Below are 562,305 nucleotides of genomic sequence, written 5' to 3'. Positions count from 1 at the left end.
TAGGAGTCAAGCCTTTTTCTGTCATTTCATGTGAACCACGGTGGCGCAGTGGTTAGAGTGCAGTACTGCAGGCTACTTCTGCTGCCTGGGAGCTGCCTGCAATTTGGCAGTTCCAATCTCTCCAGGCTCAAGGTTGACTTCCATCCTTCCAAGGTTGGTAAAACGAGGACCCAGATTGTTGAGGGCAATCGGCTGGCTCTCTAAACTGCTTTGAGAAGGCTGTAAAGCACTGTAAAGCAGTATATAAGTCTAAGTGCTATTGCTATGTGCCCTTTGAAACAGTCACCCCCTGGAGATCTAGTTAATCCCCATCCTGTTGGTCTTTTGTAAGACATTAAAGACCGGCAGGTTTCTTCATGCATTTGAAGGAGACCTGATGTTTGGCTGTTTAACTGCTGTTTTAATGAAGTGGAATCTTAATGGTGTTTTTTTTTCCGAAAGCATCTAGATTTTCTTTGTTTTTCCTTGAAAATGTTTTGCTTCCTTGAAGTGAAATGACTTCAAGAAGAAATGAAGTCCAGTTGCCTTTGGAAAAAGCACCTTTGTGACAACCATGACCTGGATGAATGAGAATATCCATAGACTAGACAGGTGAAGTAGAATTAGTTTTGAGGCCAGGCATATGTTATATTTTGTTTTTTCTGTGTTGATTTATGAACTGTTAGTTTTGATTTTGATTGCTGTCTAGTATCACCTTGGAGAGATAGATGACCAGGGGTGAAATCCAGCAGGTTCTGACAGGTTCTGGCAAACCGGTAGCAGAAATTTTGAGTAGTTCGGAGAACCGGCAAATACCACCTCTGGCTGGCCCCAGAGTGGGGTGGGAATGGAGATTTTGCAATATCCTTCCCCCAGAGTGGGGTGGGAATGGAGATTTTGCAGTATCCTTCCCCTGGAGTGGGGTGGGAATGGAAATTTTGCAGTATCCTTCCCCTGCCATGCCCACCAAGACACGGCCACCAAGCCACACCATGCCCACAGAACAGGTAGTTAAAAAATTTGAATTTCACCACTGTGGGTGACTATATAAATAGTATTAACAATTTAAGTAAATTCATAATGATCAATACCACTGAAGGCTGTTGAGAGCTCAAGAAGAATCAACAAAGTCACCAGTACTTTGCATTCTAAATCAAACATCATTCATCAGGTGGATCAAAGCAATCTCAGTCCTTCAGCTTCTCCTGAAACCAGTTTGAAATAGGTTAACATTTCTGCTTCTTCCAGCATCTCCTAAAGTTGAAAAACCATAACTCCTTTCCCAATTATGGAGGGTTAAATGCTTTCTTACTAGTTTCCATCTCTGAAAAACAAACAAAGAACAGAGTTTGGGTTGAATGACTGTTATGCAGGTATTACCCATTTTCTCATTGTCCTTCAAAAAAATAAATAAATGTGGTTTATGTTGTGCCATGTATGTCTAGCAACTGGAAAAACCTGAAACATAAATTTCAACTATTGAGAGAAAATCTGCAGCTTGACGTTGTGCAGATATATTAAACTCGAACTTTCAGAATTCTTCCACAGCATAATAAACAAAGAACTGTCTAACAATTCTGGGAATTGGTCCAAATTCCAAAACATATTGAGGACACCATATCAAGAACTTGTGATATAGCCTAAGCCATTCTGTTTTATAAACATGAATAGGTTTTGAGCATACTATCAGTCTTTTTTCTCCCCCTCCTATTGTTTTGTTTACAATTTTATTTGGCAAGAGTTCTAGGAAGTTGAATATATATACCTAACCTTTATGAACAGTTTTACTTTTAAATTCTTCACTGACATCCTTGCTTCAAATATCCTGTTTTCACAGGATGTGGGTGCAGCTATTTAAATAGTGTTGTGTTCATAGGACTTACTCCTAAATATGTGTGCATAAGATTTGAGATATTATCAATATCTAAGACAATATTTTATTACTAGATATCTAGGCTTTGCAGAATGATCTACCTTTTGCTCTTTATTTCCTTTGCTAAATGAGTGCAAACCTGAGCAAAGTCCCTAAATAAGGCAGTCGCTAAACAAGGACTACCTATATATATAGAGAGAGAGAAACCTGTCAAGCTGTCTACTGCATTCTGGATCTTTTGCAACCCAAATCTTGCAGCCCTGCAATTTGCCCATATTCCAGCAACTTTTTCCAATTGTCGTACCCTCCAAATGTCTTGGACATTGCAATCCCATTGTTGGAAGAAATATCCATCTGGTTCAGTTCCAAGCTGGGAGAAAGACACTGGAAATATGGAGATGGTTTAATGATGAATAGAACCATCAGCAGTCCTGGGTCAGCTGAACAATTGGTTTGATGAGTACATGGATTTTTATACAATTTGTTCTACAGCATTTTGTAATTTAGAGGCTTGTTTTGTGTATTTTGTTATTTGATTTTAATTAGTTTGTCTCAATGAGTCTAAAGGCAATGGGTCTAAAGTGCTGGCTTCCTTGGATTTTTAATCTTGTTTAACAAATGTAATTAATCCTAGATGCTGGCTTCCTTGGGGTTTTAATCCTGTCTTGAATAGATTACCAAATCTGCATTTTTAAAAGGTGGTCTCAGTTTTTTGGGGGTGGGTGGGGAGGGAGACTGAATATGCTTTCCTCACCTTTAAGAGCACGCTTCTCCATTTCTCCCTCTGGGAAATATAATATTCTCCCTTTTTACTATTTCCCAAAATATTTCGTTCTTCTAGGAGAGGGGTGGGTGCTAACTTCCTACACATTCAAAAAAAAAAAAATCTGTGGAGCCTGCTTCCAGCATCTTGGGAAGGCATCAGACTGAAAAAATGCTAATGTTTGGGCTGGTTGGCTGGGAATGATGGAAATTGTTATCCAAGCCATCAGACAGGATTCCATGTGGGTCAATTCAGGGCATTGTGTGTGTGTGTGTGTGTGTTAATGGACTTTGTTATCTTTCTGTTCCTGCTACCAGGGTTAAATATATCCTCATTTCCCCCTACACGTGTTTGCTTTCTTAAGAAAGAGCAACCTTTGCTCCCAGTTTCTATATAACTGAAGAATGAGTCAATCCGGAACTGGATCGCCTGCCTTGGGCTTTTTAATTGAAGGCCAGCAGAAATCCCTTTTACGTGGGACAACTTCCTCTCCCTTTCGGTTAAATATCACCCAGTGGCCGCCCGTTTAAAAGGTTAAAACGACTCCTTTCCTTCAGTGCTTTATTTTGCCCCTCGCAGCAAGGCGGGGTTTCTCTCGAAGCTGTATTCTTGTCGCTAAGCCATTGGCTGCAATTCACGCTTCCCCGCAGCCGACTGGTCCAAGGTTATTGGTCAGGCAGGACAAACCGAATAGCAAAGCAGAACAAATCCTCACTGACGTAGTTGGGATTTCCCGCCCACATTCCACACAGCTGGAATGGGAGGGGGGCGGGGCAAAGCAGCATTGGAACAAAGAAGGCGGGTCCCTAAGCACGGCGCAGCGGATTTTGATTGGGCGGGCAGCCTTAGAAGCAGGCTCGCTCGGCTTTGCGGATTGGCCAGGAGGGCGGAGTCCAGGCTTGGGTAGTGATGGGGGAGGTGTGGCCTGCAAGGGGAAAAAAAAACGGCCTCTGTTGTCACTGTGAAGTCGAAAGCGGTTGAGGGGAGGGTTAGTCGCGCGTTTGCGCTCCGCGGGACCGCCTGTCTGTGGTGGTTTCTCCTCATAGGAAAACAGCGACGCTTTTAACCTTTCGAATGCTATAGTGTTGTGGCGGTGTTTCCTTGGAAGTTTTTGAGTCTCCTTTTAAGCGGAGTAGCTCATTCCTGGGAGAGAAGGGAGCCGTGTGTGTGTATGTGAGGGGTTTTGCCTGGGTTTCTTGCTTAAGTGGAAGCCGCTCCTAAATGACGCTCCACCTTATGGAACAAGGCTGCTTCCCAGGACGGTGTTAAAAGGGCGGCTGAGAGGGTTCCGACATCTGTTCCCTTCCTTTGTGTGTCCCCCCCACACGCGGTTTTTGGTTTTTTTTGCTCGGCCCCCGACTGACTATGGAGGTGCTGGAAAGTGGGGAGCAGAACCTGTTCCAGTGGGATCGAAAGTTGAGTGAGCTGTCGGAACCGGTGGACTCCGAGGCCCTCCTCTACAACACGGTGAGAAACGGGCGTCCATTGCAAAAGTGGGGTGTAGTAGAAAGGCTTGGCTGGCTGGGTGAACGAATATTGAGGAAGGGGAGAGTAATTTTCTTGCCGAAGGAAGAAGAGCAACAAGTTTCCAGCTGCCTTCAAAAAAGAGAATCCTGGCTCTTAGCAATCTGGGTTTGCAAGGAGAAAGAAGCCTGGCTGGCTTTGGTATATAGTATAGAAATGAAATCCAACACCCTTCAAAGAGAGCATCATGGTGTTGGGGCAAGCTGATGCAAGAGAGTTAAAAAAAAAATTTTGGGAAAAAAAAAAGAATTGATCTGGACTCGGGTTTCTTTATGGTTTTATCTTCTGTTTTGCCTTCTGGGCATAAGTTTTCCCCTTTCTGGGGGAAAACGGATATTCTGAAAAGCTTTTGGTATTAAAGGACTTCCCGGAGGGACTTTCCCAGATGCAGTAAATATGGTGGAGAGCCTGGAGTTAGGGAATTTCAGCAGAAGTGAAAGAGGGCCTCTTAACGGGAAGAGGAAATCAGTTGAATGTTTTGCTTCTCCAAAACCCGTCTGCACCAGAGGAAGAACCAGACAACACTTGTCTCCCAACAATTTTTCTTTCTTCGAAAAGCCCTGCCGCATAACTTTTCGGTGCTCTTTTCCTTCCTGTTTTGCAAGTCAAGGAGTTCCTATAAGTTGCCCGTGAGGAAAGAGTAGGCTTGCGGGAGGTATAATAACGGTCTCTTGCTTGGGTAAGATTCTGGTGCCGTTGAAAAATGTAGGTCTGGCATTCCACTTTTCCCCTCTTACAATCCCATCTTGTCATTGCTATCATTACATGAGCCAGTTGGGAAGGGAAGGGAGGCCTAGGAATCCAAGAAATATTTACAGTGGTTTTTGCAAGGGTAGTTATGAAAGAAACGGTGGACGAAACGAGAAGCAGCAATTTATGCCAGATGTTTGGCTTTTTGTCCTTGGTTGAAGAATGTCAGTTAGTGGATTTAAAGAACTCAGACTGTCAGGGAAGGACAGGGTAGACCTTTTTAAAAAAAAATTAAAAATTTCTAACATTGAACAAAAGTAGAAGGCTTCACTTTTGTCTAAGTCTACTTGAATAAGTCATTCTTTTTTAAAAAGTAATTTGTTGAAGGGAAGAGTGATTTGAAGTGCGCAGAATAGATTTTATGTATGATGAACATCAAAATCACCTCCCCCCCTCCCCCAAAAAATAAAAATAAAGAATGCTGCACTTTAGGAGTACGTACTTGTTTTACACATTCCTCTAAAACAGGAGTGTCCAATCTTGGCAAATTTAAGACCTGTGGACTTGAACTCCCAACACCCCCCCCCCAATTCTGGGTGTTGAAATCCACAAGTTTTAAAGTTGTCACGGTTGGACACCACTGTCCTAAAATTTGGTTTATTGAACTATCCTTTATTGTCCAAGTCAAAACGGTCTCACCAAGTACACTAAAACACAAACCATGATTTCCAAATGATAATGGATGGGTTCAAATAACATACTAAATTAAAAATAATGCTGTGCTTTACTGTGAAATGGGAACTTAGCCAAATGTCAGAATGGCTATACTTGGAAATTGCATTAATAGATGTTATGGTATAGTAACTTATCATCCATCTACATTTGTCTATAATGTTTGTCATCCTCAGCCAACATGATTGATGGTATGAGTTGTGTCAGGTACTAAATTGGGGGACTCTGGTCCCTATTTATCCTACCCATATAGATTTTTTTTTTTAAACTTGGGTTTAAATTTGCATCCCTTCAGTTGTTGTTGAATGATAACTCCTAGAATTTCTTTTAATGACCATGAAATTTTTAGACTGCTCTGCCTTTCCTATTTACTGCACTATTCACATGCCCTTTTGTCACCTGTTAGAATGACCAAGAAAAATAACTCTTCTTGTGTAAGATAGATACATATGTAAGTCTTTAAACTGGATTCTTCTCCAGTTTAAAGGCAATAGATGATGTGGAAACTCTTAAAAATAGTTTCCTGTCAGAATAATAGTACTAATGTCAATGATCAAACTATCTAACATGAGATAACCAAGTTATTTCTGACTATCTAACAAGATTAAAGTTTATAAAGCTAAAATTATTGTTTTAGTCTTATTGGTCACCCAACTCCAGTTTTAAATATTTTAATATCTAGTTCTTTGTGAATAGAGTATTAGAAGAAAATTAAAAAATGCTTAAAATTGTAACTTAAAACTATAGAAATATAATTGTCAGAAATAAGGATGCTAACTTATGCATCTTCCTCTATTAAAGGATTATTTTTTGTGAGCCCTTGCACATATGCTAAATCATAGAATCTTATTTCTCATTATGGTTATTTGCTGTGTTTGAGTTGGTACATATGATAATGTAATCCAATATTTTGTGGTACAGCTTTTAATAATATAACGTGCTGTTCTCTGCTTTGGTCACTTGAATTTTCTCATGCTTTTTTTTAATATGTGAAAAAATGATTTGGGGATAGGTGTTCGGTCTTTTGGTGTGGCTTAGCAAGAACATATTAACAAATTGTGTTTAGCCTCACAATTGGTTGGGATGATTTTCAACAAAATGTTAGTAGATGTAGTTTTTTCTTATAAGACTTCAGGGATAGAAATTGAAGCTCACAAAAGTAATTTTTAGTTTAACAGACCTTATTCTCAAATAACCATTCCACCATTCATTGGTGGAAGATAGATTTGATTTTTAATTGCTAGCAATAAAAAATATTTCAGAGTAGGCAAGTAAATTTACTTAAAGAATTAAAAAAACCATACAAAATTCAAATATCGGTAATCCTAAAATTAGTCTAATATCAGCAAAAATATAACCAAAATACTAATTTCTTTATCATACATTTGGGCTCCTCTACAACTTACTTTTGTTTCCTTTTTAATTATATTTAAAGTTATTATTCTATTTTAAGTATTTGGATGGACAATTAAAGTCAGTATTCAGGTGGCTGTGTGAAAGGCTGGTCCAATATCTCTGAGTAATCTTCAAGACTGGAAGGATTAGAATATGATCCCTGGACTTCATCTTTTAATAACCCCTTCACATTAGTTTTCAGTTAAAATCTGGAGAGAATGGGGTGAACTCATAAATATACGAACAGAGTTGCAAAAAAAACAAACATCCTGGTGATTAGACAGAAAAGTAAAAAAGGGAAAGTGTACTGTTATTTGGCCCCCAGTAATTAAAAAGCTACAACAATAGACAGATTTTGCATCAAACTCCCCTCTCATCCATCCAGATTTGTATACTGAGGTCAAGAGCTTGTCCATACCTCAACCCCTTTCTTGAACACCAAATAGTTGCATCTTTGAGCTGTTCCTTGAAGAATTCCATTTGAATTCAGTCCAGACAAATACTAATTTTGAAATGTGATGGTGTAAGTGTAAGGACTAGGGGTGACATGATAGCAGTGTTCCAATATCTCAGGGGCTGCCACAAAGAAGAGGAAATCAAGCTATTCTCCAAAGCACCTGAGGGCAGGACAAGAAGCAATGGATGGAAACTAATCAAGGAGAGAAGCAACTTAGAACTAAAGAGAAATTTCCTGAAAGCTAGAACAATTAATCAGTGGAACAACTTGCCTCCAGAAGTTGTGAATGCTTTAACACTGGAAGTTTTTAAGAAGATATTGGATAACCATTTGTCTGAAGTGGTGTAGGGTTTCCTGCCTAAGCAAGGGGTTGGACTAGAAAACCTCCAAGGTCCCTTCCAACTCTGTTATTCTGTTCTGTTTTCCCAAGTCTCCTGCTTTCAGGAGCAGATTGTCTTCATTAGGTATGGCTTCCAAATATATTCAAGGGAAGCTGCAATGAAAATGTGTTTTCCACAAGGTTGTAGAGTTTCTGTCTTAAAAGGGCCATCATACAAAACGGATTAATTGAAAATCTCCCTCATAGTTGGAAGAGGCACCTTAAATTGGGCACATACTTTGCATGTGTAAGATTTTCAGCTCTATACCTGGAATCCAAGGAAAGCAGATTGATTTCTTCTTTGCTGGGAATTTTTGGGAGTCATGTGAACAGTTGAAGGTCATTATAAGTTGGAAGAAGTTGCACTATAAACCTGTCTTGAAGACCTTGCAATCTAATATGGGGCCCAGAGAAAAGAGACGAAGAGTTAAACTGGAAAGGAATATGTTTTGATTTGAAATCCATATGTTTGTGCTATGTTACAGGATGTATTAAGACCTACTGTGTGTGATTCTGCTAAAGGATTTTTGAAAATGATGACTTCTCAGAATGAATTTGAAGGAAATAAGAGCTGGGGGAAGAATGAAGAAAGTGTTGAGTCTCTTGAGAGGAGGAGTTTTGAATGGTAGAAGATGATGAAGCTGGTTGCTTGTAGATCCTAAGTTAGAATATGCTGATAGGTAAGAGCAGAACAATATTGCGAGTTGAAAGTAGGGAGATCTGTGCAGTACTGGATCCAGTAATGGTTGGATAATTACGGATAAAGGCTAGGTGATCATTTGAACATTATTTAAGATTATCAAACATTGAATTAATCCAGTATTTGCTCATCTTCTGCATCATATCCAAATGTTAATAACAGTTGTGAATACCTTTACAAAGTTATGCATTTGTGTAGTTTCAATGACTAAGTTACAAACTGGGTTAGCCTTGAATAGGGTGTCACACTCAAGGGCCATGGGATGCTTAGATATGGCTTGCGGGACCGCCCTGGAAAGAAGTGAAGGACTGGCCTGCGGTGCTTCTGCCAGCGAAAATGGAGCTCAGGTTTGTTGCATGAGGCCGTCGCAGCCAAAAACGGAGCTCGGGAGCCCGTTTTCACTGGCCAAGCACTCGGGCCACCACAGGAGTGATATTGAGCTGGCCACACCCACCCTGGCTTCCTGAGGTCAAATACAACCCTGATTCAGCCCTCAATGAAATCAAGTTTGAAACCCCTGGCCTAGAATTATAACAGTAATGTAGCATGTATATAATGAGAACTCAGGGTTTATTCAGTAAACTAATTAAATAGACATGACACAAAGTTCCAGTCCTTAGTTCAGGAATGGTTCTCTCAATACAGTATTCAGAACTATAGTACCCTGCAAATTTGTTTATTTTAGGCTTCCTCTTCTAGAAATTCAGTAACATTTAGAATCAAGAAGTTTTTCACTTGTTGATCTACTTTAGCTGATCTCCAAGGATCAATGGATCCTGTATATTTCACTTATGAATAGACACTCTGTCTTCTCAAGCAGCTGTACATATTTCCATGTATACGAAAGGTAATTTGAAGAGGCTTTGCTAGATAACTTACATCTCTTGACAAGTACATCAGAGAGGAAAGAAAAGGATAACTGAACTAGCTCCCTCCCTGTGTTTTGAGTCAAATTCCTGGTCCCAATATGAAAAAAGTTGTTTTGTACTTAAGAAATAGTTGAAGCAGTTTGTTGAAAAAGACTTTGGCTCCAGGCCAGATAAATTAGTCATAAATGAATCCTGTTGAAACCAGAAGAACCGAGATCCATCTAACACTGTTTCATTCACTGCTAACTACAGCTGTATTGAGCTGTTCCTTGAAATACATTAGAACAGCTTTTCCCAGATATATTGCATTATGATTCCTAAAACTTCCATTTAGCACAGCTACAAGAACTTTGCTGGATGTGTAGGAGTTGTAGATTAGTACATCTACAGGGTGCCAGGTGGGAAGAAAGCTGATCTAATTCAAGGCTGTATAATTCTTAGATATGAGCCAGCATAGTTCAGTATGTCAACCATCTGCCCATTTTCACCTAATCTATCATTGTCATTGGTGTTTGTCTGGGTTAGTTCCAGATTTAGTCCTAGAAAATTTGGATCTTATCCAATGTGAATAGCTGTCCAAGGGATTATGAAGAACACCATAGCTATGTAATATACAGATGTCTGTACATGGAATTATGCAGTCCATTGGGATTCATGCATTATTATTCATCTGTATTTCATCCCAGTTGTGTGTATTCATGGCTTACCATGTATAAGCAAGGATTGTCTGAAAAGCAGATTCATTTAAAGCATTTAAGGCATGGGAGTCAAACTCGCCACGTCACGTTGCTGTCATGTGACATTTCATGATAGTTTTCCCCTTTGTGGAGCTGGGATGGCGTGGCCTGCGCATGACATATCCAGCCCGTGGGCTGCCAGTTTGACACCCCTGATTTAAGGCATTATGTCTGGAGATCATTGCTCCCTATATGATGATGCTCCACTGGACAAATGGCAAGGCTTGGAGTTATGTATTACTTTCGCCTCATTTTTTTAAAATAAAAAGAGGGCACATTAACAATCCTGTGGAATTTTTTCCCACTCTTCTGATATTGGTGTGTAGACAAGTTTTGGCAGGCACCTTGTTAACTTCCACTAAGCTTTGAATTTCTTTATATCTTCCTCGAAAAAAGCAACTGATTTCAGCAAATGCTGCATAAAGAGTCTTTTTAAAAAATTATATTGCAGTCTCTGTCACTAAGAAAGGCAGTTATTCTTTGGAAGAGATGTATCTGGGTGCAGAAGTTAAAAAGCCACTTAGCAAATGTGAGAGACCAAAAGATGATATATAGCCCACCCTTAGCATTGTTCAGTTTTGAGGGGATTCTGAATGAAGATAGGGTATTTGGGGCTTGGGGAAGTTCATAGTCTTTAAAACTGTCTGTTTTTAGCCTTATAGGCCTTTTTGTAGATTCATGTATTTTTTTCTATACACTGATGTGTGTGTGAAAAGAATGTTTAAAATAACAACATTACAATTCTTCATATGCTCACTCAAATGCTTAAACTGAATGAGTCTTATTCCCAATATATTTAAGGTACTATACAACAGTAATATAGTTTAGTTTTTTTTTTAAATAGACACAGTTCACTATACAAAGTTTTTTATTTTATTGTCTGTGTACAGTGCTGTGTGTCAATACTCAGGTTGCCTCAATTATTCTAAGACAAACTTAGTCATTTCTCTTGAAATGTTTGAGTTACTATGTTTAGGTTAGAGCAACAGACTTCAGTATTATTGGTTACTCATGTGCTATGTAGGCAGACATTACTAACTGTATAACAGAGTGCAACACGGTGAAATTAGAATTTTAAGGCAGAAAAAGAAAGATTTGCTTTGAATGTACAATATGTGTTGATTGATTCCAAATGTCTTAACTTAAAGCCTAATTTGATCCACTGCTGATCTCCAAGATTATCTACAAAGATAATATATTCATTAACTTTCCCATGAAGTAAATGTTACTTTTTCCATGGATAGATCCGCTCCTGCAAATTTACTGGCATAAAGTTATTAATATAAAAGTTTGACTCCCATCAACTATAGAATACATTAAATGGCTTGTTTGTATAGTAGCCCACTGAATCTTGTGTTGATGATGTAATGGTCTCCACAAAGGAGAGGAAGGAATCCATCTAAGTTCAATGTCATCTTGTACTCCATTTTTAGACTTTGATTATGCTGCAATTCATTCTCAACTCAGCCTTTTTCTTCTACATGATTTGAAAATCAGAAAAAAATGTTTGAAGTTTTGTGCATAATTACTTGGTTTGTATAAGTGTCTTTCCTCATGAATTTTAGATTTAACTGTTAAGGTGAATATGATGGAGCTGATTCTCTATTAACACGAAGGTAGGGTCATTATACAGGTAGTCCTTGACTTATGACCACAATTGAGCCCAAAATTTCTGTGGCTAAGCAAGATATTTGTTAAGTGAATTTTGCCTCATTTTACAACCTTTCTTGGCATAGTTAAGTGAATCACAGTGGTTGTTAAGTGAATCAGGCTTCCACATTGATTTGCTTGTCAGAAGGTTACAAAAGGTGATCACATGACCTTGGGACACTGCAGCCATCATAAATATGAGTCAGTTGTGCCAAGGGTCTGAATTTTGATCACAAACCTTGGGGGTGCTACAGTGGTCATAAGTGTGAAATACTCTTTTTTTTTCAGTGTCGTAACTTTGAACGGTCACTAAACGAACTGGTGTAAGTTAAGGACTACCTGTCCTTTGCTGAAAATGTCACAGTGAAATGGATTGTTTGTTTATTTGTATTAATTTATTTATTTATGTCACCCTTTTCTTCCCTTCCCTTCACAAATTATTATTAAAATATTTCTTGGCAAATACCGTTCTCATTGATCGTGGGTCCGGTGGTCATCTCTATGGGTATGCTCTACTGATGATGATGGATCGGGTCTGCAAGCTAAGAAGCTCCTCCCCTTCCTCTTGCTTCCCAGCTTTCAGACTCGATCCGATTTGGATCTAGTCATGGTTTGAGCTGCTCCATAGTTTTGAGTCCTGACAGACTAAATTTTTCTCTTATTAGGCTAATTGACTATTCTAAATTAATCTAAATTGATTCCTGCCTCGCTCCCTTCGGGTTGAGCGTTTCCAGTGCGAACGGCTTAGGCCCAAGACCGCTGAGGACCGCTCTGCGGTGAGACAGGTCTCCCTTAAGGAAGGGCCTTCCCAAGCTGCACAGCATTCTGGCCTCTAAAGCAGCCGATCTGCAGGACTCCTTATTCCCGGCCGTTTGGCTTAGCGAACGGCTGGGCGGCTCGGAGCTAATCTGCTCCGCTCGGCTGCTGAGCGCCGGAAGGCTCTGGGGAGCCTTGTTTAGGAGACAGAAAAGCCGCGGTTCAGCGTGCGGCGCGCTCCCAGGCTCCTAGGGAACCGCGTGGCAGGGCGGTTCAGCTGCATCGGCAGCGGTGATTCCGGCGTTTCCCTGGGCTTCGCCCACACGCCGCAGAAGGCTCGGAGGTGCGCTGAGCGTCGGAGGACTGTAAGTTGTTTTGGGAAAGGGGCGGTAGGGCCCTCCTCCTAATTCCCCTCTCTTTGTCTGTTGGCAGGCCTCCCTTAAGGGTTCCTGGGCTTCCCCTCGTGGCGGGCGCCATTTTGGGGGCTGTGACTCAGCCTTCCTCCTCGCCCGCCATTTTGGAACCCTCGTGTCATGGGGATTAGGGGCCTACCTCTCAGGATGGCATCCAGACACCCCAGGCCCAAGAAGCATGCCTCTGCCTCTGACCAACCTGAGGCTTCTGCAGCTATTCCAGCTAAATGATCGAAGAAATCCTCTTCTAAGGATTCTGACTCTAGATCTAAGGAGGAATTGAGGCTGCAGCAGGCCATTGAACGCTCTATCCAAAAGGCACTCAAGGATGCCTCCATTAGGGAAACGGATACCTCCGCTTCTGCTCCTGTGCAGGCCTCATCTCCTGCAGGGCCTTCTCCAGCCCAGCAGTCTCAGCCTCCAACCTTATCCCCGGATGGGGAGGGGACTTTCTTGCAGCCTCCACAACAAGTGAATGAATCTCTATTTGGGACACAAGGGGGCCCATCTCCTGGGGCCCGAAGCCCAGAGGAAACTTTAGCTTCTCCTAATCCAGAACCTCAAGACTCAAGGGAGGAGGTCCAGGGAATCACAATTTCCCCAGAGTTAGTGGCTTTCATTCATCAGGCAATTCAGCAAGGTATTCAGGCAGACAGGCAATGTAGGACTGCCTCATGGGTTTCTGAGTCTCCCTCGCAGATTGATGTAGAAGGTTCCTGTTTCTCTGGGGATAGGGTCCAGTTGCCCACTAGGGCTCATTCTTCAGCCTCCTCGGTGCAAGGTTCCTTGGCTGGTGAGGATTTGAAGGAAGCTGAATTATCTGACGATGAGGATCTGTCTCCAGATCAACCTTCCTTCATCGGTCTCTTTAAGCCACAAATGTTCAGGGCCTTGTTACACAAGGCCAAGCTCACCACAGGTCTAGGGACACCCCGCGCTAATCCGGCGGGGGAGGGGACTTCATCCTCACTGCCATTATTTGAGGAACCCCTTATTGAGTCAGAGGAGATTCCAGGCCCCAAGTTGTTTAGAGAGGTCCTCACCAAGCAATGGCTGGCTCCTTCCTCAGGGCCTAAGCCTAATGCTCTAGACAAGCGCATTTATAATATGGCCCCGGAGATTTCTTCCCATCTGCAGGTGCCGGGGATCGATGCTCCAATAGTCGCTCTTTCGGCTTCGTCTTATACCACCGGTCCCCCGGAAGAGAGCCTCCGGCCCGAGGAACGCTGGCTAGAGCATGCACTGGTCAAGTCTCATCAAGCGACTGCGTGGTCTGTGAAGTCTACGATGGCGGCTTCATTCTTCAACCGGGCCTCCATCTTATGGCTTAGACAGCTTCAGGATCGCCTTCCACTTTCTGACTCTCGCTCCCATCAGGACATTAACAAGGTAATGGCGGCCTTAGAATTCTCGGCTGATGCCACCCTGAATTCCTCCAGGTTCTCGGCTAAGGCCATGGGAGCTTCCATCACGGCCCGTAGACTTCTATGGCTTAGACAATGGCAGGCTGACGCCAAGTCAAAATGGCATTTGGCTTCTTCTCCCTTCGAAGGTTCCCATTTGTTTGGGGCTCCCTTGGAGCCTCTTCTAGTAGAATCCAAGGACAAGCGCAAATATTTGCCTGCTACCTCCCGTAGGTCAGATCCTAGGGTTTTTCCGTCCTTTCATTCCTTTCGGGGTCCAGAAGGCAATTTCCCCAGCCGTAGAAGCCAGAGGGTTTTCCCGTCAAGGCAATCCCGTCCTTCAGACCGTCAGGGATTCCAATCACAATGGGGCCAATTCAGACGCCCCTTTTGAGGGGATCGTGGGCGCCCCGCCCGCAGATCCCGCTGACGGTGCATCCGGCCTTCCCATAGGGGGCCGCCTGGCTTCTTTCGCCAGCCAATGGGAGGCCACGTCCTCAGACGTTTGGGTCAGGGAGACGGTCAGGGTGGGCCTCTCCCTCGAATTCCTCTCCACCCCCCCGACCAGATTTCTCAGATGCCCCTTCTCTCGGGACTGGGCTCGCCAGCTCCTGATGGTTTCAGCCATTCAACATCTTCTCGAAATTCAGGCCATCGAACCGGTACCTCAGGAGCTGCACGGACAAGGCTTCTATTCCCGTTTGTTCATAATTCAGAAGTCATTAGGGGGCTGGAGAGCAATTCTGGACCTCAAATCCCTGAATCGTCTTATCGTCGGTTCAAGATGCAGTCCCTCAGCTCCATCTTGGAAGGCATCAGACCCGGGGCCTTCCTCTCGTCAATAGATCTGATGGAAGCCTACCTTCACGTCCCCATTCACTTAGACTTCAGGAAATTCCTTTGCTTCTGTTATGCGGGTCGTCATTATCAGTATCGCGCCCTCCCATTCGGCCTATCCTCGGCTCCACGAGTTTTCACAAAAATAATGGCCGCGCTAGTGGGCTACCTCCAGACTCTTCCCATAAGGATCCAGGCCTACCTGGACGATCTCCTCGTCCAATCGACTTCGGAGGTTCTAGCGCGCCGGGACTTGGACACCTCCAAGTCCTGGAGAGCCACGGGTTTTCCGTCAACATGGCCAAGAGCCATCTGATACCCACAACCTGCATACAGCACCTAGGGGCCATTATCGACTCGGTGGGGGGCAAGGTGTATCTTTCTCAGGAACGCCTGTCCAGCCTGCGGTCACTGGTCAGGGCGGTGTCATCAGGGAGGCCTGTCTCCCTGGCGTCTCTGTCCCAGCTCCTGGGCAAGATGGTCTCCTGTATAGGGATCGTTCCTTGGGCACGTCTCCACTGCAGGTCTCTGCTCCCTTACCAAAAACGACCACTAGGGACATCCGACCTCAAGGTTCTCTTACCCCGCAAGGTGCTTCTGTCCCTCCAATGGTCCCTCCAATGGTGGTCTTCGGCAGCAGTCCTCAAGGGAAGGGAGTTCAGGGTCTCCCAATATCTGATTCTGACGACGGATGCCAGCTTCCAGGGCTGGGGGTCTCACCTGTCATCATCCATGGCCCAAGGCCGTTGGTCCCAGTCCGACTTGACCCACAACATCAACTGGTTAGAGCTCCGGGCCATCCACCTGGCTCTCCGGGTCATTCAGGACAGGGTGATAGACAAACACATACTGGTACAGACCGACAATGTAGCCGCCAAGGCGCATGTAAACTGCCTGGGGGGGACCCGGTCTCGCCACCTCATGGAGGAGGCCGAGAGTCTGGGAGCCTGGGCGGAGTTTCACCTGAGGTCCCTTCAGGGATCTCACATATCGGGAGTGACGAACAACCAAGCGGACTGGCTCAGTCGGAAGTCAGTGGACCAAGGGGAGTGGACTCTGGATCCGGAACTGTTTCGGATGATCACAGCTCATCTGGGCTCCCCTGTGGTGGACCTGTTCGCCACTCGAGTCAATCGCCAGACGGAGAGGTTCTTCTCTCGTTACCCGGAACCAGGGGCAGAGGCCGTGGACGCGCTTCACAGTGAGTGGCCGGCCGGCCTTCTCTACGCCTTTCCGCCTCTGCCTCTCATTCCCAAAGTCATCAGGAAGATGCTGCTTCTCCGGGCGGAGCTTCTGCTGATTGCTCCGTTCTGGCCACGTCGACCTTGCTTCGCGGACCTTCAAGCCCTGTCCATTCGCCGTCCCTGGCGTCTTCCTCAAGACAAAGTGGTTCTTCGTCAAGGGCCGCTGTTTCACCCGGAACCGGCGTGGCTTCAGCTAACCGCCTGGCGGTTGAGCGGAGCTTGCTGAGAGCGGCCAAGGTTCCATCTCGGGTCGCCAGCACCATCCAAGCGGCTCGCCGCCCATCAACCACCCGAATTTACGACTCCACTTGGCGTTCCTTCGTGTCATGGTGCAACCGTCGATCCATAGTCCCTACAGCGGCCACCACGGTGCAGGTACTGGTGTTCCTTCAGGATGGGTTTGAAGCGGGTCTGGCTCCGAACACTCTCCGCAGACAGGTCTCCGCCCTGTCCACCATCTTGTGTTGTGGTTCCAAGGGTTCCCTCTTGAGCCGTTCCCTTATCCGTCTCTTTCTCAGAGAAGCTTCTAACCTTTGCCCGGGGCCAGTCCATAGGTACCCTTCCTGGGATTTGCCCCTAGTGTTGGACGCCCTCACTAGGGCTCCCTTTGAACCTCTCAGAACGGTAGCCGTCGTTTCTTTTCTTACAAGGTCTCCTTTTTGCTGACCATAACTTCGGCCAGGCGAATTTCGGAGTTGGCAGCCCTTTCCATCAGGGCTGACCTCTGTATTTTTCATACAGACAGGGTGGTCCTTAGGTTAGATCCCACATTCCTCCCTAAGCTTAATTCCCCGTACCACCATACACAGGAACTAGTCCTCCCAAATTTTTGTCCATATCCCAACCGGCCCTTAGAACGAGCCTGGCATACCTTGGATGTGCGAAGGGCCCTTCGGATCTATATCCATCGGACGTCTGACTTCAGGCGGTCGGAATCCCTCCTGATCTCCTTCCAGCCTTCCAGTATGGGCCAAAAGGTGTCCTCCATTACGGTGGGGCGCTGGATCAGGGCCACCATAGGCACAGCTTACGGGTCCCAAGCCTTGCCAGTTCCACCTAGGATCATGGCCCATTCCACTCGCAGTGCGGCCACTTCGGCTGCCTGGGCTACCCAAGCTTCCTTGGAGGAGATCTGCCGGGCTGCGGCCTGGTCGTCCCCTACACTATCGCCTGGATCAGTTTGCATCCGCGGATGCTGCCTTTGGTCATAGGGTCCTCCAACAGGTCCTCCAGCGGACCACTCCATCGGCCAGGGCGACTCCCTCCCTATAGTTACCTGCTTTGGTATGTCCCATAGAGATGACCACCGGACCCACGATCAATGAGAATGGGCTTTGACTTACCTGAAAGCCCTTTCTGATTGTGGTGGATCCGGTGGTCAGCCCCACCCTGTTGATGCCCAGGGCCGATTCGGCGTGGTCCTGGTGTCCTGCTTCCTTTCTTGCAGCTCACCGTATTGGTCTGCTACAAATCGTCTCTCATCGGAAAGCTGGGAAGCAAGAGGAAGGGGAGGAGCTTCTTAGCTTGCAGACCCGGTCCGTCATCATCGGTAGAGCATACCCATAGAGATGACCACCGGACCCACCACAATCAGAAAGGGCTTTCAGGTAAGTCAAAGCCCATTTCCCCTAAAATAAGACATCCCCTGATAATAAGCCCAATCGGGCTTTTGAGTGCATGCACTAAAATAAGCCCCCCCAAAAAATAAGCCCCCCCGAAAATATTTAAATGCATGAGCAGCTGGTCCCCGCCATTTCCTCTGGTTTCCTCCATGCACCCCAAAATAATAAGACCTTCCTGAAAATAAGGCCAAGTGCTTATTTCGGGGTTCAAAAAAAATATGACAGGGTCTTATTTTCGGGGAAACACAGTAGTCGTGATTAACATTTTGAACAGCAGACTTTTGAAGAAGTAGAGATCCTTCTCTTGAACAATCCTCTCAGTTTATTCTTGAGCAAGCAATCCAGGATATAGCTTTGTTTTTAAAAAATACTGAGTTCCATGCTGAAGTTTGTGCCTATAATTAAAGTCATTTTGAAGCATTTAAATGAGTTAGTATATTAAACGTTGTGGTTTTCCTTCTTTGTGTATGAGTAATGTACATTCTATATATACAGATGGAGCTGAAGATAATCTAATTCTACTTAATGAGCTCTTTTGTCAGTTATGAGTTTTCTTCTACAGTACTGTTTTCAAGGTGTCTACCTCAAAATTGCTCAAAAACATTATTTGTACTACATACTGGAAATTGTAAAGTCTGAGATAATACTAATTTATATGTTACCGTGTGTTTATTTGAGGTGGATTTTTATCAAAAATCATGGGAGCTGTAGCTTGACAAATGTAGAATTCTCTTAATCTAAATTTTAGATAAGGAGAAGAAAAGATTAACTTACTGTAAGTCTTTTGTAGTTTTCTAATATGGACACACCATATGGGTTCACAAACTTAATATGAAAAAAGTTACACCCTTTTTTATTCCTATTTATTTCAATAAAATAAAAAAAGAACTTGCCTATACATCTTACTATCTTTTGTGATGTTGAATTATCGTATTGATTTGAATGGAAACCTTTATTTTTTATTGCATGAAAGCATAAAAAAATCAAAACTCAAAACCAGAGATCTAAGAAGAACCTAACTAGCAACTTGAAAATTTGACAGGATTATTGTAGAATTTGTGTCAAATCTTTTTTGCATGCTATATTTTTTTAAAAAGGTAACCTTTTCTTAAGCACAGCTGGTTTTTTGACCAGGTATCCTGAACCATGAAATGCTCTATTTAAACGAGCTTTCTCCAGTCTGGTATCTTCCAGGTATATTGCCGATTTGAAATTCTGGAGGAGGAGGAAGAAGAAGAAGAATGTGATGGCAAATAATTTTCATATCACTGTCAAGCTACTTACTTGAGCATGTCCATAAAGTCACTCAGAACCTAGTTTTAGCTTTTAATTATGATAATTTGGGGCCAGTCCCTTTTTCAGGCTGGGCTCATAAAATCTTGATTTGTTGGTTAATTGATTTTCACTAAGCCCGTACGCTAGCTAAATCATGCCTCTCTAAATATCTTATAGATTACAATACCACACAGTAATCGATAACAAAATAGTATATCAGGATGGTAGAAGCCCATCTAGCAACTTCAAACAAGGACCAGGATATCTAGACAGCTCTCTCTGCATTTATCAACTCCCTGTAGGTTAGACAGTCATCTTCCAATATTAAACTTAATGTCCCATTATGTATGAAAGTTTGGCAGAAATGTGTGATTTGCAAGCTCCTGTAGCAATGCCTGATTAACCACTTTTCAACCATCAGTCTTGTGTTTAACTGCGATACTGAAGTTTTCAGTTTCCTTAGTTTTCAGTTTCTTCAGTTTTCTTAACCTACTTAGTGTTCTTATGATGTTAGTGGTTGCTTCCCCTCACATCCTGGACATACATTGTTTCAACTTCTACCCTCAAAATGACATTTTATAGGGCACTGCACACCAGAACAACTAGACACAAGGACAGTTTTTCCCTGAATGCCATCACTCTGCTAAACAACTAATTCCCACAACACTGTCAAATTATTTACTAAGACCGTATTACTATTATTCTTCTCATCCTTCCTATTACCTATCTCCCCCCCCCCACTTATGACTATAACCTTGTTGCTTGTATATTTACGATTTATATTGTTTTATTTAATTTCCTAGTATGATTTGATTGCTTATTTAGTATCCTATGACTATCACTAAGTATTGTAGGTTATGATTCTTGATGAATGTATTTTTTTTATGTACACTGAGAGCATATGCAGCAAAGACAAATTCCTTGTGTGTCCAATCATACTTGGCCAATAAAGAATTCTATTCTTCTATTCTTTTGTGCTGTAAACAGTCTAGGAGCTCTTGTTAGGACTAAAGGGGATGTGCAAAGGTTATGTTATATAGAAGAGTCCTCTGCATCTAGACAATGATACAATTGGTTAGAATGTCTGAGAGTCCATGGTTCATTTTCCAGCAAACTTGTCTTATGTTTTGCTAAAGCTGAAGTTCAGAGTAGGTGTTCTTTTCGATGAGCTGGGGAAACTTTGAGCTTTTCTTATCTCATCAGATATACTACTCAGAAAAGGCAACTATTCTTAACCACCAACTTGCTTTCTTGTTTTTATGTAAACGCTGAACCCTATATTCAGCTGGGGGAACTCTTTTAAGAGCTTATCTTGTAAGTGAATGTCCTTGGTTCTTCAATGTCTTTCTGAAAATGTTTGGGAATCTTGTATTCATATATTTTGTCCTCAATAAACACAGAGCTCAGTCATTCAATCTCTAGCACAATGTATTGGATTAATGATGCCCCATGTGCATTCACAGAAATGGAATATTAATCCATAATGATTTTATAACCATTTTTGTGATATTTTCAAATTGGCTGTCCTATTTCAGCACATTTTTTTTCTTGATTAGGTTTATTTTCCAGAGCCTTTCTTACAGCATATTATTATACAATTGCACGTACAGAAATAAAAATCCCATTTGGTTTAATGTAGTTTTTTGGGTTATTTTATTCAGTTTACTTGATTTATTATCAATATAATTGTAACTATCATGTTTACAGTGAAAGATACATTTCCTTATGCTGCAGCCAACAACATGGGAAAAAAGCCAGAAAAGTTTCTGTATTTAATATAATATCTCCAGGTCTGGAGACATGATCTTCCTTTAGTCAATAATAGAATTCTAAAATTTGTTAGTACTATAAGCCTGTTTTCTGTTTACACATATTAAGGCTTAAAATGGGAATATCTAACCTGTGCAAAGTGGCCATTGAGAAAATGGCTATCCCACAGGTAGTCCTCGACTTACAACAGTTCATTTAGTGACCATTCAACCGTTCGACTTACAACCGTTTTTCACACTTACCATGGTTGCAGCATCTTCATGGTTACATGATCAAAATTCAGATACTTGGCAACTGATCAGTGATGAAATGTAAAATTAGTTACTACCGGTTCTGTGGGCGTGGCTTGGTGGGGGGAGTGTAATGTGACGGTGGGCGTGGCCAACTTTTTTTTTTTACTTTTTTAAAGCATTTTTTTACAACCTATTGGGGCGAATAGGTTGTAAAAAAATGCTTTTAAAAGTAAAAAAAGGCTCTGACAATCACAGCTGTGCCTCGCAATCGGCAGAGCCTTTTTTTACCTTTTAAAAGCAGGAAGTAATGACACCCGGGTGGGTGGAGCCGCGCGCCACCATCGCTACCGGTTCTCCGAACCACCTGCCACAATTGCTACCGGATCGCCCGATCCAGTCCGAACCAGGAGCATTTCACCCCTGCAACTGACTCATATTTATGATGGTTGCAGTGTTCCAGGATCATGTGATACTAGACAAAGGATTTCCTGTATTGTTCCATAGAGCACAGTTCTGCTGAGAATTACCTTTCTTCATGCTATTCAAGATTAGCTGCTAAGTGCTAATACAAGGAGAAACTAGGTCTGAAGTGTGGTACAATAGTAAACTTGAAAAGCCTGAGGTAATGGTAACAATCCAGTGTCAGTGAGGACAATTAACCAGTGGAACAGCTTGCCTTCAAAAATTGTGGGCGCTCCATCACTGGAGGTTTTTAAGAAGAGACTAGACAGTCACTTGTCTGAAATGGTACGCTGTAGATTCTCCTGCTTGAGCAGGCGGGTGGATTAGAAGACTTCCAAGGTCCCTTCCCTAGCCTATTCCTATTCCATTCCAGCTATCATGCCTTTGCTGCCTAGAGTTTGGAAGACAGCATTTTCCTAATCAGTAGGGGATTGCTATTCAAAAATGTTTTTCTTTTTATACTGTCCTTTGAAAATAGGCAGATTTCATTGTCTATATTGGGATTAAAGAAGCCATCCTGCTGGAGCCAGTTATTGACGCATTATTATATTTAAATGATCATGAGCTCAACTGACATTTTAAAAAAATTGGTGCTCTTCTGCGATGCTTGTCCCTTGCAGAACTCCTTTGCAACACTGACTTATGAATGAAAGTCACGAAATTCTGGTTTAATGCTGGCAACAAGGTGAAGGTTTTTCTCTCCAAAATTTTTATGACATTTTTATTTATATCTACATATTTTATTTTTATCAGTTGAGCAATGTGGTGGCCTAGTGCTTGCCTCCCCCTCGGAAGGTTGTGAGTTCATTCCTAGGTAGTGGCAGATGTTTTTAAATCAAGGTGCAAAGAGAGAATACCTGCTACGAACTCTACATAGTCATTAGGAAGGGCATCTGGCCAGTAAATGCTCAGCTCTAGCCACTTGCCCCAACTCTATCCCGATTATAGGGTTGTAAAAAGAGAATATTTTTTATTTTATTTATATCAATTATATTTTCAATGGCTCCTAAAGTTGAGATTATAGTTGATGGAATTTTGACTACCACTTTGTAAATTTAGATGTATATATTCACATTTATGGTACTAAACCAGAATTTTAAAAGCATGGTTTATTGAAATATATTTGTGCACAGACCTAAGCCATTGTTAGTAAATTTGCTTATTAACACAAAATGCACAATAAACAGCCACATTATGGCTAAGCTAATCAGGCCATGTATATTCAGGTCTCCTATATTTATAACAAAGAATGAAATGCAGTAGTATAAAACTAAATTACAGTTGATTTTTTGTATAATTGTGAAAGTTTTGGATCAAACTTTTTTTCTAAAAATGTTTTCTGATTGAAAAAAAAACTTACAAAGATGCCACAATGTTGTTCTTTTCTTTTTCTAACAATAACAGACTGGTTCCCCAACCAGAAGATGTTGTTTAAGATAAATATCTTAGCACCCTTTATCATGGCTGTCCTGACTGTGATAGATGGGAATTGTAGAGACATAATAAATAATATCTGTTTTGCCAGAATTTTTAGTGGTTAGTACATTTTTATTCTCTTTATCTGTTTGTTATTTATTTTCATTTGTTCTATATTTTATTTAATCATGACCATCTTGAATAAAGCTTAAGTAGAAATTCAGGTTGTGAGTCAAATGGATATTATATAAAGTGATTTTTGAAATGTGACTGTTGACCATGAGTTGGCCAAGCCTTTCAGCCTTTCAGGCACATCTGGAAGTTAATTTGTTTGGTGGGACAGAACTCTTGCCAAAAGCGGACTCTCATGCAGGGACTTATTCTAGACTCCCTACTTGATGAGATTATGTCTGTACCCAATGACAACCTTTGATTTTGTTGTTGGCAGTGGCTAGCTTGAAAGAGGACTCTAGTCTATTGTGTCTTTGCCGAATCATTCCAGTTCAGACTGCTAAAAGATTAAAAGTGCCAAGGATCACTCTAAGCCAGTGATGGTTAACCTTTTCGGCACCAACTGCCGAAACTGGAGCATGCGCACATGCGCCGGAACCTGGAAGAGAGCAGCTAGCTGGTGTGCGTGTGTACCCGATCAGCTGTTTGATGTGCATGTGCGCGATGGAACCCGGAAGAGCAGCTGGCGATGGCGCACATGCCCACAGAGAGGGCTCTGCCTGCCACAGGTTCACCATCATGTCTCTAAGCTCTTGGCTACTTTAAGATTGGGATGAAAAGCACCATTGGATGGGTGTGGCCTTAAGACTTGTTTGCCAATTCCTTTTCTTAGTTCTGATTTTTCTAGTTCTTTGAACAGTTCCAAAAGTATAACTTTATTTAAAGAACTGGGCAGAACAGAAACCTTCAGTGGAGGAATAGTAATTTTTTTACCACATGTTCCCAGAAGACAAGACACAGCAGAGGAGGGGAACAATGGTAGATCATGTTACCATAATTACAGATGGGCTGAGTTTCTTTAGCAGGCTTCCTAGGAACATCTGTTCCTCTTGCTGTGAGATATTCAGTAAGTCCTGGACCAATTACCTGTATCAGTTCTGTTTCTCGGTCTCTTCGGTTTATTATAGCCGAAGTTTCCTTTCTCTGACGCAGAGAGTTTTCATGTGTCTTTGCAATTTTCCTCCCAGCTGTCTTATCTGGATGATTTGAATGCCTGCTTTCTGCACTGAAAATAATCAGTTTTAGCTCTTCTGAGACTTTTTTTTTTTTTAAAGGCTGCCTTTGGAAAATGCAGCAAATGTATATCTCCTTTTATTTAATCTCATTGTTGCCTCTCTGAAAAGTTTAAAAGCAACAAAAAAGAAAGGATAAATATACGTGTGTATAAACAATGGAATACATTTTGCCTCTTTCTCTCTTGATGGAACTAGGGAGATTCAGTTTTCTTGGATAAATAATATAACTTCCATACAACACTTTTTCAATACAACACTTTTTCAATACAACACTTCCTCCAAGTACATCTGTGCTCCCCCTGCTAACATTGCCCCAAATCTCAGGAAATTAGTGTTTTGAAATGGGGATGTCAAATCTCATAGGAGATTTCAGCTGTCTTTCTCAGTTTTGGATTCTTGCAAAAATGTTTGGGGTTTTTTTGCACCCACCCCACCCGAGGGAGAAGGAGAGGGAGGGAGAGAGAGATCTGAAAAGATTGCCAACTCCTGCAGTAGAGAATGAACTTCCTTCTTTCTCTAATTTTTTTAAACTGTGGACCTTTCCTAAATAAAAAACAAAGACCACCATCATCACACATATTTATTAAACTGCTACATTCATTATTGATATCCCAGAAGTAACAAAAGACCTTTTCATGGAGTGAGAGGGACCAAAAAACCTGGTGCTCGCTGGCTTTCTAGATATGAGATTCCATTGTGCATTAACATCAGGCTAGTGTTCTCTCCTCAGCAGCTGGAAAGTTTAACTCATTGGTAACTCCCTAAAGACAAAAATTCACAGGAAAAAAAATAGTTTGCCAGCTTTGGAAGAAGAAAATGTTCTCACGTGAATAAGTGTTGAAACTAGGTGAGGCCTAAGCTGCTCTGGAATCAAAAATATTGTGCTGAGAGAACTGGAAGGGAAATGGAGCTAGACTGTATACTGTGTTTATATTAAAATTGGAACTTGATTAAGTTCAAGCTTAACTATTTGCATAACTTTTAGGTCAGCAGTTAGATAAAATATTGTGTGCCTTCTTTATTCTCTTATCTAGCTTCTCTTTTTTTCTTCAGTATCTAGCCTGCCACTTGGAGCAGAAAGTAGCAGACAATTAATACACTCATTAAACACAACCACTGAAAATTAACTGGAAGAGGTGGGGAAAAGTAGAGAGAGGAAGATAAAGGGCTGTTGTTCCTTACTCATTGCATCGGATGGCTGTCCATACTCCTAGTGGGTCTGAGGTGGCAACTATGGCCTTGAGTCTAGAAGACTGTAGCGAATATTTGGATAATGTTGTCTGATGAAATTGAGATTCCAGCTAGTATCATACAAACAACTCCACCTATCAAATCTGTTGTAGACTTTAATTTTCTCCATGCTGTGTTCTTCCTTGTTCTGGGGATCTGGTCAGACCTGGAGTAAACTTGAACAATATGGAAGGAAAGTCTACAGCTTTTTGTTCAGTGAGGCCTGCAAACATGGGACAAGACATTGTGGTTTGTTTTAAGCATAGCTAACTAAACAGGTAGAGTTGCTTGCTTAACACTAAGCTTAGGATCCCTGGTAAAATATTTGTAGGCAGCAGGGTGCTTGGGTACACTTGTGTTGCAAACACTTACATTTATCTGCTGTCTTAATTTTGTTTAGATTTTTTTAATGAACTGATATAAATAGAAATTGCCATGATATGAACAAAAGCACCAGAATTATCTTCCTTTACAATAATTATTTGGGTCTCATTGGCATTTTTAGAAAATAAAAGTGATGGATGGATATACTTACTGCTTTTTTTTTTTGAAGAGCCAACAAGAAAGAAAGAAAGAAAAAAGGTTGATAAATTGGGCAATGATATGAAGCATCTGGGTGGAAGGAGTAACAAGGAACAACATCTGTTCTTCCATTTGATAAATTGATGTTTGGTGACAGATGATATTGAGATCGAATTTGGGTCTTTATTGGGACCATAGATTTATTCTGGTCCCAGTGACCAACCCAAATTCAGTCTTGCATCATTATCCTGGGACACATATATGTCCCTTCATTCATGACAGATGATATCCGCCATGGTGATCATTTTATGTGGGTGCCTACAACATTCCAATTGTATGCACCACTCCAAAAGTGTTGAGACTCGAGCACTGAACTATAATAGTTGTAAAGCATAACCATGTTCAAATATTGCCCAAAGCCAAAATCCACAATAGAATCTTTAATTTAGTGCAGTTTTTATAATAGGCGAAGTTTCTGGTTTTTGCCAAATTGTGGCCTTGTGCTAACATGATTCATTCTAAGTCCAGCCTGATTGCTTGTGATTCAGTAACAAGTTCAGAAACTGCCATAACTATTCCCAAATTATCAAATGTTTAGAACGAAAGATCAAACTTAGTTTTTCCTTGGACCATTGCAAGGTCAATGCTTGGATATACAGTATTTTTTGACCTCAGTGAAGCAAGCAATACTTGGAAATGAAGTAGACACCAAGTAGCTAAAATCCTCTGTAACAGTGGCTATTCTAATTGTGATGTGAATAAGATACAAAAATAATTCAGTCCTCTAGTTGTTATTTAGGGACAAAAGAACTGGCAGCAGAGGCAAATAGTAAGAATGGATATATAAACACCGAATTGTAATGCTGGGCAGAGTAGTTGGGAAAATAATTCAGTGGAGAAACATGAACTAACAAAATGCAATGCTGATCCTCAACTTAATTGAGCCCAACCTTGCTAAATGAGACATTTGTTGAGTGAATTTTGCACCATTTTACGACTTTTCTTGCCATAGATGTTAAATGAACCGTTGCAGTTATTAAGTTAGTAAGCTGGTTAACTGAAATACTTTAGCCCAGCGGTTCTCAACCTGGGGGTCGCGACCCCTTTTGGGGTCGAACGGCCATTTCACAGGGGTCGCCAAAGCCCTCTCTTGCCCCCCCCCACGCCTTCACTCACCCTCACCCTCTGCTTCTGTTGGATCGCTGATAGCCGGTCGCTTACCCCACCCACTCCCAATCTGTTGCTGCCTCCTGAGTCCCAGCTGATGGCTAGAGGGAAACAAACCGTTTAAATTCTTGACGCGGGGCTTCAAAGGGCTGCCCTACAGCTGATCAGTGTTCAAAGAAAAATGAGAAGACCTGTGCCTGCAAAAATAGAAAAAAACAGCCCCTTTCAGCTTCAGCATAGGTTAATTACCATAAGTTGATTTGATCAGCCTCTGGACTCTCAGCTGATTTGCTCTCAGCTGTTTTGCGGAGGGCTCTGTTGCTAGCTGCAAAAAGAGGAGCAGATTTTTTCCCCCCTAGCTATGCTGAAAAAACGAAACTGAAAGTAAAGCAGGGTCTTTGTTGCAACGTGACAAAATGAGGCAGAGAGAGATTTCTTTTTCTTTTTCTTTTTTTATGCCAAAATATTTTTATGCCAAAATATAATGTCTCAAGTAAAATATTATTGTTCTGGCAGATGTTCTAGGGCACTATTTTTCAACTTTAGCAATTTTAAGATATGTGGGCTTCAACTCCCAGAATTCCCCAGCCAACAAAGGGGGACCAGCAAGGCTGGCTGAGGAATTCTGGGAATAAAAGTCAATACATCTTAAAGTTGTCAATCTTGAAAAAATATTGTTCTAGGAATAGACATGAAAATAAAATTCATCTAAAAACCTTACCATGACTAGCAATGCAAAGGTGTTTTTCAGTTTCAGATTTCTGCTAATTATATAACACGTAATTTTCATTTCTAATAATGGAAGAAACCACCTTGTAGTTTCTGCTCCTACTTTACTGTTGCAGCAAGCATAACCAAAGTCCATCATAATGTAATTTATGATGTGGGTAGTGCTTTGTTCAATATGTTGATATTGAATCTGATCCAATCTGCATAAGAAACCCATAAAAAGCAGATTGAAATTAAAATGTAAAATACACAATTGTAATAACAGTGTTAATAAATCGGGAAATATTAAATAGGGTTAAGACCAAACCTGATTAAAGAACAACATATTAAACATAATCACACACAATAGCAAACAAGCATTCCTTGTAAAACCGACAGAAAGTTATCAGAGGCTCCCTTATCAGAGGTGTTTTTCTTGGAAGAAGAAATACAATAGTTTTCGGTCTGCACAAAAAAGGCCTCAACCAGACAATCTCTGGGCTTATTCTGCAGGAAGAGAAGGCAAGGCCTGATGGTGCTGTTTTTAAAGCTATGTTTGAGAAATAATACTTTTAGATGGAGGGAGAGATTGACTTGATGAAACACTCCCTGACCAGCAATCATGCTGAGACGAAACAAAACACTTATGGAAGGAATGTCAGCCTTCACTCTTTCAATGACATGTAGTGGTGCTGGCAAGTAAGCATTCTATTAAATACCATGTGTTGATGATGGTTAATTTTAGGAAACTGTTCCTAGCAATTAGGGTTGTTACTTCCCTTACTTTCTACAGTGTACCCTCCTTCCACTTAATCTATGCTAGATGAAGCTGATCCATCTGAATTTGTTATGTAGCTGATAAAAAATACTCAATGTGAGTTGCCTCTGGTTTTCCTTCACCCCAGAATTCCATACCTAATTCCTTTGGAAGAACATCTATATTCTACCATAACTGTCATGTCTCTTTGTCTGTAACCTTTAAAACCAAATTAAAAACCCCATTAAAATCCAAATGTAAACACTGTTTAATAGGTAGCATTCCTATTATGTAAAGAATAGGATTGCTACTGAGATACTACCTTCATTTAGCCATTGTAATGTAACTTTCTGAATTAAAAGTTAATTTAATACTTTCTGCACCTCTGCATTTAATGTTTTTTTCCTGTATAATAGTAATGCTTTGTGCATTTAATGTTTTCTGCACCTTCTTACTCCTTTCAAAGTTCTTACATCAGCAGTTTAAAAAAGAAATTGAGCCCCATTTTTGGCTGTGTAATTTGACTGGTTTCTGGGATATGTTGGTTGAGCCTTTCCTGATTACCATAATTGGTCAGTTCTATATATAGATGAGCTTCCACTTTTTCAGAGCTGGGGAAGTGAGACTCTTCACACTGAATCAGGACAAAACAGGAAAGCTGTTTTCCCCAGCATTTCCCAATCAATTGAATAATTCTGTAACTGCATCTTTTTGAAGCTCACCAAGGTCTATTTATCTGGCACAGGTGAAACAATTCTAAAATGGTAGAATTCTTGCTGCTTAGAGTCAAGAGTCTTTCCATGAACAAAATTGGTCAGGTCTTTTTATATTTACTCTTTTAAATTGTTTTCAGTACTTTAATGTAATATTTATATATTGTTTTTATCTTAGCTTTTTGAGACACTGTCTTACAGATAGTGATACATAGTAATTATGACTGATTATATGCCAGCTTGTTTTTATTGCTTGTAAACATCCTAAATTAACACATTTTTCTATTTAAAAGTAGTGCCCCAAGAACAAACCAGTAGTAAAGGCAATGTCTATGGAGATTAGAGTATTGCAGTAGTAACTTTGAAAGATGAGACAATTTATGGTGTTTCCCTCCAGTTTATTAAACATTTGATGTCACAATTCTTTATTCCTTATAAAGCTGAGAGGACAAAGGTGACATTTTTGTGTTATTCACCAGTAATGAACATCTGATTGGAACAGTCCAGAGTTCGTTGAAAGATGCGTAGCTATATAAATATTTTAAATAAATAAATTAAATCTATTAGCAAATTCTGCCCTATTACTTTGGGGGAGATGTTATTTATTACTTTTGTAAACCTTAGTTTCCTGAGGTAACTTAATGCTGTCCCTCTTATTTTTTTTTAATTTTCAAAAACCTTGTGAGGTAGGCAGCCTTTATTTTCAACATCCTTGTGAGGTGGGGAATAATGACAGGTCACACCATGACAGTATTAGCAGGGGTGGGTTCTACTTACCTTTACTACTGGTTCACAGCAGGAGCTTCTGCGCATGTGCAGATCACCCATGATGACGTCGGGGCAGGTTGGCAGAGCCTCCCGCCGGTTTTACTACCGGTTCTATAGAACCGGACAAAACCCGGGGCAACCCACACTGAGTATTAGGATTTGAATCTACACTTGTCTACCATTTCCAGCAAAATAGTCAGCAAAATAGATTTCATTTTGATTTTTGGATATTACAGCTTAAAGAGACTTGCCTCTCTGACATTGGTGAACAGGTTTACTAATTTGTCTCTCCCAAATCTTTCAGTTTCCCTTAGGCATCACCCATTTATCAGGATAGGGATTTCTTTCCATTATTTTATCAAGCACGTTAATAATTCTGGACTGTTACTGTTAATTAAATGGAACCACTTTTTTTCAGTCCTATTTTGTTAGTGTGTTACATGGTCTGAAACAAAAATGGAAGACTTTTTTTAAGTGGTCCTATTTATAGAATAGTATTGTTTATGTCCTTTTAAAAATCCTACACATATGACAAAATAAACAATGCTTCTGAGTCATCCATCCTGATGATGAGTCATGTGCATTCTTCAGTTGTCTTTCAGTTGTCTGCTCACAACACCGGTAAACTTTTATAAACCATCTTCCACCGGCTATCTTTATTTTGTAATTAGAAAAAGAAAATGATCACCACAGGAAAAGTGTGCATCTAAATTGCGCAAGAGGAAATGTACACTTAAAAGGGGAATTGCATTCCTGTTGTGAAGCAACTCTATTAACTGAAAGGTAGAAACATTGTGTCTTAAATTCTTTCTGGAAACCTGCCAACACTATTGCATGATGGAATGTGTCTCGCCTAGTCTAGTCTAGCACCCCAGCCATGGCAGATGAAGTCAGAATGAGCCTCTAAGATTTCTGCTTTTTGTTTTCCCTGGAACGGGGAGGAGAGACTTTTTTGATGGTTACTCTCTACTCTTCCTACTGATTATTTTATAGAGGCTAAAAATAACTATCTTAGAATATAGTAGAGTGGACCATCTACCCATGAAAAACAAACACTTGAAGCTCATGGGATAACTATTTTTTATACATAGGAATTGAAACATCTGCCACTCAGAACTCTAGAATATGTTTTGACCTCTACAACACGATGTGTCTAAGAGTTTCCTTTTTAAAAAATCGTTAAATAATTGAGTCAAATATTTGTTTGATCAACAGCAAATCACCCAAAGGATCTATCAAATATTTAGTACTAGTAGCTCTTTTGCAGTGGTGTTCCAAAGTATTGGGTATCTTTCTCGATCATCTCAGATGTCACCTGGAGACCTGCTGAAGATTCCAGGGCTTCACTCCAAGCCTGTATGAATGCAACACATATGCTCCATAATTTAACTCTGAGCCACATATATTCTCTTCTCTTGGTATCACACGTGGGCATGAAACACTTCAGAAAGTGTGCAAATGGGATAAATTTGCATGTATGCAAACTTCTAAGGAAAAACTATGCTTTCTACATGAATGTTTATGATAGCATGCCCACGTCAGCTACAAATTTTCAATAAACACAGCTGGATGGAAAATAGTTTCAACAAAGATTAAAAAATGACAAGTTGAAAACAGACTTTGACCATAGCTTCAATTAGGAAACACTGAGTATCCTAGACTAAGCTAAATCCAAAAACACAAGAGAATTCCTGGAAGCTTGGCATTCAGACAAATCAGCCGTCAGCAGGCACATAGGTATAAACAAGGTTTACACACATTTCAAAAGAGATGATAAAAAGCATACAATAAAGTCATACACTCAGTTATCCCTTGAATATTTTAAAAGAAAAGGTTAGGGTGGAATTTTTTACTGTGGAGGAGATGAAAGGAACTTCACTAGAAGGGATCGACCCAGCACTTAGAACTAGTTAGATGGCTTTTGTGGTTATCCAGCCTGATATTGGCCTCAAATTAGCACTTGGACTATGATGTTTTGGAAACCAGCAAGACATTACTTCAAGAGTAGAAAAGAAACACTATGAACTGGAGAAGTCTGTTCTGTTTCAAGCCTGCATGACTAATCATAATATTACAGAATTCCAGAACATAAGCATGCTGGTGATTTCTTTCCTTTACAGCAGTGTTTCTCAACTTTGGTAGCTTGAAGATGGGTGGACGTCAACTCCCAGAATTCCCCAGCCAGCAGCGCTGGCTGGGGAATTCTGGGAGTTGATGTCCACCCATCTTCAAGCTACCAAGGTTGAGAAACACTGCTTTACAGCCAACTGTTTATGCAAAAGAAATTCCGTAATTACAGTTCTTAAGAGGGAGTCTCTGGTATTAAATTATTAAGCCATTTAAAATAGGTTATAAAAGTTTTCCGGTGGCTTGGTTGCCTTTGTCAGATTTTAATGGCTAAATTGCAAAAGGAAAATACTTATCTCTGTCCGTTTATAGAGAAGAATATGTTCTTTACTCATAAACACACATAAAAAACGCTATTTCCAAAATTGGCAACATGAGCTGTATGTCATTAACCTTCTCTATGATAACCCTCTTTGTGAGATGTACACTGAGTAAAAGTGAGTTTTTAAAGGCGTCTTCTGTTAATCTAAGGAGTGTCTAGGTAGAGAATGTGAAAATTAGGAAGACCACTTTAAAGAATGGGTTATAATTATACCCAGTGCCAAATTTTATGTAATTATTCCTCATGATTTTTGCAACAATTATATATATAATTCAGTGCTCCCATTTTTTGATTCCCTTTATGAATGTATAATTTGTATGATTACTAGGATTCTTTATAGAATTTAGGTGCACTTCTCTGCACTCATGAATCCACCTACAGAGAGAAAAGTTTATGAGATGAAAAATAAAAAGAGGTCCTTAGATTTTTTTGGGGGGGGGGAATAAGCTACAGATAGGCAGCTGTTTTCTTTGTATTTCTTTCTATGTTGCCACAGCTTGAAACATTAACATTCTCACAGATGGACGCAGAGTTCTCCAAGATAGTAATGGATACATTGGACCCTTGCTTAGGATCAAGACCTGTCAACATCTCAATCTACTGCATGTCATTTTCAATTTAAGAGATGTAACAACCTGCTACTCTTTCCTGCTGGTCTATTTGTCAGTCCTGATGACATGAAAACAGGCCCCTATTCTCCTACAGGGCGCCCACGGCAGTCATGCCTGGGTATTGACACGACTGTAGACCAATAGGACCGAGTCCACTGGAACTTTTAGCACCGCCCCTTCCTGCTGTATTCCAGTTTTTCGACTCGGTCTGTACTTGGACAGTCGTGTCTGTAATTTCTTCTTAGTGCTTTGATAGCTTCTTAACAAAAAAAAAAAAAAAAAAAAAAAACCTTAATTATATAGAATAGAAGAGGGAAGACCTGCTTTGATCGCTGGGCTTCTGAGCGGCTAGGACTGCCGGCTGGCAGCTTCCATTCCTTCAGCGCGCGCACGAGCTCGTTTTATCTTGCTCCGCCGCGTCGCAGTCCCCATTCGCCAGATAGAGCGTGGATTGCTGTTCCTGAAGACCCGCTTTACAGCTGACGGGCGCAGCGCCGCTTTTGCCTTGCCCCTGGAGCCGGCGATCTTCTGTGGGACGCGGTGAGCGATTAATTGGTCTTGGCGCCAAGCCAATTCGCGCCTTTCCCTTCGCGCCCTTTTTTAGCGCCCAGCTCCTTTGCGCCTGGACGGCAGCATAGCCCCTAATTTCGGCGGAATTCGAGCCGGCCATCCGAATCCCAGCTGATCGGCGCTTCTGGAGTTACGCGCCGAATTCAAATCCCTCGCGCGCAAGCCGGACGGCTAGCGAGGAACGGGGCAATTAATCTTAACTTCTGAGGCAATTTGGCGCCATTTTAGACCCTCGGCTTCAAGATGGCTGATGCTTCAGTTCGTTCCAAGGCCAAGGGGAAACGTCACCATCACGATGACCCTGGTGAAGGCCCCTCAACTAGCCACAGATCTAAGGTCAGGGCTCCTTCTTCTGATCGCGCCTCCCGCCCAAAAAGCTCTGCCCCCTCCAGGGACGAAGTCAGGCGCCAAAAGGCAATAGAGAAGGCCTTTGACAGGGCCAGTTCTCAAGCAGCAAAGAACCAGCCATCTCAAAATCCAGCTGCTCCAGCCTGTTCACCTCGGGCCTTGTCTCCGGACAAATCTATCCAGGGAGATTCATCCTGTGGGGCTGATGTGGATTCAGTGTTCCCGCCCCCTCCAGAGGAGATCCAGGTTCAGGATCAGATGGGGCCTTCATCCAGTCAGACCATACGGGGAACTTCCAGCTCTGCATCCTCCCAACCCAGCAACCTCCTGCAGGCAACTCAATTGCCCCTGGATCTGCAGGGATCCCTAGCTGGCCTCATCACCGAAGCCATCCGCCAGGGGATTGCCCAGGGCATCCAACAATGTCAGCCAGTCGTTGCGGCTTCTGATACCAGACAGGTGGCCACAAGTTCCCATCATCGCTCCTCTCGCGAGGAGTCAGCTGTTGATGTCTTTGACCATGATTCCGCGAGCCAAGACTCGCTTTCAGAGGAGGGGGAGTTGCCTGAGCAGGACCTTTCTGAGGACGAAGACCTTGAGCCTGATCAGCCAGCATTTGTGGGGCTCTTCAAACCACACATGTTTCGCTCCCTCCTTCACAAGGCTAAGACAACTACCCGCCTAGGGCTCGATACCCCTTCTTCAGTCAATCCATCTGACCAGACTGATCCTTCTTCTGCCTTGTTCCAGGAGCCCAAGGTACATTCAGACATCATCCCGGCTCCAAAGTTATTTTCAGAAGTCCTGAAACGCCAATGGTCTTCTCCCAGCACTGGTCCTATCCCCAACAACCTGGATAGGAAGTTCTACAATTTGGCACCTGAGTTTTCCAACCTCTTGCAGGTTCCAACTGTGGACTCTCCCGTCATAGCATTGTCCACTTCGGCTCCCCCAACGGGACCTCCAGAGGATTATCTGCGACCTGAAGAGAAGAAAGCTGAGAGGTCCCTTATCAAAGGCCATCAAGCCTCCGCTTGGTCTATCCAAGCCTCTTCAGCGGCATCTTTCTTTAATCGCGCGGCCATTTTGTGGTTGCGCCAGCTTCAGGACCGCATTCCTGCCTCCGACCATCGTTCCCACCAGGACATTATTAAGATCCTTGCGGCAACGGAATTCTCAGCGGATGCCACTCTCACCGCCTCTCGATTTTCAGCCAAGGCCATTGGTACGTCTATTACATCACGCCGTCTCCTTTGGCTCCGGAATTGGCAAGCGGATGCAAGAAACAAGTGGCGGCTGGCCTCTTCTCCCTATTCGGCTGACAGGTTATTCGGTGCTCCGCTGGAACCTTTGTTGATCGAAACGAAGGACCACAGGAAGATCCTTCCTTCCATAACCCGGCGCTCTGATTTTCGCTCCCAGGGCTCCTTTCGTCCTTCCTCCTTTCGGGGCTCCGACTCCAACTTCTCTCAGCACCGCTCTCCCCGCTCCCTCCCTTCCAGAACTTCCCAGCACTTCGGACACCAGGTCAGACAGGGATCCCGTTTTCCGCCTAAATCCTCCTTTCGGGGGGGGAGGGGTCGCCCCTTCAGACGTTCCCGCTAACGAGCAGTCTGATTCTATGATTGGGGGTCGTTTATCCAAATTTTGTGACCAGTGGGATTCATCTGTATCTGATATTTGGGTGAGGGATACAGTACGATTTGGCCTTAGACTTGAATTTCAATCCTGCCCTCCTAACCACTATCTCCCCTGCCCAGTCTCTCTTGATCCTATAAAGAGGACCAGAGTCAACCAGGCTATTCAACATCTCTTAGCCATCAGGGCAATTCAACCTGTGCCCTATCCAGAACGGGGCAGGGGTTTCTATTCCCGATTATTCCTGGTCCCCAAGTCCTCGGGTGGTTGGAGGGCTATCCTTGATTTAAAATCTCTTAATCGGCACGTCAAGTATCGCCGTTTTAAAATGCAGTCACTCCAAACCATTCTGCTCTGCATTAGGCGAGGGGACCTTATGTCCTCCATTGACCTAACGGAAGCCTATCTCCACATCCCGATTTACCCTCCCCACCGTAAATTTCTTAGGTTTTCCTACAATGGCCAACATTTCCAGTATACGGCTCTGCCCTTTGGCCTTTCCTCTGCCCCTAGGGCATTTACTAAGGTCATGGCAGCCCTTATCGCCCACATTAGTTCTATTCCTATTCGGACACTCTTTTATTTAGATGATATTCTTATACTTTCCCGTTCCCTAGACCGGGCCCAGATTGATCTGGACCGGGTGGTGTCCGTTTTGCGACTGCATGGCTTCTCCATTAACTGGGACAAAAGCCATCTGTCTCCGACTACATGTCTCCAGCACCTGGGGGCTATCATTAATTCTGCTACCCTTCGAGTTTTCCTATCACAGGAGCGCCAGTCGAGTCTTTCTGACCTAGCCTCCAAGATACACAAGCGGGGCTCCGCCTCTCTATTAGACCTCTCTAGCCTCTTAGGCAAGATGGTCTCCGCTTACGGCATCGTGCCCTGGTCTCGCCTCCACAGCAGGGAGCTGCAGTGGCTGCTGCTCCCTTACCAACGGCGTCGGACCAGCACTTCAACATCCAAGATTGTCCTGCCTCCGGCGGTTCGAGACTCTCTGACCTGGTGGACATCGTCAGCCGTATCCCAGGGCTCTTCGTTCGGGGATCAGCGTTGGACGACTCTCACCACAGATGCCAGCCTCTCGGGCTGGGGGGCACACCTGGACTCACATTTGGCTCAGGGCCTCTGGTCCGACACGGAACGGACCCAGAGCATCAACGTCCTGGAATTGAGGGCCATTTACCTGGCCCTCCTCAGTTTCAAGCCTCTTGTTCTTGGCCGGGACGTCCTTGTTCTCACGGACAATGTCTCGGCCAAGGCCCATGTCAACCGTCAGGGCGGGACTCGCTCCAGGGCCCTGATGCGAGAGGCTCTCCGATTGGGTCTTTGGGCGGAGACCCATCTGTCATCTCTGCGGGCCGAACACATTTCGGGGTCCGCGAACTCCACAGCGGACTCTCTCAGCCGCTCCCTCATCGATCCAGCCGAGTGGAGTCTTCACCCTCTCCTGTTCGAGGAGCTGTGTTCTCGGTACGGTCGTCCCTCTGTGGACCTGTTCGCAACATCCAGCAACCGCCAGTTACCCCGCTTCTTTGCCCGATTCCCTTCTCCGGGAGCGGAAGCGATGGATGCCCTCCTGAGTCCCTGGCCCCACGAACCTCTTCTCTATGCCTTTCCCCCTCTACCCATTATCTCCAGGGTTCTTCGGAAAATGGTGGCGGAGCGGGCCGAGCTCCTCCTACTGGCTCCACACTGGCCCCGGCATCCCTGGTTTGCCGACCTCTTGGCCCTGTCGGTTGCTCCCCACTGGAGGATCCCGGACGACAGGATCTCCCTCCATCAAGGTCCTCTCCTCCACCCGAATCCTCAGGCCTTCCAACTGACCGCATGGCGGCTGAGCGGCTCCTCCTAACCAAAGCTCATGTTCCTCCGGATGCGATCCCCATCATCCAGGCAGCTCGCCGTCCTTCTACGCTCCGAATTTATGAATCCACTTGGCGAGTGTTCTCCGCCTGGTGTCGTGGAAAAGGCATTTCGCCTACCGACGCTTCGGTGCCTCATCTTCTGGGCTTCCTTCAGCAGGGGTTTGCTGCCGGTCTTGCCCCTAATACGCTCAGGAGGCAGGTTGCCGCTTTATCATCGATTCTTTCCTGCTCATCAAACACACCCATTACCAATGATCCGCTCATCAGATCCTTTTTGAGGGGTGCAACCAATCTCCGTCCTCCTACGGTTCACCGTTTTCCATCGTGGGACCTAAACAAGGTCTTATCCGCCCTAACCGGTCCACCGTTTGAACCCTTACGGGACGTTGGTCTCAAGTTCCTCTCGTTTAAGGTGGCGTTCCTTGTTGCTGTGACTTCTGCACGGCGTATTTCAGAGCTTGCTGCCCTGTCCGTGCGCTCTGACCTCTGCATTTTTCACACGGACAGGGTGGTTCTTCGTCTGGACCCGGCATTCGTCCCGAAGATTAACACCATCTTCCACAGGTCACAGGAGCTCTCGCTTCCGAACTTCTGCCCTTCTCCCCGTCATCGCCAGGAGTTCCTTTGGCACAAGCTGGACGTCCGCCGGGCCCTCAAGATTTATGTTACCCGTACTGCATCCTTCCGACGGTCAGAAGCTCTTTTTCTATCCTTCCAGCCTTCGACTATGGGTTCCCGTGTCTCTTCAGTTACTATAGGGCGGTGGCTCAGAGCTACCATTGCACTGGCCTATGAAGCGCAGTCCCTGCAGGTGCCAGCTAACATCACGGCACATTCAACCAGGAGCGCTTCCACCTCCGCTGCCTGGTCCACTCAAGCGCCTCTGGAGGAGATCTGCCGGGCCGCTACGTGGTCGTCTGTGTCTCCTTTCATCCGGCACTACCGTCTGGATGTCTATGCGTCAGCGGACGCGGCCTTTGGCAGGAGAGTTCTACAGCAGGTCCGGCCTCTCCCTCCCTAGGAGACATCAGGCTTTGGTATGTCCCAGGCATGACTGCCGTGGGCGCCCTGTAGGAGAATGGGCGTTGGTCTTACCTGATACGCCTCTTCTCTGACTGGCGCCCACGGCAGTCAGCCCCACCCGTTCTGGCCGTCCCTGGGTTCGCTGGGTGGGAATTCTTTTACCTTCTGCTTTATTTTACAGACACTTTAGTCCGCTGGACAGCCTCGCCTCAAAACTGGAATACAGCAGGAAGGGGCGGTGCTAAAAGTTCCAGTGGACTCGGTCCTATTGGTCTACAGTCGTGTCAATACCCAGGCATGACTGCCGTGGGCGCCAGTCAGAGAAGAGGCGTATCAGGTAAGACCAACGCCCAATCTCTACAATGCCATGAAGCCATGAATAATAAATTTACAACCTGACAGCCTATTTAAAATAGCGTCTGAAAGTTTGTTTCTTGAGATAAGCCAAGTGAAGCTGTACAAACCACTTGTGAAGTACTTTTTATAGCAGAGTTCCAATTGTGTTGGCTGGTTCACAACTACCAAGTGTTAATTTTTCCTGATTAAATCAGTGATGAACTTGTCCTGCAGTTTTAGGAGCCATGACCATTTTCCCGCACTAAGTAAGAATTTGAAAATGTCAATAATCCCTTTGGGGGGAAAAGGCAGGACTTTTTTTTAATATGATAGATATATGTCACAAGTTTGGTAGTGCAGTTAAAATGAGGATAAGCAAAGATCAGAATGTACTGCAAAAGTTAGAGATAAAGAGGAACATAGGGATATAATTCTACAGGTAAACATAGAATTATAATCTAGTTCCAATCTTAAGTATTATTATCCATAAAAGAATGTAAAGATAATTTCTTGATTAGCTGCTTTACCAGGATATATAGTGCTAGTAATATATGCAAGCATGCTGGCCTTTCTCTTCCATTCACTGAAAGTTTAATAGCAAAGAACCTTGTACAATTGTGTTTCGTAACTTTCAAATCAGATGTGTTCTCCTATCTTCTCCTTTGTGTAAAAGTAACCACAGTCAGTTAATAGGATTTATATGAAGATTTTCTTTTTCTTTTACAATATCAGACTTCTCCCTGGCAGGCACACAGACATCCAAAAAATATATTACTGTAGAAAAAGTTGTTTTTTCTATAGTACAGAATTCCAGTGATTGCTTTTGTGTCTTCTATACAGACTGTTGTGTAGTACAGAACAGTCAAAATTAAACATTAAATCAAGAAAACAAAAACCGTTTGAGGAGGAGGTAGAGCAAGATAAGGAGAAGGGAGACTGGTAATTATTTTGATGATTCTTCTGTTATTTTAGAGAATCCTGTATAGTGAGAATCTTAAATTCTTCCACTTCTTTCTACCACCTGAATTATGCAACAGGTTAGATGGCCCTCTCTGGGCAGGAAGCCCAGTTTTCTTTGGAAATGGACGGATCTGATACCAGGATGTTTCTTTTGGCTGTGAGACAACTAATTCTCATAAGCAGGTTCAGATCATGGGCTCCCACTTGATTCTAGCACCAAAACAGGAGTGGCATTACGCCTAAGGAAGAGAGGGCAATAAATTTCATGTTTAGATTATAAAACTAAGCATTATAAAATCATATAACAATTTCAATATAATATTCAACTACCCAATAATTTAAGTCAGTCTTTTTGATAGAAATTAACTGACTTTCTCAATTCCACTTTATTTATTGTTATGTTATGGCTCCCTTATGTGTTATTTTCTGGTTTTCTTCTAGAAACTTTCCCCAAAGCAGGAGTGGGTTCTAAATTTTTTTACTACTGGTTCTGTGGGCGTGGCTTATTTTGTGGGTGTGGCTTGGAGGTCATGTGACTAGGTGGGCATGGCTAGCTGGTCAGAGTCATTTCTGGAAGGTCCTCGCACTTACGACCAGTCCTCGCACTTACGACCCAACTCATTTGTTTGCTTTTAACACTGATCAGCTGTAGGACGGCCCTTTGAAGCCCCGCGGCAAGAGTTTAAACAGTTTTTTTCCCTCTAGTCATCAGCTGGGACTCAGGAGGCAGCAATAGATTGGGGGCGGGGGGGAGAACCGGTTCGGTGACGTCATATCGTCACCGCTACCGGCTCGGCCGAACCGGACCGAACCGGGAGGAACCCACCACTGCCCCAAAGTGATTACCTGTCTCCCACCTCCACTCCATACCATTCATTGCCTATATTGGGGATCAGTGGGTAAAGTTTATTCAGTCTTGCCATCCTGGTTTCCTTTATAACTTCCATCTTCCTTATCCAGAAGGGCCACTGGCTGAGGGGAAAAAAAAACAACAGGAAAATTCAGGTAGTCCCCCGATTTATGACAATTGAGCCCAAAATTTCAATTATTAAGTGAGTTTTGCCCTATTTTTGGACCTATCTTGCCACAGTTGTTAAATGAATCACTGCAGTTGAAAGGTTAGTAACCCGGTTCTTAAGTGAATCTGGCTTCCTCATAGATTTGCTTGTGAGAAGGTCACAAAAGGAGATCACATGACCTTGGGACAGAGCAACGGTCATAAATATGAAACGGTTTGTAAAATACGGCAAAACTAGGGGTGAAATCCAAAATTTTTCCCCACTGGTTCTGTGGGCATGGCAGGGGAAGGATACTGCAAAATCTCCATTCCCATCCCACTCGGGGGCCAGCCAGACGTGATATTTGCCGGTTCTCCGAACTACTCAAAATTTCCGCTACTGGTTCTCCAGAACCTGCTAGAACCTGCTGGATTTCACCCCGGGCAAAACTCACTTAACAAATGTCTCACTTAACAACAGAAATGTTGGGCTCAGTTGTGGTTGTAAATCGAGGATTATCTATATTACATTTAGATTTTAATTTTATTGTTAGTGAACAGAAGACTGCACCCTAGCACATTCAAGATTTGTGGGGTTTACAATTCCCATAATTACCAGGCTGTTGTTGTTCAGACACCTGGAACTTGCCATGAAAAGTCTGATAAATCTATGATCTTTTGGAATGAACTCTGTTTAATTAAATTTGTTTCCTCACCATAAATCAATATATATATATAGTCGTGTCACTATGATCAGTAATATTCTGAGAAGCAGTTTCTCAACTGGAGATCTGTCATTTAAGGTCTGGACAACTCTATTCCTGGAAATAATAGGATAATTTTGTTCTGCAAATACTATCCCCCTGCCAATAAACATTAGTTAAACAATGTACCTTGCATGTATAGTAGGACAAAGTCCAAGTTGCAGCATAGCGTGTAAACTTTTCAGCAAGCAAAATTGCTGGTTTTTAGGTCAAATATGTCATGACTAAGCCAGGAGGTCATCCAGCTCCTTTGTGTTTCATTCCAGCTCTGTTTGGAAACCTCCCTGAAGACAACTGACTGCATTTTACCTTGAATGAATGATTTGAAAGACGGCTACTTTTCTTTTAGCGTTTTCCAGTTTTGTATCCATATCCAAGTGGTGGCATGTTCAAACCTGTAATCTCAGCCAGCATAGTTATTTGAAAGTGCTATGTTGAAATTATGGAAATTTGAAATCCAGCATGTCTGTTGGGAAAGACCACATTTAGTGTACTGTACAGGTAGTCCTCGACTTACGACCACAACTGAACCCAAAATTTCTGTTGTTAAGTGAGACATTTGTTAAGTGAGTTTTGCCCCACTTTTTGACCTTTCTTGCCTCAGTTAAGTGAATCACTGCAGTTGGTAAATTAGTAACCTGGTTGTTAAGTGGATCTGGCTTCCCCATTGACTTTGCTTGTCAGAAGGTTGCAAAAGGTGAACATGTGATTTTGGGACACAGCAACAGTCATAAGTATGAACCAGTTGCCAAGCATCTGAATTTTGATCACATGACCATGGGGATGCGGCAAAGGTTGTAACTCTGAAAAACGTTCATAAGTCACATTTTTCAGTGCGGTTATAACTTTGAACAGTCACTAAATGAACTGTTGTATGTCGAGGACTATCTGTACAGTATACTAGAAGGGAATAGGATCATTGTTGGGTAGCCAAACTTAAAACAGATCAAATTTCAGAGGTTTCCTACTTAAAGAATTCATGCTTCCTTTTTTTGCGGTAGTCAAAACGTTTATCACAGTAAATTGTTTTGTTATATTCTTTATTCCATTCCTTGAAGTTGTATTAAGTGTAAGATTGTTTTGTAATGCTGTTTTGTTTTTCACACTCTAGCTTTGATGTTTTTATTTGAATATATATAACTGTTTTTAATTGAATTCAAAATAGTTTAGTAATGTCTTTGCTGTGGTATTTTATTATCGGAGCTCTCCTTTGCTTTTCGTACCGCCTATTCCCAACGTATACAGTGTCTTTGATCTTAATTAATATGCCAGTTCTACAACTCCTCTTCACTCTTTTGCTATGGTATTTTGCCATCTGTACAATAATGAAGTTGCAATGTGGGATACATTTGTCTGGGAATAAGCTGTTGAAGTCCCTGGATTTCTTTTGAATAAATATGCCTGGGGATTTTCACTGCATGGATTACATGAAGAAACATCACAACATTTATTCCTGAAGGGATACTCAGCTGCTCTTGCTATGTTACTTTGTTCTGCATGATTCATTTCTCTCTCCCTTTCCTCTCTAACCCTATTCCCTTCCAGCTCTTGTGGGAGGAAGGTTGGTGATGCCTGGAATTCCATCAGAGTGAAATAGTCAATTACTTTAGGAAGTTAGTTTTCACTCATTACTTACCGTAACTAGAACTCGGTGTGTATACATAAAAACAATTTTCAAAAACATATTTTCAGTGGGCGATACCTGAATTGCAATGTAAAACATTAATTTAAGGATTAAGAAACCTGTAAGGTCAGGGAATTTGGTTAAGCATAACCCTGGCAGTCCCAAATCTTAGTTTGGCCATCAAAGGCTCTTTAAAACTGTGGATAGCCAATTCAACAGGTAGGGGATGTATTCAATATTTGAGGAGGCTACTTGCTGAACTTGCTTCAAGTTATAGAAATCGGAGCCACAGTAATTATTGATTAAACTGTTGGACCAGAACCAGGAAAAACTTAGTTCAAGTCCATCTTCAAGTTAGGGTGACTTTGGATTAGTTGCTCTTTCTTAGGCCAATCCTCCCTCATAGGATTGTAATCGGGGGTGGGGGTGGGGGGTGGAAATGAAGGAATATTTGTAATTTGTGTGATGAACAGTGTGGATCCTGGCATTGTCATGTTACATAGTGGTTGTGATGTGTATTTACATAATACCTACAGTTAAGTGAATGGTAATAGGTCAGTGGCTCTCAACCTTTATTTCACCAGGGACCCCTTTAAATACCTTTTGTGGCAATGCACCATGCCCATGCCCCCCCCCAAAAGACTTAAATCAAGATTTATATTGTAACATTTCTTCAAACTTTCGCAGATCCCCTGTGATGATAACGTGGACTCCAAGAGATCCACAGACCACAGGTTGAGAACCACTGTATTAAGTCATGCATTACACTGAACCATAAGCTAATCACACTACAATAGCTTCTTTATACAACATACTAAAGAAAATAAAGTCCTTTGAATTGCACTTGATTCCTGATGAGATTTTAAACTCATTCATAGCATTAGAAGTGGTAGCCACAGCCTTCTTCTATTCTTCTTATTATTTTTTACTTCCCGCTCTGAATTATAGTTCTGGAATTCTTGAATGATCTTTAATCCAAGTACTAAGGAGCAGCCCAACTTAGATTCCCATCCTGACTTCAACTCTCTTATTAAATAACAGTAAAACGGTTTGACTGTGAAGTATAAGGTTAGGATATTAACAGTGCTTCTTATCCTGTACTATATTTGCATGTACAACACACATTGTTGTACATATGTTGTTTAAATCATAGTTTGTTAATTAAACCAGGAGCAAGTCAGAACACTTGCCTATGAGCAAATTAATCATGTTTCTTTATTGAAACAATTGAAATATTGATATTTTCTGTCAGTGGGAAAAAGAAATGTCTGGGACACATCAACAAGCAACTAATAAGCCAGAATCCTAGGTTCACTAGTAACCATAATCTAGTGTTCATAAGCAGTGACTTTACATTGTGGTGTCTTTCTTCCTTGGGATGGATTTACACTTCACATGGCATTAAAGCCAAGTCATGGCTTTAATGTTATGTGCAAAGGAGTTCATTAAATTTCCTAGTAATGATGTTAAGTGTTTCAATTAAAGCACAGAATGGAAATAAATGGAGTCTCTGTCCCCCGTGGCTACTTCTCTTTAGCTGCTGGTTCTATACTAATTTTGCTTTTGTTATCCAAATGACTTCTGGGGTGTTATAAACTGGACTGGAGGCTGCAAAGTCAAGCACAGAGGGTGCGGGCCCTGCTCTGCTCTACAGCAGTTTTTGCAATCAGACATAAATAGCCCTTTATGCCAGAAGCAGACACAGAGAAAGGAATGTTTTGTCTGGAAGGCATGGTATGTGGCTGGAGCTAAGGAGCTGCTGCTAAAGGCTCCAGTTGGTACACAGCCAAGTGTACTTTCTAATGTCGCTCTTTCCCTGCCATTCAGTCTCCTGCTCTTCTAAAGGTTGGGCTTTCTTTTTTTCTACATAAAGACAAATGGATTGAGTGCACAAGAGGCAAAGCCTAATCTAGTTTTTAAACAATTTCTCATCTCAAATTCATAGCACTTTTAAGGTTGTGAATTTCTATGTGTTAATGGGGTGGGTTTTTGGGATGTAGCAATGTTGTTCAAATGTTCTCACCTTCTTTATTAGGTTTCTTAATTCTCATTTTTTCACTCTCTGTTCCTTTCCAAGACTTTGTATCTTTTTACTCTTTCTGTCTAAGGCAGGGTGTTGTGGCCTGCCAGCAGAGCTGGCAGCAGATTTGGACAGTGAGGAGGTTGGGGAGGAATGTGGGCCAGTCCTGGTGTCTGGGGAAGGCTTGGACGATGGGTCTGAGTCAGAGGCAGAGAGGGGGCCAAGGCTATTTGGTAGTTCTTTGCTCCTCCGGAGTCTCCGGAGTCTGATATCAGTGAGGCAGAAGAACAGCGTGAACCAGTTCCCAGTGTGCGCATGCGCAGGGCTGCCAAGAGACAGGGACAATTAAGGAAACAGGGTCGACTTGAGAGTAAGGCTTGGAGATGATTGGCCCCTCCCATAAGACATAAAAGAGAAGCGAACAGGCTGTGAGCTTTTGCAGGAAGCAATTAGTTCATCTGGCCAATTCAAGATTTGAAACTTCTGTTTTTGACTGTGCCAAGTTTGGCCTTGCCCTGCGTCTGGAAATTAACTCTTTGGCAGTGTTCCACATGAGATAGGTGGGTGCTGATAAACTTCCTCTGAAAGACTGTAACTGAAAGTAATTTACAGCTGTAGGAATTAAAGAGTTTTGCCGGGACTAAGTTTGTGCTGTTTAATTTCTAAGGAAGCCTAGGTCAGAACAGGGGGGTGTCAAATTCGCGTCGTCACGGCACGTATCGGGACTTTTTTCCCTTTGCTAAACCAGGCGGGCCCAGCATGTGACACATCTGGACCGCGGGCTGCAAGTTCGACACCCCTGGTCTAAGAGGATCATTTTGACTGTTGAAGATAGCTCAGACAATTTTATCTTTTTTCTTATCTTATTCTTTTAGGACAGAGGTGTCAAACTTGATTTCATTGAGGGCCACATCAGGTTTGTGTTTGACTTTAGGGGGGTGGGAGGGCATGGCCGGGGTGTGTGTGGCCAGCTTGACATCATTCATGTCATGGGCGCCTGTGGTGGCCCAAGCACTTTGCCAGTGAAACGGGCTCCCGAGCTCCGTTTTTGTCTGTGACTACCTTCTGCAACCCTGTAACAACATCTGAAAGTCTTCAGAGGCCTCATGCAAAACCTTCAAGAGTTTCATGCCTGCTCAGATTGTCGACTTGACTGGATTGTATAAATTGGATGTTTTGATACTAGGAAAGTTAATTCAGAATTTCACAGCTGGCAGTCGTGGTTTAAAATGACCTGGACTTTAGCTCGTGATTTTGTGTAAATAGTGGCTTGAGGTGATCCAGACCTCCTCCTGTGATATTATTCTGATACTGGAATTTGTTTAGTGCTTTTACCTTTAATGACACTTGCAAGCTGGATATGGATGCATTTAGCATGCTCTTACCTTTGCTTTATAAAGGCCATACATCTATCTAGCTCACGGTTCATTTGAATCATGCATTTGTGTCAGCAATTGCACGTACTGTATACTTTTCGCTTTTTCCCTGGAACGAGGGAGGCTGTTAATACTCCATCATCAATATCTTCAGTGAACATGTCAGGGGAATATGTAGCAGCATCAGTCTTACAAGTCATATCTTTTGACATTTATCTGTCTAGTGAATGTAGAGATGGTAGAAAGGAATATTTGGAGAAACATTCTAATTTTCTTCTCAGGATGCAAAGTTGCTTTACTTCTGCTGTGGAATCTAAGGGCAGCCTTGAAAAATAACTCCAGGATGCCAACATTTCTAGATTTCAAAATTGAACTTCAGTAGAATATTAATGAAAACTAGAAAGAACTTCGTTGTGTGCTGTGCATCAGGACTCCAAACCAAGAGCATTTTATCTCCACATCGCTATGTGAGCGATATCTTTTCATTCTGTTTCTATCTCAGGAGGTTTCCCATTTGTTTTGGTTTTTAAAAAGGCTTCACAGATGTTAAACACTAAAGGGCATTTTCATGGTTAATTTTAGCTAAATTCTAATTACCATAGTGTTTCTGTTGGAACACTGAGATGCCTGTTTTTCATTTGACTTGTTATTTGGAAAAGCAGATTTTAAAATATCTTCCCAAAGCAATATTTAAATTAAAAATAAATAATGCATATTATTTTAACAAATAACATTTTTAGGATTTATTCCCCTGGACTGTTGGTGGTAATAGCCCCGGGGAGTAAGTGGGGAGAGAAAATCCAGCTGAGGTGGGGGTTTTTTTGGGGTGTGTGTGTTCTTTTCCTGTTTTCTTTTGCAGGGACCCTTCTCCCGTGGCATTTGTTAATGATTCCTGGGGTTGGAGTGGGAAGAGAGGAGGATTTAGACAGTTTAATTTAATTTAAATTAATTTAAATAGTTTAATTTAGAATTTGCAAGATAGTACAATTTAAGATTAGAGTGTTGTTGATAGTAATTAGTCCTCCTTTTCTAGCATTGGCATATGCCTATAAATTTGAAATACATATGAACTTTATACTTTATATTGTCTTTCTCTCTTCTCAGCACAATCCATTTAAGATTTCCTGCGTTAAATAATCACAAATTTCCATTATGTTTTAACTTGGAAAATTCGATCCTTCTAAAAAACTAAGATTTGAAATTACGAATTGAAGCTAGTTTCCCAGTTTGAAGAAAATGGAAATCCAAGCTTTCAGGGAAAACATGATTACATTTTTAAGCCCTCTAATTGCTGACAGTTTTAGCCTGGCCTCCAATCAAACATAGTTAATAGTGTTGCTAATTTAGCAGAGCAACATAAATATAAAACTAAGCTAAATTGATTTAATTCGATTTTACTTCTGCTTTTAAATTTTTGTATTCTATGTGTTTTATTTTGTGCCTGTTCACCGCCCTGAGACCTTCGGGAGTAGGGCGGTATATAAATCAAATAAAATGAAAATGAAAAAATGAAATGAAATGAAAACTAAAAATATAATATTTCAATTGCTGTGTTTTTATTGTCCCAGAATAGGGTGCAATGGCAAATATGTTCATAATTCATTATGTAGACTATTCCAAAATATAGTGCTTGTTTTAAATGAATATTCTCAGATATTATTGTAATTGAAGCCATGTATGCTCATCTATTAACTCAAATATTTTGGCCACCTAATGAGAAGGAAGGACACACTGGAGAAGAGCCTAATGCTGGAAAAGATTGAGGGCAAAAGAAGAAGATGACAGCAGAGAATGAGGTGGCTGGATGGAGTCACTGAAGCAGTCGGCATGAGCTTAAATGGACTCCAGAGGATGGTAGAGGACAGGAAGGCCTAGAGGAACGTTGTCCATGGGGTTGCGATGGGTCGGACACAACTTCGCAACTAACAACAACAAAACACTCATCTATTATTACCTACCTACCACTGGGCTATTAGAGAAAGCTACCTATTATTTGATAACTCTTAGTATCAGACCAAAACTTTCAATTACTCTCTTGTTGTAAATTTATTCCAATTGCTAATTTTATGTAATTAAAATTATATGCTCTATTGTTATTTCTTCTATGAGTGTCCTAATTTGGCACTTGTATTGATTACTCCATTGTTTCAATTTCAAATCTTTATTGTCAGTGCACAACATATGTATAATGAGATTGGTTGAGTTCCCTCAGTGCACCCCCCCCAACACAATACAACTCACAGTGAAGACAGAAAATTCCTAACCTAATAAATCATATTAACAAAACACCCAATGTTATTGCACCAGTGTGAACATGTTACACATTACGCTGGCCCTGCAGTCCATCATACTACATAGTTATGATGTTATTCAGGAGTCTGACAGCCCACAGATAAAAACTATTCTTCAGCCTGTGTTTGTGCGGCTGGCTATACTTCTATATCTCCTTCCCAATGGTAGGAAGGTAAAGAAGTGATGACCAGGGTGAGAGTCGTCCCTGAGAATTTTCCTCACTCTTCTAAGGTAGCGAGCCCAAGCAATCTCATCTAGTGGTATCAGGGGAAAGCCCACGATGTTTTGTGCTGTGCTCATCACTCTCTTTACTGTTTTTCTATCGGTGGCTGTCAGGCCGGCGTGCCATACCGTGATGCAATAAGTGAGGATGCTTTCTATTGTGAACCGGTAAAAGAAGGTCATCAGTTGTTGTTCCACCCTCTTTTTACGCAAGACCCTAAGGAACTGGAGTCTCTGTTGGGCCTTCCTGGCCACCTGGATCATGTTGTTTTTCCAGGTGAGGTCTTCGCTGAGATGGACTCCCAGGAATTTAAAGGAGGAGACTCTCTCTACACAGCCCCCCTCAATGTAAAGTGGGGCAGGTTCCTCTCTCTTCCAGAAGTCCAACACCATCTCCTTGGTCTTGCTGATATTCAGGTGCAGGTTGTTTTTTAAGCACCATGTGGAAAGTTTTTGAACCTCCCCCCTGTACGCTGTTTTGTCTCCACCTGTAATAAGACCCAATATAGTGGTGTCATCTGCGAACTTAATGATCACAGTAGATGGGTTTGACGGTACACAATCATTGTGAACTTTTGTTCCCAAATTCTCTATGGCACCTGATTAGTGTGGTTTTGTTGCAGGGAATAGAAATACTCCAAACCTTACTACCCTGTTTGCATTTTAAGAAAGTTGCTTTAAGCCTTTATATACATGAACAATAAAATAAAGAGGAAAAACAAGATAAATTTAGGGCAACTATGAAAACAGAGTTTCCATTGTATTATTAATCAACAATAATAGAAATCTGACAATCATTTTTCTGCATTTAGAAATAAGAGAGTTCCTCATAGACAGATAAATAGTTGAAATATCTCCACCTTTATCAAATGTTTACTATTAACATCAGCCATATACAACCTAACCAATAGCTATTCAGATGAAGAAGTTGCAGCATAATAACAGGGACCTAAACCATAGATTTAATCATAATCTGTTGAATAAGCCATAGTGGCCTGTTTCACACAGAGTACTAAGTTATGGCATGTTTTGCAGCATCAGGTCTTAAGTATTTAATTTCTGGTGTTGGGTAAAGGTTCTTTATGTAGAACCTATATGTAGAATCCTTGGTACTCTCTGACAATGGTTGTTTTCTTGCAGATATTTCATTAACCAAACTAGGTAACATCATCAATGCTAGTAGGGACTGAGGTTTGCTGTCATTTTATGAGTGGTGGTTACTTGATTGGGCTGTTGTTTGCTGTTTGCAGCTTTTTTTGACAGTTCCTTGATTAGGGTATTGTTGGCTTCTTAGTTGTTGGTCTAGTGTTAATTTTGGTGTTAATCTCTGCTCATCTATATGCAGCAATTATTTTGCCATTGTTGACATACTTGTATGCTGTTCTTCTCCATGCCACAATGAGACAAAGATATAAATGCTTACCGCTGTCCTCTTGTGAATTTGAGAAGCTTGGTGTTGTGCGTGTGAGAGAGAGAGGGATGGATGGATGGATGGATGGATGGATAGATGGATGGATTATGGGCAGATCCTGAGACAGGTCTCGGTTGTCATGCACAAGTATGTGCACATCATGCACATGTATTTATTTTGCATTCTATGCTAAACACAACACACTTGTTTTTCAACTCCTTATTGTAAATTTGTGAGCTTTCATAAGTGCACTTACATTAGTTTGCTCACAAAATGCTTCTTCCTTATTGTACTTTCTTTTATTTGTTAAGCCACCTCCCAGGGGAAGGCAGTGACGAACAAGTTCTGTATTGTTATCAAGAAAACTATAAGGATATATTAATTATATCACCAAAAGATGAACTGGACTTTACTTTTAAGGGTGGTTCAGAGAGTAAATGGCATAAATTATAGTCCAGTGCTCTGAGAAGCTGATAAGTCCCCTTTCCATTTAAACTGCTAGATTTAGCAGTTTAGAAATCATTTGACAGTAACTACCTTGGAACAAATATACACAATTACCAATGATCTTATTATCAACATAACAAATCTAGTGTGTTGCTGCTGTAGACCAGGGGTCCTCAAACTTTTTAAACAGGGGGCCAATTCATGATCCCTCAGACTGTTAGGGGGCCGGATCGGCTGGGTTGGCGTGGCTAGGTGGTAATGTGACTAGGTGGGCGTGGCTAGGTCATGTGACTAGGTGGGCGATGCCAATTTAACAGTCCATTGAACAATGCACCCAAATTAAACTTCAATTTGTTTTGCTCCTGGGGGTTTTGCAGCAATTCTTCTCAGCCCCAAGGAGCTTGAGAAATCTCTCTCTGTCTCTATCTATCTCTTTGTCTCTCTTTCTCTCTCTCTCTCTTTCCATTTCTCTCTCTCTCTCCCTCTCTTTCTCTTTCTCTCTCTCTCTCTCTTTCTCTCTGTCTGTCTGTCTCTCTCTCTTTGTCTCACTCCCTCTCTTTCTCTCCCTCTCTCTGTCTCTCTCCCCCTCTCTCTTTCTTTATCTCTCCTTCTCTCTTTCTTTCTTTCTCTCTTTCTCTCTCTTTCCTTCTCTCCCTCTCTGCTCTCTCTTTCTCTCTTTTGCTTTCTTTCTCTCTTTCTCTCTCTTTCTCACTCTCCCCCCCCCTCTCTCTGTCTCTCTCTATCTATCTTCTGGAGGCAGGGAAGGTGAAAAACGGGCCGTTTTTGCCTGTTTTTTGGCCTCCTTCCCCCCCACCCCCTTTCAGAAGCATTCTGCAGGCTAAAATTGTTGAGCTTACCTTTCGGCTCCAGCCTGCAGGGCTCCTGAAGGCAAGTCCTGCGCTCTGCTGAAGGATGTGGGAGGGGAACCTCGTGGTGCTCCACGGTCCGGATTAATTGCTTCAGCGGGCTGCATGTGGCCGTAGTTTGAGGACCCATGCTGTAGACTGTCTTAATGGTTCCTTATGAGCATAGGCACACAACACTGTGGAGGAAACTTCTCATTTGTGCTTTGTTTTCACATAAAGTAAGCTACACTTGGCTATTGTGTTTTCTTTATGGAACACTCAGTCCAGAAAATACTGGAAAAACATGCTTTTTCCTACAGCTGAAGATGGAAATGTCCATCCTCCCATGCTTAGAGAATATAAATCTTGAAAGATACAGTGCCTCTGAAAATGTCTGTGCTTTGACAACATATCAAACAGGGCTGTGCATCCCTTAGTTGGGTGACATATGCTTATTCATTCTTTTTCATTTCCCTCAGAGCTTTTTTTGAGCAGTGTTGAAAATTGCTTCATGTTGTTGAATTTAAAATAACACTTTTAGCGTTTGTCACAGGGTTTTCCTGAGTTTATTTTGCAATATTTGTATTTCAACACTACACCGAATTTAATAGTTACTTAAAAAGTATCTGGAGAGCATCTAGTAGTTTGTAAGCATTCCTCTTCTACAGCCATTTCTGCTGTAAACTCCAATGAAAATGGCTGCTTCGTTATTGAACAATTCTTGCTATTAGGGAACTTTTCTTTATATTTTGACAAAGCCTGCTTCCTTGCATTTCCTTTTCAGTTCTCCTCACCAAAATAAAGAAAATAACCATTTTATTATTATCATAGGGAAAGTTATAGCTATGCACTCAATAATAAACATCCCTTTAAGACATAGTTGCATTCATAGACAGACAAATATGCACACATGTAAGTGAAGTGTTCAGAAATTAAATACAGAGAAAGTGTATACTAGTGCATATGGACCAGTCTAACATAAAGCTGGGTATAAGATAATGGAATTGCATATGTTTGAAAACTACCCAGGTTCCAGTTTCTACAAAATAGACTGAATTGGTAGCATAGCCAAACAGCTACTATAAAGTCTGGATGGAGAGGATGTTCTGTTCTCCCCTGAACTGCTAGAACTTGAGTCTTCCCATAAATTGTTTTATAAATTGATAAAGTGAAGTACTTCATAGAACATATTGTGAACACATATTTTCAGTTATCATAAGATGTGATGATCTTTGACATTAAATGTTTTTCAGTTGTTGCAAGTATGAGTCCAAAGTATGCAGATTGAGAATGGAATTGAGAAAAATGTAATTATACAGTAGCATTGCCTGCCCCTGCTAAATGGGCCTTTAATGTCTATGTTTAGAAATCTTTCTAAACGTCTATGAAATTATTGGGAAGGGCATATTTGGTGCAGCCATAGCGTTGAAAAAAAGGAAAAGTCCTGCTTGAATCATGATGATAACCTACATGAATACATAATATGAATGTGTAGAGGGACTGTTTGCACCTCACTGAATGTGCTACCATGAGTCCATTTTCTGCTATGTGGCTTTATGTTAATGTGCTAGAAATATACGGAAATGTTTTTGTGTGATCAGGCTAGTAAATTATTAGAATACCAAATCAAAAATCATGATTTCACATTGGTAAATGAATATTGTTGTAGTTCCCTTTAGGCTTCAGTGGAGTGAAGTGGTGTTGATTCCATTCTTGTTGTTGTATACTCAAAAGAGCCCCATGATTGAAAATGACCTGTGCTCACATTATGAGCTTCAAGTTGATTATGAATAGCAGGGAAGGTATCTCCCTACCCATGAACTTCCTTTTGTAGATCTGATGTTGCACAACAATTGTTATATCCCTAAACATGTGGTGAGGACAAGGGCATGATGAAATTGAAGCTATTTCATGACAATTAATGATAAGATGGAACTGAAAAATCTCCCAAATTGAAGATCTGGTATTGAGGACTCTTTGAATAAAGAGTGATTAATGCTGGTTCTGTTATTTCCCCCCCCCCCCATTGCTTTGTTACTGATCATCGGGTGGGACCAATGTCAAGTATGACTTAGGGTTTTTATTAAATTCTTCCTTTGCTTCTTTCCCTTTCTTACAGCCCTTCACAGAACTCCTTGATGACTTTTCCCAAGATGTTTTGGGGCAGCTGTTGAACGATCCCTTCCTGTCTGAGAAAAATGAGATGATGGAAGTGGAGTTATCGCCAGTTTCCCCAGCTCCCCTCATCCAGGCAGAGCATAGCTATTCCCTTTGTGGGGACTCTCGGCCCCAGTCGCCATTGACCCATATTTCAGCTGATGACAATTTCAATGAAGGTAAAAGAGTGTAATGAATTTTGCTAACCAGCTTCTGGAAATAAGACTCCCACTATTGGTTGCCTTGAGGTGTAACCTGTCTAGAATTTTGAAGTAGGCAATGGGGTGTGAATATCTTAGAATTTCAGACATTTCCAAAGGGTGCTGTTGTCAGAGGAAAAAAATTAACCCCACAAATTGGTTACTGGCTAACAATATTCTGAGCAACTGGCAGCCTCTGTGGAGACCTAAAGTGGGAACAGTAGGTTTGAATATTTTGAAAAACTGAAGCTGTATTCAATTTATATAATTGTAAATAAACTCAAATATTGCAAATTGACATTAGCCTCTGGTGATCATATCTGCAGAAAATGGGACCCCTGTTTATTTTAGAAACCTGCTTGATTCCAAAATGATTCTGCGCAGCAAAGAGAGATGGAAGATTTCTTTTATCTGACCATTGTTCTAGTTGTGGCCATATATGCCGCTAAAAATCACTTTGATATGCATTCATTTAATTGGATCTCCCTTAACACCCTGCCAACAAATGAATTCACACATTTCTAAAAGTAACTCTTATTATCCTTACCATTTTCAAGTGATAATTCATGACATGTTTTCTTTCTTGAATGAGTAAAAATATGTGAGTGATTTTTTTTTTTTAAAAAAGGAATTCATAATCTCAGCAAATGTAAAAGGTCTTAAGTGAAGACCTAAATGTAGAACGTGAATTAAATCATATCTTTTTATGAAACAAAATCTAAACTGAACCTTGAAGTATTAATGTTCCAGACAATCAACCTGCCTGGCTCCGTGTCAGCTACATCTCTTTATTGCTCTCACAAAGTTGTTTTCATAGGGAAGGGGCAGTACATATTCACAAAATGGCTGCCATCTTGAGGATGGCTTACCACTCCTATTACCTCAGGTGACCTGTGACATTTTTCTGGGCATTTGGACATACTTTGAATGAAGTATAGAGCTATCATTTTTATTTCTTAAAGAATGTTACTGAGTCTATGCAGAACTCCAAAGCATTCTTGTTATGCAAGACTGCTTTGCTTTCCAGCATGACAGCTTCCGTTTTATTTTATTTTTTTCAAAACTGAAAATCCCAAAAGAAATTGCAATCAGGTGGACCTGGGAGTTCACCAGGATGCTGTGTTTTTTTTTTCTTTTGAAAATAGACAATTATATCCAAGATCTTAGGGAACCCAAGACTTAGAGTTACTCATACCTCTGGTGAATCATTAATGATCTTTTTACTGTTTTAAGCGCTGATGCCTGCTTATCAAGCCTGCTGAGATAGAATTGGATAAGAGCTGGAATAATACAATACCTTTTTCCCCCCCCTTCCGCCTTGATATAGTTTCAGTTTCTCCCACATATTAAGGTTTCCCTTTTAAAAGAAAATAGTCGTTGGAAAAGAATCTTAATTCATATTGCAGTAGAGTCTAATCATTTTGTCAGGGTTCCGGCCAAGAGTCTCAAGTCATTTAGCAAGAAAAATCCAGCTGTTTATTAGGAGTGCCATGTTGGCATGAGCTAGGTGAAACCAGCTTTAGCTTCACCCAATTCGTGCCTTGCCTCTGACCTTGTTTCCTGTGTCACCAGTCACATTCCCCAATGAAGCAATTTTGCGGGTCGTAGAAGTCACTCCCTCCAGCTGTTGTGGTCTCTGTGGAGATGGCCTTACTTTGGCCGGCTAGGCTACATCTTGTTTTGACTGAGGTATGAATTCCTTGGTGCAGCTGCGAGGCGCAATTCCCATCCCTTTGCCTATGGCAACTCGGGAGCAGGTCAGGAAAGCTTTGCGAGTTGACAAGTTTTTTGATAGCAAGTTTCTTGACACGTATAAGCAATCCAAGTCAAGCTTTAAGCCAGACTGAAATTTTGTCAAGGGAAAGTTGCCAAGATCGCTGTCACTGGATACTTGTTTTGCTTTTGCTTGCAAGTAGACACCCACTTCCTGACTCTTCCAAAGCAGAAGTATATTAATACAATTGCAGACTGGACGCCTTATCCTTGAGTCACATCTACAGTCCTCACATGTTTCTTATGATGGAGGACAGCCCTTTTACTTCAGAAAGCTACCCTTGAGATTTATTTAATTTATTTAAATAATTAAGCAAAATAACAAACATACGTTTATCCTTATGAACCTTTTTTCAGATTTGCCCCCTTTTCAGGATTGTCTATTATTTTTTCCCCCAAGAAAGTATGGTCTCTGAAGTCATATCCTACTTGTGGGAAAAAATCAGATAATGTTAATCATACACATGGCATTCACAAGTACTGTTACGTACATACAAATATGTACATGTACAGACAACACATATTTTTACAGGCAATCCTCAACAGCTTTTCATTTAGAGATCCTTCAAAGTTAACAACGGCACTGAAAAAAAACAACTTACAACCATTTTTCACACTTACGACCATTGCATCATCCCCATGGTCGTATGATCAAAATTCAAGCACTTGGCAACTGACTCATATTTATGACGGTTACAGTGTCCCAGGATCATGTGATTCCCCTTTGGCAACCTTCTGACAAGCAAAGTCAATGGGAAACCAGATTCACATTACAACCGTGTTATTAACTTAACAGTTGCAGTGCCTCGCTTAACAAGTGTGACAAGAAAGGTCGTAAAATGGGGCAAATCTAACTTAACAACTGTCCTGCTATCCCAAAGGTGCTTTTTCAAGAGGCAACTGGACTTTCTGGTTTTTCTTTGAAGACGTTTCACTTCTCATCCAAGAAGCTTCTTCAGCTGTGACTGGATGGTGGGGAATGGAAGGATTTATACTCCTTGCAGACAGCTCTGCAAGGAGTATACATTTTATATATTTATAAATTTATTTTATATTTATTTTATAAATTTATACTCTGCAAGGAGTATAAATCCTTCCATCCCCCACCATCCACCATCCAGTCTGAAGAAGCTGGAGCTGAAGAAGCTTCTTGGATGAGAAGCGAAACGTCTTCAAAGAAAAAAACAAAGAAAGTCCAGTTGCTTCTTGAAAAAGCACCTTTGGGACAACCATGACCTAGGTGACTGAGAATCTCCATAAACTGTCCTGCTAACAGAAATTTTGGACTCAATTGTGGTCGTAAGTCAAGGACCATCTTTATATCACATTTTACAGTATTTCCCTGAATTAATCTTTTTAAGCGTCCTTGAGATATAATAAATGGAATCAGTCACATTCTTTTTATCATTTTGCTTTCTTTACAAAGACATAGGAAGAACAGTTCTAACTTAAAATAAAGGTTTCCTTATAATGAATTTGAGTGACAAACTAAAACAAAAGTTAAAGTGAATGGGTGTGACGCCATCTTACCCTTATTCCCAACAGCTTTTTAACTAGAATCTGAAGCTTTTCTCAAGTTAAATATGTTACCCAGCTGTATTTCATTCTGGTTAGCATAAACTGGAATTTGAAACCAAGGAATTAGTCAGAAAGTAAATTACTGAGTATTGCATCATTCTGCGGTGATGTGTTTAAGAAAAGAATCCCCCCATTAAATATATTTTTGACAGACCCAGAAATCTGTATCATGGATATATTATATCAGCATTACTAGAATTCATTTAAGGTTATACCAGTTTCATGTTATTCTGTAAACTTTACTTTGCTAAGGTTTATTTGAATATTTGAAGGGAATCCCATCTTTCATATGAATTGCTTTTGTTGTAAAAAGCACTCCAGAGATTTTATTGAATTAGAAATAAAATTTGTCATACTCGCCATGCATGTTTTTTTCTCCTCAAGTGGAGATTGCCAATTTGTGAAATTTTAATTTGGCTCAATATATGTATTTATGTAACACCTTAAAGCTATCTTTCCTAGAATCCAATTAATATTTTTTTAAAAAAAGAAATAGTAAGTTGTGATACAATGCAAATAATAATTTGCTAAATGTTGGAAAATAAAACCGTCTTTGGCATCAGAATAATAAATACTGGCACCAGGCAGATATATCTTGGTTATCTCACTCTTTGCATTTGAAACCTATCGAGTCTATGATATTTTGTTGCATATATTTTAATCTTGTAATTGTTGGCACTTTAAAAAAATGCAGTAAAAGGTGATTCCTAAATTGTTATTTTATGTTTTTTGTTTATTTACTACAACTATTTTTTGTTGGTTTACTGTTCCTGATTCCTGAAGGCTCTGAGTAATTTACATCTACTAGTAATAAAAGATTTAAAAAGTACAGCTAGTCCTTGATTTACAACCACAATTGAGCCTGGAATTTTTATTGTTAAGTGAGACATTTGTTAAGAGAGTTTTATCCTATTTTACGACATTTCTTGCCACAGTTGTTAAGTGAATCATTGATGTTGTTAAGTTAGTAACACAGTTGTTAAGGTTGTGTTACTAACTTAACTGCAGAGAAATGGGGTACAGCAGCAGATTTTTATAAGGGGACCTTGTCCGGGGTGTGGAAGTGTATTCATGCTGATTCTAGAGTGACACTTGAGGGGTGTGTGTGTGTGTGTGTATGTATAAGTGTGTATTCTTGTGAACATGCAGTTCAGTTGGGAGACCTAATTTAATTAACTCTTATGTTTGCAGACCTTATCCTTTGATATGTGGAGGGAGGGAGGGAGGGAGGGGGGGGGAGAGAGAGAGAGAGAGAGAGAGAGAGAGAGAGAGAGAGAGAGAGAGAGAGAGAGAGAGAGACCTTCTACATATGTTTGGAAACTCTTCACTAGGTCCTTTGAGAACCGGGATCTACTATGGAAAACAAATTCCTATCAGAGCTGGACTCTTACACAGTCTGAACCTTGGATCACTGAAACTGGTGACTGCCCTGCTAAACAAAAAGCTCTTCACAATTTTTCTTGCACATATAATCCTTTAGCTTCTCTCCTGCTTCTCCTCATTCCCACCCACCCACCCACCCCTTTTCCTTTCCATTTAATCATTCCACTCTGCACCGTCGGAAAAAGATTCTAGTGTTTGACCGTTGCACAGAAGCTTCTTTGTTGAGAGCAAAGCGTGCCTTTCAGTATCTGTGGAATTAGAGCAAAAGGAAGGAGATGAGGGAGCAGACAAACCCCTGACTCTGGGCAAACTCTGAAAGGAAACTATTTCATACATGAATACCAGTCTCTCACCTGGTAGGGTAAGAGAGTGAGCTAGTATTACAGAAGCACTAAAAGGGGGGATTATGTGTGCTTTGCTCTGAGTAACCTGTGAGTAGAATCTGCCTGTGGGTTGCATTTATGAGGTAAATATCTATGAGGGATAATTTCTGTTTCTAATGCCAGACGTTTACAGAATAAGAAGCCTTAGAAATTCTAAGAAACGTCTCGGTTTTGAGATAAGTTGTGTATATTTTTAATTGGTCAAGAATCTCTTACGCATAAACCCTGTGAATCCTGTTTTCCCCCCCTTAATGCAGGTTTTTTTTCCCCATGTTGATCCTTCTTGGCACAGCTTAGATTGCTGTTTTGAAGTGTCTGATTACAGGATGTACTATACATATTTATCTTTGCTTGTAATTTTTCTTGGCTCGGCCAATGTAATTCAAATTATATCTTCCCTTGCCAATGGGAGACGTTTTAAAATTACACCCATGGGGTAATTACTAGCATCAAATGTACAAAGTCCCCCTGTCACCTTCCTGTTGCTGAATTGAAGGCTGCAGAAATAGAAGGCTGCAGGAGGTTTTTCCTCTCAAACTTAGTTTTTTCCCCCTCTCCTGTTGTGGACAGATCTCTTGGTAATTGCATTCTGCAGCAATAAATATCTCCTCTCTTTAAGAAAGGTGACTCAATCCATCAGCTCTGTATCATTTTACCAGAGAGACGTTGTTGAAGAGGATAAGCAGCAAGCAATCATGACATGGGTCTGAAATGATACACACAGAGAAAGTCATAGAGGCCTAAGAATCCTCTGGCTCTTGTCCTTAATACAGATAATCCTCGATTTACATTTGGGACCAGCATTTCTGATCTGCTAGGCAAGGAGGTTATTAAATGAGTACTGCCCAATTTTATGACTTTGTTTGCTACCGTTAAGCAAATTACTGCAGTTGATAAGTGAATCATGAGGTTGTTAAGTGAATCTTAACAACTTAAAGGAGCCTTGGTGGCGCAGTGGTTAGAGTGCAATACTGCAGGCTACTTCTGCTGACTGCCAGCTGCCTGCAATTTGGCAGTTCAAATCTCACCGGGCTCAAGGTTGACTCAGCCTTCCATCCTTCCGAGATGGGTAAAATGAGGACCCAGATGGTTGGGGGCAATAGGCTGACTCTGTAAACCACTTAGAGAGGGCTGTAAAGCACTGTAAAGTGCTATTGCTATTGCTAAGTGAATCTGGCTTCCTCCATTGACTTTGCTGGGAAGGTTGCAAATGGCGATTACATGGCACTGCCACCGTTGTAAACACATACCATATGTATATCGGAAACTATACAATTGAGCGGGTCCAGAGGTATTTCATGAAAAGAGTACTCCACTCTTCTGCTCACAATAGAATCCCTTATGCCACCTGGCTTGAAATTTTAGGCTTGGACAATCTGGAATTATGCCGCCTATGGTCTGACCTAAGCATAGTACACAAAATTGTCCGCTACAACGTCCTACCTGTCAACGACTACTTCAGCTTCAACCTCAATAATGGGCAAACAATAAATACAAACTCAAGGTAAACCGCTCCAAACTCGATTGCAGAAAATACGACTTCAGCAAAAGAGTGGTCAGTGCCTGGAAAGCTCTACCTGACTCCGTTGTTACATCCTCTAACCCCCTCTAACAGCTTCAACCTTAAACTGTCTACCATGGACCTCACCCCATTCCTAAGAGGTCCATAAAGGGGGCGTGCATAAGCGCACCAGCGTGCCTACAGTCCCTGTCCTACTGGCCCCATTTATTTGTACTCATTTCCTATGTTCATGTCCATGTTTATACTTATACCTGTTATCTTGTACATGTTTTGACAAATAAATAAAATAAAATAAAATAAATACCGGTTGCCAAACGCCCTAATTTTGATCATGTGACCCTGGGGATGCTGTGATGGTCATAAGTGCGAGGACCCATGGTTTTTTTCCTCAATGCCATTGTAACTTCACATGGCGACTAAATGAATGACTGTCAGTCAAGAACTACCTGTAATACAAAGGAGTTTTTAATTTTTGAATGGATGCAGTATAACTTGCTGGTGATTTGAAATATACAAGCATCTATAGGTAGCTGTTGCTGGAAATGTCTTAAGGAGCACTGTAATTAGAATTTTAAAAGTCTTCAAGGAGACAACAATTTGGTTCAGTTTCCTTTGCACTTCTCTACTAGTAGTCTTATGGTGCTGATTTTGCCTCTTTTAGGAGCCTCTGTTTTATTCTTTTCCTAGCTGTCGAACAGGTAGTCTTTGCCTTTAAAGCGTTTGTTTAGTGACTGTTCAAAGTTACAACAGGACTGAAAAAAGTGACTTACAACCGTTTTTCACACTTAAAACCATAACAGCATCTCCACAGTCATGTGATCAAAATTCAGATGCTTGGCAACTGACTCATACTTATGCAAAGTCTTGGGGGGCTGTATCATGTGATCACCTTTGGCAACCTTCTGACAAGCAAAATCAACGGGGAAGTCGATTCACTTAGCAACCATATTACGAACTTAACAATTGCTGTGATTCACTTAACAACTGGCAAGAAAGGTTGTAAAATGGGCCAAAACTCATTCAACAACTGTCTCACTTAGCAACAAAAATTTTGGGCTCATTTGTGGTTATAGATCGAGGACTACCTGTACCCTTTTAAAAATAAAATCAGCTGCAGAAAACAAGGTGATGATGCAGTGATGTATTTTCAGAGGACAAAGTGGAATGTTTGGCCCTTCTGTTCTCTTTAAAAAAAAATAAAAAATAAAAAATGGTTTCTTTCTAAATTAAGAAAAAAATGGCTAAGGGTAGGTCTCTTTTTTTAAAAAAATGCTAAGAGAAAGTCTCTTTTTAAGAAAGTAAAAAATGTGCTACGCCTATTGAAGATTTAACATACCTATTCTACTTATTTTTGTTCAGAGAAAACCAATATTAAGATATCACTGTCATTATCAATCAATTAACTGCTGAAAATTCAGAAGTTGATCTTGGGGTCTAAGGAATGACCCCAAAGAGGGCGCAGCCACTGGTCACCAACATGTGCTTTAAACCAGGGGTGAAATGCTACTGGTTCACACCTGTTCAGACGAACCGGTAGTGGCAGCAGCGCATGGTTCGGAGAACTAGTAGCGGTGGCAGCACGAGGCTCCACCCACCAACCTGGATGTCGTTACTTCCTGGTTTTAACCAGGAAGTAACCTTTTTTTGACCCTCTGCACATGTGCAGAAGGATTTGCGCATGCGCAGAGGATCCAAAATTGCGCACTGAGCACGCACTTCTGAACTGGTAGGGAAGGTAAGTGGATTTCACCCCTGTTTTACACCCCCAAATTAGCTTTTCCTGGCCTAATTAGTCCACAGACAGCTGGCTGGGAAATTCAGGTTTTCGAGTCTCAGTGTTTTTGAAAGATGGGGGCTGGGGAAGGAGTCTGCCAATGGCTTGTGACTTTGTCAAGAATGACCTTATTTCCCTTGAACTTGTTTGATATAGCTTCAGCTTTAGACTCACTACCATAAAAAATGTTGGGAAGGAAAATTATGAAAAAAAATGTTTTTGTTTGTGCCAGCCAGATTGTAGAAGATCTTTTCTTATTTATTTAGCAAATTTTATTTATGTACTTATTTAGCAAATTAGTATATTTCAGCAAATGTACTGTATATATTTTAAAAGGGCCTTTACAAAATCTTGATTTCTATTACATACTCTGCAGCTGTTTCTAAACTTCTATTTATTCTTGTTTTGGTCCCGTGCCCCCCCATCACCACTTAAGGCCACATTGCTTTATTTGCCAATTATTTTGTTTTTCACTATCTCTCTTTTTAAAATAAAAATAAAGATAGTTTATAAATCAACCAAGGCTTTCACAGTTCCATGTATTTTATTCCCCACTGTCTTCTCCTATCACACTAAGCTCTGAGGAAGAGACTAGAATTTTAAGACAACAGAACAATCTTTCATTTTAAAATATTTCAAAACTCAGGAGCTCAAGGGAAGCTGAACAGCCCCGGTGGCAGAGATAGGGAACTAGCAACGGTTTGGTTGGCTTTAACACAGACCTCCGGCTGCTTGTCTGATGGCTTGTTTAGTCTTGTTGGAGGTTTTTTCTTAGCAATTTTCAGTAATAACCTTATTTTGTGTTCTCAGCCAATTCAACTTCACCCCAGAGCTGTGTAGAGGCTGCAGTTTAAAGCCCCAGGTTCCTCTCTGAAGTAAAAGCCCGAAAGAGGAGATAAAAAGCATTGCTTAATGAATTAAATGCTTTCTCGGTCACGTTTCCTCTCCTCTCCTCAGCTTGGAATTGCATTCTCTGGTTTTCTCTCCCCTCCCCACCCCCTTCGATTTCTGTGGAAATCTGTCCATTTCTGGCTCTTAATGTGTGCTTTGTTTTCATTTCTCCCTCCCCCAGCTGACTTGGAAAATGAAGACTGGTGCCTGGGATCAGAGCTGACGTCAGCCAACATAAAGACAGAACCAGCAGTGACTGAAGCATCCGGCCTTGCTCCATCAGGCAGTCTTACTGCTTCGCCCAACCCCACCATCCTGGAAGGGGAAGAGCCACCGATGCAGGATGACAGCCCAGTATGGTTTCTTACTCAAAGTCTTGATTAGCAAATGCATAATGTCCCTAGACCAGGGGTGTCAAACTGGGGCTGGATCAGCATTGTAGTTCTCTGTTGGCCAGCCAGGGGGTGGGGGGAGGAGGGGAGAGAGAGGATGGAAACTTCATGCAGCACCCTGCCGGCCAAAATAGGGTGCGGGGGGGGGGCTGCATGAGGGCCCCCTGCGCTCCATTTTTGGCCTGGCCGGCCTCCTGCGCACCACTTTGTTGGCCAAAATGGGGCGCGGGAGGCTGCGCAAGGCTCCTCTGCGCCCCATTTTTGGCCTGGATGGCCTCCTGCAGCACTTTGCTGGCCAAAATAGGGCACGGGGTGCCCATTTTGGCTGCCAGAAGCACTGCGGGCCAATCCTTTGCTATTTCCAGGCCGGCCCCTCAGGCCAGATTTAAGCACCTTGAGTTTGACACCCCTGCCCTAGACAATGAGAAACATTGTCTATCTATCAAATTAGAGCCTTATCTAATTTGAGACAGAGGTGATAGAGAAGGCAGAAGTAAAATTCTATGTCCCAGTCACATGGTGTTTTACTTAACAACCAAAGGAGAAATAAGGTCATATGTCCATTGTAGTCATGTGATTTACCACTTAACAACTGCAATGCTTAGTGACAGAATTGCTTTGTCCCAATCATTGCTGCTCTCTACTATGACAAACCAAGCAGAAGACTTGTTTGCCAGCTTTCCATTTCTGATCTACATATCCCATGTGGAAGACACCATTCGGGAGTATCTGAAAATGGTTCCTCCCTTTCTATCAGAATTCATTTGCTGGGAATTGAGTGGCATAGACATTTAATAAATTATGGCTCATTGCAGAGTCAGCCAGCTGTTTAGCCTGGATTTGGCATTTTTATCCACCTTACAAGACCTTCCCAAAGACCTGGGATAGATAGATGTGGATGTTTGATGATAAAAGTATTGTTGCAGGATGTAAGCTATTATGAGTAAGGCTGCCTTTTGCAATTGACCAATGATAGTGTTGTTGTTATTCTGGAGTATGCCCCATTCATATATGGATCCAGTATTCAGTTCCAATAGCTAGTTGGAGCATGAGACGTGCTTGCAATGGCATCTTGCAGCACGAGGAGGGTATCAGAAAGCTGATGTCCACCCAGAATTAATGAAGAAAGTGGTGCCACACATGCTTTCATGTTATTTAATAAAGCAGAAAAGGGATAACAATCTGCCCTGATGTTTATTTCTTTTTGAATTTCTTGTCTTTCAGACTAAATCAGAGAGTCACAACGTTCTTCCTGAAATTAAACTGGAGCCACATGAAGTGGATCAGTTTTTGAACCTTTCATCCAAGGAAGGTTTGTTATTTAGCGTAGAGTTTTCTCTGTACAATGATTGGCAAGAAAGAACATTATTTTTGATCATGACTGTGTGTGGTTTAGAATTAATATTCAGTAGACACACGGAGAAACTGTGTCTCAAGGAAACTGTTGTTTTATACAAGTGTGTCTACACATGTGTGTATGTGGGGGGGAGGGGGAAACGACCCAATTGAAGCTCTGCCTTTTTTTAAAACTTGTGTCACAACATGACATTGTTAATGACATTGATTGCATAGTTGTGGCTGTGTTGTCTTAACAATTCTGTATCTTCATGATCTTTGCACATGGACATTTGTTTATGAAATCTTGGAGTTGCAGATGAGGATCATGTGGGAATGTTTAACCTCCAGTCCCCCCCCCCTTTTCCTCTTCTTTCATCTATGTTTGCATTAAGCCAGAATTTACTACCATGTTTCCCCAAAAATAAGACCCTGTCTTATATTTTTTTGAACCCTGAAATAAGCGCTTGGCCTTATTGCCATACTCTCAAAAGCCCGATTCGGCGTATTATCAGGGGATAAATAAGACATAATTATATCTTATTTTGGGGGAAACAGTATTAATTTGAAGCAGGAATTTTTTCCTTAATATCAGCTAACAAACCAGGATAGTAAGCTAAGATCAGGAAAGGATTATTGACCTCTATGGTGGTCTGCTCTTTTTTGTTAAACTAAGCTTTTCTTAGAAATTAAGAATATTGGTTCTTTAATCTATTGCCTACTAAAAATACAGACACAGAAATCTGGGTTTCACAGTGGTGTTAACATACCTTTTTCAAGTTACAATTTTAATTCAATATATAATTCATTGGAATTGAGTTTTCACAGCATTTCTCTAGTTATGCAATAGTTCTTTGTGATATACTGCCCAGAGTCACTTCTTTGTGAGATGGACAGCTATATAAATTTGAGAAATGAATGAATGAATGAATGAATGAATGAATGAATGAATGAAGAATGAACAAATGAAAAGTTAAAAGACTGTTCATCTCCTGATGATTATGTAAAAAAATGTGCTTTTCTTGCCAATAATACGGAAGTGACTTTTTCTGGAAGATGATAGGTAGACAAATAGACAGATTGACAGACAGATAGGTAGATCATAATGGTATCATTCCAGCCTGGAATGTGAAGAAGCATACCATTTTCCACTATAATGATATAATTGCTTTACTAAAGAGATGCTTATTTTCAAATTTTGAGTTAGAATCTTAGATTTTATGTTTGTTGTTGTTAAACTTTATACATAGTCTTTGGTTCGGATGTAACTAATTTATTCATTCTTCCTTTCATACGCTTATTTCAGAAAGATATTATTTAATTCAGCTATTTTTCTATGATGTCTGCCCTTGGAAATAAAGATTTAAACCTCATGTACAAGCTAAGGGGTGAAAAACTTAGGGTGTGCCAAATGTTTCAGTTTTAAATTTCCAAACATTAGGGGTACTCAAAAGTTGTGACACGCCTTGGGGATTGTAAACATATTTTGGTTACTTCAATATAATTTAGATGTGCTTGGTAAGTATATCACAACTTTTTAACATTTTGTTTGTTTCATATGCATTCATATGAATCAGACACAAATAGTCTGATTGGCATTTATAAACTTCCCTTACTTAGCCCATGCTTTCCTAGTTTGGACACCCAGGAAGTTTATGATTTACAAAACAAAACTATATATTTTTCAAACTCAATCACATGAGTGAGATAAAGTACAGTAGAAGAGAGACTTTGCATTCCTAAAGATTTATCTGTAGCTCAGGATTTTTGAATTGTAGCATCTAATAACTAGGACTACTCTTTTTTCTGATATTTTAAAAGAATCTATTTTATTCTTCTTCCTCTTGTTTTTCTCCTGCAGTGGTGGATACTCTACACATGCCTCCAACACCCCCCAGCAGCCATGGCAGTGATTCTGAGGGTGGACAAAGTCCAACCCGGTCCCTTCCACCATCAAGTCCCACCCATTTGCAGGCCACTGTTAAAGTGACTTCACGCACAGCTTCCGCCCTTACCAATTCACCTCTCTTAACAGCACCACATGTAAGGGACAGTGGTCTCTGCCTTTTTCTTTTAATTAATGCATTTTGTTTAATTGGGTACATTGATTGATATCAAAACATTGGTAATGGAAATTATGATTTGTCCCATTTAGCAAATGCCTCATTTTTTATACTTCAAAATATTGTTATAGGTGAAGAACAGTAATTAAGAGCATCTGGATATTTCTCTGTTGAAGAATGCACTAAAATAAGGCTGCCCTCAGAATGTGTAGTTAGAATGTTCCAGTTATTTAATTCATAGCCATTCCCATTTGTCTACAGACAGTCCTCGCTTAATGACCAGTTTCTTAGCAACCAGTCAGAGTTAGGAGAGGTCCCTCAAAAGGTACTTACAACCTTGTTCCAGAGTTCTGACGATGAACCCTCTCCCCGTGGTTACATGAACGCGTTGCAGGTGCTTTTATGGCTGGTTGCAGCATTCTGCGGTCATGTGTTTACCAGGTGGTGCAGAGCAGGGGTGGGTTCTACTTACCTTTACTACCAGTTTGCATAGCGCTCGCGCGTGCGCTCTTCTATGCATGCACAGAAACTTCTGTGCATGTGCAGATCACCTATGATGACATTCGGGTCAGTGGGCAGAGCCTCTCACTGGTTTTACTACCAGTTCTTGCGAAGTGGTCCGAACCAGGGGCAACCCACCACTGGTGCAGTGGTTAGAGTGCAGTACTGCAGGCTACTTCGGCTGACTGCCGGCTGACTGCAATTTGGCAGTTCAAATCTCACTAGTCTCAAGGTTGACTCAGCCTTCCATCCTTCCGAGGTGGGAAAAATGAGGACCCAGATGGTTAGGGGCACTATGCTGACTCTATAAAGCACTTGGAGAGAACTGTAAAGCACTGTAAAGTGGTATATAAGTCTAAGTGCTTATTTCCACCAAAAAAAAAAAAAAAAACTCCCAAAGAAATGAAAGGACTTGCTTTACAACCATCATGTTTGCTTTGTGATCTCTGCAAAAAAAAAAAAAGTTGTAAAATTGGGTTGGTCATGAGGGTGCCTTGACTTACAATGGAAATGCCAAGTTCCATTACAGTCATAAGTCGAGGACTACTTGTATATATATATATTAAAAAGTGCAAATGTTGCTTTGCTGACTATCCAATTAATTCTACAGCTCTGCCTCTCTCCATTATGGATATTTATTTTTTTATTAATATACACAAATCCTCCCCCCCCACCAATGTTTCACTACAATATTTAGCTAACAGCCTAAATAATTAACAACATGCCAATTGATTAGGAAGTGCCTTGATGAATTGGAACATTAATTTAAAAGAAAGCATTGTCAATATAAATACCTCTAGAAACTTAGAAAGCAAAATAAGTGTGCTTTATTCCTTCAAGCAAACGTTTTAGTGTGGATTGAAATTCTGGAGTCTATTGTATTAATTGAATCTATTATATTAATTGGGTAGTGGTCCTTTAAACCAGGGGTCTTCAACCTTGAGAACTTTAAGGCATGTGAACTTCAACTCCTAGAGTTGAAGTCCACACATCTTAAAGTTGCCAAGGTTGGGGATCCCTGCTTTAAACCAAGTCTACCGCTTTGGAGATAGAAGTTCCTGCTTGGCTTGCATATTTAATTCTAATGTTTTTGTTTGGTGTCATGATCATAAATTTAATATTTAAGAGAATGTTACCCATGCTTACCAGTGCATTCTTTTCCCTTTTCCCCTCCTCACCTTATTGTCAAAGAAACTTCAGGGCACAGGTCCCCTAATCTTGACAGAGGAAGAGAAGAGAACTTTGATAGCAGAAGGCTATCCCATCCCTACAAAACTTCCCCTCACCAAAGCAGAAGAGAAAGCATTGAAGAAAATCCGTAGAAAGATCAAGAACAAGGTAAGACAATTTGGTCTCTTATACATCTGTTCCTGCAACATCCCTCCCCCCAGCACTATTTTTTCCATCTTTCGATTTTTCCAGCAAGTAGGAAAGATGATCCTAATGGCCTATCGTCCCCTCTGTGAATTTTCCACTCTTAAAAGCCATCCACGCCTTTGCAGTCTTTCTGTGGGTGTAAACTGTGTCTGTGCTTGCTGTTCTCTGCCTCCAAGTTTGCCTGCAGCTGAATTAAAAATATTTTAACTGCCTTTCTGTCCTAAGATTAACCTCCAAAGGGAACATCGTTTTGCAGGATTTTTGTATTCTGTTACTGAGTAACCATAGTTTTTTTTTTTCCTTTTCTTTCCCTGTTGGTTTGGTTTGGTCTGGTTTTGTGAAGGGTGCTGCTATTTTCTCTTCTAGATTTCTGCCCAAGAAAGCAGACGGAAAAAGAAAGAATACATGGACAGTCTGGAAAAGAGGTGAGCAGTAGATTCCTTTGATCAAACTTCTAAGAAGGTGGACAAAACGGAAACTTAGATCCCAATTGTAAGAGGAGACATTGGTTTGCAGAGTGTCTGTGATCAAGAAGAAAACTTAGACTAAATTTTTCAGGAACACAGCATCTCACATATTTCTGTAACTCCTTGATTTTGGTTATTTTTTTAATTATTGTTACTGCGGGAAATAAAGCCCTAATATATAGTTGCCACCAATGTTATTTTTAAATCTCAATAAAAAGTTGTTTCTTGGGGGGAAAAAAAGAATTCCCTTTAGAAAGCAAGCTGTTCAAGGGAAGAGGCTAGATGGGCCAAGGGCCTAATTCAATTTAAAGAAATCCAGTTCTTGAGGAGTTGCCTTGCTGTGCTGAAAGGAACCACTATGGCCTCCAAAATTTGGAAGTACACGTGCCTTCTATGCCCCCTAGTGGCTACTAAGAGGGGGGAATTCAAATTTATTGATGACATAAGGAACAGGCTATGCATAATAAATATATAAAGATATTGAAATAATACTAGCATAGTAGCCATGATGTAATATGCCCAGGCTGAGAATAAAAATTGGAGCAGAATGTGCTGGTAAAAGAAGACTTATTTCATTTATTTCTCAATATCGTAAAAGTTTCACCATCCTTCCTAAATTCAGGGTTTGTCTACATCCCAAGCTATTCTTGGTTATAAAATCGAAGGCCAGTTTGATAAATGGAAATCTCACAGCAAATTTTTATTTAATCCTAATGGCAGTTCAGAAGGTATGTATCATTATTGTTGGTTAACCAAACACAGAACTTTAAACCTTTGATTTGTCATTGATTTCAAGGGTTGAGACCTGCTCAACTGAGAACAGTGAGCTTCGCAAGAAAGTGGAAGTTCTGGAGAATACAAACAGGTAAAATATGCAATCCAAGGTTTTTTTTTTTTTTTTAAACCTTTCTTTCTTTCCATACTATATTTTGAACTGAACAAAACTGGAATGGCCAGAAGACCAACCAGCTAAATTATTTTCGTATAGATGTGTCAATAGATCTGAATTTCCAAAAAGGCCCAGATGACATCCCAAGAATGGGATATGAAATCAGTCCCATTAGTTGTTATAGCATCCTTTAGAACAGTGTTTCTCAATCTTGGAAGCTTGAAGATGGGTGGACTTCAACTCCCAGAATCCCCCAGCCAGCTGGGGCATTCTGTCCATCAACCTACCAAGGTTGAGAAACACTGCTTTAGAACCAGGATCTAAAATTCCCGCATTGTACAACTATTATTATGTGAGCCAAATTACAGGTAGTCCTTAACTTATGGTCACAATTGAGCGCTAAATTTCCACTGCTAAGCAAGATAGCTGTCAAGTGACTTGTGTTCCACATTCTTTTTTTTTTTTTTTGCCCACTGTTGTTAAGCAAATCATTGCAGTTGTTAAGTGAATGATGCAATTGTTAAGCGAGTCTGGCTTCCCCCATTGACTTTGCTTTTCGGAAGCCAGGTGGGAAAGTTACAAATGTGGATCCTGTGACCCTGGGACGCTGTAACTGTCATAATTACAGGTAGTCCTCGACTTACAACAGTTCACTTAGTGACTGTTCAAAGTTACAATAGCACTGAAAAAAATGACTTATGCCCGTTTTTCACACTTCTGACCTTTGTAACAGCTCCCTGATCATGTGATCAAAATTCAGATTCTTGGCAACTGACTCATAGCTATGATGGTTACTATTGCCCAGAAGTCATGCGATTCCCCTTTTGCCACCTTCTGACAAGCAAAGTCAATGGGGAAGCCAGATTCACTTAACAACCGTGTTCCCAACTTATCAACTCCAGTGATTCACTGAACAATTGTGGCAAGAAAGGTTGTAAAATGGGGCAAAACTCACTTAACAAATGTCTCACTTAACAATAGAAACATTGAGCTCAGTTGTGGTCGTAAGTCAAGGACTACCTGTACATGCCAGTTGCCAAGAGCCCAAATTTTGATCCCGTGACTGTGGAGATGTTGCAGCAGTTGTAAATTGTGAAAACTGATCATAAGTGACTTTACCAGTGTCATTATAATTTAGAATGATCATTAAAGGAATGGTTGTAAGTTGAGGGCTACCTGGATGAACTGGAAGAAGCAGAGAGTCAGTGGTTTTATTGATGTGGCTGGGATTTGTAGTTCTGTGAGATACTGAGAAGGGTCCCCCAGAATTTCTACTCCTTTGATAGTAGAATGTTCTCTGTGGAGCTTGGAAATGATCTGTTGGTGCGCATGTGATTCGTGTAGATGATTTCAGTAAACTGCTTTGGATACTGTATGAAAGACCGAGAGTGTGACATAGAAACACTGCAGTAAATAAATCTTGCAAGCAACGGAAAATTGGGCAAAGCTGTCTGCGCCTACTACTTCTCACAGCGTGGGCTGTCAGTGCAGTCTCAGATAGTCAGGCATCAGCAACAAGAAAGGAACTTATCATTTTTTGACACACGAAGTGGCAAGTTTGAGCAAAATCCTTCAGGAGGCTCACATTCCGTTACTGATCGTATATTTTGTCAGCTTTCTGTGCAATAACTCATTAAGGCAATGAATCTGGCATAGTTTAAACAGTGGTGGCCAGCTCTGGCTATTTAAAATGTCTAAAGAAAAAAAAGCATTTAAATAAAAGTACGCAATCATTCCTTTCCTAGATGAACCAGACTTTAGTGTCTCCACTTATAAGTTTTGCACTTGGAAGGCAGACCTCTGCGTTACCCTAGCATTTTCAGATTCCTATACCTTTTGCAGCTGCTGTGGATGTGGAAAGGGATTTTGGCAAACTGAAGAGTAGAATGTACTCCTCTTTTGTAAGCTGCTCTTCCCCTTTTGCTATGGGTTTGGCATCTGAGTTTGGAGGGAGAAAGCAATAATTTAAGTAGCACATAAGCAAATATTCTCAAGCTAGGCAAGGATAAATCAATGATTTTGGGTTGAATCTCCTATGGAACGGAGAGACCGTAACTCACTGCCAGAACACCTGCTCTGGCTGCAGATAGGCTTAAGGATTGGCAGCTTTAACAAAGAACAGAATATGGTAACTGGCCAGATTTCTGCCTGGAAGGCTTCTATCAGGCTAAATAGTTTGATGTAAATTTCCAAATCAGGAAGAGATTTGGTAGCTGGAGAAAAGATTGATATTGATCGGTTAATGCAATTATGTTTTATCTTTGAAGGGGAAAAAGGTAAATATGAAAAACCCCACAATACGGAGAATATACAGTAATCATGAAGTATAGAAAATCTCTATTCTGTGCAACTTAAACATATAATATTGTTCCTTGTTAACAACCCTAATCTAGTCTTGCTCAAAATTGTATTTTCCCAGATGTGTTGAATCAGGGCTATCACATCAGGATTGGCAAAAATCTGGATGAGCCTTTAGATCTGATGAGCCCTGGACTTCAGCTCTCATAAAGCCACAGTTCATAGGATTAACTGAAGTTTAATAGACGTGTTGCATGTCAGAGATACAGTGTTGGAAAAGGCTCCCCTAGAACTTCGTTTTGTGTAAAAGCTGGATCAAACTGCATCTATTGAGCAGCCCCCAAGAAAAGAAAAATAATATTCTCTTTCCTCTTGTAGGGTCTATTATGTGGGTGTATTCTTCCTGATAGGTCTCGAAATATTAAACATCTCAAAATATCTAATACATCTGAGAAACCATAAGGGCAGAAAAATTGGAAGGATGTGTGAAAACCGATTCTTCACACTGTGTAGACTTAAACTGTAGAATTTGCTAACACAAGCTGTACTGATGGTTCTCAACTAGGGTAGAATTAGGGATTAGACAGTTTCATGGAAGATAAGGTTGCTAGTAGTCAGGGTGTCTCTGTGATGAGGGGTTCCTTGGTGCTCTCTGAGCTTGGTCGTTTTCTTGCAGACATTTCTGCAAGAAGCTCAAGAGAACACCAAGGACCCCTCATTTCAACCCCGAGATACAAATATTCTCCTTTGTTGTCTATTGTCTATGTTTCATCTATTGTCCTTGCACATTTCACAGGGACGTTTGATTGTCCACTGTGGGAAAAGGAGAATGGGCTAAATGGGCTTGTAATCTGATCCATCAGGGTGTTTTATGTTCTTAACTGACCTATTCACTGATTCCTGCTCCTGTGTCTTTCAGAACACTCCTGCAGCAATTACAGAGGCTCCAAACCATGGTAGCTGGCAAAGTGTCACGGTCCTGTAAAGCTGCTAGTACACAAACAGGGACATGTCTCATGGTAAGCCGCTTTTCATCTCTGATGGTCCCTTAGAACTTTCACTTATCGTTCTCTGGTATTTCTATGCAGCTTACGCTGTTACAGTACGAGGAATAAGTGTCTAGGTACCCACATTTTGCTCTTCATGTAGCAGTGCTTTCTTTCTTTTATATTCAGCTTTCTGCATCCAGGAGAGTAGAGAATATACTTTCTCTTGCATTTTTTCCCCCTTCGATCAATGACCTTGGCCTGAATAAAAGTGACTTGTCCCAGGTTACTCTGTAAGCTTCTGTGACTGAGGGTTCAAATCTGCTTTTGAAACAATATACCAGACTGGCTTTGATTACAAACCAAATAAGATGTGACCCCCAACCAGGGGTGAAATGCTCCCGGTTCGGACCGGATTGCCTGATCCGGTAGCGATGGAGGCGGGTGGTTCGGAGAACTGGTAGCAAAAATCCCTGCCCGCCCACCCCCCCATTGCCCAGCTGAGCCGCGCAATCATCAGAGGCTTTTTTTTAATTTTTAAAAGACTTTTTTCTACAACCTCTTTGGCCAAAGAGGTTATAGAAAAAATGTTTTTAAAAGGAAAAAAAAAAAAAAGTTGGCCACGCCCACTCAGTCATATTACCCCCACCACCACCAAGCCATGCCCAGAAAACCGGTAGTAACAAAATTTTACATTTCACCACTGCCCCCAACCAAATACTATTTATGTTTTTTTACCAAATGAATACCAGGTATGGGAAGGAAAGATCTACATTGAGATCTTGGTAGGGGCAATTGTTTAAATTCTTATTGCTACTACAAGGATTAGGTTTTGATTAGACTGTCTTCCTTTCTTTTGGTTATAACGCTGTAAATGGTGACCTATTGAGTTTGCCCTGATGGTGATGGCCAAGTCTGCAGTGGGTTTTTTAGGACAGCATTAGATTGCAATTGTTTCATGTAGCATTCAGTTTGGTGCATAGAGATAATATTAGACAGAAAGGCTAATGGTGAAATGGAAGTTTGGAGACCATGAGATAGATTGAAATGACACAGTCATTATGATAGCTAGCAGCACAGATACCATATGTTCAAAGATTTCATATGCTCTGAAATCCAGTCTTGATGGGAAGTAATTTTCTACTACATTCATTTTTCTTTCCCTTTTTAGTCCCTTATTTCCACCAAAATAATGATTTCTTATATGCATTTCCCTTTCCCAGAAGTTCTTTTCTTAAAATTAAAATTCTAATTTGAATGTCAGTGTTAGAAAAATTAATTAATAAGAAAAATTAATTAAAAAGAATGTTAACCTGCAAACTTATTTTCCTAATGTTTTGATGTCTTTGGGCAGGGAGGAAGAAGTTCAATTAGTTAGAAGTCCTATTATCCCAGGAAATCTGTACCATCTACTTATAGGCTAGCTTTACTAATTAGATGAACATTGAAATGGGGTTCAGGTTAGTTTTTGTGTTAGTTATGGTTTATCTACCCATTCAAGATCCTTTCTTCTCTGATTATTATTTTTCTTGATGGAGCGTTTGTGCTTCCAGTAGATTCAGTTAAGTTCCTTTATAAACACATTGGAACACACAAGCAGCAGGTGGAACGGTAGGAGTGGTGATATAAAATCAATAAAAATTATGGATACTTTTTAAAAATAATATCTCAACTGAATAGAATGGTTTTAAAGAATTGCCATGCTAAAAAAAGATGTGTTTCTAGTACACATAGTCCTCAACATATGACTACAATTAGGACTGGAATTTCAGTCTCAAAACAATACAATCATTAAGCAAGTCATTATGTGACCCACTCAATTTCACAACCATTTTCACTATGGTTGTTAAGTAAATCATATGTTTATTAATTGATTCACCTGATTGTTAAGCAAACCTGGCTTCCCTGATTAATTTTGTCTGTGAAAAGCTGGCTGGGAAGGTCAGAAATTGTGATCATGCTTCATCCATTGTAAAATGCAATCCATTTGCTAAGCACCTGGATTGGGATTATGTGGCCATCATAACTTCAAGGACGGCTCATATGTCACTTTTTCTGAGGCTGTTGTAACTTTGAATCAACATTAAAGAAATGGTAATAAGTTGAGGTCTAGCTGTAAAGCTAAACCAGCATTGCATCTGGGTTTCTACAATCAGAGAAATATTTAAACTAAGCAAGAGAAGAGAGTAACGAACTTCTGGAGCATAGTTTTTTGTTGGTTTTGTATTTAACTTGTATTGTATTGGTCAGATATAACTTCTGATTACATGACTTTAATTTTTATTATGTATATGTACATGTTTTAAGTAAAACATGTGCTTTTTCCCCTCTACCAGGCTGTAGTATTATGCTTTGCAATTATTTTGGGCAGCTTTTCTCAGAGTTTTGGGCCTCATTCCTCCATCACAAAAGCTGTGCTGCCAACCCAACATTCTACACCAGAGTCATACACAGCATCAATAGGTAAGTGCAAAATCAGGAGGTTTTGATGTTCTCAGTTTGTTAAGCATCTTTTCTCATCGTAGGTACTCAGAAACTTTATAACTATAATTCTAGTCCCCCCCCCCCAATAGTCACAAGCTGGGGGCTTGTGTTGGGACCAGTGACCAACCAGTAACTAATATATTCTAGGACCTGACAATAGGCTCATACCAGGGTGAATGCCAGATAGATTTAATTGAAAATAGAGTTTAACCCTCTGTACTGCAACTTCAGAAAGTTTACAGAAGGAAAAATAAAATATGCCAGTCCTTTCAACTGCTCAGGAACCCCTGAAACTGCAGAGGAGAGATCCACTGACAACACCTTGCTGATACATAGTGGTTTCCTAAGTCTTCAATCTTGCGACTTTTTATACTTTTTCAGAATATGGGAGACATAACACTGGAGATAGTTCGATGATCTTGGAGTGTCTTGATCACAACCCAGATGGTTGGCTAATGGCCAAAGTCATCCTAATTAAGACTTTATTCTTAGCATGTACTGTATAACATATCCTTCCTTCTGCAATTGTTGGACTAGGGAATATATGTTCTCTTTATTGTCATTGGTACAAACTATAATACACATAAGAGGCTCAAAAGCTAAAGTAATTCCATGATAGAAAGATACCATATGTGAGGTGAGTTATCTAAGCATTGGTGTGGGGAAATTTTTCTTCCACATGTAGATAGAGAAAAAATGGACCACTATGCTCCCTTGCTGTCTCTCCTGTAGTAGCACCACAGAGCCATAACAAACAGCATCTGGGACCTAGTCTGAAAAAGTCTCCTATATTGTGGGACAGGTGCACATGGTTGTATCTGGTTAGATTTTGATGTTGATTGGTAAATCAAGATGCAGGTATGCAAGTGAAGTCTGTTTTATTGGTCTATTGGTACAGGAGAAAGATCTATGGGAAACTGTAATCAAAAAATGTACAACTTTGTACAACTTTCAAAGTTGTAATGTACAATTTTGAAAGTAGTACAACCATTATGAGCCACGATGGTGCAGTAATTAGAGTGCGGTACAGCAAGCTACTTCTGCTGACTGCTGTCTGCTTGTAATTTAGCAGTTCAAATCTCACCAGGCTGAAGGTTGACTCGGCCTTCCATCCTTCCGAGGTGGGTAAAATGAGGACCCAGATTGCTGGGGGCAATAGGCTGACTCTGTAAACTGCTTAGAGAGGGCTGTAAAGCACTGTGAAGCGGTATATAAGTCGTAAGTGCTATTGCTATTTAAAGTAGGGATGAGAAACCACTAGTGGCCATACCATTTTTTATCAGGAGACAGCCAAGACTGTAATGGAAGGAGAAATGATTTAGATACATTACTGGGATCTCTGGAAAGTGTGTTTGTGTGTAAAGCACTACAACTCTTGGAGACTAAAAGGAGGGGTTTGGGTTTGTGTATGATCTGAAAGCTATAGGTTGTCCATCACCTGTTCAAGAGGTTGATCTTTACCATAATCTACTAGACATATATTGTTGGCTGCAGTTACTCCATCCTTTTATGCATTCACTTCTGCTAATTTTGAGCTTTCCTTACATATGTTGAAAATATAAGGATTAGGTTGCTTTATCAGAAACAAACCCTTATATTTGGGATAGGAGATTCAAAGACTGGGAACGGTCAGTGAGATGGCCCAGTTTGAACATTTTGGAAAGAATTCTAGTTCTCAATTTTGAGGTACCTTACATGCAGGATATAACCTATTTTGTTTAATTTAAAATGTTCGCCATTTGGAAAAAGGGGAAGAGTCTTCCTCTGCTTAATTCTAGACAATTGTCCTTCAAATAGATTCAACGGCATTACTGGGAACAAAATCTAGGAGTTGATATTGAAGACATTTGAAAGGTTTCCAATTTTGAAAAAAAAAACAGGAAAAGACAACTTTGTATGAATTAAATAACACATGTAAATATAATAGCAGGAATCAATACTATATTTGAGAAGATTTAGAAGTCAACCCCTGATGATTTCTTTTGTCTGGGATCTCTTGAGAGCAGGGTTACAAAATAACGCTGCTATCAAGTGCCACATAATATTTGGACATAATATTTGGATTTAGATGGGCCATTTATCTAAGGCAGCTTTTTATATTGAAATCCACCATCTGTAGTCAAAATGTTCTCCTCTGCTAAAGTTGTTGAATGCCGTCAAGCCCAATGAAGTTTCTTGTCTTCATAGGTGTTAGATTTGCTGTTCGTTCACTCCATTTCTTCCTTGTTTTTTTTCTTCTTCTTCTCTGCAGTGAGATCAAGGAGCCTCTTGACTTACGAGGGGCCTTATCCACTGGAGGAACAGCCCTTGTCCGATCACATCAATGGCTGGGACAGGCACCTGGATGCCTCCAAAGCCCTGTCTTTGGAACCCATGTCCAAGTCACGACCCAGTCAGGTTACAGAGATCACAATAGCCAATGAGACAAGGCTAGAAAAGTCACTGCTGGTGGGGCTCCAGCAGCACAGGTGAGTATTTGGCAAAATTAGAATGGAAGCAAACATAGATGGTTCAACAGCCCATTGTAAGTGTTTGGTTTTGAAGGAAGATACTGGGAAAGAAAAATTATCTACCTTAGTGAGTGGCAGAGAAATCAACCTGCATTTTTTTTTTACTAGTTCCCATTCAACTTGGTGACAAATAATTTACTTTCAAAGGAGAAGAAAAATGCAGTGAGATTTTTCAGGGATGCAGTGTGATGTAGGATCTATTTAGCTACAATGTGACTGAGGCCGGGCATAAATGTTATTTATTTGGTTGTATAATTATTTCTCCAGCAAAGTGAAGCCATTGACTCTTCCCATTGGACTTTTCTTCCAGCAAAAACATGGAGCTTTATTTAGAAATCAATAAGCTGTATTTCTTCTTATACAGATTTACAAGTACAAATAGAAATACAACATGTCCACCTAACTTCTCTGTTTACAAATGTGTGGGGAAATTTTTAAAAGGTCGTTATGCTCCACTCTAGATTGCTCATTTCTTCCAAGAAAAAAAAAACATGGCCAGAGTGATTGGAAAAATAATAGAGCCAGTCAGCATGATGAATGAACAGTACCTGGGAAATATTCCTTGCCAAGAATACTACAAAAAGCCTATGCACTTGGAAAACAACCTCTTGATAACCACTGCTGCAGGAGGCAGTCTGGATTTCCTTTTTCCAGAGTGGCTGTAGCTCAATGCTAGAATAAGGACTGACATACATATATACCTATACACATACATACATACATACATGCGCACACACACACACACAACTAATTCATTGTATGTATGTATGTATTATTCAGTTGAATGTATATACATTTGCAGAAGAAGAAAGGTAATTGTGTCAAAAGACAAAAAGTATGGTTTCTGTATACCATATCTTCTAAATTTTTATACCACAGTAGGCATTACTTTAGCAAAGAAAGCACTTTTGCTAACAGATGGCAATGTTAAAAATGACACTTGCCATCTGCAAGTTTTAGAAGAACTCAGAGTTTAAAAATGCTGCCTGATTCATTGGAAACACCTTTTGTACTTAATTGAAAATTGAAGTTTTGAGCAATTAAAATGAAGACATGAATAATATAATCTAGTGGATGTCTGTCTATTCAGAATCAATTTTCATGGAATTCAGTGGGACTTGCTTCCAGGAAAAAGATGGTAGGATTGCAGTTGAATTGAGTAAATTAAACTATCCAGTGTCGCTTTGCTATCCAGTGAGATGGGCAGCACATAAATTTAATATATACTTAAAAAAAATTGTTACAATTTTCGATAGAGAACATACTCTGGAAATGACAGGTGTCAAATTCAAACTTTGCCATTTTAAAGCTAAAGATTTGGGAATGGGAAAGTTGAGCTTCATATATACTGTGAAATGAAGCTAAAATGTTCAATTAAATAACAATTTAAAAAATTCCAAGTAGTCATTTTTGTTTTGCTTGGCTTTATTGATACTAGTATTTTATAGTAACCTGAATTCTTCCTCTTCTCGTCGTATAGAATCAGTTCGGAGCTGGATGCAAATGAAACACTAAAGATCGTTGAAATTGACAGAAGAGTCAATGCTACATCATAGGAGAAAGGAACATTTCCCCCCTTACATCTTTATTTTTGTCCCAAACAAAAGATCAGAAGGACTTCTCATTGTCAGTAAATCTCAGTGGCAAGAATGGACGACGTGTTTGATTTCTTTAATATGAGAAAATGGCTTTGGTTGAGTCCAAAAATCCTATTTTTTCACTTGTTAGTTTGCCATTTCGCTCCTACATCCAGGATGATGATGATGTTGATGTGGAAATATTATAAAGGCAGACCTTTTGAATTATTTTCTTGCCCTGATTTTTTTTTAAATAGTAACTGTCATGCCTGATTTCTACCATAATATTCATAGTGGGAAGAACTACGTTGATACTATTTTGATGAGCCACCGATGGTAAGGTGTTGCCTTCAATGAAAATCTCCTCTGGAGCTTCCATAATCATGGCGAAACAGAAGCATAATCAACTTTTTTCCTATCTTCTCTTGAAGAATTGGACTGTAGACATGTTCTCAGTGGACAAGAATGGTTAGTTCTGGCAAAACACTTTGGTTTCGCTAGACTCAGAGGTTTCATAATTCCTTTCCTCCCATGGTGACATCTCTGTAAAAACTGAAAAGGCTTGGAGTCATCTTTCAGTACATTGGCTTAATTTTTCCCAATCTGATGACTTCTTGCTGTGTTGTAACTACAACTCCCCAAATGCCCACGAAGCTTAGTTGTAGAGAATGTATACCAGATTCTCATGTGGATATGAGAATCTGGTTGCTTATATTCCTCTATATCTTATACTCTCCTGTATCTTTCTGTTGTAAATAGTATTTATTAGGTTTTTTTTTCCTATGATCCAAGCTGGAATGGCAAGTCAAGGTTATAAGTTCTTTCAAATGATCTTAGTGGACTTTGAAAAGCTTCCAAAACTTCTTTTAGACTCCAGGCATTAAACCTTTAAAAGTTTAATCTAAATAAGATTTTTTTCCTTCCTAATGTGTTATTTTTGTCCTGTCTGTTGTTCTTGTTTTTAAATAAGCTTTTGGCTGTGAAACCAGCAAAAATTCCAGTCTCAGCAATCTCAATTTCTATAATCTTAAATGATCAGAACTTTTGGGAAGGAATTATTAGTATCGATATGTTAAAACAGCACCTCCTCTATAAAATACAGTTGCATGGGACCCTTCATTAAACGATTACTTATATGCTTAGAGTTAACAAAATAATTTCTCCAAATCACTTTGTAGTGGGGGATTTTCAAATATCAAACTTGGGTAACAATGTTTATTTTAAGGCACTGTATTATTCATTATGTGATCATTGATTCCAGATGCCTGTAGCTAATAGATTTTGTATAGCTAGTGGGTGGGCTCTAAAATAAGAGAACGTTATTTTAAACTGTCTATTTATGGAAATCAATTATGGGGTTGTGATGCTCTTAATAATTGAGTAGTAGGTAGACAGTGTATTTCTTTTGCTATGTATATGCTCTGATTGTATTCACTGTTTTTTATTATTATGTAAAGTATTTTAACTAGTTAATGTTTCTGTATGGGATGTTGACAGATGCAAATTGGTAGCTTTCCCATTCTATAAGAATCTGACAATTTGCTTCTCCTTTTTCTTCTAATCCTAGAAACATTCAGTTCATGATTTATAAATCTGGGTTGAATGTCAAATTTTAAATGTCTTTCAAGAAATATCTGAGAATAGGAATCCCCCCCCCCCACAAACTTTCAATTTTGAGGAGTGGGTGCTATCTATTCACAGTTTGGCTGTCAATAAAATGAATGACTAATATTAATTGCCAGTCGTGGCTGGCTTCTATGAAATTAAGTTCTCAAATGCCAGGCGGCCATTGTGCATCCTCCTCCTCCCAGTATAAAAATGTATCTTCAGCATCTTCTTTCTCACTTTGTGACAAAAACAATTCTTCTGTAATTGCTAATTGAAATGAAACTGCTTTTTTTATATTGTTATTTTGAAGGTGTACTTCAACCCGGGTACTCCAGCTGGTCATGTTGATTTGTTAGCCTGTTCCACTCACTCTCAATAGCCTTGTACCTGAGCCTTGTAAATCTGAATCCCACACTTCAGAGCCCAGACTTGTTGGTTCTCATGCAGTAGAACATTTTTTCCCCTCCCATAAAGAATATGAGCTCTTGCAAGACTTTATCAACCAGCTTTATATATGTTTAAACTGCCTAAGAAGACACAATTTAAAAAAAACCCTGAAAGATAAAAGATGCTGGTTTATATTGAAAACGTGTAACATGTTATTAGGGAACCTTCCCTTATTCATAAACACAGTTGTTGCAAGATAAACATCCTTCTGACATCAATACCCAGTGGACTAATCTGTCCTTTTCATTTTGTTTAGTTTTGCATATTTTAAAATCACAATAACAAGTTGAGATATTTGAAGACTTTAGAACACTGCTTGGAGTTTTAAGTGGTTGTGGCTCATTTGAAAGGCAGAATTATACTGTGCAGGGCAACATTTCCTTCCCCCGCCCTCCGCCTTTTTTTTTTCCTTCAAAAAAGAATGGGGAAGAACTGTCTTAAGAACAGTATTTATTTATAAATAAATGCACATTAGCTAAATGTAATTTAACTCTTTATGAAGATAATTTTCCGAAGCCTTTTTGCTTCGTAATTCTCCAAACAACACCAATCTTGTTACAAATCGTGAGGGTGCATAGAGACAGTTAACGTATGGTAGATAGATATGATAGATGATATATGGAAGTCAATGGCTGTGTGATAATTGATGCTTAAATGTTTGTAGAATGGGCACTGTTTGAGCCTTGACAATAGCAGGAAGTGATAATAAGACAATTATCCTGCCACTGTTAAGAAATGCAAAACTAATTCCTTTGCAATACAATAAATACAAGAAAGTAATACAAATGCATACTAAAATATAAGCTAGAATCAGTTTGATAAAGTGTTTGAGAGACTGGATTAGAAACTGGGAGATTATGAGTTCACCCTTAGGCAGGAAAGTGGGCTGGATGACTTCGGGCCATGTGCTCTCTCTCAACCCACCAGAGAAAATAGGATATCTATGTGCTATATACCTGCCACCTTGAGTTGTGCCAAATAAAGTAGGATAAAATTAATTAAATGAATAAATACACTGAATACCAACTTTGCAATGGATGGGGCATAGTTATAGTTTATAGGCTGGTTGAAATGAAAGTGCAATTTAATTCTCGTTGATTTTCTGTGCAAAAAATTAAAGGATCTTCGGACCCATTTTAGCATCTTTTCTCAGGTGCTGAATTCAAAGTTGGGTAAGCATATCCGCCTTGATTTGCTTCTTTCAAGGCTAAATGTTTCATAAAATTTAAATAATTCTTTGTCCCGTCTATTTTGTGAAGTGTGGCTCTAATTATACATCACTTAAAATGTGTCTCTTTTGTGTATGTTGTACTTTAGGTTGAAAATCTGAAAATGTTGTCAATGGGACAGTGTCTTTATTTATTTATAAATAAATTTATCTATAAATGTATAAATAAATTTATTTATAAATGTATAAATACATTTATTTATAAATTTATAAATACATTTATTTATACATTTATTTATAAATAAATAAATTTATTTATTTCATTCATAAAGATACTGACATTCAGCTAAACCTTTTCTTATCCTGGAAATATAGATTATGATTTTATACATTGCAATGCATAATCCTATTAAAATCAGCAGAATTAGACACACATGATGTCTTTCTGCATCCTAGTCAGGGGCTATATACATCAAAGTTCCCTGGAACTTTCATAAATTATTACTGCCTTTTAGAGAACCTTATTATAAGTTAAGTTTTTATTTGTTATTATAAGTCAGCTTGAGGATTATTGTCAAGCAAAAAAATGTACTATAAGTATTTGTTTAATAATAATTATATCTGTAATTTGTATCATGTAAGCCCAAAACCTGTTAAATTGAACCATCCGTATTGACATTTTTCTGTCCCCCAAAAATCTCGGTTATTTCTGCTATGTGAATATGCAAATATGTTTTACCCATGTTTAAATGGAACTGACTGATTAAAATACTGCAATTATTTAACAAAAAGCATAAGGTAAAAATTAAAAAAAAAAGTCAATACCTTAAAGAACAGTGACATTGATTTAATATGTTCTATACCATTTTTATTACAATATACCATATATATATGTGCACTTCTAAATATGTCCTCATGTATTTCGGAGCGGCAAAGAAATTTTGTGTAAAAATATACTTTTATTAAGCACACAAGTCTAAAATGAAACTGCAAACTAAATGCTTTTTGTATGTACCTAAGTGCAACTATGTAATGCTTTATCTATTTTCTTGCAAATAAATATTTTCCTAAAGAAAAAGAGAAGCCTGTTCAGTCATTTTATTTTAAAACTTTTTTACTCAACTTATGGTAAGGAAAAGAAGCAGTTTACATCTACCAACATATGCAAACCCAAAACTTAAATTACACCAAACCCCAGAATTTTATTTCGCTCCTTAGTCATACATATATATCTGGGTATCTACAAGTAAGCAGAAGTCCACAACTTTATTTCCTGTATCTAGTATTCAAGCTGTATTCTACTTAGTAGCAATTGATTCATCTCTAAGTCTACAAATGGATTCAAAGCCATTTTAAATAGTGATTATCACATCTTCTGGCCGAGTTCCATAAGCTAATTACAGGGCAATTATGTGTTGTGTTTATATATTAATACTCTTTTTTTCCCCCCTCCTAAAACCATCTCTATATGGATCCCATTGTCCAGATAAATAGCTTTTGTATTTTCATAATTGAACTCTATGTAGATGATTGTTCCCAATTATTTACATCTGGGGTTGCCAAAAGTGTTGATTATAGATGTTAATAGGTTCACAGATTCCATTTCTGCAAGGGTTTCAATTTAAAAACAGGAAGCCTGTAATGTTGTAAAGTAAAATACAAGCAGCATCTTTATTTCCGGGAATACTGGTATGCTTTAAATGGGCCCCTAAATATTTGATAGAAATTAGCAAGGTAAAGAAAACTTTCTGAGTTGAATTCTGCAAGGCTTTCCAGCCATTGCATTTGCAGTGGTTGTAGGAGATGTTTGTATGTTCTGCATAACAGAGCAATATGTTGCTTCTCTGAAAGTCGATGTGTTCACTAGAAATATAGGGTCAGCTTCATGTGTTCTGCTCTGGGCACATGACTGGGGGCTTAGAATGGAGTAGTTAGTTAACAACAAAGATGATTAGGGGCTAAAACATAAAGAACGGTTGCTGGAATTGGGTATGTCTAAATTAGTGAAAAGAAGAACTAGGGATGATAAGATAGCAGTGTTCTGATATCTCGGGAAGAGGGAGTCAAACTCCCTCTTCCTAAGGGAGAGGTACATGAGGGCAGGAAAAGAGCAATTAATGGAAACTAATCAAGGAGAGAAGCAACCTAGAACTAAGAAGAAATCCCCTGACAGAACAATTAACCAGTGGAATAACTTGCCTCCAGAAGTTGTGAATTCTCCAATACTGGAAGTTTTGAAGAAGAAATTGGATAACCATTTGTCTGAAATGGTATAGGGTTTCCTGCCTGAGCAGGTGGTTGGACTAGAAGACCTCCAAGGTCCCTTCCAACTATTCTATTCTATTCTATTCTATTCTATTCTATTCTATTCTATTCTATTCTATTCTATTCTATTCTATTCCATTCCATTCCATTCCATTCCATTCCATTCCATTCCATTCCATTCCATTCCATTCCATTATTATTTCTGAGCCACTGCCCTTCTGCATCTCCCCTAGGAGTGCATTGGACCAATTCTTTATAATATTTTTCTCTGTAGGCCCTGAACTAACCTAGTTCTGCTTCAAATTTTATCTGTCTTTTTCTGTTTTGCCTACCACTCCAAATTTGGTCCCATTCTGTTTGGGTTTTGGACAGACAAAAGACAGAATCCTGAGTGAATATTTTGTCATTTCATGGTTCTTGAAGGTTAAGTTAGCCTATTTGTTTCTGAAATTTGTATATCAAATAAAATTTCTTCAGCGTAGACATTTGATTTTGTAAGAAAACAAAGTTTGGATTGGTAAATAGAAATTAATGCCCAAATAAATGCTGAATTGGGACAATTTATGGCCACAGAGATGCATTGACCTGCAAATATATTTTTATATGAGTAAAACAAAAAAGAGATAGTAAACATGGCTCAACTTGCATGCTAGATTAATACTTAGTTTTATAAAAAAAATTCAGAGCAAAACTAGATTGTATTTTCTATCAGATTGATTTATTGAGAAATATCAAAGCCCTTAACTTTGCTAAGATCTTACTATTACTTTTTTTAATCCCATCCACCCACTCATCCACTCTCTTTTTCTTTCTCCTTATTTAATGTATTTATATCTTGTCCCTGAAGTGTACTGATTTTCTAGGACAACATAACATTACAAATAACAATGGATGGGAACAGTTAAAACAATGGCAACAATTTAAACAGTAAGTGATGGTGAAGTAAAAATAAAGGTGACATTAAATTGCATTTAAAGTTGAAGCGAGCAAGAAAGTTTTTCAACTTCTTTTAGGGGGAACTGTTGGCAATTGAGTAACTCAAAGCATAATCTTCAGATGCATTATTTGGAACTTCTTTCCTACAAAACAACTAGTGTTTTAGCAATAGCAATAGCACTTAGACTTATATACCGCTTTACAGTGCTTTACAGCCCTCTCTAAGCAGTTTACAGAGTCAGCACATTGCCCCCAACAATTTGGGTCCTCATTTTACCCACTTCGGAAGGATGGAAGCTTGAGTCAACCTTGAGCCTGGTGAAATTTGAACTGCCAAATTGCAAACAGCCAGCAGTCAGCAGAAGTAGCCTGCAGTACTGCACTCTAACCACTGTGTCACCGTGGCTGATAAAGACTTTAGGCAAATTCAATTTGGTTTGATCTGTTTGATTCAATTTGGCTGATCAAATGTTGTAGTACTGATGTTTTGTTAATCATAGTTGCGCATGAAGGTTGATTACACTATGCTATAGACAGAAGGTTAGGATAGAGAGTTGTAGTTGTGGTCATCATCGTCATCAAACTAGTAGAACTTATAAATGAAAGATGATAAAAATCACTTACATAAAATAGGTATATTATTATATATTAGATTGGCATATAATGGGTATACAGCACAGGCATAGGTTTTAGGATGCTGCTGTTTTGTGGCCACTAGACATTGATGGACCAAACCCCACTTTACATGGGTCTACAATGTACAGGCATATGAAGAGTAATGGAATCTTGTATATTTGTCTTGCTTGTAAAATTACTCCTCTATCCTAATAAAATAATAGAACAGGCCACTGAGTCAAATCCCTGCTCAGAGCAATAATCCAAATTGAAGCTTCCATGACAGATAGCTTGACTATAGCCTCGACTATATCCAGGGAAAACACCTCTCTGGGCAGTGGTGAAATCCATTTTTTTTACTACCTGTTCTGTGGGTGTGGCTTGGTGGGTGTGGCAGGGGAAGGATACTGCAAAATTTCCATTCCCACCCCACTCTGGGGCCAGCCAGAGGTGGTATTCACCGGTTCTCCAAACTACTCAAAATTTCTGCTACCGGTTCTCCAGAACCTGTCAGGACCTGCTGGATTTCACCTCCGTCTCTGGGTAATTGTTTCTAAAGATGATTTGTTGGTTCTGATTTTTTTAACAGTCAGTCTGAATCTCTCTTCTTGTAATGTAATCTCATTAATCTGTTTTTTTGCCCTCTAAAATGATAGAGAATCTGGACTTTCTGCTTGAGACCCATTCAAGGATCCAGAATGCTATCACAACCTCCTCATGAATGAAGGCAAATATATGTGTCCCAGGGTAATGTTGCAGGAGCCAATTTGTGTCAGTCATAAGGGCCAGAGGCTTAGTCTGCTGAGCTTTCAGATTCATGCTCAAGGAATGTCTCTCTACCGTAATGTGTGTCACACACATTCCAGTGGCGAGATGTTCCCTGAGGATGGGCTTCAGCATGAGTCTGAAAGCTCAGAAGACTAAATCTCTGGTCTCAGTGACTGAGACAGATTGGATTTGGAGAAACCTCTTCAGTTTTTCCCCTTCAGACCTAAATATTCTGCGTTCCCCCAGTTTAATAAATAAATAAACCTAATATATCCTGTTCTATTTCCCTGTGGCATTATGAATGGAAGGCAGGGATTTTTTTTGCTTCATTTTGCAGTATAATTAGATTAGATTAACAGAGTTGGAAGGGATCTTGTATGTCATCTAGTCCAACCCACCCACCCCCGTCCAAGCAGGAGACCCTAGCTATTTCTGACAAATGGCAGTCCAATCTCCCCTTGAAATCCTCAATGATGAAGCTCCCAGAACCTCCAAAGGCAAACTGTTCCATTGGTTGATTGTTCTCTCTGATTTGTTCTCAGAAAATTTCTCCTTATTTCTAGGTTGAATCTCTCCTTGGTCAGTTTCCATCCATTATTCCTTGTCTGGCCTTCAGGTCTGACCTTGGAAAATAGCTTGACCCCTTCCTCTCTGTGACAGCCCCTCAAATATTGGAACACTGTTATCATGTCTCCCCTAGTCCTTCTTTTCATTAAACTAGACATGCCCAGTTTCTTTAACCGTTCTTCATATGTTTTAGTCTCCAGTCCCCTAATCATCCTGGTTACTCTTCCCTGTATAGCTCTGCAGTGTTTCAGGTTTATTGTCTAAAATGATCTTTGCAGTATATGGACTGTCTACATCTCTTTAAAGTAACTGAGTCTTTTCCTGGGACTGTTCAGATACTTCAAGGGCAGCCACTCCTTCTGGAAAATAATCGGGCAACCCTTAGAATCTAACAGGTAGGTGCTATATTTCATAGTAACCATGTGGCTCCTACTGGAAACCAAATCCAAAGTTCTGCACAACCATTAAGGAAACAGACACCCAAAGAGTAGAAAATATTGATAGTGACATCTCCAAGAAAGGATAATTAGAACTGCAGAAAAAACAATTGCTACCAACCTGCCTTCCATTGAGGACCTGTATACTGCACGAGTGAAAAAGAGGGCTGTGGAATTATTTACAGACCCCTCACATCCTGGACATAAACTGTTTCAACTCCTACCCTCAAAATGATGCTGCACACCAGAACAACTAGACACAAGGACAGTTTTTCCCCGAACTCTGCTAAACAAATAATCCCCTCAACACTGTCAAACTATTTACTAAGTCTGCACTACTATTAATCTTCTCATCATCCCCATCACCCATCTCCTTCCATTTATGACTGTATGACTGTAACTTTGTTGCTGGTATCCTTACGATTTATATTGACTGTTTCCTAATATGATTTGATTGCTTATTTGTACCCTATGACTATCATTAAGTGTTGTACTTTATGATTCTTTTTTGAAAAGGTTTTCAAATACAAATTTTTCCCCCTTTTCCCCCCCCCTCCCCCCCCTCCCTAACCCCCCCTCCCCACCCTTCCCCCCCTGTGACTTCTTCGTAACAAAAAAAAACCCTAATTCATAACAGATTACTTACTCCCTCCTCAAAATACTGACCTTTACTTACTAAAAGTATTATAAATCCCCCTTTATCCATACATTTCAGAAAAGAAGAAGAGAAAAAAAAAACAAAAAACAAAAAAAAAAAAACAAACACATTATACTATAACTATTATAAAATAACTCTAATTTAGCATAATAGTGTTTTATATCTATGCATTGTTGCAACAATTCAAAACCACCTTCCACTTTAAAACTATACAATAAGTCCTACTTTAATAACATTTCAAAGCGGGCTCCCCATAAAATCTAATTTAACATTTATTCCACTCTATCCATTTCCTCCACTCCCCTAAATGTATCACTTAAAAATCCCTTTTCTTAAACTAATCAGTCTGTAGCTAGCTTATTCACCCACTGTCTTAGAAATTTACCATACACAACAATTCTTGATATCTTTAATTCACTGCCCACACTACTTAAAAATATATAAATATATATATATTCCATTATATCTAAATAAAAAAAGAAAAGACAATAACTTTAAATTTATAGTCCATATAATATCTTCTTGAAGTCTTTCCACTGGATTGTTAAAACCAACATCCATAATAGGGTGACATAGCTTGCGGATGCAACAGTTTATTCAAGATCTCCAATCATATCTGCCCCCATCAGTAGTAAACATCTTCTTATATATATAAAAGTAAAAACAACCACCCGAGTGACATTATAATTGTATTCCGTATAATAATAATTGTGGGTTTCATCAGGATTATTAATTTCCATCATCGTATTGGGTAACAACCCGATCTTCTGCATGTCCCAATGTGATTCTCTTGCCTTATAATTCAAGATAATTATAATATATTTATCAACACAAAAAGAAGTTTCAAAGTAGATAATTCAAAACCATCAATTTGAGGCTCTTTCCATGTCCCAAAATTACGGCAATGCAGAGATCTGCCACTATCCTCAGGATGATATTGACCAATATGTCGCCTCCTCTATGTTTTCACATAATCATTCATATTTTAAAATCACTGGCTTCACTGTTGCTTGGGTTAGAAATTTCTATTTTTGTACAACCTATTTCTTTTTTTGTTTTCTTTTTGTGGGTTTGACCTCCATCCTAATTTTTTGTGTCTCGCATTTCTTTTTTATCCCTTGTATATCCTCTAATTGGTTTCCATGCTTGTCCTTGCCTTGATAAGTCATCACATTAAAATCAGATGGCACTTCTCTCAAATTTGTAGATAATCCAGCTGGGGTATCCGATAAATCCAAAGGCAATTTATCTGGTACAGTCTCTGTCTTTAGTTCCAACTCCTTCTGCTTATCCTGTATTATATCTGAAGACGTTAAATTCATTTTCAACCTATTTTGATAAAATTCTTCCGCCCTTTCAACAGTATTTAACTGGTATCTTTCTCCTTGATATCTCAATATAATACCAACTGGGACGTCCCACCGGAATTGAATATTTCTCCTTTTTAACTCAGACACCAGAAAGCCAAATTTCTTCCTTTCCATTAGTATCTTAGGTGGGAGTTCCTTGTAAATCCAAATCTTTCTTCCATACAATTGCAAATTAGAATTGAAGGAATTTTGCACAATTTTATTCCTAATTTCTTTATCTGAAAAATAGATTACCACATCTCTAGGCAATTGCCTTTGCTTGGCAATCCAAGAGTTTATTCGATAAGCTCTGTCAATCCTACAAAACACTTCCTCAGGTTGAATCTTTAAAATCCCAGCTAGAAATTCAGAAGATATTTTCCTTAAGTCCTCTCTGTTATTTTCCTGCAAACCTCTAAGTCTTATTGCATATTCTGTGAAATTATATTGTATCTTTAGAACCTCTTTTTGAATCCTCTGTTCCAGATATTCTACATTACCAGACTTTTGGTCAGCATCCATTTTAAATTTTTCTTCTGAACTATAATCCTGAATATTTAACAAATCATTTTCAATTTTTTGAATTCTATTGTCCAATTTATCTTGAATTTCATCCATTTTTGACTCTAGTAAATTAGTATTTGTATCCAACCGAATCATGAATTCTGGCAATTTTAAAATTTTTTGCTGCAAAAAGTCAAACTTGGATTTCACCAATTCCTTAATTTCCTGCTTAAATTTTTCAAGTTGCTGATTCACAATCTCATCCCTTCTTTCAATCTCCTCTAAGAGAAATTCTATTATATTAAAATCAGGTTTCTGGGACTGAAGAGTTAAAACATGTTGCTTTAAATTCTTAGTGGGGGAATCCCCCCCACCTATTTGTTTGTCTGACTTCACAAGCCTCAGTGCCATGTTTCCGCCTAAGCAGGCTTTGTTAGAAGAAGAAAAAAAAAACAAGACAAAAGACTTCCAGCCAGCAACACTCAAGCCTCCAGGGAAAAAAGAGAAAAACAAAAACAGGAGCGGAGTTTTGTCTACAAATGTAGCCAGTGGTATTTATTCCGCTACATTGTAATAATAAAAAACGGAAGAACTTTCCCTCTCAAACTCTTCTCCAGCCACGGCAGACGCCATTTTAAAAAGAAACTTTTTTCCTCTTTCTCTTCCTCTATTCTCTTAAGTAATTTTTAAAAGATAAGTAAAATACTTGCGCTTCAGTATTACAGGTCCAGCTCACATTTTCTTTGAGTAATCTGTCAAATTCGCAAGCTTGCTTTTGACGCCTGGCTCTGCATTAGCAGAGGTCTCCCAAAGCCCGGAGCAACGGCTGGGGATATGGGGCATCTCATCCGCTCCATCCCAAAAGTAAAAGAAAAACTTTTGGGACTCTGCAGAGAGTTCTACCCACCCCTGCCGGCTCTATCTCCGTTTCCTCATGGGAACGGAGTTTTTTCGAGCCGCCGTTCCGTTGTGAAGGCGGCTTTAACAGGCAGTGGAAGCTGACGATCCCAAAGGAACGTCTGGCGGCGGCCAGCAGCAAACAGGAAGTCGTACTTTATGATTCTTGATGAACGTATCTTTTCTTTTATGTACACTGAGAGCATATGCACCAAGACAAATTCCTTGGGTATCCAATCATACTAAGCCAATAAAAAATTCTATGTTATTCTATTCAATATCTATATTTGTTAGCCAGAAGCCATGTTTTTATTGTAACGAAAGCATTTGTCCAGGGGAAGAGGCCAGAAGTACGCTACACATATTAATGTGCTGTTAGCAAAATGGTGCTTGTTTTCCTTTAGCTGTTATGGAACTTTATAATTACTCATACCCTGTAATTATTCACTCTTTATGAAGGCTTCCTTTTACCTCTGGGTATTGGCAGGATTTAACTTTTAGATGGAGAAGATAGCTTCCAAGAAACAGCAATGAATGGAGAATTTAAATGCAATCAGAAACACTGCTACATTTGCATATGCATAATTGTGTAGAATGATGCAGAGATCTTGGTTCATAGCAGAAGACACTACATCTGCAGGACTCTCTATTGTGGCTTACCTTTCCTTAAAGCCACAATGCACATAAATTCCTTATATTTTTGAAAAAAATATTAAATTTAATTTTCAATATCTGTATACTTCCTTCAAATGAGAGGATCTTTTGACCAGATACCTAGAATAAGAAGCTACCAGTAACATCTGACCAGCACTTCAGCACAGTGGTGGAATTCAATTTTTTTTACTACCGGTTCTGTGGGTGTGGCTTGGTGGGCATGGCAGGGGAAGGATACTGCAAAATCTCCATTCCCATCCCACTCTGGGGCAAGCCAGAGGTAGAATTTGCTGGTTCTCTGAATTACTCAAAATTTCTGCTACCAGAATCTGTCAGAACCTGCTGAAGCGCCCCTGCTTCAGCATAACTATAAAATGGCATAGTCCTGTATTGTGGAAAGTCCATGTCTACATTGTTTATTTTCAATGTTATGAAGAAATAGGTTTATATGGTTCAGGAATATTCATCTTCCTAACTGGAAGTCACATAATAGGCCCTATAAAATAATAATTAAAAAAAATACAACAGTTAGTTGAAGAATATTAGGATTAATTTATTTGACTTTTAAGCCAACTTTTAAGAACCCTCAAGGGAATATCTAAGATAAAATCACAAACAGCAAAAGCTTTAATAATAAACACAGCAATAACATTAAATAAAATCTGATTCACTAAAATGTCCAAAATCCCCATATATTTACTGGCAAAAATCACTATCAGTTCCAGAAAACTGCTCATGAAAATAAATTATTTTTAAAGGTTTTTTCAACAAACTGCAATGCAAGGCATTTGATTTCTGCTTGCTCATCCAAGGATTGGTTTTGTTAATGTGAAAGTATTGAAGAGTTGATCAAATATTTTCATAATGACCTAAAGTACACTAGTAAACAACAATTAGGAACATTTCCTAAACAAGTGAGCTTTTGAATTGCCTATAAATATTCTTAAAATAGAGAATGACCAGTCTGTCTGTAGAAGACAGACTTAAGCATACCTGACCTCTGACACATTTTTATAAAAGATAATGAAATGCCACTGTGTATTTGGTGACTGAATAAACAAGTATCTCTCACTTTGATATATTTGAAGCTGTAATTGAAAGATTATGAAAGGACATTTCAGTGCTCTGAATCCTATCCATCATACTTTCCCTCTCTTATTTCTTTCAACCATGTCAAGCATAGTCATTTGTATATAATCCATAATTGTTTTATATTACATGTTCAAATATATGAATTTCTGCTTGCTGGCGATCAACTCAAGGCAGCAATGTTTTTATTTAACCCAGGACCCATTAGTAGTTCTTACCACCAAGGAACTCTGGATAACCATCTTCTCCACTTGAATATTGTATAGCAATTAAGTAACATCACAGAGATTTTGCAAATTGTATAGAAGATTTTTTTTAAAAAAATCAGCTTTAATTCCCATGCAGTGGAATTTATGATGCAATTCTGTTGATTTATGGAAAGCTGTTCTGTATATTCCTAAAACAGGGTGTTTAGTTGAGAGGGTAAGGGTACAGGAACCTCCCAAAAGTCATTAAAAGTCAGTCTTATGATAAAAGAACAGAAATGTTTCCTTGATTTCATGACAACCATTGAATGCAACTTATATTTTTTTAAATTAAATCTTAATTGATGTAAGATAATGTCACAATATTCTGATATTCAATATATCAGCCAAAGACAATCCTCAATTTATGACCGCAATTGAAGCCAAAATTTCTGTTAATGAGACATTTGTTAGGCGAGTTTTGCCCCATTTTATGATCTTTCTTGCCACAATTGTTAAAGTGAATCATTGCAGTGATAAGTTAGTAACACAGATGTTAAGTGAATCTGGTTTTCCCATTGAATTTGCTTGTCAGAAGGTTGCAAAAAAGTGATCACTTTTGATCCCGGGGCACAGCAAAGGTCATAAATATGAGCCAGTTGCCAAGCATCTGAATTTTGATCACATGATCACGTGATCATGGGGATGCTGCAAAGGTCATAACTGAAAAACAGTTGCAAATCACATTTTTTACTGCCGTTGTAACTTTGAACAGTCACTAAATGCACTGTCGTAAATTGAGGACTACCTGTAGTACATCTTGAGAAAAGTTAGAAGTGCATCTGGTGAACCTCAGCTCCTTATATCCTGCTAGACTTCCCTCACCATTCCACTATCCCACCAGTCAAGGGAATATTTTGAAGGAAGAAATTTTGATTCGGTGCTAGTTGAAGAGTGATAAGCAGAAATCATCTTCTCCTCCCACCACTAAAAATCTTCCTTGCAAAGTAAAGTTGTTTATGAGTTTTTTTAAAAAAATAATTAATTAAAATATAATGTACCCAATTCATGCACCAACCTCATCATGAGCTAACGGTGGAAAAACCTTCAGCAGATTTTTTTTTCCTCCCCACCATTTCTTAATTTTTAATTTTTCTTTCTTTTTCTTTTTTAATTTGATTTATATGCCGCCCTTCTCCAGAGACTCAGGGCGGCTTACAATGCGTTAAGCAATAGCCTTCATACTTTTGTATATTTATACAAAGTCATCTTATTGCCCCCACAAACTGAGTCCTCAATTTACCTACCTTTCTTTCATCTTTTTAAATTTTTCTCCAGCTCAGGTATTTCCAAATCACCTTCCTGTGCCCCACTTACAATTTTTTAAAAAAACTGCTGATTATTATTTTTTTTTAGACCCTGCTAATATGCTGAAGCAACTTATACCTGTCCCCTCTCCAAACACAGGACTGTCACAGTGTCCTACACAACTTCCATCTGGCTGCAGAACACTAGAGGTGTGTGTGTGTGTGTGTGTGTGTGTGTGTGTGTGTGTGTGTGTGTGTGTGTGAGGGGAAGGCCTGTCCTGGTCCCGTCTCACTTACCACTTTCCACAGAGGGGGCTTCTAGCCAGACCCAAAGGTGTAGCTGCTAGTTGCTCTTCTCTGAAAGGAGGGCGTGGCGGGAGGAGCAGCGAGAGGGGAGGAGGCGCTGATTGGCCAGAGGGTGGGAGGTAGGGAATTTCCCACAATGCCCCGCTGCAGCCAGTGCAGCCGCCGATGGATGCTGCGGGAAGGTGCTGCCATTTGCAGCCGCTTGGACCAGCGGCTCGACGAAGGGGCTCCATTCTGGCTGCGACGGAAGCAGCTTGCCCGCCGCCCTGCCTCTGTCCCCGGCTCAAGCCGATCTCCTGAGCTGGTAGTTCCCGTCGCTTTTTCCTCTCCGCCGGCTGCTGCTGCTGCTGCTGCTGCTGTCCTTTCAGCACCGCGATGAACCCAGCTTCAGCAGCCGGGGAGGAGAAAGGGGCTGCAGGAGGCAGCGGTCCTGGCGGCAGCACGTGCCGTGGGGCCGAAGGCGGAGGGGACCCTCGCAGTGCTACCTCCCCGGCGGCCGACCCAGAGGAGCCTGGACTAACCGGTCAGAAGGAGGACTCTCTGGAAGAGAAGCTGAAGAGTTTAACCTTCAGGAAACAGGTGTCTTACAGGTGGGTGAAGAAAGCGAAAAAGGGGGAGCGTTGGTTTTCTGGGTGGGCTTTGGCTCACCTGGGGAAGTGGGGGTGCCTGCTTTTTTTTCCCCTGCCCCATAATCAGCATGGGGCAGAAGTTCTTTGGGGAGATCGCTCACCTGTACCTCCCGGGTGACGTGGCTTTGCCTATTCCCCACCGTCTCTTTTACTGAAGTGCAATAAGAAGCATCTTCTCTCACCCCCCCACTCCTACTGCTGTTTCAATTGGGATGGGGTGATGTCCTCACCACCTTTACTTCCAGCCTGCCTGCGATGGGAAAAACCAGCGAAGGAGATAACTCTCACTTTGGATTCAAACTAAGAACGTGGTTTTTTTTTTTGGGGGGGGGGGGAGAATGAGAAGAAAAAGGAATTCAAATAATGCATTCCCCTTCTTTGACAGCCAGGACTTCTGTTTTTTGAGAATATGAATAATTAACTTGGACGATTATCCGGGTTGCTTTTCATGGGGCGGGGAGGGTGTTTTAAAGAAATCTGACCATTTCCCCTTCCCCTTCTAGTCAACAACCACATCAAGGTGTGTTTGCCCTGAGAGATATCCTACAACTAAAACCAGTTTATTAAGAACAGAACGTGATGTGTAATGTATGTTTCTGTGTATATAGGCATTATGCTTCCAATCAGGAAAACAGCTGTTACCCCAGATCTTGTATTTCCCTTTTGTTTCATATGAAAGTGAGACGATTGATAATAACGCTATTTAAAGTAGCATTTGCAAAGGAGTTGGCATTCCTTTACACAGACCTATCCTTGGTGGAGAGCGTTAGGCATTTGATTCTGATAATGTGCGATGCCATCACGATTCTTGATAGAAGAGTGCAAGCACATACGTTTGTGAGAGACTGATCCATCATGGGAAACACGTAATATACTCGGTAGCTCCGAAGGAGTTAACGTTGCACAGAAAGGTAATTTTGTATGCCTTGAAAATGCAATGTGACCTATAGGCTTTGGGAGTTACACTGTCAGAATAAAATTGCAACCCACGTCAGAGATGAGGCTGAGGATAGCATCTCCTTTACCAATTCAACTTGCGTGCAAAAAAATAAACCCTGATCTTGTTTATGATCCTTCTTCAAACAAGCAAAGCTTCAGGGGAAAATTGTCTATATATATAGACTTTAGGATTAGTCGGGGGGCGGGGGAAGTTCAGCTTGCCCAGGAAATCTTGTTATTTTGAAGCCCTGATGCTTGAACTAAAAAGAAGAAAATAAACTGAAACAAATATTGCTTTATTGGCATGGGGAGCTGGTGCAGTATTTCCCTGGAAAAACACTTATTTTGGGTAGCGCTGATGACTATTGAAGGCTTCAGGAGTCTTCCAAAGAACAAGTGTTCATGTTCATTTTCAGCATCCCGGTGAATCATTATGTAAGTTTCAGTGTAAATTCAATTGATAGCTACATTGCGTTATCTACATCTAATGTTTAGCAACTGAAGAGGCAGCTGAATCAGAGGTCAGCTCAATTCAATTACCTGGTAAAATGCATGATTGTGTGCATTTTTAAATTGTTTGCTCGTGTTCTCTAGTAAGCTACTAGATTCCAACTTCTGTCTGCAAATGATTAAAAATTAGATCTGTGTCGATTGCAAGGCCAGCTTGGAGAGTCAAATAAGCAGCTTCTGAAAGCTATGGTTGAAACTCACCTCTCTGGTTCTCTGTAGCCAGGTTCTTCCAGACAGACAGACAGACAGGCAGGCAGGCAGGCAGGCATCCTGAAATTGCCTTGATTTCAAAAGGAGATTTTAGAGAAGTCTTGTTACTGTTACCTTGTGTTTGTGAGTTTCATGTGGGTTTTTTAAAAAAACAACTTTGCTATCCTCCCCCACCCCACCCCTGACCCCCCCAAAAAAAGATTTGAGCAGAGAAAAAGAAAATAATTCAACAATCTTTTTGGATTGTGTGCTGGAAACTCCCTCTCTCTTGTCCAGAAAATGTTCCTTTATGGATATATATCCACTTGTTCATGGGGAAATAATAACTATAATTCTTGATAGCTCCTGTTCATCCATACAACTGAAAAACTAAATGGAATGCATAGGGATACAAGGTAAACAGGCTCAAAATAGCTTCAAGTTAGAGAATTAATTCACAGGAGCACAAAAATTGTATGAAAGCGATATGAGTGAAATTAAGACAAAAGAAGCAACAGCAAATCAACTCAAACCACCATCATTCTAACTTTTTATCTGGACATCAGAGCTTTATTAATGTAAAGAAGGAAAACAGGGAGCAAAACAAACACTCTTATTGAAATCAATGAAATGATATCCTTCACATAAACAATCTCCTATTTTGGTATTTTGCATACCTGTTGGCTTATGATACACACAACTCCTATCTGTTTTTATTTTATTTCACTTTATTCTTTCCAATCCTTGCAAATTCTGCTTAGTTGCAAAGATTATTTGCTCAATGGATTACAAACGGGACACTTGCATAGGAAACAATAGCAACAGTTAGCTGTTTGGGTACAATAGTTTCTCACTGCTGGAAAATGCTGAAACCTAGAGAAAGTATTTTGAAGTTTGGATGGTTGTCATTCCAATCAGATTTTGTTCTGTGTCCAGAGGTGTAAAAAACAAATTTCTAAAGCAGCTTGGAAAGTCTCACAGAGCTTTTGGAACTATAGCATCCCCAGCAACGTGGCTCCATGTACATCATGGGCTATTTCTTTTGACTTTGTAAAAAAAAAAGACCCAACAGTTTCACTTAATGAGCACAAAATCCAGAGTGATTAATTCTCAACTGAGTGACCATCACCTCAGAAGATTTCTATTGCTTGCCTGCTGCTCTGCTCCACTCTGCTTCTTTCTTTCTTCTTTAATAATTACCATGAAGATCAATGGCAGACTTTCTTGCAGTAATGAATTGAAAGGAAAGATGTCAACAGGTAGCTTTGGTATTCCAGGTATGGATGCCACGAAACAGCAGAATGCAGATTGCCATGTAGATTGTGAACATTGTGTGAGTGTCTGTAGCCACAGCCTTTAAAGTTTAAATTGAAAGGAGATTCTGTACTCCCTTGCATTTCCAAGCAAGAATAAAGTTTTTGGTAAACACAAAAGGCAAAAGCTAGATTTGGCGTACACATATGAATCTATATCTTTTGTTTGCAATGATCAGGTTTGTCCCCAACTCTTTATCGGCAATCCAGTATGAAGAAAGGGGAAAGGAGGTTTAACCCCCTGTCTTTCTTTGCTCACTGTTCCAACTGCATCCTTCTCCCTAATGATTGCTCTTTGCTGTATTTTTTGGGCATTAGCTATCATTAATAGTCACCTTGCAGTTACTTTGGAAAATGTTGGGGGAGAGAGCCTTGTAATCTGTGATGTGTCATCTAAGCAACCCCACAGTACTAAGAATAGCACAGTTAAGAAGAGAAAGGGGGAAAAAAAAGCCAGAGAAAGAATTATGTTCTATGACCCGTGTTCAAAGAAATGGTCAATTACCTGCTCAATCGGCTTTTCTGAAAGGAATGGGAAGGGATACCATCCAATTCTTTGTGCCAGGCAAGTATATTGGAATACTATTCTCTTTAATATTTAGAATCTTGGCTCAGTTACAACCTGTAGCTTTGTTCTAAAGCTCTGGCTGTACTCAGATGCTTAGATGGAGCTAATCCATTTACTGATGATCCAATCATTTCAATGAAACTCTGCGTAACTCTTATTGGTTTTTTTTTTAAATGGGACTATCTTTTGGATCATAATTATAGCCGTAGAGGCACCAGCAGCACTGCCCAAAGTATCTATCCTGAAATGCCAGGACGGAGAGTTCTTTGCCTTAGTCTTGGCCTTAACTCTGTCGGGCTGAACCAATGGCATGAATGTCTATGGAGATTCTCAGTCATCCAGGTCATGGTTGTCCCTAAGGTGCTTTTTTTTTTCAAGAGGCAACTGGACTTTCTGGTTTTTCTTTGAAGACGTTTTGCTCCTTATGCAAGAAGCTTCTTCAGCTCTGACTGGATGGTGGGGAATGGAAGGATTTATACTCCTTGCAGACAGCTGGTCATTGGCATTCTTTTAGTGGGTCGTTAAGGTCACTTGGAGGTTTATCTATGTCCTCAGGGTCACCTGAGTGATGCAAATTAGAACTGTGGAGCCTTCTTGGAACTGTTGAAAGGACTGTGTTGTAGATTGGAGACAGATGATGTCATAATGATATCATCTATCTTTAGTCTACAACACAGTCCTTTCAACAGTTCCAAGAAGGCTCCACACCAATTTGTACCACTCAGATGACCCTGAGGACACAGATAAATCTCCAGGTGACCTTAACGACCTGCTAAAAGAATGCCAATGATCAGCTGTCTGCAAGGAGTATAAATCCTTCCATTCCTCACATCCAGTCAGAGCTGAAGAAGCTTCTTGGATGAGAAGCTAAACATCTTCAAAGAAAAACCAGAAAGTCCAATTGCCTCTTTAAAAAAAAAACCAGCTTTGGGACAATGGCTTGAATCTCAACTAAGTTTCATCTATGGAAATCAAAAGGTTCCACTGAGGGAGGAGAGAAGGCATTTGATGCTTTAATCATCATCATCATCATTATTGTCATCAGACTCCAAGTGACTGTGGATGGTTTATTTTTTATTTTATTTTGCAGTGGCTCTAGGGCAGTGTTGGCGAACCTTTTTGGCACAGAGTGCCAAAACAGGAGTGCATGGGCGTGAGCAAGGGAGCACCGGAAACTGGAACAGCAGTTCCCAGGCGCACATGTTGAGCTTCTGGTTTCCGGTACGCACATGCACGCCAGTCACCTGGTCTTCCGGTTTCTGGTGTGCGTGTGCGCTTGAAGACTAACTGGCTGGCACACATGTGTGCAGCGGAAACCAGAAGCTTAGCTTCCCAGTGTGTGCATGCGCACCAGGGAGCTGCTCCTCTGGTTCCCAGCACTCACACGCATGCGAAGACTAGCTGGTTGGCACACATATGCATGCTGGAACCTGGAAGAGCAATGGGTGATGGCTGGCGTGTCCAGAGAAATGGCTCTGTGTGCCACTTCCGGCACGCATGCCATAGGTTCACCATCACTGCTCTAGGGGGTCTCCCAGCCCCACAGGGCTGATTTTCAGGGTAAACCAATCTTCATTTGAACAACACTGAGATGACGCAGGCGGTAGAGAGGAACCATTTCTTCACAGCCACTACCGTTCAGATTAAAATTAAAATAGGATTCTTAACTCTGCTCTATTATGTTGTAAATTAATATTTCGCTCATGGTGCAAGCATTGCCTTGAGTCTCCAAAATACAGATGCAGCTTGGGAATAATCACTGACATAAATACAGTCCAAGACGGGATTGCAGATATCTTGCTAATTTACAAGCACCAAGATTCTTAGTCAAACCTTCATTCTTTGACTAAGGAAACACACTGGTCACAGTCTACTGCAAGGATGAAATATGTCCAGAGGACTTTCCCTAGGGCAGCTGACTACAAGCAAGCACAGTAGACAGTCTTAATGTACTGTATACTGACTAGGGTGCCCAGAAGATGGCAGCAAAGCAATACAGAAAACGAACCTTTTGCTGCCGTCCGCTGGTTGTCTGGATTTTTGCATCCCAGAACTGGTAGCCCACAAACTGCTAGATTGTTCAGTTTGAAGCTATTTCTTCTGAGCTGCCACTGCTGTCGTTCCTCTCTAGCAGTGACCTGTGTGCCACTTCCTCAAGCCATCTTCCACTGATGACCAATGTTGGGATGAGACCAGTTTGTCCCCTTGATTGCTTATTCCCTCAGGAAGTGACCTTATAATTTCTTGTTAACTCTATAAGGAAATGTACAAGAAGTGTTGGAAAACTGTCCATCAGCTTTCCGGGGTAGACGGTTAAATTTTCACCTGAGTATGCTGTAAGAAACCTCAAGATAAAAACTCATTAACTATTGATTTGGCCATGCAAATGGAATCATAAATACATGTCCATCTACCCATCAGTATACTTAGTCCAAGATCATAAATTAAAACTTAAGTGCCAAGCAAAAAAGATGTATTGGACCAAATATTCACCGAGGCTCATTGCTGCTTGTTTCTAACAAGATAGCCTCAGTATGAATATTAATTTTAACTGAGGCTAGCGTTCTTAGGATCCTTTCAAGGAAAGAGACAGTTAAGAAGTAGAATACAGTGTTTCCCTGAAAATAAGACCCTGTCTTATATTTTCTGAACCCTGAAATAAGTGCTTGGCCTTATTGCCATGTGCTCAAAAGCCCGATTGGGCTTATTATCAGGGGATGTCTTATTTTGGGGGAAACAGGGTAGCACGCCAACAAAATCCTACAAAGATATTGCCAAAGACATATAACCTTTTTTGGACCAGGAGCTAATACGTAGCTTTTGAGTAACATGCTGTGAGCTGTTCTGAATGGTTTTAAAAATGAAATGAAACCAATGCAATAAATATGACCATTTTCCATACATTTAATAACTATTCTCTTTTAAGATTCAACAGCAGCTTTCGAAGTGGCTCTGAGGGCTACACCAAGAGGGTAGGGTAGGCTTATGAATTCCTGTAGGCAGGGTCAGTTTATGCATTCCTGATTTAGATCAATCCATTTTGGAGACTGATACTATATCCAAACACCCAGGATCTTGATGGATATGCCAGATGAACATATTCTTTCACAATTAAATCTGGCTTTCCAAAGCGGAGTCTGTAGAATGGGCTGAGTCTGGGAGATAAAATAGAACTGTACATACTTCAAAAGCTAAGTAGGGTTGACCTCGATTAGTACTTAAGAGTACTATACAGGAAAATTCAAGGGTGTAAACTAAAATGTGAAAAAATATGGAAGAAAGTAACGGCATGTTAGTTCATACAAGTAGTCCCAATTTACCGTTCAAAGTTACAACATCACTGAAAAAAGTGACTCATGACCATTTTTCACACTTACAACTGTTGCAGCATCCCCATGGTCACATGATAAAAATTCAGATACTTGGCAACTAGTTCATATTTATGACGGTGTCAATGTCCCATGGTTATGTGACCCCCTTTTGAGACCTTCTGACGAGCAAAGTCAATGGAGGAGCAAGATTCACTTCACAACCGTGTGACTAATTTAACAACTGTAGTGATTCACTTAACAAATGTGGCAAGAAAAGTCACTGAATGGGACAAAACTCACTTTACTAATTTCCTATTTAGCAACATAAATTCTGGGATCAATTGTGGTCGTAGGTTGAGGGCTTCTTGTATTTTTGCCAAGGACTATGTGGACTTATTCATGAATGAAGTTTGAAACGCAGCTAACTTTCCTTTATTTCTGAATTATCTCGAACACTACACACCTCCTAATATTACAACGGTCTTTGTTATATGCTAACCGTGGCTTCAAACACTCATTTCACAAACACACCAGGTCCTAGCCAGCTTCCGGAACCTTCCTTCCACTAAATATAGAATAACAGCACAGCATTAAACATCTTCTGAGATTCTAACCCATTTGTTTTGTCTGCTTCTTTGGAAAGCTCCTATTTTCTACCCCTAATAGTGATGTCCCTGTTTGATGTAAAGAGCTCCCTGCTAGTTGGAATAATGGAACCAGGGTGGATAGATTAATCTGACTATGAATACAGCATGGTACGTCTCTGTATTTAGCTCCGTTGTACCACACAATATATTCTTCTGCATTGAAGAGCAAAAGCAGGCCTAGAACTGAATTATATATTTAGATACAGTAAGAAATATGTGTCTATGGGGAGAGGGAAAAATGGCAGCTGTTACTCATCTTCTTTCCCAGTGTGTGGGCATTCATATCTTAGATACAGAAAACATATAGAGCCATTTTTAAATAACAACTTCTTGAGGTTTATTATTAGTTCTGCTTGACTTGCCAACCTGCAGAAGGAAAAAAAAAAGTTTCTTTACCTCATGATTTCTGCATCTTAATTCCTGAAACATACTTATCCCTTAGGGATTTCCCCCTTTCTGGCACTTATACATGCCTCAATCTAAGTACATGTTTTGTTTTTTTGCCCCCAACAGCACTACCAAGATGAAATTCCTCCCACCAATCCCTTCCTGCCCTGCTCATTTATTTACAATTACTAGGTTGAAAAAGGGTGATGCTGTGATGCATTTTCAAATGTAAATAACTCCATCATGTACAGGAAGATCTATTCTATCCGAATTGCTGGCAGAAGCCCGTAAGAACTCTAGAACAATTATTCAAATGTACCTTTATAGCTTTCAAATGGTTGGCTTGGGGCTGCGCTCTGCATGTATTATATATGCCGGCTTTTAGCAAATAACACTCATTTATGTTTACCTGTGGATAGTAAGATGAAAAACTTCCTGGAAAATAGTTTGGGTTCCTGCAAAGGAATTTAATAACTTAAGCAGACCCTGCACTGGCATGAAAATACTAGGAAGAAAAGAAAGAAAAGCGGTAACTGGAAAAAGAAGGGGAAGGAAAGCAGGAAAGGAACAGCAAAAATGTCAGAAAAGAGAATACTTATTTGATTATACGTATTGTAACTGCAGCAAGAATTGTATTTGCGCAAAATTGGAAAGCAGAGAAAATCCCTTTAGAGGGAGAAGTAATTAAGAAAATATTGGAATGTGCAGAAATGAATAGATTAACATTGGTAATTAAAGAAAAGGAAGAATCGGAGTATTTTAAAATATGGGGCAATTATATCAATGGTTAGAGAAGATATATATATATATATATATATATATATATATATATATATATATAAATTTAGATAATTGATGAATTAATATAAACATAAGAAATTTGGGAAGAATGATGTAACAATCTAAATGAAAATACAAAGGTATGATAGAAATATAATATGAAAATGATGGAGGAGGGAGTAAAAGACACAAAATATGTACTCAGATGAAACACTGAATGATTGAGGATGCATTGTTTGTTTGTATGTTTGTTTGTTTAAAAAAAATAAAAAACTTTGTTTTTTAAAAAAGAAAGAAAAATGTCAGAAAAAAGAAAATCTTCTCCCTTTTTGTCACAACTTAACATAAGGAAGGGCTTAGCAGGTTCTATTAGCACAGCGGTCCCCAACCTTTGCAACTTGGCGGTCTGGAGTGGGGAGGGGAGAGGGAAGCTGGGCCACGCGAGCAGCAGAGACTTGCGCGCAAGGCGGGCCAGCACATACCAGTTGAGAGAATGTGCATGCAGCTCAACTTGTGCAAGTTGAGTTGTGTGTGTGTGCACTTGTGCCAGTCTGCTGCTCACACAAGTTGAGCTGTGCGCACACATGTGCATGCCCACCTGCCGCTTGTGTGACCCAGTTTCAAATAAGCCACAACCTGGTAGCGTGTCACTGCCTGGGGGTTGTATTAGCAGTTTCTAAATAGAATTAAATAGACTAGAATTCTTTATTGTGTATTAAAACTCTTAAGCTTAAATGTTGTTTACATTACATTTATTTTGTGATTAGTAAACATACAAATAACTGTTGTACAGCTAAATGACTTTTCCTTGGTAGCCGTAAAAGAATTGATTTTAATGCCAAAATAAATTTGTAGCAAAAAATATAAAGATGACTTAAAATATGAAGGTAGACAACTGCCAGCTCATAAATGGTTTTGAGAAAGTTGAAACTTTCTATTTTTTAAAATAAAATACTGTAAATATGAAAAATGAGATGTGTGTTATAATAGCTCATTAAAAACAAACAAACGAATAAAGGACATATTTACAGTAAAAAAAAAAAAGAATTCTTTATTGTTCAAGTGTGATTAGACACACAAGGAATTTGTCTCCGGTGCATAAGCTCTCAGTGTACATACAACAATAGTGATAGATCATTATTGTAGTCCTAGTAAAGATACATTCATCATCAAACTTTAGATGCAACACTTAATGATAGTCATGGATACTAAACAAGCAATCAACATAAATCAGACTAGGATACTAATAAAACAATTAAAAGTCGTAAGATACAAGCAACAAAGTTATAGTCATAAGAAGGTAAGGTGATAGGTAATAAGAAAGATGAGAATAATGATGGTAATACTGCCTTTCTAGATAGTTTGGCAGTGTTGTGGGAATTAATTGTTTAGCAGAGTGATGGCATGGGGGGAAAACTGTCCTTGTGTTCTAACTCCAAAACATGCTTTGAATGTTGAACCACATGTAACCCTTGATTCACAACAACAAATGGATCCCAGAATGTTGGTTGTAAGTCACTGCAGTGGTAAGATGAAGCATGACATGACCAGACTTGATTTTGCAACCATATTTATTATTATCATAAAACAAGTTACCATGGTTATAAAGTGAATATCTAATGGGTGTTTCTGCTGGAAAATGGCAAAAAAGTCACAAGTCCAGTCATATGATTGCTGTAACAATTATAAATGTAATAGGTTAATTTAATTTAGAAGCTGATTGTCGAGCGCCTGAAATGTGAATATATGACCGTGTTCCTGTGCGTGGCAGTGGTAAACTTTGAAGTAAGTATCTTTTTTGAAGACTGTTGTAACATTGAATGGATGTTAAGCAAGCCTACTTTTACCTCAAATTACCGTCCATAAATACAGCTAACATTACGGCTATCAGATCTGAGCTGCTGGAATCCAGATGACCACCAGATGGCAGAAAAGAGTAAGGGATGGAATGTATCTGCTGCCATCTGGTAGTCATCTGGATTTTTGCAATCCAGTATGGGTAATGTGTTCAGAAATATGGAAATGACCTTGAACAAAATGTATGACAGCCATTCGAAAAGCAGGAACCTAGCTCCGGAAAACATGAAGGAGTTAGAAAGAAACTTAGATAGGTCTACCTTGACTCTCTGTGGTATAAGAGGAACGGAAGGAAACAGGCTTTTCTCAGGCTTTTAAATCTGTTATTATAGACCCGTGATGGCAAACTTATGGCACGTGTGCTGCAGGTGGCACAAGGAGCCATATCTGTGGCATGAAGCGTTGCTCTGGCTCAGCTCCAGCATACATGCATGCGCCGGCCAGCTGATTTTGGGGTCTCCCAAGCCCACTGGAAGTCAGGAAACAGGCCGTTTCCAGCCTCCAGAGGGCCTCTGGAGAGGTGGGGAAGGCTGTTTTCACCCTCCCCAGGCTCCAAGAAAGCCTCTGGAGCCTGGGGAGGGCAAAAAAACGGGCTTATTGGTAACCTTTTTGCCATTGCATACCAAAAGTTGGGGGGACATTGAATTATGGGTGTGGGCATGCATGTGCATGACCCCCCCGCATGACCCCCACTTTTGGCACGCGATGGCAAAAAAGTTAGCCATCACTGTTAAAGACTCTATCAATAAAGATGAGTTTTAGCCTTTCACGTTGTGTTTGTTTCCTGATGTGATCTTTCTTGAAGGGCTGATATAAACCTAGGCAATATTGAATTTTGGAGCTTTGCTTTTCAGCATACTAGCTTCCCATGACTATAATCTAAAATATTTCTTCTTCTTCTTTTTTTTTTATTGAAAAAGTTTTCAAATACAAATTTCCCCCCCTTTTTTTCCCCTCTCCCTCCCCCTCCCTAACCCCCCCTCCCCACCCATCCCCCCCTGTGACTTCTTCATAACAAAAAAAAACCTAATTCATAACAGATTACTTACTCCCTCCTCTAGATATTGACCTTTACTTACTAAAAATATTATTAATATTATAACATCCCCCTTTATCCATACATATCAAAAAAGAGAAAAGAAAGGAAAAAAAAAGACATTATACTATGACATTATAAAATAACTTCTCCACTTTAAAACTATACGATAAGTCTTACTTTAACATTTAATCTTCTATATATATTACTATAACATTTCAAAGCGGCCTTCCCCATAAAATCTAGTTTAACATTTATTCCACTCTATCCATTTCCTCCACTCCCCTAAATATAACACTTAAAAATCCCTTTTCTTAGACTAATCAATCTACTAACTAGCTTATTCACCCACTATCATGCAAAATTGCCATACACAACATTTCTTAACATCTTTGATTCACTGCCCACACTACTTAAAAATATATGTCTATATTTTCCATTATATCTAAATAAAAAAAAAGAAAAGACAATGACTTTAAATTTATAATCCATATAGTATCTTCTTTGAGGTCTTTCCACTGGATTGGTAGAACCAACATCCATAATCGGGTAACATAGCTTACTGGTGCAACAGTTTATTCAGGATCTTCAATCATATCTGCCCCCATCAGTAGTAAATATCTTCTTATATGTATAAAAGTAAAAACAACCACCCGAGTGACATTATAATTATATTCCATATAGTAATAATTGTGGGTTTCATCAGGATTATTAATTCCCATCATCGTAGTGGGTAACAACCCGATCTTCTGCATGCCCCAGCATAATTCTCTTGCCTTGTGATTCAAGATAATATAATATGTTTATCAACACAAAAAGAAATTCCAAAATGGATAATTCAAATCCATCAGTTTAAGGCTCGTTTCACGTCCCCAGATTACGGCCATGCAGAGATCTGCCACAAACCTCAGGATGATATTAACCAATACGTCGCCTCTTCTGTGTTTACACATAATCGTTCATATTTTAAAATCACTGGCTTCACTGTTGCCTGATTTAGAAATTTCTGTTTTTATGCCACCTATTTCTTTTTTTCTTTTCTTTTTGTGGGTTTGGTTTCCATCCTGGTTCCCTTTCTACAAAATGTGTATCATCTGGTCGGTTTTTATTCTGCTTTGTAGATTGGTCTTATTGGTTTTGCTTTTGTATCTCATATTTCTTTTTTATCCCTTGTATATCCCCTAATTGGTTTCCATGTTTATCCTTGCCTTGATAAGTCATCACATTAAGATTAGATGCCTCTTCTCTCAAATTTGTAGATAGTCCAGCTGGGGTATCCAATAAATCCAAAGACAATTCATCTGGTACAGTCTCTGTAATTCGATATTTTACCTTTATTTCCGGCTCCTTCTGCTTATCCTGTATTATACCTGGAGATGTTAAGTTCATTTTCAACCTATTTTGATAAAATTCTTCCGCTCTTTCAACAGTATTTAGCTGATAACTTTCTCCTTGGTATCTAAATATAATACCAACTGGGGCGTCCCACCTGTAGGAGATATTTCTCTTTTTTAACTCATTCACCAGAAAACCAAATTTCTTCCTTTCCATCAATATCTTAGGTGGGAGTTCCTTGTAAATCCAAATCTTTCTTCCATACAATTGCAAATTAGAATTGAAGGAATTTTGAACGATATTATTCCTAATTTCCTTATCTGTAAAATAAATCACCACATCTCTAGGCAATTGCCTTTGCTTAGCAATCCAGGAGTTAATTCGATAAACTCTGTCGATCCTACAAAACACTTCGTCAGGTTGAACCTTTAAAATCCCAGCTAGAAATTCAGAAGATATTTTCCTTAAATCATCTCTATTATTTTCCTGCAAACCTCTTAATCTTATCGCATATTCTGTGAAATTATATTGTACCATTAAAATCTCTTTTTCAATCTTCTGTTGCAGATTTTCTGCATTACCATACTTTTGATCAGCATCCATTTTAGGTTTTTCTTCTAAGCTATTATCCTGAGTGTTTGTCAAATCATTTTCAATTTTTTGAATTCTATTGTCCAATTTATCTTGAATTTCTTCCATTTTAGACTCTAGTACATTAGTATTTGTGTCCAACTGTATCATAAATCCTGTAAAACCATTAACCACTTTTGAGAATTTTTTCTCCAAAAAATCAAACTTAGATTTCACCAATTCTTTAATTTCCTGCTTAAATTTTTCAAATTGCTGATTCACAATCTCCTCCCTTCTTTCAATCTCCTCTATAAAAAATTCTATTATATTAAAATCAGGTTTCTGAGACTGAAGAGTTAAGACTTGTTCCTTTAAGTTGTTGGTGGGGGGATCCCCCCCCTTCTTGTTTATCTGACTTTATGAGTCTCAGTGCCATGTTTCCGCCCAGGCAGGCTTTGTTAAAAAAAAAGCAAGAAAGAAAAAAAAAAAAAAGGACTTCTTTCCAATCAACAACAATATCAGGTCTCCAAGGGGAAAAAAAGAGAAAAAGACACAGGAGCGAAGTTTTGTCTACAAATGTAGCCAGTGGTATTTATTCCGCTACATTGTAGTAATAGAAAACGGAAGGACTTTCCCTTTCAGCCTCTCCTCCAGCCAACGCCATTTTAAAAGGCTTTTTTTTTTCCTCTTTCTTTTCCTCCTCTCTCTTAAGTAATTTTTTTTTAAAAAAATCAGTAAAATACTTGCGGTTCAATATTACAGGTCCAGCTCACATTTTCTTTGAGTAGTCTGTTAAATTTGCAGGCTTGCTTTTGACGCCTGGCTCTGCATCAGCAGAGGTCTCCCAAAGCCCGGAGCGACGGCTGGGGATACGGGGCATCTCATCCGCTCCGTCCCAAAAGTAAAAAAAAAACTTTTGGGACTCCGCAGAGAGTTCTACCCACCCCTGCCGGCTCTATCTCCGTTTCCTCATGGAAACAGAGTTTTTTCGAGCCGCCATTCCGTTGTGAAGGCGGCTCTAACAGGCGATGGAAGCTGACGATCCCAAAGGAACGTCTGGCAGCGACAAACAGCCTAAAATATTTCTTCTTAAATATAAAGTACAGCACCCTGCTGCCCATTGGGAGACTAAGGAGACTAAGATAGATCTATTTCGGATTTATTAGTCCTCATTAGTTAGCCATACCCTCATCCCTTAAAGGTACAGTATTTGTTTTCTTTTCTTTTCGTAGGCCTTTATGTGTATTTCTCTTTAGCCAGGTTCTTCCTACATAAACCAAGATTTTTATGCAGCCCTAGTTCAGTGAAATCCCAATCCACTAGTTTCTAGGCTTTTTTTTTTTCTCCAGCAGCCAGCAAGCTCCCTGCTGCCCATTGGTCTCCTTAGTCTCCTTAGTCTCCCAATGGGCAGCAGGGAGCTTGCTGGCTGCTGGAGAAAAAAATAGCCTAGAAACTAGTGGATTGGGATTTCACTGAACTAGGGGTGAATTAGGGCTCCATAAAAATCTTGGTTTACGTAGGAAGAACCTGGCTAAAGAGAAATACATACATACATACATACATACATACATACATACATACATACATACATAGATAGATATAGTTTTTGCATGTGAAATACTAGGATGCAAGTGATATCATGTAGCAGTAAAGAAACAATGATAATTTCCTGAGCACCAAGCAGGCAGCAGTTATCTGTATGTCCAGAATAACAACAATTAGAAACAGGAGCTGTGTTTCTAATTGCATTTCTGCTTCCCATCTCTACAAGCAAGCCTTCGGATATGAACATTGGCAAAGATGAAAAGGTGTTTTATGCACATTTTTTGTGCATGTCTGCCTTATTTTGCCCAACAGTAAACCTGGCCCCTTGTGAATTTCTATTCTACCTCATATACAACTATTAAAAATCCTTAGTTATGAATTCAGGCAGTGGTGGGATTCAAGTAATTTAACAACCGGTTCTCTGCCCTAACGATTTCTTCCAACAACCAGTTTGCCAAACTGCTCAGAAAGCTAACAACCGGTTCTCCCAAAGTGATGCGAACTGGCTGAATCCCACCACTGAATTCAGGGCCGCACCATAGAGTTGTGAGCCAAGTACGATTTCTCCCACCCCTTCTTTCTTACTTGTGATGCACTTCTTTCTTCCTTGCAAATGAACTATCCGAAATATCTACACAGGAACTCTCTTCGGAAGGCTTATTGATCCTAGGGGACCTGTCTTCCGGTTCTATTAAACTGAACTGTCTGGATGCAAAACAATCCTGTTGTTTGAGCCATGACAGGATGGCACACGATCAGGATAATGTATTCCTCCCTGCGAATCTCTGCAGTAGAAGTATCACAAGAGACGGGAGATAGCCTTGATGTGGTAGCATGAAAGACAATCAAAGCAATTTGATTCAGAAAGTGCTTTGTTGCCACTTTCCATTGACGCAAAAGGTGTGTTGTGCCTGGTAGTATCAGATCAATTAAAGGTATTGTGTTGCCGACACTTCTTGCATTGTGTACTGAGCCTTTGCTAAGTAGTTGTTTGCAAAATTCCGAGAGAGGCTTAGTATTTAATGATATATTTATATTATGTTGTTCTTTTTCTAGCAGTATCTTAGACAAGACAGGGTGATGTTCTGGCTCAGGTGAATACATTGGGCACTATCCATGCCTGTTTTCCCATCTCACTTTTTCCTATGAAAAGGAAGATAGAAAGAAACTCAGTTTTAAAGCTCATGAATAAGCAGTGGTTTACTTTTCTTCATTATGGCTAATATAGTGTCAGGCAGTTTCTCTGGGGCCTGTTACTGTTTTCTGTATCACTTGATTCTTTTTTTAAAAAAGAAAATATTATTAAGTTACTAACCAGAGGTAGGTTTCAGCAGGTTCTGACCAGTTCTGGAGAACCAGTAGTGGAAATTTTGAGTAGTTTGGAGAACCAGTAAATATCATCTCTGACTGGCCCCGCCCCCATCTAGTCTCTGCCTCCCGAGTCCCAGCTGATCGGGAGGAAATGGAGATTTTGCAGTAAATTTCCCCTGGAGTGGGGAGAGAATGGAGATTTTACAGTATCCTTCCCCTGGATTGGGGAGGGAATGGAAATTTTATAGTATCTTTCCCCTGCAATGCCTACCAAGCCACACCCACCAACCCATGCCACACCCACCAACCCATGCCCACAGAACCGGTAGTAAAATAATTTGAATTCCACCACTGTTACTAACACTTGTGTGACACCTACATGCACTATTACAGATTTTTTTAAAAAAATAACATGCTAGTCTCAATCATACACACATGATTAAAAACAAAAAATGTTTTGAATTCAATACTTAAACCATTTCCCTTCGTAAGAAAACATCACGCTCAACCTGCATGGGAAATATACAAGCTGAGTACATTTTGGTTGTGCTTTTTATTACACATAAGTTATTATTGCAATTATTCTTAGATGATTTGTCGTTTCTTCTTTTGCGGGAATCATCTTTTCAGTTCTATACTGGGATGTTACAAAAAACAGGGATTAAGAATATTTTTTTCCCCCAAAGATTGATGTCACTATTAGAGTCTCAAAGGGAAATGCAGCAGCAGGACGGTTTCAAATCCGAACCTGCCTACTTGAGAATTGTTGCTATAGAAATGATCTAATTTGATTTTCTATAAATCTGGTTTTGGGCCAAAAGAACCCTTGCAGATGGAATTGAAAATGATCAGAAGTTCTAAAAACCTTAAATACAATATGGCTCTTAAAAACAATCAGCTAAGGTCAAACGAACCCCACCACCGTCATAGAACTATATTTAGAATCTTCCCCGAACCATCTGGGAACATTTCTTTCCACCAAATGGCTGATTATTATATAGCTAATTAAAAATAAAATCTATAATTGCTGAGATTTTGGGTAATTTTGTACTCAAGAATCTTACTATTAGTGAATTAGGCATTTATGAATCTGCTAATGAGGCTGGACAGAACATAATTAGGCAACTGAAAAAGGAAAGAAGTTGACTAACTTATATAGATATCTGGAAGATGAAACATATGTGTGTCAAGCATCGGGGATATTAGGAGATCCAGGCAGTTCAAATGGGTATAAAGATTTATTACAAGCTTAAGCTCCCACAGGAATCTGAACTACTATTGGTAACAGCCAAAGGAAATTGGTGGTAGATAAGGGTAGAAGGAATACAAGGTGGGCTGGACTTAGATCTCTTATGGGTGGGAAGGGACTCATGACTGATGATGCATTTGACCTTCCCCTCATCTCTCAGTCTGATCATCTCTTACAGTGTGGTTCTGTGAAGCACTTGATTTATGCCCTTGTGCTCAATGCAAGAAAGCAAGTATAAAAAGCTAGCATTTGCACTGTTGTGTCACAGTGGGTTGTTTTTGCATTATTATGAGTTGTCGGCATTGGTGAAATCCAATTTTTTTTACTACCGGTTCTGTGAGCGTGGCTTGGTGGGCATGGTGTGGCTTGGTGGGCATGGCAGGGAAAGGATACTGCAAAATCCCCATTCCCACCCCACTTTGGGGCCAGCCAGAGGTGGTATTTGCTGGTTCTCTGCACTACTCAAAATTTCCGCTACCGGTTCTCCAGAACCTGTCAGAACCTGCTGGATTTTACCCCTGGTTGTGGGTTGTTTTTACATTATTATGGCTTATATTGGATACCAACATGGAATCAGTTATCCAGAGAAATAGTGCGGAGCCTATTATTAGATATGTGCAATTGGAAGTTTTCATCAGTCTAGAAGTTTTGTACTCTGATAAGTTTAAATTATTTTGCCTTTTCTAGGATTCTTTGGTGCACACTTTCCTTAGCATTTAGACTACATCCTCAGATGAATTTTGTTGTTATTTATCTGAGTCACTATGACTAATGGAGATTGGCAGTAAGATCTTCAGGATAAGACCAGGTCTAAACTACTCTGACCAAAAAAATGTTGGACAAACTGGTCCCAGTTGTTACTACACATCAGACTGTTGTGTGAAAGAATAGAATAAAAACTTTATTGTCACTTTTAAGGTATATCAGCATACATTAAAATGAAATTTCGTTGAATTCGGCTCTCAAAGGATAACCATTATGCATATACCCACATACCCTACCCCCCAAACGACACAGAGAAGCATCACAGTCTAGTTCAAATGCATACATACACATGGTGAAAAAAGAGAATACTGCAAATTTACAAGATGGATGGCAAAAGGAACAAAGATGTTCCAAAATCTACTAGTCCTGCTTTAGATACTTTGAAACCTCCTCCCAGAGGAGAGGAACAAGAACAGACCATGAAGTAGATGTGTGACATCTCTGACAATGCGTCAAGCTTTAAGCACATAGTGCTTACAAGCAGTATACTGAATAACAGGAAGTGAGCTTCCTATAATCTTCTCAGCTGTCCTTACCACTCTCTATATGGACTTTCTATTTGAGGCACTGCTGCCACCAAACCAAACAGTGATACAGTTTGTTAAAACACTCTCAATTGTGCCTCTATAAAAAGTGGCCAGGACAGAAGGAGAAAGAACCTCAGTTAACTGCAGTTTATTCAGTAAACCACAATTAAGGCATGTCTTAGCATTATGTATGAACTCAGCCACAGAATTCTTAAGCTGAATTTTTGAATTGTTTTTGTCCTAGGTACATTTTAATTTATTTGATCTTTCTGAAAAAACTAGCGAGTTTTAACTGTAAAGAATTTTATCCAGATCTGTATTTCACAGTTGTGAGATAACTATTTTTCTATAGTACATTATTTATGCCCTAACTTTATGTAGTCATTAGATAATATCCTTAACTAGCAAGAGGAGATGGTCTGGACATATTACCATGTCTAACATTGATTGTATTTTAACCATACTTGCATTCAGTGGTCTTTGTCAAAAGAAGACATGCTACAAACATTTAGAGGAGCAGCCTCCAACCTCTTGGGTTCCATGGAGAGGTTTTTCCATGGACCAGACAGGGTGTGGTTTCACATGTTGTCTGCTTCCCACGGATGGAGCTTTGCTTGTTTGTGCGGCCCAATTTCTGGCATGACACGGATTGGTGTCGGTCCATGGACCGGGAGTTGGGGATTCCTGATTTAAAGTATGATTTCTAAGTCTGTGCTTATGAACATTGCAAATCAGTTAGATCAGGGGTCTCCAACCTTGGCAACTTTAAGACTTGTGGACTTCAACTCCCAGAATTAAAGTTGCCAAGGTTGGAGACCCCTGAGTTAAATTGTAAAGAAGAGGGAAATCAGAAACCAAATATCTATCTAAACTACTTTTTAGCAGTCCTTCTCCCCCACCATTTATTTCTATGTTGTTAATTTCTTCTTTCTTTTATCATTCACAAATAACTATGTAGTAGAGATTTTACCATCAAGCTCAAAGGTATACTGAGCATTAATTGTATAACTTTAGTCATTTTCTTTATCTGCTTATCAACATTTTATAGTTTGAAAAACATTGTTTTAAATAACTAAATAAAATGAAAAAGAAGACAGATGCAAAACACGACACTTTATATTTTGTAAACTGCATTGTAATCACGTTATTTGCTTGCTTATAGATACCTATAAGTCCCAGTGAAGTTATAATATAGAGTACATCAAAATGTACCTTATAGAGAATTGAATGCAGCATTCTACTCAATTCGTCAAAGAGGATCTTGGCATTCTTACTTAATCGGAGGCTTGGCAAGATGCATTTTTAAGAGTTTAAATCTCTATTATGTAATTAAGTAAATTTAAGCAAAATTCATCTCATTTAAAAGAAAAATAGACTTGAGATTTTTCAGGGACTGGCTTTGGTTTAACAGATCAGGTTTGGGAAGATTTATTTCAATCAGCTTCCAGGCATTGTAGTGGCTGGGTTCATATAAAACACAATGTTATTATTTTTTTTAAAAAAAACTGATGACTTATGGAATAAAGCATAACTGGCAGTCTTTACATATAAAGTCATAAAACATAGTTTACAACCACAACACTAAAATGAACCAAACCATATAATGAGACATGACCCAGTCACTGTGTAGGCATTTGCTTAACAAATTAATGCCTTTCATTTATTGTTCATTTCATTATTAGATCTATATTCCACCTTTTCTCCAGCAACTAAAAATGCATAACCTTTCCTTCCTTCCTTCCTTCCTTCCTTCCTTCCTTCCTTCCTTCCTTCCTTCCTTCCTTCCTTCCTTCCTTTCTTCCTTCCTTCCTGATGTAGGCATGACCATCAGTGGTGGGTTTCAAAATCTTTTACTACTGGTTCTGTGGGTGTGGCTTGGTGGGGATTGCAGGGGAAGGATACTGTAAAATCTCCATTCCCACCCCACTCCAGGGGAAGGTTACTGCAAAATCCCCATTCCCTCCCCAATCCAGGGGAAGGTTACTGCAAAATCCCCATTCCCTCCCGATCAGCTGGGACTTGGGAGGCAGAGACTAGATGGGGGCAGGATCAGTCAGAATTTTTACTACTGGTTCTCCGAACTACTCAAAATTTCCACTACCAGGTCTCCAGAACTGGTCAGAACCCGCTGAACCCCACCTCTGATGACCATACAATAAAAGCCCTGCCCCCTTTCCATTTACATCATATGTGCAACATACATAAAAATCGCTCAGTTGTGGCTGCCATCTTGGCCATCCTCCTTTGATATTCCAAGAGATTGAGTCATCCTGCTCCCTTGTCCTATTGACTGGCCTCTATGTGCCAGCAATAGACAAGTTGTATGAATTGATCTGTCATCTGTTTTTAGCTTTGCAAGTGCAAAACATATTGAAAAACTATCAGACCCTTTCCTGTTTCCTAAACTTTAATTTTTTAGCTTTCTCATAGAGCAGAAAAAAAAAAAATTCTTGACCCGTGTCATTGTAATCAGGTTGATCAAAGGACCGAGGTGTCAAAATGGAGAGTGCAACTGGACAATTAAAACTCCTCTAGTTTTAATGGGCATCACATGCATTGTATGCTCATCAAAAGGGATGAGGCTTTGATTATTGTCAATAGCAATATCACTTTGACTTATACCACTTCACATAGGGGTTAGTTCTACTTACCTTTACTAGCGGTTTGCAACAGGAGCATGCATGCTTCTGCACATGCGCAGAAGCTTCTGTGCATGCACAGATCATCAATTATGACATCCGGGCAGGTGGTGGAGCCTCCTGCCGCTTTTACTACTGGTTCACAAGAACTGGACAGAACCAGGAGCAATCCACCACTGGCTTCACAGTGCTTTACAGCCCTCTCTAAGTGGTTTACAGAGTCAGCATATTGCCCCCAACAATCTGGGTCCTCAATGCTGTTTCCTGCACATGCTGTCCTCTGCATGGTCCTTTTTATCCTTCTTGTTGGGTTTAGGGAACCAAAATGGTTACAGAGATATAATGCTGCTTTTCTCCATCCCAAAGGCAAGAGAATCAATTAACCCTCCAATCAGTAGCCAATCAGACAACAAGTTGATTAATTAGGAGGGGTTATTTTAGCCACAAAGAAACTTGGGGCTAATAGTTAAGACTCACTTTTCCTGTTCATATAATACATTATTCTGCCCAAACCATCCGTTTTGTTGTATTATATTGAATACTCCCTTTTTATGATCCTGTTATCTCTTAATTCGAGATAAAGTTGGGGAGAGTGGATGGAGCTGAGTATTTATTGGCTGGATGCAGAGATAAAATGCTACCGGTTCACTCCGGTTTGTGCAAACCGGTAGTGATAAAGACTACCGGTTTGGGCGAACCAGTAGTTTAAAAAAGCTGACCAGTTCAGGAGAACCGGTAGTTTAAAAAGCTACGATCCGACGATCAGCTGTGCCATGAGGTTTAGCTTCGCTGGAAAGCAGGAAATCCTGCTTTCTAGCGAAGCTAAACCACGTGGGCACAGCTGATCCCCCCTCACTGTTCTACTTACCTTCCCAAGCCTCCTTCTGGTGCATACTGAGCATGCGCATGCGCGCAGCATGCACCAAAAGGAGGCTTGGGAAGGTAAGAAGAACAGCGAGGGGGGGATCAGCTGTGCTGCGCAGTTTAGCTTTGCTAGAAAGCAGAAAATCCTACTTTCTAACGAAGCTAAATCACGCAGCACAGCTGATCCTCCCCTTGCTGTTCTACTTACTTTCCAAAGCCTCCTTTTGGCATGTACTGTGCATGTGCATGCAGCACGCATTTGGTGTGCATGCGCATGTGCAGTGTGCATTTGGCATGCATGTGCATGCGCAGTGCACATTTGGCATGCAACGCACATGTGCGGCCAGCAAACTGGTAGCAAACTGGTTCAGATTTTACCACTGGCCAGATGCACTTCCTGATGCCACATGGGGTCCACAGCAATGTTTTTTCTTTGCGTCCTAAGAGACAAGCTACCTACGATTGAACTCCTAATCTTCTGAATGGGAGGTGATGTCTTTACCATTAGGCTACCACGCTGCTCAATTGTATTATATCAAATGATAAGAATATGAATGATATAATACAATTGTTCCTTTTTTTTACTATATCAAATGATATATAAAATAGTACACATAAGCACACAATTTTAAGATTTATTTATTTATTTATTGGTTCGATTTATATGCCGCCCTTTTCCGGAGACACAGGGCGGCTTTCAATGCGTTAAGCAATAGCCTTCATACTTTTGTATATACCTGCTTAGTAGGGCTTTCGCCTCCCCCCTAAGTGGTGTTCTTTCTTATACAAAGTCAGCTTATTGCCCCCACAATCTGGTTCCTCATTTTACCTACCTTGAAAGGATGGAAGGCTGAGTCAACCTTGAGCCTGGCGAGATTTGAACTTGCAGTAATTGCAGGCAGCTGGTGTTACTTAACAGTGTTTTAGTCTGCTGCGCCACCAAGGTCTCTAAGATAATTTCCAATCATATATATCTACACACGCTTTCCTTTTAGAATAATCAATATTATGCACAGCACAGAAATAGTAAGAAGTAGTAAGCAACCAAAATTGGAAGCAAGAAAAGAAGTCTAATTAAATCTCATTTATATCATGTCAACTCATTACACCTCTTCATACCTTTGACCCCACAAACTATCTTTGCTTCCCCTGCAAATATAAGCTACATAATATATGTTTTTTGTGCTTTAAATAGCTCACCTTTCTTTGACAATATTCCATCATACTGCAGCTTTCTCAGTCTTACCTTCATTTCAGCCCACATACTTTCTTCATACATCCATTTTGCAGTTCAATCCCTATTCGCTCTGTCTATGCCAGTGCCAGTGTCTATGTCAGCATGTTGCCTGTGGAATTCTAGCATTTGAAGTCCACACATCTTAACGTTGACAAAGTTGAGAAACACTGGTCTGCGTGGACAAACCACATTCACATTCTGCTTCTGTATTCAATCCACATTCATACAGCAATCATTCATTCTTGACCTTATCTTTTCTTGTTTTACCAAAAGCATTTAAATCTTCCACTTGCATTGCATTTGACTTACTCCCGATACATTCTGATAAACTCTGACTTCCATTATAACAAAGTGTGTGGAAGCGTTCTGATGCATAGCCAATTTTGCACCTTCCAACACAAATTAATTCCTCACACCAGACACATATTACCTTCCTGCCAGTATCTGCAAATTTAAAATGTAACCATTTTGCCATCTTTACTAAACAATCTACCAGGATACAGAAATGTATTTACTTGTTGTTGTTGTTTTGCCATTTATTTATAACTGGAAGTCATTCATTCTGCTTTTTCTATTTAATTACAGTCTTGTTTAATACAATATTTATTCAGGTTCATATTCCTTTTTGCATTGCACAACCGATCTAGTATTTGTTGCAAAACATATGACTTCTTAGTTTCATCTGCTTACAAAAATAGATACCTAGAAATAGCACTTAGACTTATACTGTGTTTTCCTGAAAATAAGACTCTGTCTTATATTTTTTTGAACCCCGAAATAAACGCTTGGCCTTATTTTGGGGTGCGTGGAGCAAGATGGGGCTCCTCTTGCCGTCTTACCTGATTTCCAGCTCTGCATTTAAATATTTTCGGGGTGGGCTTATTTTCGGGGGGAGGCTTGTTTTAGCACATGCGCTCAAAAGCCCGATTGTGCTTATTATGAGGGGATGTCTTATTTTTGGGGAAACAGAGTATACTTTACAGCACACTCTGAGCAGTTTACAATGTTAGCATATTGCCCGCAACAATCTAGGTCAAGGCTGTCAAATTCCTGGCTCGCCAGCTGGATGCGTCATGCCCTGGCCACGCCCATGCTCAGTTTAGCGAAGAGAAAAAAAAGTCCCGATATCAGTGATGGGTTGCTCCCGGTTCGCACCGGTTCGCAAGAACAGGTAGTAAAAATTTGTAGTAGTTCAAAGAACTGGTAATAACATTGGCTGGCCACGCCCCTGAACTGGTCCCTGGCCCGGTCGCCACTCGCTTACCCTGCCCACCTTATCAGAGGCTTTTTTTTTACTTTTAAAAGCATTTTTTCTGCAACCTCTTTGGCTGAAAAAATGCTTTTAAAAGTAAAAAAAAAAAGCCTCTGACGATCGCGTGGCTCATCTGGGAAATCATAAGCTTCTAAAAGCATTTTTTTTCTGCAACCTCTTCGGCTGATCCCAGCTGAGTTGCCTTCGGCTGAAAAAATGCTTTAAAAGTAAAAAAAAAAGCCTGTGATGATCGCGTGGCTCAGCTGGGATTGTCAGAGGCTTCTAAAAGCATTTTTTTTCCTGCAACCTCTTTGGCTGAAGATGTTGTAGAAAAAAAAGTGCCTTTAAAAGCCTCTGGCGATCCCAGCTGAGTTGCCTGATCATCAGAGGCTTCTAAAAGCTTTTTTTCTACAACCTCTTTTAAAAGTAAAAAAAAAAAAAGTTGGCCACGCCCACCCAGTCACATTACCCCCCACCAAGCCACGCCCACAAAATAAGCCATGCCCACAGAACCGGTAGTAAAAATTTTTAGAACCCACCCCTGCCCGATACATCACGTGATGCCGATGTGACGACGTGAGTTTGACTCCCCTGATGTAGGTCCTCATTTTACTGACCCTGGAAGGATGGAAGGCTGAGTCAACCTTAGCTGGCCAGGATCAAATTCCTGCAGTGAGCAGAGTTAGCCTGCAATACTGCATTCTAACCACTGTGCCATCACCATAAGTATAAACATATACACATTTCCAGCCAGTCCTCATAAGACATTGAAAATCGACTGACTGGCTCAAGGACACCCACTGAGTTTCCTTGAATGAAAGTGGCTTTGAATACGGATCTTTCCCATCCAAATCTCAAACACCATTGCTGAGCTCAGATTTGATAACTTCTCTCAGGTGGCTTGAAAAGAATGTTTAATTTTGACATAGATGGCCTCTTTAACCCTTCTTTCAAACCAGCCATCCTCTCTGTCCAAAATATGGACTTTGGACTCTCCATGAAACAACCACCTCATACACGCAGGGCACAACATAGGAGGACAAACCCATCAGAACTAGATTCAGCAGTCCACCTGCATTTAAAAGACACAGGCCACTCTTTTGAAGACAACAAAGTCCAATTATGGACAGAGAGGTTTGCTAGTTTGAAAGAGGATCAAAGAGGCCATCTATGTCAAAATTGAACAGTCCTCTCTCAACAGAGGGGGAGGCATATGACATCAACTATCTCCAATCTACAACACAGTCCTTTCAACAGTTCCAAGAAGGCTCCACACCCATTTGCACCACTCAGGTGACCCTGATGGCACAGATAAACCTCCAGGTGAACTTAAACAACCCGCTAAAAGAATGCAAATGTCCAGTTGTCTGCAAGGAGTATAAATCCTTCCATTCCCCACCATCCAGTCAGAGCTGAAGAAGCTTCTTGGATGAGAAGTGAAACGTCTTCAAAGAAAAAAACCAGAAAGTCCAGTTGCCTCTTGAAAAAAAAGCGCCTTTGGGACAACCATGACTTGGATGACTGAGAATCTCCATAGACCCTTTGATAAGAATGGTTATTGCAAACCTTACAAAACATTTGATTGTCCTCTGTTAGTGTGAGAATGCAAACCCATTGCCCTTCAACAAACTCTGTGCTTGAAGTTTTGTGACCTTGAAACTGTTCTGCCCCAGCTACAGAGCCCAAAGAATGCAGCACACACAAAGTCTGTACAAACCTTAGTTTACTAAATGAAATCAGTCTTTTTCAAACAAAGGCTGTTAATTAACTTTCTTAACAGCCTACAAGAATCCAAAGAATAAATCATCGTAATCTTACTATGGTTGGCAGAAAGCCCAGAAACAATTTGCAGGAAACTGATAAGAAAACTAAGATCAGGATGCGAAGGAGAGAGAACGAAGTTGTTCCCTGCAAATTGCCTCAGTCATCGTCCTTCCTTAAATAGGCTAAGGGAGTGGCCAATTAGCCTCAAGCCTTACTCTCGAGGAGACCTCCTCCTGAGGAGCCACTCCTGCCTTTTGGCAGCTCTGTGCACTGTGCGCTCCATGCACAACCTCACCATCTGCGCATGAGCATGGCTTTCACATGCGCCCCGTGCGCTACACGTGCAACCTCACCATCTGTGCACGCATGCGGTTTTTTGCACGGCTCCCCCATGCGCTGCGTGCACAATCACATCATTTGCACATGCGCTCAGTTTTTGTGCATGCATTGCACACGTGAACAGCATCTACGCTGCGCACAAGTACTCTCACATGCATGCGCAGGAGAGCTCTGAAGACCAGCTCGTTCCCCTGAATAGCACGCATGCGCACCAGAGGCCTGAACATCAGCTGGGGCGCGTGTGCATGCGCAGCTGCAGGTGAGTTGGGCAACAAGAAAGATGGCTCTGTGTGCCACCTCAGGCACGTGTGCTATAGGTTCGCCATCATGGGTCTATAATCAAGTAAGGAAATCTAGAGTCTTTGATAGGAAAGATTGCCAATTCTCAGCCAAAAATTGGATTGTAATGAGCTCGGATTGATGTGAATTCTTTGAAAGATCCAGGAGTGAGGAACCATTGCGTATAGAATAGAATAGAATAACAGAGTTGGAAGGGACCTTGGAGGTCTTCTAGTCCAACCCCCTGCTTAGGCAGGAAACCCTACACCACTTCAGATAAATGGTTATCCAACATCTTCTTAAAAACTTCCAGTGTTGGAGCATTCACTACTTCTGGAGGCAAGTTGTTCCACTGATTAATTGTTCTAGCTTTCAGGAAATTTCTCTTTAGTTCTAAGTTGCTTCTCTCCTTGATTAGTTTCCACCCATGGCTTCTAGTCCTGCCCTGGAGAATAGATTGACTCCCTCTTCTTTGTGGCAGCCCCTGAGATATTGGAACACTGCTATCATGTCTCCCCTAGTCCTTCTTTTCATTAAACTAGACATACCCAGTTCCTGCAACCCTTCTTCATGTTTTAGCCTCCAGTCTCCTAATCATCTTTCTTGCTCTTCTCTGCACTCTTTCTAGAGTCTCCACATCTTTTTTACATCATGGCGACCAAAACTGGATGCAGTATTCCAAGTGTGGCCTTACCAAAGCATTATAAAGTGGTATTAACACTTCATGTGATTTTGATTCTATCCCTCCGTTTATGCAGCCTAGAACTATGTTGGCTTTTTTGGCAGCTGCTGCACACTGCTGGCTCATATTTACATGGTTGTCCACTAGGACTCCAAGATTCCTCTCGCAGTTACTACTATTGAGCAAGGTACCACATATACTGTACCTGTGCATTTTGTTTTTCTTGCCTAAATGTAGGACCTTACTACAGATCACGTGCTATGTTGTTTTCAATTCACCAACTGACCATTGTCCTTTACTTACTATAAATTCAGTGCATCCTTGAGTTGTAAGGCTGATCAAAGAAAAGCTGCCAGATATTAAAAGCACAAACCAAGTTAAGAAGAGAACAAACCTATAATCACCTTAGCAGTTTTTCTGTTTTGCTGTATCATTATATAAGTAGGTTCCTCTGACAAATTATAATAAAATGTTCAAGGAAAAAAAACGCATACCACGGATGTTCATATTATATTGAGGTGCTGTTCATTTGGTTTTGTCTCTGCAGGAAAAATGCATTAGGCCAATTACACTAATCAGCTCAAGTGCTCCACAAAGTGTATCTTTGTGCCTAGATTTCCTGAGGTACTCGGAGGCATTTGAAGACTTTCAAAACATAACACTTGTTAGGAAGATAGACTGGATTTAGAGCCAGGAATTTGTGGGTCTCGTGACAATAGACAAGCTAATCCTGAACTTTAATAGCAAGAATATCCAGAATCTAGCGGAAGCACAAGATGCAAATGCTATGAAGCTAATTGCTGCAATGATGTCATCATTGCTGAATTTGATTTAATTGAAGTAACTGGAAAATCGCAAGAGGGATACTAGACTTAATTGATTTTGCAAAGCTCCTCAGAAACAAAGGAAAGTGGAAGCAATTTTTTTTTAAAAAAAATAATGCATTTCCTTCCCCAAGAATACAAAAGGGGAAAAATTGTTATTCTAATTCAGTGGTTCTTAAACTGTTTGATCCAATGACCCCTTTCCCCAGTCTCAAATAATGCCATTTTCTCCCTTCCCTCCCACCTCCCGATTCTGATGTTTTACCCAGCTGTCTTGGCAGCGGTGGTCCCAAATTGGATCCTTGACTCCCAAACAAGCAAATTGCAAATTGCTCCATTACCCTCAGTTTAAGAACCGCTATTCTTGTTGAACTCAAATGTGTACGACAGGTCAGAAAATATATTTCCAAGAAATCCTCAGTTGTCGTCTTTTGACTTTCTGGAATTTTATCTCACAAGATGGATTGATAGCTGCCAAATTTGTACAACTTTAAGAGAGGATTAGATGAAACCATGGAGGATTGAATTGCCAATGGTTGTTATTCATGACTATTGTACTCTCAAATATCAGAGATAGAGTCAGACGTGGCCCTCATGTACTGCAACAACCGGTTCATCCAGAACTGAAAATGTGAGTGTGCGTGCCTTCCGTGCATGCACGTGGCATTGAAAAAACTGTGATTATATAGGATGGGATAGCGCCAAGGTGGGTAGATGAGCTCAGCCGCTGGTCAGAACTACTGGTTCGCCCGAACTGGTCTGAACCGGCAGCAGCCCACCTCTGGATAGGGTCCCTTGAAATGCTGGCTGATGGGAATTCAATTGGGTATATTGTATTTAGGCCTTTTTTATTTGTTTCTTTAACTACTACCTTCCTCTTCCATGCCATTATGAGAAAGCAGGTGCATGTTTTTCAATCTACTCCTTGAAGCTGTGGAGCAACTGCAGGCATCTGAAAGCTTTCTTCCACTATAGTTCTTTGGATCTCCAAGAATAGCTGGTAAGGCTTCTGGCAGTTGTATCAGCTTTTGAGTGGTTGCATATCCTTCACGTTGAATCACTTAGTAATGGAAGTTCCATTCCCAATTACAGTCATAAGTCAAGGACTTCCTCTTATTCAAATGAAGGAACTATTGATAAACTGCAAGAGTTTTCTGCCAGGTGATAGGATGAATTTCATAGTATACTATGAAACAACTTTAAGGATTTCTCCACATGGGAAGTTATGAATGCATTATCTTTAATGGACAGGCATGTAAGGGCAATTAAACAATAAAGCATAGAACTTCTTGTATGCACCAGTGGTTGGTTTCAATATTTTTTACTACCAATTCTGTGGGCGTGGCTTGGTGGGCATGGCATGGCTTGGTGGGCATGGCTTGATTGGCATGGCATGGCTTGGTGGGCGTGGCTTGATGGGCGTGGCAGGGGAAGGATACTGTAAAATCTCCACTCCAGGGGAAGGATATTGCAAAATCCCCATTTCCTCCTGATTAGCTGGGACTTGGGAGGCAGAGAATAGATGGGGGCGGGGCCAGTCAGAATTTTTACTACCAGTTCTCCGAACTACTCAAAATTTCCACTACCGGTTCTCCAGAACTGGTCAGAACCTGCTGAAACCCACCTCTGGTATGCACCTTGAAATATGTAATAGAAGCAGAAAATATAAGCTCCCTGATGTATCTTTCCCTTTGTTCTCAAAAGTGGTTTCATAGCCCACCTTTATTTTCCTTCATTTTCATAATCACTTGGCTGTAAGTGCCTTCTTTGGCTCTTTGTAAATTATGTTAGCTATTTCTAACACATTTCTATTCTTTTTTCTGTTCCTGGTTTCTCTGCCAACTGCCTTCCTTCTTGGTTGGGTTCAACAGCTCAATGTTAAATGCAATACTTCGGCTAATGGAATGGGGAATAATGAGTGAATAACGATTGTTTGCTAAATATTTTCAATTTAAATATGAGTTGCAGTTCTTGCAAGCTTCTCTATATGTCTGGGTTTTGAAACTGGGAACTTTTTAGGGATGAATAAGCTAAGACATCATAATCAGCTTTCTCTAGCCCTTTAAAAATGAATGTCAATTACTTCCATTATTCATAATTCCTTTCAACAGAGGTCATACATATTGCAGTGCACATAACTCTTCTCATTTACTGTTGATAATGATGGATAGATCTAAACCTTTCTGTAGTTTCATTTTGATAGAAGCTTGTGGTAAGAAAAAATTGTGGTTTTTACTAATAATTCTGGTTTCCAGCTGCGTTGCCTTCAAAGAAAGTGCTTGTTTTTAACTTTCTGCTTTTTGAAACTTTCAGTTTGTTATCTCACTGTGGAAAATTGTGATTTATATTAGGGCAGTGTTTCTCAACCTTAGAAATTTTAAGTGGTGTGGACTTTGGTTGGCTGGAGAATTTCAACTCAGAAAGCTCAGACTACCCAAAGAGCTGCTGATACAGTTCTACAAAGGAATTTTTGAGTCTGTCATTTGCACCTCTATAACTGTCTGGTTTGGCACTGCAATCAAATAAGACAGATGCAGACTTCAACTGATAATTAGAACTGCAGAAAAACAATTGCTACCAGCCTGCCTTCCATTGAGGACCTGTATACTGCATGAGCCAGAAAGAGGGCTGTGAAAATATCTACAGACCCCTCGCATCCTGGACATAAACTGTTTCAACTTCTTCCCTCAAGACAATGCTATAGGGCCGTGATGGTAAACCTATGGCACATGTGCCACAGGTGGCACGTGAAGCCATATCTATGGGCACGCGAGCGTTGACCTAGCTCAGCTCCAGCACGCATGTGCACTCTGGCCATCTGATTTTTGGCCCTTCCGGGCCCACTGGAAGTCAGGAAATAGACTGTTTCTAGCCTCTGGAGGGCCTCTGGGGGGAGGGAGCCGTTTTTGCCCTCCCCAGGCTCCAAGAAAACCTCTGGAGCCTGGGGAGGGTGAAAAATGGGCCTACCGGGCCCACCAGGCCATTATGTGCCAAAAGTGGGGGAAGCACAGGGGGGTGTTACATGCGCATGTGTGTGGGTAGGCGGGGCACATTGAATTATGGGTGTGGGCACGCATGCACGCAAGTCCCCCCCACTTTTGGCACACGACGGCAAAAAGGTTAGCCATCACTGCTATAGGGCATTGCATGCCAGAACAACAAGCCACAAGGATAGTTTTTACCTCCATGCCATCACTCTGCTAAAAAACTAATTCTCACAACACTGTCAAACTACCTAGTAGGGCTCTATTACTATTATCCTTCTCATCTTTCCTATTACCTATTTCCTTATCTTCTTCCGACAATAACTTTGTTTCTTGCATCTTACAATTTATATTAATTGCTTTATTTAGTATTGTAGTATGAATTATGTTGATTGCTTATTTAGCATCCTATGACTATTGCAAAGTGTTGCATCTTATGATTCACGATGAATGTCTCTTATGATGATTATAATCATGATGGATCACTTGTTGCTTGTATGTACACTGAGAGCTTATGCACCGGAGACAAATTCCTTGTGTGCCCAATCACTCTTGTTCCAATAAAGAATTCTAATTCTAAAAGAAAAAAAAGTTGTCAAAATTGAGAAATTGTACTAGAGCGGGGGGGGGGAGGCGGTCAAACTCACGACGACACATTGTCACATGATGTATTGCAACTTTCCCCCCCTTTGCTAAACCGGGGGTGGGGGTGGCCAGCGCATGATGCATCTGGCCCACAATCCGCAAGTTTGACACCCCTGTACTAAAGGGTCAAGCTGACCTCTGACAAAAATTGTTATTGAGGGAGTTCTATTTAATCCAGGCAGATTTGTAAAGATGGGAATAGACATGGAACGCTATTTTATTGGAGTAGAATATTTGTTTGTTTATTTCGTAGGTTAAGAAAACATTCAAATTTAGAACAAAGAAAAGGAAAATTCCACTTCACATATGAGTACTTATATAATTTATGATTATTATCAGGTGAGAAATTACATGTGTGTCTGTAGTTCTTTATCTTGTTGACATCAAAGTCAAAGAAATGATTTTGAGAAAGATGCACCCCTACCCCCGCAACAGAGAGCAGAGCCTGAGAAGCCACAAAAGCGAAGAGAATTCACCCTCCATCTGCATCCAGTCTATGGCCTCCTTTGCTTAGAAAATGGACTTTGTGCCAGATATGGTGCCGAGTCCATTAAGAGCTGGAAAGATCCCAGAGAAACAATATGATGGACTCCATCCAACTGATAATTTTATTAAAGGGAAATGATGTTCTTTTCTTTTGTTGCCTCGGCGCTGTTAGGCTATAATTGTTTTTCACATCTTTATTATTTATTTATTTATTTTCATATAAATAATGTTGCATTGGAATTCACTGCTCAATTTCTCAAATGTTTTCTTCCTCTTCAAAAAGAAAAAAAAAAGAGGCTTTTGTTTTGCTACTTCATTGTCAGGGCGTCTGAATGTTTCTCTTGAATTTCTATTGGGGATGGCTGTGATCGAAATGAACGCTCTTGCAGGTGATGTTGAATTGTTTTATGCCTTTCTGGCATGGTGCTCCTTCCCTGATTGCCCAGCCAGGGGTGGGCTTTAAAATTTTTAGCAAGGGGTTCTCTGCCCAGTTGCTGGGTAGGCGTGGCCATGGTGGGCGTGGCCTAGTCAGCTTCCTGCACCACGGTGGGGCGGGGTTTGCCCTCCGCAGGCTCCAGAGGCCCTCTGGAGCCTTCTGAACTTCTGGCAGGCCCATTTTTCGCCCTACCTGAGCCTCTGCGCATGCCCTGCACTTATCTGCATCCAAAACGGGCCGCATGGGGACTCCTGGGAGGGGCGGGGAGGGGTGGGTGGGATGGGCGGGGCCAGCCAGGAGTGGGATTTGGGGGTTCTCTGAACTGCACACAATCTTAGCTAGAGGTTCTCCCGAAACACTGCGAACTGCCAGAAGCCCACCTCTGTGCCCAGCCCTTTCAATCAGAAGAACCTGCATAGGAGACATCTGTGGAGATTCTCAGCCAGAACTTCAGAACTGATGAAGCTTCTTGGATGAGAAGCTAAATGTTTTCTTCTTCAAGGAAAAAAACAGCCCAGTTGCCTTTTGAAAAACCACCTTTGAGACTCCATAGGAGACATTTCTTCATTATGGCCTTCCATGGGATTTGAAGTATGATCAGTGAGGGTGGCTGCAAACTACAAAGAAAGTCCTTGACTTACAACAGTTTGCTTAGTGACTGTTCAAAGTTATGGCATGGAAAAAAGGGACTTATGACCATTTTTCATATTTATGACATGACTGTTTGCAGCATACGGTCACGTGATTTTCATTTGGATCAGGGATGGGTTCTAAATTTTTTTACTACCGGTTCTGTGGGCGTGGCTTATTTTGTGGGCATGGCTTGATGGTCATGTGACAATTATTTAGGATTTAGCAGAGGTACTGGTCTACCAGGCTTTTAACTGCTTGCAGAGCTGTACCAGTCTACTCTTTTATTTTTGCAGGCACTGGTCTACCCATTTATTTTTGCAGGCACCGGTCTATTCATGTATTTTTGCAGGCATCGGTCTACTCATGTATTTTTGCAGGCACTGGTCTATCCATTTGTTTTTGGAGGCACTGGTCTACCATCAAACTGCCTTTTACCACTGATCAGCTGTAGGGCGGCCCTTTGAAGCCCCAAGAGTTTAAACAGTTTTTTTTCCCTCTAGCCCATCAGCTGGGACTCAGGAGGCAGCGATAGATTGGGGGTGGGGCCAAATAAAAGGTAAGAATAATGTGGGTGGGGGAGTGGGTGTGGGTGTGGGGGGCAGAACCGGTTCAGTGACATCATATCGTCACTGCTACCAGCTCAGCGGAACCGGGCTGAACCGGGAGGAACCCACCACTGATTTGGATGTTTGACTAGTGACTGACATTCATGAGGGTTGCCGTATCCTGGGGTTATGTGATTCCCCTTTTGTGACCTTCTGACAAGCAAAGTCAGATTCACTCAACAACCCATGTTACTAATTTAACAACTGCAGTGATTCACTTAACAAACGTGGCAAGAAAAGTTATAAAATGGGGCAAAACTCACTTAACAAATTTCTCACTTAGCAAACATAAATTTTGGGCACAATTGTGGTTATAAATTGAAGACTACCTGTAGACAATTTTTTTAAAAAAAACATTTGGCCACCTTATATAACTCAGCAAATCCACATGCACCACAGTTCACCCTTGAAGAACTGCTTTGACATTTTCTACCTTAGAAAATGAAAGCAAATTATTTTTCACCAGTTTAAGTAAGAACTGGTAGAGGAAAAATCAGCATGATACTACCTATTTGAAATGTACATACCATATTCCTCTGAAATGTCCATCATTTTGAGAGTGCAGACACACCAGTCCTTAGCTGACTCAGTAAATGCTGAGCTCCTCTATCCCTATAACAGACTAGCTGGATGCCCGTGCTTTGCTACGAAACTATGTGCTCTGGCTTGATAAATTGACACTTGCAGCCTGAAACTTAATGTAGAATGTGTAACTCTGTAGCATCAGAGTGTGTTAATACAATGTAACTGGCAGTTGGAACAGAGAGGGAGGGGGAATAGAATGTCCCAGCCCGCAACATCCATCGGTATTCATTGGCTATTATCCTGTCAGTGTATGAGAGAGTTGAGGGGTGTTTGGAAGCTCAAACAGTATTTGCTGTGTGAGCAAGGAGACAGGAAGGAGGCTGGGCGTGGCTTAGCTCAACTGTTCTGTAGTAAAGCTGCTGGCTGCTGTGAAAGTAAAAGTGAAAGTGAAACTCCTCTTCTTGTGTTTTGTATTTGGAACAGATTTCTTTTGAGGTGGGGAGGGGGAGTACAACTCCTTAGCATCAGAGCATGTTAATATAAGGTGACCAGATTTTAACATTGGTAAAGAGGAACATTGTGGGCGTGGCTTATTTTGTGGGCGTGGCTAGCTGGTCATGTGACTGGGTGGGCGTGGCTAGCTGGTCATGTGACCGGGTGGCCATGGCTATGTGTATAGGGTAAGGTGAACAGATTTTAACATTGGTAAGAAGGACACCATTGTGGGCGTGGCTTGGAGGCCATGTGACTGGGTGGGCGTGGCTAGCTGGTCATGTGACCGGGTGGCCATGGCTATGTGTATAGGGACTACTCAGAGGGCTGAAAAGTCATTTCTGACAGGTCCTCACACTTTTGACAGGTCCTCACACTTATGACCATCTTCACATTTATGCCCGTGCACTATTCTTAACAACCATGTCACTCATTTCACAACTGCTTCTCTTCACCATGGTGACAAGATAGGGCAAAAACGTAAAATGTGAGGACAGTCGTAAGTTCGATGACTGGTCAAAAGTGCGAGGACCAGTCAAAAATAACTTTTTCAGCCCTCTGAGTAGTCCATATGCATAAAAGGATACAGCAATAGAGAGGGATGAAGGAAGGGAAGGGAAATTAGAGTAGGAGTGAGGGTAAGAGGGGGAGGAAGAGAGGAGAAGGAGAAAGGAAGAGGAAGTAGGGAGGAGAAGAAGAGGGGGGGAAGAGAAAGTAAGAAGGAAAGAAAAGAGAGAGGTGGTAGGTTTGAGGAGAAAGATTGCTGTACAATAAAAAAGATGAAAGGGAAGAAAGCCAACCCCAAACAAATATAAAGATATTAAGATAAAGAATGAATGGTTAAACTTTAAAGAATAAAAGAGAACAAATATGAATAAATAGCAGTAATTAGAAACACACATACAAACATACAATTTATTTTCTTTGAACAGAGTATTTGGCCGGTTCACAAATTTAAACAGTGTTTAGTCACTTCAATTAAATTTACAATTTCTATATTTCCTTTTTGCCATATTTATTCCTCATCTATTTTTTTTAAAAAACCAATATTACCCTTCATCCTCATCTCTAATCTTAATCAAATTCAATTTTTCCCTTCTATTCTATATTATACCCCTTTCCATTGTCATCTATTTTTATATCCATCCTCACATTGTTTAATTATGTAATTATGTAATACAGTTGTTTAATACAAATTCAACATTTTAATATAAATCAATTAGTTATAAAACTATCTTTTTTGTATATTAATCAATATGAACATGAATATTCCAATTATTTCCATGCAATCCAATTTCTTACAAATCAATTAATTATATTTACCAATAATAATAAACCAAATAATTTCCCCCATATATTCCTCTGAACCACAACTTAAACATTTCTGCTTTCAACACAATATACAATTAATAGTATCTCAATTCAATTATTACAATTCCCTAGTTAAATACAGCTTTTTTTTCTTTTGTGTTTTAAAATCTTGAACTCTCCTCCTAAATTTCCCATTGTTTGCAGTTTTTCACCTACCTTTTTTGGGGAGGAAAAATAAAAATAAAAATAAATCTCTCTCTGCCTCATTTTGTCACGTTCCACCAAAGATCCTGGTTTCGGTTTCGTTTCTGCAGCTTAGCTAGGGGAAAAAAAAACTGCTTCAGGAACTCTTTACACTGATTGCCTGTAGGGCGGCCCCGGGCAAGAGTTTAAACAGTTTTTTTTTCTTCTAGCCATCAGCTGGGGCTCAAGAGGCAGCGGGACTGAGGAGGCAGAATGAAAAATCGGGACTTTTTTGAAACGCCACGGGACGCGGGACAAATTGCTAAAAAGTGGGACTGTCCTGCCAAAAGCGGGATGTCTGGTCACCTTATGTTAATAATAATATAGGAAATACTAATGCTCTGATGGTCATTTCGAAAAATACTTTCTTAGTGAGCACCTAGAAGCCAAGAGGAACATATGTGGCAAATTTCAAGTTTGTAGGCTTTACAGTTCTGGAGATTTCGTGATTAATGTGTGAGTGGTTTTTGCTTTTATATATATAGATGATGCCCTGTTGGCTTGAGGTGGTGAGGCCTAATGGTAGCTATCAAGAACCAGTATCTTCTTCATCCTTCATTATCATCTTTTCCCCCTCCAAATTCCCCCTTTTTATCCCATTAATCAAACAAAGGAAAGTTTTGACAGAATTCCATCTGTAAAAGGGCCTCTCTGTTTTCTGAGAACACATAGACAGCTATTATTGATGTAATAATAGAAATGGAAAAAAAAATCTGTTATTGAGCAGTGGTAGCAACAGTGGTAATTTTCTCCTAGGACTGTGGAGAGTTTCAGTGTTAAGTGCTCATTCTTAGTCTTAAATCTTCTACTGAATTAAAAAAAAAGGTACAGTATTGTAAATTAATGAAATTTAAAGATCCCCAAATCTACTGGAGTATCTTGGTTGTATATTCCATTAATGCACTGAACAGAGTCAAATGGGAGATAATGATTGCTAGAATTAGCTGGAAGCTTACCAGTCACCATACATGATTATATTTCTTCTCATTTCCTGGTCACTTTCTGTTTGACTTCCTGGCTATGATGTGTGACTTAAAGCAAGTTAAATTTGATCATTTTTGTGATGTTGTTCTGAGCAGCTTTACACATTATGGTTTGTATAGTCCTGGTTTGTGGAATATATACATTTGGCTGAATTAAGGCAGCACACAAAACCAGTTATGGACAGCTTTTGGGCCACACATTGCCTTCATTCTTATTATTTGCAATTCCCTAGGGGACATCCCCAGATTCTGCAGCTGAAATTCAGGATCAAAGCACCAACTCTCCCAGGTGCGATTCCCCCAGTTTATTGCTAAAATAAGTGATGACCTGAACGGCCATGGCCAACATTTTAGGTTCATTTGGGGAAAGGAGTTTGGAGTTTTCCCCCAAATGAGCTCCAAATGTTTGCCTTAGTCATTCCTCTAATCTCATGATTACATCATCAATTCTTTGGAGCTGGGATGCGAATATTGCATTTTCTTTGACGGAAGCATTGAACCAATTCTGAAAGTGCTTTAGCAGCTTCTCTATCACAAAACTGTAAACAATGAGCAGAATTTACTACATGTAAGCACACAAACTGCCTTCACCGCGTACAGCAACATAAATAATAGGTGAAATCAATGACAGGTACTGAGATCATTTCACTGTATCTCTCCCGCACAGCATTTAAACATACCCGAGACACAATAGAGAATGTCAATTTTTAATTTCTCAGTGACAGTGATATCCCGATAAGTAAGAAACAAGCAGGTAATAGGCTTGTTTGAGTGGAGTCACTGTAAATAGAGTAAAATGTCTCTCCAGTACACTGAAGTGCTGGAATAGTTAATTGGTTTTTGAGAGAGAGAAATAGTAAAAATGAATTATTTTATGACAGGATAAGACTTTAGATGGAACACTGGGATTTATACCCCTTCAAGAGGGAGATCTGAACATTTTGGCAACCACTCCAAAATCTACACATAAATCTATACAGTAGTCATGTATCAGAGGAATTAATGTAAACGTTGCACAGATGCAATATTTGAGGCTGTTTCTCAGCACTTGCCTTCTCATGATATATCAACTTTTCAGTTCAATGCTTGGTGAGCTTCCAAGTTCTTGTGAGCGAGAATGAGTCTCCAAGAAGGACTGCAAAATCCACACTGCAATGTGACTGTGAATAAAATGTGTCAAGGCAAAAATATCTGGGCTCTTTCAAGCAGTTGAAAAGCCTTGAAGGAAGGCTCCTCTGAAGAACTGGTAAAAACAGTTCTGATGGATTATTTCTCACCGATTGTGAAAATATATCTTGGGAATGGGAGATGGAATGAGAAGACCATTAAAGCAGTGGTGAAATCTAAAATTTGTTACTACCGGTTCTGAGGCGTGGCTTGCTGCGGGGGTGGGGTGGGTAATGTGACTGGGTGGGCGTAGCCATTTTTTTTTTTTTTACTTTTAAAACCATTTTTTCTACAACCTCTTCGGTGAGAGGTTGTAAAAAAATGCTTTCAAAAGGCTCTGACGATCCCAGCTGAGTTGCCTGATCGGCAGAGGCTTTTTTAAAAAAAACCTCTGCCGATCAGGCAACTCAGCTGGGATCGTCAGAGGCATTTAAAAGAAAAAAAGGGTTTTTTTCTTTTAAAAGCCTTTGACGATCCCAGCTGAGCCGTGTGATCATCAGAGGCTTTTTTTTTTACTTTTAAAAGCATTTTTTGGCCGAAGAGGTTGTAGAAAAAAATGCCTTTAAAAGAAAAAATAAAGCCTCTGATGATTGTGCGCCTCAGCTGGGCATTGGGGGAGGTGGGGGCAGGGATTTTTGCTACCGGTTCTCCGAACCACCCGCCTCCATTGCTACTGGATCGGGCGATCCAGTCCGAACCGGGAGCATTTCACCCCTGCATTAAAGGAAGGGGTGGGTGGGTGCGAGAGGACTTTCAAGAAAGGTTACTCAGTCCTGAGAAATAAAGGAAGTGTGAGAAGGAAACTCAGAATAACCCCACCTTAACTTTGCTTGGTATTTTTGTTGTTAATTACGAAGTCATGTCCGAACCATCATGACCCCATGGACAACGTTCCTCCAGGCCTTCCTGTCCTCTACCATCCTCTGGAGTCCATTTAAGCTCACCCCTACTGCTTCAGTGACTCCATCCAGCCACCTCACTCTCTGTCGTCCCCTTCTTCTTTTGCTCTCAATCTTTCCCAGCATTAGGCTCTTCTCCAGTGAGTCCTTCCTTCTCATTAAGTGGCCAAAGTATTTGAGTTTCATCTTCAGGATCTGGCCTTCTGGCACAGCTGGCCAGAAGTGCTGTTAAAGTAGCACCAGCTGCCTGCAATTACTGCAAGTTCAAATCTCACCAGGCTCAAGGTTGACTCAGCCTTCCATCCTTCCGAGGTAGGTAAAATGAGGACCAGGATTGTGGGGGCAATAAGCTGACTTTGTATAAAAAAGAACACGGCTTAGGGCCCCCCGAAAGCCCTACTAAGCAGGTATATACAAAAGTATGAAGGCTATTGCTTAACGCATTGTAAGCCGCCCTGAGTCTCCAGAGAAGGGCGGCATATACATCGAACCAATAAATAAATAAATAAGGGTCAGGGTTGATCTCCTCTAGGACTGACCGGTTGATAGCCTTGCAGTCCAAGGGACTCATAGGAGTCTCCTCCAGCACCATAGTTCAAAGGCCTCAATTCTTTGGTGCTCAGCCTTTCTTATGGTCCAACTTTCACAGCCATACATTGCAACTGGGAAAACCATAGCCTTGACTATAGGCACTTTTGTTGGCAGGGTGATGTCTCTGCTTTTTAGAATGCTGTCTAGATTTGCCATAGCTTTCCTCCCCAGGAGCAAGCGTCTTTACTTGGTATAAACTGGAGCAAAGACGAATTTTCAAGATTCGGTCATTCTACCTTATTACAATAAAGACGATTCCTAGAACTCCTGCTGCGGGGCTCTCTCTTGAATTGGTTACCTTGAAGGGCTGATTCTTACTGTTTGGCAATGAGAAGGGAGAATGAGAAAGCTTGTGTCTGCCCAAGCTCTCTTGCAAATCTGATTCTTAATTTTTCACTATGTGCAAATGAAGGGCAGACTTTAGGTTAAAAGAGATAAAAATAATACCCAGACACAGATAGACATACTTATACTGTGTTAGTTGTTTGGGAATCTATCAATTCCTTATTCTATTGTTTTGTGAAAGAAATATGTCCAGGGGAGTATGAAAATGTAATTTTCACGTATAGTAAGTATGTCAGTATAATTTTAGAAAATCATCAATATCGTCTTCAAATAATGCTATAAAACTGCATGTACCGAGATTCCATTAATAATCTAGAGAATTGGCTCTCATAGGATAGAACAGCTCTCGTGGGAGAAGACTTAAGTGAGCTGAAGGTGATTGCTACTTAGACTAATGGATTTATTTAAATAAATTGTAAGGAGGAGGGGGAGGAGAACCCTAGGGATTTTTTAACCCCATGGTAGATAATACTTCAGTTCCCTTAGGATAAAAAAGCAAAATAGCGATGGCAGTTGTGGTGATGATGATGATAAGATGTGTACACATTATTCTTGGTAATTCTGTCCCAGCTGCATAAAGAGAAAGAGAAATGTCTGTGGGGATTCTCAGTCCTCCAGGTTATCCTTGTCCCAAAGGTGCTTTTTTCAAGAGGCAACTGCACTTCCTTTGTTTCTCTGACTGTCAGTCAGAGCTGAAGAAGCTTCTTGGATGAGAAGCAAAACATCTTCAAAGAAAAACAAGAAAGTCCAGTTACTTCTTGAAAAAACAGCTTTGGGAGAAGAAAAAGAGAAGTGACTTTGTTTAGTTCATCAGCCAGGAAAAATATTAAAAGTGTAGAACAGAATGCTGATACCAAGAGATATGAGGGAGAGATTTAAAGAGAGTTTAGTACACTTAATACCTTAGGGTGGAGGAAAGGATAGACAAATCCTTACTCCTAACTACCTACATCCATTTGATCAGAGAGTCAGAGAGCAAGTGTGCTTGGGAAGATAAAGACAGGAAGAAAATACTGGCTGTGGAAACTCTCAGCCAGAGTAAAAAATAAAGAGGGAATTCAGAGTAAATTCTGAACTCTATTTCCCTTTGCCTTGTGTGATCTATAAATTGTGTGAAGCTGGGAATCAGTGCAATTATCACTATAAAATCAGCAATGCTGCTGCCCTACAAAGCAACCTTGACTATGTGTCAGAATGGTTGAACAATTGGCAACTCCAAATCTCAACCAACAAATGCTCTGCCTTACACATTGGCAACAAAAATCAGAAATACAAGCTGGGTGGATACAACCTCGAAGACCCTTACTCTGTCAAGGACCTAGGAGAACTCATCTCAAACAATCTAAGTCCCAGAGCTCACTGTAACAGCATTGCCAAAAAGGCATTAAAAGTTGTTAACCTAATTTTACGAAGCTTCTTCTCCGGTAACATTGTACTGCAAACTAGGGCATACAAAACCTTTACTGTTGTGAATTGTTAATTGTGAATTACTGCAGTTGTTAAGTTATTAACATGGCCGTTAAGTAAATCTTAAGGTAGGTAAAATCTTAAGGTAGGTAATCTTAAAGTAATCTTAAAGTAGGTAATTTTAAAGTAATCTTAAAGTAGGTAATCTTAAAGTAGGTAAAATGAGGCCCCAGATTATGGGGGCAATAAAATGACTTTGTATAAATATATAAAAGTATGAAGGCTATTGCTTAACGCATTGTAAGCCGCCCTGAGTCTCCGGAGAAGGGCAGCATATAAATCAAATTTTTTTAAAAAAAATCTGGCTTCCCATTCCTTCTGCTTGTCAGAAGATACAAAAGTTGATCACATGACCCCGGGACACTGCAACTGTCATAAATATGAGCTAGTTGCTAAGTGTCCAAATTCTGATCATATGATCATGGCCACAATGCCACAATGGTTGTAATGTGAAAAATGGTCATAAATCACTTTTTTTCAATGCATTGTAACTTTGAACAATCATTAAATGAATGGTTGTAAATCAAGATGCATTCAGATGAGGTTATAGCTCTATGGAGAAAAATATCCCAGGATTATTAAGTTTAAAAGATACCATGGATGCAAGAAACTTGGGTAAATCATAGCCACATTACATTAGCATCCTTCAGTCTCAAGAGACAATGGTATTGTGCTCTGGAAAGAGGTCCTAAAACAGCATCTAGTGTGACTAAAAAGGCCAATTCGAGAGTGGCAATCCCTTCCACCCTGAGGGCAGATACATTCTGTCCCCTGCCCAGCCCCCAGATTTCACTGGTTCCGGGACTGCCTCTTTGCCTCAGCATGCCGAACAAGTGTCTCTTCGAATTGGAGAAGGCCATGCTGTGTCTTTAGCCTCCAAGCTGAACGATTGGAGGTCAAGGTTTCCCAGTTGTTAGTGTCCATTCCCAGGGCCTTTAGGTCCCTCTTGCAGATATCCTTATATTGCAGTTGTGGTCTCCCTCTGAGGTGCTTTCCCTGCACTAGTTCTCCATACAGGAGATCTTTCGGAATCCGACCATCAGCCATTCTCACACATGCCCCAGCCAGTGTAGACATCATAGCCAATCCCTACAGAATTATCCCTGACTAAACTTTGCATTTTAACATCCTGTATGTTTTGCAATTTAATTCATAAACAATACCAGCATTCTGCGAGTCATCAGTGCTAAGTGTTCCTTCTTCTAAGATGAATCTAATGATATCAATATGGTCATCAGGTTGATTGCTTATTTGTTTAACATGGTTGATTGGAGATTGATATATCTGATCTTAAGGAAACTAGCTTCAATGGATAGACTGAAGTCTGATTCAGTCTACCACTTGGCTTCTCCCAGGGGCCAGCCAGATATCTCTAACATGAAAACAATTGTTCTTGTTTATTATTGTTCTTCAGCAACTGCTACAAGTAAATAACTACCAGTAGTAGAACGAACATATATCAAACATGTCATGAAGGCAGTGATAGCTCCACTCCGTGAGAGTTTGATCCTACTTTAAGGCATTTAAGATTAGAATTACTCCTATAAATTTATAGCTAGGAGCATGGAACTTAGGGCAGAACGAAAAGAAGAGGGTCACTTCAAAATCAAATGCAAATTAATGTTCATTCAAGCTTCTCTAACCTGGAGCCTTTCAGATTACTGGCTGGGTATTGCAAGACCAACATATCCGGAGGGCACCATAATTAGGAAGATTGTGTAGATTTTGTGCATGAATTTGAGAAGGCTGATTTGTAAAAACTTATTTCGCCTTAACTTTGGAGAATGTCTTTGAAGGGGGGAAAAAAATAGAAAGAAACAAGTCACATGTTATTGTAAACAACAGCCACAGTATGGAATTTATTTTATGGCTTTCAGCTTCTATTTCCCATGCTAAAGATAAATTATTTGGTACTCTTCTTAGTCTCTTCCAGGGCTTCTCCATCTTTTTATTGATCTCAAAATATTTAACTGAAGATTTGCGTGCTGTTCCTGAAATATGACATCCTCATATTTGTGTTTTGACTGACAAGAGTCTCAGGGAGACGAAGTCAGATTGACTGCTGTTATGTCACTGATTGTTTACTTTTAGTCTGGATTACTAGAGCAGTGAACTATGAGCAGTTTCTGTATGGGCATGTGTGTAAACATGAACCCAAGGATGTCCATCCTTCCTTAAAAAGGAAGTAAAAGGATCTTTAAAGTTAACATATATCTGCAAAAAACAAAAGAAAAAGAAAAAAAAAATCCTGGCCTAAATTGCAGTCTTCAGTGTAGTGTATCTCCACACAATCATTGATTCACTGATTAGCCAAGATAAAAATGAGGTACTCTTCCTAAAAGCAAAGAAATAAAACAGGTTCCTTCTGTTTAATTTATATGTGAATATTGGGAGTTATGAAATAGCAATAACTCTGTTGTGACATACTCAAAATTCTGTTTTGCGGTAGTAAGATTTTGTTTCCTGAAATGCAGGATTAATGAAGCGCTACCAGATATTTTATTTGTTTGTTTATTTGTTTGTTTGTTTGTTTGTCAAACATGTACAAGATAACAAGTATAGGTATGAACATAAACATGAACAAAGGAAGTAAATGCAGATAAATGGGGACAGTAAGACAGGGACGGTCGGCACGCTGGTGCGCTTATGCACCCCCCATTACGGACCTCTTAAGAATGTGGTGAGGTCCACGGTAGACAGTTTGAGATTGAAGCTGTGAGGGTTTGAGGTTGTAACAACAGAGTCGGGTAGAGCATTCCAGGTGTTGACCAGGGATGGGTTCTACTTACCTTTACTACTGGTTCGCAACAGAAGCGCGCAGATTGTCAATTATGACATCTGGGCAGGTTGGAGGAGCCTCCCGCCGCTTTTACTGCTGGTTCTATAGAACTGGACAGAACCGGGAGCAACCCACCACTGGCATTGACCACTCTGTTGCTGAAGTCGTATTTTCTGCAAAAATAAATATTTTACCCATATTTATTTCACAGTTCAGATACCAAGTCTTGTATCTATCTCCCATGACCCTTCAGAGGTAGCTTGCTTTACCTGTTATATGGCAGGGTCAACTTTGTCAATCAGTAGGTTCAAAGCCGCTGTTGCTGTGCTGAAAGGAACAGTGTTATGTTTTACAAATGCTTAGTTTATGAAAGAGGAGCTGTGATCTCTTGTTCTTTTCTTTTGCATTGAGTAACCCATCCTAAATTTGCATTACGGTGACAAAATGTAAGAGTTTAAAAGCAAGCCCTGATAATAAAATGTTATAATAGCTGTAACTGCACCATCGTATGTCATTTTAAATGCAACCAAGAAAATGTCTGTTGGAAAAAGATGAATGTGAAATTAATTGCACAACCCTGTTGAATTGAAAATGCAGGCTTTTAACATCAGTTTCCAAAAATTTATGCCTGTCCAGGTCAAACAGAAATTTATCAAAATAAGAGTAAAAGCCATTTTTAATCAAAGAAGAGAATTTCTTGTTTTTGCTATTTTTTTCTCTATATATTTGACAGATATATTTTTAATCCTGGTTTCCTCTGCATGGTATATTTTTTGCATATATATTTCAAAATACATTTTAGAAAAGTGATGCCTGAAGATTATATTAACCATTTTATACCAAATTTATATTTTGCTGATAAAGAAATAAAGGGAGACCAGTATAGGTCTATTTCAAGCTATTTAGCTCTCATCAGCTAGCCATACCCTTATTTGGATTTGAACTTGGGCTGCCTGCATGTTAGGCAGTTGCATTAACCTCTGAGATACAAGTTCTCTTCCCTTCATCAGCTTGAGCCAGGGGAGAGATTAAGTGTTTTTCTGTCAAGGCACCTGATCAACCCCAACATGTGGGAGGGAGCATACTGCATCCCTTTCAGCTCCAATCCAGAAGCCCTCTGCATTGACGATAAACCATTTTATACCAAATTTATATTTTGGTATTATATATAATGTGTGTGTGTGTGTGTGTGTGTGTGTGTGTGTGTGTGTGTGTGTGTGTGTTAGAGAAGAATAATTTAAAAGGGTTGAGCTGGAATTAGTTTATTCTCTGTAGAAAGCAGCCATTTAATTTATTTTTTTTAATGAGACAGTCTTTTCCATATAGTTTCTTCCAGAACTCAGTAGTATGGCTAATGTCTAGATTGTGGAAGCTGAACTCCCAACATTTCTGGAAAGTACTATGATGGGTCAGGCTTTGCTTTGCATGCATGATTAGCTTGATGCATGTGTTAAATAGATCACTGAATCTATTATGCCATGAATTCCGCTTGAGGAACACTATGCCCAATGTGGACATTTTCAACATTAGGAAGATGGTAGGCATTAAGTGTCAATGGTTGCCAGAACTAGAATTTTAGTGATGTACACTGCTGGTTCCAAAAGTAAGAAATCATATCTGCAATTTGAATCCTCTTACAATACAGTCTTTTTGACCACTTATCTCCCATATGATCTGCTATCCAAATTGAACTGGCAGAGTTGGTGTGCTCCATGTTCCTTCAATTAAGCTCCCCCTGAGATCCAGATGGCCCCCATCCTGCTGATATTTCTAAGGGGCCTGAAGACCTTCATATAGGCCTTTGGTAAAGATGCCTGAAGCCTCCTTTTAATCAGGATTTTTTCTTTTGCTTCTACCCTGTTTATTATTCTGCCATCTCTACCTTTTTTATTTTTGTTGTTTGTAATTGCCTTATTTTTAAATCATCTGTAAACCATGTAGAGTTATTGGAAATTGGGCCACATATGAATTTCATAATCAACAACAAATTTAAACTTTCTGGACAGAAAGAACTGTACAGGCTTATTTAAATTGAGACTTTAACTAAGCAACAAGGCCTTCCTTGCTCTGATATCCTTTTGCCCACTAGTTGTCAGCAATTACAGTTCTGATTTTGGTTTATCTCTAAAGTCACGTACAACCAGAGGTGGGTTTCAGCAGGTTCTGACCAGTTCTAGAGAACCGGTAGTGGAAATTTTGAGTAGTTCGGACCTCTGACTGGCCCTGCCCCCATCTTTTTTCTGCTTCCTGAGTCCCAGCTGATCGGGAGGAAATGGGGATTTTGCAGTAACCTTCCTTTAAAAAAATTTTTTTTAATTTTTTTTTATTGAAAATTATTAAAAAAATACAAAAGAAAAAATATAGCAATATAGATAGGATTACAGAGAGTAACATAATACATATAGAGTTTAGAACATCAGCTTTCACCTGATAATAGCACAAACCTCCATTAAGGAAAAATCATCAAAATAGAAGGCATGTCCAGAAGAAAGAATTCCCAACTACCATACAATATTCCTATAAATATTTACCCACAATCATATTGAGATTATTATTTTACATTCTTCTTAAGGTTTCTTTCTTGCAGCCAAGTATACCACTGGTCCCAACTCATATACAACCCCGATTCTTGTCTATCTCGCAAGAGACCGGTAAGTTTGTCTGCCTCTGCACAGTCCATGATCTTTGCGATTAACATAGCCTCCGATGGTATATTTTTGGATTTCCATTCTTGAGCGAATGAGATCCTGGCTGCAATAATGATGTGGAGAGCAAGATATCAATTAAATTTATTTAAATTATCTGGTTTCATGCCTAATAAAAACATTTCCGGGTTCAATTTTATCCTACACCCTATAATTTCAAAAATCCATTTTTGGATTCTATCCCAATATTCTCCTGCTCGGGGACAGGAGAATACAGATTTTGCAATATCCTTCCCCCAGGAGTCAGGTGGAAATGGGGATTTTGCAGTAACCTTCCTCTGGAGTGGGGTGGAAATGGAGATTTACAGTATCCTTCCCTGCCACACCCATCAAGCCATGCCCACCAAGCCACGCCACCAAGCCACGCCCACAGAACCGGTAGTAAAAAAATTTGAATCCCACCACTGCCTACAACTTAGTCCTGATAGCTAGTGACACAGTACAGTAATTGATTAACAGATTGGCTATGGATTGAGCAGGCTATAGGAGGTCAATAACCTTGCCTGGACAGTGACATATTATAAGCATTGTGTTCAGCTGAACCAAGTCGTATACTGATGTGCATTGTTATCACCAGATATTGTAATGATCCATTCTTAAAAATTAGAAACCACATCCTTAGCTAGTAAAGCTGAATCCCTCACCATTCTGTAATTTAGGCATTCACATCAGGCATCAACTGATCTGTATTGGGCTATAAATCATTGCTTGCAGAAATTAAGTCGTGATGATATAGCTTTACATTATCAACTTGGGTCACATGCTGGTTTTCTATATTTTTCCTTACAAATTATTCATAGGCACATTGACCACTGGCTGAGTCGGAGATTATTTTGATGGCTTAGTTGTTGATGAATTGTGACAGCTGCCCTGTATTTAAAGAAAAAAAGGGAATAACCAGAAGCTAATTTTCTTTTGGCTTCTACCTCTGATTTATAATCCTATTTATGTCATCACAGTTGGTTACTGTGGAAACAATATTGGTATCGTGAAGATACACTTATCAGAGAGTTCAAGCAAGGAAATAAGTGCTTGGAAAAAGATGACCTTTCTTCCATTTGCACAAACAAATAAATAAATGAATCGAGCTAAAGTTGTTTCCAATACTAAAAAGTGGTTTAAAGGTGATGCAGAAGATACACACTGCTTCTAAAATAAATTACTTAAGAATTAGCATTAGCAGAGCTGTTTCAACAAAGTAAATCTATTTATCGGGGGGGGGGGCGGAAATTTCATGTGTAGTTGATGGAACCCTCCTTCCTTTTCATGAATGAATCTACGCTTTTCTGCAAATCTTACTGTCATTTCTTTGGCAGACCTATCTATCAAATGAAATGTGGTCCTCTTACGAAAGAGTGAAACAATTCTGTTGAAATCCATCCCCACTTGTCACGTTTAGAAGAAAATAATTTATGTTGAGAGCCAGTTTAGTGTAGTGCAGAGGTGTCAAAGTCAAGGCCCGTCGGCTGGATCCTGCCCGCGGGGTGCTTAGATCTGGCCCGCGGGGCTGCCCTGGAAACAGCAAAGGACCTCTGCCAGTGGCCCTCAGGAGCTTCATTTCCAGCTGTGACAGTCTCCTGCAAAAACAGAGCCTGTGAGGGCCGCATACAGCCCTCCCAAGCTCCGTTTTCACTGGCAGAGGGCTGCAGGAGGCCATCGCAGCCGAAAACAGAACCGGGGAGGGCTGCGCACGGCCCTCACGAGCCCCATTTTCGCTGGCAGAGTGCTAGAAAAACAAACTACTAGCATAAATGGCATTTGATCACACAAGTGATGTCAAGCTGGCCACACCCATTCTGGGCACACACACCCCGCCCCCTTCCCCAAGGTCAAACACAACTCTGATGCGGCCCTCAATGAAATTGAATTTGACACCCCTGATGTTGTGGTATCAGGCTAGAAACCAGGACATCCTGCCTTAGCTATAAAGCCAGCTGGGTGATTTGGGTCAGTCACTTTCTCTCAACCTTAGGAAGGAGGCAATGGCAAACCACTTCTAAAAACCTTGTCAGGAAAACTGTAGAGACTTGCCCAGTCTGTTCCCAAGAATTGGACACAATTGAACAGAGGAAAAGAAAATCCTTAGGTTAAATTGTGAGTGAGCAAATGTATTTTTCTGATAGTTGCTGTTGTTCCTTTCTTTCTACATCCCTCAATTATAGAGCGCAGGAAATTTTCATTTACAAAATTATTTAGAGGATTGGGGTTGATTTAAAAAAAAAACACATTTAAATCCTGACAAATGAGTGTCCATGCTTTGCTTGAAAACATCCTGTTAAGATGTTTCTCCTTAGATCAGGGGTGAGTTCTACTTACCTTTACTACCAGTTCGCAACAGGGCCACGCACGTGCTCGCTTCACTTGTGTGCATGCGCGCTCTTCTGCACCTGCGCAGAAGCATTTTGATGATGTTGGGGTTGGTGGGCGGAGCCTCCCGCCGGTTTTACTACCAGTTCTATAGAACCAGTATTGCTTCCATTCTTAAATAGCTCTTAGATTAGGAGTTGGACTTAATAGTCAGCCAGAATTTGATTTTCAGAAAGTATGATCCGCAGTTTGGGCTGACAAAAAACAAAACAAAACTGGTCGTAGCCAAAGTCCACATTGCTTTGATTTCCAACCATGTCCTACTGCTGATCAACTACCATTACAAACTTTCGTTCAATTTCATTGCTACCAACCCAGATAACTTCCTACCTATGGGAAGAAACAGGAGAAAACTGTTCTTCATTTACAGCTGAGTGGAATTGGTATGTTACACTGAACTGGCCAGGTGATTATTGTAAAGTTCTGTTTGCCATGATACCAGAAGAAATTTTTATTGAAATTAATGCAGCTGTATATAGTTTTGGCTATGGAGATTCTCAGTCATCCAGGAGATGGTTGTCCCAAAGGTGCTTTTTCAAGAGGCAACTGGACTGTCTGGTTTTTCTTTGATCATGTTTCTCTTCTCATCCAAGAAGAGAAACGTCTTCAAAGAAAAACCCAAAAGTCCAGTTATATGGTTTTGGAAAATCACAGGCAGGCAGTCTGAGCAAAAAAGCTACAGGTCTTTGCATTTGGTACATGGCAAGAAAGATGTACTTTTTTTAAACAAGCTCTTATACAAGTCTTGAAAATACATTACATAATACAATAAAAAATTATTCCATAAAGATCCTTCACATAATCCTCAGAAGCCTGACCAGAATTATAAAAATGTACTTAGTATGATTTTGAGAGAGTTTTGAATAGAAAGGAATTATTCATTCCTTGACTGTGATATTCCAATATTTCTCTCTCATATTAAAAGAAATATAACTGCATGTACTCTGCCTTTAGATCTACTTACAACTTGGCTCCAAGTTTAAAAAGGACTTGTCACAAAATACAAATATCCACTCTCGCTACTGAGTTCTATTAGCTTTTAATTTTGGTACATTTTTTTTCTTGTTTTGTCAATGAAAATGCATCCTCAAATAATTGCTAGACTATCAGGACCCAGTGGCAGTACTATAAAATAGATCAGATTAAGAAACAGACACTGTGTAGTATAATATACTACTTGTATTATAACAATAGAATACCAATAGCACTTAGACTTACATACCACTTCACAGTGCTGTTACAGCCCTCCCTAAGCAGTTTACAGAGTCAACCTATTGCCCCCAACAATCTGGCTCCTCATTTTACTGACCTCAGAAGGATGGAAGGCTGAGTCAACCTTGAGCTGCTCAGAATCGAACTCCTGGAGTGAGCAGTGAGTTAGCCTGCAGTACTGCATTCTAACCACTGCGCCACCATGGCTCAATAGCAATAGTATCTTGCAAGTCTGAACGTACTTCCCTTTCTCCGTCTATTATTTTCATAGACGTAATGGAAGCCCTGCCTGAGACCTTTTCGTAAATGACTGTCTTGGCTTTGATTCAGGCTTGCTTTATTTGATCATTGTCATGGTAATGGATCTTTCCTCTGTTCTTCGGGACCATCCCTTTGTGCAATGTTTTTCAAACTTGGCAATCTTAAGATGTGTGGACTTCAGCTCCTAGAATTTCCCAAGCCAGCTGAAATCCACACTTTTCCCACCCAAGTTTTTTATTTTATATTATTTATACATATCAATGTGTGAATAGTGTGATACCTGGATATCATACATTTTAATACAAATAGACATAATATTATTACTCATAGTTATTACATTTCATTTTCACTGTTTCATATTGTTTAAACATACCTAATACTACTGCCTTTCAGTTTCTATACCTCCCTCTTATTATTACATATATCTTGTTATATTAATATATATATGTACATGTACATGTACATTTACATATACATTCAGCAGGTTCTGACCAGTTCTGGAGAACCGGTAGCGGAAATGTTGAGTAGTTCGGAGAACCGGTAGTAAAAATTCTGACTGGCCCTGCCCCCATCTCTTCTCTGCCTCCTGAGTCCCAGCTGATCGGGAGAAAATGGGGATTTTGCAATAACCTTCCCCTGGAGTGGGGTGGGAATGGAGATTTTACAGTATCCTTCCCCTGCCATGCCCACCAAGCCACACCCACCAAGCAATGCCACGCCCACCAAGCCACACCTACAGAACCGGTAGTAAAATTTTTTGAAACCCACCACATATATATATATATTAAGTGTTTTTCTGTCGAGACACCTGGTCTACCCCAACATGTGGGGGGGGGAGCATTCTGCTCCCTTTCGCCTTTCAGCTCCAATCCAGGAGCCCTCAAGCAGTCGCATTCACGACAAACCATTTTATACCAAATTTATATTTTGCTGATAAAGAAATAAAGGGAGACTAGTATAGATCTATTTCAAGCTTTTTAGCTTTCATCAGCTAGCCATACCCTTACTCGGATTCGAACTTGGGCTTCCCGTAGGTTAGGCAGTTGAATTAACCTTCTGAATACACACACACACACGCACACACACACTATTATTCCCCGCTTATTTCTATCTCTATTTTAATGTTTTTATGTTACTATAATATTCAAAGATGTTTCTTTTATATCTTCCATCTTTCACCTGCTTTGTTATTCATATTTCCCTTATTTAGCTCTTCACATCTAACCCTAACCCTAACATCTATTTATATTAAAGTTTAATCCTTCATTCTTTCATTGTTCAGTGTTTCAATGTACACTTCTAGTACCAATCACAATCATTTAAACATATAGAGTAAATCTATTCATGTTCTTTCCAATCATCCAAGTGTAATTCTACTATTAATACACATGCTTACATTAAAATATATTCTTTCATTATCTAATCACCCATTGTTTAATGTTATCATTTCACTGCTAATCATAATATTTTTATGCATGTTTAATAATACCATCATTCAATCTCTAATTTTCCAAATAATGCTTAATTCTTATTCATAGTTCCCATATTTCACTCTTCATATCTATTTATATTAAAACATTATCCTAATGTCTATCACACTACATACAAAATAATTATCCAGTGTATATAGTTCTAATATTAATACACGTTTTTGTAAAAATATGTTTTAACTTTTTTAACTTTAACCCTTTTTCTCTCTTTTTTCTATCCATCGTCTCTTGCCCGCAGCAGTGAAATCCACACTTCTTAAAGTTGCCAAGTTTGAAAAACATTGCTTTATACCCACTATACCCAGGCAGTGCCCACTGTTCTAGCCTAACCTGCCTACTTTTTAAAAAACATTTGGGATTTGCCAGTGTAATTCCCCATAATGCTCAACAACAGTATTAATCCACAGTAGAAATCAAGGTAAAGATGTCCTCAACTTGATCTTTCTGTGATCAATTTGAGGATATCTGTAGGGATACAACTCTACAGTTTTCTTGGCAACAAGACCAACATGATTGCCACTGAGTTTTTCACAATCTAGCCTATAACTCTATGGCATTAAAAAAGAAAAATATAAGTCATTTTGCAGATGATTTGGTTTTGGTTTCTAAAGACCCTTTAAAGGAAATTGAAACGTTAGTGGGAAAACAAAAAGAATTTGCTACACTTAGCAGGTTTAAGATCAACAAATAGAAGACAAAAATATTAAAAACATGAAAATAAGAGGATCAAACAGAACTGATGAATAAGATTTTGAAGTGGGAGGAAAGTAAAATACCTGGGTATCACTATGACAAATGGGACTTGCATGTTATTTCAAAATAACTATGCCAAGGCACAGAATGAAGTTAAAAAAGACATGTTAATATGGGAGAAACTACAATTGTCATTTTTGGGGAAAATTTCTGTGATAAAAGTGAGTGTCTTACCTGGAATTTTGTTTTTGTTTCAAACAATACCTGTTTTGACAAATGATGTACCGTTTAAACAGTGGCAAAGGGATATATCTAAATTTGGGTGAGAAAAAGTACAAGTTAAATAAAAGTGAACTGGTTTCTGTTCTTCTTTGAAATGTAAGGTTTGATTGGCCAAAGCACATATTCCCATTTCTTGGCCAGATGTCTAAATCCACTTCTTTCCTGTACTTACCTTCACGGTGAGGATTAGCTATTATTATTTCTCATTTTCTTGGCAAGAGTAGGAAATGGAAAGATTAAACACTTAGGGAGTTGATAAAAGAAAGGCCAGATAGATCTAAGCAGATGCACCTCTATTGAAGGGACAGAAAAGTTTTATAGAATTAGTTATTCTAGTGAAGGGGCCTGTCCAGTGGTGAAATTCTAATTTTTTTACTACCGGTTCTGTGGGCATGGCTTGCTGGGTTTGGTGTGGCTTGCTGGGCATGGCAGGGGAAGGGTACTGCAAAATCTCCATTCCCACCCCACTCCACGGGAAGGATACTGCAAAATCCCCATTTCCACCCCACTCCTGGGGGAAGGATATTGCAAAATCTCCATTGCCACCATACTCTGGGACCAGCCAGAGGTGGTATTTGCCAGTTCTCCAAACTACTCAATATTTCCGCTACTGGTTCTCCAGAACCTGTCAGAACTTGCTGGATTTCACCCCGGTCCTGTCCTTAGTTGTATTTTTCTAGTCAGTTCAAAACTAAGTTTTGATTGTGGAAATATTCCCCATAGAGTACAATTATTTTCAGTAGTGATTTTGGCTGAACAAAACAAATAATTTCATGAATTAAACAATATTATGTACTATGTTTCTTATCAGGGCAACTCTCTGATTTCTATGCAGCATTATTTTACTGAAAAGCCAGGAAATAGAGACTATGTTATGCTTTGCATCCAAGAAACAGAAAGATGAACTCCAAATAAAACAGCCTTGGCAATATATCAATAGAGCTGGAAAGTGCTATATCGGAAGGAACTCCTGGACAGCATGAGTTAAATTTGGTCTGGGTCTGCTGCATATTATGGCACATAAGCCAGGAAAAACCATTTGATAGCTTCTAAACACAGATAGCTGGCGGTGTCCTTTGTTGGTGATTAGCAAAGGGGATTTGCTTCTTCTCAAAAGAAAAACAATCTTGGAACCAGCTAGAGTTACTGGGTGAAGTGGTCACTGTAGTCAGTTTCCTTCTAGTAGACAAGCTGGCATAATGGAGGATCATTCTTCGGTGAACCATGACTTCAGCTCCTGTGGCATGTATTGCCAGTTGAAATGATAACCATGATGGATGCATTCAATAACATTAATTTTACTTGAGAGCAAGTTTTTCCATTGTCTAAGTAAAAATGGGGGAGATCTGTTTTGATAACAGATAGATAACAAAAAGATTTTGGAACATTAGCTGATTAGTAAATTAGTCCCCACAGGTTGCAAAAAGAGGTCAATACAATTTTATACTGCATCTATAAAAGTATAATATCTGTATCAGAGTAAGTAATAACTCGCCATATTCTTTGTTGGCTACACCAGATCTTGAGTATAGTGTCTACTTCTGACCACCATAATTTAAGTAGAATTCAGACAAAAAACTAGAAACTGTTCTCTGAAGAAAAAAATGGAGAAACTGTCTATGTTTAGAATTGAAAAGAGAAATGGAGAGAGGATATTTATTGACTAAATTTACATCAACCTTTAATAGGTGGCAACAGGTAGTGTATATAGCACTCCCTCTTACTTTTTTTTTCCCATACCAACAATTTTGTAAAGTAGGTTGGGCTGGCCCAAAGCCATCTAGTTAACTTCTGGGGCTCCTCTCACTTTGGCACATGACTCTCCCTTGAGACAAGTCACACTTGAATGGACATGATAGCGCTCTTAAAATAACTGAAAAGATGTTGCATAGAAGAAGGTCAAGACATGTTTTCTTTCATCCCAGAGTATGCAAAATCTGAAATAATGAATTTAAGTTATAGGAAGAGCAGTTTGTCAGTGGAACTAATTACCCAGAGAAATGAGGGCTCCTCTTTGCTAGAAGTATTCAAAAAAAAAGGCAACACTCACAAACTGAATTTGGATTCCTATGCTCACAGGACTGTTGGGCTTTATGTCCTCATGATTCTTTCTAACTGAGTCCTTGAAAGTTTATTATAAGCTAGTATTATATATTAACTCCCCATGGCTCTTGCATTATTGTCCTTAAAATGACAATGAGGGTGAAATTATCTTGTTTCCTGCTCATATTTCAATCTGTTTTATGTTAATCCTTCAAGTTTCATAAAACCAGTTTTTCTTGCTTCAGCTGATACAAAGCTAAAGTATTAGACTTCATTCTCTTTTTTATGTCACTCTCAGATTTTCAGTGAGGGTATCTGTAGTTTAGATGTTGAGGGTCTAGAACAGGGGTGTCAAATGTACTGTCAGCTTTGGAAGCCATATTAGGCCAGAAGCTGGGTGTTTTTCTGGAACACTGACATATATGTCATCACCGCAGTGTCACGTGATGTATCGGGTCTTTCCCCCCTTTCACTAAACCAGGTATGGGCATGGCCAGCGTGTGACGCATCCGGCCTATGGGCCAGGAGTTTGACAGCCCTACAGCAACAAAGATGTTTGGAGGCTAAAACATATATAGAACAGTTGCTGGAATTGAGGTATGTTTAGTTTAATGAAAAGAAGGACTGAGGGAGACATGATAGCAGTGTTCCAATATCTCAGGTGCTGCCACAAAGACGAGGGAGTCAAGCTATCCTCCAAAGCACCTGTGGGCAGGACAAAAGCAATGGATGGAAACTAATCAAGGAGAGAAGCAACTTAGTACTAAGGAGAAATTTCCTGACAGTTAGAACAATTAATCAGTGGAACAACTTGCCTCCAGAAGTTGTGAATGGTCCAACACTGGAAGGTCCCTTCCAACTCTGTTGTTCTGTTCTGTTCTGTTCTGCTCTGCTCTGCTCTGCTCTGCTCTACTCTACTCTGCTCTATTTACATGGAGGTGGGTGTTAGAATATATGCCAATATCAGCTAATCCATCTCCTCAAAATATAGTACTCATCATCACTAGTGTTAGCCAGCCACAAAGGCAAGGAGAATCAAAACAGCATATTGCTGTCTCTGTAAACTGAGAAAAGATTTTATGTGTTGGATTTCTAAGATAGAAATGTAACTGTCAAGTAAGTAAAATCATTATTTTAATTTCAGAAATATATTGATGGTATCTTTAATGAAACAAAATGTGCAATGTAATAAATATGCCCTTTCTGTTTCAAATTTCTTCAGCATGTTTTTCTTTTCAAAATAAAATTTTACCTTCGAGATATACTACTCGGCGATGCTAAGCTACGTTTGAAAAACTTTCTTTTAAAATTACTTTATTTGTCCTGTGACTCCTTCTGTTTATATTGGAAATCAGAGTGAGTTATGGAGAGAATGAACTCTTGAAATCAAAGCGTTAAAAATGACTCACAAACTACTCAGTATTAGAGGCTGAGTCAGCTTTCAGTTCCTGATATGTGTCTGGGCACAAAAAATGCTGACTGGAAAGTTTTCTGATAAGTGTCTCTTTTCTGATAGGATTGGAATGATTTTTAAATGTATGGCGGAGACATAATTTATTTATTTGGTAATAAGAAGGATTAAGTCATGGTACAATAATGCAAGAAGCACCACTTGACCAGTGCTACGCAGCAGATGAAACACTCACTCAAGGTGAAAGAAATAGCTTAAAGTCAACTTGGCCCCTGAGGGAGATAATAACTCCATCCTAAAATGTGCTTGATGGTCTCACTCATGGTGTGAAATGAAATATATCAGCCAGGTGCAGCCAATTCAATCAAGCTTTGCTCCTTAGTTTGTCATGGGAAAGGATCATGGAAGTTCAGGGAGGGATTGCACAACATTTAGTCTTGAATGTCTACTGTTTTTTGTGGGAAGGTGACTTCTTCTTCTGGCTGCTGTGCTCTTTTAAGAATCTTTTAGAATGATTTTCAAATACAAGGTATTATAGCAATAGCATAGCAATAGGTAAAGGTAAAGGTTCCCCTCGCACATATGTGCTATTCGTTCCCAACTCTAGGGGGCGGTGCTCATCTCCGTTTCAAAGCTGAAGAGCCAGCACTATCTGAAGACGTCTCAGTGATCATGTGGCTGGCATAACTAAACGCCAAAGGTGCACGGAACGCTGTTACCTTCCCATCAAAGGTGGTCCCTATTTTTCAACTTGCATTTTTTACGTGCTTTCGAACTGCTAGGTTGGCAGAAGCTGGGACAAATAACGGGATCTCACCCCGTTATGTGGCACTAGGGATTCGAACCGCTGAACTGCCGACGTTTCGATCGAAAAGCTCAGCATCTTAGCCACTGAGCCACCGAATCCCTTGTAGCAATAGTATCTTGTATTTGAAAAGCAGTCCAAAAAGTAATGTATGGATATTTACACTGCAAGTGGAATTATGTACCTACGGACAGTCTGATAGCCATTGTCACCAACGGATGACTCCTTGTACAGGAGGACTTTAATTTCTGTCCTCTGCCTACAGCTACAATGCTTTCCTCCTCTTTCCCACCCCAATATTTCTTCTAGGCCAGTAGTCACCAACTGGTAGTCCGTGGACCACTGATGGTCCATGAGAAAATTTTGGTGATACACAGAAAAATTATTTGCATTTTTTATATTGCACTAAATACTATGTATTTTTAAAGTTTTAAAAAATTCTTATAAGTGGTCCACAGGATTTAAAATTATGAATTTAGTGGTCCCTGAGGTCCGAAATGTTGGCGACCACCTGCTCTAGGCAACCTTTCTGGCCTGAGAAATAAGCAAACAAACAAAGACATGGATAGAGAAAGCTCGAACAGCTCGAAAACTGAAAATCAGGCTTGTCAGATGTTACATCTTTTCTATCCTGCTCTACGGAGTAGAGAGTTGGTCTCTGACAGAAAACCACTTGAAGAAACTAGAAGCATTTGAAATGTGGATTTACAGATGGCTGTTACGTATAAACTGGGTTAACAAAATCACAAATGAGGAGGTGATAAGCCACCTGGGAAAGCAAAGGGAAATAATCAAAGCCATTAAAAAGCGAAAGTTAGAGTATTTGGGACATGTGATGCGACACCCAGAAAAATACAGCATCCTTCACTTAATCTTCCAGGGAAAAATTGAAGGCAAACAAGGCCCAGGCAGAAGAAGAACATCATGGTTCAAAACCTAAGGGACTGGTTTGGACAAAACTCAATAGCACTTTTTCATATGGCTAAAATAGGATTGCCACAAAAACATGATTGCCAACGTTTGATGATGGACATGGCACAAGAAGAAGAAGTGCATAAAGTACCAAGTTAAAATTAAAATATAGAATATGGGAGATGGTAGAGTAAAAATCTTTCAGGGCTGGTGAGCCTATTTTTGAAGGGATTGGGAGGCAAAAGGTCAGTCTTGTCCACGTGGAGTCATGATCCGGTGGCTGAGCTCAATTAAAGAAAGATTTCCTTAAAGATTGGCAGTTTGGAAATTCATTTAATTTTGAGATAGCACCGCAGTCTGACAATGACGTCACCGAACCAGTTCTGCCCCCCGCCCCCCGCCCGCCCCCCCTGCATTATTCTTACCTTTTATTTGGCCCCACCCCCAATCTATTGCTGCCTCCTGAGTCCCAGCTGATGGCTAGAGGAAAAAAATCTGTTTAAATTCTTGCCACAGAGCTTCAAAGGGCCGCCCTACAGCTGATCAGTGTTAAAAGAAAACAAATGAGTAGACCAGTGCCTACAAAAATACATGAGTAGATCAGTGCCTGCAAAAATAAATGGGTAGACCAGTGCCTGCAACAATACATGAGTAGACCGGTACAGCTCTGCAAGCAGTTAAAAGCCTGGTAGACCAGTACCTCTGCTAAATCCTAAAGAATTGTCACATGACCATCAAGCCATGCCCACAAAATAAGCCACGCCTACAGAACCTGTAGTAAAAAATTTTAGAACCCACCCCTGAGGGAGATGGTAGGCTAAACGTTATGTCTCGTATCACATCTTTGGAACCCCAACATATTTTATTTGTGAATTTCGGGAAATTTCATTAAGATTTTGGATTTTCATTAAGCCAGAGGACCAGAGCTTAATGAAGAACTGCATTGGATTGGGATCATCTTTAGCTGTGTTGCAGGGCTATGTTAACTAAAGTGATTATAGTAAGTGAGATATATTTTCCAAAGCACCAGAAGGCAAGACAAGAACTAATGATGGAAAATAATCAAGGAGAGAACCAACCTAGAACTAACAGAAATTTCCTGACAGTGAGAATAATCAACCCATGGAAAACCTTGCCTTCAGAAGTTGTGGGTGTCCCATCACTGGAGGCTTTCAAGAAGAGATTTGACAATCATTTGTTGAAATGGTACAGATTTTTTTTTAAAATTTGATTTATATGCCGCCCTTCTCCGGAGACTCAGGGCGGCTTACAATGTGTTAAGCAATAGCCTTCATACTTTTGTATATTTATACAAAGTCAGCTTATTGCCCCCACAAACTGGGTCCTCAATTTACCTACCTTAGAAAGGATGGAAGGCTGAGTCAACCTTGAGCCTGGGGAGATTCGATCTTACTTTAATTGCAGACAGCTGGTGTTAAATTACAGTGCTTCTGTCTGTTGAGCTAAACCAGGCTCCGTTCTTTTGTTTGAGCAGTGGGTTGGACTAGATGACCCCCAAGATCCCTTCCGACGGTGTTATTCTATTCTAAGCTTACCTGACTCTTGAAGAAAATAGATAAGGCCAGACAAGGATTTTCAAGATTAGGTCATGCTTCATGATCTTCATTTTGAGGCAATCAGCACAACATTGAGCAGACCTGAGGCAACTTCTGACCTATCTCGAAAATGTCTTGATTTCTCAGAAATCTCAGAACTATTGGACCTTTAACTTTTGCTGTTACTATTTCCTTTGTGAATCTAAGAATGAAGATAATAGAATAAGTGTTAGAAATACATGTGCGTTTTCTTCTGCTTTGGCAGACTTTAAGAATGGTGGCAATGAAAAAACAAAACAAAACCAAGAACTCCTGACTTTGTTTAGGAAGTTACTGTCCTCTTAAAGGGAGATTCCTACTCATATTCGATCTATATTTAAATTCTAGGAAACAACATTTTTTTTGTTCTTCTTAAAATCCTTTCCACGTGAGTCTTCTTTCCGAGAACTACCCCCCCCACACTTCTTCTTCTAAATCTAAGCATCACTAGACTACACTGAAGTGCTTCTTTCTTAGCACAAGGACAATTCATAAGTGCGGTGAGGGACAAAATGCCACAGAAAGGAAGGGAAGGAAATGGACGGCCCATTTTGGGGACTGCCAAAATTGCAGGCATGCTGGATCAATGGAAAGATAAACAAACCTGGAACAAAAAGAGGTAGGAAGCTATTAAATCTTTTTTGAAAAAAAAATTTTTTAACTGGTTTTGGTGAACTCACAAGCAAGAGAACTGATGTGATGAGTATGGTGCAAAAGTGACCTAAAATTTGGAGTTTGTTTCGTTTTGAAATGTATTCTAATTAATAACTCTGAAAATTTTCTTGCATCTGTAGATCTGTATCTTTCTCATCCACCCACCCCTTTGCTAGATTTGTTCCATTTGGCATATAGCTATTGTTTTCCTGGGACATGGTGACTCAGTGGCTAAGACGCTGAGCTTGTCAATCAGAAGGTCGGCAGTTCAGTGGTTCAAATCCCTAGTGCCATGTAATGGAGTGAGCCCCCGTTACTTGTTCCAGCTTCTGCCAACCTAGCAGTTTGAAAGCACATAAAAAATGCAAGTAGAAAAATAGGGACCACCTTTGGTGGGAAGGTAACAGTGTTCCGTGCGCCTTTGGCATTTAGTCATGCTGGCCACATGACCACAGAGACGTCTTTGGACAGCACTGGCTCTTCGGCTTTGAAACAGATATGAGCACTGCCTCCTAGAGTTGGGAATGACTAGCATGGGGGAACCTTTACCTTTACCTTATTGTTTTCCTGTAACTGGAGTAGAATAATATTTTTTAGCACTCTAAAATAATACTATTAGCATTCTCTATTATTTTTTTCCACCAAGTCTGATGATGGTTAATATATAGCAACATTTGAATGGAAGGAATTACCAAGGACAAAACAGCAGGCCGGGCAAGAGACAATTTATAAACTGAAAATTCACATCATCATGGTGCCAGTTAAAGTAATGAAACATCTGTGTTTATGGGTATCTCTGCTGCTTGATTGCCTCATGGTAAATTTCTACCCATGAGGAAAGAAGTAAAAGGGCAATACATATTACTGGAGCAAGTTAAACTTCATTCCCAAATGTGACAGTAGATTGATAATTGAATGTATTTTTCAAATCTGCAGCAAGACAAAGTCCAGTTTCAAATAAAAAGTTGCACATATTAATCAGGGAATTGCTGTAGACCAGAGGTCTTCAAACTTGGCAGCTTTAAGATTTGTGGACTTCAACTCCCAGAATTCTCCAGCCAGCCAGAATTCTGGGAGTTGAAGTCCACAAGTCTTAAAGCTGTCAAGTTTGAGGACCTCTGCTGTAGACCATAAATGAATGACCCCAAATTCAAATCTCTCTTACCTTTCCTAATAATAATCCCAAGGGGCATCAAATAAACCATATTGGATTGAGCTAGCAGATTCAGTGCTGTCTCTTCTGAGAAACTCTTGACCTGAGTGCTTGCTTATTCTCTTTATGTTATACTTATTATCTTGCTCTCACACAAGTCTGACTGCTTGTGTGTCTCCCTATGTTGTTTTGCAGTCTGTTTTTAAATGATATACTTTAAATGATATATTACATTAATTTTATTGGTTTGTTGGTGACTGTTGAGTTGATTTTATAGGCTTGGGTTCTGTCATATGGAAAGCAGACTATAAATGTTTACATTAGAAATATGCTTGAAACCTTTTACCACCTGATGGCAACTGGAAAGTATGGGTTTAGGTGTCAATATTGATTATGAGCTGCGATGTTAGTAGGCCCCTAAAATCAAAATAAGGATGAGCTGTGTTTCCCCACTGGGCATCACTTGAGCGATTTTAGCTGTTTCTCTAGGTGAGAGAGAGCCTTTTTCCAGATTTCTTTAAATGCCACAATCTTTCTCTTTCAATTTTTTTTACAGCAGCAGGCTTAAAACTTCACCCATTTATTTCACAAATTGCTGTTGGCATTTTAAAAATTCAAAGTACTTATTCACAGGTCCTTTGAGATGGGGGGAAAAAATGAAATTCTAAACAGGAATGGAGCATAAACGAGCCCAAGTAAAATTGACAGTGATGCATCTTTAAAAAGATTAGACATATTTTCAGGACGGTGGACTTAGCTACTAATGTGAAGCCCCGGTTAAGTAAGTTCAGATGTAATTTAAAGGTTTGCTGAACAATTGAGCACATAGAAAGATCCAAAGCACCTCAACGGCTGCAGTGCTTATAAAAATCAGTGAAGAGGAAAATGCTGGCATTAAGCAGGATGGTAAATATCTTGCCTGGGGCTGGATGTAGCTTACACAGCCTCTACATCTAGCCTGCAAAGAGAGAGATTGAGTGAGGAGGAGACCTCTTAACATTCTACTCATTCACTCCTTAGAAACAAGACAGGAGTGAGTGCTCATTCCTAACTCAGGTTTCAGGGAGAATCTCTTGTGCACAGGAAAGGAGACTTTCTCTGCATTTGTATAATTTTACACAGAAAAAGGACTCTTGCCTTCCTGACAGACCTCAGCTTTCTGCTGCATGGAGAAAGGACTGTTGAAAAGAAGAATAGAAAAAGAATAGAAATAGAATAGCAATAGCAATAGCAATAGCACTTAGACTTGTATACTGCTTCATAGTGCTTTACAGCCCTCTCTAAGCGGTTTACAGAGTCAGCCTATTGCCCCCAACAATCTGGGTCCTCATTTTACCCACCTCGGAAGGATGGAAGGCTGAGTCAACCTTGATCCAGTGAGATTTGCACTGCTGAACTGCAGCTAGCACTGAACTCTAACCACTGCGCCACCTCGGCTCTTATAGAATAGAAATAGAAATAGAAAGAAATAGAAATAGAAATAGAAATAGAAATAGAAATAGAATGGCATGGCATGGCATGGCATGGCATGGCATGGCATGGCATGGCATGGCATGGCATAGCATAGAACAACTTTATTGTTACATTGAATGCACACTAATTGGCGTATATTGGCGTACATTAAAATGAAATTTCATTGCATACAGCTCTCAAATATACTCTCACCACCTCCAATATACTCTACATAACCATGGCAGAATAAATAAATAAATACAAATTATGCATATACCCACCTACAGTATATTATATGACACGGAGAAACAACACAGAAGGTTTGGCCCAGAAGGCTAAATTTCAGTGGTGAGAGTAATTGTAGCCAGAGCTCTATCTATTAATGTATTTTGAACTGCTGTGGTAAAAAGATCTTAAAGCTCATTACCTATGAAACCTACACACAGTTCAACGGGGCAGATGGAAGGATGAGTCAAAGATGGTGGTGAGAAGATACTGCCTCTGCTTTATATTTACAGTTGTATTTCAGTAGAGCTGCCTAACCATTATATTGCAGAGAGACATAACATAACATAAAAATTTCTGGATAGAATGCAAAGCAGCAACAAAATAGAATGCCACCCTCAAGAGACAGACAACCCCTTCAAATTCTAGCTGGTTGATGGTCCAAATCATTCCAGATGGAAGTAAATAATAATAATAATAATAATAAAAAGAAACATCACTGAAAACATTTCCATCAAGAAAAGGATTTTTTGGAACCTCTTTGGGCTCCTCATTTTCATTGTCCACTAGCCTTTTATTATTTTCAATTTGGATGGAAATTTGATGAAGCATGTCAGTTTATGCACTTGCAAAATCAAGCATCTGTGGCTTTAGATTTCTGCAAAACCAGGCTCTCTACATGGGTCTACTTTTGGAATGGGAAGGGCATCTTTGGAGAGCTTTCTTTACCAGCAGTCTTGCACAGATGGCTCTGTATTAGAGACTAGGCTCATTTTGTCCTCCAGATCAGAAATGTTAAATTGTCCTTTCTCATTTGGCAATAAAATAAAATAAAATAAAATAAAAAATCCTAAAGGAAGCAGTTAATGAGGGACAACAAACTTTCTTCCAAGGGATTCACGTGGCTTGGTAGAGAAATCACTGGCTTGGGAAATTGCTGTTGTAAATGAGGGTCCTACTACACATATGTATAAGCAGACTCAATTTTAGGAAGAGCACTGAAGAAAATGTTGCTTTGAGGCCAATCCATTAAATCCCAGCCATTAAAACCTGGGAGCTGTATTGCAAAGAGTGATAGGGGATTGATTGTAGATCAACAGCTTCCAGAACTAAATCAATTTTGGGTTGCCACAGTCAATTTCATGTTGGGTTCTAGAGTAACGTTCCCCAAATTTTCCGGCTCAGCGGACCAGTGGAAGTGGCAGCAGTGGGGGGGGGAGGGAGGGAGGATGATTTTACATGCACCCACATGTGCCCACCACTTCTGTGGCCCAGTTCTGAACGGGCTGCGGCCTGGCACTAAACTGTGTCCTGCGGGTTGAGGACCCCTGTTCGAGAGTATGGCAGGGTTTGACAAATTTCCACAAACTAGGGCCCGGTGGATTTTTTTACGTACATAATTTTGCATAGAGAATTCAGGAAGATTAGATACAGTACACCCAATTATTAATTTTTTTACTTTACGCTGCATATTCTATTCTTTCAGATAAGGGTAAAAAGATTCACAGATAAAATTCTGTGAAGGTGCCACAGCTAAGGGCAACCCGGGTGTGTCTTTGGTTCTTTTTTTCTGCTTACTATCTCCAGTGCAATTAGTAATCAGTTGCTGGGCTCACACATCATCTTCAACAATAATACATTTTGCTCAATGTTGGCTTGGTCTCCTTGCTACATGAATTAGGATTGATGATCGTTTAATAAACCATTATTAAACCCCAATTGTATGCCTGTGGAGTCAGATCAATTGCTAATGCTGTTGATCATATTTATTTTTTTCCATCCTAATCCCTTTCAAGGCATTTTCACTTTATGGAGAATTTCAGAGTTTGAAAGAGATTCAAAAATATATCTAATTGTCTTACCCATTTCCTTCTGCTTTACCATTGGCCCATATCTTTGGAAATGTAACTTTTGTTCCAGCTAACCATTTCATTTCAGATGTGGTCCAAAAATCTTGGAATTGGACCATTTTATAACCAGACTTTGTTGAAGTCAAACAAAGGGAGACAAAGGGCTGCTGGTGGACATAGTTTAGGTAAATTTGCCTGCGAAAAGACTGGAATGAATGCATCTTAGAACTGTCTGTTTGCCTGCCTATAGACAGTAAAGAAAATGACTTTGACAGAGAGATGCTTTAAGTTTTTTTTAGCTAAGCAATAGCTCCTGTATCTGTATCTCATCTTCATCATTCTTTTTACTGCTCTTGGTTTAGTTAAGGAATTTGAATTATTGTTCAAGTTATGTTGTCGTTGGAAAGCACTTAGATCAAGAAGCCAAAAAGAAGGTTCGGAATCACCCGTAAAGTTAAGACAATCCAGAATCAAAAAGAAGAGATAGAATTTAAGGCTAGAAATAAAGTATTCTTGGATATGTCTCTGACTTGGTACGTGATGAAAAATTTCCTTACCAGTATGAGTAGTTACATTGAGTCAGTTACAGTGACACTGTGCAAACAAGTAAATATTTTGGTGTGCACAGGAGAGGCTTTGACTTTAATTATTTTATTTTAAACCTTATGTGTCTCTATATTGTTTTCTCTACAAAAAAATTAACCTTTCTAGAAATAGATAGCAATAGGTTAACCCAGTGTTTCTCAAACTTGGCGACTTTAAGATGTGTGGACTTCAACTCCCAGAATTCCCCAACCAGCCAGAATTCCCCATGCTGTCAGGGGAATCCTGGGAGTTGAAGTCAGGGGTGGGCTGCTGGGGGTTCACAAGGGTTCAGGAGAACCTCTAGCTAAGATTCTGTGCAGTTTAGAGAACCCCCAAATCCCACTCCTGGCTGGCCCTGCCCACCCCTCCCCTCCCCTCCCCTCCCCGGAGTCCCCACGTGGCCTGTTTTGGATGCAGATAAGTGCAGGGCGCGCACGGAGACCTGGGGAGTTCGGGAAGGCTGGAAATGGGCCCGTTTCCAGCCACCAGAGGGCCTCCGGAGCCTGGGGAGGTCATTTTCGCCCTCCTGGAGGCTGGAGGAAAGCCTCTGGAGCACAGGGAGGGCAAAAATGCCCCCCCTGCCATGGTTCAGGAGGCTGACTAGGCCACGCCCACCATGCCACACCCACCCAGCAACCGGGTAGAGAACCCCTTGCTAAAATTTTTGAAGCCCACCCCTGGTTGAAATCCATACATCTTAAAGTTGCCACCGTTGAGAAAGCCTGAATTAGTACACAGTGATGGTGGTTTACACCCACAGAGACCACCAAGAGTGGACAGAGACAAGTGGATGTAGGTAAGTGATCCAGTAGAATGATTGAACAGAGGCAGCACACAGTGTTAAGAAAAAGCTGTTACCTATAACGTTTTTTTGTTTTGTTTACACAAGGCTGAAATCAATGAGAATAGCATAAGAAAAAAATAAATGAGATTTTACAAGGTTGGAACTTGGAAGTACCGTGTGACAATTTTAGCTACCAAATAAAATGGTGTCATTAATTAAAAACCCCAGCCATACTGCAATCTTCAAGTTGTGGTCGAAACAAGTCATACTTAATGGAGGGTAAGTCAGTTTTTGCTGTTGCCATTTGCAATTTCTGAACTTTGGAAGGTGGGGTTGATTTTTCTGAAGCAGGGTTGCAGATATAAGGGAAATTGTATATTTAGGAATGTATGCATGTTGTAGTTTGGATAGTAAAATGGGGGAACGTATAAATTTAATAAATAAAATAAATACTTATCTTGGTGGTCATGGGGCCGTTCCCACATGTATAGACCTCAGTAACTGAGCATCAGTTCATGGTTTGAGCCCTAATTGTTTGCTTAACTGAGTACAAATGTGCTCAGTTAAGCAAATCAATACGCTCAACTCCCTTCCATTCTCTTTTCTAAATAAGCCTAATTCTCCCCTTCCCTGTGCAACCTTGCTTGCTTCGTACAATTATTTATGTGCGTGTACTGCCATAGCAAAGGTCAGCAACGATTCAGCTCCATCCCAAAGCAGAATGATAGAGTGAATTAGTCAGGCAAAGAGAAGATTTTAAAAGGGCTGCCTGGCTGCAGAAAGGTTAATGAACTGATCTTTCACCTTGAGAGATCAGAAGCTATATTGGATTCCAGACATTGATGTGAACTTCCTGGTTTCATCCTTTTGTTCCATACGCTAACTCAAATAGATCCAGCAAATGCTAAAGACAGATCTGCAGTTGGGTTAGCACAGGATGGGGGGGGGGGGAGAGAGATGACCCAGGAATGACTGACGCAAGTGTCAGAGGCAATAGATACTAACAACTCATCCTAGGAATATTGTAGAACAAAGACATCAATTGATCCGTTTCTCAGCTCCTGCCCACCACTGAGTTCAAGGTGAATCGTTGGAGGGAGTATTTCCAGCTCCTTTTAAAGAAACACTTGTGTGCCCTCTGCTCAGAAGCCATCTCTGGGCCCTCTGATTCTGGACAACTTTGTTGTGACTGAGGCCCACCTCAGTAATTGTGTTACCAAACACAATTCAGTCCTGAACAATCTTATTTTGTTAAAACAGCTGAGGATTAATTCATTCTCAGATTAGTCCAAAACAAATTCTTCATAACTCTCGGCCTTATCACCAACTTTGATGTCGTTGGCAACTTGCCAAAGGCTTTTCTTGGCAAAACCCCCACAAAGTTCAAGAAACGCTGACAAGAAGCACTGGAATCAACGTTGCTTTTCTACAAAGAAGCTCGTTGCTGCTCTTTTAAGCCTTATGGGAGGCTTAATCATGGGAGTGGCCAATCATCTTCTGGCCTTACTCCCGAGTCGTCCTTTTTGCTTTAGCTGCTCTTGCCTTCTGGCAGCTCTTCGCATGCATGCACTAGGAACAGGCTCCTCCTGTTCCTCTGCCACTCTGTTATCCGCCTCTGGAGGCTCTGGAGTCCGTGCATCGCTCCCAGATGGCCCTGGCCCCATCACTGCCTCCGATGCAGAGCCCTTGCCGGACCTTCCCCTGACTCCAGGACTGGCCCATTGTCCTCCCCAGCCTCCTCACTGTCCAACTCCGCTGCCAACTCCGCAGGCTGCTGGCGGATCACAACAAACTTTTGTACAATTTCCCCACCTCTACTTTTTATGGTAGGTGGCTGAGAAGGCGGTGACATTAGAATTCCAGAGGATCCTTGAGGAAATGGAATACCTGGATCCTTTTCAGTCAGGTTTCAGGCCTGCTTATGGGGCCAAAATGGCATTGGTTGCATTCACGGATGATCTGTGTCAGAGGTGGTGCATCCATTCTTGCTCTTCTCTTTTGATACCATTGACCATGGTACCCTTTTGGTCTGATTTAGGGATTAGGGATGGCAATCCCTAAGCAGTTTTGTGCTAGTTCACCTCCTTCTTCTGAGGCTGCTCCCAATCGGGGTTGATAGGAAGCAAGAGGTCCAGCTTGTGCTGATTGCTTTGGGGGATGGCACAGAACTCATTCTCTCTGTTTCTTGCCAACACCTATATATGAAACCACTAGGCAAGATCATCCAGTGGGACAAGGTATCACCAGAATGCTGATGATACCCAGTTATATATCTCCATCCTGTGAGTGATGCTGTGAGATAGGACCCCATTCTCCTGGCATTCCAAAAAGGAGTTAAAACATGGCTCTGTAGTTTTACATGGGGAGCCCAGAGCACCACAGAGCCAAGGGGCTGTTTGGCACCCCGAGAGCCCTTCCTTGGCCTTTTTGATTCATTTTTAACAGGGTTTAATCATTCTTGCCTCCTTCTAAATTCTAGTTTTTTACGTTTTTAATTCTTACATGCTATATATATGCATGTGTGTGTGTGTGTGTGTAATGTATATGTATATATGTATTTTATACATATACATATGTATGTATGTATGTATGTATGTATGTATGTATGTGTATATATTTGTATAAACACACACACAGAATAGCAGAATTGAAAGGGAGCTTAGAGATCTTCTACTCCAATCCCCCGCTCAGGCAGGAAATCCTATATCATTTCATACAAATGGTTGTCCAATCTCTTCTTAAAAATAAATAAACAAATAAATATTGAATGAGTGAATGAGTGAATGAATATGATCCTTCAGCAAGGAAGAACACCTGGAGGCAAAGAGATCTCTTCAACCACTGACAGAATACTGTTTGTAAGGAAAACTTATACATAATTTGCCACATTATAGCAGAAAGCAGTTTGAGGTTAATTGATACCCAAGAGATGTCCACTATGTATGTGTGTATAAAGTGAGCCAAAAGAGAATGGAACTGAGCACCATGCAATGTTAGCAATCTGAAAATTATTACATTTGGAATTATTACATCGAGTATGGTCAAGTGTTATCCCTTCAAATTGGATCCGACTAGGATACCAATTCCATGCAGATTGGCACTATTGTACTATTTTATTGTAGAGCTATAGTAATAGAATCTTGCAAGTCTGGATGCACTTTCCCTCTCCCTCCCTTTATCTTTGTGTGAACAAAGGAAGCAGCCTGCAGAGATGTTTACTTCAGCCGGTAGTTAGAAATGCTTTACAAAGTAAAAAAAAAAAAAAAAAAAGTTCCAACGAGCTCATGTCGCTCAGCTGATTTTAGGAACTTTTTTTTTTTACTTTTTTTACTACCGGTTTAGCAAACCAGTAGAATTTTTTACTACCGGTTCGGATCAGAGGTGGGTTTCAGCAGGTTCTGACCAGTTCTGGCGAACCAGTAGCGGAAATTTTGAGTAGTGCAGAGAACCGGTAGTAAAAATTCTGTCTGGCCCCGCCCCCATCTATTCTCTGCCTCCCAAGTCTCAGCTGATCAGGAGGAAATGAGGATTTTGCAGTAACCTTCCCCTGGAGTGGGGAGGGAATGGAGATTTTACAGTATCCTTCCCATGCCATGCCCACCAAGCCATACCCATAGAATTGGTAGTAAAAATTTTTGAAACCCATCACTGGTTTGGGTGAACCGGCCTGAACCGGTAGTATTTCACTCCTGGTTTACTTCCTTTGGCCCAGACTCAAGGCGTCTTTTGGTACTGGCTCTTCCTCCTGTCTTTCAAGGCCATTCTCTCTCTACAGTGTGTGTGAGACAATGCAGTGGAAGGAAGAGGGAAAAGACATATGGTACTTATACACAGGGATAAGCCAAACACTGGAATGTGTTGAGATGTAATATAAATTGGTTTGGAAGCAATGAACCAGAAAAGCAAAGATGTAAAGAGTCTGAGTCATTGAAAGGCTGATGGCATAATGAGGGGGTAGGACAGAAGAGCTGCTCTCTTGGGTCGTGTTTGCAACATCAGTGGTAACTACCCTTTTAGTGGCTAATGACTACACCAGATGCTAAAAACAGCAAGGGACATTAGTGGGAGCTGTAATCAAACGTACAGATGTGTTCAAAAGTACATACTCACACAGTTATGATCAAGCTTTTATTTTGACATTACGATCATATCCAGTATTAGCGACATGCAAGAATGAACTTTGAAAGTAAAAGAAAAGCCTTTTGATGAAACTCTTTGAAACTCTTTGTTTGAAGTTTGAAGGGCAGTCTTTCTTGGAGAGAATTTGTTATAAATATAGACAGACTCAACCTGTAAGAGATATTGAATTTTACCAGGCATGGAGGAAACCTCATATCTAGTGGTATCAAAAGAGGACAGAAGGACACTATAGCTTTGTTCTTTTTAGTTGCATAGATGAATTCAAGTTGGAAGTTTCCAAACATCCAAAACTTTAATGCTACAAGTGGCTTATATCTGAATAGATTACAGTACGAGGGATAACGGTAGTTAATGGATAGTTAACATGGAATTAGCACTAGCACTTAAACTTATATACCGCTTCATAGTGCTTTTACGGCCTTCTCTAAGCGGTTTACAGAGTCAGCATATTGCCCCCAACAATCTGGGTCCTCATTTTACCGACCTCAGAAGGATGGAAGGCTGAGTCAACCTTGAGCCTGTGAGATTTGAACTGCTGAACTGCAGCTAGCAGTCAGCTGAAGTAGCCTGCAGTGCTGCACTCTAACCACTGCACCATCTCAGCTCTTAGTGACATTGGAGAACCTAGAAATGAAACTTATTCAATCGCTACTTCATCTCCTAAAGCAGGGGTGGGCAATTGTGGCCCTTTTACAATTGGTGGACTTCAACTCCCAGAAGCTGAAGTCCACAGGTTGTAAAAGGGCCACAATTGCCCACCCCTGTCCTAAAGATACTAAAGGCATTGATCCAACAATCGGGATGAAAAGTAGTTGCACTAGTGAAAATGTTTTGATTTAGTGAAGATGCAATCATTGTTCTCCTATGATTCTCAGCATGTCAGGTCCTTCTGTGATGCTGAAGTCAAGTCTGCAAAAATTCCTTTATATGTTCTTTTACATTCTACAGAATTTCTGCAGGTGAAAGTTCAAGACAAAGGTTTATTTATCGAAATCCATTTGCAATGTTCTACAACATGGAAGATACCTGATACCAAAAGATAGCTTGTCTGCTTTGTAGAGAAATTATGTTTTTTAAATTCTAATAGACTCCATACAGATGTTATACCAAGACATATAAACCATCTTATGCAAATTACATAGTCTGATTTAGGGATTGCTTGACGTCAACCAATATGAAGGCTCAGTTTAATCTGATCAGCTTCTGGGGCTAGTCTAGGAAGTTTGAATACTTTTATTCTGAAATATTTTGAAGCCAGATTCTTAATAAATGCAGTGATCTGGTTCACAAAATATGCTGAAATATAATGCAGCTTTTTCTGGTTTGGCATGCTTTGTAAATTCAACCACTCTGGTTTTTAAGCCATGCTTTACATCTTAATGAATTGTATAAACCAAGCAGGTGGCAAATATTTTGATAGACTCAATTCTGTATGCCAGGTTTATGATGTGTTCTGGAAACCTGACTATAAAGTATAAATTATGCCATCTTTAATTGCATGTTTACACAGAGTAAGCTATTACAAAAATTCTACTTTAAGATGTGCTTGTTTTTATAATCATTAATGACTAATATCCCTGGAGATATTTCTAGAGTGAAATTTTGAATAGATGTTTAAAATGTAAAGTAACGAATAATGGAATAAAAAAACAACTTTGTTTCCATACCATGAAGAAATAAAAGTGACATATAAATTTGTTAAATGAGTGACACAACATCTTGGATGGTTTATCCTATGTATTCCATTGTTTATATTGCAAAAATCAACAAGGATTAATAGCTGAGTAATTATGCACTTAAAAGCACTGTTGATGCTACATAAATATTTAACTGTGCTTATAGACATGACCCATATCTTGGAGGCAAGAGAGGTTGCTTGCTATTAATAACTGTACAAACTGTACAATAACTGTACAAATAACAATTGTACAAAATTACTGTGTTCATTGCACCAAACCATCATTTGCTGTAATTATGGTTTGTTGAACAGCCTGCAGCATCTAAGTTTACAAAATCTTTTACCAAACTAAAGAAACTATATTATTTTAGCATGGTTTGTGAACTCTGCTTATTTTTAATCAGCAGCAAATTTGCCTAAAGCTTTTATTTGTCTTAAATGTCTGATCTATCTTAAAGACAGAATATTCTAAACTCCGCTTGAAGAGGCACAGAGAATTAGGGTTGCGCCTAATATTGGTCAAGAGAAGCAAACAACAATTGCATAGATTGGGAGTTTTGCACCTGCTTATCTGGATGTTTTATTTTGATAGCAGAGTCAAACTCATCTGTACAACTGATGGGAGTCTGCTAAAAGAATATCTATTTCTTTCTATACTATCTCTCTAATTAATGCCTTTCAAAGCAGCTTAAAAGTTTAAAACATAATAAAATCTGTTAGTAACTTCTGCCTTACAAAGCAGTGTGTTTTAAAATAACACATGATAAGGTGTGTGCATGGGGTTATTTCTTAACTTAGTTTAAGTTAAGTTTAGTTGGAAGGAAAATCCATCTGATTTAATTCCAAGGTGGGAGAAAGACACTGGAAATAAAATGGAGGCTGGAGGCTGATTGGAAAGAAAGGTTCCCTTTATTGATGAAGCAGAAACACCAACCACATGTGATTCTGGGACAGCTGACCAACTGGCTGAACAGGTGGATGGATCTTTATAGATTCTGTAACTTTGATGTTTGGGGTCTGTGCAACACAGGGTTTGTGTTTCTAAAATGGTGTTGGGCAATTCCTATTGTGGCTAAACCTGTGTTGGATCTTGGATGAGAGGCTGCTTGTTCTAATCCTACTATTCTGCTTTTGTTAGCTGTCAAACTTTACTGCAAGGGGTTTCGAAATATCCTGTCTTGAATGGATTTTTGCCAGCAGTATTTGCTTTGCTTATGAATGGAGCCATCTAGATACTTGGCTTCATCTTTCAATAAGCTCTTTATCTCTTTAAGTGCTGGCATCTGCTGTGGGCTATTAAGAAAGACTGGGAACTGATTTCTGCCTCTAAAAACATGTTTCTCCATTTCTCCTTTAGGGACATATAACATTTTGCCTTTTAAAAAATATTTTCCAAAATATTTCATTCTTTGTAGCAGCGGGGGGTGGGGGGCGGGGGGCTTCCCACAGTACTTTAGCTTAGATTTTGAAGGATGCATTACAACTCTCCTGAGAGTTGCATTAAAACTCTCCTGAATTATTGCCAGAAACAATGCTTGGTGGAGAGACCCAAATTAGAATCAAGCAGCATTATAGAGTAACTAGCTGGAAGCCTGTGCTTCGCTACGAAACTATGTGCTCGGGCTTGATAAATTGACACTTACAGCCTGAAACTTAATGTAGAATGTGTAACTCCGTAGCATCAGAGTGTATTGATATAATGCAACTGGCAGTTGGAACAGAGGGGGAGCGGGAGTAGAATGTCCCAGCCTGCAGCATCCATTGGTATTCATCTGGCTAGCATCCTGTCAGTGTGTGAGAGAGTTGAGGGGTGTTTGGAAACTCAAACAGTATTTGCTGTGTGAGCAAGAAGGAGACAGGAAGGAGGCTGGGCATGGCTTAGCTCAACTGTTCTGTAGTAAAGCTGCTTCCTGCTGTCAAAGTAAAACTGAAAGTGAAACTCCTCTCCTCTGCTTATGTTTTGCATTTGTAACAGATTTCTTTTCAGGTGGGGAGGGGGAGTAGAACTCCTTAGCATCAGAGCATGTTAATCATAATATAGGAAATACTAATGTTCTGGTGGTCATTTTGAAAAATCCTTTCTTAGTGAGCACCTAGAAGCCAAGAGGAACATACGCGGCAAATTTCAAGTTTGTAGGCCTTACGGTTCTGGAGATTTCGTGATTACGGCATGAGTGGTTTTCGCTTTTATATATATAGATTTCTTTCTCTCTCTCTTTTTTTTGGTCAGTTTTCCTCAAATTAAACATAGACATTTTTGAAGATTTTGAAAACTGCTAAATGGAAGCTTGACATCTGCAAACTTCTAATACAGCATAAGCACTTTTCTTTCTCATTAACATGTGTTGATACTCCCTCCCCCCCTGTTCTCTTTTAGAGTTGTTATTCAGAAGCATCTTTCATTGTGTTCCTCTTTTTGCACCAAAATTATTAACAGCTAATTTTATACTTTAGGACATCACAGAAACTGGGTATGACTCTCAGAGAAAACCGTAATAGTGGCTGCCCAACTGCCTCCAAATTGCAGAAATCTTACTCGACTGGTGATGTGCCAAACTGTTCCCATCTGACTTAATGAACTTTTTCCTCCTTTTATCTAATCTCTGCAGCACCTACATTGAGAGTCCCATCCCGTGTGGGAAGAGTTCAGATGTTGTGTGAAAGAGGATAGCAAAAAAAAAAAAGAGTTTTATTATTATTTTTAAAAAGATTCAGAAAGGATGGTCTTGACAGAAGATCCTTTAACAAGCAATATGGCTCAAGAATAAGGTTGCTATAGCAACGGAGCCTCAGTTAGAATTTGGGCACAGGCAAATGAGGAACGAGTTAGTTTACTACAAAGTTTGATATTAGGGAAAAGGAGAACGGTCCTCCTGGTTTTATTCTTCGTCCCTGTTCAAGAAGAGATGGCACTGCTTGTTTTCAAACCTAAACCAAAAATTCTCTGAGGGCTTTCTGGCATCTTTCCAAACCTCTGTTTAAATATATTTAAATATATTAAATATTTAAATTAAATATATTAAATATATTAAATATATTTAATAAAAGTAAAAATCCTTCTGCTTTCCAAATACTTATCTAAAGTAGCTTGGCCTATATCAGGGGTGTCAAACTCAATGCCCGGGGGCTGGATCCGGCCCACGGGGTACTTAGATCTGGCCCATGGGGCCACCCTGGAAACAGCGAAGGACCGGCCCGTGGTGCTTCTGCCAGCGAAAACAGGCTCCCGAGCTCTGTTTTAGGCAGCCACGGCCTCCTACAACCCTCTGCCAGTGAAAATGGAGCTCGGGAGGGCCGCAGCCCATTTTCACTGGCAGAGTGCTCAGGCCACCACAGGCATCCCTGACAGGAGTGACGTCGAGCTCGCCACTTCCACCCTGACCACGCCCCCTGCCCCCCGAGGTCAAATACAAACCTGATGCATCCCTCAATGAAATTGAGTCTGACGCCCCTGAACTATATCAATATGAATTAATATCCACCTTTTATTTTATGGTTTTAGCTTGCCTTGTAGAGTATAATAATATATATATCTGAATATTAATGTGATGGAGAGACATTATAGCTCAAAGTCTTATGCCTAGTTCAACTCCATAAAACAAAGATTAGTTCTTTTAAATAAGAAGCAACGGAATATAAAGTATTTTACTGGCACTTAAATAAAGCACAAGATACCCCAACTACACAAATTTCTCACCTTATCCCTGTGTAATTGCTTTCATCACATTCTCAGTATAGGAAGAGGAGAGATTATTAATTTTGTAGGCTTAGTGTTGATCTATAAAAAAGTAGTAAAATGTGTGCCATCCATTATCCTATTTATTTTACAAATGCCTTTATGTCACATCAATTTCATTATGTTATGTGAATCTAGCCACTCTGGTTTGTAAACTATGAGTACAATAAATTGTTTTTCCCCCTATAAATCATGCTTATCAAAGTTGAACAATATTATGCTTTCTAATTTATATGTATCCTTGCAAAATTGCACGCATAATTTCACAATTTATCATAGAAGGGAGGATCAATTTAAGACCTCCCCCCTCCCTATGTTTGCTCATTTCACTGATTTGGTCTTAACTATTGGTTGGGTGAATTCTCTCCTTTGATAGACCCTGATCTTTACTTTAGATATGGACTAGAACAGGGGTGTCAAACTCACGTTGTCATGGCGGCATCACGTGATGTATCGGGACTTTTTCCTCCTTCGCTAAACTGAGTGTGGGCGTGGCCAGTGAATGATGCATCTGACCCGTGGGCCGGGAGTTGTTCTGTCCCCAACCCCACTCACACACACCAACAGACGTTCAGGAGTTAAAGACCAAACCAGCCAGCAAAATCCTTTTCCTTATGATAACGGAACTTGGCAACAACGTAGTGGCTGCCTGCCAAGAGTTTATTATTTATAAAGAGGAGAGATAACTTCTCCCCACTTCTGATACATCAAAGGAAAGCAGCTCAATAATTACAATCTAGTCCAGAGATAATCCCGTCTTAAAGCAAAAGTCCGGCAATGCAGAATGGCGTGGAAGCTTTCAGCTTTGTTCGTCACAAGGTTTGACTGGCCACCATGCTCCCTTTTATATCCTGTGGGGTGTGGTCCAGTGACTCAGCCTAATCTCGGGCACGCCCTTTCTTCTGTTGCACGCACTTATCTCTGCGACGCTGGCGTGGGTCCAGCCAAGACTCATTACCCTCATCACTGTCCATCTGTGGCTGCCTGGACGTGCTTGGCCCTGGCCCTATCTCTTGCCCTTCGGCGGACACCGAAGGCATTGCCAGAGAGGAGGGTCCTGGAGAGGGAGGCCTTGCCAGCTCCTCCCCTTCACTCTCGGAGTCCTCTCCTGACGATGACACAGGCTCCAGTAATGGAGCCACAACAGGAGTTTGACAGCCCTGGACTAGAAGAATACTATTCCAAAGAAGGATAAGAAATTGTATATGGTATGCAGACAATAGAAAGGTTATTTCTTAACTACGTTTCTTCACTCCTAGCCCTGAATAGATCATTCATAAGAAAATTATTGATATCAGTGCTAGAGAAATCATAAATCATATGTGTGTCTCTTTCAGAATATTCCCCCAGCATTTCACTTCAGTTCTATTACTACCAACTTCACCTCCTTCTAGCCACAGTCAATTCACTTCTGGGCATTGTTTGAGAATTTCAACCTGCACCCAAATTTTCCCCAAATAAGATGTTTCATTTCTAAAATGGCATTTTAGAAACAAAATTATAAAAGCCTAATGACTTAGTCACTTTTCTGTTTTTGTTCGGAGAGTGTGGGAAGGACAAAAAAGTATAATTTTTGTTCAGTTGGGGTGACATGGCAGTTATTTGATATTTTAGGGTAGCCTCTCAACCTGTTATGAGATTCTAGCCAAATGTTCCTTTCACCAACATCTGCTTTGGGCTGTTGGCTAAGCAGTTTCCTTTATTTCTTCTCCTTGATTTATTTGGCCAAATACATCAATGTAATTTCATATTTTTGGGGGAATAAAAGAGAACCCCTTTAATGTAGGGGTGAAATCCAGCAGGTTTTGACAGGTTCTGGAGGAAACGTGTCAGAAATTAGCGGAAATTTTGAGTAGTTCAGAGAACCGGTAGCAGAAATCTTGAGTAGTTTGGAGAACCAGCAAATGCCACCTCTGGCTGGCTCCAGAGTGGGGTGGGAATGGAGATTTTGCAATATCCTTCCCCCAGGAGTGGGGAGGGAATGAGGATTTTGCAGTATCCTTCCCCTGGAGTGGGATGGGAATGGAGATTTTGCAGTATCCTTCCCCTGCCACACCCACCAAGCCACGCCCACCAAGCCAGACCACGCCCACCAAGCCACGCCCACACAACCGATAGTAAAAAAAAAATTAGATTTCACCACTGCTTTAATGGCAACAGAATAGTTTTCTTTATGGAGTTAAGAAGAAAATCAAATTGGGACCCTTCTCCTCCTTTCCCCTTGCGTCTTAAGTTTAATAGCAGAAGATCAGCATAGACTCTATTATCTCCACCTACTGAGGCATATAGCCTAGCATACCTTTTAATTAACTGCTGAAGTTAATGATCAGGGACAATGGGAGTTGTAATCCAACACACCTGGAGAATATTAGGTTTGGGAAGGCTGCTTCAGCATGTAAAATTTACTTAAGTGTGGAGATGTAATGATGTGGAAAGGTTTCACCAGCAAAATTTCCTCCCATCCTACTAGTGTGAAATGTAGAATCTATGACAGAACAAAATTGGTAACTTGTGCTTTCATTGTGTTCATTCCATTGCTGGTTCACATCTTAAAATGATTTTTAAAGGGGGGGGGGGAAATGGTTCCCTTTCTATGTGTCAGAAGACAATAGTGCACAACTCTGTAGCGATAAACTACAACTCCCCTCAGTTCAGTGAACCTGGGGCAATAGGGTGAAATGTTGAGAGTTCTAGTTCATCATGCCTCCTGGATCGTATAAGCAGCTTTGCTTAATTGATTAGAACCAGTTTGAATGCCCCCCCCCAGTGGTGGGATTCAAATAATGTAACAACCGTTAAATGACTGGCTCGGTGGGCATGGCCATGGTGGGCATGGCCAGGGGATGTGACAAGCAGCATGCCTGTCACACCCCCTGAGACCAAAAACAGGCCTGGGGAGGGGGAACGGATGTGCCACTTGTGTCCCGTTTTGGGCCTAGTAGACCTCCCTGTAGCCTCCTGGAAGCAAAAATGGGCCACGCGGGGGCTGTGCTGCCCCCCTGCCCCCTCATTTTGGGCCTAGTAGGCCTCCCTGAAGCCTCCTGGGGGTGAAAATGGGCCACGGGGAGACTGCACCGCATCCCGCCGTGCCCCATTTTGGGCCTAGGAGCCTCCCTGCACTTACCTGGGAGCCAAAATGGGATGCGTGGGGATTCCTGGAAGGGGCGCGGCGGGGAGAGGTGGGGCCAGCCAGCAATTTAACTACCAGTTTTCCTGAATCGCTCCAAACCAGCTGAATCCCACCACTGCCCCACCCGCATCTTATAGATGGGCAGAAACAATTGGAGAGAAATATTCAGGCCTTAGACAATGAAGGGCTTTATGGATGATCAGCAGCATCTTGAATTGCATCTGGAATTCCACTGATAACCAGTGAAGCTCACAAAGTTAGAAGCATTATGTGGATACTTGCACTGCTGCTTTCTGGGTCAGCCATAGTTTCCAAATGGTTTTTAAAGACAGACATGTAAAGCATTTTGCAACTAGAAGATAACTAAGATCAGCTCTGTAGTTTAATGGGAGAATTACTAAGTAAAAGTTTTCTGGAAAGAGTCAATCTGAGATGAAAGCCAAATCTGGCCCTAGGTTCTGCCTCAGTTTTCCTTCCCAATAAGCAACTGAGTTGGAGGATCACTTATAAACATCTTATTAGGGTACCCTGATAAAGTGGGATCTCTCCATAAAAAAGGCAAGAAAGAACCACGAGTCCCATGTTTCACTCCCTTTTTATAGCTAACACAACAAAGAAAATGCAAGAGGATTGGACAGAATAAAAGTAACTTCCCCTTTGCCTAGGAAATCAGTTACATGTAGTCAAACATGTTACGTATTTGCATCCCATAATATCACACACGTTCATTAACATGAGGCCTGATGTCAGAAGGAGTGTAAATTGTAAAGAAAAAGGTTGTTTGGAGTTCACAAAAGAGATAAACCAATTTGTACTAACAAACTTTTTCTTATCTGGAGCTAGTCTCCAGTTTGTTTATCAGTTTAGGAATGTTAAAAGCCAATAAACCTGAACATCTTTTTAAAAGAAAAAAAATAAATCAAATTAAAATACAAACTAGCTATGTTAGTTAGCAATTTACACAACTCATGTATTGTGGCCTGTCGGCCGCCGGCCCCTGCAGCAGCTGAATCAGAAGAGGAGGTGGCGTGGGAGTCAGGGTCAGCATCAATGCTACCTGAAAGCTCCGAGGGGAAGAGGGAATGGAGCTGTCAGAGAGAGAGACAGAGGCGGAGTCTGGGCCATCCATCAGCCATCAAATGGAGAGTCAACAGCCCTCAGGTCTGGAGGTGGCTGATGAGGAAGAGGAGGAACAGCTGGGTCTAGTGCCAGCTGCCAGAGGAGAGGAGAGCAGTGGAAATCTGTGGGCCGATCCTAGGGATGGAAGAGCCACTGCTGTTAGTGAAGTCCCACCCTAGCTCTGGGGATAAAAGGCAGGGAGCGGAGATGAATAGATGCATCAGACAACTATTCATCTCCCTGCTGGATGTTAGCCTGCTGTGAGAGAAACTTTTTGCTGGGGCTGCTGGCGCTCCTAATAAAGGAATAGTTGATTTAACTTCAGAGGGTTTGTCATCTTCGGGGAGCTGGGTCAGAACACCATGTCATTTGCCTCTCAGAGATCAGCCCTCACCGATCTGCATTAATTGGAAACCAGCTTAGCCAAAGGCCATTGAGAAGTCAGGAAACTTGGCTATAAAGACAGGAGACCTGTCCAGTGGTGGGTTCCTCCCGGTTTGGTCCAGTTCGGCCGAGCCGGTAGCGGTGACGATATGACGTCACCGAACCGGTTCTCCCCCCGCCGCCCTCCCCCCACCCACGTTATTCTTACCTTTTATTTGGTCCCACCCCCAATCTATTGCTGCCTCCTGAGTCCCAGCTGATGACTAGAGGGGAAAAATACTGTTTAAACTCTTGCCGTGGGGCTTCAAAGGGCCGTCCTACAAATGATCAGTGTTAAAAGCAAACAAATGAGTCAGGTCGTAAGTGTGAGGACTGGTCGTAAGTGCGAGGAGCTTCCAGAAATGACTCTGACCAGCTAGCCATGCCCACCTAGTCACATGACCTCCAAAGCACACCCACAAAATAAGCCACGCCCACAGAACCGGTAGTAAAAAAATTTAGAACCCACCCCTGGACCTGTCCGCCCTTACTCCGTTGCCTGTGGTCTACCCAGCAAGACTGCTTTGTCTCTGAAGAAGTCAGCATCAGTTGCCAGCAAAATGCCAGAAATCTGTTCTCTGGAATATGGTCACTAAACCCTAAAGCTCAGCACTATCCAACAGATTCTAGCTGTGAAAATCTTTGCCAGTATGTTGGTTTCTAGACAGTTGACCCTGTAAGCTAACTACAGGTGCAAGTGGGGATCTCATTTGCTGTCCTCACGAAAATCCAAAGGACAAACACAGTAATCTGATATCAGCTGTTGCTCATCTACTCCCGCGCCTTTTAATCTTGCCTTAACTCACTTTCCATAAAAGGATTAGCAAAGACTGAAAAAGGTCACGCATTTTCTATCTACTCTCTCAGCCCAGCGATCCTGTAAGAACAACTTGCATTGGTTTGAGCTCTGATATGAGCTTTACTTAATTGTTTATTAGTATGGCTGCTGATAAATAAATAAGCCATTTGTTTGGCTTGGGAATTGCCCAACACTTGCTAACATACAAAATAATTGATACTTATGTTTGAGGAAAATTATTGTTTTTTTTTTAATGCATTAAATATTTAAAGCTTCCAGCCTAGAATGCATTTGTTTCATTTGCAGAACACAAAAATACACATTAAATTCTCTCTCTCTCTTTGTTCTTCTCTCTTTTCCTCTGGTGGTGCTTAGAGATGTGAATTCGTTTCTTGCACTCTGCATTTGGTCTCTTTGGCTATCCTGTACTTTTTCATGAGACCATTAGCAATTGAGAAACATCCATGGATTTTAACTGGGTTTCTTCTTCAAGGTTAAATGTCTATGGAGATTCTCAGTCAACCAGGTTATGGTTGTCTCAAAGGTGCTTTTTCAAGAGGCAACTGGGCCTTATGTTTATTTTTCCTTTGAAGACTTTTGCTTCTCATCCAAGAAGCTTCTTCAGCGCTAACTTGGATGGTGGGGATCATGTCAAAATTGAACAGCCCTCTCTCAACAGAGGGGGAGGGATATGACATCTATTTCCAGTCTACAACACAGTCCTTTCAACAGTTCCAAGAAGGCTCCACACCCATTTGCACCACTCAGGTGATCCTGATGACAAAGATAAACTTCCAGGTGGCCTTAACAACCTGCTAAAAGGATGCAAATGACCAGCTGTCTGCAAGAAGTATAATTCCCTACCATCCAGTCAGAGCTGAAGAAGCTTCTTGGATGAGAAGCAAAACATTTTCAATAAAAAAACAGAAAGTCTAGGTGCCTCTTGAAAAAGCACCTTTGGGTTCAAGGCAAATGAGGTCCAGGCAGAAGAAGAACATCATGGCTTCAAAATCTAAGGGACTGGTTTGGACAAAACTCAGTAGCACTTTTTCGTGCGGCTGCTGATAAAAATAGGATCGCTAACATGATCGCCAACTTCCAATGACGGATATGGCAGAAGGAGAAGGAGAAGGAGAAGGAGAAGGAGAAGGAGAGATATCATGTTTGACTGAAAAGACGGATAACCCATTAGATGGCAGTAAAGAGCTACAGCAAAATCTAATTCTTTGCTATCATCTAGTGGCCATCTGAGTTTATAACCCAGATGTGTCAGTTCTAATCTAGTGTCATTCTCTGACAGCAGAAGAAATTAATGACTATCACATCCTGAGAAGTGACATCTTTATTTGATAAAATGTTCAAAAATGTTTCAATCCCGAGAGAATTAGTCAGGCCAACCTAAATTATCTTCCTAATCTTAACAAATGGTACATTTTGACAGAGTTGATAATATTGCATGAGGCTAGGATTAAGAGACATTCGGGAAGAAAATTATTAAATTTCTTGTCTCATAAACCTTGGCAAGGCTATGACATTTAGGAAATCTCTAGATAATATCAGCAACTAGGGTCCATTTACTCTTCAACTATTTGACTCAGAAAGATGGGAGGAGAAAGCATAGAATTTAAACTCCAAAGCAGATGGTAGATATTTTGTATGACAGATTTTGTGTGCTTTAGATTAGCTTGCAGTAAAAAAAAAATCAAGTATGTTATGTCTGTGAACCTATTGTAAAGAAGCAAGTTCTTGGTTTTTTCTTAAGTGTCTGGAGAGTTAGGATTTATTGCCATGTTTAGTATGAAGCCAAACTGCAATGGCATAGTCTCAGTGGTGGGTTCCTCCCGGTTCAGCCCGGTTCCGCTGAGCCGGTAGCGGTGACGATATGACATCACCAAACTGGTTCTGCCCCCCCCGCCCCCCCGACGTTATTCTTACCTTTTATTTGGCCCTACCCCCAATCTATTGCTGCCTCCTGAGTCCCAGCTGATGGGCTATAAGGAAAAACACTGTTTAAACTCTTGGGGCTTCAAAGGGCCGCCCTACAGCTGATCAGTGGTAAAAGGCAATTTGGTGGTAGACCGGTGCCTCCAAAAACAAATGAGTAGACCGGTGCCTGCAAAAATACATGAGTAGACCGGTGCCTGCAAAAATACATGAGTAGACTGGTGCCTGCAAAAATAAATGGGTAGACCAATGCCTGCAAAAATAAATGAGTAGACCGGTACAGCTCTGCAAGGAGTTAAAAGCCTGGTAGACCAGTACCTCTGCTAAATCCTAAAGAATTGTCACATGACCAAGCCACGCCCACAAAATAACCCACACCCACAGAGCCAGTAGTAAAAAAAATTTAGAACCCACCCCTGCATAGTCTCCTGAATGGAGTGAAAGACATAGCAATAGCAATAGCAATAGCACTTAGACTTACTGTATATACCACTTCACAGTGCTTTACAGCCCTCTCTAAGCAGTTTACAGAGTCAGCATGTTGCCCTCAACAATCTGGGCCCTCATTTTTACCGATCTCGGTAGGATGGAAGCCTGAGTCAACTGGTGAGAATTGAACTGCAGAACTACTGGCAGCCAGCAGTCAGCAGAAGTAGCCTGCAGTACTGCATTCTAACCACTGTGCCACCACGGATACACCGATGATCTGAACAAAATGGAGTCAATTTTACTTACTTAAATTGAGCTACTTAGTCAATTTTTGGAGATTAAAGCCACAGCAGCCACTCAGTGGATCATTTTACCTAACTGAAAGGCCCCCCCCCCAAAAAAAATGGTCAAAAAATCTTCATGATATGGAAAAACTATACTGTCTGAAATTCTTTACGGAAGAACAAAGGCAAGGGGAGACATATTAGAGATGTGTAAAATCGTGTATGGTAGGGACCTATGATGAGAGAAAAACATTTTTTTTTCCTCTCTCAAAGTGATGGAACTGGTGATCACCCATTAAAACTAACTAAAACTGAACATTAAAATTCAGATCAGCAAAAGTAGAATGGCTTTATCCAATCCCTAGTTAAATCATGGTATTTGCTGCCGTCAGATAAAGAGATGGCTATCAATTTAGGTTATTTTAAAGAGCAACCAGAAGAGGCTATTGTAGTTACTATTTTTAATTTTTGGCTCTTTGGGGCCTCCTAAATTACAGGCAGCATACCTTAACAACCAGCTGCTAGGAAGAGAATGGGAGAGAATTATCACCCTGCTACTCTTGCTTGCAAACTTCCTGCTTCGCCATGCTGTGTCAAGGAAAGCAGAACTGGATCGGCTTTCAGCCAGGAATAATTTATGTGCCTGCCATTTGAGGTAGAGAAGGAGCTGTAGTTAACTGTTTTAGAAGGTGGGACTTGAATTAACCTAGAGCAGGGGTGTCAAACTCAAGGCCCCCAGGCCAGATCCGGCCTGTGGGGTGCTTAAATCTGGCCCGCGGGGCTGGTCTGGAAATAGCAAAGGACTGGCCGGCTGGCAGCCAAAATGGGGCACGGGGGGCCCCACATGCAGCCCCCCTGTTCCCTATTTTCAGTCTGGACAGCCTCCTGCAGCACTCTGCCATCCAAAATGGGAAGGGGGGGGCACTTGCAGCTACCCTGAACCCCATTTTCAGCCTGGATGGCTTGTAGCAGCCACCTGGCTAAAACAGGGCATGGGGCACCCCCCATGACCCATTTTTGACCTGGACGGCCTCCTGCAGTATCCTGCCGGCCAAAACGGGGCACGTGGGCCCGCACGTGGCACCCCACACCTTGTTTTGGCTGGCAGGATGCAGCAGGAGCCGTCCGTCTCGTCTCCACCTCCAGCCGGCCCATGGAGAACTACAATGTTGATCCAGCCCTCAAAGAAATCCAGTTTGACACCCCTGTCCTAGAGGAATCTGATGGCATAAATTAGTTACATGCGGATGGATTTGAAAAAGGGTGGTACCAAGGCGTGATGGGGAGCCCTTGGTAGAGGCAAAGACAGTGCTGTTCAAATATTGTTGTAATTGAAAATGTACACAGGTCTTCCTGGTGTAATTGTTGTATTAATAAATGAGAATATTTATAGCTCAGTGTTGATATGAAGGGATCCTGGGTATTCTCTGAGCTTTCTTGCTTTCTTGCAGATGTTTCATTAGGTAACATCATCCTCACTAGCACTGATGAAGTTATCTAGTTTGGGTGATGCAACATCTGCAAGAAAACAAGCAAGCTCAGAGGGCACCAAGGACCCTTTGCAATGCTGTATTAATTAATTTCAATTATCCATGAAACTAATGACTTGTATTGAGAAGAAAAGGTAAGGCAAGGCCATCTCTTCTATTAAAATATTAGAGTTGGAAAATGAATTTAGCAGCCCTCTTTTCTCTTTCTTCTTTTTAGCTATTAGGGAGATGGATTAAGCTTGATATTATTTCCTTGCCACATTTGCCAATATGTAGTTATGACCAGGAGATTAACCCAATTTTCTAATCGTGATTTTCATGCTTGAGCGGATTCCACCGGACCGTCAAATCCCACCCCCCCTTTTCCCTGTCCTGTGGTTGTGACTTCTTCTCATCTGCACTATTTCCAGACAGGATAAATCAAGGACCCTCCTAATATCTCTTGTAAAATAAAAAGTTGAAAAATAAGCTGAAAGGCATATTTTTCACCTAATCTATCAAGAACTCCAATTCTCCGCTGCTGACAGAATTATTTCTTTGTGCTGCATGCAGGGGAGCTTGGCAGAAACAAGCTAGCATTAAGACCTGGGAAAGGCTTGGCCAAGCTGGTCTTGTCTTGTGCCTATTTATAGTAGCTGCCTTTCTCTTTTCCTTGCCATTCTTTTCTTAGCGTTGGCGACAGGGGTACAGCTATCAATTATCCATGAAACTAATGACAATATGAGCAAACTTTAGTGAAGCATGTGCTCAGGGAAGAGAACGGGACCGGGGGGGTGGGGGGAGAAAGGAGTTTAAAGACACAAAAAAGGTGTTCCTGGCCAGTTATTGATTGTCTAACATCATTACCAACTGAGGCAATGTCACTGTGACTTTCTCCAGTTCTTTAATTTTTTCCCTGGGCCTCAGAATTGCTCCCATTATTCTTGGTTAGGAAAATGAGATGGTTGGGAAGGTCTCCTTCCAACTCTTATTTCTCTTCTGGCATTACTTTTAAATTTAGAAAAGTTTGCCAACAGTTGGTAAAACATCTCATTTAATCTTACCAGGCTCAAGGTTGACTCAGCCTTCCATCCTTTCTAAGGTAGGTTAAATGAGGACCCAGTTTGTGGGGGCAATAAGATGACTTTGTATAAATATACAAAAGTATGAAGGCTATTGCTTAATGCATTGTAAGCCGCCCTGAGTCTCCGGAGAAGGGCGGCATATAAATCAAATTAAAAAAAACAAAACAAAACATTCTGCTTTTCGATTTTGTTCTAGCAATCATCATTCTCTCTCTCTCTCTCTCTCTCTCTCTCTCTCTCTCTCTCTCTCTCTCTCTCTCTCTCTCTCTCTCTCTCTCTCTCTCTCTTTCCTCACTTTAATTTTTTGTCAGAAGCATAGCGTCTAGTCTTCCAGATCTGTGACTTCACAGTTTTCTCCATTGCTTCCCTGGTCTGCTAAATACAACTAAATCGAAATAATTCCTTGGGTTGGCTGCTGTTACAATTTCTACTTCATACTCGACTAAGCAGTTGTTTCTTTCAAATGTGGTTTATTGAATAAGGCACAGTGGCTGATTTCATTCATAACCCTAAGGCATAAATTGTTATATATAAACAACATGTGGAAGGTTATAAAGAATACTAACATCAAATAATTTGCTTCCTAATATGGTGAACTTTTCGAACACAAAGAAGAATGTGAACTATGTTTCCAGAAGAAGAAACTACAATCCAACCCTATAAAAGGCATCATCTCTGTGTGTATCAGAGGTGGGTTTCAGCAGATTCTGACCAGTTCTGGAGAACCGGTAGCGGAAATTTTGAGTAGTTTGGAGAACTGGTAGTAAAAATTCTGACTGGCCCCACCCCCATCTATTCTCTGCCTTCCAAGTCCCAACTAATCAGGAGGGAATGGGGATTTTACAGTAGCCTTCCCCTGCCAAACCCACTAAGCCACACCCACAGAACTGGTAGTAAAAAAAATTGAAACCCACCACTGGTGTGTATGTGTCAAAGAAGTTAAGATGGTGCAGGATTAAAGCCCCACTCTCTTTTAAAGCAACTGGGGCTTCAATCCTGCTGTCATGGCTGCCATTTTGATTTCTTTGATTCCCCCCCCCCCCGACAGTTCCTCCCTTACATCAAAAGGGAAAAAGTGGGAGAGAATCTCTGAATCACTCTTGACTCCTGGTAATTCATGGACATAATTATGCAATCTTGGCAACAGTAGAGAAGTGATGTGCTATTCCGCTATTCAGCACAGAGCTGAAGAAGCTTCTTGGATGAGAAGCGAAATGCCTTCAAAGAAAAACCAGAAAGTCCAGTTGCCTCTTGAAAAAACACCTTTGGGATACCATGACCTGGATGACCGAGAATCTCCATAGACATGTATAGTAAGTTGTACATCTCCTGGGCAAGAAGTAAAAATTAATGTTAAAACATCAATAGTTGAAACATTGAAGTTTTATGTTATATGAAGGTTTACAGAAGAGAATTAATTACCATATCATTAGCCTTGACCACGAGATCATCTCTAACATTACAACAACAACAAAAAAGGAGATAAAAACAAGGAATTATATGTGAAGAAGATGGTTATAAAATGGTGAAGCAAATCTTAAAAAGCTACAGCGCTAAGCAGTTCTTCAAATAAGGGTCATATGAAAAAAGAATGGACTAAATGAGGAGGGAGAGAGAGGGAGGAAGAGAGAGAGAGAGAGAGAGAGACCACAAGAAGTTAGCAATGGCAGACCATTTTCTATTGTTAGGTAAAGGTAAAGGTTCCCCTCGCACATATGTGCTAGTCGTTCCCGACTCTAGGGGGCAGTGCTCATCTCCGTTTCAAAGCCGAAGAGCCAGCGCTGTCCGAAGATGTCTCCGTGGTCATGTGGCCGGCATGACTAAATGCCAAAGACACACAGTACGCTGTTACCTTCCCACCAAAGATGGTCCCTGTTTTTCAACTTGCATTTTTTATGTGCTTTTGAACTGTTAGGTTGGCAGAAGCTGGAACAAGTAACGGGAGCTCACCTCATTACATGGCACTAGGGATTCGAACGGCTGAACTGCCGACCTTTTGATCGACAAACTCAGCATCTTAGCCACTGAGCCACCGCGTCCCTTTTATTGTTACCAAGAGAATTATCTGGTTTTGTCCATGTTTTCAACAGAATTTAATATTAATAGTTAACAGGATTTAATATCCAAAGAAGATGACATTCTCTCTTTCTCTCTCTCTATCTGAATTGACCTTTGACACAAATGCATAGTTCAGTGGTCTCCTGGTTATGAATTAATCAACTCCATCTAAATAATCATTATTTTGCAATATATATATATATATATATATATATATATATATATATATATATATATATATATATATATATATACACACACACACACACACATATACATATATACATATATACACACACCCAATGACAGGGATGCTGGGAATTGTAGTTCAGCAATATCTGAAGGATAGGAATTCATTCCTGTGGACTAAGTGGTTTTCAACAGCAATAAATGTAACAAAATTACAACAGTGTTGTGTCTTCCATTTTCAGTAACAGAAATTAGGTCTGCTGGCAAAAATTATATAAGCAATCACAAAAGGCAAATTAAACTACTGAACACTGGTTTAATACTGTCATCAAACATCGCCGGAAGGTAAATATGCAGAAAATTTTGAAATTCTTTCTTAGAAGGAATTTCCAGGAAGTAGTGATGAAAATAGCGTAGCAGCCCAAAACAGTAACGGAACATCTCTATATATTTGCATATTTAGCTTTCGAGTCTTTTTGTAGTACTGTCGCTTTTGTTAGCAATATATGATTATTTGCTAATGCTTAATCTATCAGCTTTTCTTGGGATGATGCACATTTTAAAATAATCAGTCTCTTTGAAGCAATTTAGGAGAGATAAGCCAATGGAAATATCTTGGTCAGGCAGGAATACTGTGACAAGTTTTGATCACTTGGAAATAATATTTGGGGCGGGGGGACTCACAAGAGATCAGAGCTGGAGGAGGTAATGAAAGATATTTATTGGCTAGGTTTTCTTTCAACGGCAGCTCAAGTTCCATTACCACCATCTGTTACTGTAATCTACTTTTCAAGTGAAGGATTGTGACATTTGTCTGTATTCAGGCAACACGCTTTAGCCTGCATTATTTAGAAAGAGATTCTTCTTAGCCACGGATTCCCTCACATGCTCTTTTATTTTCTTCCAAAGCAGGCTGCAGATATTCTCTTGGAGAAATGCTGAGAGTTGCTGCTTATCCAAAGTAGGGAGATTAGAAAGGAATTCCCCGGGCCTTCTGCTTTTTCTACCACCGTCTACAGCGAAGGGATAGGTTGTGTAGATGGCGGGGGCTTTTTCTCTCTCCTCCTCCTGAATCCTGTCTTCAAAATATGAATATGATATGCCTGAACTTTCTTCACAAAAATGAAAAGAAGCAGAACAATAGTCAATTTGCCATATTGAGTTCTGTGCCCGGCTTGTAAGTATATCCATATCTCTATAGTTACAGGGGTATGATGTTAACATCCAAAGTAGGAAAAGATGGCATGATTCGGAGTGTGCATCCTTGCTGTCCCCTATAATGAAGATGTCCACAAAGGATTCAAAGCATTTGGACTACTTTGGATCCCAATAGTGTTTTTCTCCCTTTTCTGCTAAATGGGCTTGCATGATTGCTAACATCATTCAGAATTAAAGGATCGATTGCATGTCTCCTCAAAAAGGAAAGAAATATAGCAAAGTTTGTAATCTAGGTACAGGTATGTTTTGGGATAAAGCCCAGAATCTTAAGAGAAATGAAATTCTTTTGGGGGAAAAACGGTTCAGTGAAAAAGTTTATAGAGTTTAGACAAATACTACCCCAAAATGATATCGAGATAGATAGCCAATATTTTAGAGATGTGATGTATTGCTTTAGGGATTATTATCCAAACTTTTAAAGTTTTAAAATAAACAAAATTAGTTTCAAAGCTATGTGCATTTTGATATATGATCCAGAACCTTTTATTCCATGTGATGTATGCTGGTAATACCAATATCTATCCCCTTTAGATAGATCATCATAACTGTAGCTTCCTTCTCCCTCCTCTTCTGTACTTCTTTACCTAGATATAACTTTGCATCCAAATAGTAGTTTTTTCCCCAGTGACTGTAAACTATCCTTTCCCAGTGTGATCTGGTGTGATTACCAATTATTATAACTATGGTATCTTGGTATTTGATAGACCCAACAATATTTAGTGTTTCTAAAGAGATTAATCTTGGTGAAAAAAAGCTGGAAAATTTCATTGGAAAGGCTATTTTAAAACCACAGAAGTTGTTTCTGGCTTGCATATTTGCAGATGGAAATTGATTCTGGGAGAATCAAATGAATGAAAATGTTTAACTTTGAAGAACATGTGTTCTACAGAATATTTAAAGCACTTTTTAAAGCTTTTTTTTTTTAAATGGTATTTCACGGAGCTCTTGAAAGTATTTGCTTCGATATAGATAAGTCAGGTAGACCAATTCTGATTTAAAACATCACAACTTTACATTTATGTGCAAAGTTGCTACTACATTCTGGTTTTCTGGATTCAGAAAGTATGCTTCAATTGTAATCCACAGCTGACAATTCACATGATAAACAAAAACTCATCAACTCACATTTTATTTTACTGAAGTTGATGAAACGTGATTGACCCAAAACTTAATGGAGGTATCCAAATGCAATGTTTCTATAGATGAAACAAAGTCCATAACTCAATGAGAAAGCGAAGTTAATACTAGATAAAAACTTGGACCATCAAGAGGAACCTCTAGGAAAATACCAGAGCTGTGAAAAATTGAAGTGGGAATTGGGTATGTCTAGTTTAATGAAAAGAAGGACTAGGGGAGACATGATAGCAGTGCTCCAATATTTCAGGGGCTGCCACAAAGAAGAGGGAGTCAAGCTATTCTCCAAAGCACCCGAGGGCAGGACAAGAAGCAATGGGTGGAAACTAATCAAGGAGAGAAGCAACCTAGAACTAAGGAGAAATTTCCTGACAGTTAGAACAATTAATCAGTGGAACAACTTGCCTCTAGAAGTTGTAAAAGCTCCAACACTGGAAGTTTTTAAGAAGAGATTGGATAACCATTTGTCTGAAGTGGTGTAGTTTCCTGCCTAAGCAGGGAGTTGGACTAAAAGACCTCCAAGGTACCTTCCACCTCTGTTATTCTAAATTCTAAAGTAACATTTAGCAGCAACCAACACTTTCCATTTTGCTAATAAAATAACATGTCTGCGTCTTTGAAGACACTAGATGTTGAGAACTTGTCTCAAAGGAGACTTTGAATCAGTGCACAATGTTCTGGGCCAATGTTGAATTGGTATACATCTCCATTTTTAGTTTGGGATGAACAATTAAAAAAAAAACAGTTTTGTTTTCTCTTTATATATCAGCGGATGCTTGTTCTGAGTTTGGGAACTGTAGAGTTTTCAGTGTTGACTCTGCTATGGAACAATTTTGCCAGCATTTGCATATGCGGATTCTCCTGGGTTGAAGAACCTGTTTGTTATCACACGGTTGTTTTTTTTCTTTTCTTTTCCCCTAAGTAAAGTATGTTGCAAGATTTGGAAATATCAGAGTAGCCTGAGCTCTGCCAGGACAATAAATCAACGAGAATGGATGATCTTTATGCATCTCTTCCATAGACAGAATAGTGTGAAATAGCTGAACTATGGATGAGGCAATGTGATATATCCTGATTATCAGCAGCTGCTCTTGATGACTGGAAATTATTAACATGGTGTCAAGTTTCAAACAATAACCAGGGAAAAAACCCTGGAATCCCTGCACCAGAGATTCTCTTTCTTTTTCTGGAGGAGATGACTGCTGGGCCAGGAAACGGGTTTTCTGCAAATACAAATGAAAGTTTCTAGAAGTAATGTAACATCTCAAAGAAAAATGTCTCACAGGCCACTTTCCTCAGGGTTGGGCTGCTGGGGGTTTGCAGGGGTTCAGGAGAACCTCTAGCTAAGATTCTGTGCAATTCAGAGAACCCACAAATCCCACTCCTCGCTGGCCCTGCTCACCCTGCCCCTCCCTTCTCAGGAGTCCCCACATGGCCCGTTTTGGATGCAGGTAAATGCTGGGTGTGCATGGAGGCTCGGGGAGGGTGAAAAACAGGCCTACCAGAAGTTCAGGAAGGCTGGAAATGGGCCCATTTCTGGCCTCCAGAAGGCCTCCGGAGCCTGGGGAGGCTGTTTTCGCCCTCCTGGAGGCTCGAGGAAAGCCTCCAGAGCCGGGGGGGGCAAAAACACCCCCCCCACGATGGTGCAGGAGGCTGAGTAGGCCACACCCACCATGGCTATGCCCACCTAGCAACTGGGCAGAGAATCCCTTGCTAAAATTTTTGAAGCCCACCCCTGGCTTTCCTGTATATATAATAGTGTGGTTCAACCAAGGGGTGAAAAACAAATTTCCTTTTTCAGTCAAAACTAGAAGCCTAATAGATATCTCTATTTGAGAAAGGAATGCTGTATGGAAAAAAAAAGAGGTGCTCCTTTAATAGCACCTTCAATGACGTTGAATACCATCTGTGCAAAAATACTAGCAGTTACAAGGATTAAAATATAAGGAGGCAAGGATGGCTTTTCAAACCCAAGTTTGCCCAGACATCCTCCTCCCCATTTGCATCTCTGGTTGTCGTGTCTTGGTTAAACAAGGACAGATATAGCAAAAACACATATCCATAAGTTAATGTTGTCAGGGCAACAGATGTATGCTTGTCAGTGACTCATTGTCATGATTACTTCATTTTTTTCCCCCTGAGATAGGATCAACTGAACTAGCAATGCAGTTGCTTCAGTGCAGAAATCTCTTATAATGTGAAAAGGAAATCCCCGCTTCTCTGGCATGCTCGACTTTGCTCATCTGTCCTCACAGCTGAAGTTACTCCCAAGAAATGCAAAGAGGGTCATCTGACTCTGAGTTTTTCACCTCAATTGACTGTGCCTTTTTTTTTTTTGCTTGTTTTAGAGAAGGAAATAGTATCACAGTATGAATATTCATGGACTGGAATAGATCAGCCAATGAAGGCTTATTTGGAAACAGAAACTTACGTCTGAAGTCTGGGCGTGGCTTAGGCAACTGAGTCTGTGCAGAAGCTTAACTGCCCTGTATAGAGGAGGCTCTCTTTGTATTAAGCTGTGTGCTCAGCTCTGAAATGAAACAAGCCTGGGCTTGTCTGTCTGCTTAACTGAAACTGGAAACTGATCTCTCTACTTGTTACCGTGTTGAAAGAACTGTGCTATTGGTATTATAAAATTTACTTCATCTGTTATTATGTATATAAAGAGAAGTTAATGAATCCTGCTGAATCAGTTATCTGTATGTGCTTCTGGATTTGATTTTTGCAAGAAACTCTGATAAATCTCTTTGAAGTTAGACCCCTGTTGCTCCACTCTCAAAAGAGACTCAGCCCAGCCAGCCTTGTTCAGGTAATGGCCTGTTGGTCTCCACTGAGTTGAACTTACTGTATCCTCTCAAGGAGACTGCTGGGCCTTACAGAAGCTGAGTAAAATTCTCAATAGATTGCCTTCTGGGCATCCTAGGACAGCCCAGCATTCCTCGTTATCTGAAGCATCCTGGAAGAGCCCAATATATTCATCTGAACATCTGGATCTAGAATCAGACCAAGGGGGCAGTACCAATACCAACCCTTTTGAGGAATGATTCATCAGCACCAAAACTATGCTTTCAGGAGACCGAGGCACACACTGAACAAATCCAGCCAACAAATGATATCAAACAGTTATTGCTAGGGAGCTTCTTTCTTGCCTTCCAAATGTTGGTGGATCAAGAACCAGAATTTGTGCACAAATGGGACAGAATCAGGGGTGGGATTCTATTAGTTCAGACGGTTTAGGAGAACCGGGAGCGAACCGGCTCGCTCTGATGATCAGCGGGGCTCGCCTGCCTGCCCCTGCACTTTATTTACCTTTATTTCCTTTGTTTGAAGCCCAGCTGATTGGTGCGGCATAGCGGATTGCTGCACTTCAGCTGTTTTACTCACCGGAGCTGCAGTAGAAGGTAAGTTTTAGAGCTGAATTCAAATGCACCCCATGCAGGCATAGTGCGTGTGTGGCGTGCATGCAAGCGAAGCATGCACTCAGCGAACTGGTTGTTACACTGGTTGAATCCCACCACTGGACAGGTTTACTCCATTCCTCATCCGTCTAGCAAAACATAAATTTTCTCTCTCTTTGCTATGCCGCGACCATAAAAAGCAAATAACTTCTCTGAAGTTCCTCTTTAAAGAATAGAATTCCATATCACTATATGAAAGTATATTTCTTCACTATCGCCTGTACAGCCCAAGAAACTTCTAAAATATTTATCATAGACACTGTACTTCTGCTGGCTGCTTTTTACCCAAATCTGACCCAGATCTTTCTCAGGCTGTATTTCTTCTGCTTGTCTCCCAAGGTCAGTCTAACATAGCATTGCAGTGTGCCTGAAAAGGGATTGTGTATGAATATGCCAATAAGAGGAACATATAAAGCAATATTGGATTCTACCACTGATATGGTACCACTCAAATAATATTCCAATTCCCACTCAGGTAGTCCTTGACTTAGGACCACAATTGAAACCAGAATTTCAGTTGCTAAGTGATGCGATCATTACGTGAGCTATGTGACTCGATCTGATTTTATCACCATTTTTACTATGGTTGTTAGGTAAATAACATTGTTTCCAAAACACCTGAAGGCCAAACAGGGAATGATGGATGGAAATTGATCAAGGAGAGATTCAACCTAGAAATAAGGAGAAATTTTCTGACAGTGAGAACAATCAGCATGCCTTCAGAAGTCATGGCAGCTCCATCACTTGAGGTTTTCAAGAAGAGACTGGACTGCCATCTGTCAGAAATGGTGTAGGCCCTTCTGCTTGGGCGGGAAGTTGGACTAGATGATCTACAATGTCCCTTCCAATTCTGTCAATCTCTCTCTGTTAAATTCACGTCCCCTCCGGTCCGCAGAAAAACTTCTCACTACAGAAAATTGGTCCCTGATGCTGAAAAGGTTGGGGGCCGCTGAACTAGAAGACCTCCAAGATCCCTTCCACCTCTATACTGATTGATTCATTGAACTAATCAAGGAGAGAAACAACCTGGAATTAAGGAGGAACTTCCTAACAGTGAAGACAATTAACCAGTGGAACAGCTTGCCTTCAGAAGTTGTGTGCTCTTCATCATTGGAGGTTTTCAAGAAGAGACTGGACAGTCTCTTGTCTGAAATGGTATAGGGTCTCCTTCTTGAGCAGGGAGCTGGACTAGAAGACCTCCAACATACCTTCCAGCTCCATTCTGTTTCTGATTGTTATCAAGTAACCATGCAGTGAAACTGGCTTCCCCAATTGTCTTTGCTTGTCAAAAGCCAGCTGAGAAGGTTGCAAATCATGTGATCTCAACACACTGCAATCATTGTAAGTGTGAGCCAGTTGCCAAGCACCCAAATTATGATCACATGATGGCAGGGAGGGTTGTAACCCTTGAGAATGGGTTGTCATTTTTTGCCAGGCTGTTGTAACTTCAAATGATTGTTAAATAAATGGCCAAAAGTCGAAGAGTATCTGTATTCTCAAGCCAGAGGACTCTGTGTAATGTGTAATCGATATCTAAATATTATCAGAAAGCACCTTATCAGTTTGGTTAAATGTGATTAAGGCAGTGGTTAAAGAAACCAGGAGAATGTCTATTTTAGTCCTGCCCTAGGCATGAAAGCTGGCTGCGTGACTTTGGGCCGGTCACTGTCTCACAATATCAGGCTTGGGCCGGTCACTGTCTCACAATGTCAACTTGAGACAAATTCCTGTCTCAACTAATGGATCAACATTTATTTGACCCCCCCCCCCCCAAAGCAAACCCTGCATCTGCAGGAAAATGCTAGGAAGGAAAAAAAAATCATATCAGGAAACTTTTTTTAAAATTTCCTAGCTGCACAGCTTGACTCTTGTTTATTTTGTTCAAGACCAAGAGTGACAGTTCCCAACTTGCTTTTCTAAAGAGACACTGATGAGCGGCTACCCTTTTCCCATTTCTTTAAAATCAGATTGGCATTTACAGACACTGAAATCATCTCAGCTGTTTGAAAAAGGTGATTCTTAGTATAGGAAAGCTAGGGTGGGAAACCAAGTCAGCCGATAAATCTTTCTAATCCGGCCTCAATCTCTAATCTTGGCTGCAGCTGATTGGAATTGTGGTCTGACATATGCCTAATTGGGAAAGGAGGTTTTCTGCCATTAGTTCTCTATGTTGAAACGAAATGCAACAAAATAATAAACTGTATGTAAGGGAAGCTTTCCAGTAAGAACATCCGTGTGTGATGAAAAGTGGATAATTTTCTAGCTAGCCCTGACTCATTCGTACATTTGTTCTAAGCATGCCTCTAAATGCCCTCCTGGCATATGCCAATAGTCACCAAATCCAATGCTCAGTTGCAAACTCCTCAGCTTCATAAACATGTGAAATAAGGCTCAACTACTTGTTACAAAGGCATAAATAAACCTATGGCAATAAACTCGCATCCACTCATTGGTAGGTTCATGAAAGCTTTATTAAAACCATCTATTAATTGCTGATCAACTATGAATGCACTCTTAGAAATGAGATCTTTCAAACAAATGTGCTGCCTTAAATAATTCAATAAGCAATAAAGAGAATGAAAAGAACCAGAAAGCAAAAGGATTGGCAGAGAAGGTTGGATGTAGCTGAGCAACTCATAAGAGCCATACCAAGATCCCTTTCCCAGGACAATTTGCCCTTTTCCAATGTCCAGGCCATAATTCAGCTTTGCATGCTAACACTTCAAGATTAATTTATTGTTGTGGCTCCGATCCCCGAGCCCATCTTATCGGAGGAAGAAGGCTCCGAACATGAAGGAGAGAAGCCAGCCAGGTGTCTCCGATGACAGTGATGAGGGTGATAAGTCGTTCCTGGATCCACACCAACGAAGGCGAGATAAACGTTTGCAGCAGATGAGGAGGCGTGCCAGGGATTAAGCTGAGTCACTGGACCACACCCCACAGGCTATATAAGAGAGTGTGGTGGCCATTTAGACTCTATGACGGACAAAGCTAACTTCTGGCTAGTCACTTTGTACAACGCCTGATCTGCTGAAGGTTTCATGTTTGAGCTGGACTGTTTTGAAAACTGTGTGTATTAGTTGGTGTTATCTGGTGGAGGAACACTCCCTCTTCTTGTAGTAAAGCACTTGGCAGACGGTTATCGTATTGCTGCCAAGTTCTTGATAACGAACCTTGTGTGTGCCGAGTACTTCTTTAACCCCCGGCTGGCTGTTTGTGTGTGTGTGGGGATGGGGACAGAACATTTATGGAGTCTTCAAGGTTGGAAAAATCTTAGGGTTCATGCCAACTTTAAAAAGTTACTGGTAGTCAACTTCAGGGGCTGGATAGGCTAGTATCAATAGCTTTCTCTAATATTAATTTTATTCTACAACAACAACACTGGAAGGTGGGTTGGGCTGAGAGAGAGTGACTGGATAATATTACTCAGTTACTTTGTTAAGCTTGGTCTTCTCAAGATTAACCCAACACCTTAACGACGAATACCACACTGGCACCTTTCTTTGTCTCAGTCTTGTATTGTTCTGCTCCACTCATTTATTTTGGGAGACAATCCACACAACACATAATTCCAAGAACAAATATGGCCCTCAGCCCAGAAAAGATTGCCCAGCCTATACTGATTCTAATTTCCATACAGTTAAACTCAGGTTTAGGGTGAGGACATATCTACCCTGTTTCCCCTAAAATAAGACATCCCCTGATAATAAGCCCAATCGGGCTTTTGAGCGCATGCACTAAAATAAGCCCCCCGTGGAAATAAACCCTCCCCAAAAATATTTAAATGCATGCACAGCCGGTCCCCGCCATTTCCTCTGGTTTCCTCCACGCACCCCAAAATAATAAGACCTCCCTGAAAATAAGGCCAAGCGCTTATTTCAGGGTTCAAAAAAATATAAGACAGGGTCTTATTTTCAGGGAAACATGGGTATGATTTTTGTCCCATTCCATAAATCAAGACTAGGGATCCCTCTTGTTCTGTAAAGTTGTCCTTAAGCAAGCCTATGGTTTTTTTTTTTTAATGGATTGTTTTGAATGGGAAACATTTGTCAAATTCAGTCTGTGGGGTATAATTCCTTAGACATGTAATGTGAATTGTTATTGATTAAAGAGGCCATGATAAGGACCCCAGTGGTATTATTCAGTGTGAAAGAATACATTACCGCGTAACATATGGCTTTTGTTTTGGATGATGAATGCTAATTGAGCGTCAGCATCTCCCAAATTGAAGTAAAACAAATGTTTCTTTTGAAAGCAAGATAAATTGGGACAATGGGGATTCATACTCTTAAATCAGAAAAGGAATTTTTCCTTGCAACTATGAAAGAGGTATGGGTGCAAAGATACCTGCAAGGGACAGGTACAATGGGCAGTAGGAATAACCAGTGGTGAAATCCAAAGTTTTTTACTATGGGTTCTGTAGGCGTGGCTTGGTGGGCGTGGTGTGGCTTGGTGGGTGTGGCTTGGTGGGTGGATACTGCAAAATCTCCATTCCCATCCCACTCCAGGGGAAGGATACTGCAAAATCCCCATTCCCTCCCCACTCCTAGGGGAAGGATATTGCAAAATTTCCATTACACCCCACTCTGGGGCCAGCCAGAAGTGGTATTTGCCGGTTCTCTGAACTACTCAAAATTTCCGCTACTGTTCTCCAGAATCTGTCAGAACCTGCTGGATTTCACCCCTGGGAATAACCTTAGCAACAGGAGGAAGAGTCACAACCAAGGCAGCAGTTAGATGAAAGAAATCTGAGCCCAGGATGTAAATGTAACTGGAGAAAATCTCTCTGGCTTGACCCTTCCTAGTTCTAAGAAAGAAAAAAAAAAGGAAAGGACAGAGGAAGAATATTTAGAGTTGCAAGATTCTGTCACTAACTATAAAACAAAGTAGTATTAACATTCATAACTCTGACATCCCGGTCTGGTCTGTCTTGAAGAGCTGACAACAAGGGGTTGGGTGCCAAAATAGTCAAAATAATGTAATGATGCACCTTCTTCTCTACAATAGATGCTCCTGGATTTTTTTAGGAAATATGCACTTTAAATGAAAAAGTCATTTTCATGTTAAGGTGTTCCGAACCAGTATTTTTTGGAGCCTTGGTGGTGCAGTGGTTAGAATGCAGTACTGCAAGCTACTTCTGCTGACTGCCAGCTTGCCTGCAATTTGTCATTCAAATCTCACCAGGCTCAAGGTTAACTCAGCCTTCCATCCTTCCAAGGTGGGTAAAATGAGGACCCAGATTGTTGGGTACAATATATGCTGCCTCTGTAAACCGCTTACCGTGAAGCGGTATATAAGTCTAAGTGCTTTGCCATTATATATTTTTATTATCTCATAATCACATCATCTACCCATCTTACCAATTTTTCAGAATCTATCATTAACTCTTATTGAGGGCTTCTTATTGCCTAATTAGGGAACAAATTGGTATGTATCTAAAGTAAGTGGCAGGGTTGGAGGCAAAATTCAACCGGCTGTCATTTCAGAAAAAGACCCCATACTACGTGCAATTGCTTTTGATAGCCCAGTGGGTACCCTGAATGCATATGTCTTTCTTAGGAAGCCAAGGGTCTTTGAACTACCGTTTTCTCCCACAGTTCCTCATCAACTGTATCTATGTGCCATCGGACAGCTGTTGTTGAAAGAGCTGCTTCTTTAGAATTCAGTAGCTTCTGTTCTTGAAAGAGCGGTGGTGGGAAATTACTTGTGAACCGTTTTCTAACTTTTTGATTTATCATGTCTACGCACTGCGAGATGCTCTTTGAATTGCAGGGTAAATAATTCTCCCTCAAGAGCTAGAGCTATAATTTAGAGCTAAATGGAGAGAGTGAAACTGAGGTAGGCAATCTCTCAAGTCAAAAAGTTGTAAAATGCCAGTTGGAAGGTAATTGCTAGGTGCTCAGTGGTTGGATTTACACATTTAGGGGCACAACCGCCCCCCCCCCGCTAAATCTAAATTGGCCATGAGATGGCAGCAAGGAATCAAACATTTCTGTATTAGTTTGTTGCCATCTAGTGATCACCTGTATTTTTGCAGCCCAGTTCTACAGCCCAGTTCTACATATACTAGGGAGTGGTTGTGAGAAATTACTGGTTGTTGAAACGAAACGGTGGTGTTTAATAGTGTGTTTTTCCATGTTTTATATGAAAATGAGAGCTTTTTTTCATTTTATACAAGCTTCTGATAACACAAAACCAAAACTGTTTTTTTCCCAGTTAAACTTTGCAAAAACAACTTATAATCAGCTAATGATTTGACTTTCCATTTTGAATTATGTCTCCCCTCCTTCTCTACTGATGTTGCTCAGTGTTGTTGTGCCTGGTATTGCAACCTTTCCCTAACCCCTGAACCATAACTTTCAACCTTGGAACAACTCTAAGCATACTTAAGTTTACAATTTGCTAATTTCAAATACCTATAAGGTCCCCAACTGAAACAATATAATTCTGGGCAGTGGGCCACAAAAATAAACCATCCAGGGGAAAAAAAAATCCAAACCATAGAGAGCATTAAAAATAACCCAATGTTAGAAGATAGTGACTTATCCCACTCCTGATCTGACAGAGATGGTGTCTGGGCAGGGTGCCCATACTGATCCTTCTCCTTGGTTGCACCCTAACCCTAACCCTAACCCTAACCCTAACCCTAACCCTAACCCTCCTTGCAATCTGGGGCCAAATGGAGCCTCCCTTGCCCATGCCTGGAGAGTCTGCACTACCTTAAAAGCAGCACTGCACCCACAAGTCAGTGGAAGTTACCCGAACACAGTGCTGCTTTGTCTCCAGGCAGTAACTATATCACCCATGCAACCCAGCTCTGCTATTGTTGACAAGCTGCCATATCAGAAAGAGGGGAAAGTTTAGGCTGTTGCAAGCAGGCCATTCATTTTCTTGGAGGGCTTCTTCAGATAGATAACCAATCTGCCTCTCTAGGTACTCTGTCCTTGCTGGACAACATAAGCAACCCACACAGTATTCATGTGTGTCCACGTGCGCAACTTTGAGTCAGTTTTTGACTCTTGGGACTACTGGTAATTCCTGCAGTTTTCTTGGCAAGTAGTTTGCCCTTCCTTACTTCTTAAAACTGAGAGGAAATGATTGGCCCAAGATCCCCTAGCTGGCTTTGTACTTAAAGAGGACTAGAATTCACAATCTCCTGATTTCTAGCCTGATGCCTTCACCATTATGTCAAATTGGCTTTTTCTGAAAAGTATTGTGGGCATGGAAGCAGACTAAGAGGATGTCATGGGACCCATGAATCATGTTTTTGAGACCCCAGCTCTAAAGCAGGATATAATTGAGCTCCACCATGTTCAAAGTGAATGGAGTCAGGGTAAAAAAGTTGTATTTGATTTGTTTGTGTTTTTTTTAAATTTGATTTATATGCCGCCCTTCTCCGGAGACTCAGGGCGGTTTACAGTGCGTTAAGCAATAGCCTTCATACTTTTGTATATTTATACAAAGTCAGCTTATTGCCCCCACAAACTGGGTCCTCAATTTACCTACCTTAGAAAGGATGGAAGGCTGAGTCAACCTTGAGCCTGGCAAGATTTGAACTTACTTTAATTGCAGACAGCTGGTGTTAAATTGCAGTGCCTTGTCTGCAGAGCTATCCAGGCTCCTAGGTTTAAATTAAATAAGGAGCTTGAGTGGCGCAGCAGACTAATGCTACTGTTAAAGGTAGTATTTAGCTTCCAGCTGCCTGCAATTACTGCGAGTTCAATTCTCACCAGGCTCAAGGTTGACCCAGCCTTCCATCCTTTCTAAGGTAGGTAAAATGAGGACCCGGTTTGTGGGGGCAATAAGCTGACTTTGTATAAAATATACAAAAGTATGAAGGCTATTGCTTAACGCATTGTAAGCCACCCTGAGTCTCTGGAGAAGGGCGGCATATAAATCAAAATAAATTAAATTAAATTAAAAAAAATAGAAAATCCATTGCGTTCTGGTAGTGGGATTATTCCCCATGTATTTTGTATTTTACTTTCATATCAGAGTTTGACTGAAATATTTGAAGATGCTGTGGGGACCAAAACTAATGAAATTGGAAGTTCAATTTATGCATTTCTGATTTAGAAAGCATATATCAGTTACTCCCTGGACAATTGCTAGGAGATAATGACTTTGCTACCTGCTTGTATATAAAAACATTAAAGATAACTCTTGGTGTTTTCTTATCTGAATGCAAATTAAGCCCTATTACCTTATGTCTAGCAAGTTTTTTTTTTTTTAATACTGTTGCTCAGGAAAATTGAGAGAATTTAGTACAGTAATAGAGAATTGCTAGAAAAGCTTGCAAGTATATTTGCTCCATACTATACTATACTATACTCTCCAACTCCTACCATCCTTGACTTTTTCTACTTTTTCAGGAATATTGTCAAAGTTAGGAAACTTCATGATACTCAAGTTAAAAATAAATCTGCAATTCTCCTCTATTTTGATACAACAAGATCTTTCTGTTGGAATTCAAAGCTGCATTATGTGTATTTTATCTGTTTCTAAGTGTAAGGGGCATGTCTTAAATGATACATCATCAAAAAGCTTGTAATTTACGTCCCTTTGTATCTCTTTTGTACAGCATCAAGTAACTAATCATTAAAGTCATTGCTGTTAAGGAGTTAAGTCCTTATTTCCATGGAAACACAATTAACACAGCCTTAGAAGTTAAGATATGTTGTATTTATCTGGCAGCATTTGGTGCCTTATTAGACAAATCTATAGAACAGCAAACAAACAATAGGGGGAAAATGGATACTTTCAACATTTTTGTTTTGATACAGAAAATGATGGTTAGGGATGTGACAATTTAGTCACTAATGCTAAATACATCTATAAAATATCTTTCTAAAAGTATCTCCCTGTCCCTCCCATTAACCAACAATAAATATTCTAAATCAATGATGAATTGATTTGTAAATAGACATGAATGCCTCAAATGGGAAAGCATCTCATCTTAAAGATTCCGTTCTACCAAATCTCTCAGCAGGTGAGGTTATCTTCTCAGATCATAGCTTCATCATCTTCTTAATCATTACAGTAACTTTTGCGCTGTTTTATTCATATGCCAAACTGTGTAGGCATATGTACAGATACACACAGTTTTAACCTTCAGATTAACTAATATCTGGTGCAGAGAATGAGAATGGGTTACATACATCCTCAACATCAAAGGATAGTAAAAATAGAAAATCTTTGGACTTTTTATTTTTTTTGTTCTCAATTTAAGCTATTCTTCTGATGAGTGGGATGGTTTAACCATTTTGAGAACCAGTAATCCAAAGCATGAAACAATATTTACAGTATTTAATTATACAGCCACCATCTCACAAAATGTGAATCTGCAAGAAGTAAAACCATTAATAAATATACTGTGTAAAGCATATTCATTATTAAAAAAAATCTGTCTTGTTCTACAACTTACAAAACCAAAGAAAGTTCCAAACTTCAGTCTAAAATGCTTCCCAAGAATGAAATATATGGTATCTTAAAAATATTCATTTACAAAAGTGTGTTTATGGAAGGCTATTCATTATGACAGAAAGAATTCCATATCAGCACTGATGCTAAAGATAGTAAGTTGCAATTGGATGAAGCTTGGAGACATTTCTCCATCATACCTCTAGATCAGGGGTATCAAACCTGCGTCGTCAACAGCGGCATCACGTGGCGTATTGGGACTGTTTTCCCCTTTGCTAAACTGGGAGGGGCGGGGCCAGCACGTGACGCATCCGGCCCACAAGCCACAAGTTTGATACCTCTGCTCTAGATAATAAAAGATAATACTTGGCAAGAATGTTCCCCGGCACGCCATCAACATGTTGGAAATGCAACCACCACAAAGGCACCTATTACCATATGTGGTGGACCTGCCCAATGGCGAAACAATATTGGCAAAGGATCAAAATACAAATAGAGGAAATAACACACCAAAAGATAGAACTAAGACCAGAAAGCTTCTTATTAGGCATAGTGAATGGATACTATGAAAAAGAAACAACCTATTTAATTATACATATGATAACAGCAGCACGAATACTATACGCTCAACACTGGAAGAGTAGTGATATTCCAACACCAGATAAAGTAATCAATAAAATTATGGAATGTGCGGAATTAGATAGACTCACAAAGGAATTACAAAATAGGGAAGAACATGACTTTTACTTAGTATGGGAAAAGTGGTATAGTTGGTTGAAAGATAGGAAAGAGATGAAGCAATAGGAAATAAATAAAATGACCAAATATAATATGATGGAAACAAAGAACAGACGTAGGTCAACAAAGATCAATATTAGATAGACAAAAGGGAATGACCAAATGAGGAAGAGTCAAAATACAAAGAGAAATGTATATTATAGTTGCGACAAACTGGACATGTATTGAAATGGATGTTTATATGTTTTTATGTTTTGTACGTTTCATTGTTCTGTTTAGTTTATACTTATAAATAAAAATTGGAGAAAAAAAAAGATAATACCTTAGAATAAAATCCTAAATACAAATATTTCTTCTAAGGGAATTTGATGGCATATGCTGCAGATATTTCACGACTGGCTAAAATCTGCTTTCTTCAACACCCTGTGTCCCTTATTTTTGGTTAAATTCCATTAAAATACATTATGGCAGAATTATAGCACAGGGGCACAAGACTTCTTTTAAGGATAATGTGCTGATATCGGCCTTGACATTTAAACATTTCTCCCCCCCTCCCTGTTTTATTACTCATTTTCCTATCACTCCGAAGCTTCCGGACTGCCCACACTTCTAAATCTGAAAAGGCCCAGTGGGAGCTCTTCAGTAACTTCAAGGAGGCATTACAGTTCATTGTGAGATGATTATAAATTGAGAGGCTACACCTACCATTTACCCATATTGTAACTGAAGATTTGCCAAGTAGACCACGCTGTATAACTATAACTTCAAGGCAATCTCTTCTCTTTTGAAATGATTTCTAAACAGAGCTTTCTTTCATTGGGTTGAATGAGGACTGGTAGAAAATAATGTCAGATAAGGTTTTCCCACCCTCTAAAAGGCTAGTTTTAATGATAGGAAATCATTGGGTTTAGTGTCAGATCTCTCTAGTTAAAAGAATTTCAGGTGGAGGCAATTGGATAGACTATTCTGTCTTTAGATCTGGAGCACCACTATAATTAAGAATAGAAAATGTTGGGTCAGATACATTTGAGCTGGTAGAAGATGCTTTCCTTATGCATTTATGACTTAAGTAACTTTTAATAAAGTTTCTTTTTATAGAACCTTGGAGTTGCTTTGCAGTAACATCGAATGAGGCATATGCACTCTGAAAATGAAGATCGCAATAGCGCTTAGATTTATATACCGCTTCACAGTGCTTTCCAGCTGCCTCTAAGCAGTTTACAGAATCAGCATATTGCCCTCAACAATCTGGGTCCTCATTTTACTGACCTCAGAAGGATGGAAGGCTGAGTCAATCTTGAACTGGTGAGAATTGAACTGCCGAACTACAGGCAGCCAGCAGTCAGCAGAAGTAGCCTGCAGTACTTCATTCTAACCACTGCGCCACCACATTTTGGAACAAAATGTAATCAATATAGGAAAATCTTTGGAATGAATCCAAAAGTAAAAACTTTTGTCCGGCGGCTGTACTCCTATATGTGCAATGACAATTCCATTCAGGAGACCACTTATCTTTCCTTTTTTTTTCTTTCACGAAGGCGCTTTCTTTTGGAACAATGGTTTAACTTATGCAAGTTGTATCAACAATTCAATCCGCAACAAAGCATTTTGGGGTATACAAAGCAGTTGAAACACAATGGCTGTCAGCCCTTCCTACGCTGGGCTGGCTTACAAGTGATGATTGTATTTAGAGTTTTGTGATAAAATGGAATTACAATGCTATCAGCCTTTCAGACTGCTGGTTCAAGAGCTACTTTGGGGAGTCAGAAAGAGTGAAAGTGCAATTCTCAGGTTGACTATGACCCTCTTCTAAGGTGGGTCATTGAGTTGTATCATATGAAAGCTTATGTGGGAGATAAATAAGTCTTACATTTACATATCTATTACAGTTGAATTATTCTTACCTCTAAAGCCTTTAGTATAGTAAATATATAATTATCCTTTTGCCATCGTTTAATTTTCAAAGAAAGTCAACCTAAGTTGTAAAATTGTAGCTGGAACCTGCATGCCACATTAACGTAATGAGCGAGGGATCTAAAGTATAGATAAGAAATCTGTAACAAGCCTTCCACATCCATTACCATTTGCCATACAGATTGGGGCTGCTGTCTTAGGCTATTGCTGGTCTAAGGCTGTCCAATAAGATTCATAGCTTGAAACGTTAATTGGAATAATTCAGGGATACTTCAGAGATGAAACAGTGCAGAAGAGATAAAATGTCTTGTCGGTGTGAGCCTCTGAATCACATGTACTACCTTGGCTTTCAACACCTGACTAGCTGACCACCTTTCCATGATTCCTGGAAATTTGGTCTGCTATGTTTACCCATGTCCCAAAGGTGCCTTTTTTTCAAGAGGCAACAGGACTTTCTGGTTTTTTTTTCTTTGAAGACATTTCAATTCTCATCCAAGAAGCTTCTTCAGCTCTGACTGGATGGTGGGAAATGGAAGGATTTATACTCCTTGCAGACAGCTGGACATTTGCCTTCTTTTAGCAGGTCGTTAAGGTCACCTGGAGGTTTATCTATGTCATCAGGGTCACCTGAGTGGTGCAAATGGGTGTGGAGCCTTCTTGGAACTGTTGAAAGGATTGTGTTGTAGATTGGAGATAGTTGACGTCATATGCCTCCCCCTCTGTTGAGAGAGGGCTGTTCAATTATGACATAGATGGCCTCTTTAACCCCTCTTTCAAACCAGTGATCCTCTCTGTCCAAAATATGGACTTTGTTGTCTTCAAAAGAGTGGCCTGTGTCTTTTAAATGCAGATGGACAGCTGAAAGAAAAAAACCCCCAGAAAGTCCAGTTGCCTCTTGAAAAAAAAAAGCACCTTTGGCACAACCATGACTTGGATGACTGAGAATCTCCATGGACCAGGGGTGCTATTGTACTCTGAAGACGGCATTTAATTTCATTGTACCATGTGCAATGACAATAAACTAAACTAAACTAAACTATTCAGCAGGTTCTGACAGGTTCTGGAGAACCGGTAGCAGAAATTTTGAGTAATTCGGAGAACCGGCAAGTACCACCTCTGGCTGGCCCCAGAGTGGGGTGGGAATGGAGATTTTGCAATATCCTTCCCCCAGGAGTGAGGAGGGAATGGGGATTTTGAAGTATCCTTCCCCTGGAGTGGGGTGGGAATGGAGATTTTGCAATATCCTTCCCCCAGGAGTGGGGTGGGAATGGGGATTTTGCAGTATCCTTCCCCTGCCACGCCCACCAAGCCACACCACGCCACACCATGCCCACAGAACCAGTAGTAAAAAAATTTGAATTCCACCACTGCCATAGACCTATGTTTACCCATGCTCTGATTTAGCTTTGGACTCTTACAAGGGAAGTCTTCCATTTCTTCTTTAGTGTTGCTGGTGTGTATGCGTATTTCATGTGTGACATAGTAGTGCAATCTTATGGAATGTTCTTCAGAGGATGGCCCCACAGCTTTCACTAAGGGTAAGAACACTCAGCGTTGCAGCTTAAACCCAGATAAAGAGATGCAGTAAAAAGGATGTCCCAAAATCTCTGGGTTTGAGCCTGATCCTGTCTCTGACTCAGTGTGAGAGTGAGAATAAATAATTCTGCTTTGAGCTTCGTAGATAGAAAACAGTATGCTGGCTTGATCAAAAGCCAGAGTCAGGAAGCAGATGCTAATATCCTAGGCTGTTTTGGAAGAAGCGGTAGCTGAGCACATTATGTCAATACCATTTTGCCTACACAAGGAACTTCATGCCAAGACTGACTCATTATGTTATTACCCACCCTTTAAAAATACACAGACGGCTTAGACATACAGAAGGTGCTGTAGGAAATGAGTTATTCTAAAAAATTGAAAAGTAACCTACCCCTCCCCCCCAACAAAATCAGAACTGGAAATATTTTACAGTTGGAATGTCTAAAAGATGATGATATTCAGCTACATAAAAAGAGAGATGCAGGAAAAAAATACTTAAGTTAGTCCAGATGCCTCATTATAATTACTACCGGTAGTTTGCTTTATTCTTTTAGCAATTAATTTGGTAACATGAGAAAAATAGATTTATCTCCTTCAAGCATACTTTGTGCTTGTGGGTGACAATTTGGGCTTTCCTGGTGTACATCCAAATTTGGATTTAAGTACTATTATGTAAAATGATGAATGCGCTCCCTATGTATACATTCTAATTCATTTGAAGCAAAGTAACACCTCAAGGAATTCCACTGAATATTGTTCTGTAGTTGCATGCTGTCTTGTGTCTCATTTATTTAAAATCAAAACTTTGGTTTACATAATCTTCAAGATTTTTCATAAGTATAACCTAAATTAGATAAGATAAGATAACTTTATTGTCATTTTTTTAATTGTGAGCACACCGGCCGAGATTAAAAATGAAATTCAGAGGCCGAAAATGGCGTGCGCGGAGGCCAAAAACAGGATGTGCAGAGGCCAAAAATGGGGTGTGTGGAGGCAGCGATAGGCTGCAATGGTGGAGTTGATCCCCGCAACCTGGAACGGCTGATCGGCAGTATTCCGGGAGGCTGATCCAACCACCAATCAGCTGCTCGTGCTAAATCAGGCTGTGCTGAAGCTGACCAGGCTGTTTGCTGTTTGCTGCAAGGAGGCAAATTGCTGGGAGGCAGAGGCTGAAAGGTGGGGGCTGGCAGGTGGGCGGGGTTTCATCCTCAGCTTAGTCCAATTTTATTTTATTTTATTTTTATTTTATTTTGAATTTGTATACCGCCCTTCTCCCTGAGGACTCAGGGCGGTGAACAGCCAAGTAAAAACAGCAAGTACAAATATTAAAATACAGTTATAATATATATATATAAATTTGGCCCCATTAATTAAAAACAATAAACAAAACACTTAAAAACACTTAAAAAATTAGGCCAGCCCGGCTTGCTGAAAAAGGAAGGTTTTAAGGGCACGGCAGAAGGCACTGAGGTCTTGGATTCTCCTTATCTCTGGAGGCAAATTAAACAATCCTTCGGCCTTATCACAAACCTTTGTCTTCCTTGGCACCCTGCCAAAGGCTTTTCTTGGCAAAACCCCAGGAAGTTCAGAAGCAAGAGACACCGACAAGAAACAAATGTAGCAATGTTGCTTTCCTACAAAGATCCCAAGAGCCGTTGCTGGTCTTTTAAGCCTTATGGGAGGGGCCAATCATCTCCTGGCCTTACTCCCGAGTCGTCCTTTTTGTTTTAGCTGCTCTTGCCTTCTGGCAGCTCTTCGCATGCGTGCACTAGGAACAGGCTCCTCCTGTTCCTCTACCTCTCTGCTATCCGCCTCTGGAGGTTCCAGAGTCCGTGCATCGCTCCCAGATGGCCCTGGCCCCATCTCTGTCTCCGACGCAGAGCCCTTGTCTGGACCTTCCCCTGACTCCAGGACTGGCCCATTGTCCTCCCCAGCCTTCTCACTGTTTGACTTCACCGCCAGTTCTGCAGGCTGCTGGCAGATCACAACAATAACCTTAGTCCATCTATTAGTCATGCTGGACTACCTTGCTAGGTTGACAATTGGGAATAACTGTTCCATGCTTCCATGTCTCTGAATCACATGTCCTTGGCTTTCTAACACCAAATCAGCTGACTATTTTCCATGACTCTTGAAAGCTTGGGGTGTTCCTGGATTATGTCACCCATGCTCTGATTTGGCTTTGGACACTCACAGGCAAGACTTCACTTTTCTGTTTAATGTTGCTGGTGGGCATGTTTGTTCTGACACATTATTGCTCTACTTGCTGAAGCCTGTAAACGCTTGCATGCTTAACCTGAAACAGGTCAGAATGTTACTTTCACACCGTTACAAAGAATTCCCGCACCTCAGATAGGGAGAATGGCATAATCCTGTTGTCCTATAGAAATTACTAAGGTTATGAAAGGAGATGCAGGGAAAATATTTTAGACTATCCTATTGCAGTTTTGGTGTTGGAAATGTAATCTTGAATACCATTGTATAAAAGAATTAACCTGCACATATAAAGAAGAGAACATACTGTATTTTTCAAAGTATAAGATGCACCTTAGTTTTTGGGGAGGAAAATAAGAAAAAAGCTGATTGGTGGGTGGATCGGCCTCCTGGAATACCCCCAATAAGCTGTTTCCAGAGGTGAATTTTAGCAACAGGCTCCTTGGTTGTGAGCTCTGTGCCTTGCTTTTTTTTTTCCTGCCTTCTTTCAGAGGCTTTTATTCTGAAGAACTATCTATACTCTGTTCAATCTCCTTTCTTTGGTATTGGTATGTAGATTAACCTCTTCCAAATTGGTTGTGTCATTCTCAACTCTACTTTCTCTGGAGTTGTTATCTGAAGTGCTAAAGAGCTCTCCTAAGTCTAACCAAGCAAAATATGGGACATAGCCATAAGTGGCTTTAAACCAGGGGTGTCCAACCTTGGCAACATGGTTGGCTTGGGAATTCTGTGAGTTGAAATCCACAGGTCTTACAGTTGCCGAGGTTGAACTCTGATGTTTTAAACTATGATTGACTGCCGTTTTCCCAATCTGGTGTCCTCCAATTGAGTTGGATTTCTATGCTCACGATCTTCCATGCAATCTGGTCAAAAGCCAATATATTTTTGTGGGAAGTAGGTTAGGAAAGGCTGGTTTGTGACTTAGTGTTGTGTGGGCTTTATTTGATGAATCACATTTAAAGAAACTATGAAAAACTATAACTGTGAAGCTGTCAAAGACTCCCGGAGAGGATGATAGCAAGATGGCCTGATTTTTCTCTATGGATTTGTCCTGCATACCATTAAGTTCAAAAGGGTGAAAGTCATGCCTGCGAAGAGAATTTTTTTGTCAGGGGAGCCTTTGGAAATATCAGTTGAAGGTTTACCCTTTGAAAATTGAACCTGCTGAATAAACTAAGTGGCTCTCCAGTCACTTAATATTGACCTCAGACCTCTGTTATTTTAGAACTACTTCTGTATAATTCCTTCTGTATATATTTTCCTTATTTCTATTTGTAGGAAGTTTTATAAAATACATTTACAATCCCTCTAGGGCTAATGAGACACTATTGCTGTAAAAAGTGGCTCCGGTTGCCATGGCAACTAGATTTGGCAGAGATCTTTCACATATGCATGGATCTAATGGCAAGGAAACTTCTAGCTTTTAAAAACTGGAGGCATGTAATGTATCCTAATATAGACTTACACAAAAGGGAATACTGTATATTATTTTGAGTCATGCTTTTATAATGCTTCTTTAGGGCAACTTGTAGTTTAATTTGGAGTGTGAAGAAATAAGCAAAAGTAATGAATAATTAGAGAATGTGTCAGTGAATGAGAATTTGAACTTCTGTTCATGCCCACTGAATGACTATGGTACCATTATTACTGTCAGAAGAAATGTACTTTTAGACTTGCAAGATTCTGTTAATGTAACCTTACAATGAAATAGAGTCCATTTGGTCATGCTTCCTGTCTGGACTACCTCATTGGGTTCACATCAGTGGTGGGTTGCTACCGGTTCTCCCTGGTTTTTGCGAATCGGTAGTGGAAATTTTGAGTAGTTTGGAGAACTGATTGCCTGGCCCCACCCCCAATCTATTTGCTGCCTCCCGAGTCCCAGCTGATCAGCTAGAAGGAAAAAAAACTGTTTAAACTCTTGCCTCGGCGCTTCAAAGGGCCACCCTACAGCTGATCAGCGGTAAAAGGCAGTGTGGTGGTAGACCAGTGCGTTCCAAAAACAAATGGGTAGACCGGTATGGCTCTGTAAGCAGTTAAAAGCCTGGTAGACCAGTACCGCTGCTAAATCCTAAAGAATTGTCACATGACCATCAAGCCATGCCCACAAAATAAGCCACGCCCACAGAACCAGTAGTAAAAAAAATTAGAACCCACCCCTGGTTCACATCAATCTTCTATATTGGTTTGGCCAAGGTGGTCACTGTCTTTTGAAGATATGAATGAACAGCCTGCTCCTAAAACCTCAGAAATTGGAAATAATCGGGAAAGTTATTGCCTGAACATGTTTGCATGGTTACCAAACTTTATACGTGGGATGATTATACTGTATATATTCTTAATATCAGAGATGAAAAATTGCTTCTCTTAAGTATAGCCATAGAATTTATGAAATGAATACCAATAAGGTTATGAATTTGGGTATCAATAGTGTATGTATTTGGGGAACACCTACTCGTTCTGTGAGATAAGCCAGTATTTGGGTAGTGTCTTGGTAGATGCAAAATTATATGAATCATTCAGAACACACATTTCTTTTGTCTCACTGGGAGTTACTTGTAGACTACCTTCCCTTCTCCATTTAGAAGATGCAGAGTGATTCTGTGTCAAAAAAAACTATCCCAGAAGGGGATAGAGAGAAGGGCTGTGAATATTATGAATACACTGCTTTTCTGGTATTCATGAAAGCAACTTCTTTTTCAAGTTTCTGTGTGAGCATCCAACAATGCAGTTGTTTAAAATGTTATATTAAATTTAAATTTAATGCATGCATCAGCAAAGAGTACAGTACTGCACTCATATTCACATGGGGCCCAAAGCATTTCTTCAGAATCTATTTTTAAAAGCATGCACAACTCTAGTAGGGAACATATTTTCCCACTTTCTCAAGCCTAAGGAACAGAGCCAGTCAAAACGGTGCTATAGAGCACTGTACATCAGAACAACTACCATGTTTCCCCAAAAATAAGACCCTGTCTTATATTTTTTTGAACCCTGAAATAAGTGCTTGGCCTTATTGCCATTAGCTCAAAAGCTCGATTGGGCTTATTATCAGGGGATGTCTTATTTTGGGGGAAACAGGGTAGACACAAGAACAGTTTTTTTCCCGAATGCCATCACTTTGCTAAACAAATAATTCCCTCAACACTGTCAAAATATTTACTAAGTCTGCACTGCTATTTATCTTGTCATCGTTCCTATCACCCATCTCCTCCCACTTATGACTGCATGACTGTAACCTTGTTGCTTGTATCCTTACGATTTATATTGACTGTTTCCTAATATGATTTGATTGCTTATTTGTTCCCGATGACTATCATTAAGTGTTGTACCTTATGATTCTTGACGAATGTATCTTTTCTTTTATGTACACCAAGAGCACTTGGCCAATAAAATTCTGTTCTATTCTATTCTATTCTATTCCATTCCATTCCATTCCATTCCATTCCATTCCATTCCATTCCATTCCATTCCATTCCATTCCATTCTATTCTATTCTATTCTATTCTATTCTATTCTATTCTATTCTATTCTAGTGGTTAAGGTACCAGGCTAGAAATCAGGAGATTGTGAGTTCTAATTCTACCTTAGGCCCAAAATCAGATGGATGACCTTAGGCTTTTCCATTCTTTCTTGGTCCTAGGAAGAAGATGGGGGCAGACCACCTCCAAATACTGGCCAAAAAATCTGCAGGGATCGTCCAGACATACAAAAAGCTTAAAAATATAGTAAATACAGAATGTACCATGTGGCAGGAATTTTTCTAAATACAGAAGCTACTATTTTGAAGTGAACAAGTGTATGACAGGGCATTGGAAACTTTGCAGACTAACAGCTTCCCAGCATACAGGAATGCCTCTCAGAAATTTTGATTGATGTCAGTAGATTCAGTTGTTCTTTCAGGTGGTAAATTGCATTCTTCCATCTAAGAGTCTGGTTAGTTTCAGAGAGTAGAAAAATTTCATACATACCTGTATACATTTAATTTCGTTGTATGAGGTGCAATGACAATATTAAATAAAATCTAAAATCTAAAAAAAATCTAAATATGTGGATATATTTGTGAATTCATTTTGCAAATTTTCATAGCTTACGTTGTAAGGAAATCAAACTTGGAGAAGCGCTATGCTGCTAGAATTTGATGGTCCTCAGAGAAGCTAAGGTATATACGGTATAAAAAAGAGAATAGAACAGAACAGAACAGAATAGAATAACAGAGTTGGAAGGGACTTTGGAGGTCTTCTAGTCCAACCCGCTCTTTAGGCAGGAAACCCTATACTATTCAGACAAATGGTTATCCAACATCTTCTTTTATGGAAAAAGTTTTCAAATACAAATTTTCCCCCCTTTTTTTCCCCCTCTCCCTCCCCCTCCCTAACCCCCCCTCCCCGCCCATCCCCCACTGTGACTTCTTCATAACAAAAAAAAACCTAATTCATAACAGATTACTTACTCCCTCCTCTAGATATTGACCTTTACTTACTAAAAATATTATTAATATTATAACATCCCCCTTTATCCATACATATCAAAAAAGAGAAAAGAAAGGAAAAAAAAAAGACATTATACTATGACATTATAGAATAACTTCTCCACTTTAAAACTATACGATAAGTCCTACTTTAACATTTAATCTTCTATATATATTACTATAACATTTCAAAGCGGCCTTCCCCATAAAATCTAGTTTAACATTTATTCCACTCTATCCATTTCCTCTACTCCCCTAAATATAACACTTAAAAATCCCTTTTCTTAGACTAATCAATCTACTAACTAACTTATTCACCCACTATCATGCAAAATTGCCATACACAACATTTCTTAACATCTTTGATTCACTGCCCACACTACTTAAAAATATATGTCTATATTTTCCATTATATCTAAATAAAAAAAAAAGAAAAGACAATGACTTTAAATTTATAATCCATATAGTATCTTCTTTGAGGTCTTTCCACTGGATTGGTAGAACCAACATCCATAATCGGGTAACATAGCTTACTGGTGCAACAGTTTATTCAGGATCTTCAATCATATCTGCCCCCATCAGTAGTAAATATCTTCTTATATGTATAAAAGTAAAAACAAGCACCCGAGTGACATTATAATTATATTCCATATAGTAATAATTGTGGGTTTCATCAGGATTATTAATTCCCATCATCGTAGTGGGTAACAACCCGATCTTCTGCATGCCCCAGCATAATTCTCTTGCCTTGTAATTCAAGATAATATAATATGTTTATCAACACAAAAAGAAATTCCAAAATGGATAATTCAAATCCATCAGTTTAAGGCTCGTTTCACGTCCCCAGATTACGGCCATGCAGAGATCTGCCACAAACCTCAGGATGATATTAACCAATACGTCGCCTCTTCTGTGTTTACACATAATCGTTCATATTTTAAAATCACTGGCTTCACTGTTGCCTGATTTAGAAATTTCTATTTTTATGCCACCTATTTCTTTTTTTCTTTTCTTTTTGTGGGTTTGGTTTCCATCCTGGTTCCCTTTCTACAAAATGTGTATCATCTGGTCGGTTTTTATTCTGCTTTGTAGATTGGTCTTGTTGGTTTTGCTTTTGTATCTCATATTTCTTTTTTATCCCTTGTATATCCCCTAATTGGTTTCCATGTTTATCCTTGCCTTGATAAGTCATCACATTAAGATTAGATGCCTCTTCTCTCAAATTTGTAGATAGTCCAGCTGGGGTATCCAATAAATCCAAAGGCAATTCATCTGGTACAGTCTCTGTAATTCGATATTTTACCTTTATTTCCGGCTCCTTCTGCTTATCCTGTATTATACCTGGAGATGTTAAGTTCATTTTCAACCTATTTTGATAAAATTCTTCCGCTCTTTCAACAGTATTTAGCTGATATCTTTCTCCTTGGTATCTAAATATAATACCAACTGGGGCGTCCCACCTGTAGGAGATATTTCTCTTTTTTAACTCATTCACCAGAAAACCAAATTTCTTCCTTTCCATCAATATCTTAGGTGGGAGTTCCTTGTAAATCCAAATCTTTCTTCCATACAATTGCAAATTAGAATTGAAGGAATTTTGAACGATATTATTCCTAATTTCCTTATCTGTAAAATAAATCACCACATCTCTAGGCAATTGCCTTTGCTTAGCAATCCAAGAGTTGATTCGATAAACTCTGTCGATCCTACAAAACACTTCGTCAGGTTGAACCTTTAGAATCCCAGCTAGAAATTCAGAAGATATTTTCCTTAAATCATCTCTATTATTTTCCTGCAAACCTCTTAATCTTATCGCATATTCTGTGAAATTATATTGTACCATTAAAATCTCTTTTTCAATCTTCTGTTGCAGATTTTCTGCATTACCATACTTTTGATCAGCATCCGTTTTAGGTTTTTCTTCTAAGCTATTATCCTGAGTGTTTGTCAAATCATTTTCAATTTTTTGAATTCTATTGTCCAATTTATCTTGAATTTCTTCCATTTTAGACTCTAGTACATTAGTATTTGTGTCCAACTGTATCATAAATCCTGTAAAACCATTAACCACTTTTGAGAATTTTTTCTCCAAAAAATCAAACTTAGATTTCACCAATTCTTTAATTTCCTGCTTAAATTTTTCTAATTGCTGATTCACAATCTCCTCCCTTCTTTCAATCTCCTCTATAAAAAATTCTATTATATTAAAATCAGGTTTCTGAGACTGAAGAATTAAGACTTGTTCCTTTAAGTTGTTGGTGGGGGGATCCCCCCCCTTCTTGTTTATCTGACTTTATGAGTCTCAGTGCCATGTTTCCGCCCAGGCAGGCTTTGTTAAAAAAAAGCAAGGAAAAAAAAAAAAGGGGACTTCTTTCCAATCAACAACAATATCAGGTCTCCAAGGGAAAAAAAAGAGAAAAAGACACAGGAGCGAAGTTTTGTCTACAAATGTAGCCAGTGGTATTTATTCCGCTACATTGTAGTAATAGAAAACGGAAGGACTTTCCCTTTCAGCCTCTCCTCCAGCCAACGCCATTTTAAAAGGCTTTTTTTTTTCCTCTTTCTTTTCCTCCTCTCTCTTAAGTAATTTTTTTTAAAAAAAATCAGTAAAATACTTGCGGTTCAATATTACAGGTCCAGCTCACATTTTCTTTGAGTAGTCTGTTAAATTTGCAGGCTTGCTTTTGACGCCTGGCTCTGCATCAGCAGAGGTCTCCCAAAGCCCGGAGCAGCGGCTGGGGATACGGGGCATCTCATCCGCTCCGTCCCAAAAGTAAAAAAAAAACTTTTGGGACTCCGCAGAGAGTTCTACCCACCCCTGCCGGCTCTATCTCCGTTTCCTCATGGAAACGGAGTTTTTTCGAGCCACCATTCCGTTGTGAAGGCGGCTCTAACAGGCGATGGAAGCTGACGATCCCAAAGGAACGTCTGGCAGCGTTCCTGGTTATCCAACATCTTCTTAAAAACTTCCAGTGTTGGAGCATTCACAGCTTCTGGAGGCAAGTTGTTCCACTGATCAATTGTTCTAACTGTCAGGAAATTTCTCCTTAGTTCTAAGTTGCTTCTCTCCTTGATGAATTTCCACCTGTTGCTTCTTGTCCTGCCCTCAGGTGCTTTGGAGAATAGCTTGACTCCCTCTTCTTTGTGGCAGCCCCTGAGATATTGAAACACTGCTATCATATCATCCCCAGTTCTTCTTTTCTTTAAACTAGGGATTCCAGGAACTGTCCTTTATGTGTGTATGTGTTTATGTGTTTTAGCCTCCAGTCCCCTAATCATCTTTGTTGCTCTTCTCTGCACTCTTTCTAGAGTCTCAACATCTTTTTTATATTGTGGCGGTCAAAACTGGATGCAGTATTGCAAGTCTGGTCTTACCAAAGCATTATAAAGTGAATAGGATATGGAAGAATGTTCATTCTAATGATATATTAATTTGTCCCTAGGTCAACTTCCACCTTGTGGTATCCTCCAAATGTGTTTTTTTTATTCTGGAATAAAGCCAAAATGTGTTAATAACCGCAGGAGTTGACGTTCAGATGCTCCCCATTTAAGCAAGGCTGTTCTAGATAATTTCAGTACTACATTTGGAAAATGTCTGAATTCGCAGATATATCTCAATGAATATTGGCAGATTAGTAGCGACTGATGCATGACAGATAGACCAATTTAACCTCCCATTCAGAATGTCTGGTTTCAGCTCATGCTATTAGTAGTTATCATCATTGAAGCCATTGGATAGGAAGAATGAGTAAAACAGAAAGCAGACAAGAACCCTTCCACATGTCTCCATTCAGTTCTAATTGAAAAGCATCCTTCTGGAACAGCATTTGGCAATTCTGATGGATTTGTCTGATGTTAACTATTTTGGCAGTAATTTCTTGACTGGGAGATAGAAAAAAAATGTTGAACACATAAGTACATGAACCAAATCACATAAACATATAGAGGAGTCAGCAGTCACACAAAAATACCAACATTCACTAATTTTAGACATTCACTGTAACCTCTTTCTTTCTTTTTAATCCATTCAATAATAAGAATTCTTGGGGGATGAAGAATAATTTGTATAGCTAACAAAGTAAAGATTATTAATGAAGCTATCTAACGCAGCTTCATGAAAATGATTTCCAACTTATTATAATCTAAAATTCTGGGTGTGGGAGGAAGATTCTCTTTGCCTGATTCTGAAAATATAATAAAAGTTGATATCAGATGAAGTCCTTTGATCTGTTTCATATTCTTTATATCCTTCTACCACATAAAGGTAAAAGTTCCCCTCACACATATGTGCTAGCCGTTCCCGACTCTAGGGGGCAGTGCTCATCTCCGTTTCTAAGCCAAAGAGCCAGTGCTGTCTGAAGATGTCTCCGTGGTCATGTGGCCGGCATGACTAAATGCCAAAGGCACACAGAACACTGTTACCTTCCCACCAAAGTGGGTCCCTATTTTTCTACTTGCATTTTTATGTGCTTTTGAACTGCTAGGTTGGCAGAAGCTGGGACAAGTAACGGGAGCTCACGCCGTTATGCGGCACTAGGGATTCAAATGGCTGAACTACCAACCTTTTGATCGACAAGCTCAGCATCTTAGCCACTGAGCCACTACATCCCTAGCTTAAATAGAAAGAATGTTGAGTAATCAAAGACTACTAAAAATACATATACATGGAATGAAGCATTTTTAAAAAGATAAAATGCAAGTTATATTTGGCCATTAAGACATTCTTCTGAATTACAGCTCCCAATACCACTTACTTTACCTTGGCTGAATACTGTTTATAAGAGTTGTTGAAAAACATCCGGAGGACTTTACGATCCAAGCTTTTAAGGCATAAAAGATCACCATTAAACATTGGACTAGACTCAAAGATCAACTCTGCATTTGTCAAACTCAGTAGTAATTAAACTAGCATTTTTGTTAAGTAAAATTTCTGAACTATTTCCAGAGGGATGGCCCATGTACAATGCAATAATTCATCCAGGATGTTTCCCAGAATATGGAAATACAATTCAAATGATTGATGTCCAGATAGGGTTGCAGTATTGTGTTGGAGATTCCCCAAGGTACTATAGACGCTACCTGCATATTTATTGACAATGTTGGATCCAGGAATATATGCAGTATATATGTCTTCATATAAGTGTATGTGTATGTGTACATGTACAGATATAGATAGGATTATTTTCAGGGCATCTGTAATCTAGTCTAGGTTGACTGGTATTTACCTACCAGTACTCAACAATAATATGTTTGTCCTATCCCAACTATGTTTTAGTTTATTATTCCCCAAAATAAATTCAGGATATCGGTTACCCCACTGGATTTATGTAAGCAACAGAGGCAGAACAAACAGTTATTTATATATATCCCAGCCCACACCAACCCCACTAATTTTTTTTACATAGTTCAGGTATATTTTGGTGTGTACGTTATACTAGTTCTTAATGCTGGAGCAATGGAATTATTAAATATATTTTGCCTCAATTTCATTGACATTTAATTAACATGTAAGGTTACTGTGCTGATGCAGAGCTTTCAGGTTATGTATTTAATTATTTTCCACTTATATTATATGAAAAATGGAGATTTCATAACAATTTTTGAAGGGCTCTGGGCCCTTAATGAATTTGATGTGCAGCTTTGATACAGTTGGCCAATGATTATGTTCATCATTCATTGTTCACATGCTAAAAATAGATAAAACGTATCAAGGATGCTGGCTGGAGACAATGTGGGATGGTCTTTATAAAACCATGAAAAGATGGAGGAAACATTCAATCATAAAGACATTGAGAATGAAAGTCTATTTTAATGTGGAAAGAAGTCAAATAGTGGAGATAAGCAGAAAAAATATATTGGGGCAGCTTTTAGTTAATTTTTGCAAAAGATGATGAGCCCCAATGCTAACTGGTTTGAGAAATGTGAAAAAAGAAGAAGATAATGCTCATTTAGAATATAAATATCCAAAATATAGGTAAGGGAGCATCTATAAGAAAACAATTTACCTTTTCATATCCTTTTATTTGCTCCATTTGGCAGATGATTACATGTTTCCTCAGTTTTATCCTTCAGAAAGAAAAATTGTAGGAAAGAATTTAAAAAAAGAAAGGGAAAATAGTCAGATTAATGTTGCCAACAATTATCTTTAAAAAAGAACAGGGAAGGGAAGCATCACATGTATTTTACATTTGGTATACATGTAGTCCTTGACTAATGACTTCAATTAAGTCCAAAATTTCAGTTGCTAAATGAGACATTTGTTAAATGAATTTTACAACCTTTTCTTGCCACAGTTGTTAAGTGAAGCACTGCAGTTGTTAAGTTAGTAACACGATTTATAAGTGAATCTGGCTTCCCCATTGACTTTGTTTGTCAGAACGTCGCAAAAGGTGATCATATGACCCTGGGACACTGCAATGGTCATAAGAATGAGTCAGTTGCCAAGCACCTGAATTTTGATCACATGATCATGGGGAACGCTGCAACAGTTGTAACTGTGAAAAATGGTCATAAATCACTTTTTAAAATGACGTTGTAACTTTGAATGGTCACTAAAGGAACTTCATTGTAAGTTGAGGACTACTTATATTAAAAAGCACCAGAGATTTTTACTTTCGTAATTGTAGTGACAATTTGAATTGTTCAGTCTGAAGACTCTTACATATTTAACCTTGGTCTGATTATAGGTAGTCCTTAATGTAGGGCCACAATTGGGCCCCAAATTTCTATTGCTAAGTGAGGCAGTTGTTAAGTGAGTTGAATCTCATTATGCAACCTTTTTTCCACAGTTCTTAAACTAATCACTGCAGTTGTTAAGTGTTTTGTGTGGTTGTTAAGCAAATCTGACTTTCCCCATTGACTTTACTTGTCAGAAACCTCCTGGAAAGGTTACAAAGGGTGATGACATGAGGAACAGTACAACTGTCATAAATATTACAATTGAGTTACCAAGCACTCAATTTTTATCACGTGACCATGGGGACGGTACAAGGGTCGTAAGTGTGAAAACTGGTCATAAGTCACTTTTTTCAGTGCTGTTGTAACTTTAAATGGTCACTAAATGAATGGTGCTAAGTCGAGGATTACTGTATTCAGAATGATATCTGTTTGGCAAAGTATCTCCACTCTTAAATTTTCATTGGTTGTGTGCTCTGGTGACTCTTTTCTGGCTTTGTGTTCCCGTAGCACTGACTTAGAAATGTCTAACCTTTGACTTCACTCTGAGAAATGTCTGATTTTTCTCATAGGCCAACCACTTCACTGTGAGTAGGAAGATGTCTTGAAGAGTACCCTGAACTTTAATTACATAGAGATTGAGGACAGAGAAAAGTGGTTAACCTACTGTCCATTTCCCATGTACTGTTTTGAGTAGGCATTCCACATTCCTAAAATAGTTGCGCTCAGGAGCAACCCATTCTTCCTACATCAAACAGAAACCAACTGTACAGAATGCCGATTAGCTTGCTCTTGTGACAATTACTGTAATCTACTTCCCACCTGCTCCAGCACTACCACAGTACAGAAATGAAGAGGTGCTGAACTTGTATTGCTGAGATTCATATTCAAGTCCTCCCTTGACTTTGGAGTTCACTGAGTGACTTTGCACCAGGGTTATTGCAGAGATAAAATTAGGAGAGTCTCGCATGTCAGATGCTTTCAACAACCAAAGGAAAGAAAGGATATAAATAAAATGGGGAACTAAATAAAAATAAATTAGTAATACTCCCCCTGAAGGTTTTTTTTTCTTTAAAGAAACACCAAATGTTCCCTTTCCATTTTCCTTTCAGTTTGCTATAAATTACAGTATGACTGTAATTTTGTTGCTTGTATCCTTACGATTTATATTGATATTGTTTCCTGATTGTTTATTTGTTCCCTATGACTATCATTAAGTGTTGTACCTTATGATTCTTGATGAATGTATCTTTTCTTTTATGTACACTGAGAGCCTATGCACCAAGACAAATTCCTTGTGTGTCCAATCACACTTGGCCAATAAAAAATTCTATTCTATTCTATTCTAATTTAGTAAGCACTAGTGGTGGGATTGAGCCGGCTCAGACAGGTTCAGGAAAACTGGTAGCAGCGACCTGTGGGTGGCGCACCCGCCGTCCTATTTACCCACATTTTCTAAGCCATCCGCATGCGTGCAAGCTGCGTGTGAGAGCAAAGCGCATGCGTGGAAGGCACATGCACACACTCACATTTTTGGTGCTGGGCAAACCGGTTGTTAAATTATGTGAAGCCCACCTTTGGTAAGCACTTTATCTCAATCTGACATTAGTTGTCCAGTTGAATTGATTATACACTTTTAACCAGGGGTGAAATCTACTTGCCTTCCCTACCGGTTTGGAAGTGCACGCACAGTGCATGCGCAGAGGGTAAAAAACAGGTTATGTCCTGGTTAAAACCAGGAAGTAAAGACAACCGGGTGGGTGGGCGGAGCCTCACGCTGCCGTTGCTACCGGTTCTCCGAACCACCCGCCATCGTTACCGGAACCGGTAGCATTTCACCCCTGCTTTAAACGGAATTTCACATAAATATTAGTGCCAAACTTTTATAAACCTATTTGCTGTATGGTTTGAAGATTCTGTAATGAACAGCTGTTGTTTCTTTCTCCACCCACCCACCCCTGTACAAAAGGTTAGGGGAATGAGATAAATTTACCCTGTTCAAATAATCCCAAATTAGAAATTATGAGCAAAAGAGACTCTATATCACTGAGCATATGACAAAACTAAGCAATAGGCATTTTTTATTCAGATAATATCAATTCTCTAGGTCCGTGATGGCGAACCTATGGCACAGGTGCCACAGGTGGCACACGGAGCCATATCTGTGGGCACACGAGCGTTGCCCTACCTCAGTTCAGCATGCATGTGCGTGCTGGCCAGCTGATTTTCGGGCCTTCCGGCCCACCGGAAGTTGAGAAACGGGCTGTTTCGGGGCCTCCGGAGGCCTCGGGGGGGTGGGGGTGGAGAAGGCTGTTTTCATCCTCCCCAGGCTCCTAAAAGCCTCTGGAGCCTGGGGAGGGCAAAAAATGGGCCTACCTGGCCGACCATGCCATCGCGTGCCAAAAGGGGAGCAGGGGGTGTCATGCGCGCATGCATGGTGGGATGGGGCACATTGAATTATGGGTGTGGACACGCACGTGCTCATTCCGCCCCACTCCCCCCGCTTTTGGCACGCGACGGCAAAAAGGTTAGCCATCTCTACTCTAGGTGGTATTTTAATGAGATCAATGGTTTGTCTTGATTAATCGCTTTCTTAGTCTCTTGGAGTTATAGAATACTCAGAAATGTTCCTTGGTCTTTGTATTGGCCAGAGGCAAAGAAAAAGATTGACAGAACAAGGCTTAAGACCCTTTCCCCATCTCAATCATATACTCTTTGATGCAGTGACAGGTGTCTTGCATAACATGAAGGAGATGAAGGGAAGAGGTGAAAATAATCTGAAGGTGTGCCCTGATTGCATAATATGGGAGACCAGCTAATTGCTTTTATTTGATTCGTTGCTCAATTGTATTCATCTTAGTGGTAATGTCAGATATCCCAGATCTTATAAACACATGTAGTTCTCACAATTGATCATTTAGTCCGCACTCTGTTTTATGTGTCAAGACACTTATATAGAGACAGTCTTGCTATATTTTGGAACATAGTGGATTAGTCAGTGGCAGGTGAGTAATACTTCAGCTTGAAAAATGCTAATAAATGAAACCAATACAAACATGATTGTAAGTTGTTCAAATGACTGCATCTTTTTTTTTTGGTTTCCCATCTCCACAGAAAGTTGACAGAATTTTCTTAGGCTGCTCAGATGCAAACTTGCAAATCTACCAGCATCTTTTATATGTTATATTTCTCCGGGAGTAATGCCTTGCATCAGTCCCATTAGGTAGACAAATCAGCTCCACAGGAAGACTACAACTAGTTTTATTAAGATTGATTATAATAATAGACTCTTGTTTGACTGATTATACTATACCTTCCCTCTTCTTATATTCAGTGAATTAAGGAGGTGTCTGCCTGAGCCCCTTCTGAATGTTACCTTGTAATTTCTGGACTTTAAAAAAATGCTTCAGAATGCTTTTTGCCTAGATAATGGTTCCTGCATATCTCCATCAAGGTTATTTTCCTAATTCTCTACACCAGGAGTGTCCAACCTTGGCCACTTGAAGACTTGTGGACTTCAAGTCCACAAGTCTTCATGTTGTCAAGGTTGGATAGTCCTATTCTACATATTGGCAGCACTGCTAGAAGGACTAAATAGTTTAACTTCTGAAAAGAAGTACTATTAACAACTAACCCAACTACAATTTCATCTTCTGGCTGACTCAGTTCATTTTCCTAGATTGTTTTGGCAATGAGGGTGAGTTGAAGACTTTCAGAAAGTCAAAGGGTAGGAAGATTGAGGAGGCAGTAATTCTAAATTGAAATGGTGACTCTGCAGTCAGTCATTTTGGAAAAAAAGTCAAGTTTATGAGATTCTTCATGTAAAGAATTGCACAGGAAAAGGCCCAGATAATTTTAAGATTGTGGGCATCACTAGGCTATTTTACAATATATTACAGAAGTAGAGATATATTTCAGTGTTTGGCTGTCATGTAATTCTGGCTGTCCTTAATTAAAAATATTTTTAGGGATCTTCTTAACTATAAAGTCTATTGTCAGTATTGGGTAATATCAGTGGTGGGTTTCAATTTTTTTTACTACCAGTTCTGTAGTTGTGGCTTGGTGGGCGTGGCATGGCTTGGTGGGCGTGGCTTGGTGGATGTGGCAGGGGAAGGATACTGTAAAATCTCCATTCCCACCCCACTCCAGGGGAAGGACATTGCAAAAACTCCATTCCCACCCCACTCCAGGGGAAGGATACTGCAAAATCCCCATTTCCTCCTGATTAGCTGGGACTTGGGAGGCAGAGAATAGATGGGGGGTGGGGCCAGTCAGAATTTTTACTACCAGTTCTCCAAACTACTCAAAATTTCTGCTACCCGTTCGCCAAAACTGGTCAGAACCTGCTGAAACTCACCTCTGGGTAATATCCCTACTGCATGAACATAGGAAAGAGATCAAATAATCCAAATCAAGAACTCCATAGATGAGTTCCAGATTTGAAGAAAGCCTGTTCAGGATGTTACTTTGCCATCCTTGTCTTACTTCAGAAATATCAGGTTTACAGAGCACTAGATACTCATTTATGAGGCCTTAAACTAGATTAAGAAACAACAAAGTAGCTGCTACAGGAACTTCAGAACAAACCAATAGAAAGCAAGGTTATTTCAAAGCAGGTTTAAAGAAACTGAGAGCTACTGAAACCACAATGAAGCCTCCTTTGCAAGCCAGTTAGAAAGAATCTCTTTCTGTGAATAGAAGTGCAGCCAAGTGTTTATAGAGAAGATAGGCACTTTCTCAGTTTAGCATTAATTTTTAAGGCCTTTGATATTTGTATCCCTGTGGCTTCAGTTCTGTGAAGAGATGTTCTGCTATATGAGTTGTGTTGGAAGATGTTCCCAATGAAGTCAGCCATCCCTTGAAAGAGCCTTGGTAGTACAGTGGTCTAAGGCACCCTGTTATTAAGCTGGTTATTAAGACCAGCTGCCTGCAATTATTGCAGGTTCGAATCTCGCCAAGGCTCAAGGTTGACACAGCCTTCCATCCTTTCTAAGGTAGGAAAATTGAGGAGCCAGTTTGTGGGGGCAATAAGCTGACTTTGTATAAATATACAAAAGAATGAAGGCTATTGCTTAGCGCATTGTAAGCCGCCCTGAGTCTCCGGAGAAGGGCGGCATATAAATCAAATTAAAAACAAACAAACAAACAAAAAAACTATGCAGGTAATCCTCGACTTACGACCACAATTGAGCCCAAAATTTATGTTCCTAAGTGAGAAATTTGCTAAGTGAGTTTTGCCCCATTTTACAAATGTGACTTTTCTTGTCACATTTGTTAATTGAATCACTGCAGTTGTTAAATTGGGCTGAAAACATGGCTATTTCATCTAGCTGCCCTAGACTGATGGGGTTTTTAATAGAATTTAATGGGGTTTTATTGGATTTTTTGTCAATTTTATCATGGACTTTGTTTTAATGGTCTGTTTGTTTTTGTTTATTGTTGTGAGCCGCCCTGAATCCTGCGGAGATAGGGCGGCATATAAGTCCAAATAAATAAACAAACAAACAAACAAATAAATAAATAAATAAGTAACACAGTTGATAAGTGTCAGAAGATTGCAAACAGGGATCACATGACCCCAGAATGCTGCAATAATCATAACTGTGAGTCAGCATCCTAATATAAAGCATGTGATCATGGGGATGTTGCAATGGTCATAAGTGTGAAAAATGTTCATAAGTCATTTTTTTCAGGGCTGTTGGTATTTCAAACAGTCACTGAATGAACTGTTGTGAGTCGAGGACTACCTGTAAAACAGAAAGATGAGGACAAGACAATCAAGATAATCATTGTGCTTTCTCCTCAGACAGATACTAACATGTGTAGGCATGGCTGTATTTCAATCCTGCTAGGATTTTAATGTGGGAACTGATGCTAAGGAAATCATCTCTGTTTTATGAATGTAGGTTTTGTTGGAGTGCTGCTTAAACTGGCTTCAAACGTCTGAGAATTTGTTGTTGATTCTGAGGCAGTCAACGTCGTGGGTCCCAACTTTTGTTCTGAGGATCTGTTCATTGCAACAGACATGCCAGCCCTCCATCTTAACTGACTTGTTATAAAATGTCATAGGAGATTATCATTGTTTACTTCCAGATTCAAAATAATAAGTCTTTGCTTGGCAGGTTTGGGAAGTGGCTGGTGGAAAAAGGTAGTCAAAATAACTTCCTGGAAAGATCACCATTGTTAGATCACTTTTCAGGAAGCCTGAGCCAACGGGGCGGTTTTGTTACAAGAAATTTACCCACTTCTCATTCTGTCCTGAAACTATATCTGGGATATGGTTTTGTACCATCTGTTGCCATTCACTTTATGTGTTATTTACTTTATGAACTGATACGGTTCATCGATTATTGTCCAAGGTTAGCTTAATATCAATTAGATCCATTTCGGGATTTGATTTTGTTTAAACTAATGGCAAATTGTGTAGCGGTGTAATAATTCTGTATGTGAAACTGGCTACAAAGTTTATCATGTTTGTAAATACTGCGTTAATGATTCATCGTTTTCCTCCCATTATTTAAACCCCTGCTAGAATCCCAGCTTTGTAATTATGAATGAATGTCATTACTTCTAAAAATAATCCAAAGCATTGCCTGGCATATTCCCTGTAGCCAGTCAACAAGTTTTATCAGCTTTGTTGAACCCTGCCTATTGGAGCATTTGCCCATCATCGAGAAAGGGACAAGGGAATATATTAGTTTCTGCTGTGTTATTTCTGTCTTATGCTTCGCATAGAATTTGTTGAGGCAAGTTTGCTTGGGGTGAATTAAAAACAGGTTTCCCCCCCCTGCTGCTATTTTCGATCTGGTTTACTGTTTCTTGTGTTTGATTTGTTGTTGTTGTTCAGTCGCTAAGTTGTGTCTGACTCTTCGTGACCCCGTGGACCACAGCACACCAGCCCCTCCTATCTTCCACTCTCTCCCAGAGTTTGCCTAAATTCATGTCTGTTGAGTGGATGGCACTAGCTAACCATCTATGAGCCACGGTGGCACAGTGGTTAGAGTGCAGTACTGCAGGCTACTTCTGCTGCCTGCCGGCTGCCAGCAATTTGACACTTCAAATCTCACCAGGGTCAAGGTTGACTCAGCCTTCCATCCCTCTGAGGTGGGTAAAATGTTGGGGGCAATATGCTGATTCTGTAAACTGCTTAGAGAGGGCTGTAAAGCACTGTAAAGCAGTATATATATATATATATGTGTGTGTATATATATATATATATGCTATTGCTATTGCTATCTTACCCTCTGCAGTCCCCTTTTGCCTTCAAACTTTCCCCAACATCCGGGCCTTTTCCAATGTGTTCTCACTTCTCATTAGGTGGCCAAAGTATCTGAGTTTCCATATTTGGACTAAGGAACCTTCCAAAGGACACTCAGGGTTGATTTCCTTTAGGATTGACTCATTTGATCATTGCGTTTATATTTTTCCAAATCTATTCTTATCTTAACTCTTAATTTATTTGTTCACCCGATAGCCTATTAATCTCTGTGTCCAGTTTGTACTTCTTCAATCCTTTCTTCCTGCCCATACCCCATCTAGCTCTCCACTTTTTAAGCGTTAATTCTGTGGCTGCTTCACTGCCTGAATGGGTCTGAGATAGCAATAGCACTAAAACTTATATACTGCTTCACAGTGCTTTACAGCCCTCTCTAAGCTCTCTAAGTGGTTTACAGAGTCAGCATATTTCCCCCAACAATTTAGGTCCACATTTTACCCACCTCAGAAGGATAGAAGGCTGAGTCAAGCTTGAGCCTGGTGAGATTTGAACTGCCAAATTGCAGTCAGCTGGCAGTCAGCAGAAGTAGCCTGCAGTACTGCACTCTAACCACTGCGCTACTGTGGCTCATGATAGATAATGCACTTGCTATTTTTCTTTGCACAACCCTCACTTGTCCTATTTATTTACTTTTTAAAAATGGTTGCAAAAGCGATGGTTAACTTTTAGAGATTTTGCTGAACAATTTGGACATTGCTTTGTTCATCTGAGCTGACTTCTTTCTGAAAAGAAGTGCAGGTTAATATCTGAGTGAAACCTTTGAAGATATCTAGGTTTAATTTGACAGAGTTCATGTTCTCTAAAGGGTGTACTATCCTTGCTGTGTTTATTACAATTATTATTTATTTGATTTCAGTTCTGCCTGACTCCAGACTGACTCTGAACAGCTCACAAAGTTAAAAATTCAATAAAAAGCAAATGAACAAGACAGAAAATATGCAAAACATATGAAAATATATCCAGCAACGAGCTCCATCGATACTAACCCAATACATTAAAGCTGTGATGGGGAACCTATGGCACGCGAGCTGTCGCCCCAGCTAAGCTCTGCAGTGCATATGTGCGCACCTCTCTCTGGCCAGCTGGTTTTTGGGTCTCTGCCGCGCATGTGTGGGGGGCAGGGTGCATGTGGCAGATTGGTGTGCATGTGTGGGGTGGGGCGCAGGGGGGTCATGCGTGCACAAGGTGCACGCAGGGGGGCGTGCTCGTATGCGCTGGGGTGGGGTGCATGCTCATTGCACTATGGGTGTGTGCGCACATGTGCACTTTTGGCACTCGGTGCCAAAAAGGTTAGTCATCACTGCATTAAAGTGTTAAATGTATTCAGAAATTCTCCCATTGTAGCCTAGGGTTGAACCTTTTATGGAATCGAATCTGCGTTATTTTAATTGAGTCTTGTTGCCTTTGAAACTCAGATCAAACCTAATCTTGCTACCTGCCAAATCTTTAAATTGATCAACATTTAGACTGATTCACAGATTCCTTAGAAGAGCTTAACCTCCTTTCAATGAAATTGAGTGGGCCTGTCAAAGTTAACCTAAAAAGTGTCTTAACTTTAATATCTATTAAAAGAACCATTTTAGCAATGACAATTTAAAAATATTACTCCAAGTTTTGATCCCACTTCTCAGATCACAAAGATAGCTTATCTTTGTATCTGAATTCAGCCAATATATTATACCATAGTCAAATATTATTGACTATTAGCAAAATATTGGTAGGGAGCCAGCTAGCAGATAATAATGTGGGTCAGAAATATGTCTCAAAATTTATGGAAATAATTGGAAAGGGATTATTGGAAAACAGCCTGAGGTGCATCTTTTTCTGGCTACCCCTCTCATTCCTCAGCAACTCATTGGAATTGAATCTGAAGCATTGCACAATCTTATTGGTTATACTTATAAGGTATTACTCTCATCTTTGGATCTGCTGACTTTTAGGTGTTTATATGATTTGTAAACAGTTATTGTATACAGGAGCATTGTTATGAAAAGTGCACCGAAAATAGATTTCCCGTTCCATAGTTTGAGACATTGTTGGACTATTTATATGTTGAACTTGAGAGTTGCAACAGAGTTTTATATTAGTTCTCTTTGTGTTGAGTAATAGTTAAAGTAATAGCCATATCTCGACTTGGTGCAGCACTGGATCTTATAAACCAATCCCCCCCCCATCTGATATTAGATTCTAACTCCCATAATTCTCAGCCAGTATAGCCTTTGGCTGGTGGCAAATGATAAACAATTGGCATCCAATATATTTGGAGTGCACCAGACTGGAAAATGAGGTTCTAAATAATTATCAGGCAGAAACTGATATGAAGTCATAGAGGTTGATTACACAGGTTCAAAATAATGAGGGTAAAATGAACATGCCTTGGATGGCATCAGGAAGACAGAAATTAATTCATTTTACCTTTAGAAACATTTCTGGCTGACTTCACAAACTGCACTAGTAGTACTTGTTTTAATCAAGATGTGTTTTAATTTGTTTTAATCAAGATGTGTTGATTAAATAAATCAATAAGCTACGCAACTAGGTTCATACAGGAAGTCCTTGACTTATGACCTCCACTGAGCTCAAAGTTTATGTTGCTAAGCAACAACATTAAGTGAGTTTTGTCCCATTTTATGAACTTTCTTGCCACAGCTGTTAGGTGAATCATTGCAGTTAAGTTAATAACATGGTTATTAAGTGGATCTGGCTTTCCAATTGACTTTGCTTGTCAAAAGGGTCGCAAAAGGTGATCACATGACCCCTGAATACTACAGCTGTTATAAATATATGCCAAGCATCTGGATTTTGATCACATGACCATGAGGATTCTACTATGCTCACAAGTGTGAAAAACAGTCGTAAGTCACTTTTTTCAGTGCTCTTGTAACTTTGAACTGTTTCAAAATGAACTGTCATAAGTCAAGGGCTAACTGTATTTATCTATGAAACAAAGGCATAATTTATACTTACAAATCACAGCGGCTGGATTCAATGTGCCAGACCCAAATAAATCACATTATGGTTTAGGGCAGTGTGTAAATCCAGACACAATCTTTCATCTGATATATGATAGAAGACGTACCCTGTTTCCCCTAAAATAAGGCATCCCCTGATAATAAGCCCAATCGGGCTTTTGAGCGCATGCACTAAAATAAGCCCCTCCCCAAATAAGCCCTCCCCCAAACTATTTAAACGCATGCACAGCCGGTCCCTGCCATTTCCTCTAGTTAGGGTTAGAGAGACCGAGCTGGAAATCAGGTAAGACAGCAAGAGGATCCCCATCTTGCTCCACGTACCCCAAAATAATAAGACCTCCCCAAAAATAAGGCCAAGCACTTATTTTGGGGTTCAAAAAAAATATAAGAAAGGGTCTTATTTTCGGGGAAACACGGTAGCTTTTTTAAAAGTAGCAAGTTTAACTCCTGATAGATTCATGGATATTTCATGCTATTTTCTGGACAACAACATAGAAGTGGCTCTCTACCTCTTTCTTCTAAGACAGTGATGGCTAATCTTTTTGTCGTCTTGGGCTGGCACCCATAATGTAATGCATGTGCGACACCCCCCTATGCCCCACCCCTGTGCATGTGCGCATGACCCCCACTCTCCCCGCCCCCTCGCCCCCTCGCATGCACCCACTAACTCTTGCGCTACCTCCACCCCCTGTGCATGCCTCTCTGCAGCTCCCTGTGCCCCAATTTGGGCCTAGTAGCCTTCCCTGCAGCCTTCTGGGACCAAAAATGGGCCACGGGGGGGTGCAACACCCCCTCCCTCCACCCCCACGCATGCATGTGTGACCTCCCGCTCCCCCACATGCACATGCAACCCCATGCAATTACGCACATCTCCCGCATGCACCCTGCCCCCACGCATGTGCCGCAGAGACCCAAAAATCAGGTGGCTGGCAGGAGGCATATGCGCATGTGAGGTGGAGCTGAGCTAGGCAATGGCTTGTGTGCCTGCCGAGAGGGCTCCACGTGCCAGCTGTGGCCATAGATTCGCCATCCCGGTTCTAAGATATCATTTCAACATTCTAAGCTAACCTACAGCCATGGCATACTCTCCCAGTCTCTCATTTGATAACTAACCAAGTGTCAGCGTCCCAGCACTGACATATATAAGGAGAGGAGAAGCTTGAACTTTTGCCTACTTAATCCCTTTGAAGATTCTGTCTCCTCGGAGATGGGAGGGGGGAACATTCCTGTGATCTGATGGAGGAGGGATGAAGAAAGTGGCTTGGAAGATAGCCAATGAGACGCAGAGAATTGGGGATCAGAAAGGGAGGGATTGGGGGGCAAAGGTCAGTACTGACCGCGCAAGAGCCAGGGACAAATCACTATGCTCAATAAAGAGAAAATTTCCTTAAAGATCGGCAGTTTGGAAATTCCTTTATTTTGAGATAGCATCGAAACCTGACAGACGGTCAGTACTGACCTTTGCCCCCCAATCCCTCCCTTACCGATCCCCAATTCTCTGTGTCTCATTGGCAAGACCTGACTATGTTTTGTTTTAGTGCCTAGACATGACATCCAAGGCTGCAACTTGCTGAGATGTATGTCATATCAGCTTTCCCAAATTGCTATTCTGCAGTCGAATATAATTCCAAACAACATTGTCTCAAAGTTAGTGCATGCCATATTGAGGGCACTTGAATCACAGGAAGGCAGATATTGGATATTAACAGGGCAGCAGGGATTCTGAAAATAATGGTGAGTGGGAGCACTCCTGGGGGTGCACTACTCCTGGTGACAATTTATTTTTGGTCAGCATCAGGGAAGAACTTGGAAGCTCTTACTTTTGTCATTTGAACCTAGTACAAAGCAGTTCTAATGAAGGAATACCTTTTCATGTTTGCTGTCTTTGCAAATGTTGTTATATGAAGAATGCACGTGTAATGGATGTGCATGTGAAGAAAGAGTGGAGGCAATCTTGGTAGGAGCACCAAAGTTTCCCAGGACAGAGGCTGTACATTCCAGAGGGAGTCCAAAATAAGATCCTGCTCAGTCCTGAACTGGATGGCAGAGCGAGGAAAAGATTCAGAGTAATCACACCCTAGAATCTCCCAGGTAATCTCTATTAAGTTAGAAGGTTACAGCTTTAGTCTGGCAAGATTCTGTCTATTAGGTGTAAGCAAATTAAGAATTGGAATTCACTGTGTTGTCTTTGGGTTTGGACTCGACAGCATGTGAGCTCCAGGAACACTCTTGATGTTTCTCTTGTGATGACAGCCCCGTATTGGCATGAACGCAATCTCAGAGGCATTTTAAAATAGATCATTTTGAAGCTATTTGTTTAGTCGTGTTCAGTCAAAATGATTTCTCAACAATATGTTACAGCAAGAAAAGCACATTGCTATTACCCAGCAAAATATCTGCCAAGCAGAGTTAGACTTATTTCAGTAATGGGTATTTATGTCATGTTTTTAGTACTTGATAATTAGGCTGGGGAAGCTGATTACAAGTCTCATAACTACATAAACTGGCAGATCTGGAGAAAAAGGGAAGAAAGAGGTGGAAGAGCTGTACATCCATGCAATATATAAATAGAACGGGAAGAGTACAGGAATAGGTATAGCCTTGACACTATAAAAAGCATACGTGGAGTTTCGACAGAAGAGATTAGAGAGTGAGAGACTAAAATAACTGCCGAAAGGATTGTTTAACAGTCTATTCTAGCTAGGTTGGAAGGGACTTTATATTATGATTTCCTAATAATATTAATATTATTAAAATAATAATAATAATAATAATAATAATAATAATAATAATAATAATAATAGGATTTGAGTACGGCAAAAACCACTGGGAACATCAGGTTGAGAAAGTTTTAGAGAATGAGAAACTCAAGATCTTGTGGGACTTCAGGATTCAGACTGACAGGCACTTGGTCCACAACACACCTGACATAACAATAGTTGAAAAGAAAAAAGTATGGTTCATTGACATTGCAATACCTGGTGATGCACGGATTGAAGATAAGCAGCAAGAAAAAAATCACAAAGTATTGGGACTTGCAAATTAAAGTTGAGCGACTGTGGAAAAAGAAATCGTGTGTTGCCCCGATTGTAATTGGAGCCCTTGGAGCAATACCCAAAGGGCTACCCCACTATTTAGAAATTCTAAATTCTAAATCTACATTTTGACTCTACAAAAAACCACCTTACTCGGAACAGCTTACATCCTCCAACAATACCTTAACAGTTCCTAGGTCCTTGGTTAGGACTCGAGCTGCTAAGCTATTAACCAGCCTCAAAGGCTGTGAATCTCACCAAAGATTAACTATACTACTACTACTACTACTACTACTACTACTACTACTACTACTACTAATATCCTAAGAGGTCTGTAAGGGGCATGCATAAGCGCACCAACGCGCCTACCGTCCCCATCCTACTGTCCCCATTTATTTGTATCCATTTCCTGTATTCATAATCATGTTTATACTTATATCTGTTATCTTATATCTGTTACCTTATACAAATTAATTAATTAATTAATTAAGTGAGTTCTTGGCAAGAAACTACATTTATTCCCTTTGAATCACAAAAATGATGAATTTTGCAAGCTTATGTATGTGTTCAAAATGAACTACTAGAACAAGTAGGCAAAAATAAGAAGGATATGTGTATGTGGAAATAGATATAAATGTGATGTATATTTATTTTACTATATTTTATTTTTTTGTCCCAGACCAATACAACACAAATGCAGAATTTAAAATACAGTAACACCAATAAAAGACAAATATATAAAAATTAAAATACAAGACAACTGTCCTCCATGAAACAATAGTGAAAAGAGAATGTCAGTCAGCTGCTGCAAGCCATAGCTATTTCAAGAAATTTAGCAATCTTTGTAGGGATTGTCGAAGTTTATGATAGGATAATTGTAGTTTCTTGATCAGAAAGACAACTAAACATTCTGCTAATCAGTCTTATGAATGTCAGATGCCATCATTGGGACAATGAGCAATACAATAATATTAGATTATTGACTGTACCTCTGTACCTGAATAGAAATTTCTCTATATAATATAAGCCAAGGTGAAAACCCTTCTGTATGATATATTCAGGATATTATAGAAGTAGCTAGGAATTGTCTAGGGAGAACTTGCAATTGCACCACAATAAAAATTGGTTTTTGGCCCTGTCATTTTATAAATCTAAAACCTCTGTTTAAATTTGATTAAGGCTTGATCTGGGCTAGGAGACAATATTGCCTGGAGTGAGAGATACCATAATATTCTAGATAGAATCAATTTGCCTCCTCAGTGGTGAGGAGAACCTATTCAGTAGGGTGAAGTGAACCAGAGATGCGCCCTAAACTATTTGCTTCAGCCAAAATCCAAGATGGCAAATTCTCAGGTAGCCCCCCCCCCCCAAAATGCAGCCAAGCTGAAGTTGAACAAGGACATTTGGAGTTGAATAAAAGGACATGGAGCTGGGCTTCCAAACATTTAGACTGAACAGCTTCTGAAGTAAGGAAAATGACAAGCCTAGAATCTTCCCTTTAAGCAATTTTATTGCTGCAGAAATGTAATTACTGCCATGGAGATTTAAAGTATAGTGATGTGACCAACACAAATCACAAAATTCATATTGTTTTTTGCACTGATGTGCATCATGACATTATGGATTGCACTGCAAGCTGACCAATTGTACAAAATAATACTGTTTTTGTGTGAATTTAGATTGCTTAGATTCCAGTTAATACAGCTCAGTGAAAGTGAAATATGAAATCATCATAAATCAAATTTAACAGCAACATTGAACAGTTAGAAAAAAACAGCTGATAATGGAAAACCAGCCGAGACTAATAGGGATATAGCACACAGATCTAGAAAACCCTAATGAAATTTAGTGCATTTAGTTTAAATTGAAATTGGATGAAACTAATGCTTCGTTGTACTCACAACTGCCTTCAATTCCTGGCTAAAGGAGGATGTTATGTTATTGCTGGCTCAGAACAAATTTCTGATCAGCCCAGTAGATATTTCTTCCAACTGAATTTATAGAGAGAGCAACTTTAATTAAGAACATTGTACGTCCAAGTAATTTCATGAAAGGGACTCAATCCCTGTTGCTGATGAAGTGGTACATGATTAATAAATGGTTCCTTTTTAAAAATGCTTTTTACATGCAGATTAGGGGGGGGGATCAGTAGTGGGTTTCCAAACCCGTCGCTACCGGTTTGCTTGTGGGCATGCTCGTGCGCGCGATGCTTCTGCACATGCGCAGAAGTGTCCGGGCAGGTGGGCAGAGTCTCCTGCCACTGCCACTACCAGTTCGCCTGAGCCGGGGTGAACTGGTAGCAACCCACCACTGGGGGGTGGGGGATGAAATAGGATGGCAAATCCAATCATTTTAAATTTCTATTTGTTATCCCTCTCTTACAGGAAAGCAATCTCCAGGTCTGGCCTTCAACATCTGACTCCTGTTCAAAACCTCAACCTGGGCATCAGTAATGGACCTGTGAAGGAGCCGAGAATGGCACTAGAATGGAGTGTAAGATTTTCTTTTTTTATAAAACCCTGGATATAATGTTATATCACTGATGTAAATGCCACAGAACTATTATGAACCATGTTTTGGTATTTATTGTGTACTATAGAGACTGTGCATTCTCTTGTGTTTATGGTAACTGATTCATTTTGCATTTTGATTGAGATGGAGAACTTTATGGCACTTCAGCTGATGTACCTGTAACTCTCTGCAGTTCCTAGTCATCCTGGGAAACTGAGGGAAGATGAAAGATGTAGTTCTGCAAAATTTGAAGAGCCATAAGCAAAAGCACGTAGATATCATTGTGGCCTGTCAGCTGCTGGCCCCTCCATTAGCCAAATCTGAGGAGGAGGAGGAGGTGTGTGAGTCAGGATCAGCATCAAGGCAACCTGAGAGCTCTGAGGGGGAAGATGGAATGGAGCTGTTGGAGAAAGAGACAGAAGCAGAGCCTAGGCCATCCGAAGGGGAAGAGGGAATGGAGCTGTCAGATGGAGAGTCAACAGCCCTCAGTCTGGAAGTGGCTGATGAGGAAGAGGAGGAACAGCTGGGTCCAGTGTCTGATGCACGGATGTGCAGAAGGCAGAGGAGAGGAGACCAGTGGAAATCTGTGGGCCGATCCTTGGGATGGAAGAGCTACTGCTGCTAGCGAAGCCCCACCCTAGCTCTGGGGATAAAAAGCAGGGGGCGGAGATGAATAAATGTAGCAGACAATTATTCATCTCTCTGCTGGATGGACTTGTTAGCCTGCTGTGTGAGAGAAACTTTTTGCCGGGGCTACTGGTGCTCCTAATAAAGGAATCATTGATTAATTACAAAGGGTTTGTCATGCTTGGGGAGCTGGGTCAGAACAGATATTTAAAAATTGTAAAATATGGGTAGAGTCAAGATTTTTCATTTTGCTAACAGTCTAGGACAGGGGTGTCAAACTGGATTTCTTCGAGGGCCAGATCAGCATTGTAGTTCTCCTGTGCAGGCCAGCAGTGGGAAGGGGGTGCCTCCTATGGCACTCTGCTGGCCAAAACGGGGTGTGGGGGGCTGCTCTACCCATTTATGGCCTGAACAGCCTCCTGCAGCACTTTACCAGCCAAAATGGGGCATGGGAGGCACGTGTGGCCTCCCGCACCTCATTTTTGTCCTCTATGGCCTCCTGCAGCACTCTGCTGCCTGAAAATGGGCCGAAAACTGCCTGTTTTCGGCCGGCAGAGTGCTGCAGGAGGCAATGGAGGCCTAAAAGGGGCTGCGGGGCAGCCGCATGTGGCCCGTTTTAGCCAGCTGAGGCACTGCGGGCCAGTCCTTTGATATTTCCAGGCCGGCCCCACGAGCCTTGAGTTTGACACCTCTGGTCTAGGATCAAGGATTACATTAGGCAAGGATAGCCTCATCATGAGGGATATTAGGAACTAACTGTAACAATTTTAATTTTGGCAGATTAAACATAATAATTGCTTCTCTTGTTTCCAGATATTTTTAACCTGAAATAAAGTGCTGGGAATTCACTTAAATTCCCAGTATGCTGTTAATATTAAAGATTTGGAAATGAAATGATAAAAATACTTTACATCATGCCCATAGTACTGGCCATCTGTTTTGGGATAACTGTTTTGGGCTTCAATTGCAATCATCATCAGTCCAACACAGCAAAAGGGATTATGGATGTTGTTTTCTTAATTTACTGAGAAAGCACGTTTGGTACAAATTTGAGAATTAATATGCCATTTGAATTCCTTAGAGGTTCTCTAAGGAAAATGACTGTGACTGCTTTTCATCTGGACTTCTTTGTGGACTACAATAAAATACATGGGGAAATCCCATTTCCAAGGAAAATTATACTAATTTAGGGCTAGGGTTAGGGTTAGGGTTAGGGTTACGTTTCATTGGAGTTCGATTTGAAAAGTTAAGGATAAATTCTTTGAGGTTCTCTAATGATAGAGAACGTCATAGCTTTTGGGTTGGATGTCTATAACTGTAAAGTAAATCAGAAAAAATCATTTTCATTTTCATTGTCAATGAAAATTAAACTAGGGTTTGGGTTAACCTGAAACTCTGTTTCTTCATACAATCTAACATTCTTCTCTCCTTCCTCCTGCCTGCTTTCTCTGCAACCTCTCCATATTTCTACCTCCAGTGCAATGATTTTAATGATATTGATTTTCCTGTTATGCTTATACGAGTCAAAAAGAGGGCTGTGAAAATATTTACAGACTCCTCGCATCCTGGACATAAACTGTTTCAACTACTACTATTAATCTTCTCATCGTTCCCACCACCCATCTCCTTCCACTTATGACTGTAATTTTGTTGCTTGTATCCTTACGATTTATATTGACATTGTTTCCTGATTGTTTATTTGTACCCTATGACTATCATTAAGTGTTGTACCTTATGATTCTTGACAAATGTATCTTTTCTTTTTTGTACACTGAGAGCATATGAACCAAAGACAAATTCCTTGTGTGTCCAATCACACTTGGCCAATAAAAATTCTATTCTATTCTATTCTATTCTATTCTATTCTATTCTATTCTATTCTATTCTATTCTATTCTATTCTATTCTATTCTAAATACATTTTGTTTTAGTGTTATAAGCCATCTTGTGTCCTTACTTTAGGAAAATGGCAAGGTGTAAATTTAATAATAAATTGAAAACCAAATGATGGAGCTAAATTTGGCAAGAGAAAAACAACAGCTCACAAGCCTGTGTGATACAGTGATCAGTTTGTGTGGAAAAATGCATGTTCAATCTTTATGTGATGATAGAGTTGATTAGGGCGGGTTTTCGTTTCTGAGCCAAGCTAGCTCCTCAAGTTGGTATTTGTGAGGGACTCTTATTTGTGCTTCTTGGAGCTTTCTGCAAGAAAGTTACGACAGAAATGTTCTAATAAAGGGCCTAAGATCAGACATGACTTCCTCATGTTCTTCCTTTTAATATGCTTCCCCAGCTCTCATTTCAGTTTTGAGAAGGATTTTGATCCTTGCTTGTTTTTCCCTTAAGCTAAGCCTCAAGAAGCCACTACACTTGGACAAGCTAAATTTTATTAGTGTTTTTAACTGCCAGGTTATTAGGAATCATGAAGTCAAATGACCAATGTGTAAAAAAACTCAACAGAATTGAGTTTGCAAATAAATAAAAATAGAAGCAAATTTTCTATTTACTTTTATTTGAAATATTCATGCAGGAAAGAAGTCTACATCTTTTAGCTTATGCAGCTAAGTAAATCTATATAAATCTCTTTAAATTTACAGGTTTTATGAGTAGATCTATAAAATATGAATATGAATCCACAGGAAGGAGATCAACACAGGTTGACTTTGGTATTTTCTGATTTGAACAGTTGAGTGGCAATGAGCCAACTATTTTGTTGATGTTACTTAAAAAAAAAACTAAATTATTTTTTTCAATCAAGGTTACAGAGTAGTTGCAGACTTTCTTATTTTTCAGAAATCTTCTATTGCATATTTTTTTTATTGGACTAAAAAGGAATGACTTTGGTTATTACTGCTAAAGTATTTTTGCAGTCTTAATAAATTTGCCATTTGGCTGAGTTACCTTTTAGCAAGTACCATTGACAGAAGGAAAGCATTTAATAACTCAGCAGTTTAAACAATCAGGGATATTGAAAATAAGTTTTAAAAGGTTACTATACAGGTGATCTGCAAGCAATTTATTATCGGATACCATCTGGCTGGGAGGCACAAACATCTTTTGTGATTTTTTTTTTTCAAGTGGAAGCCAAAATGTCAGTTCTGTGCAATGTATCAGAGTTTGAAGTGCATTCATGTTTATTTGTGTGTATTTATTTGTATGTATACACATGTGTGTGCATATGTATGCATGGATAGATATGTTTCTGTGTTTTATGTTTATGCACACATACAACAAAACAGGGTTTTCTCATTTCATATAACTGTATCTAGATTTTTTGTGAAAGCTTGTGAAAGCTTGTATACAAGGGTGGGCTTCAAAAATTTTAGCAAGGGGTTTTCTGTTCGGTTGCTGGGTGGGCATGGTCATGGTGGGCGTGGCCTATTCGGCCTCTTGCACCACGTTTTTGCCCTCCCTGGGCTCCGGAGGCTCTCTGGAGGCCGAACTTCCGGTAGGCCCATTTTTCACCCTCCATGAGCCTCCGTGTGCATCCTGCATCCAAAACAGGCCATGTGGGGACTCCTGGGAGGGGTGGGATGGGGTGGGAGGGGCCATCCAGGAGTGGGATTTGGGGGTTCTTCGAACTGCACAGAATCTTAGCTAGAGGTTCTTCCGAACCCCCAGCATCCCATCCCTGCTTGTATCAGAATTGCTTTATTTTTTTCTTCTTAAATTTGTTCTGAATTGTGAGCTTCAGGTTCCTAAAGCATGGGATTGATACACCAGTAAAAAATCTATTAGGCAAATGTCATTTCACATTCTTTTGTACCAATTATAATGGCAGTAAATTATGAAGTATTTTCTGAGCATCGTGGGAAAAAAATTATGTGGTCGCTCAGAATCCCTAAGAGACTTGATGGCACATCATCAACCAATCAATCAAATTTGAGAATCTGAAGCAAACAAATGATTTGTCTGAGGCTTTTGAGATATTAATTAGGACAAGCAGAAAGTATGTATTTAGATGAATTTGGGAACAATTGAGGTACCGGCATTTTGATAACGTCATCATGAATGTGCCCCAAAGGATAGATGCAATGAAATCCTTGGGACTATTATATGTCTACTAGATAAAGCAAGATTTTATGTGCACTTCTATTTTTCCTTCGGAGTCAAAAGCTTGGTTTCCATATCTTCTATGTTACCATGGCAGATGGCAGATATGTAACTATGGTTTATTAAACCACCATCCTAGATGCTTAACCCTAAATCATGGTTTACAAATAACACTGGTGGGAGTTATACAGCTCACTGTGGCTGAGTGAAATGTGTGAACCCAGGCATTCTTATTTAGTTTCACATTAGAGGCTCCGGTAAGCAGCTTTGGAATAGGTTTAATTGTGTGATGGCTGGATGAAGTAGCTGCATAAACTTCAGAATGAGAGGTATTCCAGCAAGTTTATTTATTTATCTATTCATTCAATTTCTATAGCTGCCATCCAGGGATGGGATTATGCCGGTTCGCACAGGTTCGGGTGTATTGGTATCTCTGACGATCAGCTGAGAGAACCGGTTTTCTCTGATGATCAGATGAGCCCGCCTGCCCGCCCCTGAGAGCCCACCTGCCCGCCCCTGTGAGCTCACCTGCCCACCCCTGTGAGCCCGCCTGCCCACCCCTACTGACCTATATTTCCCGTGTTTGAAGCCCAGCTGATTGGTGTGGCAGAGCGGATGCTGCGCCTCAGCTGTTTTACTCACCGGGCTGAAGTAGAAGGCATGTTTTAGAGCTTTTTTCAAACGCACCGCTCTTGTGTGACGTGAACTGGTTGTTACACCGGTTGAATCCCACCACTGCTGCCATCGCAATCACTGATTCTGGGCGGCTTACAATTCAAAAAATATGCAATCAAACAATAAAAAAGGTTCAGATTCACATATGAACCTCATGCACTGAACAGATTTTTTGATGCAACTTTTGGATGATTGGAATAATTATCAGCTGTCTTGGGTCTTAATCCTTGCATTTTGAAATATAGAATTAAAAAAAAGTTAAAACAGCAGCAAAACATAGACCAGAGGTTTCTAAAGTTGACTTCAGACTTTTAGCCAATTTCTGTAAAACATCAGGTGTGCATGGGTTTTTAATGTTTTTAAAATGTTTTTATAATGTTTTTTTAATAATTTTTCTATGTTCATTGTTCGCATTATTTTTGCTGTAAACCGCCCAGAGTCCTTTGGGAGTTGGGTGGCATAGAAATACGATAAATTAAATTAAATTAAATTAAATTAAATTAAATTAAATCAGTGTTTCCTAGTTCTTTTTCATTTGTGGAAGCCTTTTAAACAGCATGGGTTTATGTACGTTTACTTAGAAATAAGAGCTATTGTGTTATATGGGACTTATTCCTGGGCAGCATGGAAATATTAACATATTTTCTTTTCTTTAAAAAAATTAATGACATATATTATTAGAATTAGCCTGATTATATTTTAATATAAGTGCCATTTTTAAAAAATCTTGAATCACCTTGTTAATTAAATAATTTATATCAATGTAAACGTGTTTAGTAGTTAATTTATGAAAGCATAGCATTAACAAAATCCAAAAAACCCCAATGCTATCAATTTGTTTGAGAAGCAATCTATGTATATATCTGTCCTTCCAGGAAAATGCAATAAATGGCGAACATCTCTGGCTGGAGACCAATGTATCTGGGGATCTGTGTTACCTGGGAGAGGAAGGCTGCCAAGTTAAATTCTCAGTGAGTGTCCTATTTTCAGAATTTCCTCAGTAAATCACTCCATGTACAAACATATTGTGAACTCTCTCCATTGGAACATGGTGGAATCATGCTTGTACATCTGGGTCAGGGGTGGGTTCTATTTACCTTTACTACCGGTTCGCAATGGGGCCGCGTGTGCTCGCTTCGCTCGTGTGTGCGTGTGCTCTTCTGCATATGTACAGAAGTTTCTGCACATGCGCAGAAACGTTTTGATGACGTTGGGTGGGTGGGCGGAGCCTCTGTCCAGTTTTACTACTGGTTCTATAGAACTGGTCCGAACCGGGGGCAACCCACCACTGATCTGGGTGCCTTAGAGGGAGATGGTAGAGAGGGAACCTGGCTGATCCATCAGAAGTCATGGGATATGGTAACTTTGCTGGTTTTCCAGCAAAGAGGACCAAAAGACATTCTGTATAATTTTTGGCTGTATTGTTTTATTTCTAATTATAAACTACTAATATAATCTTGGTGATGTTTCTGCTACTGCATGGAACACTATAATCCAGTGTTTGATGAAACTCAATTTCATTGAGGGCTGCATCATGGTTGTGTTTGACCTTGGGGGCCCCAAGTGGGTGTGGCCAGTGTGGGCATGGCCACTCAACGTTACTTGTGTTGGCGCCTATGGTGGCCCGAGCGCTTTGCCAGTGAAAACGGAGCTCGGAAGGGCTGTGCATGGCCCTCCTGAGCTTCTTTTCCTGGCAGAGGGCTGGCAGAGGGCTGCAGGAGGCATATGATATATGAGCTCCATTTTTGCTGGCACTGTAGCCAGTCCTTCGCTGTTTCCAGGGTGGCCACGTAGGCCAGATCTAAGCACCCCACAGGGCCGGATCTGGCCTGCAGGCCTTGAGTTTAACACCCCTGCTATAATCAGATAACTTATGAACTCAGTTGAATGCTAATTGCTGAAGGACCACACCAGGGCCTCACCAGGCTCAAGGTTATAGTACATGCTCTTCCTTCCCAATATTCTTTGACGATTTTTACTCTAGCAATTCATAGTACCATTCTCTCCCGTCTCATGTTATCATTTTATATTTTTAAAAGAATATAAGAGATGATACAGGTACAAGAATCAAGTACAATGAGAGACAGGTGGAGAAACAAATCTAAAATAGCAAAAACTATATCAATTGGAAGGTTGTGTTATTGTAAGAAATTGTATAATGTTGAATTTTGAGCTAAAATGTTTGGCCAACTTATTAAGGGAAGATTGTACAGCATACATTAAATGAGTGCTGTAAGTTGTACATCAAATGTCTAACTCTAACACCCAAATTCTGAATGTGGCATGTATAAGATTATAGTCCAAGGATGGTTTTATAGTATCATTCTGTCATCTTGATGTATCATTAATGCAGAGAGGCCTTATATTGCCAAGGTGATGGATAGATGATCTATAGATCAGAAGTATAGAACTCATCCAGATCTTACCCTGGACTGCTCCAAATCAAACTGAGTAGAGAGCTGTTAATAGCACTTTCATGACTACAGTAGTGGCCAAAATTGTGGAAACCTTTTGCGAAAAGTGTATTTTTTAAAACTAACTAATAACATCACTTTTTGGGGGAGTAGTACCATAAAATTATATATCAATGGAAAGATAATTTAATGAAGAATGTAATGCAATAACTTTTATGAAGGATTTGCCATTAGAATAGCAGTTACAGTTTAAAGAAGAAAAGTGAAACATAGAAAAAACGAGATTTACAAAAATTATCACCATAGAAAAAGCGAGATATACAAAAATTATCACGTCAGTTAATACTTAGTTGGGTAACCTTTAGCATGAATTATGGCCTTACAACATCTTCCCATGGAGTGAACCAAGTCTTTTAGTCCTGCTGCTGTTATAATGTGAAACCAAAATTGAATGATTGCTTCTATTAACTGGGTTTTATTGCTGGGTCGCTTCTGACTAACAATTTTTTTTAGTCAGCTCCATAGATTTTCAATTGGGTTAAGGTCTGGGCTATTCCCAAGCCATTCCAGTAGTGGAATATGATTATCTTGAAACTCAAAAAAAAAAAAAAAGTGGTATTATTTAGCCATCAAACCTCAAAAATCCACTTTTCTCAAAAGATTTCCACAATTTTGGCCACTACTGTATGTATCTTATGTATACTGGACCATGAAAGAAGTCAAGTGAAAAATGAAGTGAAGGCTGATAGGAAGAAGATGCACCTGCCTCTTATCACTGTCACTTGCCCTGCAGTGTCCTTATACAATTACTGTGTGTATATGAAAAAGCATCACCTGGCAGGACAAAGTTCCAAATAGCGCAGTCTTGGAACATGCTGGAATTTCTAGCATGTATACACTATTGAAACAATGACGTCTACGCTGGCTTGGGCATGTCATGAGAATGGCTGATGGTCGGATTCCGAAAGATCTCCTGTATGGAGAATTAGTGCAGGGAAAGCGTCTCAGAGGGAGACCACAGCTGCGATATAAGGATATCTGCAAGAGGGACCTAAAGGCCCTGGGAATGGACATTAACAACTGGGAAACCTTGACCTCCGATCGTTCAGCTTGGAGGCTAAAGACGCAGCATACCCTTCTCCAATTCGAAGAGACACTTGTTCGGCAGGCTGAGGCAAAGAGGCAGTCCCGGACCCAGCGAAATCTGGGGGCTGGGCAGGGGACAGAATGTATCTGCCCTCAGGGTGGAAGGGATTGCCACTCTTGAATTAGCCTTTTTAGTCACACTAGATGCTGTTTTAGGACCTCTTTCCAGAGCATGATACCATAGTCTCTTGAGACTGAAGGATGCCAATGCCAATGGTGAAAAAGCATAGATTGCATTCATATCTACAGGCTTCCCCTGTGGTATTCACAAATCCACTATTATAAATATAAAAAGAACCTAATTGGGTATATTATGACAAGCTGAAGCAGGTGTGAGATCCTCAATTGTAGGACGAGTTTTTATCCTGGGAAAATCTACCATATGTAACATAGTGCAGAATGCTAATAGAATCTGTGATACTCTGATTTAATGCTCTGACGCATTTCTTTATTTGCCGCGATAAACATTTACATGAGAAATCCAGCTGTAGAAAAGATGGAGAACTTGTGACAATGAAGAAAACATGTTGAGTAGTGCAGTGTTTAAGAATAAGACTAAACATTTATAAGAATGTTGGTCAATGCAATTGGGTCATAGAATGTGACAAGCCTGTTCTTGGAAAGCATTGTGAGTACAAAGTTCATAAAGGCACACATCTTTTTCTCCTTTGCTCAGTTCCTAGTGACAGATGCAATGGCCAGAGACACACATGCATTTCTTCAGCTTATTCTTAAGAAGGTGGAGAAACATTTTGAAAACTGTGACTCATGGTTATCTAATCTCTTCTTAAAAACCTCCAGTGTTGGAGCATTCACAGCCTCTGGAGGCAAGTTTTTCCACTCATTTCCACCCAGGAAATTTCTCCTTATTTCTAACTTGCTTCTCTCCTTGATTAGTTTCCACCCATTGCTGCTTCTTCTACCCTCAGGTGCTCTGGAGAATAGTTTGATTCCCTCTTCTTAGTGGCAACCCTTGAGATATCGGAACACTGCTATCATGTCATCCCTAGTCCTTTTTTTCATAAGACTAGACATATCCAGTTCCAGCAACCGTTTTTTATATATTTTATCCTCAAGTCCCCTAATTGTCTTTGTTGTTCATCTCTGCACTCTTTCTAGAGTCTCAACATCTTTTTTACATTGTGGTGACCAAAACTGGATGCATTATTCCAAGTGTGGCCTTACCAAGGCATTATAAAGTGGTATTAACACTTCACGTGATCTTGATTCTATCCCTCCGTTTATGCAGCCTAAAACTGTGTTGGCTTTTTTGGCAGCTGCTGCACACTGCTGGCTCATATTTAAGTGATTGTCCACTAGGACTCCAAGATCCCTCTCACAGTCATCACAGAAGTTGCTCAGCTAATACTAGGTTGCGAATAAATACATTTACATATTTCTAAGTCTGCCCTCAAGTTTCCAGTGGATATTTCTTGATTTAACTATTTTAGGAAAAATGCCCAAGCCAGTATGCAAAAGCAGGGCATTTAGCAAAGGGACTCTGAAATATTTCTTCCTTAAAATACATCAACCTACATAGTAGTGATTATACTTGATTTGAGATGGCAGATAGAAAGTTTTCCTTCACCTAAAGTGCCTCTGTTGTTGTGTGCTCTGATTTGGAGATTGTGCATGAAATCTTTTTTATTGTGTGTCTTCACTTTCAGGTTCAGATGAAGGGGCCAGATTTACTCTGCATTCACCAGACCTGAATAGGAATAATTTTCACAGTTTCATTTCATTTGCTGTTAGCCAGTGTGATGTAGTAGTCACTTTAGAACTTGGAAGTGTAGGCAAAATTCATATCAGCCATAGAAATTCAATGAGTTAGTTTGAGCCAGGCACTATCATGTTATACAAGTAAATTCACAGGGCAGTTTTTCTGGAGAAAAATTAGGGGAGGGAGAGAGGGAGAGGGAGAGGGAGAGAGAGAGAAAAATCATAGCAAAACTTTGCTCTTTTTGTCTGGCAAGAAGAATAAAAACTGAGTAAGTCACCAACTTACTCAGTTGGTAACTCAGTTGGTAACTAGTTGGTCATAGGGGACACAGTGGCTCAGTGGCTAAGACTCTGAGCTTGTCGATTGAAAGCTCGGCAGTTCGAATCCCTAGTGCCGCAAAACGGGGTGAGCTCCCATTACTTGTCCCAGCTTCTGCCAACCTAGCAGTTTGAAAGCACGTAAAAATGCAAGTAGAAAAATAGGGACCACCTTTGGTGGGAAGGTCACAGCGTTCCGTGCGCCTTTGGCATTTAGTCATGCAGGCCATATGATCACGGAGACGTCTTCGGACAGCGCTGGCTCTTCGGCTTTGAAACGGAGACAAGCTTCGCCCCCCCTAGAGTCGGGAATGACTACATCATATGTGCGAGGAGAACCTTTACCTTTTAAGTCACCAACAACATTTTGTTATTGACATATGTTGTCATTTTTGCATATGTATTTTGAGTATAAAGTAATTAAGAACACAGAATGTTTACTATACATGTATCTTCTGAGACAAATGGACACTTCCCTTTGCTTTGTTTTTTTTTTCTGTTAATGTTTCAGAAGTCCGCTGTTCGAAGAAAATGTGCTGCCTGCAAGATTGTGGTCCACAACGCCTGCATGGAGCAACTGGAAAAGGTATAAGATGATGCCACCTGCTGGTCTAGATATGGCAAAGAACAGACTTCAACAAAATCATTTGTTTTAGAAATCGAAACAACATCTAAAGTGAGCGTTAGGTTAAAGTGCAACCATTCTGTATGCCCAGTTTCCACCCCCTCGTTTACAACAGTCACCATGGCTGTAACCTGAATTCAGTTTTACACAAAGAATCTGGTAGCACCTTTTCTGACTCACACATTTTATTAAAAGCCGTAAACCGCAGCTCACTTCTGTCAGATGCAAAAATGGGGGGACGGGGTGGGGGGGGGAGGAGAGAGAAAGAGCGGAGAAGACGGTTGCTTATGTGGATGCAGGCTATATGTGAGAAAAATTACCATTGTATCCATTAGTAATTATATTGTGTTAAAAATCCATTTTTCTATCCGTCCATGCATCTGATGAAAATCTTACGCTTTTTAAAAATGAAATATATCCATTGAAAAAGGTGCCCCTCATAATCTTTTGACACAATAAACTAGAGTTCCCCAACCTTTCTGGCTTTGAGGACCGGGGGGGGGGGGAGGAAGAGGGGATGATTCCACCTGAATGGCCGGCAAACGCACATGTGCGCACGCAGCTCCATTTGCACGAGCAGCGGGTATGTGTGCACACTCTTGCCTGCTGCTCGTGCATGTGGGGATGCATGCACATGCTTGCACGCTCACCTGCTGCTTCTGCTGCCCAGTTCCAAATGGCTAATGGCCCAGTAGTGGGCTGCGGCCTGGCAGTTGGGGACCCCTGCAGTAGACTAATACAACTAATAGACTAATAATTCCAGGTGTGGCCTTACCAAGGCATTATAAAGTTGTATTAACACACCAAGTTCACGTGAAGTGTTAATACCACTTTATAATGCCTTGGTAAGGCCATACTTAGAATGCTGCTTTCAGTTTTGGTTGCCACAATGTAAAAAAAAGATGTGGATACTCTAGAACAGTGATGGCTAACCTTTTTGCCATTGCGTGCCAGGAGAGGGGGGTGGGGGAGGGTCACATACGCACGTGCCCATGCGCATGCTTACGCAACCCCCCCCCCCACTCCTGGCACATGATGGCCTGGTAGGCCCGTTTTTCTTTCTTACCTGGCTCCAGATCCTCTCTATGCATCTGGAAAGGGCGAAAACAGCCTTTCCCACTCCCTTGGAGGCCCTACAGAGGCTGAAAGGGCCCATTTCCCAACTCTTGGTGGGACAGGAAGTGACATTTTTTGCTGTCCCCAGCCTCCAGAACCTCTCTAGGAGTCTCTAGGAGCCTCTCTAGGAGTCTCTGGAGGCTGGGGACAGGAAAAAAGTCACTTCCTGTCCCACCGGGAGTTGGGAAATGCCCTTTTAGCCTCTGTAGGGCCTCCAAGGGAGTGGGAAAGGCTGTTTTTGCCCTTCCCAGATGCATAGAAAGGATCTGGAGCCAGGTAAGAAAGAAAAACGGGCCTTCCCCACCCTTCCCCACAGGCCCTCCAGAGGCAGGAAACAGCCTATTTCCCTACTTCTGGTGGGCCCAGAAGGCCGAAAATCAGCTGGCCGGTGCGTGCATGCACCCCAGAGCTGAGCTGGCGTGCCCACTAATATGGTTCCGCGTGCCATCTGTGGCACGCGTGCCATAGGTTCGCCATCACGGCTCTAGAAAGAGTGCAGAGAAGAGCAACAAAGATGATTAGGTAACTGGAGGCTAAAACATATGAAGAACGGTTGCAGGAACTGATTATGTCTAGTTTAATGAAGAGAAGGACTAGGGGAGACATGATAGCGGTGTTCCAATATTTGAGGGGCTGCACAAAAGAAGAGGACAATCCATTCTCCAAAGCACCTGCGGGAGGACAAGAAGCAATGGGTGGAAACTAATCAAGGAGAGAAGCAATTTAGAACTAAGGAGAAATTTCCTGACAGTTAGAACAATTAATCAGTGGAACAACTTGCCTCCAGAAGTTGTAAATGCTCCAACACTGGAAGTTTTTAAGAAGATATTGGATAAACATTTGTCTGAAGTGGTGTAGGGTTTCCTGCCTAAGCAGGGGTTGGACTAGAAGACCTCCAAGGTCCCTTACAACTCTGTTATTCTATTCTATTCTATTCTATTCTATTCTATTCTATTCTATTCTATTCTATTCTATTCTACTATTCATTTTTTATTGAATTCTTCTGGTTTTTTTGTCATCCTTTCAAGGTAGTCCATCCATCAGTACCAACTCTATTGTAAGATTAATTAACAGAATTTTGTAAGTTTGAGAGCACATGTCTTCTCCCTCATCTTTGCAGTCCAAGAAACTAAGAAGAGTACCTTCTGAGATCTTTGCCATACTCCCATTCCTTCTGGGGGCTCAGCTGCCTCTTATCTGACTGCTGCCTAGTCTGTGGCACTTCTTCTTGTTTCCCAAAGTCACTCTCACATACCATTTTTCCTTTGGGTGCTGTAAACGACGGTGTTTCCCTGCACCTCTTATTTGGTCAGGGTATAGAAAGTAATGGACAAGGTGTCAATACCCCTCACATACAAAAGCTAACTGGATGTGAAGTTAATTAACCTTTAATTTAATATTGGTGAAGTTAATTAACTTATAATATAATATCTTCCACTGGCCCAAAGACAGACACCTTTGTGTTGCAGAGCAGACCATATAGACCAGGAGTATCAAACTCGTGACCCGCGGGACGGATGTATCATGTGCTGGCCCCGCCCAGTTTAGCGAAGGGGAAAAAAAAGTCTTGATATGTCATGTGACGCCACTGTGACACCGTGAGTTTGACACCCCTGATATAGACCAAACAGTTAGACCATTCGTACTTTTTTAGCTTTGGTCCATTCGCCTAATGGTAGAGACAAGCCCAGTTTGAGATAAATAAGCAATGATATTCATCTAAAATATAGAGGGAGATAATGAGTTAACACATTTATATGATGTTTTCTTCTATAACGCAATTGCTAGATTTCTTTACTGTGATTATTCTGTATTCATCGGCAAATATGAAAAAGATATTCTGATATATCTTCTGGTAGCAATCAACTGCAGAAGACCCAAAGGTGCTTTTTCAGGAGGCAACTGGATTTTCTTGTTTTTAATTTTGAGGACATTTTGCTTCTCATCGAAGAAGCTTCTTCAACTCTGACAGGATAGTGGGGAATGGAAGAATTCATATTCCTTGCAGACGGACAACTGGTAATCTGCATCCTTATAGACGGTTGCTTTAGAGGGTCATTAAAAGGATGCAGATCAGGGGTGAAATGCTAGAGGTTCAGACCGGTTCAGCTGAACTGCTGGGGTGATGGCGGGTGGTTCGGAGAACCGGTAGTGACGGCAGCATGAGGCTCCGCCCACCCGCCCGGACACCCTTACTTCCTGGTTTTAACCAGGAAGTAACCTGTTTTTTACCCTCTGCACATGTACAGAAGGCTTTGCACATGCACAGAGGGTCCAAAATCGCATTTGACTCATGCGCTCGCACTTCCGAACCGGTAGGGAAGGTAAGTAGGTTTCACCTCTGATGCAGATTACCAGCTGTCTGCAAGGAATATAAATCCTTCCATTCCCCACTATCCTGTCAGAGCCGAAGAAGCTTCTTGGATGAGAAGCGAAACGTCTTCAAAAGTAAAAACAAGAAAGTCCAGTTGTCTCCTGAAAAAGCACCTTTGGGACAACCATGACATGGATGACTGAGAATCTCTACAGACTTTCCACTGTAGGAGAGTAACCAGATTCTATTTACTGCAAGGAGAACAATGTCCTGTGATATTTTAAAGAATAATTTTGTTTTGGGTACATTATTATTATTTTTTGCATAGTGATGAACAGGTTGAGTATAATGTCACAAATGAGCCTTTTCCTAATGAAATCGCATGCCAGAAATCAGGGCCTTTTATCGTGCTGCAAACAGAGCCTGATTTTTAATTGATTTAAAAGAAAATACAAGTCTCTATTACATATAAATGTTGTATAAGCTTTGTGGAGCAGGCAAGAATAAAGGCAATTTTTTTTTTATTTACAAAAAAGAAGCAATCCTGGTAATTGTACACATCACCAAAGAGCCATGTTTGATTCTATTTTGTTTTGATTACCAAGAACAAATAGATTTGTGGCATATGAAAGAGTAATGAATACATTGTGTTCTAGGTTTTTATTTTCAATAGCTAATTTTGTCAGTTGCATGAAGGGATGCCTTAATTGTAAACGCTCGTCTACGTTGCAGATGTGTGTTTGTGTCATCAAAACGGATATTTTTTTTAAAAAAATTGCTAGGCAGAGAAGAAACTTCAAGTTCTAAAAAGCCATATTGGTCCAATTTTCTTGATGACCTTTAGCAGAAATAACAAATATCTTCTCCTACAAATTTGTTACCGACGTCATCATGAATATAGTCATAAAGGACTCTAGATCAGCTATTGCCACGCAGTTAAGTGAGGTTTTAATATGGCTGTGGGTTTTCTTTTCTTCATAAATTATGTTAATCTAGATTAGTTTATGAGGAAAACTCATGGCCAGCTCATTATTTAAATCTCCCTTAAACCAGGGGTAAAATCCAGTAGGTTCTGACAGGTTCTGGAGAACTGGTGTCCTCTTGTCAGTGTCTCAGACTGTCATGCTTTGAACATATTACAAAAGAAGACACTACATTTATGCATGGAGGCATTCTCCATCCACCTGGGAAATCTGGCTTCACGATTGTGAAGCCAGATGAGTGACTCTTCCCATGTACATGCTTGCATCCCACACCAGATACTGGACATGGCCACGGGTGGCAAAAGCAGTGGAATCAAGTGGCACTGAGTACTGGAAAAATGCCTTGTTAACCAAAGACAAAGAATGTATTCGTAGCTCCCATTACATACACTTCTAGTTTGAAGTGAAGGGACACAGTGGCTCAGAGGCTAAGACACTGAGCTTGTCGATTGAAAGGTTGGCAATTCAGCGGTTTGAATCCCTAGTGCTGCATAACGGGGTGAGCTCCCGTTACTTGTCCCAGCTTCTGCCAAACTAGCAGTTCAAAAAGACGTACAAAAAAATGCAAGTAGAAAAATAGGGACCGCCTTTGGTGGGAAGGGAACAGCGTTCAGTGCACCTTTGGCATTTAGTCATGCCGGCCACATGACCACGGAGACGTCTTCGGACAGCGCTGGCCCTTCAGCTTTGAAACGGAGATGAGCACTGCCCCCTAAAGTTGGGAACGACTAGCACATATGTGCGAGGGGAACCTTTACCTTTACCTAGTTTGAAGTGTACCTGTGTAAGCATTTGTGTGGAATAAATATTGTACATGGAAAGAGAGACACCAGAAAGAAGTGTGCTTCTTCCCTTAGTGTTATGCCCCACAAAATGCAATTTGAAATTACATTGAGAATTTCTATAGAGGAAGGATATTCTCTCTCATGGTCTCTGCACATGGAGGTGGTAGAGGAAAATAGAGTTAGTGCATTCATTCCTTTCCTCTTTTTGTGTTCATGATATCCTTGCTTTAAAAATGCTTGGAGAACTGAAAAGTTCAATACATTCATACAAAACTGCATTCCATTTATCACATCAAATATAGTATAACTACTGCATGTCAATAATATTTCTTTATGCTTTTCATAAAGAAGTCATTTCACACTTCCATATATCTGTTTTCTGGCACTATGAGCACTTGAGTTCTGCAATATAAATGACATAATTTTGAATTGCCTAGAAATGATTTGCAAATTGCTTTGAAAATCTGCCACTTAAATGTAGCTATCAAACCAAATATGGTCCTTTGCTTTCTCATTTGCCTTCAATACTTTATTTTGGCTTTCTGGTTCATTGCTTCTATTATCCCTAATAACAAACTTGAGGAAATAATAATTTGTAACATGGAGCCAAGTTAGTTTGGGGAATTATCGTAGTCTGGAGCAATTTGTGAGGTTTGTTGTGGATTTTTCTGCTTCATTGATCTAGAGACAGTTTGGTAATCATTACTGTTTGGTCTCTTGCTTTGCTTCCCTCCTGACAGATTAACTTCCGGTGCAAGCCAACTTTTCGAGAAGGCAGTTCTAGATCTCCAAGAGAGGTAAGTGGCAGGAGACAGATTGTCTCTGAATGATACATGTAGCCTTACCTGAATGACACTCATCACTAAGGAGTCTGAGTGTGATGGAATGAAATAAGACAGGGGTCAGCAACCTGTGGCTCTGGAGTCACATGTGTCTCTTTCACCCCTCTGCTGCGGCTCCCTGTCACTCAAAATATCTGTCACAACCGCCAATGTGCGACACCTGCTGGCATACAATTTATTGAGCTTTTCAACCCCCGGTAGGCCAACCATGGATAAATCCAAGAAAAAAAAAGTTTCAGAAGAAAACAGAACGTTTAATTCAGCTATATATGCTAGTTTTGTGGCTGCTTAAGAAATAGTCAGGCACGGGAAGGGTTTTGTGGCTCCCGGTGTTTTCTTTTCTATGGGAAACAGGTCCAAATGGCTCTTTGAGTGTTTAAGGTTACAGACCTCTGAAATAAGAAGATGGATTCCCAGAAGGGAGGGGTGCATTCCAGAGGAGTAAGAAGCATCTCAGTCTGAATATTATATGTGACAGTGTCAGGCACAAAGGATCAGGACCAGCGGTGAAATCTGGCTGGATCTATCCGGCTTGCACGAACCGGTAGTGCTGGCGGTGCCCCACCTGCCAGGACATCATTACATCCCATTTTTGACTCTCTGTGCATGTGCAGAAGGCTCTGCACATGCGCAGAAGAGGTGTGCACACTCACACTCCTGAACCAGTAGCGAAAGTAAGTGCATTTCAAAGCTGATCAGGACCATTTGTTGAGTTTCAACATGGAAGATTTATTCAAGGCTATACACAAGAATCCAGTCAACTAAAGTTCAATATTAAATTGTTGAGTTGGATTTGGGTTGTTTGTGGCAATGTAAGGACTCTAAGCTGATAACATGTTTAACTCTGCCCCCCAGCTCTGCCTGCTCTTCTACAGATAGAAAAAGGGTAAAGACAGCACCACCGTAATAGTTTATGGTGGGACCAGAAGTTGTCAAATGGCCTGTTTTCGGCCTCTGGAGGACCTCCGGGGGTGGGAGTGGGGGAAGGTCATTTTCGCCCCTCCTAGAGAGGCCCTGGAGGCTGGGGACAGCAAAAAAGGGGCCTTCCAGTCCCACTGGAAGTTGTTAAATGGGCCATTTTTGGCCTCCAAAGGTCCTCCAGGGGGGTGGGGAAGGCCGTTTTTGCCCTCCCCAGACTCCTAGAGAGGCCCTGGAGCCAGGTGAGAAAGAAAAACAAGCCTTCCCCACCCCCCCAGGCCCTCCAGAGGCAGGAAACAATGTGTTTCCCTATTTCTGGTGGGCCCAGAAGACCCAAAATCAGCTGGCCGATGTGCGCATGTGTGCCGGAGCTGAGCTCGCATGCCCACTGATATGGTGTCATAGGTTCGCCATCACGGGCCTAGACCTAAGTCTAAACATTACAATGGCTTTAAGATATATTACAATTGGAAGATTCCAGGTTTTAACCACTTCTTTTCAGCATCATGGCAAGTTTCCACTATAAAAGATCTCCCTATGTGCTTCAGAACATCTTATTATGTATGATTATCTTTTGCCAATGTCTTTGCTCTCTTATAGGTGAGTTGTATCAAGGTTGTATAGAATTGGGATTTGGTTGGAATGTATTTTAAATTAATTCTATTTTTTGCTTGTGTTTCCCTATTCTACAGAATTTTGTTCGACATCACTGGGTTCACAGAAGGCGACAGGAAGGGAAATGTAAACAATGTGGAAAGGTAGAAATAATGCCATCAAAATCTGTAAAAAAAAAGTAATTATAAGTTCTAGTCTTCAGGTATCTCTTCTTCTAGCAACATAATTGGCCTCTTTAAAGGTTTTTCTGTCCTGCTTTTTCTGTTTGTTTTCCTGCTAAGATATTAAAATTGAAGGCTGTACTGTAGATTTTAATGACTTTAGATAGTTTTTGCCATTCCTTTTCTGCCTAACAAATTTTGAAGGGTTTCCCTCTGGCTGCCAAATATTTACCCACCTTTGCTATAGCCATTACCTGGGCTGCAAAAAAATCAGATGACCAGCAGGTGACAGCAAAGTTAGAATCAATATTTTTTTCAGTGCCTCTTTACTGCTATCTAGTGGCTGTTAAAATGTTTGCAACTCAGACATATTAGCCTTATCACAGTGCATTGATATTATTTGGCACATTCAAGAATGTTATCGGTTCAAGATTTGGAAATTATTATTATTATTATTTATTCAATTTATATACCACCCTTCTCCTATTGGACTCAGGGCGGTGCAGAGCCAAGGATAAAAAACATACCAATACAAAATTTAAAATCAATTAACAGAATTATACAGCTTTGGCCCACAATTTAAAACAATCCAGTTAAAACCCAATTTACACTTAAAAAGCTAAAAAACTAAAAAGAGCTAAAAAAAAAAGGTGGGGGGGGGGTCACGCCAGCCCTGCTTGATGGAAAAGAAAAGTTTTTAAGGCACGGCGAAAGGCCCGGAGATCTGGTATCCTTCGTATCTCCGGGGGCAGATCGTTCCAGATCTTAATCTCCAACAATATCTGAGCAATCTGATATTCAAAAACATCAGGTTCTGGGACTTTTAAAAACTGCGTCCATGTAAACTCATATTTAATGCTCTTTGTTTCTCCAGTTCTCTATTTAACAAATCTGAAAAAAAGAAGAAGCAATTTGTCAGACCTGCAGAAAAGAATAATGGCTCTATTATCTCTGAGCAGTATCTTTTATTTTTCACATCATTCATTCCTCTCAAGTCATTTTTTAAATTATTACTTTTGTAATAAACTAGATAATTTCATCATCTTTTTCTTACTCTTAAAAAAGCCCAAATCTTTGATCCTCAACATGTACCAATTATATAGTTGCTGCAGTTTCTGAGATGCATTCACTGAATTCCCCAAAACCAAACTGTGTTAATGTGAATTAGCAGAAGATAATAAATTGTGTTATACAGGAGTGATAACTGCTAGGAGCGATAACTGAAGGTTCTAAAGCATTAACTGTGTGCATGAAGTCCAAGATTAAAAACTACAACATGCCATAACTAGTTGTTGTAGCATGGCCAGTAACACAAGTATCTAATTAAGGGGTCCTCAAACTACGGCCCGTGGGTTGGATACAGCCCGCCAAAACCATTAATCTGGCCCGCGCAGGACCATGAGGCTGCCCCGCCCACATCGCCCCACCTACCCACCAGCCCCCACCTGCCTTCTGGAGGCCAAGGCCAAAAATGGGATGCGTGGAGGCCTCAGGACCCATTTTTGGGCAGCAGAGTGGTACTGGAGTGGTACTAGAGGAGTACTGTTACCCTCCCCAGCCTCCAGAGAGAGAGAGAGGGAGGGAGGGAGACACACACACACACACACACACACACACACACACACACACAGAGAGAGAGAGAGAGAGAGAGAAGTCCCTCACCCACCCCCAAGGCAGCCACATCCCTTCACTAACCTGCTTTCTACTCCCAGGAGGATAACAAATTAAAGTTTAATTTGTGTGTATTGTTTAATGGACTGCTAAATTGGCCACACCCACCCAGTCACATGACCACCTAGCCACACCCACCCAGCCGGTCCAGCCCCCCAACAGTCTGAGGGACCGTGAATTGGCCCCCTGTTTAAAAAGTTTGAGAACCCCTGATCTAATTCGATCATTTATCAGAAATCCTAAATCAATGGAGGAGATGCTTCTAATGGTGCAAACATATTATAAACAGTGCAACCATGATTGTTGTATGCTACCCAGAGTTGCTTTTGGTGTGATGGGCAACCATATAAATCTGGTCTGAAACCTTTACACTAAGGTTGTATCTTAGTATTCTAGTTTCCATAACCCACTTCTTCTGATTTAATGTTGCTAATTGGGATACTTTTCTTGATTTATAGAACCATGGCAGTGGCAAATCAAAAGTAGGCACTGCAGTTTGAGAACTTCTTGTTTTTGATTCCTTGGGTATTTGTTTCTGCCAAGGGATATTTGAATGGAGCTATTTGAATTAGTTATAAATTTTGCACGGTGTTCTGGGTAGAAGCATGAATGTAAATGTATTTTTTATATATATATAAAAACAATGGATATATATTAACAGATTAACAGAGTTGGAAGGGACCTTATAGGTCACCTAGTCCAACCCCGCACTCAAGCAGGAGACCCTACACCATTTCTGACAAATGGCAGTCCAATCTTTTCTTGAAAGTCTCAAGTGATGAAGCTCCCACAATATATTGTGTATATCCCACAATATATGTAGCCTTGAACTGCAAGATGGGCACCAAATAAATTTGATTGATAAATGAATGAACAAACAAACAAACGAATGCATGAATGAATAAAAAATCAGAGATTTGTTAAAACGTCTTCTCTCCCAATTTGTGACTCTGGGTGGCATACAACAATCAAGCTTAATAAATAAAAATTTAGAAAAGAAGACATTTTATATAAAACCAAATAAGCAAGGAAGCAAACCAACAACCCAACAAACCCACAAACCCTTACACATGATTGTGGCAGATAATAATAACATACACTCTCATCACATCATCTCCAGCAGCTTACAACCTAGATAAAAAGAGATCAACACAAGACAAACTATCAAGCAGTAAACAGTAACCTAAGCAAGGAACTACCAAAAACGATTACCCCACCAACACTGGCATGTATATATAAACAGGGAGCAAACATCACATTCCTACCCCTGATTATGTCACCTTATCGGGTACTGAAATGTCTGCAAACAAACAACCAAGCTCAGAAAGAATTAAAGTCTCCACAGTTCAACTCTCAGCTGCATACTGTATATTATCTTCTATTGGAGTTACTGTATATCTCATTTCTATCCAGAAAATTGATGGATTGGTCTACATCAGCTTGAGGCTCAGCTTGATAAAATATAGTCGTCATCCCTACTATATTGAATATAGAATATTTATGTATTCTATACAGAATACAGAATACAGTAAGCTATTATTTCAAAAGTTTTGACAGACCTTAAGCAGAGCTTTTTGAGATGACTTTGGAAAGTAAAGGTATCATCAAAGCCTCAACTTTAGCTACTGTCATATATCATGTGACTATTAGAGATATGTCTTAGCCATTAACAGCCTCAATTCTATTTGGAAAAAAAAATATGTGAAATGTTAATTGGTGATGCAACAAACTCTTGTTATTTCAGGGATTTCAACAAAAATTCTCCTTTCATAGTAAAGAGATTGTGGCTATCAGCTGTTCATGGTGCAAGCAAGCGGTAAGTCATTTTCTCAAAAGTGATACTGCAAATTTTAGCCGATGGGTAGAGTCCATCATACTTTTTATTCCTCATTTCCTTCCTCTTATAGAAATATAGAAAACTGATGATGGCAGAAAAAGACTTAGTCTACCCTTTGTGTCTTCTAATTTTTTTTTGTTGTTGTTGCCAGATAATGGACATTTGTTTATCCCAAGCATGTATAAACTCAGTTACTGATGATTGACCCATTACCCCTGATGGAAGTTGGTTCCAAGCTTTCATTATTCTTTCTTTGAAATAATACTTTCTAATATTACCTTTATACTTCCCTCCTGTCAGTTTGAGGCTATGCCCCATGTTCTTGATTTTTGCTTAATATTGAAAATAACTACCTACTAGATCCCTTTAATATATTTAAAGGTTTCAGTCACATTCCCCACTTTTCCTTCTGTCCTCTAGCCTATACAATGAATATTCAGTTCCTTAATCGCTTCTGATATTGTTTTGTCCCTCACAACTTGCACCATTTGTGTTGCCCATCTCTGGACTTGCTCAACCTTAACAAAACCTTTTTTTAAAAAAGTAAGGTCTTCAGAACTAGATATAGTATTCTAAATGGGGTCTGACTAAAATGCTATATAGTAGGATTAAAGGTAAAGCTAAAGATTCCCCTCGCACATATGTGCTAGTTGTTCCTGACTCTAGGGGGCGGTGCTCATCTCTGTTTCAAAGCCAAAGAGCTAGCACTGTCCAAAGACGTCTCCGTGGTCATGTGGCCGGCATGACTAAATGCCAAATGCATTTTTACGTGCTTGCGAACTGCTAGGTTGGCAGAACTGGTACAAGTAACGGGAGCTCACCCTGTTACGCGGCACTAGGGATTCGAACCACTGAACTGCCAATCTTTCGATCGACAAGCTCAGTGTCTTAGCCACTGAGCCACCGCGTCCCTATATAGTAGGATTAGGATCTCCTTTTTCCTGCTGGTGATCCCTCTAGTAATGCATCATTTAATGCATTACTCATTTTGCAGTCATCTGTTATGAGCACACCTAAATTCTTTTCTTCTCTTCTTATAACACTGGAGCCCCCAATACTGTAACCTGACGGAGGAATATTTTTTTCCCAAGCACATGATCTTACATTTAGAAACATTGAATTGCAGTTTCCACATTTTTGATCAATTTTCCAGCAATGCCAAATCATTTTCTGTGTTATGAACAGGGGTGGGTTCTACTTACCTTTATTACCGGTTTGTAGTGGGACCGTATGCGCGTGCCCGCTTCGCTCACACATGCGCGCGCTCTTCTGTGCATGCGCAGAAACATTTTGATGACATCAGGGTCGGTGAGCGGAACCTCCCACCGGTTTTACTACTGGTTCTATAGAACCGGTGCGAACCGGGGGCAACCCACCACTGGTTACGAATGACCCCAGGAGCATCAACTCTGTCACACACCTTTGTGTCGTCTGCATTATGTACTTATTAGGCATATAAATAGGAATTGAGTTATTGAATTAGGAGCCCATCATTCACCCCAAAACATGATTGGCTACGCACTTGTTTGGGGAATATAAAAAGAAAAAGTGGCTTGGGAGATATCTTACGGTTAGGATAATTGTGCCAGTTGCCATCTGGGCTGAAAGAATGCAAAGCAACATAATTCACATACAGCATATTCATGTATATGAATTCCACATGTCATTCTTTTCATATGGACCCCACCGTGCTCTCAATACAAAACATGTTCTGTGTGGACAAAACAGTTTGGTAACAGATTAACAGAGTTGGAAGGCACTTTGTAAGTCATCTAGTCCCACACCCTTCCCCCCAAGCAGGAGACCATTTCTACACCATTTCTGACAAATGGCAGTCCAATCTCTTCTTGAAAGCCTCCAGTGTTGAAGCTCCCATAACTTCCGAAGGCAAGCTGTTCCATTGCTTGATTGTTCTCACTGTCAGAAAAATTCTCCTTATTTCTAGGTTGAATCTCTCCTTGGTCAGTTTCCATCCATTATTCCTTGTCTGGCCTTTGGTTGCCTTGGAAAATAGCTTGACCCCCTTCCTCTCTGTGGCAGCCCCTCAAATATTGGAACACTGCTATCATGTCTCCCCTGGTCCTTCTCTTCACTAGACTAGCCATGCCCAGTTCATGTAACCGTTCATCATCGTATGTTTTAGTCTCCAGTCCCCTAATCATCCTGGTTGCTCTTCTTTTTAAAGAGATGCATTCTTTGGGCCTAAAATGCTGTGAGGCAAGGGAAAAGAAAGATCGGAATGTGTCTTTTTCCTAATGCTGATGTCTTTGTTTTCCCCCACCCCCTTCTCACCTTTGCCCTTCTCCATATTCTTCATTTCACAGAGGCCTCTGCTTTTCTTCCCCTTTAGTTTCACAATAAAGTCACCTGCTTCCTGTTGCAGCACATTGAGGAGCCTTGTTCCCTAGGAGCTCATGCTGCTGTTATTGTTCCCCCCACCTGGATCATTAAGGTGAAGAAGCCTCAGGTAACAGCATGCTTCTGCCTGTTCTGACAGCGTGGATTGGTTCACCTGGCTGAAGACTGCTGATATTCCTGTGGGGAAAACATGCTATCCTGCCTTTGGCTACCATCAGCTAATACCCCTATTTGCTATAAGACATTATCTTCTCTTTCCAGATAATGTTTTCTAAAACTTTATTATATGTAACTATCTTAAATCTGGAAGAGTAAAATGTTAGAACTTGGAGATGGCGGCAACCAAAGCAACCAGTTCTACCTTCCAAGGAGTAGCTTAAATATACACGTGGTATTAACAGGATTGTTAAACAATCATTTTAAGAATCTGGAGAAATCCTTTCTGGGTTGAGGATCTCAAATGAAAACTGATTTCCAGGTTCAGCCTTCGAGCACTGGGTGTAGCCAGAAGCAGAAGCGGGCATGATCAGATCCCACAGGAAACGTGGTTGAAGTCAAATGAACAGGCTTTTCAAACTGTCCAGTTTGGAAAGTGGCCATGGTTCATGTAAAGCTAGTTCAGGTTTTCCATCTGATCCTTGGTCTGCTTTAATGAGACAGTTGCTCAACTCCAGTTTGTTCCTTTATACAGTAAGTCTCTTGATCAGGAGTGGTATTCACTTATGTCCCGCTACTGGTTTGCAAATGTGAGTGCGCTCTCTCTCTCTCTTCGCTTGCAGGTGCCACTTCTGCGCATGTGCAGGGCCTTCTGCACATGCGCAGAGAGTCAAAAACATGGCTAAATGGGACATAATGACATCGGGTGGGTGGGCGGAGCCTCCCACAGCTGCCGCTTCCAGTTTGCCCGAACCGCATAGAACTGGCTGAATACCACTACTGCTCTTGATTCAGTCTGTGGTCTTCTGGATTGAACATTATTTTTCTCCAAACTGGAGAATGTGGCGAAGGGACTTCTCATAAAATGTTGTGTCAGAAGTCACATTCTTATCTACTGCCTTAGAACTTGGGATATTTTTTTTACCAGGGTTTCCAATTAATATGCTTGCAACCTATAGAGCAGTTATTATTTTTTTTACTAGTAGGATTGCCATTTTTGAATTTGAGCAGGAATTTTAACCTAAATTATTTTAGGAAAAATATATATAGTGCAGCAAAACAGCAGCCGTTCATAATTTTTGACAGATTATATCATTCAATGGACCTTTGAGTGAACATATCTACTTCTGTTTTAAACGTCTATTGGTAGATAATGAAAACAAAGTTGATTTTAGGGGAAGGTTTTGTTTTTTTTTTCTTTTAAAAAGGGCCTTTGCTCCATAGAGATATCTGGAAATCACAAGGTCTTCCATTGGAATTGCTGAATTGTGATAAATTCTTTCCCTTTTCACAGCAAATGATACTTTGGTGATTTGAAATACTTTGAGTTCTCTCCATTATGAAGAGATGGAATATATGGAGTGGAGAAAAGTGTTCATGTGTTCAGAGAAATTATGAAAGAGAGCGTTGTGTGGATTCCAGACTTTCTATTAAATGCATGGATGAATGTGGGAAATTGAGCCCTGAGGTATAGTTGGGTAACTCCTTCAGACAGCAGACGCAAATAAACTCTTCACTGGAATATATAATTTTTGGATCTTGGATCTGCAAGAGAATCAACAATATTGTTGCAAAACAACAACAACAAACAAACATAGAGTAACCCAAGAAAGAATAATAACCCAAGGAAGACTAATAATTTCTTTGTGCTTAAACTGGAATCATTGCGATGGATTATTTGAAATGTTCCTTAATGAGGAGTAATATGACCATTGAAAGTTTTATTAGAAGGGGAATTTGGCTTCACAGCCCTGTTACAAAGAGTCCTGTGCTGAAATGTGCTTTTGGTTGCTCAGAAATTCTCTTCTTGCAAAAGAAGTATTGATTTTTTTAAAACTTTATTTTAAGGACACATGAACATACCTCATGTGGTTGAGCTTATTTTATACCTGGAGATGGCAGAAGGTGCTAAAGCTGTGGTTATTTTTGTAACACATCTCTCCATGATTTTGAAGCCTGCCTGGCTGCCCACACAACTGAAAGCCTCATGGGAAGTCTTCTTGCATGCTGCTTTCCTTTGTGTTTTAATAGAAATATGGGAAGCCAAAGAGGCTGCTTCATCTTGGGGAGCAGATTCTAAAAAGGAAGACCAGCACTTGGTTACTGTTGTGACCTTGGCTTACTGAGTAATTACAATACACAATTAGTCCCAAACAAACCTATTTTATTGAAACAGCTGAGAATTACATTCATTCCCAGATGAGTCCCAATTAGTTGCCAAACAAGTCCTTCGGAAGAAGTCCTTCGGGATTATCACCAACCTTTATCTTCTTTGACACCCTGCCAAAGGCCTTACTTGGCAAAGCCCCACGAAGTTCAGAAACAAACAAGAGATGCTGACTGGAAACAGAGTTAGCAACGTTGCTTTCCTGCAAAAGGTCCAAGTGCCTCTGTTTCTCTTTTAAGCCTTATGGGAGGGGCCAATCATCTCCTGGCCTTACTCCCAAGTCATCTCTTTTGCTTTAGCTGCTCTTGCCTTTTGGCAGCTCTGCACATGTGTGCACTAGGAACAGGCTCCTCCTGTTCCTCTGCCTCTCTGCTGTCTGACTCTGGGGGCTCCGGAGTCCGCGCATCACTCCCAGATGGCCCTGGCCCCATCTCTGCCTCCAATGCAGAGCCCTTGTCAGGGCCTTCCCCAGACTCCAGGACTGGCCCATGTTCCTCCCCAGCCTCCTCACTGTCCGACTCTGCTGCTAGCTCCACAGGCTGCTGGCAGACCACAACAGTCACCTTCTAACTGAAGAAGGCAATGTAGTCTATCCATGAGAGCATCATTGAAACAATCTTCTCATTTGAAAGATATTGCCAATACCTTTTTATCAATTTAGATAAGGTGGGGAAAAAAAATCAGGAATAGTTTTTTTTCTTCTGTATGGAACTGTTATTAACAATTCAAGTGATCTGCAGAGAAATGCAGGCTAATAGACCAAAGTGATTGTATATGCCAGAAGTATTCATTTTATGATTAAAAGGGGAAACGTGACTCTTTATAGATAACACGGCTGTATTTATCATTAGATGTAAAAGAATAACTTTCACAATATTCCTCTGCCACATAGCTTTCATAGAATTACAATGTTGAAGGTGGACATTTAGTTATTGTCCGATCCCTTATACAGTGCAGAAATATAATTAAAGCATTGACGAGAGATGGTTATTAAGCAACTGCTTGAAAAAAAATCCAGTGAAGCGAATCCTGCACTTCTTCTCTGGATAATTGAACCCTCTGTCAAATTACTTGTACTTTCTGGAAGTACAACATTCACTTGGAATCTGCCTTCCTTCCTGTAAATTAAAACCATTCTTCTATGTCATGCACTCTGAAGACAGGCCTTGACCTTCCTTTTAAAAATTTGATGTGGGACATCATATCCCCTCTCAGTCATTGTTTTCTAAGGCTAAAGATCCTTCAATCCTACTTCATAAACCTGAAATTTTCAATTTCTTTGAATCCTTAAAGTATTTCAAATATTTGCAAAAGCAAACTCTTGAGTTATCCATCTATTGGGATAGTTTGCATTGTTCCTTTGTGGTGTACACAGAAGCGTTTTTCTTTAATTTTCATTATACTTTCAAGGAATTTTAACATGGAGAAAATGGTTTTGTGATTTTGCAACATTATCCAAGAGAAACACACAGCTTGCATTCTGGAATGTTCAGGGACTCAGCATCCCAGAAAATTAAAACAAAGACTAAAGTCTTCATTACCCTTATTTTTTTGGTTATTACTTTAAAAAATAGGGACAAATAAAGTTAAATGCTAAATGTAATTTAGCCAGCTCAGCATTGGGAGAATGTCTCTAGTAAGATTTAAGGGAGCAACAATGAGGTTTTCATTGAAGTTCTTCATACTTATATAGAATATCTTATAAGTCATGACTTTGTTAGAAACACACCTCTGACAGCCATTGCTGACATTATAAATCAGCAAATAGGGATTATTTGACTGAGTTTTTGAACAGGAACTTGGTGTTTCTTAAACCAACCTATTTGATGCATTTCCCCCCCCCAAAAAATAATACATTAAAAATACATTAAATAAATTTCTGAATGTTGCAGAGTCCTGTGATCACATGATCATGATTTGTGACCCTCCCTGTCAACTTCACACAAGTAGAGTCAATGGGGAAGCCAGCAGGAACTCACAATCATTTGAAGTTCTTGCCTAATGACTCATGTGGGCTAATAATGGTCATTGGCAGTGGTGGGATTCAAATAACCGGTTTGCCCAGGGTCAGGTTGGCTGTCGTGGGAGGCATGGCCCATCCCCATCCTCCAGCTCCTCCGCACATGCGGTATGAGCCTCCCGCGATAACCAACCTGACCCTGGGTGAACCGGTTGTTAAATTACACCCCCCCCCGCTATCAAAGTGGATCCTGGGTGCTGCGCTGCAATGGAGAAATGGGAAACAGAGCGGCCGGCACGAAGGAAGGAGGAGGTGCCGGGAGAAGAAAGAGGGAAAGCAGCCTTCTTCTTTCCTCATGCTGGCCGTTCCATTACCCATTTCTCCATTGCAGCACAGCGCCCAGGATCCACTTTGATAGCGGGGCCAGGGTAATTTAACAACCGGTTTTCATGAACCGGTGCGAACTGGCTGAATCCCACCACTGGTCATTGGGGCTGTCAGAATTGCTACTGCTAAATGGCCCAGTAACATGATGTCATACTTTATGACTGCATTACTTGGAAACAGAAAGTCTGATTCCAATTATTGTTGTTAATTGAGGACTACCTGTACATTTAATATCAATAGCCTGTGAATCAACTCTAAAAATGTTTAGCATCATCTCTAAAAAGTCATCTGTGATATCACACATCAACTAATACAAGACAGGAGGACATACCTAACCTACTAATAGTTAATTACCCTACTGGTTAATGCCATTGGTTTAAATAGAAGAAGTAGGAGAAAAGCCCCTCCCACCCAGAGCATAGCTGGCTTTATCTTGTTCTCCTTAACCTTTTTATATAGGTGGTCTCCACACCAGGAGACGAACCTGATTGGGCGGGAGACTGGAGCCCCGGAAGGAAAACGGGCGTCTCCTACCTGAAATGGGAGGGTTGGCAGGTACAGCATGTGCTCTTATGTGAGTCTATGGGAGCATCTAGTTTTCTTCTCCCTCACAGCATTGGAAGTCTCCAGTTCTGAAAGTACCAGTCTGGTCTTAGTGTGTGGCTTTCTCCATAACAGTGATGTGAAAATGTAAAGCATGAGACGCATGTCCTTTCAACTCATGCATGCGTGCCCAGGTGGTGTATCATTCTCCACAGGTACTGTCACAAAGGTGTTTTTTATAGGGAGATCTTCTGTTTGGCATTATTGTTTTTAAATTCTCCTTCTCCTTCTCTTCTTAAAAAAAAACCCCAAAACAAAACAGAATTCACTGAAAAATTCGACCAGGCGGAAGAAAAGAACTTCTTTTAAAAGGAAAGTCAGTAAAAGAGGAAATGAGGTAAGTTTTTCAAACAATTTATTATGATTATTAATTAGGGAAAAATGATCATAACAAAACAGCTGATCCAATCTGATCCCTTTCATTCTATCCCATTCTATTCTAGAAGCATGTTATACTTATGCTAAATAAAATGTGTTTGGTGATTAATGATTGATTAATTATTAATTATGGGATTTAATGACTAATTAATGATTATTAATTAGGGGAATATGCTCATAACACAGCTGATCCAATCTGACCCCTTTCAGTTCTATTAGACATATCCCATTCTATTCTAGAAACATATTATACTTATGCTAAATAAAATGTGTTTAGTGATTAATGATTGATTAATGATTATTAATTATGGGAATTAATGTCTAATGATTATTAATTAGGGGAAATATACTCATAACACAACATCCCTTCCAATCCGATCCCTTTCAGTTATATTAGCCGACATATCCCATTATATTCTAGAAACATGTTATACTGATGCTAAATATAACATGTATTTAGAGAATAGCAATTCTTTGTCCTGTCTTCCCCAAGTCCCATCCCAAACTCAATTCATATTTCCTGCTTGGTTGAAAATGCATATCCCCAAACTGTTGTCTGTGGAGACTCCTGTCTCTACTGTTCAGGACATTTGAATCGAATTTTACAAGGATGTAGGATGGGGTTAACTATCTTTCATCAAACTGTAGTGTGGAATCAATGTTCTGAATCTTTATGATGATTTACTCTTTTCTTAATAAGAAGCAGTTTAGGTATTTTATGGCTGGTAGTTCTGTACCACTAATTAATGTGCTTACTGCAACTTTCTGCTGATGCTTTACTTTTCTTTCTCTAGGAGAACAAAGGGCGACCTTTTGTGATTAAGCCTATCTCTTCCCCTCTCATGAAACCCTTGCTTGTATTTGTGAATCCAAAAAGTGGAGGGAATCAGGTAAATATGGGGCATCGAACACAGAATGTGCTTGTACCAAGAAAGGGATTTAGAATGTATGTCAGAAAAAAGATGTCTCAAACTTGATGAAAGAGTTAAAGGTTGGAAGTAGGTTCTAGAATAAGATAGAAGAAAATATTGCAGCTCGGGGTTGAATTGGGGAGTCTCTGAACTTGGTGGTTTTCTTGAGGACATTTCATTACCAAACTAGGTAACATCACCAGTACATCTAAAGTAACAGTTCTCTTAATGTGAAGCTAGTGAAATACTCTATCAGGCATTTTAAGCCTGAGATACAAGTTAATTGATTCCTTTTTTGTCCTTTACAGGGTACTAAAGTGCTCCAGATGTTTATGTGGTACTTGAATCCTCGTCAGGTTTTTGACTTATCTCAGGAAGGACCAAGAGATGCGTAAGTTCTGGGGTGTTTCGTTTGACCTGCCCCTTCATTCTTTCTTTTCTTTTCTTTTTTTTAGAAAAATAGTTTTTATTGAATATTTTACATTTTTAAAACCAAAAACATAATAGAAAAAGACAAAAAATGAAAAAAGAAAAAGAAAAAGGAACATACGCATACATCAAACGGTAAAATACAAAACGTAAATAACAACATTATATAATACTTTACAACTTTCTGCATCGACAGTTATCTATACTTTTAAATTCAATCTTCATAGTCATTCACTTATTCTTGTATAACCATATTAAGCATTCTTTTAAACTAAATTATTATATATAGTTACATCCTATTTATTAACATAGTCAATATTTTATCCTTAATTCAATACTCTTAGATTCCAATTAATCAAATTTCAATTTACATTCTTATTTCTTATTTTAATTTCTATTTTCTAGCCATGTATAAAATCTATTCCACACTTTATAGTAATCCGAATCATCTCTTTCTTTAATCTCCATTGTCATTTTATCCATTTCAGCACATTCGAGGATTTTTTTAAATTACTATTTCTTCAGATGGTGTATTATTATTAGTTCAATTTATATGCCACCTTTCTCCGGAGACTCAGGGCGGTTCAGGGTATTGATCTGTTTCCACATTTGTGCCAGAGCAATTCTGGTCACCGTTAGTATATGCAATGTTATGTAGTACAAACCTTTCTCCATTTTCTTATCAATCATTCCTAGAAGAAACAACTCCGGTTTGAAATCAGTCTTTTGGAGTCATTCTTTATTTTAATGTGAGGCAACTTGAAACACATTGGCGGCAAACATTACTATCTCTAATAATTAAAAACATAAACTGGCTTCTGGCCATGATGGCTGGAAGTAATGGGAATGCCGGCTCCAATGAACGCAGAGAGAATTAACTTGAGAAAGATGACTTGAGAGAAAGTAACCCCTTGAACTGGTGAATTGTGACAATTAAATTTATACCTCCTTGTGCTTATTATTATCCTCTTCAGTGGGCACCAGGCAATTTTGAACAGCTAAGGGACACACTTAAAAAGATATGGGGAGGAGGTGGCAGTGAAAGACTGCATTGGACACAAAAATTACACAAGAAAGTCAAGTAAATGATTGATCTGGGCAATTCCAGTAGTTTGAATTTTTAAGGGGTAGTTTTAATTAGAGTTTTACTCCATTTTCCAAGAGTTGCAATTCCAGATCTGGTCAGGCTTTAATCCTGAGGGACCCTGAGAGTTGAAGTCCACACATCTTAAAGTTGCTGAAATTGGGAAATGCTTAGGTGCTTAGATACCAAAATGCTAAGGAAAGTCAAATCTTGTTAATATTTGGATGGGAGATTATTAGAAAATCCTAGACTGGGAAGTTACAAATAATCTAAAAGAGAGCCATATTTTGCAATGTTTCTGTTGTTACCAATAAAATTACAGAGTTATTTCAGTGTCACACAATACTGTTTGAAGGTTTTTAAAATCTTGTTTTAAATATCTGCTCTATAAATTCCCATATAGCATGTTTTTAATGCCACAAGATGGCACTCTTGGATATTGTCTGACTCTCATCTGATGTGCCTGTATTCCTGATACTTTCAAAAGCAGAACAGCCTTATTTTGTTTTTTGTTTTTTAAAAAATGTTTTTTACTATGTCTATATGTGAAAAAAGGCTTGACATAACCAAGGGAATTGCTAGCAGATCCTGAGCCAAGTTTCAGAAAACAAGAGAACCACAGAGAAGCTTGTTGGTCGTTTTTTTTTGTTTAAGCATCAGAGTACAATTTGTTATTTCTGGGGTAACATTCCGCCAGTCAATTTGCATAATTGCTTTAAACCCAGCAACTGTTTTGTGACATAGTGCAAAATGTGTGAATTAGGCTGCTAACTGGTAAAGAGCCTCAAAGCTCATTAAATTCAATACAGAAAAAAAAACAACCCACCACCTGAATTAATTAGCAACTGCTTTCCAGGCTCACTTGCAATTGGTGGCTTTAACTTTTCAAATCCTGAAGATTTTAAAGTTTGGCTAATTACTGGTATATCTCTTTCTGGAAGGCCTTTTAAAAATGATTTGAATCCAGAGTACTTTTCTGAGAAATGTGAATCCAAATGTGCTTTCTTTTTATCAAAAGCCAACTAGACTTTGGGTTGTTGTTGTTTTTTACTTTAAAAATGTTTTGCTTCTCATCCAAGAAGCTTCTTCAGTTCTAACTAACTAGGGAATGAAAAGATTTATATAAATCATATAAATAAATATCATGTAAATCATTCCATTTCCCACCGGTTAGTTAAAACTGAAAAAGCTTCTTGGATGAGAAGCAAAACATTTTCACAAGGAAATAGAACATATTAATATATAATATATATTTATATATATTATAAATATAAAATATAAATAAATATAAATAAATAAATAAAAAATATAAATAAATAAAATATAAATAAGAAATAGAAAAATAGTCTAGTTGACTTTTGAGAAAAAAAGCACCTTTGAAATAACCATGACCTGGATGATTGGGAGCCCCCATAGACGAATAGAATAGAATAGAATAGAATAGAATAGAATAGAATAGAATAGAATAGAGTAGAGTAGAGTAGAGTAGAATAGAATAGAATAGAATAGAATAGAATAGAATAGAATAACAGAAGGGACCTTGGAGGTCTTCTAGTCCAACCCCCTGCTTAGGCAGGAAATACCTTGGTGGTGCAGTGGTTAGAGTGCAATACTGCAGGCTACTTCTGCTGCCTGCTGGCTGCCTGCAATTTGACAGTTCAAATCCCATCAGACTCAAGGTTGACTCAGCCTTCCGTTCTTATGAGGTGGGTAAAATGAGGACCCAAATTGTTGGGGGCAATGTGCTGATTCTGTAAACCGCTTAGAGAGGGCTGCAAAGCACTGTGAAGCGGTATTTAAGTCTAAGTGCTATTGCTATTTCAGACAAATAATTATCCAATCTCTTCTTTAAAACTTCCAGTGTTGGAGCATTTACAACTTCTAGAGGCAAGTTGTTCCACAGTTCTGTCAGAAACTTTCTTCTTAGTTCTAGGTTGCTCCTCTCGTCTTGATTAGTTTCTACCCATTGCTTCTTGTCCTGCTGTCAGGTGCTTTGAGAATAGTTTGACTCCCTCTTCTTTGGGGCAGCCCCTGAGATATTGGAACACTGCTATCATGTCATCCCTAGTCCTTCTTAGACATACCCAATTCCAGCAACCGTTCTTTATATGTTTAGCCTCCAGTCCCCAATTATCTTTGTTGCTCTTCTCTGCACTCTTTCTAGAGTCTCAACATCTTTTTTACATCGTGGTGATCAAATCTGAATGCAGTATTCCGAGTGTGGCCTTACCAAGGCATTATAAAGTGGTATTAACACTTCATGTGATCTTGATTCTATCCCTCTGTTTATTCAGCCTAGTCCTCTGTTGGCTTTTCTGGCAGCTGCAGCACACTGCTGGCTCATATTTAAATGATTGTCCACTAGGATTCCAAGGTCCAAGTTATTACTATTGAGCGAGGTACCACATATACTGCACATGACCCAGTAACTTCCGTAAAATATGTATTATCTTCCTCACCATATCTGATTTTAGTAAAGGGATTGGCTTTAGAATGGAGCCTGACTTTGCCAGAGTGAAGCAGCTGGAATGGAAAAATCAATGTCTGTTTGTTGAGTGAGTCCACTTTTATTTGTGCTCCTGATAATAAATGCTTGACTAGGGGGCCTTGATCATGCAGAGGCATTTTAAAAATCTGTCTTCATGATTTAAAAAAAAAAACTTTTACCCTCTGTTTTCTTCTACTAGGCTTGAGTTGTACAGAAAAATGCCAAATCTGCGAATCCTGGCTTGTGGTGGCGATGGAACAGTAAGGCCAATTCCTTTTCATTAGCTTTGCTTTTTAACAGTAAGAGGTACTACCAATGATTGCTGGTGAAATTATTAAAATAAAATAGGCTTTTACTGTTTTAATTGACTTTAATAATTGAATTTTCTGATTGTTAATTTGGGTTTTAATTGTACATTACTTGGAATCACATGCAAGAGAGATATAAATTCAATCAATCAATCAATTAATCAAATCTTGCAGATTATAGTTATCTCTTTCTCCTTATCCTTCTCTCTATGTCTCCCTCCTTCTCTTTTTCCTTCCATCCCTCCCTCTGTCTCTCTCCTTGAAAAATAACATAATATTGAAGAATGTAATACTTCTATCCTAACTAGTCAAAATCACCTATTAAAAGCTTTAAACATATTTTAATGAGGGCTAGTCACTCACTTCATTCACACACGCTTGTCCAATATTTGTCTTGCAGAACAGACTATTGATTGGGGTTTGTGTGTGTGTGTGTATGTGAATGGAACAATTTAAATTTTTGGCTTTTATCTCTGCCTTGTTCTATTCACACAAGCAAATTAAGTTGCAATAGTCAACTGTTCATCATGATAGCATGAGAACACTGAAGTTAAAATCAAAGAATGCTATTGCTATTATGTGCTTGTACGATCCTACTGACTGGTTTTATTCTTCCTTTTTTTCAAAGATGGCTTTCTAAAATGTATTTATGGAGTGCTGGGCTCATCTGTTTAATGGGTTTGGAGCTCATCTATGCCATGGGGCTGGATGTATTGCTTTCCATATCTTTTCCCCTGCATTTCACATGTTGAGCGAATGGGGGCAGTGCCGTCTCATCAGTATGAGCAATGCCTGATTTATCTTTCTTGAGATTATATTTGAAAGAAATTAATGTGGTGTTGTTCCAAAAGCCATTACATTTAGAAATGAAAATCTTGTTCAAATGGATCTAGTGAATATTCAGTAAGACTACTTATTACTTTGCATTATTGAAAGGAAACAGAAAGGAGAAGATTTTTCTCGTGTCCCTGTTCAGAATTAACCTTTTTTTCTGATGATAAATGAAATATTGTCAGTTCAAATTCTTCCTAGCCTCAGATTTTTCCATCAAGCTTCAAAACTAATCAGATGGTATCCTATCCCAAATCTAAAATATCATCCTGAGGATTTAAGTCTCTGTGAATTATTTTATTATGACTTCTAGCATAAGTAACAAAGTCATTTCCTAAAATGTTAAAAGCAACACTCAGCCATATTTAGAACTCCCAAAGTTTTATATATCGAAAAACAGGCTTTTGTTTTCATTTTTATATATCCAAAAACCTGACTCTAAGGCAGTTCAATTCATTTTTATTGATGCTGTTCCACATAATTTTCAATGGAGGGCATCTCACTGATTGTTCTTATAGCAATTCTCTTAAATATTCTTCCTTAACTAATATGAATTGGTGGTTGGGAGGGGAATGGGGGAAATATAGATATGCTGTTAGTGACATCTAGATTGACATCTAGAGCCCTGGTGGTATAGTGGTTAAACTCAGGGGTGGGTACTACTTACCTTTACTACCGGTTTGCAATGGGGCACATGCGCAGAAGCTTCCTGATGACATCGGGGTTGCTGGGTGGAGCCTTCCGTCAGTTTTACTACCGGTTCTATAGAACCGGTCCAAACTGGGGGCAACACACCACTGGTTAAACTGCAGGCAAACTCTCTCCACAGCTTGGAGTTTGATTCTGATGGGGCTCAAGGTTGACTTAGCCTTCCATCCTTCCAAGGTTGGTAAAATGAGGACTCAGATTGTTGGGGACAATGTGCAAATAATGCTTACATTGTAAACTGCCCAGAGAGTACTGCAAAGCACTATGGGTGCTATATAATCATTAATGCTATTGCTATCTATGTGCTTTTCTCTTGGACAGGATGAAAGCAGAATGCATTACATTGTTCAGTGTTATACTGTATATCTTATCATTCACAGAGAAAACAAGCTATAGCTATAATATAGTTCATTCTTTGTCCACTGATCATTCATATTTTTGCAGTGCAGATATGGTAGCCCCACACTGTATCTGTAATTCCCTCATCCATCTATTTCCATGAGTGTTCATGTTTGGAGCCTTCCTCATCAATCTCTTCCATGAATCACACATTGGAAGAGCACTGCCTAGAATTGCAATCATAAACTCTGGTTAGATCCGTCTTTCGGTATGGTCTAGAAATTTACTTCCAATTTTGTAACTGTTGATGCTTAGGTTGGCTGGATCCTCTCCATTCTGGATGAGTTACAGTTGAATCCACAGCCTCCTGTGGCTGTACTTCCACTCGGCACTGGGAATGATCTTGCTCGCACTCTCAACTGGGGAGGGGTAAGTCTGAATGCAGGTCTGACTGGTTGTCATTTCACTTTTTCTTGAAAGTGAAGGAGGAGGCCCAAACTGTGGAAGGAAATGTATAAAAAATATTCTTCTAATTGGTGCATTATTTTTCATGCATAGAGTAGAAAGTTTCCACTTCTACTTTTCTTCCTTTCTCTTTTCCATTAAATGAAATAAACACAACCATCGCAGGGCTAGTTGGCTAATTGGCCTTAGACTTATTATTATTATTCATTCCCAGTGTAATCTAATATTTCTAAAACTTTATGCATAATATTTTATGGATTTCTTGTGCCTTGTCTTGTCCATGTACCAATGATGGGAATTATGAAGATTTAATTAGTTGCTTTTGAGTAAATACTGATGAGTATCCCATAGGCTAGTCAATGAATCATTTATTAAGACAAAATATTGATTATTTCCATCTGCCTACTTGTCTGTCCTACTTCAGGGATATACTGATGAACCTGTTGCGAAAATTCTCTGTCATGTAGAAGATGGAGCCATTGTTCAATTAGATCGTTGGAATCTTCAAGTGGAGAGAAACCCTGATTTGCCCCCAAATGAACTTGAAGATGGAACACATAAGGTTAGTGTGAAATCTTTCTCTATAAAGTAGACTAGAATTGGAAGATCAGAGATCGTGCAGAGTGGCTATGGAATATTTCTAGACATGGAATATTTCTAGACATGGAATCCTACTATTTGTTCATTTTTGACCAGCCTCTGTTTATTTGCTCCACTATGTTGGCTATTTATTGTTTTCAGACCTGTCAACAATTAGCCAGTAAGCATGACATAAAACCCACGCACTAGTGAAAGTGTTAGGAGTCCTATATATGCAAATCCCTTATACTGTACATCTACTAGTGATTCCAATTTATAGTCTCCCTGTATGAGTATGACTAGACAACATTATTTCAAAATTACACACACTTGTACCTGAAATAACAAAGTTAACTTTGCTTAGTGAGTCCTAGTGTTTGCAATTCTATTTTATTTTTCTATATTGCCTTTTCTACAAAGTTTCTTTTTCTTTTACTTCTGATCTCATCACTGCAGCTCCCTCTCAATGTTTTCAATAATTACTTCAGCCTCGGATTTGATGCCCATGTCACGCTGGAATTCCATGAATCTCGAGGTGAGAGAACTAAAGCTATCTCTCTCAAAGTGTGCATCTAGAAAAAAGGATTAGATACACTTAACATGTGCCCTGAAGTTGGCCGGTATGTCTTTAATGTCTATGGAATAGATAGAATTTTGCCAGCTGTGAAGTTACAGTATAGAGTGGGAGAAAAGGGGGATGAAAATTGTTCCTATTCTTAAGAAAATAATGGAAGAATTAAGGAAAAGGTGAGAAATGTTAGTTTCCCTTCAGTGAGAATATGTATTGTATTTATGGTTAGTTTCTGTAAAAGTATTGGCAGCAGCTAAAGGATTATCATGTGCCAATGCTTTGAATGAATTAAAAATACTGCAGATATTTAGCCAAATGATGAGGAAAATGTTGGCTGATATAGTTTTTACCTATTGTGAAGGTTTCAACAAACAACACATCCCACATCACGGTCAGGTTAACAGCTACCACTGTAGAGATGATTTATTTCCAGTTCAGACAACATATCAACATTTAGAATAATCATGTCTAGCTAATTTTGGTTGATTTAAAAAGCAAAACTGGACTAACACAAACCAGCAGGGAATCTTAAATTAGTATGAAATATTTCACGCCAAATATGTTTCTATGTAGGTCATCTGAATCAGACTTGGCATGGCATTTGCAGTCTGATTTCATTGAAAAATTATGTATCTTGCCATGAAAGGATGTACTGTATGTACTGATGTACACAGGGAGCATATGTGGTTGTTTCAGGAGCAATGTTGATATATCAGGTAAAAATGTATCATACAAAAGCAATGTAGCAGTGATAGCAAATTAGACATATGTACAACTCCACAGTTCTTTAGAAAACTCTCTGAGCAGTTTGTAAACTGCTCTGAGCATGTAAACATGCTCAGAGTCAGCATGTTGTCCCCAACAATCTGGCTCCTCATTTTACTGACTTCAGAAGGATGGAACGTCGAGTTAACGTCGAGCCCGTCAGGATCGAACTCCAAACTGTGGGTAGAGTTTGCTTGCAATACTGCATTCTAACAATCTGCCTTTCTTCATGTAAACAAAGTATTCTGTCTTACAATACAGTAGTATCCTTCTAGCAATAAAAATCTGAACACGATTGCTGTAGATGATAGATGGAATATCTTTGAGGGCTTGGAGATACAGTAGGCCACCACCAGGAAAATGATTAGATAAAAGAAACCTGAGATAGGATCAGGATTGTAACCTGAGAAAATCTCTCAGATAAAATCTTCCCATGAAGAAGGAAAGGAAAGGAAAAGAGAAAGGAAAGGAGAAAGGAGAAAGGGGAAAGGAGAAAGGAGAAAGGAGAAGGAGAAAGGAGAGGAGAGAAGAGGAGAGGAAAGGAGAAGGGAGAAGGGAGAAGGGAGAGGAAAGGAGAAAGAGGAGGGGAGGGGAGGAGAGGAGAGGAGAGGAGAGGAAAGGAAAGGAAAGGAAAGGAAAGGAAAGGAAAGGAAAGGAAAGGAAAGGAAAGGAAAGGAAAGGAAAGGAAGAAGCCCATTCAGCCTTTCAAGATTCTGTTACTATAGCTTTACAATAAAAGTAGTACTGACTTACATGACATTGTATTGTTATTCTGATCTACTCCAAAGGCTGACAATTACCAAGGCAATCATTCATGAATCACGTTATGTCATTCTTGTATGGTAGGCCAGATGCCACATACACCTACCATTCCTTTTATTAGAATGGATCTTGCAAGTATAAATATGCAAGTGTAAAAACTGCCACAAAGAAGAGGGAGTCAAGCTATTCTCCAAAGCACCTGAGGGGAGGACAAGAAGCAATGGATGGAAACTAATCAAGGAGAGGAGCAACCTAGAACTAAGGAGAAATTTCCTGACAGAACAATTAATCAGTGGAACAACTTGCCTCCAGAAGTTGTGAATGCTCCAACACTGGAAGTTTTTAAGAAGAGATTGGATAACCATTTGTCTGAAATGCTATAGGGTTTCCTGCCTAAGCAGGGGGTTGGACTAGAAGACCTCCAAGGTCCCTTCCAACTCTGTTTATTCTATTCTATTCTGCTTCCCCACCTCCCTCTTTTATCTTCTTGAGAATTAGGAGGAGGCCTGTCTGAGATGTTTTCATAAACCCTTCATATGGGCTTAAACCATGTTTATCTGTTTGTTGCCTTATCAAAGTCTCTATATATACTCTCTGTGTATTACAATTAATTCAAAGTCTGTGACCTGTGGAAAAATTAGATTTCACCCCTCCAGTTTGGGAATTACGACAATTGTAATCTAGAGCATCTGAAAGGCACCAGTTTATCAAAAGTTGCATTGTATTAGAGCAGGGTTGTCAAACTCAAGGCCCCAGGGGGCCAGATCCAGCCCACGGGGTGCTTAGATCTGGCCCCCTAGGGCCATCCTGGAAACAGTGAAAGACCGTCCCACAGTGCCTCTGTCAGTGAAAACAGAGCTCGGGAGGGCTGCGTGCGGCCTTCTCGGGCTTAGTTTTCATTGGCAGAGGGTTGCAGGAGGCCGTCGTAGCCGAAATGGAGCCCATTTTTGCTGCCAGAGCACTCGGGTCACCACAGACGCCTCCCGACTCAAGTGACGTCGACCTGGCCATGCTTACTCTGGCCACACCCACTTTGGCCCCCCAAGGTCAAACACAACCCTGATGCGGCCCTCAATAAAATCGAGTTTGACACCCCTGCATTAGAGTATGTGCCTGGATGGCGGGAGAATACAAAGACAATACCTAAAACTGTTAAGAATCTGGATGATTTATTCTTATGAATTTGGAACATCAAATCTTATTTGTCCTTGTTTTCATGCTATCATCAAGCCCAATTCAAAAAGTTTCTCTCTCCCCATCTCATTTTTCTTGACATGCCAGATTAAATAAAGGTCTGACTGCTTGATGGAAAGAGCAAATGCACGGGGTTTTTTTTTCCATGTTACAAAGGCAGCAAGCAGTCCGATTCATAATGAAGGCTCTTGAAAAGGCAAAGAAATGACAGGGTTGACAGTAGCACTTTTATTCTGTATGAACATGTGCTGGAATACTTGCCAAATATACTTGCAGCTAAATATTTTGACTGATGATTTCTGCGTTAGAAGATTTATTTAATAATGAAGCCATAACGCTTAATAAAGAATAAATGAATGTTATTCCAGAGATGTCAGTGTAATACATGCATATGCATTTCAATAAACAGAGGAGAGAGGGAAAAACTATGGTAAGACAAGCTGTATATTTTAAAGCAAGAATTTGGTCAGATAGCATCTATATTTTCTCTTAATGCTATTCTCTTCTACACACACCTCTGCTTTAACATAACAGGGAAAATTAGATTATTTAAAAAAAATATTTTGCTATATTCTTACTGCATATTGCATTTAGTTGATGGGGTATCAGTCAGCTTCCCCCCCCCCAACTTCTGATCTCCTTCCTTCTGCCATTTCTTAGCTCTTACATGAATTTAACTGTTAGTTCTTCTTTGTTAAAATCCTACCTGTACCAAACTGTTTTTCTACTGCTGCCATTAGCAGAAAACTGGGTATTCCAAAGGATTGGGAGAGCTCTCCTTGTGTCACTTAGATGTCAGTTGAGGCAAATTCATAGCTAATTTAGGATAGGATAGGATAGGATAGGATATAGAATAGAATAGAATAGAATAGAATAGAATAGAATAGAATAGAATAGAATAGAATAGAATAGAATAGAATTCTGTATTGGCCAAGTGTGACACAAGGAATTTGTCTTTGGTGCATATGCTTTCAGTGTACATAAAAAGACAAGATACATTTGTCAAGAATCGTAAGGTACAACACTTAATGATAGTCATAGGGTACAAATAAGCAATCAAGTCATACTAGGAAACAATCAGTATCAATATAAATCATTAGGATACAAGGAACAAAGTTACCATCATGCGATCATAAGTGGGAGGAGATGGGTGATAGGAATGACGAGAAGACTAATAGTAATAGTAATACAGACTTAGTGAATAGTTTGACAGTGTTGAGGGAATTATTTGTTTAGCAGAGTGATGGCATTCTGGAAAAAACTGTTCTTGTGTCTAGTTGTTCTGGGGTGCAGTGCCCTATTGCGTCGTTTTGAGGGTAGAAGTTGAAACAATTTATGTCCAGGAATTGAGGAGTCTGTAGCAGTGGTGGGTTTCTACCAGTTCGGCATGGTTAGGGTGAACTGGTAGCGGCGGCGGCAGGAGGCTCCGCTCACCCTCCCGGATGTCATCATGGAAGCTCTGCACATGCGCAGAAGGTTTTGCGCATGCACAGAAGCGCCATGCATGAGCGAAGCAAAAATGCAGGCGCGCACGCTCACAGTTCCGAACCGGTAGCGAAGGTAAGTGAAACCCACTACTGGTCTGTAGATATTTTCTCAGCCCTCTTTTTGACCCGTGCAATATACAGGTCCTCAATGGAAGGCAGGTTGGTAGCAATTGTTTCTTCTGCAGTTCTAATTATCCTCTGAAGTCTGTTTCTGTCTTGTTGGGTTGCAGAACCAAACCAGACAGTTATAGAGGTGTGCAGATAACAGACTCAATAATTCCTCTGTAATTTGGCCATAAGCTAAAATATCTTCTATATAAATCAGGGGAAGTGGTGCTTTGGTTTACATGAACATCAAGGTTTCTCTCTCTAAATGCTTTGCTCCAAAGAGTAGGTGAAAAATATGTAGCAAACCAGCAATTCTCAGGTAGACAGAACTGTTATATCAGCATATATTAGGTTCTTTCCATGGATGTCAGAGGAACAGCCAAGTATCCAATGGCTCAGAAAGGCAGGCACAGAACATAGTCTAATACATATACTTTGACTTCTATATACAGGTAGCCCTTGACCTATGGCCACAATTGAACCCAAAACTTCTGTTGCTAAGTGGGAAACTTGTTAAGTAAATTTTGCTCCATTTTATGACCTTTCTTGCCTCAGGGTTGCCTCAGCCTTCCATCCTTCCGAGGTGTTGGAGGCAATATGCTGACTCAGCATATTTGCAGATATGTAAAGCATATATAAAGCAGTATATAAGTCTAAGTGCTATTGCTACTGTTAATAGGGTTGTTAAATGAACCTGGCTTCCCCATTGACTTTGCGTGTTAGAAGGTTGCAAAAGGTGATCACACGACCCTATGACATTGTAACCATCATAAATATGAACCATAGCCAAACATCTGAATTTTGATAAAGTGACTATAGGGATGCTGCAACGGTCATAACTATGACAAATGTTAATATGTCGCTTTTTTCAGTGCCATTTGAATAGTCACTAAATGAACTGTTGTAAGTCAAGGACTGCCTCTAGTGCAGTAGGCGACATTTCTTTGTGTAAGTAGTTTCACCCTTGTCTGCAAGAAAGAGACTAATCTTGCCAAACTGTGTCTGAAAGCTGTGGGTGGAGTTTGAATTTAAGTCCCAAAGGTGTTTTTTAAAGAGACAATTTTCTTGTTTTTGTTTGAAGATGTTTTGCTTCTCATCCAAGAAGCTTCTTCATCTCTGACTGGATGGTGGAGAGCTGAAGAAGCTTCTTGGATGAGAAAAGAGAAATGTCTTCAAAAAACCCCAAGAAAGTTCAGTTGCCTCTTGAAAAAGCACCTTTGGGACAACCATGACCTGGATGACTTGAGAATCTCCATAGACATTTGAATTTAAGTGTCTGAAGAAGTGAGACTTATGGCCATGCCTGATGTGTGAAGCCTGACAGCAAGTAAAAACAGGATAGTTAATAAATAAAATAAATTTGATTTATATTTAGCTAAAATCAAACAAAATTAATATGATTGTTTTTTAATAATTTATGTAATAATGTTCTCTTTTTGCCATATTAAAAATTGTACCTTGGCATCAACTATTAGAAGTTTTTGAGTGCTGCAGCTATCTCTCCTATAAGCAATGCAAGTCAAGAATTTTGCAGCCTTAGAAAATTGGTAATTCAGTAATATGCTAGTCTTTGAGATATTATTTTTCTTTCTCTTATTTCTTAAGTAAATACTGTATTCAGTCTTCCTTGCATTATGGAAAGGCACTTCATTACTTAATTTAGATAAACATTTCTTTACTGCCAGTTCATATCACCATTTGATTCATTGTTATTTCTTGAAAAAGCTAAGAGTGCAAAGCCAGTGCAGTGTTTAATGGACTTTGTAAAAGAGTTTTTAAATTCGGCTTTCTTTTTCTTCCTTCTTACAGAGGCAAATCCTGAAAAATTCAACAGCCGGTTTCGAAATAAAATGTTTTATGCCGGGGTGAGTTGATATAGTCTCTTTTTTTCTCTGATTTCTTTTTGGTTCTTATTTTGAGCAATTAGCAACAAATAGTCCGTTAGCCAGTATCATTCTAAGAGCACGGTCCTAGGCATGTCTAATGAGAAAAATGAATTCAGTAGGTCTTAAAGCTACTTATATCTGTATATAGAATTATTGCATCAAAGGTTTTTAAAAGGAACAAATGTTTTGTATAGATTCGAAGAGAAAAGCAACATTGGCTACTGTTCCTATGGACTTGTACTTTAGATAAGCAATCAGAAAGACACTTTAGGTAAAATTTTACCTATCAGTATGCTTTTGCCTAAATACTAAATACTATTTATTAGATTTTTTTAAAAATCCCTTTTATTATTTTATAAATAATCCAAGAAGGCAAACCGGTGGTGGGATTCAGCCAGTTCTGTCTGGTTTGGCAACTGCAGTAGGCCCCGCCCACCTGCCTAGATGTAATGCCACGTTTTGGAGGCCATGCACATGCCCGGAAGGCGTGTGCGAGAGCAAAGAGCATGCATGCAATACTGAGCATGCGTGGAAGGTGGGGAGGGAGGGAGGCGTGCGAACCAGTAGGGAAGGTAAGTGAATCCCATTTCTGAGGCAAACATATACAGTACACCTTCCTCCTCCTGTTTTTCCCAAAGCAAGAGCTCTGTGAAGTTAGAGAGTGGCCCAGGTCACCCAGCCAATTTTCATGCCTAAAACAGGACTAAAACACATAGACTCCTAGTTTTTAGCTTGATGCCTTAACCCAGGGGTGTCAAACTCAAGGCCTGTGGGCCAGATCCACCCACAGGGTGCATAGATCTGGCCCACGGGGCAGCCCTAGAAACATCGAAGGACTGGCTCATGGTGCCTCTGCCAGTGAAAATGGAGCTTGGGAGTGGCCTCACCGAGCTCTGTTTTCGCTGGCAGAGGGTTGCAGGAGACTGTTGCAGCCGAAAATGGAGCCCAGGCGGGCCGCATGATGCCTCTCCAAGCTCTGTTCTTGCTGGCAGAGGGCTGCAGGAGGTCACTGCGCCTGAAAACGGAGCCTCGACGAGTGATGTCGAGCTGGCCATGCCCACCCTGGCCATGCCCCCCGGCCCCTGAGGTCAAACACAACCCCGATGCAGCCCTCAATGAAATCGAGTTTGACACCCCTATTGTCAAACCATGCTAAGTGGTTTGGGTATTACTTTGACTCTTGCTGCATATAAATGGAACTCAGTCTCTATGCAGCCAGCAGCCTCCAGAAAAACTAAAGCAAATGCCCATGCTAAAAATAAGCTAATGCCTCCAGAAGCCTTTCATTTTTCTGTCCCTGTATTGAACTGATACAGGAGCAAGAGGAGGAGGAGAAGGAGAGTGTGAATTATCAGAGAAAAACACTGATTAGCCTTCTGGTGCAGTTTTGTCTTATTTTCCATTCTATTGTCTTAATGTCTTCCAATTTAAGGGATTTTTTTTTTTTAAAAAAAGAGACTATTAAGAAGCAGATACTGCTTCCAAATATTTCTATAATTGTTGACATGGAAAATAAATCATAATCAAGAGAAGCAATCACATACTTTGTTTTGTACAGACTGCTTTCCATGGGCCAAGTTTACATAAAGTTTGCACTTGATGTTCTAGAAATATTGTCAAAAATTTCAGGAAAAAATTATATTTCACCTTTCTGTATTGCTTCTGTTCCTGTATAATCTAGGCAGCTTTTTCAGATTTCCTTCAGAGAAGCTCTAGAGATTTATCCAAACACGTGAAAGTTGTGGTAAGTATAATAGAGTATTTTGTGTCTTTTAATGACTATAATCTGGGAAATGACCTGTCAGCTTGAACACTTTGTCTGAAGCCTAGAAAAAACATTGAAGACATTTTTATTCATATTAACATGAGTGAAGGTCATTTTCATTTATATTAACATGAGTGAAGGACAGTCTCATTTATATTAACATGAATGAAGGTCCTGGGTTTGATGCCTGAATTGACCATTTTTAATGGAAACAAGACTTCGATGCCTTTAAATCAAAACAAATGATAAAGACAGAAAAATAATTTCAGGGGATACACTATCTTATTTTCTGGGCATAATTGAAATTTTCTTGTTTGTCATTTGTTTATGCACATGGAATTTATTAAGGTTGTGCAAATATTTGAGTGGTCCCCAACCCCCAGTCCATGGACTGGCACTAGGCCGCAGCATGTCAATAACTGGGCCGCACAAACAAGTGAAGTCCCATCCACGGGATGCAGGCAGCATGCAAGACCACGTCCCCTCCAGTCCACAAAAATAACCTTTCTCCATGGAACTGGTCCCTGGTGCCCAAAAGGTTAGGGGCCACTGCACTAAAGGCAGTGATGGGATTCAGCCAGTTCACACCACTTCGGGAGAACCGGTTGTTAACTTTCTAAGCAGTTTGGTGAACTGGTTGTTGGAAGAAATCTTTAGGGCAGAGAACCGGTTGTTAAATTATTTGAATCCCACCACTGACTAAAGGTAAAGGTTCCCCACACATGCGTGCTAGTCCTTTCCGGTTCTAGTGGTGGTGCTCATCTCCGTTTCTAAGCCAAGGAGCCAGTGCTGTCCAAAGACATCTCTGTGGTCATGTGGCCAGCATGACTAAATGCTGAAGGCGCTGTTGTGACTACGACCCCCGAGGCCGACTTATCGGAGGGAGAAGGCTCCGAACATGAGGGAGAGGAGTTGGCAGGCCTCCCTCTCCAGGACCCTCCTCTCTGGCAATGCCTCAGGTGTCTCCCGCAGGAGAAGAGATTGGCCAGGAGCCAGGTATCTCCTCGCAGTCAGACAGTGATGGAGATAAGTCTTGGCTGGATCCACGCCAGCATCGGAGAGACAAGCGCACGCAGCAGAAAAGGAGGCGTGCCAGAGATTAAGCTGAGTCACTGGACCACACCCCACAGGGGATAAAAGGGGGTGAGGTGGCCATTCAGACTCTATGACAGACAAAACTAACTACTAGCGAGTCACATTGTATCTTTGAAACAACGTTATCTGCCTTGGATTTAATACGGACTGGACTTGACAATTCTTGAACTGTGTGTATCTTGTTTGGGTTTATCTGTCGGAGGAACAACCCCTCCCTCTATGAGTAAAGTTCTTGGCAAGCAGCTACTGGGTTGCTGCCAATCCTCTTATCGAAAGTATTTGTTGTCTGCCAGTTTTATTTAACCCCTGACTATCTGTTTGTGTGCGTATGTGAGACGGGGACAGAACAGGCGCATGGAGCGCTATTACCTTCCCATCAAAGGTGGTCCCTATTTTTCTACTTGCATTTTTTACGTGCTTTCGAACTGCTAGGTTGGCAGAAGCTGGGACAAGTAACGGGAGCTCACTCCGTTATGCGGCGCTAGGGATTCGAACCGCTGAAGTGCCAACTTTCTTAGCTCAGTGGCTAAAATACTAAACTCAGCATCTTAGCCACTGAGCCATCAAGTCCCTTTCAAGCTAAAATGGGATTGGATTGTTTATGATTCAGAACTTTGTAGGAATATGCAATTGTTTTGCAAATTTGCAGATTTGTTTTGCCAATCACTGTGTTAAGCTATTATAGAGAAATGATTTGCTTTGGTATTTGTGCCCTGTGAACAGAAATATTGTCCCTTTTTAACTCAGGTTTTTAGGATGTTATATGAATCCACCCTAGGCGCATGATTCAATCAGTCACTGAAAGGATCTCACTTCATATCTTTTGAGTTCTCCCAGACCTGGCAGGACATCTTTCATCTTGGTAACATTGATAATTTGTTAGAATAACAACACAATGACCATACTGCAGAGCCTCTAGAACCGTGATGGCGAACCTATGGCATGCATGCCACAGGTGGCACGCGGAGCCATATTGGTGGGCACGCGAGCATGCGCTGGTCAGCTGATTTTCGGGCCTTCTGGGCCCACCAGAAGTTGACAAACGGGCTGTTTCCAGCCTCTGGAAGGCCTCCGGGCGGGTGGGGAAGGCTGTTTTTGCCCTCCCCAGGCTCCTAGAAAGCCTCTGGAGCCTGGGGAGGGCGAAAAACAGGCCTACCAGGTTCACCGTGCCATCAGATGCCAAAAGCAGGAGGAGCACGGGGGGGTTGTGTGTGCATGCGCGGGGGGGCAGGGCGCATAGAATTATGGGTGTGGGCACGAACCTGCGCGACCACCCTGCACTCCTCCCGCTTTTGGCACGCGATGGCAAAAAGGTTAGCCATCCCTGCTCTGGAACATATATTGGCCAAATGGATTTTGTTACACCAATAAGCATACTCCTGAAGATAGAAGGTGCTTAGGAACAGAAAAGGTGTGCTCCCAAGTATTGTTCTGACCCAGCCTTAGCGGAAGCAAGAAACAGACTCCTTGTCATGAAAAACTCTCTTTATTTACCTCGGTGGGTGAATTAATGGCATTCACCCACCAAAAAGTCCAAGCAAGAGTCCTGCAAGGAGTTAAATGCAGCAACAGACCTTATCACTTCCTTGCGATAATTGCAAGGCCATGAGCTCCCAGCCGAAAGGCTGCAAATTAAGTTCTGGCAAGCAGTCTTTGATGCACAAAACACAATGAGCAAAATCTTCAGAAATATGAACTGTTGCCTTCTACGACAACCACTCCCCTTTCCTTCTATTTATTCTCCAGCCAGGGAGGGGTCATTCAGCGTCTACGTGTGCTTTGCTTCCCGAGTCGACTCCTTGTCCTCCATTGTTCACTTCTCCTAACTGCTCTGTGCATTCGTGCATCTGGAACAGGCCCCAGCTGTTCTTCCTCCTCACTCATATCAGCCTCCAAAGGCAGCTGCCTCTCCGGTGGCTGGTAAATGTCGGACAGCTCTGGCTCTATCTCTGGGTCTGACACAGTGCATCCATCAGAGCCTTCCCCAGACTCCAGAACTGGCCCAAATTCCTCCCCAACCTCCTCATTGTCCGAGTCTGCCACCAGCTCCACTGGCAGCTGGCGGGCCACAACAAGTATTACAGTCTTCAACTTGGTATCTTCCAAAGTATCTTTCCACTTGCCAGATCCTCTTAGGTAGCCATTCCAACCAAATAACCTGAATCTTGCACTGCAACCTACTGAGATTCTACACCTGTTTGTGTCTTCAGGGCACTCTGATTTGAACTGGATATCCACTGCTCCAAGACTGTACTCTTTTCTCAACTTTCAAGATCCTGTTTCTCATCAATGGATTACTCTGTTATAAAGTTTGTCTGTTCATATTTGCTTTCATTTTCTTTCTCTTACTCTCTGGCAGTGTGATGGGACTGACTTGACTTCCAAGATTCAAGAGCTGAAATTTCAATGTATAGTATTTTTAAACATACCCAGGTAAATATTTTTTTTTATTCTAGGACTCATGTAATGGAATCTTTGTTAGATGTTTCAAAAGAGTAGAAAACAAACACACAAAAACCTTGTGCATACATTTATTTGAATGTATTTATTTATTTGGTTTATCATGTCTGTATTTTTTGTCAACTCAAGGCAGCATACGACCTAGTGCTCCCACCTTCTATTTTCCCCACAACAACAACAACCCTGTGAGGTGGGTTGGGCTGAGAGTTCACCCTTCTAACTTTCATGCCTAAGAGACAACTAGAATTTACAGTCTCCTGGTTTCTAGGCCAGCACCTTAACCACTACTATACCATAATGGCTCTCAACTTTGTGTGTCAGCCTACCAAATAGCTCAGATAAACTATGATTGGTATTGTTTGTCTGAGGACCACTAATATCATTTTGACTTTTTTGTAGAATATCTTCTAATTCTTCCTCTTTTCCTGTTCTTTAATTCAATAGCTTTCCTAGCCATTTATGAGTGCTATGGTCAAAGTTTATTTGTTGAAGGCCATAAGATAAAATCAGTTATGAATCCAAAGAAACTCTCAAACCTAATCTGTTTTTTTAAAATATTCAGATCAGCAGATTTTCTAAGCCAAATCTTGTTTTGTTTAAACTTCAGCTTTCCCCAAATAAATAAAGCAAAATGTATTTATTAGGAATTTATTAATTAGTAGAAAACTAGGCAGCCTGCATAATGACAGGGTTGCATCCCAAATCTCCTGATGTGATTTTATGAACTGCTTGAAAACACCGTTTGTGAATTTTTACTGAAGGTTTTGTGTCTGAATGAACTTGGTCTTATTGAGCTCAAGAGGGGGAGAGACACAGAAAACAGATTTTTTCTGATGCTTTTTTTAAAAAAATCTGATTTGCTCTTGTATGATAATCTGCCTTTCTCCAAATCCATATACTTTTTTCCCTTATCCTTCCTTAACAGTTTTTTTTTACTTGTAATTTGGCCACTGTCAATCTCTGTCACCAATAAGTCTGAAGTTTTTCAACATTTCCAGTCCTGCCTCTAATCCCCCCTATGCAGAATTAAAACAAAACAAAATCAAAATTTCTGATATGTGTTTGACTCCATAAAAAGAGTCAACGTCTTCATTTCATGAGTGGATGTGAAATACTGTGTTTGTTGTTAGAATATTGTGGATATACCGTGTTTCTCCAAAAAGATGACCCACCTTGAAAAGAAGCCCTATCATGTTTTTGAGCGCATGCGATCCAATTAAGCCCCACCCACAAAATTAGCCTTAAGTAAAACCCCACCCACCCTGGGGTGCAGGGGGTGAGGCGAGGCACATAGGTAAAAAATAAGCTAGGGTGAGGATGGGGGTGTGTGGAGCTGCCCTACTTACCAGGCCTTGCGCATCCCGACATCTGCCTTGCCTTCTTCTGCGGCCACTTCTTCTGCAGCTGCTTGCTGCCACTCACACACATCGCCCTGGCCTCCATTTCGCCTTCGATGCCTTCTGGCAGGCATCTGAAGGCAAAACGGAGGCCGGGGCGATGCGTGCGAGTGGCAAGCAGCTGCAGAAGAAGTGGGCCAGCAGTGGGCTCCAGCTGGGTGGGGCTGTCGGTGCCACCGCTGTGAGGTGAGTCAATAATTAGAACCCTTTAGAAAGAAGGCCTAGCCGTTTTTTCGGGGGTCAAAAGAAAATAAGACCTGGCCGCCTTTTTGGAGAAACACGGTATCATATTGTATTATAATAACATAGCTCTTCCCTGACCCACTTTTTAAAAAGTATTGTCACATAAACAGCCCATAAAGCCCGAACCCTCATCCATGAGTCAATATGTTCGCCAGAAAAGTAAGGTAATAAAAGATTTGGACTTTTGTGAGAATTTTTTTTGTTTGAGAATTTGTATTTTTACAAATACATGTAAAAAAGTCAAAAATTTGACTTTTGTTTGAGAATTTGTGTTTTTAAATTAAAAAGGGTCAGCAGAAGTTCTCAACATACTTTTTTTCCCCTGGACCATCTGGAGATGGTTATGCTGACCTTTCTTCATCTGTGCTGTATCAGGAAGAGCATTTCCTGCTATGCAGGAAGAGCATTTCATAAACATATTTCAATTGGGGGAAAAAAAGCTAGTTTGATATAAGGGTTAAAGGCATCAGCTACAAATGGAAAGTCCATTTGGTTTTTGTTTTGCCTTAGGCAGTAGGTCAGCTGGGTGAGTTTCTCTCCCTCTCAATTCTAAGAAGAAGATAGTGGCAAACCGTTTTTGAAAATCTTGTCAAGAAAATGGCACAGACTTGTCCAGGCATTTGCCAGGACTGAAGAGTGATTTAAAGATGTGTGTGAGTGTGCAATCACAGATACGGTTCTACGGTTTTAATCCTTTGTGAGCCATCCCGAGTCCTTCGGGAGAAGGGCGGCATATAAATTTGACCAAATAAAATAATAAATAAAATAAATAGACAAACAGACAGATTTCTTGAAGTCTTCTGGCTATTTTTTTTTATGTGGAGTTAATGTTTTTCAAAAAACAATTGGGAAGTCATGAGGTGCAGGCTACATGTGTTTTCTAGTATACATTGCCAAAATTAGAGGGTAACAGTCAGGGGGTGGTATTCACTTACTTTCCCTACCGGTTTGCAAATGTGAGCGCGCGCCAGTGGTGAAATCTGAACCGGTTTACTACCGGTTCGCTGGTTGTGTATGCGGACCACACACCAAATGCGAGGTGCGCACCCGCAGTGCACACCAAAAGGAGGCATGCAGTAAGTAGAACAGCACATGAGGCGGGGGGATCAGCTGTGGCACGCAATCTTTTTTTTTTTTAGTTTTAAAAGCAAAAGCCTCTGACGATCACGCTGCTTAGCTGGGATCGTCAGAGGCTTTTTTTTACCTTTTAAAAGCATTTTTTCTATAACCACTTTGTCTGAAGAGGTTGTAAAAAAATACTTTTAAAAGCCTCTGACGATCCCAGCTGAGCCACGTGATCATCAGAGGCTTTTTTAAAAAAACTTTTAAAAGCATTTTTTCTACAACCACTTCAGCCGAAGAGGTTGTAAAAAAAAAAAATGCTTTTAAAAGCCTTTGACGAACCTGCTGAATACCACCTCTGGTATCAGGACTAGATTTCAGTGGTCTTATTTGGCCATTTGTTCAGGTTTTGGATGATTTTAAGGAATGTCTCAGGGAACCTTCCTGCTTGCTCAGAAAATCCAGGCCAAAAATGTTTGGGCTGTTTTTAGCAATGTCTCACCATCATCAGAAGACTTTCAGTGGACCTCCAGAAGGTCAGAAGTTTGAACTGAAGCCCTTTCAGTCCTTCAAATGCTACCCACCCTTGATCCAAAGTAATCATTCTCGCTGCTTTCCTCTTATTCTAACAAAATAAACATATGCATTGATATGCTTATCTATCGTTCAATAGACTCACAGACTTCTATTTTGCAACAAACTGAAGGTGATTGTATGCATAGTGTAGCCCAAAACTGTTGCCATCTTCATGACCATTGCTGCCTCTGTGACCTTCTCTTCCACTGCCTCAATATCTCACTTGGAAGGTCCTTTCCCCAACGTGAGACTCCATGAGTAAACATCTATAGAGATCACCCAAGTCAACCAATATTTGAGCCTAAAAAAACATACCAAATAAAAGTGATGTGGTCCCAGAATACCACAGAATTATTCCAAAGACTTCTTATTTTGAGCCATCAAAATGGATAGGCAGTTTGAAAGTGCTGGTAGCCTACAAGAGATCTCCAGAACATCAACTCTAATTTTAATCTGCTTTTGAAGGCACATATTTCTCTCCCATATTTTGCATTATATTCGGAGAACTGCATCAAAATGCAAGATTATACCACCTAGAATGAGAGGACTGCAGATGGTGGGTCAAGTTCAACCTGTTCCTTCCAACACAACTTGAATATCTTGGTCTCATGAGGGAGCCTGCTCTGGGATTTACACATGTGTCTACATCAAGATAATCTAACTGTGGTGCCATGTATCCCTCTCTCAGTTGAAAGAATGAATCTTCACTCTGAGAATCCTTCCTATATCAAGAATAGAATAGAATAGAATAGAATAGAATAGAATAGAATAGAATAGAATAGAATAGAATAGAATAGAATTAGTCCCTGCCTCAAAGGCAAGTCTACATTCTATGTGGAAAAGTGACTCTTATTTTTTTTCTGAACAATCACTGTAACAAAGGAAAGAAAGACTTCTCAGCTCTCAGAAGTCATTTGTACAGAACAAAGCTACATAGGTGCTTGATTATATGAGTTTCTGATGAAGATAAAATTGGCTGAATGTTCACTGAAGTCCTTACAGCTTCAACTTCTTTCTATAGGTATTGTGCTGGCACAATGCCCTGGGGTAATCCAGGAGACCATAGAGAATTCGAACCTCAGAGACATGATGATGGTTACATTGAGGTCATTGGATTCACCATGGCATCCTTGGTGGGTACTTTTTAAAATACATTTCTTCTCATACTAGTTAATGAACATTACACATTTGGTATGCATCTGTATTAGATAGATTTGCCAATTTAAGGACACAGTGGAGGATGGTTAACCACTATCCACTCCTGTGCTTGAAAAAATGGTTTGCATGCAACTGATTCCTCTCTCTACTTGATATTTTTCTTCTTGCTTGCTGATTTTGAGATGTGGCAGATGAGGATACTGCAAGGAGCAATGTTTTCTCAAAAGATGGTCCCTCTTTCCATGAAAATATCTCCCACGTTTAATCTCTCCCAATTTAAACAATGGATGAAGTAGACTTCCTGGTTGCCTACTGTTGTGAAAAAAAGCCCTTAGGAGGATTTATCTCATGGTATCAGGATTGAACTGAAGACAGACTGTTGTAAGCTATTAGCAAGATAATTCTGTAATGACAAGTGGGATATTGGCCACACAACTTGGCCATCTTCTATTTAAGATAAGGCAAGAATTGTGCACACCATCTAAGAATCTTTTAAAACTTTCTTTTGTTTTGGAAAGGGAAAAAAGGAAGAAAGAAATATCTACATATAATATTTCCTCTCTTTTCTCCTTCTTTATGTCATGGAAAGGCTGCTCTTCAAGTAGGAGGTCATGGAGAGAGGTTACATCAGTGTCGGGAAGTGACTCTACTAACATATAAGTCCATCCCCATGCAAGTGGATGGTGAACCATGTCGGCTGGCTCCATCGCTTATCCGAATCTCCCTTAGGAACCAGGCCAATATGGTGCAGAAAAGCAAGAGAAGGACATCCATGCCTATGCTCAATGAGTAAGTTGGTTACATGTGCTTTTTGGTAGGGGCAAAACTTAAATGTGAGGTGAAGCTGCAGTGGCCGTCCAGGAATGAATTAAGGATGTAGCAACTATACTGAATCTGTATAACGTTGTATGAAGAATTTGAATGAGGCCCCTTCTTTTTTCTCAAAGCTTGCTCCTCACGTGTCTCCCTCTCCTATAATGACTGCCATGCTCCATATTAAGTATCTTGCACCTTCCCTAAAGATAGAAGAGATCATGCAACAAAATTTTCAGAACTGACCTTCATAAAAATGAATCTCTAATAACAATTAATCACACGAGTCTCTTTCTTTTAATTTCTATTTCCCATGATGTTCTTTCTTGGGCTGAATTTCCAGTTCTGCTTTAAGTCTCTTGAAATGAAATAGCATTTGTTGGTTGTGCACCCCACTTTTGGGCTCAGCATGCTAACTCATGTGTAAACCATAGATGCGAGGTCCTTGGCTATAAACTGTTGACATGGAGACATGATCACAACTTTCCAGTCTCTTGATTTAAAAGGCAAAGGGCTAATATGCACAACTAGATAGCTCCAATATGAGTGTGAGCTGCTAACTTTCCAAAAAACTGGAACGTAAAATTTGACCCTTCATGTAGTACATCCCAGTGGTGGGTTTCAAAATTGTTTACTACCAATTCTGTCGGTGTGGCTTGGTGGGCGTGGCATGGCTTGGTGGGTATGGCATGGCTTGGTTGGCATGACAGGGAAAGGATACTGTAAAATCTCCATTCCCACCCCACTCCAGGGGAAGGATACGGCAAAATCCCCATTTCCTCCCAATCAGCTGGATCTTGGGAGGCAGAGAATAGATGGAGGTGAGGCCAGTTAGAGGTGGTATTGAACCGGTTCTCCGAACAACTCAGAATTTCCGCTACTAGTTCTCCAGAACTGGTCAGAACCTGCTGAAACCCACTTCATTGCACTCTACTGTAGTTGGCTACAGCAGCGGCTCCCAACCAGCAGTGGGTTTCTCATTATGTTACTACCGGTTCGCCGTGTGCACACATAGTCGCTTCATGTGTGCGCGTGCCCGGTTTGTGTGTGTGTCTGCCTTCCGCGCATGCGCCCGGCATTCTGCACATGTGCTTTCTTCAGGCACGTGCCTTCCGTGCACGTGGCCGGCCTCAAATACATGCCTAAATAAGATGGCATAGAGCAGGGACAGGCGAGCCCACCCACTATTTCCGCTATTGTTTCGGGTGAACCGGTCCGAAATGGCTGAATACCACCTTTGCTCCCAACCTTTTGGGCACCAGGGACTGGTTCCTTGGTGAGAGGTTTTTCCGTGGACTAGAGGGGGCATGGTTTTGCATGCCACCCGTATCCACAGATGGGCTTTGTTTGTTTGCGCAGCCTGGTTTCTGGCATGCTGTGACCTGGTGCCGATCACTGACTGGGTGTTGAGAACACCTGGGCTATAGTGCACTGTGTTGGGACACCTTGTTCCTTCCTGGTCACTGCTTGTTGTCCTCATTGGCCTTTTTGTTCTTAGCTGGCAGGCACTTAATTTTCTAAAGAGTTTAATCAGAGGACCAATGAAACTGGATTTTTTCCTGAAATTTTTGTTATTATTTATTTTTTTTAACACAAAGAAAGCTTTAAAGATTTTGAAATTTGGTATTATTTTGTCCCAGCAATGTATCCTCCAATTTACTCCAGTCCTGCTTGAAGTGACTTGAAAGTTTTTCAGGTCTGTTTTTGTGTCTTTTACGAGACTATTTATTTTGCCTCCAGACTACTGAAATATCAAAGCAAGGATAAGAAGCTTCAGGTGGACAAGATTTAGCATCATTATATGACATTACTTTTTTCATTTGCAAGTGCTTTTATGCTGCTTCAATCCAAAACGAATCTAACATCATGCCACAGTTTTTCAGCTTTTAACCTTTTTTTCTCCAGTAAACTCTAAAACAACTTTTTAAGGTAGTTCAGTAATAATAAGCTAGGAAGCTAGGAAATAAAACTCTGAATGATGAACACTCACTGTTACAAGAAAGTTTAGAAAAATAGTATTCTGTAATATGGCAAACACATAATATATCAACTATGGCAGGGGTCATCACTAGTAAAGTAAATATATACTGTATTATAAGTCATGAGGTTCTTCAAATTGGAACGTTCTAGATCAGGGGTGTCAAACTGAAGGACCATGGGCCGCATCCGGCCCAAGGATGCTAGATCTGGCCTGCGGGACCACCCTGGAAAAGCAAAGGACTGGCTTGTGGTGCCTCTGCCAGCAAAAATGGAGTGTGCCTCCTTGGGAGGGCCGTGTGCCTCACGGGCTCTGTTTTGCTGGCAGAGGGCTGCAGGATGTTGAGTTGGCCACGCCCACCCCGGCCATGCCCACCCTGGCCGTGCCCGTTCACCCCCTTGAGGTCAAACACAACCCTGATGTGGCCCTCAATGAAATCGAGTTTGACACCCCTGTTCTAGATGCATTGAGATTATAACTTTTTGGAATCTTAGAATTTGCATTCCAAGCACATCTGTCATAAGGAACGCTGCTTTATGGATTTTTAAACTGTTATTAGGTCATATGGATGGAAGCTCATATTTTCAAGAAACAACCTCTTCTGAAAATTCTACACTCAACCATAGGTTCTGATGTCCATTGTATCCCATAGAAGAGGCATCTTTCCACCTCGTAGTACTATCACCACATATGATAGCCAGGTAGCTAGAATCATGCATTTAATAAAATCTATTATTTTCACCCTGAATCAAGGATATTGAAAATAGTTATTAAAGCTGGCAGCTGTTTCTGCTTTGTGTTTGTTCTTGGTGAAGGGAAATGATATAATGCAAGAATTATGACATATGAGCCTGTTTTAAGAAACTTGTGCGTGGTCCTGTCAGCATACATTGGATGGATTGAGATTGCATTTGGTTTTCATTTATCTTGTTTTTACTATTCAGAGTGCCAATGGCTCTACAAAATGTACAGTATATACAGATAGTTGTCTGCAAAACGTATTGATAGCTGACCTGGATAAAAGACAATGTTCTTTGTCATGTGGTACAATATTTGAGTTTTTGAATCCATAATGCCTATCTTCCTACTTCAGCTTCTATCACAGTGTTTATCAATCTTGACAACGTTAAGATCTGTGAAGTTTCACCCCTGGAATTTCCCAGACAGCATGCTAAGTGTTGAAGTCCACACATCTTAAACTTGCTCAGGTTGAGAAACAATGTTCTATCTGAACAGTCTGGTAGAAACTATAATTTCATTATGCAAATTATTGCCTATGGAGATTCTCAGTCATCTACTGTGTTTTCTCGAAAATAATCCTTCCCGAAAATATTTAAACGCATGCGCAGCTGGTCCCCACTATTTCCTCTGGTTAGGGAGACAGAGCTGGAAATCAAGTAAGACGGCAAGAGGAGTCCTGTCTTGCTCCACGCGCCCCAAAATAATAAGACCTCCCTGACAATAAGGCCAAGCGCTTATTTCAGGGTTCAAAAAAATATAAGACAGGGTCTTATTTTCGGGAAAACACAGTAGGTCCATGATGGCAAATCTATGGCATGTGTGCCCAAAGTGGCATGCAAAGCCATGTCGCCTGGCACGTGCGGCCTTGCCTGTTTGTCTTCTAGGTTTCTGGTGTGCATGCACGCACGACAATCAGCTGTCCTTCGTGCTTGCGGCAATGCCAAAAACCGGCCTGTGCATGCATGGTGGCCAGCTGATTATCGGGTGCGCATGCGCGCTAGAATCTGGAAGTTCAGCTTTTCCAGAGTGCGGCCATGATGAGCGCGCCTGTGTACGACCTTTCTGCGCAACCTTTTCAGCACTTGATGCTGAAAAGGTTTTCCATCACTGATCTAGGTCATGGTTGTCCCAAAGGTGCTTTTTCAAAAGGCAGCTGGGTTTTTTTTTCCTTGAAGACATTTAACTTCTCATCCAGTACTGAAGAATCTTCTTGGATGAGAAGCGAAACATCTTCAAGGAAAAACAAAGCTCAGTTGCCTTTTGAAAAAGCGCCTTTGGGATGATTATGCAAATGAAAGAATTCATGTCATTTGAATAATTATATTATGACATATGTAATGACACTTTTTGTCCTAGTCCTTCCACAGATAGCCAGTCCAACAAGGAGAAAGGGTGAGAGAAAGTTAAGGTCTGGAGTAGAGGATCTAAGTATGAACTATTTTCCTGGTTCAGGGAAAGAACTTCAACAACTTTTATTCTAAATCATTTCTCCTACATTTTTCTGCCAGTTTTATGCATATACATCCTGATTCCAACTTCTTTGGTTGAGACAGGCAATGCTAATAAAGAAAACAAAAGAGAAGCAGATTTGATTAAAAGAGACATGAGCTTTTAAAATATTTATTTTATATGCATAAAAGGGAAAAAGAAAAGAGGAAAGAAAAGACTCCCAAATGCTTAAAACTTTCATATGCTAATGAAAAATAGTCTCACACATAACATTTATGCCATCTTATATAATTAGATTCACATTTAAGTCACTTTACTGAATGATAAAAATGGAAAATGATCCATATAAACTACTATTTGCAGTCCAAATGCCTAAATGTCTCACAAAATATCTAGTCAAAAGAAGCATCTGTGCATAATTAAAAAGAATATGAGCATTTACAAAAACCAGTGGATCTGTCAGAACAAAAATAATATGTCAGATTCCTTTGTTCCAAAGGGAGCAATAATAGCATATTAACTAATAATGCATATTGCATCTTCAACCATTAGCTTCTCCAAAAAGGTGCGGAGACATTTATTGTCAATGAAATATGAGTTTTTATTGAAATAATTGTAACTTGGAAAGGGGTGTGAGTTCTGGTAGTAAACAGTTATTATAATTTATTGTTTGATATACTTGGTGAATGCCAAATATACATTTGGCATTCACTATGCAAAGTGAATGGTGAGTGTAATTATTAATGGCAGATTATGTTTATGTTTATTTTATTACTAAGTAACAGTATTGATATGCTATTGGTTTTTGAAGACTCTTTACAGCATAATACAAAAATAAAACATAAGCTGACGCCAATTAAATCTCAACCATTGAAAGCTCTTTGAAAGATTTTAATTTCAATTAATTGATTGATTCATTTTATGCGATCAAATAGTTGTCAGGTTCTAGCGATCCAGCATGTTGGCTGGGGAATTGTGGGAGTTGAAATCCACATATCTTAAATTAGCCAAGGTTGAGAAATACTGGTCCAAAAGAATACTATGACCAACGGTAGTGAATTCTGAAAATCATCTGATGCAAAACAGTGCTTAAAGAGAGAACTTGAAACTTTTATAAGTAAATGAGACCTGATTCAATGAATATCCTAATAGGGGAGGCCATGTATTAATTGGCATATCAAAATAAACCAGAGTATTGAACAAGGAATGGAGAATTATCAGCTTGTTTAGCTTAAAGCCTAATATTTATATTGAAATGATTAATGACCTGGCTTCTTTCCCTAGCTCAGAATGTAAGTTTTAAAAAAGGGACTCCAAGAAGAGTATGAAATGAATTTGCAAATATGTAACCTAGAGTATTTGGTTTAAATATTTCCAAATTCATCTGTAAAATCTTTGTTGGAAGACATGAAAAAAGGCATGTGAACATTGCTAAAACTAAAGCAAATTAGTTTGCCCTTTAAGAGTTGGAATAATAGTTAAATGATATGGAACTCAGATTTAATATACAGATTGAATCTGAAAAGGTTGAACATTTTTTTCCTGGTGGTTATTAATGATGGGAAGTGCCCTTCTATAGAAATGTATTGCCAAATTCCCTGGCTCTCAAAGTCAGTAATAAATACTGTATTTTTCGGAGTATAAGACCCTCTGGACTATAAGACGCACCTACCTTTTTTGATGAGGAAAACAAGAAAAAGAAATCTGCCTCTGCCTCCCAGCAATTTTGTCTCGTTACAGCAAACAGCCTGCTTTACTTTCATTTTCGTTTTCAGCATAGCTTGATTAGCACAAGGAAAAAATAAAAATCTGCTCCCAGCAATTTACCTCCTTGTAGCAAGCAGCAGAGGCCCACCCAACAATAGGCAATGGCCATCCCTGCAGCCTGAAACAGCTGGGAGTCGGGAGGCCAATCCAAATGACAATCAACTTGTCTTAATTAGGCTGTGCTGAAGCTGAAATGGGCTGTTTCTTCTTGCTGCTTGCTGCAAGGAGGTAAATTGCTGGGAGGCAGAGGCCAAAGGGTGGGGGCCAGTGGGTGGGCAGGACTACATTCGGTGTATAAGACGCACCCAAATTTTCACTCCCTTTTAGGGGGGAAAAGGTGTGTCTTATACTCCGAAAAATATGGTATCCTAAATACAAATAATTCATCAAAATACAAAGTGAAGTTGCATGTACATAATATTATTTTCCATAAAGTTAATAGGTAGCCTTTCTATTTTTTTTTAAAACCCTCTTTATAGTCTTGTAGATGATACTAAAGTCTGTTACTAGATTTTTGTGTTCCGTAATTCAATAGTAAGGCTATCAAAATGGTTAAGGCATATTGCAGTGTGTGGCAGCACTTAATTAACTTTGGATAATATTTTTTAAAAAGCTAAATAGAGTTGGACTTTTCAATACTTGGCAAGATACTGATAGAAAATCTCAGGGCAGCCAGCTAGATCAGAAAATAGAAAAAAAAAAACACCTTGGAAACAATTCTATAGTGTTGTGAAGAATATTATATGAATATGTAGATTCTCAGCTCAAGCAAACGTTTCCTAAACTGTCATTGAAAGCTTAAAAGATGGAAGGAGATGATACACATAATCAACGATGCTGTAATTAGAAAATCCAAGCATAGGAGACCTTTTATATTTGAGCATGAAATATAATAGTGGTCACTATTCAAGTTAAGAATATGAATTTATTTGCCCTGTAGCCTTCAGCTGCTTTCTTCCTGTGTATAAATCAGCTGGAAATGAAGCCATTTAAGAAATCTCTTTTGTAAAAGAGACTGGCAGAGCCAGAGGGAGGAATTAAACTAGGCATCAGTTTAGAGTCTTTACATAACTGTCAGATGTAAATGCCTTATTCTCCAATGTGTAAATAGTGTACAGACAGGGTATCAGGGGTTAACTTATTCTTCACTTCTTAATGTATTCATAATTCACCACTCCCACATATAGCTCCACCCATTGTATATATAAGGAGCTACCTACACCATTTCCCTCGCTTCTATCTGTGAATATTCAGTGAATATAGAATGCCTAATGTAAATAAAGAATATATAGTTAAATCTTTAACTCTTGTTGATCTTATTGAGTCTGATCCTGAAAATATTGCAACAAACTGGTAGCAGAGGATGGTTAATTGACTCAATAAAAAAGCTTTAAGATGTCTAAGAAAGATAGGCCCAACACCAGGGCCTACAGCAAAGAAATGGAAACGGAACAAGAAATAATCAACGAATCCACCAATGCAATTTCGAGAGAATCCGAAGAATACACCACTGAAGACGAAGAAATAATTGATGACCAGGAGGAAACCGAAATAGGAAATAACGAACTCAGGTCAGAGATATTAAAACTATTAAAAAGTCAGAAGAATGATGAAAGCCTCATCGCGAACCTCCAAGATATGCTGAAGAACAGCGGAGCAGCGAGAGAGAAAAACATCACCAATGAAAAACCCAAAGATCCAAAAATAGTGAGTAATATGACTGCGGAGAAAATCATTACAAAGAAGAAAAACGATGATCCCGCGCAAAAATTTGAATGGCGGCCATCTTGGTTTCAACCGGCCTCCAAGATGAACGAAGCAGAGCCAATCAGCAAGCTCAATTCAAAATTTCTGGCGCGAAAAATATTATCAGACAACGAAAACAAAAAGGAAGATTCAAACACCTCAGAAGAATCAGAACCAGAAAGCGAGGAAGATCCAACAAAACACCAAATAAAATCAGCGATGAAAACGCTCTTTGCTGCATTTGGGCCAAAACTGAAAATTACTAAAAAGACACCAAAAAAGCGAACGAGCAAGCCAATGCCTCAAGACCTGCCCGCTCCCATCCTGACTACTAGAACGCTGACGCCGGAACCCAGAGAGCCCTGCCGATACCGCCCTACGCCGCAGACCGAAGCAAGCACCAACGCTCTCAATAGAAGAGGAAGAACAGCCACCGTCGCCAGAACCCCCAAAGTCGAACCAGAGACCGACTCATCTGAAGAAGAGCAGAGCGAGCAAGCCGCAATGAGGAGAACCTTCCACGACGACGCCGAAGAAGAAATGAGCAACGCGCATGCGCGAAACTACGCTGACGATCCGGGAAGACATGAACAGGAGAGAAGATCATGCAGACTCGTAGCGAGCATCCCCACGCCGTTTTGCAATTTTCTGCATTTACGAGACCACGGACTACCTCAGGTTGTAAGTAATGGACCCAATAATGTCGGAAATTTACCCAGTGACTTCCCAAAACTAAGGGTTGATGGCATTAATTTACAAGAATGGTATCAACAGCTCCAGGTTGTCTTTATGAAGGAAAACTTACTGTTTTTTATCACTAGTCCCCCAAAAAGACCTTGGACACTAAAAATAGATTGTTTACACCATAGAGCTTTTTTCTTAATAATATCTAGTGTGTCTCCTGCAATGTATCACAGCATTAAGCCAAATTTGACTGTTTCAGAAATTATTCAATGCATGTTTAATTTGTTTCACAGTGACAGTGTAGCCACCACCACAAGGATATCTAAAGACTTCTTTTCATCTAGGATAAAACCAGGGGTTTCCATAAATGAACACGCAGAAGGTGTCAAAATAAAAAATTGTGAAAATTATCTGGAATGCTCAGTATGTAAATCTACAAAACTAAAAACTAGTCCCAGGCCAAAAAAATCTACCAGATCAACTAACAAAATTTTTGATTTAGTACACATGGACTTAGTTGGTCCATTAACCCCATCAATCACTTATAGGAAACGTTACTTCCTGACAATAGTGGACGATTATAGCCGCTATGGATTTGTTTACACATTAAAACACAAAGATGAAACATTTCAAAAATTTAAAGAATTTTACAAACGCATAGAAACACAACACAACATCAAAATAAAACAAATTATGACAGACAGAGGATGCGAATTCATGTCTAAAGAATTCTCACAATGGTTAAAAGACAAAGGAATGTTACATTACACATCTAGTCCATTTTCTCCGTTCCAAAACGGGATTGCAGAGAGAAAAAATTCCACATTACAAACCATGATTAGATGCACATTGGAAGATGCTGGCTTAAGCAAACAATTCTGGTCAGAAGCCTTACATTATTCAAATTACACACAAAATAGAACATGGTCCAGCATTATAAATAAGACACCATATGAAGTGATGTATAATAGAAAACCAAAATTAGCACACATGCATATATTTGGAGTCACAGCAGACGTACACATACCTAAACAATTAAGAAGAAAGGGAGAAAATGTGTCCAGGAGACTCAGATTTATGGGATATGAGACTGGCACTAAAGGATACAGATTCATTGATAGTAACAACAAATTTATAGTCTCCAGAACAGCTGTGTTCCATGAACAAGCTAACTGGTCTAAATTACATCTTAATGAAATATTCCCAAATAAACATGAAGATACAAAATCTCATGAGAAAGGGACTATAGAAAAACAAAATATCAACAAATATAGAAACAAAACTAAAACTTGGACAAATAGCCAACTCAAAATAAAGACAGACACACTAACAAAAAAGGAAGCAAGATATTTGCATGATAACGATAGTAAACCCGAGAAAATCATTAGAAACACCAGAAATCAAATGCCAAATAAATACAAGGATTATGTAATGCACATGAATGGTGAACCAACAACACCCAATACATACGAGGAAGTGTTAAAACTTCCTCACGAAGAAAAAGAAAAATGGGAATTAGCAATGAAGAAAGAGATGGAAAGTTTACAAGGACTAAATGTATTTACACCTGCATCTGCACCTAAAGATAAGACAATTATTGGTACCAGATGGATATATAAAATTAAGAATTTAGAGGGAGGAAATACTCTATACAAAGCTAGATTGGTTGCACAGGGTTATGCACAGAAATATCCAGAGGACTATACTGACACGTATTCCCCCACTGTAAGAACAGAGAGTGTCAAAACAGCTCTAGTGGTAGCTTCAGCACTCAATCTAGATGTATTCCAATATGACATACAGACTGCGTACCTACACGCAAAATTAGATAAAGAAATATACGTGAGAGCACCTCATAGTCCATACACAAACAAAAATGAGACTTGGTTGTTAAACAAGAGTTTATACGGGCTAAAACAATCTGGTAAACGGTGGTATGATTGTTTAGTAAAAGTACTCAAGACCATGGACTTCAACGCTACCACTGCTGATAATTGTTTCTTTGTCAAGAGGGGTGATGATTACATTGAATTTGTATTGATTTATGTGGATGACATTTTATACATAGGAAAACATAAAGAAAGAAGAGAAACTTTTGTAACTAAACTAAATGAACATTTCTCATTGAAATCTTTAGGCAAGGTAAACAAATACCTTGGTGTCCAAATTAATAAGACAAAAAGGGGATTCAAACTTACCCAGAGAGATAAGATCATAGATCTTTTAAATAAATGCAACTTAAACAATGCCAAACCTTGTGATACCCCTATGCAAACTGACTTTCTAAGGAATTCTGATGAATCTTCTCCCGAGTTCAAGGACAATACATTCTATAGATCAATCATAGGTTCACTCCTTTACATATCTAATTGGACTAGACCGGACATCGCTTTACCACTCAATTTATTATCTAGGCATGTCAGCAAACCAACAATGTACCACTGGGAAGCTGTTAAAAGAATTTTAAGATATTTAAAAGGTACACTAGACTTTTGTTTAATGTTAGAACCTAATGATATTAAAGAACCAAAGCTTACGTGTTATGCAGATGCAGATTGGGCTGGAGACACCTCATGCAGAAAAAGCACATCTGGTTATGTATTTCTCTTAAATGACTGTCCAGTTTACTGGTACACTGGTAAACAAGAACTAGTGGCTACTTCAACAACAGAAGCGGAATATGTTTGTTTATCCAAGGCCGCAAATAATCTTGTATGGTTTAATGATTTAATTTCAGATGTCTGGAAAAAACCTGCTCTGCCTTTTGTTATGCATGAAGACAATAAAGCAGCCATTGAAATATCTAGATCTGATGCCATTGGACAAAGGTCCAGACATATAGATATAAAATTTAAACATGTGAGACAATTATCTCAGGATGGATTTATTAAAGCAGTGCATTGCGACACTTCAGAACAATTAGCTGATATATTAACGAAGCCTTTACCTTCTAAACAGCATAAATACTTAACCTCTAAGTTGTATGTTTTGTATTGTCCTGAATCTGAATGTAACTGGTGTTGTATAACGAATCGGCATTTAGAGGGGGATTTGTCAGATGTAAATGCCTTATTCTCCAATGTGTAAATAGTGTACAGACAGGGTATCAGGGGTTAACTTATTCTTCACTTCTTAATGTATTCATAATTCACCACTCCCACATATAGCTCCACCCATTGTATATATAAGGAGCTACCTACACCATTTCCCTCGCTTCTATCTGTGAATATTCAGTGAATATAGAATGCCTAATGTAAATAAAGAATATATAGTTAAATCTTTAACTCTTGTTGATCTTATTGAGTCTGATCCTGAAAATATTGCAACAATAACCATAAAAGAATGAAGTCCAGCCTCCTTGATTGCCATTGACTCTTATCTAACTTTAACTACTGCTGACCAGTAGTAGAAGAAGATTCCTGTGCACAGGCTTTTAGCAATCAATCAGTTAATCAGTTCACATGTGGATCTTGTTTTTCATGCCTGAGATTTTAGATTTCAACTCCTTATTCATATTGTCTCTAATGCAGATAACACTATTCCTGATTGGTGGGTTCTTCTGCTTTTCCTTTCTTATGGGAAAGCAAGTTCCAAGGTGTATTCCTTTCTATGTCTTTTGAGGACTGGTGAAAAGAAGGAAAGGAAGAAAAATGAGTCAAAGACATCTAACATGAAATGGCTATCAAAGTCAGGAAGTGTGGACTGGGTGGGGGAGTGATGTGGGAAGGGTCATTTGCCTGTCAAAGCACAGGCCAGCCAATTGGAATGGAGGCAGTGGTGAAATTCAAATTTTTTTACTACCAGTTCTGTGGGCATGGCTTGGTGGGCATGGTGTGGCTTGGTGGGCATGGCAGGGGAAGGATACTGCAAAATCCCTATTCCCACCCCACTCGGGGGCCAGCCAGAGGTGGTATTTGCCGGTTCTCTGAACTACTCAAAATTTCCGCTACCGGTTCTCCAGAACCTGTCAGAACCTGCTGGATTTCACCTCTGAATGGAGGCATTTGTATAAGATAGAAGGGAGACCAAACACACACACCAATAGAAGGATAAACATGCTGCTGTTGAGGTAGCACAAGAAAACACAGATGGAATTCACTTTCTTGGAAGCTTAGGGGAAGACTGAGGTCAATGTCAGCTGTTCCTTTTCCTGAAACAAGAGAAGGTCCTGCCTCAAGATGGGGCAAGCAGAAAGTGCAGATGAATGTTAAAGTAACACACAGGTGAGCAGGAAGAAAGATCCATGGGGATTTGGCTTCCCATTTGAATTGCCTAATATCAGCTTGCTAGAATTTGCAATAGCATGAATAATTATTTTCAATAAAATTGGGCATGTCTATAATCTAGACATGGAACCACTGACTGTGGTTCAAAATTGGGAAAGGAGTTCGGCAAGGCTGTATACTGTCGTCCTGCCTATTTAACTTATATGCAGAGCACATCATGAGAAAGGCGGGGCTCGATGAATCAAAAATTGGAATTAAGATTGCCGAGAGAAATATCAACAACCTCAGATATGCAGATGATACCACTCTAATGGCAGAAAGTGAAGAGGCACTAAAGAGCCTCTTGATGAAGGTGAAGAAGGAGAGTGCAAAAGTTGGCTTGAAACTCAACATTAAGAAAATTAAGATCATGGCTCCTGGCCCTCTCAATTCCTGGCAAATAGATAGGGAAGAAATGGAGGTAGTGACAGATTTTATTTTCCTGGGCTCCAAGATCACCGCAGATGGGGACTGCAGCCAAGAAATTAAAAGATTCCTTTTGCTCCTGGGGAGGAAAGCTATGGCAAATCTAGATAGCTTACTAAAAAGCAGAGACATCACCCTGCCACCAAAGTGCGTATAGTCAAGGCTATGGTTTTCCCAGTTGCAATATATGGTTGTGAAAGTTGGACCATAAGAAAGGCTGAGCGCCAAAGAATTGAGGTCTTTGAACTATGGTGCTGGAGAAGACTCCTGCAAGTCCCTTGGACTGCAAGGCCATCAAACCGGTCAGTCCTAGAGGAGATCAACCCTGACTGCTCTTTAGAAGGCCAGATCCTGAAGATGAAACTCAAATACTTTGGTCACCTAATGAGAAGGAAGGACTCAGTGGAGAAGAGCCTAATGCTGGGAACGATGGAGGGCAAAAGAAGAAGGGGATGGCAGAGAACAAAGTGGCTGGATGGAGTCACTGAAGTAGTCGGCGTGAGCTTAAATGCACTCTGGTGGATGGTAGAGGACAGGAAGGCCTGGAGGAACGTTGTCCATGGGGTCGCGATGGGTCGGACACGACTTTGCAACTAACAACAACAACAATGCATCCAGTAGCTGACTGAGGAATTCTGGGAGTTGACGTCTGCACATCTTAAAGTTGCAAAGGTTGAAAAACTGTGCCCTAACCTGTAGAGCAGGGATGTCAATCTCAAGATCCATGGAATGCTTAAATCTGGCCTGTGGGGCCAGCCTGGAAATAGCAAAGGACCGGCCGCAGGGCCTCTGGCAGCCAAAATGCGGCGGGGCATGCACAGCCCCCCCACACCCCATTTTCAGCCTGGATGGCCTCCTGCAGCATTTTGCTGGCCAAAATGGGGCGCGGGGGGGCGGCATGGGGCTTATTTTGGCTGGCAAAGTGCTGTAGGAGGCATCCATCCCATCTCCCCCTCCCCCCCCGGTTGCCCCATGGAGAACTACAATGCTGATCCGGCCCTTGAAGAAATCCAGTTTGAAACCCCTGCTGTAGAGAACCAACTATGTTTATATATAATCTGGGTCTGCTATAAATGTGAGCAGATTATGCTACCTATGCCAGTGATTCTTCTTATCATTTGTCTTGAAAGTTTGTCCTGAAAAGCTTTAGGATGGGAAATGAGTGCATTTGCAATGTCTCTTTGCCAGGGCCCAAATAAAGGGTTGAAAAAAATTGAAGGACATACATAAATTTAAAGACATTTGCAAATCCTTGAAGTCCTTCAGCCTATGGTGTTGAATTTATTTATTGATTAGCCCTTGGGCCATATCAAAATGCAGAGTTCCAGAAACAAATCGTTACAAAAGTTTGGTAAAACAATTTAAATGAAATTGGAATAACGCACGATTAAAAATGCAATTAGAATAAAATGCGATCTAAAATGAAATTGGAATAAAATATAATCATTTGAGATACAATTTAAATATGATTAAAATTATATTATAATGTCACCCCTGCATCTACCCAATCAGTCTTAAAACTACTATTAAAATTACATTATTAGATCAAATGGTCTTTCCTACAATCTACCACATTCTGCTGCACCAACTTTGTCCTTTTTTCCATCAACTTTACCGCAAATTTGGCAATCCATTTCACCAACTGCAAGTCTATGGTGTTTCACACATAAGTGTTTTCAGACAGGATTCCTGCTTGCACTGCTAATTAAGTTGCATTGTGCACCAAGAGCCTTGGTGGAGCAGCGGACTAAAGCACTGTTAAATAGCACTTAGCTGCCAGCTGCCTGCAATTACTGCAAGTTCAAATCTCACCAGGCTCAAGGTTGACTCAGCCTTCCATCCTTCCGAGGTAGGTAAAATGAGGACCCGGATTGTGGGGGCAATAAGCTGACTTTGTATAAAAAAGAACACTGCTGGGGGGGGGGGGGGCTGAAAGCCCTACTAAGCAGGTATATACAAAAGTATGAAGGCTATTGCTTAACGCATTGTAAGCTGCCCTGAGTCTCCGGAGAAGGGTGGCGTATAAATCAAACCAATAAATAAATAAATAAATAAAATAAAATCCTATCTACAGTGGTCTTCTATACTGGATTCTCTTTTTTCTGGAAAGAAAAGGGTAGTATGGATGTTGATGTTAGAAGAAATATCTTTCTGGATTCAGTTCTAAGTGGGGAAAGAAAGACACTGGAAACATGGAGACTGCTTGGAAAGATGGTTTTAATGGTGGACAGGATCACATGCTTTGAAGATCTTAGGTGAAGAAAAAAAAAGGGCAGAGATGCTGAGAATGCCTGAGTTTTATACACTCTCTGGGCTTTTGAATTTGAGCTTGTATTCTGATTGGTTGTCAGACTCCCATGGGGCCATGCAAGGGCAACTCTGTAGGCTGTCCAGAGTCCCAGGCTTGGTTGAACCTTGCTGGGTGATGATGTAATGAAAGGGCTTTGAGCAATTCCTACTATGGCTCTGTCTGAAGGAGGTAGATCTCTGCTATGTAGAATAGACTGGCCCAGGCCTTAATGGCCCATGGACAAAGGTGGGGGGGCCTGAGTTTCTGCCTCCCTTTTAGGGGAAATATTCTGCCCTTTTAATATTTCCTAAAATATCGCATTTTCCTAGGAGAGGGGTGGGTGCTAACTTCCTACACTTATAAATAGAGAGTAACATTGTTTGGACCTCCATAAAATTCCATAACTTGGGAAAATTAATTGCATTTAAAAGCCTTGATTTTTCTGAAGAAAAGAACTAAAGGAATCATACAATTAGGGAAGCCAGGGTTTCTCTCTTTTAATAAACCACATGCAATTTGAGAACTGCAGTTAACAGAGATATCCTTACAAACTCTGAATTCATTCACAAGAATGTGTGTGTGTGTGTGTGTGCATATTGATAAGCAATTTTTGCAAAGATAATTTTGCCATTCCAGAAAAAAAGATTTAAGTGCCACCAATCTCTATGTTTGCATCCACATAGGGAAGAAAATATATATATTTGTTTATGGCTTTTATCTTTTGTGTCCCTTTATGTTCTGCATCGGACTGAATTAATCCAGGAAAAGAATGAGGTGCCCTTCACTTCCCGCTATTTCTAGGAGGGGGGAAAATGTGGTGATAAATGAAATAAATGAAAATTGGCTTTGTAGTGACAATACTGCAATTTTGCCAGACTGGAGATACAAATCTGATACATAATCGGAATGTCACTTTGAAGAGAAAAGTGCTATATTATCAGCATCCAGCTTCACAAAAAGGCATTTTCTGATCAAAAGACAACCTCCTGTTTCACGCATAAGCTCTGCAGCGATCTGAGATTGGCGATAGCCTCCTGTGACCCCGTGAAGAGAACATACAGGAAGGACCGTTGCTCAGGCCAAGGCCCAATTATTTCCTCACAGTGGCTTTTGGAGGTTTGCAAGTGGGAGACGGAAAGGTACAGGTAGTCCTCAACTTACAACAGTTCATTTAGTGACCATTCAAAGTTACAATAGCACTGAAAAAAATGACTTATGACCATTTTTCACAGTTAGGACCATTGCAGCATCCCCCTGGAATGTATTTGAATGAAATACAACATTAATTAACAGCACAAAATTGTTGTTGTTGTTAGTTGTGAAGTCGTGTCCGACCCATCACGACCCCATGGACAATGTTCCTCCAGGCCTTCCTGTCCTCTACCATCCTTTGGAGTCCATTTAAGCTCACGCCGACTGCTTCAGTGACTCCATCCAGCCACCTCGTTCTCTGCTGTCATCTTCTTCTTTTGCCCTCAATCTTTCCCAGCATTAGGCTCTTCTCCAGTGAGTCCTTCCTTCTCATTAGGTGGCCAAAGAGCTTAAGACCAAAGTTTAAAGAGTGATTTTTTTTTTGAGTAACAGAATCAAAAGGGGAGATTAATATGATCAATCTAATTATGTGTATTTGGTTTTAAAATTTACCCATTATGGAATGAGCCTTAGAATGGCAATATTAAAAACTATCCCTTTGTCCAAGCAATCCAAGTTGGAGTTGTAGAAATCTGCAAATGATACTTTCCATTGAAAAATGTTTAGTTTTAGTTATGGATTTTTTTCAGTTGTCTTTCAACTTTATCTTGTTCCTACTCTAGGTTATAATTTACTGACCTTGGGCTAAATTAAAGGGGGGGAGGGAATTAAGTTTGATGCCCACAAGTCATTTTGACTAAACATCAAGCAGAATAAAAATAAAATAAAAAGGTCACGCATGAAATGTACTTTGCAGTTCTCCAAAGCTCTATATATCCGGCGTAAACTGCTCTTGTGTTTGTAAGTCTGATCATTTTTAATTGAACAAGAAAGGGGATGAGAAGACTTTTATAATTTGAATGAACAATGAGATATTGTTCATTCAAATGTAATTTTATATTTGTATTACTAATGGATTGAAACCAGATCCTCTTCAGTGTGACTTATTGTACAAGTAGTGAAATAGTCAAGGGCCGGGGTGTCAAACTCGATTTCATTGAGGGCCGCATCAGGATTGTGTTTGACCTCGGAGGGCCGGGTTAGGCGTGGCCATGGTGGGTGTGGCTAGCTCGATGTCACTCATGTCAGGGGGGCATCTGTGGTGGCCAAGTGCTAAGGCAGAATTTCCCTCAGATCCTCTCTCCCTCTCATTATAATCTTCCTTCCTTCCTTCCTTCCTTCCTTCCTTCCTTCCTTCCTTCCTTCCTTCCTTCCTTCCTTTTCTTCTTTTTCCTTTCCTCTTCCCTCTTCATTCTCCTTTCTTCTTCCTTCTTTTCACTGGCAGAGGGCTGCCGGAGGCCATAGCAGCTGAAAACAGGGAGGCAGGGAGTCATGTGCAGCCTCCCCGGAGCTCCATTTTTATTGGCAGAGGCACAGCAAACCGCAGACTGGTTCTTTGCTGTTTCCAGCCCGGCCCCACGGACCAAATTTAAGCACCCTGTGGGCTTATGATTTATGACCACAATTGACCCCAAAATTTATATTGTTAAGTGATCTTTTGTTGAAGTGAGCTTTGCCCCATTTTACAACATTGCTTGCCATGGTTGTTAAGTGAAGCACTGCAGTTAATAAGTTAGTAACTTGGTTATTAAGTGAATCTGGCTTCCCCATTGTCTTTGCTTGTCAGAAGGTTGCAGAAAGGGATCACATGACCCTGGGATGCAGCAACGGTCATAAGTATGAATCAGTTGCCAAATGTCTGAATTTTGATCACATGATCCTGGAGATGTTGCAAAAGTTGTAACTGTGAAAAACAATCATAAGTCACTTTTTTCAGTGCTGTTTAACTTTGAACAGTAACTAAATGAATTGTAAGTCGAGGACTACCTGTACTGGTGTTGCAAGTAAGGATAGTGCACAATTTTGGCTGATCTTCATATGTATATGTGGGAGAGAAAGAGAGAGAGAGAGAGAAAGAGAGGGAGAGAACAAAATTTTTCTACTCCAATTTCAGAGCCTACAACAAATATTTTGTTGGGTCTGTTCAAAAGGAACACAAACATGTAAATGCATGTTGTCCTTGCTTAACAACTGGTTCCTTAGCAACCGTTCAAAATTATGACGGACTCCCCAAAAGATATTTATGACCTGATTTTGAAGGTCTAGTAACAGTTGCACATTCCTCTTGTGGTCAAGTAATCACATTTTGGGCCCTTGGCAACAAATTCACCTTTATGGCTTTTATAGCATCCTACAGTCATCTGACCGTGATTTTTTGTTTTTTTGCTGGTTTCTGGAAATTACTTCTGGTAAAAACAATGCTTTACAACCAGTTCAAAAAAGGCCGTAAAATCAAGCGCAGTTACTTGGCGTTCTATTTAATGACCACAATGACTTACAACTGTAATTCTGGACTCCATGAAAAGCATTAATTGAGGACTATGTGTATTCCATACTGGATTTTATCTTTTCAGATATGGGTAAAGCAGTGGTAGGTTCCAACCGGTGTTATCATCGGTTCTCTTCACGCACGCGCTTTGCGCGTGATCGCTGCGTGCATGGTGGCTTCACTTACATGCATGCCGAACTTGTGCTCCATGCAAGCACATTAGGTTTCTGCCCAGTTGAGGTGTGGCAATCCACTCTTCCGCACCTATCAGCTGGACTAAAAAACAACAAATAAAGGTAAGTATAACGTGGGGGCAGGTAGGAGGGCCCAGCTCCCAGTCAAAGAGAACCAGTTCGGTGACGTCACATCATCACCACTACCGGTTCTCCCGAACCGGCCCAAACTGGGAGCAACCCACCACTGGGGTAAAGCAATCATAAATCCTGTCTTAAAAATACATACATTTTTGGAACCTTCAAATTGGTCTGAGAAAGTTTAATACATATTTTAAGGACAATGCAATTCCATAGACTTGCTTTTAAAAGAAATGAAATGGACTTAAAAATAATATAAAAGAGCTGAGTTCTTTTCTTTTGTGTAGTGTTGGGAGGGTTTCCCAAGACTCTTGCAGTTTGTTTTAAAGGCTGCTTTGTCACTCTATTTATGTGACATATCAGAGGAAGAGGAGCCTCGATATATTATATGAAGAGTGCTGATGTTGCATACCCCTGCAAGCTGGTGATGAGAGAGCTGCATATTTGTAGCTTTGTTTGAAATTGTATCACCTGCTTTCTTTAAACAAATGACATCTTCCACCTGATTCCACTGGGGCCTTGTCTGACCTTTGTTCAGGAAAACACATCTTGGGGTTTTTCCCCCTCAAAACTTGGTTCTCCCCTGCTGCAAAATCCAAAACTGTGAGTTGTAATGACAAGGCCATTGGACTGATAACAATAAAATGAAGTGAAAGGAATGCTTGAGAGACGAATGAGGAAGTGGAGAATCCATTTATACTGAGATGGTAGCAGTTATTTACTGTTAGTCAGGGGTGGGCTTCAAAAATTTTAGCAAGGGGTTCTCTTCCCAGTTGCTGGGTGGGCGTGGCCATGATGGGTGTGGCCTAGTCGGCCTCCTGCACCACGGGGGGGCGGGGGTTTGCCCTCCCCGGGCTCCAGAGGCTTTCCTCGAGCCTCTGGGAGGGCGAAAACGGCCTCCCCAGGCTTTGGAGGCCCTCTGGAGACAGGAAATGGGCCTGTTTCTGGCTTTCCCGAACTTCCGGTAGGCCCATTTTTCACCCTCCCTGAGCCTCCACGCACACCCTGCACTTACCTGGATCCAAAACGGGCCACTTGGGGATTCCTGGGAGGGGAAGGGCCAGCCAGGATTGGGATTTGGGGGTTCTCCAAACTATACAGAATCTTAGATAAAGGTTTTCCCTGTGAACCCCCAGCAAGCCACCCCTGCTGTTAATAAAATGAACTGTAAATGCAATGCCTTTTCAAAACTGCCTGGGTTCAAAATATGCACAGCAGTTTCCCCATCATTTTGTACCTATATTTCCTCTCTCTTGTCCTCTAAAGTCAATAAGCGGGGACTCTGCATTACATTTTGAAGGATTATTGTTGTAGCGGCGATTGAAAAAGACCAGCATGTCCGAATACCAATATATTTGAAATACTGAGTCATACTTTGGGTGAGGTACTTGGCTCAATTGCTCTGATAGCGTCTGCCTTTCTCTATCAGAGCCCTTCACCTCTTGCCATTTCCAAGATTACATCATGCTACAAGAATCTCCTTGTGCTGCCGCTGCCTCATTCTGTGGTACCAGCACCATTTCCTTTCATTGTGCTTGCTGGTATCTATCACTGGCTTTGGGTTTGCTGCCCTAGAACTTAATATGCATCTCCATTGAGCTTGTATGTAATGCTTTCCTTTTGTTTTGGTTAAATGTTGTCTGTCTTTCTCTCTCTCTTTCTCTCTCTCTGTCTGTCTGTCTGGGCTTTTTTCTTGTTTGTCCATCTGTTGTGCTGTTCCTGCTGTGGCTACTCATTTCCTGCTGCCTATAGCATCCAAAAAGTGTCGCCCGTTGACCTGAGGAGAGTTTCGGCTCCCCCTGATTCTTTTACCATGTGAGTACTTGTCTTTCCCTTCCCTATTTTTAAATATCACAACCCCTTTCTTTCAGGCTCCACCTTCTCCTTCTCTGCATGGGTTCTGTAGCATGAATCCTGTAGGTCATCTGGAAATGCTTTCACCAAAGCTAGCATTTCCAGTAATGCAATGTGCCCACCAGTTCCTGAAACTGATACTGAACAAAAGTTACTTGTGCTAGTGTTGTTTGTTGAGAACTCTGATTACTTTCCTGAGTAATCGCAGGAAAGTTCATAGGCTAAGACGCTGAGTTTGTCGATCGAAAGGTTGGCAGTTCAGTGGTTCGAATCCCTAGTACCGCATAACGGGGTGAGCTCCCGTTACATGTCCCAGCTTCTGCCAACCTAGCAGTTCGAAAGCACGTAAAAAATGTAAGTAGAAAAATAGGGACCACCTTTGGTGGGAAGGTAACAGCTTTCTGTGCGCCTTTGGCATTAACCAGCCACATGACCATGGAGACATCTTTGGACAGCACTGGCTCTTCGGCTTTGAAACGGAGATGAGCACCGCCCCCTAGAGTCAGGAATGACTAGCACATACAGTATGTGCGAGGGGAACCTTTACCTTTACCTCCTTTTAAGTAACCTGATATAATACAAGCTTGCAGATTGGGTAATTCAATTGAAAGTAGTTACAGCCTGCCTTTTTTTACTTCTTCTGTTACCTGAGAAGGAAGGCCCTTGATGAATAACTAGCCACTGCTTCTAGAGACAATTCATACAGACTGAAGCATAACTAAACATTACTCTTTCTCAAGTTCCTGAGAGAGAACTGTTGTCAAAAAGCAACAGTTGAGCAGTTTTCTTTTCAAGGAGAAGGTTTGTTGGTGTATTACACATTCCTCTTTTCCTTCACAGGGTTCAGAACACATGCATTTCATTTCCTTGAAATGCCTGTTTCCCACATTGCCTTTAATAAACAAAATTCCCATTCCCATTGGAATTAACATTATTTCCTCATTGCTGAATTGAAATGCATTTTGTCTATTCTTGGGATGGAAGAAAAGTAGCCTGGTGTGAAATTTGCTGTCCTCATTTCCAATCCCTCCTCATCTTTCTGTTTCAAGTAGCTGCAGTCATCTGACTTTCTTACAACATAAAGTGTGACAAAGCATAGCAGATTTTAAACTCCTTGGGGCTGCCCTTGGATAGTGTTAGAATAAGAGGGAAAACACCAGGCTATGGTTGATGTAAAATGCCCTCAACCGATGAATGGGAATGAAAAAGAAAAGAAGAAGACAAAGTTGCAGGGATAGTGCAGAAAAAAGATGTTTTCAGGGCATGTTCTTTCCATATCATAAGCTATTCAGAGCAGAAATTGCTCAGAGGAAAGAATTATGACATATTTTACAAAGCACTGCGTCTGCTGATTCTGTTACATCGATATGTCAATCAATCAAATGCAGACTAAAAATTACAGCTCTTGAAGCACAGAGTTGGTGGTGAAATCCATGAATACTTTGCGTATTCTTTCCTGAAAGTATAAACAGATGTTATGGACTGAGACCACGATTGTACCAACTGAGTTTCATCCCACATTATGTACATCATCCCAAATAATGTCCTTCTGGCTTCTTTATGGACAATGCAAGCAGGTATAACCCAACTACTGTAGGTATGTAGGCAGGTAGACAGACAGACAGATTGATAGATTGATAGATTGATAGATTGATTGATTGATAGGTAGTGAGAGATAGAGATAAAGAGTTAGAGATAGAGGAAGAGCGAGAGAGAGATAGGGGGTTGAATGGAGGGAAGGAGGGAGTGAGAGAGAGGGAGGGAGGAAGGAGAGAGAGAAGAGAGAGAGGGATGGAGGGAGGGAGGAGAGAGAGAAGAGAGAGAGAGAGAGGGATGGATGGAGGAAAGGAGGGAGGGAGTGAGAGAGAGATCTTGATTTAAGCCAGAACCTTATTACTGCATAACTTCAACTGGTGCAGAGTTCATGCTCTGAATACATGTGGATATTGGAAAGAAGCATCATGTGATATGTCAGATGTAGGCAAAGCTATTTATTTAGCTGAGCCCTGTTTGCATGCTTAGTTAAATACTTTTAAGAATGCCTGCACAGAGCATGTATGGCAGATGCATATTGCTTAATAAGAAATCAAATTCTAGAATGAATTTAAAGAAGTAAACATTTCTAAAATCCCAATTCATTTTAGATATTGGATCAACATATAAAGACCGTGGTAGGTTTTAGAAAATGGTTTAAATTATTCTATATCCCAAATCTGAGATCAATTAACCAAATTGCTTCACAACAACTGATTGTTAGCGTGCCTAATAAATTAAAGCACAAACTCCAAAAAAATTATGAACTTTAGATTTAGGGTGCTACTCACTATGATATTCTGCTGCTCAGAGTCACTTGATGGGCGGCGTTTAAATTGAATCAATCAATAAAAAATAAAATACTCAGATGTTGTCAAGATTGTTCTGAAAATCTCATTGAGACAAACGAGCAGACTTGAATTTGAGGAATATGAATGCTGGTAGATAATTATATAAAGGCCAAAGTTCCAAAAGTATCATTTAGAAGTAGTCTTGAATTTTAGACAGTGAAAGTTGTTTGAGGATTCTTTACATTATTAATTGTTGTTTGCTAACTGGATGCTTAGAAAAATGTATATGCTGCATCCACCATCATTTCTCTGCTATAAATCAGCTCACAATTACAGGCTTTTTCCTCACTTAGGAAAAAAATAATTTATATAACTATAAAATGTTGGACGAGTTGGAAATTTTTATCCATTTCTTTCACAAATGCCAACAGCAAAATTGCCACTAAATTGCTGATGGTAACTATTTATTTCTCTTCTGGCTATTGATTTACTATTTATCCATCCATCATCCATTCATCCATTCTTATGGCTTTTTAGCACTGTTGAAACAATAACAGCCATAACTCCAAAATTACCCATCAGAAACCCAATTATTAATATCTGGAAAATACAAAATTCTTATATTTCCCTCAAAAAATGAAATGTTCATCCAATCCTACTAATACATTGTAAACTATTTCAGCAATGTTTGTTGCAATAAGGGGGGGGGGGGCTTAGGGAATAGAAAATAATGAAAGAAAAATTAGTTAGTAGGTGAAGTTGTGTACTGTATATGTAAATTTGTTTCTTGACTAAGAGAAACTTGTATGTTTTAAATGTTTTTAAGAATGAATAAAGTTTTGTTTTAAAATTAAAAAAAAAAGAAAATAATGAAAGACAAACCATTAGATACAGTACATTTGTATTTACCGTGTTTCCCCGAAAATAAGACCCTGTCTTATATTTTTTGAACCCCGAAATAAGAGCTTGGCCTTGTTTTTGGAGAGGTCTTATTATTTTGGGATGCATGGAGCAAGACAGGCTCCTCTTACCATCTTACCTGATTTTCAGCTCTATCTCCCTAACCCTAACCAGAGGAAATGGCAGGCACATGTGATTAAATATTTTCAGGGAGGGCTTATTTTTGGGGAGGGCTTATTTTTGGGGGGGAGGGGGTCTAATTTTAGCGCATGTGCTCAAAAGCCTGATTGGACTTATTATCAGGGAATGTCTTATTTTTGGGGAAACAGGGTATTTTGTTTCAGATTTTAATTCTTTAATAAAGACACTTATTAAAGTGAAAAGTGGAACAAAATACTGTAATGATGAAATGTTATTTTCCATGTTCCAGCTAATCCCCCCTGATGTTTCTCTAGGATATCCCATTTTCTTCACTTTCTCCATGTCTCTTGATTCACTCTTCAACAACCAGACATACTCAGGATGCCTCAGTCATCATTATTAGTTTTGGGGATTTTATTTTTATTTAATTATATTCCACCTGTATTATTTTTGCAAATAACTCAAGATGGCGAACACATCCAACACACCTCCCTTCTCCTATTTTCCCCACAACAACAACCCTGTGAACTGAAATCTAGCAAAAGAAAATTACTAGAAACTAAAGATTTACAAGAATTGACTTGTCATCCCTTCTAGGTCCTTGTCCCATTGAATATTTCGTTAATACCAGCAAACTTTTGCCTTTTCTTTTTTTTTGAGAGAGAGAGGAAGCTGATTAGAAAAAAAATGATATCATTGTTTGTTTTCTAAGGAAACTTATAAGGCTCTTGTTTTCAAAAAGAAGAATAAAGTACTACAAGAAAGATAGATAAATGAAGAAAGCAGTTTAGGGAATATGAGCAGCATATTTCCCGAGGTGTCAACTGGGAACAGACTATATCAATAATTAATAAAATAATTTTTAAAAGTATCTGAACATTCTGGTAGGAATATCCATGGAAAAGGGCAATCTTCTAGACACCCCTATGTTATAATTTGGCAGTAAATAAAATCACATGATGTTTGATTTTAGGATTTAATGGATGTATTGAAGGCAGGGAGACTTCTGATCTCTGAAGAAGGAATTTAAATTGGAAGATGGGTGATTCTATAAACTATAAGTACAAAAACACCCCACTCAAACTATTGAACATTTTGAATATTTGCCACAGCAATTATAAATCTAAGAATATGAACTTCACCAGTATTTTCTCCCATGCAAAAAATTCCAAAACTTTTAATTTCATTGAATTGGATGGTAAGTCAAATAGAAATGCAGATAACTTCTATGTCTGATTTAATAGATAAGAAACTGTCTTAGTTGGAGAAGGACGTTCTTCAGCAAGACTATAATGTTCAGGAACAAAAGAACTTGAAAAGGAATGTTTAAACATAAAACTATGTAACTAGAATACATCAAAAAGAACAAGGGATCTTATGGTTCCCGAAAGAATCTTTGTTGGTTTTGATGCACTAGTCTAAATTGTTATCATTTATTGGTTGATCCATTAGGGATCAGTAAAGACCAAGATATTTTCCTAATTTAGGTAAAAGCTAATCTTTGCTCAAACTCTAGTATTCATAATTTATGGACATATATGCATGTAATTTTCTTGGCACAATATAGAAGTGATTTGACATTGTTTTCTTCCTAGACAGTTTGGGTTTTCCAGTCTAGCTTACAGCCCTGAGTTTTCTTAGTGATCTCCCATCCAAATATTAACTAGGTCTGGTCTTGCTTAGCTTTTCAAGGTCAACCCAATACTATGTCAGAAACATAGTAGAATTATGGAACTACGTTATGAACATTTCCTGCTGCTCTGAATGTTATACAATAGAGGTTGCACAGAAGAGTCACAAGCTGGACAAGTTTTAATTTCTTGTTATCCTATTGTGTCCATTTTGTCCTTAAACATATCTGCATGGATATCTGTGGATGGATGCACAATGCAAGTGGGCACTAGCTCCCCACCAGGACTCTTGTTTTCTTCTGGGCTGACATCTTATTTTGAATGAGTAAAGTGTTTTCAATTGAAGCATCATATTTAATGCATCATATCACTTCTAAGTTCTGACAATGAAATCACACTAGCGAGGTTAATTATTTTTCTTTTGTCAGCTGGCGTTTTCCTTCTCCCTATTATTCTAAAAAGCAAGGACATTTAATTAGTTTTGCATGTTTATTGAGGAGATAAATAGTTCATTAATCTGTCATAGCCAAAATGCCCCAGGAGAGTTCTGAATTACCCGAAGTTTAATGTTGGGTTCTATTTTTTAAAGAGGCCGATTTCCTATTGAATCATATTAAATGTAGGCTCTCGCCTGACAGCTGTTTGCGAATAGATTCTTCCACTGTTTTTCTATATACAGGCATGTTATGGTTCACAGGATTTAAAAATAATTGTCAGAAAATGTGGATGCTTAAAATTAAATATTCCCTTTCGGTTGCATCAGCCTGAACTTGTGGCAGGGGCATTGTTTGGGTATCAGATCCCTGCTCTGAATTCCACTAGATTAGATTCCTTCCTTTTCTTTTTACTTGTCACTTGGGCAGAAATGCATAGTCAAAACAGAACAGCATCTGAATAATTAAGCTGCCAGCACTAGAAGTGCTTCCCTTTGTTTCTTTAAATATGATTGGCCTACTCTCCTCTTTAAAAAGCATTCGAAGTGGTTTATAAAATAGAGTAAATAACAACAGAGTTAAGAATACAGTTAGCTGCAATTTTGTACAACACTTTAAAAAGTTTGCATTTTGTGAAGACGTTACTGGGAGCTGCATATAAGGACTAGGTGTCGCCTATGACTGGATGTTTCTGCTTCAAGGATAGCTCAGAAAGATTCAGACCTGACAAATCTGCACAGTATTTAGGTTGGGGAAATCTAAAGTGTTACGGTTTTAATGAGCTTTCCCTCTACTTCTTATCTAAATCATGTATTCCAATAGGTAATGTTATGCTCAGGATGTAATCTTACGGTATATAGCTGATCGCTTCTTGTACTACTTGAATCAACGATTCTGTTGATGAAAAAGAACTATATCTTGACTATATATTAGGTGAAACTTTCTGATGGAATGACAGCAGAAGTGCTTTCCCTTTGAAGTTATGAAGTCTATTTGGTTAGAGCAGGGGTGTCAAACTCAATTTCACTGAGGCCTCATCAGGATAGTGTTTGACCTCGGGGGGGGCAGGGTGGGAGTGGTTAGCATGATGTAACTTGTGTTGGGGGGCACAGGTGGTGGCCTGAGTGCTCTGCCAGTGAAAATGGACTCCCAAGCTCCATTTTTGGCTGGGATGGCCTCATGCAACCCTCTGCCAGTGAAAACGGAGCTCACGAGGGCTGCATGCGGCCCTCCTGAGCTTCGTTTTCGCTGGCAGAGGCACCGTGGGCCAGTCCTTCACTATTTCCAAGGCGGCCCCATGGGCTAGATCTAAGCACCCCACAGTATGGACCCCCAGGCCTTGAGTTTGACATACCTGGGTTAGAGTTTTAGAGGTTGAATGGCCTATCATATTTCCTGAATGAGCAGGGGAGGTGAGATTGCACTAGTGAATGTAGCTTTCCCTTCTAATTTTCCAGCTCAATAATTTGACTTGAGCTGCAAGAGAGATCCAGCTCCATTTCCACCCATGGGTTACTTCTGGATGCTGTTGGTCACAGAGACAGAAGTAGCTTCACTACACTGTCACTTCAGCTTTAGTTGAAAATGGGGTTGCTTGCTACGGATTGCTTCCCCCTGCTTTACTCCATGCCTCTCCATGTCATCAGGGCTATCTTTGGATAAGAGCTTGATGTGCTTTCAGAAATAGTCCAACTAGCAGTCAGAGGCACAAAGCAACTCATCATTGACAACTTGGCAGGTGGGTAAACATACTGTTCCAAGTATCCACATGTACATATTCAATTTCATCCTTGTCCCACATTAAGGAGTGTTACGATCAAACCGGTCAGTCCTAGAGGAGATCAACCCTGACTGCTCTTTAGAAGGCCAGATCCTGAAGATGAATCTCAAATCCTTTGGCTACCTAATGAGAAGGAAGGACTCACTGGAGAAGAGCCTAATGCTGGGAAAGATTGAGGGCAAAAGAAGAAGGGTATGACAGAGAATGAGGTGGCTGGATGGAGTCACTGCAGCAGTAGGTGTGAGCTTAAATGGACTCCAGAGGGTGGTAGAGGACAGGAAGGCCTGGAGAAACGTCCATGGGGTCGCAATGGGTCGGACACAACTTCACAACTAACAACAACAACTGATAGTTGTTTTCCCATCAGTGGTTGAAATGGTATGTGGAAAGAACATTGGGAGTTAGCTGGAATTGCTGCAGACTAAACAGTGGCCAGTCAACCCACAGAAGGAATGGGGACATGGCAAACATCTTAGAAGGGACCTCCCTAGTTTCTTGGATTGTGAAGATGAAGGAGGAGAGATGAATCATCAGACTTTATTGTAACCTTACAATAAAGTTAGAACTACAACTTCTGGTTGCGCTTCTTGTCTTCATTGACAGTACCTTACAAAGCTGAGAGCAGCTGATGCTTGGTGGGATGGTAAATGAAGGTGGAGGTACCCATTAATCATTTTCTTTAGGGCAGCAGCAGCCTGTGGCAAAGTAGGGCTTAACGATTGGGGCAGCAATCTTATGTTGGCATATTTTTCTGCTGGCTCACTGACTTGAAGAGCACTTGAAGTAGTCATCTGCCTTAAACTTCCTTCTATGAGGAACAAACATTCCGACAGTAAATGTTAGACTAATTTTTTTTTTCATGGAGGGTTTTTGTCTTGAATGCTCTGGGCAACATGCTTCCTTTCTAGGGAGTAGCACATAATTGCCTATTAAAAGTTAGCTTTGTGAAAGCCAGGAAACATTTTTTTGCCTGGCAGCTCTAGCTTTTCCAGTGGATGCCTTCCGCTGCATGGAGACAATTTATTTGACTGTTTGCCCAATTTGGATGTTCACATAGGTTAACTCTCTTTTCATTTTAGATAGATAGATAGATAGATAGATAGATAGATAGATAGATAGATAGATGGATGGATGGATGGATGGATGGATGGATAGATAGTCATTTATGCTCTTTGAGATGTAGCTAACCTTAAATCCTTTTCAAGGTGCTTTAGATTGCAAGATGGCACCAAAAGTCTGCAATGTAACAATATTTTAAAAACAATGAAATATTTTTTTAAAAAAATAGCAAAAGTTTCAAAGCAAAATAATATTTTTATAAATGGAGATATTCTAATGAAAGGGGTTGCAGATAGTCAAAATGGGTGCTATTGTCTTGAAAGAATACATATTTTTGCTTTTTTTAAAATCAGGATTCTCAAAAGTGTTCAATATTAACACTTAAGGACCAATGTTCTATCCAAGAAAGGGGGGGGTGTCATCATTATAATTTGTAGTACTATTTAATTTAATTTAATTTATCAAATTTCTATGCCACCCAACTCCCAAGGGATCTAAGGTAGCATTTATTAAAATATTTGAATGTGATAAATGTGGAGGGTCCTTTTGCATCCATATGAAATCACCCACCAAAGTGGTTACCATTTGTCTACTTGTGGTCACCCACTTTCGAACTGCTGGGTTGGTGGTAACTGGACCATGTGACAAGAGCTCATCCCATCCCGTGACAGCAATAGGTCTCAAATGATTGTCAGCCCTGCAGTCTAACCTCATGAGCCACCACATTCCTTAAGTAAAGTAAAGTAAAGTAAAGTAAAGTAAAGTAAAGTAAAGTAAAGTAAAGTAAAGTAAAGTAAAGTAAAGTAAAGTAAAGTAAAGTAAAGCAAAGCCAATGGCTTTCTAAGAGTAAATAGAGTAGGGTGTTGAAATTTTTGGATGAAATGGAGCTGACCAATTTTTTTTCATTACCAAATCCCAATAACATGATTCAAGAGACTAGTTTTCACATTCTGGAAATCTTCCAACAGCCATTCTGGCTGAGGATGGTGAGTGTTGAATTCTAATACATTTAGAAGAGATAAAGATGGAGAACACAATCTACAAGTCTGAATATGGCAAGAATTATTCATATTTCACAATGATTTCATTCATTTTTTCCCCTTAAAAGTCCAATAACAAAGCTAAATTTAGATTATTTGTAAAATTATTCTAGTTTTTCTTGGGAAGAGCATTACTGGTTAGACTGGCTTGATAGGTGCTCAAACTTAAAAAGATAATTTGTTTCTGTTGATTTTATTCCAGCATATTACAGTAGTTGCAGTATGATTCTTCTTTGAAAGGGATAAGGGATATCAATTATGAAGAACTAAGGCCCTAGTTAGAAGCCTCAATTATGGTACATCATGCATTTAGTGGCATCATGGCACAGTATGAATCATTTGCATGATGATATCATGAATCATTTGCATGATGATATCATGGATTTATGAGTTGTCACTCACTTGCCATGGACATCATTGTCATGGGAGATATTACTATTTTTAATTTTGTTTTGCACCTCTTGCTTTTTTGGCCAGAAAATGTTTAACTTCTCATTGTAAAACGTTGAAACATTTTTCTCTTTTACTTAACTCTTCACATATAATTCTTTTATTTCAATCTGCTCCATGTTAAGTATGGTATTGTATGTCACATTTCCCTGATATGTGATGTTTCCCTTGGATGTTTTTCTTCTGTTTAAAAAAAGTAGGGCAGTATTTATACAGAGTTTATCTTATGTTATATGAAGTTATAAGAAGAAAACCCAAAACACAGAACAAATTCCAAAAGCAACCAGTTTAAACTATTCTAAATGAAATACATTTAAAGGTATTTTTTCTCTTCGTGCACTGTTACTTTTGATTGATTAGAAGTATTAAATTACATAATATCAAATTGTTGTCAGCTCTTAGTGACTACATAGATAGATTTTCTCCATGACGATCTATCCCTAACCTGGTTCTTCAAGTCTTCAATGACTCTCCCAGTGCCACAGTAAATTAGTCTATATATCTTCCGACTGCCTGTCCATCTCTTTCCTTCAATCTTTGCCAGCATTAAAGCCTTTTCTGGAGAGCTGGATCTTTGTATAATGTGTCTAAGGTAGGATAATTTGAACCTGATTATTTGTGCCTCAAGTGAGAACTCTGGTTTGATTTGTTCAATGATCCATTGGCTTGTTTTCTTGGCTGTCTATGGTGTTACTGTTTCAGGAACAATTTTTTTATTCCAAACATTAGGGACAACAGTACTATCCACCATACTCATCTTAATTTTTCAGTCCGCTGGTTTCTGAATTTTAAGTAAATCTTGTCTGTGTTGAGTAAGTGGCAAAATTAACTTGCAGAAAGGCTACCATTGTTCAGGTTCTGCTTTCTCCCATACACCATGTCTTGAATTCCTTTCCCCAAACAGCAGGTAAATATGTTTGGCTAGCTGAGGTGTCTGGGGTACCAGTTAAAATGGACAGCTGTCCCTTGAAGCAGCATGGAAGTTTTGGGTGCCATCGTTTCTCAGACAATTTATGACAATTTGCATTGTGTGGAAAGAATTTTGACATTTGAGGGCACCTGGGGTGCACAGCTGCTGCTCTTTAGTGATGGTGAATTTATTATCTGTTTGGAGGCTTGAAGAACTGTAATTATTTTGGATATACTGAAGAGTGTTCTTCCAAAGAAAATGCTTGTGATGAGCTATTTTTTTAAACACACATACACATTTTCTAGCTGATTTCATTCCTACCTGTCATTTTCAAACTGCCTAAAGGTGCTTGCTTTAATAAGGACTTGATTCTCAAGTTCTTCTTTGTGTCTGTTTGTGTTTAAATCTGTCCAAGGGTGACAGAAACCTGTTATTAGCAGGCATCTCCCAATTATCTGCTAATTGGCTTCTCAGCAGACTTTCATAGAAAAAGTTTGTGGATATATGTCATCTTGGTCGCAAAAGGATGACTTTTAAGCAAAGGTGTAAAATTAATTCACATCTTCATCATGGTCCCATTATCCCCTGATGGTCCTTCTGTAGCTACTTCACCATGACAGAGGGAGAGAAAGAAAGCATGGTTGCTATCAGCCTTCTGAGGTTCCAGCTTCATTAGGAATTGTCCATTATTCTGAGGCACAGGGAAAGATTAAGACAGTTTTAATATCAGCAATAGCTACTTGATCTTTCTTATTTTCCTTCCTACCCCATCACCTTTGCTCATGCATTGTACTTTTCTTAGATTCTAAATCCAAGAGATTGTCTCTTTATTGAGCTATAACTACCACTCGGTAAATTTAGTTGAAAGTAGATATAGCATTTGCTACAGATATATTATTTGCTGCCAAAAATGATCTTTGCACTAAGCAAATAATGAAATGCAAAGACTAGGCAAATATACACAAATGGAGTCAAATGACAAATTGTCATGTAATCTGAAAGCAATGGTATGAAACTGATGCAGAGAGAGAACCAAATGAATTGAAAAACTGACAAAGACAGAAAATTAATTTATGGCTGCTTGGAAGTAATCTTCATTGTGTTTAGTCAGATTTAAGGCTTGGTAAATTTATGTGAAATTGATTTAGCACATTCTTCCTTACATGGCAATAAGAATCCATTGAATGTAAAATACATTTCTGAGTAGGCAGATATTAGATTGCTTTAGAAAATGCATTCTGCATTCTTGAAAGCAGAAGCTTTGGGTTCCTAATTATTGATACCCTGTTTTCCCCAAAATAAGACATCCCCTGATAATAAGCCCAATCGGGCTTTTGAGCGCATGGCAATAAGGCCAAGCGCTTATTTCAGGGTTCAAAAAAATATAAGTCAGGGCCTTATTTTCAGGGAAACACGGTATATAGAATGTAAGATACATAGTGTTTATCATTCCTTCTTTGTTTGGATTCAGTTTGGTTCTTAAAAAAGAAAGAAATTCTGGATGATAGGACATAGCTATTTCTCACATCCGTCTGAAATCAGTTTATTGCTATTAAAGCATTTATAGGCCTACATTCTCTCTGTCCCTCACCCCATCTCAAAATTGGGGAATCATAATGTTGAATATGATGAGTACAGGAATATCTGTGGGGTTGATCAATGATGTCGAAATTTTGACATGCCCAAATGTTTGACTTCCTGCTGCTCTTTGTAAGCATCAAAAACAAGCAGAACTTTTGATCACCTGGTCATATCTACCATTTTTATGACATTAACCTCTCCCCCTTATACTTCCTGGGATCGGATTTCTTGTTCTCTTCTTTTCCTTTGCCCCTTTTCAATCAAACCTCAAACCATTTTTCCTCAGGGTCCTGGAAAGCCAAAATAGGGTTTTGTTTCTTTTTGGTTAATCTTAGTAAAAGCATTATCCAAGCAGTATTTCACTCTAATGCCAACATTTTACAAGTGCAAGAAACTCAGTTTTAAAGGACAATTATGATCATCATCATTATTCTCATCCCTAAATACTGTGGTACTTTGACCTTTGTATGGCAATGGTAGATCTCAAAAGAACGTTGTCGCTCAGGGCAAAACTAAATCTTTTTTTCAAAATCTAGTAGTCTAACTGCAGAAGCACCCCTACTTTGTTTTAAAGATTGACCTGGGCTATCTACTGTTTTAGATTTTACTTTTTTCTGGTCTGCTGGTTTTATGGAAGGTCTTAAATGGGGCAGAACACCTGAAACAAGTGCTCTTGCAGTAGTACCGAATAGGGACTTTGAGTGAATAGAAATGCTGCACAAATTCAACAGATAATTCCACAAGAATTGGATAGTCAGTTCATAATTCATAATGAGAGTGAATTGATTTTCTGAAAATATCCTCAAGCAGAATCTTTTTATCCCTCATGATACTAGGTGGCAGCCTGGACTGGATCCTCCTGGTTCTCCAGGCACAGGTAAAGGATGCCCTTCCTCCCCTAACATGCTTGGGCCTGGGGGCTACCCACAAAAGGCCCTCTGTGAATATCTTAACATATGGGCAGCATAGATCAATTTACAATGGAAGCAACAGAGCTTAACTTTTGAGTTCATTCTGAAAACTTACACCATTTCTCAAATCAAAAGGCAGTCATTGTTTCACAACCAGCCTGTATCTTGAGATTGGCAGAGAGGTGCCAGTGGGATTTGATTTGGCTAAGGCTTGTTTTTTTTCCTCTTGTTCCCGTTCTTCTTCATTTATTCTGGGAAAATCAGATTCTTTCCTTTTCAGAACCTGTATTGGACTAGAGCTGGAATTAATTACTGATGGAACTGCTGTATTTCCTTGTAGCCCCCACGCCATCCCGGATCGCCTGCGAATCAGAGTGAATAGGATTAGCTTGCAAGATTACGAGGGACTGCATTATGACAAGGAAAAACTCCGAGAAGTTTGTAAGTTTTTTTTTAAAGTGGGTTTTTTTTGTCTGTGAATTACCCCTGTATATGGTACATTTCATTCTGCAATTTTTTTGTGTGACTAATTGCCAGAAGGGCTGGTTTTTCCTTCATGCTTCACAGAAGCCAGTCATTGTAAAAGTTGCCTTCAAACAAAGTTTTTCAGGAGATAAATGCTGGGGAGTATTTTTGTCTATTTGTACCAATGTCACCTTTTAAAACGGGTCATTATTTTGAGAGATATAGAAAAGGATTTCGCCATAAATTTCATTGGTAACTTTTTGGAACCTTCTACACTAACTTTGTTTTAGCAGAGCCTGGGAGATTTTCATCACATCAAATGTGGCTCGCATTTATTCCTTTTTTTAAATCAGAAACTCATCAGCCTCTGCATATGAAGAGGGGTCATACAAATGAATGTTGTATATAAATAGCAATCGTTTATTTTGCAACAATAAAGCCAACTGGGGAAATAACGTTTTTAAAAAGCCCGTGCTGTAGAAATGTATTTGCAGAACAATTGAAAGCAGTCATTTTTATTTTAAAAAGTTATTTTTCTAGCTATCAAGAGTACGATTTTCATTTAAAGTTTCCAAACTTGTGATTTTACAAGACAATAGCTGTCTTCAGGTATTATGCCTGAACAGGAGATTCTAAACAGCATGACGGACAATCTGCAATATTTCTTTCTTTTCTAACAGCAAGATTTGCCTTCTCTCTCTCCCCCTCCCCCTCCCCCTTTATATATATCAAATTTATATTTCGCTGATAAAGAAATAAAGGGACACTAGTAGAGATCTATTTCAAGCTATTTAGCTCTCATCAGGTAGCCATACCCTTACTTGGATTCGAACTTGGGCTGCCTGCATGTTAAGCAGTTGTATTAACCTCTGAGCCACAAGTTCTCCTCCCTTTATCAGCTTGAGCCAGGGGAGAGATTAAGTGTTTTTCTATTGAGACACCTGGTCTACCCCAGCATGTGGGAGGGAGCATACTGCATCCCTTATATATACAACCCTTATATATTTTTTTGAACCCTGAAATAAGCGCTTGGTCTTATTGCCATGCGCTCAAAAGCCCAATTGGGCTTATTATTAAGGATGTCTTATTTTGGGGGAAACAGGGTACACACACACACACACACACACACACACACCTTTAGAGTTCAGCATTGTTATTCTTTGGTCATGTAAGTGAACTGATTCATTTTAAATGAAGAATGAAATGAATTCTTTACATATAGAGTTTCAAGTCCTGGGAATAGCTATGTGTGGCAGAATGAAAGGCGTGTTATTAAATGTTCTTCTATCCTTTGTATTTTCTGTTAATGTAAGCCATTATGAATACTGGAATAAACAAAAAAGCAGGGCATAAATTCAGTAATCAGTAGATACTTATACAAACATAAATGCAGCATACAAATACCACTTAAACAAATCTTGGTAATCAGTTATTACTGTGTATGGTGTTTACTATCATGTAGTTGTGTCTATCCGTATGCACAAATGATTGAGAAAATGAAGAAGAAACAGATATACATGGTCGTTTCCTTCAAAGGGCAGAATGTCATCAGAAAGGTTTCAAAATAGATTGCCTACCTGTAGTGGAATTGATAGCAATCTTTTCTGAAAGTGTGCATGATGAGTTGACAGATACATAAGGGAGGAAATCCATTTAGATGAGACCATAAATAGAATGAGAGTGTAAATTTATTTACACCGATTTGGGATAATCCAAGTTAATATTAGAGTACTTACTGTTCGTCATGGAGATTTAGCTCCAGAAAGAAATCTTAAATGGGTTCATTGCAATATTTTTTTTCATTTTTATTATAAACCCACAAGTTAAAATTTATTTCTTCACCTAAAAAACAAGCAGCCCAGAAGATATACAGAAAAATCCCCAGATTATTTCCTGTAAAACTTTTTTAGATTTATACAATCTTTATAGAAACATAGTCTATCAAAATCTGCATAAATCAAATTCATAAAATGAGTAAAAATGCATAGTGATCAACCTACAGAGCAAGCATATGGGATCTACTTCTTAAAAAGCAGGCTACAGTATGAAAAGTCATTAGGGGTAATGGTTTATGTTATAAAATTTACATTTAAAAATACAGATCCATTCTCACATACAGTATCATTTTAAATGGATTGCACAAAATACATTTGTGGGTTCATTGCAATATTTTGAAGAGATTAATAAAAACACTTATTCTTTAACTATTCTCCATTTTCTGATTTCAATAGTTTATTGTTTGGAAAGTTTGAAATATGGATATTAAAAAGAAATCTCCCACTTTTGGGAAACTGATCTTATATCTGTGGAGCAAAAGTCAGGCATCCTCAGTGAACTTAGCTGAGTAGTTTTGATCTGAGGAGAACAAACCCTATTGAGTTTCAAATTTACATGTTTTCCGTTCCTGGGATTATTGAGAAGAACTTTACATCCAAACTCTAACCTGTGGTTATATTTATCTGTGATTCAGGGGTGAAATGCTCCCGGTTCGGACTGGATTGCCTGATCCAGTAGCGATGGCAGTGGGTGGTTTGGAGAACCAGTAGCAAAAATCCCTGCCCCCCCCCCACCATGCCCAGCTGAGCTGCACAATCTTCAGAGGCTTTTTTAAAAATTTTTTAAAAATAAGAGTTTCTACAACTCTTCGGCAGAAAAAATGCTTTTAAAAGTAAAAAAAAAAAGCCTCTGATGATCGCGCGGCTCAGCTGGGATCGTCAGAGGCTTTTGAAAGCATTTTTTCTACAACCTCTTTGGCTGAAGAGGTTGTAGAAAAAATGCTTTTAAAAACCTCTGACGATCCCAGCTGAGTTGCCTGATCGTCAGAGGCTTTTAAAATCATTTTTTTACAACCTCTTCAGCCGAAGAGGTTGTAGAAAAAATGGTTTTAAAAGTATATATATAAAGTTGGTCACGCCCACCCAGTCACATTATCCCCCACCAAGCCACACCCACAGAACTGGTAATAACAAATTTTACATTTCACCACTGCTGTGATTGGATGAAAATAATCATCTTATTTATAACTCCCATTTTAGACTTGGTTCAAACAAAGCAAAGCTCAATAACCATAGCTGAGGATGAGAGATGACAAGTATGATGAATAAAAACAAAAACAAAAACTTGGTTGCACTGGAAGTGTGGGAGAGAGGGATGACAGATCATGGGAGAAGAAGGTTCAAAGTAGCTCACGCCTGTCACAATATACTGTGACAGGAATGATCTTCCAGCTGGCTCACAGTAATGGCGGCAGTATTCTTCAGGAAGGACACCAAGCTGAAGACATGTATAAACTCTACTGTTGTTGTGCCAGAGCCTTTAGCATTTTGCCCACAGGCAAATGACTTTCCTCCAGTGAAACATTCTGCCTAACATACTTCAAGTTATCATTTATTCCCCAACAGGCTGTACGAAGTGTGTTATTATAATTTAAACAAAATGTATACTTCCCAGAAATCCTAGCAATTATCTTTGTAAAGAATGTTCTGCACAGCTGTGATGAAACCTTTCATTTGCTGAGTGACAATCAGCATCAGGAGCTGGAACAAGTGCTCTTAGCGGAATCTATATTCTCCCTGAAAAATATCATAAATCAGTTCTGGGGAAATAAGCAATGGATAAAGATATGGGTATGTTTGGGAACAGAATGCTGCCTAGTACTCAGAATAACCATCTTTTTGCTCAAAGATAAGCAAACCTATTAGAAGGTTTGTCATCCCATAATTCCTAGGGAACCCCATATTCTGCAGCATGGTTACATAAGAAACGGCCGTCTTCGTAATTGAATACAAATAATGAGCCAGATGGATGAACAAAACTCCATTAAACCCTTATCTCCAGGAGCCATATCCTGCATTGATTAATGACTCAGTGTGTGTCACTGGGAAAGAGACTTCGTTTTGAAAAGTTAGCATCCACTGTGCTGCAGGCTCAGCTAACCTCTTCTTTTGATTTTACACCATTAATTCAATGTGACAATTAATTATTGTGGTGTTATCTCTAGAATTATGTTTTGTTTTTGATTCTTTGTTTCCTCAGTTGGGATGGTGAGGGGTTTCAGGCAGATCCATTATCCTGTGAAATTAAAAGGAAAATTTCTCAACCACTGCAGAAATATTAGCATTAGGCTATGAATATTTTAAGAAATTACTGCCGTGCCAGATGAGAGGAAAACATGTAGTTCAATAGTCTGCCCAGTCATACAACCTAGGCAGACATTACAAGGGAGACATGATCCACAAGGACAATTTCTAACTCTACCGGCCTCCCGATCTATTAAGATGATAACTTCCAGAATTCCAAATTGGTACACACACACAATAGATATAGTTTGACTTAATAACTAATGCATCCCCTAAAAATATTGTCTGGCTTTTCACTTTCAGTACTACATTTGCAATAATATGGTGATGCAAATCCTTCTCTCATGCACTGGGTCCCAAAGTTACAGTATTTGGGTCATGGTGTCATATGTCACTAGATCAGAGGTCTTCAAACTTGGCAGCTTTAAGACTTGTGGGCTTCAACTCCCAGAATTCTCGATGTCAGCTATGCTGGCTGGAGAATTCTGGGAGTTGAAGTCCACAAGCTGCCAAGTTTGGGGACCCCTGCACTAGATCCTGAGTTCCCTTCTACAGATGCTCATGACTATATTGTTTCATCATTTTATTCTGTTCCAAAAGCCTCCATGCATTGTTCAAAGTGGATGTTTGTCTCACTATCTTATCTTTCCATTATTTAATAATTCCCAAGCACTTTAGAACCAACTTATATTTCTTTTTCTTGCCATCTACAGTTTTCCTCTGGCAGAAGGTATGTTTAGCCAAACCTGAGAAGATTACTCAGAGTGTAGCTAATGAGGGCAATATGGACATTAATTGTTTCCAGAATCTGCCTCCAATTGGGAACATCAATGTACACTATCTCTAAAGCATTAACCAGCTAAAATCTCTTGAATGATAGGAAGGTCAAAAGGTTGAAAGCATAAAGCATTTGGTAAAGGCTTCTTTCAAGCATGGGTCTAACCTTAATCCTAAAAACACCACAAGATGATGGCCTTTTGTTTGGTATTTTCCCACCCCTGCCAAAGGTACTTTGTTGAAATGGAATGACTGCTTTGTTTCAACGGAATATTCCCCAAGATTTCCCAATGAGAACAATTCTCTAAATGGACACATTTTAATAGAGAAAATATAAGCAAGCATCATTAGAGTTTATAGATCAGAACACATTCTCTCTTTCTTTTTTTTGGAAATGTAGATTTACATTCAGGATTTCTGGCAGGGGAATAAATCAGGGGTGAAATGCTACTGGTTTGGACCAGTTCTCACTGAGTAAAAAATGCTATTGGTTCGGGCGAACTAGTATTTCTGACGATCAGCTGGGCAACGATCAGCTGTGATGTGTGATTTATATTAGTTAGAATCATCGGATTTCTTGCTTTCTAGCTAATCTAAATTGCGTGGCACAGCGGATTCCTTTCCCCTCGCTGTTCTACTTACCTGTAGTCTCGGAAGGTTTCAAAATGTTCCTTTTTTAGCACTGCACTGGTGTGCACTCGGTAACAAACTCATAGAACTGGTAGCAGACTTCAGAGGATTTCATCGCTAGAATAAATGTCTTCATCACTATGCCAGCAGAACTGGATCTCTCTGTTACTCTATTTATCCTCGTGGCTAGTTTCTGTGCCATGTCAAGGGATATGCCTCAAGGATGGGTTCTACTTACCTTTACCACCAGTTCGCAATGGGATCACGCTTCTGCACATGCGCAGATCACTGATGATGACATCCAAGGTGGTGGGCAGGGCCTCCCGCTGGTTTTACTACCGGTTCTTGTGAACCGGTCCGAACCGGGGGCAATGCACCACTGATATGCCTCCCACATCAGCACATTACTTAAAACCTGGTCAGCAAATCATGCCAGAGGGCCACTTGGAGGAGAAAATTTGGAATAGCGAACTAGTCACAAATTCCTTTTGTAAATGATGGATGGCAAGATTTTTTGTTTTGTGAGGGAGAAGAAGAGGGTCTCCTTCCATAGCTACACTATTCATTTCTGAGAAAGCACTTAGGGGGCTTTTTTTTCCCTCTCCTGGGGAAGTTTGAAGGTTTACTATTCATTTTAGTTTGGCGTCTAACAGGAGAGGTGCATCTTTACTGATGCCTCTGCAATCCCACTCTGCTGAAATTAAATACCATTAAGTATAATTGACTAACTTTTGACAGGCTACGTATATTCTAATAACATTTTTAAGATGAGCAGTAATTACATAGTTTCTTCATCTCAGCAGGTGGTGGCACCTGGCTGATCTTTATCTGGGTTCAGAAATTAAATTGGGTTGGGACTCACTTGAGTATTCAGGGAATGCTGGGGCTCTAGGCTAACTGGGAATTTTGAAGATGACAACCTCCTTCTGTATTGCTACCTAGAAAACAACATAGAATTGTCCATGAGTCACCAGGAATAAAATGCAGCTTGAAGGATACTTTTCTATATTCCCTTCAGATCTTATATACTGTATACATAATGCCCAACTTTTTGGTTACACATTTTAACATTATTCATTCTTATTGTTATTATCATTATGCATCTATAGCTATTCCGCTGGGAATTATAGTTGTCCGAGGAGATTGTGACTTGGAGACTTGTCGCATCTATGTGGATCGCTTGGAGGAGGTGAGTAGATTAAAAAAAAGACATGGTTTTCATCTAGAATATACATTAGACCTGTACAAGGATATCCATGAATTCCATTTGGATCAAAATGTGCCAAAGGACAGATCAAAAGCAAAGAAAGTTCATCAGACTAATATATATGAAGGTCAAGCAACTGAAGAGAGTTCCCATAAGAATCACTTGCTTATGATCTTCTGGAGACTGACAATCTGATTGTTAGGTAAAGGTAAAGGTTCCCGTCGCACATATGTGCTAGTCGTTCCCAACTCTAGGGGGCCGTGCTCATCTTCGTTTCAAAGCCGAAGAGCCAGCGCTGTCCGAAGATGTCTCCGTGGTCATGTGGCTGGCATGACTAAACACCAAAGGCGCACGGAACGCTGTTACCTTCCCATCAAAGGTGGTTCCTATTTTTCTACTTGCATTTTTACGTGCTTTCGAACTACTAGGTTGGCAGAAGCTGGGACAAGTAATGGGAGCTCACCCCATTACACGGCACTAGGGTTTCAAACTGCTGAACTGCCGACCTTTCGATCAACAAGGTCAGCGTCTTAGCCACTGAGCCACGGCGTCCCTTTGTTAACTCCTAACCTACCTCTATTTCATGAGTTAAGATTATCTGCCACAATTGTTAGCATACTAATCATTGCAGGCATACTGATTACTACTTCTTCTGCATTTGCCATAGTCCACTTTCAGCACAGTGCTAAAAGGTTGAAGGACATGTAGCAATATCAATAGCACTTAGACTTATATACCACTTCATAGTGCTTTATAGCTCTCTGCAAGCAGTTTACTAATGTCATCATATTGCCCTCAACAATCTGAGTCCTCATTTTACTAACTTCAAAAGGATGGAAGGCTGAGTCAACCCTGAGCCGGTTATAATCAAACTCCTGGCAGTAAGGGAGACTCAGGGCGGCTTACAATGTGTTAAGCAATAGCCTTCATACTTTTGTATATTTATACAAAGTCAGCTTATTGCCCCCACAAACTGGGTCCTCAATTTACCTACCTTAGAAGGCTGAGTCAACCTTGAGCCTGGTGAGATTCGAACTTACAGTAATTGCAGACAGCTGGTGTTAATCACAATGCTATCAGTCTGCTGAGCCACCAGGCCCCTATTGCAATTTTCAAGCTCTACCTTGGCTTTCCAAGGCTGGTTTATCTTCCCTTTATCCCTAACCTCATCTGGACATTTCACAAGTTCAGAATAGAAGTTGGAATGATAAAAAGTGGAACTACTATGTTGTGTATACCCTGAGGTGTGAAAATGTGTACCCCCTTTAAATCAAATATCAGGACTCTTTCTGGTTAAAAGCCTGGAGAGATGAGGATTTCCTGGTCATAAAAGGCACTGAGAAACTAATTAACAGGACAAGCAACTGTTAGTGGAATGGTTGTGGCTGGAAAGAATCAAACATAGAACATAGAATAATTGAGTTGGAAGGGACCTTGGAGGTCTTCTAATCCAACACCTTGCTTGACTAGGAGATTCTATATCATTTCAGACAAATGGTTGTCCCATCTCTTTTTGAAAGCCTCCAGTGATGGAGCACCCACAACTTCTGAAGGCAAGCTATTATATTGGTTAATTGCTGTCACTGTTAGGAAATTTTTCCTTAGTTCTAGGTTGCTTCTCTGCTTGGTTAATTTCCAACCATTATTTCTTGTCTTGCTTTTTGGTGCTTTGGAAAATAGTTTGACCTCCTCATCTTTGTAGGAGCCTCTCAAATATTGAAAGAGTGCTATCATATCCCCCCAGGGTGATCAACCTTTTCTTAAAAATCTGGACACAGTGGCATGACATATTTTTTTTAAATTTGATTTATATGCCACCCTTCTCCGGAGACTCAGGGCGGCTTACAATGCGCTAAGCAATAGCCTTCATCCTTTTTGTATATTTATACAAAGTCAGCTTATTGCCCCCACAAACTGGGTCCTCAATTTACCTACCTTAGAAAGGATGGAAGGCTGAGTCAACCTTGAGCCTGGCGAGATTCGAACCTGCAGTAATTGCAGGCAGCTGGTCTTAATAACAGGGTGCTTTAGACCACTGTACTACCAAGGCTCATTTAAAATCCTTAAAAATTAAACATTAAATTAAACATTAAAAATCCTTGAGCATATGGTTGCCAAAAGCAGTCCTTAGTAACGTCCAAATAGTCACCAAGATTATAACGATCTTCGGTGGTTCAATTTTTAAGACTGAACCAACAAGAATTTGGCCTCTAGGAAAAAAAAATAAGTTTGCCATGCCTCTTCAAAATGAAACAAATAATGTCTGGTCTTCTTTCCTTTCAGTTATAAGTATTTGGAAGTAAATTTCAAGCCCCAGCGTGACATTTTATGGTTTAGGACTCAAAAAAAGAAGTTTGAAATGATTTCTTTTTAGATAGACGTGACTTGTCAAGAGCTCACTTTCAGTGCCCCATTAATTTCATTTCTCACTTTGTGATTCTAGGAAGCTTGGCACTAAGTGTATAGATGGATGATGGATGGTTTCATTTTTTTCCCCCACTGGCCAAGGCTTTTGCAAGAGAAGTTTTTTCTTTCACCCCCTTTCCCTGTTTCCCCCGTTCCCACATTTCACACAACACTGCTTGGATACACTGGCAACCTTCTTCTGAAGCCCTTTCTAGTCAGGGTTTTTGAACTGTAACTTCATCCCCTGCAGCGACAGGATAAGGCGGGTGGGATAGGGACATGAGATGCCTGGCTGTCAGATTCTCCCCATTCCTTCTGTAGTGCTGTCATTGGAAAAATAACTTTCTCATGGGTAAAGATGTGCTGATTGAGTGGACACCAAAATTGAAGGAATCAACACATTATGTTCTTAAATGCATAATGAGAATACCATCCATCAGTGACCTGGAGCAGATATAATAGAGAGAGGATAAGGGTCAACAATGAAGGCAGTAAATATCATGACGGCATAGTTTTCTCCCTACTCAAGGTTGGCTAGCTACTTAACTCAACCATGGGAAAAGACAATAACTGCCATGTACAAAGTGAGTATTTCCTTCATCCCTGAGTGACAATTATCTGCTTCTGTCTAGGGTCCTAGGCTAGGGTAATATAAAAAGGCAGAAGATCTAATCATCAGATAATTAAACATTCTAAATCTCTTTATATAGAAATCAGATACTGTTCTTGGTTCCTTGGTAATGTTCTTGGGGACAATTGGAAAATATCAGGCCATTTTCGACTAAATTATCTGTAAGTCATCATTTGGCAGCCAAATCCTTGAATAATATTAATTTCAGTTTTATTTTGACTTTCTTAAAGCATATTCAAAGGATTACCTCCTATTCTTCCTCCACCCCCTCTTCTCTCATGTGTGATTATTTTGTATTGTTGCTGTTGTAACAGCCAGGAAAAAAAACGATGAACAATTTAGTTTTGCTAAACTAAGGGAGGATGAAATGAGCCTTAGTTAATCATTGTTTCCGTTGTAATTTCCTTGCCATAGGATTTGCAGTCTGTATCTTCAACAACACAGAGAGTCCACTACCAGGTAAAATTTATTTTGTTCCTTTTAGGGAAAAAAGAAAGGGAGGGAGGGAAGACTGAATTCCTTATGGACTTATTCAGGTTCAGATATTTTGAATAATATTCTTTTCCCTTGAAGACATTTTGCAGAATTTCATCATAAACAATCCAGAATAGAATAGAATAGAATAGAATAGGAAAGGATAGGATAGGATAGGATAGGATAGGATAGGATAGGATAGGATAGGATAGGATAGAATAACAGAACAGAACAGAACAGAACAGAACAGAACAGAATACTTTATTGGCCAAATGTGGCCAAGTGTGATGGACAAGGAATTTGTCTCCAGTGCATAAGTTCTCAGTGTACATACAAACAACAAGGTAATATAATCACTATACATACAAACAAGAAGTGTACATACAAACAACAAGGTAATAAATAATAAAATACCAAAAGGAGAAGTAGTAGAAAAGATGAGAAGGATAATAATAATATAGCCATACACATGGGTAAATATCCTTAGACATAAGACAATACCATGGTAATTAGGTATTTTGGCATGCAATGCCCTGTAGCGGTGTGCTGAGGGGAGAAGTTGAAACAGTTTAGGTCCAGGATGTGAGGGATCTGTAGATACTTTCTCAGCCCTCTTTCTGTCTGTCTCATGCAAAATGCAGGTCCTCAATGGAAGGTAGGATGGTTGGCATTGGTATAGGGTTTCCTGCCTGAGCAGGGGGTTGGACAAGAAGACCTTCCACCTCTGTTATTTTGTTATTATGGAACTGTTCTTTCTGCAGTCCTAACTATCCATTGAGACCTGTACCTGTCCTGTTTGTTTGCTGTACCAAATCTGACTATAGAAGTACAAATGACAGACTCAATAATTCCTCTGTAGAACTGCATCAACAGCTCCTGGGACAGACTGAACTTTCTGAGCATCGCAGTTGATGCAGCAATCCTGGATATCCTTGCTGAATTGTATATAATTTTTCCCACGTTGCAATAATCCAATTGGGAAGTTATCAATGTGTAAGTGACCATGAGCAGAGTCTCCTAGTCCAGGGATGGGCATAGATGGTGGAAAAGACACAATTGCGTAAAGGTTTGAGTTGGCATTTGAATCAGACTTTGTCTGATTCTCACAGGCTTAATTCTTGTTATATGCAACTTATTGCCTTCCAGTGGCTCCTTATTTCCATCTCCACAGTGATTAACATTTTGGTCAATGTTTAGGCTTGATGGCAGCTATATAATCCAATGGAGACCTTCAGCTTTGCCTCTTTGCCCATTCTATCACTGCATAGATACACAAAAGGGAAAAATAAAGTCCAGCATCTTAGAAAGATATGTTGTAATGAGAACAGGATCTATGCATTCTTTTCAGTTTTCAGAATGGGAAGCCTCATGTTACCTCAATATACACAGGCATTCTTGATGCTTCTCCTTCAAAATATATGACCCAGCCTTTGCCTTACCCTATTTAGCAGTAGCCATAGCGCTTAAGGCTTCATAGTGCTTCATAGTGCTTTTATAGCACTATGCTTCACAGTGCTTTTACAGCACTCTCTAAGAGGTTTACAGAATCAGCCTATTGCCCCCAACAATCTGGGTCCTCATTTTACCCACCTCGGAAGGATGGAAGGCTGAGTCAACCTTGAGCCTGTTGAGATTCGATCTGCTGAACTGCAGCTAGAAGTCAGCTGAAGTAGCCTGCAATACTGCACTCTAACCACTGCGCCACCTCAGCTCTATGACCCAGCCTTTGCCCTACCCTATTTACCAAAATTATTTCTTCTGATTTCTTAAAAACTGTAACATCACATTCTCAAGTGACCAAGACTCTTGGTCTTGGAGAAGGATGCTATTGTGGATGGGGAATTATTTTGTCAAGTTTGTGACTAAGCACAATGCAAAGAAATACCAAATGTTTGTTGTATAACATTTCCAGATCAGCGCATAAGATGCCCTACAGTAGTTTTAGTTTGCATTCACAATTTAAATGATTATGTTTTTTAAACGTTGTCTGCACAGCAGGCATGTTAAATATTATCTCAACGAATGCTTTGAGTTGCATTTTTATCTGATTTGGCCTAAAGGGCCATTCTCTTATTATCTCTTCATGAACTTTCTGTCTATATCATGCTCTGCTGTGCATTTTCAAATACACATACATTCACTCCTGCAAGAGAACCTGAGACAGTCTAACAAAGAAGAGAGCCCCTGTGTTCTTTTAAAAAGTCTCTTTTTCCTTACTTTAGTAGAACATGTTCAATGAAATAAGAACTCCTGTTGTGAATGTCAGCTTTCTCCAGTCTTTTTATAGCAGTAAACCCTCCAAAAATCAATAATATCTGAAATTGTTCAGCATCTCACTAGAACATTTTTAGTCTATAAAATAAATGTGTCAAAATTTTATAACTTGCTGCAATGTGATCCTTTCCAGATGTGCTTGGGCAGCAACTCTCAGGATACACACTCCAGATATTCACACATCTGAACACAACAGATACTAACTTGGAGAATATTGGTTTATAATGCAATTTTGATGAGACAATCATGATTCATTCAACTTGCCTCATAGACAAAGAAACATGGCATATCTCTATTGAGCATCCTTTTGTGAATTGCTAAGCTACCTCACATGTAACCTGCATCTGTATAATGAGATAATACTGTATAATCTCTTCCCTGTTTCCTCATCCCACCTGAAATCCTACATCAGTCATGCCACACTATACATCTGCAGCTTATAGAATCTTATGCCTTTTAACCAAATTCATTAGCTGGAAAAGATACTACCAGATGTCTTCTGATTTTTGTTGCTGTCATAGAATAGAATAGAGTAGAGTAGAGTAGAGTAGAGTAGAGTAGAGTAGAGTAGAGTAGAGTAGAGTAGAGAGTGGAGAGTGGAGTGGAATGGAGTAGAGTAGAGTAGAGTAGAGTAGAGTAGAGTAGAGTAGAGTAAAGTAGAGACTTTACTGTAACTTTAAAATGTACATTAATTAGCAAAGATTGAAGGCAAATGAGGTTCAGGCAGAAGAAGAACATCATGGCTTCAAAATCTAAGGGACTGGTTTGGACAAAACTCAGTAGCACTTTTTCATACGGCTGTTGATAAAAATAAGATCGCCAACATGATTGCCAACGTCCAATGACAAGAAGAAGAAGAAGAAGAATCAGCATACATTAAAATGAAATGTCTACATTCAGCTCTCAAAGGATAACCATTATGTATATACCCACAGACACACACACACGACATAGAGAAACATCACAGTTCTAATGATGTTTGACTAACATGCCTCTCCTCCTATAATGAATGTCTTTGCTAGATCTGCAAAAAGGCTCTTCAGCCTTTTGCATACAATTCATATTTTTTGACTTTTCATTTGGGATTAAAGTTATTTTTTATGCATCATTGTTTTGTTTGGATTTCAAAGATGAGGATCTTTCTCTGGAATTCCTTTCCCCTAGATGTCTTGCTAAGGTTAATCTCAGGGAAGGAAAGATGCCTGAAAACTCAGTATGAAAGGAGGAGGCTCTGAAAGAATTAGAGATATTCAGTTTTCAGAAAACACAATTGAGAAGGGATGTGATGGCACTTTCACATTTCTAAGGAGGATTGTCTATTTCTTCTCATTCTAGAATGGAAGACACATAGGATAATTCTGCTAGAATATTTGTTGTTGTTGTTAGTTGCGAAGTCATGTCTGACCCATCGCGACCCCATGGACGACATTCCTCCAGGCCTTCTTGTCCTCTACCATCCCCTGGGGTCCATTTAAGCTCATGCCTACTGCTTCAGTGACTCCATCCAGCCACCTCATTCTCTGTCGTCCCTTTCTTCTTTGTCTTCAATCTTTCCCAGCATTAGGCTCTTCTCCAGTGAGTCCTTCCTTCTCATTAGATGGCCAAAGTAAGAATATTAAGAGAACTAGAATATTAAGAGAAGTTTAATATTAAGGCAGAGAGATTTGTTGGTTACACTAATTACCAAAATGGATATGACCTCTATTTCACTGAACAGGTAGTCCTTGACTTACAATAATTTGTTTAGTGACCGTTCAAAGTTAGGATGGCAGTGAAAAAGTGACTTATGATCATTTTTCATGCTTATGATTTTTCCAGCATCTACATGATCATGTGATCAAAATTCAGATGCTTGGCAACTGATTCATATTTATGACTGTTGCTGTGTCCCAAGGTCATTTGATCACCTTTTGCGACCTTCTGACAAGCAAAATCAATGGGGAAACCAGATTCACTTAACAGCCGGGGTAACTTATCAACTGCAATGATTCTCTTAACAACCGAGGCAAGAAAGGTCCTAAAATGGGGCAAAATTCACTTAACAAATGTCTCTCTTCAAAAATTTGGGCTTAATTGTGGTTTGTAAGTTGAGGACTACCTGTATATTTTCAAACAATGGCTGGGCAGCCATCTTGTAATGTTTTAATTTGGATTCCTTCATCCAGCAGAGGTTAAATCTGATTGTCTACCTGTCCCCCTCTATGATTTCACATTTTTGGTATATTCTCTATGTGAAGGGAATATAGAATTTTGCAATAGGAATAGTTCCTGCCAAAGCAACATAAAGACTTTTTTTTTTGTTTATGAAACTATAGTATCTTTAAATCTCTGTAATTGGTATCTGAAGCATAATTTACATTCTATCAGGTGTAATAAAGGGAATGTTATTGGATAATGTGAATCAAGCTCAGGGGTAGAAGCTAAGAAAAGGAATCTCAGTGTTTCTCCTGGGACAAAAGGGAAGCTATTAAAGACCCAAATGCCAAGCTAATGAGCATAGTGTGCTTATCTGAAATTTGAGATGAAGAATTTAAGCTGAGGAACATCTAACTCACGTCATAGGTTGGCTCAGAAACTGACTGAAGAAAAAAAAATATTGGTTTGCTGTATATCAAGAATACCAGGCTGTGCCAGGGACATAGTCATTTATGAAGTCTTATCACAGTCCATATGGTATTTGCTATTCAGCTGCATATTTCTGGCCATGGTCCTTTCTGCCCATCCAACTTGCGGTTATTAACTGAGTTGGAATTTATAACGAACTGCAAGCCGTATGTCATATAGATTTTTGTATAGGTTTCTCAGTGCAGTTTCTAGAAGACAGATATTAAAACGAAACATTTATACTTGTGTTATCCTGAGAATACGTGATGGAATGATTGAAAACAAGGACTTTTAAAAGGACTAATTGGCCATAAAGTGACATTTTGTAGCTCTTCTGCTATTTTTCTCTGGTGAATTTACAGTGAAATCAGTCACAGTATTTTTTTTTCTTTAAACAATCTTTTTCAAAAAGGGAGGAAGGACTTGCTAATGCTTGTTTAGCAATATGGCAAACACAGTAGGCTGTCCAAGTAACCAAGCAGCCATCCATCATAGCATGTCATGTTTGATAGATTTCCACCCTTTGATAAAATTGAGTATAGTTGCATTACAGCCTCGAATCAAATGGGAAATCAAATCAATACTTGGATAAGTCAGTGATTGCACAGGGCAGCTGGTTATCAGAAGCCACCTTGAGTGAATTCAGGGATGCCTGTCTATCATTTTTGGTCACCCTTGACTGAATATATATAAACTGACAGAAAAGTTCTTTCCTGAGTAATGTTGAAAACTGCCTTATTATGGACCATACTATTATTCCCCCTTGGTTCAGTATTGTATGGATTTCTGGAATTTCAGACAGGACTCCTTATCAATCTTTTTTGGAAAGGTTAATAACTAGATCTAGGAAGAACGTTGCCTTACTAAAGCTGCAGTATCTGCTGCGGTATTGTTCTATTCACTGCTGCTTTTATCAAACTGCTGTTGAAAATTGTGTTTTCTTTCTGTCCCATCCAGGACCAGGAAAGCTCATTCCCAAGAGTATTGTCTGTTCAGAGACTATCCCCTAGATGGTGCTTCCTAGATGGTAAGAATGAATCACAGTTGGCTCCCATGACCTTACAAGAAAATGGCAGACTCTACATTTCTTTATATGCTTATCCGGAAATAAATTCTATCTTATTCAGGAGTATTTGCTCTCACACATTTGCTGATTATTTCAAAAAATAAGAGTTTCAACTAGATACAGGAGCTTAAAGATTTTATATATGGTTATTTGCTTAAAATCAGGGGGCTATGCGTGATTGATAATAAGCATGGTGAAGGTATCTACGTTGGGTTCATCCTTATGTCATCTTTGCTGCAGCACAAAGATGTTTTATAAACATTTCTGAGGGACCTGTTCTCATGGCATAATCTCAATCTCATCGGCAATCAATTGATGAGGCAATTTAGAACTGTCTTTAGTTGTTCCAATTTGGAAGTGGTCTTGTCCTTTTTTCGCCCAGCACAAAACATTCAATGTGGACATTTAGAGCACTTCAAAGGATGACTTGGCCAGGGACAGTGATCTTCTCAACTCCAATTGGCTCAGTAGATTTATAGAAATGCGTCCTCCCTGTCCAGTTAGTGGACAATAATCCTCTGTGATCATTTGGGTCATTTGTGAGACAGAGTGGGCATCAGTGGTGGGTTGCTCCTGGTTCTGTCCAGTTCTTTAGAACTGGTAGTAAAAGCGGCGGGAGACTCCGCCCACCTGCCCAGACATCATAATTGATGATCTGCGCATGCGCAGACGTGTTCCGATTGTGAACCGGTAGTAAAGGTAAGTAGAACCTACCCCTGGTGGGCATCTCCTCTTTTTCTCTTTACCCTTGAATATTGAACTCCCAGGAGATCTGTCAGCCACCTGTCTGTACATCTGTCAGGCAAGAACCCTACAATATGGTTTTTGTGTATAAGTGTGTTCATCTGTTTGCTGGGAAGGTCATGAAGTAGAAAAAAACCTTCTTATGTGGACCAAAACAAAAGGGTAATGAAGGCTGATGGATAAAGACTCTTTGTCTAGTCCAGTGGTCTTCAAACTTGGCAGCTTTAAGACTTGTGGACTTCAACTCCCAGCATTCTTCAGCTAGCTGGCTGGAGAATGCTGGGAGTTGAAGACCACAAGTCTTAAAGCTGCCAAGTTTGAAGACCTCTGGTCTAATCAAAGATAATTTTGGTGGGAAGTTAGCCTTAGAATGGATAAAGGAAAGAAAGATCTAATGCTACGATAGTGTTGCTACAGTAGACACAAGCATATATCCTAAGTGTGATTTAGGATTTTCTGCTTTTTATTACAAATCACTTAAGCAGACTTTTGGGAGATGGGGCCTTGACACTGGTACTTATTTTGTTGATAGGACTATAGCTCCATGGAACACTTTCATAAATGCTGCCATGCAGAGGAAGCTTGAATAACCTCCAGTTAGAAGCAATCCCAAGAGATTGACTGCCCTGCAGAAGATGTATCCACTGAATAATAACAATAAAATAAAATGATTTTTTTAAAAAAATAAAAATTAACGTTCCAGCCCTATCCAAGGCCACCCAGCAAATGAAATGGGCATGCACAATGTTCTGATAACTGTATGCATATTTCTTTCCCCACCAATTACTATCAACCAATTGAACTTTTTTTTAATTCCCTAAAACTAAGGGTCAGCGGGCTGACAATTTAATCTATCAATCCCTAGATGGCAGCCAAGAGTCATTTTTTTTTAAATGTCTTGACTACCATCTAGTGATCATCAAAATGTGTTTAGCTGAGATGAAGACAATGCAAAGGTATTGTTGAGGAACTGGGGAAAGGGACTTAGTTCTGGGAGGTACAAACTACCTAAGAACAGAAAGTCAGGAGAGACAGGGCTTCCCTGGAAGCAGCCGCCAACTGGGAAGGGAATTCCCTGCCACTCAAGTTTACAAAAAGCCAAATCTTTTCAATTTGTCAGCCCTTCATGGGAGGCAGTACTAGAACTCTGCTGTGTTGTTGCAGAGCATAATAAAAGAATATTGAAATCCTGACGGAGATTCTTTCTATCGCCCTGTTTCTTATACCAAAGAAAATCAAGGTAGGGCACTCTTAAGTTTCTTTCTCACTGTCTCCTTTTTAGAGCTAAGCTGGGGTTTACTTAATGGCTGTTGAATACTTTCTCCAAGGCCATCTCTGTATTCTTCAATACAGTCAGGAGTGAAATTTGACTGGTTTGGACTGGTTCGGGCAAACCGGTAGGGACAACTTGAATCGGTTCACCGAATTGGTAAAAACCACCCCTGGTTGGCCCCGCCCATGCCCGCCCGGTCGCCTGGTTGCCGCTGGCCACTCGCCCCTTCCGGCCGCACGACCCATTCAACGTTAAATGCTGCAGCAGAGAAAATCTGAACTTTTCTCCCTCCAGTCACAGCGGAGCTGCTGCAGCCTGTCCCTTTAAGGTACTTCGACCCCCAGGAGAGAGGAGAACTGGGGAGGGGGGATCATAAAGGGAGCAGCTGCTCCACTGTGAATGGAGGGAGAAAAGTTTGGCTTCTCTCTGCCACAGCATTCACTATGAGCCCTTCTGGTGCTCATACACACATTGTTTCCTACTGGGTTCTGTGGGCGTGGCTTGGTGGTGGGGTCATGTGATTGAGTGGGCATGGCCGTGAGGGACATTGAATTGGCCATGCCCACTGAGTCACAGGACCCCACCACCACCAAGCCACGCCCACAGAACCGGTAGGGAAAAAATTTGAATGTCACCACTGAATACAATTATACTTCCAAAGATTTGCATGAAGCTAGCCACCTCATACCGACAATACCAACCACTACCAAATTCACTTCTGTTTAGACGTAGTTACGAGCAGAAAAACCTCATGGCTGTAACATCTGACTTAATTTTGGAATGCGTTTCTAATTTCTTCCCATTCCCTTCCTTTTTGTGCCATCGTGCTTAATGAAGAGGTCTGAAGAAGGGAAAAGTTTCATGCTCTTTTGTCTCAGTTTCATTGATCCCAATTGAGGTATTGCTTAGCTGTGTAGTTTGGATATTTTTTTCCCTTTCGGATGGATCAAACACAGTTTTTCACACCAGTCTTTCCTCTTTTTTTTTTTTTTTTGCAGCAACTTCCGCTGACCGCTTTTACCGCATCGACAGATCTCAGGTACAGAGATGATGTTGCTTTCCTTTTAACTTCTTCTCCTTTTTTTTTTTCTTTATGGCAGAATTGGGTTCACCGTTATAATAAGAAAAATGGGTTTTGTCAAATGTGACTCTCCTCCTATTATATACTTGTCTCTATTTCTTCTCTCCAGAGTTTTTCTAGGGCCCCTAAAACTGTCAAAAATAAATAAAATAAAATAGGCTTCTTTTTTTTTTCCCAGTTAGGAAAAGAAAAAACAAGCACTTTGAGGTCTGCATTCCACACAAAATTTCAGCTCTTCCCAGTTAGGGAGGATCGATTGGACAACCATTGGACTATTTATTTATTTATTATTTATTAGTTAGACTTCTATACCGCTTCATAGTGCTTTACAGCCCTCTCTAAGCGGTTTACAAAGTTAGCATATAGCATATTGCATAATAACATATTGCATTAGTATTAGCATATTGCCCCCACAATCTGGGTCCTCATTTTACCCATCTCGGAAGGATGGAAGGCTGAGTCAACCTTTGAGCCTGGTGAAAATCGAACTGCCAAATTGCAGTCAGCTGCTACTTCTGCAGTCAGCAGAAGTAGCCTGCAGTACTGCACTCTAACCACTGCGCCACCTCTGCTCAGTGGCTAGGATGCTAAAAGGTCCCCTTCCTTGAGCAGGAGGTTGGACTAGAAGACCTTTGTGGTCTCTTCCAGCCTTATGATTCTATGTTGTTTCTGAGTTCCTTTCTCTCCTCATTATGCAGCTATGATGCTCCACATTAATTAGTAGCATGTGTTCCTTCATCTCTCAAGGTCATTTCTATATAGCGATAACACTTAGACTTATATACTGCTTTGCAGTGCTTTAGAGCCCTCTCTAGGTGGTTTACAGAGTCAGCATACTGCCCCCAAACAATCCGGGTCCTCATTTTACCGACCTCGGAAGGATGGAAGATTGAGTCAACCTTTGAGCCTGGTGAAAATAGAACTGCCAAATTACTGGCAGCTGGCAGCCAGCAGAAGTAGCCTGCAGTACTGCACTCTAACCACTGCGCCACCGTGGCTCATATATACCATGACGCATACTTGTAGTATGTAAGACTGTTTCATACATATAACCTTGTAGAAATGCAACAGATTCTTCAGGAATACTTCCCATCATTATGGATTATTTTGCGTTAATGATAAATTAAAACGATAGCATTGATTTTCAATAAATGAATTCACAAGTACATAAGTCTAATATCAGAAAATTAAACCTAATATATTAACATCACAATATGATTAATATTAGTCAATATTTAAACATTAAATATTTAAAATTATTAATCTATTAATTATTAATGTTAAAAGCATGAACATAAAATTTGAGAAACTCCCTAGCATTGTCCTTAGTGTGGTTTTAATTTAGAGCCGTGTTTTGCCATGTAAATTAAACACCTTATGAAAAATTGGCCCAGGGCACTCAAGGTCAAAGAAGATTTAAACCAAGAAGGATGAGTTTTGCTCTTTTTGCTTAAATCAGTTTGATGTTTAATAGCATAGATTCTTCTTTTTCTTTTCCCCCCGCTTATCTTCATGAGCTTGGGATAGCTACATTAAAAAGAAAATCTTAGAGTTTATCTTGATGTCTACGGTTCCACAAAAATCCTAATCCTCTGTTTGTGAGATAAGATGACTCTGGAAATTATGAGAATGTTGGGCCCAAAGAAAATATTCACAAAGCTTAAAAACACATCAAATTAAAGTGACAGCATTTGTCAAAAACATAGCATTTTATGTGTTGCTTGGACACTGTCTGGAAGTTTTACAAATATGGACGTCAGTCGGATTGGATTTGCTTTTATTGATTTTTGTATAATTCATTTAGTTTCTGTTCAGCTGTAAAGCAGAAGCCAAAATTGTGTTAGTCCTTTGGGGGAATTTAAAAAAGGTCTGCTACATCAGAATAGTTGCTTGTGCAGTTCAGCTATTTCTACCTGCAATTGAAAAGAAATTATACTGTACAATTCTAGGCATCCTTATTGGGAACTAATTCCCATTGAATTCAGTGGAATTTGCATGAGTAAACCTATATCTTTAGCAAATTAGTACTGCACTTTCCAGAACAGGAAATGATCCTGAGAAATCAAGATTTATCCTAGCCACTGAGCAGATGGATTTCCTACGATGACCTCCTAATCGCTGGAGCTAATCCATTGACCAAGGATCTTCCTCTTTAACTACCCTGCTTGTGGTTGTAAGCTGAAAATGATTGGCAAACTCACAACCCTGCAGTGTTGAAAAAGATACAGTCGTTCTCCGAAATAAATGATATTTTGGGCATGAATGGTTGGCTGGCTGTAAGCAAGGAGCTGCCATGAATAGGATTTTGAGCATTCTCCATGCATTGACCCACGGTTCCTTCCTCCAGAAGAGATTTCTGCAAGTGCCCCCAAATGTGCCAGGATTACAGATTTTACACATTTTGGGGGTTGCAGTTCTTATATCTGGAGTTTTAATTTTAATTCAGAGCCACGTTTTGCCATGTAAACTAGACACCTTATGAAAAATCGGCCCAAGGCACCCAAGATTTAAACCATGAAGGATGATTGTTGCTCTTTTTTGCTTAAATCCATCTTGAGGAAGGTGGGTTTAGACATGATATTAAGTTCCTAAATATATACAGTATTCCTGAATAGAATTGTGCTGTTGATTGCAATAAACAATATATCTTTTATTTTAATATCACTCTTGCAGGAACATTTGCACTTTGTGACAGAAATATCACAGGATGAGATTTTTATCCTGGATCCAGAATTGGGGACAGCTCAACCAGCAGGGACACCTCCAGGAATGCCTGACCTGGTGGTAGAGCAGGCTTCTGGGTAAGACTGGCTCTTGGGTTTCTGGATTTTTTAGGTTCTCTTCTTTTATTTTCATACACAATTTTCCATATCCCTAAAAGTGGATCTCACATGGAGGTTTCTGTTCAAACATATTCTTTTCTAAGCAACTTGATCCTTCTGTTTTTCAGTTGCTTTGAGCTGTAACTTCAGATCATCATTGGTTATGATGAATGGCACAAAGCAACTGAAAATCTCTACATCACCTACATCATATCTATATTTATACCTTCAATGTCTGTCATCACTGCAGTGTACAGTGGGAGGGTGACACCTTAATCTATTCCCTTCCCTTCTTTATACAGTTTTTAGTGGTGCTTCTGATATTGCTGGATTTCAATTCCCAGCAGCCCAAATATGGCCAATGATGAAGGATATTAAGAGTTGGGATTTGTTGGCTTTTGAAGGGCTACCATTCTAGACCCACAAGGAGTCATAACAACTTGACAACAATTGGGACCAGAATTTCTATCACTAAGTGATGCAGTCATTTCTTAGTGATGGCAACCTGGGTAGTCCCAGCTTTACTTATTTTATTTATTTATTAAATCTATATGCTGACTATCTTGCTATCTAGATAGATCCTGGAAGAGCAGTTGCTGTCGTAATCCCAGGATCACATGGGTTGTTAAGTGGGAAGAGATGGGAGTCCTAGGCAAACAGATTCACTGGTGAGAGCTTTGGGTGAGAGCTATTGGCAGGCAGGTGGGTGTCATGAGGGATGCATTCAGAAGTGCCACAGGCAAGCACTGGAGTTGCTCAAGTGGCATGGTAGTGCATGGGTGCTATGGACAGATGCTAGGGAGAAGATGAGTTGGTGCCACAGGAAGGTCTGCAGGGTGCTGCATTCATCTGCAGTGTTCCTGAGCACAGATGAATGTGCAGGTGCCACAAAAGGGTACAAGGATGCCACAGGCAGGCATTCCTGAGCGTGGGAAGGTGCACAGTTGTTGTAAGAGTATGTGCAGTGCTACAGGCAGGGGTTACTGAGCAGGGGTTACTGTGCAGGTGTTGTGAGTAGAAAGTAGGGAGTGCAGGCGGATAGGTGAAGGAATGGCAGGAACACGAGTGACTTACCACTTCCTGCTGGCCTCCCCATTGACTTTGTGGGAACCAATAGGAAATGTCAGAAGTCATGATCATAAGAATCCGAGGGCACTGTAATAGCTGGTACTCCAAGGATCCATCAGAAGTCCCCCTTGTTCAGCATCATTGTAACTTTGAATGGTTGTTGAATGAGTGGCTGTAGCTTGAGCACTACCTGTATGGAACTCTGTAACTACCGCATTGAAAGCAGCTTGGAGAGAAAATTGTAGCATAGAACATTGATAGAAAATAGATTATCCCAGCTGCATAAACTTCAGAATAGCATTCCTTTTGAAGACTGCCTTTCGAAAGTGAAAATAAAACTGCAAGGAAAACATATGAAAACAATCTTTCTTCCTTTTTCACCCTTTGTAAGAAGTGTATCCAAGGGAGTATTAGCCATTTCTAGGTGCAATCGTTTTGAAATATTTATATCACAAGATAGAAAACAACATATCAGGTCCAAGATGAAATCACAAAATAATAATAAAAAAAAAATTAAAGGAAAATAAACATAAAACACCTTACATGTAGATTCAGCAAAATGTGCATTAAGTAAACCATGGTAGAAACCTGTAGTAGGGCACACAAGACAGTGTCGGCTGGCGACTCCCAGGGAGCGGGCCTTCTCTGTGGGCGCGCCTACTCTGTGGAATCAGCTCCCCTTGGAGCTCTGGATGGCCCCTGACCTTCGCTCTTTCCGCCATGACCTCAAAACATGGTTATTTGGCCTGGCCGGATTGGACTGAAGGGTTTTTTTTAAGGGGATTGTATTGATTTTTATATTTGGATACTGAATTTTATGTGTTTTTTATCATTGTGAGCCGCCCTGAGTCCTTTGGGAGAGAGGGCGGCATACAAGTTTAATAAATAAATAAATAAATAAATAAATAAATAAATAAATAAATAAATAAATAAATAAATAATGTGATTCCTATCTATAGACCTGAAACTATAGATACATGTGTGTTTATATTTAAGTAGTTACCTTGTGTTTCCAAGAAAAAGTAGTACAGGTAGTCCTCGACTTACAACCACAATTAAGCCCATAATTTCTGTTGCTAAGGGAGGCATTTATTAAGTGAATTTAATGACCTTGCTTGCCAGTTGTTAAGTCAATCACTGCAGTTCAGTTTAGCAACACCGTTAAGTCAATCTGGCTTCCTCATTGACTTTGCTTGATAGAAGGCCACGAAAGGGGGTCAGATGACCCTGAGACACTGCAACCGTTATAAATATGAGTCAGTTGCCAAGCATCTGAATTTTGATCATGTGACCATGGGGATGCTGCCATAGTCATAAGTGCAAAAAAATGGTCCTTAAACAGCACTTTTTGCAGTGCTGTTGTAACTTCGAACGGTCCCTGAAATGAACTGTTGTAAGTCAAGGACTGCCTGTAGTCCATTAGTCCCTTATAAGATATCTGTATGTTCCTTTCATCTTTCTCAACTCTCACTAAGTGAGTTGTTGAGTCTACCATTAGTGTTGCAATTCACATACAATTTTATGAAATTACTGCAAGAGGCAGATGAATAAACAAGAGGATAGTGTAGAAGAGGGCAAGAAATGTTGGGAATCATTGATTGAACCAACCAACCAACCCAACAAACTAATGACAACAGCAACAACAAAAAAACTGAAAAATAAGTTGTTTTTGGAAGCAATCATGTTTCCTATTTGAAAATGTTTCTCTTCCTAGAATGTCCGATCGGTGGAATCCTGCTATTCGAAAGCGCATGTTGAGTGACAGCGGTTTGGGCAAGATGTCCCCTCATTATGAAGTACCTGAGAAACAAAAGGAGGCCAGCCAGGCTCACCTGCTACAGTGAGTCCTCTGGATTTTTCAAGGCTTGGTTCTGCATTGCTTCCTTAATCAGAGGCAATACAAACTGCTCTTTAAAATGCATTTGGTTAAATTCGCTGCCTTTTTAAAATCAATGTCTTTTTCAACAGTCTTGCAATTTAAGATGGGGCTATGTAGAATAATGTAAGAAAGCTTCACAGATCCAATTCTAGCACAACAATATGTGCACTTGCTGGATTCACTATTTCTGTCTGTCTTAATTTATATTCTAAAGAGTAGTTTATGTTAATTGTTATTTGATGAGCAGAACTCAATGGCTGGATTCACAGATAATGCTGAGCCACAAACTATGATGTACGAATTATGGTGTTTGAGCTCATAACTGTGCTAAGCTATAGTTTAGTAGTATTTGATTGGCTGGCAGCTGTTGTCCATGGGCTCAATTTCCCAACCTCACCTGGAGTTGCCAATGATGGCATTGTAAGCCTCTATCAATACATCAACCCAACAACAGCAGTGAATAGCCAAATTTGGGGATGAATTCTAAGGCTAATACAGTTGTTTAGCTGTTATCAAAATTATTTCACGATGATAGTAACAGTTGAAATGACAGATTGCAGGTCTGAGGAACCTATAACTCTACATATCTAATTGGAGTATCATGACTATCATTTTTCATTCATTCATTCATTCATTCAGGAATCCAACAACATCCGATCTCTTAAACATACAGCTGACTGTCCCTGTAACCAACTCTGGTGGCTTGATCCTTTCAGAATGATTCATCCAGTTCCTGTAGATTCACAAGTCCAGATACTGTTGTAACATGCAGTAGTCTCAACTATACATGAACTAGTCGTTTTAAGAGATAAAAATATATTCATAAAGCAAATGTAATTGCATACAACAGTTTACCTGTTTATAACGTAATACTGAAGTGTATAACAAGCTGGGAGGTGCCAATTTGACCTTCCTCCTCACTTTAAAATAATAAAAAAAAAAAACTCTCATAATTTCTGTTTTCTAGAATACTTCTAGCCTCAGGAAAGATCCAAAGATTTCTTAGAAAATGAAAGAAAGAAAAAGGAAAGAGGAAGGAAGGCTAGAGTCCAGTGTTTATGCTTTCTTGCAAGAGTAAATGGGAAAAGTTGAAAGTATCTTGCAGGATTGGAACCAAGGGGGAGGATATATGGCATTCCAATAAATTGATAACTGGCTGTGTTTTCTGTGAATAATTGTTCTTGCCTGTAAGTCATCTTGTGCCTAGAACTTTTTCCCAAAATTACAAATGCATCAAACAGAGAAAAAAAAGAGACAATCCTTGAAATAATAGAAAAAGTTCCATTTTCTCCCTGCCTCCCTGATCTCTCTTTTGATCAGGAAATAATAGGTATTTCCCCTTTTCTCCTCTCTGTTCTCATTTGTATTATTTTCCTTTCCTTTCACTCAGTGTATGCTTTTCAATTTCATTTGAAATGAAGGAAAGGATGGGTAATAAAAGTCCTGTTGCAGGAACTAGAAATGTGATCATATGTCAGGTTTCTCATCATTTGGGCAGTGAAGAGAGACACCTGGTAATGAGATCTTCATAGAATTTGGCTTCTTCATAAAACTTTGGATTAAAACTATATATTCAAAATGGGAAGATGGAGGAAATGCTTTTGCTAACTGCATTCATCTACTTCTTTTTTTTAAAAAAATGTTTTTGAATTGAAAATTGTATCAAGCCATATTTTTTTAAAAGAGTGGACAGTTTTGTATGTAAATAGAGGAAAATCAAAGAATGTAAGTGCTATGTATGTATCTATTTTGTGCGGGAAATTCAAATGTTCAGTGAATTCTGATTGGTTCATGGTTGCCTCTGAAAAGTATATAAAGAGAACTGTTGCCTGTGTTTCTTTGCTGAAGTCTCACCCTGAATTAAAGAGCTGTTGTCACTAGCTTGCTTGTGCCTCTCGTTATTCCCGTGCTACAACATTGGCGATGAAGGTGGGATTGAGGCCACAAGAAGCAAATCAAAAAGAGCTCTGAGTTTCAACCAGGGTGACTAGCGAACACGGAGACACGGCATGTCTGCCTACGTTCCGCCAAAACCTTTCAACCCGACCCGAGAAAAGTGGGGATCATATCTGACCAGGTTCGAGTGCTCCCTGGAAGCTAGCGAGATGCAAGGGCTATCAGCAAACCGAAAACGAGCCCTGTTCTTAAGCCACTGCGGGCCAGACGTCTTCGAGATGGCCGAGTCCCTCTGCAAGCCAACCCCAGTCCAGACGGTCCCCTGGGACGACCTTCAAGCAAACCTGAGAGCCCACTACGCTCCAGTACCTTTGAAATTCGTACAGCGCTATGAGCTCCGACAGCGTGTACAAAAAGAAGGAGAACTGGTCAGTGCATATGTGGCCGCACTTCGAAAAGCCGCAACGCATTGTGACTACAGAGACTTAGACAACACGCTACTTGAGCAATTGATTTGCGGCATTAAAGACACTCATTTACAGAGGCGCCTCCTGGCCAAGCCAGACCTAACACTAGCCAGTGCGTTGGACGAAGCCCGAGCACACAAAGCATCAACGAAGGCTTCTGAAGCGCTGCAGTGACCACTATCAAGCAAAGACGGACCGAAAACAGTCCCCGTTCACAGAGAGGAGGCGCGAACCAGCACAGAGGAAGAGTCGGACGAGGACGTCTTCCATACAGAAAAGAAGAAGAGTGAGCAAAGCCGCCACTACGAGAACTGTCCTAGCTGTGGCAGGGACCATGAGAGACAATCGTGTAAATACAGAGACACCATTTGCAGGCGTTGCAATAGGAAAAACCACCTAGCACGAGTTTGCAGAGCTCAATTTCCGCGTAGTCGCAAGCCACGTGACTACCGTGACCAACCAGAACCGGCTCGTTCAAAACAGCCAATCAAAGATGACGGCGCGAGAAAACGGCACGAATCTCAAAAGTGAGAGACCTACAGCACGAGAATTGGCCAAGCCAGCACAACCGACGATGAGAAAGTCTACACGAAAGTAGAAATTGAAGGCAGACTGTGCGAAATGGAAATCGACACCGGGTCTACACTATCAATCATGTCCTGGACAACACTCAAAGCGCTCCTGCCCAAGTAGCCCAGCTGTCCCGACAGAAAGTTCGCCTCCTCGACTACCAGGGAAACCGAGTTCCCGTAGAAGGCGTGGGCATGTTCCGGGTCATCTACAGCGAGTTCCAGAAAGAGCTGCCCCTGACCATCGTAAGCAAACTGCTACCGAGTCTCCTGGGCATGGCGTGGTTCCGAGCCCTCGGCATGGGCTTCACGGGCGTTCACAGCATCGGTGGGCCATCCCTCAAAGAAACCCTTCTTCATGAGTTTCGGGACGTTTTCGAAGAGACTCTAGCAAGTACGTGGGGACCCCTATCTCTTTTAATTTAGACCCCAACGTAGCGCCAATCAGGCTAAAAGCAAGACGGGTTCCATTTGCTTTAAAGCCCAAAATTGATGCAGAGCTCAACAAGCTCATTAAGCAAGGGGTGTTAGTTCCCGTAGATCACGCCAAGTGGGAAACCCCAATAGTCACGCCAGTTAAATCGGACGGATCAATTAGAATTTGCGCTGACTATAAGTGTTTGATCAATAAGGCGTTGCAGCAGAGAGCCTATCCCGTTCCGATCGTCCACCATCTACTACACTCCCTGGGGCCTGGCAAGCTATTCGTAAAACTAGACCTTGCGCAGGCGTACCAGCAGCTGCCAGTAGATGACGCTACGGCAGAATCGCAGACCATAGTAACTCACAGAGGTGCCTTTAAATGCACTAGGCTACAGTTTGGGGTTAGCATCACCCCGGGGCTCTTCCAGAGTACCATGGAGCGCCTTCTACAAGGCCTCCCAGGAGTTGTCCCGTATTTTGACGACGTTCTAATTAGTGGCCAAGACGAGACTCAGTTAGGACATAGGGTTAGACAAGTCCTAACCAGATTCCGAGAAGCGGGACTCAAACTCAAATGAGCAAAATGCAAGATAGCAGTTCCATCAGTGGAATTCTTAGGCTACCAAATCGACGGCACGGGCATTCACCCCACAGAAAGCAAAGTCAGGGCCATCCAGAACGCGCCCACCCCTAAATCGAAGCCCGAACTACAGGCCTTCTTGGGGCTTCTTAATTTCTACACCATGTTTTTAAAACACAAAGCCACCATTGCGGAGCCACTGCACAGGCTCCTTGGAAAAAACGTTCCCCTGGGTGTGGGGCAAACGAGAAGCGGCTGCATTCAACGCAGTAAAGAAACTTTTGTCTGAGGACAGTTTCCTCATCCAATACAATTCTGAACTACCTCTAGTATTGGTGTGTGATGCTTCCCCCTTTGGTGTAGGCGCGGTTCTAAGCCATAGACTGCCGAACAGGTTAGAGGCGCCCATCGCCTATTACTCTCGCACTTTGTCCAGTGCTGAAAGGAACTATAGCCAGCTGGACAGGGAGGTATTAGCGGCTGTAGCTGGGGTCAAAAAAATTCACGAGTACTTGTTTGGCCGTACTTTTGAACTCATTACGGACCACCAGCCTCTTTTGGGACTTTTGGCTGGAGATAAACCGACCCCGGCTGCACTTTGTCCCCGGATGACTAGATGGTCCATTTTCTTAGCCGTCTATTCCTACAAACTGCTCCACCGGCCGGGCAAGACTCTGGGACATGCTGACGCCCTCAGCCGATGCCCCTTGCCCGAACTATTGGACAACCTGACTCTGGAGGCCCCAGTGCTACTCATTGACGTTGTATCCCCGGGCCCCATTTCATCAAGCGAGGTGGCAAAGGTTTCTGCCAGGGACTCTGTCTTGCACACTGTAATGGGCTGGGTTATGTGGGGTTGGCCTACCAAGGTGGACAGTGGGGATTTTCAATTGTACTTTAACAAGAAAAATGAACTGTCAATGTTGGGGGGTTGCTTATTGTGGGGAGACAGGGTAGTCATTCCCTCGTGGTTAAGGCACAGGGTTTTAGAAATGCTGCATGAGGGACACCCTGGTATTGTTCGCATGAAAGGCCTAGCTCATAGCTATGTTTGGTGGCTCATCTCGACCAAGGCATCACTGAGTGGGTGGGGAAGTGCAGGCCCTGCCAGGAATCCCACCCAGATCCTCCTATAGCTCCCGTTCGGGAATGGGAAAAACCAAAGGGACCGTGGGGGAGGATTCACATTGATTTCGCTGGCCCGTTCCACGGCCAGAACTTCTTAATCATTGTAGATGCATATTCTAAGTGGCTCGAGATTGCCTTAATGCCGTCTACCACTTCTGAGGCCGTAATCAAAGTACTCCGAAAACTGTTTGTAACACACGGGTTACCGGACACCCTGGTATCTGACAATGGGCCCCAATTCATGGCAACTCAATTTGAGGGCTATCTAGCCGAGTTAGGCATAAAACATGCATTATCCGCTCCTTTTCATCTGGCTTCGAATGGCCCTGCAGAGAGATTTGTGAGAACGGCCAAGGAAGCTCTTTCCTGGCTTGATGCAGGGGACTGGCAGGCTAGAATAGATGAGTTCTTAGCTGTACAGCATGCCACCCCATGCCCAACCTCGGGCCACAGCCCAGCCGAGCTCTTAATGGGCCTAAAACTAAGGTGCATTCTTGATCGATTGCATCCCAATTACTCCCCCGATAACTTCAAGGGGGAAGTGGGAGGACTAAGGCAATTTCAAGTGGGAACACCAGTATTTGCCAGAAACTACACCAACGGGCCCTTGTGGGTAGAGGGAACCATCGTAGGAATTACTGGTCCAAAGTCATACACAGTTGATATAGGGCATGGTAAAATTTGGAGGAGACATATAGATCAATTGCGTAAACGATTACAACACGAATATTCAATTACTGTAAATCCTAACTATCAAAGTCTTCCTGACACAGCTACCTCAAGCCCGAGTAAGCCGGAATACTTATCTGGCAACCCAGAGTTCCAGCGCCGCCCCAGCGAATCGACACTCCCAGCCGGGGATAGCCACACCTCCGGAGAAATCCATTGGCGGAGCCGGGAGAGCCGGGAGGTCCCTCCGACCGGCTCGACGCCTCACCAACAACTGAACTGCGCAGGTCAACCAGGACTAAGACACGCCCTGGTCACCTGCGTGATTTTGTATGTAAATATGTAAATAGATAGGATAAGTGCCTTCTGGGAGTGGAGGGATGTTATGTATGTATCTATTTTGTGCAGGAAATTCAAATGTTCAGTGAATTCTGATTGGTTCATGGTTGCCTCTGAAAAGTATATAAAGAGGACTGTTGCCTGTGTTTCTTTGCTGAAGTCTCACCCTGAATTAAAGAGCTGTTGTCACTAGCTTGCTTGTGCCTCTCGTTATTCCCGCGCTACAACAGTAAGAAATAGATTTCTGTAAAATCTGCACATGCCAATTTAAAGGTATACATACATATTAAAAAATAGTGATAAATATGGTTTAAATATGGTGTTATAGAAGAAGGAAACCATCACTTTATTCTGACTGAAGGCCTAGTTTAGCTCCATGCTGGTAATCATAAAATGTTTTGGTTTTGGTTTTTTAATTAAATTGGATTGAACAGGGAGGACAAATTGAAGGTGCCTGAATTTTACCCAAGTCATACTAGATAGTAGTGACATAATTGGTGAAAAATGGTTGTTTGGTTTCCCATTAATATCTAACGGAAAGTTCATAAAAGCAGAAATGTAAGCCCCCAGATAGGGATAATATGATTGATAAAAGCAAAGGAAAAAAATGGGAAGAAAACTACAATGGGGTAGTTTTTGTATCTACAAACTACCTCTACCCTCATTGTTAAAAATAAAATTAAGGGAAATTTCTATGATTTGATCCCAAAAGGTTGCTCATGGCAACTTCAATTAGGGTAAATATATTCTTTGCAACTCTCTTAATCTAGAAATAGCTTGCGTTTTAGTTATTTACTTATGTCAGTGAAAGCTATCTCGTTTCTCCTTGGTGATAGTGTCATATGCATTCCTCTAGGTGGCACTCAAGTGTCAAGGATAACCATCGGTATATAACTTCAGTAACTTGCTTCCAACTTGCTTATGTAGAACAATTAATAGTTTTAAAAGACCAGGAATACTAAAATGTATCTTAAGACATGGAATAGATTCCCCAAATCTGGGGCCATGCAGATATGTTTCCCAGGATTTTTCTTCTTTTGGTTGAAAGCTATGTAACTTATTGAAAGATGTGGCAGAGGGAGAAATAACCAGAAGGGATTAGAGTTTTACAGATGTCATTTGCATTTTCAGTTCCTCAAATTATTGTGGAAATTATAGGTCAGTATTATAATCTCCAACTTTCCTGGAACGCACTAGGGAGAGGGGGGTTGGAAATCAAGCTCCCTATTAAAGAGCTACCTACGTTGTTCAATCCAACAATGTCAGAATAACATTTAGAAATGGAGAAATGAATAAAATGGCTTGGAATCTTTTTTTCACAGCTAAATTTGTTAATTTAGGCAGTGGTGGGATTCAGCCAGTTCGCACCACTTCGGGAGAACCGGTTGTTAGCTTTTTGAGCAGTTTGGCAAACTGGTTGTTGGAAGAAATCATTAGGGCAGAGAACCGGTTGTTAAATTACTTGAATCCCACCAGTGAATTTAGGTATGATCTTGGCATTTTAATAAGGCAAATAAGTGACCCAGTTTCAGACTAAGAAATTTGGGGGCAACTATTTGGTCTAAACAAGTCTAAAGTCTATCCTCAGCCTCCCCCTTTTAAATGTGTCCCACAGGTATATCTCTGAGAGCTGTTGTTGTTGCTATTGAGAGCTGTTACTTTTTTTTGATCCCTCACAATGCCCTGAAGGCATTATGTTCAGTGGTGGGTTTCCCATATTCCTATCACTGGTTTGCCATGCATGCTTACTTCATGTGCACCTCCCACGCATGCGCCCAGCCTTCCATGCATGCGCTTTGCTTGCTCGTGCACCTTCTGCGCATGCCCCTGGCCTCAAAAATGTCTAAATAGGACGTCATAGAGCAGGGGCTCTTCGCTACTGGTTTGCCCGAACCAGAACGAACCGGCTGAATACCACCGCTGATTATATTCCCATAATGCACTAGAAGAGACTCTCAGACACCTAATATTCTTTGGCCAATTGTCCCTTTCAGTCTTAAGCCCATCAGGGTTCAGCCACCAAACTCATTCAGAGAGCAAAAGAATCCACCCATTAACCCTTTACTCTGCAATGATATCTGGGCACAATTGCAGTTGGGAACTACCCTGTTTTCCCCCAAAATAAGACATCCCCTGATAATAAGCCCAATCGGACTTTTGAGCGCATGGCAATAAGGCCAAGTGCTTATTTCAGAGTTCAAAAAAATATAAGACAGGGTCTTATTTTCGGGGCAACACAGTGATAGTATTGGATTTGAAGGCTATGCGAAATATCAATGAGGACTTTATGGAATAAATATTAAGAGAATTAAAGGATAACGATCTACTATTCCCTGTACCCTTCTGTATGTCAGAAACCCAAAGCGTGGCAGCAGATTGAAGGCTGCTTAACACTCTATTAGGACTTTGGAAGTCCTACACCAAAGGTTCAAACTTGACTGGGGATTTTTGTTGCCATTTTATCCTTTGCTAAAGAGACAGGGAATCCAAACAACTGGAGATGGCCTGGGAGGTAGTACATCTTTTCAGGGACTGTATCATAACTTCAGACAATAGAATATTTTTAGGGAAGATAAAGTCTCTAGCAGAACAGCACCTGATGACATCACTGACCAATGCCCTGGAAAGTGACCCTTTGTTTATGAGAACATTACTCTTATCCATCCATTGTTCTTCCTGCCCTTGGCAGATGTTAGATTAAGTGAGCTAGTGTTGGCTTCTTTATCTTAATGGTTACAAGGAGAATACAGATAAGAAGAAAACAAGAGCAACTAACAATAAAAACCATGCAATCGTGCAAAGCCCTGGTAAGAAACTCTTTAATCCTTTCTGCACAGGTATTGCTTTTATGTGCAAAGGGAGTAAGGGGCCACAACACTAACTCCCTGCCAATCTTCCACAGTGCAATTTATCCTCTCAAGCCTGAAGCCAAACCTAAACTGAACTTCTGTGGAAAAGATGGAATGGAGGAAAATGGAGACAATTTGCATCGTTACCATGTGTCAGCCCATTACACCATAAGTGTCATTCTTTGAAAGAAAAACAAGTCATAAACCCAATTATCTAACTATGCGCCAAAGCCATGCATGGATACAGCAACATGTGGCATCCCAGATGTTTGTTTTTATTCAATTTATTGGATGACTCAATCGACTAGTGATTTAAGGCAATTTTATAAGCGGGTTGAAAGCACTGATGGTCAAGGCAATAAAACAGGAAAACAATAACCACATTAGGAGAAATAAAAACTTAAAACACAGATATTTCAGTGGCTTCACAAATTGCTTCCAACAGCGCCTGTCACAAAAGCAAAACTTTTAAGGATAGAAAGGCTGGAGACATCTAGACCTGTAGATTTTGATGAAGGTCAGGCAATATTGTGCCTTGAAAGAAGGAAAATTGCAAGCAGAGTAATGATGACCTGTAGAATATTTGCTGAATCAGAGAAAGAATGGAAACTAGGGTTGAGAAGAGTGAAATCATTGGCGGTGTTAAAAGAGATATTGTGAAGCCTACTGATGCTACCAGTGGTTGAGTGGATAAGGTGTCACTGTGGCTGTGGGGAAAGTTACAATTTTTGTTAAAATTTTGTTAAAATTTGCCCTTCTGGATTTCAGGTCTTTCAGCAGCCAAAAGTCTAAGGCAGGGAAGAGGATGATTCTATGCCTTGGCAGTTTCCAAATACCTTGCCCACGAAGTGATCAGTTTCAAACAGCGTATTGGGAACTGGGATGTAGTAGCAACTTAGGGATAGCATTAGAAATGGTCAGCATATAAATACATATATGTGTAATGTTGGTCAAAAGATGTTCTGTCCCCGTCTCACACACGCACCCCCACAGACAGGCAACAGCTAAAGAACTCAGCCGACAACAGTTTTATCTGGTATCAGAATTGGCAGCAACCCAGTGGCTGGCTGCCAGGTATTCTTTACTCATGAGGGGGGAGTTTCTCCCTTCATCCGGGAACAAAGCCAATACACAATAATCAACAAAGACCAGTAAATACAAAGAAGTTCGTCTGATATCCGTTTTTTGCTTGTCACAGAGCTGAACTGGCCACCACACCCTCTTTTATACCCTGTGGGGTGTGGTCCAGTGACTCAGCCTAATCCCTGGCACGCCTCTTCTTCTGCTGCACGCGCTTATCTCTGCGACGCTGCCGAGGGTCCAGCCAAGACTCATCTTCCTCATTACTGTCCACCTGTGGCTGCGTGGAAGTGCTTGGCCCCGGGCCTATCTCTTGACTTTTGGAGGACACCGAAGGCATTGCCAGAGAGGAGGGTCCTGGAGAGGGAGGCCTTGCCAACTCCTCTCCTTCACTCTCGGAGTCCTCTCCTGCCAATAACACAGGCTCAGGTAACGGAGCCACAACAAAAGAATCCCTTTCCACAGCATCTTGATCACATCACAAGCCTGATAGTAGATTTTTTCTAGCCGTTGGTGCTGGGGGAATTCAATCACTAAATTTTGGGTCTGGGGTCATGCTTTCAATGGTATCCATTGGTTTTCCCCAAGTGATCATAGTCCTGAGTCGTATATGGCAGGGGTGAAATCCAGCAGGTTCTGACAGGCTCTAGAGAACCGGTAGCAGAAATTTTGAGCAATTTGGAGAGCCAGCAGCAGAAATTTTGAGTACTGGCAAATGCCACCTCTGGCTGGCCCCAGAGTTGGGTGGGAATGGGGATTTTGCAATATCCTTCCCCCAGGAGTGGGGTGGGAATGGAGATTTTGCAGTATCTTTCCCCTGCCACACCTACCAAGCCACGCCCACCAAGCCACACCACGCCCACCAAGCCACGCCCACAGAACCAGTAGTAAAAAAAATTGGATTTCACCACTGGTATATGGGATTATACATTACACTGTTTTTAATTCTTGGAGCACATAATATAATTTGAAGATGGAAGACACTGTGATCAAACTCATGATCAGATCATATGTTTCCATATGTCTCATCAGTTCCTGGGTTTTGGAAGTAAAACAATGTGCTGGTCTTATTAGACCTCTTTAATATTGTTGACTGACTGAGAAGTTTGGGCATAGTTTCATGGTGGTTACCATGCCCAACAGATTCCAGAGACTCAGCACAGCTTGTACTACAGGCAACAACATCCTCACTGAGGTCATTTATGGAAGCCAAAGGCAGTAATAAACTGCTTTTATAATACCTTCAAGTAATTAAGTTGTAAAGCAAATGAAAAGAACATAAACCTGGAACATGGAAGTATAAAACTGGAGTATAGAAATAAATATATACTGGTCAAGCACAGGAAACCAAACCCCAGGATAAAATTCAAAGTACTGCAAATTTATTCCATGCAACCTTCTATAGACAAGGATCTGATCTACTAACAATCAAGATAAATTGGCATCAGATAAGAGTCAACGGACTTCAAAGAGGATGGACCTAGGTCTCTTTTGGTGGTGTAGGGATTCCAGACTGATGATGCCTTTGACCCTGCCCTCGGGCTCAGCCTGGTCATCTTCTACATCATCTTAAGAAATAGATTTACAAAATAAGTATAGGTAGTGTAGAAATAGAAACAATATAGCAAATTAGTATATATTGAATATATTATTATATTTACTAACAAAATAAATAGAAGCATAATAGAACAAAAGGAAGATTAAAGAAAATGAGAGAAATCATACTAAATAGGTTTAAATCTGTTGTACATAGGAACTATGGAAAATAAAGGCTTGTAAGGTTAATCACAAACTTGCTAGTGTTCATTTTCTAAGAAAATGCTAATTTACTATTTAAGTAATAGACTTCACCCAGTCTGGAGGTTAATCATCTGTCCTCTGTGTGGGTGTTGTGTCATCTGCAAAATAACCCACACTGAATGCCTGTCTGAAGCAGATATAAATGGCATACAATAATTGTGTGCATACATACAACTGCACATTAACACCCTTTTCAACATCTCTCTTTAAACATCATCTGCATTCTGCCCAAAAAAAGAAATCACTTAGAAGAACAATTTTAGAACTTAAGGGGAAAAAATAAATTTCTAAAATTAAAGAGAAAGAATTAAAGAAGAAAGAAGGAATTTAAATATTTAGATGCAGGAATTCCTTATTTAGTTAAAACACATTATCCCCAAACAAGGTAGCAGGTTTGCAGAAAACACACAATTTGCTCAGTAAAAAAGAGGGCAGTCAAATACCAGACAGGGTCAATAAAGATATTTTGTTGTTTGGCACTTTATATTCTTAAAAGCTGTGCGTGAAAATGCTTTGGGTGGCAGAGGCTCTAGTTTCTGATAAAAATAGCACTTTTTTTGTTGGTAAAAATAGCTGCTTTAGGAAGGCTTGATGGTTCTCTAGAGGCATTTGTCTTTATGAATAATGCACTGGATTGCTGGATTTTTTTTAAAAAAAATGTGCCTGGAGGAGGATCATTGAATTGTCATGAATCTTGAAATCCCATCAACCCGGCTCTGCATTGCAAATCCCTTCTCTTGATTCCTTCCATTCAAATGGACTCCTTCTCCCTCAAACTGGAGCAGATTTCAAATTTGGAATTTTATGCTGCTCCATGGTTACAAGGGATAGCATTTCAAAGGGCCGCCCTACAGCTGATCAGCGGTAAAAGGCAGTGTGGTGGTAGACCAGTATGCTCCAAAAACAAATGGGTAGACCGGTATGCTCCAAGAATAAATGGGTAGACTGGTATGGCTCTGCAAGCAGTTAAAAGCCTGGTAGCCCAGTACCTCTGCTAAATCCTAAAGAATTGTTTGTCACATGACCATCAAGCCACACCCACAAAATAAGCCACACCCATTGAACCGGTAGTAAAAAAATTTTAGAACCCACCCCTGACCTTGACCATTTTATTTTTTTCTACTGTGGTGGAATGTAGTCTGGATTTCCAGGAAGGGGGCGGCTCCATTTTGTAGAGGGTAAAGAGGGGGTAGAGCTTTGAAATTTGGATTGCAGAAAGAGAGTTAAAATGGCTCCTCCTTAGCTTTTTCCAAAGTATATCTGTAGCTATGCGGAAAGTTACTTTAGTAGGCAAAACTAAACCTTGTTATTAGCCTCCTGCTTATTCATTTGTATCCCCACCTATATTATTTTTACAAATAAGTCAAAGTGGCAAACATATCTACGGGACCGCCTTCTGCCACCAATAGCCTGCCACCGACCAGTTCGCTCCCACCGAAAGGGACTCCTCAGGGTGCCATCGGCCAAATTACACCCAGGAGGAGAGCCTTCTCAGTGGGAGCTCCTGCCCTTTGGAATGAACTGTCCCGGAAATACGTACAATCTCTGACCTCCAGGTTTTTCGCTGTGCCCTCAAGACCCTACTGTTCCGACAGGCGGGGCTGTCTATTTAAGTGGTTTTTAAATTGGAGTTTTAAGTTGGGGTTTTAAATTTTGGCCGAAACTGTTTAATTACTTTTAATGATGATGTCTGTATATTTATGTTTTTAAATTGGCTGTACACCGCCCCAAGTCCTTCGGGAGAAGGGCAGTATATAAATAAAATTAACATTAACATTAACATTAACATTCAACACATCTCTTTCCTCTTATTTTCTCCACAACAACAACAACAACCCTGTGAGGTGGGTTGAACTGAGAGAAAATGACTGGCCCAAAGCCACCCAGTTGGCTTTCATGGCTAATGCGGGACTTGAACTCACAGTCTCCCACTTTCTTGCCTGGTGACTTAACCACTAGACCATACTGTCAGAGTTTCGTGCAAAAATCAAATCCAGAAGCACACACAGATAACTGATTCAGCTGGATTCATTAACTTTTCTTTACATATATAATAACAGATGAAGTAAATTTTACAATACCAATAGCAGAGTTCTTTCAACGTGGTCGAAGTTACAGAGATAAGTTACACAAAACACACAGGTAGCAGTACAGCAGAGATGCAAGTCCAGACTGGTTTCAGTTTCATTTCTCAGCATAGCACAGCACAGAGCTGAGCCACGCCCAGCCTCCAAACTGTTTCAGCTCCCATTGGCTAATTTAGTTGCTATGCCTATTCATTGGCTAATCTTGTTACCATGTCTCTGCTAGTTCATGAATAATCTGACACATACTAGCCTCCTGTTTGCTTTCCTTCAGAATTGGGTTTGTTCATATTCCAGTGGAAATGTTCAGTTATAAGGTATATTTATTTTATTCAATTTATATGGTTGTCCATCTCATGTGAGTGAGTCTAAGGTTCCCATTCTGGCAATCCTGCATGTTTAAAGTTGACTTAGACTGTAATTCGCCTTTCTCCCTCACAAACAAACAGATCTATGTCTACTCCGTGATCTGGACAGATAGAGTAGAAAAGTTACAATTTTCTCAGCCAAAATGATCATAGTCATTTTTTTTCCTTCCAGTTTCTGCTTCGAGTGGTTTTAGATGCAAGGCTAATTGCCTCTAACCATCTTGCGGTGATAACAATTCTACTGAGGCACTCTTTAAAAGATGCAACCTGAAAGACACTCACTTGTAATTATAAAGTGGATAATTGTGTGCTGCTTCTTTCTGAATTTCAGTAATTGCAAGTACCCAGGCTTAGCTACTTTTTATGCTGCTGCATGGTTACAAGGGATAGCAGTGGGACCAAATTTTAGAAAAATCATGGAGATCTTATTCTCATAAGCTCTTCAGCAGAGTTAATAACTCAAAACATGCTTTTCTCTTCGTTTGGTTCCCCCAGACAGTACAACAGTAAAAACGGTACAGGTGAAGAGTTGATAAATATTGTATAGTTCGTGAGGGACAGAAGCTACTTCAACATCAGTTCTTTCTGTTCCCACATCTATTTTTTTTTTTTTTTGAATGGGTAAAGGTAAAGGTTCCATTCACACATATGTGCTAGTCGTTCCCGGCTCTAGGGGGCGGTGCTAATCTCTGTTTCAAAGCCGTAGGGCCAGCGCTGTCCGAAGACGTCTCCGTGGTCATGTGGCTGGCATGACTAAATGCCAAAGGTGCACGGAACGCTGTTACCTTCCTACCAAAAGTGGTCCCTATTTTTCTACTTGCATTTTTTACGTGCTTTTGAACTGCTAGGTTGGCAGAAGCTGGGACAAGTAAAGGGAGCTCACCCCATTACGTGGCACTAGGGATTCGAACCGCTGAACTGCCAACGTTTCGATCGACAAGCTCAGAGTCTTAGCCACTGAGCCACCATGTTTGAATGGGTAGGGATTATGTCCCATGTTTGAATGGGTAGGGATTATTTAATTTAACAGGTTGGATTAAACCCTCATCCATCAATGCCATATAGGTAGTATTTGACTTACAATGCATCCATTTAGTGACTGTTTGAATTTATAACAGCACTGGAAAAAAATTGATTTAAGAGCATTTTTTTTTCACACTTAAAATCATTGCAGCATCCCCGTGGTCAAACTTTTGACACTTGGTAACAAACTTTGGACATTTATGATGATTGCAGTGTCCCGGGATCATGGGATCACCTTTTGCAATCTTCTGATGAACAAAGTCAATGTGGAAGCCAGATTCACTTAACAACCATGTTACTAATTTAACCGTTGTTGTGATTCACTTAACAACTGTGAAAAGAAATATCGTAAAATGAGGCAAAACTCTCTTAGCCACAGAAATGCTGGGCTCAATTTTGGTCATAAATCAAGGACTACCTGTACACTAGAAATGCTTGATACAAGATTGAATTATTTGACTATCACGACTGAATCTGTATGGCAGCAGTAGATTTTCATTGTCTATTCTCTTGAATTGTTTTAGCAGAAGTTGTCAGGGATTAAGGCTCATGCTTCCTGCCATCAAGACATGAGCTTTGCCACTAAATTATAGATTTTCTTCTTGACTGTTTCCCTGATCTAATCTACTCCCTTGCTTACTGCTAAAATGCCAGATTGTATTAATCTTTGGCCCAAGCTACAAAATCAATTATTTTCTTATTTTCTTGCTTTATCTTGAGCTGGCTCAAGAGAGAGACTGACTTTTGTACTCCATGGTGGGATTGAAGGACCTTAGAATGGGGAAGACAGAACTGGTGGCAACTAGATTTTTTAAATTTTATCCTCAAAACTACTGAAAAGGGGGAGACAAAGGTTGCCGGACAGCTTTGGAAGGGGACTCTAAAGTTATAACAATACCCCATCTCGTTCCATCTATTTATTACTCACCTTCTATTATTCTGTCTATATTTGCTATTGTTAATGTAAAGTACATGGGATTTAATTTTGAGCTAACTTTGTAATAATGATATTGCTCAAACTGCTTAAGAATAAGATCTTTATATTTGCTATTTTTAGGGGTATATCTAACTCTCTCTCTCTCTCTCTCTCTCTCTCTCTCTCTCTCTCTCTCTCTCTCTGTGTGTGTGTGTGCTTGAATACACTAAGAGCAAAGTAGCTAGCAATATGTTATACTACTTCTGATCTTGACTTGCAAGTTTTAGTGTTAGTTCAGGATGGAGAGTGGGCCAAGGTTTTGCTGATACTGGCAGCAAGATATGTTTGTTAGAATAAAATGAGCAATGTTGAAAAGTGTCTCTCTAGGATCTCAATGTTCTGATTTAAGAGCTTTAAGGTGGCATCTTGTGTGATTTGTGTCCTACATTTTTACAGCTTGCCATCCTATCCCATTTCACCTTGCAGATACCTCTGCAGAAATTCCAACAAGGCCATTAAAGTCTTTTTTTTAAAAAAAACAAAAAACCAAAGAAACCAAAGACTAAAGCTCCTTGTTATTTCTTCACTTGTAGGTCTCCTGTTTCTTCAGAAGATCAAGGTAAGATTCAATTTCATAAATTCTTCCACTGAATTTAAAATTGATTTTGATGAGAAAGGGACAGTAAAGTTGTACCTGAAAATGAATTTGAAGTACAGAAATAAGTAAAATTTGATATAGACACAGAGATAGCTCCTCTGTCATTTCATTAAATACACACGGGATAGTCTATCCGGTTTTGGACTTCTGTTCTATCATAAATCTAGTTCAATAACCTTGCTTTTTTGCTTCAGTAACATTGTTTGGAATAAAACTTCTGTTATTCATGACTGTTAACCTTAGAGTACTATAGACTCTATAGAGAAAAACGAGATGATAATAATGATTGTAATCATTTACACAGCGTTTTACAAGGTTCATCCCAGAGGTGGTATTCAGCAGGTTCTGACCAGTTCTGGAGAAGCGGTAGCAGAAATTTTGAGTAGTTCAGAGAACCAGTAAATACCGCCTCTGACTGGCCCCGCCCCCATCTATTTTCTGCCTTCCCAGTCCCAGCTGATCGGGAGGAAATGGGGATTTTGCAGTAATCTTCCCCTGCCACACCCACCAAGCCACGCCCACCAAGCCATGCCATGCCATGCCATGCCATGCCCACCAAGCCACGCCCACAGAACTGTAAAACTGTAAATTAGTAAAATAATTTGAATCCCACCACTGGTTTATCCCCACTCTCAGTCATCCCTACGATGCTTCACAAGTTAGTGGTTGAACGAACAGGATGGTTAAAAGATCAGGATACTGGGACTCACCTAAAGCTATATTAACAGTTCCTGGAATTGCAAGATTCCTGGCTTTTCAAATACGATTTTACAATGTTGAGAGAGCACACACTGTTCCCTTCTATTTTTCTACTGCTGAGTGATACATTTATTTCATTAGATCCTTGCCAAAACCTTGCCTTCCATGCTTCAGAGGAAACATTACATTGAATACATTGAGTCTGTCTCAGATACACATATCAAGCAGCTTGTCCATGGACATTGATTTATTGGTTGGTATTACGAGATTTCCTTACCTTATGTTATTGCTCCCTCATTTGATCTATTAATTGAGTGTCAGATGACAGATAAAGTACTTCCTTGGGCAGCTTCTTGGTTTTAATCCACAATAGCTGTCCCCACGATCTATTTCCCTCTTCTCCTTTCACTATTTTCTTCCTCTGCACAAATTGCTCTCGTGTTCCATTTGGTGCCACTGTGCCCACAAGACTTGCGCTACAGCTTGATCAATATCTCGAACCACTCCAGAACTATAAAAGCAATTTATGAGCTTACTTTGAAAGGAAGAATCAAAGCCATAGCCACGTATCATACCAAGGACATTGAAAGCTTCTGTTTAATGACAGTGAAATGGCTGGTTGAGGAAACTCACTACAGTACCATAGAGAAGTGCACTTAAAAGGCAAGAGCAAGAGTTTGAGATTTCTCTTTCTGAAGTCAGAATATTTAGTACCGATGCTTTAAAAACTGCAGTTTTCAGGAGAGTAATTTATATCAGCATAGCCTTCCTTGCCTTCAAGGTGTTCTGTGAGTTACTTGTTGACGTTCACAAGAGGATACCTTACCTACACCAGACCAATATCCTCTTTTCCTATTACTTTAAGGGTCCCACTCCAGCAAAGCTTCAAAAATATTCTGTTATATTAATATTCCTCTGCTATCTGTCTGATATATTTTCAGCTGTTTAAAAGAAAGTGATTTCCACCTCCCCAAGCATGAGTCTGACAGATAATTTCTCTTTAGCAAGATTTGCAGAGACAAAAGTGTACGGGTTACAAAACCTACCAGCAATTGAATTTTTGCCATTTAGAACCAATATGTACAGTTCCTTTCCTGACAGCCTTCCTATGATCTAGCAAGGATCTAGGTCTTTTCATTGATAATGGAGAAGCATCAGGGGTGAAAACCAGCAGGTTCTGACAGGTTCTGGAGAACTGGTAGTGGAAATTTTGAGCAGTTCGGAGAACCGGTAGTGGAAATTTTGAGTAGTTCAGAGAAACGGCAAATACCACCTCTGGCTGGCCCCAGAATGGGGTGGGAATGGGGATTTTGCAATATCCTTCCCCTGGAGTGGGGTGGGAATGGAGATTTTGCAGTATCCTTCCCCTGCCATGCCCACCAAGCCACAACACACCCACCAAGCCATGCCCACAGAACCAGTAGTAAAAAAATTTGGATTCCACCATTGAGAAACATGTAGTTGGCTGTTTACATCTCTCTTCTGAATCTTCATCAGTCTATGCACCGATTGTTGTACTGTCCTCCCAACCCTAACTATGCATATAGCTGAGCTTTGGAGATGATTCACCTTACTTCCTATTCATATTTTCATACTCATAACTTCCCGCACTTAGAAATTATACTGTGTAGTATGAACAAATCAGATAGCAGATTATAACTCCACACCTTAAACTGTTCTACTTAAAAGTGAATTATGCTCCATTACTGTATGCATTTAAGCAGTTTGAAGGAGTTATTTAATCAAATTTGGTTTTATTGAATAACATTCTTTGTTTTATGTAGTACATGAATTATTGAATATGCTGGATTGAAGTTGGCTTCTAATTACTGTCATTTAAAAAAAAATTGTATTAATTATATCTTTTATAATCTGCTCTTTTATATATGTATTTATTTTATTGTCACTTTTTGTTTTGGAAGACTTCTTGAAGAGTGTTTGAGTAAAAAAGATAGACAATCTTTTTAGAAGAATTAAACCCCAGGCATGGGATTTAACATTAAGCTATCACTGAGCTATTGTCTCTTTATAGTTTTTACCTGACCATGTTAATCCTCTTGTCCTCTTTTAAAGTAATTATCTCAAGAAGCACTATCTCTGCATGTTTTTTTATCGTAACGTTTTATGAACATTTGTAAAAAATTTAGTGGAATTGGTTCCTGTGATTAGTAAGATAAATAGTTTCAACCATTTACTGTTATAATTTTACGGCTTATACCACATTCTTTAATGATCCCCTTTTCTGAAGTCTATAACTGGCAAATGTTACTTTCTTATATCAAGCCATGGCAGTAACTTGTTTAGCACTGTATAATCTGCAATGCAGGTCTTTCTTTCTGCAGTTAATTCAAATCAACACTTAGTCCTTCCTAGGATGGACTTTCCTTTGCAGTCAGAAGGTATAGCTGACTTGTACTCAGGTTGTAGCTTTCCATTGTCAAAGCCAGTGACAAAAGGTGGAAGATAAAATTCCTGCATTGATTGCAATTCCTATGGGGTCTTTGCTGACAAAAAACAACAACAGGGCAAACACTCTATATGATTTGCAACTACTTGTGATATTCTGAGCAGTGACTGAGGGATTGCATAGCCTGAGCTAGCAGGAACATCTCAACAGGAAAGACCACACTATATTGCTTCAGGCTCTGTAGTTTGGGGAGGAATGGGTTAAGGTCACAAATATCACTACAAATACTTTAAAAAATGGTTGTTCTCCCTGAAATATGAGCCTCAGTTACTTTCTCATTTTATGCCTCCATGTTTTGGTTGAAAATTCTAAGGCAGGGGTCTGCAACCTTAAATGCCCAAAGAGCCATTTGGACCCGTTTCCCACAGAAAAGAAAACACCGGGAGCCACAAAACTTGGGTGGACATGGCCAACTCAATGTCACTCACTTCTACCACTCACATGACCCCCTAGCCATGCCTACCCAGCCAGTCATTAGGGCAGAGAACCAGTTTTTAAAAAACACCGGGAACCACAAAATCCTTTTTACATCTCTTTCTCTCTCTCCCTCTCCCTCTCCCTCTCCCTCTCTCTCTCTCTCTCTCTCTCTCTCTCTCTCTCTCCTCCCCCCTCCCTCCTTCCCTCCCTCCCTCCCTCCTTCCCTCCTTCCCTCCCCCCTCTCCTTCTCTTTTTGTATCTCTCTCTGTCTCTCTCTCTCTCCCCCTCTCTGTATCTCACTGTCTCTCTCTGGCCACTTCTCCATCCCCCGCCATCACCCTTACCTTCTCAGGCCAGATGAGGAGTGACTGGGAGGGGAGGGCGAAGGGCGGGGCCAGCCTGTGGTGGGATCACCTGATAGGGGGCTCCCTATCAGAGGGCCCAAAGAGCCGCATGAGGCTCTGGAGCCACAAGTTGCTGACCCCTGTTCTAAGAATATGTTAATATATAGTATGCATAGAATCTATTTTGGGTAAATGTTGAAGGGAAGTCCTACCTTAGCACTTGGCCACCATAGGTACCCCGGACATGAGTGATGTCGAGCTGGCTATGCCTACTCTGACCATGCCCCCCCACTGAAGATCAAACACAACCCTGATTCGGCCCTCAGTGAAATCGAGTTTGACACCCCTAGCTTAGAGATTGCATCCCTTGCAAAATCTCACGAAAGTAGGAAATAAATAGCAAAAGCTACTTTTCTATCTCAGTTTTGAATGCTGCTTATAGATGGTTTCATTAACTGCCTCATCTACTGAACCTCTGGAAATTCAAATATCTGCTGATTTCATAAAACTAGAATTTGGTTTATTTTAAGTTGCTGAATAAACATAACATGTCAGGGTTGACAAATTACGCTAAGATATAGCCAAGAAAATACTTTAGGGCTTATATGTGTGAATCTAACTGGTTTACTGTAGAGTGCCTTCAAAATTAAGCTACATTTAATTTGGGAATCCATTTATGCTTAGTGCTAAGTCACTTTGTGCTAGAGTTTTGTTCTTAAAAAGCTCTCTATATGCTTGGATTCTCATCCTCAGTAACACATCTTAATTTCCACTTAGATTGCATAGATACTTTATATAACATTTATTCAAAATAAAATAAATGCCAATATTGGTGGAATGAATGAGAAGAAATTTCACTGACTTATTGCCTTAAAACTGAAATATCCTTATAATAAAATATCTAAAAGTTCATTACCTTGTGAATTGCTGAAAGAACCAGTTTGATTTTAAGCTGCTTTAAATTTCAAGGTGAACTCCTTTGATTTGCAGTTTCTGGAACAATATATATATTGGAATATTATAGTTTAGATTTCAGATTTTTCTAAATGCTCTCACACAATTCTTGATTAAAATGTATTTTATCTTTTTAAGATAAAATAAATTTAGAAAATATAGAGAAATACACTGGAAATACTATTCAAAGATGCATTTAAATACAATTATGGGCAATTTTTATGACTTTTTCAAAGAAGCAAATATAAAAATAGAACAGAATGGACTCATGGATGAAGGTAACTGAAATCAGCCTTCTCCAGCCATCCCTATCTGTCCTGAACAAATGGTGAGAGCAGGGGTGGGCTTCAAAAATTTTAGCAAAGGGTTCTCTCTCTTGCTGGGTGGCATGGCCATGGTGGAAGTGGCCTAGTTGGCCTCCTGCACCATGGCAAGGAGGGGTATTTTTGCCCTCCCCAGGCTCCGGAGGCTTTCCTCAAGCCTCTGTGAGGACAAAAACAGCCTCCCCAGGCTCTGGAGGCCCTCTGGAGGCCGGAAACAGGCCCTTTCCCCAAACTTCTGTAGGCCCATTTTTCACCCTCCGTGAACCTCCGTACATGCCCTGCACTTACCTGCATTCAAAACAGACTGTGTGGGGACTCCTGGGAGGGGCAGGGCAAGTGGTCGGGGCTAGCCAGGAGTGGGATTTGGGGTTCTCCGAACTGCACAGAATCTTAGCTAGAGGTTGTCCCGAACCCCTACGAACCCTCAGCAGCCCTGGGTGAGAGGGAGTCCCATATTTAAGCAATTTTCCTGAGTGTGCATGTTTATGTTTCCATTATAACTTTGTGATTGAAAGAATTGTTTGATCTTTGAATACAAATTAGGTAAAGAGATTTCTATTTCTTTTTCGTGTTATCCATCTTGAATACTTCATTAGTTGAAAGATGGGACAGAAATGCAATGAGCAAACAAGTAGAACCAAGAAGGTTAAGAAGGCCTTTAAATTAAAAAAAAGGCTGGAATCGGGTTATTGAGGTACATGTTCTCTGAATGAGCAAGAAAGTGTGCAGTTAAGCATGGATATCTGAAAAGGGATCAGTTTTATCCTAAACATTTATTTCAAAATTGGTTTTTGCTTCTTTTTCTCTCACCAATGTAACTTCCCCCCCCCCAGTGAAATAGATACTATAGAATTTATAAGGCTCTATATTCTTCTCTTTGCTTTCAAATTCACATTATTCTCTTCATCAGCTTGGCATCTTTGAGAAATGCTGGACAAAAACATTTGCATAAAGCTATATTTCCACTCCCTAATTCCTTCCAAGTATTTTGAAGCCAGCTAGGATTGTCTTCTCTTCTTTCAACTTTGGGATGCTCGAAAAAAGCTGGGAAAGCTATGAGCCAACCTGTGCTGTATTTAGTGAACCAGTAGCAAATTCATCATTCCGACAGCATTCTTCTTGATGACTGAATTATGTCAACTCCTGGAATAACTAAAATCACATTACTCATGGTCTATTTGGAAAGGAGAAATCACACTCTGCCCGTACATTCTCCATGCATCTATCCGTTTTGTAGGCATCTTGAGTGAAGAGTTAACTGGCTGTCATTCTTCCTGTAAATACAATCCCATTAAAAATGGTGATGATGCTATGAACCCATCATTTGACCACCACAGTTTTTCTTAATAGTTGCACCCATGGTCGCATGTTATAGTATGAGACCTTACATGTGTATACAAATCACAGGAGGGAAGGGGTTGTTTGAGATCAGAGACTGAAAGAAAGTTGAGTCATGATTTTGGTGCATGCATCTTATGCAAGGAGTCAAAATCCAATGTAGTGGTTTTGGTTCTATAATTCAAATGTAGACATTGTAAAATGGATTAGATGGATCAAGATCAGGTTGCCTATGAAATCTGCTAGAGTTCTCCAATGTCAAGCCATCCGCTCCAAGAAGCTCCCATATTGCAAAAAAGCATATATTTTCTGATTTAAGATTTACCGCATCTGAGACGAGAATATTGATTTGACTTTTCAAGACAGCCTCATGTGGACAACCTGATATGGACAGGGTGGCATGACTCAAATGCCAGTTCAACTCAAATGCCATGTTTGGAAGAGATCCTACAGTTTCTGAAATTCTTAATTAGCCTTAGCAGGCTAGGAATTCACAGCACTGTGATCCAAGATATAGGAAAGCCCCAGACTGAGATAAATTAGCATTCACACAATGAAAAGAGGACAAGAAAGAGGCAAAATAGATTTGCAAAGTTTTCTTATTATTTTAAAATATAAAGTCTATTTTAGCTTCTTTTGTATTCTGTTTTCATGTAAGTTATCAGATATATTTTTAATAAGAAGCTATATCATAGAATAAAATGGTTTCATATTTGAGATGACAGATAACTATACAAGGTCAACTTAGACTGGAACCCTTTATTTATTTAACTGGGAATAAATCCAATTTAACTTAATTGAGTTTATTTCCGAGAAGACATGTGTTGCATTCCATAGTTAAACCATTATTGGATTTTTAATTTTCCCACTCTAGATGTTTTCTGCCTTGGTAATGTTCATCTAATTGAAAATATAAACCAGTGTTTTGCTCTATCCCTTCTTTATTTCATCTGCTTTCATTGAAGAACCTTACAAGAAGAAAGAAAAATGTTCAATTTTTCAGCCCTAGAAGAACAGTACTTTCTTCAAAAGATATAAATGCAATGTCAAAAACAATGTTTTATATTCAGAGATTATAAATTGTTATCTCCCAAATTGTCACTTCTATTATCAATTTAATTATGATCAGTATTAATAGTTAACAGCATTAAGAACAATTCTTAATTGTGTCAATTATAAAACATTAATATAATTTTAAATTTAATTTGGGTCTTGCTATTTTTTTTTTGTTTGTTATTTACCACATGGGTAATTTTTAGATGAGTTCCTAGTTGGTTTTTAAGACAAATTTTGACAAAGCTTAAAATACATCTAGAATCTGAACTTTAATGTTGAAGAAGACTCCTGAGAATTTCATGGGTGGCCAAGAAAAGAAGCAAATGGATTCTCAAACAAAACAACCTAGGTTTTAACTTGACCAGCCCATATTATCCTACTTTGAACACATTATGTGATGTACCTAGCTCTCTGGAATAGTCCATAATTTTGGGAAAGAAGAAGACAACTAGCAGCAAGATGGATGGACTGAATTACAGATGCACTGTTGAAAGATCTAAAGATAATGAAGAAAATCTATCTGTGGGGTCATTAAGAGCTGACATCAACTTGCTGGCACATAATCAATCTCAATTAACCAAACTAAAGAAATGGATACGGGTATGTCTAATCTAATGAAAAGAAGGACTAAGGATGGCATGATAACAGTGTTCCAATATTTAAGGGGCTCCTATAAAGATGAAGGGGTCAAACTATTTTCCAAAGCACCAAAAGGCAAGACAAGAAACAATGGCTGGAAACTAACCAAGGAGAGAAGCAACCTAGAACTAAGGAGTGAGAGCAATTAACCAATGGAATAGCTTGCCTTCTGAAGTACAGTATCTTGTGGGTACTCTATCACTGAAGGCTTTCAAAAAGAGATTGGACAACCAGTTGTCTGAAATGATATATGGTCTCCTGCTGAAGACCTCTGAAGTCCCTTCCAACTCTATTATTCTGTTTTCTATGTTCTAAATGTGATTAAACATGCTGAAAAATTAGAATATGTAGTGATCAAGTTTTCCTTTTTGCAGTTTCCCCCCTTTTTCTATTCCATTGACTTCCTCAATGTCTAGGATTTGAAGTGGGAAGGGAGTTATGAGAACTATCTATCTATCTATCTATCTATCTATCTATCTATCTATCTATCTATCTGCTTCTTTCCTCTCATTTTTAAATTGAAGGAATGATTTACCCATCTCTCTCTTTCTTTTAGAAAAGCTGAAACTTAGAATACTGCAGAGGAAGCAAACAATGATTTAAGCTAGCATACATACTAACGTGAGGAATCTTGGAATGTTAAAGCAATTGCAGTTTGGGAAATACTGGAAAAAAGATTAATAATGTGTGTATGTTAATAAATATTTTTGCATGGGACAGCACCTGGCTAACATCCTTTGGACTAGTCAGGTCTGGTTAAGACTTGATTGTGAAAGTTTGCATTCCATTTTGCTTGTAAAACTGAGAATGTCAAAATGATATTTTTTTATTAAAATGCAGATAGAGCAAATTTCTATTCCACCTTAGATGAAATATTTATCTTGATCCATTCCAGTCGGGCTTCAGGCCTAGGCACAGCACGGAAACAGCATTGGTTGCATTGGTTGATGATCTCTGGAGGGCTCGGGACAGGGGCTGTTCCTCTGTCCTGGTCCTGTTAGATCTCTCAGCAGCTTTTGATACCATCGACCATGGTATCATGCTGCGCTGGTTGGGGGGCACCGTGTTGCGGTGGTTCTCCTCCTTCCTCTCTGACCGGTCGCAGTTTGTGTTGACGGGGGACCAGAGGTCGACCCCGAGGTGCCTTGTATGTGGGGTGCCGCAGGGGTCAGTCCTCTGGCCCCTTCTGTTCAACATTTATGTGAAGCCGCTGGGTGAGATCATCCGTGGTTTCGGGGTGAAGTAGCATCAGTACGCTGATGACACTCAGCTGTACATCTCCACCCCAGACCACCATCATGTCAATGATGCCCTTGACATGATGTCCCAGTGTCTGGAGGCCGTACGGATCTGGATGGGGAGAAACAGGCTCAAGCTCAACCCATCCAAGACTGAGTGGCTGTGGCTTCCGGCGTCCCGATATAGTCAGTTGGTGCCATCTCTGACTATTGGGGGCGAGTCGTTGGCCCCCACAGAGAGGGCTCACAACTTGGGTGTCCTCCTGGATGCATGGCTATCTTTAGAAGAGCATGTGACGGCCGTGGCCAGGGGGGCTTTTTATCAGATTCACCTGATTCGCCAGTTGTGTCCCTTTCTGGATTGGGACTCCTTACACACGGTCACTCATGCCCTCGTCACTTCCCACCTGGACTACTGCAATGCTCTCTACATGGGGCTCCCCTTGAAGAGCACCCGGAGCCTCCAACTGGTCCAGAATGCAGCCGCGCGGGTGATTATGGGAGCGTCATGGCACTCCATGTAACACCTCTCCTGCGTGAGTTGCGCTGGCTCCCGGTGGTCCTCCGGGTGCGATTCAAGGTGTTGGTGACCACCTTTAGAGCGCTCCATGGCTTAGGGCCTGGATATTTACGGGACCGCCTTCTGCCACCGAGAGCCTCCCACCGGCCAGTACGTTCCCACAGAGAGGGGCTCCTCTGGGTGCTGTCGGCCAAACAATGCTGACTGGCAGCCCCCAGGGGCAGAGCTTTCTCTGTGGGAGCACCTGCCCTCTGGAACAAGCTCCCCCCAGAGATACGGACGATTCCGGACTTACGTACTTTCCGTCAGGCCCTCAAAACCTTTTTATTTCATCAAGTCGGGCTGGCCTAATCTCTCCAATTGTGTATTTTAATTTGGATTTTTAATGGGTGATTTTAACTGTCGGGCCAAAATGTTTAATTTATTTTTAAATTGTTTTTAAATATTGTATTTGATGTTTTTTACTTCTGGCTGTTCACCGCCCTGAGTCCTTCGGGAGAAGGGTGGTATATAAATTTAAATATTAAATTAAATTAAATTAAATTAAATTAAAATTTATAGACCTTCTTGGAACAACAACTATCATCATGCATAATTTGGCAGTAGTTATTAAGTTTTTAAAGGGACGCGGTGGCTCAATGGCTAACTGGCTAAGAAGCTGAACTTGTTGATCGAAAGGTTCGAATCCCTAGTGCCGCATAATGGGGTGAGCTTCCGTTACTTGTCCCAGCTTCTGCCAACCTAGTCGTTCGAAAGCACGTAAAAAATGCAAGTAGAAAAATAGGGACCATCTTTGGTGGAAAAGTAACAGCATTCTGTGTACCTCTGGCATTTAGTCATGCCAGCCACATGACCATGGAAACTTCTTCAGACAGCGCTGGCTCTTCAGGTTTGAAACGGAGATGAGCACTGCCCCCTAGAGTCAGGAACGACTAGCACATATGTGCGAGGGGAGCCTTTACCTTTATTAAGTTTTTTAAAAGTGTTTTTTTCCATATTAAGGGAGTCTTCCTCACAAAGACACTTGGATAGAGTTCATTGCTTCCAATTAAATGCCTGGTAATAAAGTGATGTAATAATATAATGGCAAATGTATAGAAAAGCTCTTCCATTCAGCAAATAAGCCACATTAAAACCGTCCTTCGAAACCCTAAAATGCAATGGTTAAAAATGCACATCTTTTGAATTCACTTCTTTATCATTCATAGTAAACAAAATGCATTATTTGTGCCTAACACTTGTTACAGTTATACAAGAGAAAGTCTGTTTGTTCATAAGGACAGTTTACTAATGGCTTGGCAGGATGGCATTCAAGGCAAAAAGGGGAAAAAAAAAGATTTGAAAATATAAAAAACACAAGTTGCTTCTTTCGTATTCTGGAACTACCAAATAAGAAAATGGAAATCTATTGATATTCTTGCCATTTCAGGGAAAAGCATTGCCAATGGAATGTTTTCACCAGCTAGCTGTATAGAAAGAAGACTTAGATCTGCATTTCTGTCAATCTTGAGATGGGGATGCAGAGAAGGTTCATCAGGAGCAAATCCACTTTACCTTATTAAAGAGCAATAAAGCATTTCTATTTCTTATTGTGAATGCTGATCCAAGAAAAAAAAAACTAGGAAACAATTACTTTATTTCAGTGTTTGTCCAAGTGGAATGATGCTGTGGGACATCTTCAAGGCCTGAAGATACTTTATGCCATGATAAAACGTGTGCATAATTCATGTTTGGTATTGTGCAGCGGTAACATTTGTCATCCTCCGAATAAATGCATTTTTAAAATCTGTCTTTTATCCATAATTGCACATTGGGAGCATTAGCCAATTTCTTTCCCTAGCTAGAGCTGAGCCAAAATAAAACTGCTTATGTCCTTTGTCGAATGCTTTGCATCGAACAAGGGGTGTACAGGTAAAACTGTAAATAAAAGAGGACCACCAGAAACAGATGTGTGTTAATTTATTGTAGAAAATTGAAAAATAAAAGCTAAAGTTTTACTGGGTACAGTCAACATGATACTTGGGGCAACTCAAAGTTCAGATTTCATGCTTGGATAGCCGTTCTGCTGGAATTTGAAGAAGCAGAATAGAAAGAGTGCAGAGAAGAGCAACAAAGGTGATTAGGGAACTGGAGGCTAAAACAAGAACAGTTGCTGGAATTGGGTATGTCTAGTTTAATGAAAAGAAAGACTAAGGATGACATGATAGTGGTCTTCCAATATTTCAGAGATTGCCACAAAGAAGAGGGAATCAACATATTCTGCAAAGCACTTGAAGGCAGGACAAGAAGCAATGGATGGAAACTAATCAAGGAGAGAAGCAACCTAGAACTAAGGAGAAATTTCCTGATCAGTGGAACAACTTGCCTCCAGAAGCTGTGAATGCTCCCAACACTGGAAGTTTATAAGAAGAGAGTGGACAAGCATTGTTTGAAATGATATAGGGTTTCCTGCCTGAGCAGGGAGTTGGTCTAGAACCGTGATGGCGAACCTATGGAACGGGTGCCACAAGTGGCACACGGAGCCATATCTGTGGGCACATGAGCGTTGCCCTAGCTCAGCTCCAGCGCGCATATGCGCACCAGCCAGCTGATTTTTGGGCCTTCCAGGCCCACTGGAAGTCAGGAAATGGACCGTTTCTGGCTTCCGGAGGGCCTCTGGGGGGATGGGGAAGGCTGTTTTCACCCTCCCCAGGCTCCAAGAAAGCCTCTGGAGTCTGGGGAGGGCAAATAATGAGCCTATTGGGCCCACCGTTAACCTTTTTGCCATCATGTGCCAAAAGCGGGGGTAGCGCAGGGGGTCGCGTGCACATGTGCGGGGGTGCAGGGTGTCATTGAATTATGGGTGTGGGCATAAATTCAGAATTTACTCAAGGCACAAGTGACCAGACTCAAACAATATTTTGGACACACTGTGAGAAGACTTAACTGTCTTGAGAAATCTATAATGCTTGGAAAAGGTAGAAGATAAGACAACAAAAAAAAAGAACTAATAGCAGTAAGCTGGATGGGCTCGGTTAGATCAGCAAGGGATAATTTTTTTCCAGGATACATCACCCTGGAGAAAATGCATTTATATGTCTCTATGAGCTAACATTGACTTGACAGCTTATAACTAATTAGCCCTTCTGTTGACTGCATAACCACTTCCCAGTCAGCTACTATTAAAAAAAAAAAAAAAAACAGACAGCAGATTATGGGCTACAGGTCCATCCAAGTTTTGGAAGACCACCTTTGATCCTCCTTAAATCTGGGCTGCACCTTAAGGACCTCTCCATCAGCTTTGACACCTTGCAGTGGCACTTTCAAGAGAGGTACAAACCCTCCGCATGCCCCCAAAAGTCCTATAAATGGCTTTGCTCCAACTATGAAGAAGTGACATTAAATATCTGCAGAAATGTTGCATGCACAAACAGTACTTAAAACAAAAACAGAGGATAGATTGTGTGATGAAGTCCCATGACAGATTAGGAGTAAACCACTATGAAAGTCCAGTTCAATTCTTGCAACTGGATCATAGGAGACTTCCTACTGCCAGGAATTTTTGTATCTACTTCATCCGTGGTGGCACAGTGATTAAAATGAGTATTGCAGGCTAATTCTGCTACGAATTCTGCTTCAGTACGATTCCTGCTGGCTCAAGGTTGATTCAGCCTTCCGTCCTTCCAAAGTCAGTAAAATGAGGACCCAGATTGTTAGGGGCAATATGCTGACTCTGTAAACTGCTTAGAGAGGGCTGTAAAGCACTTTGAAGCGGTATATAAATCTAAGTGCCATTACTTTTGCTATCATTATTTCATACTTTATCCTTAGCAATTTCTGCTATGTCAGCCAAAATTATCTATTGCTGATCAATTTTTTTGGGAGTTCTTATATTTGGGCCATAAAGATGAGGTTGAAAAGGGCTGAAATTTCCCACCACAAAGGGCTGAAGTTTACTGGACTCAACCTCTATAATTGAGTGATAGAGGTCGGTGCCAATTATCTTCTTTTTTCTTAAGAAAATACTCTGGAGTGGGGTTGCTCATGTTTGTTGGCTAAAAGAGCAGGGCTACGTATCATTGGGATGACAAGGCCAATATTTTAAGGTGATGGAGGACCTGTGCTAAGCTCAGAAGAGGCCAATAGACCAGGGGTAAAATCCAATTTTTTTTACTACCGGTTCTGTGGGCGTGGCTTGGTGGGCGTGGTGTGGCTTGGTGGGCATGGCTTGGTGGGCATGGCAGGGGAAGCATACTGCAAAATCTCCATTCCCACCCCACTCTGGGGCCAGTCAGAGGTGGTTTTTGCCGGTTCTCTGAACTGCTCAAAATTTCCGCTACCGGTTCTCCAGAACCTGTCAGAACCTGCTGGATTTCACCCCTGCAATAGACCTATTTTACCATGTTCTTAAAAAAAATAAATAAATAGAGAAAACTTAATGCCAGCTTCTGAGATGAAAGAAGGCTATTAGCTTACTGACCAGTTTCTCAGCTTCATGGTCATATCACTCTATTTGGCTTGAACTAGCAAAGCTAGCATTATGTTCCTAAGACCGAGCAATACAAAGTTTTTAAAATAACTGTCTAGTTTGGCTCTGCAACCAAACAAGACAGACACAGACTTCAATGGATAATTAGAACGGCAGGAAGTACAATTGCTACCAAGCTGCATTCCATTGAGGACCTGTATACTGCAAGAGTCAAAAAGAGGGCTGTGAAAATATTTACAGGCCCCTCGCATCCTGGACATAAACTGGTTCAACTTCTACCCTCAAAACGCCGCTATAGGGCACTGCACACCAGAACAACTAGACATAAGGACAGTTTTTTCCCGAATGCCATCACTCTGCTAAACAACAACACTGTCAAATAATTTACTAAAACTGTATTACTATTCTTCTTCTCATCCTTCCTATTACCTATCTCCTCCCACTTATAACTATAACCATGTTGCTTGTATCTTTACGATTTATATTGTTTTATTTGTCTCCTAGTATGATTTGATGGCTTATTAGTAACCTATGACTATCACTAAGTGTTGTATCTTATGATTCTTGATGATTTTTTTCCTTTTATGTACACTGAGAGCATATGCACCAAAGACAAATTCCTTGTGTGTCCAATCACACTTGGCCAATAAAGAATTCTATTCTATTCTATTCTATTCTATTCTATTCTATTCTATTCTATTCTATTCTATTCTATTCTATTCTATTCTATTCTTCTATTCTATTCTATTCTAAAAAACGTAGGTGAAACTGCCCTTAAGGTTTGTCCTGGGCAACAGATGTTCTGGTTTTCATTACTTAGTGTGTGTTTTAGTGTGCATATAGTTTTTTAAATAACCATTTTACTTGATGAAGAGTTCTGAAATTGTTTCTGTAATTAGAGGGTGGGGTTGTAAGAGAGAAGATGGTGGAACTATGTATAGAATCTAATGTACAAGAAAACATTTTCTTATTTACTATAGACCAGTGTGCAGTTGCAGTGTTTTAGCTGTTAAAAATCTAAACATCTCAGGTAGTAGTATCTGTCTCTCAATTTAAAATGGCTGCTGGGTGCTTTTCAAAATCCCTGCATATATTGGCACAAATCTACCTTATCAAATATCTTTTTCTTCTCAGTTAGATGTTTTACAGGCTGCACAAACAAAAGATCAGATAAAGAAATGTCAACAAACTCTTAATCAGAAGTCTGATACAAGAAAACCCACATCTTGGTCTATATCCAGAATTTTTAAAGCCCTCTTAAATAAGCACATTTGCTGGTTTCTTTGGGCTTTTTTCCTCTTTTCCCTGTTAGTTGATTTTGCAGAGATTTTAAAGTATTTGTAGTGCTATTTCTGGAGTAATAATTAGGTCCTTGTGGAATTCTTTCCATGGAGGTGCTAGCCCAGTACTGTAAAAAATTCTCTGCCAATTTTTGTTAGTGCTTATTCATTCTTCAGACTCCAGTTGAGTCAACTTTTTCTATTTAGGAACAAAGCAGAGCTTCTTTTATATCCCTCCAATTATGCAAGTCTAACTACTTTGTTTGTTGATGAGATGAGATGAGATGAGATGAGATGAGATGAGATGAGATGAGATGAGATGAGATGAGATGAGATGAGATACCTACATCTATGAATCTGCTAAACTTTTGCTGGGTATGGAGAATGAGTTATTATAAAATATGGCAGTAGAAGATTTGCAATTATTTCTACTTTTTTTTAAAAAAAATTGTTACCAGCTTACTATATTCTTCCACTAAACAGGAATGTCATCCGTTGAACGGGGAAGCCATGCCATGATTGGTCATTGGAGAAAACCATCTTTTTCTTCCAATAATGTGAGATCTAGGAAATAATGGCAATTCATAATGCAATCTAATTCCCATTGAAAAAGCTTGGAAGCTTATGGTGCAATTAAGTTGAAGCATTTGGAAAGTTGGGAGTGAAGACAGATTAGTTTCATTTGGAGCTGTGCTCCTCCCTAAATTAGTAGATTTTGTCCTCTATCCACAAAGTTTTAGAAAATTTGTGCAAGAGATATTCTGGAATTGTAGATAGTTGAGTTCTTATTCAGTTTCCTTATTCAGTTACTAATATGGATGGATGGATGCTCTATCTATCTATCTATCTATCTATCTATCTATCTATCTATCTATCTATCCAACCCAACCCTTGAAAACTCTCAGTGGTGAATTCCTGATTGCTGTAATTGAATCCATCCAATTCAGCTCTTGCAGCTTAAATATTAAAGAAGAGAACACCCAAAACAGTTACAGGTGTTATTATTAAATTTTTCACTGCTCAAAGTCTCAATGATTCTGCTCTAGCATGCCTGAAATCAGTTGGGCTTACCATTCATAAAGCTGCTGATTCAAAAGAGTGATTGGTTGTTGTTTCTGCTGAAATTTCTTTCTCTCTTCCACCACTACCCCTGACACAGATATAATAAATAGCTTGAAAATCTCAGGTATTGAGGAACATATATTACTTTTTTTTGGTGGGGGGAAGGAAAAAGCTTTTCTTTACCTATGTTATCAAATGTTTATGGAAAAGGCTGATGTGAAACATTAGCCAGTTCTCAGCAAACTTTGAAAGATGAGACTTTCTCCTAAAAGTACCATAAAATGGTATCTTTCTGGCTCTAAGTAATAGATGGCCTCAATTCTGTCTTGTTTCATAGGCAAATGCATGCTATTTTGCCTTGTCCTTAGCAATAAATTGTAGATCCAAAGACAGCTATGTAATGTCTATGATCTTATTCATCTCCCGTATCTATGGTCATTTCCTTTTTGTACTTCCTTTAATCCTGGCATGTATAGTCTTATATCATATGTCCATATAATGTGAGTTTTTATCTTAAAACTCACATTCAGGATTTATTTGGTCCACGATTAATTGATTGCTTTTCCAGCATGAAAGCATTTTTCTTGTTCCCATTCTTCCCATGTCCAACTTTCACAATTGTCCATTACTGCTAGAAATACCATTGCTAGAATAGAATAGAATAGAATAGAATAGAATAGAATAGAATAGAATAGAATAGAATAGAATGAATTCTTTATTGGCCAAGTGTGATTGGACACACAAGGAATTTGTCTTGGTGCATAAACTCTCAGTGTACATAAAAGAAAACTGTTCTGATCTTTGGCCATAGAGATAATCTTACCTGGTCAAAGTTTGTCACCCTGAGCAGGGACATGGTCAGAATTAAAAAAAAATGAAATAATGATAAATAAAATTAAAATATTAAATAAATAATAAATAAGGAAATAATAGGCAAAGAAGCTGAATTAGATCTTCATGTAGTGCGGCTAGTAACCAAGAGTACATATAGACTGCAATAATATCATAAATGACTTCAAAACTCACCAGTCAGCTTAGCCAAAGTAGCTGAGACCAAGAGTAAGCACAGAATCCAGTAATAATACACAACATGCCAAATCCAACCTTTAAAAATTTAAACAGGCAGCATTGCATATCTTAGTGCAGTCGGGGAACAGTAGTAATAGTAATAGCCGTAGGCAGGGAGAGCCTTCGCATTCCTTGATTCTCTCAAGCAGTTGTCAGCCTTTAAGTAGCTTCTTCTACATGAATGTTACCAATAGATATTTGTTGTCAAGGTTGAATTGTGGTGTCCTTGGTGAGTTTCAGAGGTGGTATTCAGCAGGTTCTGACCAGTTCTGGAGAACCGGTAGTGGAAATTTTGAGTAGTTTGGAGAACTGGTAAATACCACCTCTGACTGGCCTCACCCCCATCTATTTTCTGCCTCCTGAGTCCCAGCTGATTGGGAGGAAATGGGGATTTTGCATTATCCTTCCCTTGGAGTGGAGATGGAATGGTGATTTTACAGTATCCTTCCCCTGGAGTGGGGTGGGAATGGAGATTTTACAGTATCCTTCCCCTACCATACCCACCAAGCCAAGCCACACCCACCAAGCCACACCCACAGAACCAGTAGTAAAAAAATTTGAATCCCACCACTGGTGAGTTTGGTTGGAACGGTGTTCTAGCATTGATGATGTTATCTAGTTGGGTAATGAAACATCTGCAAGAAACCTACTAAGCTCAGAGAGCCCCAAGGACCCCACAGATCAATGTCCCCCAACCTTGTCAACTTTAAGATGGATGGACTTTCAATTCCCAGTCAAGATAGGGAATCAGAGAGCACTTTTGGAACCCATTTGGTCTAAAATTGAAAAATAGCCAAGTCATTCTTGTTGACTTTATTATTTCATTTAAGCTCCTCTTATTGCTAACATTCAAAATGGTTGGCACAGTCTATTTGAAATAATGCAATATAAGACACATTTTATGGTTTTGCAAAGTGAGCTCGTGTCTGTGGGAAAGGCCTGAGAGGTTAAGAGTTTTGAGAACAATTGTCAGGTGTGTGTGTGTGTGTGAGAGAGAGAGAGAGAGAGGGACTAGTCAAGATGGCAATTGCAACAGAATAATAAAGCCCTCTTCCTTTTTCTTTCATTGTCTTCATGATACATAAAATGGGCAAGACACTTCCTTGACTCCCATTGCAGACACCTCTGCTGTTATACAAACCCTCCCCCCTTTTTTATATTTTAGGATTGACATGCATTTTCTTTTAAAACTTTGATTTCTATTAGATGTTTTCCATCAGAGGTGGGTTTCACATAATTTTACCACCAGTTTGCCACACACTGAAAATGTGAGCGCATATGGGTGCGCAGCTTAGAAAATGTGGCTAAATAAGACGGCATACCGGGGCGGGGCGGGGGGGGCACCCACAGGTTGCCACTACCGGTTCCCCCCAAACAGGTCTGAACCACCACTGTTTTCCATGATTACTCCTGCATATTCCTATCATAGCTGTAAATTTTCCTGGGATATTTATTTCCCGTTTTGCACGATTGTCTTCTACATATTCATATTCTTGGCTGAGATATAGTTCCTTGCCTATTTTTTTCTCCTTGGTGTAGGTTTGCATTCAGTTGACATACATCTTCCTTGCTCAAGGCTTTTTCTTTACATCTTTCTTTAGCTATCATGATAGTTTATTCTGAAATCTTCTTGGATCATTTTCTTCTTGAACTTTAGGGATTCCTCCCCCCCCTCACTTCAGTTTTTATAATGTCTTTTATCTGTCTATAATTTCTTATATACTGAATTGGTTTTTTTTTAATGATCTTATATCCTGACTGTACATCCTCCAAATCAAATCTTTATGCCATAGTTTTTCTTTTTAATTTTACAAGTTTAACCAAATTATTTTGATGCCAATAATGCACGATCTGTTCTACAATCTGCACCTGGAACCATCCTGGCTGGCTGGAATTTATTTCTCCATCATCTGTTTCCTATTAAGTTTTATTCTAGTGTCGTCCATCTAGTGATGGCCATGCATTTATGCTGCTTTAAACAACTATTAGCATATAGTTAATAGTTAACTATTAACTAAAGAGTATCTTCTCATTGTAGTGTTTGCTCATAGCAAATTTTCTTGTAATTCCAAGTTCCTCCATTTCTCTAACTTGTGTATTTCAGTCATCCACTGGCAGTATTTGCTCCTTTTGTTTTAATGTTGCAGAAAATTAGAAATTTGCCATAAAATTCCTGAAAGTCCCCTATTGTTGCATATGTACTAAATACATACGCTAGTATAGCATTGATAGATATTCATTATGTCTAATAAGTATGAGTCTTTGTTTATTGGGTTATAACTGATCAGTTACTTAGATATACAATTTTTCAGAATCCTTATCACTTCATTCGCTTACATGGTGTCATGCCCTGAATTTAAATTTAAAACGTCCCATTTATTTAAATTCTCCTAAACATCCAGTTTAGTATGCTTCATTTCTTCTTCAACAATTTCAGCTTTCCTTTGGTTCATACTTCTCAAATTGCATGTTCCAATTATATGTGTGCATGTAAAATCCGCTTTGCACCATTAGTAAACAGTAGTCCAAGTTAATGTGAACTGAGCACTCCAAGTCTGACTGAAAGAATCACATTTTTGTGGTTCTAGCTTTCTGATATTATCAGAGCGATTCTGTTCTGACCTAGGCTTCCCCAAAAAGCACGAAGCAAATTCCTGGTCCCGACAAAACCGCTTTTCCTAAACAAACAGTGAATTCCTCTCATTCACCTTCAGGAAAGGCCTGGCAAACAGTCTTTCAAAGGTGAATTTATGACTACAGACCACATCTAGCTTGGAAAGCTGCCATGTAAATATTTTCCAAATGCAGTGCTGTGCAAGGAAAGACTTGGCACAAAGTCTCTGAGATTCAAGGATAGATCTTCACACTCCTGAACCAACTGATCGACCAAACAAATTGTTTCCTGCAAAAGCCTCTCTTTTATTTCCTATGGGAGGGGCCATTCATCGTCCACCTGTGGCCTTACTTTCAAGTTGACCCTTGTTCTTTAGCTGTTCCCTTCATCTGGCAACTCTGCACATATGCATACTGGGAACAGGCTCCAGCTCTTCATCTGCCTCACTGATGTCTGCCTCCGAAGGCGGCTGATAGCTGGCAAACGGCCCTGGCCCATCTCTGCCTCCAACGCAGAGCCCTCATCAGAGCCTTCCCTAGACTCCAGGACTGGCCCATGTTCCTCCTCAACCTCCTCACTGTCTGAATCTGCTGCCAGCTCTGCTGGTGGGCCACAACAGATTCAGACATATTCATACAATTTTCATGGCCTTCTGTTTGACTTTAGAACTGTTCTATTAGGTAATCAAATCAAATCAAACTTTTATTGTGGTCAAAGACCAGCATAATTCCCTTAGGTAGGTTAGTTTCCCTCAAACCTACAGATTCTATATATTGTGGATCACGATAGCTTCTGGCCTCCCTTTTGACTTTACCAAAAAAGATGATCTAACCTAGAGGTCACAGCTTGATCATTGAAATTGTTCATATCTTACACTATGTCGGGGTGGAAATTCTATCAATGATATATATGATTTGTCTCTCTAGTTTCAGCACACTGTTATGCTCAGCTTGTTGAAAGAACATCTCAGCGATGTGTAAGAATTTATAGATGAGAGTATGTAGATTTTTCAGCAATGAATTCTTATCTCTGGATTTACTCTTCTAAGTAATCTGTTATAATATAATAATGGATTTTTTTGCTGCATTTCCTACCATTGTAATTTGATGAAAAACATGTTTTGATGATTGCTCAAAGAAGAAAAATACTTCAGTGAAATTCTTATGGTGGGCTATGGAGTTCATATACTATTATTATTTGATGAAGTGGTCAATAGTGTTGGAAGAAATGTCCATCTGGGTTCAGTTCCAAGTGGGGAGAAAGACACTGGAAACATGGAGACTGCTTGGAAAGATGGTTTAACGGTGGACAGGACCACATGGGGTTTTTGGGTCCTGGACAAAAAAGAGCACATGGAGTGGAGAGAGGGATATATGTATACACTCTCTTGGGCCATGCCTTAGAGTTTCCTGTTCCTGTACAAGAAATGTATCCCATTGGCTGTCAGACTCCCAGGGGGTAGAGGACTTAGCTAAATTTGTAGGCTGTCTGTGTCCCAGGCCTGGTTGAATCTTGCTGGGTGATGAAGGGGCTTTGGGCAATTCCTATTATGGCTTAATGGCTTTGTCCTGGTTTGGATCTTGAGTGAGGGCAAATTCTATCATGTCCACAAAAGACATGAGGGCCATGTCTTTTGTGTTGTAGATAAGCTGGCCCAGCCTTTTGTCCTGTAAATAACCAAAGTATCTGCTGGGGGCAGGGAGCTGGGGCTGAGTTTCTGTTTTAAGACTTCTCTTTCTCTTTTAGGGGAAATATTCTGCCTTTTTAATATTTCCTAGAATATTTCATTTTTCTAGGAGAGGGGTGGGTGCTAACTCCCTCCAATAGTGTATAAGCGAATCACTTACTCCTCCAACATTTCAGCCTTCATTTGATCATAAAGAAGGACATCATGAGGGATGTTCATTATTATTTTTTTAGCAAAGCAGTTGGGAAGCCTGCAAAATAATAGGGAAAATGAAACAAAAGTACACAATAGTAGTTTTGGTAAAAGAGACACTAGAAAAATAAAACAGAAAAGAATAAAACAGATTGGATAATTCTCTCTGACATTGAGGTTAGGACACAAAACAAAATCTAAAAGAAAATTTTGATAAATTGAAGGATAGATTTTGGCACAATTTCAATCTATTTGACATTGTCTGCTAAGAAGAAGTAACGAAGAATTTGCAGCCAAATTCTTCTTTGTGCATTTTGAGTGAATTTAGTTTGTTTGAATTCCCAGATTACAAGGTTTATAATCTGTTTATTGAATTAATTGAGAAACTGGAATAGGTTCAAAAAAGTGATCAGTGATGATGATCAGGGAACTAGAAACATCATCTTATAAAAAGCAATTAAAGAAGCTAGACACTGTTGGAAGAAATGTCCATCTGGGTTCAGTTCCAAGTGGGGAGAAAGACACTGGAAATATGGAGGCTGTTTGGAAAGATGGTTTAATGGTGGACAAGACCACATGGGATTTTTTTGGGTCTTGAACAAATGAGCTCATGGGTGAGAGAGAGATTTATACCCTCTCTTAGGCTTTGAATTTGAGCTTCCTCTTCCTGTGGCAAGCTATTGGCTGCTGTAGGGGTCATAGCTAACCTTGTAGGTTTTCTGAGTCAAGCTTGATTGAACTATGCTGGGTGATGTAATGAAAAGCCAGGGTAGCTATATTATTGGTCATTACTTTTGCTTATAAAGTATTCTTTCTATGCTCAGTTTATGTTCAGGAGCGTACAGGTAATCCTCGACTTGCAACAGTTCACTTAGTGACTGTTTTAAAGTTACAACGGCTCTGAAAAAAATGTGATTTATGACCATTTTTCACACTTACGACCTTTGCAGCATCCCCATGATCATGTGATTAAAATTCAGATACTTGGCAACTGGTTCATATTTATGACGGTTACTGTGTCCCAAGGTCATCATCTTTTGCAACCTTCTGACAAGCAAAGTCAATGGGGAAGCCAGATTCACTTAACAACCATGTTGCTAACTTATCAACTGCAGTGATTCACTTTACAACTGTGACAAGAAAGGTCATAAAATGGGGCAAAACTCACAACAAATATCTCACTTAACAACTGAAATTTTGGGCTCAATTGTGATCATAAGTTGAGGACTACCTGTATTGTCTTACAAAGAGTCCTTGCTGAATTCACATCAAACAGGTCAGTTAGTTTAAACACGATGTCAGCACTTCAAACTACATTCATTCCAGTGCTGACATAAGGAGAAGAGGGGGGCTGCTGGCAAGAGGACGCTTGACTTTTCACCTACTTATTTTCCCTGAAGATAATATCCCCTAGGAGATGGGTTAGGAGGGGGGACATTCCTGGGAGCTGAAGTAGTAGATATGGGGACAGTGATTTGGAAGATGGCCAATGAGACGCAGAGAATTGGGGAATGGAAAGGGAAGGTTTGGGGTCAGGAAGTCAGTGTTGGCTTCGACATAATCGGGGACAGATTGTCGTGCTTAATAAATGAAAGATTTCATCAAAGACTATTTTGTTTGGAAATGCAATTTATTTGAGGCGACATCAAAACCTGACACACAAACTAATATAAGCCTCAAAATGCACTGTTAAAAATCCTTGGAAGATCATGTCTCTAGAATATCAGCCTCCAGAATATATTTGGTTAACATAATCAAGAGAAATAAATGCCTCTTTTTGCCAGCAATAAATATGATTGTTAATAATATCTCTTTATGTCTTTGCAGCACTTTTACAGTCAGTAATAGCTGGCGATTTTCTAAGAGTAAGTAAAAGATTTATCATACTGTATATCTCTTTCATAGTATGCGTTGAGTTACTAACCATTTTTTTTTATGCACCATATGGTGACATTCAGGATATCTCTGTTCAGGGGTGAAATGTAAAATTTGTTACTACCGGTTCTGTGGGCATGGCTTGGTGGGAGTGGGTGGGTAATGTGACTGGGTGGGTTGGATTTGGCCGAGGAGATTGCAGCAAAAAATGCTTTTAAAAGCCTCTCTGCTGATCAGGCAACACAGCTGGGATCGTCAGAGGCTTTTCAAAGCATTTTTTTTACCACTTCTTCGGCTGAAGAGATTGCAGCAAAAAATGCTTTGAAAAGCCTCTGACAATCCCAGCTGAGCTGTGCGATCATCAGAGGCTTTTTTTTTTTACTTTTAAAAGCATTTTTTCGGCGGAAGAGGTTGTAGAAAAAATGCTTTTAAAAGTTTTTTTTAAAAAAAGCCTCCGATGATTGTGCGGCTCAGCTGGTCATGGGGGGGAGGGGGGCAGGGATTTTTGCTACCGGTTCTCCAAACCACCCGCCGCCATCACTACCGGATCGGGTGATCCGGTCCGAACCGGGAGCATTTCACCCCTGCCTCTGTTGGAAGAAATGTCCATCTGGGTTTAGTTCAAGTGGGGGAAAAGACACTGGAAACATGTTTGAAAAGATGGTTTTTAATGATGGACAGGATCACATGCCTTGATGATGTTGGGGGTAGGAAAAAAAGGGAAAAGATGCTGAGAGTACCTGAGTTTTATGCCTTCTCTGGGCTTTTGAATTTGAGCTTGTATTCTGATTGGTTGTCAGACTCCCATGGGGCCATGCAGGGGCAACTCTGTAGGCTGTCCTGAGTCCCAGGCTTGGTTGAGCCTTGCTGGGTGATGATGTAATGAAAGAGCTTTGGGCAATTCCTACTATGGCTCTGCCTGAAGGAGGTAGACCTTTGTTATGTAGAATAGGCTGGCCCAGGCCTTAATGGCCCATGGACAAAGGTTGGGGGCCTGAGTTTCTGCATCCCTTTTAGGGGAAATATTCTGCCCTTTTAATAGTTCCTAAAATATCTAGGAGAGGGATGGGTGCTAACTTCGTACACCTCCATATCATTATTTTCCCTACATTGGAATCAATTCCAGTTCTCTTTGAATGCATAATATTGTACATTTTGGGTAGCATATTTGATTTATTTTGGACTTGGCTCCAGGTCATTAGAAACCATAGCAAGTGCGGTATTTTGCTTATGTTGCAATTCTAAAATCCTTATTTATTTATTTACTTATTCATTTATTTATTTATATTTTTATACCGCCCTTCTCCCGCAGGACTCAGGGCGGTGCACAGCCAAAATAAAACATAGTATACAAAATTTAAAAACAATTTAAAAACAATTAAATAATTTTGGCCCAAATAATTTAAAACAACCCAATTAAAACCGAATCAATTAAAACTGAGAGGATGGGATCAAGCCAGCCCGGCTAGATGGAATAAGTGTGTTTTCAGGGCCCGACGAAAAGTCCGGAGGTCTGATATCATGCGTATCTCAGGGGGTAGGTCATTCCAGAGGGCAGGTGCTGCCACAGAGAAGGCTCTCCCCCTGGGGGTCGCCAGCCAGCACTGTCTGGCCGACGGCACCCTGAGGAGGCCCTCTCTGTGTGAGTGAACCAGCCGGTGGGAGGCTATTGGCAGCAGAAGGCGGTCTCGCAAATACCCCGGCCCTAAGCCATGGAGTGCTTTAAAGGTGGTCACCAACACCTTGAAGCGCACCTGGAAGACCACAGGAAGCCAGTGCAGCTCGCGCAGGAGAGGTGTCACATGGGAGCGCCCCGTCGCTCCTATAATCCCCCGTGCAGCTGCATTCTGGACCAACTGCAGCCTCCGGGTGCACCCCAAGGGGAGCCCCATGTAGAGAGCATTGCAGTAGTCCAGGCGGGAAGTGACGAGTGCCTGAGTGACTGTGCGTAGGGAGTCCCGATCCAGAAAGGGACGCAACTGGCGTATCAGGCGAACCTGATAGAAAGCCCCCCTGGCCACGGCCGTCATATGCTCTTCTAAAGACAGCCGTGTATCCAGGAGGACGCTTATGGGAACATTTGGTGGGAATGCTCTCCTTGTGCTGTCTGCTGGCAGCCCTTCACTTCTCTCATCCACTCTGCCCTCACCCAACAGAAATCCAGCATCCTGTTCCTGAATCTCATCCAATTTTGGGATATTGCTTCAGAAACATGGATTCCTTGGGTATTTTTAGACAGTCACCACTGGTGGGCTTTAGAATAGTGATAGTAAGCAAAGTGTGCCCTTCTTTGTTCTCTTTCTTTGCTCTGCTTTGGTTTCCCCTATCTTGGAGGAAGAATAATTTTAGGATTTTTTGGCTTGAAGAAGAATGAAGCATTTTCTTTTACCTATTTCCCCCCCCCCCCTCGGAATCAGAGGCTGTATTTTTATATAATTGACTTAACCTTATGCTCAGGGGTGAGATTCAGCCGGTTCGGACTGGTTTTCTGATGGTCAGCTGAGAGTGAACCAGTTCGCTCTGACGATCAGCTGGGCCTGCCCACCTGCCCCTGCGCTATACCAATCTATATTTCCATTGTTTGATAGGCGCGGCACAGCAGATTGCCGCACTCAGCTGTTTTACTCACTGGGGCTGCAGTAGAAGGTAGAAGTAGAAGTTTTAGAACTGTTTTCAAATGCACCGTGCGTGTGCGGAATGCGTGTTTGGTGCATGTGCGAACGAAGCAAGCATGAGCGCGCAAAGCGCACGCTCAGCAAACCGGTTGTTACACTGGTTGAATCCCACCACTGCTTATGCCTCTTAAGCAACTATCTTTTCCAGATATTCTTGATTTCAGATACGCGTATGAACTGCTAGATATAAATTCAATAAACAACCTGGAAGATGCTAACTAGGGTTTCCTCAATTATTTCTTGCTCTAGAGTCTTCTTGTCTGAGCCAGTTAGAAATTGTCTCCACCCTCTCCCAGTTCAGTCACCATAGCAACATACAACCACAACTATTAGGAAAAGCATTTGGCAGCAAAGAGGAATCCCTTTAAAAATATCCAGAGGGCTTTGATAAAGATGTTTAACAAATGCAAATTAACTTCAGTTTTGCAAGGACACATTGTGTGCTGTTAATGCACCTGATTGGAATGAAAGGTCCTGTGATGAGTATGATCCTAAAGTTAGTAATACGTTTCCTATAATGCTTATGCTTTGTTACTTTTGCAATTCTTCTCATTTTTTGTTGCCATGCTATACATGAGAAATGCACACCCCAAGGCCTCAGGGCTGCATGATATCTAATAAACTCTTGGTTGAACCTTCAGAGGTATTTCAATTTTTTTTTTAACTATTTTGTTTTATGTGACCAAGTAGAACTATAGAATAGAATAGAGTAGAGTAGAGTAGAGTAGAGTAGAGTAGAGTAGAGTAGAGTAGAATAGAATAGAATAGAATAGAATAGAATAGAATAGAATAGAATAGAATAGAATAGAATAGAATAGAATAGAACAGAATGGAATAACAAAGTTGGAAGGGACTTTGGAGGTCTTCTAGTCCAACCCCCTGCTTAGGAAGGAAACTTCAGACAAATGGTTTATCTAATCTCTTCTTTAAAACTTCCAGTGTTGGAGCATTCACAGCTTCTGGAGGCAAGTTGTTCCACTGATTAATTCTTCTAACTGTCAGGAAATTTCTCCTTAGTTCTAAGTTGCTTCTCTCCTTGATTAGTTTCCACCCATTGCTTCATTTCCTACCCGCAGGTGCTTTGGAGAATAGCTTGACTCCCTCTTCTTTATGGCAACCCCGAGTGTTGTTAACTTTTGAAACAATCTTATCTTCTGGCAACTTCTTGGACAAATTCCTGTATTTGTCTTGGCACTATTTTGGGAAGTGGTTTGCCATTGCTCCTTCCTAGGATAGGTAAAGGTTCCCCTCGCATATACGTGCTAGTCGTTCCCAACTCTAGGGGGCGGTGCTCATCTCAGTTTCTAAGCCAAAGAGCCAGCACTGTCTGATGACAATTCCATGGTCATGTGGCCGGCATGACTAAACGCCGAAGGTGCATGGAACACTGTTACCTTCCCACTAAGGTGGTCCCTATTTTTCTACTTGCATTTTTACTTGCTTTTGAACTGCTAGGTTGGCAGAAGCTGGGGCAAGTAATGGGAGCTCACTCTGTTACACTGCGCTAGGGATTCGAACCACCGAACTGCCAACCTTTCTGATCGACAAGCTCTGCATCTTAGCCACTGAGCCACCCCGTTCCTAGGATAGAGAATATGTAAGTAGCTCAGACACCCAGTTGGCTTCATGCCTAAGGCAGGACTGGAACTCAGTTTCCTGATTTCCAGCTTGGTATCTTAACCATTACACCCAAGTGACTTTTACTCAATAGATACATGAGAATAATCATATCAATAACTTCAATTTGATTAAAAAGCAACATCCAATTTAGGGGGAAGGGTGTTGTCTCTTAATATTGCTCATTTATTTGAGCTGCCCCTACCCATATTTTGGAGTGTAATCCCATTGAGGTGCCAACCTGTCTTTGAAAGGATTTCATTTCTTTATTCTGAAATACCTTTCTAATCTCAAAAAACAAAACAAAAGAGCTAATGCTTAACGAACAATCACAAATACCTTGGAATTTTAGCAACATTGCAACTTCAAAGATCATCATTAGCATAAGAATTTAGATTAGATTCAAGTAGCTGCCAGAATAAGCAAAGTGCGCCACAGTCAGTTCTCTCATGATTTGATATATGACCAAACTAATGGTACATTATCTGGTTCCCTTTGCATTTCATTGTAATTTCAGTATTTGCTATGAATGCAGTCCAGCTATTAAACAGGTTCCAGGAATACTAAATCTAATCTGTATCCTCTAATGCCAGAATGAAAAATGGAAAGGATTCCCTCCCTCCCCCCACCCCCACCAATTATTATCCTTTGTTTTGTAGCAGTTAAAAGTTCAATTCAAAGGATATATTTTTCTGGTGGGCAGATTACATTTATTTCAGATGGTTTTTTTCCAATGTAAATTTTTGCATTTTTTTGTTTGTTTGTTTGTTTTTGTCTCAGGCAAGTTGTTTAGTGCATAGGTTAGGAATATTCTTATTTCTTCTCAGTTCTACAGTCTTGACAGAGGCCTTCTCAGCTCATTCATTGCCCTGATCTATAACTCTGAGTGAGTGGTCTTTTCAATCAACAGACCTTACAAAATCCTAACCCTAACTCTAACCCTAACCCTAACCCTAACCCTAACCTTACAAAATCTATCCAAGACAAAATTCATAGATTTTCCCAAACCTACAACTTTTGAGATATGTTGAGATTGTTGCATCCAACATTCCCACCTCGAGTGGCCACCTTCTCAAGACTAGGTTGGAAAAGGCTGCCATATGCACTGTAAAACCATAAGAATTTTGATCTTGGATTAAAAAAGAAAAAAGAAAGAAATATCCAGTTAGGGGATTGCACCTTTGACCTTGACTGACCTCAGCAAATGAAAAGAGAACAATGGCCAATCAAAAAAAAAAAAAATTAAACTTAAAATGCCCTTTCATTCCACCCTGTGCCAGCAACTTGTTTTTCCTCTGTCTCTAGGAATCTGTAGACAGGCAGCTGAGTACATTCATTTAGGCCAGCATTGATGATGTTACCTAGTTGGGTAATGAAAGTCTGTAGGAAGCAGCAACTAAGCTCAGAGAGCACCAAGGATCCCACAGTCCAACCCTGAGCTGCAAATATTCTCTTCCATCAGTACTCATTTATGACCACTACTGAAATGAAGTAATGATTTTGAATAATTACATTTTTTTCTCTCTCTCTATTCCAGTTTGTAGAATGCTGTAAAAAAGGAACTAGTTTATTAATCCGGGGACCTGACCACTGTTCCTTGCTTCATCATGCAGCAAAGACTGGGCATGGTGAGATTGTAAAATACATTCTAGAACACGGTGAGTGAATTGTTCATCCTGTTTCACCTACTGTTATATGGGTGAATTTAAGTGGATAATCATCTTGTCAAATCTATTGCTTATTTGTTTCTCACTCTGAGCCTGTTTTATGAATTAGTCCTCTGAAGAGTTATATATAAATAGAGAAAACTGCCTCAAATTTCTCAGATAGATCAGATACCTGAGGCTGGAAGTAAAGAAGAAATTTTGGGGTTCGTTCTTTCTTTCTTTCTTTCTTTCTTTCTTTCTTTCTTTCTTTCTTTCTTTCTTTCTTTCTTTCTTTCTTTCTTATATAGCTAGTATAGAAATAGTTTTACAGAGACCTTTACAGTGTGATTGAAAAAAGCTGAGTTGGCCCTTTTTCAGCATACATATACTCCCTTTCATTTGAAAATCTGGAATAAAAAAATGGAACATAGTAAATGGTGGATGATAAAACTTACATTTGATATTTTCCCATTATAACCAGAAGAATTTCCAAGTGCTTAATAATGGCTATGGACCATGTCCTGAATTTCAGTCTCAATCTAAATCTCTCTCTCTTCTCATCCCTATGGATGGTATGTCTCTTTCTCAATCTCAATGGTAACTTCTACCATTATTTACACGGTTTCCTCACTGATTAGGATACTAAACATTTTCTTTAGCCATAGTGGTTTCTAAATGGTTATGGAATATGTGTGATTATTGCTACCATGCTGTCCTAGTCAACTTCAGAGTTCTTTCTGGCCCATCCATCTGTTTGTGTATTAATCATACATGTGTCATTACAAAATAAAATAGATTGGTTGCATGTAAAGGGATCAGGGCAGGGGTGAAATCCAGCAGGTTCTGACAGGTTCTGGAGAACTGGTAGTGGAAATTTTGAGTAGTTCAGAGAACCGGCAAATGCCACCTCTGGCTGGCCCCAGAGTGGGGTGGGAATGGAGATTTTGCAATATCCTTCCCCCAGGAATGGGGAGGGAATGGGGATTTTGCAGTATCCTTCCCCTGCCATGCCCACCAAGCCACGCCCACCAAGCCACGCCCACAGAACTGGTAGTAAAATAATTTGAATTTCACCACTGGATCAGGGTAAACATCTCTTTGTTTGACATCTAATCCAGAGGGTGGGATTGTTTGGGAAGGAGAGAATGGCAATCATAGAGCCCTTTAGTTGAAAAATTCCACAAAGACTTGACATTTTTGCTTTCTCTGTTCTCTTACTATGAGCTCAGAGATGGACGAGCTCTCTGCCATCTTTCCCCATCCTCTGCTTTCTCACATGTAGAAGCAAGAAACTCAAGCTCATTTGCATCCTGGGAAACCACCAGTCCATGTGTTGGCTTGAGCAACTGAAGGCAGAGGGAAGAGAAAGGAGTTAATAATTGGAAAGAGATGGATGATTAGAGACATTAAGGGAAGACTGTGGTTCCCATGGGGCACCCTCTCCAATACTACCCACATTTTAGTTCTTTTCAAGTGAGAGTGCCCCCATTATTTCCTCTTGGTTTCCCAGAGCCCTTTATTTATTTCTTTGCCTCCTTGCATCTCCTTCCTTCCTTCCCACCCTCCCTCTTGTTTTATTTTACTTTCCCTCCCTGCTGTTTTGCTTGATGGAAATCTCACTGATGCGTTTCCCTATTGGACTTGCCTTGGGTTGGTTGGCGCTCTCTCTCTCTTGCTCTCTCTCTCTCTCTCTCCCTCTCCCAGGCCCCTTTCTTTTTCTTTTCTTGCTTGTCCCTTGCTAAGACAGCCAGCTCCCTGCTGTGGCAGAAGGACAGTTGCGTTTGCTTTCCAAGTGCCAACCTTTCCCACATCTGTGTAGCTATTGTTCTGCACCGGAGTGGGATCTGGAATCATTAGCTGGCAGCAAACAGTAGCTCTGAGGGACAGAAAGTTAGAAGGGGGGAGTTTATTTGGAGGCCCATAATGTTGAATAAGTCTCATAGTTCACGATTAACCTCTCCCTTCTTTACTTTCTTTTTGGCTCCCCTCTTATTTTTTCTTAATCTTTAGATGGTTGCCCCCTTGGTTTGGGCCTGTTCAGTCTTTAGTACCTTCAGGAGTTTATAAAGAATATAGTAGTGTTTATTTATTTACTGTTATTCTTGTTATAAATTATTTGCTGCTTCCTTATTACCAAACTCAGGGATCTTCAAAGAGATAAACTATTTTTTATTTTATTTTTTTTGCTATTGTTGATCGATTTTGACTGATTATGTGCTATTAAGTCAGGGTTGGCTCTTAACAAATGCATAGATATATTTTTTCCATTGCTATTCTAGCTGGAATCAAATCTACCAGGTCTCAGGCAGTAGATTGTCCTTTAACCTGTTCTCTAACTGGAGATGTTGGACCAAGAACTGCATCATGCAAAGCACTATCCCACCCATAAGTTATCTCCTCCCTACAGTTACTTCTCATATCACCTTCTTTCTACAAGGATATGTTGGAAAGGGGCCTGTTCACCTTTGTTCTCTGTTAATAGTCTAAGGCAAAGATCCCCCACACCTGTATGAAGATTTATTATATGAAAATAATTTAATAAATGCTACTTTAATAATAAAAGAAGGGACATGGTGGTTCAGTGGCTAAGACATTGAGCTTGTCAATCGAAAGTCGGCAGTTCAGCGGTTCAAATCCCTAGTGCCACGTAATGGGGTGAGTTCCCGTTACTTGTCCCAGCTTCTGCCAACCTAGCAGTTCGAAAGCATGTAAAAAATGCAAGTAGAAAAATAGGGACCACCTTTGGTGGGAAGGTAACAGCTTTCTGTGCACCTTTGGCATTTAGTCATGTCGGCCACATGACCACGGAGACGTCTTTGGACAGCTTCGGCTTTGAAACAGAAATGAGCACCACCTCCTAGAGTCGGGAACGACTAGCACATACTTTAATAATAATAATAATAGTGTTGCTGCTACTGCTACTAATAATAACAATAACAACAATGGATACTCCCATTAACCCTTGGGGGTTGATGTGGACCATTTTTGGGAACCTTGGCCCAAAGCAAGATTGAGACACAACTTTTACTGGGTGAGAAAGGGAATGAAATTCTTCCTTTCGTCTCTGAAGTTGAATCTAGAATTTAGTTCAGGGTGACGGAGTAAAAATATCTTATGCACTTTCTAAATTCATTCAGCTTGGAGAAATTGTTTGCTCCCCCTCCCTTCCAGTAGAAGAAGAAAAATCATTTTGTTGCTATGAACAGTATAGCTGATTGTGAGTGAATATCCTGTTTCGTTATATCAGCATCTCGCCATAATTCTGCTGCCTCCCATAATTCAATTCAATCTCAAGAGGGCTCTTCAAGATAGGGAAGTCTGGGTAGCAAACAATGATTACAGAACTTGCAGAAAAAAACATTAACTATTGCATCCTCAGCCATCTCCAGTAATAAGATAGACTCAAAAAGAAAAATTCCTGAAACAAGTGTTAAAGTACTCTGAGGATGAGTTAAATACAAAAAACAACACAAAAGTGTCTTTCACACAGGAAGAAAATTTCTGGGGGAGCGGGATGAGGAACAGATTTCAACATCCAGTAGGAAACAAGGAAAAAAGGGACGTGGTGGCTCAGTGACGAAGACACTGAGCTTGTCGATCGAAAGGTCGGCAGTTCAGTGGTTTGAATCCTTAGTGCCGTGTAATGGGGTGAGCTCTGGTTACTTGCCCTAGCTTCTGCCAATTTAGCAGTTCGAAAGCATGTAAAAAATGCAAGTAGAAAAATAGGGACCACCTTTGGTGGGAAGGTAACAGCGTTCTGTGTGCCTGTGGCATTTAGTCATGCCGGCCACATGACCACGTAGATGTCTTCGGACAGCGCTGGATCTTCGGCTTTGAAATGGAGATGAGCACCGCCCCCTAGAGTCGGGAACGACTAGCACATATGTGCGAGGGGAACCTTTACATTTACCTTTAGGAAACAAGAACATCATCTGTTTTATTTTCTTTTGTAGGTCCTTCTGAGTTACTGGATATGACAGATAGCGAAACGTAAGTCTTGCTGACTCAGCTCCTCTTCTCATATTTTCATTCCAGCTTACTTTTAGTTGCATAGAAAATCAAAGCAATGTCATGTAAGATTAAGCATAAAATAACAATTTAATGTGTTGATTTACACAACTTCAGCCTGTCCATTCCTATTTAAAAACCCTATGGTATTCCTTTTAAAACTCACGAAGTTCTGAAATTCTCTGATTCCCCCTTCTCCCCACCACAGCAAGCATTACAGTCCTGTCTACCAAATCCAAAATGATTACTTTGAGGACATTATTAGATACATGAAAGTTCATGACAGATTAGGGCTTTTGTTTTGATTTTTCCCTCCAAATCTAAAAGAGAAAGATAAAAAAAAAAACTTTTCAGTTCTAGCTAACATGACCAGTAGTGATGAAAGCTGAAGTTCAAATCAATACTGGGTCAAATCCATGTTTTACTATTCCCACAAAGGGACTAAAAGCAATTTTGTGGAAATTCTTGGGGACATTTTATTGACAAAAAAAGATCGGCATTTAAATTTCAGTTTAATTTTTTTCCCCCAAGTTTGTATACTCCTTTGTAAGAGTCTGTTTGGTCTCTTCCATTCAACTTATTGTGCCTCAGAATGATCATTTGACTCTGCCCTATTGATCAGTTGCCAGTATGGTGCTATCAGGTGATTGTTGCCCAGAAAAAGCTGGGGAAAAAAGACTTATACATTACAGTGAAGCAGTATATGAGCTGGGGGCATCCATGAAGTAAAAAGCCAAAACATCTATACAAAGCTTTATAGACACCTCTAAGCTATCACCTTGAACTAATATTTCCTAATTTGAAATTGGGCAAATTATTGGAAAGTGAACAGATTGGCATAATGCTAGTCTAAAAGCATCTGAAAGAAATAACCAGATTAGTGAAAATTTAATAGTGCTGCAAGAAAAAGGTGAAAGAAATCCTTAAGATCTCTAGAGATCTAGCTGTGGTTGGGATCTAGTTAATCTATACTTGCATCTCTTAGCTTCCGGATAGAATTAATTGCTTTCTTTTGTTTCTTGTGTAATTACTACAATAAGAACATAAAGATCCATCATTAGGCAGCCTGTGAAAATTACAGCTAAGCAATCTCTGCTAAGCCCCCCCACCCAAATTGGAATAAAACTTCTTCATATTGGTTTAAATGTTAACACCCAGCTTTTATAGTGTATATATCTTCAGAGATGACATAATATTCAGTTCCAAAATCTAGGGAATTATACAACATAAATATTGATGTCTGCTTTAAAGTTTTTATAGCACACACATGTAAGCATACTCCACCGTTTGAAGCCAAAGAATTTTATTGTTCAGATTCTGGGAATGAAAGAGAAGGAAATTTACTCTTCAAGGGAATTCATCCAAATGGGCAGAGGTGTAGGGGAAAAAACCCATCATGTAAGTGATTTAAAATTGGACCTCAGTGTGGGTAACAACTTAATATTCAGTACGTTGCTTTAAGCATGGCAATAAAACAAAGCAAAACTAAAATGAAAACTTTGAGCACTCTTAAGACCATATTCTGCTGTACCAAAGATCTAGAAGACAAATTAAGAAAATGTGCCTGTGTCAGCAACCCTCAAAATTATGTCCTGTTGAATATAATTCATTATACTGATAGGGTTTTCTTTTTTGTCCCCATTAAACACCCAGGGGTGAGACAGCGTTGCACAAGGCAGCTTGCCAACGCCACCGTGGCATCTGCCAGCTGCTGGTAGAGGCAGGGGCATCGTTGAGGAAAATGGACTCCAAGGTAACCAAACCAAACCAAACAAATCCATTTTAATAGTTCTGTGTGCAAGTGAAATCAATATGTAGCCAACCCTTTGCAAATATGTTGAGAGCCTCTGCGCGTGCTTGTTTTTCAGCACGCTTTCACTGCGTTCACTTCGACAGAGGCCCTGCTGGTTTTATTTACCTATCGTTTGTCACTTGCTATCAGCAATTTCAGGATGGCTTTTGACAGTAGTCAAAACTGTGGAATCTACAAGAATATAAGTCATGTAAAACCACAGTGTAGGAGCAATATAGCCAGCTAGTAAATCAGCACTTTAAAAGGGTTATATGGGCTTGAAATGCTACTTAAGAATTGAAACGATGGGATTTCATGTAGCGCCTAAACCGGTGAAGATGTTTTTAATTTTAATTTGGAGGCCACTGCATACGTAGTTCTTGGTAACTAATCAGTTTAAGACTCCAAGAAGATATTGTTAGGTTGTAGCATTCGAAGTTTCATTGGCTTAACTGTTGATTTAAAACAGGGCTTCAGACTTAGAATCCTCCAAAACAAAGCTCATTGGAGCTTTATATATGGTGGCCGATCAAAACAAGACAGCAGAATTGTCAGAGGAACCATGCTAAATGTAACTGTGTTTTCAATATTCACTTTAAAAAATGAATTCATATTCAGTCAAATAAAGGACTAAGGCACGGGTGTCAAACTCACCAGGTCACGTTGCTGTCACATGACGTTTCGTGATGTTTCCCCATTCACTGAGCTGGGGTGGGCGTGGCCTGCACGTAACCCCACAGGGCCCACAGGCTGCCATTTTGACACCCCTGGTTGAAAGGAATGAATCCGTATGCTCAACATGCTGTACATGTTGGTTCCCCCTTTCTATTGCTGAGGGTTTATCTCTCTCTCTTTTTTCCCCCCCCCTGCCTTGTCATTATAGGGTAAGACACCTCGAGACAGGGCCCAGCAGGCTGGGGATCCAGATTTAGCCTCCTACTTGGAGAGTCATCAGAATCATCCAGTAGTGCCCCACGAGGATCTAGAGACTGCCGTGTGATCTCTGTGGTGTGCAAGAGAAAACTCTAGGAAATGACAAAGCTGCACCTGAGGTACTCTTGAGGTGTCATGTGAGGAAGAAGCAAATGGAACCACCAGTCTCGCTCTCCTGCAAACTCTGAGAAGAAGCCACATGTTTCTAAGGGCTATGGAGACTTGCCACGGAACTGTTCCCACATGTCAGCTTGTAGGGATAAAGAAGGAGACTCAAAGGCCTGGAGAATCCATAGGCCAAGGAAATGTATTCTCACTGCTCTCCCTCAGTAGCATGAATGTCTCCCATGTTCCTCTTGTAGAATCTATTTGAATAAGCAACAGCAACTCAAAATGTGGGGGGAAGAAACAGAAACAACACAAACATTCATAATCCAGGCAAACATTTATCTTCTTCTAACTCTTGCCATGAAAATCTTGTGTTTCCCATCCTCCATTTCTCTCACTTTCATACTTTATATTCTTGTTTCAGATGCTATGTTGCACATCAGTAAACCAGCATCTGTGTCTTTGTGCTAAAGTTTTCACCATTCTTGATTAAATCAACTCTGTCAAAGGGGATCTGGAATGCTCATTGCAAAACCATATAATGAATTCTCGCTTCATATTCTCTCCAAGATTGCATTATTACATCATTGCTTCTTCTGAACCCATTTCCTCCCTTTTTTCTTTGGATATATATCAGGTCTGTGACAGAAAGAATCATGCAGAAGAAGAGTGATTTTACTATTTATTTATACATAGAAAGGTGAGAATACAGGGCACAAAGAAACAGGTCAAATTTATCAAAGTGATAAATACTTCTTAGAATATATGAGGGTTTTACTCAAATTCTAGAGTGACTGCATACATAGATTCATTTCAGGCCTTAGGTTTGGTGGTAACTTACGAGTGTCCCAAATTCACAGAATAAAATGTGGACCTCATAGTCACTTTAGTGATCAATCTAGTCTAGTGAGATATCTCGGTTCCTTTTTTAGTGACTTTCTGATCACAATTGATTACCGTAGACTAGCTATTTTTGGTCTAGTATTGACAAACTTTGCTACAAAAAATTATTCAAGATGCCAGATCATGATCATGGGAAATATATCCATAACATTTTCTGCTTGTTTACATACCTTAATGTGTAGCTTTTCACATTGGCTAAAAGGTGGATTTGGCTAAATTTCCTTCAAGTTAAGTTTGACATAAAACTCAGTGAACAGATCCCTTAAATTTTCTTGGCAACAGTAAGCAAAATAGTTTGTCACTGCCATCCTTCTAGAATATTTTTTTCAACTTCTCTGTCTAAACCAGGGGTCAGCAACCAGCGGTTCCAGAGCCACATTTGGCTCTTTGGGCCCTCTGCTGTGGCTCCCTGTCACCACTGGCTGGCCTCGCCCTCCCCTCCCAGTCACTCCTCGCCTGGCCTGAGAAGGTAAGGGCGACGGTGGGGGATGGAGAAGCGGCCAGGGCAGAGACAGAGAGATACAGAGAGAGAGGGAGGGGGGAGGGAGAGGGAGGACAGAGAGATATTTCAAAAAGATTTTGTGGTTCCCGGTGTTTTTTAACAATTGGTTCTCTGCCCTAATGACCAGCTGGGTAGGTGTGGCTAGGGGGGGTCTCTGGTAGAAGTGAGTGGCATCGGATTGGCCACACCCACCCAGGTTTTGTGGCTCCCGGTGTTTTCTTTTCTGTGGGAAATGGGTCCAAATGGGTCTTTGAGTATTTAAGGTTGCAGACCCCTGGTCTAAACTATAGCCAGGTACTCTCTGTAACTGCCTGATTCAAGTACTGAACAAGGCTTGGCCCAATTTCATTTCCAACCTTCAGCTCAGAAGAGATTAACCAGGTGCTGTCACATATTGAGGCTTACCTTGGGTAAAAGATATTAAACAGAGTCTATGACTTGACAGAAAATCAACATACATCAAATGATAAGATATACACTCTAAGCTTCTGTAGCAAAGCCTTTCCCATGTATCTTAATCTTCTATGAGGTACACATTTGAGGTTATTGGCTTGAGAAGATATTTGTTTAGAATTGTAGCTTGAATACTGCCTTTAAAAAGAGTTGCTGGACTGAAGAACTCTTTGGTTAGCCTTCTCCATGTTGATTTCCTCTAGGCCTTTGTGGAATGCAAATCCCAGAACTGATGGTATCTAATCATCTATCTAATCATAATTGCATATTACAAAAGGAGCCATCAAGATCTGAGACTGTAGCTGATCCTAATTTGGTAGACTTGGAAGTCATTCTCCTAATCCAATGCAGAGAAGAATCTGCAGTAAACTGAGAGTCCATTAAAGTAACTTATGTTATGTTATGATATCTTGATGGAATCTCTGCCCCTTGTCATTTGCGCCTGTTGTTGCCTATGCCAAACTGAATTAACTTTTGCATGGAAAGCATAAGGGCAAACCTGAATTCTTTCCACACTGGGGACTGTTCCCTGAGCTATGTGGGCATTGCTGGACCTGTTACATATGGAAGAAGTAGGGTGGAGAATGAGCCTTAAATTCGGTTGTCTATCGCCAGCTATAGAGTTCTGATATGATCCAATGTTGCTAGTATTTAACTTGCAACAAGTTATAAGAGATAATGGAGTTTCAAAATTTATCAATCTTATGAAAGCTTTTATGTTGATAATAAGGCAGAAGCATGCAACTAAATATTAAGGGTGTGTGCAGGCAAATACGTTTCCGATCCTGGAATTTTTTTATAGAGTTAGAGAGAAACGGGAGTGGTTTTTTTTTTTTTCCTTTTCTGCAGACATACAATCTGTATCTGCCTCTTTCTCTTCCTGTCCCCCGTCTCCAAGCTGTGAATCGCTACTAAAGCTTGAAAAGATTCAAATTCAGATTCAGTCTGCTTTGGAGAAGCTCTGCTATGATTTGAGCAACTCCTGTTTCTATGCGAAAGCCTAATTCAGCTTGGGATTCATAATTCATCTAAATCCAATGCATATTCATAGTACATACAATGTAATATCAAGATGGAGGTTACGCATACAGTAGGGAGGATCTCAAACTGTGACTCATGGATCACTGCAGAGGTGGGTTTCAGCAGGTTCTGACCAGTTCTGGAGAACCGTTAGCGGAAATTTTGAATAGTTTGATGAACCGGTAGTAAAAATTCTGACTGGCCCCGCCCCCATCTATTCTCTGCCTCCCAAGTCCCAGCTGATCAGGAGGAAATGGGGATTTTGCAGTAACCTTACCCTGGAGTGGGGTGGGAATGGAGATTTTACAGTATCCTTCCCCTGCCATGCCCACCAAACCATGCCATGCCCACCAAGTCACACCCACAGAACTGGTAGTAAAAAAAATTTGAAACCCACCACTGGATCACTGGTGAGATTGTGAGAAACACGGGCAAGGGTCACAGCAATTTTTACTTAAACTTAGTCTTCTTTGCCTCCATAAACCCACACAGTGAGGTTACACAGGGAAAGCAAGGAGCAAAACCTAGAGTAAAGCTTGTGCCAACTTAGAGCAGAGCCTGGAGCAAGTTTCGAGAGTGCTCCCACTTATAGTGGACAGGTCTTCTGCTGGCCTGACCAGGAAAAACAGAGTATAAAGCCAGGAGTTAGTTTTGAGAGGTGGTTAAACACAAGGGTCTAGCATTGGTCAAGCCTTTCACCCTGGGGTAGGTTCTAAATTTTTTTACTACTGGTTCTGTGGGTGTGGCTTATTTTGTGGGCATGGCTTGATGGTCATGTGACAATTATTTAAGATTTAGCAGAGGTACTTGTCTACCAAGCTTTTAACTGCTTACAGAGCTGTACCAATCTACCCATTTATTTTTGCAGGCACTGATCTACTCATATATTTTTGCAGGGACTGGTCTACCCATTTATTTTTGCAGGCACTGATCTACTCATGTATTTTTGCAGGCACTGGTCTACCTATTTATTTTTGCAGGCACTGATCTACTCATGTATTTTTGCAGGCACTGGTCTACCCATTTATTTTTGCAGGCACCGGTCTACTCATTTGTTTTCTTTTAACACTGATCAGCTTTGAAGCCCCGTGGCAAGAGTTTAAACAGTTTTTTTCCCTCTAGCTATCAGCTGGGATTCAGGAGGCAGCAATAGATTGGGGGTGGGGCCAAATAAAAGGTAAGAATAATGCGGGGGGCGGGGGGGAGGCAGAACCGGTTCGGTGACATCATATCGTAACTGCTACCGGCTCGGCAGAACCAGGCGGAACCCACTACTGCTTTCACCCATTGATGCAGTAATGATTGGCTGATGATTTCCTACTGGCCGTGATATCTACCCACGAGGTGTCAGCATATCTATTGCCTTTGGTGTGTTTGTAGAACTATGCATGCCAACAAACAAAGTGAACATAGTTCACTATTTCTATCATCTGTGTTCAATTCTTAACCTTTGTGGAAAAGTGGGGAAAAAATGGTTAGGTGTTGAGAGAAAAGCTATAGAAAACCATTCTACCACCAGTGTTAATAGACGTTTAAGCCAAGAAAGTATGATGAAAGTTAGCTATCTTTTAGTATATTTATAATATTATAGAAGTATATTTATTTCCTGCTGATCTCTGTCCCCGGTAAAGTAATTAGGTTTATTTGTTGGGAAGGGTTTAGTTTTAGTCTAAGTTCATTATGCTGCCTTAGTAAAGACTTTGACATGGAGACACTAGTCCTTCCCCTGTTTGAGAGCTTTGTCACAGGCAGTCATTGTGTAACGTAAACATGGAGCCTGGGAGAGAAATTAACACTTAACTGCACCTGTTACTATTCAAGGTGTCCTGAAGCTTTTGTAAAAAAAAACAGCATGCAAGCAATTAGCACCTGGGGGTAGACCTGTGAATATATTTATGAAAAAAGTTGAAGAAAATCTAGAGTATTAGAACTTGTTTCTTTGCCAAGAAGAGACATATGTCAAAGGGTTGTTTTCCCCCCTAAACTACTAAAAGTACAAATTAGAGATGGAATTCTGAAATAGTTCTACTAAGCAATATGACATTCTGTCTTCGGTAGTCTTCCATTTAAGCAAAACAGTCTGAAGTTTAGCTGGTTTCTCTCCTACTTGATGCCGTTTAAATGTGCTGGGACTATAATTCCCAGAATTCAAAGTGGCCATTCCAGTACAGCTAAAGCTGCCAGATTAAGTAACAGTAACAGAGTTGGAAGGGACCTTGGAGGTCATCTAGTCCAACCCCCTGCTCATGCAGGAAACCTGTACTAGGGATTCGAACCACCAACCTTTCTGATCGACAAGCTCAATGTCTTAGCCACTCAGCCACCTAGTAGTAGATTAGTAGATTACTTAGTAGTAGATCAGGGGTGGGTTCTAAATTTTTTTTTACTACCAGTTCTGTGGGCGTTTTCTTTTGTAGGTGTGGCTTGATGATCATGTGACAATTCTTTAGGATTTAGCAGAGGTACTGGTCTACCAGGCTTTTAACTACTTGCAGAGCTGTACCGGTCTACTCATTCGTTTTTGGAGGCACCAGTCTACCACCACACTGCCTTTTAACACTGATCAGCTGTAGGGCGGCCCTTTGAAGCCCCGTGGCAAGAGTTTAAACAGTTTTTTTTCCTTCTAGCCGATCAGCTGGGACCCGGGAGGCAGCAATAGATTGGGGGTGGGACCAAAAAAAGGTAAGAATAACATGGGGGGGCAGGGGGCCCCAGCTCCTGAACAAAGAGAACCGGTTCGGTGACATCATATTGTCACCGCTACCGGCTCGGCCGAACTGGCCCGAACCCGGAGGAACCCACCACTGTAGTAGGTTAAGTAAGACTGGCTTCTATATGGCACTGAAATATGGCACATGCAGAATTAGTAACTGGCCTCAGCCACCATGATAAGATAATTTGACTAGCCATATCCTACTTAAACAGAAATTCAAGAAGACACGGATTCAAAACAAACAATTATCTTGCCAAAAATCAGAGCCCACTGCATTTGATTCATGACGGATGAGACTCCATTTGCAAATGTGTGTGCACGTATTGGTGGGATCAAATGGTCATGAGAAATGAGAGGTGCATTTAGATAATTCAGTTAAAGTTTTAAATATCTGCAAACTAAGGACAATGATTATCTACAGCAACATAAATACAGGTAGTCCTCAACTTACGGCCACAATTGAACCCAAAATTTATATTGCTAAGTGAGAAATTTGTTAAGTGAGTTTGGCCCCATTTTCCGGCTTTTCTTGCCACATTTGTTAAGTGAATCATTGCAGTTGTTAAATTGGTAATACAGTTGTTAAGTGAATCTGGTTTCCCCCTTTGACTTTGCTTGTCAGAAGGTCGCAAAAGGTGACCACATGACCCCAGGACACTGCAACCACCATAAATGTGAGCCAGTTGCAAAGCATTTGAATTTTAATACTGTGATCGTGCGGATGCTGCTATGGTCATAACTTTAAAAAATGCTCATAAGCAGGGATGGATTCTACTTACCTTTACTACCAGTTTGCATCGCGCCCACCCAGTTCGAAAGCACGTAAAATTGGAGATGTTGGACCAAGAACTGCATCATGCAAAGCACTATCCCACCCATAAGTTATCTCCTCCCTACAGTTACTTCTTATGTCACCTTCTTTCTACAAGGATATATTGGAAAGGGGCCTGTTCACCTTTGGTCTCTGTTAATAGCCTAAGGCAAAGATCCCCCACACCTGTATGAAGATTTATTATATGAAAATAATTTAATAAATATTACTTTAATAATAAAAGAAGGGACATGGTGGCTCAGTGGCTAAGACACTGAGCTTGTCGATCAAAAGGTCGGTAGTTCAGCGGTTTGAATCCCTAGTGCTGCGTAATGGGGTGAGCTCCCATTACTTGTCCCAGCTTCTGCCAACCTAGCAGTTTGAAAGCACGTAAAAAATGCAAGTAGAAAAATAGGGACCACCTTTGGTGGGAAGGTAACAGCGTTCTGTGCGTCTTTGGCATTTAGTCATGCAGGCCACATGATCACAGAGACGTCTTCGGACAGCACTGGCTCTTTGGCTTTGAAACAGAGATGAGCACCGCCCCCTAGAGTCAGGAACAACTAGTACATATGTGCGAGGGGAACCTTTACCTTTACCTTACATACCTTTATTTTTCTTTTTGGATGGGGAGATGTGACTTGAAGGTATGCACCATATTCATTCTCGCTATACAGTTTGTCTCCTGCAATGCTCATTCATTTCTTAATACTGTTTTTTAATGCCTTCTGTCCTTTTCTGGAACACTAGAGGCTTTTGCTGTGCTTTTATTTGTAGAACTTCACTAAACAGACTGTGGGCCAATTCCAAATAACTATTGCTAATAAATAGCTATTGGCATTGCATACACTGTGGTCATTTGGATGGTAAATCTGCCTCCTAGTACAACCTTCTATTATTAAAGGCCAACTTCACAAACAACACAAATATCCAGAAAGTGGCAATTGTATGTAGGAATTGACATGCGAAACTCGTGTAGCTCAACAAGTGGAAGGGAACATACCCAGCCATGTTTTGTTGTTCACTTCGTGGAGATAAGCCAGAAAACAAAGCCATGAATGATTGTAGCTTTTCAGTGTTATTGCCGATATAATATTCTTCCAGTTATTGTTCAAACAGAAATAGATATGTCTATAGACATAACCACAAATTTTTATAATTAAGGTCCATGATTATATAGATTCATGTGTCATGCTCATTTATACACAATGGCATCATTTTCTTTTTTATTAATATGTGATGCTATTAAAGAACCATAGGAGATAGGACTAATTGTAAACTGATCACACGGAGGGTTTTAGTATCTGATGGATAGTTTTGGCATGTTTTATAGTTTACAGGAGTGAGACATTACAGGAGGTGTGTCTCCTTTCCTAGTAATACTTAATTAATGAAAATTTGTGATGTAACATCAACTTGCACATCTTCTTGTTTGTTTTCCACAAAATTGGTGTCATTTGCAAAGTCATGGAAGTTCACAATAAGACTGTGTAATACAAAGCACTTTAACATACTTAAAATGGGAAACACAGAATAAGAAACTTAGCTATTGGCTTAGTCATGCAATTCCCATAATACCTGTTTGTAGCTAACTAATGATGATGTTCACAAAATCCATTGAATATATAACCCCCTTCAGAAAACTATGTCAATTCTTGAAGGTCTCTCTCTCTCCCTCCCTCCCTCCCTCCCTCCCTCCCTCTCTCTCTCCCCTCCCTCCCTCCCTCTCTCTCTCCCCTCCCTCCCTCCCTCCAGTTTACTGATGGCAAATGGATCATAGGACAGCCCTGATGGCAGGCCCCTATTAATTTTCCCAAATGAGCCTAAACTGCATTAAATGAAAGATCGCTAAAATCTTTGTAAGCTTGGGAAAGTCTTGTCATGTGATGCCATTTCTGGCATAGTGAGCTTGTGTGGGGCAGGAAACCCACTCAAAATAAATATGAGCAATTTGAATTCAATTCAATAATATATTTGCTTTTATTTGTTTTTATAAGGTTGGTGCATCTGAGTAAGAATGCACATAGAAGAGGAACATATTTCCCCAAAAGTGTAAGATCTAGATTTAGCCAGGCCTCATTAGGATCTGACGATGTGAAACATGGCTAATCCTAGATCACGTTTGTTGCATTTTGGTTCCATTGTAACTCTTGAAATGACTGTCCCAGTCTGTATTATAATTGGGACAACAATATTTCATGTTATCAATAATCACAATAAATGTGATTCTTTTTTGGAAAAAAAAGTGTCTGTGTTGTTGCATATTTCTGTTCTAAAACAGTTTTCAAATTAATGTGCAAAACTAGGATACCTAAAGATGCCAGAATATCAGAAAATGGTCATCATATTTGGTTACATTAAAATTTCACATTTTATGCATTATTACTGGCCTTTGAAGGTCTTTTACAACCATATGGTCCTTCTCACCAGATTGTTCCCTTTCCATAGGAAGCCAAGAGATATGGATTCCAGACAGAAAGCAATCATGATCATATATGAAGGCTTGACTCTCATAAGGACATGACTCATGCCTTGCCAAAAATGAGAGGCGAGGAAATGAATACGTATCTGATAGTGGTGCTGTCTGTAGGGGTGGGAGAAGTGAAAATGGGTGGAAACTAATCAAGGAGAGAAGCAATTTAGAACGAAGGAGAAATTTCCTGACAGTTAGAACATTTAATCAGTGGAACAACTTGCCTCCAGAAGTGGTGAATGCTCCAACACTGGAAGTTTTTAAGAAGATGTTCGGTAACCATTTGTCTGAAGTGGTGTAGGGTTTCCAGCCTGGGCAGGGGGTTGGACTAGAAGACCTCCAAGATCCCTTACAACTCTGTTATTCTATTTCTCTTTCTAAAATAAAAGACAAGATGGTGTTCCTCTCTAGGCAATCAAAGCCTTACCCCTTTTAAATCTCCATCCTGATTGCCACATTCATGAGCTGAGCAACAACTGTCATCTAAAAGGTCTCTGGTTCAAATCCTAATCAGTCATGTTGTCAACCTCATACAAAATGAATACATTGAACCTTCTCTCTAACTCAGGGGTGTCAAACTCGATTTCATTGAGGGCCGCATCAGGGTTGTGTTTGACCTTGGGGGACCGGGGTAGGTATGGCCCTCGATGTCACTTGTATCGGGGTGCTGGTGGTGGCCTGAGCACTCTGCCAGCAAAAACAGGCTCCCAAGCTCTGTTTTTGGCTGTGACAGCCTCCTGCAACCACGTGTGGCCCTCCCAAGCTCCATTTTCATTGGCAGAGGCATCACGGAACGTCTTTCACTGTCTCCAGGGTCAGATCTAAGCACCCCTTGGGCCGGATCCAGGCCCCGGGCCTTGAGTTTGACACCCCTGCTCTAACTGGCTTGGCTTTTTGTTTTTAAATTCCTAGACTAAAAGGAAAAACCATTCAAAATCAAAGGTGTTCCTCTTTCATTTCCCATATTAATAATTCCCTGGGGGATTATTTTGGGGGAAGAAATAAAGAAAAAAAAAAAGCAGAGCAGACGACTGCAGTGGAATGAAGAGCTAGCAAGTCTACTTCAATGCTTCAGTGGAATGACAGCCTTTTCTGCACACACACAACTGCTGCTTCACAACTTGTACAGGGTAATATTGACTAAGCACAAAGCACACTGAACACCCTGAAGTTGTGAGCAGACAGTTTATGTATCCATAAGTCAGCTAAACTGAAATGTGTCCATCTGGTTTGTGAGGTGATTAGCCAAACTCAGCCACTGGATTTAATTCCTTAAATAATGGTTATATTAACCATGGCTTTAAGCATAGGACGGGCCAAGTCAAAGACTGTGATTATTATACCTCTGTCCTCTATTTATATTACCTAACTATCCAGGGGTGGGTTCTACTTACCTTTACTACCAGTTTGCAACAGGGCCGCGTGCACAGAAGCGCATGCACAGAAGCTTCCTGATGATATCGGGGACGGTGGGCAAAACCTCCCGCCGGTTTTACTACTGGTTCTATAGAACCGGTCCGAACAGGGGGCAACTCATCACTGTAACTATCTCTAAAAATGTGTTATCACCATGCCTTTTAAGAATTTGGTCAATGCTGGCATTGAAACAATTGTGTAAAAACAAAATGGAATTTACTACATTTGGGAATGGATTGGCGATTGAGTCAAACTTCCCACTAAAATGTTGATCTTGAGAATTTTCTGTAGCATACATTTAGCTAGATGGGTACTGTTCTGAATAACCAGCCACTGCTTTGCCTTTTGTTGTTCCACGAGAGTATGCTTTCTTTGCCACACCATTGCTACTGCTGTGATTTCACTGCTTGAAATACTATAAAAATAATTGTATTATGAACGCTTCTAATATGGGCGCGTATAACTTATCAATACCATCATTCTGCAGAATAATATTATATGGGTACCAGTAGCATTTATGAGGCTGTCATTACAATTAATTCAGAGGGAATGCTCTGCAATCAGTAACAAAAGCCAGATTTATGGATTTGAGTCACTTTTTTATTACTCACTACCCACTACTTTTATTATCCATAGAAAATAAGGTTCGGCAAGTCATTGTTCATCTATCTTGTTAATTATAAAGCTTTGCCTCCGAGCCACTTTCAAATCTAGATTGTCATAATTTAATTGTTGGAAAAGCATTCAAATAACATCATGACGAATCCTAAGGGGTTCAGCAGAGTTTCCAAATGGTACGAACAAACAACATAGATCTGCACACAAAATAACTTCCAGATTCAATTCCAGTGCCCACAGGAAGAAAAAAATTGTTGTCCTAAATATGTCCTTATATCAATAAATGGGAAAAATTATGCAGAAATGGGAATGGCATATGTACACTGTAGTTGTTGCTTAGGTGCAGTCCATGGATTCCTATTTATATGTCAAATATAATCAAATGGATTATATCATATATACAATGGATATATCAAATCCACTGTAACATTTCATTGAAATTCCCCCTCTGGAATTAGGATGAAGATGCACTTATGATGTAGTGAGAAGATGTAATAAATTGGGGAAAAAACACACATGAATATGAAATGGAGTGATTCCTCCATCCATCCATCTGTATCAGATCTCTTGCTACAAGCCTTGAGGAACAGGAATATTCTATGGCTATCAGGTTGTTCTTAGAGGATGATCAGAAGCATCTGGTCTCCCACTGTAAAAACAAAATGCTGGTTTAAAGAACTTTTAACATTTAAAGAACTACCAACCTGCCTTCCATTGAGGACCTATATACTGCATGAGTCAAAAAGAGAGCTGTGAAAATATTTATAGACCCCTCACATCCTGGACATAAATTGTTCCAACATCTACCCTCAAAACGACGCTATAGAGCACTGCACACCAGAACAACTAGACACAAGGACAGTTTTTTTCCGAACGCCATCACTCTGCTTAACAAATAATTCCCTCAACACTGTCAAACTATTTACTAAGTCTGCACTACTATTAATCTTCTCATCATTCCTATCACCATCTCCTCCCACTTAGTACTGTATGACTGTCACTTTATAAATTGTAAATATACAAGCAACATTGATTGTTCCCTAGTATGATTTGATTGCTTATTTGTACCCTATGATTATCATTAAGTGTTGTACCTTATGATTCTTGACAAATGTATCTTTTCTTTTTATATACACTGAGAGCATATGCACCAAAGACAAATTCCTTGTGTGTCCAATCACACTTGGTCAATAAAGAATTCAATTCAATTCAATTCAATTCAATTCTATTATTCTATTCTATTCTATTCTATTCTATTCTATTCTATTCTATTCTATTCTATTCTATTCTATTCTTTTTGATCTGATGAGCACATCTCTTTTTGTGCCCCTTTTTTCTCTTTCCATCTCAATAGAAGCTGGAAAAAAATATGTGAAAAGAGATCAGCCTTTGTCCATCCACCTGTCTGCCTACCAGCGGGATAACACTTCAAACATTGAACAGAAAAGGGTCAGCTTTGTTGTGAGGGAACAACAACAATTAAAAAAAAGGTTGAATGTGAAAATGGATCATATCAGGTGTCAACCCTGAAGCTGGCCTGACTGAGGCCATTTTGAGACTTCAGCGCTGACACAAGAGGGACAGGGAGAGGGGAATAGAGATAGTTGGGGTGTTGTAGTCAAAACAAAATACTTTTGCTTGGGAACCAAGGACATTCCTGCAGGTACTTGGAAGAAGGGGACTGCAGTCACTTAGCAACTGGCAGTATCCTGATTGGACCATGTGACTGTTTTAAGAAATTGAAAAACCTTTACTTTTAATTAGGTGAAAACTGTGGGAATAGTCAGAGTCAGTTTTCACCAGCCTATGCCACTATGACATACCCAATAAAATTATTCTTTGAGGAATCTACCTGTCTCAGAGTTTTGTTTGCAATGGGTATATTACTTGGAACCCTGACATCAGGCTGGGGATTGCATAGAAAATTGCCCCAAATTCTCCCATTGCTTCTCTATGGGGGAAGGATTCAGACTGTTCTGAACCCTCATTCCTATCTGTTTACATGTCCCTAAAAGAGATTAGCAGCCAATCCTGTGCTTCCTACCCCATACATACTTGTGCAATGATTGTGAGCTGTTGAGCAACTTAGAATGGAAGGAAAGAATGCCTGTAACCCATAATTGCAAATTACACATACTTTTCTTCTGAGTCTCATAATGACAAGGTTTGGCATAATCCCTAGTGGGATCAGTTGCCAGCCTACCTTGTTAAAAACAGAGTTCTGAGCCTGGTTCACTGTTTGTTTGTTTTCTACAGATTTTCATTCCCACGGTAAAATATGCATATTTTCAATGATTTCAGCTCACATTTTATGAACCCCAACCAATGGCCCAGCATTTGTAGATATCATATTGTTCAACTCCACATCTGTTCCAAGAACTGCAGTCATCTCACAAAGAGCTCATTCATTGCTATATGACCACACTCTATACTGTCCCTGAGTTGTGTGTCAAGAAGCTGCCAGCTGGCATAGAAAGACCACGGAGGGTGGATGGGTGGGAGTTAGGGGAATAGCAAAACTGTTCTTAAATCCAGAACTGGGAAGAGAGAGAGAGAGAGAGCGAAGGTTTCAGAGTGAATGCAGAAGACGGAAGGGTTGCTCTGTAGGAGAGTAGCCAAGTGTTTTTCTTCCTTATTTCCCCCCCAATTTTGGATGCTTAAAAATACCCCCTCACTGTTTAAATAAACAGTTTTTTAAAATTAAAAAAAGTTAAAGGCACGTTGTTGCTACTGTGTTGAAAGGCAAAAAACAAATGTGAAGCAGCACAAACTTTTGAAGAGTACAATTTCTTCTTTCAAGAAAGAAATTTTTTTTTCTTTGAGGCAGATACGATTTTAAAAAATGAAGATCTGAAACCAGATTACGAACCTTAAAAATTTAGTAAAGCCATCAGTCAAGTCAACCAAAAACAGCCCATGATTTTTGTATAAGGCATGTGTTTTCCATGGAAGAAAGTGAGCATTAACTTCTTTATAGCAATAGCAATAGCACTTAGACTTATATACTGCTTTACAGTGCTTTTACAGCCCTCTCTAAGCAGTTTAGAGAGTCAGCCTATTGCCCCCAACAATTTGGGTCCTCATTTTACCCACCTCGGAAGGATGGAAGGCTGAGTCAACCTTGAGCCTGGTGAGATTTGAACTGCCAAATTGCAGGCAGCCGGTGATCAGCCGAAGTTGCCTGCAGTACTCACTCCAACCACTGCGCCACCGTGGCTCCTTGTAAATATATCTCCCTGTGCTCCTCATACTCCCTGGGAAATGGAATATCTTGGTCAATCGGTTATTTACATTGAGCAGTGTTTTGTGTTTGTTTTAGAATATCAGTCATATTGGCTAGGAGAGCCATGCTACAGAGAAAACTGCTGAACAGATGGCTTATTTTTACAAGCCCTATCAGATCTGAGACAGTAATGTCTGACAGAAGGTTATAGTTGCTTAAGCAATTGTTTGACGAAAAATGCTACATAAAGAACAACTTTCCTAGCCTTGGAATATATCATTTCTGTTTCATTTTACTGACTCCCCAAAGTGGTTGAAGTAAACTTTCATAGCATTCACTTGAAAGTCTAGTGGAGATATATGCTCACCACCATCAAAGCTGACACCAGCCAGAAAACAGAAAAACTCAAAGAAGTAGTGCAAGGTCAGAAGATGTGGAGAGACCTGGCCCATAGAATTGCTAAGAGTCAGACATGAATAAATGGATAACATCATCATCATCATCATCATCATCATCATCATCATCATCATCATTTGCTTATACCAGATTCCTCAACCACCACCATCATTCTTTAGTCATAAGAAGCCTTGGTACTACAGTGGTCTAAAGCACCCTGTTATTAAGAACAGCTGCCTGCAATTACTGCAGGTTCGAATCTCGCCAAGGCTCAAGGTTGACTCAGGCTTCCATCCTTTCTAAGGTAGGTAAATTGAGGACCCAGTTTGTGGGGGCAATAAGATGACTTTGTATAAATATACAAAAGAATGAAGGCTATTGCTTAGCGCATTGTAAGCCGCCCTGAGTCTCCGGAGAAGGGCGGCACATAAATCAAATTAAAAAAAAAAATAAGACCACAACCTATCTTTCTGGAGGAGATTGTGCCAAGATTTTGAGGCATGTAAGCCCTTACCTCTTCCATGTTATAGTTCCCAATTCTTCTGGTGTTTTGAATGGAACACAGAGTTTAGTTAAATACACCTTTTATTTCTGATGATTTATCTTTTCTTTTTTTTTTTTTGCTGTACCAGCTCATGCCAATTGTTCTGCAATGAGTTGTTTCTTTGGGATCATTTTAAGTGTGAGATGTTCCATGAGGTAACAAATTAAAGGCTGATAATGTCACACGTATTGACAGCAGAGGTGGGTTTCAGGAGGTTCTGACCAGTTCTGGAGAACCGGTAGCAGAAATTTTGAGTAGTTCGGAGAACTGGTAGTAAAAATTCTGACTGGCCCCGCCCCCATCTATTCTCTGCCTCCCAAGTCCCAGCTGATCGAGAGGAAATGGGGATTTTGGAGTAACCTTCCCCTGCCATGCTCACCAAGCCATGCCCACCAAGCCATGCCACACCCACCAAGCCACGCCCACAGAACTGGTAGTAAAAAAAATTGAAACTCACCACTGATTGACAGACTAATGGCTATAAGGGCTAATAAATGCAATAAGTTCCAGTTCTTACTGTGAGCCAAAACAATGAAAAAATGACTATAGATGTGTATAAATATCAATGAGTGGTGTGAATAAATGCCTAAGTATAATATTAGAAATGAATGAGGACTACTTTTTTTATAGCAGCCCCTCTCCAAAAACTAAAAAAAAAACCCCACCAAACACCCAGCCTTGAACACTGATTGGATAGAATTAAGTTACGTAAGAAACAGTAAATCAGAATGGATAGGATGGCTCATATAAGGAAAATAAAAAATTGATACCCATTCCCCAGAGTTTCAGACATTCATAATTCCCATAATAGGTTTGATGATCTATTCATCTGAAACTCCTAGTGCTTGGCCTTGAACCCCTCGAATTTCCAGCATCCTATACGAACACAACATCAACTAAAACCCATTGGTACTGTAGTTGCATTCAAATCACTGTTTGATTTATATTCCATCTTTCCATTAATAGCTCAAAACAGTGTACCGTTATCCCCTCCTATAATTTGCCTTCATTACCATATGAAATAGGCTTGAATGTGTGAGAGAGGAACTAGCTCAAGGTCACCCAGGAAGCTTCTATGACTGAGAAGCACCAGAAATGGGTTTTTCCCAGTCCCACTGCGTGGCTTTAATTCCTACAGCACACTCCTCATATACATTAATGTAACCTTTATACCATGTAACTACAAAAAAATGTATATACAATACTTTAATATGTAAACAAGGCTCTTTCATTTAAAATTCTCTTCAAAATGCATTGATTTGTCAATATAAATAAAAAAAGAGCATGTTTACGATATTGGACACTTTTGTGTCAGCCTGGGTACTATTTAAATTGGTGGTTTATCTTCTGAAGAAAAAACATAATGCTAGCCATTCTGGCGAACATTTCTATGAAGAACGGTTGAAGAACATATGAAGAATGGTTGCAGGAATTGGGAATGTCTAGTATAATGAAAACAAGGACTAGGGGAGACATGATAGTGTTCCAATATCTCAGGGGTTGCCACAAAGAAGGAGGTAATTTATTATCCAAAGCACCTGAGGGTAGAACAAGAAGCAATGGGTGGAAACTAATCAAGGAGAGAAGCAACTTAGAACTAAGGAGAAATTTCCTGACAATGAGAACAATTAATCAGTGGAACAACTTGCCTCCAGAAGTTGTGAATGCTCCAACACTGGAAATTTTTAAGAAGATGTTTATTTATTTATTTATTTATTTATTAAATTTATATACCGCCCTATTCCTGAGGGACTCAGGGCGGTGAACAGCGAACGATATAAATACATGTAATACAAACGTTAAAAAAAACCAATTAAAATATACTAAACACTCTGGTCCTAGATAATTCAAGACATCCCAGTTTAAAATAAAATCAAAAGCAATATAAAGGGAAAGTTAGGCCAGGCCGGCCTGCTGAAACAGGAATGTTTTGAGGGCACGGCGGAAAGTGCGCAGATCCGGAATCTTCTGTATCTCTGGGGGGAGCTCGTTCCAGATGGTGGGTGCCCTCACAGAAAAGGCTCTCCCCCTGGGGGCCGCCAGTCGACACTGTTTGGCTGACAGCACCTTGAGAAGCCCCTCTCTATGGGAGCGTACTGGGCGGTGAGAGGCTATGTTGGATAACCATTTGTCTGAATTGGTGTAGGGTTTCCTGCCTAAGCAGGGGGTTGGATTAGAAGTCCTCCAAGATCCCTTCCAACTCTGTAATTCTATTCTATTCTGTTCTGTTCTGTTCTGTTCTGTTCTGTTCCGTTCCGTTCCGTTCCATTCCGTTCCGTTCCATTCCATTCCATTCCATTCTATTCTGTTTATAAAAGGAAAAATGTTATTCTGCAAACCTTAAGCATTCCAATATCAAAATATATTACGTGTATCGCATGACATTTCCAGGAGGCATTAGAAATTCCTTTATTCCAGAATTTATCTGCCAGGATTCTACTACTTGGTGCTCCTTTGGGATTAAAACATAGTTCATTGTCATGATGAATTTTATCCTGAATATGGATTTCATAACACCCTGAGAAAAAAAATTCGGATGCCAAGGCAATGCAGGCAGCATTCACCACAGGGGAATTTTGGCAACTACTTCTCTGCCCTACCAGCCAGAGGATAAGAATCAAATGCCATTTTGGGCCTTGAAACAGTGGTTCCCATCAGCAGTTCTATCTGTTCCACAAGTTAGAAGCTCAATAATAACTTTTTTTAAAAAAATGTGCTTTGATCTTCAAGCATCACAGTTGGTGCCTTCAAGGATATGGAAATCTATGCAACGTAGGATTCGCTTGCTTCGCTAAAGCTTCCAAAATGATCAACCTTCTGCTAAAGAATGAGGAATAAACTGATGCCATTCTCTTTTGTAATCTGTGCCCTGTTGTGAATCTTTCTTTTGGGGTTTTTACCAGTGGTGAAATTCAATTTTTTTACTACCGGTTCTGTGGGCGTGGCTTGGTGAGTGTGGTGTGGCTTGGTGGGCGTGGTGTGGCTTGGTGGGCGTGGCTTGGTGGGCATCGTAGGGGAAGGATACTGCAAAATCTCTATTCCTTCCCCCTCTGGGACTAGCCAGAGATGGTATTTGCCGGTTCTCTGAACTACTCAAAATTTCCGCTACCGGTTCTCCGAACTACTCAAAATTTCCACTACCGGTTCTCCGAACTACTCAAAATTTCCACTACCCATTCTTCAGAACCTATCAGAACCTGCTGGATTTCACCCCTGGTTTTGACCAAATTTGTTATTGTGAGATCTTGGAGGAGCAATACATTTAATCTTTAATCTGAAACTAAACAACCTAAACAACCTTATTCTACCATATTTATCTTTATTATGCTTGCTTCCTAAATTTAACAGCTTCCCTAAATGGCCAGGAAGCATGACTCCTGCTGTATGCATTCAAGGAAAACTGAATTTCAATTCATTTGTATCAAATTAAATTTGAATTTAGAGAAAGGTCTATTCATGGGACCTACCAGCTTTTCTTGATTTCTCTTTTAATCTCAAGGGTAATATTACTGTGCTTTCTCCATCCTTATGATCCAACAGATCATGTCTGTTTTAAAATACATAAAGTGTATTTTTTTTCCCTCATCTCTGTGAGAGATTTTTTACTTTTAAATAATATTACCATGAATACAATTATTGTAAATTTCATGAGACACCTCCTCCTGGAAGCTGAGAAAATGTGAAATGACTTTATTTGAATATTATGCAAAATGTTTTGTATTCAGGGTTATTGTGCAGTCAAACATTATGAACACACTGTTAAATATGCAAAATTCATTTCACACCATGATCACACAGTCATTAGACAACAGGGCCAACTGGTATGAACAGCTCCTACACCTTCAGAGACACATGAACAAACAGAAGCCCTCACATCCTTACAGTTAATCTTGCATAAATATCAATTTATAAAAAGCTGGTAATTAAGATTGAATTTAAAGCATGGCATTACAGCAAGTAGTAACTAAATTTATATTAATTCTCATAAGATGATCCTTGTTCAACGAATCCTGTCCTCACTCACCTCAACTCAATGGGGTTTTTACTGTAGATATTATGAGATTGAGTGGGAATAAGCAATCTAATAGAGTTTCATTTTACTCCACTTCAGGTAAAAAGCAAATCAGATGAAATCCTGGTGTGAAAGTTTTCAAGGAATAAAAATCAAAATTATGTGAGGGTCAAAGTGGACCTCTTTAGGGTTCTAAAATAAACTGTAAAGTCCATTGCAGACTCACATAATATGAAATTTCTTCACCAAACTTCCCTTTTCTAATTCTGCTTGGACTGCTCATATAACTAGTTGAATTGTGGCCTGTCAGCGGCCTGTGCAGCTTGTAGCTGATTCCGACAGTGAGGAGGCTGGTGTGGTGCTGCGCCAGCAGCCTGTGCAGCTAGCACTCGAGTCAGACAATGAAGAGGCTGGAGAAGATGTGGTGCCAGAGGCGGGGATCCAGCCAGGGCCTTCAGAACCTCCAGAAGCTCCCATAAGTGAAGAGAAAGAACAGGAGGAGCCTCTTCTCGATGCACGAGCACGTAGAGCTGTTAAAAAGCAGGAGTGGCTCCTCAGGAGGAGGTTGCCTCGAGAGTAAGGCTTGGGGCTAATTGGCCATTCCCCTAGCGTAAGGAAGGACAACCACTGATGTAATTTGCAGGAAACAACGTTGTTCATATTCCTTCGCATCTTGATTCCAGAAAATGTTTGATCTGGCTCTTGTTTTCCTGCAAATTGCTTCTGGGCATTCTGCCAACCACAGTAAAATTATGGTTATCTGAAATACTGTGCCTCAGAACTGAATTATTATTCTTTGAATTCTTGTCGGCTGTTAATGAAGTTAAATTAACAGCCCTTGTTCAGAAAAGACTGATTTAAATTGTACTTGTGTTCGAACAACTACTAAGAAAGCTCATTAGTAGTCCTTAAGTAGTAAACTAAGGTTTGTACAGACTTTGTGTGTGCTGCGTTCTTTGGGGTCCGTAGCTGGGGCAGAACAAGTTAATAGGATATGTTAAATATTGTAAGTGCAGCTTTCTTCCAGTTTGGCAATTATAATTTCTTTTTAATCCAACAGTGGGGACTATCTGGAAGACAGTCTTCCAAGGGATTTTTGATAATCCACACACACCAATGGTAAAGTTTGCAAGATACTTGAGAATAAAACAATAAAAGTGTTTCTTTATTTCTTGTTATATTTATGACTGCCAAGTTAGTATAAAAGCAAGCCTGTATTTCAACCTGAAAAGAGGAAATGAATTTCAGGGAATGTTTTGAGTGGCATGGGGATGACAGTAGATGGTAACTTAGTCTACTTCATTCCTTCAGAATGCATTATGTGAAAATTGACTAAGCTGTGTAGGGAAATGGACAATTTATGGGCCCATATGGGTGATCTCTGCGGTGGGTGGAAAATTATATCTTTGAAACGGAGATGACTATTTATTTAACTACAAATTAAAAACATACACAACTACAGCTTTAATTATAGCTATATTTATAACAAACATAAAGTACAAAATTTCATATAACCTTTGGCTGTTCCTAAGGCCAAAAAATGGTTTACAAGAACACTACTTCCCTCTCTTCTTGCACACAGAAGTAAATGGGAAAAAATATGGATTAATAAATGAAAAAAAAAAAACCCTAATAAGTAGAAATGTGGCATGTTCCAGAGGTTAAGAGAAGGGAAAGGATGTAAAATATCTGAAAGAGGGTAGTCTGATCTTGTGGATTAGAATGATGAACACATATGGGAAAGGGAAAAAGTATCTTGAAGTATGAATGAAAGGACTAAAATATGAATTGTTGACATTCAGGTTGTTGTGAATAGGTGTAAATATATTAATCTATAGACTGTTGATAGTTCTGTGTTATGTTCTAGTAAACGACAAAATAAAGTCTGAGTTTAAAAAAAATATTGTCTATGTTGAACTACATAAAATATTATTAATCAAGCATTCTTTTTTTCCCCAATTTCTCCTATAGGTTGTCGTGTTAATTGACACCCTGAATATGAATCATCAATACTCAATGGGCTTTTTGTCTAAAGCCATCTGCTTTCTAAGTGTAACTATATCCATTCTTGAATGTTAAATTCTCCTATCCATGCAGCATTGATTGATCTCTACTAAATGATCAAATGACAAAGCTGGCCATTTGAAATATTAGCAGATATTTTTTGATCTTGAAGCTTTATTTGCAATGATACTCACATTCACTGCAAAACACTGAACTTCATGTTTAAACAGCCAGGTTTTTTTTTAAATTTATTTAAAATGTGTGGTGCAACCATTGTCATTCTTCATCAAAACCCAATTCTTTCTTATTCCCTGAAGGTTTTGTTTGGAATGATGCATTATGATGCTGAATTTCTGGGCATCAGTTTGAATTAGGAGGTGTTATGGAACTTAAGTTCGAAAGGTGAAACCAACCTAAAATTCTCAGAGAACAATATGTTAATACAAGGAAAGATAGCATTATTCTCACTTGACAATGGAGAGAATTCTTGGAAAACAATTATGAATGCTCAACAAGTATGCTGACAGAAGCTCAGCCAATTTTGAATTGAATAAAGAGAATCCACTAAGCATTACCTATAATATATAACAATTATGTTCAAGATAATAGAGAGATAATAGAGACTTCTGCTAGCATTGAAGTTATATTCTATACATAGATTTTATTCCTGTTTAAGAATGGATTTTGAATATTGCAGTAGAATTATAGTGTCTGGGCTATTAACATTATTTGGCTGGTTTAGTTTCATTTTTGGTCCCATTTCTTCTAAATGCTGATCAAACATTGGATAAAAGAAGACATAGATTGTCAAAGAGATGACCTTGGAGAAAATAGGAAGAAATAGTTACAAAAACAAAAATATATTTTATGCCTGGGAAACAGAGAAAGCATGAAAAAGACCCTAATGTTGGTTCCACCCTAATTCACTGGGTTATAAGAGGGACAAAAGGAAAAACTCAAACTTTCAAGATTCCATTATTGTAGCCTGTATCAATAAAATATAGTTCCAGTGAAACTTGTACAATCTATTTCTTTACCTGGCTGACATAGAAGAGCAGATAGGGAAGAAAAAAGGTCTACATCAGGAGTGTCCAACCTTGACAATATTAAGACCTGTGGATTCTCCATTCCAGGGGTGGGTTCTACTTACCTTTACTACCATTCGCAGAAGTGTTTTGATGATGTTGGGGTTGGTGGGTGGAGCCTCCCACTGGTTTTACTATTAGTTCTATAGAACCGGTGCGAACCGGGGGCAACCCACCACTGCTCCATTCCCACAATTCTCTAGCTAGCCAAACTACAAAAACAAACTATCTAATACATAGTATCAGGGTGCCAAAACAGAGCCTATAACAGAGACTTAGGCGATTTCCTGGCTGTGACAAGTGAAGCAAAAAATTGCATCAGTAATCTAGACATATGTTTATGGTAGTTTAGATTTTAGATTTCATATTTTGTACTTTTAGCTCTTGTATGGTTATCGAAATGTGTTGTGAATCTGCCATATAATAAATAATAATACAACAGCATGTTAAGACATTCAAGATTTAAAGACAGATCTGCTAAATGTTGGAAGTGTAATCAATCATGTGGTTCACATTACCATATGTGGTGGACATGCCCCAAACCAAAAAAAATACTGGACGAAAATATATACGTGTCTGGAAAAAATGATAAAACAACATACAGATCTGAAACCAGAGATATTTTTGTTGGGCATTCTACCAGAAAAATATGATAAAAAGACTACATATTTGATCCTGCATATACTAACTGCAACTAGAATTGTATTTGTGCAACAATGGAAAAATGATGAGATCCCGTCAGAGGGGAATGTAATTAAGAAAGTATTATAATGTGCAGAAATGGACACACTAACACTTATTAAGGATAAAGAAGAAAATGAATATTTTTTGATATGGAACATAGTTTATCAATGGCTAGATAACAGAAACAGAAGTTAGACAGGAGGAGATATAAAAAGAGGAAATGGTAAAGATAATGTTAAGTATTATATATATATATATATATATATATATATATATATATATATATATATGGACCCAGATTGTTGGGGGCAATATGCTTTTTAGTATACTGTCTTTGGTGTAAGCCACCCAGAGTCCTCGGAGAGTGGGCGGCATAGAAATAATAATAATAATAATAATAATAATAATAATAATAATAATAATAATAATATATTATTATATTATTATTATTATGTTATTATATTATCAATATGATGGTGATGAGTATTACAACAAAGATGTGTAATATGACTATTTAAACATAACTGTACCCAAACACGCACTGTTTGATGAAAATTGAATGTTATATAAATAAAACAAATAAAACATGGGGAAAAAAAGATTTAAAGGGCGGGGGGCAGCTTTCTTATGGAATTATCTCCACGGATGGGTGTCACTACTAGTAAAGCTGTACATACTTTGATGCTTCTGCTCAAAAGGGAGACAAGGTTAGGCACAGAATCTCATTCAACTGAGGGTTTTTGCTAAATAAGCAGCTGGAGTTCACAAAGACATTAGAATTCACAAGTCTTAGTTGCCAAGATTGGACATCCCTGATGATGTAGAGGTCCGTCCCTCCTGCTACATTTGAAGTCATCTAGTATTTGCTGTGATTTTACGGTGCTTTCCAGGTTATGGACTTTCTGATGAGCTGAATTCCCTTCCTTTATAATGGATATTGGATATTCTTTGCTAACATGCAGCGTAGACTATGACTGTATACACCACTGAAGTCTCCATAGATTGTCTCCATCCATACTCACGCCTCAAATTACAGGAGAATTAATTTCTAGGAAGCTATGCCTGTCATGACCAAGGCGTGATATAAAAAGTAGTCTGAGAAGCTCAGTGTTCAATACTTATGCTAAATAATTCAAGATCGCTAATGGGAATCTGATCATGGTGGATGAAATTGCCAGCTGTGAGCACTCACAGCTGACATTTAGCAGCTCAATAGGCTTGATAACAACAGTGGAGTAAGAGGTGAAAAAAGTCTTTAAAAGACTCACGTTTCCTTCCTTTTGTTTTCTTGGAATTGGTATTTCTAGACCATCTAAAAGGAAGAAATAAGATCAAGACAAATTGATCTCTACCTTAGCTAGGTGTGCAATTTGTTTGGCATGAGAGCTTGTCTTCCTAGAACCAACTGAAGTATTTGGGAGGCTGGATCAGCTTTAAAATCCTTTTAGAACAGCCAATGCATATTCTCATTTTTGTGTATGTGTTCAGTTGTGCAAGGTGTCTTTTCAGTGCACACAGTGACCTAGAAATTTCTCCTTCTTGGAATGTATTTATTTGTTTGTTTGTTTTTTGTTTTTTATTTGTTTGTCAAACATGTACAAGATAACAGGTATAGGTATAAACATAAGCATAAACAAAGGAAGTAAGTACAAATAAATGGGGACAGTAGGACAGAGACAGAAGGTATGTTTGTGCACTTATGCACGCTCCCTTTATAGACCTCTTAAGAATGGAGTGAGATCCATGGTAGACAGTTTGAGATTGAAGCTGTGAGGGTTTGAGGCTGTAACAATGCAGTTGGGTAGTGTTGTGACCTAGGCCCACATACTTAATATTAAATGCAAAGCAGTTCCAAAAAACAAACAGATTTTATTAAAACAGCTGAGAATTAATTCATTCTCAGCTTATTCCAAATTAAATGAAAGCAAAGTTCTCAAAACACCTTCAGTTTATCTCTGACCATGGGATAATTAGACAACTGCCAAAGGCTTTTCTTGGCAACAGGTCAGGAACAGAAGACGCTGACAAGAAAGAAATACACCCAAACACGAAGCAAATCTCTCAACGGTTGTTTTCCAGCAAAGAGGCCAAGAGCTGTTGCTGGTCTTTTAAGCCTTATGGGAGGGTCCAATCATCTCTTGGCCCTACTCCCAAGTCATCCTCTCTGCTTTAGCTGCTCCTGCCTTCTGGCAGCTCTTCTCATACGTGCATTAGGAACAGGCTCCTCCTGTTCCTCTGCCTCTCTACTGTCAGCCTCTGGAGGCTCCGAAGTCCGCACATCACTCCCCGATGGCCCTGGCCCCATCTTTGCCTCCGATGCAGAGCCCTCATCCGGGCCTTCCCCAGCCTCCAGGACTGGCCCATGTTCTTCCTCATTGCTGTCTGACTCCACTGCCAGCTCTGCTGGCTGCTAGCGGACCACATGGGAAGAGCATTCCAGGCGTTGGCTACTCTGTTGCTGAAATCGTATTTTCTGCAGTTGAGTTTGAAGCAGCTTACCTTGCGTTTGTATCGATTGTTTGCCCATGTATTATTGTGGTTGAAGCTGAAGAATTCATTGACAGGCAAGATGTTGTAGCAGACAATTTTGTGTACTATGCTTAGATCGGACCTCAGGTGGCGCAGTTCCAGATTGTCCAAGCCCAAAATTTCGAGTCTGGTGGCATAAGGGATTCTTTTGTGAATAGACGAGTGGAGTATTCTTCTTGAGAAATACCTTTGAACCTGCTTAATCATGTCAATGTCCGATATATAGTGTGGGTTCCAGTCAGACGAGCTGTATTCAAGAATTGGTCTGGCAAAGCTTTTGTGTGCCATAGTTAGCAATACAATGTTGATCCGAGAAATATGAATATGAGGACTGTGAAAATCCTTCTAAAGAGGCGCTTTGGGAAGATGCAAAGTGGAAATAACACATGGTGGAAATAGGTGTCTGAAAAAAAATATGTGGCAGCTTTAGCAATTCTAAAGGGGGTGTGTTATATATACTCATGACCAAGAGCAATGCTATTGTCTGTTATACAGGAAGTATGTTTGTAAAAGGGAGACCTGGAGGATAGTGTGATATAAAGTCAAGATGGTGATTATAATCACACGATTGTATCCTTTCCCCTTTTATGGGAATCATAATAAATATTAAAAGTTGTAAGAGCTTCAATGGTGTCATCACAATTGCCATTTTGACTTTTTAAACACACCGTGGTCACCCTTTGCAGCAATCTGCTTAGTTTTCTAAGTGATATTAGGAATAGCTGCTTATATGACCTCAGAACCAAGGCCAGGCTACAAAGTCTTATGCTTTCAACTTGAAGATCTTCATTTTAATTTATAACCATGTTTTTATTTTGCTCAGTATAAGAGCACATAATGTGTAGGTTACACATAATGTGTTGGGAGGGCCGCAGAAGCTCAGTTTTCACTGGCAGAGGGCTGCAGTAGGCAGTCACAGCTGAAAACGCATCTGCATTTGGGAAGGCAGCGCCCAGCCCTTTCGAACTCCATTTTCACTGGCAGAGGCACCGCGGGCCAGTCCTTTGCTGTTTCCAGGGCCGCCCCGTGGGCGAGATCTAAGCACCCCAAGGGCCAGATTTGGCCTGCGGGTCTTGATTTTGACAAGATATAAGAATAGGAGGAAAAGATGAGAAGCCTTAAAAGAAAACTAATTTATTTGTTTTTTTTAGTTGCTGGTAAATAAGTATGATTGGTTGTTGCGTATATGTTCTCAACAATGTAGAATTTGGCTAACATTAATCAACTGAACCCATGTAGATTTTACCCAACATTAGATGGTGCTGTTCTAGGATGAAATATATAAATGAGGAACTGATTTTGAGGATAATGATTTATTTATTTATTTATTTATTTATTTATTTATTTATTTATTTATTTATTTATTGGTTCGATTTATATGCCGCCCTTCTCCGGAGACTCAGGGCGGCTTACAATGCGTTAAGCAATAGCCTTCATACTTTTGTATATACCAGCTTAGTAGGGCTTTTGGCCCCCCCTAAGCGGTGTTCTTTTGTATGCAAAGTCAGCTTATTGCCCCCACAATCTGGGTCCTCAGCTGATATGATGCTATATCAGCTGGGCTACTAACTGATTTGACTTCAGTTTTTTAAAATCCCTTCCTTCCTTCCTTCCTTCCTTCCTTCCTTCCTTCCTTCCTTCCTTCCTTCCTTCCTTCCTTCCTTCCTGTCGGAATTCACAGCTTTGTTCTCTGGAGGGACAAAGTACACATAGCAACACCTTTCTCTCTGCTGGTTCTTTTCACATGATATGAGTGGAATCTGACAGCACAGCAGGTACTCCTGCAAGAGATGAAAGCAAGAGAAGAATTTGAAGTATTGGGAGAAAAGACAACATTTTCCCACCCAGTTAAAAAAAATAGAGATAATTTGTCCAAGATTTGTGTTAGAATTTTTTTGTCTCAAATGCAGATGTTAAATGTCTCACTATCAATATTTTCTGATGTGGAAGAGCGGCGTATTAGAATTCTTTAAAAATTTGGCAGTGGTGGAAGATTTAATAATACATACTTTGGATTAAATTCAGAGTTTGGAAATTCGGCAATTTCTGTAAATTGTCTTTTGCTGATGAAGACAATTGCTGTTAGTTGCAGAAGGCAAAAACATGCTTTTCCACTTCTGGCCATTTGTCCTACTAATTTGAATGTCCTATTTTAAAATATGCAGAAAGAAGAAACAAATGAAATGAATTTTTCTTCGTATGTATGCACCCTCATATTATTCTCTTCTTCTGAAGCAACACTCTACAGAGCAAAGAAAAGTAAAAGGATAAGAAATGAAAGGCATGAAAGAAGGAAAACAAAAGAAAACAGCTGAATCTAGTTTATATAAACATCATTCTCTGTACCTCCTCAAATCATTTTGTTCTTAAAAGCTATCCTTGCTCTTCTTCAACTTTATATTGCTTCTTACCATGTTGTTGTTGTTGTTGTTGTTGTTGTTGTTGTTGTTATTGTTTTAAATCTTCCCAGCACTGTTGGTGTGTGTCAGTTCACTACTCCCTGTGCTACATTGGCTGGCAAAGTAGTTTTTAATAGCATAAATAACTTATGCACGCTTGTAGTAAAACTGGATGAGATTGCATTTAAGCATCCTGCCCCAAATATGGTCAAACGGACTGGTGATAGCCAGGAAGACTGCATGTGGTATGTGTTATGTGACAGGATTATGCTATATTTTTGTATTCGGGGACAATTCTGCAATACTTTCAGAGAAATTGATGACACTGACACTGATGAAAAAAGTAAAGTGACCAATCGTCCTCCTTTAGGGAGGGCAGTCCTTCTTTTGTAAGTTCTGTCCTCTCTCAAAAAGTGTCCTCCTACATGTCCTCCTTTTCGATATTTGAAGACTAATCTGTAAATTTCCATATTCGATCGATGCCGATCCGATCCGTTGCGTGTGATGTGACGTATTTATATTTGACACGACAATTCGTCAAGGCTCGGTAGAGTGAGGCGAGACGCGATTATGAGACCCATGCACTGTGCACAAGAGAATTGTTTTGAGAGAGTGCGCTGTGCACAAGTGGCTTTAAAATAAAACGTTTCTTTTATTTACGATATTTTTTTTTTCTTCAATTTATTTGTGTCCTCCTTCTCATTGTAAAAAAGTTGGTCACCTTAAAAACACTGCCCCCGCAAAAGTGAATATGAGCACACAAGTGATTCACTGTCATACACTGCAGGAAACACTACTATGCTTTCTACTATAGAAAGTCAGCACCTAACCCCCAGAAGAATGAAACATTTTGGGAAATATTAAAAAGGCAGAATATTATATTTCCCTAATGGAGAAACATGTTATTTTTTAAAGACAGAAAGCAGACTCGGTCTTTCTTAATAGCCCCCAGCAGATAGTTTGTGCCCATAAAGAAAGATTGGGCCAGCCTATTCAGAAACGAGCCCCTGCTCCAAGCAGAAACTAAGGAAGCCAGCTTTTAGAAATGCAGATTTGGTAATCCATTCAGAAAGATTGGGTCAAGACCAAAACTCAGATAAGCAACACACAAAGGTTGACAAAATTAGCTCAAACAAGCACCTAGGATTTGCATTTCTTATTTTGCCTATAGAGCCAGCTATGACCCCTACATAACCCCTACATGACTCCATAGGAATCTGACAACAGCCAATAGAATACATGTTCTTCCACAGGAACAGGAAGCTCAAGTGCAAAGCCCAAAAGAATGTAAAAACCCACCGCTCTCAACTCCATTTTGTCAGTTGCACTAGAACCATAAACGCTGGTGGTCCTGTTCATCAATAAACCATCTTTCCAATTAGCCTCCATGCTTCCAGTGTCTTTCTCCCAACTTGGAACTGAACCAGATGGATATTTCTTCCCACACTACCATTGTACAGACTTTATTGGCCTATGTTTTATTTTCAGAAATTCACACTAGTGCATCTTTTAAAAGTTACAAACATGTAGCAGACCTGTAACCCATTCACATGGCAGCTGAAATCACGATAAGCATTCACCTGGCAGTCCTGGGAATCGGGTAGTGTAGGATTCAACCGGTTCAGGCTGGTTCATGCGAACCGGTAGTTAAATTGCTGTTTGGCCCCACCCCTTCCTGCCCCTTCCGGAGTCCCCATACCCCCATTTTGGCTCCCAGGTAAGTGCAGGGAGGCCTACTAGGCCCAAAATGGGGTGCACGGGGGAGGGCAGCACGCCCACCCGTGGCCTGTTTTCACTCCCAGGAGGCTTCACAGAGGCCTCCTAGGCCCAAAATGGGGCACGAGAGGTGGCAGCGCTCCTCCCCCACAGCCTGTTTTTGCTCCCAGGTGGATGCAGGGGGATGAATGCTGCCTGTCACACACCCTGGCCATGCCCTCCATGGCCACGTCCACTCAGCCAGTCATTAGGGCAGAGAACTGGTTGTTAAATTATTTGAATCCCACCACTTGAATAAGGGCTATTAATTCTGCTAATACCATTTCACAAAGCGCTTCTAATGACAAAGTTTGTCTGGCAGTTAGAAACGGGATATGAGTGAACCACCTCTGGATCTCTCCTTGAAGCCTCCAGGAACAGTTCTATCAAGTGCAGCTGAAGATTTCTCCAGTGCAAAGAATCAAAGTGCTGAGTTTGCCAACAAATCACAGAAAACATTTGATAAGCGACGTGAGATTCCAGCTATGACATTTGTGGTAAAAAGAACATATTAAAAATATGGCAGTTTACTTAGGATCAGTATCCTGAGACAACATTAATGGCAGTTGGTAATTATCTTAAATATAAAATAGGGGAGATTTTGCCAGGTTTATGAAGTAGGAAGCCAAATGTATGAACATTAGTTCTATTATTGAGTTACAGTAACAGAATATTGCACATCTAAAAGCGCCTCTCCCCTCCTGTCTTTATCTACATGAGCCCTAGGGAAGTTCGTTGTTTAATTGTTTAATAACAATTATATGTATGCTTAAGATTTTTTTTTAATCTGACTCTTATCTTAATTGTGGCTCTTTGTCCAATTCATCAAAATTATTCTAAGAACTTGAATTTTGCTAAAAACATCTTTGGTTTTTTTAAAATGGCAATAAACCTGATAGTTAGCTTATCAAATCTGAAAGAGATAAGAGGAAAGAAATATTACTTATATTTCAGATGATAGCAGATGTTTTGACAACAGAAGAGGTAACAAATTTTAGAAATATTCCAGATTGTATTGTAAAAAGACACAAAACTTAGACAAGATAGAATGGAATGGAATGGAATGGAATGGAATAGAATAGAATAGAATAGAATAGAATAGAATAGAATAGAATAGAATAGAATAGAATAGAATTCTTTATTGGCCAAGCGTAATGGGACACACAGGGAATTTGTCTTTGGTGCATATGCTCTCAGTGTTCATAAGGAGAATAAAATACATTCATAAAGAATAAAAAGATACAACACTTAGTGATGGGAAAATATTTAAATAGAATTCAGCATACAAAATTCATAGAACAACAAAAGGAAAATTTCAGTATACCCAATACTAAAGAGGAAACAAATGAAGAAATACAAAACCTGAAAGTGAAAGGACCACACAGATTCTTTGCAATATTGCCAGAGTTTTTAGGAAAAAGAGAAATAACTTGTTTACATACTCTGTAAAAGAGTTAAAAAAAAAAAAAAAACCCAGTTAAAATTTTTACAAGCCTCAAAACAATGAGGTGAACTGACAGCATCATATTTTTACTTTCATTACCATGTTAGTTGTTTAAGTTGGATAACAAATAAATTATAACATCTTAAGGCTACATTACTTCTATAAAAGGAATAGGACTTCCAGAGTGGTTGTGCAAATATTTGTTACATTTTAAAAAAAAACCCTAAAATCTATAAGGGTTCATTCAATAAAATATGGGATAAACATAGAAAAAGTATCAGTCCAGATCTCTTGCCTTGATATTAAATATTTATTTCCATGAAAGGGAAATTTGATCAGTGGAAGGATAATTTGTATAGAGTGCAAGAGTGAATTATTAATAAGGCAAGAAGGAAATCCTTCAAGGGTCTCTCTCTTCTGTAAGGCCATAATAACTTCACTTGATTCAGTATCTACAGATGATAATGTAGTCCAAAAGAAATTAGAAAAGCAAGGTAGAATACTAACAAATTTGACTGAATTTGAAAAACTTCTTACACCAAAGTTAGATTATTGCTTGGAGCTTATCTATAAACTGCTTTGTTGTTGTTAGTAGCGAAGTCATGTCCGACCTATCGCGATCCCATGGACAACATTCCTCCAGGCCTTCCTGTCCTCTATCATCCTCTGGAGTCCATTTAAGCTCACACCTACTGCTACAGTGACTCCATCCAGCCACTTCGTTCTCTGCCGTCCCCTTCTTCTTTTGCCCTCAATCATTCCCAGCGTTAGGCTCCTCTCCAGTGAGTCCTTCCTTCTCATTAGGTGGCCAAAGTATTTGAGTTTCATCTTCAGGATCTGGCCTTCTAAAGAGCAGTCAGGGTTGATCTCTTCTAGGACTGACCAGTTTGATCGCCATAACTGCTTGGTGAAATATTATTCAGAAAGTCAACAAGTCAAAGACAATATGATTATGAGTATGCAGAATTTAAGTAGAACAATCTATATGAAACAATGAGAATATCAATCAAAGAAAAATATCAATTTCCACTTAATATTACAAATTTCCACTTTTAATATTAATATTAAAATTGATACATTTTACTGATCGGAAACTTCCATGTTGACTGCCAAAATAGGCAATTTTAATTTTTGTTTTTGAAATTTAATAATTAATTGGATTCTTTTTGTTTTATTGTTTTTATTTTTGCTGGCACTGTTGCAAACCACACTAATTCTGGAAAATAACTTATAATAAAATGAAACTAATTTTAAAGGTGGATTTTTTTTTCTTCCAATCTATTTATACTTATGCATTACAAAATCTTATATTCCCATAAAATACACTGGATTGGGTTTTTTAAATAGCTAACTAGAATTCTCTACGTTCTCACTGGATATTAAAAACAAGAAGAATGGCAAAGTAAGTTATAGGAGTATGTTTTCATATCAAAATTAACTTTATATCAATCAGTCTGGCTAGGTGGCTCAGTGGCTAAGACACTGAGCTTGTTGATCAGAAAAGCCGGCAGTTTGGCGGTTCCAATCCCTCGTACTGGTCCTGTGTGAGCAGGGGGTTGGACTAGATGATATCCAAGATCTCTTCCAACTCTGTTACTGTTAAATAAATTTATTACAGTCTTAGACCAGAGACCAGAACAAATAAAAACACTCAGTATATATACGATTAAAAATTCTAGTATAAAATATTAAATAACAACTAAAATCTATAATAAAATCCAGCCTGTCAATTATACATGATCTGCCTATACTACAGTTGTAATCCATAAACTGTGTGACCTGTGCAGGTTTAATGCTAAAAGGGAAAGGACTAAGTAGTGCCACAATTGTTATATAACATCACTATGGTGGGACTTTATATCAAAAAAGTAAACCTGATACAAAATGTAATGCAATGGGCAATTTATTTATTTATTAGTTCAATTTATATGCCGCCCTCCTCCGAAGACTCAGGGCGGCTTACAATGCACTTATAGCAATAGCCTTCATTCTTTTGTATATGCCTGCTTATTAGGGCTTTTGGCCCCCCATAAGCGGTGTTTCTACAAAGTCATCTTATTGCCCCCACAATCCGGGTCCTCAATTTACCTACCTCAGAAGGATGGAAGGTTGAATCAACCTTGAGCCTGGTGAGATTTGAACTCGCACTAATTGCAGGCAGCTGGCAGCTAAGTGCTACATAACAGCACTTAGTCCGCTGCACCACCAAGGCAGTAATCAAAAGTAATCTTACATTTGGATTATAATTTTGTAAATCGGTTTGTACCAAACCCAAGGTTTGATTTCTCCTTAAGGTAAGATTGTAATTTTATTATCATTTGCTAAACGACGCTATAGAGCACTGCACACCAGAACAATTAGACGCAAAAACATTTTCCCCCAAACACCCTCACTCTGCTAAACAAATAATTCCCTCAACATGGTCAAACTAGTTACTAAATCTGCATTACTATTAATCGTCTCATATTAATCATTATGTCAATAGTGACATAAAATCTCAAATTGATATGTGAGGTTGGCCAGATCAAGAAATAGAATCTACAAAAATGAATGGAACTTTATTGATGTAAACTATAGTAACGCATTCTTGAAAGCTTGGCAGAGTTTTCTCTCTCTCCCTGTTACGCCCAAAAGTTTGATTTTCTTTCTAACATTTTCTTCTTTTCCTGGACTTAAATCATTTTTTTCTAACTACTATGATATAGTTTCTTCCAAGGTCATCTCTTTGGTTTTCTATATGATATCAACATGCTGTTTTTATATTTACTGTATTTTTTGGAGCATAAGACGCACTTTTTCCCCCCTAAAAGAGGGTGAAAATTTGGGTGCACCTTATACACCGAATGTAGCCAAAAACATGAGGCATGGAGGTGGCAATGGTCTGTGGCAGTCCCTGCAGCCTGAAACAGCTGATTGGGGGTATTCTGGGAGGCCAATCTAGCTGCCAATCAGCTGTTCATGCTGAATCAGGCTGCAATACTGTGCTGAAGCTGACCTGGCTGTTCACTATTTGCTGCAAGGATTGTCAGAGTTTGCAGCAGCAATCACATCCAGAAAGCACACACAAGTAACTGATTCAGCAGGATTCAATAACTTCTCTTTATATATATAAAGAGAAGTTATTGAATCCTGCTGAATCAGTATATCAATATAACACATGAAGTAAATATACAATACCAAAAGCAGGTTTTCCAACATGGTAGTAAATACAAGCAAAACACTAGCAGAGGAAAGGAGTTTCAGTTTTAGTTTCAGAGATCAGCACAGCATGCACCTTTAAAACAGTTGAGCTAAGCCACACCCAGGCTCCTTGCTGTCTCCTTCCTTGTTGCTCACACAGCAAATACTGTTTCAGATTCCAAACAGCCCTCAACTCTCTCACACACTGACAGGATGCTAGCCAGATGAATACTGATGGATGCTGGTAGGCAGAGGCAGATTTTTTCCCCTTATTTTCCTCCCCAAAAACTAAGGTGCGTCTTATACTCTGAAGCATCTTATACTCCGAAAAATACGGCATGTGTTTTTGAAAAAAAACTTAATTTAATTTAAACTGTTTATAAAAATCTCTATTTAATATTTTTTTCTGGGTTTTCTTTATTCTGTTCTTGTTTTTTATTATTATTCCTATTCCTATTATTTTCGTATTACTCTTTTCTTATTTTTATCTGGCTCCATATAACTGTGTACACAAGTACAAAATGTTGCTTTGCAAAGGATGAATCCTTGCATGAGAAGAGCTTGTTAAAGAACAATGTAGGTCATGATAGATATTGATTGAGAATAGATATGGCCCATTATAGCAAGAAAGCTTGAATCATGATCAGAAACCTGAACAATGACGAAGAAAGCTGGAGCAGCATTACAATATGGCAGTTAGCTAAGTAATGCAGCAATTGATCCTAAACGGCAGCCCTCCAAACAAATTATACAAAAAGAAAATGGAATTACAGGGGTATCAAGAGAATGAATGCTTTAAAGACTCTCTTATAATTATAGAGCTCGAAAATGCCACTGAACAAATAAAACCTGGCAAAGCTGTTTCAGGGAACACTTGAAGGAACAACTAAAATAGGGCATCAGGAAATGGCTTTTGAAACTATTCAACCAATGTATAAAGATGGTCAAACTTATAACACATGGAGAAAAGAGATAGAACATTGCTGACTTTGAACAAAAATCTTATGATCCAAAAGAATCCTAGGCCAACCTCCCTCCAATGATTTTTAACCATATTTTATAAATGGCTTATAATCCATAAAATGAATTTTAACCCTCCAAAAATCACATACTGTATGGGTCAGATATTGAAATTCAGCCTTGAATTTGATTAGAGAAGTAACCAAATCAAGGCACGGTGTTTGTTGAATTCTCAACAGTGCGATGATATTATTAACTACAGATATTGATTGGAAGGTATAATATCTCTAATAGGTTTCAAAATAATATAAATAATCAAGTCACTCAAAATGATGTCTAGCTTTAGCTTAGAGGCAAACGTAATTGATGGCATATTTAACTGAATATTTACAAGGAAATGTAGTGGCGCCATTGATCATTAACATTTAGGTATGCAGGATTGGTCCACTCACATAAACAAAAGAAGCTTCATATGTTGATCATCTAGTACAAGGGTGTCAAACTCAAGGCCCGTGGGTTGCATCTGGCCACGGGGTGCTTAGATCTGGCCTGCGGGGAAACCCTGGAAACAGTGAAGGATTGGCCAGCAGTTTTACTCTGCCAGTGAAAATGGAGCTCACGAGGGCTGTGAGTGGCCCTCCCGGGCTCCATTTTCAGCTGTGACGGCCTCCTGCAGCCCTCAGCAAAAGCAGATCCATTTTCACTGGCAGAGGGCTGCAGGATGTCGAGCTGCCCACGCCCACCCTGGCCACGCCCACCCCAGGCACACCCAGTTAGCCCCCTGAGGTCAAACACAACCCTGATTTGGCCCTCAATGACACCCCAATCTAGTAGTAGAAACATTACAAAGAAACCTAACTGCAGAATTTTTTTAAATAAAGCACACAGTCACGTATCATGCTTTTACAAACTTTGATCAATACATGTAAGATTAAGGTCAGTCTCTTTCACTGAACAATCAAGACATAAACGAAGCTGGCAAGGGATATTGTTGAAACACAGTAAAATCCTGCGGGGGATGACCCTGGATCATACGCCATCATTTAAAACAGGAAAATTAAGAAAAAGGATCAATGCTTCAAAAAGCATAATTCAAAAAATAGGCACATCTAGCAACCATTGAGAAACTATGCCTTGGTTTTCTATATATATAGCAATATCACAGGCCAAGTGTGAAACGCTCAAGGGGAGAAATATTGACCCATTGTTGAACAATAGCTGCCAAAGTATCATAGTTGTTTTTCAGTCCACTATCATAAATAAATTACAGGTTATCTTCGATCACAATTGGAATGGGAACTTCTGCCACTAAATGATACAGTTGTTAAGTGAGTCATCCTTTGAGCACACCTGATATTACCTTTTTTTTTTGGTGTGTAATTAAGCAAATACGGCTTCCTGGTGACTTTGCTTGTTAGATGCTGGTTAGGAAATTTGCAAAAGCCAATCACATGGCCACATGGGACTGCAACTCTCATACCAACGATGGTATGTGCAAGTAACAGTTTTAAATCTTTTTTTTTTCAGTACTGTCATAACTTTTGAATGGTCACTAAATGAATGATTATAAGGCACAGTAGTTAAAGTGCAGTATTAGCAATAGCAATAGCACTTAGACCTATATACCGCTTCATAGTGCTTTACAGCCCTCTATAAGCAGTTTACAGAGTCAGCATATTGTCCCTAACAATTAGGGTGCTCATTTTACCAACTTTGGACGGATGGAAGGCTGTGTCAACCTTGAGCTGCTCGAACTCCTGGCTGTGGGGAGAGTTAGTCTGCAATACTGCATTCTAATCATTGCACCTGCATGGTCTGGAGTTCGATCTTGATGAAATTCCAGGTTGACTCAGCTTTCCATCCTTCCAAAGTTGGTAAAATGAGGACCCAGGTTGTTGGGAGCAATACGTAAATAGTGCTTCTATATTGTAAATAACCCAGAGTGCGCTGTAATGTGCTAGGGAGCGGTATTAGCTGAAATGCTATTGCTATTGTTATCTGTATATATGCATATCTATATGCTGTAATAGGTCGTCCATGACTTTGTGTACCTCGGCTCAACTATCTCTGACATTCTCTCTTTAGATACTGAGCTGAATAAATGTATTGGTAAAGCGGCCACCACATTTTCCAGATTTACAAAGAGAGTATGTCTTAATAAGAAGCTGAGGGAACATACAAAGATCCAGGTCTATAGAGCCTGCGTCCTGAGCACACTCTTGTACTGCAGTGAGTCTTGGACCCTTTACACACGGCAGGAGAGAAAGTTGATCACCTTTCATATGCGCTGTCTCCGATGAATTCTTGGCATCACCTGGCAGGACAAAATTCCAAATAGCGCAGTCTTGGAACGTGCTGGAATCTCTAGCATGTATACACTATTGAAACAGTGACGTCTACGCTGACTGGGGCATGTCGTGAGAATGGCTGATGGTCGGATTCCAAAAGATCTCCTGCATGGAGAATTAGTGCAGGGAAAGCACCTCAGAGGGAGACCACAGCTGTGATATAAGGATATCTGCAAGAGGGACCTAAAGGCCCTGGGAATGGACATAACAACTGGGAAACCTTGACCTCCGATCATTCAGCTTGGAGGCAAAAGACGCAGCATGGCCTTCTCCAATTTGAAGAGACACTTGTTCGGCAGGCTGAGGCAAAGAGGCAGTCCCTGAACCAGCAAAATCTGGGGGCTGGGCAGGGGACAGAATGTATCTGCCCTCAGTGTGGAGAGATTGCCACTCTCGAATTGGCCTTTTTAGTCACACTAGATGCTGTTTTAGGATCTCTTTCCAGAACACAATACCATAGTCTCTTGAGACTGAAGGATGCCAATGCCATGCTGTAATAGTTTCTAGAGACCTCCAAATCGTAGTCAATAAAACTGAGAGAAAACTGTAATTGAAAGGATGCTAGATGCATCCTCTATGTAACAGCATGTTGGAGTGTATCTATTTGAGATAGCAATAGCAATAGCACTTAGACTTAATCACTGCTTTACAGTGCTTTACAGCCCTCTCTAAGTGGTTTACAGAGTTGGCATATTGCCCCCAACAACCTGGGTCCTCATTTTACCCACCTTGGAAGGATGGAAGGCTGAGTCAACCTTGAGTCCGGTGAGATTTGAACTGCCAAATTGCAGGCAGCCAGCAGTCAGCAGAAATAGCCTGCACTCTAACCACTGCACCTACGCAGCTCATTGCAGATCCTGCAAAAGCTTTCTTATTGCAACAATTATATGGAACAAATATATTACATGGAAAGAAATATGATTAGATGAATGGGTGTAAGAAGACCTAGAAGTGTACTGTAATTTCACACTGAAATAATTTTTTTGCTTTTAATTTGCAAAGGACTGTGATCCATTCTCCTCTATGGTGTCATCCAGATGTTACCAGGTTTTATAATTTTCAGCCAGTATAACCAGAAGGAAGATATAATCTAAGTTACACCATGATATGGAAAGCCATATTAGATGGGACTTTTGGCATTAATAGTTTTATAAAAGAAAGAAAGAAGCCTGGTTTAATTTAGGGAGAGAGAAGGAAGAAGTCCTGCCAAGGTAATTAAAAGTATCACTGAAAACATGTAAAGGGACATTAGAAATCTGTGTCCTAATTCTACTCTGTCTGTTATTTTTTCTACCTCCCCTCCTCCAAAAAGTGTTTATTTATTAAAATGCTTCTCCAGTAGATGTAGAAAATAAAATAAAATAATCTCATAGTTAGGTCAAGGATGTTAACCTTACAAATGGATGATAAACTCTACAATACCTGGTCTGCAGACTGGCACTGGTCCGTGACCCACCAGGAACCAGGCAAGCGAGTGACGTCCCATCCATGCATGCGTGGCATCCAGGCAGCATGGAAAACCATGCCCTTCCTGGTCCACAGAGAAACCACCTTCTGTGGAATTGGTCTCTGGCTCCCAAAAGGTTGGGGGCTGCTGCCCTAACAACAGGTGTGGAAGTCAAGGGGAAGGATGATATTGAAAGATAAACATAAAGGACATTCATCTCTGCTTCTTTTTAGCAAACAATGCAGAACTGACTAGGACTGTGCCAAAATCTGTCTTCAGAGTACCCACCATTTTCTCTTTTGTTTTTCTTTGTTCTCCTTCTTCTGTTTTCAAATTCTTCATTTATGGACTTGCCAGAACTGGTATTAATTTTGATTATATGTACATTTATATATATATATATAAAGGGATGCAGTGGTTCAGTTGCTAAGACACTGAGCTTGTCAATCGAAAGGTCGGCAGTTCAGCGGTTCGAATCCCTAGTGTTGCGTAATGGGGTGAGCTCCCATTACTTGTCCCAGCTTCTGCCAACCTAGCAATTCAAAAGCACATAAAAAATGCAAGTAGAAAAATAGGGACCACCTTTGCTGGGAAGGTAACAGCGTTCCGTGCGCCTTTGGTGTTTAGTCATGCCGGCCACAGTGACCACAGAGACGTCTTTGGACAGCGCTGGCTCTTCTGCTTTGAAACGGATATGAGCACCGCCCTCTAGAATCGGGAATGACTAGCACATATGTGCAAGGGCAACCTTTACCTTTTACCTTACCATGGGAATAGTTTCCTACTGATGTTTTCCTTTGAGAGTTATGGGGGAACTGTTGGATGAATGATTGTAGAAAGAATGTCATTTGTGTCCCTTGGAATTAAAGAGCAACAATCCACAAAAGACAGTATTTCCAAATCTTTCTTGCCTTTGAAATGCTGTTTCACCCAAGATAATTTTTCTGAGCAAAAGACTAAACAAGATCTTTTTTGTTAACAAATTGGGCTTTCATCTGACTTTGAGGGAGCTCACCCCTTTCTTAGTTCGTTAATGCTATACACCAGTCAGCCTCTTGTGAAACTCAATCGCACAATTGTAGACTCCACTACTGTAGTATTTTTGTGAATGGACTCCTCCCGTCACTGTTACAATGATCACATGAGTTGACCATTTGCTTAGGCACAATAGGCAAAAATATCTTAACGAAGCTGTTTAAAGAAGATGGAGTAAGCTCCCTCCCCGCCCTGTTTCATCTCCTGAGCTTGGGTTGAGATTCCCTGGTGGAGAAAAGCTTAGAAATTGATTGGATGCTGCTTACAGCCTCTGAAGTTTTTAAACCCTGAGGTATTAACTCTTACATTTCCTTGCCTTAAACTCCAGCAAAACCAACTTAACCCCCCAGAAAAGGGTGATACTCCTGACTAGGAAAGTTTTTGTCATTTCTCTCTTCTCGGTTTTTTGTCAGGTTGTGATGGGAGAGTCTAACCCTTTTAATGAGCTTCTCAATCAGTACCCGTGAGTGAATTGTGCTTTCCCCTCCCTTTCTTTCCTCCTTCCCTCCCTCCCTTCCTCCCTCCCTCTCTTCCTCACACACACACTACACTTGCTCATTCACAGCCTGCTTTATCCATAGTCAAAGGAAAGATCAGTTTCTCTGCCTTGAGTAGCACAGTCGTGGTGAGAACATTCAAAGAGAAGAAAGTGAACTGCGAGGAAGTGGGACAGAGGAACGGGTAGGAAACGCAGGGAGTGCAGAGGTGTCTATAGTTTTTAGAGAGGGGAGAGGAAATCCAGAAGACCCCCTTGCTTTTCCTGAGCAAAGGTGAAGCCAGCTCTGACAACTCATCCCTTGATCTGAAGACCGTTTAACAGAGGCAGGAGATTTTGCAACTCAAAGTAAGTTTTTTTTTTTGCTTAACTTGTTTCTGACTGTACAGTAAACCAGCCACCCACACATAATTTCACATAAAAATGCAACTTGGGGGGAAAGGCAATGAGTCAAAGGAAGCTAAGTACTCCTAAGGTTGTATCTCCGTTCATCTGTTTCCAAGGCTGAAGAAAGTTGATGAAGCAGATAAGACCTGAGGGACTTCAGAATATGTGTTTTTGTGAGGGGAATAAGGATGACATGTCTTCTTCTTTTTTTGTGAGGATGGGTCCACTATCCCCTGCATAATTTCAAAGTGCTGAGTGCTTTATTTCAAATAATATGAGCGGCATTCATCAACTCAGGAGGGATCTTCCTGGTGACCCCTTCTTTCTATTGTCCTTACTGAGGGAATCATAAGGAGTAAAATATATGGAGTTGTATCATTGTTTATCTCCTTCTGAAAGGATTCAAGAGGCAATTTAAAAGTAGAAAAGAGGACCCCTCAGGATTGTCTCTTGAATCCCACTGAGAAAGGAAAGGGGGAGTTGGGGATCATATGGAAGAGCCTGATTTTAACCATCCCTTCTTTCAAGAGTGAATGTCCTTGTGTCAGCACTAAAGAGAGCTTTGCATGCTTCCCCCCCCCCCCAAGTACCAGCTAGTATTAGTCACCTTTGCTTCAGCTTCACTGGATATGCTGACATTTATAAAATGACAGGGACAAGGCTGCAGATTACTAGGGCCAAAATGAGTTTTTCTAGCATGAAAAGTCTGCAAATGTTTTGCTTCTTTGACTCTATTTTTGTGAATTTAATTAAATCTAGATTTTTTTTTTACAAGAACGTTTATTTGGTGTCATCCTTTTACTTATGTGATAGTGACCAATAATTTAATGTAACAGAAATTATACTTCCTAAAAATTTTTTTAAACAAAGGTACCAAGTTTACTTGGAAGGACTTAAAGTAGCTTGCATGATGCTTTATATTGTGTTTAGATTAATGTTCCTCTTCCCACAAACTTGCTTTTGTTTTTGTTTAACTTTTTAACAGCTGTGATATTTTTGATTGTATGCTGTCCATAGTAATGTTCAGTGAGGCGGGTGACCATATAAATTTGTTAGATAAATAATATATGTGTATATATGCTTGCTATTTGCTATGGCAAATAGTATAGAGGAATAATGGCAGACTCTACAGAGTTTCAATAGGGTTGCTGCATCATGTGCCTTCAGACAACATCCTGGGATTTTGTGATATAGAAAAGTCTTTAAAGTTCAATCTTTAATTGTTAAGAAGGCAGTAGGAAACTATATGTCACTCTATCTCTGGACATCCTTTTCTTTTCCCTGTTTTAGGAAATGGAACTTTTGTTTCGATTTCATAATTTCAATACAGAAATAGGATGAAAAGAGAAAGATTGGGCCACAGTAGTACAACACAGCCACTCAGTTTCCATTGCTTGCCTCAAAGGCAAAGTTGAGTTCCATGGATTCCAATTTGTCAGTTCCAATTTGTGTGATGGAACTATCTCATGTTTGTCGAGAAAGTTGATGTCAAAAATGCTGACTATTGAAGGCTGGACAATGAGTTGAATGTTTAAATATAAAACCTGTGTTAAAATTAAAAATTAATTTCATCAAATTGATGATCGCTAAAATGAATTATTGCTCCCAAGTATCAGAGACCTGTGGGTTGAATAACAGATGTGGATTCAACATCCTGGCTGGAGGTCCAGGTGTCCTAGCTGCAAATGGTCTGCACCAAACTTCAGATCAGTTTGGAATCCATTTAAAATTGTATTTGTGGGACAGTTTTTTTTTTTTTTATCATTCTTCATTCCTGGCCTACAACCTCTTTAGAATTATACAGTTAGTTTCCTTCCTTCCTCCCTTGAACAGCAAATTCATGAAGAAAATAGAAATTAAGAATCTGATCTGACTTTCAATCACTATTAGAGTTGACCTATTTTATAAATGTATGGCATTGGTATCTCTTCATTATTTTACTTAAAGATGCACCTCCATGTGTCTGCATTTAATATCCTTTTACAAGATATGGCCCCCTGTAAGTATGGCTGAAGCAGTGGTGGAATTCAATTTTTTTTACTACTGGTTCTGTGGGCGTGGCTTGGTGGGCATGGTGTAGCTTGGTGGGCGTGGCTTGGTGGGAGTGGCAGGGAAAGGATATTGCAAAATCTCCATTCCCACCCCACTCTGGGGACAGCCAGAGGTGGTTTTGCCTGTTCTCTGAACTACTCAAAATTTCCGCTATTGGTTCTCCAGAACCTGTCAAAACCTGCTGAATAGCACCCCTGGGCTAAAGGCTCATCACTGCAAGGCCGGTGAAACATTGAGAACAGGGCCAGGGGGCATATCTTTACTTCCTTTTCCCTGATTTATCTTATCCTGCCTTTTTGAGCTCAGTTCATAAACAATAAAATAACATGTGACAAAAATTGTACCTTCTCATTTGCATGCTTCTATGAGTCTCACGAGATGTAGTACTAAAATCCAGAGATTTCATCTCTTTGCTTTTAATTAAATTTTAATCAAAGTTCCAGGGAATAAACATGGTTTGTCAGCTGGCCAGAGATTTAAAGTTTATTGTTATAAAAAGATGTAAATCACTGTTTCATTTGGAGAGAAAACACTCCTTTCTCCTGTGCTAGGATAGCCTCAAATAGACATTTGCTTTTCTCCCTTTTCATCCAAAAGTGAAATATGTTTAATAATAAAGGCAGAGCCATCATCTGGCATGGTGTTTTACAATGCAGTGAAAGTGTTTAAAAGTTTATGTACCAAAAGTTCATTGTTTTTATTTAGACTGAGGGGAGATTCAGTCAGGCTGGATATGGAACAGAAACAACATTGATCAACCCACTTTCAGATGATCTGAAGTAAGAGTGGGATGATCCATCCTTACTTTTCTTGACCTCTCAGCAGCTTTTTTTTTTTTTTTTTTTTTACCGTGGAATCCTTTTGGCCCGATTTAGGGAGCTGAGAATGGGAGACACAGTTTTATGCTGGTTCATCGCCTTTCTCTGAGGCTGATTCCAATCGGTGTTGATAGGAGCAAGAAGTCCAGCCACAACCTCTTTGGGTCCCTCCAGAGGTGGGATTGAAAAATTTTAGCAACCGGTTCTCTGCCCGGTTGCTTGGTGGGCATGGACATGGGGTGTGGCCTAATTGCTTTCTGCACCATGGCAGGGTTGGCCTTTTTGCCCTCCCCAGGCTCTAGAGGCTTTGTTTGAGCCTCTGGGAGGGCGAAAATGATCTTCCCCAGGCTCTAGAAATGGGCTCATTTCTGGATTTCCCATATTTCTGATGGGCCCATTTTTCACCCTCCCCAGGCTCTGGAGGCTTTTCTCGAGCCTCTGGGAGGGTGAAAACGGCCTCCCCCAGCCTCCCGAGGCACTCCAGATGCCAGAAATGGGCTCATTTCCAGACTTCTGGTATTTCCAGTAGGTCCATTTTTCGCCCTCCCAGAGCCTCAGTGTGGGCCCTGTACTTACCTGGCATCCAAAACGGGCCATGAGGAGACTCCCGGGTGGGACAGGGCAGGGTGGGTGGGGTCAACCAGTCCTTGCAACTACCAGTTCGGCAAACCATATTAAAATTAACATCTGATTCGCCCAAACCAGCTGAATCCTACCCCTGGGTCCCACAGAACTCAATGCTTGCCCCATTCTTTTTTAACATCCACATGAAACCACTGGGTGAGATCATCCATCACCATTGGTTGAGGTATCATCAGTATGTTGATGATACACAGTTATACACTATGTCCTGGGTGAACTAAATGATACTTTGAGTGTTCTTTCATGGTGTCAGGAGGCTTTGGGAGTTTGGAACAGCAACTGGCTTCAGCTGATTCTGGGTAAGACAGAATGGCTGTGAATGAGGGCAGGGGGCTGATCTGTACCTGGATTTTTATCAACTTTGATGGGGTCGCACAGTCCCAGATGGAACTGATGAGTCATCTGGAGGTCCTTCTGGACTCACAACTCCTGCTTGAAGATCATATGGTCTTCAGATGATAGGAGGGTCTTTGGTCAACTGTGTTGTGTGTTAGTATAGCCCTTCCTGTTTAGTTCTTCTCTTAGTCACTCACATGCAGTTCATCTACTGCTTGAACTATTGCAACATGCTTTACAGGGGAGCTAGCCAACTGTACCCACAGCTGCTCTGAGACTGAAATGGGCAGTCTCTAAAATCTGGAAGCTTCAGCTGGTACAGAAGGTGGCCGCATGAACAATTTTGGGCATCCCAAAATTTGTGCATGTAAAACTTCTGCTGTACAAGGTGCATTGGGTAGGCAGGTCTGCTTGTGGGCCAATTCAAGATCTTGATTATTGCCTTTAAAGCCTTACATGGCATGGGTTCCAGGTAAGCTGTGGAATTGTGGAATTGACCGAATTAGGCAGAAAGGGCATATCATGGACCCTGTCAATTAAATAATTTTAACTGGTGGAATGCAGGCAGGTAGAGTTCTCTGCCATTGCTCCTGCTGTTTGGAAAATCCTTTCTTCAGAGTGAGGGTCCTCGCTTTCCTGGCCTTTCAGAAGAATTTGAAGATCTCGCTCTACTGACTTGCCTGGGGCTCCCAGAGGAGCATGCAACCTTGGGGCTGGTAACCTTTCCCTGCTTTTATCTTTTAACTTATTGCAACCAGGGGTGGGCTACTGGGGGTTCTCAGGGGTTTGGAAGAACCTCTAGCTAAGATTCTGTGCAGTTCGGAGAACCCCCAAATCCCACTCTTGGCTCGCCCCACCCACCCTGCCCCATTCCACCCAGGAGTCCCCACTCAGCCCGTTTTGGATGCAGGTAAGTACAGGTCACATGCAGAGGCTCGGGGAGGGTGAAAAGCAGGCCTACCAGAAGTTCGGGAAGGCCTCAAGAGGGCCTCCAAAGCCTGGGGAGGCTGTTTTCACCCTCCTGCAGGCTCAAAAAAAGCCTCTGGAGCCCAGGAAAGGCAAAAATGCCCCTCCTCTACTGGGGTGCAGGAGGCTACTAGGCCATGCCCACCCAGCAACCGGGGCAGAGAACCCCTTGCTAAAATTTTTGAAGCCCACCCCGATTCCATCCCTATTTTATCGGCCTCCTTTTTCTGAGATATAGTAAATATAGGTATAGATTTTAACATGGTTTTGATGTTTTAAACTGTTCGCTGCCCACAGCTGCTCTGCGACTGAGACGGTCAGTCTTTAAATTGGACAAATAAATAAAAAGATGTATTCGGACATGTAAACTAGGAAGACCACAGTAATGGGGATAAAGTCAGAAGTCCTGAGGCTTTGTTTCAGTTGAGAATATCAGATAACAGATTAGGACAACATTTATGGTCTAATAAGTAGTTTTGCAGGGTGAAATATAACAAAAATTCAAGTCATCACAATGGAAATGTTCTGAATAGTGGGAAGATCAAAATCTAACTAGCATTTACCATTTACCCAAGACATAATCCTCGACATACAATGGTTCAAAGTTATGATGACTTTGGAAAAAAAGCTTTATGAGCTGTACTCACACTTATTCTGGTCTCAATTGGGGTCATAAGTCAAAATCTACCTATACTTTTGAAAATGAATGAAATGGTTGGAACATTTGGGAGTTTTCTTCCTTTTTCATATTTCCTCTATCCTCAAATCAGAATTTACGATTTAAAGCACGGTAGACGTCAGATAGACAATTGGGTGATGGGTAACTCTTTGTACAGGTTATTCTTGCTTTGCAGCACTTCCTGGAATGACCTTGAGATCATGCATCTCACCCTCCAGCTCCACAAATGTTCAACAAACACACATACATGCACACACTATTTAAAATGTGGACATACATCTACTACAGTGGTGGGTTGTCCCCGGTTCAGACCGGTTTGCAAGAACCAGTAGTAAAACCATCGGGAGGCCCCGCCCACCACCCCGGATGTCATCATCGGTGATCTGCGCATGCGCAGAAGCTTCTGCCCATGCGCAGAAGCAAGGCATGCATGCTTGCTTCGCTCGCGCGCACACACGATCCTGTTGCGAACCAGTAGTAAAGGTAAGTAGAACCCACCCCTATCTGTTAGAGTAGAATTCTTCCCTTCAAAGTGAGCAAGAAGAAGTGACTTAGAACTTAGGAGAAATTTCCTGACAGTTAGGACAATTAATCAGTGGAACGACTTGCCTTCAGAAGTTGTGAAAGGTCCAACACTGGAAGTTTTTAAGAAGAGATTGGACAACCATTTATCTCTAATGGTATAGGGCTTCCTGCCTGAGCAGGGGGCTGGACTAGAAGACCTCCAAGGTCCCTTTCAACTCTGTTATTCAATAAAAATGTCTCCACTTAGACTTACATATATATTTTATAAAAGAAAAATGGCATCAGTATTCTCACGAATATGCACATGTTATGCCTTTCCCTCCCCAACATAGGCATGTAGTCAGGGGTGGGTTCTAATTTTTTTTACTACCGGTTCTGTGGGCATGGCTTATTTTGTGGGCATGGCTTGATGGTTATGTGACAATTCTTTAGGATTTAGCAGAGGTACTGGTCTACCAGGCTTTTAACTGCTTGCAGAGCTGTACCGATCTACCCATTTATTTTTGCAGGCACTGGTCTACCCATTTATTTTTGGAGGCACCGGTCTACTCATTTGTTTTCTTTTAACACTGATCAGCTGTAGGGCGGCCGTTTGAAGCCCCGCGGCAAGAGTTTAAACAGTTGTTTTCCCTCTAGGCATCAGCTGGGACTCAGGAGGCAGCAATAGATTGGGGGTAGTGCCAAATAAAAGGTAAGAATAACACACGGGGTAGGGGGGGCGGAGGGGCAGAACCGGTTCGGTGACGTCATATCGTCACCGCTACTGGCTCAGCGGAACCGGGTGGAACCGGGAGGAACCCACCACTGCATGTAATGTATATTTTTATAGTTCAAATGTCTGTGAGAAAATGCCTTTTGTTCCTGCTTTCATTTCTAGCTGGTTCTACACAGTTTTCTTTTCTTTGCCAGTCATAGAAGGAGTGAAAAGTAAGCAGCGAATCTCACCCAGGAGATTACTTCTGAAGGCTAATAGGATAATGGATCATCAGGTTCCATGATCTCAGCTGAGTGTGGATTTGATGAAACAGCAGAGTACTCCATTTAGTTATTGGCTAATAGCATTACTTGGAAATTATGACAAATCAATATGGATAAATATTACAAAAGTTTAAGGAAGCCGGGTGAAACGGAAAGGAAGTATTGAGTTTCTGCCTGCATCGTTGTGTGGACAGAGAAGAGAAAGAAGGGCAAAAGTAAGCCAATCAGTTGTGTTTCAAAGGCGCAGAGTCCAGAAACAATGGCAGAGCTAAGAAATACTCCAATCAGCAGGACAAGTGATTAGCATCAAAATCTCCCATCTGCTAAGAATGTTAACCTTGAAATATCCCAGTAGAATTCTTTTTTCCCTTCCTTCTATAAACCCAGTTATCAAGTAGTTAAGTAATTGTTTATATATCATTTGCTTCATAGCATTTGTAAAAAAAAAAGGGGGGGGATTTTTATGTATAGGGGTAAGAATATCGTAAGTAAGAAGTGTACTTTTGATATATTCATTGAAAACACCCTATGTTTTTATTACGGGTTTTCCGAACCACATATTCCTTCACAAATATTATTTCTGTTCCTTAGCAAATCAGCCATGGGTTATTAATATTGAGTGTATGAATTAAATAAATTTTCCATGCATTAAGAACCATCGTCTTTGCCAACAGTGCTAAAAGATGCAGAATTATGATAGGAGGTGCTGAATTCCTTATGGATCTGGCCACAGATTTATTCTGTGTTATCCACACTATTTTACACTTCCTGTGTAGTGTTTTCTGAATCTTGGCTCAGAAAGATATCGACATTCACGTTTGTGTGGCGTGAACAAATGTAAAAACGAGGAATACCAGACATACAAATTCTGCTGAAAGCTTAAGGAAGATGGTGTCTCAAAAGTAGTTGGATTTCATGAATTTATTTGAGTTATGAGAGATGAGTTTGACTAATGAAATTGTAATCTGTTTGGACTGGACTGTAAATCATAATTGCAAATATTATAACTATTCACAAATATTTGACCTGTTGAGATGGAGCACTGTGGGGGAAGGCAGGATTTGCACTGATAGCCCACAAATGCACAATTTCAGAATATACAAGGCTGTCACGAGGTCATGAGTGAATGCTCCACAGCATCAATTTTTTTTCCACCAATGGCAATAGCAGGTACCCTATAAATTAGCATTATTCATGACATACTTTTCCATTGTTTTTGTTAAAGAAAACATCTGAGATCTCTGTTCTATTTTAAATGATTTGATACATAGGAGGCTATATTATTGGTCACAATCATTGCTATCATTCTTAATAATTTGGGATGCATTCTTGTTTTGCTATTCTACTGATTTGCAATTTAATCATTTTGATCTAGAGTTTAAACATGTTGTAAGAAAAAAAAAAGGAAAATTTCTTTCCAGTGATGTCAGATTTTTGCTCATGTTATCTATAAGGTGGAAATGAGCTCAGCAACTGGTGTTTTCATAGAGACAACAATGTCATTTTTCTTGGCAACACATTAAGCGTTTACTCTGGAATGTTGTTTTGATTTCCCAGTCTAGTTTGTAGCTCATTCATTCATTCATTTTTATTTATTAAATTTATATGCCGCTCACCTCCCCGATAAGGTGACTCTCTATCCTTTCCTTGAATGTTATCCCATACGAGTCTTAACTCCATCCGACTCCGCTTAGCTTCTTTTGAGATTAGCAATAGATCAGCCAAGGTTGTCTAGTTGTTGTTGTTTTATTTATAGGCAGGTGATTAGCTAAGGTGGAATCTAATGCAACTTGCGAGTACTGTGTATCGTTTGTTAATGTTACAAAAGGCTGTATACAATTGTCCTCTGCAAAATTGCGCAGTGAAATTGTGGCGATAATGTCACCAAATTTCCAAATTTCGCTCTCAAAGAGAAAAAGAAAAGAAGTTCTCCGACTTCTTGTATAATGGCCACAGTATTCAGCCTAGCATAGATTCTGTTTCATTGCAAGTGACTCTAGCAAGAACTGCTTGGCATCCCAGCTTTTGTTTTGATTTTGCTTTCTTCAAAATGTCTGGAAACCAGCCCTTTCTGAAACTTTTTTGTATGTCAGTGTGTGTGTGTGAGAGAGAGAGAAAGAGAGAGAGAGAAAGAGAGAGAGAGAAAGAGAAAGAGAGACAGAGATAGAGAATGAGAGACAGAAAGAGAAAGAGAAAGAGAGACAGAGACAGAGAGACAGAGAGAGAGAGAGAGAGAAAGAAAGATACAGAGAAAGAGAATGAGAGAAAGAGAAAGAAAGAGAGACAGAGCGAGAGAGAGAAAGATACAGCGAAAGAGAGAGAGAGAGATACAGAGAGAGACACACAGAGAGAAATATACTGAGAAAGAGAGAGAGAGAGAAAGAGAGAGAGAGAAAGAGAGAGAGATACAGAGAAAAAGAGAGAAAGAGATACACACAGAGAGAAAGATACTGAGAAAGAGAGAGAGAGAGAAAGATATAGAGAAAAAGAGAGAGAGAGAAAGAGAGAGACAGAGAGAGAGAAAGGGGAGGGTTTAAGTAATACAGTAATACGGTAAGAAAATTCTACAAAGTAGACTTTCTTTTTTTAGAGGGCAGTGGAAAAAAAAAAACTATTTTTTTTCCAGAAAAATGTATTCTAAGAAATGTATATTCAGCTGTCAAAATAAGTTTCTTGGATGAGATTCAGTTTAAGCCTCTTTCTTACCTTTCAAGAAAAGTACACAGCAGTCAGTGTGTAGCTGAATATAAAATCAGGTCACATACTTTCTCTTGGGACTTCCCAGCCTCGCTTTGCTTGACCCAGATCTTTTGTGTAATTGCCTTTGATCTTATCGTCCTTGCTCACAGGGAACAGAGGATTTAAAAGCATCCTCACAGTCATTCACCTTTCCGGCTTTCTCCTAGTCACCCTCCTATTTAAGCAGGGCATATTTCCACTGTTTTATCCCCTGTTCCGTTGGTGAATGTTTCCTGTATTTTTAAAAATATTTTAGAAAGTGTTCATTTTACATCTGGAGGATCATTAGTAGGCCACATATGTATTCAATACTTTCACACGCTCCTTTATCATTAGCATTTTTGGGGACTCTTCGGTTCAGTACGCAGAAAAGGACCGAGTTAAATTAATTGAATTAAAAGGGCATAAGATAAATGGATAACAGCTTAAAATAAAAATTCAAAAGCAGTTGAAGAGCAGCATTAAAACAACTGCTTTGAGAGTAAATGATCCTTGATTGTCCTTGTATGATATACAATGTAGTCATCAAAGCTTCTGTGGCAGTGTTTATGTTTTTGTTTTAACTTTAGTGAATTTTAGATGTGTGGACTCCGACTCTCAAAAAGGTGACTGGGTAGTTCTGGGAGTTGGGAGTCCACACGTCTTAAAGTTGCTGAGGGTTGATGGACCTCCCCAGAATTATTTGCTACCCATTTCTGAAGTTCCAACACTTGTACTCCCCTGTGATCACATGATCAATTCTGGCTAGGTGGCTCAGTGGCTAAGACACTGAGCTTGTCAATCAGAAAGGTCGGTAGTTCGGTGGTTCGAATCTCTAGTATAGGTCTCCTGCGTGAGCAGGGGGTTGGACTAGATGACCTTCAAGGTCCCTTCCAACTCTGTTACTGCTATTATTTAATTTTGGGCACTTGTCAACCAGCTTCTATATGTGGCCATTTGCAGCATCCCACAGTCACGTAACTGTCATTTTCACCGTTTTTATTTTGCTATTTCCCTGTGTTTATTTCTAGTTTTCAGCAAACAACACCCATTGGGGAAAAAAGGTTTGTTTAACAATCACAGCGTTAGCTTAATGATGGCCACAAAAGGGGTCATAACATTGGGCGCAGTCATGTGGTGGCCTGCATAAAAACCACCATGATTTATAACCATAATTCCTGGATTAATGGTGACCATAAATTAAGGACAATGTGTATATACTATATTAGGATTAATGCCTTACATTCAAAGGCCAAGGGCATTGAACTGGGATCCCTTGGCTGTCCTCTGTTGCTGATAGGTGTTGTCAGCAGGAATTCCCCGATGTCTCTGAAGTACCATTTTAGCTTAGACCACGGGTGTCAAACTCAATTTCATTGAGGGATGCATCAGGGTTGTGTTTGACCTGGGGGGGGCAGGGTGTGTGTCTGTGGCCAGGGTGTGTGTGGCAAGGGTAGGCATAGCCAGCTCAACATCACTCAACCTGCCCAGGCTCTGTTTTTGGCCGCAGCCCTCCTGCAGCCCTCTGCCAGAAAAAATGGAGCTTGGGGGGGACACATGTGGTCCAGTGGTGGATTCCTCCCAGTTCGGCCCTGTTCGGCCAAGCTGGTAGCGGTGACAATATGACATCACCGAACCGGTTCTTTTTCTTCGGGAGCTGGGCCATCCCACCCACCTCCGCCCCCCTGCATTATTCTTACCTTTTATTTGGCCCCACCCCCAATCTATTGCTGCCTCCCGAGTCCCAGCTGATCAGCTAGAAGGAAAAAAACTGTTTAAACTCTTGCCGCGGGGCTTCAAAGGGCCATCCTACAGCTGATCAGTGTTAAAAGGCAGTGTGGTGGTAAACCGGTGCCTCCAAAAACGAATGAGTAGACCGGTGCCTCCAAAAACAAATGGGTAGACCGGTACAGCTCTGCAAGCAGTTAAAAGCCTGGTAGACCAGTACCTCTGCTAAATCCTAAAGAATTGTCACATGACCATTAAGCCATGCCCACAAAATAAGCCACCCCCACAGAACCGGTAGTAAAAAATTTTAGAACCCACTCCTGGTGTGGTCCCCCTGGGCTCCATTTTTGCTGCTAGAGGGATGCAGGAGGCTGTCACAGCCGAAAACACAGCCTCTGAGAGCTGTGCGTGGCCCTCCCAAGCTCTGTTTTCGCTGGCAGAGGCACCACGGGCCGGTCCTTTGCTGTTTCCAGGGCAGCCGTATGGGCCAGATCTAAGCTCCCTGTGGGCTGGATCTGACCCACGGGCCTTGAGTTTGACATCCCTGGTTTAGACTATAGCCTACTACACATTCCTACTATGTGTCTGTCGAGAGAGAAAGTCTACTAAGTTCAGTGGGGATTCCTTTCTCCTCAGTAGGGACTGAATCCAATTCTAGGCAATTATGTCTAGAATTGTCTGAAATAAGACAAAGAGCCTTTTGACACGGCATCACCAGCGCCGTGGTGGCACAGTGGTGAGAATGCAGTATTGCAGGCTAACTCTGCCAACTGCCTGCAGTTCAATCCTGACCGATGCAAAGTTGACTCAGCCTTCCATCCTTCCAAAGTTGATAAAATGAGGACATAGATTTTTGGGGATAATATGCTGACTTTGTAAACTGCTTAGAACATGGGTATCAAACTCGATCGTGTCACATGACGTATCGTGATATATCGTGACATTTTATGCCTTTGAGGAGCTAGGTTGGGAGTGGTCTGCTCATGACCCATCCCTACGCAGGGATATATAGGTCTAAATGCTGTTGCTATTGCTAGCTCCCCTGCCTCATTTTAGTCTGAAGCTGAAACCTCCCTCCTGTTGACCTTGGAATGCTGAAAACATATGGAGAACCCAGTTGAGCTAATTGCTGCTCTCTCAAGTGACCAATGAATGCCTGCAAAATATGTCGTTTGGTCTGCTATTACTGGCCCAACAAAAATATCCTTCACTTTCATTACAAATAAAATGCAATATGAGTAACTTCTCATTTAGCAACCACAATTGGGAATGGCAACTTGGCTGTTAAGTAAAGTGGTTGCTAAGTGTTGCTACATGAGACCACAATTGTGCTTATGACCTTACTTTAGTTTTCCTTTGCTTTACTGACCTGCAAAGATCATCAATGCAAGGAAGGAATGGCCACAGAGTTACTTTTTTTTCACTGTTGGAACTGCAAATGGTCACTAAATGAGGACTGCTTGTAACTCCTGCCATCACTTTTCTCTATATTTTTAGCACATGTAATCTGGTTGTGAAAAAAGAAAAGGGAAAAGGAAAATCTGGATATTGGTAATGGGTGGAAGTCAGGGGTGAAATCCAGCAGGTTCTAACAGGTTCTGGAAAACAGGTAGCAAAAATTTTGAGTAGTTCAGAGAACCAGCAAATACCACCCCTGGCTGGCCCCAGAGTAGGATGGGAATGGAGATTTTGTTGTATCCTTCCCCCGGGAGTGGGGAGGGAATGGGGATTTTGAAATATCCTTCCCCTGCCACCCCCACCAAGCACAAATAGAGGAAAAACAACAACAACCAGAGCCATACAAATAGCCTGGCATTTTGCATATCTCTTTCTCCCTTGACCAAGAGAAGGAGAAATGGACAAAATTCTGATCACATTCACCCCTGGTCACAATTCAGCTTTCCCTAATTCTAACCCTTAAAGGACCTGGTAAATTCCCAAAAGTGCTTTTCAAAAGGCAACTGGGCTTTCTTTCTTTGTTTTTCCCTTTGAAAGTGTTTCACTTCTCATCCAAGAAGCTTCTTCAGTTCCTCAGGAATTGTGGGAGATTTGGGACAAGCGCTCCATTTGGTGCAGATGTAGATTGAGCACTGTCTGCAGAACTTCACTGGTGCAGTGCAGTGCCTTCAGAAATCGTGGGCACTCCATCACTGGAGGTTTTTTAAGAAGACACTAGACCAGGGCTGTCAAACTTGCAGCCCATGGGCCAGATGCATCACATGCTGGCCACACCCAGACCTCGTTTAGCAAAGAGAAAAAAAAGTCACAATATGTCATGTGATGCTGCCGTGACGACGTGAGTTTGACACCTCCTGGACTAGACAGTCACTTATCTGAAATAGTATAGGACAGGTTCTCCTGCTTTAGCACCCGCGATTTCTGCTACTGGTTTGGGGGAAACAATCTAAACCGGCTGAATACCACCTCTGATCCAAAACCACTTTTGAATTGACACAAAATCACCAAGTGCCCATAGCAAACAAAACAAAACAAAACCTTTCCACTCAACAGTGGTTGGTGTGGCTTGGTAGGCGTGGCATGGCTTGGTGGGCATGGCAGGGGAAGGATACTGTAAAATCTCCATTCCCTCCCCACTCCAGGGGAAGGTTACTGCAAAATCCCCATTTCCTCCCAATCAGCTGGGACTCGGGAGGCAGAGAATAGATGGGGGCAGGGCCAGTCAGAATTTTTACTGCCGGTTCTCCGAACTACTCAAAATTTCCACTACCAGTTCTCCAGAACTGGTCAGAACCTGCTGAAACCCACCTTTGCCACTCAGTAATACTTCTCACTGATAAAACCACAGGATATCCTATAAATGGATTTGAGGAATTAGAATCTATTTTTAAATCTGGTTTTATTGGGGCACCCCTTGATAGTGAAGGGTGAGGGTGGAATCCTTTAGTTTTGTGGATGCTCTAAGCATCACTTCAATTTTAAAACTTTCCCTTCACTTTCCAAACAAGGAAAACCAGTTGCAACCTTTAATATTTGCCTGAATTATGGATGGAGAAGAAATTTACTGTGGATTTCTACTGGAGTGGATTTACAGATTTTGTTAAAAAGGGGCCCTTCCTGGCACTGAATAGACTGCAAACATTCCTTTTGCCAAAATAGTGCACAAAATCCCATTTGTTTAATCAGATCCATTTGAATGGGAAGGAAGGGTGGTTACATCTGGAAAGAAAGGAAGAAAGAAAGGAAGAAAGAAAGGAAGAAAGAAAGGAAGAAAGAAAGAAAGAGAGAGAGAGAGAAAGAAAGAAAGAAAGAAAGAAAGAAAGAAAGAAAGAAAGAAAGAAAGAAAGAAAGAAAGATTATGTTGAGAAAAAATATTCATCTTCTGCATGACCTTATGGGTGTTGTGACTTCCTCCCACTCTACAATACATGGTCAATTTCTGCAGGTTCTTCCCCCATGTGTTAGTGGGAAATTGCAAAGAAAATAGACATAAATATTTTAAAAACATAGTTTTAAAGAAGTGATTAACTGTCCTGCAAATGATTATAATAAAATGGAAATTTTTACTGGTCTGCGAATCCCTAATCTGAACCAGAGCATTAAAAAATGCCAATATTGTTGCCACAGCTAAGAATAAAGATTTTCATTATTATATCCAACTAACGTTAAAAATGCACAGAAAATGGCATCACTTTAAACACATTCATTTCTCAAACTTTGCTCTGCTGTACACATTTAACCTAAGGGGCAAACTTGTACGTGTCACAAAATGACTGTGCAATTGTTGAAACATCACAATATTCAGATAAGTGGAAAATGAGATTATTAAAGTTTCATGAAAATTTCAGAAAACAACAACAAGATAAGCCGCCATGTGGTAGATTCACTTGTCTCCATTTTGGATTGTGTCTGGAGATTGGCTAGACGTGGGATGCATAGTTGCCATTTGTAATCGTGCTGCAAACTGGGAAAATCACAGCTGTAGTTGTGGCATCTGCCACAGTGGCTTTGAGCTATTCTTTGTCAGATCAAACAAACAAGAATGGAAATTCTCCGGAACTATGTATGCTGGTCATGTACACCATGTAATCATTGTCCCATGTTATGATATTGGTTTCTATCTAGTGTTGCCAGACATCTTTGCTGCTTGTTGTAATCAACATTTATAATCTGCAAGGGTGCTTTTGCAAAATGAATAAATATGTACACGTCCTGGATGTGTGTGTGGGGTTTTTTTTTGCAGCTTTATTTGTTCTGCCTTGGCATTTACTTCAACAGTTGTCAAACTTTGAATGAAGTTTGATGAATGAATTTATGGACCCCTCCTCTCCCAAATAGGCTAATTATTTCATTGGGGTTAGGGCTGGATAAGAAATTAATGTATTCCTTTGAGTGATTAAATTTCAATCAATATTATTGCTGAAGAGGCCCCAAAATTGTGGCCCCAGCTGGGATGGGTCCAAGCCCGTGAAACTTCTTTGAAGTGAAATTCTGAGGTGTGTTTCCTTTATAATCATGAGACAGATGCTGTTGTATGCTGAAAGAGTTCTTGAGATCCATCAGTGTACAACGTATTAAAAGTTAGGGATTTAATTCTATGGCCATAAATACTACAATTCTTGGAAGAAAAGAAAAAATATGGGTTAAGATTAGATAAACAATTGTTACCAACCTGCCTTCCATTGAGGACCTGTATACTGCACAAGTCAAAGAGGGCTGTGAAAATATTTACAGACCCCTCATATCCTGGACATAAACTATTTCAATTCCTACCCTCAAAACGACGCTATAGAGCACTGCACACCAGAACAACTAGACACAAGAACAGTTTTTCCCCGAATGCCATCACTCTGCTAAACAAATAATTCCCTTAACACTGTCAAACTATTTACTAAATCTGCACTACTATTAATCTTCTCATCGTTCCCCCACCCATCTCCTTCCACCTATGACTGTATGACTGTAATTTTGTTGCTTGTATCCTTACAATTTATTGTTTCCTGATTGCTTATTTGTATTCTATGACTATCATTAAGTGTTATACCTTATGATTCTTGATGAATGTATCTTTTCTTTTATGTACACTGAGAGCATATGCACCAAGACAAATTCCTTGTGTGTCCAATCACACTTGGCCAATAAAAAATTCTATTCTATCTATAAAGGCATTATCATTTTCTGAATTATAAACTCCCTAGAGCAGGGGTCTGCAACTTTAAACACTCAAAGAGCCATTTGGACCCGTTTCTCACAGAAACGAAAACACCACAAAGAGCCACAAAACCTTTCCCATACCTGACTATTTCTTGAGCGGCCACAAAACTAGTATATGTAGTTGAATTAAATATTCTGTTTTCTTCTGAAACTTTTCTTTTCTTGGATTTATCCATGGTTGGCTTACCGGGAATTGAAAAGCTCAATAAATAGGGTGCCAGAGGGTGTCACACATTAGTGGTTGTGACGCATATTTTAAGTGACAGGGAGCCGCAGCAGAGGAGTGAAAGAGCCACATGCAGCTCCAAAGCTGCAGGTTGCTGACTCCTGCCATAGAGTGTCCTAAAAACTTGGGGATAAAAAAATGCATTTCTCCCATATTTCATTTTATTTCTTTTTCATTGAAACCAACATTATGGTACCTATTCTGTAACTTAGAGCCATAGAATGTAAGGGTTGAACAGAATCTCATCAATTATCTGAACTTTCTCTCTGTCTAGTGCAGGTATCTACTTCTACAGCATTCCCAACAGATGGTCATCCAGCTTCCTTTAAGCACCTTCAGAGAGCATCTCCTAAAACAGTGATGTTCTATTGTTGAAAAAATTGTTCTTCTGATGCCATCTTTCTTTTGTTGGGGAACAATGGCATATTTTGAAATATGAAAGACAAACCCTTGTAGAAAACATTTCTTTTTATCCAGCAACATGATGGTAGAATGAGTAAGTATCCCATCTGCTCAGCTCATAATCAATATTATCTTTTCCAATCTCTCAGCTTTCAAAAAAAATCATCATATTTCCAATATTCTCCTAAAATACTTGGGAAACTTTGGGTTTTCCTCTTTTCTCTTTCAGTATAGAAAGAGAGCTGATGAGAGCTGAAGGATGATAGGAGAACTTTAGACATGTACATTAATGAAGTTAGGTAGGGCCTGTTGAAAATAATTCCTATAGTTCTCAGCAGTAAAGGAACATATTTTCTTATTTTTGAAAGAGTATGTTTGCTCGGGAAGGATGAAACTGGAAAAAAAAAAAAAAGACCAGACATGAACATTTCAGATTATATATTTATTTTTGGATTTAATTTGCTTATCCTGTAATGAAGCTGTAATTTTTCAAATCATCTGTACAGCGCATTTATGAGCAAAAGAGCCATAGCTCAGTGAGTAACTGTTTTGCATACTAAAAGCCCCCAAGTTCAGTCCCTTTCTCTCCATAAAGAGATGGAGAAATAATTGCCTGAATTCTAGAAAGAGCATTGGAGCAATGGTTAGTTGAGCAATAAACTGATTCAGAATTTCAATGTTTCCTGTTAACTTTGTCCATATCAATGCATACAAATCATGAGAAGGAAAGAATCTTCTGGAAAGTGTTTTGAAAAAATAAGTCACAATGATTATATTTTGAGAGAGGGAGGGGGAGAGAGAGAGAGAAAGAGAGAGAGAGAGAATCAATGAGAATTAAATTGCAAAGCAAGTTTATGAGTCAACCTTGTGCCGGTCAGGATTGAACTGCAGGCAGTTGGCAGAGTTAGCCTGCAATACTGCATTCTCACCACTGCACCACCACAGCTCTGGTGATGCCGTGTCAAAAGGCTCTTAGTCTTATTTCAGATATAATTGCCTAGAATTGGATTCATAAAGAAAAGTGTTTTAAAAAAATAAGTCACAATGATTATATTTCTCACTTTCTATAAAGAGAGAGAGATCAGCATTTTCCTTCTTTTCTTATTGAGTGTTTCATGCCTCTCACTGTACAATGGCTTTCCTCTCTCTGGATGACCACATTATTGGTATACCAAAGGATCTTCCAATTCAGACAAACAAGCTAACACTTAACAGCAATCTAATCAAGAAACCACCAAGAACAATCCCACCAACTGCTAAAAAAGAAGGCCAAATTCCAGCACTGATAATATTACCTAGCTAGGCAATGAAAAGTCTACAAAACAACAACAACAAAGCTTCTCCTTGTTTCACTGGAATATAGGAGGAAGGGAGGTAAACTACAATTAGGCTATTAAGATTCTGTTATTTAGCCTCTCTCAACGTACTATAGTTCTAGTCTTCCTATGGAGTCTTTTTCCTGATTTGGTCTATTTTTAAGTGCTGAAGCACACTGCTAAAGAGCTATTCTTATGAAATATTAGGTTTCACCTTGTATCTAATCATTATTTTAGTTATATAGTAAAGTATGTGCATGTGTGTATGTATGTATGTGTGTTTGTGTGTGTATGTATTTTCTATTACTGATCTTTTGAAAACACACACACACACACACACACATATGGTACATATATATACTCTATTACTGATCTTTTGAAAATATCTATCTATTTATCTCTATCTATCTCTATCTATCTATCTATCTATCTATCTATCTATCTATCTATCTATCTCTCTATTGTATCTCTCTCCCTCCCCCTCCCTCCCCCTCTCTCTCTCCCTTCTCTCTCTATCATCAATCAATATCTATCTATCTATCTATCTATCTATCTATCTATCTATCTATCTATCTATCTCTATCTCTATCTCTATCTATCTACTGTATCCCTTTCTCCCTCTATCTATCTATCTATCTATCTATCTATCTATCTATCTATCTATCTATCTATCTATCTATCTATCTACTGTATCTCTCTCTCTGTGTGTCTCCCTCCCTCTCTCCCTCCATCCTTCCATCCCTCCCTCCATCCCTCCATCTTTCTATCTATCTATCTATCTATCTATCTATCTATCTATCTATCTATCATCACCAGTAATTAGCACGTTGGTGGCTTTTTAAAATCGAAGAGATGTGTCAGCTGTTGAAGAGAAAAATGCTATCACTGATCTTTTGAAAACAGGCACTAAAAATGACTGGTAATTTGTAAAGGAATACACGATGTGTTTAAAATTTGTGCTAGCTTGGAATTATTTCTTCCTTAGCATGCACCTTTTTACACCTTGGGTTTGAAGTACAACAACCACAACCACCATCTGCATTCCTCTCAGAGTAATAATTTCAATTTCAGAGTAATAATCCTACCAAGCCCTGAAAGAGGCCCAGCGAGTATCAATCTTCACCCAATTAAATTCTCTGTTCGTTAAACTCTTATTCATATTGCGCATGAAGAACCCTTGCACTTACTACTGGAAAGCTTCAGAGGTGTCCTGATTCGCCCCCGATAGCCTGGGTTACTTGACTGAGTTGTTTGTTTTGGATAGCTGTTTTCCCAGAGGTCACAACCGTATTCTTACTTGGTGTCTGAGCTCTCTCATTTTCATTAACAGCTTGGCTGGGTGCATCTGAGTCTGCAGTGGGAATTATATCACGGGTGAGCAAAGCAAAGCAGCAATGAAACAACAACAAAAAAACCATGGTTTAGTCTCTCAACTCCAGAGCACTAAATGTACATTAATCATTGTTCATGTTTTTTTTTTAAAAAAATAGTCCTTCCTTGCTACTTTTCTTCCTTTGCCTCTAAGGGCAATTAGTGGAAAAGAGGCAGTGGTGGTATTCAGCCGGTTCGTACTGGTTCGGGCGAATTGGTAGCAGAGATTGCAGGTGGGCCCGCCCCCGCCCCTCTCTCCTGGTGCTATGCTGTTCTATTTAGCAATGTTTTTGTGGCTGGGCACATGTGTGGAAGGGGCATACATGAGCAAAGTGCATGCACAGAAGGCCGGGTGCATACATGGAAGGCATACACACATGTGAAACGAGCGTGCATGTGGTGAACTGGTGGTAAAAATCTTTGAAACCCACCTCTGGAAACAGGGGAAGCTCCCTTCTTAGAGAAAGAAGAAGTTGAATTTAGAAAATAACTCTAGTCTAATCTAATATAATAATAATAATAATAATAATAATAATAATAATAATAATAATAATAATAATAATAATAATTTTATTTCTATACCGCCCTTCTCCCGAAGGACTCAGGGCGGTGTACAGCCTGTTTAAAAACACAAACAAAACAACAATATAAAATTTAAAATAATTAAATAAAGTGGCTCAGATTTAAAACCCCAATAAATTTAAATATCCCAATTTAAAAACTATTGTGTTGCTAGTCCGGCCTGGCGGAATAATAGGGTCTTCAGTGCGCAGCGAAACGCCCGGAGGTCGGAGATCTTACGAATTTCCGGGGGCAGTTCGTTCCACAGGGCTGGGGCTCCCACAGAGAAGGCCCTCCCCCTGGGCGCCGCCAGTCGACATAACTTGGTTGACGGCACCCTGAGGAGACCCTCTCTGTGGGAACGGACTGGTCAGTGGGAGGCTATTGGTGGCAGAAGACGGTCTCGGAGGTACCCGGGTCCTATGCCATGGAGTGCTTTAAAGGTGGTAACTAACACCTTGAATCGCACCCAGAAGACCACTGGGAGCCAGTGCAGCTCGCGCAGGAGGGGTGTCACATGGGCACAAGTTGCGCCCATAACCTCTACTGACATACGGGTAGTCCTTGACTTACAACAGTTCATTTAGTGACCGTTCAAAGTTACAATGGCATCAGAAAAGTTCTCCAGAGACTGAAGTGCAGACATCTTCCTTTACAAAGTTGCTTTCTGATTGTAGGAAGGGTGATCAGGAAACCAAATAGGTGTTGGAAAATGCCATTAATATAGAACAGAGAGCTAAGTACTCAGTTCTATAGCACTTTACTTTCTCAATTGTCTATTACTGTTCCCCAAGAGAAGACTTCAGAATTCTTGATATAATTCCTTTCAGAGTTGATAGGCCTGTTTATGGGAATCACAATTCTATGTGGGCTAGTTGTTGAGTATTGAGTGACCGGTTCAAACGGACCAATCAATAGACGAGACTCGGGAGCGGGAAAGTTAAGCAAGCGTCAGTGGCTGAAGCCGCGGACATCTCCGGGCTATAAAAGGGGCTGCTGCGGCTGATATTGTATTGCAGTTACGGAGCTAAAATAAAGAGTTCAGTCACACGTTGTGTCCAGTCCTTCTGTTGTGCCCATACTTAACACTAGTGACGAAGGTGGGATTCTGAAGGACAACGAACACAACAACGCAGTTCCACAAGCAATCAACAGCCATCCGATCAACGACTACTGACCGGTCAGATCATCAGCAAATCAGCATGTCTTCAATCAGCCCACCCGCCCCGTTCAACCCTGCGGGAGAAGACTGGGAAGCATCATCCCAGTTACTACTACATTCCCACCCATCCCCTGAATTGGCCGAGCTGGTTCCCTATGTGTAGTGATATACCTATATCCCGATGACTTGGGGCCTGGAGGCTAAAACATTTGAAGAACAGTTGCAGGAATTGGGTATGTCTTGTCTAGTAAAAAGAAGAACTAGGGATGGACATGATAGCAGTGTTCCATTAGCAGCATTCCAATATTTGAGGGGCTGCTTTATTTTCCAAAGCACCATAAGATAAGACAAAAAACGACAGATGGAAATTAACCAAGTAGAGAAGCAACCTAGAACTAAGGAGAAAATTCCTGACCTAGAGAACAATCAGACAGTGGAACAGCTTGCCTTCAGAAGTTGTGGGTACTCCAACACTGGAGGCTTTTAAGGGACTGGACAGTCATTTGTCTGAAATGGTATGAGCAGGGGATTGGATCAGGGGTGGGCTTCAAAAATTTTAGCTTTTTGCTGCCCGGTTGCTGGGTGGCCGTGGTTGCTGGGTGCCCAGTTGCTGGGTGGCCGTGGCCTAGTCAGCCTCCTGCACCATGGTGGGGTGGCTTTTTGCCCTCCCCGGGCTCTGGAGGCTTTCCTTCAGCCTCCGAGAGGGCAAAAATGGCCTCCCCAGGCTCCAGAGGCCCTCTGGAGGCCAGAAACAGGCCTGTTTTTTCCTGAACTTCCGATAGGCCTGTTTTTCGCCCTCCCCGAGCCTCCATGCACACCCTGCGTGGAGCACTTAATCTCTACCCTGGTTCAGCTGATAAAGGGAGGAGAACTTGTGGCTCAGAGGTTAATACAACTGCCTAATATGCAGGCAGCCCATGTTCGAATCTGAGTAAGGGTATGGCTAGCTGATGAGAACTAAATAGCTTGAAATATATCTATACTAGTCTCCCTTTATTTCTTTATCAGCAAATATATTTATTTCTTTATCAAATATTTATTTCTTTATCAGCAAATATAAATTTGATACAGACACACACACACACACACATCTTAGCATATTGGATCAGAAAAGCGTAATATTACTTATCATAGTACAATTGCTCATAACCATGGAGCTTTTCTAGAGTATTGTATTTTAAAATTTTACTTAATCAACTGTTAGCCCTACATGATAGATCATTCAGAAAACTGACTCCACTAGAAGATTAGAGCTATACTTGATGAATATAGACTCTAGTAACAGAATCTTGTAAGGATGATTGTGTTGTGCTCGCCGCATTCTTATAATCCAGGGAATTGGACAGTCTCCTCCAAATTATTTTGTTTCCCAGAACTTAAGTCCTCTTTGCTTATGCAACAGTTCTTAACTATTTCCTTCAAAGTCATCTTCCTGACTTTCTATATCTGATGGAGTCCAGGCTAGTAATAGTCACAGTTTCTCTTTAACATTCTAAACCAGGGGTATCAAACTTGTGTCATCATGGTGTTGTCACATGATGTATCGTGATTTTCCCCCCTTCACTAAACCGGGCATGGGCGTGGCCAGCTCATGATGCATCCGGCTTGTGGGCTGCGAGTTTGACAGCCCCATTCTAAAACAATAGTTTTTGGAGTTGAATGATATATGGAATATTTGCTGGGCAGCCTGCTGCCACCAAACCTGGCTCGGCCCAATTAGTTGTTGATCCTATTTTGCATGGGAGGAATACAATTCATTCTTATGACATTTGCTTTCGTTGGAAGTCTGAGGTCAAATTGGAATCCTCCATACCATGGCTACTTTTCATGTCAACACAATGCATTTCCCAGATGGGTCACTAATAACAGGGAAAAAAGCCATATCACAGAGCTATGCAGGTTTAAACAATTGTTCACTTTCATGAAGCTGAGCATTATAATTGGTTATTTGTAAGTGGAGATAAAGGTAAAAGTAAAGGTTCCCCTCGCACATATGTGCTAGTCGTTCCCAACTCTAGGGGGCGGTGCTCATCTCGTTTCAAAGCTGAAGAGCCAGCGCTGTCCAAAGATGTCTCCGTGGTCATGTGGCCAGCGTGACTAAACACCAAAGGTGCACAGAACTCTGTTACCTTTCCACCAAAGGTGCTCCCTATTTTTCTAGTTGTATTTTTTACGTGCTTTCGAACTGCTAGGTTGCCAGAAGCTGGGACAAGTAAGGGGAGCTCATCCCATTATGCAGCACTAGGGATTCGAACCACTGAACTGCCGACCTTTCGATTGACAAGCTCAGCGTCTTAGCCACTGAGTCACCGGGTCCCCTGTGGAGATGCCAGGAGTCAAATCCTGATAGCAAGGTTTCATCTCTACTACTGATCTTTAGCTTATACAGATTGGCCCAATTTCCTTCTTATAAACTAGCCATAGAGCTCAAGCTTTTCTGTTGCAGAGTTTATACTGCCTACTAGCCTGACTATTGGGAGTATTTGTCGAATGAGTGAAGTGCCTGGAAACCATTGGCTTTAGAGCAAGCCTGCCCTTTGGATGTCCCTGTCTGGCCTGTGTGAGATCAATCAGAAATTAGAAATCAAGTCTAAATAAGCATGCCATAGGGGCAGGGGAAGAAGCCGAGCAGGGTTCAGCTCTGGCAGTTGCCATGCCCTCCATCAGTTGGCTGTGGGAGTTGTGGGAGGATAAGGACAGTGCCTGCAGTGCTCACCCCTCACCTAGATCAGCCTGGGGAGTTGATGTGATGGAGTTTGAGGACATTAGATCAATAAAGAAGAATATTTGTTGTTCAGGATTGAAATGAGAAGTCCTTGGCTCTCTCTGAGCTTGGTTGTTTTCTCGCAGATGTTTCATTACCCAAACTAGGTAACATTAACTACTTATTAATTAACATGATTTATTAATTAACATGACTACTTCAGCTTCAACCACAATAATACACGAGCACACAATAGATACAAACTTAAGGTAAACCGTTCCAAACTCAATTGCAGAAAATATGACTTCAGCATTCAGTAGTGGAATGCACTACTGGACTCTGTGGTTACATCCCCCAAACCCCCTAATTTTAACTTTGGACTGTCTACTGTTAACCTCACCCATTCCTAAGAGACCTGTAAGGGGCGTGCATAAGCGCACCAACGTAACTACCGTCCATGTCCTACTGTCCCCATTTATACGTATCGATTTCGTGTATTCATAATCATGTTTATACTTTTATCTGTTATCTTATACATGTTTGACAAGCTAAATACATACATACATACATACATACATCATCAGTGCTAGTAAAGAGTGAGGTTTGTTTATTTTCTAGTGACTTGTCCTGTCAGTGTGGGTTCACTTCATCATTGTTCTTGATGAAGTCAACAATACCCAATCAAGGAATTGCCAAACCAGCTAATAGTAAATGGCCCAAACGAAGTGCCTCCAAGACCCCTCCCAACAACTTTTCCCAAGGTTTTTGTAACTTTAAACAATTGTTAAACGAACAATCATAAATCAAAATACCTCTATATGTATATGCGTGTGGGGTATTTTTACACTTAAGCAGTGTATAAGCAGTGTTTATGGGACAGTATCAAATGGCTGTATACTTTCTCATATGTCTCACCTTCAGATACTGCTTTTTCCTTCTCTGAAAAAACGGTTGTAGCAAACAGAGATTTTTTGTTTGTTTGTTTCTGGACAGTCTCTTCATACTCTGATTGTACCCTGGTAGTACAGCAGGCCCACCAATTCTGTCCTGGAAGTTCTTTTTTTTTTTTTTTTTGGATGCTGTTAAAGAATTCCTTATGGCTTGTCAGCCTTCATTTACCCCTTTAGTCTTCACATTTGCTCCTAGGCCTCTTTTAAATCTCCAATTTACATTCTTCTTGCCAAAGTTGCTCCTTTTCATTAACATCACTTGAGTTGGAGATCCAATTTCATTTCATAAGGGTACTTTTTCTGCCTGCATAAGTTTTGATACTTATTTATACCAAAGATTTGATGTCAAGAGGCTTTGTGGTTAAAGGTATGTGCCAATTTCATGACTGAGTTGGGCAGCTGTTTGAAAATCTCCATGGAAAGTTTAATCAAGGGGTTCCTTCTCGCGCTTTTAAACATAAAGCTAGGATATGCTTCTTGAGAGTCTTCAGAAGGGCTGCAAGGAGTATTCCCAAACCACTCAAATCAAAGTAGATTTTAAACACAGAAAATCCTAAAAAATTTTCATGACTGATGATAAATATATATATAATACTAACAACTGCTGCAGTGGCTATGCACCAGTGTCAAGTGGAAGAGTCAGTCCTGTTTCAAGATTTTTCTCTTTGCAAAGAGTCATTTGAATGAGCCACTGCAAAACACTTGCACGGAGGTGTTACTTTTAATGATCCATTTGTTTACAGCAGGGGTGTCAAACTCACAGTGTCACAGTGGCGTTATGTGACGTATTGGGACTTTTTTCCTCTTCATTAAACTGGGCATGGGCATGGCCAGTGTGTGATGCATCTGGCCTGCGGGCTGCGAGTTTGACTGCCCTGGTTTACAGCCTTGAAGTAGAAATGTGTCAGAGTTTGTTGCAAAATCAAATCCAGAAAGCACCCACAGGTAAACTGATTCAGCAGGATTCATCAACTTCTTATATACATATAACACATGAAGTAAATTTACAATACCAACAGCAGATTTCTTCTAACGTGGTAGCAGCTACAAGCAAAACACAAGCAGAGTACAGAAGACTAGTTTCAGTTCTAAGCACACACACACACAGCTGAGCAACGCTCAGCCTACTTCCACTTTCAGTTTCCAATTCAGCTCCCATTGGCTGATCTGTTGCCATGCCTATTCATTGGCTGACCTTGTTACCATGTCTTCCCAGTCATGAATATTCTGACAAAATGTATCTCTTTTCAAATATTGTTCACGATCTTGGTTGGTATAAGTTACATATTTTTATGATAGTGGAAACTTCACCTGCACATCTTAATTTGGCTGAGTATGTTGTGAATTAAATATTCAAAATTTACAGGCCAAATGAAAGAGAAAGAAGGACGATAGGAAAAAGAAACTAAAATTACCTAAAGTGAAAATACCCTCCATCAGACAGCTAGTAATTCTAGATCAATAAAAATAAAAAACAGGCACTAGAATATAAACGGTAGTGATCTAAATCCATTATGTGAATTTAAACAGATCTTTAGGAAGTGACAGTTGGATATAAATGGACGAAACTGCATATGTTCCAGAAGTTGAGAGTATCACATTACTGGTGTAACTCTGTCTCAGGAACTGATAATGATGTCTGGCATATGCAATAACATACAAGAGATTTTTGATTGATTGATTGACTAAATGCCATCAAATTGTTGACTCTTAACTACATAGATAGATTTTTTTCCGTAATGGTCTGCCTTTAACTTGGTCTTTTGGGTCTCCCAATGCTGCCCTGATTTGATCTAATTTTTTATTGCTTATAGGATTATCAAGGTCCAAGGTGAATAATCATTCTATGGTGTTTATGGCATTTCCCCCCCCCCCCCGTCTGACAATTAGGGCATATAAAAGAAGCAGGAGAAATTGGGGAGAGCTGTCAATCAGTGTGTTAACTATTTTAAGGGGGAGAAAAGAACTATCTGTCTACTTTGTCATGGCATGTATGATTTTATGTACTTCCTTAATCTTCTTCAGTCACTTTTTTTCCATTCTAAAGAATCCTAAACATTTTAACCTTTCTTTGTAAGGGAGGTGTATGACACATATATGCTTTGGCACTTGTCCCAGCTATAATTTATTTCATATATAAAGCCATACATAGAATTCTAGATGTGTATGTAGGATAGATTGACATATACTGTTGTCAGGGTTTTTTTTGGGCTCTTTCTTACTAATCTCTAGCATAACTTTTCCTTTTCACATCTGCTGTATACTGAGTTGAAATCTTCACTGGACTATCCACTCTGGCCCAGAAGTTAATTCTTATCCTTGATAGTTGCAGCTCAGACCTCATCAGTATATGTGGAGGTTGGGAATGTGTGTGCCTCAATACACGTAATTTTACCTTTGTTTACATATAGAACATCAATGTTTATCTACATTAAAGATTAAAAGACCCACAATTTTCTTCAAGAACTCTGAATTTCAGAGACATATGGGAAATAGTAGCTGATCTATCAGTGAAGTTATTTCTGGTAGTATTGTTTGCATTTTTTAAAAATTCCTTTTGTGAATTTATCTTATGTAGTATCTTACCCATATTCAATACAGTCGTCTATCTTGTGATGCATGGATGATATCTACATATTGAATGGAGTTGAATGGAGTTGCCTCCTGAAATCTTGCTTTTCTATTTTCATTTAATTTTATTCTAGCTTCATTGATGAAATGCCAGCCTGTTTTGATTTATGCACAGGAACCCTCTTTTTTGTTATCTTATATGTTATGTATACTACTAATACATCTGTCCAGGATCCAACCTCCCTTTTGGAGGTATGTGATCAAGGTGGTTGTGGAGCAGCTTCAGAGAACCTAGAGAGGAGCTGATTATTTGGATCTTTCTCAGTTGATTTCAGATGTAGGTAAGGAACAAAAACAGCACTGGTTGTACTTTTCAGTGGTCTCTGGTTTGGGGAGCATGGTGGTGTTGCATCTAGCTATACCTTATTTGATCTCTTGGTTTCAATACCATTGACCCTGGCATCCTTCTGGATTTATTCAGAGAACTATGGTAGGTGCCACAATTTTGTGCTGGTCCCCCAGGGTCAATTCCAGTTAATGATGATTGGGGAGGAGAGATCCTGCCCTTGGCCCCATATATGTGAGGTCCTGCAGGGGTTAGTGCTCTCTTCTGTTTGTGCTAAATGCAGTGGCACAAGCAATTATGTGTGTCCTGATAGAGCTCATATTACACCTCTGCTGTGCAAGTTGTATTAGTTATCGGTTTGTTCCTGGATCTAATTCAAGATGTTGGTGTTGATCCTTACAGTCCTTCATGGTGTGGGACCAGGAAATTTGAGAGACTATCTCTTCCCAATCTCAGCTGCCCATCTCACCAGATCTAGTAGAATGGGCATGCTATGGGTTCTGTCTAGAGAGCTACATTTGGCTGGGCCTAGACAGAAGGCTTTTTCTGCTGTGGGACTCTCATTATGAAATCTTCTCTTCCCAGAGATGAGGTCAACCTCATCATTCCTAAGCTTTCAAAGGTCCCTCAAGACCTGGCTATGCAAGCAGGGGATGAGTAAATTTGGGAGGTGACAGTGGGGAAATCCAAAATTTTTTACTACCAGTTCTGTGGGTGTGGCTTGGTGGCCGTGGTGTGGCTTGGTGGGCATGACTTGGTGGGTGTGGCAGGGGAAGGATACTGCAATATCCTCATTCCCTCCCCACTCTGGGGCCAGCCAGAGGTGGTATTTGCCGGTTCTCTGAACTACTCAAAATTTCTGCTATCGGTTCTCTAGAACCTGTCAGAACCTGCTGGATTTCATCCCTGGGAGGTGACTCCATTATTATTGCTAGCTCTCTGTTTATTATTTTTCTTTTATTGTTTAGTTCTGCTTTTACAGCTCTTTATTTTTTAAATACTTATTTAAATGATTTTAAGCAACAGTTGTTTCGTATTTATTGTTTTATTGGATTGTTGTAGCTGCCCAGTCACTTTCTGCAAAATGGGCAGGCATATAAATTTGAACAATAAATAAATAAATAAACTATTTTCCCCAATGTGATCTAGTCCTCTGTCTTCTATTTCTTTTACTAAGTTCCTTATTTTATTATTGTATTATATTGTATTATTGCTTTATTCCATATTTCTTGCAAATAAAATAGGTGGTTCAGAAGGGAGTAGGAGGTTTAAAGTAGAAGAGATTTGGAAAGAGGCCACATTTTCATTTCTGCTCAGTTTTTCCTGAAATGTTTTGAGTGCTCCAAATGCTCATTTGGGTTTATGATAAAATAACTCTCTTATGCAAACATTCTGAGATATTGGAAAGTAAACGAAAACATCAGGGAAATTAAAGGATTGCTGTTGGTGTTATTGGGAAAAAAAGCCCTCAGTTTTGACTGCGGACTATATTTTATTCTTATTTCCTCATTACTGGGTTTTCTTCTCAGATCATATAACTTCCTGCATGAAGTAATCTTTTCATCCTTCCCTCTGTTTCTTTCTCCTTTCCTTTCTCTTATGGTTTGCTCTTCCAGCAGAATTTTTTAACTGGGTCTCTTACTCTGTGATGAATGAGTTTCATTCATCTTTCTCTCTGGGGTTTTGTGAAAAGCTTTAGACTTCATTTGCTCCCATTTTTTTTAGCCTGCTATTCATTTCCATGGCAACAGGAAAAGAAGGGGGTGGCAGAGTGGGTGGCAATGTGGCCAGAGGTCAAGAGTGGCCACTTTATGAATTAAACTTTGGAATTCCATTAGAGATGGCACAATGTAACCTAGAGTAACTCTCTTTAAAAAAGTGGCTGTCCAAAGAATCAAACTAAGATGGAGTGAGGAGAGGAAGAGTGGAAACAGATCAATGAGAAGGAACGCAAGTCCTCACTGTCTCTGTCAGGATTATGTTTAGTGACTTAATAGAAGGGTGATTCATTGGTAGAATCATGTGCTGTGTTTCAGCAATCTCCTCCCAAGTCTGTTCATACCAGCAACGAACAGTTCTTTTGACATTCCACAAACTAATCTTATTCCTGCGGTCGATGATCCGTACAAAGCCTGGGCTCCAACTTTGGAAGTTGTCTGTCTGTGCATACGTAGAAGCCCTCGTCCAGGGGTGGGTTCTACTGACCTTTACTACCAGTTCGCAACAGGGCCATGCATGCATGCTTGCTTCGCTCACACACGCGCACACTCTTCTGCGCATGCACAGAAGATGACGTCGGGGTTGGTGGGCGACCAGTTTTACTACCAGTTCTATAGAACCGGTGCAAACCAGGGGCAACCCACCACTGCCCTCGTCTATTTTTTTCTTTCCTAAACTGAAGTTGAGTAATGATGAATAGAATAGAATAGAATAGAATAGAACAGAACAGAACAGAACAGAACAGAACAGAACAGAACAGAACAGAACAGAACAGAATAGAATAGAATAGAATAGAATAGAATAGAATAGAACTCTTTATTGGCCAACTGTGATTGGACACACAAGGAATTTGTCTTTGGTGCATATGCTCTCAGTGTACATAAAATAAAAGACATGTTCATCAAGAATCACAAGGTACAACACTTAATGATAGTCATAAGGTACAAATAAGCAATCAGGAAACAATATCAATATAAATCCTAAGGATACCAGTAACAAAGTTACAGTCAAAAGTGGAAGAAGATGGGTGGTGGGAATGATGAGAAGATTAATAGTAGTGCAGATTTAGTAAATAGTTAGACAGTGTTGAGGGAATTATTTGTTTAGCAAAGTGATGGCGTTCGGGGAAAAACTGTTCATGTGTCTAGTTATCTTAGTGTGCAGTGCTCTATAGTGTCGTTTTGAGGGTAAGAGTTGAAACGGTTTATGTCCAGGATGTGAGGGGTCTGTAAATATTTTCACAGCCCTCTTTTTGACTCGTGCAGTATACAGGTCCTCAATGGAAGGCAGGTTGGTGGCAATTGTTTTTTCTGCAGTTCTAATTATCCTCTGAAGTCTGTGTCTGTCTTGTTGGGTTGCAGAACCAAACCAGACAGTTATAGAGGTGCAGATGACAGACTCAATAATTCCTCTGTAGAACTATATCAGCAGCTCCTTGGGCAGAAGCAGTTGCTTCTGAGTTGAACAACCTAACAAAACCAAACTGGATAAATTTGCCCCATCCTTGAGTAGAAAAACTTGCTTTTCAGTTGTAGATTTAAAAAAAAAAAAGGGGGGGGGGAAAGACTGTCTCTTTCTCAAATACCAGCCCTTTTCACTGGCACAGTGACCTATTTTTTCTTCAGTGCAGAAGAACTGTTCTCTCATTCACCAGCATCTCTCTCTCTCTCTCTCTCTCTCTCTCAGGGATAAAGGGGAAATATCTCTGACTTAACTGTTCTCTTTCTTAATTTAAAAAGTGTAATAGTTGTTCGTGTGTCTCAGACTGCTTCTTGGCTTTATTTTTTTTTAAAAAAAATTCTCTCATTCTAATGGAGAAAAGATAGTCTCCTAATTTACATCCCATCCTCATTTCAGGGCATGGTAGAACAGTATTTATAGAAGAGAATATGTGTAGTTCAGGGTTGAGCCATTGTGCCCTTGGTGCTCTCTGACCTTGGTGGTTTTCTTGCAGATGCCTCCTTACCAACCTAGGTAACATCAACAGATGCTAGAAGCAGCGTTGGGTTTCACATATTCTTACCACCAGTTCACCGCATGCATGCACGCTCGCTCGCTCACTCGTGCCTTCCACACATGCACTTTGCTCATGCGCGCCTTCCATGCATGCGCCCAGCCTCGAAAACGTGGCTAAATAGGACAGCATTACATCCTTGGGCAATTGCTGCTACCAGTTTGCCTGAACTGGCTGAATACCATCTCTGGCTAGAAGGGAGTGGGAGTTTGCTTCTAATGGAATAGCTATCATGCCATTCTTTATCCATGAGAACAGAAGATCCTTTGGAACAATATTCACCTTGATAAGCACTAGAAGCAGAAGTGGAAGATGGACAGCTGTATTCCTTCTTTAGAAAGAAAAAAAAAATTGTTTTTTGCATTATGGCAATATAAAACAAATCTTTTTTTTTAAAAAAAAATATTGAATATGGAATTATTCTCTCCGGCTTTTAGAAGATGATTACAAGTTTTTAATATTCCAAATTACGGTTTTATTCATGGGTGCTTTGATTAGCTGTCTCATCCATTAGAATTCATATAGGTAATCAACTCATACTTTGTTTTATACGTGCTTAGAATGATTCATTATGTGAAGATTGAGAATGGGGGACGATGCATGTTTTACCTTCCCAGCCCTTCATGCAACGGCTAAACTGAGCCTGTATAACATCAGTATTTCTGTGCGGTCTTTATGAGTACAAGTTAGAGGTGAGGATTTTAAAAGGATCCAGAGAGAACTCTTCCAGTTTTAACCGTGTGTTTTGACAGCAGCTATCTATTTTGCTTAGCATGAATGTTGACTATGTTTTTCCTTAATCCCATTGTAGTTGGAAGTCATGGCATCTTCTGGTTGGAGATGGTTCCTTATGATGGAATTCAAAGGGATTTGCCAAAAGCAGGACATTGGATTGGAAAAAGAAACATGGGGGAACGATGTATTGTGATGTGGATGTATCAAAAAATATTCATGTATGGTACGCAGTTCAAGTTCAGAGAGCAAGCTGCAAAAAGAAGGCTGTTTGTTGGATATATTTCATAGCTGTGAATTTCTCAGAAGCTCTTCTATATTAAACAACAACAATAGTTTAAAAGATTATTTTTTCAGATAATCTTTCAACTGATCTAGAAATATTTAAAATGGTTTTAGAGAGAGTGTATAAAAGTGAATGGCTTGAGTTATGGAATCTATCCAATGAATATGAAGTTGAAGTCTGGCTATTTGAAGATGATAAGAACAATGTATGATGGAAATAAGGCATTGTGAGGATAAATGCTATATTTACCAAAAGGGAATAAGACAATTTATTTAATGTATAGACAGATAAATGTATAAGGAACTTACGGTCACAACTGAAATGTATCATTTGTACACACATATTGAAGATGTATGTGTTTAACCTTATTGGTAAATATGTACATACTTCCTTATGCAGATGGCAGCATGTTGCTGTCCGAGAACTTGAATGATTTTCAGCGAATGTTATATTTAATGATGCCACAGGGAGTGTGCACCTGAGGATTAATGTATCAAAGTCCAAGGTAATTGTGTTTGACAAGGCAAATGGAGTGAATGATTGCAAGCTATAAATAAATGGAGAAAAAATGGAGCAGGTAGATGAATTTGTATATCTTGGAAGAATGTTTACTGAAGTGGGAGAATGGATGGAGAAACCTTAAGATCTGCAAACGCTGATAGTAAAATAGTTGACGGCATGAGGTCTGTTGGAGAAATGAATGAATTTCAAAAGCTATGAAGATGGCTGTGCTATGAAGAGCCTGCTTCTGCCCACTGTGCTATGTGAAAGTCAGGGCTGGGTTGAGAAAACATAAAAGTAAATGAAAATGCATTGTGATTGGGTACTTAAGAAATGCATGTGGTTAAAAAAAGGCCAAAGCCAAGAACGAATGGCTTTTAAGAAACAGGGATGAAATACAAATGTGAGTTACCAGGAGGAAAGAAATAAATTAAAGTTCTTTGGCGGGGGTGGGGGGGGGAGAGAGAGAGAGAGAGAGAGACAGAGACAGAGAGACACACAGAGAGAGACAGAGAGAGAGAGAGACAGAGAGGCACACACACAGAGAGAAAATCAATGAGAATTGAATTGCAAAGCAAGTTTATGCACGATGAGCGTGTGAAAGGGTTAAGAGGAAAGGGAAGGCTGAGAAAATTAATAAAATGCTCCAAAAGAGGTAAGAATTTTATAAAATAATGTTTGAGTCGGTGTATGGAAGTGGTGAAAGCAAAGATGCTTTACAAGATAGAAAGTTATGGAGAAATGTAGTGAATGGTGTTAATATCAATTAGACAAGTATAATTTCTTATCATTCCTATTTGATATAGTTTTTTAAAGAAATTGATTACTATTGATAGATTTGATAACAATTTCTTACTTGATTTCCATCCATCTTTGTGTACAATAGTTATTTTGAACAGGTATAATGTGATGGTCAGGTATACGTATATGTAGAAAAAGGATAGGGGCTAAAATCACGGGATACGTTTAGAGTATCTTGAATTCAGAGACTGGGTTTTATCTCACAAGGTCATTATTCTATGTCTCACTTCTGCCTGCCGCTGAAGAGGAGAATCCCAATTCATATAGGCAATCAATTCATGCTTCATTTTTGCATGTTTAAAATGTGATGATTTGCTATGTCAAGATTGAGAATGGGGGATGATGCACATTTTTAACTTATTTGCCCTTCATTCAGTGACTAAACTCTTTTTTTATAACTCTGTGGTCCCTATTTGGGATAGAGTCAGGAAGACTGGATGAAGCTGAGCATTTACTGGCTGGATACCCTTCCTGACACCTACGCAGAGTTCACAGCAAATATTTTTTTTCTTTGCGTCCTAGGAGAGAGAAACATCTGCTGCTACCTAGGATCGAACTCTCAACCTTCTGAGTGGGAAGTGAGGAACTTTAGCAGTATGCCACCATACTGCTCTCATGACTAAACTGAGCCTATATAACTGCAGTTTTTCTACACAGTCTTGACAAGCACAGAGCAAATCAAATTAGAGGTGAAGATTTTACGTCCCAAACATGTATAGCAGGATTGTTGTTTCACAGTTTGTCTATGAGCTGAGCGGCTGGGAGAATCTCTATTCTTTGACACAAATAGATGGTTAACTTCTTTGGTGGCCTTTCATGGATAGAAACAGATCTCTCTTAATGTCTTTTCTGCTTTAATGTTTTATACTATAGCCCGCCCAGAGTTGTTGGGTAGGAAATGGGTGGCAAATAATTTTAACAAACAAACAAACAAACAAACAAACAAACAAACAAACAAACAAACATCTACTGAACAAGATTAATTACATCAAACATTAGTCCTTGTTTTGGTTTTTGATGATTATCCCTATATGTTAACAAATTAAACCTTTTTCTTCTCTTTCTATTAAATAAATTGCTGGCTTTCAAAAGAGAGCCAAACACAATAGATTTCCATTCCTCAGCACAAAGCTGTATGAATGTCCATGGTACCAATCCTTGAAGATTTTGTTTGGATATTTCCAAGCAAATCAACCTGAGCGGCCCTTCTTGAATTAGTGCACACATTGAGTTGCAATTAGTTTTCCTCAATATGGCGTAATGCTATAATTTCAACTTCAGCGATTCCCAGCTACAATTTAAGGGGTTGCAGCTCCCAAGTCAACACACTCGAAAGATGCTCTGTTGGAAAGGTTGTATCAGATTTTGCATGACTCTGAATGTTGTTTTTAGCTTAAACTAATAAACGGATATATGCATTTGAATGTTACCTACATTGAAATAATGATTGCAAACGAAGGCAGAAAGCGAACAAAAGAAATATGTGAAACAGATACAAATCAATAAAATACATCTATAATATACAGCTGATGTCTTGAGGCACATGTTTCATATTGCCTAAAATCTAGGACTCAACCTCTGGAGAATTCACTTGCAGTTTTTTTTTTACAGCTTTCTGATATTCTTTTCTTCCATTATAAAAATGCATTCAAGACAGTGGATGGTGTAAAACAGGGGTGAAATGCTCCCAGTTCAGACCGGATCATCCGATCCGGTAGCGATGGAGACAGGTGGTTCGGAGAACTGGTAGCAAAAATCCCTGCTCCCCCCCCATTGCCCAGCTGAGCCGTGCAATCATCAGAGGCTTCTTTTAAAAAAAATTTAAAAGCATTTTTTCTACAACCTCTTTGGCCGAAAAAATGCTTTTAAAAGTAAAAAAAAAAAGCCTCTGATGATCGCGCGGCTCAGCTGGGATCATCAGAGGCTTTAAAAAAAAAAAAGCTTCTGCCGATCAGGCAAGTCAGCTGGGATCACCAGAGGCTTTTAAAAGCATTTTTTTCACAACCTCTTCAGCCGAAAAAGTTGTAGAAAATATGGTTTTAAAAGTAAAAAAAAAAAGTTGGCCACGCCCACTCAGTCATATTACCCCACCACCACCACCACCACCAAGCCACGCCCACAAAACCGGTAGTAACAAATTTTACATTTCACCACTGGTGTAAAATGTTATAATAAAACAAATCAAAACTAAGTAAAATTAAAAAAAGGGAGCAATAGGACAAATAATTAAAAAAAAAAAAAAAAACCAGAGCCAGCATTTTAAATTAGACTAATAAAAAAAAAATCCATTTATGATAGGTCCTTGGTGCTCTCTGATCTTGGTTGTTTTCTTGCAGCTATTTCGTTATCCAAACTAATCATGGTCTAATCATTTGATGCCACAGCCCTTCTCACATCCATAGACCCAGAATTAGCCAAAGAATCCATGACAATACTGCTCCACAGAAAAAATCAACCTAGCCAAATATACCAAGATTGAAACACCCAGAATCATGGATCTTAGTAACCTCTGCCTAACCACGTTTTTCAGTTCGATGGGCAAACCTATCAACAAATGGAATCAGGACTCATAGCGGAAGTTGTATTGCAACGCCAAGAACATTCTCATGCATGCAGCCCAACACCTTCACCATAATAAAAAAAAAAGACCAACTAGAAAACACACCCAACACCATCAATATCAACTTTTTTAAAAAATTAAACATTTTATAGATATATAGATAATAGAAGATATGATGAACAACCAAAATATGTTGCTAATATAATGAAAAATACAAAAGAGTAACTGAGTGACGTTCAAATAAACTAGAAATATACCCATAAAGTATTAATGTAGAAGCAGTTCAATCCTTTAATGTGTTATTAAGTCTAGCCATATAGACTATTACTCTTTCTCCTCAGTTTTAATTCAGCATATTTCAGAACAATAATATTTATATAATAAACCTAAATTCTTAATATTCTGTTATTTTGATGCCGTAGAATCATGACTATAGGTAAGTGGATATTCCATCAATGTTAATTACAATTTCAGATATTAATGTTACAAGCATTATGAATATTTAACCTTTCTTTCAAATTAAATATAACAGAAACAGGACCATTCTCCTCCCATGTTCCCACCTGCAATCATACAGCAAATGTTCCTTGGCTATATCTTTTGTGCCCATAATGTTGTTTTCAATTCATCCTGAAATGAGATCATCCTTAGCTATTATTCATTTATACACCCACACAAAGACATATTATACAGAATACACACAGTGGCATACATACAAATACTGTATCTATACACAGATATATTACAAATATAATCTAAAGTTTGGCATTACATAAAATAATTTAACAAAGAAATGGATAAATAGTAAAACATTTAACACTCAAACTAATTGATGTGTATTAAAAATCTTTGCTTGTACAGCCATCATTGATTACTTGACTGTCACTGCTGTAATTTTATGATGTTTATCTGTGAGCAAAATTTTAACTTATACCAGTTGTCTTTCCCTTTACGTTGGTACCACCCAGTGATTATCAGAAACTGAATAAAATCTGCTGTACTTTGCCATGGATTTTTAATTAAGGCAAAATCAGGTAACCAACAATTGGTTTAATGAAGTACCTCTTGGCCTTTTCAGATTGGTGCAGACTGTCAATCCTTTCCCATTTCTGATCAGGTTTTTTTTAAAAAAAATCAATTTGACTGTTGTCTTTTTAAAGAACTCTTTATGATGGCAGTCTTGGGCTAGTGATCTTTCAAATTTGAACAAACGTGATACAGTTTTTGAATACATGAATCTTTGCTAACTCTGTTCCGGCCGCAAATAGCTTTGTGCCATAAATATATCTATCCATATGATGAGCACATATTGTCATTTTGGTAGAAGTAGCATATGGCGGCAACTGATAAATTTAACCAGTGGCTTGGAAGAACTGCACAACAATGCTAGACAGCTCAGCTGGCAGGGCCATTAAGCCCTTGTTTGGTTAGTCCAAGATTGAAGTCGTATAGCAGTAAAACCACTTGATCCCTGTCCCTGCTTCCTTATATGGGGGAATCTGGTCTGCATTTATTGCCTGTATAAAAAGATCACGTCGAAAAAAAAATCCCGAATGGAATTGCTGATTGAGACTCGGCTAATTGTTGTGCCTGTGAAATTTTTATAAACTTATTCATTGCCAATTATAACTGAACAAAAGAAGAAGATCTCAGGAAGGCGACAACTCAGAGTCTTCATAAAGACTTCATAATGAAGAGAGAGGACAGCAAAGCTGGAAGATCAGCCTATCACTTGCCTGCATGTGACAGAACTATTAGGCTATGAGTCAGAACATAGATAATAGAGGAAAGAATGGGATTGGCCAGGAGGGCTGTTCATTTCATGTTCACTTAAAAGGGGTGGGGAGCGCTTGTTGTTAGTTGTGAAGTGGTGTCCGACCCATCGTGACCCCATGAACAATGTTCCTCCAGGCTTTTCTGTCCTCTACCATCCTCTGGAGTCCATTTAAACTCACACCTACTGCTACAGTGACTCCATCCAGCCACCTTGTTTTCTGCTGTCCCCTTCTTCTTTTGCCCTCAATCTTTCCCAGCATTAGGCTTTTCTCCAGTGAGTCCTTCCTTCTCATTAAGTGGCCAAAGTATTTGAGTTTCATCTTCAGGACCTGGCCTTCTAAAGCACTATAACTCAGCAATTGGGAAAAGTCATGCAAGCATTTTTGAAATTCCAGGTTTGGGATGATGTCTTCCTTGGGCTTTTTACATTCTGAGACCAATGGCAAATAGAAGGAACATGACAGTTTAGCTCTTTCCCTCTTCCCAGTTTCTATTTCAATCCGATCTCCCTTTGAATTCCCCTGAGAATATAATCAATCAATCGATCAATATAATCGAAGAGCCAGCGCTGTCTGAAGACATCTCCGTGGTCATGTGGCTGGCATGACTAAACATCAAAGGCGCATGGAATGCTGTTACTTTCCCACCAAAGGTGGTCTCTATTTTTCTACTTGCATTTTTTACATGCTTTCAAACTGCTAGGTTGGCAGAAGCTGGGAAGAGTAACGGGCGCTCACCCCGTTACGCAGCACTAGGGATTTGAACCGCTGAACTTCCGACCTTTCAATCAACAAGCTCAGTGTCTTAGGCCCTGCGTCCCAATCAAATGAGATTGTCATCACGAACAAGAATTTCTTAGATGTAAATTCTCAGGTAAATTCTTAGTTGATGGCAAAATTGTTTTCAGGGAGTGCTCACAAATACTTCCTCATTGAACTGGCTTAATATATCAAATAATTGCAACATTTTCATTAATATCTTGGTTGGATAGATGGAGGGAATGGAGTATCAAATTTGGAGTTAACACAAAACTAAGCGGGATAACAAACATGGCAGAAAACAAAATATTCAAGATTACCTTAACAGATTAAAGTGGGCTGAAATGACAAAATGAAATGTAGCAGACAAACATAAATAAATATACAAGCATAATATACACAATTTAGTCATAAGAAAAATGTCTTAGAATTATAGTCACCGTCAAATTGAATAGGAATTAATAGTGCACTGTGCTTGCCAAAAGCATGGTGCTGTTTTAAGCGCTTCAACAAGAGTCTAGTTTTCAAATCAGGGGAAGCAAACGCTTTCTCTCTTATCTCGAGCCCTGTATTCAGTTTTGGACATCACACTTTAAAAAGCATTGGAAGAGGTTCTAGAAAGGGTAGTGAATATGATCAAGGGATAAATAAGTAAGTCAATCAATAAAAAAATGAAGAGCGATTGAAGTTTTCTCCTTACTTTTCTGTTTTTCTTCTTGTTCTTATGTTTTATTCCAATGATGGCTAACCTTTGTGCCATCGCGTGCCAGGAGGGGGGTCGGGGAGGTTTGCGCGCATGCCCACACCCATAATTCTATGTGCCCCGCCCTGCACATGCATGCACAACCCCCCTCCTCCTGCTCCTGGTACGCGATAACCCGTTAGGCCTGTTTAGGCCTGTTAGGACTCTCTAGGAGTCTCTGGAGGCTGGGGACAGCAAAAAAGTCACTTCCTGTCCAACCGGGAGATGGGAAATGGGCCATTTCAGACCTCTGGAGGGACTCCAAGGGGGTGGGGAAGGCTGTTTTCACCCTCCCCAGATGCATAGAGAAGATCTGGAGCCAGGTGAGAAAGAAAAATGGGCTTTCCCCACCCCCCAGGCCCTCCGGAGGCAGGAAATAGCCTGTTTCCTTACTTCTGGTGGGCCCAGAAGGCCCGAAAATCAGCTGGCCAGCACACACATGCACGCGTACCATAGGTTCACCATCATGTTCCTATTCCATTTCTTTGTCCTCGTTGGTCTCTCTTTTCACCTCTCCTCACTTTATTGTGTTTTTCACCTCTCATTTTCTTCCTTGCAGCTTTCCTCTGATACATCTTTTATTCATCTCTCACTGACTTTCTGTTGTTGTTTTGTTGTATTTTCCTTGTTGTCACTTTCTTCTCTTCCCCTCCATTGTCTGCCTCCCAATCTTCCCTCTCATCATAATTTCTGCTCCCCGCTAGTGTCTCCTTTCACTTGAATCTTGTTGCCAACTTAAAAGAAACTGGTATCTCCTTTAATTCTTCTGTCTCTTCTCTCCCCCCTCACCTTTCCATTTCCCACACTTTCTCTTTCTTTCTCTTCCATTGCTTACACTCTCCATTTGATCTTCCCCCTTTTTAAATTACTTTGTGCCTGATGTTCATGTACTGTATCTATTCATCTTTGCATGCCTTTTTTTATTTTTTCCTGAACTTCACTTCCTTCTTCTTTTATATTTCTTCCTAAACTTCACTTCCTTCTTCTGTTTTCTTTCTGGTTTCATTTCTTTTGCCCCAATCCCACCTCCACGTCCCAGCCTTTTAGCTTTTTGTAACTTTTTGTAATCCCTTCCAACCTAAATTGTTTCTGAACAAACCCTCTGCCATTCCCTTATTAGACAGAGACATATTTTTGTAGGAAGTGGTATGGAACATCACAGTTGAAAATGTCTGTAAACTATTTCCAATTCATGAAGAGGGAGGAAAGAAGCCAAAGAAAAGAAACAAAAATGGCCTTTTTAACATTACACTGATGGTACTTTTATAGCATGCTGCGTGTAATGATGGCAGAATTTAATTAAATGAACATATGAGTGAAAAGTAATCATAACACCATTTATTTTTAGACAGCAGCAATCATCCACCGAGAGACATACAGACACCTTAATGTGTGAGGTACAGAAGAGAATATAGCATTCAATGCAAAAGTGAAATATGTCTAGAAATGGAGTAAATTTGATGCATGGGTTTAAACAGAGTTGGCTAATATAAGTAAAAGAAAGAGGCAGAAATAGAATATATAAAAAAGAAATAAGCTTCAACTCAAAACTAAAATGATTAAAGTTTCATTTTCTAAATAAATGTTAGAAACAAATAGAAGAAAAAGAATATAGAAGTTAGAAACAAATAGAAGAAAACATCTTATCTATAGCTCAGTATTATAGTATTTCTTTATTTAATGTAACTAACCCCAAATATACAATTTTAATCTGCATCTACGGTGACTAAATTGAACAATGGATAGGGCTCCTATTCTCCTTACATCAGGGGTGTGCAACTTTGGCAACTTTAAGACTTGTGGACTTCAACTCCCAAAATTGCCCAGCCAGTATGGGGAATTATGGATGCTGAAGTCCACAAGTCTTAAAGTTGCCAAGGTTAGACACCCTTGCCTTTCATAGAAAAGGTGATTTCAACAGGGTACTTTTACATAAAATACCATTTTACAGAAAAACACCATTTTCTATATACACTGCTCAAAAAAATAAAGGGAACACAAGCAGAAGACATCCGAGATCTGAATGAATGAAATAGCCTTATTAAATACTTTGTTCGTTACATACAGTAGTTTTGTGTTCCCTTTAGTTGTTTGAGCAGTGTATACACTACTGTATGTAAAGAACAAAGTATTTAATAAGGCTATTTCATTCATTCAGATCTCGGATGTCTTCTGCTTGTGTTCCCTTTATTTTTTTGAGCAGTATATATATATTTAAGGGTGTTGGAATCCTGCTCTTTGGTCTTCCCCTCTGGTCTAAAGTGCCAGGGCTTTGTGATAGCCCTAGGATGAATGACTTGCACTAAACTACGGTACCTCAGATGGTTTTGTGAAGATAATATGGAGCAATATTTGTCCATGGTTGGATCTGCTTTGTGGAAACATAAGATAGTTGGTTGTAGATGTCTGCTTTAGTACAAATAATGAGATCAGATTGATTTAGGCACTTGCAACCCCAAAGAAAGTACGTTCTCCTATGTGAGCTTCCCTAAATTCAAAAGGACTTGTTCTTTAGCCAATATAATTGTAAATATAGAATTTCAGCCTCAACTCATGCTTTCAACATTTTTTTTTCTTACATAATCTATTGAAACGGCAAGGTGCGTGTCTCACAAGCCAATAAGCCACAACATAATGAGCTGAGGTTAAACTAACCAGGTTTAGTAAAATTGTGTGACTGAAACCACTCAAACTTTAACTGGTGGAGGAAATTTAGCTTGTTGCGTGGATTACGTCATTATGTTAAACCATAATCTGATTAATTTGGTTATGTGAAGACAGTTATTTAGGATTGGTTAACTATGCTTTAATATTTAAAAGAGTTTTGGACACAGTCATTAAGAATGGATGGCCTACTTCAAACACAACAATAAATAAAAGCATTGTTTGCTTTTGGACATAGTATGAACATATCTTTATGTCTTAGAGTTATTTAAAAACTGAGCTACTGTGGCTCGGTTAAAGATACAGAACAGTTCTTACACAACTTTAAATCTATTGGGCAGTGGCTTCTGAGCTGAAGGCATGCTCTTTTGATGTTATGCGTGCATGAACAATAAAATAAGAGAAGTACAGATAATTAAACATGCCAAAAATTAAAATGCAGAGCTTTAAGAATAACTAAGAGCATGGCTTCCTGAAGTTAGTTAAAGAATGTTAATAAGCATCCTTAAATACTGGACTTTCCATTGCAACTTAGCTAGCTTATGCTTTCTGGTAGCCTTGAAAGGAAAAATGAAATATATACTTGGCTATGAGTTTCCTGGAACACAGATGGAATAAAAATGAATTGAAACATATGCTTCTTCTATGCCACTGAAGGAACAATGACACTTCTTTAATCTCTGTTAATAATATCTTCCTTCATAAAATGTTTTATTACCTTACTTTTTTACCTACACCCCATAATTTCTTTTTACATCTATACTATTGACTGCTACATTTCACACTATTTTATGATAGTTATTTTAATTTGTTCAACACAATTCATAGAACAGTATTAAAAACAATTTAAAGCAATAAACACATAAAATGCTGCTTAAAATGTGTTTTCAGGCCTTTTATTATGCCAAGGAGGTAACGTATTCCCAATTGTAGAAGACACTTGACCTGAAATCACTGTTAGATTACCTTAGTGAGCAGGAAGTGTTCATTTAGAAGAAACTGGTGTTTTATTTTTTAAAAGCAATTTAAGCATTATTGGTAATACAGCATAATGGAACAATGTTGAGGGGGAGGAATTAAATGAATCTCTTTCTTTCAGCAATGGTAATAATTGGTTAATGAAAAAATAAGGTTGTTCATTTAATTACATTCACTCTCAATCTTAAAAGATTTCTAAGAGTGGCTGAATTACCAGATTCCTGTTTCCTTGGCCTTAAGACATTATACAGCAGCAATAAAACTAACCACAATAAAAATGGCTGCAAATAAGGTATACGAGGGATCCAACTATAATGTTGCTGTATATAGGTCCAGTACTCTTCAACATCTTCATCATGAGTTGGACGAGGGGATAGATGGGGAAGTCATCAAATTTGCAGATGACACCAAGCTGGCAGGAATAGCCAACACTCCAGAAGATAGGCGTAAGATACAGAAGGATCTTGACATCTAGTTTAATGAAAAGAAGGACTAGGGGAGACATGATAGCAGTGTTCCAATATCTCAGGGGTTGCCACAAAGAAGAGGGAGTCAAGCTATTCTCCAAAGCACCTGAGGGTAGGACAAGAAGCAATGGGTGGAAACTAATCAAGGAGAGAAGCAACTTACAACTAAGGAGGAATTTCCTGACAGTTAGAACAATTAATCAGTGGAACAATTTTCCTCCAGAAGTTGTGAATGCTCCAACAGTGGAAATTTTAAAGAAGATGTTGGATAACCATTTGTCTGAAGTAGTGTAGGATTTCCTAAGCAGGGGGTTGGACTAGAAGACCTCCCTTCCAACTTTGTTATTCTATTCTATTCTGTTCCGTTCCGTTCCGTTCCGTTCCGTTCCATTCCATTCCATTCTATTCTATTCTTATATAATCCAATTAGATGACTGAAGTTTACCCAATGCCTTTCTATCATTTTCAAATTTCTTGATCTTTATAATTCTATTCCATATACACACTTCTTTAGCAGCAGGTAGCAACATCTGGTTGGCCTAGGATGATCTTAAGTTAAACATTGTTGGCCCTAGTTAGAACTTAGATGAGAGACCACCATAAAATTTCTGGACTTTGGATCAGAAAATTCAAGAAGAAAGTAGTGGCACGCTACTTCTACACTGCTATCTAGAAAACTATATGAAGATGTTCACATAATAAATAAAAATCAAACTTGAAGGAAACTTTACCCTATATGTTGATTATTACTCAAGAATGTGAGGTTCCCTAATTATCAGATCAAAGCATTAAAGTTGTTTACTAATCACAATGATACAAAATGATGAAATTTGTTGTGATCCATGCTCCACTATTTGTGTTGTCTACAAGTTCATTATGGATAAAATTTCCACTGCCTCTTTGTCCCGCCACTGTCTATGTGCCAAAGATACTGTAGTATTTGGCAAATAAGGAACAGATATGAAACCTCAAGCCCAAGGAAAGAGTAGCCAAAACACCTGTGTATTACAAAGGGATTCAGTATTGCAGTTGTCCTCAATGGAATTACATGTACAGGTACATGCATAATGAGAATCATACAGTGAGGTACCTCAAGGTTGTCTCTTGGGCACAGTGCTCTTCAATATCTTCATAAATGATCTAGATCAGGGGTGTCAAACACACATTGTCACAGCCATGTCACGTGACATAACGGGACTTTTTCCCCTTCGCGTGGGTGTGGAGAGCGCATGACGCAGGCTGGGAGTTTGACAGCCCTGATCTAAATGAGGGGATTGAAGGGGCACTCATTAAATTTGCAGATGACATTAAGCTGGTTAGGTATTGCTAACACCTTGGAAGGTAGACTCAAGATTCAGAAGTATTTTGACAGATTTGAATATTGGGCCCTAGCCAACAAGATTCAATTCAGTAGTGGGAAAAGTAAGATTCTACACTTAGGCAGGGAAAACCAAACACACAGATCCAGAGTATACAAAACCTGGCTCAACAGTAGTATCAGAGGGATCTAAGTGTCCTGATGGACCATCACTTAAGTATGAGCCAGGTTATACCTGTAGCCAGGTATGCTACAGCTGCCAACAAAGAGATAGCATTAAGATCACAAGACATGATAGTACTGCTCTATACTGCAATAGTAAGGCCACACTTGGAATACTGCATCCAGTTCTGGTCACCACAATACAAAAAAGAAAAAGATGCTAAGGCCCTAGAAAGAGTGCAGAGAAGAGCAAAAAGATAAGGAGTTTGGAGCAGAGGTGAAATCCAAAAATTTTCCTTACTGGTTCTGTGGGCGTGGCTTGGTGGGCATGGCAGGGGAAGGATATTGCAAAATCTCCATTCCCACCCCACTCCAGGGGAAGGATATTGCAAAATCTCCATTCCCACCCCACTCTGGGACCAGCCAGAGATTGTGTTTGCCAGTTCTCTGAACTACTCAAAATTTCTGCTACCAGTTCTCCAGAACCTACTGGATTTCACCCCTGGTTTTGAGGCTAATTTATACATTGAAACTCTAAGGGAAGTAGCAGCCTAACAAAGAGAAAGGTTAGGGGATGATAGATGGAAGATGATGGTCAACTTCGAATACTTGAAGGAATCTCACAGGGAAGAGGGGATTGATTTATTTTCCAAAGCACTTGAGGACAAGATATGAAGCAATGGGTAGACATTAGTCAAATGGAGATCCAGCCTGGAACAGGGTAGAAAACTGCTGATAATGAGAGTAATTAGTTAATGGAACAGCTTGCCCCCTGAAGTTGTGGATGCTCCATTGCTGGAGGTTTTCAAGAAAACTTTGGCCAACCATTTGTCCAGTATGAAACAAGCCTTAGGCAGTGGGTTGGACTAGAAGACCTTCAAGGCCCCTTCCAGCCCTTTGATTTTATTACTTACATAACTGCACACATATTCACAGCTCAAATTTTCTGTGTCCTCCTATACCCAGAACTGTTTTGTAAGCATGATTTTCTCAATCTTCACCATAAAGCTACTCATGTAAATTGCTTATATCTGTTGAGAATGGGCAAAGAGAATGAGAGATAGGGACTGTTATCACATGCCTGGCAGGAAGCCTTGATACAGAATGTGTGAATAGCTACAAATGTAAGTACTCGTTAAAGAAAGAGTGGCTTTTGAGGTGGTGGGACAGCAAGATATGGCATGGGAACATAGAATTACCTCCTCCCACCAGCATGACTTTATCTCTCACCCCCCCTCCCCCAATAGGCTTACCAGCTATAAATGCTCAAAGGAAAGCTTTGAAACAAGGTTCTTTTATTCCTGTCAATCATCACTAGAACTTTGAGAGGAAGAGTACAGGATGGTATGAAAAGATGGAAACAAATTACAAACTTTTTCAGAATAACCCAACCTGTGTTTGCTCTCTGCAGCCTTTGCTCAAAAGAATCACCATGGCAAAGGGGTTGGGCACATCACCCTAATGAAAGTGAAGGGTCCAAGATATGGTCCATTAGAACATGAATGGTATAGAATCGTGATGGCGAACCTATGGCATGTGCGCTCTCTATGGGCACGCGAGCTGTCGTCCCAGCTCAGCTTTCCCACGTATGTGCGCTTGCCTCCTGCCAGCCAGCTGGTTTTTGGGTCTCTGCCGTGCACACATACATGGGGGGGCAGGGCACGGGCGGACCCTCCGCACATGCATGTATGGGAGCACATGTGGGGGAGTTGTGTGCTCATGCACGGGGGTGGAGCATGTGCAGGGGGCCACATCCTCATGAGTGGGGGCAGGGCGCATACACAGGACCATGCACGCATTGCATTTAAATGGTTTGGACACACACATGCGCATTCACGCACACACACTTTGGGCACTCGGTCCGGAAAAGGTTAGCCACCACTGGTATAGAAGAAATTGATGATCATATAGAAAGCCCATAGATTTCCACACAGACTCCAGTTCTATTTATTTACTTACTTACTTACTTACTTACTTACTTACTTACTTACTTACTTACTTATTTATTTATTGGTTCAATTTATATGCCGCCCTTTCTCCAGAGACTCAGGGCAGCTCACAACGCATTAAGCAACAGCCTTCATACTTTTGTATATACCTGCTTAGTAGGGCTTTTGGGGGACCCTAAGTGGTGTTCTCTCTATAAATCAGTGGTTTCTCTTATATCAATTCACATTTTTTAAAGGTGTCTTTAAATATTGGTAAGAAATGAACTTCAAATGGCAGACTGATGAATGAAATACAGTTGCATGTATTCCACATGCGAAGAAACAATAAGAGAAATCAAGATAATTCTAAAACCATATGAAGATTAAGTACTACTTCTTAAGATCAGGCTTCATTCCTTCCTTCATATTATTTGCTCCCTTTCAAATTGCAAAGGTGATATTATACTAAAAAGTTAACATTTGCTCATGACAATTAAAAGAAGCCCAGGAAATAAACTAATATTGGATTATATCTTCTGCTATATTAGATTATATTACTGTTACGTGCGCCAATGTTTACATATGGATAATTACAGGTAGAAACATCCAGGGATAGTTCATTTGAAAAATACTAACTATTCAAAGATCATTTACTGGAAAATATATACTGGAAAATACATAAGAAAAACCTTCCTTGGTGAAATCAAAAGCAAATTTTGTTTTTGAGTCCAGCATTTTGTTTTTCAGCCATATGGCCTCTGGGATGTTCACTCAAGCAGGAGGGGAGAGCTATCTCCTTCTTATTCTATTCCCTTGCAACTAGTATTTGGAGGAAAAAATATACTTCAAATGTGGTATTTAAGTAGTAAATGAACAATATATATTTTTGAGAATTGAGGAATGACCTAAAAATTATGCTTGGCAAAACTGAAAGAAATAGAAGGTAGGGAAGACAGCAGATGATATAGATCCGTGATGGCGAACCTATGGCACCCGTTCTACAGGTGGCACGCAGAGTCATATCTGTGGGCATGCGAGCGTTGCCCTAGCTGAACTCCAGCATGCATGCTTGCACCAGCCACTGATTTTCAGGCCTTCCAGGCCCACCGGAAGTTGAGAAATGGGCTGTTTCCTGCCTCCAGAGGGCCTCTGGGGGAGTGGGGAAGGCCGTTTTTGCCCTCCCCAGGCTCCTAGAAAGCCTCTGGAGCCTGGGGAGAGTGAAAGACGGGCCTACCAGGCCCACCGTGCCATTGCGTGCCAAAAGTGGGGGCTGTGGGGGGGGGTTGCACTCACATGCGCAGGGCGCATTGAATTATGGGTGTAGGCACGCATGCACGTGACCCACCCACACTCTCCCCGCTTTTGGCACACGACGGCAAAAAGGTTAGCCATCATGATATAGATGGACAAGGACAAAGTGATTATTAGAACTTCTTTGGACAAGCTAGAAATTATTATCAAGGACATGGATTTATTGGTGGGGAAAATTTCTTGAAGCCTGAATGGATACAGTCACCAGGAGCCAAACTCAACACAACCACATCTTTATATTAAGTCTGGAAATAAAAAGGGCACACCAAAGAAGTGACTGGTTTTATCTATGATTAAATTAATGATGGTAATGTCTTCCCTTTATGGAGTTCTGCAGAAAGACACAAAGCGTGTTTGAAAATTGCAACCTTTGCCATATAAATTTTCTGAAGGAGGAAAGAGGGTGGAATACATATCAAGTCACTGACTCTTTTAATCATGGGGGGGGGCTTTTATATCACAATATTTTAATGATATTTTCCACACAGTTAATGGGAATGGGCAAACTAATTACCAAATGCTGTTACAAAGCACTGATTCCTTTCAAGTGAACATAGAATTATATTAGGAGATTTTTAGGGATCACCTCCAAGTCAAAATATTTGACACTAGCTAGATGCCTGTGCTTCACTACAAAACTATGTGATCGGGCGTGATAAATTGACACTTAAAGCCTGAAACTTAATGTAGAACGTGTAACTCCGTAACATCAGAGCGTATTAATATAAGGCAACTGGCGGTTGGAACAGATGGGGAGGGGGAGTTAAATGTTCCAGCCTGCAGGCCAGATGAGCCATGCGCTGGCCACACCCATGCCCAGGATAGCATCAGAGCGTGTTAATATAAGGCAACTGGCAGTAGGAACAGAGTTATTTTCAGGCAGGGAGGGGGAATAGAACGTCTAACTCCTTAGCATCAGAGCATGTGAATATAATACTGTATATGAAATACTAATGATCTGATCGTCATTTCGAAAAATCCATATATATATATATATATATATATATATATACACACACACACACACATATATATATATATTCATGAGGTTTAATTAATTATTGTACAGTTTAGGAAACTTCCCAAGATTTTTTTTTTAAATGTAGAAAATCCAAGGTCTACTCAAGAAATATCACTTAAAACTTCCATAAGTTGTACTGCAAACTTGCATTTAGCAAAGAGTTTCCACTACTACTCAGTCTTGAGCTTGTGAAAAACTAAGTTGATATGTAATTTGGCTCTATCCTTCCCTGCCTCTATCTGTCTGCCTAAGTTGATACGTAATTTGCTTCTGTCTCCCTGCCTCTGTCTATCTGCCTCTATCCTCTAAGGAGCCCAGTGGTGCAAGAGTTAAAATGCAGTATTGCAGGCTGACTCTGCCCATGGCTTGGAGTTCGATCCTGATGGGGCTCAAGGTTGACTCATCCTTCCATCCTTTCGAGGTCAGTAAGATGAGGATCCAGATTGTTGGGGGCAATATGCAAATAATGCTTACATTGTAAACTGCCCAGAGAGTGCTGTAAAGCACTATGGAGAGGTACCCTGTTTTCCCCAAAATAAGACATCCCCTGAAAATAAGCAAATACCACCTCTGGCTGGCCCCAGAGGGGGGTGAGAAAGGAGATTTTGCAATATCCTTCCCCCCGGAGTGGGGAGGAAATGGGGATTTTGCAGTATCCTTCCCCTGAAGTGGGGTGGGAAGGGAGACTTTGCAGTATCCTTCCCCTGCCATGCCCACTAAGCCACGTCCACAGAACCGGTAGTAAAAACATTTGAATTCCACCACTGCAGCGTACCATACTTTTATACAGTATGTGAGGACACTTTCTATTGTGGACCAATAGAATCAAGTCTAAAGTAGACAGATCTTCATTTGATTTGATGCATAGCTTTTACTTAATTGTTGAATCAAGTCATGAAATGGAATTTGTACATATTTTTGAGCAACATGTAGAAGCAAGGTTCAATGACACATCCAATACAGCTTTCACTACTTTTGCAGCCCTTTCATAATAATATACGAATGCATCAACAATATTGAACTTGCAGCACCTGATGTAGAGCTCATGAGACCTGTGAATAAAAACCATGATTGCATCGATCAAATCTATTACATTCCAGTAGAGGACTGTGATGCATTGGTGCTGGCATGGAGAAAGACCTGTACACAATTAAATCCCAAATATTACTGATAAGAAGTGGCAACTGCTAAACCACAACAGTACTTTTTAATTACAATCAAACACATTCATTTTGCGGATGGAATCCAGGAACTAGAATTTTGTCACTGACAAAGCCTCTGTGACTTTTAACCTGAGCTTGCTGAGAAGACAGGACATTTTCCATCTGCTGTTTACAATGACACGATTTATACATAAATTTAATAAAACATTGTCATAATAAAATGGTTTATTAAATTCATATGCTGCCCAGAGTCGCTGGGAGTTGAGTAGAATAAAATGTTTATTATGATGATTGATCACACAGTCAATCAGATATTTAGACTGGATTGGACAGTTTCACTGACCTAGCAAGTTCTTCCCAAGGACCCAAAATAGATAGATGTTGTTTGATGATGTTAAATGTATCATTCAGGATGTGAGTTTTTCCAGGTAAAACATCTTAAATCATTCAATTTTCACTATTGTCCCTTGCTGATGGTAAAGGTAGCACATTTGTCTTGGCCAAACTTCATTGCAATATCTTGCCTGTATATAAGGACAGTCCTGAACTCAGTTGGTGGTTTTCCATACAGCTTCAGAGATAGGAGATGATGGAGGAGATAGGATAACCTGTCAGATCTTTTTGATATTTAATAAGGATGGCCTAACTTGTTCAATAATGTTTACAGAAGAGTCAGTGACAATTAGTAGTGGAGGCTATGACTCCCCTTGAAAGACTCCTCTCTTGATAATAACATCTCCCAGTTTATTACCATTAGCACAGCAACTGTGTCTTTCACTGTGCCATTGAACTTTGCACAAAGCTTAGAGTCCTGGGCCAAAAAATCTGGGATACCAACATTGAGCCACAGGATTGGAAATCCTCAATGTTCATTCCGCTGCTGAAAAATGGTGACTCTAAAGATTGCTCCAATTATTATTATTATTTGTTCAACTTGTATGCCGCCTTTCTCCGAAGACTCAAGGCGGCATACACACAATTATCACACAATTGCTCTTGCCAGATCAGCAAGTTTCTCTCTTAAAATTATACAATCATGTCTAGCAGCAATCACCAAAAGGGAATTACCAGATGTTCAAGCTAGTCTCCAAAGTGGACGTGGCACTTGTGTACTGGATCATGGCAAAATAAAAAAAAAACCAAAATATTATTTACATGTGCTTCATCAACAAGAAAGTCTTTGATTGTGTTCATCATCAGAAGCTATGGAGAACCCTACAATACCTGGGGGTACCAGCACATCTGGTCAAGTTGGTGCAATCACTGTACCCAAATCAGGAAGCCACTATGCAAACATCATATGGAAGCACCAACTGGTTTAACGTAGAGAAAGGGGTAGCAAAAGACCCAGTGTGTATGAATTGACTAGATCACTATTTTTTTCAAACTTGCAACTTTAAGATGTGGACTTCCCCTCCCAGAATTTCCTAGTCAGTCACTATTCCTCTCAGCACACACTTTGCACAAATATCTTTTCATACAAACAAAAAAGAAAAGAAAAAGAAAGAGAATATGGCTATTCAACTTTTAATATTACTTTTATATGGATTAAGCGCTAAGATCTACTTACAAGATGTGCGTTTTTGTTTGTTTGCAATCTGGCATGCTTTTTTTTTTTTGATACTTTTTAATATATTGTTTCAAAGCTTTTGTAAAATCGAGAAAAGATACAAGAGATTCATCAAACTGTGATCTTAACTACCGGTAGATTATTGGAGAGTTTGCAAAAATGCAAACTCTTTTTAGATGGCACCAGGATGCTCTCAAAACTTGCTGGGAAGAAGAAACAAGGAAATAATACCGTAGTTGGTCCACCATTTTTGGAAATATATAATTTAGCTGTTCAAGTTGAAGCCTTTTCTCTTCTTACTGATATACAAAATCCCTGGGTGGGTGGAAAAATAGAATAGAGGATGACTAGGCAGTCTTTATATTAACACAGCTGGAAATAATTTAAAATGTTTTACTAGGTTTAAAAAAAGTCAATCACAGCCAAAACATTTCCACAAAACTTCTTTCCAATTCTCTGCTACTAAGCCTTTTAATGGCAGAAAGGAAAGCTAAATTTTAAACCTTCAGGCAAGGAATTAATACTTTGCTGCTTATCTCTGGTTCCTCCCCATCTCTGTCATTTCTGATCTCATTCACAATTAGAAGACCCCAAACTAGATCTTAGCTTCTGAATTATTTTAATTAGATACAATAAATTAATCCTGAAAATACTATCATAGCTTCCAGAGAAGAAGACATGATGGATTAGAGTGCAATCTTTAAAAAGTATCACGTTTGTGGTTTGCAATTGTGTTGACGATGTTTACTTCATCAGTTTTTATCTGAAAAAATGGATGCAATGCATGAAAGTGTGTGTAATAGTATGTGAGAAATTATTTTGGAAGATTGGACAAATAGATGCTGCCTAGGAATGGTCAGATAAGAGGACACATAGCCCACAGCTACATAGTGGTCAGAGTAGGAGACTCAGGAGGGACCCTCCCTAAGTTACTTGGATATAAGGTGATGGGGGAGAATTATACTTCCAGATTTGCAAGGTTCTGTTAATGTAGCTTTGTAAATAATGGAGAGTTAGTTTATCTGGCCATATTTTCTGCCTAGTCCACCTAGTAAAACTGACATTGTGTTAACCTTTAAGACGATTAAAACACAGGAAGTGGAAGTCTTCACCAAACACATCAACTCTGTGGACAGATATGTTAAATTTACACGGGAAGATGTTAAAGAAAATAATTTACCTAATCAGTGGTGGGTTGCCCCCGGTTCGGGCTAGTTCGCAAGAACTGGTAGTAAAACTGGCAGGAGGCTCCGCCCATTGACCCCGACATCATCAAGAAGCTTCTGCGCATGTGGCCCCATTGTGAACTGGTAGTAAAAGTAAGTACAACCCACCCCTGTAACTAATGTGTACTGTGCTGTATACATTAGAGAAGACATTAACATTGAAGTTTACAGAACCCCCCCCCCCCCACACACACACACAGATCAGTATTTACATTTTGATTCTCACCACTCACTGGAGTACAAAATAGGAGTGATCTGAATCCTACACCACCAGATTGAAGGTTTCCTTACTAGCAAAGAGGGAAAAGAAAAAGAATTAAAACACATCAAGGAAGCCCTCAGAACTTGTACTATCCCAACTGGGCTTTCATCGAATTCAGAAAAAGGTCCATCAGGAGCTCCTCCATAACAGACAAAGGAGAACAACAAATGAAACAACGGCATTATTCCATACATTCTCGGGAACCCACACACCATACATACAAACTTTAAGCACAAGAATACACTATGGCAGAGGCTTGTCCACCCCAAGGATAAAACACCTAGGCACAAACTGAGCAATGTGATGTATGCAGTATAATGCAATGAGACATGTACAGGTCTGTACATTGGAGAAACAAAACAACCACTTCACAAATTCATGGCACAACATCGGAGAACAAACCCACCAAGACAAGATTCAGCAGTCCATTTGCATTTGAAAGAAAAAGGTCACTCTTTTGAAGACAGCAAAGTCCACATTCTGGACAGTGAGGACCACTGATTTGAAAAAGGGGTCAAAGAGGCCATCTCTGTTAAAACTGAACAGCTCTCTCTCAACGGGAGGGGGTGGGGGTGAAACACCACTTATCTCCTGTTTACAACAAAGTCCTTTCAGCAGTTCCAAAAAAGTTCCATAGCCATTTGCACTTTGGTTTAGCTGATCCTGAAGGCATAGGTACACCTCCCAGGGGCCTCAACAACTCCCAGGGAGCTAACAGCCAGATGACTTCAAGTTCAATCAGAACTAAGGATGCTTCTTGGATGAGAAGCAAGACTTCTTCAAGAAAAATACAAAGAAATTCCAGTTGCCTTTTGAAAAAGAACCTTTGGGAAAACCATGACTTAGATGACTGAGAATCTCCATAGACTTGAACTATAACTTTTCTCTTGTGAAAAGATGCTTCAGATAGAAGATAACACATATGAGCTGATAAGCTGAAAAGCTGAAGCTTTCTGGTTTATATATCCTAGTTATATATCCTCTTACCTTGCCATTTGGCTTTATAGTTCTCACTGCCATCCCGTAAGGAGCCTCCTCATGCCCAGTGTATGAGAGACATAGGGCTACCCTACTCTGTTTTATTTTTTGGCAATTTAAAAGGGGTAAACAAGAGAAATTAAATCTCTAGTGCCATCTTCTGGACATATAGTATTGAGATATGGGGGCTAAGAGAATCAGCCCATTTCTTTTTGGAAGATAGATCAATATCATAAGAGATTAATAGCATCAAACTTTAATAAAGGAAAATAAAAAATGAAAGGAGAGAATAGGACAATACATTTTAGGCTTAAACAATAAGCAAAATATTCACTTACAAAAGAAATAAAATATACAGTTTTCTGCAACGGAAGTCAGAGCTTAAAGGGTTCTGCCATAGAAAAATATAAAGGAAAACAGAAAAAAATCTTTGGCAGACCACAAGATGATGCTAATCTGCTCTTACTTAGAGATAACTTAATAACAACAAACCATCTCTTAAAATGAAGAGAAGCTGCTTTATTTTATTATTTTATTTTATTTTATTTTGAATTTGTATACCGTCCTTCTCCCTGAGGACTCAGGGCGGTGAACAGCCAAGTAAAAACATCAAGTACAAATATTAAAATACAATTAAAAGATATATATAAATTTGGCCCCATTAATTAAAAACGATAAACAAAACAATTAAAAACACTTAAAAAATTAGGCCAGCCCGGCTTGCTGGAAAAAAAAGGTTTTAAGGGCACGGCAGAAGGCACTGAGGTCTTGGATTCTCCTTATCTCTGGGGGCAACTGATTCCAGAGGGTAGGTGCCCCCACAGAGAAGGCCCTCCCCCTGGGGGTCACCAGCCTGCACTGTTTGGCTGATGGCACCCCACGGAGGCCCTCTCTGTGGGAGCGCACGGGTCGATGGGAGGTCGTCGGTGGCAGAAGGCGGTCTCGAAGATAGCTAGGCCCTATGCCATGGAGCGCTTTAAAGGTGATAAGCAACCACCTTTAGAAAGAAGCTTGCTCCTCATTTTCCCTCATTCAACAGAGAAGATGGCTTAAGATGTAAGCTTAAATTTTGTTCAAAGACAAAGAAGATAACTGATTTCTTGTGGCTGTAGGATCTTTTCTCTAGTGTATAAAGGGACACGTATACACAAGAACATTTTTTTTAAATTCAAGACAGTTCTAAAATACTGTTTATTAACAATAGGATGTCTGTTTATCCTAAAAGCTAGTCATGATATAAAGCAAAAATAATTACCAGGATCTTCGTATCAGTGCTGAAAAATATTGTATCATAGGATAACAATAATAACCAAAGCGAATCTAAAACACATCCATGAAATATAAAGCAGGAAATAACATTATCCTAAAAATTCTAGTCTCACTTAGGTAGGACAAAACTGGTTCTACTCATTGTGCAAGCAGTAGTGATAACCCTATCACATCGCATTGCATCACATTTATGATATCGGTTTCTGGACAGTTTTCGAGATATAATGTGCAAATATTTATACTGTAAACCCCCTAATTTATATTTTTGCATTGGAAACATGTGAAAGTTAGTCTGCATATCTGTATATGCACAAAATCCTCCTGTCTACCAGTGTATCTAAATAGGAGCAGTGTATCTAAATAGGTTTCTTTTTGGAATAGCAAAAGCATAATGCTTTACAGCCCTCTCTAAGCTGTTTACAGAATCAGCAAATTGCCCCCAACAATCTGGGTCCTCATTTTACCGATCTCGGAAGTGTGGAAGGTTGAGTCAACCTTGAGCTGCTCAGAATCAAATTCCTGGAGTGAGCAATGAGTTAGCAATGACTGGGGAAGGAATGGGGATTTTGCAGTATCCTTCCCCTGCCATGCCCACCAAGCCACACCACACCCACCAAGCCACCCCCACAGAACCAGTAATAAAAAAAATTGGATTTCACCACTGTTGCAGATGTGGATGAAGCCTCAAGACAATGCAAAGCACTTTTCTGGAAAGAATTGCATTGTCTGCATGGCTCAAAAAAGTCTCATTAAATCAGGCCAGTCTTCGTAGGACTAATGAATAGGACTGAATATGTTTTGAAAATAATTCTAAAAGTATACTTTAAAACATTCAGGAGCAGCAGTACAGCACCTGATTAAAGCAACTGAAGCCACAGTCTGAAAAAAGATTCTGCTGCTTTAACGGGTTGATTTATTAAAGCAACTATGTCTTTCATATGATATGTAAAAGCAGCCGTGTTTGTTTTTAGGCTTACACACAGAAGTGGTATTCAGCCGGTTCGAACTGGTTTGCCCGAACTGGTAGCGGAAATCACCCTGGGTCTATGCCATCCTATTTAGGCATGTTTTTTAGGCCAGGCGCATGCAAAACGGTAGGGAAAGTAAGGGAATACTACTCCTGCTTTACACAGATGCCTTCTCTCCCTCCCCCAATTTATAACTGCTAAAAACTGTTGCTGTATCTACCATGCACTTTGAAGCAACTCTTTTGAGTCAATTTTGAAGCATTCACAGACTTACTAGTGAGCATAATCAGTTTTATAAAACCTTCAAGGAGCTTCTGTTTCTTGAATGAATGAAATGGAGATTGCTGTGGTATAATTTTAAAAAGGCAGACTTGCAATTTTGAATGAGCAATTGAGCAATTTTTTAAAATAATTCAGTAGGAGATAATGTTAAAAAGCAACATTTAGAAAAGCTTTCTTAGGACTGTCATTGAGAGATGTGATTGACATTTAGCAGAGGTAAAGAACCATGTGATCATAAGCCTTCATTATTCCATGCTTGTAGTTTTCAAAACCCTATAGGATTTTAGCAGTCAAAACAATCTTGCACTTAGATTCTTTTTTCACTGGTTTTTTTCCCCCTCAGGGCTAGTATATGAAATCTTTGCTAGTCTTAAAGAGTTTTGTATTTTTCTTTAAAGCCCCTAATCCTCCAGGAAGTCTGAAAATTTCAGGTTCCCCCCTCATATTACTAAATAATGTGATGTCACCTCTAGTCAGGGTGGGCTTCAAAATTTTTAGCAAGGGGTTCTCTGCCTGGTTGCTGGGTGGGTATGGCCATGGTGGGCATGGCCTAGTCACCCTCCTGCACCATGGCGGGAGGGCATTTTTGCCCTCCCCGGGCTCTGGAGGCTTTCCTCGAGCCTCCAGGAGGGCGAAAATGGCCTCCCCAGGCTCCAGAGGCCCTCTGGAGTTCTTCCTGAACTTCCGGTAGGCCCGTTTTTCACCCTCCCTGAGCCTCCACGTGCACCCTGAAGTTACCTGCATCCAAAACAGGCAGCATGGGGACTCCTGGGAGGGCAGGGCGGGGTGGGTAGGGCCAGCCAGGAGTGGGATTTGAGGGTTCTCTGAACTGCACAGAATCTTAGCTAGAGGTTCTCTTGAACCCCTAAGAACCCCTGCGAACCCCTAGCAGCCCACCCCTGCTTCTAGTCTTTAAGAGGCCCCCAAATGATCAAATCCTGACTACAAAAAGATTACTTCCCTCAACCACACATATCATAAACCATACCTCTTGCCATCATCCTTAATCTTGTACAAGGAACTTTCTTTTACAGATGCCTCCCCTCCCTGTTGTCTTTGAGAAGACCAAAAGTCAGGGGAAAAAAAAAGAAAACAATTACACCAGGAAGCTGCTTTAAAAGCCAATTCCAGACCTCTGTCATTACAAAAGCATGTGAGGAAAACAGAAGCATTTTCAACACTGCATTTGCTTTAGATGAATTATTTTTCTTTTTTCTTTTATTTATCACACCATCCCCATGTCCCCTATCTCACATACTCTGAGAAGTTTTCTGATACGTTATATGGAAAGAGAGGCAATTTCCAGGATGAATGGAAATAGTTTGCTTTGTTCAGAAAGATTAATAGAGAACAGAAGTGAGAGGTCATTAGCAATCAGATTGAGTAGCATTCCAAAAATACGGTGTATTTCAAGAGCTGAAAGTATGTAAGAAGCGTAATGAGCAAATCAAATCAAGAATAGGGTTCAGAGCCTCTGGGTATAAATCAGGAAACGTACAAGATGGAAATAATAGAAAATAAGCCTTTTTTATATCGTGCAAATTAAGTTTAATATGCAATGCTAAGATTTAATCATATACCTGCTTGCCATTGTAACTCATTGCAACTGGGACTGCCCTTGACAATTATCAGGAGATTTCAACTGAAACAGAAAAGGATGATGATTTGATGTTTCAAGGTGCTGATCAAGCTGCTGGTTTTATCCTGGGTTACCTGTAGGGCCCGTCTATAGATAAGTAGCATCTGCCCAGTCAAGATATCTGGGCAGATGCTACTTATCTATAGACGGGCCCTACAGGTAACCCAATCTCCTTTTAACGACCCTATAATCCCTTGCGGGGTGGAGTCTGGGCAACTGAACGGAGCTGACTGTTTACTGGCCAGATGCCCTTCCTGTCACCAATGCAGAGTTATATTCAGCAGATATATTCTCAATGTGCCCAGAGAGAGAAATATCTGCCTCTACCTAGGATCGAACTCACAGCCTCCTGATTGTGAGGCGAGAGCTCTACCTCCAGGCCACCACATCATTCATCTGCCCAGCCTGCAACCCTCTGCCAGTGAAAATGGAGGTTAGGAGGACTGCACACAGCCCTTGCAAGCTCCGTTTCCTGTTGCGATGGCCTCCTGCAATTCTCCTGCAGCTCTCCAAAGCTCCCACATTTTTGCTAGCAGAGGCACTGTGTGCCAGTCCTTTGCTGTTTCCAGGGTGGGCCCACGGACCAGATCTAAGCTCCCTGCAGGCTAGATCTGGCCCCCAGGCCTTGAGTTTGACAGCCCTGTTCTAGACCAACCACTTGCCCAGGGCAGGGGACCTTATTGTATGCTGGACAAATGGCTGTCCAATCTTTTCTTGGGCCTCCAGTAATGGAGCACCCACAAAACTGGGAGGCAAGCTGAATCATTGGTTAATTGCTCCCACTGTTGGGAAAATTCTCCTTAGATCCAGGGAGGATCTCTCTATCATGACCTTCCACTTGTTGGAATTTAATCCTTCATTCAACTGTATTTAATGTACTGAATTATAAAACTCAATCTTTTTTTTTTGTAAACTACTCACCTTTAATAGCCAACACTCTAATGGTTACAGCATCAACGTCTCTCTTTTCCATGCCTTCCTTATCAATTGCAATGTCATTGTATGATTTACAAATCCCATGATTTCTAGCCAACATACCCATTGGCCATGTAGGCTGGGAATTCTGGGAGTCATAGAACTAGAAGGCATTAGGTAGCTAAAGTTTGAACAGCTGTAAACGTACAACTTCATACCTTCTGATCAGTGGCTATGGTCCTGATATATAGACCAGTATTCCACACAAGAAAGAGACTGGGCAACCATTCTTTGAAGGCAAGGTTCTTGATATAAAGGAGTGACATCCTAAACCATTGATTTTTTTTTTTTAGTTGTGTAGGATTGTAGAGAGAAGGGTTCAGCCCTCACTTCTCACAAGCTTCCGGGGTCTGTCTAACAGGTTTGTTGCAAAGGCAAGATGAAGTTTATTCATTGCATTTCTTTAAAATATTTCTCACATCTACAGTATCAACTATATAGTTCTGCAAATCCAAGTGGATCAGTCTCTTCTGAGGTAAAATAAGACTCATTTTAAAAAGAGGCCTATAGAAATGCTTTTGACTTTGCTTTCAAGCTAGCACATGAACTCAATTAAGTCAAAATATTGCTGCTTTTTACAACATGCTAATTTTCTCTCATTTTTTTTTTTAAATCCTATGAGGAATCAATGGTGAAATGAACCATTACTTCTCAATAATGCTTCTCTCTCATGCTCCTCTGGAGAAGAAACTTGTTCCACTGCACTTGTCTGAAGCGGATGCTTTTCTTCTCATTACATCTCATGCTTTTATGGCTCCAGTTATCGAACTCCTATTAACTGTTGTTTCTTCCCATTTATTTTATGAACTCCACTTGTACTTTTGAGCAGTTTTGAATCCCTTCTATTTCTTTTCTGGATCCCTGACCAAAGGAAATTGTGCTGCTTCCTCTTTGAGGGTGGACAAAGTTACCATAACTTTCCCCACAACTCCAAGCTGTCTTGAATTGAGTTAGGACATCTTGATCCAGTGGTGGGATTCAGCTTGTTCGGACTGGTTCATGCGAACCGGTAGTTAAATTGCTGGCCCCTCCCCTCCCCTCCCCATCCCGCCCTTTCCAGGAGTCCCCACGTGCCCCATTTTGGCTCCCAGGTAAGTACAGGGAGGCCTCCTAAGTTCAAAATGGGGTGTGGGGGTGCACCTCCCCTGCGGCCTATTTTCGCTCCCAGGAGGCTTCAGGGAGGCCTCCTAGGCCCGAAACAGGGCATAGGAGGGTGGGGGCCCCCTCCATGGCCTGTTTTTGCTCACAAGAGGCTGCAGGGACGCCTAAATGGGGCCCAAAATGGGGCATGGGGGTTGGCATGCTAGGCCCAAAATGGGGCATAGGGGTTGGCGTGCCCCCCTGCTGCCTGTTTTCACAGTAATGTACCCCTGGAGTGCGGAGGGAATGGAGATTTTACAGTATCCTTCCCCTGGAGTGGGGAGGGAATGGAGATTTTACAGTATCCTTCCCCTGCCACACCCACCAAGCCACGCCCACCAAACCATGCCATGCCCACTAAACCACGCCCACAGAACCAGTAGTAAAAAAAATTGAAACCCACCACTGAACTGAATGGTTAAAACTAACTGTTGCTTCTATCGGCAAGCCCACCAAAGCATACTTACATACCAGATGAACTCAAATGGCTGTAAGTTCCTGAATTGTTTCATTCTCATAGTCATCCTGTATGTTTGATCATTTGATGAATGTACTCAGAGGGGGATTCTCATCTCACTTCAGGATATTTCATTCATCTTATCAAAATTATTTAGTCTAGTGCTTTTTTCCCCATTTCTGCACATACTTTATTCTTTTTGTAAATTGCCTTAGGAGTAAGATTAAAGAGTAGCATTAAAATATGGATAAATGATTTTTGCCCCAGGGAATATGGAATAGTATATCCTTACCCACCTAAAGTTTCTACATTCAGTATTCTCCCATGCATTTTTAATGCACTCCTGAAGTGCCAGAAAAATATAGATCACCAGGGCTGTCAGTTGATTAACGAAATCTTAACTGGTAGTTCCTATTATTCTTAAATAAATTAAGTCAAAAATGGCAGAAATGGATGGATGGATAAAATATTCCAAAGGGTCTGAGCAATTCTCTAACAACATACTTTAGATATTTATGTTATTGTGAATTAGGAACTATGCTTTTCTTTTTAATATGAGGCCTGACATCTATGACTCACGGACATATTTATACTGAGAATAATCAATAGAATAATTCATCCAAACTATGAATCTGCTAAGCACTGCAGAATATAGATGAGATATGGGAAGATATGTGATTTACTTATTTTTCCTATGGCCTGATTCTCACCAGGGTGAGAATTACTGACTTAAAGCCTAGTTAAACTAAACTCAGATCAGCATACAATTCCCAAGTCTCCTCCTATTTTATTTGTTGAGTTCTCAAATGTAGAATCAAGAATTAATCTTCCTTCCTCCCTCCCTCCCTCCCTCCCTCCCTCCCTCCCTCCCTTCCTTCCTTCCTTCCTTCCTTCCTTCCTTCCTTCCTTCCCCCCACACCTTTTATAATGGCAGCTGCTTTAGTTTGATAACCTTATCTCTGGAGAAGAATACATGACATTTCTAAATCAATTACATGAACTTGACTTTCATAGAGTATGTGTGCTTTTATGGCAGAATTTGGGAAATTAGAGTTCTCAGATCAATGATATTTTTTCCTTCCTTCCTTCCTTCCTTCCTTCCTTCCTTCCTTCCTTCCTTCCTTCCTTCCTTCCTTCCTTCCTTCTTTCCTTCCTTCCTTCCTTCCTTCCTTCCTTTCTTCCTCCCTCCCTCCCTCCCTCCCTCCCTTCTTGGGTACTCAAGGTGGATAGGGATGATGTCACTCTTGCTTTGCAGACCTATTTTATTTGTCATGCCATCCTTCTTGGCTTTCCAAAGTTTGAAGAATGAAAACGAAAGACATCATGATGTTCAGGAGCAGGAGCAACTTGAGGTCATCCATCAGAGTCAAACACAGCATGCATTAGAAACAATTTGCACTAAAAATCATATATTTGGAAAGGGAATGGTGAAGAAAACCTGAGAAGACTACACATCAAAAGCTTATATTATTTGAGTTAGTCACATTTTTAAAAGTATACTCTAATTCTGTTTAAAAAACATATTTTGGAAAAAAATGCATGCAGATTTGTGTATATTAGGCAGTTATGAATGTGAACCAACTGAAATATGATCAAAAAATAGTAATGGTAGACAAGTATTACATTAAATACAAGTCTGGGCAGGGATGAAATCTAAAAAATTTTCCTACTTGTTCTGTGGGCGTGGCTTAATTGGTGGGCGTGGTGTGGTGATCAGGTGACCCGGTAGGCGTGACTTGGTGGTCAGGTGAGTAGGTGGGTGTGGCCAACAATAATAAAAATAATAAACAAAGTACACAAAACAATAAGAGGTACCAAAAACCAACTTTTACAGTTTACACACACACACACAACACAACACAACACAACAGAACACAACACAACTGACTCACACACAATATAAAAGCAGCTGCACTTGACCCAAAATGGCCCCTGCAACAAGCAGGAACCTCACACAGCCACAAAAAGCTCAAAAATCAAGTTTCACACTTTTTCTATACAAAATGTCACATACAGCTTTGTGAGATTTTGTGTGTTTGTGTAGTTAGAGTGAAACACTACAGAAACACATCAAATCTCAGAAAGAGATTTGCACAAATATTTTATTTTATTATTTTATATTTAGATAAAAGCAGCTAAATTTAAAACTTCCTTAACTTTAAATTGCTATGTCTAAAAAAAAAACTCCTAAAATAACCCTCCAATTAACTATTTTTTTAAAGCTCACCCATCCCAAAAAAAACCCAGTTATTTACCAAATTGAAGGCACAAGGCAGGCAGATTGAGTTGCTCACTGATTGGATTGATTGCAGGCAGGCAGATTCAGTTGCTAGTGTATGCAATTGATTGTAGCAGTCGAAGCAAGGCAGAAAAGGCGAGTGAGCCCAAAAGAAGCAGCAAGTTGCCAAGTAGGCAAGTGGGGACCAGGTGATTGGGTGGGCATGGGCAGTGGGGGGGCAGAGATTTTTGCTATCGGTCCTCCGAACCACCTGCTGCCATCGCCAGCGGATCGCCCGATCCAGTCCGAACCAGGAGCATTTCACCCCTGAGTCTGGGGTAGTCTAAACCAGGGGTCTCCAACCTTCACAACTTTAAGACTTGAGGACTTCAATGTCGGTCAAACAATGTCAACTGGCGGCCCCAGGGGGAGAGCCTTCTCTATGGGGGCACCTACCCTCTGGAATGAGCTGCCCCCGGAGATACGGCGGATCCCGGATCTTCGCACCTTTCGCCGTTCCCTAAAGACGTATTTATTCCAGCAAGCCGGGCTGGCCTAACTCTTTTAAATTGTTTTATTTTTTAAATTGTTTAATTATGGGTCTTAATACAGGGGTGCTTTTAATTGTGGGCCAAATTAATTTAATTGGATTTTAATACTTTTTAAAATTTTGTATTTTTTGTGTTTTATCTGTTGGCTGTTCACCACCTTGAGTCCTTCGGGAGAAAGGCGGTATATAAATATAAACAAATAAATAAATAAACTCCTAGAGTTCCTCAGCCAGCAAAGCTGAAGCTGAGTTGAAGTCTACAAGTCTTAAAGTTGCCAAGGTTGAAGACCCCTGGTCAAAACAGTGGTATGTATAACCATCATTTATAGACACAATACTAACATATTAATATTTTCAAGATTTTTGAGTCCATTTTTAATCATTTAATAACTTTTATGTCAAGCAGCTATGTGTCATTTCCAAATATTAAAATACATTCTTCACTGTTGGAAGTTGTGTATGCTTTGCTCTCTGCAGTAGAGGGCTTCCCTTCTCAGTAGTATGCATCAATAGCAATTATGTGGCTTTTTCACAAGATGGCTACCAGCAGGAGCCTCTTAAGAGTGCCAAATGACATTTTCAAACACATTTCATGGTGAGAATTGCATCTTCCCTTGTCAGATTAGAGGCGGAATCTTTTAACTTTCTTTTCAACGTGAATTTAAAACCTGCCTTTTTGAAAACTGTGAGGGTTACCTGAAGATGGGAGGTGAAAGACTGTTTTCCTCAAGATCAGTCTCACTAAAATGTAAGATCTACATTCACTTTTCCAGTAGCAGCAGGGCAAATATCTTAAAAGAGACAGTGAAGAGATATATTGCTAGTCTAAGATTGTCTTCTTAGACAATCTTGTCTTCTTAATCTAAACATTTTCTTGTACTGGTAACCATGATTACATTTGCTATGTGAGAACTTAATTGGAATGTCCACCTTATTTATAAAGAATCAGTTTCGAATAGACTGTAATACACAATTTCCATTGCTAACCAAGGCAGTTGCTAAGTGAGTTTTGCCCTATTTTACAACCTTTCTTGATGTTAAATGGATCACTGCAGTTCAGGGCTGAAATGCTACCGGTTTGGTCTGGTTCGCCCGAACTGGTAGTAATAAAAGCTACTGGTTCAGGTGAGCGGGTAGTAAAAAAATGCTACCAGTTCAGACAAACTGGTATTTCCGACAGTCAGCTGTGCCGTGAGATTTATATTAGCTAGAAAGCAAGAAATCCTGTTTTCTAGCGAATCTAAATCATGCAGGACAGCTGTTCCCCCCTTGCTGCTCTACTTACCTTCTTAAGCCTATTTTTTCAGCGCTGCACGGTAGGGCCTGTGGTGCACATGCGCGTGCAGCATGCATTTGGCAAGTACCACGCATGCGCGCACATAGCGAACCGGTAGCAGACTTTGGAGCATTTCATCACTGCTGCAGTTGTTAAGTTAGAAACAGGGTTGTTAAGTGAATCGGGCTTCCCCATTGACTTCGTTGGTCAGAAAGTTGTAAAAAGATCACATGACCCCAGGTCATTGCAACCGTCATAAATATGAGCCAGTTGCCAAGCATCCAGATTTTGATCACATGACCACGGGGATGATGAAATGGTCATATGTGTGAAAAATGGGCATAAGTCACTTTTTCAGCGCTGTTGCAACTTTGAACAGTCACTAAACAAATGGTTGTAAGTCAAGAGCTACCTGGATTGAATTAGTCTGTTAGAATGAGCGCATGCCTTCATGTCAGTTTTTGACTTCTATGGGTAATTGTCTTTGCAGTTTTCTTGGCAATCTTTTTGGAAGTAGTTTATGATTGCCCACTTCCTAGGACCGTGATGGCGAACCTATGGCACGCGTGCCACAGGTGGCACGTGGAGCCATATTAGTGGGCACGCCAGCTCAGCTCTGGGGCGCATGCGCACGCTGGCCAGCTGATTTTCGGGCCTTCTGGGCCCACCAGAAGTAGGGAAATAGGCTGTTTCCTGCCTCTGGAGGGCCTGTGGGGGGTAGGGAAGGCCCGTTTTTTTTCTTACCTGGCTCCAGATCCTCTCTGTATATCTTTGAACGGCGAAAACAGCCTTTCCCATTCCTTGGAGGCCCTATGGAGGCTCAAAGGGCCCATTTCCCCACTCCCGGTGGGACAGGAAGTGACGTTTTTTCCTGTCCCCAGCCTCCAGAGACTCCTAGAGAGGCTCCTAGAGACTCCTAGAGAGGTTCTGGAGGCTGGGGACAGCAAAAAATGTCACTTCCTGTCCCACCGGGAGTTGGGAAATGGGCTTTTTCAGCCTCTGTAGGGCCTCCAAGGGAGTGGGAAAGGCTGTTTTTGCCGTTCCCAGATACACAGAGAGGATCTGGAACCAGGTAAGAAAGAAAAACGGGCCTACCAGGCCATCATGTGCCAGAAGCGGGGGGGGGGACGGGGAGGGGGTTGCGCACACATGCGCGTGGGCACGTGCGCGCGCAACCCTCCCCCGCCCCCCCTCTCCTGGCATGCAATGGCAAAAAGGTTAGCCATCACTGTCCTAGGACTAAGAGGATGTGACTGGTTCAAGGTTACCTAGGTGGTTTTGTGCCTAAAGCAGGACTAGAACTCCCAATCTACCAGTTTCTAGCTTCATGCCTTAACTAGTGCACTAAACAGGCTCATTTATGGGCAATCAGGATTTTATTGTGTCTGGTTTCGGAGCAGCAAAAAGCTTTGATTCATTAATTTTGGTAATGTGACTTTGCCTAGCTGAGAAGTGCTCAGAAAGAGATCATTTGTAATAGTCAAATGATAAAAGCAGAGCTTTTCAGCAAAAACTGCTCTGACAAATATATAGGTAAGACCTTTGTAGCATTTTAAAAACAGTAATAGGTTCTTAAGACTTATCATGTGGGACCCAAAGGTTAAGTACAGAACTATCCCGCTGTTGTGACCCAGGCCCAAGTAAGTAGTAGGAAAATCAGTCTGTGAAAAAACAAACAAACTTTATTCGAACAGCTGAGAATTAATTCATTCCCAGCATCGTTCAACTAAATTAAAGCAAATTCCTCTCAACACAAATTCCTCAGTCCTATCTCAAACCTTGGTCCAATTAGGCAAACTGCCAAAGGCCTTTCTTGGCAAACAGTCAGAAGTCCCAGATACAAAAATAAATACAAGACGTAGACGAAGGAGAAGGAGAAGATGAAGCTACCAATGTTGTTTTCCGGCAAAGCCCAAATGCCGTTGGTGGTCTGTTTTAAGCCTTATGGGAGGGGCCAATCATCTCTTGGACCTATTCTCGAGTTGTCCTCTTTGCTTGAGCTGCTCTTGCCTTCTGGCAGCTCTTCTCATGCATGCATTAGGAACAGGCTCCTGCTGTTCCTCTGCCTCACTCCTATCAGTCTCTGGAGGCTCTGGAGTCCGCATATCACTCCCTGATGGCCCTGGCCCCATCTCTGCCTCTGACGCAGAGCCCTCATCCGGGTCTTCCGCAGCCTCCAGGACTGGCCCATGTTCTTCCTCAGCCTCATCGCTATCCGACTCTGCTACCAGCTCCGCAGGCTGCTGGCGGACCACAACATTCGCTCACCTAGAAGTGGGAGGTTAAAAGTGTAGGGTGAGTCTCAGCAAGGATTCCTTCCGCCTAGTTAAAGAGATATGGCAAATGATGGGATGGAACAATGCATGTCCACAATTCTTGGGCATCAGAGGTGGTATTTAGCCGGTTCAGCGAACCGGCTCGTTTGAGCAAACCGGTAGCAGCGACTGTGGGTGGGCCGGCCATTCGCCCCGGTGCCATCCTATTTAACCACATTTTTGGGGTCAGGCACATGCGCAGAAGATGCACGTGAGAGCAAAGCACATGCACAGAAGGCCAGGCACATGCGCGGAAGGCGGGCACAGTGAACCAGTGGTAAGAATATTGGAAACCCACCACTGATAGCCATGATACATTCTCATCTGAGGAAGCTTGCACAGCATAGCTTCATGTTCAATGCTTCAGATAGTTTCTTCTTCTTTTTTTGAATCATCTTTTATTAGTTTTTTCCCCCTAACACACACCCACATATTTTATGAAACAGAGTATTGACCATATCATATCATATCATATACAACTTGTCATATCCAAATATATTTTACTTAGTTACAATTTCTGCCAAAGTGTTCTTTTTCCATATTTTTTAATCAAATCTTAATATTTCTATTCTTGTTTCTATAAACAGTATCTTCTTTCGCCCTCAAATTCTATTTTCTCCATTTTTAATCATATATATTCTCTTTTAATTTTTCATAATTCATTCTTTATCCTAATATATTTAAACATGTTAGGGGATGCCTTTCTTCCATTTCATCTTTTTTGTTTTACAGCAATCTTTCTTCTCTTTCTCTCCCTCTCCCTCCTTTCTTTTCTCCTTCCTACTTCTTTCCTCCTCCCCTCCTCCTTCTCTACTTCCCCTTCCTTTCTCCCCCTCCTCCTTTCTTCCCCCATCTAACCTTCTCCCCTACTCTTATTTCCCCTTCCTTTCTTCCTCTCTTCTTCCCTTTATTCTATTCCTTTCTCTCCTCCTCCCTTCCTTCGATCTCCCTACTCCTTCTTCCATCTCTCTCTATTGCTGTATTCATTTTCAATTCAGTGTTTTTTTTTCCTATGGTGTCTAGGCATCCCTGATTTTCTCTCCATTTATCAAGATTCCCATCATGTTTTTTTTTAATTCTTAGCAATGTATTTCAACTTATTCCATTTTTACCTTAAAATCTTTCAACTCAATTAACCTTCCACCTCTTATTTTCCTTCATTCCTAATTTCTTATTCCCACTTCAATAATTATTTTTCTCTTTTCCTAATATTTCAATTACTTTCAGTTATTTTTCCATATAAACCATTCTGTATCTGCTGATCTATTTTACATTGAACAATATACTCATTTTTTTTTATTGTTACATATATTTCATTTCATCTTTGCTTCAGATAGTTTCTGAATTCCACATAGGAATCATAATCTGTGCTCTTGCTAATCCTATCCCCAATGCTTTTGTGGCATTAGACCGGTTATGATTTGTTCCAAATACAGATAATTTAGTTCTTGTCCACTCTCTGAAAATCAGGGTCCCCCCCCCCCTGTATACTTCAGGGAAGAGAAAGTCCTTTTGTTCTTCTGTTATGCCTTTCCAACCAGTGCATGCTATTTCTTCACAGAGGAGAAAGTGGGGACCTGTGGACCAACCAGCCCTAACCCAAAGATCCTCTCTGTACCAGGTTTCTGATTCCTACAGTTAAATCCCAATCCTTCCAAAGATGAGATATTGCTGGTTTAGGAAGAGATCCTACTACTGTGATAACTGGTTTGCAGTCACATTTGGTAGGACAACATAAGGAAAAAGGCAGACTGGTTTTAAAGCAACCTGGGTATATTTTGTAAATCTAGCAGGTGCTGAGTTTGGAAGATCAAATAATGTGCCCTAGTTGACTCCCTGATGTGAATCTTGATTCATTATTCTTGGAATGAGGGCAATACACACATTCAAATTAAATCAGATAAATGTAGAAACTGAATGTAAAAAAAAAAATCCCTTTGAAATCATTCAAATACATTTCAATACATTTTCCCCACCAAACCAGATCTTACTTTCCAATCACAAATATGCTGTTTGCTGTCACTTGACTCTTAGGTTATTCTTATTTTGTAAGCTATTCAATTTTATTGACATCTGCTTTCATTTTCATGTTAATGTTTTTGCTCAGGTCTCCGAAGAGCCCACTTAGCTTGCCAATTCGAATTTGTGACTGCCACAGAGAAAACAAAATTCCTCCCTTCCTCTGGTGATTTTTAACACTTGCAAACCTCTTCATAATGTTTGGATGCCACAATGAATATTTTATTTATATTATTTATTTGTATCCCACCTGTATCATTTTACAAATAACACAACATATCCAACACACCTTTCTCTTCCTCTTTTCCTCACAACAACAACCCTGTGAGGTAGGTTCCTCCCTTCCTCTGGTGATTTTTAACGCTTGCAAACCTCTTCATAATGTTTGGATGCCACAATGAATATTTTATTTATATTATTTATTTGTATCCCACCTGCATCATTTTACAAATAACACAACATACCCAACACACCTTTCTCCTCCTCTTTTCCTCACAACAACAACAACCCTGTGAGGTAGGTTGTGCTGAGAAAGAGTGACTGGCCCAAAGTCACCCAGCCATTTTGTGAATTACTGTAACTAATTATTGTACTGGAAAAATCAGCATATGTGATGCAAATATAAAAGCATGCATTTATACAAATTTTACTGAATATTCAGTCTTTTCTCATGCTTTGCTGCCCTTACTCCAAGGTTGTCTCAGCCTTCCATCCTTCTGAGGTAGGTAAAATTAGGACCCAAAATAGTTGGCGGCAATATGCTGACTCTGTAAACCGCTTAGAGAGGGCTGTAAAGCACTGTAAAGCGGTATATAAGTGCTATTGCTATTGCTATTACTCTTCTCATCCTTATGAGATGATCATTATGCTACATGTACTTGACATTAAACTCCACTGAACCCTATGGGATTATATCCTTCCATACGTATATACCAGGGGTGGCTTGTACTTACCTTTACTACCGGTTCACATTGTGCCTATGTGTGCGTGTGCTCTTCTGCGCATGCGCAGATCAACTTTGATGATGTCGGGGCAGTAGGTGAAGCCTCCTGCCGGTTTTACTACCGGTTCTTGCGAACCAGTCCGAACCAGGGGCAACCCACCACTGATATATACAATAACATTGCATTGTATCCCTGATGTTTGAGATAACAGTGTGATTCCTCTGAGGGCCTCAGTTGCCATATTTGGCAAGATGATGTCATAGACACCCCTAACAACAACTGTGTAGTTTCTGATAGCAAAATCTATCAGATTGAAAACAAGGGCAGTGAAGACCAAGCCAGAATAAACAGTGCAGAAAATTAATAGAGAAAATAAGAGAAGAATCTAGTATTAAATACTCTTAAATTCGGTATTTAGGTTTGGGAGCAAGGGGCTGATAAGCAGAGTGAGTGTGCCAATTTAGCACTCACATTGATGTGAAAATATATTCTGTGGAATGTTTATTATGTTACGCACCCAGCAGAAACTAAAGTGATAGCACAACATTGTTAACAAATAACGTTACAGGTGTAGACGAGTTCCATGCCATAAATTATGGTTGAGTAGTAAGTTATCTGTTGAATATCATGATTGCTAATGAAGACAACCTTTGCCTTTCCATATGGCTGGGGTGTTCTTGTCTTAATGAGCTCATTCTCTAATCTGTTACTAATGTGCATTAGACTCCTTTGATCCATTCTCGGTACATTCTGGATGCCAAAGATTGTTCTTTTTATCACTTCAGAGCTGTCCTTACCTATTTACTGACATCTGATGTTAACTTTATTTTTTTTTTCCTCATTAATTTCCAGAATGCAGAAACAGCAAGAACAGTGTCAGATATTTGCAGTTCTCGTCTTCACATTTATTTTCCTGCTGGCAGCTGTGAGCACTACCGAGGCTGGCAAAAAAGAAAAAATAGGTAAGTGCAAATAATTATAGACACTTAGAGAGGTGGTGGTATGTTGTAATTTCTGCTTTCATCTCTGGTTTACGGATGGTTGGTATAAAGTGGTCTGTTTCAGCTAAGTGAAAAAAATACTGCACAATGTTGAGTGGGGCTTCAAAGCAGGGAGCCAGATCCTTAGTTTTTATGGAAAGCATCCTCTTGAAGCAAACCCACAAATTGGGTCCTTATGACACTTCACATCTATCCATTAAATTGTGGAATCTACTTTCAAAGGATGAGAATGAACTGGCTCAACTTCCATGCTTTCTCAGTCAGGCCATGAGGCTACCATCCAGTGGTGGGTTTCAAAAGGCTACCGGTTCTCCAGAACTGGTCAGAACCTCTGAAACCTACCTCTGCTACCATCCCGTGAAACAAAGCATGGGAGCTGAATGCAGCTGCTGTGCCCCCCGTAGCCTTTAGTGAACCAATCTAATCAGAGACTGCAAAATCCAAAAGATTTAATTCAAGAATCAGTACCAAATCTCACTAGATTCAGGGGGTTCTTACAGAATATAGAATAACAAAGTTGGAAGGGATCTTGGAGGTGTTCTAATACAACCCTCTGCTCAAGCAGGAGATCCTATACAATTCCAGACAAATGGCTGCCGAATTTCTTCTTAAAAGCCTCCAGTGATGGATCATCCACAACTTCTGGAGGCAAGCTGTTCCACTGGTTAATTGTTCTCACTGTGAGGAAATTTCTCCTTAGTTCTAGGTTGGATCTCGCCTTTTTTAGATTTTTAGATTTTATTGAACTTCTATACCATCCTTCTCCCAAAGGACTCAGTGCGGTGTACAGCCATATTAAAACACATATACACCACAAAATTTAAGAACAATTTAAAAACAAATATATAAAATTTGGCCCACAAAATTAAAAACTAACAAACACCCAATTTAAAAATTCCTATTAGGCCAGCCTGGCTTGTTGGAATAAAAGAGTCTTCAGGGCGCGGCGAAAGGTACGCAGGTCGGGGATCATACGAACCTCTAGGGGCAGCTCATTCCAGAGGGCTGGTGCCCCCACAGAGAAGGCTCTCCCCCTGGGTGTCACCAGTCGACATTGTTTGGCCGACGGCATCCTGAGGAGCCCCTCTCTTTGGGAGCGTATTGGCCAGTGGGAGGCTATCGGCGGCAGAAGGTGATCTAGTATATACCCAGGTCCTAAGCCATGGAGCACTTTAAAGGTGATAACCAACACCTTGAATCGCCGGGAGCCAGTGCAGCTCACGCAGGAGAGGTGTTACATGGATGTGCCATGTCACCCCCATAATCACCCGCGCAGCCACATTCTGGACCAGTTGGAGCCTCCAAGTGCTCTTCAAGGGGAGCCCCATGTAGAGAGCATTACAGTAGTCCAGACAGGACATGATGAGGGCATGAGTGACTATGCGCAGGGCATCCCGGTTCAGAAAGGGACGCAACTGTCGTATCAGGCGAACCTGATAAAAAGCTCCCCTGATAGATTTCCATCTGTTACTTCTTGTCCTGTCCTCAGGTACTTTGGAGAATAGGTTTACTCCCTCTGTGCCAGTCTCTCAAATATTGTAATCTTGCCCATAACAATGCTGAATCTCAATAGATGGCATCCTTGTACATTCTTTGAGCCTCTGTTTTAATTTGGGAGTTTTTGTGGGTGACAAAGTGCCCGTAGAAGTCACACTGCTAACTCCAGTATAATTAATGGGGTGTGTAACCTCATACTATTCCTGCATTTGTAGGAGGAGTGGACACATTCAGTTTTTTGACATTGTGACTCACACGGATAGTTACATGATAGCTATTTTAACTGCAACAATAGTAATACTGATAATTTAGAGAAAAAGACAAAGTAAAATAAATTTTCATGCAGAGTTTATATATAACCAGAATAAGTAGGTGACTTTCAATGCTATTAGCCATTCAGTTCATTGTTGCTCATAAGAAAAGCCCAATTAGGTCTAAAGAGGGAAAGTAATACAATTAGAGTCCATATCAAGAACTCAGAAACATTAAAACAATTCATATGGAAGATATGTGCCAAACAGATTACAGTTTTTATCTAGTATCAATACATGTCTACTGTGGGTTGCCCACTATGAGGTTGTCTACTCTTATTACAGGACACTTAAAATTGGCCTTTTAATCAAAATGTCTCCCAAAAGATAGAATAGCTTCTATCTTTTGATTTAGTGCAGACAGCAAAGATGCTTCTAAGAATAGTTAAATGTTATATATAGAAAACGCCTTAAGATGAAAAGACATATAATTTTCTCATCTGTGATATTAGTTGCTGACACTCTGGAATCCCTTTTAAAATATTCCTTTAATAAACTAAGGCAGCTTCAGTGGAACAAAAGGATGTGCTGTAACTAGATGCAACTAGATCAGTAAAGGAAACCAGGATATGTATTTTTTTTTTAAATAGTTTTTATTAAGCATTTTTCACCTTTAAAAACAGAAAAAACAGAGAAAAACAATAAAAAACAAGACAAAGATAACAATGTATCATATTTCTACAGCCTTCCCAAGTCGGCATATGTATTTTGCTTTTGTAATTCGTCCTTCTACTTTACCTTTCTATCCTTTATAACAACTATAACAGCTATTTTAACCATATTGGTTACGTATAATTTACATTATACTTACACAGTCTGTAGTTTAACTTTGACAATAATTAATAACTTTAATTATTATTTAATCAATATTTATTTCAAACTCCTATTTCTTATTTAGGTTTCTGTTTTCTAGCCACTTATACATTCTATTCCATACTTTGTAATAGTCCGAATCTTCTCTTTCCTTTATTTCCATAGTCATTTTCTCCATTTCTGCACATTCAAGTATCTTTCTGATTACTATTTCCTCTGATGGTGTATTAACTTGTTTCCAATCTTGTGCGAGGGCAATCCTAGCCACCGTTAATATGTATAGTATTATGTATTGCAAGTTCTTTTCCATTCTCAGGTCTAATATTCCTAATAAGAACAGCTCTGGTTTAAATTCTATCCTTTGTTGCATAATTTCTTCCAGCCATCTCTTAATTTTACACCAGTATTTTTTTGCATTGGGGCACATCCACCACATATGGTAGTACGTTCCTAATTTATGGCCGCATTTCCAACATTTGGGAGATAAATTTGGAAACATTTTGGCCAATCTCGCTGGGGGCAAATGCCATCTATAAATGATATGTAATGTTTAAATCACATTTTACTTAAACACCATCCACATATTTTTTTTTAAAGTTGATTACCCCATTCCACCCTTACACTATCTTACCTTTAAATAATGCTGCAGAATTTAAACTTATTGAAAATTGGCAGCAGCACAGTGGATCTACTGCATGGCTGTCTGAAGGCACTGACTGTATTAATTCATTCAGGTATGATCAATCTGTAGTCCCCAGATGCTGTTCAAGTTGCTGGATATTGAAAATCAGCAATAAATGAAGAACGATAGGTTCCTCACTTGTAATCAAAAAGGACATTTTAATCACCATCTACAGTAACTGTAGATCATAGAATATGTGGGTTGGGAGAGACACTGAAGATCATCAGATCCAATCCCCTTCCGAGTGCAGGGATCCACTACTACAGCCTCTTTAACAAATGATAACGGGGGGTTATTATACCAATGTTTCCCAACCTTGACAATTTTGAAATGTCTGGATTTCAACTTCCAGAAATTCCCAGCTTTCCCTACCAGCAAAACAAACTACTCTATCACATGAGAGAGGTTGTTGCAAGCAGCTTTTTTTATCTGAAGATTTTTCCTTATGACCAACCAAAACTACTTTCTTGTAATTGAAACCCATTGTATCTCATTGCTGGAATAACTCCAAACAATTCTGCTTCATCTCTTACAAGACAGGCTTTCAGATATTTAGAGACAGCTATCATTTTCTCCCCACACTTTGTCTTCCCAGAATAAATATACCCAACACTTCCCACAAGTTAAATGGCATTGTGCCACAGACAACAAGATGATGTACTATTAAAAAAAGAAAGAAAGAAAACTTTCAGGTATTTTTTATTGTTATTTATTACTACAAATTCTATGCTGCTCCATTTCCTGGGACCCTGACTGGCTTACAATATTAATACCAGAAAATAAATTTAAATTTAAATTTAAATTTAAATTTAAATTTAAATTTAAATTTAAATTTAAATTTAAATTTAAATTTAAATTTAAATTTAAATTTAAATTTAAATAAATAAATAAATAAATAAATAAATAAATAAATAAATAACACACACACATACATACATACATACATACAGTTATAACTAATCAGTTCAATCCCCCTTCATTTGGGATGACATTTTATTCATCCCCAAATTAAGAATCATATTTTTACAGATTTCAGAAAGTAAAAAAGTAACAATTTCCTCCGCTCAGTCATGTCCGATTCTTTGGGGTGATGCTCCTCACCATTTCCTAGCTGAGGGAACCAATGTTGCCTTAAGATGTTTTTGTGCTGATGTGGTCAGTTTGATTGTAAGTCGAGGCACACAGAACATTATTACTTTCCTTCCAAAGTAGTACATATTTATCTTCTTGCATTTGCTTCCTTTTGAATTTCAGGAGCTGGGACATGGGACAAGTAATGGGAGCTCTCCCCGCTGTGCAGTGCTCAGGTCTCAAACTGCTGACCTTTCGGTCAACAGCGTAGCATCTTAACCGAATGGGGTGGCCTAAATACTGGGGACAAACCATTCCAAAAAGAGGGAGACCATACTGCAAAGGCTGGAGTTGAAGACCTCTGATAATGATATTTCCCCCCTGGGGAGAAGAGACCCTCAGCAAGTCCTTTCTTCCATATTTTACTCAGCAGGCAGAGACAACTTGAAATAGTCACGAAAATATCCAGATCTTGGGTAACACACAACCTTAAAAGTAACTTCTAGTAACTTCAATTGTATCTGGAAGCTAACTGACAGACCATGTAATCCCTGTAGTATTAGTGTTTCATGGATAAACCCAAGGGTGTCAAACTGAAGGCCTAGGGGCTGGATCTGACCCATGGGGTGTTTAGATCTGGCCCACGGGGTCGCCCTGGAAACAATGAAGTACCGGCCTACAAGCAACCTTCCTGAGCTCCATCTTCGCTGGCAGAGGGTTGCAGGAGGTCGTCACAGCTGAAAACGGAGCTCAGGAGCCTCTTTTTGCTGGCAGAACTATAGGCACCCCTGACACGAGTGATGTCAAGCTGGCCATGACCCTCCCAGCCCCAAGGTCAAATATAACCCTGATGCGGCCCTCAATGAAATCAAATTTGACACCCCTGGATAAGCCTAAACGTATCCATAACTAACCAGTTTGCTGAACATTGCAAAAGGTGAAGCTTCTGGATTATCTTCAAGTACATGAAGATAACTGCACCTCAGTGGAATCGGATTTCAATTCACATATGCATACACTCAAATAGGTACCCCTGCGCTTTAACCATTGTTCTTCACTAGCTTTTTCCTTTAGATTCAGAAAAGATATTCAAAAGTGTGATAGATCCCCAGTATGGAATTCTAAGGGTTTGATTTACTTAGACTTGTAAACCCTAAATCCATTGGTTAAAATGAATGGTGCAAGTGCAACTCCTACCTTTCTATCCTTCCTGACACTTGGATAGAGTGATGGAATCACCCTTTGGGTCATCCTAGAAGTTCATTGAGGAAACAGGTTTTTAGTTTTTGATTCCGGGTTTGTGCTTAAGATTTGATGGTTTTATAGTTTGTGGTTTTACTATTGACATGAACCAGTGGTGAAATTCAATTTCTTTTTACTACCGATTTTGTGGGGGTGGCTTGGTGGGCATGGTGTGGCTTGGTGGGCATGGCAGGGGAAGGATATTGCAAAATCTCCATTCCCACCCCACTCCAGGGGAAAGATACTGCAAAATCCCCGTTCCCTCCCCACTCTTGGGGAAAGGATATTGCAAAATCTCTATTCCCACCCCACTCTGGGACCAGCCAGAGGTGGTATTTGCCGGTTCTCCGAACTATTCAAAATTTCCGCTACCAGTTCTCCAGAACCTGTCAGAACCTGCTGGATTTCATCCCTGGCGTGAACCTCTCAAAGTTGTGTTTTAAGATGGACAATCATACAAATCTTTTAAATAAACACATTTTGTCATTCTCCTCTAGTAGCCATCATATGATCTTGGCTAGGCAATGAAATCTAATTGATTGGATTCTATCTCTGTGTCTGATCTGACTGCATGGCTGCTTGCCTATCCATCAATTCACTTTTTTCCCTTCTTAAGTGCTGCATGGCAGACTGATGAAAGTATCTGCATTTACTTGTTATAGGATGCATTGGAAAGTATATAAAGCAGGGGTGAAATCCAGCAGGTTCTGACAGGTTCTGGAGAACCAGTAGCGGAAACTTGGAGTAGTTCAGAGAACCGCTAGCGGACATTTTGAGTAGTTTGGAGAACCGTCAAACACCACCTCTGGCTGGTGGGGTGAGAATGGAGATTTTGTAGTATCCTTCTCCTGCCATGCCCACCAAGCCACGCCCACCAAGCCACACCACACCACACCCACAACCCACACTCACAGAACCGGTATTAAAAACTTTGAATTTCACCACTGATATAAAGGTCTTATATAAGGGTCTAGTGAAAGACTATTTCTATTTTCCACTGGCTCCACAGGCATGTAGCTCCCAAAATAACCAAATGCAGCTCCTGGTTTGAGAAGGTCACCCATCTTCCTAGGAATAGCCAAGAACCAGGCGTCAGTATTTTCTAAGAAGAGCCAAAACCAGGTGCCAGTATAGCAGAGAGTCTGGATACAACGGCATTTATTTTCTGCTTGCTTTGTTCACAGCTCTATTACAGATATTACCAGTTTTGTTGAGCAAGCTCATCCATGCTATTTTTCCCCCCATGGGACATATTCAACAGACATAACATTGTCAAGTGCTTTGTGCTTTGTTTTAGGACATAGAGAAGCCATTAATTTTTTCCTTTTTATTTTTTTTTTTGTGATAAAGAATCTAGGGACTTGCCAAAGTGACAAGATGCTGATGGTGTGTTTCACTCTAAGTGGCAATGGAGGAATTAAGTGCAGTAGAATTTGACAGCTTGGACTCATTGGTTTATGATGAGGAAGACATGTACAGCACTGCACCTGGAATAAGTGTCTGACTCAGTAAAGTTCCTAGAAAGGTCAAAACTTGACATGACGGGAGGACCGGTTCAGTATAAAAGAGCCTCAGAGTTTTATAATAAGTTAATTGAAGCCATTTTAAGAGCCCCCCTGTGACATTAATAAATAATTTGACAGCAGCTACATTATGTCCCTATAGATCAGATGTGTCTCAGGCATATGAAAGATATACCGTAGTAATTATCGTAACATTTAACATTATATAAAGCAATTATATAAATTGTTTGCAAACCTGGCCAATTAAAGTTACAGATTGAGTGAAATAATTGTTTACCCGTTTTATGTTTCTCTTGGAGGTTCTCACATTCTCTTTATAGAAGCACATATTTTTAATATTTAGAAAAGTTATAAAAAGGGCAATCCAAGACTGATGTATGGTGTTCTAACATCCTGTTTTATAGTTTCATAAAAGATAAAGATAGAACTCAGAGCTTCCTTGTTTTGCATTTTTTGGAACGATGGGGTTAAATAGTCACAATGAAGGACTTACAGTAATAGCAATAGCAATAGCAATATAATAATATAATATAATATATAATATAATATAATAGCAATAAAATAGGACTAGGGGAGACATGATAGCAGTATTCCAATATCTCAGGGGCTGCCACAAAGAAGAGGGAGTCAAGCTATTCTCCAAAGCACCTGAGGGTAGGACAAGAAGCAATGGGTGGAAACTAATCAAACAGAGAAGCAACTGAGAACTAAAGAGAAATTTCCTGAAAGCTAGAACAATTAATCAGTGGAACGACTTGCCTCCAGAAGTTGTGAATGCTCCAACACTGGAAGTTTTAAAGAAGATGTTGGATAACCATTTGTCTGAAGTGGTATAGAGTATCCTGCCTAAGCAGGGGATTGGACTAGAAGATCTCCAAGGTCCCTTCCAACTCTGTTACTCTATTCTATTCTATTCTATTCTATTCTATTCTATTCTATTCTATTCTATTCTATTCTATTCTATTCTATTCGCACTTAGACTTATATACTGCTTCACAGTGCTTTACAGCCCTCTCTAAGCAGTTTACAGAGTCAGGCTTTTGCCCCCAACACTTTAGGTCCTCATTTTACCCACCTCGGAAGGATGGAAGGCTGAGTCAACCTTGAGGTGGAATTTGAACTGCCAAATTGCAGGCAAACAGCAATCAGCAGAAGTAGCTTGCAGTACTGCACTCTAACCACCATCGCGGCTCGTAAGCTTTGCATATGTTTAAGAAAAGTGATTCACAATGTACTGCACAGAACCTCAAACTCCTGGAAATTGTCCATTTTCAGTTAGAACAGCTGTAAAAATGTGTCAGCCTTTTGAAGTACTAAATACAGGAAACCAAAATCACGAACAGCAACACTATCTTTATTGTAAGGCTACAGGACCAGAATCTTGCAAGTCTGAATGCACTGATCCTCTCCAATGCCCTTACTTATTATTTATTTATTTTGTCGCATTTCTATGCTGCCCAACTCCCAAGGGACTCTGGGCGGCTTTCCAAAGAACTGGGGACAATCCTTTCTGAGGTACTTTCTCCATCCGCATTCTTTCTGGAGGCTGAGATATCTCTTGTCAGACTATTGTCTAGGCTGCAGTTCTTTCTTCAGTGTCCCAAAGTTATTCTCAGATCCCATTACAGAAAGAACTCTTGATTTTCATACCTGGGCACCAGGGTTGGGTTCTACTTACCTTTACTACTGGTTTGCAGAGGGGCCGCGTGTGCTCGCCCGCTTTGCTCACATGCGCGTGCTTTTCTGCGCATGCACAGAAGCGTTTTGGTGACGTTGGGGTCGATGGGCAGAGCCTCCCGCTAGTTTTACTACCGGTTCTATAGAACCGGTGTGAACTGGGGGCAACCCACCACTGCTGGGCACCAAAATTTATTTGTTTGTTGGTTTGGGTTTTGGGCTGGTGTACGGTTTAATAAAATTAAACATTAAAATCAATAAGATTTAAAAAATTAAATTTATACAACAACATTGTCTCCTGCTTTTTCCTTATGACTCTTTTCAGAGAAGAAGGTGAAAAAATCTGATTGCGGAGAATGGCAGTGGAGTGTCTGTGTTCCTACAAGCGGAGATTGTGGCCTTGGGACCCGTGAGGGCACTCGGAGTGGAATTGATTGTAAGCAGACAATGAAGACCCAAAGATGTAAGATTCCCTGCAACTGGAAGAAGCAATTTGGAGGTAATACCCAAGGGATTTTGATTAATCATTATTAGAGACTAACCTATTATCATTTTTAAAAAACTTGCAATTTGGGGAAAAAAAGTTTCCCCTTTTAATAAGCAAATTTTTTTTAAAAAAATATTTAATATAAGCATTAAAACCCAACCAACCACCTATTTATTTAGATTATTTAAACCTGTCTTTTTCAATGTTGAAATATATTAGAACAGAATCTTCCAGAATTTCAGCCAACAGCCTGGAAAGACAGAAAGGCAGGAAGACAGGAAAACAGGAAGAAAGAAAGAGAAAGAGAGAGAAAGAGAGAAAAGCAGGAAGACAGAGAAACAGAAAGAGAGGAAGACAGAGAAACAGAAAGAGAGGAAGACAGAGAAACAGAAAGAGAGGAAGACAGGAGGAGAGAAAGAGAAAAAGAGAGAAAGAGAGAAAGACAAGAACACAGAGAGGCAAGAAAGAAAGAAAAGCAAGCAAGCAAGAAAAGCCGGGAAGAAAGAAATCAACAACCAAGCAAAAACAAAAGAAAGACTGAAAAACAGAAAGAAAGGCAGTCAGAAAGAAAGACATTTCCAGCAGGCAGATAGGTAGATAATTCGGTCTCACATTCATATTAAAAAACTTCTTATTCTGTTTAATGACTTTGTTAGTAGTTAATGACTTGATCCAAACATTTAGCATATGGTATATTTAATCAGGCAGGGAAATCTATTTGGCAAACTTTCATTCCTCTCTTCAAGTTACCAAGAAAGATGAATGAAAAGAAAGGAAAGGAAAGCTTATTTGGAGTATTTTATGGTGTGTTATAAAGGTAGTCTCTGACTTATGACCACAAATGAGCCCAAAATTTCTCTTGCTAAGCAAGACATTGTTAAGTGAATTTTGCCTTATTTTATGACCTTTCTTGCCACAGTTGTTAAGTGAACCACTGCAGTTGTTAAGTTATTAGCATGGTTGTTAGATAAATCTTTGCTTGTCAGAAGGTGATCACATGACACCCCCCCCCCCCCCGGGACATTGCAACCATCATAAATACATGTCAGTTCTCAAGCATCCAAATTTTGATCACATGACCATTGGGATGCTGCAACAGTCATAAGTGTGAAAAATGGTTATAACTCACTTTTTTCAGTGCCATAACTTTGGTCACTAAACAAATGTAAGTCAAGAACTACCTATAAAGGCATAGACACAAACTCACTTCTGAACCTCTAGCACTTGGTTATTACCCAAAATAGCTAATAACATGTTTATTAAGGCTGATATTAGAAAAATATCAGTTTTTGCAGTTTTCAATACAAGAAAGAAAAATTTGATCCAGAATTTATTGGCACCAGCTGAATAATATTGCTCAGCTCAATTCCTTGTCTCCTCCTCTTGCAGCCATCTGGGCTTAAAGAATTGCTGCTTTGTCTCTTCCAGCCCTAGAATTTTTATTTTTGTTCTTCATACCTTTCCATGTGGAAACATTCCTCAGCATATCTGGCAAGAGGAGGAAGTGTATTTTGTTCCTCAGGATGTATACTTGCTTTAATTATGCCACATGCCCGTCTCTGTAAGTTATGGGGCAGTTTGTATGAACGTCCTCCATACTCTGTTTCCCCCAAAATACAGTCTACCCTGAAAGTAAGTCCTAGCTTGATTTTTACATGTGCGCCCAATATAAGCCCTACCTCCAAAATAAGCCCTAATTAAGATGCCACCCATTCCAGAGTGCACGGGTAAAAATTAAGCTAGGGTGGGGATGGGGGATGGACCTGCCCCATTACTTACCTTTGGACAGTTGTAACCAGGCCTCGCACACCCCGACACCTGCCTTGCCGGTCCATTTCTTCTGCAGCCAGCAAGGCTGACTAAGGCTTTCCTGAAGGCACCTGCAGCTGATAACAAAGCTCCGGATCAATCTGGACCTCTGTTATTGGCTGCAGAGGCCTTCAGGAAAGCCGTGCCGGCCACAGAAGAAGAAGTCCCTGAAGGCCTCTGACAGTGAAAAGGAGGTCGGGGGTGACGCACGCAAGTGAGGTTAGTCAGTGGATGACTTCCCCTGAAAATAAGACCTGGTACTTTTTTTGGTGGCAAAGAAAAAAAAAAAAGGAAAAGAAAAAGAAAAAAAAGACAGGGTCTTATTTTCAGGGAAACACGGTAGTCTTGGTCCAAAGATCATGATATGACCTGTATTTTGTGCTGAAAATGGCTGAAAATGTGGGAATTGGAACTGTGATGCTACCCCATGTGCTTTTTGCCACAGACCCTTGGTTTACAGTGAAATAAATTGATAAAGGTAAACGGTAAAGGTTTCCCCTGTCCAGTTGTGTCTGACTCTAAAGGGTGGTGCTCATCTCCTCTTCTTAGCCCAGGGAGCCAGCATTGTCCAAAGACACTTCCATGGTCATGTGGCCAGTATACACTGAGGTGCACGGAACATTGTTAACTTCCTATCCAAGTGGGAACCTATTTATCTACCTATTTATCTACCTATTTATCTACTCGCATTTGCATGCTTTCAAATTGCTAGGTGGGCAGGAGCTGGGGCAGGTAACGGGTGTTACATGGCATTTGGGTCTTGAACCCGGGCTGTCAGCTTTGTTATAGTTTGTTGCAGGAAGCAAATCCAGAAAGCACGCACAGGTAACTGATTCAGCAGGATTCATTAATTTCTCTTTATATACATAATAACACATGAGACATATATACAATACCAAGAGTGGTTCTTCCAACGTGGTAGAGAGGACAAGCATACACAAGCAGAGAAGAGAAGAGTTTCCAGTTTCAGTTCAGCAGACAGACTAGTTTAGCCACGCCCAGGCTCCAAACTGTTTCAGTTTCCAAACAGCGCTCATTGGCTGACCCAGTTGCCATGTCTATTCATTGGCTGACCTTGTTGCCTATTCCAGTCTATGAATGTACTCTGGCAAGCTTTCCAGCTGACAAGTTCGGCATCTTTAACCCCTGATCCATTGTGCCCCCTAAAATAAATTAATACAAAGTATTATTCTAAATGAAGAGTAGAAACAAGCGTGCTTGTAGTTGAAGTTATACACCAGATGAAATATCTCCCTAAAGAAGACCTCCAGAGAAGGTACCAAAGTAATGTCCCAAGTCAAGGAGTTCCACTGTTTAATATGGCCACTGCATTTTTTTCACTTCGGAGCTCCAATCCCTGCCTTTTCTAAATGACTAAATAACTCTTAAGAGTTGATAGAGGTGAGAAAACATGATTAAAATCTTGGTCTGGGGAAATTCTGAATCCTGAATAGAATAGAGCTGGAAGGGACCTTGGAGGTCTTCTAATCCAGCCCCCTGCTCAAGCAGGAGAACCTATACCATCACAGACAAGTGATTGCCCAATCTATTCTTATAAACCTCCAGTGTTCGAGCGCCCACAATTTCTGGAGGCAAGCTGTTCCACTGGTTAATTGTCCTTTCAGTTAGGAAGTTTCTTCTTAATTCCAGGTTGTTTTTCTCTTTGATTAGTTTCCAACCATTATTTCTTGTCCTGCCCTCTGGACAATTATCTGAAATTATTTCAGATTAGGGAAAATTTTTCACTGTACTTGTTAGAGTGGCTTAAGTTACAGCTACCTATCATAAGGGATCCTGAGGAAGATGGTCTCTTGTTCTGTAATGAATGGATAAATTATGTCATCAGTGCATTGTTAACTCATAGGGGCTTTGTCTGAAGTGGTGTAGGGCAGGGGTCTCCAACCTTGGCAACTTTAAGACTTGTGGACTTCAACTTCCAGAATTCCTCAGCCAGCTGGCTGAGGAATTCTGGGAGTTGAAGTCCACAAGTCTTAAAGTTGCCAAGGTTGGAGACCCCTGGTGTAGGGTTTCCTGCCTAAGCAGGGGGTGGACTAGAAGACCTCCAAGGTCCCTTCCAACTCTGTTATTCTATTTCTCCGGACCACATAAATAGAATTTATCCAGGATGATTCATTTTCAGACTGGCCTTTCACATATTCCAGTGGTGCATTCATTTCCTCCATACGTGGATTCATCCACCTTGCTACTGGTCAACCTCTTCTTCATTCTTATCCAGGCTTACATTTTTTCCCCTTACAATCTGAATAACAGCTGATCATCCATACATGAAAGATAAATTTACCCAGCTCCTCAGCATTCTATGGACTGCACAGGGATCAGGCTGAATTCGAACCCAAGGGATTTTTCACATGTCTTGTATTGCAATGACAACAGAAGAACCTTTTGGCAACAGAGGGTTTGTAGAGCACCCTAACATCAAAAGTCTCAATGAAATTCAAAGGTAGGAAGATCATAGTGTCAAAGTGATAATAGATTCCATGTATTTTTAATACACGGAGGACAACTTGCACACTGATTTGCAGCCAAAGTCTTATTCTTATTATTCTATCAACTGCAATGGGGAACCTTAGCTATGGTTCTGTTGTAGAATATGTCCTTTCCACCTTCTTGTTCACCATTCTTGGGGCTTTCCCTTTTGATCTTTCCTCCCATTCATCTACCCTTAGCACAAACATGCCATAACAGCATTTTCTTCGGCCTCATTCTCAAGGCACACTGCACATTTTCAACTCAAGAATGAGTCAGATTGAAGTTGTCTTCAGATATATCAATGTTAAAGTAGGAATTTCCCCATTATTTGAACACCATCCAAGGTCAGCCTCAAGGCATGCAACATATGTTAGATTTTTTTTTTATCCATGACCTTGCAGGGAAGACAAATGACTAGTGAAAGAATGGCAGGATAAAGTTAGGAAATGGAAACAGCAGGTTTCTAGATAATAAAGGTCTCTATTGATGCAGGAATGAGTGAATACCACTTCAATTCAGATATGGGGAGCTGTTGAGCTCTCTTGCTTACCCTGCTAATTGCAGAATTTCATGGTAGCCTAATCTATAGGGAAGACTTCAACTTCCTCAGATCTTTCATCACCAATCTCAAGGTAATAGTGATGGGACAGAGAAACTTTGCCACCACAATAATACTAGAGAGCTCCAATTACAGCACAATAAAAAGTTCTACTCTACTCTATAGAAATGTTCAAGATGGGTGGTGGGTTTTTAGCTTCCCACCTTGTTTTCTTGACCCTACTCCCTTCAATTCTTTGTATTTAAAGTTCTGTCATAGTGAATCCACTTCATCATCTAATGAAAGGATATGTTCCACAAAAGTTACCTAATCTTTAGAAGGCGCCACCAATGTCCAAAACTTTGTGGAGAAGAAGGAGTTGAATAATACATGTGGCAGGGGCATTTGGTTGGGTGGGATGGGGTTAATTCTATGAGGACGAATTAAACTTTAGAATTCCCCTTTTAATTTGGTTTCCTGGAAGATTTCTTGACTGGTATCAGACTTTATCAGTGTTCTGACCCAGGCTTCCTGAGCCAGTAAAAAGCACACAATTAGTCCCCAAAACCCTCTTTTTATTTCAATAGCTGTGAATTCTGTTCATTCACAGCCCATAATGAGTCACAAATAGTTTGTAAAGAGTCTGATAGAAGTCTGCCACAGTCCTTTGGGATAAGGCCGATAAGCTTTATCTCCTTTGACATGCTGCCAAAGACCTAATTGGCAATTAGCTTTGCAAGGCCACACAGAGCACAGAGTCCAAATGGAGCTTCAGAATTTAAACCGACCAGAACGAACAAAGTTGCTTCCTACAAAGGCTTATGTGCCTTTGCTCCTCCTTTATGTCTTATGGGAGGGGCCAATCATCTCCTAGCCCTACTCCCAAATCGTCCCTTTTGTCTTAACTGTTCTTGCCTTCTGGCAGCTCTGCGCATGTGCGCACTGGGAACAGGCTCCCCCTGTTCTTCTGCCTTGCTGATGTCAGACTCTGGCAGTTCTGGAGTCAGCACATAACTCCCAGATGGCCCTGGCGCTATCTTTGCCTCCAATGCAGAGCCCTCATCCGAGCCTTCCCCAGACTCCAGGACTGGCCCATGTTCCTCCCCAACCTTCTCAATGTCTGACTCTGCTGCCAGCTCCACGGGCCACTAGCGGACCACAACAATCAGTTGAAGTGAATAAATGTAAGATGAACTCTTTCCAAACTCTTTAGCAGAGTGATAAAAGTTAATAGATGTATACCTGGATTTGATCCTTTCTACAATCTTCATCAACAGTGTATCTGTGGTGGTGATGGGGATTGTCAAAAATCTCAAGATGGTGGCCAGAACTTTGCAGCTGAAAACTTTCTCCATAAATACACAAAGAAGAGCGGGGCTTTCATCCCATGGTTGTGGCTGTTATCTTTTTTTGACAACCCAACCCTACCACTGATCTTTATTTTATTTAGTTGTGTGTTTAAATCACTCTCTCCCAGTGGTGCGTTTCAAACATTTTTACTACCGGTTCTGTGGGTGTGGCTTGGTGGGCATGGCAGGGGAAGGATACTGTAAAATCTCCATTCCCACCCCACTGCAGGGGAAGGATACTATAAAATCTCCATTCCCATCCCACTCCAGGGGAAGGACACTATAAAATCTCCATTTCCACCCCATTCCAAGGGAAGGTTACTGCAAAATCTCCATTTCCTCCCAATCAGCTGGGACTCAGGAAGCAGAGAATAGATGGGGGCAGGGCCAGTCAGAATTTTTGCTACCGGTTCTCCGAACTACTCAAAATTTCTGCTACCGGTTCTCCAGAACTGGTCAGAACCTGCTGAAACCCACCTGTGCTCTCTTCCTCCCTCCCTCCCTCCCTCTCTCTCTCATAGTTTATTATTCACTTCTTTTGCTTGGATTCTTCTAGTTCTCACTATTTCTTTTCCCTTTGGCTTTGTTTTCCTTTATCCTGCCTTTTTGCTCTTTACAATTGAAAACAAAGATGAGCTTTTCAATTTTACTTTGTTACTGTATCATCATTTTTGTTTTTACTACTATTTATTTTATACATATTGGACTATTTTATCTGGATTCTATAATGGGTCTAAGGTCCATTTTGACAGAATACAGAATAACAGAATTGGAAAGGATCTTGGAGGTCTTCTAGTCCACCTCTTTGCTTAAGCAGAATATTCTATACTATTTGGGATAAGTGGCTGTCCAAATTCTTCCGAAAAACCTCCAGTGATGGAGCACCCATAGCTTCTGGAGGCAAGCTGTTCCACTGATTAATTGTTCTCACTGTCAGGAAATTTCTCCTTAGTTCTAAGTTGCTTCTCTCCCTGATAATCTTCCATCTGTAATTTCATGTCATGTGTTTTGGACAATTGGTTGACCCCCTCCTCTCTGTGGCAAACCCTCAAATATTGGAAGACTGCTGTTATGTCAACCCTAATCCATCTCTTTGTTAGATAGAATTACTCAGTTCCCATAACCATTCATCATATGCTTTAGCCTCCAGTCCCCTTTATTGTCCTTCTCTGCTCTGAGCAACTTTTTTGTATTGTGGTGACCAAAAACTGGATTCAGACTTAGACTTAGACGACTTAGAATAACTTTGTTGTCACTTTAAACGTACACTAATTGGCATACATTAAAATACATTAAAATGAAATTTTGTTGCATACAACTCTCAAAGGGTCACCACCTCCAATATACACTACCTAAACATGACAAAAAAGAGGGCCACGATGGCTCAGTGGCTAAGATACTGAGCTTGTCGATCATAAGGTTGGCAGTTCAGTGGTTCGAATCCCTAGTGTCAAGTAACGGGGTAAGCTCCCATTACTTGTCCCAGCTTCTGCTAAACCTAGTAGTTCGAAAGCACATAAAAATGCAGGTAGAAAAATAGGGACCACCTTTGTTGGGAAGGTAACAGCGTTTCGTGCGCTTTTGGCATTTAGTCATGCTGGCCACATGACCACGGAGACATCTTCAGACAGCGCTGGCTCTTCAGCTTTGAAACAGAGATGAGCACCGCCCCCTAGATTCGGGAACGACTAGCACATATGTGCGAGGGGAACCTTTACCTTTACCTTTAAACATGACAAAAACAAACAAACAAACAAACAAACATATACCCACATACCCACATATATTATATGACACAGTGAAACAACACAGCCTAGTTCGGATGTAAACATGTACATGGCAAGAAAAATAAATCTTGCGAGTTTACCAGAAGGATGGCATAGGGAACAAAGCTGTTACAGAATCTGGTAGTCCACTTCAAAGTACCAGTGCAATATAAAGTGGTACTACCACTTTGTAATAAAGTTAGATAGGAGAATTTTGAGGTAATTCTAGGATGATTAGCGGAATACAATAAGATTAACAGAACTTCACGGCAAAGGTATTTGTACATCATTCTCACATTATTTTCTCCTCCCCTCCTTTCAAAAGGCATTTGCTCTATAGTAAATTTTTCTTGCGATTCTGTTACCAGGCATTCAGAGAGCTGTGATTGTGACATCAGTATGCAATTCGCATCCTGGGATTGTGAGCACTCCATTTCCATCTTGTTTATACCTCTGTTTCTAATGAGCTGGAGCCAATACCTTTCGGGAGTGTGTTTGAAATCCTGCTTAATTCATTTGTACAAATTCAATTTTCGAGCCCATGATGCAGTGACAGTGGAAGTGGTTTTATGGCCCCTGCCATGAAAATCTGCCTTATTGCCTGCATTATTCTGAATAAAAGCTGGATGAAATATCTTTGTTATTATACAGAGCCTTGCTTTTATCAGCTGCTGATAATAAAAAAAAGTAACACGGCCATTTATTTTTCACAGCGGAATGTAAATATCAGTTCCAGGCATGGGGAGAGTGTGATCTAAACACCGCTCTGAAGACTCGAACTGGAAATCTAAAACGAGCTTTGCACAATGCAGAATGCCAGAAGACGGTCACCATTTCAAAACCTTGTGGGAAGCTTATCAAACCCAAACCTCAAGGTAATATCTTTTTTTTTAAAAAAAGAAACAATTGGATTAAAGGCTTTCCCATCAATGCTCCTAAATATAATCCTTTAAAATTTGTGTTTGCCAAGGAAATAGAGTTCCGGTATCCAAGATTTCTATTCAAAGGATAAAATTATGGAGGAAAACCCTCACAGAAACTGTTGACAAAGCAGACAGTTCTGGTCTAAATGGATCCGTGGTTTCATCCAGGTATCATGCTTTCATGGAGAAGTATTTGGATGGTCCAATAAATAAAGGAATTTAGAACGTGTCAATCTGTGTGTGTGTGTGAGAGAGAGAGAGAGAGTGAGATATATATCTATCTATATATCTCTATCTATCTATCTATCTATCTATCTATCTATCTATCTATCTATCTATATCTATATCTATCTATCTATCTATCTATCTATCTATCTATCTATCTATCTATCTATCTATCTATCATCTATCTATCTATCTATCTATCTATCTCACTCTCTCTCTCTCTCACACACACACAGATGTGTGTGTGTGTGTGTGTGTGTGTGTATGTGTGTATGTATGTATTTTTCTTCAACCGGGTATTTTCCTACGTAAACCAAGTTTGCAGCCATAGCTCAGTGAAATCACATCCACTATCCTAGGCTTCTTCAGACAGCAAGCAAGCATTTTGCTGCCTATTGGGAGACTAATATAGATCTATTTCGGACTGATCATCAGTTAGCCACACCCTTACCATATATTCCCTCTCTGTAGAGGCTAAGTATTTGCTTCCCGGTTGAAGAAAAATACAGTTTCTGTGCATATTCTTTTATGTGCATATTCTTCCCAGCCAGGTTTTACCTACGTAAACTTAGTTGTTCTACAGCCCTAGGTTCTGTGAAATCTCATTCACAAGTTTCTGGGCCTTTTTTCTGCTGACAAACTGCAACTCTGTGTTGCTCTCTGGGAGACTCAGATAGCTATTTCTGCCTCTTAAGGCGTCTTCAATGTATCTTTTTTCCTTTTTCGTAGGCTTTTATGTATATAAAATGTGCATATGAGAAGTGGGTGTGAAATGAGATTTCACAGAACCTAGGGCTGTAGAACAACTAAGTTTACGTAGGTAAAACCTGGCTAGAAAGAATATGCACATAAAAGCCTACGAAAAAGGAAAAAAGATACATTGTACCTTTACAGGGAGGATATCTGAGAAGTGGGTGTGGCTCACCGAAGATGCCTTAAAAGGCCCAGAAACTTTATAGGTCTTTGGTTATTCGGGTCTTCTCCCATGTAAAATTGGAACTGTCTTGGCGACGTTTCGACGAAGTCTCATTCATCATCTTCAGGCTGGTGTTCTCGGCTTTGTGCTTCCAGGAGCAATGTGAGATCGCAGCTGTCTCTTCCTTTTAACTGCTAGTGGGGGTGTGAGCTGATTGGGTGGGAACTTGGCTGTGTTCTGATTGGGTGGAGGTGTGTTCTGATTGGTTAGGGGCTTGGCTGTGCTCTGATTGGATGGGGGGTGGTTGTGCTCTGATTGGCTGGGGGTGTGTTCTGACCAAGGACCAGAAGCCAGACCGCAGCTGCATCATTAGCCACTTTAAACCCCTCCAATCCATACATGAAGCAGATTGACACCCACCATAAAGAGCTCGCACGGCCACAAACACGAAGCCAAACAACAACAATGCAGCTCACCAGCTCAAATCCCCCTGCAACTCAGACTAAGCTGAGCACAACCAAGCCCCCACCCAAACAGAACACACCATATCGTCACCGCTACCGGCTCGGCTGAACCGGACCGAACCGGGAGGAACCCACCACTGCTCTGGAGGCCGGCCTTCCTGAACTTCCAGTAGATCTGCTTTTTGCCCTCCCTAAGCCTCTGCATGCACCCTGCACTTACCTGCATCCAAAACGGGGCATGGGCGGGGCGGGGCGGGTGGGGCCAGCCAGGAGTGGGATTTGGGGGTTCTCCAAACTACATAGAATCTTAGCGAGAGGTTCTCCCGAACCCCTGCAAACCCCCAGCAGGCTACCCCTGTGGCTAGTGTGACTGGGAATTGTAATACAGCAACAGGTAGAGAACTTCAGGTTCCCTATCCCCATACACTTTGTGTTTGGCAATAAGAGGAAAAATAGCAGTAGCAATAGCACTTAGACTTATATACCACCTCACGGTGCTTTTACAGCCCTCTCTAAGAGGTTTACAGAGTCAGCCTCTTGCCCCCAGCAATCTGGGTCCTCATTTTACCCACCTCAGAAGGATGGAAGGCTGAGTCAACCTTCAGCCTGGTGAGATTTGAACTGCCAAATTACAGGCAGATGAAAATGATGGTCCATCAAGAGTGCCAATTTCCGTTGGAAGGAATAAGCTGTCTTTTAATTCTTAGTACCGAGAGAGTTTTCTGTTTTAACATAGGTGTACCTCTGCCGACAGAAGAAAAACAGGCCTTTCTCCCTTAATTAATTGAGAAGTGTAATGAGCTCTGCTGCTGCAACAGCAGGTGGTGTGTACAGTGTGAATAGTGGGAGTGGAGGTGGAGAGATGTGCTACTGTGTCTAAGACAAGGTATTGTGCGTCCTTCACGAAAGGTGCGCGGCTTGGTTGCTTATTTGCTGGCTCACTATTGCTGCTGTTACCTAACATGCTATACAGAGCTTAGTCAAATACCAGAGGCTTCATTTGGTTTACTCAGCTGGTTACTGAGATGAAGATTAGATGGAAACTGGAGATGGCAAGAGCTTTCCTCCTTGGTAACTGCTCAATTTTTCAACCTTCAGGGAAGACATTCTATACGCAATGGTGCAGATAAGTAATAATTTGAACTTTAGATTTAATGTTGCTACATCTCATTCCTCTTTAGATGCCAAATGTCTTGTGTTTTACATTTTTTTCCCCAAAATTGGTGAGCTGGTCCTGCTGCATTCTCCCTTATTCTTTTCATTTTGTTAAAGAAAGCCTGGATCTCGCTCTGCAGAACTCCCCTCGTGGCCATGGTCCATAAGATTTTTTTTCTCCTGCTAAGATTCCCTTAAGTTGCAAATGTCTCTAGAAGGAAGAAATTGCCATTGTCCCATCTAAACTGAGAATAAAGTACATGTTAAGCCCTTCAGCTGCAAATATCAGCTTGCCTCTGAAAAGTTCTAGACAAACTTTTTTTTTTTTTGATGTTTTGGAAACTGCTCGTGTCTGAGTGGGAAGGAGAAAAGAGAGGCCTTGTACTCAGTTTAGCCGTGTATGGGCCTAAAGTTTTTTCTAGTCTGGATAGATTTTTTGTTGTTGTTTTGACTATAATTGCTTCTTAATAGTGCTCCCACACTCTTTATGTTTCCCACAATTCCAAACTATTGGCCTGTGTCTTGGATTCTATCAAGATATACCTTAGTTAGCAAACACCATCTAGAACATAAGTCTAGAAAGATCCTTTGGATTTAGAGCACTTTGCAGGACGGGCTGCCTGGTTTTAAAGTCTCCAAAGTGTATTTCTATTAAGACATTTCAAATATTCCACTTGGTCAGTGGTGGGATGCTGCCGGTTTAACAACTGGTTCAGTGATTGCGTGCGCGTGCCTAACACGTGCTACGCACGCATGTACAGTTTTACAAATACTAACCTTCTGTGTTACCACTTGGGAGTAACAGCTGAGGCGCGGCAATCCACTCTACCGCGCCAATCAGCTGAGAAGATAAAGGTAAGTAAAGTGCAGGGGCAGGTGGGCAGGCCAACCTGATCGTTGAAGCGAACTGGTTCGCTCCCAGATGATTGTTGGAGCTACTGGTTCGCCCGAACTGGTCTGAACCAATAGAATTCCACCTTTCCACTTGGTTGGGGTAATGCATGTTTGGAGGAGAAGGACATCAAGTCCTATTCCTGTTTCCTTTTTTGTGATTCTTGACACTCGGGGAAGGTGCTCACACCTTTATATATTGTTAAGGAATGTGTCCCTGAGAATGGATAATGATCACTAACAGGTGATCTCTTCTAAGGACAACCATTTGAATTTTCAGTTACTTATTCAATACCTCCTTTCTGGAGCAGAGTGGAGAAAGGTGAAATCTACCGGTTCCTTCCCATGAACTGTATATCTTTAATTCATTCATGGGGAGAATATTTGAGTTGGTATAGAATCTCTCATAAGATATACATCCTAATTTATTTGTTCTTCTTTGTTTCACTTTTATATCACTTCCTCTGACCAAGAAAATGAGTGTGAATATAAGTCACATTTAATATTACATATAGCTCCCCCCCGTGAACTCAATAGATACTTTAATACCTATAGTGTACTTTAAATTTTACATTGAAATTATGTTAACGTGAACGAAAATAAAGAATATTTAAGAGACTTTGTACATTTTATGGATGTCAAGACAAGATTGAATTTCTCAGGTGATTTTCCAACCAGGCAGTGAGAAGGCTTTCTCTTGGTTAGTTTTGACATAATTGTTGTGTCATGTACCTCTAGATGAAGTTCTGATAGCGCATCTTTTGTGATTGATACTCCCAGTTTCTTTCCTTGGCTGCAGTTTCATAAAAGTGACAAGTGGTACGTTCCACCTGACTTTCTGGTCTTAAAAATTAATTTGCTTGCTTTTCTGTTTTTCCTGTAGAATATTATTAGACAATTGTATAAGGCAGGCATCTCTGCTAACTTCCTGGATCAAATTCGACCACTAGGTGTCCCTCTTGACAGTTACTTTCCCCCATACCCTTGGGTATTAAGGATGTCAATGTATTATTGAGGTCTGTCACCAGGGGTTGCTGTTTGCTATCAAGTCTTTCTATAAGTCTAACAGCAAAACTCCAAATGTAAAACAGTCCACATTTACACAGGGACGTACTTCAAGCATTTCTCTTGTAGACATTTGCTCCAAAATTTGACATGTAAACCGTCACAGTGCAATATATCGATCGTATGCCGAGTCAGCTAATAGGCATTCACTTTCATCCATGACGACAGTGGCCACATTCTAAAATGAAGAAGGTTTCTGTTCCTTTTGTGAGCCTCAGCTTATTTAATGTCCTTAAAGGGAGGAAGGTTTATGTAGATGGGTGTGTTTGTGTAGATGTCTGGGAAAGTGAGTCTGGGAAAGGAGAGATAAAATTTTTCTGGAGTAGTTCAACAGGTGCAATAGCAATAGCAATAGTACTTAGACTTATATAGTGCTTCACACTGCTTTACAGCCTTCTCTGAGCAGTTTGCAAAGTCAGCATATTGTCCCCAACAATCTGGGTCCTCATTTTATTCCTCTTGGAAGGATGGAAGGCTGAGTCAACCTGGAGCCAGTGAGAATTGAACTGCCGAACTGCAGCCAGCTGTCAGCAGGAGTAGCCTGCAGTACTGCATTCTAACCACTGCACCACCACAGCTCATTAATACAATTAGTTCTTCTGAAATATAAGCTCTTGCTGGATCAGGCTAAAGGCTCAAATAGTCCAGGATTTTGTTTACAACCAGATACCAATAGAAAGTCCATGAAAAGAATGTAAATGCAGTAACTCCCTGCTCCATATATGAATCAATAAGCATTCTGTCTCTCTCTCTCTCCCCTTTCCAATTTCATTAAAGGAAACAGTAGAAATGTAGATGGCAGTGGTGGCGAACCTTTGGCATGTGTGCCAGAGGTGGCATGCAGAGCCCTCTCTGTGGGCACATGAGCCGTCGCCACAACTTAGCTCTGGCGCACATGTGCGCATGCCTCCCGCCGGCCAGCTGGTCTTTGGGTCTCTGCCACACATGCGCGGGGCTGCACATGTATGTGCATGGGGGCGCATGATGGGGGGCCATGCATGCATGCATGGGGGGCTGCGCGCACATTGCATTTTGGGGGTGCATGCGCTTTGGGCACTCAGTCCAGAAAAGGTTAGCCATCACTGATACATGGTCTTGTTGATGCTATCTATTCCATCATAGTCATTATCTTTGTTATTTTGGGAAGAAGGAGAATTGTGTCAGGACAATTTGGGGTTACCCAATTCACTGCACAAGAAGAGAACCCGGCCAAAGGTTGCCTCCCCACCATGTGAAAAATTGCAAAGTGGCATGACAAGGCTTTCTTGTTCCATCCTTCTTCTCTTTCCATGTTGAATAGCCAATATCATGACTTTCCATGAGCCAGTATCACGGCTTTCCATGATATTGACTCCAAAGATGGCTTTAGCTCAAGAAGCAAAGTGGTTTTTGAAAGGAAGAAAGCCTTTCCATCTTACAGTATTTGTCTCTTGTTGCATCTATAGTAGTAGCTCAGATTTTCCCTGGAATCCCTTAATGTGCAGCAAAGTCTTTCAGAGGTTATAGGACACAGCAGAGAATACAGGCAGGAAACATGGTGGACACCCATTCATTGCATGTGTTTAAGTGAAGATTAAATAGCTATCAGAATTTAGTTTGAATTCCAGTTCTAAATGAGCATGGAATCCTTGACCAATCCTTATAAATCTGTTTTCTGAGCCTTGGCTACAGAAATTGAATTTTATTTGTGTAAACAGCTCAAACACCAGTATTTCAGCCATTTAAATTGATCAAACTATGATGACATATCATATTGACACTAAGTAAATGGAAGTAGCTTTTCTTTTTAAAAATCTGCATAAACATGTTTAAGATAGATAGATAGATAGATAGATAGATAGATAGATAGATAGAAAGATAGATAGTCTTTTCAGTATTCTTTTAAAAGTCCTGCAATATAAATTGAGTTTAAACAATGTAAAATGATTGAACTAAAATGCTGAAATGCTTAAAACCTATGCTTGTTTAAAGCTCTTTCATATGAATTCTATCATAAAATGCTGGATTTTCTTCCCTTTGATTTTGTGCTCTCAGTTTCAGCTGCTTCTGTGATTATTGTACTGCTTAATCTATAATGTGGTTCATTAGATGGATGCATGAAAAGGTTAATCTTTAGCATTACTAGAGGCAAAGAAATAAGCTGCTGCTTCAAATAATTTGGTAGGGAAATGAAGGATTTTTCTGATACTGGCAAGGGTTGCAAACAAATCAGACTTAACTAAAATGGGATTTCTGCATTCCAAACCAACCAATGACCTAAGTCATTGTTGATGAGCCATATGTTTATATTATGGCTCATAGTTATTGTTTATCTGCAATAGTACCGTGTTTCTCCGAAAATAAGAGCCCGTCTTACATTTTTTTGAACCCTGAAATAAGGGCTTGGCCTTATTGCCATGCGCTCAAAAACCCGATTGGGCTTATTATCAGGGGATGTCTTATTTTGGGGAAAACAGGGTAACGTGATCTGAACTGTTGTCTTTTGTTAACCTAGGTTTAGAGTTTCATGTGTTATATCAGGGCTGTTAAACTTGATATCATTGAAGGCTGCATCAGGGTTGTGTTTTACCTCAGAGGGAAGAGTGGGTGTGGCTGGAGTGTTTATGTTTTATGTTTTTATGTTTTATTTGATTTGTATACCGCCCTACTCCCGAAGGACTCAGGGCGGTGAACAGCCAAACAATAAAATAACATAGATACAAAAAATTTAAAAAACCAGATAAAATCAAATTAAATCATTTTGGCCCAGACAAATTAAAACACCCCAATAATTTAAAAACAGATTAAAATTTACATATTTAAAAAGGGAAGAGATTAGGCCAAGCCCGCCTGATGGAATAAAAAGGTCTTCACAGCGCGGCGGAAGGTGCGCAGATCTGGGATCCTCCGTATCTCTGGGGGGAGCTCATTCCAGATGGTAGGTGCCCCCACAGAGAAGGCTCTCCCCCTAGGGGTCGCCAGCCGACATTGTTTGGCTGACGGCACCCGGAGGAGTCCCTCTCTATGAGAGCGTACTGGCTGGTGGGAGGCTATTGGTGGTAGTAGGCGGTCCCGTAGGTAACCAGGTCCTAAGCCATGGAGCGCTTTAAAGGTGGTAACCAAAACCTTGAAGCGCACCCGGAAGACCACCGGGAGCCAGTGCAGCTCGCGCAGGAGAGGTGTCACATGGGCGCGCCATGTCGCTCCCATTACCACCCGTGCGGCCGCACTCTGCGCCAGTTGGAGCCTCCGGGTGCTCCTCAAGGGGAGCCCCATGTAGAGAGCATTACAATAGTCCAGGCGGGAGGTGACGAGGGCATGAGTGACCGTGCGTAACGAGTCCCGATCCAGAAAGGGACGCAACTGGCTAATCAGGCGAACCTGATGAAAAATCCTCCCGGTCACGGCCGTCAAGTGCTCTTCTAAAGACAGCCGTGAATCCAGGAGGACGCCCAAGTTGCGAGCCTTCTCCGTGGGGGCCAATGATTCACCCCCAATAGTCAGTGATGGCATCAACTGACTATATCGGGACGTTGGAAACCACAGCCACTCGGTCTTGGATGGGTTGAGCCTGAGCCTGTTCCTCCCCATCCAGATCCGTACGGCCTCCAGGCACCGGGACATCACTTCAAGGGCATCGTTGGGGTGATCCGGGGTGGAGATGTACAGCTGGGTGTCGTCAGCGTACTGATGGTACTCCACCCCGAAACCACGGATGATCTCGCCCAGCGGCTTCACATAAATGTTGAACAGGAGAGGCGAGCGGACCGACCCTTGCGGCACCCCACATATGAGGGGCCTCGGGGTTGACCTCTGTCCCCCTGTCAACACAGACTGCGACCGGTCAGAGAGAAAGGAGGAGAACCACCGCAACACAGTGCCTCCCACCCCTAACTCTTCCAACCGGTGCAGCATGATACCATGGTCGATGGTATCAAAAGCCGCTGAGAGATCTAACAGGACCAGGACAGAGGAGCACCCCCTGTCCCGAGCCCTCCAGAGATCATCAACCAACGCGACCAATGCCGTTTCCGTGCTGTACCCAGGCCTGAAGCCCGACTGGAACGGATCCAGATATGCTGTTTCATCCAGGTGCTGGGGGAGCTGTTGCGCAGCCACACTCTCAACAACCTTCGCCACAAAACGAAGGTTGGAGACCGGACGATAATTTACCAACATTGCCGGGTCCAGGGAAGGCTTCTTGAGGAGAGGCCTCACCACCGCCTCTTTCAAGGTGGCAGGAAAGACACCCTCACCCAACGAAGCATTTATAATCCCCTGGAACCAGCCTCGTGTCACCTCCCGAGAAGCCAGCACTAACCAGGAGGGACACGGGTCCAATAAACAAGTGGTCGCGTTCATTAGGTAATTCCTAATATGAGATCTTATCAGTGTCCGGTCAAGTGGGTGTGGCCACGGTGGGCATGGCCAGCTCAATGTCCTGCGGCCCTCTGCCAGCCAAAACAGAGCCAGGGAGAGCCGCACGCCAAAAATGGAGCCCGGGAGGGCCGCGCGCAGCCCTCAAGAGCTCCGTTTTCGCTGGCAGAGGCACTGTGGCCTGATCCTTCACTGTTTCCAGGTTGGCCCTATGGGCCAGATTTAAGCACCCTGCGAGCTGGATCCGGCCCATAGGCCTTGTGTTTGACACCCCTGAGTTATATGAACATACTCACTCTACTGTATGGGAAATGCTTCCTTCACTCCCCTTTTTCTACCTTACTCCATCCTTCCAGATATCCTAGAATGTACTTTTCTCCCTCTCCCTATATAGGGCCAATGATTTTTGCCTGGGTATGATAGGAATTTGGTTTTCTAAACAAATGTGATAGGAGTTGTAGTTCAACACAGCTGGAAAATCCTAGTTTGAAAACAGGTGTTTTCATACATACTTACAGTTAATGCTTAACAATGGCTCCTTTCCTAAGGGTAGGAAATGGGAGCTAAAGGAATGTGTTACTTTGCCAATTCTTATCTGAGCTGACCTGATCTGTAAAATACATCTATCAGGAATTAGTTATCATTATATTTATACTTTCCAAAGAGTGGTGTAGTGGCCTGGAGATGGAGCTCTTGCTTCAAAATCAGGAGGCTGTGAGTTCAATCCTAGGTAGAGGCAGATATTTCTCTCTTTTTTACTTTTAAAAGCATTTTTTCGGCCGAAGAGGTTGTAGAAAAAATGCTTTTAAAAATTAAAAAAAAAGCACCTCTGATGATCGCACGGCTCAGCTGGGCGGGGGGGGGGGGGGCAGGGATTTTTGCTACCGGTTCTCCGAACCACCCGCCACCATTGCTACCGGATCAGGCAATCTGGTCTGAACCGGGAGCATTTCACCCCTGCTTTTGTCTTCAAATAAGTCTTCCCTTTTAATTTTCTCAAATGAAATGTTTCTATCTAATCTGTTGTGCAATTTAAACAAGGATTCTTTTGCTCCTTGAAACTGGTAGGGTTTTTTTTTTTTTCCAAAGTATTGTGAAGATGCTAGGATGGTTATCAAATAAAGGAATAAAGAAAAGGAAATATAACAATATAAAAACAAATGTTTCTCAGAATCAACCATCGGAAGATTTATAAGCTATTGTTATTTGTAAAGAATAAAGGAAGCAAGCAAAAGAATTGCGGTATGAGTGACCTGTAGTTTGATCACCAGTAATGATGTTTTGAATCCTTTCAGGTATTTTAGAGACAAAAAAAAATCTTATTTTTGAATTGGTTCCACTGTGAATCATATCTGAGCATAACCATGATAGAAGTCCCATCACAGATATTAGTCATCAGATGCAAGGCCAGTTATCAAATAAAGGAACATAGAAAAGAAAATACAGCAATATAAAAACAAATTTCTCAGAAACAACTAGCGAAGGATTCACATTTCTCTATTATTATAAAGAATGAAGAAGGCAAGAAAAAGAATAAGAAATTATACTTGCTTCCTTCCTTCAAGATATTTGTGTTTGAAGAATTATTTAAAAAATTGGTTTAAGCTTATTGCCTAAAGAATTATTTAAACAATAGGCAAAATTCTCAATTCTCAATAGCAGATATATATTAATTTTTCAGCAATGACTCAGAAGTTACATAGATTTTTTTTTAAGTGGAAGATGTGGGTTCCAGAAAAGAACAATGTCCTCCACCATGATATATAGTAAAAAGGGGATCCATTAAAAGGCACTGTCAACTTTGAAATGGATCAAGCCTGCCGCCGCCATCGTTCCGTTTCTCTGATTGCCACATAGTGTGAGAGGAGGGAAAGTCTGGAATGTCAGACCAAACAACAATAACAGATCATTCTGTGGGAACCAAGGTCATCTCAACAGGTGTTGGCCAGAGACTGAGGGGAGTTACCAAGAAGATGACCGAACACCTAATTGGACAATGTGACCCGTGACCATGAGGGAGGGAATTATCTATTCTTTAATTATACTGAAACCGCGGGAAAAATTTAGAGCTGGTTTTTTTTTTCATTCATGCCCAAATGATGTACTCAATGAAACAGTTCTTTGAGAAAGCTGAAAGTCTTGTAGTGCTGAATTGGTTGGGCTCATTATTCAGAACCTTGGTAGGCATTTTTCCAAGTTCCTGCAAACTTTGAGTGAACTCCCCTCTTTTGCTTGGCTTGGTGAGACATGGGTGTCCAAGGCATCGTGCAGGATATATCAGGTGCAAAGGATCAGGACCATACATTAAGTTGCAGTTCAAAGAATCTATTGCTCAAGGCTCTACATAAACATCTAGTCAACTAAAGTTAACTAGACTTTAGATATTAAATTGTCACCAGATAACGGTCAACAGAATTCAAGAGGGGGTTGGACTTGGATCATTTGTGGGAATATAACAACTCTAAGCTGATGACATGCTTAACTCTGCCTCCCAGCCTTCTACCTGCTCTTCTCCTACATGATAGGGATAGGCAATCCATGGTATGTGTATTATAGAAAACTTACCCAACTTTTATAGTCCTTGGATCTCAAACAAGTAGTATGCATTACATCAGCATTATCACAAATTGTGATTAAATTGAACAAAGTGCAAAATTTATGAAGATTTTCATTGGGTGGCTGTTTGCATCTTTTGGTGAAAATATATACGGTGCTGCCAAACTATCTAAACTTTCTACTTTGGGAAACTGGAAGAAACGTGAACTCTAAAAGGGAGGCACATCTTTCAAGAAATACCAACTGTTGTTGAAAATGACAAACATGTCACAGTCTTTTTTCCCCCCTTTCTCTGATGTCAGGTCATTATATTGAGAACTTTTCTATTTGTGCAGCAGGAAGACAGTCATATAACTTGCAGATGTAGTGACACCATAATATAATGATATTTTACTAGAGAAAAGAGAATGTGGATGTGCGGGTCTAGTTTGTATGTTTGGATAGGTTACATGAATATGCAAATGGATTTCAATCCACTAATAGCTTTTTTTTTTGAATCAAGTTTTTTTGATTTTTTTCTTTCATACACCCACATATTTTATGAACAGTGTATTGACCATATCATATCTTATACAACTTGTCATATCCAAATACATTTTACATAGTTACAATTTCTGCCAAAATATTTTTTCCATACTTTTTTATGTGCTTATTGTATAAACCACATCTTCTTCCACCCTTAAATTCTTATTTCTCCATTATTAATCATATATATTCTTTTTTAACTTTTATATTGATTCATTCTTCGTCCTAATAAATTTAAACATGTTTGGGGTAGCCTTTCTACCATTTCATCTTTTTTATTTTACAACAATCCTTCTCCTTCTTGTCTCTTTCCCTTCCCTCTCTTCTTTTATCCTTTCCTACTTTCTTTTTTCCTCCTCTCCTACTCCTTCTCTACTTCCCCTTCCTTTCTCCCCCTCCTCCTTTCTTCCTCTCTTTCTAACCTTCTCTCATACTCTTATTTCCCCTCCCTTTCTTCCTCTCCTTTTCCTTTTCTTCTATTTCTTTCTCTCCTTCCTCTCTTCGCCCCTCCTTCCATCCCTCTACTCCTTCTTACCATTCTCTTTCCATTGCTATATTCATTTTCAATTCAGTATTTTCCTCTTTGGTGTCCAGGCAACCCCTATTTTTTTCAATTTATTGAATACATTTCTCAAAATCCCCATCCCATTTTTTAATTATTAACAATGTATTTCAACTTATTCCATTTTTATCATAAAACCTTTTAACTAAATTAACCTTCCACCTCTTATTTTCTTTAATTACTAATTTCTTATTTCCACATCAATTAATTATTTCCCTCGTTTACTAGCATTTCAATTTTATATCACAATTTCAGTTATTTTCACATTTAAACCAATCTATCTTTCACATTGCATCTGCTGATCCATTTTACAATAAACAACATATTTCTTCTTTTTTGTTTCTTACATACATCATTTACTAACATTTCAATTTTGTTATCTTAATTTCAGTTAATTATTCTATTTTACAGTAATCTCTATACTTCTTTTAATTTACTTCTTACATACAATTTCTACTACTAATACCATTCCCTTAAATCAACAAATAAATGCTTTAATTCCCTTTCTGCTATCCATTATTCTTCCCCTTTTAACCATTTTCTTTTGCTCTCTCAAGAATTCCATTTCTTAATATTTTTCTCCCTTTCTCCCATTCTCTTATTTCCTTCTTTTTCTTTTTATATTTATTGTATCTTTCCCCCTAAATCCTTTCTCTAGTTTTTAAGATTGTTACCCTCTTAATTCTCCTCCTCAATCTTTTCCCATTTCCTTCTTTTCCCTTCTTTTTTGAGGAATATTCCCCCCTATCCATTTTTATTTTGTCACTGTCAATCCCAGTGTAATTGTCTATTTTTTTATCTTCAATTATTTCCCCTTCAACATTATGTTCTTGCTTCTCATTTTTATTCTTTTTCTTTTTCTTTTGTATTCTAACCAGTTCTCTGCTACTTTATTTCCCTTAAATGCTTCATGCATCTTCTTAAACATCTCCGTTAATTCCTCATACTCATATTCCCAATTTTCCATATTGTCAGTTCAAAGAAGAATTTTTTTTAATTTTAGTTTATATTCAAGTCCATGTAGTGTCTCTCTTTTCTTTTTTCTTTCCAAATAGTATCCAATTCAAATATTTATTTAGACTATTCCAGTTTGAGGCTTTATTTTTTCCACTTCTTTTCAAAGTCGTGCTCCAGCTGTTTAAACAAATACTCTTTAAAATTTCCCACAGTAGTCTAAATCCTTTATTTCTTCAACTTCTAAAGCTATCATTGTAGTGCTTCCTTTCCACCAGCCAGTGGTGGGTTGCTCCCGGTTCGCAGCAGTTCGCAAGAACTGGTAGTAAAAATGTTTAGTAGTTCGGAGAACCGGTAATAACATTGGCTGGCCACACCCCCGAACCGGTCCCCGGCCCTGTCACCGCTTGCTTACCCCGCCCAGAGGCTTTTTTTTTACTTTTAAAAGCATTTTTTCTACAACCTCTTCTTCTGAAAAAGTGCTTTTAAAAGTTAAAAAAAAAGCTTCTGATGATCGCGTGGCTCAGCTGGGATCTCAGAGGCTTCTAAAAGCATTTTTTTCCTGCAACCTCTTCAGCCGAAGAGGTTGTAGAAAAAAAAAATCCTTTAAAAGCCTTTGGCGATCCCAGCTGACTTGCCTGATCATCAGAAGCTTCTAAAAGCATTTTTTTCCTGCAACCTCTTCAGCCGAAGAGGTTGTAGAAAAAAAAAATCCTTTAAAAGCCTCTGGCGATCCCAGCTGACTTGCCTGATCATCAGAAGCTTCTAAAAGCATTTTTTTCCTGCAACCTCTTCAGCCGAAGAGGTTGTAGAAAAAAAAAAAATCCTTTAAAAGCCTTTGGCGATCCCAGCTGACTTGCCTGATCATCAGAAGCTTCTAAAAGCATTTTTTTCCTGCAACCTCTTCAGCCGAAGAGGTTGTAGAAAAAAAAAATCCTTTAAAAGCCTCTGGCGATCCCAGCTGACTTGCCTGATCATCAGAAGCTTCTAAAAGCATTTTTTTCCTGCAACCTCTTCAGCCGAAGAGGTTGTAGAAAAAAAAAATCCTTTAAAAGCCTTTGGCGATCCCAGCTGACTTGCCTGATCATCAGAGGCTTCTAAAAGTATTTTTTTCTGCAACCTCTTAAGGTTGTAGAAAAAAATGCTTTTAAAAGTAAAAAAAAAAAAAAAGTTGGCCAGACCTCCAAGAAAGGGGGAAAAGATATGCAACTAATAAGCCAAAACAACTTCCAGTTCTTCCAGTGCCTGCTTCTTCATCAGTCTAGTAGGGCTTCCATATCTGGGCTGCAAAGATACAGAAGACGACTGTATTTGGCAGCAAAGAAAATTAGCACCCACCCCTCTTAAAAGAATGAAATATTCTAGGAAATATTTAAAAGGCAGAATATTTCCCCTAAAAGAGAAATAAAAATCTTAAAGGAAACAGAAACTCAGCCCCAGCTCCCTGCCCCCAGCAGATATTTTGGTTCCAGCTTATCTACAAGACAAAATACCTTCACCCTCAGGACATAATAGGACAAGCCTTCTATCCATCTAGCAACAGAGCTTACGACATGGCACCTGGGGATATTACATCACAGTTCAACCAGACTTATCTCAGACAAACTCCTAGGATTTGCACATGACCCATACAGCAACCAATAGAATACCTGCCCTTGCCACAGGAACAGGAAGCTCAAGTTCAAAGCCCAAGAGAGGGTTTAAATAACACTCACTCTTCACTCCATGTGTTCAACTGCACCAGGACCATGTGCTTAATGGTTCTGCTCCATTAAACCAGCTTTCCAAGCAGCCTTCATGTTTCCAGTGTCTTTCTCCCCACTTGGAACTGAACCCAGATGGACATTTCTTCCAACAACAGCAAAGAGATATTAACAATTTAACTCTTCTCTGCCATTTAGTGAGTGTTTGGGTCTTTACATGCTATTGACCAACGTGGCTGCCATCTGCACAGCCTTAAATATATTGTTCAAGCTTTGCAGTTCCAGTAAGAATCAGCATTCTTACATATTGTCTGTGTCAGCATCATTCTGAATGCTGAGCCATTTATTGCTCCTAATGGAAAATAACAAAATCTGATTAATCCAATGAATCAAGTTGTGCAGCACATTGTTGGGAATTCTCCATTCCTTTTGCCAGGACATACAATACTACAATGGTCTAGTTGCATCAGCAGGTTGGATCCAAGAATTGACATATTTTACAAGAAATGTGAGGTGCTTTTATAGAATCTAATACAATTCACAATTGTTTGTGTTTAAGCCAACCCCAGTCCCTTTGCCTACTGAAAAGGAATAAATGATAACATATTTTAAATTTGATTTCCACAAAATGTTAGTTATTATACTTCTCTTTTTTACCTTTAAACTCTGTGTGGCTATACATCCTGCGGGACAAGTTTTCAACTGGCTTCTTCCTAAAATTTTCATATATCATATAAAGGCCGTGACATTAAAAAAGTCTACTTGTATCAATTCAGAACTATCTAATATTGGGTCCACACTATTAAGAAAAAATGCTGAATATTCAGATGTGGTACCCAACTGCACTGACTTTGGTTAGCTGAAAAAAAGTCATCTGATTTAACAATGGCACAAATTTATCATCATTTTGCACTTTTCAATACTTACCCACAAAAATGGGTTGTTTCTGAGTGCTCCGGTACTGCAAATAGGTAAAGATAATATTTGGACTTCTCCAAGGCATCTGTGGTTAGTTTTTTTAAAAAAGAAAAAAAATACCTTCTAAACTAGTTTTTGCTTCATTAGAAATGCCCCATATGCTGTAATTTCTGTAGTTTTTCAAAAGATTTCTTCCCGTTCAAAAGAAGCTTCTGCTTTATTCTCAGGGTGCTTGACATATTCCTTTTAATCTCATTTGGTGCTTTTAAAAAAGTGTTACTAAGGGTTGCTACTGCTGACATTCTCTTTAGTTACATAGCTTTCACTTATCTTGAAGTCTGTCTGATGTCCATATTTCCCAATTTCCTCAACAGAGACATGGGATGAGTTTTCATGGATTTAAGGGAACTGGGAGAAATCAGGAGACTGAAGAACTCAATGAATTTCACAATGAAAGAAGGGACATTCACATAATCTTTTTTTTAAAAAAATATGGAAAATTATTAAAAAAGTACAAACAAAAAATATAGCAGTATGGATAGAATTGCAGAGAGTAATATAATACATATAGAGTTTTAAAGCATCAATTTTCGCCTAATAATAGTACAAACCTCCATTAAACCAAATCACCAAAAAAAAGGAAAAATTATCCAGAAGAAAGGATTCTCAACTGCCATACAATATTCCTATAAATATTTACCCACAGTCACACTAAGATTATTATTTTATATTCTTAAGATTCCTTTTTTGCAGCCAAGCATACCTAATTTGGTAAAGAAGCTCTTTGGTTCAGTGGTGGGTTTCAAAAATTTTTGCTACCAGTTTGGTGGATGTGGCAAGGTTGAGGGCATGTGACTGAATGGGTGTGGCCAACTTGATGTCACTCATGCCCATTTAGTCACATGACCACCACCCCCACCTAGCCATACCCACAGGAAAAAGTAGGAAATTTTTGGAATTTCCACCTATCTACCCCCGCCCTCCCTTCGCCAGTCACCCCCATTTTCCCTCCTTTAGCAGCCCTGGCTCTAGCCCTGCTTCCTCCCCTCCCCACCACCTCTTTTTTCAGGCTGCTTACCTTCCACAGCAGCTGGTCCAGAGTCCGGAAGGCAAGCTGACCGGAGTTTTCGGCAGCCTTCAGACAGCTGCCACTGCTGGAAAGCAGCTGGCAAAGAAGCCTCCCAGCTCTTTGAGAGGTGCTTTGTGGCTGTGGCAGCTGGCTGCAGGCCACCGAAAAGTATCGGAGGTTGCAGAAAAAGCTGCTGCCGTCGCCGCTATTTTCTTCATGCATGCACATCCCATTGGACTTGCAATGGGATGTGCGTGTGCGAAGAACATGGTGGCGATGAACATGGTGGGGAACTGGTTTGGGGGTGCAGCCAGCTGGCCATCACTACCAGTTCAGCGACCTTGGCCAAATTTCTACCAACGGTTCGTGTGAACCGATGGGAACCGGCTGAATACCACCTCTGCTTCGGTTCCATCAAATAGTAAAAGTTGAATTTTTCCTGACAGACTTGGTATGCCTTAACATGGCAAATGATAGCTCAATTTTGTTTGAATCTCTTCTTGACCCATTGTGTTAACTTCATGGAAGAGAACAATGAAGTGAACATAATACCTAAACAAAAATAGGAACTTTTAAGGTGAAGACTTTGACAGCAGAGTACAAGAACTGATGTTAAGAATATCATTCATTAATCTTTGGTCAAAATCCATAGTTCTGAGTTTTCCTGTTTTGACTTCATTTTTAATCCAATATGAGTTTCAGCAATTTAAACTTTGGGGTTCTCAGAATTCCATATATGTACCCTGTTTTCCCCAAAATAAGACATCCCCTGATAATAAGCCCAATCGGGCTTTTGAGCGCATGGCAATAAGGCCAAGCGCTTATTTCAGGGTTCAAAAAAATATAAGACAGGGCCTTATTTTCGGGGAAACACAGTAGTTGTTGTATATTTTAACATTATCAAATATAATTTACAAATACAGTCTACCTTGCTGAGACAGCATTAGAGGTAAGGGTAGTAATTGATGTTAGGCTCCATAAAATTTCACTGCCTACTTAAAAAAAAAAGAAAAGGAAAGAAAATATCTGTCAGTTCTTTATTTTTGACCAAATTAACTGGCATCTATTGATATATTTGGGCATTTGATTTGGATAACATCTGCAAAATGTCAAAGCAATTGTTCCTTGTGTGGTAATTTGGGAGGAATAGTTAAAGTTTGGAAGTAGTAAAGCAAAGAGATTGTTCCCCCTTTCCAATATTATCTGGCGGAAAGGTGGTGCTATTAGCATTAGCATTATGCTAATGCTATTAGCATTAGCAAGGATAGCATATCCTTGCTATTCTTGCACATTTCCCACACCATTGTTTTAGATTAGGCAGGATGCTGGAAAGAACAAAGTAGCTTGTTTCATTTGTCAAATTTAATTCCAGGTATGAGTTTTGTGGTTTGTTCTTTGCATTGCTGAGGATGGCACTGGCATCCACGGGAGTAGATATGTGGCTAAAGATTGCATCTGGTCCTGAAGTGCTAGTCCACTGGTTACTTGTCCTCACTGTTAGGAAGTTTTTCCTTAATTCCAGATTGCTTCTCTCTTTGGTTAGTTTCCAACCATTGTTTCTTTTCCTGCCCTCTGGTGTTTTGGGGCACCAGAGGGCAAGTGGCAGCCCCTCAAATACTGGAATACTGCTATCATGTCACCCCTAATTCTTCTTTTCTTTATACTAGAAATAGAGAATGTGTGGAAAAGGTGCAGAATGGGCTGCTCATCTGCATAATGAGCATATTCCAAAGATTCCCCAGTAAAAAAGAAAGGAACAGTGGCCAGGTAACTCAAAGCATTTGTGGATGCAGGTGTGTGTTTCAGAGCCATGCAGCATCTTCTCATTTGCCTTCCACTGTTGGACTACAGCCATTTTTCTCCAAGGGCTAACTGGTATTTTTTGGGTCCTCCACCAGCTAATCCTTGAGACAAACACTTGCATGCCAAGTATAACCGGCTGTTGAGATAAGAAAAGCTGGGTCTGGATCATAGTTGAGTTCTATCTCTTCCCTCCCTCCATTTCTTCCCACACTATTAATATCCTTTTTTTAAAAAAAGGAGAGGGGAGAAAAGTATATCTGGAAAATAATATTAAATATCTGCGTAGGTGATGAAGGACATACATTGCCCATTTTTAAATCACACATTTATTTTTAACATTTCTTTTGGCAGAGGGAGAAGGCAGGTGTGGAAAAAGCCCCCTTCCTGCAGAAAGCAACACCCGCTAACTTGCTCTTTTCCTATGGCTGCAAGATGAATGGTGGTTTTGGCTGCTCCTTCTTGTTCCTATCCCAACCAATTCATCGGTTTTGAGTAGACAAGGGAACAAACCAGAAGTGACAGCAAGGTCAGGGATTTTCTGAAGGTCAATAGCAAATCTTATAAAGCTTATGGGCTTTAGAAGGCAGGTGGCTATTCTTCTCCTGACTGAATACCTAGTTCTTTTACCTTGGCAATACTTCTACTGTAATCTTGGGGGAACAAATGCTCCATTAAGAGGCTCTTCTCAAAGTTTAGAAAAGTATCAGAGGCTCTTCCAAACTTTAGGTTTAGAACCTAAATCTGAATCCCTGGAAGAAGCTACTCACTTAATGTCTCTGTGACACACAATTCTTGTTGCCCACTTTAGATTCATGGTTCAGGAGTGCTGAAAGAATTCATCCATCATTTCCTACAAAAGACCGCAGCAGAGAATGTCAGAGTTGAAAAGGACTATTTATTTCATCAGGTCCTAGCCTGTAAAAAGTGCAGGAACCATATTAAAGTATGCCTGAGAGAACGTTCTTCAGCCATTCTTGAACAGAGTCAGTGAATGGGAGATCACCGCCACTTTAAACAATTGTTATTGTTGAATTGTTCTAACTACTGCAACACTCCTAACCAGTGGTGGGATTCAAATAATTTAAAAACCAGTTCTCTAAACTAATGATTTCTTCCAACAACCAGTTCACCAAACTGCTCAGAAAGTTAACAACCGGTTCTCCCGAAGTGGTGCGAACTGGCTGAATCCCACCACAGCTCCTAAACCTCAATGGCTAGGATGTGTCTCCCTGTAATTGAAATCTATTATTCTACCCCCTGCACTCTAGAAATACTTTCGCCTTCCGAGACTCTTACCTCTTTTTTCAATGAGTTTTCTCAAACCTAACCATATATTGTTCTGTTATGTTCTTGGTGCTCTCTAAGTCTGGTTGCTTGCTTGCAAATGCTCCATTACTTAAGTAGGTAACCTGATCACTAACACTGATGATATTACCTAGTTGGATAATTAAATCAACCAACCAATCAATCAATCAATCAATCAATCAACCAATGGAACAGCTTTCCTTTGCCTTGTGGGAGCTTCAAAATAAATAAATAAATAAATATCTGTAAACAGTGGTGAAATCTATTTTTTTTTTACTACCAGTTCTGTGGGCGTGGCTTGGTGGGCATGGCAGCGGAAGGATACTGCAAAATCTCCATTCCCACCCCAATCCAGGGGAAGGATACTGCAAAATCCCCATTCCCTCCCCACAACTGGGGGAAAGATATTGCAAAATCTCCATTCCCATCCCACTCTGGGGCCAGCCAGAGGTGGTATTTGCCGGTTCTCCGAACTACTCAAAATTTCCGCTACCAGTTCTCCAGAACCTGTCAGAACCTGCTGGATTTCACCCCTATCTGTAAGCAAACAACCATGCTCAGAGCCCTGAGCTACAGATATTCTTGTCTGTTGGATATGCAATTCCTTTAATCTCTTCTCATAGGACTTAGTTTCCAGCCCCTTTTATCAACCTTGTTGACTTTCTTTACAGCTTTTTCAGTTTTTCTGATTCCTTCTGAAAGATAGCTGGAGCTGGGTGTAGTAAGCAAGGTAGATCCTGGCAGAACATAGCAGAATTATTATTTTCAGTTATTTGGACATTCATAAAATTGCTATTGCTTTCTTGGCAGCCGTGTCACGTAGCTGAATCATATCTAATCAACTATGATTCCAAGATCTTTTCCACACATACTATAACAAAGGTGCCTCCTGCTTCAGAATTGTATATTTTTCCCATAAGAAGGAAGCTATATTTATCACTGTTACATTTCATTTTGTAATTTTCAGACCCCTTCTTTAACATGTCAAGATCAATTTAAAATTTGTTTTCATCCTCTAAGATTATTAGTTATCCCACCGATTGTTATGCTCTTTACAAACAAACATTCCTTTCATCTCTTCGCTCAAGTCATGAATTTATTTGTTTTTTGCTTGTTGCTTTGTTGACTTTTTGATTTATATAGTCACCTGCTTGATATACAACTCAGGAAGGTATAAGTTGAAGAATACTCATTGCAGAAGAAATGTTCTAATAGAATGTATCTGTGTGAGATATTGACTGATCTTTTTCTAATGGAGGCATATATCTGGAAGAAGCACCATTTAAACAAATTGAAAGTCATCAATTGTTGTTCTGGGCAAAACTGCTATTTCAGTAACTGAAGGAAGATGGTATGAATTCCAGGGCTACCTCATTTAGCTAGCTGCTAATATTAAAAAAAAGCCCTGGAAATATGGGTCCATTTTCTCTCCAAATGTTTTTGGAACTGGGCATTCTAGGAAATCTAAAATGGTTGCCCCCAGCCAGTAAAGTTTTGTGGTCAACTCTTCCTATGTCATCCCTTTCCTATGGAATTGCTAGCTATGAGACTTTGTTCTCTTATTTGCCAAATAACAAATTCAGGTCTCCCAGTTTTTTTTTTAAAGCAGTAAGCATTTAAATACATGTAGAGTATCAATATGAAGTATGCACTCACTTTTAATATAGATAAATATTTATGTTTCAGTAATCAGACATTTGAAAAAAATCAGGGTGCTTTTTCTCTGGATTACATTTGCAGGATCTTGAGGCTAAATTGGAAGAGATGGAATATACAAACAGATTTTTCGTTGACTGCATGTGATAATCTTTACACACACACACACACACACAGATATATATATATATATATATATATATATATATATATATATATATATATATATATATAATGTTTTCTCTTTATATACAATATGTGCTTAAAGAACAGCGTACTGTCTGGACCAATTTGTTTACATAGTAATACTTATTAAGTTTCTAATTTCTACCTCTTTTATCCAGCCATTGATAAAACAAGTCCCAAGTTTGAAAGTATTTTGTGTCTTCTTTTTCTTTTATCTTCAGTGTTAATCTGTCCATTTCTGCACAGTCCAATATTTTTTAAATTATATCTTCTTCCATAAGTGTTCCCTCACTTTTCCAATGTTGTGCAAATACAATTCTTGCTGCTGTTAAAACATGCAATATCAAATATACATTCCCTTTATCATATTTTTCTGATATTATGCCTAACAAAAATAATTCAGGCATACAATCTATATGCTATCTACATGTGATAGTCCTGAGTACATTGTACAAAATAGTATTGTGAGGATGGTGGGCGTATCTCTTGTTCCTGGGATCTAATAAATGCTCATTCTTTCCTTGCCATCATCTTTCTTTTTGACGATGTTTTGATCCTGTTCTTATTCTTCTTGTGTCAACAGAACCCAAGAAAAAGAAAAAAGAAGGCAAGAAGCAAGAGAAGCCACTGGAATAGGGAAGCTATGCTGGCCATGAAAATGGGACTTCCTTGAATGTAATTGGTTAACAAGTTTCATTGACACCTAGTCCTTTTATCCAGAAGTTATTTATAGCTTAATTGTACAATAGGGAAAAATAAGCATACAAATGCACCCCCTTTTCTCTCTCTCTCTCTCTTTCTCTCTCTTTTTTACTCCACTGTTACAAGTTCTCCAACTTGTTGATCTTCCAATGAGTCAGACTACAGCTGTCACCCATTGTCTTTCTGGCTGGGCATGATGGGAGTTGTAATGCAACACACCTGGAATGATCCAAGTTGGGGAAAGTTGATATTCTAGTATTTTAAATGTATAATCTTAGTGGCATGTGTAGAAAACCTCAATAAAGGCAGCAATATCATTTAGTACATGAGTGCCATTATATATGCGAAAGTATAGATTCCTTTTAAATTCCTCTTTTATTCTGCCAAGTCCACTTTGGTTCTGCATGTTTGTGACTTACATGGGACTCTCAAGGTGTAGCCTGTAAGGGTTTTATGATGTCATAACGGTCTGGGCAGACAGGCCTTTTTATGTATAAAATAGACAGAACTTCCTCCACCAAGTTTTTATGTTTCGTAATAGCAAGAGTAGATTTCTATATGCAGAGTGTACCAGCACTGAAATAGCTAACTTGGTTGTAACTTACAGCTTTTAATAAAACATTTTAAAACTATAGTCCATCATGATTTTTTTTTTTTATATCCTTCCTGAATACATTTCCCATCACAGGACAGAATTAATTCATGGTAAGCATGAAAATTCATTTCCACTACTTCTGGTAACTCTTCTGCTATCAAACATTGAAGCAAAGGCTGCAGATCCAAAATATGTTTTTTCATCCCACTAAGATGGACGGAAGCATTTGTGACTTGATGGTGTAACTCCATGATAGCAATAGCAATAGCACTTAGACTTATATACTGCTTCATAGTGCTTTTACAGCCCTCTCTAGGTGGTTTACAGAGTCAGCCTATTGCCCCCAACAATCTGGGTCTTAATTTTACCAACCTTGGAAGGATTGAAGGCTGAGTCAACCTTGAGCTTGGTGAAATTCGAATTGCCAAACTGCTGGCAGGCAGTGATGAGCAGAAGTAGCCTGCAGTACTGCACTCTAACCACTGCGCTACCATGCATGATATTATTCAATAGAGGGAGGTAGTCCTCAACATATAACAGTTCTTTTAGTGACTGTTCAAAGTTACCACAGCACTGATAACAGTCACTTATGATAGTTTTTCACATGACTATTGCAACATCCCTATGGTCACATGATCAAACTTCTTTTTGCTTGGCACCTGGTTCATATTTATGATGGTTGCAGTGTCCTGGAGTCATGTGATCGATGACCTTTTGCATCCTTCTGACAAGCAAAGTGAATGGGGAAGCCAGATTCACATGACAGATTCACTACTAATTTAACAACTGCAGTAATTCACTTAACGACTGTGCAAGAGAGGTTGTAAATGGGGCCAAACTCACTTAAATAAATGTCTCACTTAGCAACAGAAATTTTGGGCTCAATTATGGTCGTAAGTCAAGAACTACCTGTAGTAGATGGTATAATAGCTGTAGTAGTGGGTTTCAATTTAGTTTGTTACTGGTTTGCTCGCTCACGTGACGCTTCTGCGCAGGAGCGTCTGGGTGGGCGGGCGGAGCCTCCTGCCACCGCTGCTACCAGTTTGCCCAATCCAGAGTGAACTGGTAGCAACCCATCACTGAATGATGATATTGATGAATTTAACATAACTTTTGGCCAACTGAAAAGCAACCTTTATTTCCCACATGATCTTGCAAATAATTGTTAGTATTTGAACTGCTACTGGAAAGTATGCATTTGATTATTTCCCTCATCCTATAATGTCCTTTCCAAAAATTTACAAATGTCGAAAGTCTCTTTATCCCCTCATTTCATGAGATAGTTGTTTTCTTTTTTAAAAAATGAGTTAATATTAAAGAGACTGCTTTGGAAAAAAAAATGGCTAAGCCTAACCCTTTCTTGGAAATAAATTTTATGTCCTGACACAGACTACTCCCAATTAAGAAAGACAAGGAAAAACTGCAATGGTTAGTAGACACCAACAGAAATAATCAGTCGTAAAGAAAGGAAACCTGGATAGGAAATGAAATATACCCTTTACTCATTTGACTGGAGGAAGAGATGCAGAGCAAACAGAGAGAATTCTTAAAAGTTATGAAGTTTTTTCCAGAACCAAGAGGTCAAAGACTACTTGAATGTCGCAGTAGATAAAATTAGATTTAATGGATTTATGTTAATAGAAAAGCCAGTGATGATGGAATATTGTGATATGTCCCTTAATGCTGAAACCATGGACACAAAAACCTAGAAAAGAGAACAAAAAGACATATTTGCAATTTAAATCATAGAT

The 562,305-nt window shown here is 40.1% G+C and overlaps 3 protein-coding genes across 6 annotated transcripts; all 3 read left to right on the top strand.

The window, feature by feature from the left end:
- The first annotated feature begins 3,478 nt into the window (after nucleotides 1-3,478).
- Nucleotides 3,479-80,863, top strand: CREB3L2 (cAMP responsive element binding protein 3 like 2). Its single transcript, XM_034403383.3, has 12 exons — nucleotides 3,479-4,082; nucleotides 54,215-54,431; nucleotides 63,938-64,110; nucleotides 65,373-65,460; nucleotides 67,345-67,526; nucleotides 69,239-69,385; nucleotides 69,791-69,849; nucleotides 70,688-70,756; nucleotides 73,998-74,097; nucleotides 76,401-76,527; nucleotides 78,800-79,016; nucleotides 80,539-80,863. Exons 1-12 carry the CDS (start codon nucleotides 3,981-3,983, stop codon nucleotides 80,612-80,614), a joined length of 1,557 nt encoding a protein of 518 aa, XP_034259274.1. The 5' UTR covers nucleotides 3,479-3,980; the 3' UTR covers nucleotides 80,615-80,863.
- Nucleotides 80,864-96,718: 15,855 nt separating this feature from the next.
- Nucleotides 96,719-406,231, top strand: DGKI (diacylglycerol kinase iota). 2 transcript variants are annotated; one of them, XM_034403576.2, is made up of 34 exons: nucleotides 96,719-96,985; nucleotides 235,739-235,847; nucleotides 242,095-242,190; nucleotides 247,328-247,402; nucleotides 253,380-253,436; nucleotides 255,092-255,157; nucleotides 258,591-258,662; nucleotides 261,034-261,135; nucleotides 266,577-266,651; nucleotides 267,487-267,582; nucleotides 267,912-267,994; nucleotides 271,804-271,864; nucleotides 274,106-274,219; nucleotides 274,680-274,817; nucleotides 275,291-275,369; nucleotides 281,531-281,586; nucleotides 283,289-283,351; nucleotides 286,827-286,900; nucleotides 291,227-291,338; nucleotides 291,953-292,152; nucleotides 313,109-313,171; nucleotides 326,712-326,812; nucleotides 333,432-333,511; nucleotides 336,981-337,025; nucleotides 342,876-342,945; nucleotides 346,000-346,040; nucleotides 348,756-348,883; nucleotides 351,687-351,812; nucleotides 368,636-368,661; nucleotides 392,894-392,931; nucleotides 398,771-398,891; nucleotides 402,833-402,869; nucleotides 404,541-404,640; nucleotides 405,563-405,803. In XM_034403576.2, exons 1-34 carry the CDS (start codon nucleotides 96,771-96,773, stop codon nucleotides 405,677-405,679), a joined length of 3,036 nt encoding a protein of 1,011 aa, XP_034259467.1. In that variant the 5' UTR covers nucleotides 96,719-96,770; the 3' UTR covers nucleotides 405,680-405,803. The 2 variants fall into 2 exon arrangements, with proteins under 2 accessions (XP_034259467.1, XP_087729870.1); XM_087873744.1 differs by lacking the exon at nucleotides 96,719-96,985 and adding an exon at nucleotides 188,370-188,473 and having other exon boundaries at nucleotides 261,034-261,150; nucleotides 405,563-406,231.
- A 39,754-nt stretch (nucleotides 406,232-445,985) lies between these two features.
- Nucleotides 445,986-560,593, top strand: PTN (pleiotrophin). 3 transcript variants are annotated; one of them, XM_087873742.1, is made up of 6 exons: nucleotides 446,061-446,518; nucleotides 481,356-481,411; nucleotides 518,622-518,731; nucleotides 527,912-528,085; nucleotides 536,739-536,900; nucleotides 559,841-560,593. In XM_087873742.1, exons 3-6 carry the CDS (start codon nucleotides 518,623-518,625, stop codon nucleotides 559,891-559,893), a joined length of 498 nt encoding a protein of 165 aa, XP_087729868.1. In that variant the 5' UTR covers nucleotides 446,061-446,518; nucleotides 481,356-481,411; nucleotide 518,622; the 3' UTR covers nucleotides 559,894-560,593. The 3 variants fall into 3 exon arrangements, with proteins under 3 accessions (XP_060550491.1, XP_060550492.1, XP_087729868.1); XM_060694508.2 differs by lacking the exon at nucleotides 481,356-481,411 and having other exon boundaries at nucleotides 445,986-446,518; XM_060694509.2 differs by lacking the exons at nucleotides 481,356-481,411; nucleotides 559,841-560,593 and adding an exon at nucleotides 539,567-539,592 and having other exon boundaries at nucleotides 446,028-446,518.
- The last annotated feature ends 1,712 nt before the right edge of the window (nucleotides 560,594-562,305 follow it).

Source organism: Pantherophis guttatus, chromosome 7, assembly GCF_059756535.1.
Source record: "Pantherophis guttatus breed Tessera chromosome 7, ASM5975653v1, whole genome shotgun sequence".
NCBI lineage: Eukaryota > Metazoa > Chordata > Lepidosauria > Squamata > Colubridae > Pantherophis > Pantherophis guttatus.
The sequence above is the reverse complement of the archived record's forward strand: the minus strand, read 5'-3'. Positions and strand labels throughout refer to the sequence as shown.

Excerpts from the sequence above, each read along its gene's own strand:
- CREB3L2 (XM_034403383.3), top strand. The coding sequence starts at position 3,981 with ATGGAGGTGCTGGAAAGTGGGGAGCAGAACCTGTTCCAGTGGGATCGA. Across the intron at positions 4,083-54,214 it reads AGGCCCTCCTCTACAACACG|CCCTTCACAGAACTCCTTGA; the intron begins GTGAGAAACGGG and ends CCTTTCTTACAG. Across the intron at positions 76,528-78,799 it reads GTCATACACAGCATCAATAG|TGAGATCAAGGAGCCTCTTG; the intron begins GTAAGTGCAAAA and ends TCTTCTCTGCAG.
- PTN (XM_060694508.2), top strand. The coding sequence starts at position 518,623 with ATGCAGAAACAGCAAGAACAGTGTCAGATATTTGCAGTTCTCGTCTTC. Across the intron at positions 518,732-527,911 it reads TGGCAAAAAAGAAAAAATAG|AGAAGAAGGTGAAAAAATCT; the intron begins GTAAGTGCAAAT and ends GACTCTTTTCAG. Across the intron at positions 536,901-559,840 it reads TATCAAACCCAAACCTCAAG|AACCCAAGAAAAAGAAAAAA; the intron begins GTAATATCTTTT and ends TTGTGTCAACAG.
- DGKI (XM_034403576.2), top strand. The coding sequence starts at position 96,771 with ATGAACCCAGCTTCAGCAGCCGGGGAGGAGAAAGGGGCTGCAGGAGGC. Across the intron at positions 261,136-266,576 it reads CCCCCACCTGGATCATTAAG|AATTCACTGAAAAATTCGAC; the intron begins GTGAAGAAGCCT and ends AAAACAAAACAG. Across the intron at positions 313,172-326,711 it reads CCCCCTGATTCTTTTACCAT|CCCCCACGCCATCCCGGATC; the intron begins GTGAGTACTTGT and ends ATTTCCTTGTAG.